The sequence below is a fragment of the Alosa pseudoharengus genome, unplaced genomic scaffold (genome assembly GCF_046254945.1).
Source record: "Alosa pseudoharengus isolate Yale_2024_CS ecotype anadromous, Long Island Sound unplaced genomic scaffold, YU_APseudo_1.1 YU_APseudo_1.1_scf_6, whole genome shotgun sequence".
Taxonomy (NCBI): domain Eukaryota; kingdom Metazoa; phylum Chordata; class Actinopteri; order Clupeiformes; family Clupeidae; genus Alosa; species Alosa pseudoharengus.
The window spans coordinates 37817876-38333385 of NW_027468848.1; the positions used below are offsets into that span (position 1 = coordinate 37817876).

The following is a 515510-nucleotide window of genomic DNA, read 5'->3' on the forward strand; positions in this document are numbered from 1 at the left end:
GTGTCAGTTATCAGTTACTGGGCCATTTTTGGGCCGGGGACCAAGCCAGAAGTGGGCCAACACTCACACTACCCTGAAGCAAGGTAGTGGGCCAGAGGTGGGCCGGCCAAATTTTGCTATGTGGGAGAGAGCAATACTTGTCATTAGTCTATTAGACTAGTCTACTAGCTTACTAGCTATCCTGATGTCCATGTTAACTGGTGATAGTCAACACAGCGAATGCATGCCTTAAATAATGCAGATTAATTTTGCCTCAGTAATTTTGCATCACAAACAGTAACAAATGACCCCATCAGACGTTGCTCGTTTTTTGTGCAGAAACACACATCGTGATTATAATGCGCAAAAATTATGAAGATCACTTGGGCCTCGAACTGCTCACTAAAATAGCAAGCTAGCAGTAATAGTCCACCCTGCTAACCAATTGCACCACCGGTTATTTTGTATCTATGCAATAGCATGGTGTTCCTATTAAATGAATGTAGGTCTATGTTGTCTTGTGACAGCTTATTTGTCAATCGATCAAGATATTCATTAAAGCAAACATCTAGGCTAAGTGAATGTTTTGCAACAGGCTGCTGAACGAGCAGCAAGTAGGCTAAACTATTTTCTAATTTAGGCTATGTGGGAATATGAAACAGCAACATCTGTCATCAAACTCTCTAGCTACATCAAAGTTTTGTAATATGCTACCATGGTAACCATTTTGTGTCGTCAAACTAAATAATATTTAACTCGGAGAAAATAAGTTTCATGTGTTCACTTCAAATCATTAGACAGCTCACTGCATAACTTCACCGAGACATGACACTAAGTTATGATAATTTTTGCACATGACTGACGTATTTCATATTATTAACCCCCAAAACGGAATAAAGTGTTAGTGGGACATGCCAGTTTGTTGTACATCAGTTAGGTTTTGGTATGTGAGGCAAAGATGAACCTATTTTGTTGTTTTGAGGCTTGCATATGCCCATGTTAAATTGTGATGGCACCAGTTAACATGGCCGTATATTTCTCACTTATGTTAACCTGTGTTAACTTTTACTAACAGTTCAATATATACATAGAAATCTGGCATTAATTTCAGCGGCTCGTAGGTGCAAATAATATGCTGATTCATGTTCCCTTGCATTTTGCAACTATGAGGTCCATGGTTAGTCTGGCTTTCGCCAGACCAAGCTCAATCTTTTGACGCAATCTTTTGATTTTCACCCAGCCTAGTCCATGCTAGGCGCCCGATAGAAATATTGTTTAATTTTGCGATTGAGATATCCACGCACTGGCACGATAGACGATGTAGAAGCTAATCCAATCAACTTTCTTGTCCATGCGTGGTTCGAATCCCAGCTAGATCGCTAGTTTTATTTTTTTCCATTCATTCAGTATGTGTCATATTTGTGGATAATGCTTAAACGGACATGTATTAGACATACACTGGTGATGTTTTCAGCGATATCCGTTATATTGTCTCACTTGCAAACACTTCGTGAAAATGTAGCCTAATATAAACCTGCACTATCGGAGGCAGAGCAGATTAAGAAGTAGGCAGGGTCTTGTTGAATATTCACAGATTGTATGCAAATATCACCAGTTAAACTGCTCACCATCTAAACTGGAACACCGGACTCAAAATACCGAACTCAAGTCTGAACTCAATTCTGTTCAATTCTATTCTGTTCTTGTATAACATTAAGTAAATCATATGGTTTTGTTTACTAGTCGTAAGAACAGATGAAAATGTGAGGGAGACAAAGGAAAAACAGCAATATTTAATCTATGTCCAGTATTTAATCCTCATTCCTCAAAATTATTTTTTGACATTGACATTTTTTTCAGTTTTCAAAGACTGATATAAAAAAGTACTACAATATCTATCATGAAAATGTGAAGGAGTCAGTACAACCGATAGGCCTGTGCCACCATCAACACTCAGCAATATTTCATCATTAAATCATTACCATCATTAAATTAACTCTATGCAGAATTAGACTACGAAAATGTGTTGCAGACAATAGTAGGCTGTCATTAGTTAATCAACATGCACAAAGAAAACAATTTTAAAGATGTAGGCTATGTTTTTGCTTTAACTTTATGCACATAACTGTGATTGGTGAACTCGCTCTGTGTGTTGAGCCGGCTGCTTCAAGCAACCTGTGGGTAGTAGCATCATACTAGTTCGCTAAGGGACTGTACGATATTTAGCGGGGGGGGGAGGGCCGGTCGCCAGACCATCGGGTAAAAAATGTTCTGCCTGGCCCTCCCCCCTGGTCAAATTTTTTTTCCAGGGGCCTCCCCCCGGCTCAAAAAAATTCTCCTAGGCCCTCCCCCCTACGTGAATCAAATAAAACTGGTCGAAAAATTACGTTTACAAGGTTAAAACGGCCAGAATAGGCTATGTCATAAGCACACATACACACACGGGGCTACAACCATGTTGCGCGGGTTTGGTCACAAGCGGCCCGCGGTCGCCCGATATTTTAATCAACCCGACCGCAACTCGGACCGCGAATATTAATTAGGACAAAATTATACCCGACCCGCGATCCGACCCGCTTATTTACAAAATGTGTGCTTTTGGTTATAGCCTGCATGCAGTAGTCCATTTCTGTAAAACAAACTAATTTATTTGCAAAACTTTATGCAGTAGAACTACACGCAGGCATGCAGGACATAATGTTTGCGCAGGAGAGAGAATGAGAATAAAAGCGCAAGCACGCACGCAACCACCAAGGATTAGAACACTAGGATAAGATTTGGCCATGGACATACTTCTTTCGAAAATAGAAATGGGGAGGCAAGGCAAGAGAGATACATTGCTGGTCAAAACGTTAGCGTAAGAACTGGTTTAAAATGCTGAATGAAGCACAAAGCTTTAGCCTACTAAAGCACATCCACTGTTTAAAGTCACAAACACAACGAACTAAGGTAACTTTTATGCATGCGCGAACCTATACATACGTAGCCTAGATCTGTGTAGTCTGTGCCATAAGATTTATTCCTGCAGGCTGCCCGTTTCGGCTGTCATACTTTTAAATGGCTTCGCAACGTAGGCCTACATAGACCATAACTTGTACTGTCATGTTCTTTAAGAACTTTTCCCAATATTTCCCATAGCCTATATCGCTTTTCCTGAAGGGGTGTCTTTATTATTTTAACTCGTTTAACGCGTATTCAGCTTCTTTACTGTTGACTTACTGTATTGATGCTTTACTGTATTGATGCTAGCCTTCTCGTGATATTTTAAGTAGGCCTATTTGTAGAAAATATATATTTAATTAATTTTAACTGACCCGCCCGCAAATGACCCGAATATCATTAAAATATTTGGTTTATAACTCATAACCGCAGGTGACCTGCAAGCTTACGAGGGGAGTTGTGGGAGATTCAGGTAGGGTTGCGACTTTTTGGACTCGCCCACTCTGTCAAAGAGACGTGAATCATGTTTTGCCCTACAAACCTTTTAAAATATCGAAAACGGATCATTGATCAGGGGGAAAAAATATCATGGATCAGGAAAAAATCATTTTCCTCGGCCCTCCCCCCAGGCCAAAACATTTCTCCTGGGCCTTCCCCTAAGGCTTAAAAAATTCTCTTAGGCCCTCCCCCCCCTGACGACCGGCCCTCCCCCCCTGTAAATATCGTACAGTCCCTAACATAAGCTTTGCAAATAAACGCAGACATATTTTGGTTACAATTACGGGGTTATCCGATTGTAAACTGTCTATCTGCCAGTAACGTTTTGAAATGAACACTTCATATCGCTAATGAGCAGCAGTAGGAGTTCGTTCTAACAACCTTTTCGGTGGTGAGCGACGCAGACATAAGAGACACAAAACTTTGAAAGGTTTACGCCGACGTAAAGGCAACTGCATTGTGTCGACGCAGAAGCATAAATTCTATTCACCAGCACATCAGTGAGGGTGTTTACGTCGTATGCATCCACGCACAAATGTATGGGCATACAAATAGCAGTCGCTTTCAAAATAAAAACAACGATATTGATTTGCATGCATTATCTCTATGCTAGGCTCTTGACTATTGTTCTTTCACGGACCTTACGCGGGCCGGCCAGGGAAAGCCCACGGGCCGTATGTGGCCCGCGGGCCGTATGTTGCCCATGTATGGTATAGAGGGATAATTAGGCTATTGATTAGCCTACTATTACTTTACTACTATTACTGTTATTATTATTATTATTATTATTATTATTATTATTATTCGGATGAGGGAAAGGAATGTAAATCTGAGTCTGAAATGTTGGCTACAAACATACTGCTGTAACTGCACTGCTGCTATATATTAATTGTTAAAGATGCGATTTGTAGGATTGTTAACGAATGTTCTGTAGGCCAAAATCAAAACACTGGTGAACGTTCTCAAGACTACCAGACGCGAGCCTCTTCTGGGTTGCCAGATGTAGCCTAATGAAGACTTAGCTAACGTTAGTTGGCTGCTTTAACGTTTCTCCAACCATGATCCAGCTACACATTACGGAAACAGTGAAAACAAAAAATACCTCTCTAACCAACGTAACATATTTAGCTGAAGTTAGCGATGCAGATGAAGTTTAGCATAGGCTACCTGTTGTGGAGAAATATGGCCAGCTCTGCGTCAGACTTGATATTCTTAGTTTGACGAAGACGTCACCATCTCAGGAAGCTCCTCCGATGTCCCCTTATTTTTTTTCTTGTTTTAATTTTGGAAATTTGCCTGCCTCTTGTAGGCGTTCATGACTACAACTGACAGCTGTTGACAGTTGGCCTTTGCTAATTTGGCAACCCAAATAGGAGGACGTGCTAGCCCATTATTAATACGCTATTATAGAATTAATCGTTCAAAACATAAACGAAAATTCCAAGAGATTCCGCCCCGTAACTGATTTTTTTTCATGGGTTTTACGGGGTTTCACGGGTTAGAGTAATGTTGTCAAATAAGCCATTACTTCAATTCATCGTGTTTCCTCACTCTCTGACAACATATGGTGATCATTTTTGGAATGGTTACAGTTTATTTTCCATTACATACTGGACCTTTAACTTCCGGGAACTATTTGAGGCTTCCATTAGCTGCCATTGTTGGAAAAAAATGGAACATTAGCGTCAATGGAGTTGTCACAACTCTACCTTTATATGGCTCTGGTTGCTACATTCTGCAGACTATTCTTGAGAACTGCTGAAAAAAAGATGAATCTACTTTCAAAAACAAGATAATTTATTGACAAATCAAATCACATAATCTATAAATTATCACCCAGTCCTATATATCATGCTCCAGTCTAACTGATCGCTACCCAGCAGCTTGACAGTAGGATACTATGGATATAATCCTTGTCAAGGCAGAATATTCTGTCTTTAGGCTCCTTAATGCTTTATTGTAGTGGAGAGAACTTCATTGGAATCATGATCCTGGACTCCATACTTCGGATCAAAGGCACTGTAAGACAGGCATAAAGTGTCACAGGAGTCAGTTTTACACACACATAAAATACCAAATACCCTCATTTTAAATATATCAAAATAAACTACAAAATACACTGTAGAAATTCCAGTTCAAAAGTTCTACCGAATACAGGAAAACAAATGAGAGTAGGACAGGTGAGAAAGTGACTGGGATTGAGAGTGTGGGGGTGTGAGAGGGTGAGTGTGTGTGTGTGTGTGTGTGTGTGTGTGTGTGTATGTGTGTGTGTGTGTGTCAAGGCCATGCTCATTATATACCTTGAGGGGGACATGTCCCCAATATTGAAAAAGTGTACAAAATAACCCCCAATATCAAGACAAGATAACTTGTTAGGGTACAGAGGCTACAGTAGTATCACTCACTGTTGTGCAAAATAATCACTGTTACAAACTGGAAAATGGTATGTGGTATTATGTGCTAAATGGTTAAACATCTGACAGAGAAACTGAGTGCAGAGGTAAGATGATCTCAGTTAAGAAATTTGATTACAGAGAATTGCCAGGAAAACACTAACTTGACTTGCACAATAATCCTCTCTTGCAACATTGCTTATTGTACAGTAGTTGTAGTTGTAGAATACCATGAAATTATAAAATATATTGGAAAAAGTGATGTACAGACTGGTCATTATTCCTGAGAAATTATGCACTGCATTCTCTCTCCCTCCTTCCTCTCCTGTACCATTTGATCAGTGCTCTTTTTAAGTTGAACTGGGGTAGTGTTACTACAAGCTACTTGCTACTACAAATTCCTAGTAACTAGAAAACATTTTATACAAGGTCATATCATTTTCTATGTTATGAGATCAAGTAAACAATATTCAAACCAAAACAATAGACTAAGTGATTTTTAACTAAGTCAGTGTTTGCTCCTTTACTCATCCCATGCCATCGTCTATACCTGCCCAGTTGGCATCATTATGCCCCCCTCTCTCTTTAGGCTACTCTGATAGATAGATAGCATTACATGAATATTTGCTACTATGACCACAATATCTGGACTTATTTTCTATACCAATGCACAGATTTATGTTCATATGATTATAATTGTGGTTGTAATTTGTTCAACCCTCAATGGTATGAGATATAATGGCACACGAGAATGAGAAAAACAGTATTATTAGACATTATTGTTTAAAAGAAAACATATAAACAAATCACCCCATGATTTTGTACCTACAGTGTATAATAGAATGGCAGGAACTGATTTCACCCGCTATGCACATTTGGGGCTCTATTGCACACCCGACACAAGGTGGCTCAAAGTGTGACGCAAAGCTTATTCTTATCTTACACCCAGGTGTATATTTAAATCGGCATGGCTGATTACACCTTACATCATGCAAACAACAGTGCGTGAATTGTCGTTCAATCGAAAACATGCTTTAGATGTTTGCATAAGTCAGGTGGCACATTACAGTACAGTCCTCAGAAAGTGGCAGCATTTTTTGTGGCATATTGCATGTTGCATACAGTAACATAGCCATGCGTCATAGATGTCTCGTAGACATAGATGAGAAAACATAACAGGATATTAGAAAAGGTGACGCTGAATTGCACTGTTGACAGAAGAGCTGACTGATCTATAGCCTGGTAAGCAACCTAATAGCTTCATTTATTTTTAATCCCGAACATTTCATTGATTATTAGGACACTTTAAGAAAAATAGTACCATGCATATATGATCCTGGAATCACAATATGATTGTTTAAAGAAATCATGGAGCTCAAAGTATTGGGTTGTTTTTTTTATTATATTAATTTGAAAATATAGTGCAACGACCATAGAAAAACTATGGCGGAAAAAAACAAATGAGTTCATGACCTCCCTCTTCGCCCTCTCCGGGCTTACAGGCGGGGAGCATTTCGTTGGAGCCGGGTACGGTAGGGTCCAGGAGGTGCAGAGAGCCACGTGCTCCTGTTGAATGGAGGAGATCGAGTGGAGGGAGAAGGAGGTGGTGTTGCAACAGGAGCAACGCGCTCAACTGCCTCCGCAAGCCTCCCCAGATTGTAGGCTATGCGCCCGAGAGGCCGCAGAAGAATCTCCATCCGGCTGAGGCAGGTGCTGAGGCGCCCGACCAGCTCCTTCCCTAGCATATTGAAGCCGGCCTGCTGGAGATCCAAAAAAGGGTGCTCCCCCTGGCTGATGCTGCCATGGCATGATCTGGGTCGGCGTGTCGCTCCCCTGGACCTCGATGTTGTTGGTTGCACTTCTCCCTCCACAACTGCACCCAGCTCCACTGGTTCCGGGCTGAGGAGGATCTTCAGCCAGCAGAGCTGCAGGACATTTTGGTTTATTTAAATATATGGCTTTTTTTCAGGCATTAATGTGAAGAGATACAATAAAATAATTAATTTTCACAAGATGTCTATGTATAGTAAGCCTGTGTGTATAGTAAGCATTGACTGACCTTGATGTTGGAGGCCGACTTCTAACCCTCCAAATCCCTCGATGCTTTTTGCACTGAGGGTGGAGGCAGCGAGGTCCTCCACTGGCATCAGATCCTTAGTATTGGCCAGTCCCCCTCCCGTCTCCAAAAGCTGTTTTCGGTTCACGGCGAGCTTTTACTTTCCCTGTCTCCTGACATCATTGTACTGTTTAAGGCATCTGTGTGCAGCTGTTCTGGTGATGCCAGAAGACCAGGACACACTCGCCGCAACCTCCTCCCACGCCTGCTTCACCTCAGGGAGTTTTGGTGGTGTTCTTGCGTCCCCGTAAATAGTGTGCTCGCGGGCCTTGGCCTCATGCACGAGCATGTCGGTGGGTGAACCATTCCTGTCGTTGAGGTAATTGCGCCGATATAATAGCAATTCGCCATTGTTCAAGCACACCTGGCTTTTAAAGGGAATGGGAGATGAGGGTCTGATTGGTTTATTGCATGTCACGTCCAAAACACACCTCTGGTTAATCAAGAGAATTAGTACAACCCCTTTTAACAACGTGCCCGACAAAATCAAGATGAATGTGGGCTGACCATGCCCAAAATCATCTTTAACCTTCGCGCCGGTGACCAAGCATTTATGATCGCCAAAATAGAGCCCTTGGGCCAATGTTGGCTACGGCATTGGTGTATTTGTGTGCGTGTGTGTGGGTGTGTGTGCCCTGTGACCTGCATAGGAGTACCTTTAGCTTAATGCCTTTAAGCACAACCAAACTTTTGAAAAGTCTGCCATTTAGACATTGTCGAGGAAACCTGTTCAATCAGGCAAAGGTGAGTAAATGCTCTACTGGAGCAGAGAATGGGAAGATTGTGTTAAATCTCTTAAAATGTGCTTGATTGAGGGATCCCCTTAGTCAGGAAGACACTGTGCATATTTTTCTGTCACATAAGACATGGTAACTCACACTACACGTTTCAATCAGATTGCGATGCTGGTGGGCTCACACAGTAGGCCTTTGTTCGCCTGCTCACATTGGAAGATCGCGGACAAAAAGTTCTGAAATACCATACATCCAATCAGATTGGACTGGATCGGATCTGAAACATTGATTTTTACGTGCGTAGTGAGCCTGCTCAAACAACAAGACAAATCAGACAGACCAGATTCAAAATGTTCTTGGATGTGTCTAATTCTGGGCTATAAAATCAGTTCAAAATCAATCAATCAGTCTCTGCTTGGCATACGTCATATGCATTTGGTATTAACCATATTTTAATTAATTTTGTCCAATATTTGAGATTTGAGGTTTTAGGGATGAAACAAGGGAAGGTTGCATATTTCAGTCATTTTCAAAAGAGTAACAGGGTCATTCTTTGAAGCAGGTGCCATTTTTGTCCACAATATTTGATGAGATGCATAAGGCACAAACTAAAGACAAAGTGTGTTTCTAAAGACTAAAGCTACTAAGTCAAGGGTTCTTGTTAACATGATGTAGGCTGCAAGAAAATACTATTCTTAAAGAGTATCACACTATTTTTAACCATTTTTTACAAATGCATGGCCATTTCCACATGTCTGGGTTGACCGACATGACATTTACATCTTAAATATCACCACGTAAATGTTATATTCTTATCAAACTTTTGCTATTTTCAGATTTTTTATTTTTTTTGCATCCCTTGGTTTGACGTACATGTCGTACTTGTTTTGTCTGTAAATAGCAGGCGTACTGTTACTTGAAATGAAATCACAAAGACATTTTTTTAATAATGTCTGTCTGTAGAGCACCCAAGAAACTAAGCAGAATGACATTCTTTTACATTGTTTATTTATTTATTTTTTTATTACTATGAGGGGGCCTGTCAAGCTTAATCCAACCTCCTCATCATGCAAATTAAACAGTTAACACTTTCATTGCTAAGCAAATTACATTTGCAATTGAAGGCATATCAATAATTTGACCAAGTGGATGAGAAGGGCCATTTTGTCATGAAATATACCACCCCATCACATTTATTATATTTTAATCCATTATATTTCAATGTGAAAAAATATGATTTTTTGGATGACTTTAATGCTATGGATAAATTGAAAAGAAGTTTACTTTTGATGAAAATTTTGAAAATGTGGAAAAGGCACCTGTTTCATAGAATGACCCAAAAGGGGTTTAGCTAGGGGCAGCCGTGGCCTACTGGCTAGCGCTTCAGACTTCCGGTTCGAACCCCGACCAGTAGGCACGGCTGAAGTGCCCTTGAGCAAGGCACCTAACCCCTCACTGCTCCCTGAGCGCCGCTGTTGATGCAGGCAGCTCACTGCGCCAGAATTAGTGTGTGTTCACTGTGTGCTGAGTGTGTTTCACTAACTCAGTCTACCCTACAAAGTATCATTGTTGTACCATAGATGATTTGATAAGAGTTCCTCAGGAACAAGACTGACAGAGTTCCTTTGGAGAATGAAGAAGCAGAGGTATATCAATGTAATTAATTAAGTATATTTATGTATGAAGGTAAAATGGCAAGGCATTGAAACTTTAAGGGCCCTATCATGACATTCTAAAGTGCATAGTCACTCGTCAAAAGTCTATTCAAATTTAGTAGGATGTCCAGTTCACATTGGGAGGGGTTTCGTTCTCAAAAGTGGAGCGCATGGCGTAACAAGGTCCTAGGTGTTCCTAGGTCTTTTAATGAGTCATATGGGTGTGTTTGGGGCGTAACATTATTTTAAACCAATGAGAATGACATCTGTCATTCCCTTTAACGGCGCAACGCGCGATATGTCAAATAAATGCATCGGTATTTTGGCATTCAACGGCGCATTTGAAGGAGGCTGCTTGCGAGACCGTATGCAGGGTTGGGTAGTAACGGATTACATGTAATCTGGATTACGTAATCAGATTACAAAAATCAAGTAACTATAATCAGCCCAGATTACAATAAAAAAATTGTGTAATCAGATTACAGTTACATTGTTGGGGATTACCTGATTACATTTTATCATGCAAGCAATGCAACTTTTTGATGATAGCCTAGTTATCTTTTAATTCGACAAGCTTCGGGCTTGCCGGTTCGATCCCCGACCAGTAGAAAAAATGTGGGCGGGGGAAGTGGTTGAGCACTGCTCTCCCATGCCCACATCCACGGCTGAAGTGCCCTTGAGTAAGGCACCTAACCCCTCATTGATCCCCGAGCGCCGTTGTAGCAGACAGCTCACTGCTCCGGGTTGGTGTGTGCTTCAACTCACTGTGTGCTCATTGTGTGCTTCACCTCACTGTGTGTTCACTGTGCTTCACTAATTCGCGGATTGGGAGACCAAATTTCCCTCACGTGATCAAAAGAGTATCTATACTTACTAACTTATTTACTATTGGGGCAGGTCTCTCGGCACACTGCCTGATCTTTTCCTCCTAATCTTAATGTAGCCTCTTGTTTTAGTGTTACCGTTTACTTTGAGAAAGTCACCAGGTCCCCCTGGTTGAAAAACATCCCAAAGAAATAATTTTCTCACCCCCACAATTGAAATGGACATGGTGGCATTCAATCTCAGGCCATGTCCTGGGTCAAAAAAATCCAGCGAAAGCTAAATTCATTGTCCAGGTGTGCCCTTATAAAGGTTAAGCTGAGTTGTGCATGTTTGGAGAATAGTGATCCATAATCACATCCATGATGACTAAGTGATCAATTTTGGGATGGGGAAAATTTCAACCACCAAAATACCACCCCCAAAGTGGAGAATAGCTATAGAAATGTATTAGTTTTGGGTGTTTTTCAGACAATGGGACCTGGTGACCTCAAAGTAAATGGTAACACTAAAACATTAAGATTTTTGGAAGAAAAGATCAGTTAATTCACACAGGAATGCTTTGCTCAGAGCAAGAGATTTCTTAGATGTAATGAAATAATAAACAGAAAAATAGAATGAGAATTCTTTCATCAATTCAGTGGTGGTGTCTTTTACTTAAGGGACATATTTATTGAAGTAATCTAAAAGTAATCCTTAAGTAATCAGATTACGTTACATGTTTTTTGTAATCCTGATTACGTTACTGATTACAAAAATTGCCATGTAATTTGTAGTCAGTAATGGATTACATTTCAAAGTAATCTGACCCAACCCTGACCGTATGGAATAGTCATTCTTAAACCATGCTTTACTAAAACCTAGCATAGCCTTCACGCATTTGCACTCGTCTATTATCTGAACTATTATTGGCAAAGTGAAACTAACTTCACCAAGGAGTCAGTCAACGACAAGACAGTTATATGCAGTTACTTTCACTATTGACTGACAATGGGTTACCATCGAAAACATAGGCTGGAAAAAGCAACACTTACCCTAATGTTTCTCAAATGACTGAATAAAACAAAATTTATCCTGCAGAGGAGTTGCTTATATCTCGTGACAGTGCGTCTTCAGCTGTGCTCCATACGTGTCTCCCCTAATCACTTTTAACCGTCATTACCAATTTGCAAATGATGGTGAATAACTACTCATCATGAGATGTACAGTATTTCGTAATATCTTTATTCTAATTATGTTTCCCATTGCAATTGTGCAATTTAATGCTTTGCATGGACGTGCGCTGGTGTGCGTTCATGAATGATAGAAGGATGGTGCGTGCACCTGCCAATATGACTGTTGACATGCGCTCTTAAAATAGCATATGAACAACTCGCCATTGACTTCTGACCAGGTTTAGGTGGTGTATGATAGCGATTTTTAGACAATGCGCGAGTCCCCTCCCTAGGTTGTTAATTGCCACACCCCTGGGCGCAATGCTTAAAAAATGTGCAAAATACCGAATTCAACTTTCCGCGGGTGAATAACGAGTATTACGCCATGCGCTGGTGACCCAAAATACAGCCCTAAATATTGAACTATTCCCATATAGCACGCAGTACAAACTTTCAATGCTCCAGCCATACTGAGGGCCAGATGTACTAACGCTTTTGCGCCCACTTCAGGCGTATTTGTTTCGCAATGTGCGTGTAAAATCATTGCGAGGTATGTACAAACAGGCCGCAATGATGTAAAAGCGCAAACTGCGGGAGCTGAACGTGGCAGATTGCGTTTGTCATGTCATGCATATGCATTCATGGGAGGATCCAGCGGACCGCGGTAGAACCGATGTGCAAAAACTCAGCGGTCCGCCGGCGACAGCGAAACCGGTGGGCCGCCGCCAGCCTCTTGCCATCTGGGTGGTTAACTTTGCCGCCAGCAATTTTAAACTGCGTGACGTAATACAAAAAAACATGGCTGACTTGGATGTGGGCTGGGCTTGATGTCAAGCCCCGCCTTCCCACAGGCTGCAGCGAGAGGCTCCTCCCTGAAAGTGCACGTCTATTCTGTGCCTAAATACTTCCGCCTTGTAAAAGCAGGTGTTAATCCAAATTGCAGTTCAATGCATCAATAAGAGAACCTTTCAAAGACAACAGAATCGCTATTTAGAGCACCAGTTATTGTGGTGAAAGTATTGACCAAAAGCAACCTTAACTTTCGTTGGCCTTTCGAATGTCTTACTTTCACTTTCACGTCATTCACTTAAACTTTCCTACTTGGTAGATTTGACCAATCTTCCATAGCCTATGTGCACAAAGTTTGAGTAGAACTACTGATCTTTATTATCTCCCTGCTTGTTTACATCTTATCATGTATGGTATTATTTCATGATCGCTAAACATTTGATTCTTTTATATGTTTCATCAGTTAACTTCATTCAACGGCGCTTGTATGTAGGCGCTGCCATTCAGTTGTGGACGTTCGTAAATTGCGTTTATGGGCGGAGAAAGGCAGAGAAAGGCGTAGTTTACACTAAGGATTGAACGATTAATATGACGGAAACTTGGGTCTGACAGCGTTCGCAATCTGCGGTGTGTCCATTACGCTGATAACGCTATGTTCGCAAATGTACGTACATCTGGCCCTGAGTACTTTTAAGGTATCAAGGTCCAAACATGGCCCCCAAGAAAGTACATTTTTAGATTGAGATTGAGATTAGAGCAAAGAAAAAATGAAAACATTGGAATGGATCTTGGAACAAAAATATTTTACAGGTCTTTGTTTTGGTTCACCAGAGGCTTTTATGAGACAAACAATTAGCTGAATTTTCAATCAAAAATTGTATTGGATAATAATCACAGACTATCTTTCAGGATAATTTTACTTCATGTTTCTTCATTGGAAGCCTTACGCACCCAATGCAGCGTAAAAAAAATAAAAGTTGACACTGATTAATTTAGGCCACTATGTAAAAGTTTTGTTCTAAACCTTGTGCACTGTACAGACACACTCACCTGTGTAATAAACTGTTGACTCCCAGCCCTCCTTGAGCCAGGCAGCATTCCTGGTTTCCTCTCTGGTCTGTAGGTCCTTATAAGCTGCAGGTAGAAAATAATTTCCCCCTCACAGATGGCTTGTACATCATGTCATTGGTGCTAAAGACATCGGATATTGTTGGCCGACAGAACAAATATTCTTCATACTTGTCACACATAGGAAATTGGAAAAATAGATAGTTGACGCCAACTAAGTCATGTACAATCTGATAATATCACTAGCAAATAACTCACCCCACAGATGATGGACCATGTACAAGTCTCCAATTTGAGTAAAGAAGCCACCAACAGCCTCATTGTTCTCCTGGCGACTCGTGATGGCCCGAGCCCTGTAATTTATCCAGAGTGTTAAGACCATCCCTGAGGCATTATGAGAATCACCTCAAATGACCAAAAGAGTTTGTCACGGTGGTCCATGATATGTTGCTGCACATATCACAGAAGCAGGCTAAATATTCAAGTATTTACCTGCTTTTCACAGTATGAAATATGACATATACCGGTACTTCCTACATTGTACCTAAACAAATTAACCTGACTTTGGAACCACTGTTTAAAGTTGTTTACATTTCTAAAGAAATCTCAAAGCATGTCAGATCCACGATAATGACTGAATCTAGTCCAACACCTCTGGGAGGTTAAGAACATGTAGAGTGAAGATCCCATCTGACTGGACCCAATTCCTCATCAGCACGGCGTTTGCCAAAAGCATCACTGATTCAATGGGGAGTGTTCCAAATGATAGTCTATGATTTAACTATGGTAGTTTCCCAGTGATGCATCATGGAAACACACTCTAGATCAGTGCCACAAAATGCTGTTACTAGGGATATTCTTGTCACATTTATAGCACTTAAAAAATAAATGATGATGGTGTGTCATAAGTGTATGAGCTTACCAGTGATTTCCCCACTCAATCATTGTGCCGGGCTGTTTGTTGGCAGAGAGAGGGTATTACATTGCAAACGTTATATTACTGCAGAGATGAATGCCAGTTACAAATTGAAGTATAGTAAAGCTTTCATTTACATTCTTCAAACATATTTAATACATTTGAACAAGAAGACACACAATTAATAATTATGAAACAACATTTATGCAGATATAAAAGCAAGCCGGAGCTAATTAATTACCTTGAGGTTATAGGAACGAAGTTCATATATGTTCGGACCAGTTCGGGGTGTCGGGTCGTTCCAAAAACTGAATTCCAGAAGGAGTTGGTTTTTACGTGAGACTAACATTTTGCTTCTCTCCTTACGAAACTCCAAATATTCCTATGCAAACACATGCAGAATGGGATGGAGGCAAATGCTTTTCACTCCATGTACACCTAATTATTATATACTGTATGTTGTAAAATATGACAAACTGGTGACACAATAGTTGAATGAATGCCCTAAGCAGAACCAGCATCCCCCCCCCAAAAAAATATATTTAAATGATAGCCTAAGAATAACAATAATTTTGTTTCCTGAATATTATTTCTTAAGAAACACTTATTATTTTATGCTGTTTAACTTATTTAAAAATGATTTAGTGTCACTTTAAAGGCATTGAGTATACATGGTTCACATAATGACCTTTTGCCAGCTCCATACAAATATAGCCTATGGCTAATCCACAAACTCTAGCATTTGTTTGTGCCAAATGTATAGCAATATTAAGTTGGTATAAACAGCCTTGGAAATGGAAGCATGTAATGACATGATGCTTCTAGCAGATTATTTTCCTTTTGCAATTAAAAATTAATTATGAGCCTGGTAGTCATCTAGTTATCTGAGTGGAATGTGTTTCAAGTAAATGCTTAGTTTAAGGGAAGACTTCAAGACTCACAAATTCCATTACACAAAGGCAAAGACAACTCTTTATATTCTTGTCCATTTTCCAAATCACAGTGAGTGCAGCCTATGTTAAAGCTACTCCTATTTATCGGCTAAATGTTGGTGCCCCCTCTGTCCCTTGATGCCCTATGCACAGTGTGTGAGGTGTGTGGTGGTAGCGTTGGCACTTATTATATAAAAATTGTGGTGGACAGTACTTGACTCTAACACCATATAAAAAATATGATCATTATCAGTATCTATCCTCTCCACGGAAGAATTCATTTACTGTCTACCTTATTGTGGTGCAACTTGTCCAAGCACTCAGTAAGAGCTGGGTACCCTCCTGAATATCTCCAAAGGTGCACTGCAAACAAACAGACAGCAGGTGGCAGCATTGTACCATCTTGTGTCCTGACTGTGACCCTACACATCACTGAACAAACTTGCTTTCAAAGCAGGAAATGTCTGCAGCAGCAGTAGCAGCAGCAGCAGCACACAGGCTGACCTGGCCGGTGTGTTATCGAATTGTTGTCATCTTATTTTTAAAAAAAGCGACATTTCATCTTACAATAAGATGCACTGACATGAACTATGTTAGTCTATTTTTTTAGTCTATTTTTTTTAGGGTGACACTTACCAGCCTGGTCTTGCTCGCCATACCAAGTGTTCCAGCTTCCAATCACCTCACAGGGGTAGCTCTCGTCATGATGGAGTTGGTTCTGAACCTCAGCCCTGCGTTCAAATGTCAAAGGTCACTGAATGTCTCAAGTCAGGGCATTTGATGCATGCCATTTGATAAGAGAGCTGACGACCAAAGGCAGTCAAGCACGTAACAACTCTGCTGCCAAATTGCATTAAACCACTGGTGGCATTAGGAAGAAAACATGTCTTTAAATGGGACTGTGTGATGTATGTGTGTGTTCCTATACAACTGCCCTAAGATCTAATGACAGATGTGGAAGGGGGACAAAAGATAAAGACTTACGATAGACTGTTGTAGGCATCTAGGCAATCTGGCTTTACGTTGTGAACTATAAGCAGAATAAAATGCTCTTTTAATCACATGCAGAACTGTGTATTCATTTGAATGAAAATATTTAGGGGCAGTAGTAGCCTACACATTGCACAATATGTCCTTTAATTTGAAAACGCACACACACACACACACACAAAGATTCTTACACTGAATTTTGTAGAGGCTGCTGGTCTCTTTCTTGGACAAGAGATTGGAGTGGGCATCTTTCCTGGAATCTACTTTGTGTACAAAAAATGACCGAAACCAGCCCACATCACTGCTCTCTGCATAACCTCTGAAGAGGAACATGAAGTCATGGTTAGTGCATGGTTAGGTCATGTTTAATAACAAATTCACTTACATAATACATAATTACATATAAATAAAAATTAATATGGAGAATGAAAGGTGGACAGAAAACATCTTTTATGGCGGAGGTGGACAGAAAATGGGTGAGCTGTCTCATGTTGAGGGCAGAGTTCGAAGGTCAAGCTCGAGGATTCTTAAACAGGAAGATCTGCACTTATTTAAATTCCACCGAACGTTATGCAACGATAACATGTTCAATAAAGAATAAATATCAGGTCCAACTGGGAATATTGGCATATAAAAAGAAACTAGAGCAAACAGCTGGACATAGGCTAATCTAAAACAGCAAGTGCTGCAACAGCGGATGTCTCCTTGCAAAGCGCCAAGGAGTGTTGACAATGACACTACGATTTATGTTAGAACAAGATATACCTTTGAAAGGCTCCCCAAAACAAACAACTTCTGTGCAATTGCCCTTGGAGGTGCAGGAAACACCGTGTCCTTGGCATCTTCCTCTCTCAAACTCGCGACGGATTTCCAGGCGAGGTGGTAGGTAAAACGTATGAATGTTTGTGTTGTTAATGTTTAGCCCATTTGTGTCTGTATCTCACGTGTGGTCGCGCGCAGGCCAGAGATGATCAAAGGTTGTCCGGGAGCGTGCCTGCGTTTGTGACGTGCGTGTTTTGCTTCGCCATTGAACAGCTTGGAGCAAGGAGATTGTATCAAGTACAATATCAAGTAAACACGCATCTGAACAAAGGCTTGATGATCAAACATCTGGCGTTTATCAACCTTTATTGTCAGGCAAAGAAGATGCAGTATCAGGCCACATTATGCATATTATTACAAAGGAAAGACAACTCTACTCAGACAAAGTTATAACCTCATTCATTAATCAGTAGCCTTCTTAGGCCTATTGGCTACTTTTGAGCATGTTAAAATCCATCATTACATTATGCTTATTACATTACATTAAGACTTAGCCTACATAATGACTTTTATCATTTAACAAAGTAAGCTGATGTAATACTCAGATGGAAGTCTTGTAAACATTCACTATGCCACCATGTTTGACCTGTAGACTGGGAAATGTTTCCTTTGTAGTACTGTACAATGCATCAAAATCTAGATTTACTGTGATGTCCTGTATAAAGACAAAGGGAAAAAAAAAAATGAGTTTTTTTCCCCTTTAGTCATTCAAACAACATGATGTATAACTGAGATTTTTTGTTGTTTTGTTTTTAAGCTTACACTAAAGTCCAAGTACTCCATTACTGAAGCTGGGTTAGATTGGATTGAGGTGAGAATTCCGAAGCACCCTGCAGACTGCATGGGATTCCTCGCCATCTTGAATCAGTCCAAGAACATAGCAGATACCACTTCAATCACAGAATAAATGAGAAAAACAAATGCAATACAGCTTCAATAACACCTCAACCAATCAGTTGTTTTTTTTTATTGTTTCTTTGTTTTGTTTTAAACTTTTCCATTATTCTGTAAGCATTAAGCTTGGTTACGGCAGGACTTATCCAAGTATTTGTTTTACCTTGAGAATTCTGATTGTCTTGTTTACTTTAAGGCCAATCGAAAATCGGATCGCACCCTCTGGGGGTATGCGGTTGTTACTGGAATTACAGAGAAGCAATAACAGTTGTGTTGTTGGTGCGAGACATGGAAAATAATATTCTTTTAAAAAGAAAAGGAGACCTGCCTCTCAAAGCACTAAAAGCACAATACATTATACACAACTGCATGGTATTTAGTGATCTCAAACCCACAACGAGACACAAACTATCATCATTGGTCACTCTGTAACTGGTTCTACAGCTAACAATGGTAGGCTACAGAAGGCAGGCAACATGCTCACCTCCATTGATGTAGATATCATCCATTTATGTATTCAGTGCCCCAAAACAAAACAAGAAAATAAGCAGTGTGTGCGTGCGTGCGTGCGTGTGTGTTTTCACATGGGTTATTTCCTTTCTAACATCCTAACGTGAAGCTGTGAAAATTCCTTCAGTCTCTCCTGCGGTCCTGTGGAGACTCCAGTGACTGTACCTGATGTCCAGCTCCTCCAGAGTGTTGTTCTCTCTCAGGGCCTCCCCGAGGGCTACAGCTCCGGCCTTCCCCAGGCCATTGTAGGACAGATCCAGCTTCCGCAGAAATATGTTTGCCTTGGGAATAGATGCAATACTGCACAATCAAGAAAATGGGTTGCAGAGCATCAACGGAAATGCACAGATCTTTGCCTGTGTTAATGCTATTACAGTATCTTCACTGGCTTCAGTTAAGTGAAGTGAGAGGATTTGGATGACCAATACATATTTCAAACACATTAACAGTGACTTAATCAGGTTTTATATGTAGGCTATAGACAGAAATGAGTTCATATTGCAATGCACAAATACTCAAAAGCAACAATGTCAGCCCATAGCATTGGGATTGATGCCTTTGATCCCCATTGGGGCGGTGTGGTCATTACCCCGAGACCTTTGGCTACAGCTATGGCTCCTCTCCCTCGGATGCAGTTCCAGGCCAGACTTAAGGACTTCATGCCGGTATTCTCAGCTATTGCGTGCCCCAGGGCCTCCCCTGTTGTGGAGAAACAACAAGCAGTAAAACCCGGCCTTGCCTTTTTATAAACACCAGTGATTTGCTAGCGCATTGACTGTCCTCAACTGTCCCTAAAATATATTCTATTTTATGCAATTTTGCAAGCATGGAAACTTACCAGCTATAATCTAAAAACACATTCCTCTATATTGAAGCTGTTCATCACAGAAAGATTGTTGCAAGTCACACAAATGAGTATCACATTGTGTGAACTGTGATTGAAAAAAAAAAGAAAAAAAAGGGCTCGAACGGCAGTGTGATTTGGAGGGAGATGGAAGGCGTATGTGGGATGGGCTGTGAACGCATGAATCACACTGCTTGCTGATTAGCACAATGGAGTCGCGTGGAGACAGACGAAGCAATCCACTCCTTTTCACTTTTAATTATCCACATCATCTGAGCATTGTTAAGATCTGTCATTTATCCGCTCCAGCCAGAGTGGCTTGTGTCAAAGCGCCGTTGCGCAATGTTATTGATGGAGATTATTACAGTGCAGGACTTCTCCTGGAACTTAATGTCTGCTCTGATGCCACTCACAAACGCCTGCTGCCTGTGGCATAGTCACAAGTCCGTTGTTTTCAATAATGTCAGTGGTGCTTTTTGAGAAACTTTCCAACACCCTGGTAAACAAGTTAATGAATACTGAGCATTTTTGAAGAGTGAATACTCTTTCATAAAAAAAAATCAATTTAGATTGTTGGTTTATTTACAAATGTGTCCAAAGAGAAAGACATATTGAGGGTAAAAATAATGACAACAAACCTTGTGCCATAGACCCCAACATAACTTGTTGAATACAGTGACAATGCTTAGGGTTGTTTGGGTTTTTCACCACATCTGTTCAATTCATGCCTTCTTATAAGACATCCATTCACTTAGTATTTAGTAGTAATACTATAAATAAAATATTTAGATTAGCCATTTTGAATGTCTGGCTGGTCACATAATTGATTACAAAACATGCCATTTAATTATGCACCTAGAAACTACAAATTAACATACACATTTAGTAATCCAAGTAATCAAACTCAAACTCAAATCTGTTTTGAAGCAAAATATCACATTCATGAATCACTGAACATTTCTGAGAAAAATTAGAAAACGTGTAATTGAGAATTGGGATGGAGTTTGACAGTTTGTCATGAGCTACTGGGTGTCACAAACAATAACATCAACCACAGGGAAGAAATGCACTGCGCTATCTGTTCATAGACCTTATTATACACTGTGTAAGCGTAGTCACTTCAGATAAAGGTGGCGGCTTAACAAGGAACTGTGTCAAAGTCGAGATATGGAATGATATGTTTTTGTATGAAAAAAGGCTAAACAAATTAGATACACATACTTTTTCTACATGCTCTGAACATAATCATCTGTATCAAATACAGATAATAATGCATGATCTTCACTATGACTGTTAACCAAAACAGCAGGAAGAACTGGGCCAGAACATTCTAGAGTCATTTGATTGATTATTGTTATTGTTGTTGTTGTTGTTATCCTACCTGCTGCATCTCCCAGTTTGTTGTGACTGAGGTCCATTCTCTCCAGTCTTTGATTGGTGGTAATCGCCAGTGACAGGTGATTGGCAGCTTTGTCATTGAGATCATTGGCTGAGAGGCTGAGTGACACTAAGGTGGTATTTTCCAAAAGCATACTGGATAGAGCTTCAGCTCCCTTCTCTCCCAGTCTGTTCTCTGATAGGTCGATTTCTGATAGGGGGGAGGGGTGTAGAGAGGAAGTTTTTAAAATTAGATTGTGAATAGCTTTACCGACATGACTGTAGTCATACAGTATTGCCTAAACCTCAGATCAGACTTCTTTAGAATCTGGTGTCAATTTCTTGCATTTTTTTACGGCAGGCCTAAAATGTGTGAGGTGTCATCAAGATATTAAAATCACTTTATCATTGTGCACCCTGGACATTTAATCAGCTTCATTAAGATGCACAGTCTAAATCAGCTCATTATGCAAAATCTAAACGAGTCATGTAGTTTTGTTCTTGTTGTTTCTGGAAAACAAACAAGCCTTCACCTAGGGAGACACTGAAATGTCAAAATAACTACAGCAAATTAGCAGGCAAAGAACACAGAGATGAGTGTTTTGTTTAGAGAGTGAGAGAGAGAGAGAGAGTGCAGAGATATGACACATCCTCTCTGGAGCTTCCCCGCCACCAGATCATCTCAGCATCTCTTGATGCGTACGACTACAAGCCATTTATTTTGTAGTTTTTTTTCCCCAAGCTTTTTTTTCCATGGAGATGAGGAGCGTGAGAGGTGGTGTCGGTCGGAGCAGGCGCAGTTGGCACCTCTGGGGCGGCATATGGGTGGGTGGCACAAGTGGCAGTGCAGCGCGGCGCAGGGAAGCACCTGTGATGTAACAGTTCTCCTTCAGCAGCTCAGCCATGGCAGACCCGCCCGTCGCCTCCATCCAATTATCCCGCAGGTTCAGCCTCATGATGCTGAGATTGGTTACCAAGGGAACTGCCAGAGCTTTGGTACCCTGTGGTTGAATCATGGTGGAATCAGGCATGCTTTTGCTTTCTTTTTTAGAAACACATTGATACATGAACTTGAGACGATGACATCCCTTGATTGGACCTGTTAAGCAAGGTGCATCATTTATTTGTTTCCTTAAATTGCCACCAAACACAAATTGTATATCACCATAGCAATCGCTCAGTAAGTTCACATAAAATGACAATACAGATCATTCTGGTTGTTCTATGTACATATCTAACCTTTAATATAGTGGTGTGATACAGTTTATGGCAAACACACCTGTGTTTGTGTAGGTGATGACAAGCAACTGCGTTCGCTTCTATCCTTACCTGGGGTCCGAGGCCATGGTGAGTCATGTTTAGCTCACTGTGGTGCATATTTCTGAGGAAGTAGGAGGCAGGGATGACCCCAAGTAATTCGCAGGCTTCCCTGTAGCGAGCCTCGCCAGTGGGGTCATATGGCTGCTCTGGCTCTGGAATGATACAAGCACAAGAGGATCTGAACTGAACTGAACTTAAGTATATAGTATAAGTATATATACTCTTTTGATCCCATGAGGGAAATTTGGTCTCTGCATTTATCCCAATCCGTGAAGTAGTGAACACACTCAGCACACAGTGAACACACAGTGAACACACAGTGAGGTGAAGCACACACTAATCCCAGCGCAGTGAGCTGCCTGCAACAGCGGTGCTCAGGGAGCAGTGAGGGGTTAGGTGCCTTGCTCAAGGGCACTTCAGCCGTGCCTATGGTCGGGGTTCGAACCAGCAACCCTCCGGTTACAGGTCCGAAGTGCTAACCAGTAGGCCACGGCTGCCCCCTACTTCAGCACTGAAATACATATTCTTAAGTCTCTCTCTCTCTCTCTCTCTCTCTCTCTCTCTCTCTCTCTCTATCTCTCTCTCTCTCTCTCTCTCTCTCTCTCTCTCTCTCTCTCTCTCTCTCTCTCTCTCTCACTCAATTCAATTTCAACAAGCTTCTCTCTCTCTCTCTCTCTGTCAGTGTGTGTGTCTGTGTTAGTGTGTGTGTGTGTGTGGATCTAACCCAGCAATTCATCAACTCATGCCAGGAAAGCACAAAAATCCACCAGATGGTCATTACAGACCGAGAGTTAGTTACTGGGAGACTGGGACAGAAAGGGAGGGAGTGATAAATGAGAGAGAGAGAGAGAGGGAGGGAAGGAATGAGAGACAGGCATTAAAATGCATGTCTGAGCTCAACAGGGATCTATGTAAATGTGAGCGCCTGTGTAGGTGTTTCTACATCTCTTAGAAGAATAAAAAAAACAGGTGAAAAAGGACCGAGCAGGAGAGAGACTGAGAGAAAGAGAGGAGTGTGTGTGTGTGTGCGCGTGCATGTGTGTGTGCATGTGTGTGTGCGGGGGGGTTGAATGATGACTCACTTCAGCAAGCCATTTTCTCTCCCTAGAGTAGCAACTACCACCCCCCCTTCACACACACACACACACAATCTCACACACTCACACTCTCGCACCCGTTATCACAATGTGATTCACCCACGTTCTGGTCTTTAAATTGGACACGCTAAGTAACCTTTCAGATCCAGGTCTGTGTCGTAGTCCTCGTCCACAGTGCCTGACGTGACGCCACTCGTCTGCCTGCCACTCAATGTGCTCCTCCTCCCTTCACCCATCACCTCCTCCTCCTCCTCCTCTTCGCCTCCCCCCAACTCCCCACCTGGCCGCCCCAGTGAGGAGCCATCGGACAGGGTTACAGTCTGGGGGAGAGGAAGAGGAAGAGGAAGATGAGACTCAGTCATTACTATAGCAAACGCCCCTCCGGCCCCTTCCGGCACCACACAGCCAGGTGAACAGTTACAGGTCCAGTCCCCAGATGAGAGAAACTCTTAAGAAAGTCCTATCACATATTTGCTCTAGCTGATCACCAGCCAAAGCTGATTCTAATTAGAAACTAACTAACTAACTAACTAACTATTCAGCCAGGTAGATCAGCTAATTATTGAAAATAATCATTGAAAATAACTGTGTGTGTGTGTCCATAACACTGATTGACTGTGAAATCAAGCTCCCCTGGGCTGGGGGAAGCTTCTGCTCCCCCTTCCTAACTCTAGCAACGGTCATAATTAAAGTTAAAACCAGGTAAAACTAATACTGTATAATGCTATACTGTATACTACATAACTAATAAAATGATAGGACTTTCTGAAGCTGTATTTTTCACCTCTGTCCGTGTCTAATCCCATACACTTTTGGACCAATTCAGAGATGAATTCAATCATTAATCAATTAATTTGCTACTAATGGTTTTCTAGCTGTTTGTTCAGATTTTGGGCTAAAAAAACGCCAGTGATTCTTTTAAAGGGACACAAGTGACTCCAACCCGGTATGCACTCCCAGCTAATCAACACAGTGTTTCAGGAGCATACGAGAGAGGGGTGTAATTGGATTGGCTGCTGAGCAAAACCTCATCAACCTTTTGAGAAGTGTGCACTGCACCTTTAAATCTCACCAGGCTCTACTCTGACACATATCCTGACCAGATTCAGCATGGATCCCATTTTTGAACTTTATTCAAGACCAGATTTCAGATAAACAAAGCTATTACTGTGTGAGAGAATGTGACTCTCAGTTGACGTCTAATTTTTATGGGAAATAGGGAAAAGATATATTTAATGAATGTAATTGAATCACAGCAAAAATGCAACATGCTAACCACAGGGCAAGATACAGTGGTATTCAGGGTTCACGGTGAAATAATTTTTTTAATGAAACCCATCATTTCAATCACAAAACTGTATACTACATGTTACCATTGGCAAGTATTGGTCTTAGACTAAAAACCAGTATCAGAACTGTTCTTTAAATGGCCAAGCATTATTCTGATTCTGATACTGTTTTTTTCTTTAGTCTAAGATAGAGATCTACAACAGGTGGGTCATCAGACTTAGTGCAAAGGGCCACCATCCAAAACTCTTATATGAAAGCCATAGCCACCTGTTTTGAGCTGGCACACACCTGGTTGTCGACACTCCCTCTGCTGTAGGCCTTGCTGGGTCTGCTCGGTGGCCGGCTCCCAATCCCGCCCAGTTCCACTCCCTCATGCTCCGTCTCTGGACCGTCGTCTTCCAGCACCGAGGGCAGCAGAGACTCTCTTGTTACTTTCTTTCCCATGACCACACCTGGGACCTGCCACTGTTTCAAAAGTCTGCCTAGACAAAATACCTGTTTTAATTGTAAGCGGATAGTCTCAAAAGCTTTCTTGAGATAACACTACATTTACTGTGTTGAAAGTCTTGTGTAAATGTTGTTGATCGTACCCCTGTAAAATAAATCAAGGCAACTGTGTCTTGAGAATGCTTTCCGTAACTCCAACCCAACTTGATGCAGAGGAGGAGCATGGCAGAACTGTTTGACTGACATGTAACTGACTAATTGCAAAGCAGTGGGTGTCGCCATGTAGCGTCTGTCCTCCAATCAATCCACAAGAATGCCAGAACAATAAGGATTGTAAGAATTTACTTTGTTGATGTGTTACCATGGTGCACTCAGGCTTCTCTCTGCAGTGTGTCTGCTTGAGTTATCAAGGAGGAGTTTAGATCTGCTTTTAGAGACGTATTATTATGTTCTTATGGTGCTAAATAATTAAAAAATAAAGCTGAATTTTATATGCACTGAACCATGGGACACAAACTGAATCTGATTAGGTTTGATATCTTCCACTTATATTGTTTCCAGTCATTACAGCAAGTCACAATCTGGGAAATCTCAGAAATGAGTCCCTACCATCTGGACAAAAACACAAACAAACAAACAAACAAACACAGAACACAAACAATATTTGACATATAAATATTCTTTTATTATAAGTAAATGCAAAGTTTCTGGCAGAATGCATCAAAATGGTAAATGTTCAAGGTTCATAGGTTCCACGATAAAAGGATCTCAGCAGACGCTGTTTGAATTCAATTATTAGCAGCAGCATAATACAAACACCAACTCCCTCAAGCATGGACCATCCAATTACGGAGGGTGCACGCAGTCACGAGAGCAATACGGACACAGTGCCGGTTAATAGACATAGCATTTTTCAGAGGACACAGACTAGATCATGCATTCAGATTAGTGCTGTTGAATTCTCATACGTTTGCAAGAAACTGAAAAACAGCATACACATATATTTAACAAGCAAAAAAGGCAATGAAAGGAAATTATGTCCTAAATAATAATAATACTACTAATAATAATGTTTAAAATACATTCTTATAAAATCTCATACAATTTGTTATCTTTTCATTTAATAGTTTTTGTATATTTCTTTTCTGTATGCTGCACATTGTACATCACAGAGTTTCCACGGTGTTAAATTCAATCCAGATAAACTAGCGTAAAAAAAATCAAATAAAAATACAAGAAGCAAACATTCAATCGTGACAACAACAAAATCTTTCACAAGCATGTCACTCTCTCACCAAAACAAGTAAACGAAAGTAAAGTAAATGAAATACAAAGTTCATCAAGAGTCATTTTAATACGCCACGAGCGGATAGACTCGACTCACATTTAAAATCTATTTAGTGCCATGCTGGAGGAGTTTATCTTATTCATATGTAAAACAAAGACAGAGTGAAAGAGATAAATGGATAGCAGGCAAAGGGTTGGAACAGCCTCCTAAAACTGGGTTCATCTTAGCAAGGGACTACATTATAATTGTGGAACTGACTTATCAAAGCCCTGCAAAGGCACTGCCTTCAAAAGATAGTCAGTGAAAAAGGTGGTTGCATTGCCTTTTGCCACTGATAAAAGTGAGAATGTGAAAAAAGACCATGAATATGTCTTCATGAGGTGCATATCAAATATACCACCTTTCTTTGAGATGAAAAAAGAGACAACCCATATTCAAATACACGCAGACACAGATGTACACACACACATTATTACCAAGTGGAACACTGTGTTTCAAATGTGACAATGATTTGGCCTTATTAAAGGGGGAATCTGACAGAATCTGACAGAGTGATGCAAAAACTGTGGGCCATAAACAAAGCAGTAATTAATGTTTTCTCTCTCCCTCACACACACACACACACACGCACACACAATGTGTACTGTATACCTAGGAATGATGCACAGACAGATGTTTCTGTGAATCCAATGAGCTTCCTTAGTTAATATCATATGAAAATCATAGAATTTTATCAGATTACAAAGGATCAAGCAGGAAATATCGCTATAGCTACCATAAGGCAAGAGTCCTCGATACATTCTGGACCGAACATCTGAGTGAGTTAGAGTCTGTCCATGCAGGGAGGGAGAGAGGGGGTATCTATTATTCAGGAGCTTTACATGGGCACAAAGCAACTTTACATGGTCAAGTCCACAACACCCTGGGAGCATAGGTGGGTAAACCTGGCTTCAGGAAGTAAAAGTCCTGCCACATATTTGTTCCAACCATTCATTAACCCAGCTGATTATAATTAGCAAGACTCTTCAAGCAGGTAGATCAACTAATTTGTGAAATCACCTCTGTTAAGTGCACAGAGATAAGTGTGTAGAACCAATACATGGCAATCTAGTGGTTGTGTTGCTGCCTACCAATTAGTTGGCCCACATTCGATTCCTGAATCCACTGTTGCAAGTATAGATAGATAGATAGATAGATACCAGTAGATAGATAGATACAGTAGATAGATACCGGTAGATAGACCAATGGACTTGATCCCTAAGGGGAAATTCAATTCAATTCAAATTCAAGTATGTCACTGTGGATAAAAGCATCAGCTAAATACCAGTCAGTTCACCTTTTTACTTTCTGAAACCTGCTTTGCTCACCTATGGCTGGGGTTTGGAAAAATATCCAATGCTTGTCTTTATCCTTTGGACTGTGGTAAGTACTCTAAAATGTGAGACTTGTCATGAGATAGGAACTGACTGGGAGCTGACAACTGTCATCTGGTAAATGTGATGTTGGCTTCTGCTTTTGAAGCATCTACTACTCCATGCAACATTTCAATCATCACATCAAGCATTCTTTTAGATTTGATGGTTTGTACTATTGTAATGGCATGAGGAGTCATTTTACTCTTTTAAAGTAATAGCTGAATTAGAGGTCAGAATGTTCTGAATAAACATTAAACGTGTTTTTATAAAAGGAAATCAAGTATGAGCAGGTATACCAAGGGTGCTCTCTTTCTTCATAAATGACTGCTCCTGTCACAGAGGAAACATTTGGGGAGATGTTAGGATTTTCAACTTTCAAGTCTTTGAAGCAATCTTTGTCTACAATGCTGCAACAAACACAATGGTGACCAGGCTCTGTTTGTCTCTCAGAGCTGCACAATAAAGGAGAGGACTACAGAGATGCTGAGCACATGTGCAAATGCTTATTGTTTCTCCTGTAAATCTTAGTGTCATGCTGAATGTTAGGTTTATTAAGCTAAGCTTGCCCAGAAGTGTGCTGTACAGACTTCAGTTGAAGTTCAGTTCTGATCTAGAAAAGCTCTGGAATGTCCCTTTTTTCTGAAAGGGCTTAGGCCAGTGTTATACTTTGTGCATTCACGAGTACACGGGGGTCCGCTCTGGTCTGAGTGACATAAATTACGTCATTCATTTTCGGTGACCATGTGAACTTCTCCATGCATCCACTATACCGGGCTACATTGGCACCAATTCCAAGCAGACAACAAAGACTATGTAATCAGAACTAATGTGCCCACTACTGTCTGTGTGCTTGACCGTAAGCAATATAATCAAGGCCTTTCTCTGACAAAACCCTACACAGCAGTGACATACACTTCCGGTCAAAAGTTTGGGGTCACTTCGAAATTTCCATTCCACTCCATTATAGACAGAATACCAGCTGAGATCAGTTGCATTGTTTTTTAATCAGGGCAGCCGTTTTCAGATTACATTATGTGCTTACATAATTGCAAAAGGGTTCTCGACAGTTGTAGAAAGAAATGGCTGATCTTTAATGCAATACCTATATTGCCCATTATCAGCAACAATTCATCCAATGTTCCAAAGGCACATTCTGTTTACTAATCTGATATCATTTTAAAAGGCTAACTGAGAAAACATTGGAGAAACCTTTTTTAATTACTGTATGTGAGCACATAATGAAATCTGAAAATGGCTGCCTGATCAAAAAAAACAATGCAACTGATCTCAACTGGTATTCTGTCTATAATGGAATGGAATGGAAATTTCTAAGTGACCCCAAACTTTTACCAGTAGTGTAGGTATAGGGTGGATTTGAAAACAAAGCACAGCTTATTCCAAGTGTTGCGTAAACTCCAGGCAGGTTAGAAGCATAGCTGATTTCTGTCAGAGCTTTTCTTGCCTGATCATGTGAGCGTTTTCCAGTGACCACCATAATAATCATTTTTAAATTATAATTCAGGTAAAAGGCAACTGTAAACAACAAAATATTGTGCAGTCTTAGCTAATCCTCATTTGGATTTGAGAGCTTTACAATTTTACAGTGAGAGAGCAAAACTTTTATCTCTTTTACAAAATAAACATTAAAGGAAGTTGCAGAGTGCTGAAATTCGGAGTTAGGCATAAGAAAGCATAATGTGATTTTTCTTTTTTTCTTTTTCTTTGAACAAAAAAAAAGACGAAAAATGAAAAAATGGACACAGTATTCTTGACAAGCCGTTTCACTCGGTGGTTGTGCACTTCTGACCAGTCTTTTCCACCCACTCCGTAAATGGCACCTTATGAACAGAAGACCCTAAGAAAACAGGGAAAGAAAGAAGGAAAGAAAGAAAGAAAAAAAGAATACTTAATTTTTTGCAATTCTTTGAGGTAATATCAGTAACACAATAGAAGGCATATGAGGCTCTCTCTCTGTGTCTCCTCTCTCTCTCTCTCATCGGAACTATGGCTGTGACCGCATCCTGTTTGCCACGCTGTGATAGCATATTATCAAACGGTGGTTTCACTTCATATTTTTTATGACAAGTGTGCATAAACAGGCTCTTATCTTGGATGGAACAAATGTGTGGGTGAAGAAGAAATGGGGAAAACACTCGCAGGGGCCACGCTGTAATCCTGTTAGTTTTTTTTTTTTTTTTTTTTAAGGGGGGGGGGGGGTTCCATGGTTTCTATTCTAGTTTTGACATGCCGGTCCGGGACTGTATCTCTGGTAATCTCTGAGGAACCTCATGCGCACGCCTGTGTGGCACGGAATGAGACTGGGGATGTCCCAGGGACATGGAAGTCCCCGTCCCAAGAGACGAGAGGAGACAGGGGAAAGAGGGGGGAGAAAAAGCATGGGAAGCAAAGGAGAGAAAAGAGAGAATAGAGAGGGAGAAAACAGCCCAAGAGGAAATGAAGAGAGAGATAGGTGGAGAGACGCTAATGAATCGATGGGGGCGACTTACTCATCTGTGTCCTTTTTGCTCTCCTCGATGTACGCAATGGATTCCGATCGCAGCCTGTTGGTGACCTCATACGTGCGCAGCGTAACGCCGAATATGTCCTCATGATAGCGGTTCTCATCCTGAAATCCAGCCGGGAAAAAACTCAACATGAGGTGGGAAGCAGCGGCTCAGGCATTTCAAAAGCTCTGATGGTTTCCACTGAATATATTTATCAGACTCTGCCCTAGGGCCACCATTATCTCACTGAAAGAATACATTTAGCCCAAATGACGCATCATCATGGACATCAGCAGCTGCAGATATGGGAATGAGAGCTGTTGGGCACCTACTGAGGGCTTGAATAAAAATACAAAAGGTGACTGAAACTGATATGATTGTAATCCGGCATATCAGCGGTGACTGCCGAGCAATTTCATCACAGTAAACACACCTCATGTGTGATGGTAAACCATAACAAATTGGTCTACCTTAGCTAGTAAGGGGCAGTAAGTCAGTTTATCATCAAAGGAGACACACGCAATTCCAGATTAAAACTGCTGTGTTTGTTTTTGCTATTATCAGTTTGTTTTAGCTGGTGTTCCCATTTCAGGTTAACATGAAATCTTAACATCTTAACAAGTATAGAGGCCAGTTTCACTTTATTTGAATGCCACCTTTAGTGGTGCGATGGCCCTAAATTAAATGGCAGGCATAGTGCAAAGTCTGTCAAAAAGTTTTCATGTTTTCAATTCAAATTAGGTCCTAATGATGTGAGTTAATAAGGGGTTTAATGTATTTTAGTGCATCTTAGCATGGATGACATGAACTGATGTAATAACCTGTTCTGATTAATGTAACATTACGTACACAGCAGTTAACTAAGTGTTCCTGTGGATGTGGAGGGGTTATGTATTGCTTATATGGTCTATGTGGTTATACTGAGACAAGTACATTGTCGTTCAAAAGTTTGGGGTCACTTAGACATGATTTCCATTCCACTCTATCATAGACAAAATACCAGCTGAGGTCAGTTGCATTGTTTTTTTAATCAGGGCAGCAGTTTTCAGATTACATTATGTGCTTATATAACTGCAAAAGGGTTCTCCAATATTTTCTCAGTTAGCCTTTTAAAATTATATCAGATTAGTAAACAGAATATTGCATTAAAGATCAGCCATTTATTTCTACAACAATCATTTACAACATTAATGATTAAAACAAGGACATTTCTAAGTGACTCCAAACTTTTGAACGGTAGTGTATATTGTCTACAAGATCTTACTCTGAGCTTGCTGATGTAAAATCCAGCATCCTCCAGTGTCATGTTCCCATGTTGTTTCATGATCTGCTGCACCGTCTTGAGGACGTCTCCAGCCATGCCCACATCCCCACACACATAGATGTGGCCACTCTCCTCTCTTAGGCACTTGTACACAGTCTCTGACAGCTGCTCACGAAGCACATCCTGGACATATTTCTGACAAACAGAGAGATACCGCATCAAGTGAGGAGAGAGAGAAAGAGAAAATTGTGGAATTGTGTTAACATTTCTGAAAAGATTTGGTAAAACTTTATTGTACAAATTTAGGTTTAATTGCACTGCTGGTTATGCCCATTGGAAATCAGAAGTGAACAAAGCATTCCCAGAACCAATTATCTTTTGAGAGTTGGCATGGTGATAGCCGGATTATATCCATTGATAGCAGAGTTAAATGTTTACCTTTGGTCTTCCTGGTTCTCTTGAGTACGCTGTGTAAAGTTCTTTAAACATGCCCTTGTTTTTTGCCTGGAGGGTCTCCTCCTTGTAGATGTGATCAATCTCTGACTGCCGACACCCAAACACCAGTAGCATGGGACAAGACTTGATCCCTGTGAGGGAGATCGAATGACAATGTGTTCCTCTAATGAGCAGCACATCAACATATACATATGTATACAATATATCCGTTTCTTAAGCAAGACGGGGGCTGGATGAAACGCACCCTTGTGCTCGAGATCAAACAGCCTCTGCTGCCAGAAGCTTCTGAAGGGGGCAATGCCAGTCCCTGGGCCGACCAGAATGCACGGAACCCTCACATCTTTGGGCATTCGGAATGAGGGAGCACTGAAATGAAACGCCCAAGTCGCTATTCAGATGAGTCTCTCACACACTTTCAAAACACAATGTTACCACAAAACTATTTCAACATGAAGTGATTTACTTATTATTCAGTGCCTAATGTGTATTGTTGCTAATTAACTGGCTGATTTCATCTGATTGTAATTAGACATATTAACTATACAAAGACTGCTTAATGATTATTTAATGGTTCTGATGAATGTAACCAGAATATGATGAACTGTAAAGCAAGAAATATAAATAAAATGTAAAACGAATAAAAATAAATCTGAAGATATGACCATTACCCTCGAACGAAGCAGGGGACCATTTCGTCCGTCTCAATGCTGTTGAGCCACGAGGAGCACACTCCATGATGGATCGGGCCGTCCCCATCTGTGGGTACCAATTATATACAATTACGCACCAACCCGTTAATACAAACCCACGGTACCTCACATGCTCACTATCTGAGGACATTTGGTAAACGGCAACAATTTAACAAGCAATTATGTGATTATGCACATCATTTCATGTTTATAATGCTTTACAGAGATCGAGAGAGAGAGAGAGAGAGAGAGAGAGAGAGGATCGGTGCAAAAGAGATGCTTGTTAGCTGTTTTTTTTCTCTTTGCGATGGTTAACTGTCAGATCGACGACCCTACTTAATTCCAGACTACAGTTGAAGAGAGAGGTATAGGTGCCTCAGTGGCAGGGGTACTTTTCATACATATGTGTGTGGTAATTACACACTCCCACACGGACCCACTCGTATTGAACCGTGGCGAGCTTGCCTCACAGGAGATCTCTAATCAAAACAACTCGGAGCAATCAAAGAGAGGAAAAAAGACAGGAAGGAGAAAGAAGAAAGACAGAGGGTGGAACTACTTTTAAAAACAGGGCTACACAAATAACAATTTAAGAGCAGATTGATTACTGGTCAAGAGATACAGTATGATTGACTTCATCTCTGTTTGAACAATTTTGTCCTCATTTATAGAATGTGAGAATCCTAATTTACTAAACACCACTTACTGCTTCAACCTATCCACAGCAATTTAGATAGCCTCTGCTGAGGAGCCTGATAACCTTTCTAACTTCCTCTAGCTATTAAAATACAGAGAAGAGTTGGGATTTGCTTTTTTGTGTGTAAACTGTGAAATATTTTACATACAGTACAGATCGACATACATGGAATCGAGCATTTTGTTTTGAAAACCAGTATTTTGTCTATAGTGTCTGTCCAAAGTCCATGCAGTGAAGTTCACTGCACTACATGAATTCAGACCAACAGCATGCTGAGGATTGCTTTATCTCTTTATGGCTTTATTACTGCTGCTTAACATAACAACACAAGGTGTTAAATCTTTGAATTTTTGAACCTTTCCTGCTAATTATCAAAGATTAGAAAGAAAAACATAACAAAATAAAACAGAAAACTAAACATTCCTGTGCGCCATCAGAACACAAAAGAGTTCTGTGTTCAACACATAGCCATGGGGACATCTGTGAGGCGATTTGTTGAGCATGTTCACTCAAGGCCGTAGTCATGATGTCAACATTGGGGGGGACCAAATCTGTGGTGGGGTCTGAGAGACCCCCAAACAGAATTTCAATACATTTCCTACCATGCAAAAATATTATTAAAAATCACAACAGTCAATTAGGGTATTCCAAACTTTTGACAGACATAGGCATGGCATGGATGGATGGATTATGAACCCCTGGGCACAGATGACCCCCCCCCCTCCTCCTCCAGATAGACGGGTCCTGAGGCATTCTCCCACGGAAGATTTTTTATTTTTTTTAAAAATGACCCTTTAAATGATGACTTCTGGTGAGTTTTGTGAAAAGAGAAGGGTGGAGAAGGCCCAGTAAGCCCATTCAGTAATCCATCCCTAGACCTGTATTATGACTCCATTTGTCTTCAAAATGTATACTTTAAAAGGAATTACAAACTAGAGTATCTTTGTTAAACTCTATATTACACAGAATGTGGTTCATTGACGTATTACTTAACTAAGGCTTAGACTCATAGGTTTGGACCTATAGCCTAATAAGATTTTGTCTTTTAATTTAGATTTTATTATGCTGGTGGCTAACACAATTTTAACGTAGTTTGAAAGGGACAGGATTCAGGAATGGGCTACTAAGACAGGCCCCTCTTCTGTCTGACTCCTCATGTTACCATCTGCATTATAGACTGGCTTCTGACAGAAATTATGTTTTGTGCCAACATGTAGAAACATTAGGCCTACTACAGCCTTTAATTGATTAATGGAGGTGCAAATTCCTTTCTTTGGCGATTCACATTAACTGTAGGCTATCACCGCCAGTGCATTGTAAAAGTTTTTTCCAACTTGTGTGCCGTCGCCACATTTAATTCCTACGTTTTGCCTGCATGGATGCGCGACTGAGTGCGCATCTAAATAATATGCAAGATGCAACAACCATTTCTAAGAGGCCTATAAACGGCAATTTCTGGCATTACTACTAGCATATGAATGCATTATTTATGTTGAAAGACGTGAAAGAAATGAATGACTCAGGCTTGCACAAATTCATCATTTAAAATAAAATGTTTCACTTTCGCTATCATTGCGAGAATAGGCTACAATATGGAAAATGTTTCAAAGTTCCCTTTGAGTCTGATCGGCCCCAAAAATGTATGGGATTTCCTTAGCCTGTGCTACACCTTTCCAACAAGTTTTGTGAAAATTGTACCGGTAGCTGCGATATTGTTGACAGCCCTACCTCACCGCAGTAGGGTGCAGTAAATGGTATAAATAGCTTTTGATAGCGCACGTCACTAACGAAAAACGGAAAACCACCAGGACAAACCACTCAGGGGTGTAGGCTACTCTGGAACCATCACTAGGTCACTAATTTTTGCATTATTTACGTTTGATTACATTTCAGATGGTGGTGCGTGTTGGTTTCCTGTAGGCCTAGTATAACGCTTTTTTCTGTCTTTATTTTTCTATGTCCGTATATTGGGGGGGACATTTTGGTCATATTTGAATATTGGGGGGGACACGTCCCCCTCAATGTCTATGGTGACTACGGCCCTGTGTTCAATCATTCTCTGATATTCCTGTAAATTACTGGCATAGAAACTGTTCACAGACTGGAATGGTATCCATAGCGATAAGCGTCTTAGGATGCCCTGGCAAAGCAGGGAGTTGTGCACACAGACATACTCTGCTTCATTGTCACTTTATTCTAGACTGTTCTACTGTTTCTTTTTCATTAATTTATATTATTTTTCGTTGCCTCACTATACTAGTCAGCTGTTTTCTACTCTATTCTATTCCAATTTTAGATGCAGTTCTATGCTTTTCTATACATTTTGCTTTTCTGTTTCAGTGTCATCCTATTCTATTCTATTCCATTCAATTCAATTCTATTGTATTCTCTATGTCAGTGTTATTGTATTCCGTCATACCGTATATCCATGCTTACCTCTTGTGAGGTAGGACACCACGGCCACGGTGAGGTGGATCTCCCCAGGGTAGAGGTCGGGGGAGGAGCTGATGGAGTAGTAGCGCGGCTGGAGGAGAGACAGCTGGGTGAGCAGGAGGGTGGAGGGGATCTGCAGCGAGGGGAACTCCTCTAGCACCTCCACCAGGGTGGGGTTGTTGTACCACTTCCACTCCTCGTACTCCTGTAGACCCTGAGCATACACACACACACAAAAACCCACACACCAGCAGCGAGAATTAAAAACTACAGTATTGCTCTAGCTAATATGATTATGTTTGTGGTTTTTAACAGACACTTTTGTACAAAGTCACTTACAATTACATCAATAAACATTACATTACCATTAAAATTAACATTTTGAAGTATAGTCATGTCGCCAAAATAAAGCAGTAGTAATAGACTATGTAACATATACCACAACTCTGTAAGAATGAATTAGTAAGATACAACGTAAGATGTGTCTATAGACGCTTTTTGAGGATACCAAAACTATCGCTAGCATGAAGAGCAGTGGGTAAATCATTCCACCAATGAGGAATCGCAAAAGAAAAGAGTCTTGAGTGTTGATGGAAAGCCAACATAGCAGACACTCCTCAGAGGACTGCAGTAGGCTGTATCATGGAATTGAGAAAGCAAAATGCAGATCCAGTAAGTATCCTATAGGCCCGAGTGAGGGATTTTAATTTAACTCTGGTTACTATAGGAAGGCAATTAAGAGTAACTAACAGAGGAGTTACGTGCGTCTTCTTTGGCTGATTAGACCAGATGCATTTTGAATAATCTGTAATGGTCTCAATACACAAGTTGGTAAGCCAGCTAACAAATGAATTGCAATAGTCCAGTTGGGAAAGATCCATGACCTGCACAAAAAGTTGTGTGCATATTGTGTTAGATAAGGTCTGATCTTATCCTTTGTATATGATAAACATACATGACTTTGTGATTGAGGCTACATACATGCTCAGAGAAAATCTGTCGGTCATCAATTGTGACACCCAAGTTATGTGCCGTTTTAACTAGGATCAGTGAAGATAAATCAAGCTGGATGCTGATCTGTTGAGGAACAGCTGTATTAGCTGGGAATACCAGAAGTTCAGTTTTGGAGAGATTGAGCTGAATCTGCCAATCTTTCACCTAGACAAAGGCATGCAAAAGTCTGACCTGAAATAGTAGAGTCATCAGGTGGGAAAGACAGGTAAAGTTAAGCATTATCCACATAACCGTGATAAGCAAATCTGTGGGAGTAACTAATTGCACCTTAGGAGTAAATGGAGAACAGAAAGGGCCCAAGAACTGATCCCTGAGGTACACCTGAGGTGAGGTTGTGAGACTTGTGATACCTGTCCTAACCAAGACTGAATGAACATCCTTTAAGGTGGGATGCAAACCAATTACGAGCTTTCCCAGGGATTTTCTGGGATGGGTGCAAAACACCTGCCCTGCTTCACCCAGGTACTGCACATTGGTGGTGATTGAGGATTGTAGATTGAGGATTTTTTCTAGCCTGGATGCCAGTAAACTTAGCACCGCCAACAACATTTGAGGTCGGGAAGTTCGGTCTGAACTTGTTTCGTTGTGGAGCAACTATGCCCGAACCAGAGTGGTTCGGACCAGAAGAACTCCTGAGTGGTTTTGTTCAGAGCTGAAAATGCAACTGTGTTTGACAGAGGACAGATGTAGGTTGCTAGTGACAAATTATTAGATTCCAGTATGGTACGATCTCTTTGTAAATTACGGGTATGGCCAATGGACTCCATAGTGCCCCCTTATTTCACTTAGTCTTGTGGTTGGCATATACTTTTAGCTACGCACACCAAATGTTGTAGGTGCGTGTAACTCCCCAAGACGAACAACTTTGTCAAATATGTACATTGCATTAGCCACACCCAACAGGAAGTGAGATATTTGGGATTTTGTGCGTTGTGACACATGGTTAATTTTGACGTAATTCTCCTAGACAATTCATCTGATTCATGTCAAATATGGTACACATCATGTCAAAATTTTGCTGATTCTAAATTGAATATCTTTTTTTTATTATGTTGTAATATGCAGAAATGGCGATATGATGAATTTGCATACCTCGCCACATAAACAGGAAATGTGTGATACATTTGCCATGCATTTTTTGACAAGGCTCAAACCTTACAGATTATGGTGATGATGATATTCACATGCCTACAGTGCATGTCATATTTTTTTCCCCTTCACTGTAAATCACTTTGGATAGTGATATAATTGCAATGTGCTAGTGTTTTTGGTGGTGCATTTGTTACACTGTTATTACATAGCACAGCATAACACACTGATTATGATGTAATACCACCTATTCCTGACCAAAGAGGACTTTTCAAGTCAATGAAGGATGTTTAACCACATAACTCTTGATTCATTGTAACTATCTATATGCATAGTCTAATATAATGAATAATAAAGAATCACAGCACATCAATACTTTCAGTTTGCATATAACAAAGGTTAGCATTAGTTCAGATGTTATGGTGAGGTTTGTAAGTACAGAGCATCAAAACACTGTAAAATTATTATTAGTGTACTTCTCTGTATTCAGTTGCACAGATTAGATTAGATTAGATTCAACTTTAGTTGTGCAGAGTACAAGTACAAAGACAACAAAATGCAATAACAGCATATCAAGAGAGATATAGTCCTAATACGATATTTTTAGTTATTTTTAGTTTTTCTTCAATGTGACCTAGAAGCTATGATAATGCTCAGATTTTGTTGCAGTCTGAAAGAGAAAAACTCTCTCTCTCTATCTCTCTCTCTCTCTCTCTCTCTCTCTCTGATGTTGCCCCTTCTGCTCAGAGCCTAGCCAAGTATAGAGGGCTTCCAAAGATGACTTTCCGCTACTCATGCGAGCACTGTACGTCTGAATCAGTCATTCATCAGAGACAGAGAGGGAGAGAGAGAGAGAGAGCTGTGACAACGGCAAAATCTTGCCCAGAACAGTAAACAAGTCGAGGGGGAAGGAACAAGGCTGTGTGTTTATTCGCTCCATTCCTCTTCCCTTGTTAAGAATGAGCTGAACCATGTATGCGCATGACTCACGCCCGGCCTACATTTGTTTTTAGAAACGTTGATGTCCACAGTGGGAAGCTGAGCAAGCGAAAGGAAATATGTCTGTGTGTTAAAGAACGCACATCTTGATTCTTGAGTGGCAAGCCGCGAGGTCCTGTAAGGCTTGCATGATGTTGAGTTTGTTTTCAAACTACCTGCTCATCACAAAGGACATATATTAGGAATTGTCCAGGTTTTGCTCAAAACTTTTTTACAGGCAGACCTTTGATTTGCAATTTTGTATATTTAAAATTTAGGCTGATATTGTTGTATGCCTAAGTCCGAGATGAGAAGCCGTATGCAGAATGTACCAACACAGTAGTTTAGAAAGGTCATTGCAAGTCCATGTCATCTAAGGGCCCATTCTGACTCACGTCTGGTTCAGCTACTATCTGTGCATCATATCCAGCCTGTGCTAACATGTACGTATGGAACTTTGTTCAGTTTGTTCACCTTGCAATGAATCGTGATATACTGGAGAAAGAACATGCTCTGCTGTAGTGCATAGGCCTACTGTTTATACACTAAAACTTGCGACACAATGGGGACTTTTTATGGTGTTCTATATAGTGAATTAAATGTACAGTTCATAATTTGAAGAGAATTACAAAATGGCTGACTCATTACATAGTTGACCACATGGCTTGGAGATCAGGCCTACCTTACTGAGAACCTCAAGCTTCTTCTTGTGTTTTTCGTTGGTGGTGAGAGAGGCAAACTGCTGCAGTAGCACAGGGGTCGGTGGGGTGGTGATGTCCAGGAAGTACTTAAAGGCCTGGTATATGGTGCAGGGGGGGATGCGGTTCTCATCTGTCCAGTTGCTGATCACCCCTTCAAAGGGGAAACAAGGGGAGATACAGACGTTATACTTGACCTTTAAAAACAAAATGGAGGCAAACTTACAGGCTAGCTAATAAAGCTAGCGTTGTTAGCCTGTAAGTAGCCCATTCTTATACACTATTAAGCCAGACCACACTATTTGATTTATGCTGCATAAGAAAACACAGATATGCTAATCTGCATGATCTAATCAGTTTCCAAACGTCAAGTCATGTTGTTGTTGTTGTTATTGTTGTTGCTATCAGTTACCTAAGGCTGTGTTTCTCTCTTCCAGAAACTCCACCCTGACTATTTGATTGACAGGCGGGGCGTCTTCCAGCTTCTCGATGAGAGCCATGACCAAGTCCTCCTGGTTGCCTGGGAAGACGCCCAGATGGTCCCCAGGCTGGTATCTCAGGCTGTCGTGGTTATTTGTGGCGAGCCGCACAACTATGGTGGAGCGCCTGAGAGCAACAGTCAGAATTGAGCAGTGATTAGTGGGCATCACAGTCACACGAGATTTAAGCAGTCTGCCCACACCATATGCTATAGAATTCATTGTTAACTTGTTTCTTTATTTATCCAGGTTGCATATCACATACATTCAAAGCAACACTATGTAGGTTTTTTTACCTTAAAAAATAATGGCTTCAAACTCTTTTTGTTAATACTCTGACTTTTGATAAAATTGAGAATCGAGGCTCTGATAATGCTGATGCACACCCGGAAGGCCTGTAATTGCACTATAACTATGTTGTACTGTGCAGGAAAATTTAAAATGGATTTTTTTTGTCAATTTCTGATGCACTGGGTACCATCCCAATACTAAATGGGTACCCATGATTGACAACAAAGAGTTTAAATACCATTTTTTACATTGTGTTGTTTTAAGTCTGTCTAGTGAGCACTGCATTGTATAAACAACTTACGTGGATTTCTCACTCTGTAGGTTCTCTCGGACTAACAGTGTGGCACCAGAAACTTTCTTCTTATGAACGGCGAAAAGTGCTACAAAAGAAAGGCATTTGTGAGGCAACTGTCAAACCTTTAAGCGCTGACAAATCCCATTGCTCATGAAGCTATAATTGGAGCCTTAAAATTGGTCACCTCCATAACATGGCCGTGCTGAGCTGCAGCCTACCTTGAGTGAGTGCGGGCGCCTCTGCTGTGTAAGTCAGACGGAACTTGCTCTTTTTCCAGCTCCGGTCATTACTGATGAGCGAGTCGTTTGCCTTCTCGATATTCACATCGTCTCCAACGCAAAAGACGTCACATGCAGCCTGTGTAACCACGCAAACCGTTTTTTTTTTTAATTCTGACATTCACTCCTGTAGAATTATCTATTGCCATTGACATTTTTCTTTTTGGAAAAATGTGGGTCTTATTTCGTAACCAAAACAAATTACCTTGAAAACCTTCTTGGCCCAGGTTCTGAAAGACTCCTCTTGGCCGCACAACTCGTCTCCCTCCCCCATGCGTAGGATGCGCTCACCCCCCAGCTCCTCGAACAGAGTGTCCACGGCGTGGGCAAAGGCGCAGAAGTGTGGGTAGGCCCTGGAGCCAAGGCCAAACACAGAAAACCTGACGGAGAGAGAGAGAGAAAGAGATAGAGATAGAGATAGAGAAAGAGAGAATGCGACATGGGGGCTGCAATTTATTCTGCCAGGAGATTCGATGTTTTCACACACATAGTACACCATGAATGCCTACAAAGCAACTGCCTTCAGCCCTCAGATCTGGCCCATATCTGTTTTAGAGTTGGCACAGATTTACTGAATCAGTTGTGAACTTAACAGGCTGCCCTTTCCCTCCACCAGCCCATCATTTTTTAATTACATTTTTCTCCTCTCTTTCATTTTCTCTATGAAGACATGGCTTACAAACGGCTGCAGAGAAAAAGGAAGTGTTTGGAAACCGAACCCCCCCCCTGTCACTGCGGATCAACGCAAGACAACTGACATGACCGGGGTTTCACATTCAGCTGGCCAGCAGACCTGATTTGACCACGTTGTCCAAAGCACTTGGCAGGCTGTCTGCCGTGATTTACCTGACGTTTGCCAGAGGCCCCGTGCTCTCAAAGTTGTCTTTGGGCTCCGGGTCGTCACTGGAGGATTTGCGTGTGTCCGAGTAGGAGGAGACACTATTGAACCGTACTTTGTAGCTCCTGGAAGAAGTTAAGGTACAGGTGAGGAGTGTATATGAGGATATATTTCTGTGTGTTCTATGTGTTTGTACGGGCAAATACATTGGAACATGTGCGTGCATGTTTGTGTGTGTTTTTGGGGATGTCATGGATGTGTGTGTGTGTGTGTGTGTGTGTGTGTGTGCACGCTCATGTGTGCGTGTGTGTGTGTGCGCGCGCTTTTGTGTGTGTGTGTGTGTGTGTGTGTGTGTGTGTGTGTGTGTGTGCATACATAAGTGTGTGAGTGAGTGCGTGCTTGTGTTTGTAATAGAGTTTGTTAACAATGCAACATAAGAAAGCACATACATCTGTTGCATATTTGATATGCAAATAACAAAGTACATCAAACTCACTTTCTGTCCTCTGTGTTGGAAGTGGGATGTCTCATTTCCATCAAAGCTGCACCAAACTTCTGCAAAGGGAGAGAGGAGGGGGGGGGGGTATCATACTATTGAACGAGCGTTCAATTAATGTGTAGGTGTGTTTGCAAAAGAAAAGTGTAGTGATGTCCTCAAACGGCATACATTTTACTTAGATATATTCATCTGTTTTCTCTTTTGAAACTAGGACATACAGAAAACTTTTCAGAGGGGCCTCACTGATTGGCTGGCCTGAAGTCAGATAGCAGCTGATTGGCTGGTCTGAAGCCATATAACAGATTCTGGCCTGGATCAGGCCCAGTTGTTGCCCAGATCTGGCTGATCAGAACCAGGAGGTGTGTTCAGATTCAGAGGCAAACGTTGAAGGCGAACACGTTTTCTTTGAGCTTTTCAATTTGAACATTCCAAATTGTTCATATTTAAATTGTAACCCCTAGTCCAGCTTCTGTTCTTGTAGAGAATAGCTTTTTCACACTGTTTATGTCCACTTTGCAAATGTTTTGCAGTGAATCCAAAAGAAACCTTCTTGGTATTCTAAACACACTTGTACTGTTTGAAAAGTGCCTGGTAAAGTATTCTCCCTAAATACTGCTTGAAGCTGGTTTATAAAAGACATGGAACATCCTGCGCACCCCTCTTCCCCATGGTTATAATATTCAGTGCATTTCACATTATGTAGATGCAAGGTGCCAATTTATCACACTCTCCCACACAACCAAATGCAGGTTTCACCATAATCTCTAAAAAAAGGGAAGAAAAATTCAGAGTTTAACAGAACATTCCGCAAACCATGTGGTTTAACGGGGGAGGACCACTTCAAGCCAATGCTATTGACATTAAGTTAAGTTTGGCCACTGCAACAGCATCGCAGTTTCCTTGTCAAGGATTGATGATATCTTACTCTGAAATGGCAAATTTGCTAAACTGTGACAAGCAAAATGAAGAGCAAACAGCAACTACAGTAAACTGAAGCGAGCATAGTTTTCAAAACACAAAAGCCTGATATCATATCCTTAATAGGGCTGTCAAACGAATAGAAAATCAATCAAATTATTTACACAATTTTACTGTGTTTAATTCTGATTAATACGACGGAGTATTAGGGCCACACATGAAGAAAAAAATATTTTTGCCATGACGAGATTAAACTCAACATTTTTGCCATGACGAGATTAAACTCGACATTAAAGGTGCCATGTGTAATGTCCACCAAAAAATCAATTCATACTCCACATTCCATAAAAGATGGGGGCAGTATACCTCCAGAAAGTGAGTTGGTGAGTAACAACCGAGAAACGTGTATTGCAGTTTGGCTGGCGGTTATGTTGCCCGCATACCGCCTCCCATGGCCGAAACTGGTATTATGACACCTGTCGGGCTGTGGCTAGTAATTTAGCATGCTAATTCAGGTTGATATCTCTGCAGCACTATACCTTGTCATTTTTGTAATGACATCATCACTCTTATTTCTTCTCATTCTTTTGATGTGTGTAGCTCATTTTTTGGATATTTTATCCATTTTCTTACACATGGCACCTTTAAACCCGACATAATAGAATAAAGTTAAAATGTCATCTCGACTGTAATCTCGACGTGTCGACTTTAAAGTCGCCATGTCGACATTAAACTCGACATTTCGAGAATAAAGTTGAAATATCATGTCGACTTTAATCTCGACGTGTCGACATTAAACTCAACATTTTGAGAATAGGCTAAGTTAGTTTAGAGAACGAATGCTCTAAAGTAGGGTACAACCGGGACGATTGAAAAGGAGGACATTCCAGTTTTCTTCAAGTGCAACAACGATAGACATACATCATGTGGACAAAACATAGAACATATTAACCTCCGTTGCTCAGCCAAATACTTTCCTGTTACGTCCTTGTTATCACGGAGTTACAGGCGATAAATGTGATGGTCAAAAGTAAACTTCATTAGCGGTTTATTTATTTATTGTAGGCCTAGGCCTATTATTAAAGAGTGTTTTTCATCTAAAAGTTCGACTTCATGCTTATGCACTAGACTAGGCCCAGACTTACACATTGCATGTTTATGTGTAATGCAAAACAGCCTAGGCTATGTCTATGGAGGGACGAATGAAGCTGTCCTCTCGACCAGACAACCCCATGTATTCTAAGTAAATTCACACATATCTGTGTTTATAGCCTACTATATTTTATTAGTCCGGTGGACAGCCCATAGAGCCCCATTGTGGACCCGGAAATGTTGAGTACACCAAAGTTTTATGATGGAAATATATAGTATGGGTTCCCAGCATGCAGAAACTGCCGGATGCTAATTTGCATATGTTGGGCAATTTGTGTAATTGAGCTAATTAGCATAAATTAGCATAATCACCTATATTGATCATATAATAAGAGCTGCTTGGCCAAAATGGTCAATGATAGTATGTTTTTAGGGGTTACTGGAGATGCTGAGTCCATATCTGACATTTTCAAGACTCAAAATCACTATTTAAACATGGTTTGGTCACGTTCTTACTCTAAATCGAAATTTGCTGTCTACATTATTGTCAGTGTTGGGTTAACGTAACTACGCAAATCAAAACAGTGGTGTGATAATTGAGCCAGTAGAGAAATAACTGTTCAGAATTAATCTGTAGCCTTGGGTAGGCTTCTGCAACGTTTTTAACAGGCTACGCTATAGAGGCTTAGACAACTATGACCCACGTTTTGGTTTCGTAAATTAATTTGCCCTACTTCTTGACTGCAATGTAGTCAATTGACTGCTTGACATGTCATTTTTATTTTTCTGTACAATAAACAAATACATCTGCTTTATGCCGCAGAATTACATTCATATTTGGAACTTACATAGTCCAATGCATCGTTACGTTAGTGTTTCCCAAAACCATAGTAGCAACGAACGTTTGCAACCACTATCGTAAAGTTGTGTAGTTACAACTACATCTCTCGACCTGTGGTAGAATGCTAGAAGCATAGTTCCAGGGATCTTCATGTCAAAGAAGTCACTGACGCCAGTTATTTGTTTGCAAATTAATAATTATAAATATATTTAGGTTTCGAATTGATATTTACACTTCTAACCACCATACATCCATATTTTAAAATGCCCAAGGCAGAAAATATATAAATTAAAAGTCAATTTGCAGCCATGTGCACGTAAGTAAAAGTCACACACCTGCAGATAATAATAAGGTGGTGCGCACTTTTTGACGAGTCAGCTGAGAATATGTAGCCTTTGATTTTCATGGAGGGGGGGGGGGGGGTCCTTGTTAGTTTACGCAAACCAAGCCAAAAAGGCTGATTCTGATTTTGATAATATGATCTGCACAAAAGATAAACTTAGGTAAACAACAATGTCAATATTGTGGTCAACGTCTTAACCCAGATTCGAACTCTTGGACAGGGGACTGGTAACTGCTGTGCAACGGCGGCTGTCATCTGCCGGCCTTAACGCAATGCGCCACAGAAGTATGTGCAGGTGCCCGTTCACATGCTACTAAACGTCATTAACCACCTTAGTCCAGACTAAGTTTGAATCTGAATCTGTAGGCTTTTTGTGGCTGGTTACCAGCAAACAATGTTTAATGCATTAACTCAAGACTTCAAACATTTTCTAAACAATACAAACAGAAAGGATGCAGCAGGCAGCAAATGTAGAAGAGTCATTTCCAGTGGAAGAACAAAATGCTGAATGAAGCCCAAAGATATGAAGGCATATCTGGCAAGTTGTTATTTTTTGAAGACGTAAATGGTTGGGCTATAGGCCTAGTTTGCAAGAAGGAGACATAAAGCGTGAGCATGCCACACTATCCACAGCTGTGGTGGGGGGGGGGGGGGGTAGGAGGATTACTGTTAGCGCAGGATTTATATAAAATTCTTCAACAGAAGGCCTGCCTCGAATGCAGGCTTGTGGTTTGCGCAGCCTACAGTAGGTCTAGTGAGTAAGGAGTCCTCTAGACTTCTTTTCAGCTGTCTCAGAGGTGGAAAGTTGCGTTCGTTGGGGGAAGGGCCGGGATTAACAATTCATAGACCATTGGGAACAAATGTCTGATATCCGCCCCCCCCCCCCCCCCCGCCGTGAATCGGGCGGTCAGTTAATAGGCCTATCGTGAAGATTTGTATTGCCATTTAAGGCACGAGTGCATCTGTGAGGCCAAGCCTCACCAAGTAGCCCGTTTGTTTACAACTAACATTACATTTAATTAAACTGCTTATAGGCTATGCCGAAATAGTTTCAACATTTTGAATATCAGTGTCAGGTGAATTAGGAAATGCCTTATGGCTGAAAGCTGCTTGGGATCCCCCCTGTCAAGCAATAACCATACAAAAAGTTAAAAACAGATGACATGATGCATCACTGACATAATGCGCAAATAATATAGCCTAGATATTCCAATATATTCGAATACATGTGTTTATTGTAGAGGGGATATTCGAACGTCATTTTTGAGCCATTTTGACAGCCCTAGTCTACTGTAGGCTACGCCAATCGTCTATTAACACCTTCCACCTAACCCCGGTGAGTGGGGGTCGCTATAATGCGTGTGAAATAGCACCATTGAGTAGCCTATGCGAAATAGCCGGTGTTGTGTGCCTTCTGGTTTCTCCACCTACTGGTTTCCTTGCATGCGTGCATGCGCTGCAGCAGTTGTCAGACATTCACAAACAAGTTGTTTTAGGCGGTTTGAAGTCGCTTTTCATACGCCATGAGCGCTCGGCTACATTACAGCCACTCGGACAAAAGACATGTAAAAAATATATTTTGAAAACTAGCATTAAACTGGATTCGATCCCGCAAAAGCAACACACGCGTGACTCTCTCCATCCTGATTCCCTACTCTTTGAGCCAACTAATATGTTACGAGAATCAATTAACTATTGTAGGCTACCATTAATTAATAACGTATGGCAACACCCAGGTAACATGTTGTCCAGGCTATCTGAAACAAGGGGTTGCCTCTCATCTACAACAACTGGTTACCTTGGGCTGCTACAGTCGTCAGTGCACTGTGCACAGTAGGCCTATGCTACTCTTTGTTGTTGATCAACTAAAAAGATGTATTTGGTGATGACGTTATTGTAGGCCTAGTAGACCTAAATTCTGAGAAATGAAATGGTACGAGAAACGATCTACATAGCGCACCATACCGCGATGTCTTCAAGGGTTGAATGAAGGGAGTTTGCAAAAATTGGTGTATTTTTCAATAAACATTCTTAATTTTCGAATGTCTTTGTCAGGGAACATCTGACTTTTAAAAACCATAGGCCTGGTAGTCGCTCAGACAAGGAGTTAGTCTATAAGATAAAGGCAATACCATTTGTGTCACCTAATGCAGTTCAGTGAATTAGCAAGATACCATCAGAAGGCAACAATCAGCGCTCTCTCCCCTGCGCATAAAGCTGTCTGCGTGTTGTAGGCTAGATTTGCGTGAGTTCTTTCTATCTGCTTTACTTTTGTGAGTTGCGACCACCTAGGCTATGTTATAGACGTTCTATGAGGTACCAGTGTTTAGCTGTGTCACAAAACAATAAGCTTTGTCAGACTACTTTTAAAATGATATTCAGGGCTATATACATTTTAAACATTCGGGGCTGAAGACCTGACAAAGCCTTGCGTTAATTATTCAGGTGGGAAGTGTCAGGAATTTTCATACGAGAGACGCTCTCATTGGTGGTTAGTGAAGTAGGGAATTGACAGCAACATATCCAATCACATTATGAGAGATTGGAAAATTTAGCCGGGACTGTAAGCTGGCACACGTGGGTGCTCGATGTTTTCAGTGGGTGCCCGAGAGACCGAGCACCCACGGTATCGGCGCCTATGACAAGCGTATCTCGCGGTTGCATCCATTACAAACAAACATGCAATGTGAACGTCTGGGATTGAGGAGAGCACTAAATGCTCTTCTGAAAAAGAATAATCAAAAAAATAAACAGCGGGGGGAAGTTAAAATACGTGAGAAACACAGAAAAAGTTGGCATGCATTGTTTCGGTCCCCGTGCACAGGGATTATTTGTCATATTATTAATCACATATGATTATTTGTGAAATTGTGCAAACAGGCGCAACACATTTGAAAAGGAAGGACTGGTAGCATGCAAGCTCATGGGAAAGATTGATTTAAGAACGTTATCACAGTGTGTGGCTGTGGCGCAAAGCAGCGCGGGCGGAGCGACAATTGGCAGGGGAGGGTCATGTCTTTTTTAACAATTCTGTCGGAGGGTCATTGAACAATTTCTAGCAGGCAAGGGAGGGTCATGCAACTTTTGACTGAAGCACTCAAAATTCCTCCGGTGGCCCCTTCAATAAATAACGAACAGTCCCTAGATTGCTGCTGGGCTATATGTCTTGGTTCATGTCTGTTAACAACTCATTGCCGTCAAACGCGTAGCCTATCTCAGCAAACAACAAACATGCAATGTGAACGTCTGGGATTGGGAAGAGCACTAAATGCTCTACTGAATAAGCACGAAGTCAAACCTTTAAATGAAAAACACTCTTTAATAATCAAAAAAATAAACCGCTAATGAAGTAAACTTGTGACCATCAAAAATCGTTTATCTCCTGTGACTCCGTGATAACAGGACGTAACAGGAAGGCATTTGGCTGAGCAACGGAGGTTAATATGCTCTATATTTTGTCCAAATGATGTCTGTCTATCATCGTTGCACTCGGAGAAAACCAGAATGTTTAATTTGTCCTCCGTTTCTTCTACGGCTGCAAACGGGATTCACTCGCAGTTAACCAAATATTTCTTTATTAGGGCAGGGCAGGCATATTTCTGGCTATTAAATTATTTCTAAACCAGTCTGCTAAAGTCTGTAGTGAAGTCTGTGTAGGGTTTTCCAGGCTCCATTTCTTTTTACGAGACACCCTGCTCACTTGAGCCATCTACCGGTTGTTTGGGTTGTTGCAGCGTCTCATTGGGAAAATACAAATTAAAGTCGCGTGATACCGCGTGATCCCACGCGCGGACCGCGAGTGAAGCTGGCCAAGTGAAGCACTGCCCACTGTAGTTGGCTAGCTTATCATAGTCTACTGATTGGACTGTTAAGTTTCCTCATGTGTGTTCAAGGTAATACTCTTCTCGTAGGGACAAGCCCTTTTGGGAAACATTGGTATTGAGATGATCACTCAACTTGAATGCAAGAGCTTTAACAAATATGTGCAGCATGCTAATGATGCTAAGCAGATTTAATAGTGTAATGATTGATGAGACAGCGTTGTCTAATCAAAAGCTTTATTAAAGGTCGGGAGCAGGGACATCGGCACAGAACATAGCACACGCCAGGGAAGTCAAGAACACTCGCACCTTACACACATAGGGTTGGACGCAGCCGCACCATACAGGCACAAGCACACATAATAACAACCCCAAAGTTCTCCCAGAATCCCCAGCGCGAAACATTGTTGGAATCTCAAGCACAGTCCAGCACGCTGACGTTACACAGCTCCCCCAACAAGCCATTGCCTTCCTCGGCACATTCAGTCCAGCAAAGTCTCTGGCACTGCCACACAGCAGGTGGGGTGCACACACCGCAAGAGCCCTACTCACCCAGGGGAACCACAACCACCAGTGGCCCAATGCGGGCATGCTGGCAGTCACCTGGCCTGTCTCCGCTCCAGCTCCCTTCAGAGAACGCCCTCAGGTCGCACTTTCACAGTGTGCACCACCACAACGTTCCTACAACACCTGGCGGGGCCTAGCCTCCACTGGCAGACTCCCAGTCGAGGCAGCAGACTCCAGGCCATCCTTAAAAATATTCTTGTTTGCAGTAACAGCCAAAAAAAAAAAAAAATGGGTCGGTAGGTAGGTCAATATTTTTTTTTTCCAAGATTCAAAGTAAAAAAAAGTACAATTTTGGTCATGGTGATTACGTAGGTATGAATTTACACAAATGTGCATATCGTGGTCATAGGGCTCATCTACATGTACCCAGAAAGAAGGCTACAATAGCTCTTGGCCACGTTATATTGAAATTTGACTATACAATACTCAATGCTATACAGTGTGTTATACAGTCTCTGCTCTGGAAGTTCCAAAAAACAACGTCGTTCTATTAAGTGTCGTTAAATAAATAAATAGCCTTCCAACAGGTTAAAGCGGAGCTTTGATACCAACGTTATCGATTAGGTTCAGTTTCTCTCGCGCAGACGCGCATTGTATGAATGCTAATACCACCACTTTATTATATGGCTCCATGTTTAATGACATCGATAGCAGAAACGTTTTGTTTTCTTTTTTCCGCGGTTTCTTGATCAACTGCGCAGAAAATTATCAGATGAAGCACCGGGCCTAATTTCACTCCACGACTCCGCGGACCAGCAGTCTCCACGTTGAGAAATGCTGAATAGATCACAACCAATTTCAATACTTCGACACGGTCACCGTTAGACTAGGGGGGAGAAGGGATGGGAAAAGATCTGGGCACAGTTCTTCCAGAACTTCGTGCCAAGTAAAAGCGTTTGTATGAATGTCAGTTTGTGTGAATGAAACAAAGCGTATAGGCCATAGTGTGATATGCGTAAAACCAATGGTGTAGAGATGACGCCACATGGTTTTATTTAAGTGAGCCTACGTTTGCATGTAGGCAATTTATATTCACAATACTTAGGCCTACTAAAATAAATATTATTTTATTGCATTTGTATTGGTTGTTTAGAGTAAAAAAACAATCGGTTGGTATTAACGCAAGTTTACAACTGGCAAGTCGGTCGGACTAAAAGGGGAAAAAAATAAATATTTGGGTCGGCTCTAAATTGACAGGGTCGGTCGGGTTACGGCAAATGAAAATATTTTTAAGGATGGCCCCAGCTCCATCGTTGCCGGGCCACGCTGCGCAATCGGGCTACAGCTACCGACGTTGGTGTCCCTCCTCTGCTGCCTCGTCGCATAGCGGTCCTCCGCTGCTCCCGGCCGCTCCACTCCGCCACGGTCGAGCCAAGACGTAGACCTTCTCTCTGGCTCGTGCCATCGGATTTCCCCTTATTTTTCTAAAGAGCGCCGGCAGACAGGCCAACAAGAACAGGCACCCGCACAGCATGGTGCCTCCCACAGGCTTAGAGTTCCGTTTTCAGAGGGCCCTTCCACCGGAGCTGCCCAACCGTCGTGCCTCAAACGGCTCCGCCAACCATCCATCCTCAAGGCACCACCTCCTTGCCGCTCCACCTCTGCTCTGCTCCGCAGATAGGGCCACCGCCAACTCCAACCTAAAGCTGCCTGGCGGGGCCAGGGGCTCAAGGTCTTCTCACGATGAAGCAGGTCGGCGTCACCACCTCATCTTCCAAGGTCGCGTGAAGCCCTTCTCCGCCGTGTCCACTGCATCGAGATCCTCTTCAGGCTAGCACTCCTCCCGTGGCCAGGCCCAGGCGACGGCTGGTCTCCTCCCGCGGCTTCTACTGAAGGCCTCTGTAAGCTTCTTAGTACCCCTTACAAGGGTTCTCTTCGGATCCTTTTGCTTGGGCCTCCACCTAGCGGTGAGCATGGACGGATTATGAACTTTCGGGCCCCTGGGCCCAGATGTATTAAGGGCCCCCCACTAATTGTCGCATGTGGAAGGGGGGTTTGGGGGTCCTTCCTCAGAAATGTTTTAATTTGTTTGATGTGATTTCCTGTATACTGGTGCATTTTGGGGATGGACTAAATTCAATCAGATTCATACACCATACTGTACATCCTGATGTGTTGATATTGAGGCAATGCAGTAATCCATCCCTGGCGGTGAGGCCTCCCATTCCCGGCTCCTCCAGCACTGAAGACACTGTCTCCTACAGAACGCAACTTACTCCTCCATGGAAAACGTGCCCATCTACAGGTGCTGCTTTGGAAAGCAGCAGACCGCCCTGATCCACCGGCTGTGGATATCACCGCGTTTGGATGGAGTAAGAAGACAGGTATGAAGAAAGGAGAGGAACTCGCCCACCCTCGATTCAAGTCCTGTTGCTCCTGCTGATTTGTTAGATGTTATCAGCAGTAACTGCAAAGCTGGGTTAAAACTGTGTATACATGTATCTGGAAAGTGCAGCTGTGCAGCTGCAGGCTTGGCCTGTACTAATTATTGTTTCTGCAAAGGCAGTGATGTTACATGTTGCAATATATATATATATATATATATATATATATACACAGCTAAAAGAGCAGAAGGACAGGGATGAAGAGTCTGGAGAAGATGGCGACAGGACAACGGATGAGGACAGGAGGAGTAGTAGAGGCTAGTTCTTCCCTTTGTTACTCAATTGTGGGTCACAGCAGAGGGCCAGTGAATAGCTATTTCCAAAATGATTGTGGAATTCAGAAATAACTTGAAATTATTCCTGAACACTGAACATTTTTATCCTCCAAAAATCCGTCTAAATCGCCCCCAAAAACTCAGCAAAATCAGCTTAATGAGAGTAAGAACGTGACCAAACCATGTTTAAATAGTGATTTTGAGTCTTGAAAATGTCAGATATGGACTCAGCATCTCCAGTAACCCCTAAAAACATACTAACATTGTCCATTTTGGCCAAGCAGCTCCTATAATATGATCAATATAGGCGATTATGCTAATTAATGCTAATTAGCTCAATTACACAAATTGCTCAACATATGCAAATTAGCATCCGGCAGTTTCTGCATGCTGGGGACCCATACTATACATTTCTATCATAAAACTTTGATGTACTCAACATTTCCGGGTTCACCTTTCTGTCAACTAGACTATATGCTGGTGAGACATGGAAAAGCAGTTTTAGAAAAATGAGTTTTGCCATGTTAACCTATGGAGAGTGACGGCCTGTGGGTCATGAAGGGCAGTTATTTGAAGTAACATATTGTACTATAGAAACATTATATCATTGGAAACATGTATTATTCTAGCTATCTAAATGGCATAGTGCATGGTATTTCCATAACCGCGAGATACGCGCTTCACAATGACGGCAATGAGTTGTTAACAGACAAGACGCAATCCGAGTTTAATGTCGACATGGCGACTTTAATCACGCCATGGCAAAAATATTTTAATACTCCGTCGTAGATTAATGAAGCCTAATGGATATTGAAATGCAATAATGAATTAATGTAAAATCACCTAGGAATTTATTGTTTAATTTGAATGACAGATTCTACACAAAGCAACATAACAGATTTCCAATAAAACCATTATGATCGTTGACCTTTCGCTTGAAAGGAATATTTCTTATGTACTATGACAAACCCCAGATAATAAGTGCCAGTTGAATGTCACTTAGTCCATGTAAATATGAAATGAAAACAAAGACAGAGGCAGAGAGAGAAACAAACAGCACTCACATGGAAGAGAGAAAGAGAGAAATTCAACGACCTTTTTTGAAAATGACCATGCTGGGGTTTTCCCTTGCCACGTTTGAAAGCACTAATCCTTATCATTATTGTTATCGAGACTGGATTGTTTAATAAAGATGTGGCTTGTTTTACACAACCCCTAGCAACATTGAAAAGCATAAATCTCCCTTGTTATTTCTGATGGTTTGATGGCCATGTTCATATAACACTGTTTCAAAAGTGTTCAATCAGCTTGCATAGGTCCTAATGAGTTTGCATAATAAGCAATGTGATTATTTGAAATGACAACATGGACGTGCTATTAAAACTCCTTCAGGGTTGTGCTGTACATTATTAGTGTTTTGTGTGTGCTGAGTAGACATACTCAAATACCTCTCCATTTTCAGGGGGGTCCCCATTGCCAAAGGTGCTGGTCACAGCCAGGACCAGTGTCTCATGTTCAAGGTCAACCATGTCATACTCCTCCATGGACATAACCTGGACAAAGCCAAAAACGACTTTACCTCAAAGACACTTTACAACAAAGACACTTTACCTTAAAGACCATAACCACAAAGAACACTTTTTTTAAGCAACCATTAACTTTCGAGCATTCTACCCAGTAGAGACTGAAAGAGTGGTGATGGGATGTGGGACTGGGAAATGACTGTAGGGTGAACTTCTACCCCACTGGACACCAACGTTGCCCCCTTCACCCTTCCCCAGCCCATCTATTCTGCATGCAGTGCAGTGAAGTGTTTAAACAGTCATATTACTGTATTTTACAACCTTAAACCCAATCTAACCATAATCCCAACTGTTAGAATATCTTAAAACCTGACCTCATTTCTTCACGCGTCAGATAACATTATTCGAAGGAGTATAATCACCCACAGTAGATAAAAGTGGCGTCTAACTCCAAGTGAATCCTCAGACAAGCTTGGCTCCATACCCATGTCAAATGATGTTGACACAATGCCAAAGGGGGGGCGGGGAGACAGTTAATGAACCCTGTGTTCCTGCTTTAACGAGGTGATAATATGTTGTGATACAATTAACATCCCAGCATCAGACTAAAGCACGCCACCCCCCAAGGGCACGGAGATGGGAAGAAAGAGAGAGGGAGAGAGAGAGTCTGAGTGTACTGCTGTGTGTGTTGTGTGACGAGGTGTGTGCCAGTCATCTGCATTTGTAATACTTAATGACTAGATGGCTCTTCTGTGATTGATTACATTACAAAAAAAAAATAAAACAGGAAATCTTGTCCTACAGGGAATCGCTTGATTAAATGCACCCATCTAAGGTCTTTTTTCCCCTCCCTCTTTCTCTCCGCCTCACACACACACACACACACAAACACATGCATAACCACACACACACACACACACATGTGCATGCACATACACACACACACACACACACACACACACACACACACACACACACACACACACACACACACACACACACACACGTTTCCACACAGCTAGGGGTGGTTTGTGATGTTATCATAAACTACAGTGCGTCGCTTGGTTGAGTAAATTCAGCACTTCCCTCCGGCCACTGCCTCACACAGGAGGAAAAGGATTGTGACAAAAGACACATTTATGCCATCCAAGAGCAACAGCTCCACTGGGTGTGAAAGGCGATGTTTTTCTTCAACATTACAATGTGCTTGTTCATCCTGATGCACAGCAGCGGCAGAAACAAAATCAGTCACACTCTATTTTTCAGTAGCCTTATGTATAGTGGGCTTGCACCAGAGGACCAGGGAATGGTTTTTAATACACTTTAGGCTTAGACTTCTTGTACGTAAGTAAAAGTACAGAGTGTTAAATGTTATTTCTACTGGAGGCACATAAATCCTGTAACAATAAGGTTAAAGGAAAGTTCCGTTTTTTAGCACTTTAAGGTTCTTTTCTGGTTTGTTTTGGATGAACTAGAGTGGTGGACACCGACATTTTGACAATTGGTCCTGTCTCGACTTTTCTGACTCGTTTTGAATTGCCTTTGACTGCTCAGGGTGGCTGCCAACAGGCATACTGTAGGCTACTCAAACATGTCCTAAAACAACCCTTAACGTTCCTTTTCAAAACTGTGCAACTCACCGAGTGGTTAGTGGAGTTCGTTGACTATTAAAAGCAAATTATATATCGGCGCAATGTATGATTTCCAGCCATCTTATTTGCTAGGCCTATTGTGGAACTATTTATTCAGACACCTCACAACCGTGTATAAACTTCTGCTCAATATTTGAACCTGAAGCATAGACGGTGGCGCAGTAATATCAACGTGCAATGAGTCTTCCAACAGAAATCAATGGGATTTTACAAAATGCCAAATAAAACACGACAGAAACTGTATTTCGCTACGCTACTTGTTTTGGAACATCAACGAACATCACTAACCACTCGGTGAGTTGCACAGTTTTGAACACGAATGTTAAGGATTGTTTTTGGACATGTTTGAGTAGCCTACTACAGTATGCCTGTTGGCAGCCACCCTGAGCAGTCAAAGGCAATTCAAAACGAGTCAGAAAAGTCAAGACAGGACCAATCGTCAAAAATTCGGTGTCCACCACTCTAGTTCATCCAAAACAAACCAGAAAAGGGCCTTAAAGTGCTAAAAACCGTAATTTTCCTTTAATGTCAGAGAAAATACATCACCTTAATAAGCATTGAGTGCTTTTTGGCTAAGGCAATTTTACGTGACATATAATCAAATAAATATGTCCTTGTGATAGATTTATAGGATGCTGAGGATTCTGACAATGTTGAAGAGATTTGGCTTCGAAAATGCAGTTTCAAGGAGAGAGAAAAGTCTTTGAAAAGGGAAAAAAGCCTTGATTGTTAAGTGTGTTACCTTCGCATCAAAAGCGTGTTTGAAGATTTCACAGAGCGTTTTGGCATAGTCCTGAGATTTGCCCGTCTCTGTGGCGAACAGAATGGTGGCCTTCACCCTTTTGGCCATGGCCGCACCCATGAGTTTTGCAGAGAACTTTACTGCCCTGCGAACACACACACATAAACACACACATACACACACACAAACACATACACACAAAAAAACCCCACAAGTTAACACACACACAAAGTCAAAAACAAACAAAAGAAACTCTGTCTCCACCTCTCTCTCTCCACCTCTCCCTCCATCTCTCTTTCTCTCTCTCCCCCCTTCTCTCTTCACTGAAACCACCGTCTCTCTCCTGCTGCTTCTTGCTGCCTGCATTTGCCTCGCACTAGAGCCGGCAGCACGTATCTTGTTTAACCGGCACCGGCAATCATGATTACCTAGCTTCTCTCATCCTCTGGGCAATTATACATTAATAGCCCAGAGGAAGAGGTGGAGGAGGAGGAGGGGTAACAACAGTGGATCCTGCTCTGATTACCCGCTCAGGGGTGTGATGGAGGGAAGTACAACATCGGCTTCATCATCCTCATATCCTCTTTATGTATCTTGTCTAATATCATCATGTCTGGATAAGGCAAGACTAATTGCTAAACAACTAAACAAAGATTAACATAAGGAGAGAGAGAGAGAGAGAGAGAGAGAGAGAGAGAGAGAGTGAAAGCTGCTATATTAATTTTACGGTGTATCTGCGGTTGCATCTGTGGTTTGTAATACACAAACACACTGTAATTCATAAAGGCAAAAAAAAAGAAACAAACTGTAATTGGCTGGTTGTAGTGTCTTTGAGTATTTAGAAAAGTGCTCTAGAAATTCAATGTATTATTGTTATTACTGTTCTTGTCTGCCACTCACTTGGCAAGCTTCTTGAATCCGATGGTTCTCTTCTTGGTGGGAGTCCCGTTCACCGCCTTCCACACATGATTGTTCCAGGGGTCGGCCTGCACGCACACACACAAAATGAAAAGAGAATAAAAGAGGGAAAAAGGCATCAAATCACAAATTGCATTTTTATCCTTCAACACGGCTTTCAACTTTCACACACACACACACACACACACACACGCACGCTAATGCTGCACAAATGCTCATACTCATACACATACATGTTCATACACATATAAAGAAAAATGCATGCACGCACGCCAAACGCACACACGCACACACACAGTACCCACTCTCTCCACGGTGCAGTACCTGGTACTCAAACGAGGGCGTGAGGCGATAATTGATCATCTCCTGGTGGAACACTGGCGTTATGCTGCCCGACATGGGCGGCACGATCCATACCCAGTCTCCTGGGCAACCCCCTCGCACGCGGTACTCGTTCTCCATGTGCTTGATGAAGGACTCTGTCGCTGAGTGGTGGTCCACTATGGTCACCTTAGATATCTGAAAGAGACGATTTCTTTCTTTTTTTTATTCCTTTGCAAGTTGTCAGTTCCTTTGATTTGTGATTATTGTAACGCCTCCAATTATCACCACTTTCGTTTGAAAATTCTAAAACAATGATGTTTTTCAATACTTCAAAATAACATTTGATAAATGAACCTTACATTTTTTAGAACATGAAAGGTCAAACCGAGAATTCTTGTCATGAAATTAAAATTCCACTGGAGCTCCAATCGGATGTGTACACGCAGCCTTACAACACTGTTTACAGCTCTTCGAGTCAGGGTAAAATGTCATTTTTGGTACATAGCTAATTTAGATATACCTATGGTGTGGGTGCTTGCGTTTCTTTAGGAATCCGCAGTCTTGGTGTGTATAGAAATGGATATTAAGTGACACATACACGCAAGACGGCGGAAATACGGGACCGACGGTAATAGGGGGAGTTCCGAAACATGTGCCATTAATGAGGCATGGTACACAATGTAACAACCCTTCCACACACATCACAAACTATTTCAGTCCGAATGTTGTAATGCATGTATGTACAGTATGACATGGAGTATTTCACAATGCTGTTTTTACATTCTTGTAGTGGTTCATGCTGCTGCTCTGTCGGCCAGGACAGTCCTAGTAAGACTTCCCACTCAGTGTGGACCTTTTACCTGGAAGCTGTAAAGGACAGCAATGTTAATCTCCACCAGCGCCTGGTCCTTCCACAGAGACGAGGTTTTCCTGGTGTCCAGTCCCATCATCTTGGCCACATCCTGTCAGTAACAGAAATGAGACACTGACAGATAGCACTGCTTGCAGATATATCAACATTCACCTACCCAAATTAATTTCACAATGCATAATTCAATGCTACTTGTCATCAAGAATATAAGACTGCCTTGAGGATTGCTGTGAAAGTAATTCAGTGCACTATTCCACAATGTGCATTTTGCTCTTCATGTGTGATGATAAAGCGCTTGGAAATAAGTCATTAAGAGTGCTCAGTACTCTTTAGTGAAATGCTTCACTCATTGTTTTGATATTGTGCTGGCGCGCGGAGCTCCAACGTGCTGAGATTCGGGAGTGTTTGAGTGTGAAGGTGTGTGAGAGAGAGGAGGAGGCTATAGCACTGAAGCTTTCTGCCTTGAATGCATCTCATCGCAGCAGAGAGGAGAGAAGAGGAGGAGAGCAGAGCAGAGCAGTGAACTCCCCCACATGATGGCTATGGTAATGAGCTCTCTAAACAAGAACAGCACGATGTGTCATCTCCATGGTTCTGCTTAGTAGTGAGAACATGCATGCACACACACACACACATTCTCTCCTTTTCTCTCTCTCTCTCTCTCTCTCTCTCTCTCTCTCTCTCTCTCTCTCTCTCTCACACACACACACACATACACATACACATGCACATACTTGCACACACACATATACTCACTTACACACACATACTCATTAACATGGAAACATACACAAACACACAAACACTTTCACACATACATGTACGCTCCTGTGTGCACGTGAACACACTGGAATTCACACACTAATACACATATGCTCAAACACACACGCACGCACACACACACACACACACATAGATAGATAGATAGATACTTTATTGATCCCCAGCGGAAATTCAAGAAATGGCATTTTGGCATTTACTGCAACTATTTTTTTTGCTGGCTCTTTCAAGGAAATCCCAAAAAAATCCAGTACATTATGTGTCAGCTCTACACCAGCAGAGGAGAGAAATGGCTTTTGTTAGCAGCTGTCTCTGGAATGGAGATTGCCCAGTTATGGCTCTGATCTGGCCCAGTTATGGCTCTGATCTGGCCTAGTCATGGCTCTAATCTGGCCCAGTTATGGCTCTGATCTGGCCTAGTCATGGCTCTAATCTGGCCTAGTTATGGCTCTGATCTGGCCTAGTCATGGCTCTGATCTGGCCCAGTTATGGCTCTGATCTGGCCCAGTCATGGCTCTGATCTGGCCCAGTCATGGCTCTGATCTGGCCCCAATCCACTACAAAGCCAGCTACTATCTGGAGCCAAGCTCCATGAGTGTGAGGTGAGGCTGTTTGTTTATCTGGTTGTCTGTTTGTTTGTTTTACGGCACCTCCAGGATGTTGTATCGTGAGCTGTCGCAGAAGTCCCTCACGCCGATCTCTGTGCCCATGTACCAGCCGCTGAAGGGGCAGCCAGTGAACTCCAGGCCGCCGATCTCCAGCAGCATGTTGGACACGGCCGGCAGCCCGTACCACTTCAGATCCAGCTCCTTGAACCACTCAAACCTGCCGCAAAAAACAGCAGAGCAGAGAGACAGCAGCCATTATGCAACAGAGTCGTGCACACAAGTTCTACACCACAACGCTCCGACTCACTTTTACACATCTGTTTGTTTTAGCAAATGTCTTGTTAATCAATATTATCAGAGGCGAAGTTAAAAACAATCTTGCATATTAAGGTGCAATAAATTGTCTGTCTTTATAAATCCATCAGTTCCTTTTTAGAAGTACACTTCCGGCAGGTGTTTAATGTGGTCCCTGTTTGCCTTATCGCCAGTTGAAGTGGGATGTTTGTGTACAGCAACTGAGGACATCCATCAGTGGATCTGCATGAAATCCCTGCAGTGAGTGCTGCTATAACTCTTTGTATCCCGGCCAAGTCTCAGCCCGAGCCTGAATTACCTTGCCACCCCTAATTTGCACTACATAAAGCAAACAGCAATGCACCCAGCCAAAACTATCATTATCACCAAAAGAACACCTGTGAGAGCAGCCCGGCCCCCTCTTCGTGTAATGCACGCTACCTGAGAGTGGTGAGGGGCCCAGGTGGGCTGATCGGTGGCAGCGGTAGTAGCACTAGCTCCCCGGAGGGCTTTTTGCAGCACTAAGACATCATTGGTACGAGCGAGCGGAGACTGCCAAGCTGGCAGCATCGCTCAAGCCAACTGATGTAGGATTGGAGGAGCCATCCAGGATTGGAGCTTGGCGGCAGTCCCTGCTCAGCACTCTGGAGGATTTCTCCCTTCTGAATGTGAGTCATATGAGTCTCTCTTTCCCTCTTTTTTCTCTTGCTCTCTGTTTTTCTCATCTCTCTCTCTCTCTATTTTTCTATCTCTCTGATTCTCTCCCTCTTTGCTCTCTCATTGATCCCCTCTCTTTCTTTTTGGCTTCTTTCTTACCACCTTCTCACCTCTTTATCTCCCTCTCTCCCTCCTTCCCTTTCACTGCTCTTCCATTCTCCCTTTCTCTTCATGTCTCTTTCCTTATCCATATCTATTTATCTGCCTTTCAACCTAACTTTCTATATACACCCTCCATTTATCTATCCATTTAACTATCCATCCATTCAGGCTTTACCTCTGCCTCACTTCTCAGAAAACACCCGAGCGCGTACTGTGTTTACCAGGACCATGGTGACACACACAGCATAACCAATCTCTATCGCAAGTACTTACAGTAGGGCCTGAAAATAGGCACATAAAAGCAACATGGAAATCACTGACTCCTGTGTGTGTGAGTGCATGTGTGTGTGTGTGTGAGTGTGTGTGTGTGTGTGTGTGTATGTGTGTGGGGGGGGTCTTGAGGAAAAATCTGTGAGCTGATGTGAGAGTGTGTCCTTGCAAGCCTGTGAGTCTTTATAGCCCTAGGTGTGTGAGTTTGCATGTGTGTGTGTGTGTGTGTGTGTGTGAACATCAGGGGTGTTTACTGCATTCCTGAATCACTCACTTTGGGTGGATGATGGGCACCTCCAGGATGAGGTCGTCAGGGAGCTCAAACAGCTCTGGGTCATTCCCGTTGGCCTGCAGCAGGAGGGGGAGGACATCGAAGCGACCACGTGGGGCTTTCCAGCCCTGCTGCATACAGATCTAGTCAGAGGAGAATAACAACACCAGGAGTCACTAGAGTCCCTGACAGGACAGCAGCTGATGACACAGCAGAGAGACGTTCAAAATAGCAACCGAAAGCAGGTGTTTTCAAACAATGTTTTCTTTGCTGTGTGAGTTCACTGTGAACACACACATGAATGGTCAGAGGATGTAGTTCTTGGCAAACAAACATGGATGCTGGACTACACATTACCATTAAAATAGAATAATCTGGATACACAAAAAATGTTATAAAGTTAAAAGTAGTTGCCGGAATATAGCATTTGAGTAATTAACAGTTTGATTAGGATGGACAGCACTTCCAGTTTAATAGCACTTTCCTGTTACCCTAAATCTAACCTTAACTGTGATGGAGACTAATCAAAATCTTATAGAAGATAGATGTGATTGGCAAATAGACACACACAACCCTCTCTGGGCAAAGGAGTAATACATAATGGACAAAATCAAGCATATCATATGTGGAATCATCTTGACCCAGTAGGGCTAAAAGTATCAAGTCCAAAAGTGTCCCTGTGCACAAGCCTTTAGTGATACAGGTGCAGTTGAGGCAGGTAATTATAATCCAAAAAATGAAAAATCAAAATCACCGCACACTGATGGGGCTCAAATAAAAATGACTTTAATAGTGATCAGTGTGCGGTGATTTAGATTTTTCATTTTTTAGGGCTAAAAGTGTGTTTAAGTATGCAGAGATGAGTGTGTCATTCCCCCCGTGGAGGCTAACCTCTGTGAGCTCCACAGAGGCTGGGTCTCCCAGCACAGAGCCGTCAGGCTGCTTGTAGCCAGCGTAGCGGATCAGCTGGCCGTTCCACACGCGGTAGTCGTGCTTCCCATCCGTCCTCTGGGGGAATATGGTGATGGCCGATCTGGGAAGGAGGAGAGGTCATGTCATGAGTTCATGAGACCTTTGGCTTTTTGTACTCATTCAGATACAATGACATTGACTTGGTACAGTCCTTGATTACAGCCCAATACACCTTTTGTGAAATTCAGAAAATCTTCTCAATTCAAGTGGAAGTAGCTCTACAACTAATCTCACTCAGATCAGTGCTCCCAATTGTTGTTGGTAAGCTTGAATAGTGCATGACTCTGTCTGAGTCCACCTCACTTGTTCCCATCGAGCCAGAACTGTCTACAAAGAACTGTGAAGACCTTTTTTTAAGAGCACACCAAATTTGACAAAAAAAGTGTATTGGATCATATTCAAGGACTGCACTTTAAAATTATACAGCTGAAAACACTAGACTAAATGAAACTAAATTAAAGTCAAAGTCAAGATGAAAGGGTCAAGCTAGTCTTCAGTATTCAATGTCTAGATGGTCATTTTCAGCAACTCAAGTATCCTATTCCATTTTATTCAATTTGAGGTAAAAAAGACAAAGAAACGACACTTCAACACACTGACTCCTCAACAACGATATCTCCCTATCCTCATTTCAGCAACAAGTTGGCCAACACCAACATCAGCAGGTGTCTCTCATCAGCTGCCTCACCAGTGAAAAACCTGCACTGCAATGATAAATGATGCGGCTTTCTTCTTTTTTTGTGAGTAAAACCAGAAGCTGCCAACAGCAAGCCTGTCGCTGGGCGCCGTTTCCTATTGCTAGCGGCACACAAGAGTTAGCGAGCAGAGCTTGTTTCTCGGCTCACTCTGCGCTGCATTCAGCTCTGTGAGGTGAAGCTGACAACGACAGAGGCCTCGCTATCTGACTCTCTCTCCCTGTGATCATAGAGCCTGTCGCAGCTAATTAAGCAGAACCTGGTGAATTAGTGTCACCTATGATTAGTGCGCTGAGAGAGCTGCGCTGCTGCGCTGCTGTGGTAAAGAGAAGAGAAGAGGGCAGCAAAGAGGAATGGGAAGAGGAGAGTAGGGGGTTGATGATGGTGGAGGGGGCTGAAGCAGAGGAGTGAGGGAAACAAAACCATGGAGCAGTGGGCCGTACTGGGGCCAGATCAGAGCCAGATCAGAACTGGGCCAGATCAGAACTGGATCAGAACCGAATTAAGGCTATATCAGAACTAGATCAGAGCCAGATTAAGGCTATATCAGAACTGGATCAGAACCGAATTAAGGCCATTGAGCAAACTTCAAGTGAGCAAACGTACTGTATGCAAACACCAATGTTTGCCTTGAGTCCCCAAAACATTTGCAGATTACGCAAATGCGTCTGAGGACTAAATTGGAATAAGGGTTAACATTAAAATCAAACAAACTGTTCTGAAACTCTACTCAAAATGTACAGGTTCACAGAAAATATGTTTGCCTTGAGCTTGTGTATCAGGGCTGACTCCAGCTACTATGTGGGAAGACACACCATGCAGTGAGGGAAAAAGACCAGAGAAGGAAAGCAAGGAATATGGAGAGAAATATATTTGGATATATAATTGTACTTTTTTGGCAGAAAAAAGGCATGCTCAGAGGAGGCAATGAACACTGTCAGCACGATGAACCTTGTGAAATGGCTTTAGACCTGAAATGATAAGCTGCAAGACATGATGATAACTTAATGAAAGAGGGGATAAGTGAATGGCCTGATAGCTTACCTGAGGTTGCCTTTGTTGGTGGCATATTTGATATGATTACAGATGTAATTAAACATCCCATGAGCTGTTGAACAGTCTCTGGCATCAAATACCTACAGTACATTAAAACAGCACAATTGGAAAATGAGACATTGGCAAAGGTTCAACTGAGCAATCTTCACATACAAGTGTCTAAACTAGAGAACACCAGCTAACAGTCATGTATACTGCTTGGGATTGTCGTTGTGATAATATGACAATTCCAATATTGCTCATGAAACTACGTTCTCTCTTATGCAGGCACAAGGTTACTGTAGAAATGGGATGATCCATTGAAGTATTACTTAGACCTTAGACTATATACATTCATTTCAATGACCAATGCTATGTCAACATTCATTATCTAAATTTATTTGGTTGACACTTTTATCCAAAGCAACTTACAGATGTCAAGTAATTGCAGGACTAATAATAATAATAATAATAATAATAATAATAATAATCATAATGATAATAATAATAATAATAATAATAATAATAATAATAATAATAATAAGGACTAGACTCCCTAGAGCAACTCAGAGTTAAACAAAGTAACCAAATGTGTATTTAGGCAATAAGCCCTGAGAGCCTGTAGGTTCCAGTAATTTAAAACAGCTAAGGGCCGTTGTTAGGCACGACACGCAGCGGCTTATTGCTTTTCTAAAATGGTTACTACATATATATGGCAAGATTTTACAAAATAAAGGCACAACAATGAGAAATTCAATGGTTTATTCATAGATTGTCATTCTTCCACCAAGAACTATATTAACTCTATCAGAATGGTTGCTAAGCAATGTCGAGACTCAGCAACTCTAACTTTTGTATCAATTTGTGGTGACAGTAATAAAGAACGAAATGCGGTCAAAGTATAGGGTTATGCTGGGTTTTACAAGGCCTATTTTCTAAAATGGATAGTTCCGATCCTTGACTATAATTGGCTGAATCACGTTCAATACCATGAACGCGATTCAGCCAATCATAGTCAAGGATCAGAACTATCTATTTTAGAAAATAGGCCGCACTCATGACTGCAACTGAACCTATGGGAAACAAACCTCTTGCCACTGAAATAACCAAAGCTGACCGACTGAAGCTTAGCCTTCTGACCTGCCTTATCCTGGCCCAGCCACCCACCCACCTGCAGCTTTGACCATTGGATCCTGCCCACGCATCGGGCAGCATTCCTCCAGGCGTGCTTGGCACCGTAGATGAGCTCCGTGTCCTTCAGCTGGTACGTCCCCGTTGTCTCAATCTCCTTCGTCACCTCCTCCAGCCTGTCGACGTGCGCCTTGGAGCCACATCTGCTCTGGCACATACGTCACACACACACACACACACACACACACACACACACACACACACACACACACACACAGAATATGCATACACATATACATTATACACAACTACATACGTCATATGCAAATGGACCCATACACATATATTCACACACACAGACAGGAAAAGCAGTATCCGTGTGTAAGATGTGTTAGAGAACGTGTGGAAGGACACGTCTACATTTCACATATTCCACCATTCACAAAAAAACGAATCTAGCATTAATTTGGCAGCACATGCACAGGCTACAAGAGCCACAGATAGATGGTGAGATGTTGAGATGGAGGCTGGCTTGCCTTTTTATGGAGCTGTAGTACTGATTGATGAAGTCGGTAGCCAGGGGAAGAAGCTGGTCTTTGGTTCGCACCTCATCTGGCTTGCGGCTTTGCTGGTTGGGCGTCATAATGGAACCGAGGCACACCTTCTCAGTGCAGATGGGTACCTGGGAGCCACACACACACACACACACACACACACATGCACACACACACAAACACACACACACGCACACACACACACATACGCATGCTCACACACACACACACACACACACACACAGTGATTGTCAAACAGTGTGTCCAGAGAGAAGCGTCAGTCCAATCCCTGCCTCTCTCTTCATCCCTCTATTTGTTTCTGCAGCTCTCTTTTCCTTCTGCTCTCTTTCTGCGTCTCTCTCCCTGGGCCAATTCATCTCTCACTTGTTTGCTCTCTCCCTCTCTTTCTGCATGTCTCCCTCTCTCTCTCTCTCTCTCTCTCTCTATCTATCTAATTATTTCTCCATCTTACTCTTTTCATCAAGTGCTGCTGAATGCCTTAGAATAAGCACATGACCTAAATGCACAGTGAGCCTTCTAATGTGTTTATTAGGCAGATCATGCCACACGGACACAGACGGAACGGAGAAACCATTTCCTCTGTCTACTGGAGATGTGGCAAGCCCACAAATGAGCTCGGATGAGCAGAGAGAAAAGTGGTGAGAGAGAGAGGAAAGAGAAATAGAGAGAGGCAGAAAGAGAGAGAGAGGGAGTGATAGCACGGACAGGAAAGAGGAAATCAGCCAGTGCCTAAGAACGAGTTCATATGGTCAGTGTAATAAGATTAGATTTGATGTGCACTGTCACTTTGGGTAGCTGCTAATGCGTTGAATACATTAGGGGGGAAACGGCAATGTGGAAGCGTGACACAAGTGCGAATTTAACGCTAAACTCAACGCTGCTAAAACGAGGTCCTCCCGTCACGCTAGAGCACCCACTCGGGCTGTTAAATTAATGTGTGGACCAATGAAATGCCCAAAAAGTGACCCAAAAACCCCACCCAGCCAGCTCCTACTCTTCTCTGGCCTGTAAACTCTGTGAAAAGAGGCTCAAAAAACCCCTCCATTATGTCACAAGGACACGTCTCGCCCAGACCTGGTCGGATTGACTAAATTAACTGTCGGACTAAATTACTGATTGATTTGCTGTCCCCACTGACCGTCTAAAGCACTGACAGACTGACAAGCTGATTGGACTGACTCACTCACAACAGTAAAAAGAAAAATGTGTTGGGAGAGAGAGGGGGAGAGAGAGAGGGAGGGAGGGAGGATGGTGGATAGTGTTAAAAATAAAACAAAGAAATCGTTTGCGCCTGAACGCTTCCGCCAGTCATGAAACACTAGAGGCTCGCGCCAAGCAGCTGCCTTTTTCTCTTCGTCATCAAGAGTGCCATTCGCTGAGGCTCAAACTCTGCAGCTCAGAAACTCCTGTGTCCTATGACGTTCTGCATAATAATAACAAGTCTGAGAAGTCATCATACTGCCAATTATGCCATCCGCACATGCCACTAGTAGGGGGCCCACGCAGAAGTCATGAAAGCGATTCAGTGGCACGAGCACAGCCGGGGGAGAGCGGGTAGCATCAGCTGTCCTGTGAGTGCAGATGGAATGGTGCCCGAGTGTGAGTCGGGAGCGGACTTGGGCCGGATCAGGCCCAGGTCCAGAGCAGAGCCATTCCAGTGGCGTCACATTGCTGTGTAGATTGACACTCTCTAAGAGTGTTCACCCACTGGGTCCATCTGAGCCCAGGAACTTGCTCATCGTCTTGCACACACTACTGTAATAATGATTATGTGCTGATAGACCTAAAACTCCATTAGTGGTATGTACTTTAGCTACAGCACATGGGTTTTTTTTTCTTTTGGTTGTTGTGCTGCTGCTTTTAAATGTATTTTGTGAGCATTTGTGAGAAACAATCTGAACTGAAACATGCCCTCAACCTACTTGTTCTGAGCATGTGGCATCAGGGGCGCCTGCAGGAATTAATGCAATATCCACATACAATAATACAACAACGTCTACTATGACCTATTAATTTGGACAACTTGATACAGCCCTATACAGGCTAAAGTTACCTTGTTTTGTTCTTGACGTCTGGCTTTAAACAGCTGTAATGCAGTCTAACGTTCTGACAAGGACACCAATTGCCTACCTTGTTCTTGCCCATCTGGAATAAATCCTCTAGCTTTGCTGCCTCCATACTTTCTGTTGTTTAAACTTGTGATCCATCATGAGTATTGAATTAGTGAATTAGCTCAACATTGTGTGCTGATAACCATATATAGATAGATAGCCGAGTAAAAGAAAACAAGTAGCCTACGTGCCTGCATGCGTATTGTGTCTCCTGCTCAAACAAAATGTGTGCGCGTTAATTTTGATAAGTGTTCACTAAGTTACATAATAGAAAATTGTAAATAGCCTGATGGCAGCTAATGGGATACTGTGCATAGTTTGAAAGGTATGGTGGGCCAATTTGGTGTGAATACACATTACACACACACAGGGAAATTTTCTCTCGTTGTTGAGCCTGATGGTACGCACAGTGCGTACGGACGTACACCTGCAGGCGCGCCTGTGTGGCATCTTGGATTAGCTTCTTTCATGAATAAAAAAGTTGCACCCAAGAAAGGCAACCAGGGGCCAGGAAATGGTTGGTAATTGGCTAAAATCCGGTTGTCCGGGGCGACCAGACAACCATTAAAGTAAATCCCTGTGAGAATGTATCTCAAGCATGTGATTTGTGTGTGTGTGTTGTTGGATGGGTGATTAAATGATTGATGTCACAATGGAGTACCTGGTTGCTGGCACCGAGGTGCAGTGTGTCACTGTAGACCGTGCCGCTCTCCCAGTTCTTGACCTTCATGAAGCGCGGGCATTTGGAGGGGCTGCCGTTCAGCAGGTTTCTGTTGGGCGATGTCCTCCCTTGGCTAAGAGGCTTAAAATAGGAAAAACATTTAAGAAACACGTCAATATCTCAAGCTCTTCCATTAGCACTTAACTGCTTGGCCTGTTTCACATTGCCTACATCTGTGTTGTGTTATGTCTGTGTTACCTGTTGATTTTCATTTCGGCGCCCATACTAAGAAGCATGACAAGCGACTCAGGCACAACTCAAGAAGCATGTCATCTAGACATTTTCCGCATCAAGTCTATTTTTCACGCCTTTTTTCCCTTACTGCTGAAAGATATAGCTCTGGCAGTAGCAGCGCCACAGCAGTCATGCTGGCAATCTGAAGACACGTACACAAACATGAGCCGCAGCTGTTAAGCACACAAATGCGAGTTGGCAATATGAAACAGACCTTAGAAAGTTGATGAGTCTCTTACTGATGAAAATGTCTAAATGTATTGAGCACCTGTTTAACAATGCAACAGATAAAATCCTGCAATTATCATAACAAACATACTCTATCTTTATGGTCAAAATACACTCAAAACATGAAAGAGGTAAACGAAAAGAATTGATGCCAGTGTCATTTCAGTTTCACATAATTGCACAGTGAATTCCAGTTGTCTGTGATAGGTCACAAAGAGTGTACAGCAGAACAAATGCAAAATGCTCAGCTTCATAACACATTGTCCTGAGGAAAGTTTCCATTGAAAAGCAAGCGTGTGATCCTGGACCTCATCGTCCCCGAGATCAAAAGAAAATCAATCTGCATCCTATTCAAACCCTACTGTCATCTCTGCAAAGGCCCACAATTTGTGACTACCAGGACAGGCACCTGAATGCCAACATAATTGTAGCATTTTTCCCTGCAAGAAGTGACTGTGTTGAATGTCAATCGGGGCTCATTGATGTGCAACTGTCCTACAAGGGAAAAACGAGAGGCGCTCCCTTTGAATCGATTTGATTCAGAACACAATAGTGGTTAAGCGTGCAACGCAGAGGGCTAACACCTCACCGTGAACCAGGCCATGTATATGATCATTATCTCACAGGCCGCACATTGTGCACACTGAATCGCCTATTGTACTCTAAGAACAAAGACACCTCATTAACTCCCATCAGATGAGTGTGTGGTGAACCAGATGTGGTGAATTAAGTTGTTTAAACTTAGCTGTTAAAACTGTGTGTGTGTGTGTGTGTGTGTGTGTGTCTGTTTCAAGAGACAGTCAAAGAGAAGACAAACTTCCGAGTTGAGGCCACAAAAGAAATTGAAAAACGGACTGTAATTTGACTTGTCTTGTTCATAGATTTATTAATTGATGTGCATTAAAGATCTGCAATGAAAGGAACTTTTCGCATAATTATGTTTCCAAAGGAGCTTAAAAGGCACAGGCATCAGAGAAAGAAGTGGGTACCCAGTGATAGGGTCCAACATCTCTCCCCTACTTATTAGACTTTCATTTATGCAACGCCCACACTCTCCGACTACAGTATTCTCAATAAAAAGGGACTTTAAAAAGCCAAAATTCACACAGTAAAGCAATTAACTGTCATCACTTTAAGGTGAATTCCTTCCCCTAACAACCATTTTCAAATGTAACATGTGCAGCGTTAAATCATTTCATATCATCTTCTTAATCTGCTCTGATAACTTTTAAATTTGCGGCTCCATAGATGCGTGCGAGTCAGACTGCAGCTGAAGCATCCCTCTTGTTTTGCACTGCAGATCTGCAGCAGAGCATGTTGTTACTTGCAATATGGTCTGCTGACAATCTTCACTGGCTTAAATCAGCAACCCACTGCACAGTGCCTTCAACCCCAGGCTCAAATATAGAAGTAAGTATGAGGCTCAAATAAATAAGTGATGTTGCTGACGACGACTGAACTGTTAATTTGTTGACAGAAATGCTTACGTTGTCCAGCCTGGCTTCAAGTGGTACGTAGAGGGCGATAGCTCAGGAGACGCATTACGCGAAAGCGGGACCTCTTCATGCATGAGTCAAATGGCAGTTGACTCACATTCACATGTGGACACACACATCACATCCAATAAAGTAAACTCGAGGAGAAATAAACCGCAACTTTCTTGCCCAGCGTGTGAGTCATAATCTGTCTTTTGAAGTGCGTGTCTGAGGGATACCTGGGGAGTGGCGGGTCTGATGTGAGCAGCAATCAAAGCTTGGTCTAGTTCGCGCTCTTCTATAGACGCTGCCAAAACACCAGAGTCTCCACACTGACTCTTGCAGCCTTCAGAGAGAAGTCCTCTGGCTAAGGCAGAAGAGTGCCCAGCGGCCAACAAACCACACAACCCCTCCAGCTACAGCAGGGGCACCCCAGAGACAGACTAGCTCTGAACTGGCAATGATTATACAGACCTGGACCAGATCTAGGCCAGGTTTGACCCATGGTCAAAAGCCCCTTCAATTCAATTCAATTCAATTCAATTCAATTCAATTCAATTCAATTCAATTCAATTCAATTCAATTCAGTTCAGTTCAGTTATACAGCAGCAGTGATACATGCAGCAATAACAATGGTCTCATGGTCTCAATGGTCTAAGACACTCCCCAGAGCCCACAACCTGAACACTTTTTTCTGGAATGGACAACATCTTTCTGGTTAAAAAGCCAGCCCCACACTATCGAAGGAACACAGCACACTCTTAAATTAATTTCTGTCCAGAAATGGCTCTCTGCAGTAAGCTTTCTCTCACTGCTGTGACCTGCCATAGATGCCTGTGTTGGGCAACGCAGGGTTGTCAAGCGGGCCTGTCATGATAAAGCACTTAAGCACACACAAAAAATGATTTATGCTTCATGTCCATTTCATTTTTTTTCCGGTTAACTTTGAGCAGCACACCAGTTTTCTCACTAAGAAATGCATAAATATGCTGCAGGAATACTCCTCTCGCCCTCCAGCTTAAAGTCAAGGTGAATGCAAAGCCACATCATGATTTCTATGGCCCCTGACTGACCACTGCCCTGCACTGCTTGTGTGGTCATGACACATGCTCTGTGGCCAGCCTCCACTGCTCTGAGAGGCACTTTATGGACCTCTGGGCAAGGCATCACTTCAGGCTGTTTGTGTACACACTCCAACACAACAAGCTCTCTGCTCCTCCATCATTCCTCTCACCCCCGCAACCTCTCGCCTGTCCAATTGTCTCCCACCACAACACACACACATGCACACACACACACGCACGCACACACACACATACACACACATGCACGCACACACACACATGCAGGCACGCACGCACGCACGCACACACACACACACATACGCATGCCCACACACACATACACGCACATGCACACACACAAACGCACACACACACACGTCATGCCCATGCACACACGCGCACGCATGCACACGCACGCGCAAACACATGCACACACACACACACACACACACACATACACGCACATGCACACACACACATGCACACACACACGCACACACACGCACACACACAAACGCACATACATGCACATGCACAAACACACTTCAACCTCTCTTCTTCTCTCTTCCCCTCCCAACCTCTCACCCCTGCAACCTCTCGTTTGTCCAATTGCGTCCCACCACCACACACACACATACACACACGCACACACACACACAAACACACACATACACACACGCACGCACATACACACACACACACACTTCAACCTCTCCTCTTTACTCTCTTCCCCTTCCAACCTCTCACCCCCGCAACACACACACACACACATACACACACACACACATACACACGCACGCACATGCACACACACACACTTAAACCTCTCTGCTTTACTCTCTTCCCCTTCCAACCTCTCACCCCCGCAACACACACACACACATACACACACACACACACATACACACGCACTCACATGCACACACACACACTTCAACCTCTCTGCTTTACTCTCTTCCCCTTCCAACCTCTCAGTCCTGCAAGATCCCATCCCTCCATCCCCAAAACCCACTCACTCACTCCAGCCTCTCTGGTCGACCCGCTCCCTTTCTCCCTCTCCACCTCCTCTTCAACCTTGCATACACAAACATACATATATGCATACACACACACACACACACTGGCTCTCAGAGAGGGTTAATTGCCTGGAGAGACTGCATCAAGCAGAAGGCAGAGGGATTGACTCTGTGTGTGTGTGTGTGTGTGTGTGTGTGTGTGTGTGTGTGTGTGTGTGTATGCTGGCTGCAGCTGCACGCATTCATTGCTCTCCATCCGGTTCTCTTTCAAGGAGCTTGCACGTCATAAGTGGGAGGATTTGACTGGCATGTGTGGATTAGGGCACAAGCAGCACGAGGACTCTGGTCCCGCCTCAGGCCTGGCACCTCTCTCTATCTCCCTCTCTCTCCCTCATTCTCTATATCTCTCACTCTTACTCTCAATCTCCTTCATCGTTTCTCTCTCTCTCTCTCTCTCTCTCTCTCTCTCTCTCTCTATCTATCTATCTATCTATCTATCTATCTATCTATTGATCTATTAATCAATCTATCTATCTATCTATCTATCTATCTATCTATCTTGGATGTGGGAACATTTATACTCCTGCTTCTACTAGCTTTGCTAACACCGATGCTGAGTCTCGTGCTTCGACATCTTCATGGCCCTCAGGCCGAGAGAGACTCAGGTGATAAGATCCCGAGAAAGAGCCAGGTCTAGCAGCACACGTCTATCACACACATGGGCACACACACTGATTGGCATGACACTGCCCCCCCTCTGGCCTCAAGGCAGATACACAGGGTAAAGGTGTTCACTGGAAGAAAAAGTTGCCAAATGCACACACACACACACACACACACACACACACACACACTAAACCACACACAACGCTGTGGCACAGAACATGCTGTCATGGTATGTTCTCATGCCTTCAATCTACCACCTTTGACATGCATAAACACATTTGATCGCACACGCAGGATTAAGACCAACTTGTTCAAAAGTATTTACTTACGCACACTGATGGCGGTGCTCCCTTATCGTCGGCGCTCTCCGAGTACGGGTTGTTGAGCACCGTGGGCATGTTGTCCTTCCTCCAGAGGTCATCAAACACTCTGTCATTATCGGATGCCAGCTGCGAGGTCATGCCATTTCCCAGGCACAGATCCCTGAAAGGCAGGCAGACAGGCAGACAGACAAACACAGACAGACAGACAGACAGACAGACAGGGCTTGCGTCAGGATACCCCACACCCAAACATCTGTTTTCTGAAGTCCATTAGTCAGGCACTTCTTCCTCCCATGCCTACAAAGTCACTGGCCCACCTTTCTGAAGGTCACATGCAAAACACTCAAGCATCTGCTGGCTTGTTTATTTCAGCCAGTGAGTGCAACATCACAAACTGTCGTCTAATAAATAATGGTCCAATAAAAGCCCTATTTACTAAACACGCTTGAGCATGTGTTTATCAAGGCAGAATTGCATCTTGAGAGTCATGGTCACATATTTACAAACTAAGTGAGATAAGAGGCACTGGGCAGGTACGCAGAGAGGCTAAAACTGCAGGGGGATTGGTGGGACGTGTGTGTGTGTGTGTGTGTGTGTGGGGGGGGTCATGGTGCAAACTGTGTGTGGGTGTTGGAGAGAGGGGTCCTTGTAGGTCAAACTGATAAACTAGCTTTGTCCAGCAGCATTCAGGTGACTCATATGGGCGGCTTCAGCACTTGTGAGAGACACACGCACACACACACACATCTCTCTTACTCTCTCATTACCATGTCTCTCCCTCTCTACTTTTCTCTGTTTCTCTCTCTCTCTTCCTCACTGCTGCCTTTGAGTTTCTTCAATCAAACACAAACAACTAACGTCACTCTTTTCTAGACTAGTCTGTCACATCAAACCCTCAACTGCCTCGGTCTACCTCAAATCTATAAACCATCGACTGCCTCGGTCAACCTCAAATCTATAAACCATCGACTGCCTCGGTCTACCTCAAATCTATAAACCATCGACTGCCTCGGTCTACCTCAAATCTATAAACCCAGTACAAGTTTGATTTTGTCAGACATTAATGTCTTTTTTATTTCCATGACTATCAGTTGCTTCAAAACCTTGATGTTTGATTAAGTGCAAGCCTGTTTCATTTCAAATGACAAAGTCTGAAAATGACAAAGGTCCCTGGAGAAGAGCCCTTGAATCAATAGTCCCCTTTCCTCATTCTCTTTTCAAGGCTCTCTCCAAAAATGGATCCAGCCTTTGATGCTTAATGAGGAACTTTTCCAAATGGATGACATTATCAATTTGGTCAGTGGACTCTTTTCTCTTTGCCTCTATAATGTTATGTTCCGTTTCATTCTGGCGGTCCAATAGAAAAAACTCAAGAGCACCAGCAGTTCACTTAATCCACTAATCAGTGGATCGTTTCAACGGCGAATGGACTCGCTAGGGACAGAGAGAGGGGGAGGGAGTTCGGTACAGGCACATTAGTGCTAATTCCCTGAGAAAAATGATTAACCTCGGAGGATGGAGCGAAGGAGGTGTGGACAACTTGTGAGTCCACATCATTTTGAGTTGAGTATGTCGCAAATTAGCGTTCAATCTGCCATGCTTTCAAATGCAGTAATTAAAAACACAAAAGCAAATGACTGGAAAGGAAAAAACACAAAACACAATGCAACTTCTCAATTTAATATACATATTTTTCTAATTAAGACCAACTGGTACATTTAAGAATATGAATCTGAAATCTCGATTGTTAATGAGACCTACATTTATCCATTACAGTAATTATCCTTCTCTTAAACTAATCTAAAATCTAATATCTTCCTCTCAGTCTAAAGTAGGTCTAATTACTGCTTACTGCCTGAATCGGTTCAAACAATGGCATATCCCATGGCTCTGCATATTTCCATATTTACGTTATTATTTGGTACACATTAAGGCTGTTGATTTGAGAATGATCAAAATATCTGTTTAATGCGTACAGTGACATCTCTCTTACTTTAATGACTTGTTAGTCTTTATCTATAATTAAAGTTAAGTAGTGTGCCTGAGGAACTTCTGGGCATCACCCTTTATATAAAGAGGCACTTAAAGTACTGCCCTAAAGTAATTTACTAAAAGGTTAATATAACCTACTTTTGCATGTCACTAACATTTGACTTGGAGAACTGTTATTCATAACACATTTGTGAAAGCAAAATACTGCATCCACCAGACCACTCAGTATAACATAATTGTTCATGTTGGTCTACAGTAAAAACTGGCTACAGTTATGTGGGTCCTTCAGGACGGTGTGTAATAGTTACCTCTCTACTTGGACCTCGGCGTCTTTTCGGTCCACTGTTCTCTGTCCCTCTCCGTTCAGCTCCCTCTTGCTGTTCTTGATGAGCTTGAGCACGGGCTCGATCTCTTTCAGTAGGTCGTTGTTCTCCTCCACGCCATTGAGCAGCAGAGGAGAGTTGATGCCATCGCCACCGCCGTCCCTCAGGAGGGGATCCTGCTCAATGAGGGGGATGAGTGAGCGTGGAGGCTCCTTGCGTTGGCCCATGGCTGACGCCACCGTGGTCATGGACAGGTTCTCGATGGCTCGCAGCTCCTTGCTGCTGGCGCTGACGGGCGGGACGGGGCAGCACAACGGGCCACGCTCGAAGGACTTGGAGGCGGGGAAGACGATAGGCCGGGTGATGCGGATGGTGCGCTGCCGCCCGTCGCCCGTCAGAGTGGTCTCCAGGTGCGTGGAGAAGCCCTCTGGCCCGCGCAGGATGAGCACGGCGTGGCTCTCGGGCGACACGTTCTTGAGCGTCTCCAGTGCCCGCTCGTAGCTCATGTCCACCAGCGGCTTGTTGTTGACGGCCAGCACGATGTCGCCCACCTGCACCAAGCCGCACTCCTCGGCGGCGCCGCCGCGGATCAGGTCCGATACGATGACGGGCGGCTTGCAGACACGCTGCTTGACCAGGAAGCCCAGGCCACCCACCTTGCGCTTGAAGAGGCGCACGGAGATGATGTTGGGCTGCAGCTGACGCACGCTGGGCTCCGACTCCTGCATGGCGGTGGTGGTGCCGCTCGGTCTGTCCGTCACTGCTGCTGCTGCGCTAGCACAGAGGAGGAGCGCAAGAGAGAGGACATCAGGGGAGAGGAAGAGGAGGAAGAAGTGGACAGCAGAGGAGGCAAACAGCAGAAAGAGAGGAGAGGAGATGAGAAAGATAAGAGATGGTGGCAGAGAGGGAGAGAAGAAGAGAGTAGAAAAGAGGAAAGGGGTAAGAGAGGAGAAGAGAAGAAGATAGAACAGTAGAGGAGGTGTGAAGAGGAAAATAACATGGGGGAGAGGAGAAAAAGAAAGGCAAAAGGGGAAAGAGAGGACATGGAGAGGAAAGGAAAGGAAGTGAAAGGAAAAGAAAGGAGAATCAAAGAGGAGAAGGGAAAGAGAGGAGAGTAAAAGGGGGGGGGGATTGGAGGAGTGTGAGATGACAGGAGAGGACTGAATCTATTGTAACATTCAAAGGCACATGGAGGCCTGACATCCACACCAGTGGTCAGAGCACAGAAGTGACAGCACGCAAAATAGACTCATTTACAGGATTTAAAAAATGAGGCAGTTCATACAGTGAGGAATGTTATTTCTCCAAATAGCTCTCCCGGAGATCAGAGACGTGTGCTGTTTCAGAGAAGAACGCACTGGATCTCATTGAGGGGGACGGGTAAAGCAGCGTGGGGGAGCTACAATAACCAAAAAGGCCACTTTTAGTTTTAACCAATATCAACCAAGTCAGAAAACAGTCTGAGAAAGCACTACTCTGGGAGTCCATGAGTGATCTACAATGGGCTCCAGGTAAATAAAACAAATTGGACAGTAGTGTCCTTCATAGCTTGATGTTCTTTTGACCCCGTGCGCCCTTCCGCCCATAACACTCTCCTAGCGCTTTCATGCCAGACATAGCATTCTCTGGAATAAGGAAACAATGGCTTAGTGGGTATTGGGAGCTGCCATTTAGAAACTAATCCTCAATGATTAACTGATGACAATTAATATGAGTCTTATCTGAGAAGAGCCTACAGTAAGTCTGTGTGTCAGATTTTAATGAGTTAGTCAGCCAAGGCGCAGTATACCAAGGAGAGCGACCTCACATTGAGACGTTCAGGGAATTGCGTAAAGTAATATTAATTAATGACACATGCTACATGTTTAGTTTTTGCAGACTGCTGGAAGGAGATGGCATGCTTAAATCCATCTCTGCGCTTACAATGTCTAAACTGCCATAATAAATACGGTTTCGGTGTCTGTTCGCCAACACTATGACTCATGTCTTTCCACCTTTAAACATTGTCACTGTGGGCTATATTGTCACAGTCATGTTCCATCGAATTCCAAACAAATCTTAAAGCCTATGTGCACAACTAAATTTTTCGTGGTTTCTGATAACCGCTTGAAGATAAATGAGTTTGATACCATTGATATTTACTCATTTATTTCTCTATTAACAATATTGTAATAACGGGTCACGTTGAATGTGGGCAAAATCAAGATCAGTTATAGAAATGCAAAATGCATCGCTGCAGCCATATGCATCGTTGATGACAAACAATATAATGGTGGCTTACTTCACATAATGTTTTACATTTTTGTACATATGGTCTACAAGTCCCCCTTTTGGCAAGAGTATAGCCTACTTATTGCACGTGGGGAAATGCGTTGTTGCCTCTGATAAATCGGGAACAGTGCTGCTTGTCAGATTTAACCAAAAAGTTTTACATAGTTCGAAAGTATGAAGACACCGTGTATCAGTTTATAATGATTTCAAAAAGCCCACAACAGAAGCAACAGAGCTCGTTGTTCATGAAGTCAACGCCGAGTAGTAAATGATATCATATGAACGCACACTAGTTGCTCTTAAGCGACGTGTCTCGGGGTAAAGCTTGCTGAAAATCTTTATTTGTGTACAGTTATTTTAGGTCAGAGCTTTCTTGATAAACGAGTATCAAACTTTCAAACCGCTTGTTTTGATTTAGTTTTAAGATAACCCATGAAATTGCAAGAGTAGTGCTCACCTTCACAAAAGAAATAACGGAGGATTTCAAAACGTCTGGTTACTCTCCTCTTTTTGAGATATCCTCTGTGCAAAGACTTCAAAACAGATATTTTCGTTCCTCAGATGTCTTTAGAATATTCGCCCGTCCAACTTGAAGCTGTCACATCAGAGAGGCGGCATGACTGAGATAGTCATAGCCGCTTGGCGCTGCATTAGAATATGGTAAGGGTGGAAAGCGGTTATGAGCTCGCAGCGGGTCGTGCGCGGGCATTTATTCTGTGGTTGTACTGCCTTCTCTTCTGTCATCAGAAGGACTGGTCCCTTCTGACGTACCAGTGCTTTAATGGCTCTGTTTACAACCTTATTGACTGCAGAAAAAATGCAGAATATCATTTCAACTGATGGCCAATTATTCACAATGTTTTTAATTAATAGGAGAGGTCGTGTAATGGACGCAATCCACGTTTGATTATTATACTGTCATTCCTTGTCATGTTTTCTTTTGGTTATTAATTTCCAGAATGCAAAATTATTTTTATTGTTTGAAATAGTGTTTGATATTTTAGATCCCCCTTCTCTGCCATTGCAACCAGGTGGACAAATATTTGTTTTTGTTCGCTTGTTTTTTGGTTCCCAAGCTTGCAGTTTTGGAATGACCCCCCCCCCCCCCCCCCCCCCCCCACACACACACACACACACCACCACCACCAGTTTTGGTATCTCAACAGCTTGGCTATAATCGTTTGAGTAGTGTAGATTGTTATGACACTCACTGAGCTTTTGATCTGTATCTTATCTCTGGTGTCATATCACATCATTAAAAGTGTAGGGCTGTATGCTATACCATAATGAGTCAACTGAAGCTTAGTTAGCTTGCACACGTAGGCCTAGTGTTTGTACTTTTGTGTTTGGATAAACAGGCCTTCATCTTGAACTGAAGAGTAACACTGAGTTTGTTGAATGTCACACCTTGTGAAATTATGTAGGATGGGTGTAATTATAATGATTTATTACCCCTGTCCTCAACCAGCAGCCAACCTTTGCACCTTGACTTCAAAGATGACCCTACTCCCCCACCCCACTGCTACAAAAGTTCTGCAGAAGTGGACAGTGACAGAGGCAGGGGACCGGGACACCGCACAGAGCACATTTAGTGCTCGTGCAGGAGGTGTTTCTTCCTGTGTGACGTAGGAAGACAGTACACACACACACACACACACACACACACACAACACGCACACACACACATACACAACACGCACACACACAGGGGCGGACCTGGACACTTTGAGGCCCAAGGCAAAAGATCCCGAGGCCCCTCCGAGCTTAACTAGCCATTTTCTGTTTATTTTTTCTCAATTTTTCATGGTCATGTAATAATGTTCAACCGTGAATCTTCTGGGTGGTTTATCTGCATTTTTGGGGAATTCAAAGTTCTTAATTTGCACAGGGCCTTTTTTTTTAACGATTTCAACTCGCTCTGCATTTCTTAGGCTACGGTGTCTGGCCATAACGCAGGGTCGTCACTGATAACTGTAGCCTAGTGCTAAGTATTGTGTTAGGGCTACTCACGTACTGGTTTCGTTTGCACCCAAAGCTTCTGCTACTGAAATGGTGTCCGTAGCAGCACCAACAGCACCATTGCGGACTTCGGCAGTGACAGTGATCCCTCACGACTGTTTCACTTAGATCAACATCATAATCATCATCATCATCAGTAGAAGAATATGTAGTAGGCTACAAGAGCTATCCAAAATAGCCTACTTTCTTCCGTGGAAGAATTCTTCGACTGGAAGAAGTTGGTTAATTTAGTCAATTTCTTTCTAAATTCTTCCTCCTCGCTTTTTCTTTTTCTTTAATCACTTCCACTCTGGAAACGTTTCATGGCTGGCTGTCAATCGCTCAACTCCACTCCTCACCAAGACCTCGTTCATAGCAAGTTGCTGCTATGGTGACAGAAAGCGGACCTGCAGTCATTTGATTTTATGATGAGTTTATGAGCAAAATATTTTTATTATGGATTAGAATATATTGTTTGGATGCGGTGATCATTTATTAAAAAAAAAAACGAAATAGGCTACGATACGGGGATGACGAGGCCCCCTGGTGGCCGAGGCCCCAGGCAATTGCCTGACCATGCCTAATGGCAGGTCCGCCCCTGCACACACACACACACACACACACGCGCGCATACACACACACACACACACGCGCGTGCATACACACACACATACACAACACGCACACACACACACACACAGACCCACACACACACACACGCACACACACACACACACACACACACAGCCTGCTGGCTTGGCCATGTCATTATGTCAATCACTTCCTGCTTGAGAGCTACCATCTGCCCTCTAATAAAGGCTAGCACTGGAGATGGATCACTGTACTGTGGATCTTCTAAGCCTCTGTGTGTGTGTGTGTGTGTGTGTGTGTGAATGGAAGGGGGAGGGAGCTTCTTCTAAAATTATGTCTCTTACGCTGTATGCCTCTGTCTGCTTTTTGGGCTCCCTGGAAGTGTGTGTGTGTGTGTGTGTGTGAGAGAGAGAGAGAGAGGGGGGTGGAGGGGTGGAGTGTGTGCGCTCGCACGCACGCCTGTGTCTATGTGTATAATTGAGAACTGAGGTCCACTCTGTGTCTCCTAATGCCTAATGCCTCTTAAAGTGTTGACATTGCCTCAGTCCTTGATGAATGTGCTGAAACAGTGTATGCGCATTCTGCTGGACCATATGGGGAAGTAGACGTCACATCTGCATCCTAAGGGATGCACACGTCATTAACATCTTAGCCACTTGGAAGAGGAGGGATGATATGGATGCTTAAGGCCAAACCATTTCATCATATGGAAGAGAAGATGCCTAAGGTGACTTACACACCTGAGTCTACTGTTTTTTTCTCTCTTTCTCTGTTTGTTCATTTTATCTTTCTTCTTCCTTGACTGAGAATGTGCTATTTATGTATTTCTTTTAATTGTTCCTTAGGCCTGATGTATGTGCCATCATTTGGGCTTGACTTGTGATTCAGGTTGCTATGGTAACTATCCTTTTTTATTGTGTTTAGTCACATAATCTTCCATTCTTATGATATCCAGTCTATTAGCTCAGTTATTTTACTCAGTCTGCACTTGTAAAAGCTCTGTTGCCAAATTACATAGCAATTTTAGTGGGTGATTCGCTGTAGACACACAAAAACTTCTACACAGATTTCAAAAAATGAATTAAATCTCTTCTTGTTGTGTATGTCCATTGGAAGCACATATTTTTTATCTAAGTCAGCCAGTCCCATTATTCTCTCCACACACACACAAACTCACACACACACACACACACACACACACACACATGCTTATTAGGTATTAACAGTGCACAAGCAGTTAACAATTCAATACTAACAGTTAGTTAACTGTTGTTATCCTCACACGGCTCTTCACAAGGCAAGTAGAATATGGAGCTAAATTTGTCTCAATAATATTTGTATGTGCAGAGGGGGATCCACAAAAATGTCTTGATTTGCATGTGTGTTTTGATATCTACAAATAAAAAAAATCATATTTGTAACTCGTATATTGATTTTCACAAATATAGATGTGCATTTGTAAATAAAATGCCATTTGTAAAACCGAAAATTTCATTTGTGAAATGTGATTCTGCATTTGTGGATCACCAGCACACACAGTTTTCGTTTTCACATTTGTGGATCACGTATTTTTGAGACAAACTTTGCGGCAGAGAGCAGCCACCCAGATCCACAAGTAGCCTGCTGACACTTTCTAATCCAGTAGATGGCAGTGTTGTTCTATGGGACTCATAACTCACAGAGCTTAGCGAAATTATTTCTTAAATCTAACAAGTTATGCCTTTTACAACAAACTTTTTGATGAAAAAGTGGTGTTTAATTTCCATAATCTTTGTTTAGTAAACGCATAAAACCGTCATATGGGTCCGCTTATTCTGTGTGGTACGGACCCGTTTATCAGATATCAACCGGCTTTATTTGACATGTGAAATGTTATTGGTAATTAATTATCCTGAAAAATCTGTTTGCTACACATTTGCTAACAGGTTTGTTATAGGTTCACCCAGGCTAAAGTTAGTAACGATTTCCCAACAGCTCAACTAATAAACATAAGCTAGGCTACAAACACAATAGGGGGGGAAAAAAACTTTACATATAAGTGTCTTATTATTTTTTATTCAACAACCTGGCTGTAGAAGTGCAATCCCAGACAAAGTCATGTTAATTCCACTGTTCCCATCGATATTCTTCAGTCATCTCCATGGTCAATCTGAAACAACACAAAATAAACATCAGCCATTTATTACTTTTTGAAAATAGGCTAAGTCACAATTACACTCGTTTTTTATCATCAGTCATCCTATTAGTGTTATCACTGTTTTTCCAAAATAGTTATTGTGATGGCTGTTTTGCTCAAGCTAAGCTAGTATATTGCTGGAAAATAATAGCATATAACCTTACAGTGAAGTTATCAATCGCTCGGCTGCTTGTTGTTGTTTCTGAATAAACCAACAGAGATAAAAAGCAGATAGCCTACATTGAAAAGTTGGGCTGTGTCCTAGTCCAACCGCAGGCTGGCAAATCATGTCAAAAGATTGATAGTGAGCAAACCAAAGATCCTTGATTAACGTTACTGCTTGGACTTCTTCATGTGTGGCAAGAATATGGGTTTGTCTGTTACTGCACTGTTAGATCTGACACAAACAATTGACTACTTTTACTATACTGCTAATAAAAATAATGAAACGAGCATATGATCAATATTGAGCCAACTATATCTGCTTTTCCAGCCTTACTGTAGAAATTAAGTGGACATGGGAACATAGTGCACCCCATGGTTTTTAAATTTGTGCGATTCCAAAATACCTTTTTTTTCTTTAGCAGCCAGTTGACAATGAAGTAGGGAAAGGACAGTCAATTTAGCAGAATCAGCACCTTAATTAATGTCATTACCACCTGAGTCTGCTGTGAAAAAATGGTCCTTCGGCTCATATCAAATCAGTGTTTTGTATTTTAAACGCATCTCCTGACTTCCAGTTGAGTTGCGGAAATCGGACCTGGGACAAATCTGTCAACCGGTAATAAAACAACATTGCTAGCAGAGCTGAAACCTCTATCAGGAGCAGATCTGGCCCACAGTCAGATACTTTATGTCCGCTACAGGCGGATCTAAAGGCTTTTATGCGGATCCGGCCCAAAGGAAATTACTATCTGGGTTGTTGATGATGCAGCGAAACATATCATTGGTGGAAACAGTGGCCATGTGTAATACCCCACCCCCTAGATATTTTCTGTCACGGCCTATGTCGACATTTTTCTAATCTAAACCGAGTGATTAATACAAGGATACAAGGAAGTTTATTGTCACATGCATATAATTACTCGATATAAGAAATGCAGTGAAATTATGTCTGGTGTCAGCCTATTTGTGCATTTATGGGGGGGTAAAAAGTGCAGTAGAAGAGGGGCTTAGTAGATTAGATGTCAAGGGCTGCATAAGAAAGGTGGGGGAGGGGGGCGGGCACCAACAAGGAGCACCCAAGAGCAACAGGGGCAAGGAAAAACTCCCTTACCAAGGAATAAACCTTGGGCAGATCCACGGCTCAAGGGGCTAACCCAACTGCCAGGGGTCTTGGTGTGTGTGTTGGGGGGATGACAAGGGAGATGGGATAGTGTGCTGTGTATTATGGGGAGAGGGCAGTGTGCAATATGTGTGTTGGAGAAGCTTCCTCATGAGACAATGTGCTGTGTATTAGGGGGGGGGGGCAGTGTGCTGCAAGTATGTTGGGGATGTGTGTTGGAGAAGCTTCCTGATGAAATAATGTGCTGTGTATGTACACTGTAAAAAATAATACTGTGGTTTTGTTGCTTTAACATAATTTGTTTAGTTAATATAACTAAACTCTGTGAAAATTGTCGAGTCAAAAAGAAATACTAAGTTTTCACTGATTCAACTTTGTTCTAAGTTCAATGAACAAGCACTTTGTTGTCTTCACTTAAATGAACAAGTAGCCCTAACAAAACACGACACATGCTCGTTACTGCCACCTCTGGCCAAACCTGTTTACATCACTTTGCCCTGTTGGAAGAAAAGCACATGGAGGAATCGTCTCAACTTTCATCCGACGTAATCCGTCAATATTCAGTGTTTTTGGTGAGTAAACTTTAGTACACAACCACTCAATGAATTGAATGAGTAGAACTATTTCCATATAATTGGATGAAACACTTCGTAGATATTTTCGCTTAACCACATATCTCGCTAGTACCAGTAAAAGCTAGCTATCATAATGCTGTAATGTACCAAGCCACTTGAAGAAAACAAGTCTTTTCTCTATTCCTTATGGTTATTTCCCCTTGTGTATTTAAAATAGCTAAGGAGATGTTTTTGTTTGTTTGTTTAAGGCAAGCCAAGTTGGTTGGTGGTTATCTATTTGCATACATTCACTTAGATGGGTACGAACTAGCCTGCTAACTAACGGAAGCTTCTCTTGTCCATCAGCATGTTCTCCCTTCACAAGGACTAATGACAATTTAACCTTAATTCAGATTAGTAAGGGTGATATGTTTGTTTTCACAGTTTGAGCCAAAAGTTTACTTTAAAAACAGCACTGAGAGTGTGTGGCAAGAAATGAGTCAATATCAAAGATCGATCCTTTAGTAGCCTACATCCTATATCAACCATCTCCGATGCTATTTAGCACAGTGGACATAAATGTAGAATATTATTAACCCATTAAGCATATCTTTATTAAGCATGACTTCATTCTCACTATGTTTAGTATAGGTGATAAAAGTTACCTAAGCATTTTTACAGTGTTCATAGAAAGTCCTCATTCAAATCTGAATAATATTGTGTATCATAATGTAGGCCATGTAGTATCAATGTTTAACAGATATCTCAATAGGCCTAATGCTTTTACAAACACATTTTTGTGCATTAAAATCTCAGATGCTTGTAATTTATCTCTGTTACAGAAGAGTGTTAATGAAGTGGACCTGTAAACTGAGCCCATTTTCAACACGGAATCAGAGGGTCATCAGAAGATATACTCTGAAGCACGGACAGCACAGCCACTTTTGCCCCTTGCTCTGCTTGTTTTATCACCTTCAGAAAGCAAGTTGACCTCAACGGACAGTTCTACACACAATTGACTTTTTTTTATTTTATAGTGTCACCAGGTATTAACAGAATTGCCTGTAGAATGAACACAAAAATATTGATTTAATGTCTTTTATCTTTTCTTTTTTGTTGTCATATTCTGCATTCACTGCATCCTCACGGAATTCAACTGTCTGATGTCTGCTGATCTCTTGAGAACCTTCCTCAGTGAACTTGATGAATATCTGCCCATGTTTCTTGTCCTTTTCAGAAAAAGGGACCCTGCCATCACAAGCTCCAAGACATTCTTAGATAGCTTGATGCTCATGTAAGTATTGAACATATGACTCCTGCATTCTATGATGTGAATATTAATGAGCTCAGAGTTTTTTCTATTTTGTTTTTGTTTAACATTGTGTTTGCATTTGTGTGTTTCCTTTTGCATTTCAGGATTCCAACCAGAATAAGCAAACAACCTGCTTGGCATGCCCCACTTTCTTCGTCAAGATACTTCCAGCATTCTAAAGACCTGTGAGGTAGGTTTAGCAAATGACTTTAAATGTGATTTGGAAGCACTGGTTGAAATACAAGGACATGCTCTACAGATGGAAACTCATCATTTTATAAAGCATGTAACATTGTATTTGAACTAAGCAGATTATTTTAACTGTTCTAAACTGTAATAGAATAAAAGCATGTCCCTGGTAATGAGTTAAATATTCACCTTTCTGGTGATTTGTTTTTCAGCCAACTGGTCCAGTTGAAGATGTCTTAAAAGAAACCAGTGTGGGGATCCTGATCGTGTATGAGGACTGCAGCAAATGCGTAGTTCTACAAAATCAATCACATATGTCTTGTTTTGGAGGAACAGTTTATCGTCATGGACATTTCCAATATTCCAAAGGCCTTTGAACTCTTTGGACTGATGGGTCTCAATATGGACTACCCGAAGCATCTAAAATTCACGTTTGAAGTACAAAAGCTATTCTTGAACATTGGAAGGAGCTCCTCTTCACATGAACATTGCAGCTGCTTTCTCCAAAACAGGCTGCTTGGTAAAGAGTAGTACAACAACCTTCCGTAGAACTTGGACTTGGTCCTCAGTTTTGATTTGTTTTTATGTGTGTTTTCAGATTATTTTTTCTAATGTAGCATAATGGGTTTCCCCCCCCCCCAAATTTGATGTGCTGTACATCCACCTGTGTATTTTTAGTTAGTTTTTGTTTTTTTCTTCGATATTATGATGTGCATCCTCTCTTTGAAAAAAATAAGTATAAAAGTTTTTAAAAGTTAATAAAACTAACAAGGAAAATACATGTCTGAACAAATTTATTTCAACTAATGATCCTATTTTGAAACAACATGTAAATTAATCAAGTTAACTTACATGGCTTTTTTGACACAACAAGAGTCTATGTAAAATTTTCAGTTGACTTAACTAAGAAAGATAAGTTAAATCAAATTTAATTTTATGTCAAGTTAACTCAAAAACGTTATGTCAAGTTAACTCAAAAACGTAAGGCAGCGGGGTAACAAACCTTTTTAAGTTAAAAGGGCATATTATTTTTTACAGTGTAGGGGGGGGGCAGTGTACTGCAAGTATGGTGAAGGGACTTACTATTGCAAGCAGAGTACTGTATGTATGATGTATGTGAGTGATGACAGTGAAGATGTGTGTGTGGGCGGGAGGGGAGTGGAGCAGTGACTGTGTGTGTGTGTGTAGTGTGTGTGTGGGTAGGTGGGGGCAGTGTGCTGTAAGTATGTAGAGGATGTGTGTTGAAGAAGATCCTGAAGACAATGTGCTGTGTATGTTGGGGGGGGGGGGGGCAGTGTGGGGCAGTGTGCAGCAAGTATGTAGAGGAGGCTTACTGTAGCAAGCAGTGTGCTGTATGTATGTGAAGTGATGACAGTGACGATGTAAGTGTGTGTGTTTTGTGTGTGTGTGTCGGGGATGGGGGTGGGGGGGCAGAAAGGCTAGGCAATCAAGGACAAAGGACAATGAAAAATAATAAATAAAAAGTTCTATGGAGATGTGCAAAAGTTGGAGAAAGTCAGATATGTGTGTGTGTGTGTGTGTTTTGACGTGTGATGAAATAAGAAAATAAAAAAAGGTCTGTAGTATAGGGAGAGGGATGTAAAAGTGCTAAAAGTCATATAGGTGTGGGGGGGGCGTGGTTCATGAGTGCTGAGGAGTGAATGAGTGCAAAGTCAGTATAGTGTGAGTTCAGAGTTGGGAAATATCTCCTGAGTCTCTCAGTTCTGGCTTTGTGACTACATAGGCGTCTTCTTGATTTCAGCGGTAGGAATAATCCATTGTTAGGATGAGAAGAGTCCTTCAGAATCTTTTGGGCTCTTAGGAGTACTCTTCTGGAATAGATATCTTGTAAAGCAGGGAGTTGCTAGCATTGTCATTGCCATCAGCCAAAACCTAAACCTATTGCAAGCATATTAAACAGTTAACTTAAGCCGACCAATATGAGTCATTATTTGTGTTAAATATCTATGTTGGATAAAATATATAGCCTGGACTAATTTCTGGGTATCGCACACTTTATCAACTGTCACGTGGCTTAACGGCACCGCGTAGGTGCACTGCGCGCTCGGCTGGAGTTCGCATCCTATCTCTTCTTTTCACCTCTGAGTAAGAGTAGGCCTACGAGACACAACAATAGGTTTTGACCATACATATTTAGTTACTCTACATCGAGAGACCAAGACATCAGTCAAAAACAACTGAATCTACGTGTCACACTAGTTCACCTGCAGGTAGCGAGAAGCTAGAGGACAATCTCACATCATTAGAAAATCAAACCTACAACGCTGGGATAACAAGTCACCTGCTTTAGCCACTACACCATTTATCACTGTGCTGATCTAAAGAGTCTGTGAAGATTATAATTACTAGCCTATCAAAAAGCAAGGCAATACTCGAATTAACATAAATAGCAAGAATGAGCCACGTAGGGGAGTCAGTCTCTTAATGAATTTGTATTCACACAGTAGTAAACTATATTGTGCTTCTTGTTCACTAAACGTGAAGTTATGTCTTGTAAACACCCCGCTGCTTCAAGCTTCGCTCGGTTGGCAGATCCTGTAACCTGCTCTAACTTATATTTAATAACGTTAACGTTACAGTTTATTCACTGTACTGAGTGTTCCTAAAGTACAGTAGTATTTTTCTGTCATACTTATGAGACTTGTATGTATGCGCTTGATATATTGGTGTATACTGATGTGTTCGCATTGTAAACTTGAGAAAGTCTAGCCTAGCACTACTTACCATTCACCTACTTACGTCAGGCTGAGAAAAAGTACTAGCTAGCTGGAGCACGCTCGTTCAAATGTAATCGTGGGTGCTATTATTGGGTAAAAAAATACCAGGTTTATTATTTCTTTAGCTTTATTCATGCATGACTCCTTTTGTATTTGTTTGTTTAGGTGCACATGTGGAAATTGTGCAACAATGCTGTCAGAGCCTGAGAATTTATGCTGCCAGGAGGTACCACAGGTAACATGATCTTTCCTATACTTATGTCAGCAATGTATGATTGCAGACAAGATGCCACTTTAGATACTTACCTTATGTTATGCATAATAGGTTACAAGACGGCTGCAGCAGCTGGATGAAAGTCCTCCATGTAGGATAGGCAAACAGGTTCTAAACCTGGACGGTCTAAATGTGTTCTCACTGCAGAATGCATGCAACATTTACAGGGCTGACTACGGTCCTTTACAGTTATGGGGAATAGAGCAGTGAGTTATCTGTAATAACCTACTTACATTCACTGTTCATACAACATAATAAAGCAAATATAGTCTGCCAAAGCCTCTTTCAGATTTTTTTCTTGAACTTATAGCCAAGTATTTCCTTAGCAAACTGTATATTACACAAATTCACATGAAGCATTTTACACATGCAATAAACATTTATTTACCACTGTCATTGTACATAAAAATACAGTATTGAATGATTCACTGATTCCAAATTAGACATACATTATAAAACCTTTTGACTAACAATGTTCATTTTTCTCAGTCGTTACAGGTATTAAGCCTACAGAAGTTTTGTGAGCTGGTGCTGGGGCTTCCTTGGTAGAAAGATACGGGTAGTGATCGCCTCATGTGTCGTGACGGGAGTTTCCTGACGCCCATGGAAGATATGTAGGCTTCAAACTCCCGCCCCTTGATTGAATCTTGAGACATAGCTGGCGATGACCTCCTCCTTGTCTGGATGCTCATATTGTGAAGACAGGTCCGGCGGGATGTTTATCTTCAGAATCTTGTCTCCATACGATGATGGGTCAACAAAGACTTTCTCCATGATCATGTCCATCAAATCATCAACATACCCTGTGCAATACACATACACACAAAAAAGTGAATCACTAGTATAATTTACTACATTATTCAACAACTGTTCATTTTGCACATGAAATTTTGTAGTTTCTCAGGTATTTAAATACGTTTGTTTGGTTTTATTTATTGTGTTGAAAGCACTGTTGCAGTACTTTGTCATGTACAATGTAAATGTTTGTTTTTGTGTAAAAAAAACAAAAACTTACGGAATGTAGCGTCTGTCTTCACTGGTCTGGCTCTGCACTCTCCCTTCCTGGATTTTGGAAAGCTCAGTTTGTAAAGAGGATCCCCTGAAGATGTGGTGGCTTGTCCTCGATTAGCATTCTCATTATAATGCAGTGCAGCCAGTCTTGGACAGTAAAAAGAAAATCAGACATGAAGACAATTTCAAGGAATGGGCAAATATTATCAAAGAATAAACAGTTTAATTTACCTGCACAGCATTCCCAGATATGGATAGACCACGTTTTGGGGTGCGAACCGCAGAATGACACTATGGAACGCCTCCAAAGAGGACGTCTGATAGTGGGGACTGAGTTTGGCAATATCCTTCAGGACAGTCTTCTTGGTCAGCTCCTTTTTCTAGATTGTAGAATGCAGGAGTTCCTGCAAGACAAAAAAATATATATATAGTACATATCATATTTTTGGTAATGACCAAGAAGACAGTTGTGTGCCAACACTCTTTCAGGGGGCTCAGTCTGGCAACCAATATATTTTGTAGCTGGTCTTTCCTCTGTATGTAATGTTTATGATGTACTGGCCTATACAAAAAGAGAAATTACATCAACTTCATCTTAACGTTACATGTATGCCAACAGCTACATTAAGTAAAAAAAGGATCACTAATAAATACTACACAAGAGAAGAAACTAATTACAAATAATGGTTGGCTTTGAGTGTAAATTGTCCAGTGATGTAGCAATTTCAACCATACACTCAACACTAACATATTCCAGTTCAAAAAACATTTCCAAACGCATTATTTTAGCAAATTCCCCGAAGCCGCCGAGGATGTGTACTGCATGACCGATTTTGTCACAGGGTTTGAATGTCGAGACAATGCTGATTGCTAAGCAAGCGGTTAGCGTTGCCTTGTACGGTGGCAAAACACTACCTACTTGGTTAGTTTAGCAAAACACTGCTTGGTTAGTTCATATAGAATTGCAAAATAAACACAGGTAAATACGTGCACAATTAGACATCTCCCTTATACATGAATTAGCTGCTAAAAAGATCAGAAACATATGTTTGGATTAGGGGCGAGCTAGGCCTAGCTACTGTATCTTCTGATGTGGTGGGCAAAAATCTACTGTAGCTTGACGACCAAACTTGTAATCTCGCCCACACACACACACACTTGTTTTAAACTGACTTTTTGTTGCGCAACCAATTACAGCATATACATCTTTTACAAATGCACAACTTTCGAAAGTTTCGCTGGACAATGGCTTTGCAGGAGAAACCAAGCAGACTTGTAAACTAATGTTAGAAGCTAGCGCTAGCGGTTAGCCGCCTCGGTGTCAATGGCAAAACACTGCTACAACACACACGAGTTTACCCTAATTTACAAATGAAATTGTATAGAACTACTTACATGTTCCTCATCTGCAGGTATTTCGCGCAAAGTTGGAACTGCGCCGTCGTTTAAGATGAGTTTCCAGGCTAATCCTGCCTTGTACTGACCGTAGTTTGAGAAACAGTCAGTCTCGAAATGATTGTTGCCAGTTTCTTGCCAACTGTAGCAGGGATATTGCCATCAAAAATTAACTCAATCCATGCCGCTCTTCTGTCCTCTTCGGCTGGGACACAATGTGGTGTTTTGTGCTCTTTTGTACAGCCAACAACAGAGCATTTCGCATGGGACTTCGACATGGTGTCTAATCTGAACCAGTGCTTCCAAATCGGTAACAAAATGGCTGCTATCCGAGAAGTTTACTGCTGAACCTGGTGGGTGGAGACACTGTACGTATGCTCTGAGGGGGTGGGAATATTCAAATATTTCGGCTTGTGACGTAAAAACCCGTGGCGATTTTGAACAGCTCACCCAGAGGCTGAAGGTGGGATCAATTCTGAAACCTGTATCTCACTCAAAACAGCATGGATGGTTTTTCTTACAAGTTTGTATGCATGTGGAAGCACCAGAGACACCCCAAATCCCAGAAAAAGTGATTTTTGCATAATATGGGCACTTTAAGTTTAATAAATAATGAATAATAATTCATAATACGTTAGCTATCGATAGCTAGACTAGCCTAACTTAGCTTTCACGGGCTAAACACTGACTATCTAAGTTTCAAAAAAATAGAAAGAGTCTAGGGTAGTGCAGGAGACTCCCCTCCTTCAGGATCAGATTCTGGTTCGAACATGTATGGTTGAACTACTGCCGCCATGTCCATGTGAAAGTCAGTGGGGCGTGGGCAAAGATTCTAGAAGCTTTGGGCGTGGCTAAATTAGCTGCAGATCATGAATATGTAATGAGCAGCAGAAAACAGCACACTCTGGAAGGGGCTGAAACAGAGGGTAATAGAGGTAGGTAACAATCGTTTCCTACATGCTATTTCCACCAAACAACTTCAGAAACATGTTTTATGGAACTCAAAGACCTATTTGAACTTGTTGAAAAATAGCCAAAATATGGGCACTTTAATAAAAATTTAGCTACAGGATAGATCAATCATTAAGTCACGAGATAAACATCCACTTCGTAATTTTTAGTTAGGCGGTTGTGATTTTTGGTTAGGCGCTCCGGACACCAACTGGAACTACCAAGGAACGACACAAGTGCGACTGCCCACGGACAGTAGTTCAAACGACCAAACTTTGTGTCCTTGTTTGCGATTGAGAGTTCGAACTTCCTTTTCTAGAAACACCAAATCCAAGAACGATGGAGAGAACTACCAAGGTTACGACGCAAGTTAGCAAACAACGCTTTCTAGAAACGAGCCCCAGGGCGGAACAAGACCCCTCCGCTGCGCGTCGGGGTCCGGTTCGCCCTGTCGGGACCTATTTTTCCCAATAATGGCCGGCGTACATTATCCCTTACATAACATTAACTAACTGTTAACATGCAGCTTGTAAGTGTTAATAAGCAGCCTTTTAAGTTACTTACAAGCACATTTGTTAACAGTTAACATGCAGCTTGTAAGTGTTAACAAGCAGCTTGTTAATGCTTGTTAATGGTGTATAAGACAAAGAGGTGGATAACTAAAACCGCTTATAAAACCTTTTATTACCTATTTGTAGTAAATTTTGCACCCCCCAAATCTAAAGTGAGGACCATGTAGCCTATATAGTTCCACAAGCCCAACCTTCTATCTCTATATATCTACTGTATCTATAATCTATCTAGCTCGTGAGAAATGCACCTTCAAAATTGCTGTAGCGAGCAGGAATTGAACCCAGGTCTCCTGCGTCATAGAGTGATCTGCTAGTAGTTCCTGTCTGTAGTATTGATGAAATTGTTCATGTTGATTCGATAATGTTCTTTATCATACCAGTTATGCTTTTTACAAATATGTTTCTGATAAAAGTGGTGTTTAATTTCCATAATCTTTGTCCAGTGAACGCATAAAACAGTCAATTTGTCAGCAGTCTAAAGATATTATGCCAGCTTTATATATAGTTTGGTTACCGGCTTAAAGACAAGTGGGTGCGTTCAAAGTCGCAAACATAGGCGAACGTTCACGATCGATTTTGTAGTAACCTGTTGGTAAGGCCAAGTCCACTAGGTGACACTATAGCTTGAATAGCACGGTATGTTACTGATGTGTTGTCGTTCAGAACCAGAAGATTACCCCAGGCTGTATACATGTAACGTGCTTATGAAGTTCGCTAATACAACTAAGATATCCACCATTGTGCGTGTCATTTTGTGTAGTCAAGATACTACAGATTGGCGACGAGGACTTAAAGAAGGCGAGTTCCAGAGGAAATATCACCGAGAGATAACCGACTTTGTTGCCCCAGGTACGAGGGAGGGAAACGGCTAAGCGGAGCAAACCTAGCAAGACAAGGAAATTAGATGGCAGCGACCATAGGGACACTGGTGGCATACGACCACAACACACAAAAATGGGAGGAATATGTGGAAATCCTACAGAATTTCTTTGCCGCGAACAGCATTGATGATCCAGTGAAACAGAAGTCTGTCCTCATTAGCGTGGTTGGCGCGCAAACCTAGAGTTTGATAAGAAATTTGGTGAGTCCTGACAAGCCAGGAGAACGATCTTTTGATGAACTGGTGACTTTGCTTAAAAAACATTTTAACCCACGGGCCAGCAAAATTCTGCAGCATTTTAAGTTTGACTCGCGTATGAGACAGCCAATTGAGTCTGTAGGTGATTTTGTTGCCCAACTTCGAAAGCTAGCACAGGATTGCAATTATGGCATGACATTATCAGAAATGCAGCGTGACCGACTAGTGTGTGGGATAAACGATGAGCCAATACAAAGAAGACTATTAGCGGAAACAAATCTTACGTTTGAAAAAGCACTGAATATTGCTTTAGTGATGGAGTCGGCATACAAAAATGCACAGGAAATGCAAGGAAAAGTATCGTGCAACAGCATACGAGAGACAGGGAAAATAGGAAGGCCATTCAAACGAACTGAAGATAAAACAGCAGAGGAAGGGAAATCCTGCTATAGATGTAATGGCGGACACGATCCTGCCGCATGCCGTTTCAAGCAAGAAAAATGCCATTCATGTGGGAAAATATGCCCATGAATGCCCATGAATGCCCATATTGGGCGCACTTGCAGGAATAGGAACAAGCAAAGTGAAAGTAAACAAAACAATAAAAAAGAGGTAGGAATTGGACTCAAAGCAGGGCTCCCAGCTACAACAGTCGTTCTCATCATGTGACCGCTGATATGGATGAATCAGATGAAAGTGAGGACATAGAACAGGCGTTTTCTATGTACAACATGCAGGATGCTCCTGCAAAAGTGAAACCGTTTACCTTACAGCTACAGGTTCATGGAGAAAATTCAACGTACAGTGGAGAAATGCAAAGAAGCCTGTAGTAGGGCCCACCAGTCTCAAATTAAAAACATATACAGGGGAAGCCATAAAGGTGCTCGGTGTAGCTGATGTGACTGTGAATTGTCAAAAACAACAAAAGACCTTGCCTCTGTACATAGTGAGCGGCACTGGACCCAGTTTGTTAGGCAGGAGCTGGCTAGAGCAACTAAAGCTGAATTGGACTGAAATCCATAATGTGAATGCATCAGGAGGTGGAAAGCTGATATTGGAGCAGGTGCTTGCGCGGCACGAAGATGTTTTCAAAGCCACCATCCACGTCACACCAGGGGCCACACCCAGGTATTTTCGCCCAAGACAAATTCCTTTCGCCATGCGTCCTAAAGTGGAGGCTGAGATAAACCGCCTAGTAAAGGATCTACTGCCCAGTGGTGCCTATATTGAAGCCTGATGGCTCAATTAGGCTGTGCGGTGATTACAAGCTTACTGTGAACCGTGTATCTTTGTTAGAGCAGTATCCAATCCCCAAAATTGAAGACCTTTTTGCCACATTATCTGGAGGGCAACAGTTTTCTAAATTAGACATAAGCCATGCATATGCCCAAATTCTTGTTGATGAGGACTCAAAGAAATACCTTACCGTGAACACGCACAAAGGTCTTTTCACTTACAACCGCCTACCTTACGGAGTTCCCTCAGAACCAGCCGTGTTCCAAAGGACAATGGAGAACCTGCTGCAGGGGATACCGATGGTTGCTGTGTACCTGGACGACATCTTGGTCACGGGCGTGAATGTCCAGGCACACCTGAAGAACTTGACTGAAGTGCTGAGTCGATTGGAGGGGGCCGGGTTACGGTCGAAACGGACCAAATGTGAGCTGTTGAAGGACGAAGTTGGCTACCTGGGCCACAAGGTAAATGCACAGGGTTTGTAACCTATGGAGTCAAAGGTCAAGCTCCATCCCCGTCAAACATTACAGAGCTAAAAGCTTACCTGGGGCTCCTGAACTATTACAACCGTTTCTTACCCAACCTATCCACCTTACTAGCGCCCATGCACCTGCTACTTAGGAAATATGAGAAATGGGTGTGGACAAACAAGCAGGAAGAGGTGTTTTGTAAGTCAAAGGAACTCCTCCAGTCAGCTAGTGTGTTAGTTCACTATTCAGCAGACAGGGAACTAATCTTAGCATGTGATGCATCTCCCTATGGGGTGGGTGCTGTGCTTTCGCACAAGATGCCTGATGGGACAGAGAAGCCGCTGGGGTTTATGTCACCAACTCTGACCTCAGCTGAAAAGAGATATTCACAGTTAGACAAGGAGGGCTTAGCTCAAGTACTTGTATGGGCGCAAGTTCTCAATTACGACTGACCATAAGCCTTTGATCACACTTTTCCATGAGATGAAACCAGTACCCAACATGGTCTCACCCAGAATCTAGAGATGGGCCGTTCTGCTCAGAGCGTATGAGTATCAGATAATCTACAAGCCTGGTAAGCTTCATGGTAACACGGATGCACTCAGCAGACTCCCGGTGCCAATGGTGCAACAATGGTTCCATGCTATCCTTGTGGGGCTACATGCCCACCAAGTTTCGTGCACCCCGGTGTCCCGGGAATCCTTGACGGAAAATTGGCCATCAGGGTTTCCCGCAGCACTTTGCAGTCAAGGCGGCCGCCTTAACTACGTTGTCAAAAAAAAAACAAAAAAAACGTGTTACTTTGTCCTGTTTTCTCCCTTTCATTCCAAACCGTGACCAACGCCAATCTCCCTTCTCCGCAGAACGCATTAAAAAATAAGAAGAAACGTGTCATGAATCGAAAAATAATCAGATTTTATAATCTTTATGTGATATACCTCTGAAATTTCAGAGCTAGTGAGCGGAGCTGAGCGGTGCAAATATCTCGCTCCTCGTTCTCAAGAATCAGTCAAATCGCGAACAGCCACAGCTCCGTTTAAAGGGACACCAGGCAAGCCTGATGCTTTTTCTCTACGAAACTCCCCCTCGCTCGGTCTGAAGCTCTTATCCTTTTCTTTGCGTCTTCCGTCAAGGGTTTTCGCTGCTTCTTCGCCGGCTCTGCCATTATACACACGTTTGCAACAATCTCTAGCGTTTTGTTAGCCTGCCTCTGTGCTGTAAACTGATCCTGCTTCGGTCGGCGGGTAGGATACACCGAACTTGCAAGTGGGATATTCTTCCTACAGGCAGTAGGGGCGGGCGAGAGAGCCTTCAGATAGATAGATACTGTAGATACTTTATTGATCCCCAAGGGAAATTCAAGGTCTCAGCAGCATACAGACAACACAAACACATTCTTTAACAGCAGAAAGAGTAATTAAAGTATATAATATAAAAACACAACTAAGCAATAAGGACAGTAGAAGATAAAGAATATGCTAAATATACTAAAATACAAATTATACTAACTAACACTTAAATACAATATATAAAAATATACTAAAATACAAATTACAAAAATACAAATTATACTAACTAACACTTAATCTAAATAAATTCTAAAAACAGTATCCACATAGTGGTGATTAATCAATCAGAGACGCTTGCAATGACTGAGGCAGGGACTGAGCCTGTGATTCTCTGTGCATAGTAAGGTATGGTAAGGTGCTCTGTGTGAATGAGTGTCATGGTGGTAGTGCAATGGTGATAGTGGTCATGGTGATAGTGCAAATGAGTAAGTCCAACAGTGCAACAATGCAGAAATAAAGTAAAGTAAAGTCTATATATCTATATATTTAACTATTTAAGAAAATGTATAAGTGTGGCCACAGTTCAGCCCTAGGGACAAATGACTTTCTCAGTCTGTCAGTTGTGCAAGGCAGTGAGCGAAGTCTCCAGCTGATCAGGCTCTTCTGCTTAACAATAGTGCTGTGGAGTGGGTGACACTCATTGTCCAAGATGTTGATCAGTTTGTTCAGGCTCCTTTTGTCAGATAGTGAAGTGATGCACTCCAGTTCAGCTCCCACTACAGAGCCAGCTTTCCTTACCAGCCTGTCAATTCGCCCCGCATCCTTCTTCCATGTGCTTCCTCCCCAACATACTACTGCATAGAAGAGGACGCTGGCAACAACAGACTGGTAGAACATCCTGAGGAGCTTACTGCACACATTGAAGGACCGCAGCCTCCTCAGGAAGTACAGCCTGCTCTGCCCTTTCTTGTAGAGTGCATCAGTGTTGGCTGACCAGTCCAGTTTATTGTCCAGGTGGAGACCCAGATACTTGTAGGTGCTAACCACCTCCACATTGACCCCATCAATGTGGACTGGTAGCAGAGTGGGCTTAGACCTGCGGAAATCCACCACCATCTCCTTGGTCTTTGAAGTGTTAAGTTAAAGATGATTGAGTTTGCACCATTGCACAAAGTCCTCCACCAGGCTCCTGTACTCCTCCTCCTGCCCGTTCCTGATACACCCCACAATTGCAGTATCATCAGAAAACATGTATGCATGTGGCATGACTCGGTGTTGTAGCAGAAGTCAGATGTGTACAGGGTGAACAGGTCTGGAGAGAGCACAGTTCCCTGTGGCGCTCCGGTGCTGCAGATCACAGTGTCAGAGAGACAGTTCTTCAGTCTGACGAACTGTGGTCGCTCGGTCAGGTAATCTGTAATCCAGGTTACCAGGTGAGCGTCCACACCCATCTGCAAGAGCTTGTCTCCCAATCTGAGGGGCTGGATGGTGTTAAAAGCACTTGAGAAATCAAAGAACATGATTCTCACAGCACTTTTCCCCTTGTCTAGGTGGGAATGTGTCCTGTGTAGAAGATAAGTGATGGCATCGTTCATTCATTCGCCCAGTAATGAGTCATTTAACCATATACCGACAGTTACAAATATGATTAATTAACACGAAAACGTTGCCTGGTGTCCCTTTAATTGTCAGGTGTGATGAAATGTGTTCATATTCCACTTTTTATGTCATAAACGTTGCAGTGTAGTGCTAAAATGATCAAGTTGTTGCTTCAATTTGTGTTTTAATTTATGCGACGCACCGATGCTGGGTTCATCCGTTTGGGGCAAGTTTAAAATATTTAGCCGACTGCGTGATTTGTCATTTTCGTTCTTTTGGCAATTAATCCCGACTGATCCCATTAGTTAACGTTGCCAAGCTTGTTTGTTGTTGCACTATCAGTGTTACAGTCTTTTAAAATAAATGTTCTGAGTGAAATATATTGCCGTTTTTTGGGACCGGGGAGCTAAATTGACCTGACGCGAATTTGACCGGAGAAGCGGCCGAGTAAACAGCCACCTGCTCTCAGCACAGTGTTGACTTGCGCGTCTAATCGGACACGCAAGACTGACAATAGACGGGCCTAGGCCCGTCCAGGCCCATCCGTGCCTACGCGTATGCTTTCTAAATTATTTAGCTAACTCCATCCCCATCACGTGTGAGCGGTATGTGAGCGGAACAGAGCGGCCACTCCGGCCTCTAAATTAAAAAGCGCTCCGCACTCAAATTCCATCCATATTACACAAAACTATAAAATGATCTAAACTTCATTCACTCTCGGTGTATAGATCAGGACAGACTTGCGGAACAGGCTGCAGGTCAACAGTCTGACAGCCTGCATGAAGATAAGCATTAATGGTCCAATAGTAAAACAGTGCAATTACCAAAGGGCCCTTGAAATGATATTTTTAAAGCCAAGGAGGATGGCTTGTAACAATGCTAGTTGTCAGCTCTGCCATAAGTAGTGACTGATCACATTTGCACATTTTGTTGTTTTGCACTTTCTTTTGCACTTGTTTTATAGTTTGTAATAGTCTTTGTTAAAATTGCACAAATTACACAAATATTTTGAAATATTTGTACTGTTGTATAGTTTGTTTGGTGTTGTTACTTTGTTCTTTGTTAACTGTTATTTTGAGAAGCTGGTTATTTATTTATAATGTAGTGTTTAATAAATAATTGTTAAATATACAGAGTCTGTAGAGTCTATAGTGTATCGCACAAACAAGACGCCAACACCCACACCCCCCCACCGACGGCAACCGATACAATACCCCCCCCCCCCCGCTCGGATAGCATCCGATACCAGACTATTTTACATATGTTACCTATGCATTAGATAGGTTTGCATATAGTTTTATGCATGATGAGAAGATGGTTTCCACCAATGTAAGCGACCCTGCTTGGTACTGATTGGTGAAGGGTGTTGATGGAGATGGCATGAGAGGGTGGCACTTCTCAAGGGCTGAGGAGTATAACATATAGTGTACAGTATAGCCATCCGTAGGGGAGATCTTGTCGGGGCCCCAGCTGATGACATCTCTTCCCTATTGCTTTGATGGTTGGTCTGGACTTTGGTTGGGCTGTACTATCATTGCAATACGGTGAATAAAGATCAATAGTCTTCGGAAAATCTTCTATCTACATTGTCTCCTTCGGACGCCTTGTTCCAGAGTGCTAAATTACTAAATAGTCAAGTGGTAATTGTTAATTGGACAATTGGATTTGGAAGTGGACATTTTCTAGCCTGGAAAATCCAGACCCTGGTAATCTAGAAAGATTAAGGGTCTGGCCACGAACAATGTAATGGCCCAACTCGAGGGGCGGCACCAAGCGGGCATTTGAAAATCTCACTGCACGCAATTGGATAACACTAGACCAATGTTTACTCCACTCACATCCATCTGGGATCGCTTCCGTTGAGAGTGATTTCGGCACCAGATTTTATGGTAGAAGCGACTGTGAGACTGTTCTCAGCGTCACGGGTTGGCTTCAATGTGAGTGGTTGAAATAGCATGTTAATAGAGGACGGACAAGTGGCTTATCCAATCATATGCAAGGATTTTTGGCCCAGCCTTCTGAAACACCACTCCAATAGATCGATCCCAGATGGATTAGTGGAGCTAGGGGGAACGAAATTCATCTGGCGAGAGTCAGGTTAGTCTCATCATCCATTGCAGTGAAATGGAAAATAATGAATCAAGACAGTACTGAGCACAACTAAATACTGATATTCATCCCAGGGGAAAATATTGCTTCTTACAACAGTCTCATCTTTCAGAAACAAAATTTAGAAAATGAACTGCTATCCTAATACTTTGTGTCCCTTAATGTGCTTTGTAAGAAATTATAAGGTGGCTTGTAACAAATTTGTATTTAATTATATTATTGATATCTACCGTCAAAATCTTCCAAATTATTAACTACTAACTTCAACTGAACAGATAACAACGGACATGCCACATTACTAACATCAAAACTGGAAGACAATGCTAGTCTTCAGGGTCACAGAAATTGCCAGGAGAAAGTGGACAACACCTTGTCCATGAAGGGAAAAATAGCAAGGGCCACAGTTAACAGTCATACTAACTTATGGAAAGTCACAACAGCAGAGAAAGCTATAATTTACAGCTGGAAGTAGCACTGCTTGTACTGTGGAAAGGACTGCATGGGCAATATTGAAAGAGATATTGGTCATGACTATGCTAGTGGAAGTATTTCACTGTTATGTAACTGCTAAGCACATTTGCATACAGTAATTGCAATCAGATTCTTGATTCTTATATACAAAGGAGGGGTATTAAACTCATTGTGCTGTAGATAGGGACTCCCATGTCAAAAACAATGTTGTGCAACATAAAAAAAGTTCACTATATTTACAGTAATTGAATTGAACATGGCATGTTGATTAGCATGTCTCCACCGTCTATAACCTTGTATGTCAGGGGATGAAACTGACCTTAACCTTTGACCCCATGGCCCTGAGTCCCTAAGTTCATCTAACTTGTATAGACAATAAATTTACTAGAGTTAATGAAGATCCATCAGTCTGCTTTGGAGATATGAACCATATACTGCATGTGAGTTATTTGTGTGACCCCTTGTAACCTTGACCTTTGACCTCAAGACCTAAATTGTCTTGCCAGCTCTTTGACAACTTGTAGTGGGTAAGTAGACCAAGTTTGATGAATATCTTTCAATTGGCTTAAGAGATATCAGCTAATATCAAGATGTACTAACATCCGTTTTTGGCCCAAAAATCATTGTGCCATGCTCCATTCAAAGCCCTATATATTTTTTTCGGTACAAATCTGCGCTGTAGGCACCACAAATTCTTAATCTACAGAAAATTACGATTCAAATGATACCAAATATGCTTTTGCTGTATTTACTTCCACCTTTGACCCTTTTCTAGGCTAATTCGCTCAGACTAGTGTCTCCACAACCGATGCAACACCAACAAAGTTCTTTACAACGGTTACATGCAGCTATTCCGACATGCCGCTACTTAGACATTGGCATCTAATTGTCGAAGTGGTGGCATTAACATTAATTTTCAAGCGTCCCACTACTGCGACAATTTTTTTTTCCATTGTCGGAGTAGCGACACTTGACCTTTTTTTTCAAACGTCCTGCCATTCCGACACGAGGTCATTAACAGGATTTTTTAACAGAGTGGACTTTTGCGAAGTAGGCCTAGGGTGGGCCTTTATTTTTTTATTAAGTATAGCCTAGGCCTACAGTAATCCCAACTTTAAACAACACACAATTTCATTACAGCTCAGATGATTCATGGCAAAAAACAATAAAAGGCTACATTGTTAAATAGCAGGGGCAACAGGATTGGATTCTATAATAGCCTACGCACAATAACTTCAACCGAAAGGTTAGTCGCGTCTCAAGGAGTCCAAGAGTATGCCTCACGTGCACCAGCTCCGTTGATCAGTGTATTTTTCGTGTTTAAGAGCTAAAAAAGTTGATTAGAGAGTCACATTTGAAATGTCGGGTAGCCTAAATTATAGCCTATAGCGCGTGCATCTCAGAGGAAGAGATTTTGGAGAGAGAGAGAGGATTTAACCTAGGTGATGATTATTTGTGTCTGGTGGTAGACTTGAGTATGGATACCTACGAATTGTTTTGAATAAAAAAAAGATAAGACAACAAATTAAATGTGACCCTGCAAGGCGAAACCAGTCGTTTTGGTAAAATTTACAAAATGAAGTTATTGTACTCACACGAACGGCCATAAACTAAGCTTTCCAACAATATGTATATTGAGGGTATTGCAAATAGTATTGGGTATTGGATAGTTGCCGACCCTCATTAGATGTGGATATAAGGATAGCCTTCAAGAAACAAGGTTATCACAGTTGCTGTGAGACATACGGCCCTTCTCCAGTCTCCAGTAGCTCTAGCTGCTGTCCCGAGAAATCCCCTCGACCAGACAGTTTAGTGCAGCACCGCCTCACAGATGGATGGGAAGGATGTCAGAGGCCCAGGGCAAAAGCTAGCCATAGCAAGCTCCCAATGAACAAACGTTAACGACATCAGCCGACTTGGAAGCAGTAAAAAGGACTAAGAGAATACCACGAAAACTATCAAAAACAACGTAAATAAAGAGAGAAAACATTTAACTAGACAAATCTATACAAAAAATAAACATGACATTACATAAAATTACGAACATTACATAAAAACAAACAAAAACATGATGCCAGACGGAGCGGCGTGTCTTGCCAGCGTCCCCGTAACCCGTCCCCTTACTAGGTGCGTTTACAGTAGCCTACTATTGACAAGTTAACAAGGTCGATGAGCTGTGATTGAAAATCGGGACTGGAGCTGTCCCTGACAGGACAAATCAAAATCACCCAAAATACGGGATGTCCCGCACAATTCGGGACGGTTGACAAACTTAGTATACAGTCCTTTTTAATAAACTATCTGTACATTTACGAAGTTGTCAATGCCTCATTTTATATGTTAGGACCCTCATTATACTACCAAAGAAGTGTCAGGCTACTTTAAACCTTGTAAATGGTTTAAAATTAGCGATTTCTTTTTACCATGCAAATGCCCTTAACACTACCACGGTAAGCATTTTGGAAGCATCGGCTAAAAACAAGCTAGTTTAGAATGCATTGGATTATGCGAAGCATATCCAAAAACCATTTTACACCGGATTTCCTCTTTAAAGGAACACGCCACCCAATGTCAGTAGTAATATATGTTCTTACCTTAACTTTCACGAGTTGAGTCATACCTCTTCCGTGTCGGTATGTGCACTCAAACGCTCCGGTGCGCGGCGCGAATGTTTTAGCATGTTGCTGTGCTAGCGGGCTCAGACGTAGCCATAGAGGGTGGGAGATAGCAGTAATCAAAAACATCCACGTTTTCCTTATTTAAATACAGTTGCACGAGTAGTTGATAAAAATGTGTAAGGTCACACAACATGAAACGTGGCGATTTTCCAAGCGAATAAACAGGAGAACTACAATGTGTGGCGCAATAGCACTAATATTATTAATATTATATAATAATATTAATTAACACCTAATTGGGTGGCGTGTTCCTTTAAGGTTAGGGTTAGGTGCCTTGAAGTCGAAGGTCGCAGCACTGCCTTGAACATTGGGGACGTAAAACACCATCGAGCCTGTTCTATCGAAATAAAGACAAAAAGATTCTGAGACAGTGCGCACCATTTCTGTCACTTGGTCTGACACGTTCCTGCAAGTAGATGAACAATGGGACTTGGGTTTGTTATCTAAAAATGGGACATTGGGTACAGACATGGACTGGTGTGATCAAATTACATGTTTCCAAAATAAATGTGGTGAAAATAGCAATGTATTGTGGCCTGTGGATTGTGGAATAACTTCCGAATGTTGGCCATGCCGTGCCGCGTTTAGGGGTATCGCTAAATGGCATTTACAAACGGAAGTTCGAGCATGACGGAATTTGCCACGCCTCCTTCAATCATACAGGTTATTTATTCGCAGTCTGCCTCTACCTGCCGAAGTTGCAGCATCGGCTTCACTCCGCTTACAAGGAGAGCTACTCCGCGGACCATATCTTTGATTAGAGCAGAGTTGGATGTAGGATCGATTGCCCTAATTTCGCAAGGAAAGCAGACCTACGTCGCCTTCTCCAACAATCAGTTGATCTTTCCTCTCCTACTATAGCCGATCAACCGAGCACCAGTGCCGCAGCGCGAGCTCCGTTCCTCCGGCGTCTCCCCCTCTGTTCATGCAACATGTTTTTCAACTCCGCAAGTTATGGCAGCCCGCGTGCAGCCCACTACCTTGCCTTCCGCAGCCCTGCTGTTGCTCTGTCGCTTATTGCCAAGAGGGCAAGGAAGGAATTTTTCTCCTTTAAATGTCTGGGAGTTTTTTTGCCTTCCTCTGTGTTCATTGAGTGTCAGCATATTATCCTGCACGATATCCTGCACGACTCCTGCCTGCGCAGTTGACTCCTGCACGATCCCACAAATCACTTCAGGACCCTGGCCAGAGACTTCGCCAACCATGCTTTTCTATTATGCTATTATATCTGTTTGCAAATTACGGAATGTGAACTAGTGAAATGGTCTTATGTGCAAAGCATAACGTTGTGGCAGGGATTTTTAGTGTGCACATGTAACATCTTAGTGGGATCTTTCCAACTGTACCTGTTTGTTGGACTTTGTAACGTCAATTAATGTTCATCTTGCCTGTTGTATGCCTGTCTTCCGAGGTACAGGGGTGCAAACAGGGGTGTAGGAGGCGGGAGGTCGGGCTGAGTCTCTCCATCCACTGGGACCCTCATACTAGTAAAGACCCCAAAAAAACATATTTAAAACAGTGTTTTTTTGTAAACATCTTAATATAAATTGTACTGCTGATTGTAGAATAATTGCCAAAACTTTACAATACCAAGGTAGAAAACTTGGGAGAAAACTTGACCATACTTTAAATCGTAAAAGTAAATCAGGTTTCTATATAATATGCAGTAAGTTCCTAAATTCATCCCACCTGTGCATTTTAGCAAGTCAGGCTCCTAGTTGACTGATGGCTGAGCAGCCTCATAGAAAGCATGTTTGAGTGGTTTGGCTGCTGTTACCTCACTGTTGTGAAATATTGTTAAATTAGAAGGGAGCTGTGGCTTACGCAATATTGTTTCAAGGTACTTTGGGGTCCCCTGGCAAAAGGGACCTGGAGGCAGGGATGGGCTAAATTTGAGTCACAAAAAAAGTCAAACCGAGCTTGTCAAGTGGTACAAACTAATCACCGAACCTATTGGGAGCCACATAATGGACGCTTAAAGCAACACAATGCAGTTCTATTACCTTAAAGTAACAACTTCAAACTCATGATACACTGACATATAATACGGAGAATTACATCTCTTTACATTGGCAATGTAATTGTAATGCAACTTATCTTATAAGTATATATACTCTTTTGATCCCGTAAGGGAAATTTGGTCTCTGCATTTATCCCAATCTGTGAATTAGTGAAACATACTCAGCACACAGTGAACACACAGTGAGGTGAAGCACACACTAATCCTGACGCAGTGAGCTGCCTGCTACAGCGTGCTCAGGGTGCCTTGCTCAAGGGCACTTTAACCGTTCACTACTGGCCGGGGTTCGAATCGGCAACCCTCCGGTTACAAGTCCGAAGCGCTAACCAGTAGGCCACGGCTGCCCCCTGAATCAGCTGCCTAAATCTCAATATTCTGACCACAACAAGTCTGGGCAAATTACTAATTTTTCAGACTAGTACATTCCTACAGAGGGGTTTCAGATGACACTGGGGTCAGAGTCAGAGGATGGAGATACCTTACATACAGTATTAGATTTCACTACATATATGTAACTAAACATTTTATTCAATGAGAAAAATATAAAAATTATCCCACAGACCATGTTGTTTAAAGTGTGTATGTCAAATCATACCGCTTCCACGAGTTCAGCTTTTCAGTCCTCTTTTATCCTTTTCCAGTGATGTCAGAGACGTGACTGTGCTTTGCTTCCATTAGTCCAATACTAATGTGTAGCTATTATTGTAGAGTGATGGTATTATTCTAGCGAATACACAGTACAGCTATGAGTATCTGTTTCAACATTTCTAATATTATTAAAAGTAAAATCACTGAAAAAAAATCACTGACTTTGTAAAATTTAATCTGGTGCCATTTTTAATATCTATTAAAATAAATAATATAAAGCGTAAATCAGGTGTGTAACTCCAGTGTTCTAGATTATCTCATGGATATTTCAGATTTTTTGGAAAATCCTGTGCTACAGTAACTGCTAAATTTCATTCTTCCCTTCCTTCAGGGTTGTAATGCACACTGGAGAAAAAGAATGGACGCGAATCACATCTGTGTGTGTGTGTGGGGGGGGGGGGGGGAGGACAGGCCCCCCAAGGCAAGAAGAGAGGCATTTGTTTGTAAATCACAAACTGAATGCAAATTTCCCGGAGAGGAAGAGAGATGGCACAGACATAAACAGCCCTAACTAAGCGAGAGTGCCTCAGTAATGCAGCAAAGTGGCTCCTGTGTTGATGGCATCGGGAACTCGTTCTGTGGCACTCAGCACATTCAATTTAACATTTTAAGAAGACCACATATGGACTGTCAACTGCAGTCCCTTCTCTGAAAGGAAGGCTGTTGTCATCTGACCCATAATAATACTTCTATAAAGCTGGGCAGACACTGTGTTATTTTCACGTACGACATGGCAACTCACACACTACACGTTGCAGTTAGTCATGATTGCTGGGCTCACCCCACATGCTCAAACTACTTATCACTGCAAGACAGGGTTCAACATTTTCTGACATGTCAGAAATCAAATCCAATCTGGAACGGGAATATTGATTCATTGTGTGCCTACCCTTACCAAAAAGAAGTCTATAGAAGTGTGCTGTTTGATGAATTGATGTATACTTGGCTTGTACTGAAAAGTCTATTAAAAGTATATTTACTTGTAGCCTACTTTTAGCCAGGGACTGATCTTTGAGAGGTTTCATGACAGATGTGCTCTTACCAAAACAAAAAACTAAACTAAATATTATTAAAGATAATATTAATTGTAAAATTTAAATTAAAGTGCAGTTGAAGTATCATTGAAGTATAATTCCCAAGTTTACTTTATGCAGTAAGTTTACTAGTATAAATGTACTTGTGGCATACTTGTAAATATATTATTTTAATACTTCTTCAGACTAAGTTGTCCCACTTTCAAGTGAATAATAGTAAACTTGTAAGTATACTTTATTTTGTAGCCTACTTCAACTGTACTGAGAACTATACTGTAAGAAAAATAGTGAGACACTTTTTAGTTAATAGTTAATAGTCTTTTTAAGGTGACTGTGTTTGGGTTAAAACTGGATTGGGTTGACTACAGTAAGTCTATGTTTTGGCATCCAATACAATATTTTGATTTATAAAGAAAAACATGTTATTTATTCAGATCATGTGTTGTGAATGTTATAGTAGTGAGCTTTAAGACTACTTAAAGGACAGTTTAAAATATGCTTCAAGTATAAAAAATATTACCTGAATGGAAACCTAGTAGTATACTTTATAAGTAGGATTTTAAGTATATGTAAAGAAAACTTACCAGTATACATGCAGTATAAAAAAACATTTTCATAGCTTACTGATGATATACTTTAAGTATACTATCATGAACATGATAAAATGGGTTAGAAGCATATATCGGCAGTAGACGGCAGTGGCTCAGGAGGTAAAGGAGTCATCCAGGAACCAGAAGGTGAGTTCAACTCCTCCTGACAAGACACTCAACCCCAAAAGTGCTCCTGATGTACATGTAGGTTGGTGCCTTGCACGGCAGCCTATGCCATGTGTGTTAGTGCGTGTGGTATTGGGTGAATCTGAGGTATGACATAACAGGACAAGGTCCACGCCCCTTGTCTAGCCCAGTAGTGCCATTGCAAGTGGCTCTTGGCATTCGGAGGCGAGCCAATCAGTGTAGAGAAGTGGCTATATAAATTTGTACTTTTAATTTGAAAGCCGACGTCATAGCTGCATACCGTTGTTCGTCCACCTGACTCCTGCCTTCACCGCGGGATCCCTTGTGCTGTTTTGGCCTCCTGCCCGCTGTGCACGGATCCAGTGACATTCCTGGACTGCTGTCGGCCGCAGAACATGGGCCTCATAACCGACCTCAGCTGATTGCAGAGCTTGCGGTAACACAAGGAGCAGCAACATCAAGGCTACCTTGGTTCAAGTTCCGAACGCTGCTGTTTTGTTTTCATCTAAGTTGTGATGGTCGATTTTACATGTTTTGTTTATTGTATGTTTGTATATCTTTTAACTTACACACGGGAGAAGAACTGTATACCGGACACTCTCGTCCAGTAGGCCTTAGCTACTAAACTACAATTCAAGATTCAATACTTTAATTGCCATACAACAGAAGTTGTTAGGAATTTGCTGCAGTGTGCTCTACAGTACAACAGACAAGACGACACCAAACAGAGATAAGAAGCCAAAGACATAGACATCAGACATAGTACATTCATCCATGGCTCGTCCCTACATAGGCAAGAGTCAAAAGTGGCAGTTTAGTGGCAGACATTTTAGTGGAAGTTTACCCAAAGTTCAGGATTTCAGTTCACTTCCAAAAGTGAAAATGTCACAGGGTGATGATGACAATAAATAAAATAAATATACTGTATAGTACTGTGGCATATAGCATGAATACAATTTAAAACATATTGCTAAAAAAAAGAGAAAAAACACACTATCCAAGACCTATGCTGGCTTGATCTGCTTCCATAAGGTATTGGTGCAAGGATGGAGAGTTATTTAAAAATCTGATTACACTACAATATGTGCTATTTAAAAAGTGGGAGGTCTTTGTGTTAATAGCCCTCAGCCTTCTACCTGATGGGAGGATCTTAAGGAGGTGTTTGGCAGGATGAGTTGCATCCAGCAGGATTTTTATGCCCTTGTGTTGCATGTGGGCCTTGTAAATTTCTGCTAAGGGGGTGAGTTTGCAACCTATGATCTTCTCGGCCGTGTGAACTATTCTGTCTAGCTGTAGCCTGTTTTGAACAGTGGCATTTCCATACCAGACAGTAATAGAGAAGGAGAGAATACTCTCAATAGTGGCGCGATAGAATTGCAGCATCCCCTTGCAGGCCACCCCAAATTTTCTCAGCTGCCGGAGAAAAAAGAGCCTCTGGTGGGCTTTGCTAATGATACAGCTCAGGTTGTCTCCCCATTTCATAGAGGATGAGACTATGGTCCCTAAGAACCTAAAGCTGCCCACCCGTTCCACCTCTACCCCATTGATGGTCAGGGGCTGGGACACTAGCCCCTTGCGGCGAAAATCCACTACCATTTCTTTGGTTTTTAAAACATTTAATTCTAAATTGTGGTGGGAGCACCATTCCACTAGTGTGAGGACCTCGTTCCTGTAAGCCACGTCATCGTCCTCAGAGATAAGCCCTACCAATGTTGGGTCATCAGCAAATGTATACATCTTGACAGAGTCTGTATGTGATACACAATCATTTGTGTACAGTGAGTACAGTAGGGGGGATAAGACACATCCCTGAGGGGCGCCAGTGCTGATGTATTTGACCCTGGAGGTTTTGCTGTTTACTCTAACCACTTGTTTCCTGTGCAGCAGAAAGTCCAGTATCCAATGACAGAGAGAGTCATGCACCCTCATCTGTTGAAGTTGTTTAAACAGTTTGGTGGGTAAAATTGTGTTAAAAGCAGAACTATAATCAATAAAAAGGATCTTGGCATAGTTACCTGGGGACTCTAGGTGCTGTAGAACAGAGTGGATACATAGGGACACAGCATCCTCAACGGACCTGTTTGCCCTGTATGCAAACTGGAAGGGATCTAGGTTCACTACCCTGGACAGGTAGGTGCATACAATGCGTTCAAATATTTTCATCACCACCGGAGTTAAGGCTACTGGTCGGTAGTCATTTAAGCAGCTAATTTTGGTCTTTTTGGGCACAGGTACTATGACAGCAGACTTATAAGTCAGGGACTCTACATTCTCTTAGTGACCAGTTAAAAATATGTGAGCACTGGAGCCAACTCAGCTGCGCAGTGCTTGATGGTGGCAGAGGATACCAGGTCAGGGCCTGCAGCTTTCCTGCAGTTTTGTTTCTTAAGTAGCAGTCTAACCTCGTACTCTTCGATGACAAAAGGGGGGCTGGGGGGGGTGGACCCCTCTGGGCTGTGTAAGGTGACTGTCATTACTTTTATCAAAACGACAGTAAAACTTGTTTAGGATGTCAGGTAGTTCAGGATTGTCATCACTGATCCCTGGTGATCCACTGAAGCCTTCCCAGACTCCTCTGCTGTCATTACTACTAAGTTTGTTCTCAAGCTTGCGCCTGTAGTCCGCCTTAGCCTTAGTGACAGCTTTCTCAAAAGATGTTCACCACACTATTTGTGAGTGCATATACTGTGCAATGTGTGTATTAGGAGTATTTGATTTTCCTCTCTTGCTGGACAGGAGCTGCAGGCCAACTGGGGTGGCGGGTTATCTCGAGGGGGTGGCGTCCCTTCACCTTTCTTGCTGTGGTGCATTTGAGAATTTTGCTATTGACATGTTCACGTGTGGTGTGTCTGTAGACCCTCCCTCTGATATACGCTCCAGCCCTGTTCCTGGCTCCTCCCATCCCTCCTCAGCCAGTACTCTAATGATCACATTCTGGTGTATGTGTGTGTGACTGTGTGTGTGTGTGTATACATGTGTGTCCAGGCCTTGTAGGCCACTTGTCTCAGTGCCTTAGTGGCAAAAAGTCTGTCTGTCTGGAGAGAACTCACTCCCTGTATGTTTTTGTTAATAAAAACAGAGTTTATTTTTGGAACCACGCCTCTGGTTTTCTGTGACCCCGAACCTGTGTTGCCTGGTTGGGCTTCATGTACCAAGTTATAGTCCAGTTGAGTGAAGATTCTGAGGGGCAGGGCCTCAGATGGCGTAGTCGACATTTCGTAATTGGAGAGCTAACCTACCACTTGCCACATTTGGCGTAGTCGACAGAAGATCACATAGCAAAGCAGAGACGTGTGTTCCAGTGTTTTTCTGTCTTTTGTATCTTGTGTCTGTGCTTTGTTTGATTGTTTTTTGTTCAAAACAGCAGCTGTTCGTTGGACCAATGAGGAGTCAGGCAAGCTTGGTTTGGCGCATGGCCAACAAAGGTTGTCACCCTCCCCCCCTTGTCTGCAGCATTGACTGCGGCTACTCATGTTGTGTTATGTGTTGTGTGCAGAACAACCAGGAGCGGTTCCTCCCTTTGGGGACCTTCGGGGCATGGGCTGTGGACCCATTAGCGGGGTCTGGGAAGATCCTCTCCTGGCCTCTGTGTGTCGTGGTGTTTTGGCCTACTGACCACCCGCGTGGTGTGTTATGTGTTTTGTGTACAGGTTGACCAGGAGTGGCCTCTCCCTAGGTGGACCTTCGGGGCATGGGCTGTGGACCCATTAGCGGGGTCTGGGAAGATCCTCTCCTGGCCTCTGTGTGTCGCGGTGTTTCGGCCTACTGACCACCCGCGTGTCATGGTATGTGTTTTGTGTACAGGTGATCAGGAGTGGCCTCTCCCTAGGTGGACTTTCGGGGCATGGGCTGTGGACCCATTAGCGGGGTCTGGGAGTATCCCCTCCTCATCTGCGTTGCGGTGTTTCGGCCTACTGACCACCCGTGTGTTATGTGTTTTTGTGCATTAAGGGTAGCCAGGGTGGCTCCTCCCTAGGAGGACCTTCGGGCCATGGGACCCCAGTGTGGTGAGTCCCATTAGCGGGGTCTGGGTGTAGAGCCCCCCCCTGGACCCTGTCAGTCACGGCATATCGGTCTGCAGACCAGCCGTAGAGTACGTTTTGGGTGAGTCTGGCAACCTGTAGTGCCTCCTCACCTGCCGACCTTTGGGTCATGGGCCACCGTAAAGGTGGGGCCCATTAGCGGGGTCTAGTGTGGAGGCCCTCATGGTTCCCTGTACCTAACCTTTGTGGAGGTTTGACCATCAATCAGGGGCGGAGCTACGTGGTGGCCAGGGGGGGGCACCGCCACCACTGGTCAAAGCTTGGCCACCCTGCTGGCCCCCCCAGCTCCGTTCAGTGAAAATTAAAAATTGCTGCCGTTTTCGACTGCACTTTGCCAACACTTTGCAAAGCAGGGACTGAACCAATTACTGCACTCTATCTACGACCATTGGCCCAGTCAGGAAGTGTAGCCTATGGTTCTGATCAAATCGTATGTAGGCCTATAGTGCAGCAGCAGCAGCGGGACAATTCGAGTCATCTGTTAAAAACACTTGACAGTAGCCTAGACTACTACTTAACCTCAGTAACAACAGGTGAGTTAATGATGAGTTGGAACATTAATGCTAATAAGATGTTAGAATGTGTCACGATTCATAGCCAAGTGAGCTGCGTTGGGCTGTCCTTGTTAGGTAGGCTCTGACATTGAAGTGTGGGGCTGATAAAAAATAATCGGATGCCCGCGGTGAACGCTGTTACAAAAATATTTCGATAAAATTCCAAGTACAAATTCGGGTGAAATGTAAGCATATTAGGCACATATCTCCGGATGGCTCCAATAAAAGTAGGCTAATAGGGCCTAGCCTAGGCTACTTTATAAAAACAGAATTTGCTGACTGATGGTGGTTCTTGCCATAACTGGTCAGGCAGAGGCAGGCTGCTTTGCCTGAATTCTTTGTTACATTGCTCCGGAACTGTTCATCGCAGCGAGATGAAACCTTAATTGCGTGACAGAGCAGAAGTGGGGCTTTCCAACGAGACTAAACAATTGTCTGTGTGATCAAGTATGAAAATAAAAAATAATCATGAAATTAAATCAAATTGATTCATATTTACAGTTCACCTGCGCACCCATTACTCTCGTTTGAATTACTCGCGAACCCGTGATCGCATAGATATGGCAAGCATATCAGAAGAAAGAGGAGACAGGGCTATCTATTGGTACCAAGTATATTGATGCTTCTGGGCTATAAAAACAGACAACGTGACTGCAAAATAACATCATGTACAAAAAACAATGCTGCACACCCATTACTCTCGTTTGAATTAGGCCCTACTCACGACCCCGTGATCGGATAGATATGCCACGCATGTCAGTTGAAAGAGGAGACACAGAGCTATCATTTGATACCAAGTACATCCTTCTGGGTTATAAAACAGACGAAATGACATCAAAGTAATAACTTCATATAGTTTGACTTACCCCACGTTTTTGTGTGTTGTGGTGGCAAAGCATGATCATAATCCAACGCCATCATGTGTTTCTCTATGGCAAAGCATGTTCATAAAACGGTTTTGAGATCCTAGCAAATTCCTGCATGGCATTCAATTTGAGACTCACATTGCATCCCAATTTCTTCGACAAAGAAACACCTTTTTGTCTTCACTTTGTTCATGACAATGTAGTAAAAAGTTGTTTCAGCGCAGAAAGGTTATTTTTCATTACTTAATACAAAAATGCCATTTATTTCTGTAAGGCTCACACCACATGTCTGTAAATTGCTCAGCCCCCAACCCCCCCTCCACCATGGTTCTTAAATTGCCAGATTCAGGACAGTCTGCCCTACACATAGATGAAAGTCATGTCCAGCTGACAGTGATAGGCTACATTTAAAAATAAGAATGGTATAATATGCTTTTTGTCTTTGTGTTATTTAAAAATCAAATCAAATTAAATCAATGCAAGTATTAATATGAATTGGTGACAGATCTGGGTAGCCTAGACTGGGTAGCCGACACTGTAATCTTCAAAACTTTTTGTGTAGTTTTCAAATAGTAGTTTTGATTCCCAAGTGCCACCCTAATAAAAAGTCTGTACCCAGCTGGCCCCCCCTATAAAATAATCCTGGCTACGCCCCTGCCATCAATCGTCGGGTCGGCTGGAAATCATACATTGCGCCGATATATTTTATTTTAATAATCAACGAACACCACTAACCACTCGGTGAGTTGCACAGTTTTGAAAACGAACGTTAAGGGTTGTTTTAGGACATGTTTGAGTAGCCTACGACAGTATGCCCATTGGCAGCCACCATGAACAGTCAAAGGCGATTCAAAACGAGTCAGAAAAGTCAAGACAGGACCAATCGTAAAAATGTAGTAGAGGTGTGGACTCAAGTCACATGACTTGGACTCAAGTCAGACTCGAGTCACGATATTCATGACTTCAGACTCGACTTGACAAAATTAGAAATTACTTGTAACTCGACTTGGACTTCCATGCTATTGACTCGAGACTCGACTCTGACTTTGCCCCTTTGACTTGTAATGACTTGACTTGCGGCATGGGTAAAATTATTTGTGCTTTATAAAAACAACTATTTTCTGCCTATACCAACTTCAGCAGCCTCAAGTTCATCGTTAACGTTACACCTGCAACGCAACGTTATTTTGCATGGAATGCAGATCTCTTATCTATTATGAGAAGGGATGAACATCACTGAACATGCTACCATTTGTCGTCTGACTTGGATCATGTGATATTGTGATGGATCCTCTGATCCCTTTGATGTGGTTCGATGGGTTCGAGCTAACCGAAACTATCAATCAATCATCATCAATGACTGATCGCATCCAAGCTTACACCCATATCCGCGTTGTGTTTTGCAACATAAATATCAAGAAATGTGAAGGTAAATAGTAGCCCACCAAGTATGTGGTATGAAATTGGCTTATTCCCTGTCTCCCCTAGAGTTAGATGAGCAAAAAAAATTTTGTCTCCTTACATGCATTGTCTTAGCTTAGCTTAGTGAATGGAATCTCTCCTCGCCGGATAGCATTGTTAGTAAAAGTGAGCCAATAAAAAAATCCATAATTACTTGTGGCCTGGTATTCACGAGTACAATGCAGGTTAAGACAAGGTGATTTAGGCAGATATATTGACTTGGGACTACAATATTTGGGGCAAAGCACTGTTACTTGGGTGCAGAGATATCACGCAACACATGAGTACGGTACCTTGTCTCACTCGCCACAACACAGACAATCTCTACTCTTTAAAAACAGCCCCTACAAGATGCTTGGCAATTCTGACAGTTTGACGATCGAAACTATCTCAGCAACAGAGACATGAAACTGTCCCAACTTGTCCCTGACAAGTCAAGAACTAGTCCTACAGTGCATTCTCCTCCAAGCACTTTGGGATGCCTGGAGCCTTGTGCTCAATGTCCCCAAACATGTTGTTGGCTGCACTGCATTCTAAGCCATTCTAAGCTGTTACACACCCCAAAGCTGTTTTGTCATTCAAAATGTTATGTAGGCTATGTTATGTAGGCTATTTACAAAATGGCCAGTCATTTCCCAGATAGCAAACATACACTGGGACGGAACTGGGCCACACCTACCACAACGTCCGGCACGGATCTGCATAATGGACCTGATCCGGCGTCCAAACGCACATCGGTCCAAAATTGGTCTGGATCCGTTTGACGGATCTGGTGCCAATAAGGGCTAAGACTGGCCCAGTTCTGTATGATAGTCTGTGTTACTGACGTGTTCCAGATCTGCTTATCATATGCAATACGGGTCCACTTATTGTGTGTGGTACGGAACCATTTATCAGATATCAGCCGGCTTTATTTTGACATGTGAAATGTGATTGGTAATTAATTATCCTGAAAAATCTGTTTGCTACACATTTGCTAACCGGTTCGGGGTCATCCCTATGTTCCCCGGGTCCTATGTTCCCTGCTGCTTCCAAGTAGACTGCAGCCGCACGGCAAGGCGCGGGTTGTTGTTGCTCCGTGCCCACACTTTGTTTGTGATGAGGGAAGGAGAGGGGGCGCCGCGAACTGAAGTTCTTTGCACAGAGGCGCAGTGCGGAGCCCAGTGTGATATAGTCACGTTTAATTGATTTAATTGTAACAGTAGCTGCTTGAAAAGACAGTGGCAATCAGCCTAATGACAATTGTATGTTTGCAGTCAACTTGACTGAAGAGTCAATAATAATAACAGGCTTAATAATAATAGGCCTACAGGCCTAATGACAAGCACCTACCTCACCTAGCAAATAAGATTCCTGCATTCACCAAAAAAACTTGAGTATGGGACAGGCGCCTCGATCGCTACAGTATTATGCCTTTGAGATTTCTGAGCGAAATCGCTGAAACGTCTGATTGGGAGGCACTCTTGTGATCCCATGTATTAAACAGTAGGCCTACATCACATCCCTGCAAAGTTTATTTCAAAAATATTTCCCAACCAGCAGTGCTCAGTATATGACTGGATTATGGATCCATTTAATGCAGCATGTTGGCATTTCATTGAATATATGTATTTATTACAGTGCATGAAAATGCACTGTACTGTTCTTCCTAGGCATTTTATTATTACAGTGCATGAAAATGCACTGTACTGTTCTTCCTAGGCTTCTTCTTATTACAGTGCATGAAAATGCACTGTACTGTTCTTCCAAGGCTTTTTACAGTGCATGAAAATGCACTGTACTGTTCTTCCTAGGCTTCTTATTACAGTGCATGAAAATGCACTGTACTGTTCTTCCTAGGCTTCTTATTCTTCTTCTTCTAACGCAATTAATGCAGCTTCAACCGCTTAACGTAGAAACTTCATTCAAACTATGTTACGTAGGTCTTACTTAGGACATGGGTGCTTTGTATTTTTCAGCTTTGTAACTTTTATACTTTTTAAACTATTAATTAAAAACTGTTCAAAATTTCCCCATAGACTTAACATGGGCTGATGACATCACAATAGAGCCGTTAAGCAATTAGAATCCTATGGCAGGTGTTCGGGCCAGCTGCATCAACTGCCAGTCTCAGGCTTTAAGCATACAAACTGGCCCTATTAAGACTACACATCCTGTTCAACTGCTTCCTCTGCCAAAAACTGTTTCAAAATAAAAGTCCTCACTACAATATTTCACTGTTAAACAATTTAACCCTTTAAACTACTGAACTTTTATCTGTTCAGCCATTGTAACTGTTACTTGTCATCAACTATGACTCCTACCCACTGTAGCTAGTTAGCTAAGATAGCTAAGTAACTTGGTTAGCATAGTTAGCATGTTAGCATGCTAGTTAGCATTTTTTGCAAAACTACTAAAAATGATTAGCTAAGTTAGCTAAGTCACATGGTTAACATAGTTAGCATGCTAGCATGTTAGCATGCTAGTTAGCATGCTAGTTAGCATTTTTAGCAAAACTGTTAAAAATGATTAGCTAAGTTAGCTAAGTCACATGGTTAGCATAGTTAGCATGCTAACATGTTAGCATGCTAGTTAGCATTTTTTACAAAACTGCTAAAAATGATTAGCTAAGTTAGCTAAGTCACATGGTTAGCATAGTTAGCATGCTAACACGTTAGCATGCTAGTTAGCATTTTTAGCAAAACTATTAAAAATGATTAGCTAAGTTAAGTAAGTTAAATAAGTTAAGTAAAAATGATTAGCTAAGTAACATGGTTAACATAGTTAGCATGTTAACATTGCTAACATGCTAGTTAGCATAACTACTAAAAATGAAAACATTAGCTAAGTTAACTAAGTTAAGTATTATCCACCTATTTAACTGTTCAGTCACTCCAACTATATTAAACCTCATCTACCTAGCAACCAATATAGTTTGTTTTTACTCTGTATGATATTTTACATCATATTTTTTGCATTTTCATGCACTGTATTTCCTTCAGGAAATGCTTTTCTAGTTCTTCTTATTCTTCTTCTTCTAACGCGTTTAATGCAGCTTCAACCGTTTAACGTAGAAACTTCATTCAAACTTTGTTACGTAGGTCTTACTTGGGATAAGAGTGCTATGTATTTTTCATCTTTGTAACTTTTATACTTTTTAAACTATTAATTAAAAACTATCAAAATTTCCCCATTGACTTAACATTGCCCTTTATGACATCACAGCAATTAGAATCCTATGGCAGGTGTTCGGGCCACCTGGACCAACTGCCATTCTCAGGCTTTAAGCATACAAACTGGCCCTATTAAGACTACACACCCTATTCAACTTCCTCTGCCAAAAACTGCTTCAAAATAAAAGTCCTCACTACAATATTTCACTGTTAAACAATTTAACCCTTTAAACTACTGAACTTTTTAACTGTTCAGCCATTGTATCTGTTACTTCTCATCAACTATGACTCCTACCCACTGTAGCTAGTTAGCATGGTTACCATAGTTAGCATGCTAGCATGTTAGCATGTTAGCATGCTAGTTAGCATTTTTAGCAAAACTGTTAAAAATGATTAGCTAAGTTAGCTAAGTAACATGGTTAACATAGTTAGCATGCTAGCATGTTAGCATGCTAGTTAGCATTTTTTATAAAACTGCTAAAAATGATTAGCTAAGTTAGCTAAGTCACATGGTTAGCATAGTTAGCATGCTAACATGTTAGCATGCTAGTTAGCATTTTTAGCAAAACTGTTAAAAATGATTAGCTAAGTTAGCTAAGTAAAATGGTTAGCATAGTTAGCATGCTAGCATGTTAACATGCTAGTTAGCATAGTTAGCAAAACTGCTAAAAATGATTAGCTAGATTAGCTAAGTCACATGGTTAACATAGTTAGCATGTTAGTATTGCTAACTACTAAAAATGCATTAGCTAAGTTAACTAAGTTAAGTATTATCCACCTATTTAACCGTTCAATCATTCCAACTATATTAAACCTTATCTACCAAGCAAATCATTTAACCATATAAACTATCCACCTATTTAACTGTTCAGTCACTCCAACTATATTAAACCTCATCTACCTAGCAACCAATATAGTTTGTTTTTACTCTGTATGATATTTTACATCATATTTTTTGCATTTTCATGCACTGTATTTCCTTCAGGAAATGCTTTTCTAGTTTAACCATATGAACTCATCATATTTTTGCATTTTCATGCACTGTATTTCCTTCAGGAAATGCTTTTCTAGTTCTTCTTCTTCTAACGCAATTAATGCAGCTTCAACCGCTTAACGTAGAAACTTCATTCAAACTATGTTACGTAGGTCTTACTTAGGACATGGGTGCTTTGTATTTTTCAGCTTTGTAACTTTTATACTTTTTAAACTATTAATTAAAAACTGTTCAAAATTTCCCCATAGACTTAACATGGGCTGATGACATCACAATAGAGCCGTTAAGCAATTAGAATCCTATGGCAGGTGTTCGGGCCAGCTGCATCAACTGCCAGTCTCAGGCTTTAAGCATACAAACTGGCCCTATTAAGACTACACATCCTGTTCAACTGCTTCCTCTGCCAAAAACTGTTTCAAAATAAAAGTCCTCACTACAATATTTCACTGTTAAACAATTTAACCCTTTAAACTACTGAACTTTTATCTGTTCAGCCATTGTAACTGTTACTTGTCATCAACTATCACTCCTACCCACTGTAGCTAGTTAGCTAAGATAGCTAAGTAACTTGGTTAGCATAGTTAGCATGTTAGCATGCTAGTTAGCATTTTTTGCAAAACTACTAAAAATGATTAGCTAAGTTAGCTAAGTCACATGGTTAGCATAGTTAGCATGCTAGCATGTTAGCATGCTAGTTAGCATGCTAGTTAGCATTTTTAGCAAAACTGTTAAAAATGATTAGCTAAGTTAGCTAAGTCACATGGTTAGCATAGTTAGCATGCTAACATGTTAGCATGCTAGTTAGCATTTTTTACAAAACTGCTAAAAATGATTAGCTAAGTTAGCTAAGTCACATGGTTAGCATAGTTAGCATGCTAACACGTTAGCATGCTAGTTAGCATTTTTAGCAAAACTATTAAAAATGATTAGCTAAGTTAAGTAAGTTAAATAAGTTAAGTAAAAATGATTAGCTAAGTAACATGGTTAACATAGTTAGCATGTTAACATTGCTAACATGCTAGTTAGCATAACTACTAAAAATGAAAACATTAGCTAAGTTAACTAAGTTAAGTATTATCCACCTATTTAACTGTTCAGTCACTCCAACTATATTAAACCTCATCTACCTAGCAACCAATATAGTTTGTTTTTACTCTGTATGATATTTTACATCATATTTTTTGCATTTTCATGCACTGTATTTCCTTCAGGAAATGCTTTTCTAGTTCTTCTTATTCTTCTTCTTCTAACGCGTTTAATGCAGCTTCAACCGTTTAACGTAGAAACTTCATTCAAACTTTGTTACGTAGGTCTTACTTGGGATAAGAGTGCTATGTATTTTTCATCTTTGTAACTTTTATACTTTTTAAACTATTAATTAAAAACTATCAAAATTTCCCCATTGACTTAACATTGCCCTTTATGACATCACAGCAATTAGAATCCTATGGCAGGTGTTCGGGCCACCTGGACCAACTGCCATTCTCAGGCTTTAAGCATACAAACTGGCCCTATTAAGACTACACACCCTATTCAACTTCCTCTGCCAAAAACTGCTTCAAAATAAAAGTCCTCACTACAATATTTCACTGTTAAACAATTTAACCCTTTAAACTACTGAACTTTTTAACTGTTCAGCCATTGTATCTGTTACTTCTCATCAACTATGACTCCTACCCACTGTAGCTAGTTAGCATGGTTACCATAGTTAGCATGCTAGCATGTTAGCATGTTAGCATGCTAGTTAGCATTTTTAGCAAAACTGTTAAAAATGATTAGCTAAGTTAGCTAAGTAACATGGTTAACATAGTTAGCATGCTAGCATGTTAGCATGCTAGTTAGCATTTTTTATAAAACTGCTAAAAATGATTAGCTAAGTTAGCTAAGTCACATGGTTAGCATAGTTAGCATGCTAACATGTTAGCATGCTAGTTAGCATTTTTAGCAAAACTGTTAAAAATGATTAGCTAAGTTAGCTAAGTAAAATGGTTAGCATAGTTAGCATGCTAGCATGTTAACATGCTAGTTAGCATAGTTAGCAAAACTGCTAAAAATGATTAGCTAGATTAGCTAAGTCACATGGTTAACATAGTTAGCATGTTAGTATTGCTAACTACTAAAAATGCATTAGCTAAGTTAACTAAGTTAAGTATTATCCACCTATTTAACCGTTCAATCATTCCAACTATATTAAACCTTATCTACCAAGCAAATCATTTAACCATATAAACTATCCACCTATTTAACTGTTCAGTCACTCCAACTATATTAAACCTCATCTACCTAGCAACCAATATAGTTTGTTTTTACTCTGTATGATATTTTACATCATATTTTTTGCATTTTCATGCACTGTATTTCCTTCAGGAAATGCTTTTCTAGTTTAACCATATGAACTCATCATATTTTTGCATTTTCATGCACTGTATTTCCTTCAGGAAATGCTTTTCTAGTTCTTCTTCTTCTAACGCAATTAATGCAGCTTCAACCGCTTAACGTAGAAACTTCATTCAAACTATGTTACGTAGGTCTTACTTAGGACATGGGTGCTTTGTATTTTTCAGCTTTGTAACTTTTATACTTTTTAAACTATTAATTAAAAACTGTTCAAAATTTCCCCATAGACTTAACATGGGCTGATGACATCACAATAGAGCCGTTAAGCAATTAGAATCCTATGGCAGGTGTTCGGGCCAGCTGCATCAACTGCCAGTCTCAGGCTTTAAGCATACAAACTGGCCCTATTAAGACTACACATCCTGTTCAACTGCTTCCTCTGCCAAAAACTGTTTCAAAATAAAAGTCCTCACTACAATATTTCACTGTTAAACAATTTAACCCTTTAAACTACTGAACTTTTATCTGTTCAGCCATTGTAACTGTTACTTGTCATCAACTATGACTCCTACCCACTGTAGCTAGTTAGCTAAGATAGCTAAGTAACTTGGTTAGCATAGTTAGCATGCTAGTTAGCATGCTAGTTAGCATTTTTAGCAAAACTGTTAAAAACGATTAGCTAAGTTAGCTAAGTCACATGGTTAGCATAGTTAGCATGCTAACATGTTAGCATGCTAGTTAGCATTTTTTGCAAAACTGCTAAAAATGATTAGCTAAGTTAGCTAAGTCACATGGTTAGCATAGTTAGCATGCTAACATGTTAGCATGCTAGTTAGCATTTTTTGCAAAACTGCTAAAAATGATTAGCTAAGTTAGCTAAGTCATATGGTTAGCATAGTTAGCATGCTAGCATGTTAGCATGCTAGTTAGCATTTTTTAGCAAAACTGCTAAAAATGATTAGCTAAGTTAGCTAAGTCACATGGTTAGCATGTTAGCATGCTAGCATGTTAGCATGCTAGTTAGCATTACTGTTAAAAATGATAAGCGAAGTTAGCTAAGTCACATGGTTAACATAATTAGCATGTTAGCATGTTAATTAGCATAGTTATCATAACTAATAAAAATTATTAGCTAGGTTAGCTAAGTCATATGGTTAGCATAGTTAAAATTTTAATATTGTTAGCATGCTAGTTAGCATAGTTACTTGGTTACCATTATTATCTTTAACATAGTTAGCATAACTACTAGCAAACATTGGAGCCATTCCAACTGTTAGTTATCGTCAACTATCTGCCTAAATAATTTAACCATTTCAATTATCAACCTATTTAACTGTTCAGTCATTCCAACTATAGTAAACCTTATCTACCAAGCAAATAATTTAACCATATGAACTCATCATATTTTTGCATTTTCATGCACTGTATTTCCTTCAGGAAATGCTTTTCTAGTTCTTCTTCTTCTGCTTCTTCTTCTTCTTCTTCTTCTAACGCATTTAATGCAGCTTCAACCGTTTAACGTAGAAACTTCATTCAAACTGCGTTGCGTAGGTCTTACTTAGGACATGGGTGCTTTGTATTTTTCATCTTTGTAACTTTTATACTTTTTAAACTATTAATTAAAAACTACTCAAAATTTCCCCATAGACTTAACATTATGATTATGACATCACATTACGGCCGTTAAGCAATTAGAATCCTGTGGCAGGTGTTCGGGCCACCTGCATCAACTGCCATTCTCAGGCTTTAAGTATACAAACTGGCCCTATTAAGACTACACATCCTGTTCAACTGCTTCCTCTGCCAAAAACTGTTTTAAAATAAAAGTCCTCACTACAATATTTCACTGTTAAACAATTTAACCCTTTAAACTACTGAACTTTTTAACTGTTCAGCCATTGTAACTGTTACTTGTCATCAACTATGACTCCTACCCACTGTAGCTAGTTAGCATGGTTAGCATAGTTAGCATGCTAACATGTTAACATACTAGTTAGCATTTTTAGCAAAACTGCTAAAAATGATTAGCTAAGTTAGCTAAGTAACGTGGTTAGCATAGTTATCATGGCATTTTTAGCAAAACTGCTAAAAATGATTAGCTAAGTAACATGGTTAACATAGTTAGCATGTTAGTTAGCATAATTAGCAAAACTGTTAAAAATGATTAGCTAAGTTAGCTAAGTAACATAGTTAACATGCTAACATAGTTAGCATGTTAGCATGCTAATTAGCATTTTTAGCAAAACTGCTAAAAATGATTAGCTAAGTTAGCTAAGTAACATGGTTAGCATAGTTAGCATGTTAGTTAGCATAACTACTAAATATGAAAACATTAGCTAAGTTAATTAAGTTAAGTAACTTGGTTAACATTATCTTTGATAACATAGTTAGCATAACTGCTAGCAAACATTAGAGCCATTCCAACTGTCAGTTATCGTCAATTATCTACCTAAATAATTTAACCATTTAAATTATGCATCTATTTAACTGTTCAGTCATTCCAACTATATTAAACCTCGTCTACCTAGCAACCAATATAGTTTGTTTTTACTCTGTATGATATTTTATATCATATTTTTTGCATTTTCATGCACTGTATTTCCTTCAGGAAATGCTTTTCTAGTTCTTCTTCTAACACACTTAATGCAGCTTCAACCGTTTAACGTAGAAACTTCATTCAAACTATGTTACGTAGGTCTTACTTAGGACATGGGTGCTATGTATTTTTCAGCTTTGTAACTTTTATACTTTTTAAACTATTAATTAAAAACTGTTCAAAATTTCCCCATAGACTTAACATGGGCTGATGACATCACAATAGAGCCATTAAGCAATTAGAATCCTATGGCAGGTGTTTGGGCCACCTGGATCAACTGCCAGTTTCAGGCTTTAAGCATACAAACTGGCCCTATTAAGACTACACATCCTGTTCAACTGCTTCCTCTGCCAAAAACTGTTTCAAAATAAAAGTTCTCACTACAATATTTCACTGTTAAACAATTTAACCCTTTAAACTACTGAACTTTTTAACTGTTCAGCCATTGTAACTGTTACTTGTCATCAACTATGACTCCTACCCACTGTAGCTAGTTAGCATGGTTAGCATAGTTAGCATTGCTAACATTGTTAACATTTTTAGCAGTACTGCTAAAAATGATTAGCTAAGTTAGCTAAGTAACATGGTTAGCATAGTTAGCATGTTAGTTAGCATTTTTAGCAAAACTGATAAAAATGATTAGCTAAGTTAGCTAAGTAACATGGTAAGCATAGTTAGCATGCTAGTTAAAATAGTTAGCATAACTGCTAAAAATGATTAGCGAAGTTAGCTAAGTCACATGGTGAGCATAGTTAGCATGCTAGCATGTTAGCGTGCTAGTTAGCATATCTGTTAAAAATGATTAGCGAAGTTAATTAAGTCACATGGTTAACATAATTAGCATGCTAGTTAGCATAACTAATAAAAATGATTAGCTAGGTTAGCTAAGTCATATGGTTAGTTAACATTTAAACATTGTTAGCATGCTAGTTAGCATAGTAACTTGGTTAGCATTGTTATCTTTGTTAACATAGTTAACATAACTGCTAGCAAACATTGGAGCCATTCCAACTGTTAGTTATCGACAACTATCTGCCTAAATTATTTAACCATTTCAATTATCAACCTATTTAACTGTTCAGTCATTCCAACTATATTAAACCTTATCTACCAAGCAAATAATTTAACCATATGAACTCATCATATTTTTGCATTTTCATGCACTGTATTTCCTTCAGGAAATGCTTTTCTAGTTTATTTATTATTATATCTGCAGCACCAGCTGATTTTAACTCTGTTGAAGAGGATATATTTAGAACTTGTCATTATTTCAATAAATTTGACAATTTTAAGCTTGACCTACCACTTTCTTAGAGCGATGAGGGACAGGTGGGGCTCGAGAATGCCCTCTCAAAGTGGGGAATGAAAGAAAAAGTTTGAGAACCACTGATCTAGTTTGTTAACTACCACAGTCACGAGTTGGGTCGCGATAGTCTGTCATTTTTAAAAAGTGGGTCCCCAGAAAAAAAGTTTGAGAAACACTGGTTTAAATCTAGCCGAGTCTGCATGGCTTCAGTCCCAAGCTTGTCATTGTCTTTGCACTTGGCATGTCATTGTTGATTCTTACTGTACAAGAGTTGAAGGAGGTGATCTAAAATAGCCTTTGGTTGATCTGTCAGAAGAATGGGATTAATTTTAATGGAACAAAGAGATATCAAACTATACTGGGCTGTAGACCCAAAGGGACATTTTTGGATTATTGACTAGTCAGACCAAAGGGGCTTCGGAGCAACGCGCAGTCCCCCCTGCAGCGTGCCAGCGAACGGAAAAATGAACAAAACAAACCAATTAAATATCAACTTAAAAAGGCATGTAGTTGTAGCGCGTTTCTTCTGTGAGAGGTGCAGCTTGTGTGTGTTGCTGTCCTCAATTTAGTGCTGAAGCGGACAATGCGAAGTTACCTAGAATGTTAACTTTGAACTCGTCATATTCAGTAAAGAAGCACTACACAAGTAAAACCATTGTAGGCCTATGCTATAAAAAATGTTCTTCATCTATTCTTTTACTCCGCTATACTCAACGTGGAAGTTAGGAAAATCGCCCTTCTGGCTTGTGTCAATATTGTACCGTGCGCGTATGTGTAGGTCTACCTGGTGTGCTACGGCAAGCAACGACAGAAAAATACACTTTTCTGCACGAAATGTGCACTCGCAAGCATATTCCATGCAATTTCCGTGGTCAGATAGGCTACAAGGCGGGGAACATAGGACACTTTTCTAGAAAAAGGGTCCTATGTTCCCGGTCCCATTCAAATAGCGGGGAACATAAGACCCAGGGAACATAGGTACGCTCCCACAGGTTCGTTATAGGTTCACCCAGGCTAAAGTTTGTAAGTAGACGAAGGTACGACATTTTTTTAAAGGGACACCAGGCAACGTTTTCGTGTTAATTACTCATCTTCGTAAGTGTATATGGTTAAATGACTTATTACAGGGCGAATGAAGACTCTCTCGCCCGCCCCTACTGCCTGTAGGAAGAATATCCCGCTTGCAAGTTCAGTGTATCGTACCCGACGACCGAAGCAGTTTCAGTTTCCATCCTGCATCCACAGCACAGAGGGAGGCTAACGAAACGCTAGCGGTTGTTGCAAACGTGTGTATAATGGCAGAGCCGGCGAAGAAGCAGCAAAAACCCTTGACAGAAGAGGCAAAGAAAAGGAAAAGAGCTTCAGACCGAGCGAGGGGGAGTTTCGTAGAGAAAAAGCATCAGGCTTGTCTGGTGTCCCTTTAATTGGCATATGCATTTCCTATACCAACTGCACTAGTAGATACTGGTATTGTTCTTTGAGGTTTATGTGCTGCTTGTTTATTTAATTTTATACCTTAAATGTTGACCGAAATTTCAAAGCTAAAAGTTAGCCTGCAAACCTTGATGTGGAGAGAGGCTAGCTTAAAGATAATGTTCCTATGTCAATAATGAATTTCAGACAAAACACATTTGGTTAGCCTATTGTAGTAGGGCAACTTTAGATGATAGGTTGGTTGTCAACAGATTTTTATAATGCTAGAACTATATATTTCAAACTTGATTGCGTTAGCTTACGTTAGCTAGTCAGCTCATTCACATACATAGTGTTAAAGGAACACGCCACCCAAAGTCAGTAATATATGTTTTTACCTTAACTTTCATGAGTTGACTCATACCTCTCCCGTGTGGGTACGTGCACTCAAACGCTCTGGCTCGCAGCGGGAATGTGTTAGCATGTTGCTATGCTAGCGGCCTCAGACGTAGCCATAGAGGGAGGAACATAGCAGTAATCAAACACATCCACGTTTTCCCTACTTAAAGGAACACGCCACCCAATGTCAGTAGTAATATATGTTCTTACCTTAACTTTCACGAGTTGAGTCATACCTCTCCCGTGTCCGTACGTGCACTCAAACGCTCTGGTGCGCGGCTGGACTGTGTTAGCATGTTGCTATGCTAGCGGGCTTTGACGGCAACTAAGCGTAGAAGTAATCAAAAACATCCACGTTTTACCGACTTAAATACAGTTGCACGAGTAGTTGATAGAAATGCTACGGCCACGCAACATGAAACGTGGCGATTTTCCAAGCGAATAAACCGGAGAACTACAATGTGTGGCGCAATAGCACTTGGGAGTACTTCGACCTAGCGTAGTAGTATTGTTAACACCTAATTGTAGATCCTATCCACCACAGAGTTTAGAATCCATGCTGGATCGACCCTCAGCCTCTCCCTCCCCTCTGAGCGAGAGAGGCACACACACTAGAGATGCGCTGATGGGCTATTATTTCAACCATAACTGCATAGCAAAACTTATCATCCATCAGCCATCCATCAACACCAAAGTTATTTGACCAATTTTCGAAACGGCACCCGCCCACCATCCGCTGGTTGTTTTAATGTAGGGGGTGATGCAGCGCTGCTGACGTGAGGCTAGAAAGCCCTTGCCTGTTCTAGGAAGACTGATCCAATGCAGCAAATATATTAAAAGGCTAAAGTCCTACATTGGCTATGTTGTAGCCTATCCCCAGAATAGGTAAGAACATATATTACTACTGACATTGGGTGGCGTGTTCCTTTAAATACAGTTGCACGAGTAGTTGATAAAAATGCGTAAGGTCACACAACATGAAACATTTCGATTTTCGAAAAGATTTTAATGTATATGGGTGATGCGGCGCTGCTGACGTGAGGCTAGAAAGCTCTTGCCTGTTCTAGAAAGATCCAATGCAACAAATATAAAAGGCTAAAGTCCTACATTGGCTATGTTGTAACAGCAAACTCAGTCTCTGTCTCGCAAAACAGTCTCCAAATAAAACGCACATCGGCCAGTAGCCTACAATTTTATCATTGTAATAAAAAACGCAATTTGGCATATAATTTCAACATGCTGCTATCTGGCCTACTAATTAATGCCTATTGTACTTAATTTTTTGCAAAAACAAAGAAATCCTTCATAAAATAACAAGTCATTCACATTATAGGCTACTTTACGCACTGTCATGTCAGGGTGACACTATATGACAAGCCTGTTCTGAAGACTCCCATTCATTTTGACTGCATGGGAAGAGAGCTCGTCTTTTTCAGACAGACAGCGCAATTAATTTTATACCAGCAGGCCGATCCGACAAACTATGGCGCCTCGATATTAAAGAAACGACTATTCATTCCGAAAGTCCACCGCACAACAGTGCAACGTGCATGTTCACATTTTTAGTAACACCGCCAAACTTGCTTGCTTGCCTTACACATCTAAGTTTTCCGACTTTTTTTCTTACCTTCTTTTTTCCGCTGTGGATGTTGAGCTTGTAGAAGTTTTAGCTCTTATGTTCTGAACATTTCCCACTGCCATTGCCCGACGTAATTTCTGAGTCATATCACTCCATAATCCAGTGGTTCTCAAACTTTTTCTTTCATTCCCCACTTTGATCAAGGGGGCATTTTCGAGCCCCACCTGTCCATCATCGCTGTAAGAAAGTGCATCAAGCTTAAAATCGTCAAATTTATTGAAATAACGACAAGTTCTAAATATGTCCTCTTCAGCAGAGTTAAAATCAGCTGGTGCTGCAGATATGATATAAATAAACATAATGTGCCACTGTAAATTAAACACACATATTTCTGTTTCCAGCAGCATATTAGCAAGCAGGCCAATATTTTACAGCATTGCAGGCTACAATATATTCAATGAAATAGCCTACCAACATGCTGTATTAAATGGATCCATAATCCAGTCATACTGAGCACTGCTGGTTGGGAAATATTTTTGAAATAAACTTTGCAGGGATGTGATGTAGACTTACTGTTTAATACACGGGATCACAAGAGTGGCTAACGAAACAGACGTTTCTGCGATTTCACTCAGATTCTCAAAGGCATTAATTAATACTGTTGCGATCGAGGCGCCTATAGCCTACCTCGAGTTTTTTGGTGAATGCAGTAATCTTATCTGAGGTAGGCGCTTGTCTTTGCCTTGTAACTGGGAGATTTAACTCATTGAGCTTTCCAAATATATCGCTAAGATAGGCCAGCTTCATCAAGAAATTGTCATTAGTGAACGTGCTTGCAGATTCGTATGCGCTCTTCCTCCAAGAAGAGGTGACACGGAGCTCAAACACGCGCACACTTTACCTCGGGAAAGCCACCTTGCCTCGCTGTGAAACGGTAGGCAACAGTTGTGTGGTCAGCTCCCATCTCCTCACTCTCACAACCTTGTTCAAAATCTCATTCAGGTCGGGACTAAGGCCCCGTTAACACGAAGGGAAGACGCAGATATTTCCCTGCGGTTTGGCCTCTCATTTACACGAAAACCCCGTTTTTATCACAGAAAACGATTATTTCTAAAAACTCCGGCCAAAGTGGAGATTTATGATAACGCCGGTTATGTGTTGTCGTGTCAACTGGGAGAAACGGGTTTTTAGGTTCTCAAACGTCACATTACGCGCCAGAAAATGCTTAACGTCATGTGAGTACCCTATGTTTACAGTTTGTTTGGCTACTGATTACGGATGCTATTAAGGTGGTACACATTTTTACGTTTGTGCAAACGCTTTAGGCCTGTTTGCATTGGCAAATATCATTCAAAAGAGAAATAGGAAGTGATTTGTTTCTGTTGTTGCTAATTTCGGGATTCTGATTGGCTAACGTGGCATTGAGCTTCTCCTTACACTGCCACCGACAGGTTTGGCATGCTGTTGACGGCATATATACACGGAGAAACTTCTCTGAAAACTTACAGGTGTGCATGATGTTATTTTTGAAAACGGATAGGGTGAAATGTCCGTTTATGAAAATAGCCGGCCATGTATAAATGTAGCCTAAGTTGCCTTGACACGCTTCCCTATGAATAACACAGTGCGTCCATTGCCTACCGGCAGGGTTGGGTCAGATTACTTTGAAATGTAATCCATTACTGACTACAAATTACATGGCAATTTTTGTAATCAGTAACATAATCAGGATTACAAAAAACATGTAACGTAATCTGATTACTTCAGGATTACTTTTAGATTACTTCAATAAATATGTCCCTTAAGTAAAAGACACCACCACTGAATTGATGAAAGAATTCTCATTCTATTTTTCTGTTTATTATTTCATTACATCTAAGAAATCTCTTTGCTCTAAGTAAAGCATTCCTGTGTGAATTAACTGTTCTTTCCTTCCAAAAATCTTAATGTAGCCCCTTGTTTTAGCGTTACCATTTACTTTGAGGTCACCAGGTCCCATTGTCTGAAAAACACCCAACTAATACATTTCTATAGCTATTCTCCACTTTGGGGGTGGTATTTTGGTGGTTGAAATTTTCCCCATCCCAAAATTGATCACTTAGTCATCATGGATGTGATCATGGATCACTATTCTCCAAACATGCACAACTCAGCTTAACCTTTATAAGGGCACACCTGGACAATGAATTTAGCTTTCGCTGGATTTTTTTTGACCCAGGACATGGCCTGAGATTGAATGCCACCATGTCCATTTCAATTGTGGGGGTGAGAAAATTATTCCTTTGGGATGTTTTTCAACCAGGGGGACCTGGTGACTTTCTCAAAGTAAACGGTAACACTAAAACAAGAGGCTACATTAAGATTAGGAGGAAAAGATCAGGCAGTGTGCCCAGAGACCTGCCCCAATAGTAAATAAGTTAGTAATACTCTTTTGATCCCGTGAGGGAAATTTGGTCTCCCAATCCGCGAATTAGTGAAGCACAGTGAACACACAGTGAGGTGAAGCACACAATGAGCACACAGTGAGGTGAAGCACACACCAACCCGGAGCAGTGAGCTGTCTGCTACAACGGCGCTCGGGGATCAATGAGGGGTTAGGTGCCTTACTCAAGGGCACTTCAGCCGTGGATGTGGGCATGGGAGAGCAGTGCTCAACCACTTCCCCCGCCCACATTTTTTCTACTGGTCGGGGATCGAACCGGCAAGCCCGAAGCTTGTCGAATTAAAAGATAACTAGGCTATCATCAAAAAGTTGCATTGCTTGCATGATAAAATGTAATCAGGTAATCCCCAACAATGTAACTGTAATCTGATTACACAATTTTTTTATTGTAATCTGGGCTGATTATAGTTACTTGATTTTTGTAATCTGATTACGTAATCCAGATTACATGTAATCCGTTACTACCCAACCCTGCCTACCGGGTGCTGCCTAGGCTACAGATAATTTTTTTTTTTAAAAACCTCCTGTTTTCACGTCAGTTCACCTGTCTCCGCGACCCAGTAGTGGGTTTGAAAAATGCTGCCATAATCTTTCTCTCTTTTAAATGCCTATTCCCTGAATGGTAGGCTACAATTACTATGTGTTTTATAATATCGAAACAAAATAACCCAGGCAGTCTCATGATGTTTACACACACACACACATTCACCTCTGTAAATAGAACCAATTTGACGTTAACCTGTGCTAGGAAGCGAAATTATTTGCAATGGCTGACTTAACCCTTAGAACCCGATTGACGCAAAGTGCGTCAAAAAACACACCCTTTCTTCTCTGTTACATTGCTCCGCGGCTGTTCATCGCAGCGAGGTGAAACCTTTATAGCATGACAGAGAAGAAGTGGGGCTTTCGAGACCACGCACTTGTCTGTACGATCAAGTATGAAAATAAAAAAAAAATCATGAAATTAAATCAAATAGCATCATATTTACAGTCTATACTTCTCTGCGTTCACCTGCGCACCAATTACTCTCGTTTGAATTACTTGCGAACCTGTGATCGCATAGATATGGCAAGCATATCAGATGAAAGAGGAGGCACAGGGCTATCCATTGGTACCATGTATATCGATCCTTCTGGCTTATAAAAAAAGACGAAGTGATTGCAAAATATTAACGTCATGTACACAAACCAACGCTGCACACCCATTACTCTCGTTAGAATTACTCGCGGACCCGTGATCGGATAGATGCCACGCATGTCAGATGAATGAGGAGACACAGAGCTATCATTTGATACCAAGTACATCCTTCTGGGTTATAAAACAGACGAAGTGACAGCAATCCCAATTTGTTGAACAAAGAAACACCTTTTTTGCCTTTACTTTGTTCATGGCAATGCAGTGAAAAGTTGAGAATCATTATGGCACACATGCTAACACGCAAACTTGGGTCAAGTCAGGTCAGATCAGTTCGTGTCATAGATATGGAGCGCAGAAAGGTCATTTTTCATCACTAAATAAAAAATGGCATTTATTTCCATAAATCACACACCACATATTTCTGTAAATTGCTCAGCCCCAGAGTATCCCTCCAACATGGCAATTATATTGCCCGATTCAGGACAGTCTGCCCTACACACACATGAAATGCATGTAGAGCTATGAGCTTGCTATGGTGAGATACAGGTCAAAATATAAGAATTGTTATAATACGCTTTTTATATTTTAATTCTTTAAAAATCTAAATAAAATCAATGCTATTACTAATACATGTCATGATGGCAGATCTGGATAGCCTAGACTCTGCTGAAACAATATATGATATGTTTGTGTGGCACTCACAATGACCAGAATAAATCCTTATGAATAAAGGTAGTGAAAATGCCCTAAAAACAGCTTAGGGTTCTAAGGGTTAATAGACGATGACGATAACAACTGGCTTGTAGCAGACCCAGAACCATATTTGTTTGAACCCGAATACACATACGAGGAACTAGCTTTTATGGATCGTGAAAGGCAGGAAAGATGAGTGAGACGGTGAGGGAACACGGGCGAACAGCAACTGGTGGAGAGCCTGTGCTGTCGAGAATAGTGTTGCCATCGGTAGCGGGGGTCATAGATCTAGAAGACCCTGGCTGTGCCACAGAAAGCATGCGTTTGCAGCAATGATGTGGTGTAATCCTCTGGTGAGAAATGCTGAGAGCAAACCCTTCACAATGCATGTTATAACCATGATTGTTCACAATCTGTTTTACCACTACCTGCTACTTTGCTAAGTCAGCTCAAACTAACGCCAGCAGGGCAGGTTGTTTCTTACGAAAATGCGTGTGTGCGATCAATCATGAATTCTGAACTCTGTGGTGGATAGGATCTACAATTAGGTGTTAATTAATATTACTATGCTAACGTTGAAGTACTCCCAAGTGCTATTGCGCCACACTTAGTTCTCCTGTTTATTCGCTTGGAAAATCGCCCTGTTTCATGTTGTGTGACCGTACACATTTTTATCAACTACTCGTGCAACTGTATTTAAGTAGGGAAAACGTGGATGTGTTTGATTACTGCTATGTTCCTCCCTCTATGGCTACGTCTGAGGCCGTTAGCATAGCAACATGCTAACACATTCACGCTGCAAGCCAGAGCGTTTGAGTGCACGTACCAACACGGGAGAGGTATGACTCAACTCGTGAAAGTTAAGGTAAGAACATATATTACTACTGACTTTGGGTGGCGTGTTCCTTTAACGATATATTCTATGAGGGGGAACACAAACTTTATCTTGATAAAATACATTTCATTCAGCATGGTAACTCATGGTATTCAGATGTGCTGGCTATCAATGGGTTTGTGATTAAGGCTTTTCAGGTGAAAAATGGAGCAAATGAATGTGATTATTGTCTTTAAAGGCCGTGTTGCAGGGTTCCACGGAACGGAATATAACGGAAACGGAATATAATATGAAAAAGCAGGTACTATTTCACAGCGGTTTGAAGTGATTCTCCTTTCCCCCATAATGCATTGCATTACGTCACCTTGGGGAGGCTACAGACCAAAGCCCACCTTGAGACCTGCTTGAGACCCTTGAGATTAACGAGAGAGGAGTAAAGAGAGATGAGCAAAGGGAGTGTTCAGCAGTAGATAGCGCAGATTATAGATAAATAGATAGGCTATAGATAGCCTAGATATGTATATAGACAGGTAGATAGCTAGCTAGATAGATCATGTCATCTGCTGGTCGCGGGGTGAGCTCGACCAGCGGCCAAAATGCACTCGCTTCCCTAGTTACAGCAGCTCTCCACCACAGTTTCCATCGGGACGGCACAGCCCACACAAGCACCTGCCAAACTGCGACTTGCCCTTATCTCCCTCTTTGGTAAGCCGTACCCTGACGATGTCAATGACAATCAATCACGAGGAGTAGTTATCGAAAATATTCATGCTGAAGACACGACCAGCCTAATCGGCGGCGGTTTGCAACAACAGGTGGGGCTCACAGGTGGGTGGGACTGGAAAGTTGGTTTCTAAATTTGTGCCATTCCAAAATACCTTTTTTTTTCTTTAGCAGCCAGTTGACAATGAAGTAGAGAAAGGACAGTCAATTTAGCAAACCAGCACTGCTGGTCTGCTGTGAAAAAATGGTCCTTCGGCTCATATCCGTAATCCAGGTTTGGGCCAAATCAGCGTTTTGTATTTTAAACGCATCTCCTGACTTCCAGTTGAGTTGCGGAAATCGGACCTGGGACAAATCTGTGAACCGGTGACAAAACAGCATTGCTAGCAGAGCTGAAACCTCTATCAGGAGCAGAGAGATGAGAAAGGTATATATTGACTTATCGAACTACGTGTTCCTTTAAAGTTGCTTCATTAGCATGACACCCTGGACATAGTATTACCAGTTAGTGAACTCATTACAATCAAAAACCCTGTATTCACTCTTACTTTTCCTCAGTAAGAGAACAAAGGATAGGCTAGTTTGTTTGTCTTTGGGCTTGTGATTATAAGTGTTTTAAAACACTTCAATATGTTAAGTATGATATGGTTTTACAAACGGAAGTTCGGGAGGAGCGTGACGGAATTTGCCACACCTCGTTCTTCAATCAGTCAGGTTATTTATTCGCAGTCTACCTGCCGAAGTTGCAGCATCGGTGTTACTCCGCTCGCAGGGACTACCGGTTTGCGCTTGTGTCAAGCAGAACTTGCTGCCCATTATCTGTTACAGACTTTCATGGTCTAGGTTGCATGGGAAACTACTGGAGGGAGGTAGTTCTTATCTTGTTGCTTTGTATTAGAGCTGTTTGTAAAGCCCACTCATTCCTGCTGAATGTTGAGATACATGTCACAAACATGTATAGCTTACTAGATGAAGGCACTTGTTTGCTATTTTCCTGTTTTTAGCTAACGACTTTTCGGTCGCATTGGCTGTGTTACAGGCTCACAGAGTAGCCACTAGCCTACTGCTTGTCTGGAGGCATAGGGTGAACTGAAGTCAGTGTAGGCTACCCAGACAGCAAAATATATTTGGGCCAGATTTGGTCCAGATCTTCATTAGCATTTGGCGCAGATCCTCTAAACGGACCTGCCCCGGGGTCATTTCTTCCAACGGGCCAATACCGGAACAGGTTGGAATTACGGATCAGAGACAGATCTGGGCCAGAACTGGCCCAGTACAGTTAATATTGCCATGGCATTTGGTGCGGATCTGGCCCAGACTCATATTCTATATCTGGGGCTCATCTGGCCCTGGTCTGTGATTCATATTTAAGCTATCAGACAATTAAGACCCACACAATTTGTAATTTTCAAAATAGTTTTTTATTTTAAAAAGGCAAAAGAGAACACTGTGTCCGCTAGCCTGAGCTTAGGCCTAGGCTTACCACATAACAGAAACCAATATGTAAAATATAAGGCTTAGGCTATGTTGATAAACAAACTCCGCTAAACGCACTGAAAGAAAATGTCATGTTAACATAGTCCGTTGCATCTAACCGGCTGATGTCCCGATGATGATGACGACGGCGCTCAGCTGTGTCGGAGGAAGATTACTGGCAGTCTGGGGAGCACTGAAAGCACAGAACAGTTGGACGATCCTGCAGATCAGCAGGTCGGTGGACTTTGACAGCGACAGTTTGTTGTTTCGTGAGAGTTGTTCGACGTTAGCTAGGCTACTCAATCCAGACTGCAGGGCAGGCTGCTATCATGGCAGCTCGCAGGTCAGCAGCAGTTCCTTGGTCGCGGCAGCGGCAGATCTCTCGCAGAGGCTAGTAGCTGTCCTGAGAAATATTTTCGAGCAGACGGTGAATAGCAGCGCCGTTCACGGATGGATGTCAGAGGACCAGGGCAAAAACTAGCCCAATGGACTAACGTTAAAGTTAGGCATCAACCTGCGATTCTTCCTCACTGCTCCTGTGAGACGTACAAAAAGCACACAAAGCAAAGAAACAAAGAGTAAATATTAGATTCAACATCCAAAGATTATTTATTTTATAACAGTAACGTTATAGTATGCCAACAACGCATTGCATCCCAAACCGGATAAACTGGAGGACAGCGACAATTCTTGTGGACCTTCGATAAAAGGCTTTACAGCCAAGTTTTTCCAATCTAAATCCATTTTAAACAGGCTTAAAAAACACTGGCCGTCTAAAGCTACCTGCAGTGCTACTAGCAGCAAGGCTAGCGACAGACAAATGGCTACGAATTTGTAGCTAACACACAATGGACACGATATTAAGCGATTTTGGTGAATAATAAGCAAAGCTCACCAATTTAGCCTTAAAGCTCATGTTCACATAGTTGTGGATGCATGTTTAAAAGAACCTAGACTACAAGCTAACCGTAGCTACTACCCAGCTTGTCTGGCACGTTTCAGGTTGTCAGAATTTCAGAGTAAACTAAGTTTGTAAACTTTCATGTTTAATACAGAACAGGCCTAAATATTTAGCAGACTAAAATGACATGAACACCAGTTTACATTTAAAATGATACTTGTATAATGTACTTACCAATAATCACAAAGACGGTGCAGCCTGTCTTCCACTCTGCATAATCACATAACGTAGTTGCAGTTGCAGGTTTATGTGGGGGAAAAGTGTTCCGTTAGTTGTGGCGCGTCAGGTCTGCGCAGCTCCTGAGGATCTGGCCCACACCCGCCGGGCGGACTCAATTCAGTTGTGGTGCGTCTGGTCTGCGAAGCTGCCCCGGATAGGCGCCGCACCCGCTGGATGGACTGTCACAGTCAGAAGCTACAGACAAGTCTGGCGCAAAGTTGGTGCAGATCTGCATAGTGAGTGCGACTGCTGCGCGAATCTGCCGATTCAAAAACGGATCTGGCACAGATGTAAATGCTGTCTGGGTAAATATCCCGTGAATCACACTTGAACATTGCAAGCGGCCATGTTATATAGACGTGACATTTCTGATAAATCAGGCTTCCAGTCCTTCGTGGTTCTTTGGTAAAGTTTGCTTGGAATTATGTTAACCAACGTGTTGTCTATCCTAAGTTATTTGTCATTCAAATTTGTTTCAGTAGCCAATGTGCCTGTATTCCGTGATTTGCGTGGGCCCCAGCTTGTAACTTCTAACACGTTACATCCCACTTTGTTTTAGCAAGCAACTTGCTTTCCCTCATTGCAGATGGCTAAAGGCTAGCCTACACATGAAGTTGGTACTAGGCTACAAACTGCTGCCGTTTGCCAAGGGTAATTATATAGCTAAAATTACCTAGCCTACTGTTTTGATTTTAGTAGGCTACTGACTAGCCTACTCCTCCTAGTCAGTGTGTGTGTCACCAGGGGCTATGCAGTGGGTTCTAGCTTAGCTTGTAGGCTATTTCCTGCTACATGATTTCAATAATAGCTTTAAAGTCTCAATTGCTGTGACGAGTTTCTAGCTCATTAAAGATAAGTAGTAGACCTACATAACAAACGGCTAACAACCCAGCTGCGTTCTACAGCTAAGGCAGCCACATTTTGCTGACTGCTACCACTTGCTGTTTAAAGAATCTTATCTCGGCGTTTGATTTGTGATAACAGTTTAATATGCATTAGTATTGAATGCATTGCGCTGCAGTGTTCATGATGCTAACCTTTAATGAACTGTCATTCGGCCAGATTCTGTGCTGCAACAATCTGGTATCATTCTGATCCAGACATGCGCAAATATGGAGTCCCAGTGTGTGTGAGATGCGGAGTTGAGGTCAGTTTTGGCTTTTACCCCCACCTCAACGCCGGCTTTGGCCATAAGGCAGCTGATACTCGAGAGCTGTTGCTCTGTCGCTCATTGCTAAGAGGGCAAGGAAGGAATTTTTCTCCTTAAAAGTGTTTGGGAGTTTTTTCACCTTCCTCTGTTGAGAGTGCCAGCATATTAAAGCCTTCCCTAGCTGACCATGGGAGCACAGGTACACCAGCGTGTAGCTTTGCTCTGTTACACTCCTAGCTGACCATGGAAGCACCTACACCAGCGTGTAGCTCTGCTCTTCCCTGAAATCCTTTCTAATAATGTGCTGCTCACCACTTCTCTTGCTGTTAGCTACAGTATTTTAATTACTTCCTGGTTTCCATAGCACCTCATATTGCTACATTGGCGCTATTGCTATCCCTGGATTACTCAAACTCAATTATCACAACTCTATGTAATTATATGCACTATCCTGGGGTGTTAGTCATCAAAGCATGTTGTAAGCAACAGCCTACAACTCCTAGACTACTATCGTCTCCATTGTGCTTTGTGGCTAAATGTAATTCGCTCATTTTGAATTGCTTGATAGGTGTTGGCTAAAATGAAACATACATTCTTAAACAATTTCAAATCAAGGCCAACACTTTCCTGATTTTCTCCTGAAACTTCTCCTCAGTCAGAGTGTTGAGCAGATACTCAATCCTTTTCTCTTTCCCTCCTGCTAGCCAATCAACCGAGCACCTGCGCCGCAGCGCGGAGCTCCGTTCCTCCGGCGTCTCTCCCTTTGTCCATGCAACATGCTTGTCAACCCAGCAAGTTATGGGTGCCCGCGTGCAGCCCTCTACCTTGCCTTCCACTACTGCGGTCTCTTTTCCTCTATTCCAGCTAATCAAGCCTCCCCTCTTCTCTCTTTGCAGACCCAGGGTGCTGTGCAACCTCATCCCCCTCCCCCTGTAGCGACCGCGTCGCTGCCCTTCCCCTTTCCCCATCCTCTCCCGCCGGCGCAAACTTCCCCAGCCAGGGACCGCGTCCCTGGTTTTCCCTCACCCCTCTTTCCCTGGATTGGTGCCACCACCCATGGGGTCACCCAGTGTTTCCCATACATTGACTTATTTGTAGCGGCCTACCACAATATCAACATTGACCACCACACAATGATTTTCCAGGTTGTACTAAATTGTGCTTAAATCTGGTTAGCATCACCACCACGCTGTGCTAATTTGTTAAACTGTTCCAGTCAAGTCAACCACCACAATTGGAATTTAATTCTGTGGGAAACACTGGTCACCGCATCCTTCTAACAATGTTTTCCAGATCACACCCAGGTCAATCTATGGACATTATTGAATCTAGTTTCCTATTCTGCTCTTCATGTTTTGCTCTTTACAAACCCTTTTGCTTCATTTTTAAGGTGCCTTAGTTGCCCTCATCTTTGGGCTGTATACACGGATCCTGCTGACTCATGCCTGCACAGTGACTCCTGCACGATCCCCCCAGAGCAATTTGGCCGAGCCATAGACTCTGCCAAGCATGGGTTTCTTAACATCCATTAATCAGTTTTAGCTTCAAGATGGCTCTTCAGGCTCTTCACTTGTACTAATCTTCATGTCAATGCCTAACCTACTCCAGCCTAGCCGCTTGCTCTCATTCTCTAAATTTCTTCTCATGCTCTTGAACGCAAACTGCCTCTATTAAAGTGTTTGCTACAGGTTCATATTTTTCTCTAGATCGGCTACCATAATGCTAAGTAGCTCAGTGTTCTCTACAAACTTAATACAGCAAAGTAGAAACCTGTAACACCCATTTATCACCTTTCAGTAACTATATTCAGACCATGTGTACATGCTACGCAAAGTCTAAGTTCCCCTTATAGCATATATTTGACATTTTTTGCACATGTAACCCTCATTGGTTTTAAGGGCAACTCAAATATCTACCAACGCATATTGGTATTGGCACAGACCGTTTTAGGTTTCATTCAGGCAAATAAGGGTCTACCCGAGCACTTGCTCAAATACTCCAGGGGCCTTAGATACCTTTCATGTCACATTATCTATAGCTTACATGGTCCTAGCCAGGGTCTTTTCAATTGGGTTGCATTTTTTGGGGTGATCACATGGATCCTGCTTGATTCCTGCCAGCGCAGTACACTCCTACAAGATCCCTGCAAAGCACTCCATGACCCTGGCTAGGGATCTTGCCAAACAGCAGAATTGTAGATCGTAATTTGGAATGTTAACCTTATGAATCACTCACAAATCTTCGAATCACATGCCATGAGCATCAGCAACTACATCAGTCCTCTATTCCCACTGTACTGATCCCGAGCTCTGCTACTGCAAGCTGTACTCCCCTGCACTGATCCCGAGCTCAGCAAGCTGTACTCCCCTACACTGACCCCGAACTCTGCAACTGCAAGCTGTACTCCCCTGCACTGACCCCGAGCTCTGCAACTGCAAGCTGTACTCCCCTGCACTGACCCCGAGCTCTGCAACTGCAAGCTCATTGCCCTGCATGTCATGTTAAGTGCATGTTATGTGTGCAAGTGCATGCATGTTAAGTTGGCTCTCAAGCTTCCCATTATTTCAGGATTGGTACAGCCACAACCGCGGCTGGTGGTCTGACCAATCAGCTAAGCACTTCTCCACCCTGGTTAGGGATCTTGCCAAACAAGTTTGCTGTTTTGAATGTCAACTCATAGATTGGCATTTGCATCATGATTAGATCTCCTTCTGCCATAGACGACAGGCGCCCCTGGCTGTCTTAATTCAAGTCGTTCCTCTATCGCATCCCCTTTAGATCCCCCCTTTGCTACAGACGACGGATGCTTAGTCACTTGCTTCTGGTTTCAAATGCAGCTCAAGCTGTTCTTACGCAAGTCGGAATCCCAGCAGACCGTTACTCAACTCATTCTTTTAGAATTGGTGCAGCCACCACTGCGGCAAATAACGGTCTGTCCGATCAAGCCCTCAAAACTCTCGGCCGGTGGTCCTCCGACGCCTATCACTCATATATCAGATCAAATCTCTGATCTGAGGAAAGCGCACCTCGCGCACTCCCATTGAATTTGCTCAGCGTGGTTCTTGCCATAGGGTCCTTCATCTTCAAATGCAATTTTTGGGGTGTATGGCGGAATCCTGCCCGACTCCTGCCTGCGCAGTCGACTCCGGCACGATTCCGCGAAACCCTTCAGGACCATGGCCAGAGACCTCGCCAAACATGCTTTTCTATTATGCTTTTATGTATTATGCTTTTATGTCTTTATGCAAATTCAGGAATGTGAACTAGTGAAATGGCGTTTTACAAACAGAAGTTCGGGAGGAGCGTGACGGAATTTGCCACGCCTCGTTCTTCAATCAGTCAGGTTATTTATTCGCAGTCAACCTGCCGAAGTTGCAGCATCGGTGTTACTCCGCTCGCAACCCACCACCTCCCCTTACGCCTCCCGTCTTCCATAGTTAAAGGATAAGGGGGTGTATGGCGGAATCCTGCCCGACTCCTGCCTGCGCAGTTGACTCCGGCACGATTCCGCGAAGCCCTTCAGGACCATGGCCAGAGACCTCGCCAAACATGCTGTTCTATTATGCGTTTATGTATTATGCTTTTATGTCTTTATGCAAATTCAGGAATGTGAACTAGTGAAATATTGATAATAATGATATATAGAAAGCATGATTGATGACATATGAATATGCGGTAATATGATAGTGACTTGTTTAGGACTCGAAAAAAATAAGGACTTGGCCTTGGTAATACTTGACTTGGACTTGCTTGGGACATCTCTGTCTTGATTTGGGACTTGACTTGGACTTCAGCGTTAAGACTTGAGACTTACTTGTGACTTGCCAAACAGTGACTTTGTCCCACCTCTGGAGTACAGTATATAACTAGTATTTTTAATGTTACTAGTTTACTCACAGTATAGTTCTCAGTACACTTGCAGTACAAAATAAAGTATACTTACTTTATAAGTTTGCTATTATAGTAATAAAAGTACTTCTACATTTATTTTGCGGAGAGAATGTACAGAACTGAGCGGTGGCCAAATATGCAGACAAATTACTCCGTTGTACATTTAATGACCACATGTGGTGACTTGTTATAACAGAGGTAAATATTGTAGCAAATTTCTCTCATGTCACCAGCCTTGAAGGAACTGTAGGGTGAGGTGAAATGGTTCGGGTGGAGTGAGATTTTGGTGAGTAAACAGAGTCTCGTTCAGAAGACGTCAAGTGATAAGGAGTGATGAGCAGGGAGAAGGCAGGGTTTGATGCACCAGTGGTATTTTATTTTCTTATTCTTCAAGGCGATTTTGATTCTCCACTTTGCATTCATTGCATTGTTTGTGTGCTGCATAAAGGGATAACAAAGAGATAACAATACAATTAGACAGTGGCCAATTAACACAACAAAAACTAGATGTACCGCAGAGCGGTACAAAATATGACCGCCGCCCAGTCCAGCACATTTTTTCCACAAAAATAAGTCACGCTTGTCAAATTGTGTTCATTTCCTACTTTGTTCCTTTTTTTTGTGTGTGTGTTTTTTATGTGTGTGTGCATGTGTGTGTGTCTTGACAACAACCATGGTGAGTCAGGACATCAATTTAACATTCATGCAAAGGAAAACATCTCCTGCAGTACAGTGCAGTGTCACTGCAATAGGACATTGGGATTGATATTAGTTTGGTGGCTTTTGGCCACAGGGAAGAGTCCCACCTACTGGCCAGCCACCAACACCACTTCCAGCAGGAACCTACTCTTCCAAGGAGGTTTCTTATTCAAGTACTAACTAAGCCCGCTTAGCTTCAGTAATTCAGCAGTCAGGGTATCTGCTAGTCTGGCTGCTGGCTAAAAACAAAAGGTGAAAGCATACCTGTCAACACTCCTGTTTTTCCCGGGTTTCTCCCGTATTTCAAGGTCATCTCCCAGCACCCTCCCGTTTTGTTATTTCTCCCGGAAAACTCCCGTAATTTGCATGGCCATCAAACTTCATTTTAAAATCATTGATGCATTCAGGTTGCCAGATTGTGCATGATACATAATACACCCTACACATACACAATCACTTAGTTTCAATTTCAACCGTTTTGTCATAGGTTAAAACCTGGCAACCCAAAACCCAAATAAGGAAGCGGGTGCCAACTGTTCAGCCTGAGTCTCGTGCACATCACATAAACTGTTATTGAGTGTTGTTGATACACTGAACTTGTTCCCTCGGAACCAAATCTGACAGCAAGCAGCTTTGGAGTTTTGAAAGTAGGCTGCAGGCAGGCAGCTGGTGGATACATAACTGGCATGCGTAAGGTAATGGTAGGGTATAAGCAACGACCGAAATGCAGTGTTGAAACACGTGTATGAAACGTATTAAATATGCAAACACAGATCCGGTAAACACTGACAGCCCCCCCGCCCCCCGAAAAAAAAACATCTCCCGTTTTTGGAAAGCTAAATGTTGACAGGTATGGGTGAAATGCATATATGATTCTAACTGTCTCACTGAATTGCATTATGCACACTCAATTCTCACTGGTATCTGCTAGACAAGTACCAAAACATGATTCGTTCATAGATTTCACATGTAAAATACATTTTATACAACCCCACCCCTCATAATTCTGAGAAATTCTTGAATTGTGTGCATGTGTGCGTCTACGTGTTTATGTGTGTGTGTGCGTGTGTGTGTTCATGTGCTTGTGGGTGTGCCTGTGTGTGTGCATGTGCATGCATGCGTACATATGTCTACTGTGTGTGTATGTGTCATACGTATGATTACTGTGAATATATGTGTGTGTGTGAATATCTGTTTATGCACATGTGTGCATATGGAATGGGTTAACATGACCCCTGGAGGCAAACATACGCAAAAAATTGGTCATCCTAGGCCCTACGGTTCTCAAGATATTCACAGAAAACTCTGTTGGTGTATGGTCACTAAATGTACACATAAATTAATTTATTGCATGGCCCCCCATGAACGAAAGTCCACGAAACTTGGCGTGCATTCAGAGGGTGTCATAATGATCCCACACTTTCAATTTCGTGCAGTTTTGACAATGTCAGCCAGAGATATTGTAATTACAACACCTCATTTTTTAACTAGGTGGCGCTATACATGAAATGAGTGGTTATGGAATGGGTTGCCATGGCCCATTAAGATCAACATACAAAAAAAAGGTGGTCCTCCTAAACCCTGCGGTTCTCGAGATATTTACAGAAAACTGTGTTCGCCCTACCCTTTCAGGGGGTCCAGTCCAGCGGGGGGGCTACAGATCAAAACGAAAAACAATGGTTCCATGCTATCCTTGTGGAGCTACATGCCCACCAAGTTTCGTGCACCCTGGTCTTTCAGTGTTCCGGGAATCCTTGACAGAAAATTGGCCATGCGAAAAAAATAAATCTTCGCTGCGCGGCGGTCATAATAATTTGTGCTTTTGAGCCACTGCTACAAGTTTCATGATCTCAGATCAGGGTCTGTGGTTTTCAGTCATATGCAGTTGCCAGCTGTGATTTAGGTGCTGTGGAGCATGCCTAGACAAGTGTGGGGAAATTTCCAGACTTCATTTTAGCTGTTTAATGACTACTCGGGTTGTTGTTGTCCAATTGGCTACACTTTAAAGAAATGTAGACATTACAAGGATGGTCTGAGTTATTTTGGGTTTCTCTTGTCTATGACCTCTGAGGTCAACTGCCTTTTACGGAGTCTGGAGTAATAACAGCTTTCCTTTCATCATGACAGCCATTTTACTTTTATTTTATGTAATCCATCAAGAGCACTCTGTTTTAGTCCTATAAATAATGGTAAGACTTTGTCTACGACAGACTTATTGCTCTCATGCTGGCCTAAGATGCTTGTGTGTTTGCAACCTGTCTCTGGTGTTGTGAATAAAGCTTTGTACTCTGCCGTACGATCGGCTTGCCTGTGCGTTACTTTTTGCCTCTTTGTGGATTAATACTTCTTTTCCACGACACAAGCACAGGTAGTGTAACCACATATTTTGCAGACAGAACCTCTACAACCATGGGACTTGACTTCCTTCACAGAAAAAAACTTACAAAAGAAGTATCTTCACAAAAGAACCTTTCAAACAAACTTTTCAAGCACAAAAAAAACATGCAAACCACACATTTCAGCTCTTTTTAAGCGATCCTCATAGAAGGGCATATCTATCTGAAAGTTAAACTAGGCCACACACAGTGATTGCAGTTTGTTGATTCCACCCCAGGCTGTCTTTACATGCCAACGGAAGCCAGCGTCAATCCTTTTCCCTCTCAGGGCAGAGTTCTCCTAATTTGATTGGCCTCAGAATGTCAGTCGTTCCATCCCTCTGCCTACTTCAGAATCGTATTGGCAAGGGAGTACTGATGATGGTTGGCATGGCAATTTGAGGGGATACCCTTCCACACCTACATTGGTTATAAATCCGCCCTCTATGTTCTCACCAGAAACTTGCTTTTGATACTGCAGCCAAATTGATTTTTGACACAATTTTCACTTTGCAATACCCATGAAGTCACAGCTTTTCCAAGACTGCTTTGTCCCTCTCTTACACTGCATTTTCATTTCTTCTCAGCTGCGGATGATTCCTTATTGAAGTGTTGAGGGGGAAAAAGAAGAGGGTGGATGTTGGCGCTCTCCCAAGCACTGAGGCCATCAACCCAGTCTCTGTGATACTGTATGAGTTGATAACATGGACAGTGAGTGTGTGTGTGTGTGTTTATGAGTGTGTGTGTCTATGGGGGGTGGGGACTTACTTTGAAATACAAGGCCAAGTACCCACGGCGACCCAGGTTTGATTCCGACCCCCCCATCTCTCGCTTTCCTCCATTTCTCAAAACTCTACACACAAAACCCACAATTGCTCACACAAAGTGCTCCAGCAAAATGATACACAACATTCATAATGTCATAAACACATCTCAAAAGCAAACACATCTGCAAACACTGGGATTGATATTTGATAATTGATTTTGTCATAGTATTACATTTTTAATACATCATACTGTATACACACTGCTGTTCAAAACCTAAAGCTCTTCTGTCTTTCATGGGATTCTATGTTTATTTCCAAACAAAAGTGCAGCGAGAAGGTGAAATATACTCACAACACACATAAGCAGTATTGAAACCAAAAATATTTTTTATTGTGTGTGTGTGTTGGTTGGGGGGAGGTTGGGGGTTTGGGTGTTTGTCTAGGCCTCATTTCTCCCCCAGGCTAGGTCTAGCCACAATACTTCGTCCACAACGCATGCTATGTCCTCTCTCGCTAAACACCGAGGAAAGAACCTTCTTGCGTGGCGCATCCATCCTTGAATAGAGGCAGCGTCAATGTTGCCACATGCTTCCTCCATTGCCTGGAGAAGTGGAATGCAGGCATAGGGACGACGATCATAAACTCGCCAAAGACATGTGGTGAAAAATTCCTCAATCGGATTGAGAAATGGTGAATATGGAGGCAGGTACATCAACAGAGAAATGAGGATGGGTGACAAACCAGTTCAGGACCAGATGGGCCCGATGAAAGCTGACATTTTCCCATATGACCACAAATCTATGCTGATCTGGATTCTGCTGACCTGGAACAAGTATACAATGAATTGTATCCAGAAAAATTATGATGTGAGCAGTGTTGTAGGAGCCAAGTGTTGCATGGTGATGCAGGACACCATTATTTGTAATGGCAGCACACGTTGTAATGTTTCCCCCACGTTGTCCAAGGACATAACCCATAACATTGCTTCCCCGTCTTCTGTTTTTCGTCAGATTGAAGCCCACCTCATCTATGTAAATGCATTCATGGAGGACATCTCCATCCTCATCCATCCATTCTCTGTAAGAGACAAAAGTATAGCTGTTGTATAATGTATAGCTGTTGGATATATGCTCTGAGTATGGGGTGGAGTTTGATATACAGTACAATGCAAAAAAGAGTGTTGTATTGCTATGTAGGACCAAAGAGGATCAGAAGCTGCACTTTCCAATGTTTTACCTGTCAGGGCAATCCCTCTGTGTATCTAACTGTACGAAAATATCTTGGGCACATCATCACTGACAAGATGGAAGATGATGCTGATATGTATAGGCATAGATGAATGTTGTATGTCCAAGCAAACATGTTAGTCCGGAAATTCCATCACTGTTCTGAGGATGTGAAAGTGAGCTTGTTCCATGCATACTGCACCTCTATGTACAGTATGCAGCCCCATTATGGGTCAGCTACAAAAAGGAGACCCTGCGCAAACTTCAGGTGGCATATAATGACTGCCTGAGGATACTGCTGAAAAAGCCCAGGAGTAGCAGTGCAAGTAAGCTCTTTTGTGACTCAGGGCTAAGCACTTTACAGGCTCTCTTGAGGAACCTAATGTTTAAGTTCATGTCCCGACTTGATGAGTCTCAAAACTGTATTATAATGATGCTCACAAGCCCTAGGTGCAGCTCGGTCAGATATCAATCATATTTATGGAAACATTGGTATGGGTGCCTGTTAAGACTCTCATGAATCAGAGTATGTTTGTATGTGTTTATGTATCTATTCCTTTTTTTGTTGTTGTTGTTGTTGTATGTCTTGCTGTTGGGCCTAGAGCAGGGGTCGGCAATTACGTTTGGACCCGGGCCAATTTTTTTTCAGACAATGGCATCGCGGGCCATAGCTTTTGTTTATATTATATTAAAATAAACATCATCTAACTTTTAAAATGCATTTAATTTAATTCCATTAAAAACGTTTATTTGCTTATGTGCGCTGTTTTTATGCCGCCTGCTGCATCTCCTGTCGTCTCTCATGAAACAGGCGACTTGCCTAGCAACTTGCCGTAACTAATGTGTACAAATATTATTCTTTTGGATGACGTGTAAATGATTAGCTGAACATTGCTATATGCTAGGTATCGATGCAAAATGTCGTTGTCAAAAGCCTTGAAAAGAAAAATTGATTCAGAATGCAGGACCTACAAAGAAGAATGGAAGCAGAGGTATGTGTTGAGCCTGCCTGCATTTATTAATGCCAAGCCTATTAATTTAACGAAACATAGGCTATTTTTGACCTTGCCCACTGGAAGAGGGAGACAGGACACTTTTGTTTTTTTTTTGCACAAGATTACGCGCACTCGCGTGCCAATACCGTTCCGACCTGTGCGTCATGGATAACTGCAAGGATGTTCCACCTGTTGTTTTGTCACTTTAGTAGGACTATCATCTATACCTCAATAAATGTTTTGAAATTGATGGGATTGCTGTAGGCCTTTTTTTCTTTTTAAAAACATGGGGTTAAAAAAAAATCATTTATTTTTTATTTAAACAGCAAATTAACGTCATCTCGCGGGCCAGATAGAATAGATGGCGGGCCAAAATTGGCCCGCGGGCCACTATTTGCCGACCCCTGGCCTAGAGCCTGTAATAAAGTTTATATAATATATATACTGTACACACATGTGCACAACCCAATAATCTGGCTTGGTAGGTACAGGTCAATGTATCAATGTTATTGAAAACAGCTGCATCATTTACAATATGGTGTTGGATCTCATGGATTCTAATTGCATTATTTGGCAAAACCATATTTATGATTGCTGTCTCTTGCTCTGAATTTGCGCTCTCGCCCTCCATGATTCCTTTGCCTTTCCACTCTGTAGAAGATTCAGAAACATAGTGAAGATCAAGGTCAAGGTAAACTTTATTATCCCACAGGGGGAATATTCATGTGGTCATTCATTGCGCCCTCGTCACAACATATTCTCTAAGACATATACACCATAGACAAACCAATAGACATGTATAAGGAAAAGAAAAAAAAACCAATCCTCAGAACAGTGACCGGGACAAAACAAAAATGACAATAGACTTACTGCAGAAATAACAATGACAATCCAACATCAGACAATGACACAACATGGAAAAGACTAATTTTGACTTCACTAGTTCGCCCGTCGGCATGATTGCTATACTGAGTGTATAAGCTAAGCGCGTGTTTGGCATGGAAGCTGGCCGTGGTCATGGAATGCCTGAAGCGGAGATCGCGATAGAGTGTAAGGAGGATGCGTAACTGGGCTATCAGTGAAATAGAGGAGTAAGGGGAGGAGGAGGGATAATTTTGCGAGCGCTGCGGCGTGTGACGTATGGATAAGGAGGCTGGCTTAAATACCCTGGCGGCGGAAGACAGGTGAGTTAATTGCTGTCAATCATCCCTAAGGGCTCCTCCCGAACTTTGTTTAGAAAACATCATTAATTTTGCAGCTAAAAAGAAAAAAACAATTTTGCAGACTAAAAAGACTAATTTTGCAGCTAAAAATGTAAAAGAGTCATAAAAAAAATAGCTAGGAAGCTAGCTAGGAATGGTTGTAAGGAAATTGAGATCTACCATCCAGTGAAAGTGCTGGAGTTGGATTTAAAGTACCAGTGTGGAATTAAAGTCCATGCGATGTGCTTGGTTATTGTACAGTCTGATCGCTGTGGGCACAAATTATGTATTGTACTTTGTTGAGGGTGAGTGGGGTCATTGAGGATTTGGTCAGTCTTTTTTAGGATAAGATCATTGTACAGCTGAGCTGCCGACACCTGGTCAAGTTTGATCATACGCTGCAGTCTCTTTTGGTTCTTAACATGCATGTTGCCAAACATACAGATAAGACCAAAGGACAGAACACTCTGAAGGAGACTGTTATAAAACATTACAAGAATGTGTCTGTCTAATCTAAAATTATTTAGTTTCCTAAGGAAGAACATTCTCTGGTGCATTTTCTTGGTTTTGTTCAGTTCACATTCATTAAAAGTTAATTTAGAGTCAACTTCAACTCCCAAGTATTTGTAGGTGGAGACCCTCTCTCTAATTCACCGTTGATCTTTGAAGGGGGAACCGTTATTCTATTTTTGCTAAAATCTATCACCATCTCTTTTGTTTTCTTCACATTGATTTCAAAAAAATCTCAGAACACCACTGAGTGAAACCCTGTAATTCCTTCTGAAATCCATTCACAGAAGAAATGTCGGACTTTAAAAAGCCAACCAGTGCTGTGTCGTCAGCGTATTTAAAATAAGTGTGGGCTGAAGAGGAAGCTTGACAGTTGTTGGTGTATAACGTGTATAGGATACCCTTGTGGTGCCCAGTGTTGATAGTTTTTGAGGAAGATATACACAAATTAAATCTAACTTGCTGACTGTGGTCCATCAAGAAGTCATAGATCTATAAAATCAATTGGGGATTTTCTCCCAAATGCACCAGTTTTCTCACCATCAGGTGGGGTTGGATTGTATTAAAAGTGCTGCTGAAGTCAATGAACACAATCTTGACCAGACTCTTGGCATGCTCAAGGTGCTCATAATCAGAGATAGCAGTGCATCCTCAACACCTCTTTCTGCATATAGGCAAATTGATTTGGGTCTAAAAGAGGTGAAACCTCATGGAAAAGTTGTTATAAAATATTTTTTTCAAAACATTTCATGAAGGGCAACAGGGCGCAGATCATTGAGCTCCTTAGGTCTGTTGTGATGATTATTTTAACTTTGCTCGGAGGCTTTGAAATCATTACATTATACAAACAAATGAGATAAATGTGTCTCTCTTGCCCATGTGGTTATGATTTGACATTAAAAATTCAAAGCAAAGGAGATGTTCTCTCGAGCCGTTCTTTAGAGGACAGCATGAGCAGGGGATTACACAGGCCGTTAGGACGCGGAGCCTGTCAGCTTAGGCATGGTCCTTGGCCTGTCGTGCCATCAGGCAAGCAGGGCAGGAGGCCGTCATTAGTGTGTTACTGGCTCTATCAAAGCTGGTGCTGGACGTTGCAGTGGGGCATGGTACCATAAATGAATGGGTTTTGTAAGCAGGTGCGCTATGAGTGAGGGGACATTAAGGGCGATCCAAATGACCCTGCACTGACAGGGGGCCCCCATTTCACTTCAAAAGAAACATTATTAGAGTGCTGCTCAGCATGATTGAACAGCACATCCTCTTCCACCGATGAGGTGCCCTTGAGCAAGGCACCTAACCCCCAACTGCTCCCCGGGCACCGGATCAAGGACTATCCTCTGCTCCGGGTGTGTATGTGTGCTCCTAGTGTGTGTATGCTCTTGGTGAGCTCACTGCTCCCAGTTTGTGTGTGTGTGTGTGTGTGTGTGTGTGTGTTTGTGTGTGTATAACTGTATGGCAAACTAAAATAAAAGAGTGTTTTTTGATTGGGGAACAGTGGATCCCTGGCTATCAGGGCTATTTATTATGGTAATGAATATGAAACATGATCAAATAAGGGTTCCCATTGTAGTTTGAAACCTTTGTAAGTTTAAAAAAGACATTAGAAAAAGACAGAAAAACATTGTTTACTAATAACAAACAGTATTATTAGACCAAATGGAATATAGCCATCTCGGATATGGTCATTACTATGCAATCCAGCCTTTTCTAACAAGGTAGAATACAAAAAGTGTGAAGTCAGCAACAGGCACATTATATCAGTTATTATATCCTGCTCATGTCCCTGGTCACAAGGTGACTACTTCAGCTCAGAGGTCAAGGCAAATTTATGAATTAATAGATTCAGAGTAATATTCCTCCCCGAGAAATGGCCTCTTCCCCACCGCAATGTGAAAGGTCACTTTTTAAAAATTGTTTACATTTATCTCACATGAGAAAAGTAATTGGCTTTACTTTCCTCTTTGTAACCTTGGGCAGTGGACTCCTCAGAGCCAATATTGATTCAGGGGAGGGTGGCCTAGATATCCACTATTGAGAATCTTGCTAACCACATCTGATGATAAAGGAAGAGTTATTAAAGTAAACACACGTTACACAATATCCTTGCTAATGCGCTAGCTGGCATTTATTTGAAATGTTATCAGCAAAGTTGTAAGATGAAAACTTTATTTCACGGTGTGTTCTAAACAACATAATGGAATGATATTAATCTTTCATATGCATGACGCTAGTGATGGGGACTAGACCGCCTATGCCGAGTCCGAGTCAAGACCGAGTCTTTGAAGGGTCGAGACCGAGTCTGTTGGTTTTCAAATACAGTCGAGTCTGAGTCAAGACCGAGTCTTTGAGGAAGCAAGTCCGAGTCGAGACCGAGTCCTTTAGGAGTCGAGACTGAGTCGAGACCAAGACCATAAAAAAATGTAAGTTTTCATATTCATAATTTAATATCACCCCAGTTAATAATCAACCATTAGGCCTACAGACTAAGCTAGATTGGGAATTGTTTAGAGGAGCAGTCTTAACGTCTTAATATGGACTATGCTGACCTACAGACACTCACCGGCAGCAGAGCCATAGAGATAAATAAACGGCTCTGATGGCAGTATCTTTGCATTGCACCATGGGATGTCATTTTCAAATAATGCCGGTCAACAATGCATTTTATTATTATTGTTGTTATGTGTTGTGTGTTTTTTTTATATGAACATAAAAAATGCGTTGGTCTCGAGGACTCGGTCTGAAATTACGAGTCCTTCTCCTCCCACTGTGGTCCGAGACCGAGTCAAGACCGAGTCTTTGAAGGAACGAGTCCGAGACGAGACCGAGAAAGCAGAAATTGGTCTCGAGACCGGTCTCGAGTCCGAGACCGGACTCGAGTACTACATCACTACATGACGCCAATATAGCATCACAATAAATATGAAGATCATGTTAAAAGTTAGCTGGCAAAAACATAAATATGTAGGTTACATACCTAATGTCACTGAGCTGTCAAAGAGGCTACGGAACCCTCTCCGTACCTTATCGCTAATTAAACTCAGCTGACTGGTATAGCGCATAGCCATAGTTGCTGTTAAAATGCCTAGCGCTGGGAATCTAAACATTTCAACACCGACATGTAGCCTAACATCTACAATCTACAATCCTCCGGGTTGGACACAGCTGTGCGCCTTCATCATTGCCCTTGGACTATTCAGCCGGGTGACGGGTACGCTGGCATTTTTGTTATTTGTTTGTTTGGGTCTTGTGTGTGAAGCACTTTTGTTGCACTTTGTGCATAGAAAAAAATGCTCTTCATGTTTGTCTGTAAGTACTTTGTGCTCAATGCTTGAAAAGTGCTATATAAATAAATATTATTATTATTATTATTATTATTATTATTATTATTATTATAACATGTTCAAAACTTTTGCGTGTTATGGGGGAAGACATGAAATTTCTTGAAGCATTTGGGAACACACTAAATTAATTGGAAAGTAATTCAGAAAGAGTCCCTGTTAGATTAGCTTGCTTGCAAATGCCGTTGTCCATGACCTGGCAGTTCTATATGACAAGCGGTTTTAACATACCTTATGGCAAACCGCCTACACTGGGTAAACTTGAAAGCAGAGCTTACCATTGTGTGGGCATCCATGGCAAGCTGTTTTAACCTTTAAATGTAGGCTATTATGCGTAGGAGCAATGAGATATTGATAGTAAATTGAATATAACAGTTTATAATCAACAATTTGTCTAATCAATAAAAAAAGCGATTCATGCTTTAGACCATTTTAATTTAAATACAAAGTACCGGTTCAGGCACCGTTACGGCACCGGCACCATTTTAAAAGTATCGATTTAGCACCGGTATCGGATAAAACCCAAACGATACCAACTTACGATGCTTTCGGGGAACTGGGCACAGGTCAGACTTCTTCAGAAGTAGTGTGAACATTCAAATCTTGCCCAGATCTGATTTTTTCCATATGTGGTCCTGAATCAGACCCAGATCTGATTTTTTCCATATGTGGTCCTGAATCAGACCCAGGTCTGATTTTTTTCAATGCGGCCGCAGTGTGAACAACGAAGGCGGATTTGATTCGACTTTTACGTTAATCTACATTGACATTTGTCACAATTATGCGCCGGCGGGAGTTAGCTGATGTCATTGTCATTATTGTTCTTTTGTGCATGTGTAATGGGTAGAGAAAATGGCCTCTTATATTAGTTTAATTAAACAGTTACCCCCTCCTATTTTTTTGTTTTATTACATTTAAGATAACATTCCCATGTATTTCACTTCATGCCAGTAGATGGCGATGTTACACTGCTTTACCGTAGTGGGTTGCCGTGGAGACGGTAGCTCGAGCACTCAGAAATAAACGTCCAGTGCTTGAGAAAGACATAATTTCTGTATCTCCACTTCTTTCCAACCCACAGGTATATTTTTAAACCTTTCCAATTTCTGTTAATATGTATCAAAAGAGTATTTCAACAGTACGTTTGTCTGTGTAGTGTAAAAAGTCATGTCATGTGTAGAAATGTGATTTAGAATGTTTAGAAGTATTTTCTGTATACTGTAGCTAGCGAGCTAGCAGAAGCTAGATTAAGTTAGCAAGCTACCGTCAGTTCAGCTTCCGTTCTCTCGTCTTTCTGTATGAACTATAAAACAGGTATAGCGTGTTTTATGTGTTTACTTTGAAGAATTAATTGATAACAAGATAGCCAAGTAGCCTGTGTATATGTAGCCTATACTGGAATGTATTAGGACATTGTATGGTTTACATACAATGTCATTCGATGTATAGTGTTATTTGTTGAAGCATATTAGATATATTATAAAGGTATACCACTGTCTATTTCATACTATCTAGGTAAAGTGTTTTGTATTGTATATTATATATGCCAATGCTTTCTATATTGGTCTATTGATTGCATTTATTATATTAGTAATGTTTGAAACTATGGTTTATAATATCAAGAGGTATTTCAATGTTTATATTATATTGATATATTATATTATTATAGTATATTTTATAATTGTATATTTTGGAATATGTCCAGTGCCATAGTGTGTGCTAGGACTATCTGTTATTGCTGTCTTGAATGATTTTTTACTCAGAAATAAACGTCCAGTGCTTGAGAAAGACATAATAATTCTGTATCTCCACTTCTTTCCAACCCACAGTGCTATCCAGCCTGTGGTCTTGTACCTGCCCAGATTCCCCTAGGTCTGAGGCCGGTAACACATGCGGGTCAGTTCGGAACCGCAAACAGTTTACACTGGAATCGGATATACTGTATCATCGTTGCACTCGGAGAAAACCAGAATGTTTAATTTGTCCTGCGTTTCTTGTACGGCTGCAAACGGGATTCACTCGCAGTTAACCAAATATTTCTTTATTAGGGCAGGGCAGGCATATTTCTGGCTATTAAATTATTTCTAAACCAGTCTGCTAAAGTCTGTAGTGAAGTCTGTGTAGGGTTTTCCAGGCTCCATTTCTTTTTACGAGACACCCTGCTCACTTGAGACATCTACCGGTTGTTTGGGTTGTTGCAGCATCACTGGAAAAATACAAATTAAAGTCGTGTGATACCGCGCAGGGACTGCGAGTGAAGCTGGCCAAGTCGAAGCACTGCCCACTGTAGGCCACATTTTAAAGGGACACCAGGCAACCATGATGCTTTTTCTCTACGAAGCTCCCCCTAGTGTCTGTACGTGTCGATACGTGCGCGAGCCATCGCTCGGTCTGAAGCTCTTTTCCTTTTCTTTGCATCTTCTGTCAAGGGTTTTCGCTGCTTCTTCACCGGCTCTGCCATTATACACAGGTTTGCAACAATCACTAGCGTTTCGTTAGCCTGCCTTTATGCTGGCGATGCAGGATGTAAACTGATCCTGCTTCTCGCGATGTCTGAGACTTTGTGAGACTGAAGGTCGGCGGGTAGGATACACCGAACTTGCAAGTGGGATATTCTTCCTACAGGCAGTAGGGGCGGGCGAGAGAGTCTTCATTCGCCCTGTAATGAGTCATTTAACTACTGTATATACCAACTTACAAAGATGATTAATTAACACGAAAACGTTGCTTGGTGTCCCTTTAAAACAGTGGTCCCCAAACGTTTTCTTCCGAGGGCCAGCTCACTATGCCTGAGAGAGGGCCAGAGACTCGGAGTATATTAGTAACCATAAATAGCTTAGTGCTGTGAACACTATCATCAGAAAAAACTGTAAAGTGAATGACGTGAAAGTAAGACATTTGAAAGGCCAACAAAAGTTAAGGTTGCTTTTGATAGTACAAAGGCTCTAAATAGCGATTCTGTTGTCTTTAAAAGGTTCTCTCATTGACGCATTGAACTGCAATTTGGATTAACACCTGCTTTTAGAAGGCGAAAGTATTCAGGCGCAGATAGACGTGTGCTTCCACGAGCAGTCTTTGTACTTTGTACCGCGGAATAGGCCTACATAATTAGGCGCTCTTTCTTCCCCTCCCATCTCTTTACGTTAAACTCCCACTTTTTTCCTGGATCCTCCCATGAATGCATGCATGACACGGAAAACGCAGTTTGCCATTTTCAGCTCCCGCGACAGGCAGTTTGCGCTTTTACATCATTGCGGCCTGATTGTACATATGCAATGATTTTACACGCACATGGCGAAACAAATACGCCTGAAGTGGGCGCAAAAGCGTTAGTACATCTGGCCCATTGTCTTTTTATAAGCAAAATAAATCAAACTCAGACTTAATACCAATGATTTTTCATTTGTAGACATGATTGCCATGGTATTTTTTGTAAATATCTTGATAGGATGATTCTGTCTTTGCTCAAAGCACCCTACACAAAATTCATACAAACATGTCAACAGCACAGCCACAGGGCACCATTAAGTTATTTATTAGTCTGGAATAAAAAATAACCTTATTAAATTATTCAATGTATTAGACTAATTTGGTTTTAGACATATCCAGAACTCAGGGACCATAGACTTTTTATAGCATAGCATAGAGCCATTTCTTCTAAGGCTCTGTACTGTTTATCCACATACTTTCTTTAACTGAATATAGTGCGGTCATTGTGCGGTCAATGCACAGTTACACCAAAATTATTATCAATTTGTTATTTACAATTTCTTAATTGTAATGTTCAAAGGACTTCATCTGAAGATCAATAGAATAGTATCAGGCCACATCTACCAGCTATTTGGCTTATCTATCTATCTTTTCCCTATGTTTTTCCAGCAGGTTTACAAATGAAACAAACTGTCGTATTAAAATAGCCTACATGGTAAAAATACTCCTTGAAGTCAAAACATGGTCTTATATTTAACTGACATTTTGTGTTATTCATGAACATATTGGAGATGATGAGGCATAGCTGAAATTTCTTCAATTAAAATAAATAAATAAATAAATCCAAATGTAATGCTAAATTACAGACTGTATACCATCTATCCTAGAGTTCAGAATTAGGAAAACTATACTGCTTTAAAGTAGTGTTTGCGAGACATGACTCATGCATTGCCTGAAGGTGCGATTAGCTATGCAAATCCCTTGCCTTCTTCAGATATTGAGATATCATTTCATAAATTAAAAATTAATTACAAATTAATTTATGATTCCTCAAGGTCATGTGTTTGTTGTTTTAAATTCACTTTACTTGCTTATTACTGCTGGTAGGCTTAGTAAGGGGGGGGGGGGGGCAGCCCAATGTGCAGATGCAGGCCAAGAGCACTGTGACTGTTAAGCTGATGATACATGGGAGAACTTTTGAGCAATGTTGCTGGGCGTTGTTTGTCATTGTTGTGGTTCTGGGGTGTTCCCATTGATATTGGGCAACAATTTCACAAGGCAAATCCTCATGAACAGTAAATTCCCATGTGTGTGCCATATTAATGGGAATGTGCCCAAACAACAATACTCAGGAACTTTGCTCAGTGATATTGCTCATAAAGTTGTCTTGTGTATCATCATCTTGTGATTTTTGTTACCCCAGAGCTAAGATGGCAGCTTTGGGTACTTTTTGTAGGCGTACTTCAGGGGTCTATGCTCAAAAGCATTCATTGTGTTGAGTTTAATTTTCACTTTGCAGTGTGGGTGCAACAGGTGAGTGTCACAGGGTGGCAATAGAATGTCAAATAAGTGGAAAACAAATCTGACTGATCTGGGGTGCATTTCCCAAACCCATAGTTGCTAACCTGTTAGCAACTTAGTTGGTTGCCAATGAGAAATGGTTTTGGGAAACGTGCCCCTAATAAATAAATAAATAAAACCCGTTGTTGTTTGTGAACTTAAATGGGAAACAAAGTGGATAAGACTGAACCATACTCTATCGAGCGTGCTTGCGTCAGGAACATGACCTGGGGGTGGGGTTGATGGGACTGTGTTACTGACTGTAGCGAAGGGAGAGACCAGTCACTCCACCCAGCCTTGAGCCTGGGTCTCCTTGACCGCAACGTCAAACAGCCAGGCTCGTTGGTATGGCAGAGCGCATTCTCAACCGTAGTGAAGGGACTCCGTCACACTGACCAAAAGCAACAGGTGGTAGTGATAGTGATGTTGTCTAGGATGTCATTTCTTATGATGTTGTAATATTTTATCAGATCATGACATTGATTGTCCTTGGACAAACTCTCCCTGTGAGCTAGCAAATAGTGGTGTGAACTATTAACTAAAATTTGGTTACTTCAAACTGCAAAAAGTCAAGTCATCAAGACAAAATATACTAGTACAATGTGTGAATTTAGCAGGGGCGCAGGAGGCACGGGGGACGTGGGGGATATGTCCCACGCAGTGCTGAAGAGACAGCCGTCGTCCCCCTCACTTTCGATAAGGAAAAAAAGCCTTATAGGTACGCTAAATAAATAATAACATATAGGATTTGCGTTAACTGTAAAACTCCCTATTAACAGCATCACATCACTAACCACAGCCATCTACAGTACTGTAAGACTGCACAATCTCATATTCACTCTGTTGGATATCTGAAGCCAGTTTGTCTACTAACAATCATAAAATAATCCAGGCTACTTGCTTAGCATAAATCATTTATCATCATCTTTATTTGAGGCAGGCTGGTATTCGAGGCAGGCTTTTTTAAATATGTCTAACCTGCATTTAGACATGCATTTCGTTTGGAGCGGCATGCATACCCGTAGGCTATCAAAAGCATTTTCGGTTTGGTTTGGGATTTCATTTACTTTTGGACTGTTTGATTATATTGCTAAATGTTGGGACTGATGGGTACGGAGCCCTAGAGGTGTCATCGCAAAATGTTTTGCATGTTGAGAGAATGTGCGCTCGTTTTACTACATTGTGCACTCGTTTTACTAAATTGTGCTCACGTTTAACTATATTGTGCACTCGTTTTACTAAATCGTACGCTCGTTTTACTAAATTGTGCGCTCGGTTTACTAAATCGTGTGCGCAATTTATTATATTGTGCTCTCGTTTTACTATAGTGTGCGCTCATTTTACTAAATTGAGCTCTCGTTTTAAGCATAGTAAAACGAGGGCACAATTTATTAAACGAGTGCACCATTTACTAAAACGAGGGCACGATTTATTAAAACGAGAGCACAATTTGTGAACATGGTTATAGAACATTGTGTGCACGATCTACTTAAACGTGGCCACAATTTGTAAAACGTGCACTCAATATTGTCTTGACACATGTAAACATGAGCACGTTATAGTAGCCTATATTTGAGATCTCGATCTAGTAAAACGCACCCACGAATAATTAAAACGTGGGCTCGAAGAAATTAAATTATGTGCACAAAAATGTAGTGTGGTGTCAAGGGGTATCTCGGGAATGACGTCGGGAGGTGTGTCGCTTGTAGTGACGTAGGGGGAATCTCATTGATTGCAGTGCACCTGGATTTATGGTGCATTCAGAGCACCTCGGAATGACAAGGACCGCCCCCATGGCTACTTTGTTTTTCCGACAGCAAGTGTTCATGTGCTTTGCCATCGGAATGTGTGACAAACACGGATGCCACAACAAAGGTTAAAACATACACTCACTAATCCTAAACAAACAACTATATTTGCTTAAAATATAGTGTAAGATGCTCGTGAAAGAAAGATATGCAGCTTTCAAGTGACAAAAACGGCAAATTCCCAAGTTCAGATTAAAACTGTTGGACATGAAAGGCCACATGGACTACAAACGAACTACAACGTGACGACAAAAGTGATGACGAGCCCCTAACTGGGCAACTCTGTTAGCAAAATCTAGCCCCAGTTTCCGACCTCTGACTCACACATTAAGTGACGTGAATGACGCGGAATGATGATGTTTTCACTCGGAGAAAGGTTTTTCCGAAACCCATGAACACTAGGATAGCCCTGTTAGGTAGGCTATAGGTGGGAGAGCAGATGATTGTGTGTGTTTGCACAAGCCCCTTACCATCTTCGTCCAGCTGAATGTTTGCCGAAGTTTTGAGTGTTTGTTGAGGTCCAAGTTTATGCAGAGCTGTGGTGTTTATCGCGAACGGAGCTGGGCTACATAGCCTGAGAAGCTGAGCATCGTGAACGCCACTGTTTATGTCTCCCGTTTCATAGTCCGTATCAAAGCTTACCTCGTTGTGTGCATCATATCGGTGTGCGGGTGAGTTATATGGTGAGGCCCATCGGGCGCTAGAGGGAACCTTATTGTATTGGGTGGGTATTAGCCCAGACAGCAAAATATATTTGGGCCAGATTTGGTCCAGATCGTCATTAGCATTTGGCGCAGATCCACTAAACGGACCTGCCCCGGGGTCATTTCTTCCAACGGGCCAATACCGGAACAGGTTGGAATTACGGATCAGAGACAGATCTGGGCCAGAACTGGCCCAGTACAGTTAATATTGCCATGGCATTTGGTGCGGATCTGGCCCAGACTCATATTCTACATCTGGGGCTCATCTGGCCCTGGTCTGTGATTCATATTTAAGCTATCAGAGAATTAAGACCCACACAATTTGTAATTTTCAAAATAGTTTTTTATTTTAAAAAGGCAAAAGAGAACACTGTGTCCGCTAGCCTAAGCTTAGGCCTACAACATAACACAAACCAATATGTGAAATATAAGGCTTATGTTGATAAACAAACTCCGCTAAACGCACTGAAAGAAAATGTCATGTTAACATAGTCCGTTGCATCTAACCGGCTGATGTCCCGATGATGATGACGGCGCTCAGCTGTGTCGGAGGAAGATTACTGGCAGTCTGGTGAGCACTGAAAGCACAGAACAGTTGGGCGATCCTGCAGATCAGCAGGTCGGTGGACTTTGACAGCGACAGTTTGTTGTTTCGTGAGAGTTCTTCGACGTTAGCTAGGCTACTCAATCCAGACTGCTGGGCAGGCTGCTATTATGGCAGCTCGCAGGTCAGCAGCAGTTCCTTGGCCGTGGCAGCGGCAGATCTCTCGCAGAGGCTAGTAGCTGTCCTGAGAAATATTTTCGAGCAGACGGTGAATAGCAGCGCCGTTCACGGATGGATGTCAGAGGACCAGGGCAAAAACTAGCCCAATGGACTAAGGTTAAAGTTAGGCATCAACCTGCGATTCTTCCTCACTGCTCCTGTGAGACGTACAAAAAGCACACAAAGCAAAGAAACAAAGAGTAAATATTAGATTCAACATCCAAAGATTATTTATTTTATAACAGTATAGTATGCCAACAACGCATTGCATCCCAAACCGGATAAACTGGAGGACAGCGACAATTCTTGTGGATCTTCGATAAAAAGCCTAGTGTTTACAGCCAAGTTTTTCCACTCTAAATCCATTTTAAAAAACGCTGGCCGTCTATGCAATACCTGCAGTGCTACTAGCAGCAAGGCTAGCTACAGACAAAGTGGGTAACGTTAGCGCTAATGGCTACGAATTTGCAGCTAACACACAATGGACACGATATTAAGCGATTTTGGTGAATAATAAGCAAAGCTCACCAATTTAGCCTTAAAGCTCATGTTCACATAGTTGTGGATGCATGTTTAAAAGAACCTAGACTACAAGCTAACCGTAGCTACTACCTAGCTTGTCTGGCACGTTTCAGTTTGTCAGAATTTCAGAGTAAACTAAGTTTGTAAACTTTCATGTTTAATACAGGCCTAAATATTTAGCAGACTAAAATGACATCAACACCAGTTTACATTTAAAATGATACTTGTATAATGTACTTACCAATAATCACAAAGACGGTGCAGCCTAGTCTTCCAGTCTGCATATTCACATAACGCAGAGTTGCAGGTTTATGTGGGGGGAAAGTGTTCCGTTAGTTGTGGCGCGTCAGGTCTGCACAGCTCCTGCGGATCTGGCCCACACCCGCCGGGCGGACTCAATTCAGTTGTGGCGCGTCTGGTCTGCGAAGCTGCCCCGGATAGGCGCCGCACCCGCTGGATGGACTGTCACAGTCAGAAGCTACAGACAAGTCTGGCGCAAAGTTGGTGCAGATCTGCATAGTGAGTGCGACTCCTGCGCGAATCTGCTGATTCAAAAACGGATCTGGCACAGATGTAAATGCTGTCTGGGAGGCTACTACTAAGCAGTAGCCTTTGTACCAACAGCAGTAGGCCTAGGTCGTGTTGTAATTGTTTGGGAGCTTGTCGCTGTGTGTGCTTCGATTGCCTTCTAGACCTCACAGTTAACGTAGGCTTTAGTCAACAATCCAAGAGGTAGTGGAAACCGGTCATTACAACAGAGCCCGAGTAGCCTATGTAGCCTAGTAGAATTTCCCCATTATGGGTCTCCGGTTGACACCACAGGTGCCCCTGCTACAAAGAGTAGAATTCCGCTATAAACCATCCTGACCACCTAAAGGCTTTAATTAGCTGCCTACGGTTATCACATTACCAATATGAACTGTCACAGACAGCTGTAGGCCTAGTCCATGCCAAGGTAACACGAAGTTGCCACCACAGCACAGCGAGCGGTGAGAAAATGTCGGGAATTACTAAATGTGAGCACGAAATACATATTTCGAGAGCTCAATTTAGGCCTACAACGGGGTCACGTTTTATTAATTCGAGGGCTCAATTAAAGGAAAACGTGCTCACAAATTATTACGACCAGAAAAAATATCACTTAAAAGTGAGCTCTCCCGGGCTCCGTAGATGGGCACTGAAATCTGGAAGATATTTGATGGTTCACTGTTAAGTTTCATGCAGTTGAAAAAGTGTCGGGATTTCCACTGCTGTTTATTGCGAGACAAGGCAGCCCTTCATTGGGGTTGTGCTGTAATGGAAACCTTTTTGCGTAGCCAAGTAGCCTAAATTGAGTTATTGTTTAATTATGCATGATTTTGTATTTTTTTTAAATAAAATTCGTAGGCTGGAATGCCTTGAGTCGCAACAATTGTGTTTAAATGTAGTAGCCTAGGCTTCAGCCTCTGGCAATTAGCTCGAAAGGGGCGGCAATGAGAATGAGCTTGAGAACGTGTGTTGGAGACCCATGGTCAAGGGCGCGGGAAGGGGGGTGCTGAGAGTGCTGCAGCACCCCCTGCTGGCAGGAAATAGATTTTTTAAAAATGATTAGGCATATATTTGTTTAAATAATTACTAATTCGCTGTCTGTTTATTCGCTGTTATTTATATTTTTGTATGTGAAATGATGAGTCAAATGGCAAAAAAGGGTTATGGATAGGTTTGAATATAGGCTACTAAAAATTAACAGTTATAGAGATCAACGTGAACGTGAGTCAGTTAGCCTACTGTAAGAACCGTAGCGTGGTTTCAGCTATGTGATAGCGATCAAGTGTGTAGGCCTACGGTTGATAGGCCTACATATTCTATGCGATTTACTCGTTCAAAAAAAGCATGGATAAGCTGAAAGAAACTAATAAATGTAGGCTATAGCTAGTGAAATCATTTCACTATCCTAGTCGCTTAGATAGCCTAGAAATTATTAGGACACATAGGCTACTTGCTGTAGAGACGACAGGCTATTCCGAAATTATTTGCGAGATCATTGCAGCCTGATTATTAGCCTATATTTAAAGCTTATACCATGGTCTAGGTTGAAAAGGGTGTCATTTAAAAAGTGATAGCCTATAAAAATTATTATGACGTTGCTTGACAACGCCTGAGTTAGTCCGCTCAGCTGTGACTTATCAACATTCCACAGCATTGCAAAAACAGCTGAAAAAACGAACGATTTTAACTCTAAAACTCATTTAGCCTAGTATTAATAATTGATTTCATATTTATTTATTTCGTAAGTGACCATGGTATAAACGGGATAATGCCCTTCGATGCGTCCATTATCAGAAATAAATGGACTTCGCAGAAGCAACCGTCCTCCGCTTCGCATCGGACAGTTCACGCCTCCGCGTCGTCCATTTATTTCTGATAATGGACACCTCGTCGGGCATTATCCCTTACCTAACATCTCTGGTGTGGTTTTGACGATCAGAAAAGTCTGAAATTTTCCTTAGCTATACTAAATGATGTCAAGTGCGATTCTGTGGGGTTAGGGTGGGCGCAGTGGACTCGGAGTGCTGTCGCGGAACATTGTAATTGTGGCTGCCCAGGACTTTTCTAAAACTTCTCGCTATCACCCGCACACCGCACTAAAATGACGTAGGCTATTTAGCAGTCAAAATCCGAAATATGTCCGGGGGGGGGGGATCGTCGGACATCCATTATTTTTGTTATTCAGCACCCCTGGTCAAAAATAGGTTCCCGCGCGCCTGCCCATGGTAGGAAAACGACTTTTCTTTGCCAACCGTAGGCTATCCAACCAACATAATACAATACAATACAACAATAAAATATTAAGAAGAGGTTATTTCATTGACTTAAATCGAACAATGTCTTCTAGTGGACTGATGGCAATTGTTGGTATGGTAGCCTAGGCAATTGTTACCCTGTCTTGTATGGGAACCTGCCTTTATTTGTCCTGCTATAAATAGAATCAATCCCAGGCATCATTTGAGGATTTATGGTAGCCTAGTGCTCAACTCCTGCTCAACATTCGACGTTAGCTGTTATGTTTATGATAACAAACTCAACTAGCCTACTATAAACTATAAAATACAAGTCTATCAACGTTTTTGTTCTAAGACATTTATTTCAAACATAATTTCAAGACACAAATTGGATACTTCAGTTACCTTGGTGCATAAATCCCAGAGAGTAGGCCACACCCCAGAGTGATGGGCCTAGCGTTCTTATGCGTTCAGTGTGGGGTATAAACAAGCTGAGAATTTAGCGGTGTCACGTCTGCCTGTCACAGACGTGGGGAGCTCTTTGAAGCTTGGGATAATGTGATAGTCACTAGTAACAGTATTTTATTTGACTTCTTATGTATTTTTTTTTTTTTTCAATTTTATAAATGCTTTGTTTAAATGCTGTTGGAACAAATAGTTGATTATAAAGGCAACTTTCTGTTGCAATTTTCTGTGTGTTCTGGACTGTTAACTTGTTAAGCCAACACTTGTTAAGTTCTAAGGTTGCATAAATATTAACTGCAAACACACAGTGGAGAGTTGATTTGGTTTATACCAGACAATTTAAGCAGGCCTAACTAGGCTATTTGATCATGTAGTCTATGTTTGGATCATAGGCATGATGATTCATTCATGGCTTCATAAAATATCAACATCCCATGTTGCTTTTTTCTACCATTGGCCCAAGTAGTGACCAGTATTCTACCATTGGCCCAAGTAGTGAAAACAATTGTTTGAAAACAATCAATGGTATTATCTTAATATTCTGGCAAGTTTAAAATATGATGGTCGAAAGTGGGCCAGAGGTGGCGATCCGATATCTGGAAATCTGATCTCACTATGGTTTGTGTTCACAATTTGGTCCCCCTCACTTTCAAAATATCTCCTGCGCCCCTGGAATTTAGAGCACTGAACAGAACATTAGAACATGAATCTTAACCAATAGGTCTTTATTTATTGTCTGTGGACAGTACAAGACCAAAAGCTTCACAACCGAAACACTTTAGAAAGACCTGCAGTGTTCAAGGGCTGACATTCAGTTGAACAGCTGAAAGCTGAAATTATAAACTGTAGAAAAACTTTATATAAATATTACTGTACAAATATACATGATTATTTTTACACAATTACTGTTTTGCTTGTCAAAATGCATACAGAGTTTATTTAATGATTTTGTGAATGCATTCATAAAAGGAAGCGTGGCTGTGATGATGGTGATGATAACGACCCCTGATAATGATGAAGCATGAGCTCTGTCTAATTACAAGTAAACATGTCTAACAACACCAATTATCTGTGAAAATGGGTGTAACTCAGTTTGCCCTGATTATTTCCTGACGATTTAAACTTTATATTAAATCATATCATTGTTTGTTTCTTTCCTTCACTGCCTGTCATAGTGAGAGGGGGCTACATACACTACCACACATACCCATAGTTGTATATTTATACAGTCTTCTAATGTAATACATAATAGGAAATGCATGTAAAGACAAAAGAAATCATGTCCTGGTCAGATTTTAGGGTCACAGAATAACCAACAAATTAGAGCCCAAACTCATTCAGTTGACGAAAAAGAATCCAACAAAACAATCCTGTAGACTCAGAGATTCATATGACTCAGTAAGCCAAGTGACAAAAAAAACATCTGAAATGTAAAACAGTAACCTTGAGATATCACACCTTATGTTGAATAACAAGACACCTGTTACTGCTTCCGAGGTGCCCATAGACAAAACAATCAAAGAGGCAATGTCACTTTCAGACATATGTTTACGTCCACTTTGGTTTAGGCAGGTTGGGTTTGACTGATGCAAGCATAGGACACAAGCATGAGAAATGTCCATAGAAAACACTTTATACAAAGATTCCCAAAATTAGCATTAGCAAAATACAGTAGATCTCAATAGAATATTACCTGCATCAATTAACACTAGTTGTTACTGCTGATGTTGCTGGCTAATCAAAATAATGAATAACATGAAAGTAGAGATCCTGAATAGTGCAATTCATTCAATTAAACAAAGCTGACATGTAAAGTCAACATTGCTAATTTGATGAGGGTAACTAAGAAATTAACAAAGGTTAATCAAATAGACGCCTAACGCATAAATATGACCAAAGCATCATATTCAGTTCTACCTCTAATTCTGTTGCTCATTTCACTACTAATCTCAATAACAGGGATAGTGATACTGTAGATGAGCTATGTACGTACAGGGGAAGAGTGCAGCGGTGTGAATCTTCCTCATCTCAACTTTTTTCCAATTGTCTCACAAGAAATAAACCAGCTCTTACTGAGATCTCACCTGTTTCTTTTAAACCCCTTAGGAGAAATAAAGAGCAATAAGGATAGATTAAGAAGAACAGAATTTTGAGAGACTAAGTTGAACTTAAATTAGACTTGGGCTAAGACAAGCGAAGAGCTATTTTTCATGAGTTTAAATTAAGAAATACAAGAGAATGGCGAAAATCTCATATTGATGTTAAACTGTTGTCCCTTATGTCTAAAAAAGTTCTAGAAATAGAATAGACAAATTTGAGCATTAAAGAATTAGCCTAACCCTCAGCCATCATGCACAGGACATGATGCCACTGAAATGTCAAAGGTCAAGTCTTTGACATTTCAAGTCAATTCGGCTATTAAGTCATGATGCAATAATGGGCTGATCATTTCCTGGTCCAACTGCTCTGAGAGCCACTCCTTTTTTTCCATAGACAGCAAAATAAAAAAAACAATGTTTGGCTATTCATAGTAGGTCTAGCCTTTAAGACAGTTGTCATCCTAGGCTACAACTCACTTGTTGCCAGCCTCAACCTAATAAAATCCTTTTTTTCGCGGAAGCCTTGACGTTACCCTTGATTATATCATCTGGCTGCACAGCTACAGTAATTAGTCTTTTAAAGTTAAGCAATTGTTTTACCCTCACTAAAACGGAGGTGATGGTGACAAGGTTTATAAGTTGCGAAAACCGGCTGGCTGTTGTGCCCGTGACGTCGGACTTAGCAATCGAATAGAATGGAATAGGTTTTCAATCAAGGGGTCAGGTTAAAAAGTTAGCTTTTAGTTTTCTACAGGACGTTTGTGTCCCATGGGCTCCCATACTGATGTGCCTGTCTGACCAATAAATGAAGGCTTTTGGTGACTGTGGTCAATGCTCATCTGAGTGTTTACAGCCAGCCAGTGCAAAAAATCTTCGGTAACTCTTCCTGGTCATTGAATGTGAGTGGATTGAAGATAGTATATTGTTAAACGAATGGAATTAGCAATCTGTTTCTCTCTCCCATACTGTATAATACATCAATGCTCTCAATTACAAAATATATAATATGTCCTCACTTTTTCAGCATGCCCAGTGCAAACAATGCCTTTGACAATGCCTGTATATAATCTAACAAAAAATCCTGGATGTTTTCTAAAAAAAAAAAGTCTCAACTCTGTTGAAACAGACAATGAGATGAATTAAATTAAATGAAATGAGACCTTCAGTCTCTTTAACTGGGTTATTCAGGCAAATCTACACTGATCATGTGAATTATTCAAACAGCACTAAATTGGTGAATCATCCCTCTGCCTGGAATTACAAACATTAGGCAAGCTTGAATGCTGAACTGGTGTCAAAATATTCTAATTAAATTCTCTGTGCAGTGTCTCCCGCCCATGTACTTATTTTAATAAAAGATTCTTGGCCAAGATCATGTACAGAAATAAAATAAGATGAGCTAGTGCCTCGCTTTGGACATTTTGATTACGTGTATGGAATGTGCAACCTCAACATCATCATCTTCTGTAGCCTAGTTGCGGTAATCAGGCATCAGGAACCCCAGTGCATGCTCATGCATTCACGCCCACCCACCCACACACACACACACACACACACATCTTTTCAAAGACAACAAAAACATAAACACCTACAATGACACAATTAACTGCTACCCCCCTGCCGAGGTCTTAGCATACAATGTATGACTAAGGCAAATCTCTATTATTTGTTTTCCGGGATTCAAACTGCAAACAGCTGAAAAACACCAATTATACAACCTGACACAAAATAACAAGCAATTATCTTACTGACGTGGGTATTGACTCCATTTGAATTAATATTCATTCACAGAATATCATACATTTTCATAGTAGGCTATACGAATTGCTGCCAACTGGAGTTTACCTACAAATATTTCTGAGTTGATCGATGCTTATTCTCCCTTAAGTTAGACAGCTATCTAGACTGTATAATCTGTGTGTGTGTGTGTGTATGTGTGTGTGTGTGGGGGGGGGGGTTGGGGTGTAAAAAATGGGGTGGCAGATAAAATGGGGTGGGAGTAGTTTGGTAGACGAAACTTTTAAGAACCATCCGCAACCAGTGATCAGATAGGCAGTAAAGGGTGGGGGGGGGGGGGGGCATTTGAGCATAACTGATATCATTCACTCTACCTCTTAAGATTGTCTTTGGTTTACAGGCATCCTATGAACTCCACATTATAGGATCATAAAAAGTATAGTTTGAGGATAAATGTACCCTACAGAACGTTTCAATCTCCTACATTTACCCTGGAGAACATTTCAATGGGAAACAATAAGTAAAGTAATTAAAATGGTATGAGAAGCGTGAATGATTTATAGCAGTGACACTGTTGGTGGTTTCCAGGAACATCTGAGGTGTGAATTCCATTTATAAATGACAGAATTGCTTTGAACACACCACTGATTTCACAGTATAGGTGTAATCATTTATAAAAACCAAAGATGTAGTAACAAGAAATCTGACTTTATCACTCCATGTCCCTAACCATTTTAAGTTATTTGTTATATTAGCCAGCCTTCATTCATTTTGGTTTCTGAATGTCAGTATGAGGGACTTAACCGATATTGTATCACTTTTCAGTCCTTTTGTTTCATTCATATTTGAAAAAACGCACAAATTATGTGTGTAAAGATAAATAAAACCGTCATCATCATCATCATCATCATCAACAACAGCAGCAGCAGCAGCAGAGGCCGCACATGGGAATAAACATGATGGATGTGAATGACATGGTGGGATCCAATCGCTCTGAAGGATGTCAGTTAATGGGACTGGGTGAGAAGGGATGCCCCCCCTCCCATCTTCCATTCCCCACCTTTCTTTTCACTTTCCTCATCTTCATCATCCTCCTCCTTCCTTCTGCTGCAATGTCCAGGCCTCAGGCATCATCTAAGCAGGGGCCACCACACTGGATGGTCATCTCACTTCTTGGTGCAAAGTGGGAGAAACTGGGGACAATCAGACTTTCGGGCGGACAGTGGGTGAATAGGTATGTGTGTGTGTGTGTGTATGTGTGTGTGAGAGAGAGTTGGGATGAGTGGAGGAGGGGATGCAGCTTGCAGGAAGTGCTGGTGGCGTACATGGTGTGTGTGTCTGGGCAGACGTGTGGAGGGAGATGGGGTAGGGGGTTGAGGGGGAAGGGGGAAGGGGGAGAGAGGCGTTTGGCATAGGGCTGGGTTTAGAGGCTCTAGAGACGAGAGACGAGCTTCAGAAAATAAGACACAGTCCAACGGCTGCCTCTGTCACAGCCTAGACAGGAGGAGGGGGAACACAAAGAGAGTGTTAAGTCAGTTCAGGGACAGCAGACAGACTGGAGAAACACAGAGAAGAGTCAGAGCAGCACACTATCAAACTTTGCTTCAGTGACAGCTCCATATTCCTCTTCCTGACTGGGGGTAAAAGCACTATCCTTTCATAAGACGAAGAAGATTATGCGATTTACGGTTTAAAGGTGCCATGTGTTAATGTCCGCCAAAAAATCAATTCATACTCCACATTCCATAAAATATGGGGGCAGTATACCTCCAGAAAGTGAGTTGGTCTACCCTAGAGTAACAACCGAGACACGTGTATTGCAGTTGGTGGTTATGTTGCCCGCATGACACCTGTCAGGCTGTGGCTAGTAATTTAGCATGCTAATTCAGGTTGATAGGTACACATGGCACCTTTAAAGTCCGCAGTGCGTTTTGCGAAAATCCAGTACGACCTGCTGTCGTCCCATAAACTCTGTTGTGGGTGCCTTTTGATTAGGCTATTTGTTTCCAGATATTTTGCTACTTTTTGAATAAGCTAGATGTCAAAATTATGTCACTCTCTGTAGATATACTGTACTTATAGCACTACGGAGTTTTTGACAACAAACGCTCTGTATTGCACCTCGTAAAAGACCGCTTTTCCCCCTGCAGAACTAACTGCTCCGTGTGATGCTAAAAACAGATGGAGTGGCTCGGGGGATGCTGCAGGCCAGAAGTGGACATATCCTCTGCCCCCTCCCCCCCCACACACACTTACATGTCCTTTTTGTGGTGAATTCTCACCAACAGATTGTTGCAGCCATGTGCTTGCACTTTACGTCATCAATTCTCCTCTCCTCTTCTCCCTGTACTTTTCTATGTTTGTGTAGCTGTAGCCTTTCCCATCATCGCTGGCTTATTATCATTTCAAGTTACTCAGTTAAGTGCACACAGCCTTGCCAGACTGAATTCAGATCAGAGAGAGAGAGAGAGAGAGGTTTCTTCCATGAGAGGTTGTTGCGCTTGCTCTGTAATGTTTTTAAGTATTAATAGCAGCGAGAGGCTGAGTCAGAGCTCATGATCGAGATCACCAATGAGCACTGATGGCCTCAGACAGCCTCCACTGACCCACTGTGGCAGCGGAGAGGAGACAGTGCAAAGTCCACTGAGTCTGGTGGGATATGCCTGGATGTGGCCATTTTATTTAGATTTCACTCTGTCTTTCTCTGTTTCGGTCTGTTACTTTCTCTCTCTTTCTTTTTTTATTGTCTGGCTCTTTCTTTTTTTATTGTCTGTCCTTTCCTCTCTTTCTTTATTTTTTCATTGTGTCTCGCCCATTTTCTCCACAGTATCTCTCTCGCTCTCTGTCTCCCTCTACCACTCTCTTTGCCATTCTTTCTTTTCGCTTGTCTTTCATCTTCTCCATTTCTCTTTGCTCTTTCTTTACATAATTTCATTTTTTCTCTTTCTGTCCCTTCCCCCCTTCTTCCCTTTCTCATGTTCTTTCACTCTCTTTCTGTCATTATATCCTCACGCCCCCCCTCTCTGTCCTGCTCTCTCCTTCGTGGGTCTAATGAGGTCTAAGTTGTGTGTTGGTGAAGTGTGTCGGTGTCGCCAGCTGAATGAAGAGTAGGACACACACACACACAGATCCCTCTCATCTTAATTTCAGATGGTTCATTTGTACAGACAAATTGGCACCTAAAAAAAACCTCCCACATACAATTTTCTCCTCACTTCCTCTCCACCTACCCCCAACTGTATTGGTATCAAAGAGTAAACAACTCACACCACCCTGTGGTAATTTATTCCACTTTTACAGAAGAGAGATGTTGCCAAGACTTGAGTGTATCTTGTTATGGCACCCCCTGATTTCTCCTGACAACCTACTGATACCAGCGGTATAACAAGGAGGACAAGACTGGGAAGTTTGTTTGTTGGTTTGTTTACCTGTGTGCTTCCACTGCCTGTTCTGTGCAATCAATATGGTAATTTCAGAATGGATGAGAGGAAATCATATGTGAGAGAGAAAGATGGAGAAAGATTGTTCATGACACGATCAAAAGACAGCAAAACGAAAAGACACGTAAAAAATAAAACATACAAACACAAACAAAAGACGCATGGTCTGTGATATCGTCAGATGCTTGAAGGATTGATTCCTCAAACATTCCCCACTCTAGTTTGACATTTTTATTTCACCAATGTTGATTTGTTTATTTGCAGCTGACATTGTGTTTTGTATGTATCCTATATTAAAGTTAGAGGTGACTGGTATTTAGCAGATACTTTTATCCAAAGCGGCAAGGCTGCGCGTAGGTGGTTTCGGGACTCGAACCCAGTTCGACCGATTGTCAGGCGTTAAACATATCAGCAGCTCCAAAATGAACGCATCGATAACTGTATGTGTTTGTTCAACATATGTATAGTGTGTGAAGAATCAGGATATAGAGTAAAACATAGATAATACAAACAATACAAATAAATAACACTCTTCTTCTTCACTTCTGGTTAGAATGCCAATTGTATTACCTTGGCTCAGTACCTCTACTCTGCACAATGACAACGTTTAATCTAATGGAATCAAATCTAATTCAATCTGAAGAGAACGGGACCAAATGCCAGTGTTAATTTCTACCACATATTCGGACTCCTCTTGTGGACATGCTACGCCGCGTTTCTCTCGAGCACCTGGCCTTGGCCTGACCACGTCTGTCTCTCCTGCACATAACTCCTGCCAGCAGGTCTCCCTCATTTGGTGGAGATTTGCCTGGAAATTACCAGCCTGTGTTCCGCAGACAAAAGAAATGTCAGCAGCTAATTGGGAGGTGATCCGATAGACCCGGAGAGACTGATGCCCAGATACTGGACACGATTCAATTAAAATTCCCTCATTGCCAGCCAATGGCTGCTGTTGAGATGAGAGGATTCCGCTGGTATTTGCTGGCCACTGTTTCAGGCCCGTCTTTAACTTAGAAGGGCTGCCTGTCTCAGCTAACATGCTGGACGGATTTGAAACAACCCATGATTGTGTAAAGAGAGACCAGCATGATTAGTTCAGTGTGAGGATCAAAAAATTGAGAGATCCTGAAAATTAAAGAGAAGTTTGATCTTTTTTATATAATGCATTTTATATAATGCAATGCTTTTTTATATAATGCACAGATATTTTTAGAAATAAGTAATGTAAATGAATATGTAATAACTTTTTGACATTGAGTTTTAACCCTGTTTATGTAGCTAGAGTCTACTTACAGAATATATGTATACATTAAGTGTGAAGAAATGTAAGGAAAACAGCAGTTTAGGGGGTCAAACATATGCATACAGTATATTACATACTGTAGAATTGAATGGTTAATTTAACCTTATTGACTCACTAGCCAATACATACAATGATGGCCAGTACTCTGTCTTATTCATCATTAACTTCCTTTTTTACACATACTCATTTTCTATTTTGACTCTCTCTCTCCCCCCTAAAAACAGAACGACTCATTAGTCTGCCAGGCATGTGTGTTACAAGAACCCTCTGACTGAACAAACAATAACAACATCGGCGGTGTCAGTATCAGCAACAGTAATAGCAATAGCATGTCACTCCAATCCACACCCTATTCCACTCAACGAGAGGAAAGCAAGCTCCCCAGGGGTGTGGTGGGGTCTTTGAAATGTGGAGACACATTGCCCTACACACTGGTCTCTGGCCAATTATTCACCCTAGGGAATGCAGCATAGTGAAGAAGCAGGAGCCAATTACTCAGAGCTGGTCTTTGCATTGAGGAAAGGGAAGAGGGGGGTAGTGGAGACCCTGTGGTCCGAATAGTGTGACCAACCACCAGGTGTTCTGGGACCTCCACCGATGAGAAATATTTATACTTAAATACCGCATGTGTAATTAAGCCTTAGGAATTCAAATTTATTTTCTAATCAGGATGGAATGTGTCTGGAAAATAGTATGCCATGGCAGAGTGTGGGAAGTGTGTTTAAATATTTAATTTACTTGGGCTTTTATATTGCTAATGATGGGTGCTGGTCCTCTCAAAGTTTATTTATTTATTTATATTAGCTATAGATATATTTCCCATTTAATGGTATAAACGTAAGTTAAAATATTGTGTGAATGTCAGTAAATGTCACGTAAGTAAAATTCCTTGAACATAAAATCATAAAATGTGACAAAAGAATAAAGGACTTTCAAAATAATGACAACTTAAACATGAAAAAATTCCAAAATGAAAACATTTTTATTGTCATACATTTTTTGAGAGAATGAGTGCAAAAAAGGAGCTTGTGATAACTCTACTAGTCACTAAGCCGTGGACTATAAGGCATCAGTAAATACAAGCGTGTTGACAACTACACTGTACAATACAAAGACTGATCCAGAAAGAAACACCAACGAATTAGAAAAACAAACAAAAAACAAACAGCAAAAAACATCACACAACAATATAGGAAAATGGTTCAAACCTTTAAAAAGAAGAAGAAAAAAAGGATGTCATAACCACAGCGCAACAATTCATACATTCATAAAAATGAAACAGATTTTTTTTGTACACCAGAACAGCATGAGGTCAATGGGTGATGAAGAACTGATATTCAGAATCTGCCCATTCTTCTAGGTCTTTAACATGTTGCCTCATCTTAGCACTATCATGACGATATTAACCATTCAAAGACCCTCAAGTCCATATTCAAATGATGTTTTTTTTCCCACAATAAAGTACAATGAATGTATAAATATAATTTTACAACCATTCTCTGAAACATAAACTATCTTTTTTTATTTTTACATGGCCTTCTGAGGGAGCAAAATTATATTGTTGTCTTTTTTTATGGCTCAGGTGTTGCAGAGTCTGTCACTGTGGCTGATCTTTTTCTACACTCCCAGAATCAGTGCAACGACATTGAATAAAAGAAAAAAATGTCATATATATATATATTTATATATAGATATAATTCGAAGGTTGTTTCTCAGCATATTCAACAGCAACTGCTGATTGGAACCTTCATAAAGCATGTCATGCATTCAGAAGTTAGTACTAAATTTTACAAATATAGATGATCGACGTACAATGCCTGATTTTCAGTGATCTCAAAATAGACTTGTGTACTCCAAAAAACAGCAGCAGAATATTTGTATGCATTTGTGACACTGTTAAGTACTATGTGTAGTCCCAGTCGTATCTTACATGAGCAGATTGTCTATAGTAGAGGACATCATTGTATTCCAAAGAAAGCTGTTTGCAGTACTTTCAAAGCCATTACTGCTTATAATGATATGGTTTTGTTTGTTAATTAAAGTTAAAATTCTGGCGAAATCTCATGAAAATACATATAAAATTGGCCTTGATACAATGATATGTACTGGATACTGTGACGCTTCAGGCATGCAACAGTCTTGGTTACTAGATGTATGGTTTTGCAATGTACAAATGAACTGATGATGAAAAGTGCTCCTCCACTGATTTACTTCACCAGATGCACACTGTACTTTGGAATGAATGGAATGAAATTATGTATCTTATATGTTTAACCAATCAGTCATGGAACAGTGTTTTGTGTGTATGTAAGCGTGTGTGTGTGTGTGTGTGTGTGTGTGTGTGTGTACATCAGCGGGATGTGTTATAAGTGTGTATTTTGTGTGTGTGAGTGTGTCTTTAGGCTCAGTAACAGCATCTCATTAAGCTGATTCAAAAGAAAGTCACAGTTATAATGTTACATTTCAAGTGTCATACTCACATTAGGAGCAAGGGGGGTTTAGCAGGACTCTGTGTTTTTTAATCACCTGAGGGTGCAGCTAACAGGACCGCAACTTCTCAAAACACTCTCACTGCCTTTCATGAAGACATGGAGACCTGAAGCGATGACTAGGTAACAATCACCTGTCTGATTATATTTCCCCCAAAAATAGGGAGGGAGTGTTTCTTTTTTAAAATTCACATTCAGCAGTAGATATGATACGCAGTATCGCCTATTTAAGAGTAAAGCTCACTGATTAAAATGCAGACATGGGCATCCACACAAAGAAGAATGTTGACAAGACAAATGGCAGAGACAGAGCTGGAAAATAAAGCACATTTCTTACAGGGGACACAATTTTCTTTACATTCAATCCCATGTTTTTGTCATGTCATGTCATGTACATGCACACAAACTTACACATACACACACGCAAACACACACGCACGCGCGCGCGCGCACACACACACACACACACACACACACACACACACACACACACAGAAGGAAAATGACTTGCATTTGTTCATATAAATGCACTGTAACTACAGAATGGCATGACTTATGGCACAAAAAAACCCATTTACATTTAGAAAATAAAACATAAAAAACATCCATTGTTAAAAAATAACAACTGAGTGAACGAAGAAAGGTTTCCCCTCACATGGTCAAACGTCAATAACAAACAAAAAAACATGAATCTCAAAAAAAAAAAAAAGAAGCAAAACTGTCTTCCTAATCATCGCTTTGGGGAGGGCTGGACACACTGAGTACCTAAACACCCAGACAGCAGCTGACTCTGCATGGGATCCAGTGCTGTGCCACGCCGAGCCGACCGGACCTGACTCAGACCCAGCAGCTGCGTGGTGCAGGTCCTAACACATGCAAAGGGGCCCCAACCCATAGGGGCCTCTCATTGGAAAAATAAGATTAGGCAGTGGCTGACTTCTGTCACTGAACAGACCTAGAGCAGGATTCACTGGATGATTGTTGGTTCCCTTTCTCTTTCACAACTCTCTCTATCTCTCTCTCTTTCTCTCTATCTGTCTCTCTCTACCGTGCTCTCTCTTTTATTTTGTTTGTTTGTTTTTAGTTTTGTTTAGCTTTGTTTCCGTGCCTGACTCATTTGACATACTCAGCTGATTTCCAGAAGTGGCCAGGGTGAGAGAGGCGGCGGTTGCGCTTGGGAAGCTTCTCCAGCAGTTCCACCAGTTTAGAGAAGCTGGGACGCTCCTCCTGCTCAAAGGCCCAGCAGAACATCTGAATGTCCTGCATGGAGGAACAAAACACACACACACACACACACACACACACACACACACACAGAGTCAGTACGTTTACATGCACAGTTTAGCCGAGCTACAGTTGTAGCATTGTAGTAGCATGTAGTAGTATGTAGCATTGTAGCATAGTAGCTTATGTAGTTAGCTGGCTAACCAAGCTAAAAGGGCTGAAGACTGAAGTGTCCAGAGGTATGCATGCATGATGCATACAGTTACATGTAAGAACACAATTATTCATACCCCTGGCAAATATTGACTTAATGTTGATTTTCTCTTGACCAATATGTTTGTTCTGACTGAAAATGACACTGCCACATGCCAATAGATTGTAAGACAATGTGGTAGAAACATGGAATCAAAATAATAAGCCTTTTTATCTTTTTTAACATACAGCTAAACAAGGCAAGAAATTGTTAGCCGAGAACAATACCAACATTTTAGAGTGGCCCTGCCATAGTCCATACCTCAATCCGTCAAAAAAGTGAGCACAAGGCCAGAGATTGCTGTTAAAAAGGTGCAGTCTAGAATCATTGTGAAGACATGGAGAGGCTTGGTAGGTATTATAAGAACCATTTCTTATAATGAGAGCTGTGAATGCAAATAAAGATGTTTCCATTGATTATTTAAAAAGGGTATGAATAATTTTGGACACGCCATTTTTCATAGAAATTTAACAAAAGATGAAAATGCTTCTTTTTTGATTCCATGTTTCTACCACATTGTCTTACAACCTTTTGACATGTGGCAGTGTAATTTTCAGTCAGAACAAACATTATCGATAAAGAGAAAATCAACATTGAATCAATATTTGCCAGGAGTATGAATCATTTTGTTCTTAACTGTACATGCATGCGTACCACAGTCCTATTTGAGTCTGATAGAGGGTATACATGCTTGAGTAACGCAAGCTATTTTCCACTTATCTACAATCTACATCACAAGTTTACACACCCATGCTAAAGTTGACTAAAAAGAGGAATAAAAAATCATCATTTGGAAATTGATCTTAATGCCTTAATTAAAAACATCCAACCTTTAAGGACACCAATTGTCTTTGTGAATGAATAATGTATCGTAAATAAATAAATGTTCTTCCTTAAAATAAAGGGGGCATAAGTATACACACCCCAATGTTAAATTCCAATAGAGGCAGGCAGATTTTTATTTTTAGAGGCCAGCTATTCCATGGATCCAGGATACTATGCATCCTGATAAAATTCCCTTGGCCTTTGGAATTAAAATAGCCCCAATTCATCAAATACCCTTTACCATACCTAGAGATCGGCATGGTTTTATTTCAGTTAGCCTAATAGCTGGTTTGATTTGCATTGAGTGATGATCTTATGAAAAGTACCTAATGCCAATCTCCTCTTTTTAGTCAACTTTAGCATGGGTGTGTAAACTATGTAACGTGACTGTAGGTGTGTTAGTGGGACTGAAAGAGCTTCGATTTTCTCCGATTTCAGCCGGACTAAAAACTTCGGTTTGGGTCAGACTTACAAAAAAATTTTCCCCGAGTGTCATGTAAACATACTGACTAGAGAGCCATATCCATCTGAAAGTGTAGTTCATTCTGTGCAGATACAGTGGTCACATGAGATTGCAATGTACACTGGCGTTCAAAGGTTTGGGGTCACTTAGAAATTTCCATTCCACTCTATTATAGACAGAATACCAGCTGAGATCAGTTGCATTGTTTTTTAGGGCAGCAGGTTTCAGATGTCATCATGTGCTTACATAATCAAAAGGGTTTTCCAATGTTTTCTCAGTTAGCCAAAAGAGGAGACCCAAGGTCTAACTAGAACCAAGGAGCAGGACTGGAGCACACACCGCTTTAAGTGATTTTTATTAGCCTAGTGCAAACGACTAACGTTTCGACGCCCATGCGTCTTCTTCAGAGTCAAAACTCCTTTGAAACTAAAAACTAGGCAGCATTAAAAAATGCACGTGTGAGCAGATACTATCCAGAAGCTACAAGTAACTGCAGGCTATCAGTCCAATCTTTTTTGTGTGCTGTTGGCATCTGTAAAATAAAAATAAAAAATGCTTTTAATTAGATTCTACACTTGCTAACCATGTGTTAAGGCAATTCAATACCCCATGCTTGACTAATCTCAGGCCATTAGGGAACCATTCGCAGGAAATGTGGCGAGCACAGAGCAGAGGCCTGCAGAGAACACTGAGTGGTCTCACGCTGTCTCGTTTAAGTCTTGCGTCGGATCTTACTCACCGATATCTCTTTGCCCATGCCAATCTGAGTGAGGTTTGGCTTCATGCCCGAGCCGACCTGCCATATGATAACTTCCGCTGGCTGGTTCTTGAAAGGCCACTCGCGTGCGTGTAGCTCGTACCATATTGTGCTGCGGGGAAGAACATGACTGATTACTAATTTATTTATTTATAACTCGATGAGAAAATAGACACTCATGATTTGATGCACAAATGCACAAAACACACACAGGCACACACACACACACACACACATATATATCTGTATATATATATATATATATATATATATATATATATATATATATATATACATATAGTACATACTAAGCTGCACATGCACTGTACATATACACACACTTTTGCACATCACTTGCACGCGCACACACACACACACACTCTCAATATGTCTTTATCTCTCACACACATACAAACACACACACACGCACATGCACATACACACACACACACACACACACACACGAAAACACACACACACAGACATATCGACACAAGCATAGACATACCCTAATATACTGTACACTCTCTCTTTCTCTCTCTCTCTCTCACACACACTTTTCATTTAAATCGCAAATTAGCCTGTCATTCAAACCCATAATGATAGAGCAGGGTGATAGAGCAGGCACATGGCAGCAGAGGATCCGTGAGTTCCAGAGGAAGAGTGTTAAGAGCACAGGAGCCAGCCAGTTGAAGAAGCACTTGTGTGTATGTGTGTGGTTTTTATTTCTATTTATTTTTCTCAAACGTCCATGCCAGTGCCTCTGGAGGATTAGCTCATGTTGAAGTTCACCCAATCAAACAAAGGGATTCAATTAAATCTAATGCCTGATCATAGAGTCAAGTGTTGCCATTGGAATAACAAAAATGTAATGCACTCTCCTCCACAGGTGCACAGGGTCTGCTGCTGCTATTGAGCAGCTCATTATGGGCAGGAAATTACTCTCTGATGAAAGCAGCTAAGGAGTGGGTCAAAGGGAAATTAAATGTATCCTTCTAACCGAATAACAGTGGTGAGGCCGGGCACGATAGACATACAGGCATACAGTAAAGTTAGTGCAAAACCACCGCAGATCAGCTAACAGCTCGCTAGGCTGCTCATGGTGCCTTAGCATCCCCACCATTACAGTGCCAGTTTGAACCTTTGACTGGGAAGAGAGGCGTAAAATAGTAAGGTGATGCTGTGAAAAAGGGACTAGGGGAAGTGCAGCGGGGAAGTAGAGAGAAGAGAGTGGCGCTCGCGGGTGACCCTCCAGGAGTGGCGGAGTCCAGCTGACCAGCTGGCTGGCTTACACGGGCCACACCGCACCGCACCGCGCCTCACCGCGCCACTACTCCCGGCTGACAGCATGACAGTGGCTCCATATGGGGGGACATCTGAGAATGCAATTGTGTTAGGAGTCACCAGAGCAGCATCCGCCCCCACACACACACACACACACACACACATTGTGACTGTCACACATTCCCTTTGCGAGTCCCCTTTTCCTTGCTTATACACAAATGTGCACAAACACACAAATACACACACACACTCCCTATGAGTTCTGCATATACACATGTGTGCGTGGGTATACAGACATAAAGACACACACACACACACACACACAAAGAGAGAACAGAGAGAACACTGAATAATCTGGTGCAATGGTACTGAATCCAGTGGCTATACCCACCCAAAAGCGAAGACGTCGGACTGCTTGGAGAAGGGGAGCTTGTCTTCCTCAGTGTCGGGGGAGAGCTGACGCACAATCTCAGGGGCCAGGTGACAGAGCCATCCACTGGGGATCCGCAGCTTGTCCTGTCTTCTACTGCAGAAGGGAGGGGGGAAGAAGGGAAGAAGGGAAGAGAGAGGAAAGAGAGAGAATGAGGAGAAGATGAGGAGAGAGGAAAAAAAGAGAGATGAATCAGCAGAGGAGTGCAAATAGAGAAAAAGAAAAGGAGTGATGACAGGAGGACAGATGAATAGAGGAGAGATGGAGAAGGCAAACAGAGAAGAGAGACATAGAAGGCTCATGATGAGCAGAACAGGTGAATATAAAGGGGAGAAGAGAGCAGGAAAGGAAAAAGGGAAAGGGATTAAAGGAGACAGAGAGAAAGAATAATAGCATGAGAGAGAAAAGATGAGGAAAGTGGAGAGAAGGGAAATAAATGAGACAGAGAAAGAGGGTAAGAAAGACCAGGAGATGGGAATGAGTAAGAGACAGAAGAGAGAGAGAGAGAGAGAGAGAGAGAGAGAGAATAGGAATTCAGTCTCTTCAAACTCTTTTATATGACATTCAGTCTTATAATAGACTTGAAGGCTTTCAAAGCTTTTCTGTGTCATAAGATAATGTATTAAAATGAAATGCCTTAAAATATCATGTCACACCATTCCTTCATAACGTCTCATTATTGTCCTAAGAAATATGGTCACAGAATTATGTAATATCTTAATTCCTCCTGAATACACATTGTTACTGAAAACATGTATTTGTGCAGCAAGCCGTTTATTGCCTCTTAACCATTGTTTCTATTTGGCTGACTCAGGATTGCTGATCAGTGACAGTTCATCCCCTCGTCAGAAGACCCTCTCAGACCCACGTGTTTGACCTGAAAGCAGCGCAAAGTTGGAGGCGACCCGCGGTGCAGGGAGTGTGAAATATTTTGTGATGTAATTCCAGAGGAAAAAGCCAAAGGCAAACGGTGACTCACTCCATTCTCTATAGAAAGCACTGACACCATATGGTCGGCTATGAGTCATCTGCATGTACTGTATTTGACCTTCATTTCCAAAACCAAACGAACAAAAAAAAGAAGAAGAAAAAAAAGATGTTGACAATTTTCAAATGCAGAAACGTGGTTGAAGTTTGATGCCGCTGTAAGGGCAATGTTTCGCGTTACTGTATGACTCACATCATTTCGGGGCTAATTTTGTGGGAGAGAGTGTTTGTCCGACTCATTAAACATTAACCACGTCTTTATCCTCACTCGATGATGATACTGCGGATCATTAAAAGTGTCTCTGACTTTGCAGGGTCTTTCCTCAACTGATGTACACTATGCAGAGCGGAGCATCCAGCCTGCAATTAAAACATCACAACTGGAGATTTGTGGCGACTTGAACCTTCAGTTGGGCTCAGAACCACACTCGAACCCAAGCCTTGGAGCACTCTGACATTTCCAGCTACTTCAGTATGCATCCAGAATGGTGCCAGATGCACACTGTGTTAAGAGGTATCGCTTGGTCTATAAACACCATTTAGGCACACACAGGCGCAGATCACATCACATACTCACAGATTAGAATTAGAGACTGATGAATAAAATGTACTATACACCATACTATGATTTTATGCAACACACAAACTGTCCTTTGAAATAGAAAGACCAAAATACTCTCAACAAATACCATATCAAAGTTAGATCTTAGAATGCAACATGCAAAAATGCACAACATCCTGCTATGGTTTTATGCAACAAACACAACTCTCCTTTGAAATAGCAAGGCCAAATATACTCTCAGACGACTTGCCATATCCAAGCCACACACTCAGAAGATAGCCTTTTAGGCTTCTGCTTTGCTATTAATTGCAATTGACACACGCTTCAAACTCAATCAGAAAATAAAGTTTCCATTTGGCTCAGTTCAGTGAGTGACACAGGGATCATTAAACGGGCTGATTTTATGTTTTGGCTGGTAATGGGAACATTTTCTTGAGGAGGTAAACTTAACTGAATTGATCTAATAAGCATCCTTCTCCTTAACAACTGTAGCTAGGCCTTTGGCATAAATGCTTGGAAATGAATTCGGAGTCTGACTTTCCATGGAAAAGGTGGCAGGAAAATGCCTCTAAAATAACACAGCTCAAACAACATTTCTATATTGGAAGTAGCCTGGAGAGGAAAAAGGATGTAAATATATAATTGGAGTGAAAATGGTACTGTATTTATGTATGTGCAAACAAGTAGCTATAATTGTGCAACCTACTGGGTTGTCTCCAGAAATCACATTTGTGGGGGAGCGGAAACTGCTGTAGAAAATTCCAGTACATCCATGCCTACACTTATTTACACATTCATTCTCTTTTGATCCCTAAATGAGTAATTATTTAGTCACACAGAACAAAGGCTTGCATTTTAAAAAGCCTTGGCTTTAAAAGAAGTAGCATCATCAAAAGGGTGACAGACCTACCACAAGTCAGCAATATTACTACAGCGTAAAATTGAAGTGAAACATGCTTCGCAAGTATCATTTTGTAACAATGAAACAGAGGTAAAAACACACTCTAGAGAATCAGCTTCCGTTCATCATCTGGCATCAAATGTTGCTAAGAGACGCACTCTCTCTCTATCTGTGGGCCTAGCTGTACAGCAGGGGAATGCAGAGCTGCATGTCCACACATCCAATGCCTCTACAATTAAACATTCTCAACATTTACAACAGTATGTGAGGGTCTTCCACCCCCCCCCCCTCAGTACAGGGTCTGTCTTTCTCCCTATTCAATATTGTTCTACAGTGTCTCAGTCACTCTTTCTCTCTTTCTTTTTTCTCTCTCTCTCATTCCCTGTCTTAAGAATCTCTTTCTCACTTTCTGTCTCCTTCCCTCTATGTTTCTCTCTCTCTCTCTCTCTCTCTCTCTCCTTCCATCTATTTCTCTCTCTATCCCTCTCTCTCATCCTCTCCACCCTCTCTCTCTTTCTCACTTTCTGTCTCCTTCCCTCTATGTTTTTTTCTCTCTCTCTCTCTCTCTCTCTCTCTCTCTCCATCTATTTCTCTCTCTATCCCTCTCTCTCCTCCTCTCCACCCTCTCTCTCTCTCTCTCTCTCTCTCTCTCTCTAATCCCACCACCCACTCACATCTCCTAAAGAGGCTGAGTGAGGCCGTGCGACTCTGCCCTGGCAATATGGACTCTCACATGCAGGATTTCATCTGACATTTTAATACAAATAGTGGGGGCAGAGCCAGGCGGGCAAGCAGGGAGGCGAATTAAACCATTCTGTCTTTTTCAGGAGCTGACGAGACTCACCCCCAGCCGCACCGCGTCACACCGTACAGTAGGGAAAGCAGTTTGACTTCACTCGGCGAAGTGGCGGTCTTCACCAAAATCAATTACCCTCCGTAAAATGCCACGGAGTCACAACATGACAACAGCCCTTGCGCACAAATACAAAGATTCGTGTGGAAGCGTTATTGACTTTATAGGATTTGTTTTATAAGATTTCCTTTTTATCACTGTTATAATGTATTTATATCCATTCTGTCCAAACTACTTCTATTGCATAATGTATTCTATTTGTAAAGAACTTATCATATTATGCCATTTTCCATAAATCTCTAAGATTAACCATGGCACGGTGAGCTTGCTCTCGTGGGTAACACTCTGTCGTGGAGAAGACTCTGCGAGATGGCATGTTTCTTAGTCACAAACCCAAACAGTCAGCCACGACTTCTCCAGTGATAAACGAACTGATGTGAACCATATGCCGTAAATGATTAGGCCCTCCACTTTTTGCGATACAGTGACCAGAATACATCTAGCTGCGGGAGAGGGGGGGAAAAGAAAACTGAATTGCTTACAGTGGTGGAACATATTAAATTAGACCAATTAAAAAAATCTGAATCGTGTGACGGACCAACTGCCCTCGTTATTCTCCTTAGAGACGTCAAGCAGGGGAAAAGTCACTGTTTCCTCTAACAGACTTGTTTATTCACTTCTTTTCTTCCAGGCCCAACCCAATCATCAAGCTGTGATGATGTTTCTGAACTTATCCGCAATTGATTGCTTCTTCACAAACTACAGATTAGCTTCTGAAAGAGTATTTTTCCGTGGGGAGAAAAATAGAGGCTCTAAGAGAAATAGGCCTATCAAGTGATTATGTTTGACCGAGGGAAGGGTGATATTAAACTGGAATTTCCACACAGACTTACCTTCCACCTTGCAGTACTCCAGATATTGTGAATAGGCCGAAGTCAGTGATAACCACTTTACCATTGTCGTAGAAGACATTCTTGGACTTCATGTCTTTATGGATGATGCCCTTTGCATGCAGATAGCCCATACCCTGAAAGAGAGAAAACAACACTATACTCAAAAGCTTTTTCTTAAAACAAGTGGGAAAACTTCCCATCCTAGCCTATGTTTCTCTCTTGCTCTCCAATCGCCCATCGCTTAAGTTTGTGCATTAGTATCCTGATTAGGGACCCTCCACTATTACATAAACATGAAGGAATCAAGCCTGAAGAGCTACCCTGATCACACTGTGATTGTTAGGTGGCATTTTATGATTACCCTCACTGCATGGTGTTAACTTTATGTACAGTTAATTTGCACAAATCATTTTGAATGTTTTATAACTGTGATGTTTTTTTTTTTGTTGACATGTTATGAAATGTAAATGACTACGGGAACAGTTCTATTTACCTTCACCATCTCCTGAGCAATCTGTCTGGTCTTGTTGACATCGAGGATGACTTTGGCATCCCTCACCACTGAGTAGAGGGTCCTCCCTTTGCACAGGCTGTAAACATGAGGACAAGCAAATGTCAGCTCAAGTTTCAACAGTAGTTTATGTGCCCCATATAGACCTGCTTAGGTGCAGTGTTTAATACAGTTTCTCACCTCCATTGGTTTGTGCTTAAAACAAAAATACATGTATGACACACAATAATGTTAAAACAAAGTTCAGGTTGGTTGGGATTTCAGAGCCACTATGTCATATCACTTAGATATTCAGTGTTCACCATTCTACAGCATTGCACCTGCTGGTGAGGTTTTAATGTGGACCTGTGGATCACTTGCTTGCTAACTGATGAGCCAGATGACAGCAGGGCTCTGGACTCAGCAGGGGTGGTAGTGTGATATGCACTACCCCCACCACAGCCATGGCCGCAACACCGACCCCCTGCGTGTGAGGCCCCGTCACAGGTGACGACATCTCACCTGAGGGCCGTCTCTTCCTCTGGAGCTCCGAATGCATATTCATGAGGGAAGCATATAACGAACCCCTTCTCCCCCAACCCAGATTTTAAGTCTCCTCTGGGGACTCTCATCAGTGTCTCTCTCTGTGTGTTTGTGTGTGTGTGTGTGTGTGTGTGTGTGTGTGTGTGTGTGTGTGTGTGTGTGTGTGTTTGTGCGTGTATGTTCCGTGGTGCCAGTGACATTCCGTTAAACATCCTGATGATGATGTCAGCGGACGCCCGCTGAGAGGGATCACCTGATGGCCGACAGGATCGTCGTGGTGACGCGACATGGTGCACAGACCCACTGCAGTCCCTTGCATCCTGTCGCCAGAGCCCATAATTAGATAGAGGACCACAGGAGCTCGGCCTCTCCTTTTGATGTTCAAGTAAACAACATTTACAAGACAGGAAATAGCAAACTAACCTCAAATGCTTCTGTCTCTCTCCTTTGTCCCTCTGACACTTTCATTTCTATTATCATTCTATCCCACCATTTCCTCTCTTCCTTTCTATAGAAATGGAAAATCCTGAAAACCCTGTTTTTCTCCCTTCTTATGTTGGCCTGAAGATTCCCACTCTAAGTGGAGCTCCTCATGACAAATGTAAACAATATTAAGTGTTTATGTTCCACAGACTCAAACATTGCATCTCAGGGCAGGATCCAATTTTTCTCAATTCAGCCTCAATCTTGCCTGTTTGTCCGGATGTTCTTCCAGGTAAACGCTCTATAATGAATGATTATGACTTTTTTTTTCCCCTCTTAGAGGCTTAATGAAATCCTGGTATCTCCTGAAATGCACATTTCAATTTGATATTCATCAGAATGCAAGCTGGCTTTTAGACAAAGAAAGAAAGAGAGAGAGAGAGAGAGAGAGAGAGAGAGTAAGAGAGAAAGATTAGACAGGGAGAGAGAGAGAGAGAGAGATGATTTCTATCAAAGCTTCCAAGAATCCTGAAATGTGTCATTTTTTGTGCCAAAGCAGAAATGACGGAAAAATGATTCAGCAATTTTGGGCAAATTCTGTATTTCTGGCAAGGCCACAGCCATAAAATAAGACAACCACAATGACGTGCCGTGTCATGTCCAGTCACCCCCTTTGTGTGTCTGTCTGTTCATGCCAAACAACGACAGCCCTGTCAAGACTTACAAAACATGCCATGGCACGTCTTGACTATGAGGCCAAAAGTACACATCCATAGGCAATGGGCTCCCAGTGTGGGTACAGTTCAAGTCATGCACAGGATAATGAAGCAGTGCTCCAAGGCACATTTTCTTTCCCTCTCTCCCCAGTGGCATTCTGATTTGCAAGGGAATGAACACAGAGTCCAAATTCCACAGCGAATGTGAAGGGGTGACAGTCTGGCCTCAAATAATACCATCTGCTGTGCGAGAGGCCAGGGAAAGAAGCGCTGGATTTTTCAGAGCAAGTTTACACATACAGAAAAAGTCTGACGGCTTTTTTTATTCGTTCTCTCTCTCTCTCTTTCTCTGACAGGCAAATAAGCAGCCATTGCAGAATTTTAATGAGGTAAATACAGAATTAATTCAGCCCAAATATGCATTTTCCTGTACAAAGTAGAGAGTTCTTTTTTTACTAGAATGCAGATAGTGCGATGAAACACTTTGTGTTTTGTCTTTAAAACAGAGCTTTTTGTTTTCCTCTGAAAGTGTAGTCCATCACTTATGTCTGTTGCTTTGCTATCAGCATGCACAGCGTACTGTTTGTAAACAAAAATGTCTTTTGAGTGTCCTGTATTGAAAAATTTCAAACAACGCATTTATTAAATCCATAATCCCAAAGTACAAGGATTTTTTTTACTTCTTCTGTAAACATTCATCCTTGAAGTGAACAGTTGTTTCTTATGGATAATTTAAGTCTACCAGTGATAGTATATGGCATCTGTGGGAGCATAACTGCAAAACCATTAATGAAAATACAAACAACCTTAAATATTTGCTGGAAGTGTAAAAACGATTCCTGTCACAGCAGTGCCGTACAATTCTGTCTCTAAGGGAAAGGAAGCTATGGTGCAGGATTCAAAAACAGAATCTGTTTTATCTGGCTTAGTATCTTGTCTGGCAACATTCAGTGCCATCCCGAGACTTTTGTGTTAAAGGCACACCATAGAACAGATTAAAATGTTGTCATCTTAATGATAGTGTTGCATGCCTGAAAATTAAGCTGGTTTATACAACTGGTTGGCTGGGGGCAGCCGTGGCCTGGCCTGACTAGCTGGTTGGGGGCAGCTGTGGCCTACTGGTTAGGGCTTTGGGCTTGTAACCGAAGGGTTGCCGGTTCGATCCCCGACCAGTAGGAAAACTGTGGGCGGGGGAAGTGGTTGAACACTGCTCTCCCATGCCCACATCCAAGGCTGAAGTGCCCTTGAGCAAGGCACCTAACCCCTCACTGCTCCCCGAGCGCCGCTGTAGCAGGCAGCTCACTGTGATGGGATTAGTGTGTGCTTCACCTCACTGTGTGTTCACTGTGTGCCCTCACAGGAGTATACATATACTTATACAACCCCAAATCAGAAAAAGTTGGGATGTTGTGTAAAATGTGAATAAAAACAGAATGTAATAATCTGCAAATCTTGTAAACTCATATTTAGCTGCAAAAAGGACACATCAAATCACATCACACATCACATTGATCATATCAAATTTTGAAAGTGACAAATTTGACTATTTCATGGAAAATATATGTTCATTTTGAATTTGCTACCAGCAACATGTTTGATTGGAAAGGAAGAATGTTTCACAACCAATTAGGGTAACTGGCAACATGATTGGATATGAAAAAATCTCTTAGAAGTAAAAACGTAGGGGTCACTCTGTGTAAACCTGTGTGGACAAATCATGAAACAATGTAATTGTAATGTGCTTGGGGAGTTCATCATCTACAGCAGTGTTTCCCAAACTTTTTTTCTGGGGACCCACTTTTTTAAAAATGACAGACCATCGCGACCCATTTCACTTCAGAGCAAACATGGAACCACCAATATTGTGTTAGGCCACAGGTTCTCAAACTTTTCGATGCCCCGTTAATGTTTGTGCAAAAAGGCTGATTCATGTCCCTTGAATTTTGCAACTGCGAGGTCCATGGCCGGCGCCCCACAGAAATGTTTCATTTTGCAAGTGAGATGTCCACGCTGTCCCCTCTGCGACGCGTCCCCCCCCCCCCCTTCAGAGCTATTCTAAATGCAAAATTGCACCGGGTTTTCTAAATGCAAAGTTATTTAGCTATTCTAAATGCAAAATTGCATTGGGCCGTGACTGTAGTTAACAAACTAGATCCTAATAGAAAACTGTTAGCTTTCCTGGTATAAGTTAGGCCCATTACACAACAAATGCGTGTGCTGGAGAGCCAAATAAAATCTTCTGCGACCCACCCTTTGGGAACCAATGATCTACAGTACATAATCATTAAAATATTCAGAGAATCCAGAGAAATCTTTGCAAACTAGGGATAGAACTGAAAAACCTCAGATGGCACTACATTAAAACCAGACCTATTTATGTGAAGAAAATAATTGTATGAGCTCAAGAATACCTCTGATAACCATTGTCTATAAGCACAGTTTGATACTCAATTCAGAAATGCTAGTGTAAACTTTACCATTCAACAGCCAAAATTGTATTTAGATATGTTACAGAGATATCTGGGCCTGAGCTTGTTTAAAATGAACTGAGGTAAGGGGGGAAAATGTCCTGTAATTAGACCAATCCAAATGTGCCATTATTTTTGGACTATTATTTCTGGGCTAAAGAGGAGAGGGCCTATCCAAGTATCCAACGTATCCAACTTGTTTTAGGACTCAGTCCAAAACCCAACATCTATATTTCTATCATCTATCATATATTCCATATTTAAACAGTATGGGAGTCCAGGTGCTAAAATGACCTGTCTGCAGTCCAGACCTGTCAAATTAGGTCCACCATGAAATGAAAAACATGATTAGGAATGCCTCCTACTGTCGAGCAACAGAAATCCTATGTTTGGCAGGACAACTCAAGCAACTGGTCTTCTCGGTTCCTAAACATCTACAGAATTTTGTTAAATGAAGAGATGAAGCAGCACAGTGGTAAACATTCCCTGTCCCAACTTTTTTTGAAAAATGTTACTGACATCAAATTCAAAATGAACATATATTTACCATGAAATAGTCAAAATCTTAATTTTCAACATTTGATATGTTATCTATGTCCTATGTCCTAAATATGAGTTTACAAGACTTGTATATTATCACATTCTGTTTTTATTTGCATTTTACACAACGTCCCAACTTTTTCTGATTTGGGGTTGTAGGTAAAAGTAATCCCCCTCAGCCGAAAGTCAAAAGGTCTTCAGCCAACTTGAAAATGTGATGCTTCACAAGCCTTGGGATTTTTTGTTGCATCTTACAAAGTTTTCTAGGATAGAGGCAGCGGCTCTCAGTTGTCTTGTCAACAGTAATGATGGAATGCAAAAGTAAAAAAAATGAACTTCGAAAACACTTTTTTAAGACCAACCAAAGAAACACACAACAAACATTTCATCACTACAAAATATATTTGCAATAACTTCATGACCTTTCTGACTACAAACGCTCAACTTTCAGAGATCATCACATGTTTGCTATCCTTGATTCTCTCGTACAGTACCTTTCACATCTGAAAATGTGTTTAAGTCCTTCCCTTCCCTTTAACAATCTTTCTTATTTGTGTTTTTAACATTTTTATTATTATTATTTTTTTATCATTAGTCATGTACCGGACAAGCTCATTGAGCCCTATTGTCTGAAAACTTCTCAAGGATGTCTTTGTTTTAGAGATGCAAAACTTCTGTTGCAGACGATGTGGAGAAAATCAATTTTTCTGTTATATTATAACTTAAAACTTAACAGCCTTCTTTTTTATTTATCCAGAGGGCAGGGCATTGAAAGACATCATCAAGTTACATAATGGTGTTGTTTTTACAGTGATAACTTAATACATATATTCAATACAAGAATAACACTTAAATGTCAAATAATATAATAATAATAATATAGTTGTGCTATACGTACAGTAGTCTTAATAAATACTCTTTATCATTGATGAAACCATCCCATTACTAATGTTCCTCTAGCCTTACGTAGCCATACTCAATTCTATTCAGAGTGTGAGTCTGATACTGCACCATTATGATATTATTATGGGGTGTGTTTCAACTGATACAGGGGAAAAATACAGGGGGCTCTGCACATTACTCGATAGATCTAACCAATCAGAGGCATGAAATAGCCAATGGCCGAACCAAATTTCCCGACCTCAAATTTTGTGGACAGAGTTAAATTCACCCAGACCTAAGTGTGGCACGGTGCTGCTGCTTGCACCACAGCTTCCCCTAGTTAATTTTTGTTTGTTGTCCACAGGGTTGGGTAGTAACGGATTACATGTAATCTGGATTACGTAATCAGATTACAAAAATCAAGTAACTATAATCAGCCCAGATTACAATAAAAAAATTGTGTAATCAGATTACAGTTACATTGTTGGGGATTACCTGATTACATTTTATCATGCAAGCAATGCAACTTTTTGATGATAGCCTAGTTATTTTTTAATTCGACAAGCTTCGGGCTTGCCGGTTCGATCCCCGACCAGTAGAAAAAATTTGGGCGGGGGAAGTGGTTGAGCACTGCTCTCCCATGCCCACATCGACGGCTGAAGTGCCCTTGAGTAAGGCACCTAACCCCTCATTGATCCCCGAGCGCCGTTGTAGCAGACAGCTCACTGCTCCGGGTTGGTGTGTGCTTCACCTCACTGTGTGCTCATTGTGTGCTTCACCTCACTGTGTGTTCACTGTGCTTCACTAATTCGCGGATTGGGAGACCAAATTTCCCTCACGGGATCAAAAGAGTATCTATACTTACTAACTTATTTACTATTGGGGCAGGTCTCTCGGCACACTGCCTGATCTTTTCCTCCTAATCTTAATGTAGCCTCTTGTTTTAGTGTTACCGTTTACTTTGAGAAAGTCACCAGGTCCCCCTGGTTGAAAAACATCCCAAAGGAATAATTTTCTCACCCCCACAATTGAAATGGACATGGTGGCATTCAATCTCAGGCCATGTCCTGGGTCAAAAAAATCCAGCGAAAGCTAAATTCATTGTCCAGGTGTGCCCTTATAAAGGTTAAGCTGAGTTGTGCATGTTTGGAGAATAGTGATCCATGATCACATCCATGATGACTAAGTGATCAATTTTGGGATGGGGAAAATTTCAACCACCAAAATACCACCCCCAAAGTGGAGAATAGCTATAGAAATGTATTAGTTTTGGGTGTTTTTCAGACAATGGGATCTGGTGACCTCAAAGTAAATGGTAACACTAAAACAAGGGGCTACATTAAGATTTTTGGAAGAAAAGATCAGTTAATTCACACAGGAATGCTTTGCTCAGAGCAAAGAGATTTCTTAGATGTAATGAAATAATAAACAGAAAAATAAAATGAGAATTCTTTCATCAATTCAGTGGTGGTGTCTTTTACTTAACGGACATATTTATTGAAGTAATCTAAAAGTAATCCTAAAGTAATCAGATTACGTTACATGTTTTTTTGTAATCCTGATTACGTTACTGATTACAAAAATTGCCATGTAATTTGTAGTCAGTAATGGATTACATTTCAAAGTAATCTGACCCAACCCTTGCACTTTACCCAGAATTTAAATTTGGTACTTTTGGTGGGATATTTAGTGCACAAGAAGTGTGTGAGCAAAACAAAAGACAAGACAACAAAGCCATATTTCAAAACAGAGGCAGTAGACTTCATCCTAGAGTAACTTTCTGAAAGAGATATTTTGAGTTTATCTGAAAGCACCCCAAAGTGAGCAGGCAGGCGGGCGGGCAGTCTAAAGGGGCTAATGTGGAGATAACGAGCTCGGCTAGGGCTCAGAGTAAAGGCCATGAGCCAGTTGGGCACACAGACGGGCAGGGAGCACGGAGAGGGCAGACACAGGAAATCAACACGACAGAACACGAAGCAACGCAAGGCCTTGCCACTGCTCTATCCTCCAGCACTGAAACGTTTGGCTGTTTGGCCGTTAACAGCCTCGTACACACCCTGGTTCAGGCACAAACTCTCTAAAAATAGTGTGTGTGCGTGCATATATGTTTGAGTGTGTGTGTGTGTGTGTGTGTGTGTGTGTGTGTGTGTGTGTGTGTGTGTGTGTGTGTGTGTGTGTGGGGGGGGTCATTCAGTAACCCACTGTCCTAAGAAGGGAAGGGGTAGTGGATGCAGTCAAGACAAAATCCGAAGGACAAGGGACCCTTTTTACTAGAGGAGAGGAGGTGAAGTGATATTAACCCACAATGTCACAAATTATATTTACATCTGCAAGTTTCCACACATCAAAACTTTAAATGCACAAGTGTAGGCACACAATTGTGTACATATAATGTGTCCCTAGTATAGATAGAAAGGGGTCTTTGGGGTAACCAATTGGTCCCCTTTCTCATCTACTACCATGGCAATCATTTGATCTCTCATTACTGTACACCTCAGCACACAGAAATACATCCTACTTCACACAGAGCATTGTTCAAATACATGACGAGCAAATAAATCAAGCCGTGGGGGGTCCCTGTTACGATGACGTGTGTTAGAGCAATGAGTGGGGTGTTCAATCATATTCATTGTAATATGTGACATCAGGTATGACAGTAAACTACAAACATGACAGTAAAGAGTGCAGAAATGCTACTTCCTGTGCATTCAGAGCTCTTTGAAGATAGTATCTTCAATGACATCATATAAAACCACTTTCTTTACTTCATTCAGTTGCCATGCCAAATTAATTATTAAAGCTTTAGCTTACATAAGATCTATCCTTAGCCATATACACCCTACTGTTTTGATTACCTGTCTTATGGCATAAATATACAAAACAGCATGGATATTTGGCATTTTAAATTGCTGTTGATCTCTCTCTGTCTCTCCCTTTCTGGCTATTCATGGCATCACAGCAAAACACTCCAATTAACACAGTGGTCATCAGGTTCCTCACAGGTAAAACAACCTGTGTATGTGACTGTCCTATCTGGTGTGTATGTCTGTGTGTGTGTGTGTGTGTGTGTGTGTGTGTGTGTATGGGTTTGTGTGTGTGTTTGTATGTGTGTGAGTGTGTGTGCATGTGCGTGCATGCTTGCGTGATTCACCTGGTGATGATGGCCAAGTGCGGTGGATTCATGCACGCGCCCATGAACAGCACCACGTTCTCATGGCGCGTGTTCCGGTACGCCATCACCTCGCGCTTGAAGGCCTTGAGCTGATCCTCATTGTCACGCTCGATGTCGATGAGACGGAGGGCCACCTCGCCGTGCCAGCGGCCGTGGTAGACCTGGCCAAAGCGGCCCTTGCCGATGAGCTCGCCGATCTCTAGCTGCTCGAAGGGGATGTCCCACTCCTGCAGGAAGATGCTCGTCTGGCTGGCCTTGCGCGGGAAGTTGCGGGCCGAGAGCAGCGACAGGTTCATCTCCTCGAACTCGTCCGCTGAGTCATCCGCCTCGTCGTTCCCTTCCTCGTTCTGAGGGGTGAAAACAGAAGGCCAGCAGAGACTGAACATACAAACAAAAGCTGAATCCAAAACAGATCTTCCCCCAAATAGGTTCAGGGAACATGGGTTTTCAGCAGGAATTAGAAACGGTACGAACGGTACGGTACGAAGTAACCGAAAACTGGTAACAAAAAAAATGTGTGGATGAACGTAACTGGAACAAAACCCATTTCACTTGTTTCGGAGTGAAAACGCTATTTCGGGCAGCCGTGGCCTACTGGTTAGCGCTTTGGACTTGGAACCGGAGGGTTGCCGGTTCGAACCCCGACCAGTAGGAAGCGGCTGAAGTGCCCTTGAGCAAGGCACCTAACCCCTCACTGCTCCCCGAGCGCCGCTGTGTTGTTGCAGGCAGCTCACTGCGCCGGGATTAGTGTGTGCTTCACCTCACTGTGTGTATACTGTGTGCTGAGTGTGTTTCACTAATTCACAGATTGGGATAAATGCAGAGACCAAATTTCCCTAACGAGATCAAAAGAGTATATATACTATATACTATACTATTTTACATTTTAGATAACCGGTTAATAATGTTGTTTATCATTCCACACCTGCAGTATCTTTGAATAATATTCAAAAGTCTGGTTTGGAAAGTCACCTGCACACATAGTGTTTCCCAGACCCTGTATAGGATGAGTTAAGTCAGAATTTATGAATCACTGAAGGCTACTGTATAATAGGGTAGGCCCACACCTGAATTCAGGCACGGTATTTTTAACAGTTGGCCTTGATATCTAATGTGCTTTGATTTAAGCTTTAAGGCTGTTGTGCAGAAAAAAAGCTTATGGTATTGTGTCACCTGCCATAAATCAATTTGTAAAGGCAATGCCATTTTTAAAGGAACTTTATTAACGGTTCTTTAATAACGCTCTGACCGGTTTCCATTTAGAGGTGATGCCTTGGAACACTGGAACGGGAACGAAAAAATTATGTTTTTGCTCAGAACGAACTGAAATTAAAATTATTCTGTTTTCAAAGGGAGAAACAATTGGTGCCCTGGTCCTAAAAAAAGCTTACATTTCATATAGTTTTACGTGGACTGGTACGAGTAATCAATCCAGACCTGATCCAAATCCATACCATTATCAGCTGGTATTAAAAAAGTTGGTATTTACAATGCTTACTGTCGGTTCAGCCTACATGCTCAGGGGTGTACAAGACACAAAAAGGAGGTTGGGGTGCTAGTCAGAGTTTTGAATTTGTGTTTGACAAGTCATTAACATAAAGTCAAAGTGGTTGTGTGCACATCCCACCGAAGTTCAGGCCAGGTGCAGTACAAAGTATACTAAAAGGTAAAAACAAAAGAGCCTGAAGAACACCCTGTTTGATTTTCTTTTAACTCTGGGAGCTGTTCTGGTGTGCGAACTTTGTCTTTTGTTTTTACCTTTAAGTCATTAACATAGCTATTCATAAGACATTGGATAATGACCGAAGCAGCACACTGTTTTACTGTATTGTGTATACCATTAATGACACTCATTATCAGGTACAGAGCACGGAGTTTGTGAAACTGAATTTTCAACAACAACAACAAACTAACTGTCTAATGTATGAGCATCTTCTCTACAAAATCAACGTAAACCACTCACATCTGATGTGGGCTCCACTTCGATTTGCAGGAGAGGGTTTCCGGTGTTACTGAGAGCAGGTCATTTGTAAGGTAAAATGGAAGGGTGGCAGGAAAAGAAGATTGACAGATGGTTAGCTCCAAATCGCTCGGCAACATGATTCATGGCATTTCACTCAGGCGTACTTCAATTCTGGGTCATTTGAGCTTAATTCCTTTGAGGTGGATAACATGTTTTATGCTTAACCTTAATACATATATGTTCACAGGAGTTAGCGTGAACAGCAATTCCACATATTTAGTGCACCAAACCCAAAAAAGTGATTTCTGTCACCTCAGATCATGTCTTCCTTATAGGATTTGCCCTATTAGACACCTAATCATAGCTAAATGTCAAAACTAACATCACTGATCAATTAAGAGGCAAACACGATCATAGAAATGATTGATTAAATAACAGTAGCAGTTGTAATGATAATAGTAGTAAGTAGTAGAAGTTGAAGTATGAAGTAGACATATCAGAGTTAGCAGACTATTTTAGATGTTTACAAATTACTTCAACATACTTATTTATGTTTACTTCAACATACTTATTTAAGCAATCTACTGGAGCAATCAATTCATTATCTTTGAAGTGCGTATTAAAAAGGGACACTAAGTATGAAATATGGGAAACAGTCATCTCAGTTTACAGTCATCTCTCTTCACCACCAGTCTTACAGTGCAAGCAGTTCTAAGTGACTAATTTCTCATTTGACCAAAAGGTGACTTTGATATGAACCTCCTCTTACTCCTATTTCTATGAATGGCAAACACTGCAATGGTACTTCAGAACACAGACTTTCTTATCTTTAGCATCACTGTCAGTGTGCTGTTTCTGAGACATTCTCTGTCTTTTTTTAGTCTCTGACAGGATTTTAAGAGACAAACAGGGATCTCGGCGTCAGTCCAACTGTAGCGTAAACTAAAGGCCATTCCAGCATTTGCCCAAAGTCTACATGTGCACATCACAATGTTTGCCACTCCAGTGTCTTGTGCTCCAGTAATTTCACTAATACGAAAATGATGTTTAATGTGAGTCGGTCAGCTCTGGTCCTGTATAGAAATGCTCTGACCTACAATAGTGACATATATTACCCATTAAAGCCAATGCCTTTGTATATGTATATGGTATGCAGTCACGCATACATAAATACACAATAGGTTTTTATTATTATTATTATTTCTTGTATTTGTTGACATAACCTAATACACAGTTGGAGAGACTACACGGGATACTTTTCTGAGGAGAAAAAACAAACGATGAAAAAAACAGCAATGCCTACATTTTATACAGCTTTACCTGGACATAAATCCCTGTTCAGCGAACTAGTCTGGTGAATCCTACAGCTAGAGAGTGTATCATGCTGAGATGTGCGATGAGTCTCTGTGTGTGGAGACCTTCGGTATTAGATGACTGTGAAAAACATAACTAGCACTCCACAGACTTGTGAAAAAAAAAAAACAAAGTGGTCTGGGGAGTGGGAAAAATGAATGATTTTTTTGTTGTTTTTGGGGTGTTGTTTTCAGAGAGAGGACAAAGCTACTAAGTGTTGGTGGTGACACTTTAGCTGCACTTCAAATAAACACCGCAAAATAAAGCCTATTCTTTTACAAAAACAACAATCCAGATGGGCTCTTTTAAAGAAATCTTTGTGAGAAAATAGCACGTAACTCACCAAATGGGACAGAAAAACAGCTATATAGATTAACAAAAAATGTTTTGGCTGATTTTAATTCATGACAGTTCTAATTAATTCATTATCAATATCAATTCAATATCTTTCTTTCAGCTGTTTTATGCTTTGTCACTATCTACAATCACATTACAAACACATCACAAAATCCCTCAGTGGGCTCTGTGTTTGTCTGAGACACATTAACGATAAGCTTAAACTAAAATCTCACAAAGGAAACAAACAAACAAACATCCAAAACAAACGATTAAAAGGGGATACTCACACAGGCTCAGATAGAACAGGGTGCAGAATGACCTGTGGTGCTCTGGTGGGAACTTCTGGGGCCACGTCTGTTAAATAAGTAAACAAACAAAATAAACAAACAAACAACAAATAAATAAAAACATTAAACCGGTCTCGGGGGAATAGGGATAGGGGTGTGTGTGTGTGAGGAGGTGGGGACACTCTCCCAGTTTCACCAGGACAACACTTAGGGTTTGATAACATGGGCATTAAGTGCCATGGCGCAATTCAGTGCATTTGATTAAAAAACCCTTGCTTTCATTTCAGCAAAAACACAAGGGTTGGCTTGATTTATCTGGGTAGAACTGCTCCTGAAAGGTCTTTTATTAAGGCCCCTAATGGAGGCTTCTAGCAGGTTGCTGCAGGCGTAAAATACTCCTTAAAAAAAGATGGGGGCTGAGGTGGGATGGGTGCTAAGGGTGTTGAGTGTGGAGGTGGTTGGGGTGTTGGGTTGTCACATCAAAAGAGTCCTCTGAGGTGTGCTGTAGTGCATTATGGGAAGAGGTAATGATCAATTATGACACACTTACCAGGAAAGATGAACTGCTGCTTGTATTTGAAGTAATGAGAAGCTGCAAGACACACGCACACACGCACACACACACACACACACACACACACACACACACACACAGACACACAAGAAAAGACAGTGGTGTGAAAAGCTAAGAAACTCAAGAGGAGCCTTCAAGTGTCACGGCAGTCAGATGTATTCCTACACTCACACACACACACAGACACACACACACACACACACACACACACACACAGATACAGACACAGATACAGACAGACAGACACACACACACACACACACACACACACACACACACACACACACACACACACACACACACACAGACACATATACAGACAGACAGACAGACAGACACACACACACACACACACACACAGACACATATACAGACAGACAGACAGACACACACACACACACACACACACACACACACACACACACACACACAGACACATATACAGACAGACAGACAGACACACACACACACACACACACACACACACACAGACACATATACAGACAGACAGACAGACACACACACACACACACACACACACACACACACACAGGCTCTGCCGTGACTGGGCTTCTTCATCTTAGCTGCATCAGAAATGAGCACCCCCCCCACACACCTATCTGAACCCACTACTACCAATGTGCACCTAGTTTTGAAGCTGAGTTTAAAAGGAGCCAGTCATGTTAGCAATGCAACAAGCCCACCAAGAGAGTCTGCCTACACGCTGCTGCTCAATGTGATACCAGTGTAAGTATTCACTCTTTTCAAAAGGCAGTGACTGAGGTGGAGGAAGAGGAATATGACATACTTGTTAGGCTTAAGGGTTTCTGTTGCCGTGCCGACTGAGGGGAGGGGTGTAGAGGTGATGGAGGCGTAGCACTGGGAGGAAGAGGAGGAGCTGGTGAGGAAGGAGTGGAGGATGTGGTGGAGGAAGGGTTACTGCTGGAATCTGGCTGGTACGGAACAGGGATGTGGTCCTATGAGAGACAGGAAAAGAAAGAGAGAGCAAAAGAGAGAGATTGAAAGAGAGAGAGAGAGAGAAGAAAAATAAGAGAGAGAGAAAGAGAGACACAGGAGAGAAATAGAGAGTACCTTTTCAGTCTTCCTTAATCCTCTATCAGATAATGATGGTAAACATTTGCACATATTTTGCTCTTTTTATTTCTCACCATCACAGTTTTATGTTTCATGCACACATTAGGTTAGGTAGGCATAAGGTATTAGATATACAATACAAGAGTAGATATAGAGTACAAGGAACACTGTACTATGACTGTAACTAATTAAAAATGTGCCATGTTGTAGAGCAGACTCTTAAAAGGACTCTTCTCTTGGACATATCTAGTAATAACCCCTTCTGAAGCTGTGGGTTCTATTGACTCAAGTAAATGAAAGACATTAATTATTATGTCTTCTCTGCCTCATCCCCCATATAATGGCCTTGCTGAGATATCATTGAGGTTGGCTTTACTCATTAGACGTCTCTCAGCAGCTTCCACTCCCACGACATACAAATGTGGAGAGCAGATGACGTGAGGATGAGGACACTAGTCACAAACCCTTCTAAAGAACATGGCAAATCAAAAGCTCTTATGCTTGCTTCTGGTGAGATATGCTTAGTTTAGTTTAAAAACTATCCAGCTAGAGTTTTTTTTCCATCAGAGGGACCTACCTTGTTGATTTTGTTGGTTTTTGGGAGCGTTTGGCTGATGTGCAGGTCTGTGTACCTAAGGGGGTTGTTGATGTCACAAGGTACAGACTCGGTCCTGACTAATCGAGCTGTGTGAAAACAAAAACACGGGCGCCCAGGCCCCAAACAAAACATTAGTCATCCCCATTTGTGAGGGGAAAACAGTGTACAAACATTGTGGGGGAAGATTGTCAATGTGAATCAATTAATGTCAAAGAGGTTTTTTTTTAATCTATTAAAAAAAGGTCTGACCAGATTGGAGTGACAAATGTAACAAATATTGTCCCTGCACACTCAGTAAAAGCATTTATAAATCGATCATATTACCTTGAGATGTTCCTTGATGGTCTTTAAAAGCAAAAAATTGAAGCAGGGAGGGTATGACGTGGGAGAGGTACAGGTGAAAAGGAAGAAGAAAAAATGAAAAAAATATCAAAAGTGAATTCAGCTCTACAGGAACTAGTATTAACGGAATGCCTTTTGCTCTGCATAAAGAGTAAGATAAGGGGCCAGTAATCACAGAAATTGTAAGGACTACTTTATTACTTTTGCTCCAACTACTAATGTAAGCTAATCTGGGCTAATCTATGTACAGTATATGTTCCGCTGCAGCTAATAATGCTACCGATTATAATATGGTCATATATTTATTGCTTATTAGCTGGTAGATTTGGCCCTAAAAAGAGTTCAGGTCAAAAGTTCAATCAATAATGTAAATCACTAATCTAGGTCATAATAACACAACAATGCAATACCACAGGAAATAATAATGTTGTCAAAATATGTAATTTCTTGTTGTGCACTGTTATCGCAACACAGAAAACAAGTGCACATCACTATCAAAACAATGTGATGTGTCTGTGTTCCCAAAACTAATCAACAAAGCATAAAGCAACCAATGATTAATCCTTTGTTAATTACTCCTCTGTAACTAGTACAACATTATTACACATATAACACTTACAATAACACATGCAATAAAACACATACAATATAATATATATAATATTTGTCATTGTAACTCTATTTTATTGAAGCCCATACAGGTAACATCAAACATTATAGTATAATTCAGTAACAGTCTATAGCATATTGATTGGTATTCTACATGATGGTCTGGATCCAAGAGAGTTTAAAGGTGCCTACCCAGCATTAGGAGAGAAACATCACTACCTGCCGGTGAAACCCTACCTCCGCGAGGCATGATCAGCAGGTGGCATGGGGAGGCCTCTTTGGTACATTTATTGTGGCACTTCAACCTAATTGCCAAAGTAGGTCAAAGTTAATGTATAAAACACACACAGCACATACATACTGTAGACAAACACATGGACGTGCAAACACACACACACACACACACACACACACACACACACACACACACACACAAACATACATGTACATACACACAAACATACACACCACACTTAAATACTCTCATACTTACACACATTACACACACACACAAATTTGACTATGAAAGTAAATACATTACGGAACATCAGCAGACCCCCCCCCCCCCACACACACACACACTCCTCCTGACATAACTACTTTTCATATCAACCATCACATTCAGCAGTGGTTAAAATTAATACACAGTTAATTTATTCATATAATCTGTTTTTGATGATAGTGGTAATTATACCTAATTTGCAACTTCAGGTGTAATTACTATGACAAATTTTCTAGTCAGAATGTTTAATAGCCTGCAATGAACAAAATAATGGCGCCCAAACAGACTTTTAAAGAAGATTTAAAATGCGGTTCTTTGTCAAAGTTCAAAAGCAACTCCTGGCAGACTACTTATCGAGGTCTGATGGATAATCCTTCAAGTTCTCTTTGAAGCTGTCAATAAGCAAAGGTTTTACTCAGACTTACTTGCAGTTTTTACATTTTAGTCCGAACAACATTCCTTTTCCGCAAACTGTACATGTCTGAGACATCCAATATTTGGTGGAAAATCTGTAGGCACACAAACCACATGAATGCTTAGAAACAGTGATAGACACACATTTCAATCTGTTTACGATAGCACCCACACCGCCCCGAAAGAAAACACACCTAGAGAGAAAGAGTGTGTTTGTGTGAAAGAGAGAGAGAGAGAGAGAAAGAGAGAGAGATAACATACAAGCATGCTCTGACCTTTTGACTGTTTCTGAGTCTGTCAGAGTGACAAGTAGCATCTGCTATAGCAAGCAGCACACTTCCGAAATAACCTTTTAATTCAAAGATCGATGCGTGTGGCCTCTTCTAAATGTAGTATTTTTCCTCTAATCTAAAAAAAAATGCCATAATTCAATTCTGCCTGAATGCCATTCAATTCAACGTGAAAGCTTCATTGTGGCCGAATGCCTATACGCATATTCCCTCATACAATAGCCATAGCGCTAACGCTAAGGCTAAACTCATTAGCTTCGGATGCCTCCCACGGGGCCTTCAGATTCTCACATTCACATACGCAAAACACATCTCACTATCTCTGCCATGGATTAGCAATTAGCATTAGCAAACCAACAGTGCGCCCAGCAATAACCATAATAATAATAATAAAAAAACCAACAATTGACTGCGAGGGTGGCGTAGTGGCAAGACAAAGTCTTTGGAGAGGGCTAGGGGTTGTCTTCGGTTTGCTGCCGCCGCCACCGTGATAAGAGACGATAAGAGGGCCACACTCGTGGGTAATGGAATATGACTAACGCGAGCTGACAGAATCAAAATATTTTCATTAGATCCTCTGAATCGACTAATCCAAATGAAAACACAATTTAATATCGACTTCACCCAGCGGAGGCCAAGTGGCGTGTCTGCGCTCCTCGGAGTTAAACACAGGTCTCGATTTCCATTTCTCTTCAATTTTTTTTCTACTTTCTACACCCCCCCCCCAGATCATAACCAGATATGAGTTTGCACAAAGCTATGACAGTGATAGAGTGCTAATATACAGTCAGAGTGATCATACCCTGTTCTTCAAACTCCTCCAGGTATGAGAAAGATACTCTTTTTTCCACATGAAGTTGCACCTGATGTAATTATACAGGAGACAACATTCCATTTGTATCGAACAAATGAACAACTTTCACAATGCTTACACCCACACATGTTGAACAGTCAGCGCAACAAAAGGTTGTTGCTTTTTGTCTTCAGAGATCAGTGGCACTTAGAATAACAAAGTGTCAAACTATGAACAGACATACAAAAACAGCTGTGTAAGTGCCACTTATTCGAGCTGACATTTTGACATGAGAGATAGCTGTGCTGAACCCACCCACCAACCCCTGTGGCCTGCTTACCTGTGTTTGATAGAGTTTCCGAGGTCTCGGCGAGGAATTTGTGGGGACCATCGAGGCACTAAGAGAGTGTCTGTTGCAAAGAGACAAACAAACAAACACACACACACACACACACACACACACACACACACACAGAGAGACACACACACACACACACACACACACACACACACACACACACACACACACACACACACACACACAGACACACACACCACACACACAAACAAACACAGAGTGACATGTTATTGAGTCTTTTAAAGGGTTTAAATCTGCATATGAGAGCTCTGGCCACAAATGCAGCAATTGGATTGGTCAATACCGTAATCACCAAAACCTAAGAGCCTAAGTATTTCTAAGAGAGAAATACTTTGTGCAATAAATGACATTTTAGAAAATGTATATGTTTTGAAGATGCTCAGTTCATTGCCAAAGCTGCACATGGCATTTCCCAATCAACTATAATTGGATTTCACATTCTACAGAATGCACATCTCCTGAAGGTTAAAGAAAACTTTTGACTTTTGACATTCGTGTAACATGAAATCTAACATTTGTTAAAAAAAAAGTTATGGTTTTAGTCGTCAACTAAGCTAAAATGAATCGCAGCCACATCATGATCCAACTCAAGTGATTTAGACAGTAGAAAAATACAAACGCAGGGAGGAATACAATAATCTGCAAAATGAAATGATCACATTCTTATACATTTATCAAAAATCCATCAATCTACTTTCACTATACTTACACAGACACTCAAACGTAAAAGGGACAATGTAGAATATTGCATTTTAAATTCCATGTAAGACACTAAAATGAAAGGCGAAAAGAAAGCCATTAGTATGTATTGTGTGCATCACACACACACACACACACACACACACACACACACACACACACACACACACACACAGACCACTCTCAACTGAAGCACCTATGAAGCACCAGTATTACATTTCTCAATCACACACAAACACATACACACACACACACACACACACACACACACACACACACACACACACACACACACACACACACACACACACACACACACACACACACACACACAAACTCAATCTCCCAGTGACCTTCATGTGGTCCCTTTAATGGAATGGTTCCACAACATACATTCATAGCATAGATAAACAGAATGAATATAGTGCCAAAAAAACATGGATAATGTACTGTAGATGTAGGACATTTGTAGCTCAGCCCCTCTCTCTCTCCCTCTTTCTCTCTCTCTTTACCTTTCCTCTCTCCCCCCACTATCTCTAATTTAGCCAAGTATTCATCCAACCCCCTATTTCAGTCAAGGGAGGAAGTGCTTCTTCTTGCAAATGGCCTCATTCTGCTCAATATGAGTGCAAGACCTCAGTCATGCAAGAGACGCAGCAGCAACATCACAAGCAAAATCCAGAAGAATAAGGTTTTTCACATATACACACACCAACAGATATACCTAGAAAGGGAGGTGTAGGCACTCAAAAGAATACATGGACAAAAAAGCATATTGCAGTAACATGTATACATACACAGAGAAGCAGTCAAGGTCAAGGTGAAACACAGAGGAACACAACACACTCATTGAAGTGAAGTGAAAGTGAAGTACATGTAAAGCATTCTCACAATGAAATATTATTCAATACTGTAAGGCCTAATTTCCAAATAATTTCCCCAAATCAATTTTGCTGAATTACTGTGCTGAAACACCATATTCTCTGAAATGTCGAGATTAAAGTTGACATGATATTTCAGCTTTATTCTCAAAATGTTGAGTTTAATGTCTACATGTCGACTTTAAAGTCAAGTTCTTCTTCATGTGTGGCCCTAATACTCCGTTGTACGCAGGGCCTCCTGATGGCAATAATCTAAATGTAGAAAGCATGTTATACTGTTTTCCCATACACCTGAATTCACAACGAACAGATGAAAGCCTACATACAAATGGTGTTTTTGCTTTATGTGTTTCAGATTAATTGTTTTGCTAACCTAATAGATGTGTATGTGTGTGTGTGTTGGGGGGGAGGGTTGTGTGTGCATGCATATGTGTGTGTATGTATGTGTGTGTTTGCTTGTTTTCCTTCTACCCATGAAAAACCTCATCAGTCAGTATAATCATTATCGATTAAGGGCCCGTTTGTGCAGAGGTCTGTCCAGCCATCCGTCCAACTAGCACGCAAGCCCACCACCATGCCCCTGTCTCCTCTCTTCTCTCCTGCTTTCCTCCCTCCCTCTCTCCTCTTCTCCTCTCTCTATCCTCCTATCCTCTCTTCTCTCCCTCCATCTCTCCCATCCCAGTCAGCCCTCTCTCCTCTCTTCCCATCTTCCTCCCGTTCTCCTTGTCTCATCACCCCCACTTTCCTTTCTAGTTATGCTTTTTTCTCTCCTCTCCTCTCTTCCTCCCTCCCTCCCTCACTCTATCCTCTTCCCTCTCTTTCTCTCCTCTCCCAGTCCCCCCTTTCTCCCCCAGTGGTCCCCACTCCTTGCCTCCCCACCCCAGGAGGCTCTGTAATGGATGGCTGATGGGAAGGCCTGCAGGATGAGAGGGCGCCAGACATTGGCAGCACCACCGGCAGCAGCAGCAGTAGCAGTACAATTCACTGATGGCCTCCTCTGTCTGCTCTGCTCCTTCCCCCCCCCCCCCACTTAATGAAGTCGCCATCAGAACCTCCTTCCCCTTCCTAATGACCCGCTTCCTTAATCAGACATTCTAACCGACCATTCCAGAAGGGCAGGCAGGACAGAAGGGGATGTGAAGGCAGGGTCACTGGTGTGTGTGTGTGTGTGTGTGTGTGTATGTATGTGTGTGTGAACGTTTGTGAGACTGTGAGAATAAGTGACAGAGATAGAGTTATTATGGGCCCTATTTTGGCGATCTAAAACTCAGTGCATAGCGTATTCTTATCACAACGCAAAGTTATTTATTACACGATGTACCTAGGGGTGTGGCAATTAACGACATAAGGTATGATGTGGCGCGTGATCTAAAAATCGTTATCTTACACCATCTAAAAAGCATTGACTCACAAAGAAAAACCTGGTCTACAGTGAAAGGCGCATATGAAGCACAGTTGAAGATGTAAGCAGCAAGTCCTCTGCAGGATAAATGTCCTTAGGTTTTTTATTCAGTCTTTCGAACATTATTGGGGTAAGTGTTGCTTTTTTCAGGCTATGTTTTTGATGGTAACCCATTGTCAGTCAATAGTGAAAGTAATAACTGTTTTGTCGTTGACTATGACACCTTGGTGAAGTTAGTTTCACTTTGCCTATGAGTTTAAATAATAGATGAGTGCAGATGCGTGTAGGCTCTGCTAGGTTTTAGTAAAGCATAGCTTAGTGGAATACCTGTTCCATACAGTCTCGCATGCAGGCTGATTCCTTCAAATGCGCCACTAACTATCAAAATACCAATGCACTGTTTAAAGTTGCGCTGCCTGCTGTTAAAGGGAATGAAAGATGTCATTTTTATTAGTTTAAAGGATGTTGATTCATGACGGATTAAGAAACATATGACAAACCTTTTTTGCACCAGGAGCCCGTTGATAACAAAACCACCCCAATGTGGACTGGACAAACGCCTACATTTATTTAAGCTATTCGCCAGGACCATGCGTTTTAGATCGGCAAGATAGGGCCCTATGTGTATGTGTGTGTATGTGTGCGTGTGTGTTGCATATGTGTATGTAGTTTTCCGTTGTGTAGTATGTAGTTTCCATATATAACTCTACCTCTATTGTCTATTTAGTGTTAAGTGTTAGTGGCTTTGTGTTAAAGATGGGTTAGCGATACTTGAAAAAGACTGTTGACAGACTGAAAGACTGTTGATCTGAACTCAACAGCCAAACGAATATTCTCCTCCATCCGGTGCTCCAAGGGTTTGTGGGTGCCAACACAAAAGCGTACGCGGACCGTGAAGAGATATTTGCCGAATATGATGAAAAATGCATTGGCTCACAAATGCTTACTATTCCTTTTTTATTTATAATAATATAGCTTCAGAAATAAATAGTAGCCTACTGTTTATCACTTCACTAACTACACACTGGCAGGAGCACCAAAATTCTAATAAAGCCTTTATTACAGTTTACACCAAAGTGTTTCCTTTTTGGTACAACTGTGTATGCGTCTTTCTACATACAGCATTCCAGTACCTATGCTACAAAAATAACTGGTCGCTATGTGACATTTCCATTTCACCTGGCTTAAGAGTGAATCAATATTAACAGCATGGTAATGTAAGTGAAAACAATGGTTTGAAAGGACAGGTTTATTTTAAACTACACTAAGCCTTGTTACTTGCTTGTTTCTATGCCAACCACTCACAGTTTTGAAGGAGCCAGTAGTTTTTTGTTCCTAGGTAGTATTATTCATGAAATCATAATATTATTTATATGGAATACTATTTTGTGTTAACAATATCACGAATGAAAACAATATTCATGAACTAGTCCATTCAAGTTCTATTTGACTTGTTTAGACCTATTGGCCCGATAGATTCCAATACTCTAATAAATGAGTCTTTGTACAACTTTGACATGATATTGAATATAAAATATTGGGTATGTCACTCTTATGTCAACACTGTCAAGTGTAACCAAATAGGTATTGTACCAAATGAAAGTCAATAAAATAAAAATAAAATGAAGTTCAAAGTCAAACACTAAACATAAGTCACCTCAACTCTCATTATTCTTTGTTTTTCCAATTATTTAATATCACGTATCAGAGAGCTGTGTAACACCTGGCTGTCTATCTCCTGAGGAGTTGTAATCGGCCCTTCTCGACTGCTTGGGGCAAATCTGATTCGATTTTCTTTATTTATTTCTATGCAGAGTTTGGAGTCTGCATGTTTTTGCTCAACACCAAAGCCCTGTTGCCATGACAACGTAGTCATCAACAGCAGGGTCAAAACATTTCAATTCACACCGGCACAGCATGAAAAAAAAAGTGTATGCAAACCCCCTCAACTCAACTCTTTTTCAAGTGCCGTTCTGCCTGTCCACTTTTGTCAGAAGGCTCTTATCATATTACAGTACACTATGTCAGCAGTGGACAAGAGAGGACTGATTTTCATGAAATAGGTGTCCTCTTTATGCAAATAAATAAATAACAGAATGAATGAAAACATATACATGCACACACACACACACACACGCACACACACACACACACACACACACACTAACTGATGGCATCAGGCCAGTAGTGGTGAAGCCCTGTGGTGAGGCCCCATGAGAGTCTCAATGTTCTACTGCCCTTCATTCTATTCTTACTGTTCTGTTTTTATTATTTTATTCTTTTTATGTTTTTTTTTTATTCTTATATGTTAAGCGAGTGTTGTACTTTGAGAGCAAAGATTAACTCAAAGTCAAATTCCTTGTTTGTTTATGCAAACCTGGCCAATAAGGCTCATTTTGATTCTGATGTTGCTTTAAGATACCTCACAGGGGAGCGAGGCATCGAGGCTTGTCCAAATAAAATATTTCTATGAAATGCTGCCATTTAAGATACCTTCGTTTTACCTAATTTTTAAGGCAGCGTAGATGTATCCTTCATGCTGCCTTCAATGTCCAAAATTCTATTTAATTGTGAACAGCTGTAGTCGAACATTATGTTAATCTGCTTTCTGGTATCCTGGCAAATGCGTTCTGTGTTGCTATCTTGCTAGGCTGTGCGAAACAAAGTTCATAGCTGGTACCTTAATGTCTGCTACGGCAAGTAATGACCTCCTTACACCAAAGAACTTTGATTTGGGATTTGGGAAAGATTCTTGAAAGATTAGAGTCTTTTACTAATGCCCCCTATTCAAGCTTTACTCAAAATACTACAATCTTTTAAGAATCTTTACCAAATTTTGTCAAAGTTGTTTGGTGTAAGGACGCCATAACTCGTTAGAGAGTTAAAGGCAACGATCTTATCTATCTATCTATCTATCTATCTATCTATCTATCTATCTACCTATCTATCATGCTTTCTCTTTCATTCCCTAACTCTCTCTCTCAGCGCCGCCCTGGTATCAGTGAGTCACCCTCCATGAGCCTCTGAATTAAAAAGCCGCTGACAGCCGACTCGGCCATTCACAGCATTGGCCAGCCGGCCCCTGTGCTCTGCTCCGTCCGCACAGACATGAGCAGCGGCACAGAGGGGGTAAGGGCTCTCTGCTAAGGGTGCCAAACGCAGTCCCCAGTGGAGCTCGGACGTGCAGGAGTGGATGCAGGCATCGCTTTCCATCACAGGAGGGGAGGCTTAGGACGACAAAAGAGTTTAAGCCGTTTCGTCTGGCAGCTGTGGTGCGTGTTTATGTATTTGTGTGTGTGTGTGTGTGTGTGTGTGTGTGTGTGTGTGTGTGCGTGTGTGTGTGTGTGTGTGTGTGTGTGTGTGGGTGTGTGTGTGTGTGTGTGTGTGTGTGTGTGTGGGTGGGTGGGTGCTTGTGTGTGCATGTGCAACAGGTGATCATTCACGTTCTGGATACAAGGCAGGCCTTGGAAAGCAGCCACAGAAATTGAGCAAAAACGTGAAGAAATGATTAGCTCTTATACTGTAAACCTCACCATGAGCCGAGCACAAAAATCTAATGTCCTCCACTCCGATGTCATTTTGGATCTTTATCAAAGTTTATAATGAAATCGGTCTGTGTGCGCAGCACTAGATCTCTTTGTTCCACCTGCAGTGTTTAAGCTCAACGTCAAAGCAAAGCACACACACTCTCACACAAAAACCAGCACCAATACACACATACACTCACTCTTTCTCTCTCTCTCTCTCTCTCTCTCCCACACACACACACACCCACCCACCCACACACACACACACAAGCTGTCTGTTTTATCACATACTTGACACTGACAAGCCAATTACAAAAGCCATAGGTCTAACTCATTTGACGTAAGCTGTTGATCAGAGCCAAAAGGACTTGATCTCCTGGATTCAGACATCAAAAGCACTTTGTTTATGCGTCATTCCCTTTTGTTGTCATTTTGTTTTTGTGTTGGGGTGGGGGGTCCTGTCAAAGCAGTTCTGAGAAAACGTCACCGCCGAGGTCATCAAACCACCCTCCGAACCAGCGGAGTGAGAGCAGACCAATTAACAGGGTCTTAATCTTTCTCTTGCATGCACTCTCTCTATTTCTCCATCTATATTATCTATCTATTGGCCAATTAATCAATTGATCAATTAAGTTATCAATTAATAAATCAACCAATCAAGTTACCTATCTATCTATCAATCTATCTATCTATCTATCTATCTATCTACCAACCTATCTTTTTTCTATCCATCCATCTATTCATCTATGTATCTATCACCCACCAACCCAGTGGAGTGGAGTGGGAGCAGACTGATTAGCATGGCTGACGACACAAATGGCCAGGTCTGCTTTATACCACCATGCCCTTCGACAGCGACCCGGGGGAGCAGGCCGGCAGTGGCCACTAATGCCATTACGGACCCTGCCACAATCCAATGAAAATGATTAGACCTGACCCTGAGCGGCTGCTTTGGCCCGGAAGGGAATGAATTCATCTAAATCACTGTCCTCATCGGGATGCAGAGACGGGCGAGGAGCAAGGAGCGCCGCGCGTGCAGCCGTGTGCGTGCAAAGGATCCGCCGCGTCTCTGCAGGCACTCTGTGATGCTGCTGTTGCTGATGCTCCGGTAATAGCTACGGTTAGCAATAAGCTAGTCTGAACTAGAACATGAAAACCTCTGGCACACACCTGTCCACAGTAAAACGACCTCACACAAAAGCATAGGCAAGAATCCTACACCACAAAACTCCAGGAGCAACTACACAATAAAGCCATAAGAAAAATACTGTATATGCAACACATAACAATAAACCCACTCCACAGAACACCCGAGACACTTAAACCACTGCAGCTGTCTAGTATTAAAAGAGCTGTTGTGAGTACAGTGGTCACTATGCCAACCGTATCTAACGAGAGCAGGTAACCGACACCATAAATCCATCTACAGCAACTCTTCACCAAGAAACCATCTGCAAAAAAAAAATATTCCAAAAAATGATCCCCTAGTGACGAGGCCATTGTGAAGTCATAGGGCAGATGCTACATCAAGACCCAGTAGAGCAAAACCTATTGAGTTGGAATTTCATTAAACATTTGATATGCACCATTTGCAAAACCTTTTAACACAAACAACATCTTGCACAGCTTGTTTGGTAATAATTATTTGATCTATTATCCCTAGTGTCAATGTGGTACTTGTTGCAGTGGTGCTCTTATAAGTAGGAAACATTTTTGAGACAAAAAATGAGAACTATGAGGGTCAATTACATTTCTCTTCACTGACACTTTCAGATGTGCACCCACAATAACACATTCACTTTGTTACCCCTGTTGTGGCACCACGAGAAATGATGATAGCTGCCTTGTGGTTGAGTGATTCTACTGCAATGAAAGAGCCCCTACCATGCATGCATGTGTGTGTGTGTGTGTGTGTGTGTGTGTGTGTGTATGTGTATGATTAAGAGAGCGAGAGAAGGGGGGGGGGGGGGGGGGTGATGGGGAGGCACCCATCTTTAGAAACGCACGCCATGAATTTTCACTGGCAGCAGCTACACAGTGAAGAGGATGAGGAGCTATTATTCAGAAGCCTGGAAGTCATTGGCATGCTTAGCCTCCTCACGCACACAGATGCCACTCAGCATGTAGACACACACCCACACACACACACACACATACACACACACACACACACACACACACACACACACATACACACACACACACACACACACACACACACACACACACACACACACAGACACACACACACACACACACACACATACTGACACACACACACACACACACACACACACACACACACACACAGACACACACACATACAGACACACCCAGAGACAAACACACACACACACACACACACACACACACACACACAAACACAGATGCCACTCATAGTGTCCAGCTTATAGCTCGTGATGACCTAATAATGTAATGCGCGTCCACACCTCCTCCTGCCGCCAGGGGAAATGTATATGCATGCACCAAGGCCCTCGCTCTTTCAGCAAACGCCTCACAGGAAGTAATAGCCAAAGGCAAATAGTGTCAGTGTAATTTAAGAAACAAAGAAGAAAAGAAATGGGCCCTGCTTTAAGCATTCTAATTAAGCTGTTAAGTGTTAATAACATGTAATAATAATGTATACCGGTAATAGATATATATACTGTATCATAGAGTTCTCAACGGGTCGGGTCGGCCCGACAAACCCGACAGGACCCGCAGGTTCGGGCCGGGTTCGGGTCGAAAATATAAGCAAATGACTCGGGTCGGGTCGGACCTCGGGCTTAACCTTTTCTGCTCAGTGAAAAAAAAAACATTTATTAATCATCGCAGCTGTTCACCGTAAAGAAAGTCTGCTGCTGCGTGCAACGTGCATCATGGAGAAGGGCAGGGGCAGACGCTGCGTGCACGCCTTTAGCCTGAAGAAGAAGATGGAGTTGGTGAAAAGTAGGCTAAACTTGCCGCAGGTGAATTCACCGTCGCTACTACAGGAGTGGGGAAATCAGAGGTCTGGAAAGTGTTTGGTGCTGGATTCTGATGAATTCTACAGGTTATTTGCAATGCTCAAAATGCAAGGTGCTGATGAAATATGTGACCCTGCAAGGCGAAACCAGTCGCTTTGGTAAAATGTACAAAATTAAGTTAGGTCAGGGTTTAACAGTCAAAACGTAGCCTATGTTTTACGTCGGGCCGCGGGCCGCGTTCGGGCAGATAATTCATGTTGATGTGTCGGGTTACATCGGGTCCGGGCTTTAAAAGCCACGGGCCGGGTCGGGTCGGGTTGTAATTTTCAGGCCCGTTGAGAACTCTACTGTATCAGAGCCCCTACCATGCATGCATGTGTGTGTGTGTGTGTGTGTGTGTGTGTGTGTGTGTGTATGTGATTAAGAGAGCTTTTTTTTTTATTTTTTTTTATTTTGCAGGCCTGTGGTATTACCAAATGCATTCATTACAAAACAATACGATGCACACCATTTGTCCCTGGAAAAAATCACACAAATACAGTATGTCCATGGAACACTGGAGATGGATGGATGAAAACAAAAGCATAGTTCATGACCTTACTGTTGTGCTTTTCAAAATAAACTTATTTTATTAACTAAAGTAATTCTGTTCATGTAATGGGTATCCTTTCATAATGTGTGTGACAAACATTATAATCAGTAGGCCTGACCATAAGTTGGTGTGCCTTGGTGTTTTGGTTTGATCTTTGTTAGCCCCAAAAAGTTTGAGAACCTCTGCAACAGACTATATTCCAGTAATATAACTCTCCAACTTTCCAGTCGTCCGCCAATTTATCATGCTGCACCGTAAGACCATGCCGGCTCAACAACTTGCACACCAGTTTAGACATGATGTGAGATTTGAGCATAGCCACCCACTTACATTCAGATTCATAGCAAGCTTTGCATGGGAATGACTGGTAAACGTGTCTAACGCCTGTTTTATGTCCGGTCGTTTCATAAATGAGGGCCATTTGGGTTATTGGGCACCTAAAGGTTACCCTTAATAGCCACAAGTCTGTAAACTTGTGTGTATATTATTAGGCCAAACATTCAAGGGTACAGTATGTCACCTTTTGATCAGGGCTATTTGAGTGATATCAGTTATCAATATTGTTTAAAGAGGGCAAACACAATTTTGTGATAATAAACGGCTTCACCTGACCACTATCCCTAAAGAAAAGAAACTTTTTCTGCATGATTAGTCATATTCTCCAAAACTGGCCAATATACTGCCAGGGAATGTAAACCTATGAGAACAACTGTACTTATATAAAATTTCCCTTGGGATGAATAAAGTATCTATCTACTGTATCTATATATCTATCTATCTATTTATCTATCTATTTATCTATCTACTGTATCTATCTTCTTGAATTTCCCCTGGGGATCAATAAAGTATCTATCTATCTATCTATGTGTGTGTGTGTGTGATGATGTGGCATTTGCCTCGGTGGTGCCTCGGACGGTCACTTACTGGCGGAGGGCGTGGAGGCGTCGGAGTGGACAGGTGGCGTGGAGGGCACATAGGATGGGAAGAAGAAGGAGCGCAGCGAGCGCTCGGTGTGGAGAGGCGAGCGCTGGGTGGTGGGCAGGTTCTCACAGCTGCCCACGCTGCTGTGGATCTTCAGGTTCAGCGGCTTGTTCTTCTTCCTCGCCCTGCGGAACAGAACCGGGCAGAGGACAGAGCAGGAAGACGCGTCAACAAGAGAAATGTCTACAAGGCAGATTGAGTTTGGAGGATCTAACTTGATGAGAAGTACCAAAATCTGGTACTAATAGTGTGTGTGTGTGTGTGTGTGTGTGTGTGTGTGTGTGTGTGTGTGTGTGTGTGTGTGTGTGTGTGAGTGTGAGAGAGAGAGAGAGAGAGAGAGAGAGAGAGAGAGATAGTGTGTATGTGTGTGTGTGTGCGAGGATGTGGATGTGTGTGTATGTCCAAACTAAAGTATTAGTATAAAGTGGAACTTGCAGCTACAGCATTAAGACAACAATCTGGTGAAACTAGGTTTACAAGAATCTCCATTAACTTAAATGGTTTATTTCACTCTATCTGCTCCTTTTACAGTTTTAATTTCCACAGTGCTGTTCTGAACTCACTTACTGGGAAGAACTTTTCCATCTGCAGGAATATACCCAATGGGCAAACTGCAGTCTGACTAGCAAGCTCTCCACAGGGACACCACACCAACCATCTCGCACCATGGAGAAATTGAAAGGCCCTTCTATTACAGGTGTGACTCCATCCAATCGACCACCCTGAGCGTGTTCCCTGTACTGAAATACCCTGAGACTGGCATGGGGGGTGGGCATGGGGGGTGGGCATGGGGGGTGGGGGGTCATCTGTGAAACAGCATTTTTGAAGCCCTTCACTTCATAATGGCCCATGCTTAGCACACCTCTCCAGTGGCCAGTTGTGGTCAGTGTAAGCATATGTCAAGAGCCACTAAGAGAGCAGCCACTGTGACCCTGTAAAGGTGACCCATATAACATGCTCAAACCCCCTGCTCTCTCTCTCTCTCTCTCTCTCTCTCCTCTGATTTCACCCTTATGTAGCTCACACTCTCTCTCTCTCTCTCTCTCCTCTGATTTCACTCTTATTTGGCTCACACACTCTCTCTCTCTCTCTCCTCTGATTTCACCCTTATGTAGCTCACACACTCTCTCCCCCTCGTTTATTCATTCTCTTTTCATCACTCTGTCTCCTTAACACCATTAATGAGCTTGTGCTCCTAGTGCAAGTGAGAAAGAAAGAAGGAAAGAGAGAAAGAGGAGAGGGAGAGAAAGAGAGACAGACTCCTCTGCGAGATAGTTCATTTAGATGCCAGTGAATTAGAGCCTTGAGGATGTTTCCTTCAACTGAGTCAGACAATTAGACTCTTAAACTCGCCAGCCACATCATTGCCGCCCAAACCCAAGCGCAATAAAGCCAATCCGGCTCCAGGTTATCAGTTCCTCTCTTTTATTCGGGCTAAAGCCTTTGTCAGCAATTTAGCTAAAACCACATTACGCCACTCTGATCTAATTAAGTTCATTCATCTTCCCGCGTGTGCCGCTGACAATGAGAGGGACCTCCGCAGCAGACGAGCTCGCCGGTATTACTTACTGCGGGAGGAAACAGGGGGGAGGATGATGCTGCAGCTATACTTGGCTACTCTATTAAATGTAATTCTAGAGTGTGTGAGTGATGATGGGCTAGCACTTTAGGAATATGGAGATAAAAAAGGAAACAAGTCTAAACAAACACAAACAAACTCGCTGCAAACTGCCAAACCTCAACCTGCCAAACAAGTGTTTTCAAAATAATCACAATATTCTGTGAAGAGACAAAACAGAACAGCTAGCAGCCCCTTGCAGTAGAGATCTCTAATGTAAAACTCCACCGCATCCAATTTTGCATTACTACGTTTCTATGAATTTTATATTCTCTTACCATTACCATAATCGCATAAACTTCACAACTTGGAAGCTTTCTTGTTATTAATGAGAAATGTCACCAAAGTATAAAAAATACGCCATAAAAAATACGCCATGAGAGACCCTGAAAAGCCTGGTTTTAGTTGGGCCTGCGATGTTGATGGACTAGCAGCAGCCTCAGGCTAGCTACCAGTCGTGATGATCATTGGAATGATCCTCATGGAATGATCTCTGGCCCTGAATCTAAAAAAAAATAAAGAACTGTGTTTGTGTGTGTGTGTGTGTGTCTGCGTGCGTGCGTGTGTGTGTGTGTGTGTGTGTGTGTGTGTGTGTGTGTGTGTGTGTGTGTGTGTGAGTGTGTGTGTGTGAGTGTGTGTGTGTGTGTGTGTGTGTGTGTGTGTGTGTGTGTGTGTGTGTGTGTGTGTGAGTGTGTGTGTGTGTGTGTGTGTGTGTGTGTGTCTGAGAGAGAGAGAGAGAGAGAGATAGTGGTTGTGGTTGTGAGAGTCAAAGAGACCAAAAGAGAAAGAGAGAGAGAGAGAGAAGGACAAGCAGAAATACAGCAGGAGTAAGAAAGAATGACAGACAGAGATAGAGAGATAGAAAAAAGAAAGAAAGAAAGCTACATAGAAGGGGAGAGAAAGGAGGGGGGGAGAGAGAGAGAAAGCATCTTTGGGAAGCTTAGAATAACAACTTGTCAAGGCATCCCCATATCACCATGCACCCCCCTGCTGCCAGTGTCTGGAGCCCCAGCGTCCTCCCTCTGCTCTTGGGCTTGCTAGTGCTGCCTCCCCCCTCCCCCGTGCCAGCATGGAGGCTGCTGTCAGTCTCGTCTGATGTTAAGATTTTAATGCATTCCTCATCCGTGCTGAGAGCTCTGTGTGTGTGTGTGTGTGTATGGCCCGGCCCTTGACAGCGCTGAGACACACACACACACACACACACACACACACACACACACACACACACACACACACACACACATGAACAGACACACAAACACACACACACACACACAGACACACACACACACAAACAGACACACAAACGCACACACAGACCCACACACACAAACACACACACACACACAACCACCCACTAAACCCACACACACACACATGCCCCAGGGGATGAAGGGAACTAGCAAGGGGAGCGGGCAGTAGAACAAGTGAATATGAAATGGAGGGGCAGAGGAAAAGAAACGGATGTTTTAATTCTTCGTTCACAATCGTTCTTTCTACTTCTACTTACCAACAGGTCGCACAATGCTGAGGTCTGCTAGTGGAGTGGGGTGTAGGGGAGAAAACTGAATGAAGATGTGGAGACAGTGTATCTCTTGATTACAGTAACTAAATCAGTATACTGGCAGGCACATGCAGTGAGAACTATGCTACAGTATTTTACCAGCGCTCTGGTACTCTGTCCGTGGCATTGCTAAATATGGCCTGTTTCACTAATGATTGTAGAATGATTTTTATTTCTTTATCTATATAAAAATAGTGTTGTTGTTAATGTAAAAAGATCTACATTACATACTGAAGTAGTTGGACAGGTGTCTCTCTCGGATTTGATACTGTACACTACATCTCACCAGATGATGACTACTACCTTGACCTTACTCCTAACTTTAATATTATGGTACATACAGGCAGCTCTCAAGAGTCCTAAGGCACTGAATCAATTAATTCACATGCTTTGCTTTGGGGATACTTGGTAAATATAACCAATGTCTTCAGTTGTCTTGAAGTGTCATCTTGACGTTTCATTATGATTAATTGTATGTTCATAGAAACCTTGAAAAGAAATAAAGTTTATAAGTCTGGAACTACACTCTCCATCTTAATTAAAACACCCATCTTTTTTTCAGAACTAAGAGAATCTCAACAACCCTGAACCTGATCAATGTTTTGTCCCGAGGAGGATGCCAGGCTGTCTCCTGCTGACTAAAATTACCCAAAAATACCGCTAATAAGTTTTCATACATTCCAAATCAAAAAGAATTTTTAAGTGTTCAGTCTGACAGCAGTTTTTTTTTTTTGCTTTGCTTTTTTCTCTCCTTAAACTCATCACACAGAAGTTAACATTTATTTTTGGCGATGAACCTGGCATCAAAGCCAGACATCTTGCGAGAAGCATGCGGGAGCCAAAACCAATTACAGCACAGGCCTGACTGCAGCCCCACTCCGCTCACGCAGGTGCAGTGATGACGTCGGCCGCTCCGACCAATGGCAGCGTCCCATCATCCTCCAGTGAGAACACAGAGGACACTACAGCCCTGCAGGTGCTCAGGCTCCTATAAAAAGCCAGTCGGCACAGGCCTCGTTACCTAACAAAGAAAAACAGGCTACAGCACTCCATAAAGAAATGACTCCATAAATAGGAGTATGCGGGGTGGTGGGAGCCATTTTTGTTAGGAGATTCACTGGTCAAAAAAGGGGTCAGCCTGATAATGTTTGATGAGGAACAATGTGTGCGGTGCTGCTGTTACAGGCAGACCAGACAAGTCCATAGAGTTCACTTTGACCTTCGGACTTCAACTTAAAGCATACATTTTTCAAATGACCAATGAATTACATCTATATTTATTTTAGATATGTATTGCACAACTATATAAGTTGGCAGCTAGCAAATATCTGATGTGAAACAGCATGTGTGGTGTCCAGATGATTGTGTCCACTGTGACTTTCAATCTTCTGAGTACCTATCTTGTCTATTCACCTTGTTCTTCAATGTAACTTAACTGTGTAATTCTGTGACCATTAGTCTAGGTACAATTTGTTTGTATTTAATGGGCATATATTTAACTCCCTGTTGAGTTCAAATATCAACAATATTTCACCAGGATCAAGGAGACTTCTTTCTCTTGTTTAGGTGATCTAAAAATAGCAGTAAAGGTAGCAAAACAACATTTACCGGATTCAATAATTCAATTTGTTAGTTGACATATCCCGGTAATTTATTAGTGAACGTAAATAAATCTTCAGCACTTAGCATTATATACTAATAATGAACTAACGGGTATGGTGCCTTCATATTAATCCACACATTAGCCAATGCTACTTCATAACTCTAAATTATAACACTGCGGATGGTAGACTATGAGATGAAGAAGCACACACATCTTGACCTGTTGAACACTGTAATCTTCCTAAATTCATCAAAGAGCAGCTGTGATGCTGAGTACGAAGCCCCCTGGGTTTCTGAATACTCTGAGGCACAACAAGCCAGTCGGAATCAAGCGGCTCCTAATTTCAATTACTTTGATTCTACAAGCATCTACTCAAGCATTTTATCTTTTTTTTTTTTTTTTAAACAATTTCCAGCAACGGAAGCACTACTAAAAAAACCTTGTTAGCTCTCCTGAGTGAGTTCTCTCTCTCAGACACACACACACACCACACGCACACGCACACACACATGCACACTTGCACACACACACACACACACACACACGCACACGCACACACACACACACCAATCATTATACCTCTAGCACTGTTCTACGCAAGCAGGAGCAGGAGGTGGCTGGCACCTATTGTGTTGTCTTACCCTGTAGTACAGTATGATGGAAAGATTTAACCTCCTCAGGGTCCCACCCCTGGTGTTGGCGGCTGAGTTCTCTAGCCACACTACTAAACAGCATACGACCACCTCAAAAGCTTTGGAAAGGTCTAGAAGTGAAGTCTTCATGCCGAACTGGTCTAAGTGCCTGGCTTCCTTACCTACTCACAACAGATGCAGGAGACTAGCTGCTTGCTAACTATGCTAGCCTCATTACCTAACAAAGAAAAACAGGCTGTTTCCAATCACAGACCTGTTCATGCTGCCATGAATCAAGAATTTACTATGAAGAAGTATTTTAAATTCCTCAGAATGTGGTTACGTTCATGTCAATTCAATTGCATGGAACACAAAGACTTTACAAAAAAGAACAGAATGCTCCTTAATCTACTTACATACAATAGCTATCCTTTTTATCATTCTGAAATCAATCTTTTCGTGCATTAATGTGTGTTAAATATTCCATAATATTCCCTGATAAATGCATAAGTAAATGCCTAAATAAATAATATTTATTTACAGTAAATGCCCAAAATCTGAAATAATTCTTCTGTGTGATGTAATGGCTGATGTAGTCATTACTTATATTAGGCAGTTATCCTCTACTGTTACAGCTGCCGTTTGTGAAGTCCTTGTGTCACAACTTGCACCCTGTGAAGGGACTCAATCTTTTTCTTCAGCTTAAATCACATGACTCGGTGGAATAGCCTTTATGGGCAATTCCCTCTGATGGCTTCAGGTCCACCTACAGAGAGATCCAGAGCGTACAACACCACTCATTCACAGATGCAGAGGCTTCTAGAGAGTCAAGCATCAAGCGAGTGCGGTGGCCTCTTCAACGCACTCAAACAAGGATTTATTTTTTTCTCGATCAGATATGACACCAACCAACCACCAATCTGATTGTTAAGATCAAGATGTGAGGACAGGCACAAGAGAAGAGGGGTCACACCTTTGAATCATGACTTCAAATGAGCCTCTTAAGTGTGCCAGTATTGACAGTGATTGGCCACAGCTGAAAAAACTGAATTGAGTCACAGCAATACGTTCAAGCTGCTTGGGGTTAACTCGATAAGGCACCTTTATAAGGCAGGATTTATACTCAAATAACAACATTGATATTGGTAACACTGATAATAACTATTCCTCTATCTGACGGATTGTGGAATGAGCTTTCGTGTATATTGCAGGTTGTATTTCACGGGCATGAAATAAACAAACGGGTGTCAGCACATCAGCATAAATCTCCGACTCGAAGGCCCTTTGCACCCAAACACTGAGAGCCACCCTAACCACACCCGTGGCCCCGCACACAAACTCCTATCATCACCCACACTCGTGGGTATCATAAATCAATTATGCACAGGCGGGCCGTGCGGTGGCCTGGACATCAAGATGACGTGTCTTTAACTACTCATATAAATTCATAAGCATGCCTCCCCATCCTGCCGGCCCTTTAAAAGGATGACGGCCCCTGAGCGCTGGGCTAGAAGGAGCACGAGAGACGTGCTGGAGTTTTTCTCGTTTTTTTCCCTGATGCCTTCTGACATCCCTTTAATCTGACTGGCCATTAACGGCCCGATGCCAAAGCCCTGATAAACATGGATGAGCTTCCTCAACAGCTCAGCTGTTCAGGCACATACATACATACGCTCACACACATTCTCTCGTCGCTCTCACTCTCTCAAAATACATGCACACACACACACACAACAAACTTACAAACATATGCTCATACAAATTCTCTCTCTCTCCCTCTGTCTCTCCCTATCACTCTAACTCTCTCTAACACACACACACACACACACACACACACACACACACACGCACACGCACGCACGCACGCACGCACGCACGCACGCACGCACACACACACCTACACACACACACACACACACACACACACACTTAGTCAATCACAAACACATGCCTATAAAAGGCACATCCACAGTGAATACCTAGAAACCATCAAAGATCATCATCACACTTATTAGAGTCATCTTTATAAGTCAGATAAACCCTCACAGGGTCAACCGTGTATTGTTAGAAATTATATCCTGTGAAGAGTTTGAAGTATGCAAATATCTTTCTTTGAGCTGGGTTATTTCCCAGATTCAGATATATGATGACAATTTAAACCGGACGCGTTATTGAGAAATAATGAGAGTGAGACAGTGAGGAATGGAAAGAATGCCAACCAGAGAGATGGAGGAGACATTTTTTAATCAAACCCAAACATTGAGCCAGATAACCCACAATACACACAAATGTCTCCCTTCAGGTGAGCTAAATCAAGCAAGAAAAAACCCTGGAAGGGGAGAAGAAGATGAAAGAAGAAGAAAAAGAAGAAGAAAAAGAAAAAGAAGAAGAAAAAAAAGAAGCGAAAAAAAGAAGAGCCTTGTAAATAACAGCCCTCCTCCCCCTCCTGCCTCCATAGCACAGCCTTGTGATTTATCAGCAAACATGAGATTCGGTGAGAGAGAAGTTCTCTCAAACGCTCACCTGCAGCACCGGCTATGTGTTGATTTTGTGTTTGTAGCAGAGTTGCATTATGATAACAAAGGAGCCGTCATATGAAGGATGGGCAGCGTTCAGAATCAGGCAAAAAGCAGAGTGTGTTGTGCATGAGTTAAAGCCATTGTGGTGTGTGGGAGCATTGAGATGACCCACACCTGTTTGCGCTTAGGATACTGGTCATGGTATTTAGTTAGCAAATATATTTTGGCAAGTTGTTAAATTAGTTTCAGTTCTAGACTTTGCATTTTGCCATTTATTGAAATCAGGCCCCTTTGTATCGTATACAGTTTCTAAAAGTTTAAAATGGTAGTCATGATGGGTGCTGGCAGTCACAGACGCAGACACAAGAACATAAATTTTATATCACTTCCCCTCTCTTCCATCCACCCCCACCCCCACCCCCCGACACACACACACCCCACCCCCTCCACTCCCCTCCGCCCAGCACTCCAAGACCCTCGGTCGCACGTAGACGCTGACGAGGCTATGAACGACGGTGGCCTTTCCACACACACATGTTGATCCGTATTAACATACCAAATGAGCTCTGTTAATTATCACTCGAGCCAGGAGAGGTACTCGCTTTGAAAAGGGCACGAGGCGGCAGCGAGAGAGAATGAGAGAGAGGGCGATGAGAGGAGACGAGGCAACATAAGCAAAATTAATGGCCGCGCGCCGCGCCGTGCATCCACTCCAACTGACGGATGGAAAAGTTTAAGAGGCAGTAAGAGTGCAGTACCTCGAGCACTTTTTTTGGGTGTCTTTGAAAATGCATTTACTGGCACTCGTAGCCATGGCGAACTCGTCCCCGGGCCCAGGGGCACATGAAGAACTAGTTCGGTAATTTGGGTGGCAGACGAGTGTGAAACTATACAGCTCCAGGGGATTATTCCTTAGTCATATTTTTTTGGGTGTCAGGTGGCAGAAAACTCTTCAGAATTCAGGTGGTAGAAAACTCTTCAGGATTAATGCCATAAATTGGACACCATTTCAGGATATTGCGATGACCGTGACAAGGTTATGCCCCAGCTCGACATCGGTTGCAGAAAAGAGGATACATAAAACTACACTGCTGACACACACTACTTAAATTACAAGATCTATCAGGTTAGAAACTATTATACTGTAAAAGTGAAATTAAATATAGACCTATAAATCGCAACAATCTCCTGACATTCATTCACTTCAGACCATTTCTCCTTGTTGTCTCCCTTCTCTTTCAAGAAAACTCTTTCAGTCATGATCAACTGTGCTGCTGGTGCTAGTTACTGTTGTTTTTAATGTGGAATTTGAAATATACTGAATGAGGTCTGGCTATCATTAAATATGCTTAACCAACAATCCACACACATCCTGAATGCTCAAATGTGGAGCAAATTCACTACGTCAGAATTTCTATACAAATACCCCTGTCCAACATGTTCCATCTACGTGATGACGACAATTTTATACACATGAACGCAGATAATAATCTTAATAATATTCCATTTTAGCCCCTATAAAAAGATCCATCATCACACATCCTCTGATGTGACTGACTCAAAAAAGACCTTCCACTCAGCACCAAGGCCTATGAATAGCATCTGCTGAAACATAAAGATCCTTATGTTGCCCATTGACAAACTGTTGTGAATGGATGGAGCAATTCATTAAGTAGGGAAGCAGATGCTAATTGCAGGCTGGCTGTCAAGCAGCTCTGTCGACAGCAAGAAACACCGGAGACATACACCAGCACCATCTGTCTAACTGTCACCGAGTCCACCGCCATCTCTCTCCAGATTCACAGAGTTTCCAAACCCCTTAGCTACTGGTTCCAGCAGCCACTGCAGCAGTCTGTCAGATATGTGTCCACACACAGGCATAAACTGCATTCACACACACTGCAAAAGCACAGCCACAGACAGACAGACAGACAGACAGACAGACAGACAGACAGACAGACAGACAGACACACACACACACACACACACACACACACACACACACACACACACACACACACACAAAAACATACATATACACATGCTCACATGTCCCCTCACTAACACATAGGTGCAGTTGTTGATTGTGCAAATTACAGAGAATGGAAATTTGTATATCCTCACATGCTGTTCCCTTCTTTGGCAAATCCCCTATGCTGAACCAAAAAAGAAAGAATCCCATCAAGAACAACAACACAGTTGTCAAGCAACCCTCACTCCAAATTTCCCCTTCCCTTGGCAAAGCTCCTTCCACTATAGTGCACCTCAACAATGCCACAGACACACACACAAACACGCACACAAACACACACGCACATGCACACACACACACACATACATGAAAGGCAGCTGGAGAAATCCTTGAGAGAGTAACCAGATTTCTGAGGTTCATTTAAAAACATCTAAAAATGACAGTCATACCTAACCTAACCCAGCACCACACAGACAAAGGAGAGGGGGTGCCTGGGCTTGGTGTGCCGCGGTGAGCTCTGGGCTGAGAGACACTGAAGTCAATCCGTCAGCATGCACATCCTCATCAGGCATGTAGTGAAGTAGGCATGCAAACACAAGAGGCTCACGGAATCTGCAGTCTGAAGAGGCGAGAAAACGTCGGGTCCTTCTCACTCCAGCGAGGGTTTCTCATTAGCGGGGAATGTGTGCAGGGGGTCAAAGGTTAATCCCTGATCAATGTATGCAGTGGGATAATTAGGCGAGGAATGGGTAGACTACTGATGACTCATTCGTTCATTCGTGTGGCTAGGGGAGACTCATAAAGACTCTAAGGGAAAGGAGGGAAGGGTGAGTTCAAGCAAGTCCACACAGTATCATAAGGCAAATTACTAAGGGTTTGTTTTCAGATTTGGTAATGTAATGAAAATATCTTTTTCTTTCTCCTTCGTAATGTAAATGTTACCATTTCAAATTCACATTCATCCGTTGTGAATAAATGTAGTGTGTGTGTGTGTGTGTGTGTGTGTGTTTGGTTGTCAATAGAAAGTTATGCCAAATAAATGTCAATAGGAGTGTTTTGGTCCAAAAAGAAGTCCAAAGAGAGACTGTATAAATAAGCACCTCAGAGCACGATGATGGCAACAGTTTGCATCTTCAGATAACAAGGATAGCTTCTTCACTGATCTGACTATGCAACAATTTACCTAACATTAACCACTTCCAACATGCTCCTCCACAATTCAAACATAAACAACAACAAAAACACAAACAGCAAACACTCTCTCAGCAGTAATGCTATACATTCTTTCTTTTAGAAGTTAACAGCAAAACAGAATCCCAAAACTATTAGAGAGAAGCAGGGAGAGAAAACAAGCTTCGAGAGTCTTTCATGTCCTCCAAACCAAAACGACCGGCACACAATAGAAGGGGAGAATGAGTCCACATGCGTCAAAGAGTGGGGCGGGGGTGGACCAGTGCTCTGCTGATTCAACCATGATGAGTTCCAACATTTCCAGGCATCTTGTCATTGATTAGAAGCTGAAGTCCTGTGTCTGTGGTCTATCAGGACTCTGGGACCGGTAATCAATTCTCTAATGCTGTTTGATCCCATTCTGAGCAGTGCTTATCCACTCCGCAATAGCACACACACACACACACACACACACACTCACTAACACACACAAAACACACACAAATACACACTCAAGCACACACACACACAAACACATGTACGCAAACACAAACACACACACCTACATAAACACACACACACCCACACACACACTCACTCATGCGAATGCATATACACAGCAGCACACATGGCCCTGTTCCCCTCCTCAAACATTCCCCTCCTCCTCAGCCCACCCCTGGCAGAATAATAAAAGTCATTTATCTAATGCCATTAGATGATACTGGCCCATAATTACCAATGCGATAAGTGAATCTGCATCTGTGTGTGTGTATGCGTGTGCGTGTGTGTGTGTGTTTGTGCATGTGTGTATAGAGGCAAATGTCAACAAGGTCACACACTCTCACACATGCAGGTGTGTTTGTAAGTATGAAATCTCATTACAGTAACAGGTGCACACAGTTAACAGGTGCTATTAGAGAGAGTGTGTGTTTGTGTCTGTGTGTATGCGTGCTTGCGATTCTGTGTTTATATATGTGTGTGTGTCTGTGTGTGTGTGTGTGTGTGTGTGTGTTTGTGTGCCTTTCCTGACTATCTTCCAACTGCGGACCTCTAACTCTGTCCACTGTAACTGGAGACTAATCAGATGAACACTGTGCCAAATGCACAGCTCTGGCTGAGTCCTGCTTATCTCTACGGATGGACGCTTCTTCTCAAACGTGGTGATGCATTCTGAAATCAGGTTAGACTATCAGAGCACTGCACTGCAACGCGGAATTAGCTTCCTGAGGAGTGTACGCCTATGAGATACTTATGAAAGTAACAAAATATCATATTAAGTTCTTTTTTCAAGCCATGCTCTGATTACTTTGATTATCAGTATTCAAAGTTACCAATGGCTGTTTTTATTACCAGACCAATGAAGTTCTATGTTTAAGGCCTCTAAGTGCAAAGATCAGTGTCATTTAGGAATCTAAGAAGAATAGGGACAAAATATTGGGTGTAACCTCATGCAGTATGTAAGCAATACTCAGGGAAAGTGCTCGAACGTGCTATAATACAACACAGTGTTTCCTATACATTGACTTATTTGTGACATTGACCACCACACAATGATTTTCCAGGTTGTACTAAATTGTGCTTAAAACTGGTTAGCATCATAACCACACTGTGCTAATTGTTAAAAACTGTTGTATTCAAGTTAATTCTGCAAACCAACCACCACAAATGGAATTAAATTCTGTGGGAAACACTGCAACACTTACTTGCATAGTGTTATCAACAGTGTTATTTATGTCATTGCCGATCCCCCTACAGCAGGAGACCTTGTGCATATCACAGGGTTTACTGCAAGCCATGCATCACCTTGGCAGCCAAGTAAAATGTTTTCGAAATGATGATGATCTCCTCTCTATTATTGAATCAAGGTAGTTTGTTAGTTTGAGGAGGTTTGGCTTTAGCTGGCATATAATGTCTGGATTACTGTTCTGGAACTTCTCTCTCTCTCTCTGTGTGTGTGTGTGTGTATGTGTGTGTGTGTGTGTGTGTGTGTGTGTGTGTGTGTGCGTGTGTTTGTGTTTACGTTTGTGCTTTGTGTGTGTGTGTGTGTGTGTGTGCTTGTGTGTTAGTGTCGGTTTGTCTGTTTATATGTGTGTGAGAGTGTGTGTGTGGCTGACTCACTTTGGCGTCTGCATATCATCAATGCGGTTGCCCAGTTGGAACTCGTGCGACTTGCTGCGGTGGAGTGTGCTGAAGCCGGGCAACAGGTGAATGAGCTTGCGTCCGGACGGCGGTGGCGTCACCGGCGCCTTCATCACCTTGTTCCGCCGGCGCATGGGCGGTGTGCCGGGCGGCGTCATGCTGGCGTTGACCACTAGCGGCGTCCGCGGCGGCGTGTGGGCAAAGTGCCGCTGGCGCGGCGATGGCGGCAGCGAGCGGTAGCCCGAGTCCAGCGAGGGAAAGAGGCCTGCGTGGGCGTCCACCGTCAGCCGGTCAGCCTGGGAGGAGGACGAGGGCGTCAGGGCCGGTGCCAAGCCCTGGGGGCTGTGGCACAGGTGCTGCTGGTGGTGCTGGTTGTATTTGGACTGGACCTTGGGGCTCTGGGAGAGCTGAAGCCTGATCCACTGGCTGGGCTCCGGCTGGCACGCCGGGTTGTTCTCCTTCCCAGATTCGCTTGTCGGCCACTGAATGGACCAGTCCTGCTTGACCTGTGTGCTTCCTGTGACATGGAGTGAGGGATCGTAGGAGAGGACAGGGGGAGAGGAGAGGAGAGGAAGAGGTGGGAGAAAGAGAAGAGGAAAGGGGATGAGAGAAGGGGAGATGAGTGGAGAGGGGAAGGAGAAAGAGAGGAGAGGAGATGATGGGGAAGAGAGGAAGAGAAAGCAGATGATAGGAGAATAGAGGTGAGGACAATATATGATGGGAGAAAAGGGGGAGAGAGGAGAGGTGAAGAAAAGAGAGCAGGGGGAGGAGCACAGGAGAGCATAGGAGAGGAGAGGAACAGACAGGAGGAGAAAAGAGTCAAGGACAACAGATGAGATGAGAGGAGAAGGGAGAGGAGGAGTGAAGGCAGGAGGACATGAAAGGCAAATAAGAAGAGAGGAGAGGAAAGACAAGGGGCAGAATACCAGGAACACAGTAAGTGAAAATGGACTGAGCACTGTATCAACACTGATCATATCAGTCACAGTAGAGCAGGGAAAGGTGAGGAGGAGAGCAAGTCAGGAACAGCAATGTTAGCCCATGCACTGCATTACATGAACACTGTACACAGTACACACAGTACACAGTACATACATCTCTGGACTTTACAATAAGTGTCCTTAGAGTAGCCTACTAAATACTAAGTCCAATAGCCTAATAAATTGAAAGTATATTTACTTCATTGGAAGTATAGTGTATTTGTACACTATGGCTAGTGTACTATGGCTACCGGCTAGTGTATAATTAATGAAGTTCTTTTAAAATTAATTGTATGCACATCCCACCTCACTGAGGCCAGGTGCAGGACAAAAAGGCTTATCAAGGAAAGAAAAGTAGTTGTCCGCACACTGCAATCTCCCAGAAGAACTAAATTTATTGAATTAAAAATATAACGCAATGTTTCGACCCACCAGGGTCTTCATCAGGCATGAGTACATTATGTTTTTAACTCAATAAATTTAGTTCTTCTGGGAGATTGCAGTGTGCGGACAACTACTCTTCTTTCCTAGTGTAGAATTAATGTTATATACATGCACCAACTAAAAATGCAACGGGAGTTAATATGCTAAGAAGTACTTGTGGATAAACTTTACTTGCAGAAGTTTTTCCTCGTAAGGGCACTTAGTACAAAGCAGGATCAAGCTTTGCTCAGTGACATGTCCAGTTCTCTTGGTGCTCTAGGGCAAATGCATATAGAGCAGCACCCTTCACTTAAAATGACCATCCAGGGGGTGGGTGAAACCCTGACTAGACTTTGCCACCAAAAGGCGATTTCTGATGACCCCCCCTAGAGCAAGAACTGCCACTGGCTTCACTGAACAAAGACATCACGACAGCAAACCATCCAACTGGACATGAGAGGAATTGAAAGAAAGCTGAAGTGAAATAGACTGAGAGCGATGGTCGTGGTTGCCAGGCTATGACACATGCATTACACTAACTAAAATATGCATACATCAAAGAACATTCTAGACAGAGTAGAAGTACTTCACCTCCATTAGCGTGAAATTTGTCATCCTCAAGTTGTTCTTTGAGAGAGAAATAAAGCAAGTTTACATCTCTTGTCACCATGAATTAAAAACAACAGGCAAAAGTAGGCACTTTTCCTATGTCAAAAATGCTTCCATTTCAAAATAAAGTTTTCAAGACACCCCTTTCACTCTAAGCATAAGGGTTAATCAGCATCTCACATATGGACACCATTAATTACGAGGATAATGATGTTCAACTCAAATACGAGAGTTTGTTACGGACTCACTAATAGTGGTTCTTTGAGCCTCTTTTTTTAATACATCACTCTCACGCTCACAAAAGCATCATCTTTCATGCAGTTCCCTACACACTCTAATGCTTAAGCGTGTCCCTGGACCACTCTTATCTTATACAAACAGCCGGGTCTTTGTGAACTCCCTTTCAATTAGTGTGTCACCCTTTGACCATTTCAAAAGGCACTGTGCCCTGCTTGCTTTTAGCACTAACAGAGCATTCACATGAATTTTGAAAAACGTTGAAGTAAAATGTAAAAACAAAGCAAGCATTGGTAGGTGTGATGATCTTCTTTTTTTCTGACGTTCTAGCGATCTGACGATCTGGGATGCATTAAGCAGAACATTTGTAAAGATATATCTCTGAGGATGAGACTTTGATAGAACAATCTAGAAACCCCAAGTTGTTTTTCTAATGAACATGTCAGGGAGGACGCCTCAGATTTGTCTGGATTTGTACCACACGTCTTGTGATCATTGACATAACTAGACCTCAACTACAACAGACAGTTCCTCAATGTGTGTACGTACATGTAACAGGGGTTGGGGAGCAGCGGTCCTGCAGTACTGTGTGGTGTTGAGTTGTATACATGCATCCATGTGTGTGGATGGGCATCAAGAGCTCTCTAGCACCCGAGAACGACACACTACAAGTTCCACCATACAATATGCTGACAAGCTTTAGGGGAGAGTCTTTCGAAGATAAGTACCCTTACCACACACCACACAAACCACACCACAGCAAGCCTCTGTCCTCCTAACCCTTGACCAAAACCTGGGGGCAGAGTGAGGAGTCTTGGAGTACTCTTCTCAGATGGTGACGCCCACAGGTTGATGATGCACAGAGAGGCATTTTTAATTAGCCTGAGTGGATGACAAACAAGCCACTCCACATTCAAAGTTCCGCACATACCCACTCGCCTGACACATTAGAGGAAAGTTCCACAGCGACTCAGACACGTTGCCTATTCATTAGGTAGTCGTTACCCTGTGGAGCCGAGTGACTCGAATGTTTGAGGGGGAAGAAGACTTCAGTTGAAACGCCATTACCGCCAGACAATCCTGGGCAGCATTCTTCTTTGAAAAAGAGAGTGAGCCACAGAGAATTCAAAGCAATAATGAAGAAAGGGGAGGAAGCCCAGTCTGACATTTGAACGGCACCTGAGTAAACCAATATTACTCTTTTATTAGCGCCTTCTCTAACTTGATGTATTTGGTTAGTTATGTAATAGTGCAAAGAATATATATATTATTTATTATATATATGTAATAATAACTCATACTCATCACAGTATATTGACGTTACTATTAGTTTATGCTCAATGATCTGCAGCTGACTCTGTCTCATATAAAGAAGGCTATTACAGAGTATAAAGAGTAAATGTTTGTGCAGTCACTCAAAATAAAGAGCATTATGTTAAAATCACAACACGTGGTGTCCCTTACTTGACCGAGAACAGATCTGATAGCTAAAAACACAGTGTTGGGGTGTGATGTAGAGTAACCAATATATTCACTTGGCTGCACTGATTGGCATGTTTGTGTGGAGAAATTCTACTCTTCTACAAAATGTCCTGCTAGCTCCTGCTTTTTAAATGAACTCAAGTGTAAGTAATGAAACAAAAGGAGCTATATTTAGTGCAACTTCAAGAGTGCACCAATTAATACCCTGCAATCGACACAAAGGAACATGACCAGGTGGGTGTTTGCATTGTTTGTGAATCTCTTTAGTCCCTGAAGCAGACCGCAGCAGCACTTGGCCGAGTTCCAGCCCAGAGAACTCTAGAGCGTTGTGAAAGGACCTGTCCACGGCGTTCCGCCATTGTTCTCTCCGTTCTGCCAGTAATGGCCTGTTTGTGGCAGCTTTTGTTGCAATAGCTAATGTTCGGCAGTCAAAAGGCAGTTATTTATAGTGTACTTTAGTTATTCATTGCTGAGCCATATGTTTCGAGGGCAGTGTGATAATGATAATGACATTATTAATTAACTAACTAATATTGTGTAGGCAAAGCCTTTTATTTACTGATTACCACACATTAAAGACGCCTTAGGGCTCATCCTACTATCTGCCTCGTTGAATAACCCACTGTGAACTGATGCTGTATATGTTCCCCTGCTTTACCATACCATGACACTGACTGCAGGGGTCAACCATATAAAGAGCATTTCTGCATTAGAGCAGCTGTTTATCTTTCTGCACTTTCAGTTATGAGCGGCAGTGAACGAGTATGATAACAAACCCAATAAGATGCCACCCAAATAAACAAATCAAACTTAATGTTTGCCTTAGCGTTTTTGTTTTTGTTTTTGTTTTTTTTTCTTTTTTAGCCCTCAGTACATTTGAACGAATATCAGCAAAACACTCTAGTCGGGAATGGTCCAGACATTTTGAGGCCAAAAATGAAATGACTGACGTGGATTTAATAGAACAAGGTGTGTAAATGTACAAGAGGATTCTATTGCTGACCCTTTCTGCCCTCTAATTCCATCATTGACATTCAACTCCAGTTACAAAATTCAGCAGCTCGAGGACGATGAAAGAAGGTCTTGCCTGCTATTTTAATGACTAGCCATTCTCGCGCACATACATCCAGAAGCATAAGGGAGTGTGTGTGTGTGTGTGTGTGGGGGGGCTCTACTACTCATTATGCCCAAGATCCCGGCATCATTAGCGGTGTCAGTGCAGGGTGACTGGTGGCACGGGTGGCAAGTCCCTGCCCCGTGGAAGGTGAACTGGACACCGAGAGGTTGTTAGCGAGCTCAGAGACTCATCTCTGACTCATCAGCTCACTGCACTAGGGCTTGCTACCCGTCCACTGGGTAAGGCTGATAATTGCCCCATTTGTCTATATGAGGCGTCACAGTTACACCACACGACGTGTCTAGGATGTTTAAAATGCATTTGTAAGCTTAGTATTTGTAAGCTTAGTAGTGTCATAGTATGATCGCATCAAAATAGTAGTGCCCCTAGCACTCCCATTCAAAATGTAATTTGACCAGAAAACGACAATGTGGTCATGGTCTTAAAAGTGGCGCTTCTGTCCTAATTATGCTTTTAAATGAAAGTTTGATTCAGGTACATTCACAAAAAGACCCTTAGTTGCATTTTGGCAAGAGTTACACTTTATGCTTCTATGTAATTATCCATCAGTTTAAATAAGCTCACAAATGTCTTTTATAGCTTACTTTAGCAAAAATTAACAATTAGGCTAACAACCTCAATCTCAGGTTTTAAGCTGAAAAACAATAGTCTTCCTGTCAAATTTGTATTTTTTAATCATCACAAATGATTTGAAAAGAGCTGCAGAGAACAAGAGAATATGATTTTGTATTTATGTGTATTTTGTTCTAGCTATCTGTTTCACTGAGTCGTAATTTGTGCCTATAGAGTCAAATGGCACCAAAACTTCTAAGAATATTTACAATCATTAAACAATAATTGGGGATTTATAATACAACTCAATTTGCCTGTTACGGCACTGAAAAACTTTATGGGAATCACACAAGGTTCATTAAAAATGGCAAATTTCCCAAAAGACCATTTTCCCTTGCAGCACAAATACATTTTGAGATCTAAAGGCCTAAAAACAGTGAGGAAGGTGTTTGTGTGTCTGAGAAAAGGAGAGGTTTAATTAGGAGACTGTTTTCTTCATGTTTAGCTGGAGCACATAGGGTGTTATTTCTACTGTTATGTTCACACCTCCCTCAGGCCATGTGCAATTATCCCATTTGGAAGCCCTTGTACACTGTCCGCCTGTCCGTGAAAGTTATCCCAGCGAGGCGGGAAGTGTGTGTGTGTGTGTGTGTGTGTGTGTGTGTGTGTGTGTGTGTGTGTGTGTGTGGGGGCGGGGGGGTTGGTGGATGGGTAGGGATTGAAGAGTGGTGGGGGTGGTGGGGGTGGGGAGAGAAGAGTGAGAGGTACAGAAAGAAAGAAGGAAGAAATGGCAGAGGGCTAATTTGCAGGCCAATGTCCACTGTTTGTCTGTCAGTGAGAGCAATCTCAAAGAGTCACGCAGGACAACAACAGGAGGGGTTGGGTCAAAAAGACAGAGACATGTGAGTGAGTGAGTGTGTGTGTGTGTGTGTGTGTGTGTGTGTGTGTGTGTGTGTGTGTGTGTGTGTGTGTGTGTGTGTGTGTGTGTGTGTTTGTGTGTTTGTGTCTGTCTGTCTGTGTGTGGGAGAAAAGACAAGGAAAATGCAAGTAAATGAAGGGGAAGAACAGACAGAGAGAGCAAGAGAGAGAGAGAGAGAGAGAGAGAGAGAGAGAGAGAGAGAAAGGTAGAAGAGCACCGAGCAGAACGATGAAGTGTGTGCTACTAGAAGCACTCCGGTGTATCCCACACACACACACAGAGCTGTAACAATGCAGTCCACAGGTCAGCCTTACACTATTCTCATGTATGGAGGGCATGCCTGACCACCATCAACCTCCCTACCCTTCTTTCTTCCATTTCTCTCTCTCTCTCTCTTTCTTTCTTTCTGTTTGTCTTTTTTCTTCCACCTCATCCGTACAGGGCTTACCCAACCATCATCAGCTGGCCTAACCTTCTCTCTCTTGTTCATTCTCTCTCTTTCTTTCTTTCTTTCTTTCTTTCTTTCTTCCAATCTTCTCATCTGGAGGCCATGCATCACAATCATCACCTAGTCAAACTTTCTTTCTCACTCTCTTGCTCTCTGTCTGTTCTTTTGCTTTCTCTCTCCCACTCTTTCTCTGTCTTTTTTTGGCCTGATCACCACTAGCCTAACTGTCTAACTATGTTTAACTATTTCTTAATTAATTTCTACTATCACCATTTTTTTTCATTCATTCTTTCTTTTACCTTGTTCACTCCTTCTTTCTATCTTACTTTCTTTTTTCCACCCTTTGCTGCCTGTGCAGTCTTTCATTCTTTCTTTCTTTGTTACTTTGTTTCTTTGTTTCTTTCGTTCTTTTTTCACTTTCATTCAGTCTTTCATTCATCCTCTGGCAATCTCTTAGGGCCATCTACAGCCAGCCTGTAACAAAATCAACAGCCACACTACCGCTGCTCCTGCTACTACTGCTACGATTGCTGCTGTGGTTTCTGCTGCTGTGCTGGAGCCGTCACGCCGACCTCGACTCGAACGCCAGGAGGAGGCTCATCCATGGCTCCAGGCTTAATAAATCACTTTAGAGTCGGAGGCTGATAACACAGAGCCGAACTCCAGCGGAGACGCGGAGGAGGAAGAGGAGGTTGGAGGAAGTGGGGGGAGGCCAGGGAAGAGGCTCAGTAAGAACATGCTGGAGGGGTGGAAGGGGAGCGACAGATATGTGTAAAGAATACTGACAGTACAAATGGGTTTGGACTACTCCAGCTGAGGAATTTATTCCCTTAATATAGTACAAGTCTAGCTTTCCCCTTATCACTAGCCTATATGATATTGGCTGTGTTCCAATTCACATACTTCTGTACTTACAATACCTAATATGAGTGCACAAGTACCTTCGAACTAGAACACCAGTAATGGTATGTTTAAATGTTACGATAGTCATTTCTGTTAAGTGTCCGGAGTTGGTGTTTGATTTGAGACGACCCTACCCTATTGAAATTCACACACTATGCGAGTAAGAACACGCACATAGCGCACTTCATTAAAGTGTACTGACGGAAGTACACGGATTGGAACAGAGTCATTGTCTCTGCATTGTAAGTTTGAATCAATTCAGCCGTCAAAAGTGCACTTGGAACTGAATAATTATCCGTTGAAGATTTAGACTGTAAAGAAGTCTTGCGATATAAATGAATTTGGATGACTAAATAACTCAAGTCATAATTCCGACAATACAGTAAATCCAGTGGTAAGGTTAAATTAGAAATAGTTTTGAGGATATACATTCCTCTGGTATTTTCAAAGAAAATAATCTTTTCAGTGCAGATGCCACCCAAATAAGCAAATGTAAACAGACTGATTGATATGACAGGACAATAATAAACTGAGCACATTAAAAACTCAGTGTTTGACTGTTGAAATGCCCCCTGGTAACTAAGATGTAGTTTAGAGATTTAGGATTTCTAAGATGTAGGATTTCTGTGGTTTGTACACAACTTGATATACTGTCAGGCATTTTCATAAACAATTATTCAATGGCCTGACAGTAAAATATATTCCCTGAAATCCTCATAGAGCAGAGCAAGTGCCTTGTAAGCGAACAGGAACACATCCAAGATTTTATTCACCCACCGAATATCGAACTTTTAAGTTATTAAAAATAGGAAGTTAGCTAGTTTAATGACTGTGAAGCTGTTCATGACGTTGTCCTCTAAAGATTAATTTCATTCCAGGAAAGAAATGGGTAAAAAAAAATCATTATCAAACATGGTTACCAAACTACCTCTTGTGCAAATAGCATGGTACTAGACTGCCACCCCCAGGTGATTAAAGGTACTGACTGAGCAAAATCACAGAGAGCAGTGATACATACAGTACACCTGTCACAAGAGGCAGTGCTTGTTCCATTTTCACTCTTCCGGGTTAACCAATTAAATGGTGACTTGACAGACATATGCAATAACAACTGTGTACCATGAAACTGAGTTCGGGCATCTCAAAAGCTTTTCTAGTTCTAAACGTTGAAATGTCAACCTACTGTATGTTGGCCACCACATCTCAGACATGTGAGGCTGTGATAAAGATGATCAGGAAAGATATGTGGGCCAATTATATTGTTCCAGTCCGCAGTCTTGTCAACTATTATAGGGTACAACTACACCACTGTTACCTGTAGACCTGTGTGAGAACAGCAAGTGTCCTAACAGACTAGCTCCTCTATCCATGCTAAACTTCCAGCAGCTTTTGATGTGCTGTCAGAAACTACAGCGGCACACACAGCACCAGTCTGAAGACAGAGCCATAGTATGACAATTGCCAATTTACTTATGAGAAGTCATGCACAGGTGCTATAAGCTAACTTTTAGCACTATGATCACAGTAAATACAAATATGGGGAGTATTTGGGTAAAGTACAACACAGACACTTGTAGCAATTTGAGTGATTATTAAATGAGGATTACTCAGGAAACTCCGAGCAGGTTCTTGTTCTGGTTCTGGTCTTATGTGATGACTGCTCCACACAGGCAATACCAGTGTTAGAGTGGTTACAATCTCATTTTTATTTGATCATCCAATGCCTACTGGTTAGGGAATAAGACTTGTTGGCCTGTTCAATCCCTGAAAGATGCGGGTCTATCAAGGGCTGCCCATTGCTTTAGGTGTGTGTTTGTGTGTGTGTGTGTGTGTGTGTGTGTGTGTGTGTGTGTGTGTGTGTGTGTGAGAGAGTGCTCCTGGTGAGCTGACTGCTCATAGTGTAGGTGTGTACACTACCCCCAGATGGTTTACATGCCTATTTTCCTTCAGAGAAAACTAAATTAACCTATCTTCCATTAGTGATGCTGCTTTTTTATTCGAGTATAAGGGAGAGTTGGTTAAAATATGGCCTGTTGATTATTAGACCAAGATGGTGGTGTAAGCACATAGAGACCCTATGTCGTTCTGTATTTCATTCTTTTATACCTGAATACTGCACAGTAACAACTCACATCTACGCATCGAAACTGGGGAGGAGAAGAGGATAAAACAAAAGTTACCAGCCCTGTAGGCTACAGCTATATCTCTCTCAGAGGCGTATAGAGAGAGAGTTTGGCCAACTCTGCCATGTTAGATACCTACTGTACGTCAGATGACTCTACAGCGTAACCCTATGGGGCAAATATGCTATGTTGAAATAAATCGTTTATTTTCACCATTATAAAAGGCATATAAATGTTATCGTCAACGTTTGTCAATATGTGCAACTGTTTATATTCTATAATGGCTTGTTATGAAACCATTTAATTGTTTATTATTTCATTCATTATTTCTGTGAACTCAGTTATGTGACCCATTGTTTTGAATGATTGATTACTATGTTTTTTTCTGTTGTTACCTTGAAGCTATTTTTTCACGTAATGTGAGAAAGCCATAACAACAACTGTAATGTAAATACTGAGCAGATTTGTAGCATTTCTACTTTATGCCACTGGGGGGCAGAATTTTCCATATAAGCACCAAGTTCCCTGCCACATTCACACATCATTGGCGTTTTCTACTTTAGCCCTTCACACACTATCCTTTACAGAGACAAGTGGGGTTAAAAACTGACAAAATATTCCATTCTGGGACTATTGTGGGTCATTAAGTGACTATATGTTTGTTCTAAGTCTATTCGCTTGCCAGGGAATACACAAATACACAACCTGCCATACACACAACCCTTCAACACCATACTATTTAAAAGACAAGCCAAAATGAGTTGGGAAAAGTCAGCTTATGACTAATTAGATGCTATGTAGTTTCCAGGGCTTAAAGCAATAACAATGTCTGTGCCTTAAGTCATTAGACATTTATGAGGACGTCATATACTGTAGTCTCATTGCCTATTTTCACATCGTAAGCATACCAGCTCACGTCTGAACACTTTAAGCCCTGAGTTTTTTTTATCAACATCTAGTTAACTGAAAGCAAAATGTGCCATGTAAACATCAACAACAGCAATGTTGGCACTGATAAATGACAAAATATTTTTAAAAAACTTAATAGAAATAGAAACTAACTACCTATATTGCCATATTTTCTTCAAATCCTGCATAATGTTGCTTTAATGGATGGATCCCTGAACTGGCAAAAGTCTGGCACCAGCTGTCAAGCCATGCTAAAAAGTAAGCTACAGCATCTTTAAGGAAGATCTTACGGCACACTGGGTTGGCTTGTGAGGCGTCTCACCTGACTTGTGGGCACTGCGGAGGCAGGAGAGTGAGGCGTTGAGGCGGGCACACTCCTCCACGTTGGCACCAAACTTCTGCAGGGTCTCGCACACCTGCTCGTCGCTCATGTCCAACAGCGCCTCCAGGGTTAACTGGCCCAGGTTGATCTCCTGCCGAAACAGTCCTTTATTTACAAACAACACACTTATAGAGTAACTACAGTATGTACACTCAGTCCTCACTCACATACTTTCACATTTCAACTCCTCTCCTGACACCTTCTAACAAATCTCGCATTCTGCAATCACACAACCACACCGTGCACTCATGTTGACTCAGTCAGCAATTACGCAGGAAGTTGCAACTGTTTATATTTAGGGCCCGAGCACCCGAAGGGCGGAAGGCCCTATTGTTTTTGTAAGGATTATTATTAGGGCCCGAGCACCGAAGGGCGCACGGCCCTATTGTTTTTGTAAGGATTATTAATATTATTGGGGGCCAAGCAGCGAAGCTTCATCCGATTTTCATGGAACTTGGCGGAGATGATCTTCTTCCCGAGCCGCACAAAAGATACTTGTCAGATTTTTTAATTTCATTTTTGTTTCCCCGTGACAGCCAATCAAATATGGCGATGAAGCCGCCAAACAGGAAGTGGACTAACATCTCTGTGGCATTTTGAGCTAACATAACAAAACTCGATACCATTAGTCAGGACACTGTCCCAATCACTCACAGCAATTTTTATGCATATACATTGAACACTCTAGCGCCACCACCAGTTCAATGCTGGACATGCGTTTATGCGCGTGATCCTTGACTCTTTTGTCTGATTTTCACAATTGAGATAGCGTCCGAATCCTTAGACAATCCCGAGTTCATCGACTCCTATCCCATCACTTTCCGCAATATTGGACCTCTGCCATATTGGATTTAGTCCAAACTCTACGAAAAGTTTCAGCGCTTACAAATTTCATCCGATTTTCATGGAACTTGGCGGAGATGATCTTCTGCCCGAGCCGCACAAACAATACTTGCCAGATTTTTCAATTTCATTTTTGTTTGCCTGTAACAGCCAATCAAATACGGCGACGAAGCCGCCAAACAGGAAGTGGACTAACATCTTCGTGACGCTTTGAGTAAACATAACAAAACTCGATAACATTAGTCAGGACACTGTCCCAATCACTCACAGCAATTTTCATGCATATACATTGAACGCTCTAGCGCCACCACCAGTTCAATGCTGGACATGCGTTCATGCGCCTGATCTTTGACTCTTTTGTCTGATTTTCACATTTCAGGTAGCGTCTGAATCCTTGGACCATCCCAAGTTCATCGACCCCTATCCCGTCACTTTCTGCCATATTGGATCTCTGCCATATTGGATTTAATACAAACTCTATGAAAAGTTTCAGCGGTTACAAATTTCATTTGATTTTCAAGGAACTTGGCGGAGATGATCTTCTGACCGAGCAAAACAAACGATACTTGTCAATTTTTTTCATTTCAAGTTTATTTGCCCGTGACAGCCAATCACACATGGCTATGATGCCGCCTAACAGGAAGTAGGCTAACATCTCGGCTACGCTTTAATGTATGAAGTCCAAACTTGGTACAGGGACTTGGTATCTGATTGTGAGGACGCACTAGGAAATTGGCATCATTTGGCCTCTATAGGGGGCACTGCAATACAGGAAGTGAGCTTGTATTTCAGCAACGCTTTGATGTACAAAGTCCAAACTTGGTATAAGGACCTGTTACCATATTGTGATGACGCACTAGGAAACTGGCATCATTTGGCCTCTATAGGGGGCGCTGCAATACAGAAAGTGAACTCGTATCTCAGCAATGCTTTGATGTATGAAGTCCAAACTTGGTATAGAGACTTGGTACCTGATTGTGGGGACGCACTAGGAAATTGGTATTATTTGGCCTCTATAGGGGGCGCTGCAATACAGGAAGTGAGCTTGTATCTCAGCAACGCTTGGATGTATGAAGTCCAAACTTGATACAGGGACATAGTAGCTGATTGTGAGGACATGCAAGGAAAGTGGTCTCATTTTGCCTCTAGGGGTGCTGTAATAGACAAATTCAGCTCACATCTCAGCAACTCTTTGGTGTATGAAGTCCAGGGACATGGTAGCTGATTGTGAGAATGCATTTCGGAAACTGTACCTCAACACCAACGTCCTTGACCTGTGGTGTTCCCCAGGGGTCGATCTTGGGGCCACTATTATTCAACCTCTATATGCTCCCACTTGGACAAATCATTCAAAATAATTTGATTTCATATCAAAGCTATGCAGATGACACACAAATTTACTTAGCTCTATCACCAAACGACTATGGTCCTCTTGAATCTATGTGTCAGTGTATAGAACAAATCAACACCTGGATGTCTCTTCATGGATTTTCTTCAGCTGAACAAAGAAAAAACTGAAGTAATTATATTTGGTAAAAATGAGGAAAGACTTAGGGTTGCCACTCTCCTTGACACAAAAGGGTTGAAGGCAAAGGATACTGTTAAAAATCTTGGTGTATTAATTGACAGTGATCTAAATTTCAACAGCCACATGAAAGCGATAACTAAATCAGCTTTTTACCACCTCCAAAATATTGCCAAACTCAGAGGGCTGATGTCAAAACATGACTTAGAAAAACTCATTCATGCATTTATCTCCAGCAGGGTTGATTACTGCAATGGACTGTTCACAGGCCTTCCTAAAAAGACTATTAAACAGCTTCAGGTGATACAAAATGCAGCAGCTAGGACTCTAACAAAAACTAAAAGAACTGACCACATTACTCCAATTCTTAAGTCCTTGCACTGGCTTCCAGTAAGTCACAGAATTGACTTTAAAGCACTATTGCTTGTTTATAAATCAGTAAATGGCGCAGGACCTAAATACTTGTCAGACATGCTTCAGCAGTACACACCTTCTCGTCCTCTCAGGTCCCAGGTGAAAAACCTGCTAGTAAAACCTACCGTTAGAACTAAACATGGTGAAGCAGCTTTTAGCTGCTATGCGGCTCAGGTGTGGAACCAACTTTCGGATGACATTAAAAAGGCCCCAACTGTAGCCAGTTTTAAATCTAGACTTAAGACCAAACTGTTCTCAGATGCTTTCTGCTAACTGTGCCGAGTTACAAATTCTGAATCTGCCTTGATAATTATTCTACTTTGTCTTTTATTACTTTTTTTTACTACTTTTGCCTTTGTTTTTGCTTACTAATTATTCTTTATTTTTAAATGATTTTACCTTGTGTTTTATGTTTTCTTTATATTATGATCTTTACCTTTTAACTATTCTTTGACTATATTGCCCTTCTATGCTTTTATTTGTTATTATTGTTTGGTTTTGTTTATGTAAAGCACATTGAATGACCTCTGTGTATGAAATGTGCTATATAAATAAACTTGACTTGACTTGACTTGACAAGGACATTGGTGTAATTTTCGCCTCTATGGGCAGTATAACAAAGTAAATGAGCTTATTTCTCAGCCATTCTTTATCCAATTGTAATCAAACTTGCTGTGAGTGCTTGCTCATGCCATTGCAACGCCATTCCTGCTATAGCGCACTGCTTGGCCCCCACATTGCTGCTTGCAGCTATATTTTTATTATTATTATTATTATTAGGGCCCGAGCACCGAAGGGCGCAAGGCCCTATTGTTTTTGTAAGGATTATTATTATTATTATTATTATTATTATTATTATTGTTATTCCACTTTTTTGCTTTCCTGTTTTTGAGGTGGTTAACATGGTTGAAAACTCTTGAAATTTGGCACACACGTCAGGTGTCACGCAACGCAGTTAGGTACAAGAGCTTGACCCCGGGCGTGGCCCAGGGACTCGCTAGCGCCCCCTTAGGTGACTGATCCCGTGGTTGACATATATTTTGAGGTGGTTAACATGGTTGAAAAGTCTTGAAATTTGACACACACATCAAGTGTCACACAAAGCAGCTAGGTACAAAAGCTTGGCCCCGGGACTCGCTAGCGCCCCCTTACGCCCCCTTAAGTGACTGATCCCGTGGTGGGCATATACTTTCAGCTACACACACCAAATTTGGTAGGTGTCTGTATATCCCCGAGATGAACAACTTTCGTATGTACAATGCATTAGCCACGCCCAACGGGAAGTGAGGTATTTGGGATTTTGTGCAGACTAATATGTGATGAAATATGTGATGAATTGTGATCCCAAAAAAGGTGCTTCCCATGGGTGAAAACGCATTAAATTTGGCACACACAGTGAATAGACAGGGATAAAAACCATAGCGCCCCCTTATGTCACTGTGACTTGTGGTTGGCATATAGTTTTAGATGCACACACCAAATTTGGTGGGTGTGTGTAACTCCCAAAAACAAACAACTTTTGTATTAACAAGCCATTAGCCACGCCCACAGGAAGTGAGGTAATTGAGATTTTGTGCATTGTGGACATGATCGATTTTAACGTACTCCTCCTAGACGGTTGCTCCGATTCATGTCAAAGTTGGTAGACATGACGCTGAGATGTTCCTGATTATAAATTGTGAAGCTTTTTTTTGATATGTTGTAATTTGACGAAATGGCGAAATTATTCATTTTAATACCCTTCCACAAAAACAATACATGTGTCATAATTCACCATACATGGCTTGAAATGTTTTAAATTTTACAGGTCATTGAAGACCATGTTAATGATAATATTCACATGCCCATAATGCATGTTGGGCATAGCGCCACCAACTGGCAACAGAAAGAATGACAATTATACTGATGTCACATGATCAATTTGAACATACTCCTCCTAGACAGTTTGTCAGATTCATTTGACATTTGGAAAACATTATGCCAAGATGTCGCTGATGTTAAATTGTGAATGGATTTTTGAATGTTGTAATATATTTGATATGATTTTAATATCTCACCACATAAACAGGAAATGTGTCATAAATCACAGTGCATTGAATGAATGGTCTGAAACTTCTCAGGTTAATAGATATCATGATTATGATGATATCCAGACACCCAATGGGCCTGCCTGGCATAGCGCCATCACCTGGCCAAGCAGGAAATGTGCCAGAAATGGACAATGCCTTAAGTGATTGATCTGAAACTTTATAAAATATTGGATATCATTATTGTGATGATATTCACATGCGTAATTCACAGGCCTAGCATAGCGCCACCTTCTGGCCAAGCAGGAAATGTGCCAGAAATGCTCTATGCTTTGAATAAATGGTCTGAAATTTCTCAGGTTAATATATATTATGATTATGATTACACCTAATGGGCCTGCCTTGCATTGCGCCCCCACCTGGCCAAGCAAGTACATGTGGCAGAAAATAAAATACAAAAACAAATAGCACACGCATCAAATATGTACATTTCACAAACACACCATGTCTGTGCTTTGTTGGATTCCGAAATGTCACGGGTTGCGGCCCGCAGGTGCTCGGGCCCGCCATTGCCGCTTGCGGCTATATTTATGTTTATATTTAAATGTATTAGCAGAGTTTTTTTTCCCAAAACGATGTACATTATATTTTAACCAAAGACCAAACGAAACAAACCAGGGAGGTAGCTCAACATTCCCTTCAGTATTCTGAGAGAAACTCCACACAGGGTTTCGCTTTGTTTGTTTTCAGAGACCGGATTTTTTTTAAAGACTACAGTACTCCCGGAATGGGCAGTTAGCTTGTTGTGAGGAGATGATTGCTGAAGGTTTGAATGGGCTTAAAATCACCGTAAGACCATCCTCTGGCTTTCTTGCATTTGTATGTAAAGGTAGTATAAATTGTTATTGAATTGCATTGAATGGCATGAATGGCATTCCTCATTTGTAAATTGATTTGAATAAAAGCGTCAGCTAAATAAATACCGGTAAATATAAACATAACTTGGCTACTTAACATGTACTACAGACGTAAAAATGAACATTATAGAGATCTCTCCCTTTGACACAAGCAAACACCCACCCCTGAGCACAAAAGTATATTGTGTTGTTGCTCTTGTGTGCCTTATTGTGCAACAGTGGAAACTCATGTTGGTTGTTCATTCATGGCCATTCATGTTCATGGCTGGGTGCATTCTAGAGTTTCTGAGATCTAGTTTCTGTTCCATAGCTGTGCTTTGTTAAGTTGCATTACTTTTTGTTTTTTTGTCTTCTCCTCAGCAGGTCATGAAATGGGGTATCTGTGTCTCAGCCTCGACCCCTTTAAATAATACTCATAGTTCAATTTACTAATAAATATGACTGAATTTAAATAAAACTTGAGGTCATAAGTACAAGTATATAAGTATATATACTCTTTTGATCCCGTGAGGGAAATTTGGTCTCTGCATTTATCCCAATCCGTGAATTAGTGAAACACACACAGCACACAGTGTACACACAGTGAGGTGAAGCACACACTAATCCCGGCGCAGTGAGCTGCCTGCATCAACAGCGGCGCTCAGGGAGCAGTGAGGGGTTAGGTGCCTTGCTCAAGGGCAATTCAGCCATGCCTACTGGTCGGGGTTCGAGCCGGCAACCCTCCGGTTACACGTCCGAAGTGCTAACCAGTAGGCCACGGCTGCCCCGAAATCAGTCAGTAGTCAGTCAGTACAAGTTAACACCAATTTAAAATGTTCTCTGGCACTGCTGATGAGCTTTCCAATAAGAACAGATAAAAGCATGCAACATTACAACAGCTAAATGCAGAATTGTTGAAACAACATTCAACAATTGAATGTAGCACATCAAACAGTAACTGGGCAATTCCATGGAAAATTATGTTTTTTGTAACATCCATAACGCCAATAAAATGTGATGGTATGGTATAATGTGAATGATTACATGAAATTTGAGCATTTGCGATTTTTGGCTGAATAATATACAGTACATGAGAAAAAATGCACAAACAATGAATGTTATCATTCACTTCATACAAATGCCAAGGCATTTCACTGGCGTTATGGATGTGACAAAAAGTAAATTTTCCATGGAATTGCCCTTGTGTGTCTTATTATTAAAGGTATCTAAGTGCAATGCAACAGGTAAACAAGTCACCGCAAAACCCAAATATCCTCTCAGTTCACAGCAAGTTGTCTGAGATCATTCTTTCGGTGCCATGACATTACTTTATGATTTGTTAATTACTTAAACTAATAACATCACATCAATAAAATACTGTACCAAATATTGCACTCTTTCCAATTAAAACAAACATAGTCTTAAATTTGTAAGCTTCTTTTTTATTTCAACTATAAGGTTGTGTTCAAGAAGGGCTCTGTAAAGCAACATAATTTCATTATAAATAAATTTTACTTGCATTGAATTACATGAAATTACATAGAAATCACACTATAACTTGATTGTTATAAACAACAATGTTCAAATGGTTTTCAAAAAGTTCAAATTGTGCAAATGTTATGCTAATGATGTTTTATGTATTATTTGAACATCTTCATATCCTCTCACATTTTAGCAGTTTCTTTACACCCCTCCAAAGTAAAGAGTTATAAGTGTTGGCCTAAGAAAATTCACAATGAACACCAAACAAAACCGATGGAGCACCATGGATAAAGAACTAAGGGTACAAATTCAGCAAACCACCAGGTATTCGGTTATTAAGTGATGATGCAATAGTGGGATAATAAATCTCTTTCTGGGTCCAAGAGGTTTCAGAGTCGCTCACTTTTCTCCATAGACAGTGAAAATAAACTATTTTTTTCCGCTATTCTGAGTAGCATTCCTTTCACCTGGACGTTACCCTTGATTGTATCATCTGGCTGCACTATAGTAATTACTCTGTTAGAGTTAAGCAATTTTGTTTTACTCTCACTGAAATGGAGGTGATGGTGACAAGGTTCAGAAGTAGCGAAAACTGGCTGGATGCTCTGGTAAATGTTTTTTTGATGAAAAAGCTGTTGGACCCGTGACGTCGGACTTAACAACCAAGCCAAGCTAAGCCAACCATTACCCAGCCCATGGGCTCTTCCCATAACACAATCTTTGTACTACTTGGAGCTGAAGTTAATGAGAGATTGTTTTACCACTTAAATGAAATTACTCCAGGTCACTAATTGTTCCTGCTAAGTAAGTATCCTTTATTCTTCGAAAAATCTATACATGTGGGAATCAACCAACCAATTCCTTAAATGCCTGATAGCTTAGGTTACATCAAACGCCTATACATGCAGAAGTATAGGCACCCTCAGGCAAAAGACATAGGTATTTTAGGTAAGTACAGCAAAAATATGTTAATATTTTTAATGGTATGCCCATTTGGATTTGAAATAATATGACATTTCAATAGTAACACAAATATTATCTTGTGATAAGGAGTGCCCACATTTTATGCTCTCTAAGAACTATAACTTAGATAATGGTCTATTGTAACTGATATTAAACAACACATCATGCCAAGTTCCAGTCACCAACCACAGTGTTTGCCACCCCTTTTTTTTCAAGAACCCAATTTTTGTTTGTTTGTATGTTGTCTACTTATACTAGTAGTACTATATTTATGTTTTGATGTATGCTTTCATCAGGCAACTATTGTTGGTATCATTTTCAGGTTTAATTGTATATGGTCAAGTGAAGGACTCAAGTGTCTGTGTCGGACCCACCGGCCATCCAGGATACATCCACATAATTCTGTGTTCTCGGCATGGAACACATCAGAAAAAAGAAAGAGAACCTTTCACAGTATGACAACGCTGACTCTGTCACCAAAACACATGATTTAACGTGTTAGCAAGCTTCTAACAGTGCCAACAAGAATTGAGGTGGTGTTGTCAAGATTTTGCATGCCTGCTACGGGCAGGCTACACCAGGCACATAACTGAAGCATTCCGTTCAATGCTGGAACAATTAATTTCCACTATAGTCAATGGAACTGGCTACACTAAAAGTAGGAGCGCTGTGCACATTTTAAAAAATATGACAAGTCCTCTAACTTCCTTGCTACACAACTGTTTACACAACTGGTTCTCTGTAGACAGGTAGGGCAGAAGGCATGCCATTGTGCCTTTTACAACTTAGAAGCTATTATGTCAAGGTAAAAGCATTAACTTTAACACTCTGGTAAACTGTTGCATAGTGTTGCTTTAAAGAGACTGTACCAACACTTCCGCAAGGAAAGACAGATCAAGGCATACCTCAGTGACCTCCTTCCTCATGTTGACGATGCGGAACCAGTGACCAAGCTGAGGGAAGCCTTCCAGTTCCACGTTCCGCTCCTGTAAGGGCACTTTGCGCTTGCAAGACAGTTGGCGACTGAAATACTTCACCAGCTTGCCCTGAGGAAGCACAAAACAAAAATCAAAGCCATCACATTATAACTGAACTGAAGTGAACTGAAGACAGTGATCACAGAGGAGCAAAAACAATCTTCCAGATTCATTCAGGGGGGGAAAACAACAACACAGTGATGCCCTCTCTATTTTACATACTATTTTACATGCCCACCGTTCCTTAGTTAAATCTTAAAAGATAAAAGATCAACTCTGTTCTGTATTTCCGTTGATGTATGTCCTAGTTCATGTCTCACATTACAAAAGTTTTACACTGTCTTCATTTCAGAGGAACATTAATCTTAATGCAGTTATATATCATATAAAGGAATAAAATCCTTCATGTGGTTGTGCTGTTTCATAGTGGTATAGTTTCAATTTACAGTTTGTCCACCATGATCAAGTTTGCATATTGATGACATACACACTTTTTAAGATGACTCAAATTGGATACATTCCTAGGTATGGTAAGAATGTTGTACAAGTCACCTTTCCTGAGTGAAGGTTCGTCCCTATTTATTTGATAGGAAGGATCATATCAGAGATAAACGTGGATCACACTAAGGGTCATATTCATGCCAGATAAGGTCAAGATCTGTTTTGAAGTCAGCTGGGATTTGTGGCAAAGAACAGGAATCCATGATTTGACATTAACGCTGGCCATACAGATGCTTAAATGCTGCTCAAAAGGCAGCATTTAAAATATAGAGGACAAGACACATTTATGCTTTATGCATGTGTGCAGGGTATGTTTATGAAAGGTTAATGAATCAGCTGCCATGGTTTAACTCTGAGAAAGAGGATAGAATCGAGCCCACCAAATAACATCTGACAAACTCACTGCGGGATCTTGCTAATAATGACTATATACCTCTACCCACAATGCAGCTACAGGTCTGAGGTGACAACAGATATCAACTATTTAAATGTGAATTGATTCAGCTAAAGGTCTCCAACCTTTCCTGATTAACAGGCTTCCTCAATTCTAGGAACAATCTATACGTTTGTCAATCCGCAAAACAAACCAATTACTTCAGTGCTTGATAGTCTGCATCAAAAACATGAATGCTTAAATGCTTAATGATAACTGTAACTTAGGTTCCTCACACTGGTGATATATAACTTATATTATAGGTAGGGCTTAAATGGTGCACAAAATCCTCTCATTAATCAATTGTTCATGGAATTCACAATCGCCCGACTCCTTCCTGGGAACCTGCACACGTTTCCTGCTTCAGGGATTCCCAGAAAGGCCAGAGTAAACAGTTCGGAAACAGGTCAGCTCGAAACAATCTGCCCCGGCTGCATTAAACCCTCTTTATACTCGAAAATTCACTTCAAAAAATGTTCACAGGTGATTGAACAACAACCAGATTTGTAAATATGTGTTTATACCTCACAATCTACACTATGATTGGATGAGATAGGTCAGTTTAAAAACTATTTTAAAAAGTGAAGCAGTGCATCATCTTCACCAAAATACAAAAACAACTTAGCAGAGAGAGAGAGAGAGAAAGAGAGAGAGATTATAGATTATTACTCATTTATAATGGTATCTTATACCAACTTCATGGCAACAACCTACTGAAACAGACAAGCATATCCGGGATCCATATCTTTAAGCATATCTGGGATTCCCAGTCTAAACATTAAAATTGTTCCTTGCACTGTAAAGTTGGAAAAAAGACACCAACTGACAATGACTTGAGTGCCTTATGAATCCATCATTACGTCTTCATGTGGTTGTCATGTCAGCTTACAAATGACTTATGTCCATTTTCTAAATGCTTGTAGAAAAAGAAAAAATGTAAAAACCACAGATACTGCATAATGTGGAAGGTGTGAATGTCTCTAGTTTAGTCTGTGCTGGAATAAAATAAAATAATGTCCTCATATACAAATGTGTCCAAAATAATAGTTATAAACGGCATTAAGAGTTAGAAACCGAATTAGTGCTAGAAAACTCAATGATGCAGTACTTACCATATACCTCATGTCCCTTTAGCGCAATCCTTTTCAGTATCAGTGTTTTAAAATGGGGGACTTATGTGATTAAATTGTTTGGGACCATCTAAAGAACAGGGATTAAACATGAATAACATTTAGCTATTTTCTTATCTATGTTTAACTGTTGGAAATGTTAAAGATATTCCTATACTGATGTCATGTACATGAACACCAACAGCTCTAAAACAACTATACTGCCCTGACAATTCTCCCCACAGTTTGTGCAACTAGTCGATTTCATAATAATAACAATGATATCAGCAGCATCAACAGCAAGTCATAAAACATTCTGTTGACAGATGGAATAGAGAGGTATCTGGTGCACATCTCAATTCCTTTGTAGGCCTACTATTCAATCTTTAATGACATCTGTGCTTCTGAACCAAACTTTACCTTAAAATAACAAGCACATTCTGAACTAAAGCTTCCCCAAGACACTTTCGACAAGCAAATGACGCATACAAAACAAGATGAGAATATAGCGAGCCACTACAACATTTTTCCATCCTGTTGTTACTCATGAACGACAAAACAACATCAAGGGGTACTTCAAATACTCCACAAAGCTTACAATGCTGGCTATGCCTGTGTAAAATGGCATTTGAAAGACATAATAGCCATGCATTCATTCATCTGAATGATGGTTCTGGGCCTATGATTTCTCTCACACACATACCCTCCCTGTCATATGAGTTCAGTGACATCACAGTGACCTAATTTCACTGTAGTTACTTATGTAAATGAAATGCAACAATTAGTTCAATCAAGGCTTGCTGATGTAAAGGTCAGCCAAAATCCTCATCAACATTCTAATATCACACACACACACACACACACACACACACACACACACACACACACACATCCTACTCCGGTTTACAGTTTGTGATAACCATCATCTATTACAATGCCTTAACTCGGACAGCTTGTTAGACACTCTCTCACCAAGAAGCGTTTTTGTGCAGCAGATATCACTGGACACATTTGCCCAAGAATGCTTGGCAGTGGCACAAATGTTTGTTCCAGCCTTTGCATTTTCACACAAAGTCTTCTTTGCAAAAGCAAATGATAGCCAAGCAAACTCTGGCAGATCCTCTGGCATTAGAGAAAACTCCACCTACGATGTGGTGATACAGTTGGATCATCAGAAAAACATTTTCTTTTTACTTTTACCCCCTAAGAACTTCACAATATATTTGTTACATGAGTATTCATCATCCAGTCATGTTACCAGTAAGAAATTATGCTAGTCATATCAATATTGTCATGCACCTAGCAGAGAACCTACAAATCCTACAGAGAAATGCACTACATTACTGGTGAACATAACACTCATCAACAGTTTTATATAGTCAAAGGAATCACATTACTTTTTACAACATTCAGTTAAACTGTTATGTTACTTTCATTAAGGGTCCAAAATGGTTCAGTTTATACAAAAGTTCAGCTCTGCAATATTAACTATTCTTTCCGCATTAAATATTAACATAAATGTAAACATGTTGTTGTTTTTTGTTGTTTTATTTTGACTCAGACCCCCACAGTTGTGTAAACATGTTATAATCCCTTGTCTCCTGACCTCATCTCTGACAAGCTGGCAACCCAAAACATAATTTTAATAAATTATGAGGCTGAGGCTCTAAAGACCTCAGGATACACTTTTGCTTTTCCAACAAAGTCCTCGATATGCCAGAAACATAGCACAAGACTCAGTTCCCACATCTGACAAGACTGTATATTACACAACCCTTGTTATATTGATTGCTTTTACATGCACTTCATAGGCTTATCCCAATATTGATGATTCAGGATTAAGGGTGTCACGATTTCGATTTTATATCTCAATCTCGAACTTCAAATTTAAAAGTAGAATCGACGATGCAGCCACACCCCCAATGTCACAGCATGTATGCCAAGACGCACAAACGCACGTGCTGAACTGCAGCATCAACACTCCTCTAATTTTAGGCTGCAGCCAGTTAAAATATACACATCAACCTACCGAAATCAAAGCCCCTCTTGCTACTTTGAAATCACCGGTGTGGAAGTACTCGTTCATTCACGTCAATTAAAACTAACTTACCCTACTCAACTTAGCAAGTGAAAAGATGATCTAGTTACAGTCCAAAGTTACTTTAAGGCTTAAAATGCACATTGATAAGTATCCATGAACACTAACCTTGGGTCTCTTCGAAGTGTGCTGAAACGATCAAATTATAATTCTGTGTTGTTTCATTTCACTATGTTCACGTCTCTGTTTTAGCCTAATGTTGGTTCTGTTTACATTACAACCTCGCGGTTGGAACGGTTTCAAAATAAAAAGCGGTTTCAAAATAAAAGCCCCCCCCCCCCCCCCCAAACAGAAAAGGAAAAGGCCAAAAAGAGTAAATAACATATAAGTAATGCATTAATAGTAATGTTGAAATAAAAGATCGAAAATCGAATCGAATCGTGACTTTAAAATCGAAAATTGCATCGAATCGAGGATTTGGAGAATCGTGACACCCCTATTCAGGATATGGTGTTTACCTGGTTACCAATATCCTCGATGAATACTAGTATCCCGTTTACCAACAAAACAGAGACCGGGATAAGGTGTAATCATGGAATAGTAAACCGGGACACTTCAAAATCCCAATCATAACCAGGATACTGAAGTGTAGTCATTGTATAGCAGTGCTATGGTACACCATCAAGTACAGTATAGAACACTAAGAATCAATGTATGACAGCAATTTGTTAGGCTACTCCACACTTGCATAATCCTAAAATCAAGTCCTAGTATTAAGGAATTAGCCTACATAGCATCAATCAATCAATCAATATTCTTTACATAGCACATCGATCTGCCAATGTGCTTCAATACATGGCTGTGAAGTACACTGCGTCCCTGTATCTTTAAATAATCTATCTCTGTGATTAATTAGTTTTGTCAAGTTGCTAAGCATCTTAGAATTATGAATATATTATGTATAAAATTGAAACGTTTACTATTAGCTGCAAGAAAGTTATTTGAAAGATATTAGCTGGAACCCAAGCAATTTCATCTGGTCAGAGAAGAGAAGGAAACTGAAAAGGGAAGAGAGGGGAAACTGAGAAGCGAAAAGAAGGGGAAACTGAGAAGCGAAGGGAAGGGGAAACTGTGTTGGGAGTACTTGGGCAAGCAATAGAGTGACAGCAAATGCTTCACTAGTCATTGGTTCAACTAATCCTGGGTACAGGTATACTGTAGATTTACTAAATATACCAACAGCCTTTTCACTAACAATGCTGGCTGTGATACACTGAGAAAATGGGACCCTGCCATTTGGCGTCTTCTGTCATAAACCATTTTTGTTTTTCATCAGCACATTGTTGAGCTGAACAACTTTAGTCATGACAAAGGTTTTTACTCTATTTTTATATTATTCATCTGAGGCAACAGCAACCAAATCTTAGGTTTCAAACAGATATTGCCAATACTATACTTCATAATGTTTGTATGTAATCATACCTATTATGCCTTTCCTACATGATACATGGATTAGTTTCAGGCTGAAAGAGGGGGACAAAAGTAGACTATGGCTAGGTGTGATACCGCAATATAATAAGCCTACAGAAACTGGCTCATAATATTTGGTCTCATTTTAGATATTGAAAGTTCACTATTTGCAGACAAAAAACTTAAACTGTCTGATTGTAGATCTGCCAATGTGGAAACACAACACCTTTTACAAGTGATGAGACTTGCTGTAAGTTATCACTTTAACATAACTTAAGAATGGATAGAAAGGAATATACACTCAGGTCATCACAGTCACACCATACCTAAGAATGTATCCCATTTGAGTCATCTTCAAAAGTGTGAATCAAGATGCAAACTTGATCACGGTGACCATGACAAAATACACACATCTATCCAGTGAGAAAAGTCCTTTTGGACTACGATATGAGGCAGCATATTCATAAAGGCCTTTATTCCATTATATGGCTTAAAAATACATTAACATGAATGTTCCTCTAATGAAGGCAGTGTAAAACGCCTGTGATGCATGAACCAACATATATAAACAACATGAACCAACATATAAAAATTGTTACCTGTACTGGTCAAAAACTTCATCATAACCTTCCCTGCGAGAACTACAAATCCCTTTTTAATAGTTCGAAATTCCCCGCCAACCCAGAAAACCCTCTGGTGATCGCTCGTAAATCTCAGAGGGATTCACAATCCTAAGAGCCTAACTTAGCATTAACTTCAAGCAAATACTCTACGTCAACAAAACACAGGTGTAGTACACAATTCTTATATAACATAATTTAATATCTTCTACAATATTTTCCTGATAGCCGAAGTGTTCTACAAACGATATTCTTTCCTATAACAAAGCTATTATTTCACAAGGCATCACGCATCTCCACAGAACAATAATTTTGCCTACACAGAAACATACATTCACAGTGAGAATGTAAGTCTACATTTACCGGCGAAAAACGGAAGCCTCTTAATGTTAACATGTTGCCGATGAAAATCTGATGGAAATTGAGCTTGCCACCTTATTTCCACCACCTGCAGAATGCGCAGGCTCACACCAGCTCACTGCAGCTAGCCTCTTAATTTATTACACCGCACGCAAAGATAGATATGGCTATATCATTGTTTATGGTCAAATCTTCAAGATGGTCAAACAAAGTATCAACACATAATCATTAAAAATATTCTAGGCGTCATCCTGTTATTTGCATAAAATTGTCATAAGCAACATATTTCCCGATCAATTTCAATTGCAAATGTTTTTCACCACTAACGAGGACGGCTTGTCCGTTGTGGTAAAAGAGATGCTTACCTCCAGCGTACGTATCTCTTTCTGTGTCAAGTCGTTGGATGTGGCACATTTGGTCCTTAAACCCTCTAAACTGGAAATGCTTATGTCTATCATATTTTGCACCAGCTCGCACTGCTGCAAGGCTTTTTGCAAACTCAGATGCTGCTCTTCGCTTTTTGTCATATTATCTTCGTCCATAATTTGCAAGCAGTGGTCGATTAAATTTGTACTTTTAAAAATGCTGTTGAAGATTACCTTGGTCAACCGAAAAGAAAACCAAACGCGTAAAAGTAAATAAGACGCGTAAAGCCGAAACAATTTAGTCTATGTAAATTGAAAAAGCGAGAATCTACGTGAAAGGCGACTCCATTGTTGTCGTTTTAGTATATCCTGGCGGTGTGTTTTCATCTGGGTAGTGCAGTTTGTGGTTTTGATGGGGGCTGATTCAAGCACTATAATACTGCTAACGAAGAGGAATAAATTTACAGCAACACCATGGCTCCAGTGGAAACCAATAAAAGCTCTTGCTATTTTACATAAACCTAAACCTTCAAGATGCCGCGTGCTAAGAGAACGGCTAATGATACAGTGCCGCAAAAGCAGTTCTAAAGGTGATATCTAAACTGGGCGCAGGTACTCCCCGTCTCCTCTTCCATCAGCTGCATCCCGGCGCTCTCCCACCATACCGACATGTTTCCTGTCAATCAAATACAAGCATTAGCAACAGCATCGCATCGGCGACAGAAGAGCAGCCTCCTTCGAATGAGGAGGATGGAGTTCTCGCGAGACATGCATCAATGCAACGAGCTCACGGTTTGAACCCAAACAACCTTTCTCATCGATCAATTTGACATAAACGACATATCCTAACATAGAACAGTCCCACTAACTAAGCTACTAATAAACTATAATGGATGAGAAATTGTCTTAATTAGATGTAGGCATATCACTGTGTGTGCGCGTGCGTGTGCGTGTGCGTGTGTGTGTGTGTGTGTGTGTGTGTGTGTGTGTGCGCGCGCGTGCGTGTGTTTGAGATTTGTTGGTGGTGTGGGGGGTATCTGTGCCCTATTATCCTTGAAAATGTAACTGACTAAATAATAAAAAAAATCCCATTCCAGACTGAAGCATAATTGGGGATGGGCAGTATTTCTGATGTGTATTTAAAATACAAATACAAAATATGTTAACATTTAACATAACATATTGCAACCTTTAACATTGAGGTTGCAATACTAATCTGAATGCCTACTCTCAGTACATGCCACCTGTATAACACAATGATGTTGAAATTACATGAATATTTAATGTAAACTTAATTTAAACAATTTTACTGGAATTACTTGATCAAATTGGGTGATCACAGCATTAATCAATGTTGTAAACTGAAAAGAGAAATGCTGCAATAATTTTAGACATTGTATTAATGTGCAACAGATGTACACGATAAAATAGTAAATCCAGCGATTTATTTTATTTATTTATTTTTCAGTGTATGGTCCCTTAATCCTCTGAATTGGTTTAGAGCAGTGTTTCTCAAACTTTTTCAGACAAAGGACCACTTAACCAATAAAAAAGAAATGTACGGACCACCTAGCTAAAAAATATTAGACCTACTTCAACAGTATATTACACAATAGGCCTACTCACTGAAACACCTTGCTTATTGTCTTTGCAGTTTGCTTATTGTGTCAGAGGATTCATATGATTTAAACTGGCATATCTTACATAGGCAGTGTTGCAGAACTGTTTGAATTTACAAACAAGTTGGTTCAATATTTCAATTAAGCTAGAGCCGGACTGCCCTATACGCACACTATGCACATTGTGTAGGGCCCTGGAAAGTAACCAAGGCCCCTCGCCTCCCTCTTGCATGAAGTTAGTGAGAGTTATATTTTGTTGATGAGAAAATGGAGCAGAACTATCAGGGCATGAGAAGACAAAAAACAACATGTGAGTGAACTACCAGAACAGCAGTTGGATAAACTTGATATATTCCTCTTCAGATTTGATGTCAACAAAAAATAATAGCTGATCTGCTGACTTGCATCTCTCAAGTCTGTGTCTGTAACCCAGGCAATGAAATTAAGTTAAATCAGTTAAATCAGCTAAGTCAGTGGTTTTTAATGGCATTGCATAACACTCCTCTGCGATCCAAGACAGATTCTCTTCGAGTTGTTTGGTTTTTTAATATTTCAAATCGCAAACATCCTGACTTACATCCTCATACCCTTATGCATGTCTCATTTCCAAATAATAGCCTACGGACATGGACACAAGTTAGGCTACTCTCCTTCTTTAAGGGAAAGGCACCTAATTGCACTTACACCAGCAATACAATGTAATCATGAAATTAAAGGTAGGTGTTAAAAAAGTAAAACAATACTTCAATAATATTCTATTATACTTCAATTATATTATATATAATTGCCAGTGATGTGAATGATAAGCATTGACAATATTCAATATTACTGGTGATGATAAGGTAGCCTGGGTTTTCCCATGCTGCCTTACGCGCGCGATTTTATTCATGCTGCTAGGCAGCCTGGAGTGCGTTTCCCAAAAGCATCGTTGCTAACTACGGTAGCAACTAACATGGTTGCAACCATAGACATAATATACATAGACGCCGCATTGGCTGCTGGAAACAAGAAATGCGGCCGCCATCTTGGACCTGTCATACTCCTCATTGCGTTGCAGCAGAAAACACAAGATGACAGCACTGTGCAGCATGTTCCTGCTCAAATCGGCGGACCATTCTCGGGGGATTTACTTTTCACAAGTAAGATTTAACATTACCGTACTATTGTTTTTTTTTGTATTTTCGAACAATGTGGCCAGTATCATAGCTACATGTATGACCTTTGCAGCAAAAAAAACCCCGTGAAAATCTGTTCGGTATTCAGTGAGATATGATTAATTAAGTGCGCTGACAGCTCATTGCACTGGCCAAACAGATTACACTAAGTGGAGTGGATGACCGGTCCAAGATGGCGGCTCCAAATCTCGTCAGCGCTAGTAGGGGGTAGCGGTCGATGCGGCGTCTATAGTATATTATGTCTATGGTTGCAACTATGTAAGTACGACACAACTGTTCCCCAAAACGATAGTGTGAACTATAGTGGTGGAACTTACATAGTACGATGCATCGTGACACTGCGTCAGTGTTTCCCAAAACCATAGTAGCAACTAACGTTCGCAACCACTATCGTAAAGTTGTGTAGTTACAGCTACACCTCTCGACCTGTAGTAAGTAGTAAGAACCATAGTAGAGAACGTAACCCTGATGACGGAACACGCAGAGGACAGATGGGATGAGTAGCCATTAAACGATCCCATAACATTGCTGTGGGATACCATACCATAGCATACCATAGCATTGCTGGAAGCTACAATTGCACATTACTGGACAACGTTATGTGGTACAGTGGAAAGTGAAGTGTTGTGGAGTTAGTCTACAACAGAGCGGCCTGTGGTGAAGTGCTATGGTGACCGCAATCATCTGTGTTGTTATTATTCGTGAATTTACATGTAGCCTAATGCTAATGTGTCAGCACAGATTCTTTCGAACACCCGTTAAGTTATCTGGTGATAAAGCTTTTGAATGCCAACGGTATTGTTATGTGAGGCTAGCATTGTAATTGTTATAAAAGGATAACGTTACATTGTAGTCGTATGTTAAGTGTGTTTGGATGAAGCATCTGCTAATCATATACATAGCTAACGGTATATGGACTCTACAGCCCATTATGATGTGGTGAAGTGACTGTGCTGTGGCAGAGACTGTAGCGTGTGTGCTTTACATGAGAGAGGTCAGGGGTTCAAGACTGAGTCGATGGGTGTGAGGTGAGTAGCCTATGCCTGTGGAGTGGGGTTTGTGTTGTATCTTGTCTGATCACAAGCTATGTTTAGCGGGTGTATAAGTTACACTACTCTCAGTTATTATATGATCTTGATATTTGAACACATAGCTGAATTAGGTTGGTACAATGACATTGGAGAATGTGTGCTTCAATGCTGTGAAGTTGAGTCAGTGTCAAAATGTGACATGATTTTCACTGATTTAACTTGTCCCTCATGGCCCAGGTATGGGTAGGCCTGTCATGGGAGGCGGAAAAATGGTAAGTTGCCTTTGCTTTGTGACCTTTCAATCTGTGTATGTATTGTGATGTCATGGCTCATAGGGAATGTGTGTGTGTGTGTGTGTGTGTGAGGGATCATGGGGAGAAAGTGATGGTGGGAAAGTTAAGTACATTTACCCCCTCACCCCCACCAAACTAAAAGAAATGTAAAAAACATAAACAAAAGGGGAAAAAACAGGTAATGTGGCAGGGAATTGTGGGGTTTGGGTGTTTAGGGGCCAAACATATGTGCAACTAATTCCCAGTGTGCTTCCAGGCCAACAGGAAGGTGTGCAGCAGCCACTGGAATGACCTCTTCCACCTCCTCCACTAACAGCTCCTCATCAGCCGGCAGTGGGATGTGATCCTGAAGGGCCATGTTGCAGAAGCACCGCCACCAAAACTACACTGCACGCCTTTGCAGGATGGAGCTTCAGGCCACCAGCGGATTTGCTCACACACCTTTCCACATGCCCAGGGCCTTCTCCACAACAACGTGGGTCCGGCTATGGGCGTTGTTGTACCGTGCCTCTGCCTCGCTGTTGGGCTCCTAGATGGAGCAGTTGACATGCTTGTATTATCATAGGGGGTTGATGGAATAAAGTAGGTCTTGAAATGTCAGTGCACTCAGGGAATATAGACATGCATTTGAACAGTATAGACTTTGCTACTATCTCAGCAGCAGAAGGCAACAACATGAGCAGCACCTACAGTAACTGTGTGTGTGTGTGTGTGTGTGTGTGTGTGTGTGTGTGTGTTGGTACAGCTGGCGCAGATTCTTCAACCATTTGAGCATAGAAACATTTGTGCTATGTGAACTGTCATTTTGTGGTTGTGATTCAATGCACGACTTCATAACTACAATGGATGAAAAGTAATGGTAAAAAAACTGTATCTGTGCATTTAAAATATCATGAAATACTTGTGTGTGGTAACAGTATTCAATTTTCAGTGTCACAGTGAAAACACATAACAAGGGCAACATTGGAAAAATGCTGCATAAAGGCATGAAAAACTTCCAGTGAAATGAAGGGCAATCATAAAGTAAAGTATTCATTTATATAGCGCTTTTAGAACAGAGTGAAACCCAAAGCACTTACATAACATGTTCAACATTGTTCATACTACATATCCATATTTATTCTGCTCTTACTGTAAGGTAACTGCTAAGATACTGCACATATTTCATTTATATTACTCTAAACCACCTTCTGCAAACCAACTGTATACTGTCTACACTGCACTATATTTATTGTCCTGTCTATGCACCACCTGTCTATACTTTATATATCATTGCCCTTTTCTGCCTTTTTGGCACTTCTGGTTAGATGCAAACTGTATTTGGTTGTATTTGTACTTGTGCTCTGCACAATGACAATAAAGTTGAATCTAATCTAACCATGACAATTTTCATAGAACATAATATACATTTATCCTAAGCCTAGGCTAGTAAGCATGGTCTCCAATCAGTAGTTAAAACTATGACTACAGGTTCTAAACAATCATAGGAATATTTAGTGACTGAGCCTATCCAAGATTCCAGCACCATTGTTAATTGATCATTATGTAGGCTCGAACCTACGACTACAAGATCCGAAATGTAGAGGTCTATCCTTTCACGCCACCTTGTCACGCTACAACAAATGAAAATATTGGCCAGTATTTAGCCTATAGGCTATTCGGTGTATTTCATTAAATGTGTAACTTATTTGTTCACATTTGCTCGGTTGGCGATTTATGCTTCACTGATTAGGCTAATTAGTAGGCTACGTTCAATAGACTGTGACGTTATTATTAAAATTATCATTATTATGCCTATTATTATTAATAGCCTAATATATATATATATATATAATTTTTTTTTAAAGGCATACATAGCCTAGGGCCTATTGAAACTAGATGTACCGCAGAGCGGTACAAAATATGACCGCCGCCCAGTCCAGCACATTTTTTCCACCAAAATAAATCACGCTGAAAGGCCTATATGATTCTAACTGTCTCACTAAATTGCATTATCCACACTCAATTCTCACTGATATCTGCTAGACAACAAGTACCAAAAAATGATTAGTTCATAGATTTCACATGTAAAATTCATTTTATACAACCCCACCTCCATCTATCCTGTTCATAATTCTGAGAAATTCTTGAATTGTGTGCATGTGTGCATGTACATGTTTATGTTATGTGTGTGTGTGTGTGTGTGTGCGTGCTTGTGTGTGTGCCTGCGTATGTGCCTGTGCATGCAAGCGTACATATGTCTACTGTGTGAGTATGTGTCATACGCAGTGTTGGGAGGGTTACTTTCAAAACGTATTCCGTTACAGAATACAGAATACATGCCCAAAAATGAAATCTGTAACATATTCCGTTACGTTACACAATCTGAGTAACGTATTCTGAATACTTAGATTACTTCCGCATTGAATTGCATTTTATAAGTGTAGGAATGCAGCCATCAAATCATGCTTAGGCCTACTACTAAACAGGCCTATTCTGGTGTGTTCTTCTGTTCCAAATGGCTGAAGTGTTAGGCCCACATAGGAGAATGTAAAGTCAACTAACTACCTGAGTAAACTAAGCTACCTGATACAACTTTAAAATAGCAAAGTGACCATTAAAACTACAGCAGGCGACTAGGCTAATTAAAATAAACAAATAAATAAGCTACTTTAAGGGCGTAGCCAGAAATTATCGATCCAATGTGTGTCTCAATTGTCCCCCCGCTGACCACCTCACACATTTCTCTAGATTTTGCAACGACCTTACATGACACAATGCAATAAAATATGCCAAAATATACACAGAATAATGTTTGTAATGATACCAGTTACGTTTAACAGCAACATACGTGTAATGAGCTATTCATTGTCGAAGGTGCATGGTGAAGTGAAATTCTTACTTTGGAAAAAAAAAATTGCCGATATCCTTGGATGGGAGATCCTTGTGTCGTTCAAATTTTCCATGATCAAAGAGGGCACTAATACGCATGTGCATAGCAAAAATCACAACTTGGGCTTGCTGTGCAAGCAAGATATTTAAGGTGTCTCAACTGTACGTATGTCTCAACTGTACTCAGTCTACCCTAATTAAGGTGTGCCTGTGAGATTTTTTGGTGGCATCAACCCTAGGCTACATGTGAGGGGCGCATATGACAGGTGGAACGCAAATGACCTGTAAATGTAAACACTATGGGCTAGGCTACTGTATATCAGTGCTCTCAAAATGAACGTGATCGCGTAATGACAATCAAAAACCGCGCGTTAAAATATGCTAGGCCTACTCGCAAGAATAATTCTTCAGAGGCTGCACCATATAATTCATTTTAAAACGTAAATGTAGATCTAGAAAAAATAAAAATCTATAAAGCTATTTTAAGTTAGAATAAAAAACTTAGAATGCAGTGCCTATTTTAGAGATTGGTTTGATTGTAGCCTAGGTCTAAATCAATACGTGAACTAGGCTTTGCTTATTGCTTAGCAAACGTGTAACCGATTGGCTGAAGTAGCCTGAGCTATTAATACTTGGGAAAATATCCTTTGAGGAATAGGAGTTACCTCCACTTACTTTACTCAATTTGCTGTGCAAACAGTCATTTCAGGGTCTCCGATGACACTTCCATAATGCGCGCTGGCTGCGTTTTGAGGCTAGTGCAAGACGGCAGCTTGGATTTAAACATGTAAACAATTTCATCATAGCTTTCAGGAGCTTCTGGGAAATGGAGTTGCCTTAATTTATTTAGAGAGTGAACAAACGTATGAAACAGATAAGTATCGTCATGTAATCCATTGATTTCAACAATGTAACTGTATTCTAAATACCAACTATTTAACTTGTAACTGTATCGGAATACAGTTACTCATAATTTGTATTTTGAATACGTAACGCCGGTACATGTATTCCGTTACTCCCCAACACTGGTCATACGTATGATTACTATGAATGTATGTGTGTGTGTGTGTATCTGTTTGTGCACATGTGTGCACATGAAATGGGTTAACATGACCCCTGGAGGCAAACATACGGAAAAAAATGGTCATCCTAGTCCCTACAGTTCTCAAGATATTCACAGAGAACTGTGTCTGCCCTACCCTCCTTTCGGGGGGTCCAGTCCAGCGGGGGGGCTACAGATCAAAACGAAAAACGACGGTTCCATGCTATCCATGTGGGGTTACATGCCCACCAAGTTTTGTGTACCCCGGTCTTTCAGTGTCCCGGGAATCCTTGTTGATGTACGTCACTAAATGTACACATACATTATTTTATTGTAAGGCCCCCCATGAACGAAAGTACACAAAACTTGTCATGCATTCGGAGGGTGTAATAATGATCCTACACTTTTAATTTAGTGCAGTTTTGACCTTGTCAGCCAGAGATATTTTTTGCTTTTTAATTTTTAAGTAGGTGGCGCTATACATGAAATAAGTGGTAATGGGATGGGTTGGCATGCCCCCTTAAGACCAACATACATAAAAAAGGTGGACCTCCTAGGCCCTACGGTTCTCGAGATATTCACAGAAAACTGTCTCTGGCCACCTACAGGCCAGTTGTTGTATAGTAACATAAATTCATTTATTGTGTGGCCCCCCATGAACGGAATTCCACGAAACTTGCCGTGCATACAGAGGGTGTCATAATGATCCTACACTTTCAATTTCGTGCAGTTTTGACTATGTTAGGTCACAGATACCTGCGATTACAACACCTCATTTTTACTTTTTTGTGGTTAACTAGGTGGCGCTATACATGAAATGAGTGGTTATGGAATGGGTTGACATGGCCTCTTGAGATCAACATACAAAAAAAAAATGGTCCTCCTAAACCCTACGGTTCTCGAGATATTCACAGAAAACTGTGTCTGCCCTACCCTCCTTTCGGGGGGTCCAGTCCAGCGGGGGGGCTACAGATCAAAACGAAAAACGACGGTTCCATGCTATCCATGTGGGGTTACATGCCCACCAAGTTTTGTGTACCCCGGTCTTTCAGTGTCCCGGGAATCCTTGTTGATGTACGTCACTAAATGTACACATACATTATTTTATTGTAAGGCCCCCCATGAACGAAAGTACACAAAACTTGTCATGCATTCGGAGGGTGTAATAATGATCCTACACTTTTAATTTAGTGCAGTTTTGACCTTGTCAGCCAGAGATATTTTTTGCTTTTTAATTTTTAAGTAGGTGGCGCTATACATGAAATAAGTGGTAATGGGATGGGTTGACATGCCCCCTTAAGACCAACATACATAAAAAAGGTGGACCTCCTAGGCCCTACGGTTCTCGAGATATTCACAGAAAACTGTCTCTGGCCACCTACAGGCCAGTTGTTGTATAGTAACATAAATTCATTTATTGTGTGGCCCCCCATGAACGGAATTCCACGAAACTTGCCGTGCATACAGAGGGTGTCATAATGATCCTACACTTTCAATTTCGTGCAGTTTTGACTATGTTAGGTCACAGATACCTGCGATTACAACACCTCATTTTTACTTTTTTGTGGTTAACTAGGTGGCGCTATACATGAAATGAGTGGTTATGGAATGGGTTGACATGGCCTCTTGAGATCAACATACAAAAAAAAAATGGTCCTCCTAAACCCTACGGTTCTCGAGATATTCACAGAAAACTGTGTCTGCCCTACCCTCCTTTCGGGGGGTCCAGTCCAGCGGGGGGGCTACAGATCAAAACGAAAAACGATGGTTCCATGCTATCCATGTGGGGTTACATGCCCACCAAGTTTCGTGTACCCCGGTCTTTCAGTGTCCCGGGAATCATTGACGGAAATTTGGGCATGCGAAAAAAAAAAAAAAAAAAAAAAAAATCTGACTAAACCTATGACCGCCGCTTCGCTGCGCGGCGGTCATAATTACTGCCTATTGTTGTAATAAGTATTATCATTATTATTATTATTATTGATATTATAACTGCTGGGCCCAGGAAACGTCATGCAATGTCAAATTTCATTACTTTTACGTGACTTCATGCGTTCGGCTCTAACCGACAGAGCCCGACATTCTCCGAACACATCTGCAACCATTGTAGTCTGAACTATGTTGGTTGAAACATCGTACCACGTTAGTAGAAAGCTAACCTCCGTAGTTGTACGGGAAACGCACCCCTGGATTCCATGGACCTCGTTTTCACCTCAACGAAGGAACCAATCACAGAATGGAGGGGGGACAGCAAGACGATGACGACACACCGAAGCGGTTATGAGCTACGTACAGACGCATTTGATAGACATTCGTAGCGCCCAAAAAACGGCTCTGGGCATTCGTAAACCACGTTTTAAATACGAGGGTACAGCATACAGTACCCTCCAGAATTATTGGCACCTCTGCTAAAGTTGACTAAAAACCGGTATAAAAAATCATCTGTTGGTGATTTATTTTAATCTCACAATAAAAAAAATAGGAAAAATCCAACCTTAAAGGGAAGCAAGGAAAATCTCATAAAGAAATAAATATTTTTGATAAAAACACGTCGCTCACAAGCTTTGAATTTGGTATGGCACTGCTGATTATGGCTATGTTAAAATTAAAATGTCATATTCCAAGCAGGCTTTGAGCATGTCTGTTCTGCAATCAGAATATGCATCTTGTATTCCCTGAAAACATAGATAGATAGATAGATAGATAGATAGATAGATACTTTATTGATCCCCAAGGGGAAATCCAAGTTTATAAAAAACAAGCAAAATGTTAGCAAGAAATATAAATTGTCAATATATGGTTATTGTTCTTGGAGTACAAGTATAGTTGCCATATTTGGTCAAAACTCAGTGAAGGACTGAAAACTGTACAAAAGTTATAACATACAGACATAATCTGTGACCTGTTGCCAAAGAATGCGATGCAGACATTTCACAGCGCCTCGCAGACATCGGCACAGGATGTGGACGCTCTGTGATGAGTGTAGATTTTGCCAACTCAAGCGAGGAGTAGGCCATAGGCTGTCGTATGATGCACAGTTGGAACTTGATGTTTTGTCACCAAACAGATGTAGGCTTGGCTATTAGCCTAAAGCCAACCCCAAGCTTATCGGTGTTTTCTGTAGAGACTGGTCCAACCTGGTGAAAATTTATGACTGCGACCAAAGGAACCGTTGTTGCAGAAAATCTAGTTCAGATCTTTTAGGTAGCCTACTGTCCAAATAACACTGTTAGAATGGCATTTTTTTTATAGTGCATGAAAATGCACTGTTCTGTTATCCGAAGTCTTCTTCTTCTTCTTTTTACAGTGCATGAAAATGCACTGTACTGTTCTTCCTAGGCAACAACTTATTTTTACAGTGCATGAAAATGCACTGTACTGTTCTTCCTAGGCAACAACAACAACTTCTTCTTGAAACAGTGAATGAAAATGCACTGTACTGTTCTTCCAAGGCAACATCAACAACTTATTATTATTCCGCTTACCACTTTTTCCGTACGCAATTTCTCTTGAACAGTTTAACTTAGAAACTTCGTTCAAACTTTGTAACGTAGGTCTTCAAACGGACCAAGCTGCTATGTCTTTTCAACTTTGAAACTTTTATACTTTTTAAACTATTAAAGAAAAACTTTTTAAAAATCCCCATAGACTTAACATTGACGATTATGACATCATAATACGGCCATTAAGCAATTAGAATCCTATGGCAGCTATGGAATCCTATATGCAGCCTCAGGCTTTAAGCATACAATCTGGGTCAATTGACCGATCCCAAGCCCCTCCTCCCATTGTCAGTCCCATAGTTACTGTTGCTAAGTCGGACAAGGTTGCAGGAAAGTGTGCGAGAACGCGTGTTCAACATGGGGACGCCGCACCCCTTTTAGCCGAGTGCAACAGTGTATGCTGGATTTCTGGGCGTCAAGTAATATTGATATATTCAAAAAACAGAGGCCAGAAAGGCCTTCAGTATGCGGAAGGACACATTCACAATGTCCACTGTTATCAACGAGGTGGAACACCACAAATTGAAACGGATCTTAATGGGATGCATGGGGGATAAGCACGTTATCACGAGCAGGTAGTTTACCTTATTTGCTACAGATGTGACTCTAATTCAATAAACAGGTCTGTGCAAACATATGGTGTTAACGTGTCCATAATATAACAAAATCTAACCATATTTCGAGGATTAATTGAAGACGGGACCAAGTGCTGCAGATCCAAAGTTCCCACGCAACTTGGGAGAGTGGCTAGCCTATAAGCAGCTCATGTTGGGGAGGTGGATATAGCTTCGCTTCGGTAGGCCGATAGCCTACTTATTACTTTGAATGGCTGCTTTAGAAGGAAGAGTTCAAATAAACATGATACAAGTGTATTGAAAAGAAACCACTAGATCTATCCGAGTTTAAACCCCACATATCTGCATGGCAGGCAGACGCTATCAAGAGCAATTGCAGACGTGATTTGTGTTGCACTAGACTTCATCAGTGCCCGCTTAGGCTGTACTTAATTTAAATGTGGGCAATGTAGTAGGCCTAATATTGGCGATTTCGAGACTGCATAGCCTATACAGCAAGGCATAGTTTTGAATCGGCCCATGATTTGATCTTTAGAAGACATTGGCTATCTCGTTCAGCCATCAAATGCATCGCAGTAGGCTATTAGCCTATTGCGTTTGTTGAAAAAATAATCGTTAGCTTATTTCTGTGAACAGTCTTCCATCCCAAGTTAAACATGGCAAGCCTGTGCCTAAAAGCTGAAAGTAGCCTATTCTTGTGTGTAAGGCGATACGTGATTGAAGGTGTAGCCTATTTGCGCGTCTTCCAATCATATGAGTGTGCGAGTTCAGTTCCTGCAAGGTAGGTAGGCTATACTTTTTTGCGTAGGCTTATGTTGCCGTTTCAACAGTGGAAACCATGAGGTTTAGTTATGTTTTTGTGTGAAGTTATGAACACAAATAAAGGGAATATTTTCGTACACACGTAGCAGCCTATCCAAAGTTGTGCAAAGTTAGGCCTATGTGTGTTAACGTTTCACACGGTCAGGATATCGGATGTCACTTCTAGTACCCCAGGCATATATTTGAACCTTTTTGAGCTCTTTAGTTATTTAGTTACTTAGGCTACTCGCAAAATAAGCATTATAGCATTCGCATAACCGGCGTATTGTCATACAGAATGGACACTAGAAAATTCAAAATTGACCGAGGTTGACCGAGGTCCTCCGAAGTCCTCATTGTGACATAGTAAAAGGGGGAGGGGCTTGGGATCGGTCAATTAAGACTACACATCCTATTCAACTGTTTCCTCTGCCCAAAACTGTTTCAAAATAAAAGTCCTCACTACAATAATCCACTGTTAAACAATGTAACCCATTAAACTACTGAACTTTCTACATTCAACTTTTAAACGGTCTACTTTTAAACTATCATTAAACTATCTATCTATTAAACTAGCTGTCTATCAACAACTTTTAAACTATCTACATTGCGTAACAGTTTTACAGCAAAGGTGAAATGAGCAACTTTGCCTGGATAGTCTACCGTTGACCACCTTCACCTTCTGACAAAAATCCTGGTTACTTCAAGTGTACCAGTGGTGTGTCTTGAGTCAACCTGCCTTCAGCAAATGTGAAATCTCTGCTTTTGTTAAAGTGACTTGCACCTTAGCTAGAAAGTCAAAGCAAATTTAGGAAGAAAAATACATGGATTGTTGATGGCGCTTTGGTGCGTGTGGACAGCTCCTAGGAATTTATTTTCCCCATCAGTTTGTCTTTGTATCATGAAATAGGGACAGGATTATCGTACAGGAAACATTTGAGGAGCAAACGCTGAATACTTTTGCGTGCACGAGGGCTCCATAGCTCAGTGGCAAGAGCACTGGTCTCGTAAACCAGGGGTCCCGAGTTCAATCCTCGCGCTGGAGCCTTTCTGCTGGTCCGTGGCACAGAAACTGCCATACCATTATTTGTTTTCCTTTGGCTGTGACGTAAAACTTCTGTGTTAAGGTCGGCAAAACACGCATCTGAAAATCTTCTTCCATTTACTGCTCTCACCGATCTGTCCTGCTTTTCGATGCGGCGGCCATATCGAGTAGCCACATGAAATGTGGCACACTAGATTTCTTGACCCTAAATCTTCAGTTTCATTGCTTTATAGCTCAGTGGTTAGAGCACTGGTCTTGTAAACCAGGGGATGTGAGTTCAATCCTCACTGGAGCCTGAGCTCTGCCGACCGTTTTTACAGCAAAGGTAACCACTTTTCCTGGGTCGTCTGCTGTTGACTGCCTTCTTTTGACAAAAGTCATTACTTCAAGGGTTGCCATAAAGTGTGCGTTCGTTAAAGTGACCTGCACATTAGCGAGAAAGTCACAGCAAATTCAGCACAAAAAATACATGGTTTGTTGATGGAGCTTTGGTGCGTGGACAGCTGCTAGGATTTTATTTTTCCCGTCAGTTTCTCTTTGTATCATGAAATAGGGACAGAATTATCATACAGGCAACATTTGAGGAGCAAACGCTGACTACTATTTAATGCACAAGGGCTCTATAGCTCAGTGGTAAGAGCACTGGTCTCGTAAACCAGGGGTCGCGAGTTCAATTCTCGCTGGAGCCTGTTTCACGACCGTGGCACAGAGACTGACCTACCTTTATTTTTTCTCCTTTGTCTGTGACGTAAAGGTGCTGTTGTAAAGGTCGACAAAAACCTGAATCTTCAGTTTCGTGGCTTCATAGCTCAGTGGTTAGAGCACTGGTCTTGTAAACCAGCGGTCGTGAATTCAACCCTCACTGGAGCCTGAGCTCTGTGGAAATTTTTTACAGCAATGGTAACCACTTTTCCTGGGTCGTCTGCTGTTGACAGCCTTCTTTTGACAAGAGTGGTTACTTCAAGGGTTGCCATAAAGTGTGCGTTCGTTAAAGTGACCTGCACATTAGCGAGAAAGTCACAGCAAATTCAGCACAAAAAATACATGGTTGTTGATGGAGCTTTGGTGCGTGGACAGCTGCTAGTATTTTATTTTTCCCGTCAGTTTCTCTTTGTATTGTGGTGGAAAAACTATCCACTTTCCCGAACCTCCAATCCAACTAGCACTTTGAAGTCAAAGACCCGAAGGAGAACACCAAGACGAGAAATGCTGAAGACTGTTGATCCTTTATTCACCGTATTGCAGTGAAAATACAATCCAAACAGCGTCAGGACTGGACCGTCAGGCAATAGAGTGATGAGTGGCAGCTGCTACCCCGATGAGATCTGATCTGAATGTGTCTGAGCTCTCTCTTTTATGCTCCAAGGGGCCCGAGGGGCGTCCCATTACCAGGGGCGTCACCAGGCCCCTTTTAGCCAATCAGAACGTTTTGGAACCTAAGATATTGGTGGAAAACCTTTCCCATTTAAACATTAAAAAATATGTGTTGCTGGGCAGAATACATGTGACCAGGTTCTATGTGTAATCTGTTGCCAGGCAGAGTATGCTTTTGTTTCAGTTCTATGTGTACTTTCACTTTTGGTTCTGCCTCCTTTTCTTGTAAATCCCTCCACTTCTCCTAAGCCTTGTTTGCTTCTACTTTCACTGCCAGTTTCACTCTTAGTCTCCTTCAGTCCAGTCTCATGACTTCCAGTAAATGTTGCATAACAGCATGCGCACATATGTTTCTAATAAACCAGCATGCACACGCACACACACACACGAGCATTATATCCAGATAAAATCACCACATATTCCCCCCTTTGAGGCTAAACTAGCCTCACTATGCAGCATAAGCAATATTTAAACACACGAGTGTGTCACAACACCGTATATTTGTCATGACACCTCAGACTATAGGCACATGAGCAAGTGACAGGGGGAACGGGATTCATTACCACTACAAATTATTAAAAACCTTATGCCAGCACTAATAAGAATATATATTTCGGCGTTATGTGAGTAAATAACAACAACATCAGTAAGCAAACCCTGGACGCCCAGATCAAGTGACAGACAGACCAATTACTCGTTAAGAGCGAGTTGTGAAATATCCCCATTTATTGACTAAAACAAATGGCTGGGACCCGAAACGGACACGTCCCCAAAGTGGCCTGAAACCTCAAATATTTCAACCAGTCACCTTTTGCTCACGAGGTTATATAAAACCCCATGCTTCATGGCACTCAATGCGTTAGGAGTAGTATTAGCCATACCCCACTTGGGCGCACGGTTCTTCCGCAAACTTGACATATAAGAGTAAATGATAAGTCAGGAGCCCTGGACACCCAGGCCACGTGACAGAAAGATCAATTCCTTGCTATGAACATATGGCTAGGACCCGAGACGGATTTGTCCCCAAAGCGGCTAATGTGCTAGTCACTTTGAGCATAAAAGAAATTTTCATGCAACGGCCATCGGTGCCAAATCAGAATTACATAACAACTTCATGATCTTTGCACGTACCCAACCTTCTTCCAGATATATAGCTCCTTAAGTAACTGATATAGAGTATATAAATGTATATATGGCCCCATTCAGGCCTTCATGCACCACCCCCCTCTGTTACTCGTAACGTCATCCCCTTTGAGTCCGGAGTCCTCCGGGCATTCACACTAGCGTGAGAACGGGTGAGCGTACTGGCCGCAGGTGCGCTCCACCGAGGGGACGGGCCGCCATGCTCTGCCTTAGGTTGCCCCTGCTGGCCTATGGGGTCGTACCCGTCCTTGAGCACTGACCGCGCCACACACCTGCCACACCACTAGGTGGGCCAGGCCCAACGTACGGCAAGTTGGGGCGAGGTGGGCATTACTAGTAGCAAGCTTACATCTATCCAATTTGTTGGATGGCCTTGCAGTTGAGGGCTAATCCTCTATAATCCTAAAGTTACCGTCTACATATAGCGAAAAAATTAAACAAGATTACTCAAGGCGACTTGTTCGCGTCAGGTCACAGCCCGTGATTCCACTCCTTTTACTCTGTCACCTGGGCGTGCAGGCATGTGTCGTGTGAGTTACTCATCAGTATCGTGTATATGTAAGTGTAAGTCAGCACATGCGTAGAGATGGGCGACTCGCAGGACCCCATCCCTACTCGCAAATGAACAGAGGAGGAGGTTCCTCCTCCTCCAGTGATCGTTTCTCGAACTCTTTTTCCATTATACTATCCACATTGGTCTGCATCAAGGGGATACTTTCGCTCTCGTCCTCCCCCTCCCATGGCATCATCACATTGTGGACCACTAACTGTCGTGCTACTACCCTAGAGCAAACCTTCCCACAACATTGAGTAGCACAGCAAAACATTCCCACAACCAGAACTGCTCCCAGCAGTATTTTCCCAAGAAATGCCACAATTTTACCCCCCCATGACCCAAAAGTGTCCGACAGCCATTGGGTGATAGGGGTGAAGATTCCTGAAACGTCTGGAACTCCATCAAATGACGGTCCTTTTCCAGAGTTCTCATGGGCTTCCATATTTACAGCTCTGAGTCGGTTCATTGCTTGTGTGAAATCGTTCATGTTCTCGCCCTCACCTGGGATGTACGTACAGCACGAGTCCGTTCCGACAATCGCACACACTCCACCTTCCTTTGCCAGTATCCAGTCCACTGCAATCCTGGTTTCCATCGCCATCTTTGTGGTTGCATTCAGCCTCCTGTCCAGTGCACTGAATGCTGCTATGGTGGCGTTCATAAATCGCAGGGCGTTATAGTGGATGTAGTTAATCCATTGCACATTCTTTGCGATTCCTTGAAAGGAAGGGCAGCTTCAAATCCGGCGAGTATCTCGTCTCGTGCCTTGAACTGTTTTGGAACGCCGTGGGGCTGTCCGAACATGTCCATGTTTATCCCGTCGTCAGCGTCTCTCCGTCGTCTCTTCAAATTCTTGTCATCCTCCTTGCTGGTCGAGTTGTGTTCCGACGTTGCATTACGTTCCAACCAGGGAACTATGTGGGTCTGTTGGGCCAGGATCACCCTGGCACATGTCCCTCTCCAACCCTTTGGAAGGGTGTTTCGTAGTCCCCATCTTCTTCCACATGCCCACCATACATCCGCCAGGGGAACATTCTGCTCGGCTGGGAGAATCATTACCGTTTTGTTCACTGGGATTCCTAATTCCTCTCCCTTCTCACTTCTCGCTGCCAGATAGAAAAAGGAGTGGCCAAGACTGATCCACTTTGCTGCACAATGTCCTTCAAATGTTCCTACTTCTTCCGACTCTCGGGTCCCTTCATCAAGGTCAGTTGGGGGCGTTTCAAAGCACTCGAACCCCATTTCCTCCGGTATCTCATAAATCTTGATAGTCTTCTTCGTCACCCTAGTTCCCAGGCCGGGGTAATCCTTATTGCACCTTGCCTCGTTCTCCTGGGAGTCACGTCTTTCTTCCCCTTGTCCTGCCTGTGATAGGATGAAACTAGTCCAAACAGTCCTTGCATGTTCGTTTCCCATCCGCATAAGGCATCCGAATGGGGAAAACATGTCCTTCTTGTGCTGTTCTCCTGACTCCCGAAATGCAGCATCTTCTTCTCCGGTTCCCGGTGCCGGCAGTATTGTTAGTTTGGGTCTTACTGCCGAACATACATAGCAACCCCCTCCTGGGTGTATTGTTTTTGCCGTGTATTTAGCCCATTGCATCCATGAATTATCTTCCCAGGCACTTAGCATGCCAGTTGATTTTTTTTTCTTTCCCTGGCCTGAGCTCCGTCGGATAAGTCCTCCGTCACGACTCTGGAAGGCATGATTGTGCTTTTCATATTCTCACTCGCATTATCGTCCCGAGTCATTGCACTGCTCGATGCCGGGGCGTCCTCTGTACTTCCTGATGCCTCTAACTCTAATATGTACATGTAATTTCCTGGTTCTTCTATATACAAAACATTGTTCGTGTCCAGGGCACTGTCGTCGAGCAACTCCTCTCCGTCCCCTCACAGAGCGTCATTGGGGGTGGCAGTCTGTACCCCCTCCGTCGCTTTCGTCGTCCTCTGGGAAGCCCTGGAGACGCCAGTCAAGGGCCTCTTCGAAGCCTCCAATCCAGTGGGCACCGGGGGAATCGTCCCAGTTGGTTCCTTGGAGTATCCGTCTTGTCTCCTGGCTTGTCCCTGGGCGGTCATCCCCGGAGTGGGGGCCGCCCGTGGTGTGTCCTGAATCCGTTGGCCTCTCCACAGGCTCCGCAGAAAGCCGCGAGCCTTGTTGAGGAGGCGTCTGGGGGGGAGGCGCAAGAAGACTCGGAATCCGGTGAAGCCTGAGGGAGTCGACGAAGTCCTGGGCCTCGGCAAACTCGTCCTCGGTAGACGGTCTTGGGTCGTTGGCGATGGTGTCGGTTGGATAGGGGTAGTCCCAGCCGCCGAGGAAGTCCCCAACGCTGATGGTGTCGTACCCTTGCAGATGTGGTGGCGGCGGCGGTGGCGGTGCTTCTACTTCCGGCCTCGGTGCTTCTTCGGATTCACTTCCTGTAGGGTCGGGTGCGGCCGTGGCGTGAGAGTCGGTTGTAGGGCTGGCTGGCGAGTCACCGCTGGCTGGGGCTGTGGCTGGGGCAGGTCCGGGTACCTGGGATTCGGGAGTGGTCTCAACCTCGGGTGGATGCCGCCTTCCTCTCCCCGGGCTTGGCTCGGTCCCAGCATCACCAGCACCTGTAGGCACAGATAGGGGAGGGAGAACAGCAGGCAACCCAGGTACATTGCGCCCAGGGCCATCAGCAGGAGCTGGCAGTATCCTCCGCCTCGTACTCCTACGCGTACTCGGCCCTCCCCGGGGTTCCCCACCACCATCATCCTCCCTGGGGGAGTCTGGTGGGGGTCCTGGCGGGCCCTGGCCCCCGTCATCGTCCTCTGACTCCTCCGGCCCTCTCGCTCCTTCTGGTGGCACCGCCCTGTAACAGGTGATACCACAAATCTGATCCTTGCACTCTTACCGCCCGGGGGGTAGCCTGGGTCACTCTGTAGGGCCCCTCTGCCCTGGGGTCGAGGCACGACCTTTTAAACACCCTCAGGTACACCCAGTCTCCCACTTGGATCGGTCCCGGCTCGGTCCTCCGCTCCCGCTCTCTCTCTCTTCTCTTCTGCTCGTTGAAAACTGCCCTGTGAACTTGAGAAAGCTGTTTAATATAACTGCTCACTTCCTGTTCTAGAATTTCCAGCGGGGGCCTCTGATCCCCTCTGAACCGTGGTGTGGGCATTGCCCGCCCCGTCACCATTTCGTGCGGAGTCAGATGCGTGGTTCGATTTTTTTCACAACGCATTTTCATCAGCGCGATTGGTAATGCGTCAACCCAATTTAGGTTTGGTAGATTTGGATCATCGTCCGTGCTTTGGACGATCTTCGCAATCTTATTCTTCAGCGTTCCGTTCGCTCTTTCGACCATCCGCTGAGACTGCGGGTGGTAAACACAACCGAACCGAGTCTTGATGCACAGCGCTTGTGCAATCTTTTTCCACGTGTTGGCCGTAAACGCTCGGCCATTGTCGCTACTGATTATTTCTGGGATCCCAAACCTGGGTATCACCTCTCTCGCCAGGAATCGAATCACCGTTTTTTCGTCCTGCCCTCGGCTTGGACAGGCTTCTACCCATCGTGAGTAGCGACATATTATCACCAGTACGTGTTTGTACGTGTTCACCGTTCGACCCATGTCGATGTAGTCCATTACCAGGTGTTTGAACGGTCCCTCTGGGAGTGGCACGTGTCCCAGGGGCCGTGGTCCTATGCCTATTGTTATGTTGTTTCTGTAATTATGTGTGGCACAGGTGTGGCAATTTCTTAGCACGTAATTGATGCGATCTTGAAGGTATGGTGCCCAGAACCCTTTGTCAAGTATCTGCCGCTTGACCTCCCCCCTTGCGCAATGATCCACATCATGCGCATCATGGATGAGGAGATCAAGGAGCCGACTTGGGGCCACTACTCTGCCATCATGGCTTCTCCACACCCCATTCCTGCCTTTTGACGCGCCCCTCTCTTCCCATAACAATTTTTCGGCAGTAGGTGCCGTGGTTTGGGCGTCTTTGATGGCGCTGAGCTGGAGGTGAGGATCTATGATTTGAACTGTTCTCCCATCGACTGGGGGTCGGACGGGGTCCAGGATTCTAAGTGTTCGTCCGTTAGGCAAGGTTCGGACCACTGGGGCTTGTATTGCTATATTGGTTTCCGTGAAATAGCGGTCAATTACATTAGGCGAGTACCTAGCCTCGCAGGGCTTATCCCCGCACTCGGGACAACTGGCCCTCTGACACAGCTCGCAACACATGGGATCTATTTGGTGCTCATGGTTGTCATCACACCACTGAGAGCACCACAAGCATGCATTGTAGGGGTAGGGGCATCTGGTAGGGCAAGGCATACTATGCACTGCCCTGTTGAGCAGTATTTTGTGTGGCTCGTTGTCTTGCGGAGAGCGTAGGGCTTTGTTCAACTTCCTAGCTTCCAGTGCTGCTTCCTTTGCTGCCTCATCTGCCCTTGCGTTACCTAGGGTGATATAGTCTTGTCCCTTACAGTGTGCTTTGCACTTGCATATCGCCAGTGTTTTTGGACGCATCATAGCCGCAAGCAACAACTGAATCTGCTCTAGGTGTTGGATGGGGCTCCCATCCGATTTCTTGAAACCCCTTTGCTTCCATTGGGCCCCATGCACGTGGCAGACGTTGTGGGCATAGGCGCTGTCTGTGTGTACTGTCACATCCTGTCCTTCCGCCAAAGAGCATGCCGCTGTCAGCGCCTTTAGCTCAGCCAATTGCGCTGAACATGGTTGAGTGCATGGCTCACTCATAACTGTCGCAAACGTTTCTGGACCTGTCATCTGTACTACGCTAAAGCCTGCATGTGTTTTGTTATCGTAATTGTGGCTGGAGCCATCCACAAAGTAGGTGATTCCTTGTCCTAGTGGCTCACTCTGTAGGTCTTCCCTCAGTTTGGAGAAAGCGACTGAGTCAGCCACACAGTCATGCGGCTCGCCCTCGTAATCAAGGGGGATGAGATCCGCCGGGTTTCCTGCTGTGTCACATGCCTTTATAGTGACATCTGGGCAGAGTGACAAATTGTAGTATCTCAACTGCCTTTGAGGCGTCACGCAGAATTTCCCTTGCTCCACCAACTGCGCTATTGCGTGACTGGTGTGTATTATCACTGGCCATCCCATGGTGATGTTGGAGGCTTTGACGTATGCCGAATATACCGCTTCAAGACCTTGGAAGCATGGTGGGTATCCCTGGGCCACCGCGTCCAGCTTCGAGCTGTAGTACGCAATTGCCTGTTTGCCGCGTCCATGGCACTGTGTCTGTGCCACGATTGCGGTCATGTACGCGTCTTTTCCTACTTCCTTCCTGACCGACACGTACAGATAGAAGGGTCTTCCGTAATCCGGCAGTGCAAGTGCAGGTGCTCGCTGTAATTCTCCTTTGATGCGTTCAAACGCCTCGTTTCCATCCACTGTCCATGTGAGACGGTTCCTTAGGTGGCTGGTTCCAGCTTGCACGATCATGGCTCGTAGTGGAGCTATCTTTTGTTCATAGCATTCCACCCAGTCACTACTGAAACCTATGAGTCCAATGAATGACATCATTTGCTTCACTGTGTTTGGCTTCGGTGCCTTGGTGATCGCCTCAATGTGTTCCGGGGCGATGCCCTTGTGCCCATGTGAAATTTGGCGACCTAAGTAGATCACCTGGGGCTGTGCAAATTGTAGCTTCTTCCTTGATGCTTTGTACCCCCCTTCGGCCAGAACGGTCAGCACATGGACTGTGTCTCTCTCGCACGTTTCCTGGTCTGGTGAGCATATCAAGACATCGTCAACATACTGCAGAATCGTGCTCCGGCACACGATGTGCTTTAAGTCCTCCTTGAGCGCCTGGTTGAAAATGTGCGGCGAGTGCTTGAACCCTTGTGGGAGCCTTGTGTACTGGAACGTCTTGCCCTGATACTTGAATGCAAAAAACTCCCTACTTGCGGGGGCCACCCGTATGGTAAAAAATGCTTGAACCAGATCAATGGCGGAGAACGTGGTTGCGCTCACCGGGATGTTAGTCATCAGTACGTTAGCATGTGGGACGTCCGCTGGATAGTCCTCAATGCGCTCATTGACGGGTCTGAGGTCCTGGACCATTCTCCATCGTACTCCGTCCGCCTTCAGCACAGGGAATATGGGTGTGTTGCACCTTGCACTTGGGACCTCTTCCAGGACACCTGCTCCCAGGAGTTCTTCAATTGACCGATCCCAAGCCCCTCCTCCCATTGTCAGTCCCATAGTTACTGTTGCTAAGTCGGACAAGTTTGCAGGAAAGTGTGCGAGAACGCGTGTTCAACATGGGGACGCAGCACCCCCATTTAGCCGAGTGCAACAGTATGCTGGATTTCTGGGCGTCAAATAATATTGATATATTCAAAAAACAGAGGTCAGAAAAGCCTTCAGTATGCAGATGGACACATTCACTATGTCCGCTGTTATCAACGAGGTGGAACACCACAAATTGAGGACAAACCAATCCGGTGTCGTGGATCTTATGGGATGCATGTTAACTGGGGATAAACAATTAGCACGTTATCACGAGCAGGTAGTTTACCGTATTTGCTGCAGATGTGACTCTGATTCAATAAACAGGTCTGTGCAAAAATATGGTGTCGACGTGTCCATAAGAAAATCTAACCATATTTCGAGGATTAATAAGACGGGACCAAGTGCTGCAGATCCAAGTTCCCACGCAACTTAGGAGAGTGACTAGCCTGTTAAGCAGCTCATGTTGGGGTGGAGAGATAGCTTCTCTTCGGTAGGCCGATAGCCTACTTATTATTTTGAATGGCTGCTTTAGAAGGAAGAGTTCAAATAAACATGATACAAGTGTATTGAAAAGAAACCACTCCGAGTTCAAACCCATATCACGCATGACATATGTTTGCAGACGTGATTTGTCTTGCACTAGACTTCATCAGTGCCCGCTTATGCTATAATTAATTTAAACATAGGCAATGTAGTAGCCTAGGTCTAATATTGGCGATTTCGAGACTGCATAGCCTATATAGCAAGGCATAGTTTTGAATTTGCACGATTCGATCTTTAGAAGACATTGCTCTCGTTCAGCCATGCAGTAGGCTATTATTGCGTTCATGTGAAAAAATGATCGTTAGCTTATTTCTGTGAACAGTCTTCTATCCCAAGTTAAACATGGCAAGGTAGCAAAGCTGAAAGTAGGCTTATTCTTGTTGTGTGTAAGGCGATACGTGATTGAAGGTGTAGCCTTTTCGTATGAATGTGCGAGTTCAGTTCCTGCAAGGTAGGTATAATTTTTTGCGTAGGCTTATGTTGTCGTTTCATCAGTGGAAACCAGATTTAGTTATGTTTTTGTGTGTAGTTATGAACACAAATAAAGGCAACATTTTCGTACACACTCAGATTTCTTTACTGAAAAGTAGCTATCCAAAGTTATGCAAAGTTAGGCCTATGTGTGTTAACGTTTCACACGGTCAGGATATCGGATGTCACTTCTACAAGTATCCCAGGCTTATCTTTGAACCTTTTTGAGCTCTTTAGTTATTTAGTTACTTAGGCTACTCGCAAAAGAAGCATTATAGCATTCGCATAACCGGCGTATTGTCATACAGAATGGACACTAGAAAATTCAAAATTGACCGAGGTTGACCGAGGTCCTCCGAAGTCCTCATTGTGACATAGTAAAAGGGGGCGGGGCTTGGGATCGGTCAATTGTCCCTCTTATCCCTTCAGCTGCTTCTGCTGAAATGGGGTATTGTGGCTGGAAAGGCAGTGTTGCACCTGGTTTCAATCTGAACTCCACAGGGCTTGCCAATCTTACCAATCCTATGTCACCATCTCCTTGTGACCATACCACAGGCGGCACTTTTCTCAATATTCTCTCTGTTCGTTCGGCGCCTGTCTCTGTCGCCTCTTGTAACATCATCATTCTCCAGGGGGTCGGTCCCGGCCCCCTTGTTTTCTTATCCGTCTCCTTGTCTATGTAGTACTTCTTGTATTCTTCCCATTCTGGGTCAGATTTGTTGATGGGCACATGGTTCTCCTTATCCCAGCATCGATATCCTGCTCCTCCCAGCAGGCCATACATGCAGTATGGGTTGCCATAGGGGCATCCTTTAACGTAGGGTATGTCATGAACCTCCTCCGAGGCCATTTGTCTGCCCTGATGGCCTTCCGGGGAATGCATTGCTGGTTGTGCTGCCCTCTTCTTGGGGCACCATGACAGATGTCGCATGTATGTGCTCCATTCCGCGTCGTCTTTGCTGAATGGTACATGTCTCGTTTTGTCCCAGCAGCGGCGCCCCGCTCCTGGGAATAGGCGGTAAAGACAGAATTGATTCCCATATGGACACCCTTTAGCATAGGGTATCTCCTCTTTCTCCTGTGGTTCGGTGTCCATGATCTCGATCACTTGTGGGACTCCCCACACGGTGACTGGTCTGTCCATCTTTATCCTGAACATTGGTTCTCCTTCACAGCTTATGGCCGTTTGCAGTCGGTCATTCCCTGTATCTTTCCATTTGATGCACTTGGCCTCGAGCATCACTAGGCCCATTTCTCTTGCCCTGTGACCTCTGGCCACTCTTAGGGTGATGTGTGGCATTGTTCCGGGCATGTCGAAGATTAGACCTAGATCCCATCCTTCCACAAATTTCACCTCAGCGGCCACTCCTTCCTTGGCCACCACCAGTGCGCGTATGTCAAGTGGGATGCGTCCCCACTTACTCATTTCCTTATTCCATTTATCTTCTCTTTCTTTGCTTGGTGTTTGGTCGAATTTTATTGTACAGTGAAAAAGGCATCTTGGCGCTCTCAGCCGAGCATGCAGGTTGCTTATTTGAAAAGCATGCTCGTTGTAGACCATTCGCTCTACATCAGGTTCTATTTGTCCAATCCAGTAGACCTGGTGAGTTTCAGTTTGGGATGGGGCACTTATTCTTAGGGCCATTTGGGTTGCCAGTCCTGTTATCTGTACTCCTGTCGGGGAACATTCAATTTGGAGTCTTAGGTTGCATAGCGCATCCCGTCCCAATAAGTTGACGGGCGTGTGTTCTGCTATTAAGACTGGTATCCAGATTTCCTTGTCTTCTATTTGGATTGATACTGGGGCTGTCATTGGAATTAGCTGCGTTTTTCCCGAAAAACCCACTGTCTTCATGAACTTTCCTGAAGACCTGGGGAGGTGTTGGGCATCTTTTGGGTGAAGACAAGTATACGTTGCCCCTGTGTCCACTAAACATTTGACTTCCATGCCCTCGATTAGAACCTGCAGCATCGGTTCTGCGTCAGCTCCCCTTGTCAGGGCGGGGAACTGACCCTCCCCTGGGTTTTCCGGGCCTCGTCAATGCCAGTTTCCCCCGTAAGGGGAAACTGGGCCAGAGGGTGCCTGCATTTGCTGGGGAGCTCCCCCTTGCATTTGTCCTTGATTTGCCTGTCCTCCTTGGTTGTTCTGGCCTCTGGCTTTTGTTGAGCAATTCCTGGAGATGTGCCCTATTCCTCCACATATCCAACATTCAATGTTGTTTCCCTGGTTTTGCTGGTTTTGGTATTGTCCTCTTCCCTGGCCTCCTCTGCCTTGTCCTCCTCTTCCCTGGCGGAATCCTCCTCTGCCTCTTGGCTGGTACCATTGCTGTCCCTGTTGTTGTTGTGGGGGTCCATATGGCGCTTGCTGCCATGTCTGCATCATGGGCTGCACAGGCTGTGGTTGCACCATTACTGGTTGTTGCACCATAGGTTGTTGTATCACTGGTTGCTGCGGTTGCGGGACAGGGGCCGTAGTGGGCATCACTGGAGCTTGGGTGGCTGCCTTCTTTGCCCCCTTTGCTTCCTGGAGTTGCACATGAGTTAGCTTTCTTGTGGCCTCCCTTTCCTGTTGCTCTTCTCAATCCTTTCCTTGTCTGTACAGAGTTACCTGGTGCACTACTGCCATCCTGAATTCCTCTTTGGGCATGATCGCCAGGCGCCAGTCGTTTTCCAACTGCGTTCTTTTGGCAATGCGTCCATGACTGCTCTCCTGAATTGCATGGTGGCTGGACCTGAGTCTTCCGGCCTTTGTTCCATCCTTATTGTCCATTCCTGTGCTGCCTTTTCCACGAAGGCTGCAGGATTATCACTACCCTTGAGTTCTTCTATCCAAACGGCCGAAGGGCTATACTGGTTAGGGTATACTGCCCGTAAGGCCTTCCACACACGAGGTCGGATCTGGTCAAAACACCAGGCGTCTCGTTTGGCGTCCGTCATCAGGTACCCTAGGCCTTCTTTGTCCAGCACGGCCTCCGTGTCTGCCTTTCCTAATATCAGACTGAGCAAACACTTCATGTCTCCCACTGCCAAGTCTCGGCCTTGGGTTTCCGATTCCAGCTTGTTTATCCATCGACCCGCGCCTTCGTGCAGGACAGGGAGTCGTGCGATGAGACCGCTCACATCTGAGTGAGCCCACGGCTGATAGTGGGCCCCTCCACCTTTAGTTATCAGTGGCGCCATCACAGCCATCTCCTCCGTATCCGACTCTTCCGAGATGGCCCCCTTTCTTGCCTTCTCCTTTTGTACTCTTTCCCTTTCTTTTCTCCCCTCCTTTTCTAACTTCTCCAATTCCTTCTTATTCTCCTTCAGGCCTCTCTTGAACTCTCCTTCGATTTCGTTGAGTCCCTTTCGTACTCCTTTTCTGATTTCATCCAGGCCTTTCTCAACGCCTTTCTTCATTCTACTGATTCCAAACAGTCCTGTGGCGAGCACACTGGGTGGGATCATTATTGGGCATATCTTTGCTCGTTCTCCACACTCCCGGTTCTTCTGCAGGTGAGTGGTCACACCCCTTTTCCCATTGTATGTCTTCTTGCAGTGGGGGCATACCGAAGGGTCCATATCCCCTGTGGCTTGCTGCTCCCTCTGGAGCTCGTCCTCAAGGCTCAGGAGCACCTCCTGCAGCAGCTGTTCTGTTTCCGGCCGCCCAGTGCCCATATTTGTGAGGTCATCTAGCTGATCCTCCTCTTCTCCTGAGTCGTTCTGACTGCTTTCATCATCCGTAATTACCACCCCTTCTTGTGCCATCCCTGCGCTGGGGCTCACCTTGAGAGACAGCAGGCATGACCTCTCTTTTTTGCTCCTTTGGTTCATTGTGCTGAAGGTTTCTTTTAGGAGCTTTCTATACTCTTCTTCCAACATGTCCTTTGCTTTGGAGCAGGGGCTCATCTTTCCTACTTCTTGTTCTTGTTTTTTTTGTGAAAGATTTTTCGCTGGCCTCTTCCTTTTCCCTCATTTCCTGTTGTTTTTTCAATCTCTCTTTTCTTCTGGAGTTTTCCTCGAATTGTTTTTTCAGCCCTTCCTGGGCCATTCTCATCTCACTTTGTATCAGGATCTCCCTTATTTCGTCCTGCATTTCCCTGATGAATTTCCTGCACTCTTCCCTGTATACAGTGTGCTCAGGGGTGCTGTTCTTGCCTCCTTCCCCGCTTATCCACAATCCCATTTCTTCTAGTCCCTTGAGTGTTTCTTCCATCAGGGTCCTCTGCTCTGGCTCAGGTTCTTTGGCAGCTCTTAGCTTCTGTACGGTCCACTCTATCTTAGCCTTCTTCTCATCATTCCATTTCTCAACCTTTCGTTCGGCTCCCCGCTTCTTTTGGTGCATTTCTTTGACCTGCCTGGTTGCATCTTCTATCTCCCCCTCGCAGGTCTGGATATATTTCATGAGTCTTTGCCACAAGTCTTTGCATTTCTCTGTCACCGGTTCCTCGCCTGCCTGTGATCTTGCTTCTGCCAACTCTTCCAGAGCCACTCTTCTTATTTTCTCTTTCTCTTTTTCTTCCATTGTTTCCTCCCACTCTTCCATGATTGTTTTCAAGCAGTACCACAGATCTATGCATCTCTGCCTCTGCACCTCTTCCTCTTCTTTTTCCAGGGCCTGCTCCGTTCCTTGGTTCTTCTCCTCTAGTTTTCCTGAAGTGCTTGTGAGGAGTTCGTCGTCTTTCCAGTGCTCACTTCTGGCCATCTTGTATTCTTCTGTCACCCGTTCCTCCGTGCTTTCTACGGTCCAACCTCCCTTTCTGTTCTGTCCTGCGCCCTCCAGAGGGTGTTCGGGGAATGCTGGTTTGACGGGGGATGTTGATGTTAGATCGATGAGGGACGATGTCGATCGTATCGATGCCGGTCGGGGTGGTGGCGGTTCCGGCTGAGGGTTGGCCTGTTCCTTTCTGATTCTTTTCACCTCCTTCAATACTTCTGCGCAGGTCCATTCTAGCGTGATCCCCTTCACCACCAGTGGGGCCTGTACTGCCAGGTGTACCGCCGGGGCTGGTGATCCATACAATGGTGCTTGTATTGCCAGGGCCCGTGGGACCCTTTCTTCCAAACGTCGGATTATGTCTCGCACATTGTCTTCCTCTCGTGGCATCTCTGGGTATAGCTTGTTCTTTTCCGCATATGGAGGTGGACGCGGCTCTTCCATGGGTGGAGCCCCTGGTTCTGGTGCTTGGGTCAAGGTATCCATTTCTCTTCCTGCAGGCTGCAGCTGGGGGCATTTCTCCATAATGGGTGTCGAGGGTGGCGTCTCACCCTGATCAACCCTCTGCTTCCTCTTTCTCTCAGCTATCTTGGCGAAGGCTTGCAGGGTGTTCAGTTCCCGTGTCCTCTTCTCCTGTCTCCGTGTGCTCCTGTCATATCCCTTGTAATTCATGATTTTCTCCTTCATCTGGGCGAGTATTGTTGAACTGAAAGACCCCTCCTTTGGCCATGCCGTATGCTCTCCCTTGTATCTCAAGAACCATTTATGATTGATGCTCTTTACGTCTTTCTCAGCGATGGCATTCTCCTTTACTACTTCCTCCAGGGGTGTCATTACTCTGGTCGCCATTCTTCTTAGAGGTCCAAACCGTAGTCCCTCCTTTCCTGTTCTGCTATGTCCTCCCGGTCAGTGCAGAACATAAGATAGTCCTGCTTGTATTGCCTTTCCCTCTCCCTCTTGCACCTGTTCTGGTCTCTTTCTTCCCAGTCCAGCCGTAGGTCGCTTACTAAGTATAGTATAGAATTCTGCACGTCGTTCCACTCTTTGAAGACAGTATTTAGTTTGCCCCTTCTTTCTTCAAACGCCCTTCCTTTATCGTTCACTGCGCTCATGCTCCACCCGTTACTCCCGTGCTCGGAGATCCTTATTGTCCACTTCTCTTTTATTTTCAGGTCACCCGATGTAGCTCCTCCTTCACTTCCGGCTGCTTGGGGCTGTGGTTCCTCCTGCTCTCTCACTGGCAGGCTATTAGGGGTCAGTTCTCCCAACAAAGAAAGCGTTGCTTTTAGGTCCTATGTCGCCTCGATGCTTGCACCTATAAGGGAATTTGCACTCAAAGGGGACCTCACCCACGTATCCTACGTATTCTTGGTCTTTTCCGTCTCTGACGCTTATCTCGTACGTATTCATTATCTTGAATACGTCGTGTTCGTCGTATTCAACGATATCTATGGCCCAGAGCACGTTCTGCTGTCCCTGTTCCATATACCTCTTGGAATCCTTCCTGTCTTTATCTAAGGGGCTCTTGAGTCTCTGCTAGTCTGATGTGTCACTATCGTCACTCCTTATGTCCATGGGCATCCCTAACTCTAACGGGTAAGCTTTCCCTATCAGATGTTCTACTTTCTCTAGTAGCTCTGTATAATTATGGCACCGATATGCTCCGCTCACAAGGCCCTCTCGATTTCGTGTAAATATGCACCACTTATTATCCTGCTGTCGAATGAAAGTGATATGCCACTTACTTTCTAAGTTCATTCGCTATTTTTGTGGGTGTCACTCTATTTATTCTCTCTGTGGATTCTTACTTTTATTTTATTATTACAACTGTCCTCCTTATCTTACCAATGTTATTTTATCAGTGGGGACTCTTGAGTCCTTACCTTTCTTTTCAATAATATCTCTTCACTCAAAATTACCTTTTAACCTTTTATTTTGTTTTTTTCACAAAGTACATTTATTGGCTTTATTTCTCTTTTATTTTATTGAAGCAAATACAAAACTTTCATTTTAAGCAAGGTTAGCAGATTACAAGTTTTTAGCTAAACAGTTATCGTGGCCTTTATTCAGCTAAGCAGTTGCTATAGAGATTATCTAATTAGGCAGTTGTTATTGAGGCCTTGCAGCAGTACCTCCCCCTTTTATCCTTCCTGGCCTTCTTATCTATAATCCCTATCTGTCCTTCTCCTTCTTGCAGCTGGGGAATCCCTCCTAAACTTGCGCTTTCTGCCCTCAGGCGGGGCAAAGAGCTGGTCAACCACCGGCCTTGTGTTCACTCCTTCAAATTTTCCTACCTGTTCTATCACTGTCTGCAGGGCCAATGGCGCTATGCGGGTGCCTAGCCTCGAATGGGTTCCTCCGTACCTGTCAAATTGGTCAATATGAACTGAATATTTATCCCTATTGTTCCCTTCCTTGTTCCAGAAAACTGATATTGCCAAAGACTCTCTCATAAAACTGGCCAGCCTACTTCTATCTTGACCAACTATTTCTCTTATCTCCCGTCCTACGCCCTGTACTGGCTGGGGCTCAACCGGGCTGTAAACCTCCTCCTGTTGAGGCACAGTTGGACTGTAGCTTGTAGGGGGCGGTGGGCTATATCTGGGGGTGGTTGGACTGTCAACTATACGGAATGGATTAGGGATCAGCTGGTGGGATACGGTGTTACCTGGATAGGGAGTTGGAGCTCTCACTAGTCCCGACTGACCTGACTCCTGGCGCTCCTCCTCTTCGGACCCTAGGCTACTGTAGTTTGCTTCTGGTGGGGCACTGGCTTCCCCCTGTCCAATGTCTGACTCTACCTCTCCCACGCTACTGCTCGGAGTGAACTCTCCTGGGGAGTCTGTGTCGGGCTCTCCCTCACCTGAATCGTCAGAAACTTCAAGGCGGTAGAGGACTTCTCCTAGGGTCTCTGGCCTATGGTCTCTCACAATCCTAAGCTTGGGCACCGCTGCTTCAACAGGGGGCTCGGGGGGGGTTTCTGCATAAACCTCCAACAACTGCAACAACCTTCTTATGTTCAGGCTATGCAGGTTTCTTATGACTATCGCAGCTGCGGCTTCTACAACATCAGTTTGACGTCCGTCTGTCAGTGTGATGATCCTCCTTCCCTCGCCGAGTTCCTCTACCTCAAATGTGTGTGTGTACTTGTCTCGCATCTATTGTGGGCCCATGCCCAGGCAACAAAACAAAACACAACAGCGCACACTCAGCTTTTACAGAAACAACAGATTATGATAAAATATATTTTGTTCATCACCCTTTGTTCAGGACAGTTTTACACATTTAACTTACAGCTGATATTGTAGTTTACCTATTAGCCCGTTCTTTTCTTCTGAAACACACATATATTTTTCAGGGCAGCCCGAGCTCCCTTTACACAAAATACTATTTTTTAGCTTTCTCCTTGAAAACTAGATTTCCTCCTTGGAAATTGAAACACTATTTTTAGTTTTCTCCTTGAAAACTAGATTTCCTCCTTGGAAATTATTACATGGCCATTTAACTTAGTTTTCTCCTTGAAAACTACTTTTAACCGGTTTTCACAATTACAAAACGCTTTTAAGATCAACAGTACAACCCAATCTCTGTCTTGTGTCTCCGCTATTCTTTTGAGGACTCAGGTTAGCACCCCTTCCCGGCCTACCCACTGACTCCCACAGTACAGCTCTCCTAATAATAAGCAAAACGCTTACCTTGTTTTGGGACCCTGAGAGCTGCACTGGAGAAGTCTGCTTCACCCGGGACGGAACTGCTTCCCCTGTTGAATCCTTTCAAATCTCGGTAGGAACCTCCAGATCTGTCGTGGAAAAACTATCCACTTTCCCGAACCTCCAATCCAACTAGCACTTTGAAGTCAAAGACCCGAAGGAGAACACCAAGACGAGAAATGCTGAAGACTGTTGATCCTTTATTCACCGTATTGCAGTGAAAATACAATCCAAACAGCGTCAGGACTGGACCGTCAGGCAATAGAGTGATGAGTGGCAGCTGTTACCCCGATGAGATCTGATCTGAATGTGTCTGAGCTCTCTCTTTTATGCTCCAAGGGGCCCGAGGGGCGTCCCATTACCAGGGGCGTCACCAGGCCCCTTTTAGCCAATCAGAACGTTTTGGAACCTAAGATATTGGTGGAAAACCTTTCCCATTTAAACATTAAAAAATATGTGTTGCTGGGCAGAATACATGTGACCAGGTTCTATGTGTAATCTGTTGCCAGGCAGAGTATGCTTTTGTTTCAGTTCCTTGTGTACTTTCACTTTTGGTTCTGCCTCCTTTTCTTGTAAATCCCTCCACTTCTCCTAAGCCTTGTTTGCTTCTACTTTCACTGCCAGTTTCACTCTTAGTCTCCTTCAGTCCAGTCTCATGACTTCCAGTAAATGTTGCATAACAGCATGCGCACATATGTTTCTAATAAACCAGCATGCACACGCACACACACACACGAGCATTATATCCAGATAAAATCACCACAGTATCATGAAATAGGGACAGAATGATCATACAGGCAACATTTGAGGAGCAAACGCTGACTACTCTTTCATGCACAAGGGCTCTATAGCTCAGTGGTAAGAGCACTGGTCGCGTAAACCAGGGGTCGCGAGTTCAATCCTCGCTGGAGCCTGTTTCACGACCGTGGCACAGAGACTGACCTACCTATATTTTTTCTCCTTTGTCTGTGACGTAAAGGTTCTGTGGTAAAGGTCGACAAAACCCTAAATCTTCAGTGTCGTGGCTTCATAGCTCAGTAGTTAGAGCACTGGTCTTATAAACCAGGGGTCGTGAATTCAATCCTCACTGGAGCCTGAGCTCTGCGGAATGTTTTTACAGCAAAGGTAACCACTTTTCCTGGGTCGTCTGCTGTTGACTGCCTTCTTTTGACAAGAGTGGTTACTTCAAGGGTTGCCATAAAGTGTGCGTTCGTTAAAGTGACCTGCACATTAGCGAGAAAGTCACAGCAAATTCAGCACAAAAAATACATGGTTTGTTGATGGAGCTTTGGTGCGTGGACAGCTGCTAGGATTTTATTTTTCCCGTCAGTTTCTCTTTGTATCATGAAATAGGGACAGAATTATCATACAGGCAACATTTGAGGAGCAAACGCTGACTACTCTTTCAAGCACAAGGGCTCTATAGCTCAGTGGTAAGAGCACTGGTCTCGTAAACCAGGGGTCGCGAGTTCAAACCTCGCTGGAGCCTGTTTCACGACCGTGGCACAGAGACAGACCTACCTATATTTTTTCTCCTTTGTCTGTGACGTAAAGGTTCTGTGGTAAAGGTCGACAAAACCCTAAATCTTCAGTGTTGTGGCTTCATAGCTCAGTGGTTAGAGCACTGGTCTTATAAACCAGGGGTCGTGAATTCAACCCTCACTGGAGCCTGAGCTCTGCGGAAATTTTTTACAGCAATGGTAACCACTTTTCCTGGGTCGTCTGCTGTTGACTGCCTTCTTTTGACAAGAGTGGTTACTTCAAGGGTTGCCATAAAGTGTGCGTTCGTTAAAGTGACCTGCACATTAGCGAGAAAGTCACAGAAAATTCAGCACAACAAATACATGGTTTGTTGATGGAGCATTGGTGCGTGGACAGCTCCTAGGATTTAATTTTTCCCATCAGTTTCTCTTTGTATCATGAAATAGGGACAGAATTATCATACAGGCAACATTTGAGGAGCAAACGTTGACTACTCTTTCATGCACAAGGGCTCTATAGCTCAGTGGTAAGAGCACTGTTCTCGTAAACCAGGGGTCGCGAGTTCAACCCTCACTGGAGCCTGAGCTCTGCGGAATGTTTTTACAGCAAAGGTAACCACTTTTCCTGGGTCGTCTGCTGTTGACTGCCTTCTTTTGACAAGAGTGGTTACTTCAAGGGTTGCCATAAAGTGTGCGTTCGTTAAAGTGACCTGCACATTAGCGAGAAAGTCACAGCAAATTCAGCACAAAAAATACATGGTTGTTGATGGAGCTTTGGTGCGTGGACAGCTGCTAGTATTTTATTTTTCCCGTCAGTTTCTCTTTGTATCATGAAATAGGGACAGAATGATCATACAGGCAAGATTTGAGGAGCAAACGCTGACTACTCTTTCATGCACAAGGGCTCTATAGCTCAGTGGTAAGAGCACTGGTCTCGTAAACCAGGGGTCGCGAGTTCAATCCTCGCTGGAGCCTGTTTCACGACCGTGGCACAGAGACTGACCTACCTTTATTTTTTCTCCTTTGTCTGTGACGTAAAGGTTCTGTGGGAAAGGTCGACAAAACCCTAAATCTTCAGTTTTGTGGCTTCATAGCTCAGTGGTTAGAGCACTGGTCTTGTAAACCAGGGGTCGTGAGTTCAATCCTCACTGGAGCCTGAGCTCTGCGGAATGTTTTTACAGCAAAGGTAACCACTTTTCCTGGGTCGTCTGCTGTTGACTGCCTTCTTTTGACAAGAGTGGTTACTTCAAGGGTTGCCATAAAGTGTGCGTTCGTTAAAGTGACCTGCACATTAGCGAGAAAGTCACAGCAAATTCAGCACAAAAAATACATGGTTGTTGATGGAGCTTTGGTGCGTGGACAGCTGCTAGTATTTTATTTTTCCCGTCAGTTTCTCTTTGTATCATGAAATAGGGACAGAATGATCATACAGGCAAGATTTGAGGAGCAAACGCTGACTACTCTTTCATGCACAAGGGCTCTATAGCTCAGTGGTAAGAGCACTGGTCTCGTAAACCAGGGGTCGCGAGTTCAATCCTCGCTGGAGCCTGTTTCACGACCGTGGCACAGAGACTGACCTACCTTTATTTTTTCTCCTTTGTCTGTGACGTAAAGGTTCTGTGGGAAAGGTCGACAAAACCCTAAATCTTCAGTTTTGTGGCTTCATAGCTCAGTGGTTAGAGCACTGGTCTTGTAAACCAGGGGTCGTGAGTTCAATCCTCACTGGAGCCTGAGCTCTGCGGAATGTTTTTACAGCAAAGGTAACCACTTTTCCTGGGTCGTCTGCTGTTGACTGCCTTCTTTTGACAAGAGTGGTTACTTCAAGGGTTGCCATAAAGTGTGCGTTCGTTAAAGTGACCTGCACATTAGCGAGAAAGTCACAGCAAATTCAGCACAAAAAATACATGGTTTGTTGATGGAGCTTTGGTGCGTGGACAGCTGCTAGGATTTTATTTTTCCCGTCAGTTTCTCTTTGTATCATGAAATAGGGACAGAATTATCATACAGGCAACATTTGAGGAGCAAACGCTGACTACTCTTTCATGCACAAGGGCTCTATAGCTCAGTGGTAAGAGCACTGGTCTCGTAAACAAGGGGTCGCGAGTTCAAACCTCGCTGGAGCCTGTTTCACGACCGTGGCACAGAGACAGACCTACCTATATTTTTTCTCCTTTGTCTGTGACGTAAAGGTTCTGTGGTAAAGGTCGACAAAACCCTAAATCTTCAGTGTCGTGGCTTCATAGCTCAGTGGTTAGAGCACTGGTCTTATAAACCACGGGTCGTGAATTCAACCCTCACTGGAGCCTGAGCTCTGCGGAAATTTTTTACAGCAATGGTAACCACTTTTCCTGGGTCGTCTGCTGTTGACAGCCTTCTTTTGACAAGAGTGGTTACTTCAAGGGTTGCCATAAAGTGTGCGTTCGTTAAAGTGACCTGCACATTAGCGAGAAAGTCACAGCAAATTCAGCACAAAAAATACATGGTTGTTGATGGAGCTTTGGTGCGTGGACAGCTGCTAGGATTTTATTTTTCCCGTCAGTTTCTCTTTGTATCATGAAATAGGGACAGAATTATCATACAGGCAACATTTGAGGAGCAAACGCTGACTACTCTTTCATGCACAAGGGCTCTATAGCTCAGTGGTAAGAGCACTGGTCTCGTAAACCAGGGGTCGCGAGTTCAAACCTCGCTGGAGCCTGTTTCACGACCGTGGCACAGAGACAGACCTACCTATATTTTTTCTCCTTTGTCTGTGACGTAAAGGTTCTGTGGTAAAGGTCGACAAAACCCTAAATCTTCAGTGTTGTGGCTTCATAGCTCAGTGGTTAGAGCACTGGTCTTATAAACCAGGGGTCGTGAATTCAACCCTCACTGGAGCCTGAGCTCTGCGGAAATTTTTTACAGCAATGGTAACCACTTTTCCTGGGTCGTCTGCTGTTGACTGCCTTCTTTTGACAAGAGTGGTTACTTCAAGGGTTGCCATAAAGTGTGCGTTCGTTAAAGTGACCTGCACATTAGCGAGAAAGTCACAGAAAATTCAGCACAACAAATACATGGTTTGTTGATGGAGCATTGGTGCGTGGACAGCTCCTAGGATTTAATTTTTCCCATCAGTTTCTCTTTGTATCATGAAATAGGGACAGAATTATCATACAGGCAACATTTGAGGAGCAAACGTTGACTACTCTTTCATGCACAAGGGCTCTATAGCTCAGTGGTAAGAGCACTGTTCTCGTAAACCAGGGGTCGCGAGTTCAACCCTCACTGGAGCCTGAGCTCTGCGGAATGTTTTTACAGCAAAGGTAACCACTTTTCCTGGGTCGTCTGCTGTTGACTGCCTTCTTTTGACAAGAGTGGTTACTTCAAGGGTTGCCATAAAGTGTGCGTTCGTTAAAGTGACCTGCACATTAGCGAGAAAGTCACAGCAAATTCAGCACAAAAAATACATGGTTGTTGATGGAGCTTTGGTGCGTGGACAGCTGCTAGTATTTTATTTTTCCCGTCAGTTTCTCTTTGTATCATGAAATAGGGACAGAATGATCATACAGGCAAGATTTGAGGAGCAAACGCTGACTACTCTTTCATGCACAAGGGCTCTATAGCTCAGTGGTAAGAGCACTGGTCTCGTAAACCAGGGGTCGCGAGTTCAATCCTCGCTGGAGCCTGTTTCACGACCGTGGCACAGAGACTGACCTACCTTTATTTTTTCTCCTTTGTCTGTGACGTAAAGGTTCTGTGGGAAAGGTCGACAAAACCCTAAATCTTCAGTTTTGTGGCTTCATAGCTCAGTGGTTAGAGCACTGGTCTTGTAAACCAGGGGTCGTGAGTTCAATCCTCACTGGAGCCTGAGCTCTGCGGAATGTTTTTACAGCAAAGGTAACCACTTTTCCTGGGTCGTCTGCTGTTGACTGCCTTCTTTTGACAAGAGTGGTTACTTCAAGGGTTGCCATAAAGTGTGCGTTCGTTAAAGTGACCTGCACATTAGCGAGAAAGTCACAGCAAATTCAGCACAAAAAATACATGGTTGTTGATGGAGCTTTGGTGCGTGGACAGCTGCTAGTATTTTATTTTTCCCGTCAGTTTCTCTTTGTATCATGAAATAGGGACAGAATGATCATACAGGCAAGATTTGAGGAGCAAACGCTGACTACTCTTTCATGCACAAGGGCTCTATAGCTCAGTGGTAAGAGCACTGGTCTCGTAAACCAGGGGTCGCGAGTTCAATCCTCGCTGGAGCCTGTTTCACGACCGTGGCACAGAGACTGACCTACCTTTATTTTTTCTCCTTTGTCTGTGACGTAAAGGTTCTGTGGGAAAGGTCGACAAAACCCTAAATCTTCAGTTTTGTGGCTTCATAGCTCAGTGGTTAGAGCACTGGTCTTGTAAACCAGGGGTCGTGAGTTCAATCCTCACTGGAGCCTGAGCTCTGCGGAATGTTTTTACAGCAAAGGTAACCACTTTTCCTGGGTCGTCTGCTGTTGACTGCCTTCTTTTGACAAGAGTGGTTACTTCAAGGGTTGCCATAAAGTGTGCGTTCGTTAAAGTGACCTGCACATTAGCGAGAAAGTCACAGCAAATTCAGCACAAAAAATACATGGTTTGTTGATGGAGCTTTGGTGCGTGGACAGCTGCTAGGATTTTATTTTTCCCGTCAGTTTCTCTTTGTATCATGAAATAGGGACAGAATTATCATACAGGCAACATTTGAGGAGCAAACGCTGACTACTCTTTCATGCACAAGGGCTCTATAGCTCAGTGGTAAGAGCACTGGTCTCGTAAACAAGGGGTCGCGAGTTCAAACCTCGCTGGAGCCTGTTTCACGACCGTGGCACAGAGACAGACCTACCTATATTTTTTCTCCTTTGTCTGTGACGTAAAGGTTCTGTGGTAAAGGTCGACAAAACCCTAAATCTTCAGTGTCGTGGCTTCATAGCTCAGTGGTTAGAGCACTGGTCTTATAAACCACGGGTCGTGAATTCAACCCTCACTGGAGCCTGAGCTCTGCGGAAATTTTTTACAGCAATGGTAACCACTTTTCCTGGGTCGTCTGCTGTTGACAGCCTTCTTTTGACAAGAGTGGTTACTTCAAGGGTTGCCATAAAGTGTGCGTTCGTTAAAGTGACCTGCACATTAGCGAGAAAGTCACAGCAAATTCAGCACAAAAAATACATGGTTGTTGATGGAGCTTTGGTGCGTGGACAGCTGCTAGGATTTTATTTTTCCCGTCAGTTTCTCTTTGTATCATGAAATAGGGACAGAATTATCATACAGGCAACATTTGAGGAGCAAACGCTGACTACTCTTTCATGCACAAGGGCTCTATAGCTCAGTGGTAAGAGCACTGGTCTCGTAAACCAGGGGTCGCGAGTTCAAACCTCGCTGGAGCCTGTTTCACGACCGTGGCACAGAGACTGACCTACCTTTATTTTTTCTCCTTTGTCTGTGACGTAAAGGTTCTGTGGGAAAGGTCGACAAAACCCTAAATCTTCAGTGTCGTGGCTTCATAGCTCAGTGGTTAGAGCACTGGTCTTGTAAACCAGGGGTCGTGAGTTCAATCCTCACTGGAGCCTGAGCTCTGCGGAATGTTTTTACAGCAAAGGTAACCACTTTTCCTGGGTCGTCTGCTGTTGACTGCCTTCTTTTGACAAGAGTGGTTACTTCAAGGGTTGCCATAAAGTGTGCGTTCGTTAAAGTGACCTGCACATTAGCGAGAAAGTCACAGCAAATTCAGCACAAAAAATACATGGTTTGTTGATGGAGCTTTGGTGCGTGGACAGCTGCTAGGATTTTATTTTTCCCGTCAGTTTCTCTTTGTATCATGAAATAGGGACAGAATTATCATACAGGCAACATTTGAGGAGCAAACGCTGACTACTCTTTCATGCACAAGGGCTCTATAGCTCAGTGGTAAGAGCACTGGTCTCGTAAACCAGGGGTCGCGAGTTCAAACCTTGCTGGAGCCTGTTTCACGACCGTGGCACAGAGACTGACCTACCTTTATTTTTTCTCCTTTGTCTGTGACGTAAAGGTTCTGTGGGAAAGGTCGACAAAACCCTAAATCTTCAGTTTTGTGGCTTCATAGCTCAGTGGTTAGAGCACTGGTCTTGTAAACCAGGGGTCGTGAGTTCAATCCTCACTGGAGCCTGAGCTCTGCGGAATGTTTTTACAGCAAAGGTAACCACTTTTCCTGGGTCGTCTGCTGTTGACTGCCTTCTTTTGACAAGAGTGGTTACTTCAAGGGTTGCCATAAAGTGTGCGTTCGTTAAAGTGACCTGCACATTAGCGAGAAAGTCACAGCAAATTCAGCACAAAAAATACATGGTTTGTTGATGGAGCTTTGGTGCGTGGACAGCTGCTAGGATTTTATTTTTCCCGTCAGTTTCTCTTTGTATCATGAAATAGGGACAGAATTATCATACAGGCAACATTTGAGGAGCAAACGCTGACTACTCTTTCATGCACAAGGGCTCTATAGCTCAGTGGTAAGAGCACTGGTCTCGTAAACCAGGGGTCGCGAGTTCAAACCTCGCTGGAGCCTGTTTCACGACCGTGGCACAGAGACAGACCTACCTATATTTTTTCTCCTTTGTCTGTGACGTAAAGGTTCTGTGGTAAAGGTCGACAAAACCCTAAATCTTCAGTGTCGTGGCTTCATAGCTCAGTGGTTAGAGCACTGGTCTTATAAACCAGGGGTTGTGAATAAACCCTCACTGGAGCCTGAGCTCTGTGGAAATTTTTTACAGCAATGGTAACCACTTTTCCTGGGTCGTCTGCTGTTGACTGCCTTCTTTTGACAAGAGTGGTTACTTCAAGGGTTGCCATAAAGTGTGCGTTCGTTAAAGTGACCTGCACATTAGCGAGAAAGTCACAGAAAATTCAGCACAACAAATACATGGTTTGTTGATGGAGCATTGGTGCGTGGACAGCTCCTAGGATTTAATTTTTCCCATCAGTTTCTCTTTGTATCATGAAATAGGGACAGAATTATCATACAGGCAACATTTGAGGAGCAAACGTTGACTACTCTTTCATGCACAAGGGCTCTATAGCTCAGTGGTAAGAGCACTGTTCTCGTAAACCAGGGGTCGCGAGTTCAACCCTCACTGGAGCCTGAGCTCTGCGGAATGTTTTTACAGCAAAGGTAACCACTTTTCCTGGGTCGTCTGCTGTTGACTGCCTTCTTTTGACAAGAGTGGTTACTTCAAGGGTTGCCATAAAGTGTGCGTTCGTTAAAGTGACCTGCACATTAGCGAGAAAGTCACAGCAAATTCAGCACAAAAAATACATGGTTGTTGATGGAGCTTTGGTGCGTGGACAGCTGCTAGTATTTTATTTTTCCCGTCAGTTTCTCTTTGTATCATGAAATAGGGACAGAATGATCATACAGGCAAGATTTGAGGAGCAAACGCTGACTACTCTTTCATGCACAAGGGCTCTATAGCTCAGTGGTAAGAGCACTGGTCTCGTAAACCAGGGGTCGCGAGTTCAATCCTCGCTGGAGCCTGTTTCACGACCGTGGCACAGAGACTGACCTACCTTTATTTTTTCTCCTTTGTCTGTGACGTAAAGGTTCTGTGGGAAAGGTCGACAAAACCCTAAATCTTCAGTTTTGTGGCTTCATAGCTCAGTGGTTAGAGCACTGGTCTTGTAAACCAGGGGTCGTGAGTTCAATCCTCACTGGAGCCTGAGCTCTGCGGAATGTTTTTACAGCAAAGGTAACCACTTTTCCTGGGTCGTCTGCTGTTGACTGCCTTCTTTTGACAAGAGTGGTTACTTCAAGGGTTGCCATAAAGTGTGCGTTCGTTAAAGTGACCTGCACATTAGCGAGAAAGTCACAGCAAATTCAGCACAAAAAATACATGGTTTGTTGATGGAGCTTTGGTGCGTGGACAGCTGCTAGGATTTTATTTTTCCCGTCAGTTTCTCTTTGTATCATGAAATAGGGACAGAATTATCATACAGGCAACATTTGAGGAGCAAACGCTGACTACTCTTTCATGCACAAGGGCTCTATAGCTCAGTGGTAAGAGCACTGGTCTCGTAAACAAGGGGTCGCGAGTTCAAACCTCGCTGGAGCCTGTTTCACGACCGTGGCACAGAGACAGACCTACCTATATTTTTTCTCCTTTGTCTGTGACGTAAAGGTTCTGTGGTAAAGGTCGACAAAACCCTAAATCTTCAGTGTCGTGGCTTCATAGCTCAGTGGTTAGAGCACTGGTCTTATAAACCACGGGTCGTGAATTCAACCCTCACTGGAGCCTGAGCTCTGCGGAAATTTTTTACAGCAATGGTAACCACTTTTCCTGGGTCGTCTGCTGTTGACAGCCTTCTTTTGACAAGAGTGGTTACTTCAAGGGTTGCCATAAAGTGTGCGTTCGTTAAAGTGACCTGCACATTAGCGAGAAAGTCACAGCAAATTCAGCACAAAAAATACATGGTTGTTGATGGAGCTTTGGTGCGTGGACAGCTGCTAGGATTTTATTTTTCCCGTCAGTTTCTCTTTGTATCATGAAATAGGGACAGAATTATCATACAGGCAACATTTGAGGAGCAAACGCTGACTACTCTTTCATGCACAAGGGCTCTATAGCTCAGTGGTAAGAGCACTGGTCTCGTAAACCAGGGGTCGCGAGTTCAAACCTCGCTGGAGCCTGTTTCACGACCGTGGCACAGAGACTGACCTACCTTTATTTTTTCTCCTTTGTCTGTGACGTAAAGGTTCTGTGGGAAAGGTCGACAAAACCCTAAATCTTCAGTGTCGTGGCTTCATAGCTCAGTGGTTAGAGCACTGGTCTTGTAAACCAGGGGTCGTGAGTTCAATCCTCACTGGAGCCTGAGCTCTGCGGAATGTTTTTACAGCAAAGGTAACCACTTTTCCTGGGTCGTCTGCTGTTGACTGCCTTCTTTTGACAAGAGTGGTTACTTCAAGGGTTGCCATAAAGTGTGCGTTCGTTAAAGTGACCTGCACATTAGCGAGAAAGTCACAGCAAATTCAGCACAAAAAATACATGGTTTGTTGATGGAGCTTTGGTGCGTGGACAGCTGCTAGGATTTTATTTTTCCCGTCAGTTTCTCTTTGTATCATGAAATAGGGACAGAATTATCATACAGGCAACATTTGAGGAGCAAACGCTGACTACTCTTTCATGCACAAGGGCTCTATAGCTCAGTGGTAAGAGCACTGGTCTCGTAAACCAGGGGTCGCGAGTTCAAACCTTGCTGGAGCCTGTTTCACGACCGTGGCACAGAGACTGACCTACCTTTATTTTTTCTCCTTTGTCTGTGACGTAAAGGTTCTGTGGGAAAGGTCGACAAAACCCTAAATCTTCAGTTTTGTGGCTTCATAGCTCAGTGGTTAGAGCACTGGTCTTGTAAACCAGGGGTCGTGAGTTCAATCCTCACTGGAGCCTGAGCTCTGCGGAATGTTTTTACAGCAAAGGTAACCACTTTTCCTGGGTCGTCTGCTGTTGACTGCCTTCTTTTGACAAGAGTGGTTACTTCAAGGGTTGCCATAAAGTGTGCGTTCGTTAAAGTGACCTGCACATTAGCGAGAAAGTCACAGCAAATTCAGCACAAAAAATACATGGTTTGTTGATGGAGCTTTGGTGCGTGGACAGCTGCTAGGATTTTATTTTTCCCGTCAGTTTCTCTTTGTATCATGAAATAGGGACAGAATTATCATACAGGCAACATTTGAGGAGCAAACGCTGACTACTCTTTCATGCACAAGGGCTCTATAGCTCAGTGGTAAGAGCACTGGTCTCGTAAACCAGGGGTCGCGAGTTCAAACCTCGCTGGAGCCTGTTTCACGACCGTGGCACAGAGACAGACCTACCTATATTTTTTCTCCTTTGTCTGTGACGTAAAGGTTCTGTGGTAAAGGTCGACAAAACCCTAAATCTTCAGTGTCGTGGCTTCATAGCTCAGTGGTTAGAGCACTGGTCTTATAAACCAGGGGTTGTGAATAAACCCTCACTGGAGCCTGAGCTCTGTGGAAATTTTTTACAGCAATGGTAACCACTTTTCCTGGGTCGTCTGCTGTTGACTGCCTTCTTTTGACAAGAGTGGTTACTTCAAGGGTTGCCATAAAGTGTGCGTTCGTTAAAGTGACCTGCACATTAGCGAGAAAGTCACAGAAAATTCAGCACAACAAATACATGGTTTGTTGATGGAGCATTGGTGCGTGGACAGCTCCTAGGATTTAATTTTTCCCATCAGTTTCTCTTTGTATCATGAAATAGGGACAGAATTATCATACAGGCAACATTTGAGGAGCAAACGTTGACTACTCTTTCATGCACAAGGGCTCTATAGCTCAGTGGTAAGAGCACTGTTCTCGTAAACCAGGGGTCGCGAGTTCAACCCTCACTGGAGCCTGAGCTCTGCGGAATGTTTTTACAGCAAAGGTAACCACTTTTCCTGGGTCGTCTGCTGTTGACTGCCTTCTTTTGACAAGAGTGGTTACTTCAAGGGTTGCCATAAAGTGTGCGTTCGTTAAAGTGACCTGCACATTAGCGAGAAAGTCACAGCAAATTCAGCACAAAAAATACATGGTTTGTTGATGGAGCTTTGGTGCGTGGACAGCTGCTAGGATTTTATTTTTCCCGTCAGTTTCTCTTTGTATCATGAAATAGGGACAGAATTATCATACAGGCAACATTTGAGGAGCAAACGCTGACTACTCTTTCATGCACAAGGGCTCTATAGCTCAGTGGTAAGAGCACTGGTCTCGTAAACCAGGGGTCGCGAGTTCAAACCTCGCTGGAGCCTGTTTCACGACCGTGGCACAGAGACAGACCTACCTATATTTTTTCTCCTTTGTCTGTGACGTAAAGGTTCTGTGGTAAAGGTCGACAAAACCCTAAATCTTCAGTGTCGTGGCTTCATAGCTCAGTGGTTAGAGCACTGGTCTTATAAACCACGGGTCGTGAATTCAACCCTCACTGGAGCCTGAGCTCTGCGGAAACTTTTTACAGCAATGGTAACCACTTTTCCTGGGTCGTCTGCTGTTGACAGCCTTCTTTTGACAAGAGTGGTTACTTCAAGGGTTGCCATAAAGTGTGCGTTCGTTAAAGTGACCTGCACATTAGCGAGAAAGTCACAGCAAATTCAGCACAAAAAATACATGGTTGTTGATGGAGCTTTGGTGCGTGGACAGCTGCTAGGATTTTATTTTTCCCGTCAGTTTCTCTTTGTATCATGAAATAGGGACAGAATTATCATACAGGCAACATTTGAGGAGCAAACGCTGACTACTCTTTCATGCACAAGGGCTCTATAGCTCAGTGGTAAGAGCACTGGTCTCGTAAACCAGGGGTCGCGAGTTCAAACCTCGCTGGAGCCTGTTTCACGACCGTGGCACAGAGACTGACCTACCTTTATTTTTTCTCCTTTGTCTGTGACGTAAAGGTTCTGTGGGAAAGGTCGACAAAACCCTAAATCTTCAGTGTCGTGGCTTCATAGCTCAGTGGTTAGAGCACTGGTCTTGTAAACCAGGGGTCGTGAGTTCAATCCTCACTGGAGCCTGAGCTCTGCGGAATGTTTTTACAGCAAAGGTAACCACTTTTCCTGGGTCGTCTGCTGTTGACTGCCTTCTTTTGACAAGAGTGGTTACTTCAAGGGTTGCCATAAAGTGTGCGTTCGTTAAAGTGACCTGCACATTAGCGAGAAAGTCACAGCAAATTCAGCACAAAAAATACATGGTTGTTGATGGAGCTTTGGTGCGTGGACAGCTGCTAGTATTTTATTTTTCCCGTCAGTTTCTCTTTGTATCATGAAATAGGGACAGAATGATCATACAGGCAAGATTTGAGGAGCAAACGCTGACTACTCTTTCATGCACAAGGGCTCTATAGCTCAGTGGTAAGAGCACTGGTCTCGTAAACCAGGGGTCGCGAGTTCAATCCTCGCTGGAGCCTGTTTCACGACCGTGGCACAGAGACTGACCTACCTTTATTTTTTCTCCTTTGTCTGTGACGTAAAGGTTCTGTGGGAAAGGTCGACAAAACCCTAAATCTTCAGTTTTGTGGCTTCATAGCTCAGTGGTTAGAGCACTGGTCTTGTAAACCAGGGGTCGTGAGTTCAATCCTCACTGGAGCCTGAGCTCTGCGGAATGTTTTTACAGCAAAGGTAACCACTTTTCCTGGGTCGTCTGCTGTTGACTGCCTTCTTTTGACAAGAGTGGTTACTTCAAGGGTTGCCATAAAGTGTGCGTTCGTTAAAGTGACCTGCACATTAGCGAGAAAGTCACAGCAAATTCAGCACAAAAAATACATGGTTTGTTGATGGAGCTTTGGTGCGTGGACAGCTGCTAGTATTTTATTTTTCCCGTCAGTTTCTCTTTGTATCATGAAATAGGGACAGAATTATCATACAGGCAACATTTGAGGAGCAAACGCTGACTACTCTTTCATGCACAAGGGCTCTATAGCTCAGTGGTAAGAGCACTGTTCTCGTAAACCAGGGGTCGCGAGTTCAACCCTCACTGGAGCCTGAGCTCTGCGGAATGTTTTTACAGCAAAGGTAACCACTTTTCCTGGGTCGTCTGCTGTTGACTGCCTTCTTTTGACAAGAGTGGTTACTTCAAGGGTTGCCATAAAGTGTGCGTTCGTTAAAGTGACCTGCACATTAGCGAGAAAGTCACAGCAAATTCAGCACAAAAAATACATGGTTTGTTGATGGAGCTTTGGTGCGTGGACAGCTGCTAGTATTTTATTTTTCCCGTCAGTTTCTCTTTGTATCATGAAATAGGGACAGAATTATCATACAGGCAACATTTGAGGAGCAAACGCTGACTACTCTTTCATGCACAAGGGCTCTATAGCTCAGTGGTAAGAGCACTGTTCTCGTAAACCAGGGGTCGCGAGTTCAACCCTCACTGGAGCCTGAGCTCTGCGGAATGTTTTTACAGCAAAGGTAACCACTTTTCCTGGGTCGTCTGCTGTTGACTGCCTTCTTTTGACAAGAGTGGTTACTTCAAGGGTTGCCATAAAGTGTGCGTTCGTTAAAGTGACCTGCACATTAGCGAGAAAGTCACAGCAAATTCAGCACAAAAAATACATGGTTTGTTGATGGAGCTTTGGTGCGTGGACAGCTGCTAGGATTTTATTTTTCCCGTCAGTTTCTCTTTGTATCATGAAATAGGGACAGAATTATCATACAGGCAACATTTGAGGAGCAAACGCTGACTACTCTTTCATGCACAAGGGCTCTATATCTCAGTGGTAAGAGCACTGGTCTCGTAAACCAGGGGTCGCGAGTTCAAACCTCGCTGGAGCCTGTTTCACGACCGTGGCACAGAGACTGACCTACCTTTATTTTTTCTCCTTTGTCTGTGACGTAAAGGTTCTGTGGGAAAGGTCGACAAAACCCTAAATCTTCAGTTTTGTGGCTTCATAGCTCAGTGGTTAGAGCACTGGTCTTGTAAACCAGGGGTCGTGAGTTCAATCCTCACTGGAGCCTGAGCTCTGCGGAATGTTTTTACAGCAAAGGTAACCACTTTTCCTGGGTCGTCTGCTGTTGACTGCCTTCTTTTGACAAGAGTGGTTACTTCAAGGGTTGCCATAAAGTGTGCGTTCGTTAAAGTGACCTGCACATTAGCGAGAAAGTCACAGCAAATTCAGCACAAAAAATACATGGTTTGTTGATGGAGCTTTGGTGCGTGGACAGCTGCTAGTATTTTATTTTTCCCGTCAGTTTCTCTTTGTATCATGAAATAGGGACAGAATTATCATACAGGCAACATTTGAGGAGCAAACGCTGACTACTCTTTCATGCACAAGGGCTCTATAGCTCAGTGGTAAGAGCACTGTTCTCGTAAACCAGGGGTCGCGAGTTCAACCCTCACTGGAGCCTGAGCTCTGCGGAATGTTTTTACAGCAAAGGTAACCACTTTTCCTGGGTCGTCTGCTGTTGACTGCCTTCTTTTGACAAGAGTGGTTACTTCAAGGGTTGCCATAAAGTGTGCGTTCGTTAAAGTGACCTGCACATTAGCGAGAAAGTCACAGCAAATTCCGCACAAAAAATACATGGTTTGTTGATGGAGCTTTGGTGCGTGGACAGCTGCTAGTATTTTATTTTTCCCGTCAGTTTCTCTTTGTATCATGAAATAGGGACAGAATTATCATACAGGCAACATTTGAGGAGCAAACGCTGACTACTCTTTCATGCACAAGGGCTCTATAGCTCAGTGGTAAGAGCACTGTTCTCGTAAACCAGGGGTCGCGAGTTCAACCCTCACTGGAGCCTGAGCTCTGCGGAATGTTTTTACAGCAAAGGTAACCACTTTTCCTGGGTCGTCTGCTGTTGACTGCCTTCTTTTGACAAGAGTGGTTACTTCAAGGGTTGCCATAAAGTGTGCGTTCGTTAAAGTGACCTGCACATTAGCGAGAAAGTCACAGCAAATTCCGCACAAAAAATACATGGTTTGTTGATGGAGCTTTGGTGCGTGGACAGCTGCTAGTATTTTATTTTTCCCGTCAGTTTCTCTTTGTATCATGAAATAGGGACAGAATTATCATACAGGCAACATTTGAGGAGCAAACGCTGACTACTCTTTCATGCACAAGGGCTCTATAGCTCAGTGGTAAGAGCACTGTTCTCGTAAACCAGGGGTCGCGAGTTCAACCCTCACTGGAGCCTGAGCTCTGCGGAATGTTTTTACAGCAAAGGTAACCACTTTTCCTGGGTCGTCTGCTGTTGACTGCCTTCTTTTGACAAGAGTGGTTACTTCAAGGGTTGCCATAAAGTGTGCGTTCGTTAAAGTGACCTGCACATTAGCGAGAAAGTCACAGCAAATTCAGCACAAAAAATACATGGTTTGTTGATGGAGCTTTGGTGCGTGGACAGCTGCTAGGATTTTATTTTTCCCGTCAGTTTCTCTTTGTATCATGAAATAGGGACAGAATTATCATACAGGCAACATTTGAGGAGCAAACGCTGACTACTCTTTCATGCACAAGGGCTCTATAGCTCAGTGGTAAGAGCACTGGTCTCGTAAACCAGGGGTCGCGAGTTCAATCCTCGCTGGAGCCTGTTTCACGACCGTGGCACAGAGACTGACCTACCTTTATTTTTTCTCCTTTGTCTGTGACGTAAAGGTTCTGTGGGAAAGGTCGACAAAACCCTAAATCTTCAGTTTTGTGGCTTCATAGCTCAGTGGTTAGAGCACTGGTCTTGTAAACCAGGGGTCGTGAGTTCAATCCTCACTGGAGCCTGAGCTCTGCGGAATGTTTTTACAGCAAAGGTAACCACTTTTCCTGGGTCGTCTGCTGTTGACTGCCTTCTTTTGACAAGAGTGGTTACTTCAAGGGTTGCCATAAAGTGTGCGTTCGTTAAAGTGACCTGCACATTAGCGAGAAAGTCACAGCAAATTCAGCACAAAAAATACATGGTTTGTTGATGGAGCTTTGGTGCGTGGACAGCTGCTAGTATTTTATTTTTCCCGTCAGTTTCTCTTTGTATCATGAAATAGGGACAGAATTATCATACAGGCAACATTTGAGGAGCAAACGCTGACTACTCTTTCATGCACAAGGGCTCTATAGCTCAGTGGTAAGAGCACTGTTCTCGTAAACCAGGGGTCGCGAGTTCAACCCTCACTGGAGCCTGAGCTCTGCGGAATGTTTTTACAGCAAAGGTAACCACTTTTCCTGGGTCGTCTGCTGTTGACTGCCTTCTTTTGACAAGAGTGGTTACTTCAAGGGTTGCCATAAAGTGTGCGTTCGTTAAAGTGACCTGCACATTAGCGAGAAAGTCACAGCAAATTCAGCACAAAAAATACATGGTTTGTTGATGGAGCTTTGGTGCGTGGACAGCTGCTAGTATTTTATTTTTCCCGTCAGTTTCTCTTTGTATCATGAAATAGGGACAGAATTATCATACAGGCAACATTTGAGGAGCAAACGCTGACTACTCTTTCATGCACAAGGGCTCTATAGCTCAGTGGTAAGAGCACTGTTCTCGTAAACCAGGGGTCGCGAGTTCAACCCTCACTGGAGCCTGAGCTCTGCGGAATGTTTTTACAGCAAAGGTAACCACTTTTCCTGGGTCGTCTGCTGTTGACTGCCTTCTTTTGACAAGAGTGGTTACTTCAAGGGTTGCCATAAAGTGTGCGTTCGTTAAAGTGACCTGCACATTAGCGAGAAAGTCACAGCAAATTCAGCACAAAAAATACATGGTTTGTTGATGGAGCTTTGGTGCGTGGACAGCTGCTAGGATTTTATTTTTCCCGTCAGTTTCTCTTTGTATCATGAAATAGGGACAGAATTATCATACAGGCAACATTTGAGGAGCAAACGCTGACTACTCTTTCATGCACAAGGGCTCTATAGCTCAGTGGTAAGAGCACTGGTCTCGTAAACCAGGGGTCGCGAGTTCAATCCTCGCTGGAGCCTGTTTCACGACCGTGGCACAGAGACTGACCTACCTTTATTTTTTCTCCTTTGTCTGTGACGTAAAGGTTCTGTGGGAAAGGTCGACAAAACCCTAAATCTTCAGTTTTGTGGCTTCATAGCTCAGTGGTTAGAGCACTGGTCTTGTAAACCAGGGGTCGTGAGTTCAATCCTCACTGGAGCCTGAGCTCTGCGGAATGTTTTTACAGCAAAGGTAACCACTTTTCCTGGGTCGTCTGCTGTTGACTGCCTTCTTTTGACAAGAGTGGTTACTTCAAGGGTTGCCATAAAGTGTGCGTTCGTTAAAGTGACCTGCACATTAGCGAGAAAGTCACAGCAAATTCAGCACAAAAAATACATGGTTTGTTGATGGAGCTTTGGTGCGTGGACAGCTGCTAGTATTTTATTTTTCCCGTCAGTTTCTCTTTGTATCATGAAATAGGGACAGAATTATCATACAGGCAACATTTGAGGAGCAAACGCTGACTACTCTTTCATGCACAAGGGCTCTATAGCTCAGTGGTAAGAGCACTGTTCTCGTAAACCAGGGGTCGCGAGTTCAACCCTCACTGGAGCCTGAGCTCTGCGGAATGTTTTTACAGCAAAGGTAACCACTTTTCCTGGGTCGTCTGCTGTTGACTGCCTTCTTTTGACAAGAGTGGTTACTTCAAGGGTTGCCATAAAGTGTGCGTTCGTTAAAGTGACCTGCACATTAGCGAGAAAGTCACAGCAAATTCAGCACAAAAAATACATGGTTTGTTGATGGAGCTTTGGTGCGTGGACAGCTGCTAGTATTTTATTTTTCCCGTCAGTTTCTCTTTGTATCATGAAATAGGGACAGAATTATCATACAGGCAACATTTGAGGAGCAAACGCTGACTACTCTTTCATGCACAAGGGCTCTATAGCTCAGTGGTAAGAGCACTGTTCTCGTAAACCAGGGGTCGCGAGTTCAACCCTCACTGGAGCCTGAGCTCTGCGGAATGTTTTTACAGCAAAGGTAACCACTTTTCCTGGGTCGTCTGCTGTTGACTGCCTTCTTTTGACAAGAGTGGTTACTTCAAGGGTTGCCATAAAGTGTGCGTTCGTTAAAGTGACCTGCACATTAGCGAGAAAGTCACAGCAAATTCAGCACAAAAAATACATGGTTTGTTGATGGAGCTTTGGTGCGTGGACAGCTGCTAGGATTTTATTTTTCCCGTCAGTTTCTCTTTGTATCATGAAATAGGGACAGAATTATCATACAGGCAACATTTGAGGAGCAAACGCTGACTACTCTTTCATGCACAAGGGCTCTATAGCTCAGTGGTAAGAGCACTGGTCTCGTAAACCAGGGGTCGCGAGTTCAAACCTCGCTGGAGCCTGTTTCACGACCGTGGCACAGAGACAGACCTACCTATATTTTTTCTCCTTTGTCTGTGACGTAAAGGTTCTGTGGTAAAGGTCGACAAAACCCTAAATCTTCAGTGTTGTGGCTTCATAGCTCAGTGGTTAGAGCACTGGTCTTATAAACCAGGGGTCGTGAATTCAACCCTCACTGGAGCCTGAGCTCTGCGGAAATTTTTTACAGCAATGGTAACCACTTTTCCTGGGTCGTCTGCTGTTGACAGCCTTCTTTTGACAAGAGTGGTTACTTCAAGGGTTGCCATAAAGTGTGCGTTCGTTAAAGTGACCTGCACATTAGCGAGAAAGTCACAGCAAATTCAGCACAAAAAATACATGGTTGTTGATGGAGCTTTGGTGCGTGGACAGCTGCTAGTATTTTATTTTTCCCGTCAGTTTCTCTTTGTATCATGAAATAGGGACAGAATTATCATACAGGCAACATTTGAGGAGCAAACGCTGACTACTCTTTCATGCACAAGGGCTCTATAGCTCAGTGGTAAGAGCACTGGTCTCGTAAACCAGGGGTCGCGAGTTCAAACCTCGCTGGAGCCTGTTTCACGACCGTGGCACAGAGACAGACCTACCTATATTTTTTCTCCTTTGTCTGTGACGTAAAGGTTCTGTGGTAAAGGTCGACAAAACCCTAAATCTTCAGTGTCGTGGCTTCATAGCTCAGTGGTTAGAGCACTGGTCTTATAAACCAGGGGTCGTGAATTCAACCCTCACTGGAGCCTGAGCTCTGCGGAATGTTTTTACAGCAATGGTAACCACTTTTCCTGGGTCGTCTGCTGTTGACAGCCTTCTTTTGACAAGAGTGGTTACTTCAAGGGTTGCCATAAAGTGTGCGTTCGTTAAAGTGACCTGCACATTAGCGAGAAAGTCACAGCAAATTCAGCACAAAAAATACATGGTTGTTGATGGAGCTTTGGTGCGTGGACAGCTGCTAGGATTTTATTTTTTCCCTTCAGTTTCTCTTTGTATCATGAAATTGGGACAGAATTATCATACAGGCAACATTTGAGGAGCAAACGCTGACTACTCTTTCATGCACAAGGGCTCTATAGCTCAGTGGTAAGAGCACTGGTCTCGTAAACAAGGGGTCGCGAGTTCAAACCTCGCTGGAGCCTGTTTCACGACCGTGGCACAGAGACAGACCTACCTATATTTTTTCTCCTTTGTCTGTGACGTAAAGGTTCTGTGGTAAAGGTCGACAAAACCCTAAATCTTCAGTGTCGTGGCTTCATAGCTCAGTGGTTAGAGCACTGCTCTTATAAACCACGGGTCGTGAATTCAACCCTCACTGGAGCCTGAGCTCTGCGGAAATTTTTTACAGCAATGGTAACCACTTTTCCTGGGTCGTCTGCTGTTGACAGCCTTCTTTTGACAAGAGTGGTTACTTCAAGGGTTGCCATAAAGTGTGCGTTCGTTAAAGTGACCTGCACATTAGCGAGAAAGTCACAGCAAATTCAGCACAAAAAATACATGGTTGTTGATGGAGCTTTGGTGCGTGGACAGCTGCTAGTATTTTATTTTTCCCGTCAGTTTCTCTTTGTATCATGAAATAGGGACAGAATGATCATACAGGCAAGATTTGAGGAGCAAACGCTGACTACTCTTTCATGCACAAGGGCTCTATAGCTCAGTGGTAAGAGCACTGGTCTCGTAAACCAGGGGTCGCGAGTTCAATCCTCGCTGGAGCCTGTTTCACGACCGTGGCACAGAGACTGACCTACCTTTATTTTTTCTCCTTTGTCTGTGACGTAAAGGTTCTGTGGGAAAGGTCGACAAAACCCTAAATCTTCAGTTTTGTGGCTTCATAGCTCAGTGGTTAGAGCACTGGTCTTGTAAACCAGGGGTCGTGAGTTCAATCCTCACTGGAGCCTGAGCTCTGCGGAATGTTTTTACAGCAAAGGTAACCACTTTTCCTGGGTCGTCTGCTGTTGACTGCCTTCTTTTGACAAGAGTGGTTACTTCAAGGGTTGCCATAAAGTGTGCGTTCGTTAAAGTGACCTGCACATTAGCGAGAAAGTCACAGCAAATTCAGCACAAAAAATACATGGTTTGTTGATGGAGCTTTGGTGCGTGGACAGCTGCTAGGATTTTATTTTTCCCGTCAGTTTCTCTTTGTATCATGAAATAGGGACAGAATTATCATACAGGCAACATTTGAGGAGCAAACGCTGACTACTCTTTCATGCACAAGGGCTCTATAGCTCAGTGGTAAGAGCACTGGTCTCGTAAACCAGGGGTCGCGAGTTCAAACCTCGCTGGAGCCTGTTTCACGACCGTGGCACAGAGACTGACCTACCTTTATTTTTTCTCCTTTGTCTGTGACGTAAAGGTTCTGTGGGAAAGGTCGACAAAACCCTAAATCTTCAGTTTTGTGGCTTCATAGCTCAGTGGTTAGAGCACTGGTCTTGTAAACCAGGGGTCGTGAGTTCAATCCTCACTGGAGCCTGAGCTCTGCGGAATGTTTTTACAGCAAAGGTAACCACTTTTCCTGGGTCGTCTGCTGTTGACTGCCTTCTTTTGACAAGAGTGGTTACTTCAAGGGTTGCCATAAAGTGTGCGTTCGTTAAAGTGACCTGCACATTAGCGAGAAAGTCACAGCAAATTCAGCACAAAAAATACATGGTTTGTTGATGGAGCTTTGGTGCGTGGACAGCTGCTAGGATTTTATTTTTCCCGTCAGTTTCTCTTTGTATCATGAAATAGGGACAGAATTATCATACAGGCAACATTTGAGGAGCAAACGCTGACTACTCTTTCATGCACAAGGGCTCTATAGCTCAGTGGTAAGAGCACTGGTCTCGTAAACCAGGGGTCGCGAGTTCAAACCTCGCTGGAGCCTGTTTCACGACCGTGGCACAGAGACAGACCTACCTATATTTTTTCTCCTTTGTCTGTGACGTAAAGGTTCTGTGGTAAAGGTCGACAAAACCCTAAATCTTCAGTGTCGTGGCTTCATAGCTCAGTGGTTAGAGCACTGGTCTTATAAACCAGGGGTTGTGAATAAACCCTCACTGGAGCCTGAGCTCTGTGGAAATTTTTTACAGCAATGGTAACCACTTTTCCTGGGTCGTCTGCTGTTGACTGCCTTCTTTTGACAAGAGTGGTTACTTCAAGGGTTGCCATAAAGTGTGCGTTCGTTAAAGTGACCTGCACATTAGTGAGAAAGTCACAGAAAATTCAGCACAACAAATACATGGTTTGTTGATGGAGCATTGGTGCGTGGACAGCTCCTAGGATTTAATTTTTCCCATCAGTTTCTCTTTGTATCATGAAATAGGGACAGAATTATCATACAGGCAACATTTGAGGAGCAAACGTTGACTACTCTTTCATGCACAAGGGCTCTATAGCTCAGTGGTAAGAGCACTGTTCTCGTAAACCAGGGGTCGCGAGTTCAACCCTCACTGGAGCCTGAGCTCTGCGGAATGTTTTTACAGCAAAGGTAACCACTTTTCCTGGGTCGTCTGCTGTTGACTGCCTTCTTTTGACAAGAGTGGTTACTTCAAGGGTTGCCATAAAGTGTGCGTTCGTTAAAGTGACCTGCACATTAGCGAGAAAGTCACAGCAAATTCAGCACAAAAAATACATGGTTTGTTGATGGAGCTTTGGTGCGTGGACAGCTGCTAGGATTTTATTTTTCCCGTCAGTTTCTCTTTGTATCATGAAATAGGGACAGAATTATCATACAGGCAACATTTGAGGAGCAAACGCTGACTACTCTTTCATGCACAAGGGCTCTATAGCTCAGTGGTAAGAGCACTGGTCTCGTAAACCAGGGGTCGCGAGTTCAAACCTCGCTGGAGCCTGTTTCACGACCGTGGCACAGAGACAGACCTACCTATATTTTTTCTCCTTTGTCTGTGACGTAAAGGTTCTGTGGTAAAGGTCGACAAAACCCTAAATCTTCAGTGTCGTGGCTTCATAGCTCAGTGGTTAGAGCACTGGTCTTATAAACCAGGGGTTGTGAATAAACCCTCACTGGAGCCTGAGCTCTGTGGAAATTTTTTACAGCAATGGTAACCACTTTTCCTGGGTCGTCTGCTGTTGACTGCCTTCTTTTGACAAGAGTGGTTACTTCAAGGGTTGCCATAAAGTGTGCGTTCGTTAAAGTGACCTGCACATTAGTGAGAAAGTCACAGAAAATTCAGCACAACAAATACATGGTTTGTTGATGGAGCATTGGTGCGTGGACAGCTCCTAGGATTTAATTTTTCCCATCAGTTTCTCTTTGTATCATGAAATAGGGACAGAATTATCATACAGGCAACATTTGAGGAGCAAACGTTGACTACTCTTTCATGCACAAGGGCTCTATAGCTCAGTGGTAAGAGCACTGTTCTCGTAAACCAGGGGTCGCGAGTTCAACCCTCACTGGAGCCTGAGCTCTGCGGAATGTTTTTACAGCAAAGGTAACCACTTTTCCTGGGTCGTCTGCTGTTGACTGCCTTCTTTTGACAAGAGTGGTTACTTCAAGGGTTGCCATAAAGTGTGCGTTCGTTAAAGTGACCTGCACATTAGCGAGAAAGTCACAGCAAATTCAGCACAAAAAATACATGGTTTGTTGATGGAGCTTTGGTGCGTGGACAGCTGCTAGGATTTTATTTTTCCCGTCAGTTTCTCTTTGTATCATGAAATAGGGACAGAATTATCATACAGGCAACATTTGAGGAGCAAACGCTGACTACTCTTTCATGCACAAGGGCTCTATAGCTCAGTGGTAAGAGCACTGGTCTCGTAAACCAGGGGTCGCGAGTTCAAACCTCGCTGGAGCCTGTTTCACGACCGTGGCACAGAGACAGACCTACCTATATTTTTTCTCCTTTGTCTGTGACGTAAAGGTTCTGTGGTAAAGGTCGACAAAACCCTAAATCTTCAGTGTCGTGGCTTCATAGCTCAGTGGTTAGAGCACTGGTCTTATAAACCACGGGTCGTGAATTCAACCCTCACTGGAGCCTGAGCTCTGCGGAAATTTTTTACAGCAATGGTAACCACTTTTCCTGGGTCGTCTGCTGTTGACAGCCTTCTTTTGACAAGAGTGGTTACTTCAAGGGTTGCCATAAAGTGTGCGTTCGTTAAAGTGACCTGCACATTAGCGAGAAAGTCACAGCAAATTCAGCACAAAAAATACATGGTTGTTGATGGAGCTTTGGTGCGTGGACAGCTGCTAGGATTTTATTTTTCCCGTCAGTTTCTCTTTGTATCATGAAATAGGGACAGAATTATCATACAGGCAACATTTGAGGAGCAAACGCTGACTACTCTTTCATGCACAAGGGCTCTATAGCTCAGTGGTAAGAGCACTGGTCTCGTAAACCAGGGGTCGCGAGTTCAAACCTCGCTGGAGCCTGTTTCACGACCGTGGCACAGAGACTGACCTACCTTTATTTTTTCTCCTTTGTCTGTGACGTAAAGGTTCTGTGGGAAAGGTCGACAAAACCCTAAATCTTCAGTGTCGTGGCTTCATAGCTCAGTGGTTAGAGCACTGGTCTTGTAAACCAGGGGTCGTGAGTTCAATCCTCACTGGAGCCTGAGCTCTGCGGAATGTTTTTACAGCAAAGGTAACCACTTTTCCTGGGTCGTCTGCTGTTGACTGCCTTCTTTTGACAAGAGTGGTTACTTCAAGGGTTGCCATAAAGTGTGCGTTCGTTAAAGTGACCTGCACATTAGCGAGAAAGTCACAGCAAATTCAGCACAAAAAATACATGGTTGTTGATGGAGCTTTGGTGCGTGGACAGCTGCTAGTATTTTATTTTTCCCGTCAGTTTCTCTTTGTATCATGAAATAGGGACAGAATGATCATACAGGCAAGATTTGAGGAGCAAACGCTGACTACTCTTTCATGCACAAGGGCTCTATAGCTCAGTGGTAAGAGCACTGGTCTCGTAAACCAGGGGTCGCGAGTTCAATCCTCGCTGGAGCCTGTTTCACGACCGTGGCACAGAGACTGACCTACCTTTATTTTTTCTCCTTTGTCTGTGACGTAAAGGTTCTGTGGGAAAGGTCGACAAAACCCTAAATCTTCAGTTTTGTGGCTTCATAGCTCAGTGGTTAGAGCACTGGTCTTGTAAACCAGGGGTCGTGAGTTCAATCCTCACTGGAGCCTGAGCTCTGCGGAATGTTTTTACAGCAAAGGTAACCACTTTTCCTGGGTCGTCTGCTGTTGACTGCCTTCTTTTGACAAGAGTGGTTACTTCAAGGGTTGCCATAAAGTGTGCGTTCGTTAAAGTGACCTGCACATTAGCGAGAAAGTCACAGCAAATTCAGCACAAAAAATACATGGTTTGTTGATGGAGCTTTGGTGCGTGGACAGCTGCTAGTATTTTATTTTTCCCGTCAGTTTCTCTTTGTATCATGAAATAGGGACAGAATTATCATACAGGCAACATTTGAGGAGCAAACGCTGACTACTCTTTCATGCACAAGGGCTCTATAGCTCAGTGGTAAGAGCACTGTTCTCGTAAACCAGGGGTCGCGAGTTCAACCCTCACTGGAGCCTGAGCTCTGCGGAATGTTTTTACAGCAAAGGTAACCACTTTTCCTGGGTCGTCTGCTGTTGACTGCCTTCTTTTGACAAGAGTGGTTACTTCAAGGGTTGCCATAAAGTGTGCGTTCGTTAAAGTGACCTGCACATTAGCGAGAAAGTCACAGCAAATTCAGCACAAAAAATACATGGTTTGTTGATGGAGCTTTGGTGCGTGGACAGCTGCTAGTATTTTATTTTTCCCGTCAGTTTCTCTTTGTATCATGAAATAGGGACAGAATTATCATACAGGCAACATTTGAGGAGCAAACGCTGACTACTCTTTCATGCACAAGGGCTCTATAGCTCAGTGGTAAGAGCACTGTTCTCGTAAACCAGGGGTCGCGAGTTCAACCCTCACTGGAGCCTGAGCTCTGCGGAATGTTTTTACAGCAAAGGTAACCACTTTTCCTGGGTCGTCTGCTGTTGACTGCCTTCTTTTGACAAGAGTGGTTACTTCAAGGGTTGCCATAAAGTGTGCGTTCGTTAAAGTGACCTGCACATTAGCGAGAAAGTCACAGCAAATTCAGCACAAAAAATACATGGTTTGTTGATGGAGCTTTGGTGCGTGGACAGCTGCTAGGATTTTATTTTTCCCGTCAGTTTCTCTTTGTATCATGAAATAGGGACAGAATTATCATACAGGCAACATTTGAGGAGCAAACGCTGACTACTCTTTCATGCACAAGGGCTCTATAGCTCAGTGGTAAGAGCACTGGTCTCGTAAACCAGGGGTCGCGAGTTCAAACCTCGCTGGAGCCTGTTTCACGACCGTGGCACAGAGACAGACCTACCTATATTTTTTCTCCTTTGTCTGTGACGTAAAGGTTCTGTGGTAAAGGTCGACAAAACCCTAAATCTTCAGTGTTGTGGCTTCATAGCTCAGTGGTTAGAGCACTGGTCTTATAAACCAGGGGTCGTGAATTCAACCCTCACTGGAGCCTGAGCTCTGCGGAAATTTTTTACAGCAATGGTAACCACTTTTCCTGGGTCGTCTGCTGTTGACAGCCTTCTTTTGACAAGAGTGGTTACTTCAAGGGTTGCCATAAAGTGTGCGTTCGTTAAAGTGACCTGCACATTAGCGAGAAAGTCACAGCAAATTCAGCACAAAAAATACATGGTTGTTGATGGAGCTTTGGTGCGTGGACAGCTGCTAGTATTTTATTTTTCCCGTCAGTTTCTCTTTGTATCATGAAATAGGGACAGAATTATCATACAGGCAACATTTGAGGAGCAAACGCTGACTACTCTTTCATGCACAAGGGCTCTATAGCTCAGTGGTAAGAGCACTGGTCTCGTAAACCAGGGGTCGCGAGTTCAAACCTCGCTGGAGCCTGTTTCACGACCGTGGCACAGAGACAGACCTACCTATATTTTTTCTCCTTTGTCTGTGACGTAAAGGTTCTGTGGTAAAGGTCGACAAAACCCTAAATCTTCAGTGTCGTGGCTTCATAGCTCAGTGGTTAGAGCACTGGTCTTATAAACCAGGGGTCGTGAATTCAACCCTCACTGGAGCCTGAGCTCTGCGGAAATTTTTTACAGCAATGGTAACCACTTTTCCTGGGTCGTCTGCTGTTGACAGCCTTCTTTTGACAAGAGTGGTTACTTCAAGGGTTGCCATAAAGTGTGCGTTCGTTAAAGTGACCTGCACATTAGCGAGAAAGTCACAGCAAATTCAGCACAAAAAATACATGGTTGTTGATGGAGCTTTGGTGCGTGGACAGCTGCTAGTATTTTATTTTTCCCGTCAGTTTCTCTTTGTATCATGAAATAGGGACAGAATTATCATACAGGCAACATTTGAGGAGCAAACGCTGACTACTCTTTCATGCACAAGGGCTCTATAGCTCAGTGGTAAGAGCACTGGTCTCGTAAACCAGGGGTCGCGAGTTCAAACCTCGCTGGAGCCTGTTTCACGACCGTGGCACAGAGACAGACCTACCTATATTTTTTCTCCTTTGTCTGTGACGTAAAGGTTCTGTGGTAAAGGTCGACAAAACCCTAAATCTTCAGTGTCGTGGCTTCATAGCTCAGTGGTTAGAGCACTGGTCTTATAAACCACGGGTCGTGAATTCAACCCTCACTGGAGCCTGAGCTCTGCGGAAATTTTTTACAGCAATGGTAACCACTTTTCCTGGGTCGTCTGCTGTTGACAGCCTTCTTTTGACAAGAGTGGTTACTTCAAGGGTTGCCATAAAGTGTGCGTTCGTTAAAGTGACCTGCACATTAGCGAGAAAGTCACAGCAAATTCAGCACAAAAAATACATGGTTGTTGATGGAGCTTTGGTGCGTGGACAGCTGCTAGGATTTTATTTTTCCCGTCAGTTTCTCTTTGTATCATGAAATAGGGACAGAATTATCATACAGGCAACATTTGAGGAGCAAACGCTGACTACTCTTTCATGCACAAGGGCTCTATAGCTCAGTGGTAAGAGCACTGGTCTCGTAAACCAGGGGTCGCGAGTTCAAACCTCGCTGGAGCCTGTTTCACGACCGTGGCACAGAGACAGACCTACCTATATTTTTTCTCCTTTGTCTGTGACGTAAAGGTTCTGTGGTAAAGGTCGACAAAACCCTAAATCTTCAGTGTCGTGGCTTCATAGCTCAGTGGTTAGAGCACTGGTCTTATAAACCACGGGTCGTGAATTCAACCCTCACTGGAGCCTGAGCTCTGCGGAAATTTTTTACAGCAATGGTAACCACTTTTCCTGGGTCGTCTGCTGTTGACAGCCTTCTTTTGACAAGAGTGGTTACTTCAAGGGTTGCCATAAAGTGTGCGTTCGTTAAAGTGACCTGCACATTAGCGAGAAAGTCACAGCAAATTCAGCACAAAAAATACATGGTTGTTGATGGAGCTTTGGTGCGTGGACAGCTGCTAGTATTTTATTTTTCCCGTCAGTTTCTCTTTGTATCATGAAATAGGGACAGAATGATCATACAGGCAAGATTTGAGGAGCAAACGCTGACTACTCTTTCATGCACAAGGGCTCTATAGCTCAGTGGTAAGAGCACTGGTCTCGTAAACCAGGGGTCGCGAGTTCAATCCTCGCTGGAGCCTGTTTCACGACCGTGGCACAGAGACTGACCTACCTTTATTTTTTCTCCTTTGTCTGTGACGTAAAGGTTCTGTGGGAAAGGTCGACAAAACCCTAAATCTTCAGTTTTGTGGCTTCATAGCTCAGTGGTTAGAGCACTGGTCTTGTAAACCAGGGGTCGTGAGTTCAATCCTCACTGGAGCCTGAGCTCTGCGGAATGTTTTTACAGCAAAGGTAACCACTTTTCCTGGGTCGTCTGCTGTTGACTGCCTTCTTTTGACAAGAGTGGTTACTTCAAGGGTTGCCATAAAGTGTGCGTTCGTTAAAGTGACCTGCACATTAGCGAGAAAGTCACAGAAAATTCAGCACAACAAATACATGGTTTGTTGATGGAGCATTGGTGCGTGGACAGCTCCTAGGATTTAATTTTTCCCATCAGTTTCTCTTTGTATCATGAAATAGGGACAGAATTATCATACAGGCAACATTTGAGGAGCAAACGTTGACTACTCTTTCATGCACAAGGGCTCTATAGCTCAGTGGTAAGAGCACTGTTCTCGTAAACCAGGGGTCGCGAGTTCAATCCTCGCTGGAGCCTGTTTCACGACCGTGGCACAGAGACTGACCTACCTTTATTTTTTCTCCTTTGTCTGTGACGTAAAGGTTCTGTGGGAAAGGTCGACAAAACCCTAAATCTTCAGTTTTGTGGCTTCATAGCTCAGTGGTTAGAGCACTGGTCTTGTAAACCAGGGGTCGTGAGTTCAATCCTCACTGGAGCCTGAGCTCTGCGGAATGTTTTTACAGCAAAGGTAACCACTTTTCCTGGGTCGTCTGCTGTTGACTGCCTTCTTTTGACAAGAGTGGTTACTTCAAGGGTTGCCATAAAGTGTGCGTTCGTTAAAGTGACCTGCACATTAGCGAGAAAGTCACAGAAAATTCAGCACAACAAATACATGGTTTGTTGATGGAGCATTGGTGCGTGGACAGCTCCTAGGATTTAATTTTTCCCATCAGTTTCTCTTTGTATCATGAAATAGGGACAGAATTATCATACAGGCAACATTTGAGGAGCAAACGTTGACTACTCTTTCATGCACAAGGGCTCTATAGCTCAGTGGTAAGAGCACTGTTCTCGTAAACCAGGGGTCGCGAGTTCAAACCTTGCTGGAGCCAGTTTCACGACCGTGGCACAGAGACTGACCTACCTTTATTTTTCTCCTTTGTCTGTGACGTAAAGGTTCTGTGGTAAAGGTCGACAAAACCCTAAAACCTCAGGTTCTTGGCTTCATAGCTCAGTGGTTAGAGCACTGGTCTTGTAAACCAGGGGTCGTGAGTTCAATCCTCACTGGAGCCTGAGCTCTGCCGAACGCTTTTACAGCAAAGGTAACCACTTTTCCTGGGTCGTCTGCTGTTGACTGCCTTCTTTTGACAAAAGTGGTTACTTCAAGGGTTGCCATAAAGTGTGCGTTCGTTAAAGTGACCTGCACATTAGCGAGAAAGTCACAGCAAATTCAGCACAAAAAATACATGGTTTGTTGATGGAGCATTGGTGCGTGGACAGCTGCTAGGATTTTATTTTTCCCGTCAGTTTCTCTTTGTATCATGAAATAGGGACAGAATTATCATACAGGCAACATTTGAGGAGCAAACGCTGACTACTCTTTCATGCACCAGGGCTCTATAGCTCAGTGGTAAGAGCACTGGTCTCGTAAACCAGGGGTCGCGAGTTCAATCCTCGCTGGAGCCTGTTTCAGCACTGTGGCACACAGATTGACTTACCTTTATTTTTTCTTCTTTGTCTGTGACGTAAAGGTTCTGTGGTAAAGGTCGACAAAACACACATCTCAAAATGTACCCGCGTTCACTGGGCTCACCGATCAGACCTGCTTTTGTACACAGCGGCCATACCATGGAGCGACATGAAATGTGGCACACCAGATTTTCTGACCCAAAATCTGCAACAGTGTGGCTTCATAGCTCAGTGGTCAGAGCACTGGTCTTGTAAACCAGGGGTCGTGAGTTCAATCCTCACTGGAGCCTAGACCTGACGTAACAGTTTTACAGCAAAGGTGAAATGAGCAACTTTGCCTGGATAGTCTACCATTAACCACCTTCTATAGACAAAAATACTGGTTACTTCAAGTGTACCAGTGGTGTGTCTTGAGTCAATCAGCCTTCAGCAAATGTGAAATCTCTGCTTTTGTTCAAGTGAATTGCACCTTAGCTAGAAAGTCAAAGCAAATTTAGGAAGAAAAATACATGGATTGTTGATGGCGCTTTGGTGCGTGTGGACAGCTCCTAGGAATTTAATTTCCCCATCAGTTTGTTTTTTTTATCATGAAATAGGGACAGGATTATCGTACAGGAAACATTTGAGGAGCAAACGCTGAATACTTTTGCGTGCACGAGGGCTCCATAGCTCAGTGGCAAGAGCACTGGTCTCGTAAACCAGGGGTCGCGAGTTCAAGCCTCGCGCAGGAGCCTTTCTGCAGGTCCGTGGCACAGTCACTGCCATAGCATTATTTGTTCTCCTTTGGCTGTGACGTAAAACTTCTGTGTAAAGGTCGGCAAAACACGCATCTGAAAATCTTCTTCCGTTTACTCCTCTAATCGATCTGTCCTGCTTTTCGATGCAGCCGCCATATCGAGTAGCCACATGAAACGTGGTACACCAGATTTCTTGACCCTAATTCTTTAGTTTTGTGGCTTCATAGCTCAGTGGATAGAGCACTGGTCTTGTAAACCAGGGATAGTGAGTTCAAACCTCACTGGAGTCTGATTTCTGCGGAACATTTTTACAGCTAAGGTAACCACTTTTCCTGGGTCGTCTGCTGTTGACAGCCTTCTTTTGACAAGAGTGGTTACTTCAAGGGTTGCCATAAAGTGTGCGTTCGTTAAAGTGACCTGCACATTAGCGAGAAAGTCACAGCAAATTCAGCACAAAAAATACATGGTTGTTGATGGAGCTTTGGTACGTGGACAGCTGCTAGTATTTTATTTTTCCCGTCAGTTTCTCTTTGTATCATGAAATAGGGACAGAATTATCATACAGGCAACATTTGAGGAGCAAACGCTGACTACTCTTTCATGCACAAGGGCTCTATAGCTCAGTGGTAAGAGCACTGGTCTCGTAAACCAGGGGTCGCGAGTTCAAACCTCGCTGGAGCCTGTTTCACGACCGTGGCACAGAGACAGACCTACCTATATTTTTTCTCCTTTGTCTGTGACGTAAAGGTTCTGTGGTAAAGGTCGACAAAACCCTAAATCTTCAGTGTCGTGGCTTCATAGCTCAGTGGTTAGAGCACTGGTCTTATAAACCAGGGGTCGTGAATTCAACCCTCACTGGAGCCTGAGCTCTGCGGAAATTTTTTACAGCAATGGTAACCACTTTTCCTGGGTCGTCTGCTGTTGACAGCCTTCTTTTGACAAGAGTGGTTACTTCAAGGGTTGCCATAAAGTGTGCGTTCGTTAAAGTGACCTGCACATTAGCGAGAAAGTCACAGCAAATTCAGCACAAAAAATACATGGTTGTTGATGGAGCTTTGGTGCGTGGACAGCTGCTAGTATTTTATTTTTCCCGTCAGTTTCTCTTTGTATCATGAAATAGGGACAGAATGATCATACAGGCAAGATTTGAGGAGCAAACGCTGACTACTCTTTCATGCACAAGGGCTCTATAGCTCAGTGGTAAGAGCACTGGTCTCGTAAACCAGGGGTCGCGAGTTCAATCCTCGCTGGAGCCTGTTTCACGACCGTGGCACAGAGACTGACCTACCTTTATTTTTTCTCCTTTGTCTGTGACGTAAAGGTTCTGTGGGAAAGGTCGACAAAACCCTAAATCTTCAGTTTTGTGGCTTCATAGCTCAGTGGTTAGAGCACTGGTCTTGTAAACCAGGGGTCGTGAGTTCAATCCTCACTGGAGCCTGAGCTCTGCGGAATGTTTTTACAGCAAAGGTAACCACTTTTCCTGGGTCGTCTGCTGTTGACTGCCTTCTTTTGACAAGAGTGGTTACTTCAAGGGTTGCCATAAAGTGTGCGTTCGTTAAAGTGACCTGCACATTAGCGAGAAAGTCACAGAAAATTCAGCACAACAAATACATGGTTTGTTGATGGAGCATTGGTGCGTGGACAGCTCCTAGGATTTAATTTTTCCCATCAGTTTCTCTTTGTATCATGAAATAGGGACAGAATTATCATACAGGCAACATTTGAGGAGCAAACGTTGACTACTCTTTCATGCACAAGGGCTCTATAGCTCAGTGGTAAGAGCACTGTTCTCGTAAACCAGGGGTCGCGAGTTCAATCCTCGCTGGAGCCTGTTTCACGACCGTGGCACAGAGACTGACCTACCTTTATTTTTTCTCCTTTGTCTGTGACGTAAAGGTTCTGTGGGAAAGGTCGACAAAACCCTAAATCTTCAGTTTTGTGGCTTCATAGCTCAGTGGTTAGAGCACTGGTCTTGTAAACCAGGGGTCGTGAGTTCAATCCTCACTGGAGCCTGAGCTCTGCGGAATGTTTTTACAGCAAAGGTAACCACTTTTCCTGGGTCGTCTGCTGTTGACTGCCTTCTTTTGACAAGAGTGGTTACTTCAAGGGTTGCCATAAAGTGTGCGTTCGTTAAAGTGACCTGCACATTAGCGAGAAAGTCACAGAAAATTCAGCACAACAAATACATGGTTTGTTGATGGAGCATTGGTGCGTGGACAGCTCCTAGGATTTAATTTTTCCCATCAGTTTCTCTTTGTATCATGAAATAGGGACAGAATTATCATACAGGCAACATTTGAGGAGCAAACGTTGACTACTCTTTCATGCACAAGGGCTCTATAGCTCAGTGGTAAGAGCACTGTTCTCGTAAACCAGGGGTCGCGAGTTCAAACCTTGCTGGAGCCAGTTTCACGACCGTGGCACAGAGACTGACCTACCTTTATTTTTCTCCTTTGTCTGTGACGTAAAGGTTCTGTGGTAAAGGTCGACAAAACCCTAAAACCTCAGGTTCTTGGCTTCATAGCTCAGTGGTTAGAGCACTGGTCTTGTAAACCAGGGGTCGCGAGTTCAATCCTCGCTGGAGCCTGTTTCAGCACTGTGGCACACAGATTGACTTACCTTTATTTTTTCTTCTTTGTCTGTGACGTAAAGGTTCTGTGGTAAAGGTCGACAAAACACACATCTCAAAATGTACCCGCGTTCACTGGGCTCACCGATCAGACCTGCTTTTGTACACAGCGGCCATACCATGGAGCGACATGAAATGTGGCACACCAGATTTTCTGACCCAAAATCTGCAACAGTGTGGCTTCATAGCTCAGTGGTCAGAGCACTGGTCTTGTAAACCAGGGGTCGTGAGTTCAATCCTCACTGGAGCCTAGACCTGACGTAACAGTTTTACAGCAAAGGTGAAATGAGCAACTTTGCCTGGATAGTCTACCATTAACCACCTTCTATAGACAAAAATACTGGTTACTTCAAGTGTACCAGTGGTGTGTCTTGAGTCAATCAGCCTTCAGCAAATGTGAAATCTCTGCTTTTGTTCAAGTGAATTGCACCTTAGCTAGAAAGTCAAAGCAAATTTAGGAAGAAAAATACATGGATTGTTGATGGCGCTTTGGTGCGTGTGGACAGCTCCTAGGAATTTAATTTCCCCATCAGTTTGTTTTTTTTATCATGAAATAGGGACAGGATTATCGTACAGGAAACATTTGAGGAGCAAACGCTGAATACTTTTGCGTGCACGAGGGCTCCATAGCTCAGTGGCAAGAGCACTGGTCTCGTAAACCAGGGGTCGCGAGTTCAAGCCTCGCGCAGGAGCCTTTCTGCAGGTCCGTGGCACAGTCACTGCCATAGCATTATTTGTTCTCCTTTGGCTGTGACGTAAAACTTCTGTGTAAAGGTCGGCAAAACACGCATCTGAAAATCTTCTTCCGTTTACTCCTCTAATCGATCTGTCCTGCTTTTCGATGCAGCCGCCATATCGAGTAGCCACATGAAACGTGGTACACCAGATTTCTTGACCCTAATTCTTTAGTTTTGTGGCTTCATAGCTCAGTGGATAGAGCACTGGTCTTGTAAACCAGGGATAGTGAGTTCAAACCTCACTGGAGTCTGATTTCTGCGGAACATTTTTACAGCTAAGGTAACCACTTTTCCTGGGTCATCTGCTGTTGACAGCCTTCTTTTGACAAGAGTGGTTACTTCAAGGGTTGCCATAAAGTGTGCGTTCGTTAAAGTGACCTGCACATTAGCGAGAAAGTCACAGCAAATTCAGCACAAAAAATACATGGTTGTTGATGGAGCTTTGGTGCGTGGACAGCTGCTAGTATTTTATTTTTCCCGTCAGTTTCTCTTTGTATCATGAAATAGGGACAGAATTATCATACAGGCAACATTTGAGGAGCAAACGCTGACTACTCTTTCATGCACAAGGGCTCTATAGCTCAGTGGTAAGAGCACTGGTCTCGTAAACCAGGGGTCGCGAGTTCAAACCTCGCTGGAGCCTGTTTCACGACCGTGGCACAGAGACAGACCTACCTATATTTTTTCTCCTTTGTCTGTGACGTAAAGGTTCTGTGGTAAAGGTCGACAAAACCCTAAATCTTCAGTGTCGTGGCTTCATAGCTCAGTGGTTAGAGCACTGGTCTTATAAACCAGGGGTCGTGAATTCAACCCTCACTGGAGCCTGAGCTCTGCGGAAATTTTTTACAGCAATGGTAACCACTTTTCCTGGGTCGTCTGCTGTTGACAGCCTTCTTTTGACAAGAGTGGTTACTTCAAGGGTTGCCATAAAGTGTGCGTTCGTTAAAGTGACCTGCACATTAGCGAGAAAGTCACAGCAAATTCAGCACAAAAAATACATGGTTGTTGATGGAGCTTTGGTGCGTGGACAGCTGCTAGTATTTTATTTTTCCCGTCAGTTTCTCTTTGTATCATGAAATAGGGACAGAATGATCATACAGGCAAGATTTGAGGAGCAAACGCTGACTACTCTTTCATGCACAAGGGCTCTATAGCTCAGTGGTAAGAGCACTGGTCTCGTAAACCAGGGGTCGCGAGTTCAATCCTCGCTGGAGCCTGTTTCACGACCGTGGCACAGAGACTGACCTACCTTTATTTTTTCTCCTTTGTCTGTGACGTAAAGGTTCTGTGGGAAAGGTCGACAAAACCCTAAATCTTCAGTTTTGTGGCTTCATAGCTCAGTGGTTAGAGCACTGGTCTTGTAAACCAGGGGTCGTGAGTTCAATCCTCACTGGAGCCTGAGCTCTGCGGAATGTTTTTACAGCAAAGGTAACCACTTTTCCTGGGTCGTCTGCTGTTGACTGCCTTCTTTTGACAAGAGTGGTTACTTCAAGGGTTGCCATAAAGTGTGCGTTCGTTAAAGTGACCTGCACATTAGCGAGAAAGTCACAGCAAATTCAGCACAAAAAATACATGGTTTGTTGATGGAGCTTTGGTGCGTGGACAGCTGCTAGTATTTTATTTTTCCCGTCAGTTTCTCTTTGTATCATGAAATAGGGACAGAATTATCATACAGGCAACATTTGAGGAGCAAACGCTGACTACTCTTTCATGCACAAGGGCTCTATAGCTCAGTGGTAAGAGCACTGGTCTCGTAAACCAGGGGTCGCGAGTTCAAACCTCGCTGGAGCCTGTTTCACGACCGTGGCACAGAGACAGACCTACCTATATTTTTTCTCCTTTGTCTGTGACGTAAAGGTTCTGTGGTAAAGGTCGACAAAACCCTAAATCTTCAGTGTCGTGGCTTCATAGCTCAGTGGTTAGAGCACTGGTCTTATAAACCAGGGGTCGTGAATTCAACCCTCACTGGAGCCTGAGCTCTGCGGAAATTTTTTACAGCAATGGTAACCACTTTTCCTGGGTCGTCTGCTGTTGACAGCCTTCTTTTGACAAGAGTGGTTACTTCAAGGGTTGCCATAAAGTGTGCGTTCGTTAAAGTGACCTGCACATTAGCGAGAAAGTCACAGCAAATTCAGCACAAAAAATACATGGTTGTTGATGGAGCTTTGGTGCGTGGACAGCTGCTAGGATTTTATTTTTCCCGTCAGTTTCTCTTTGTATCATGAAATAGGGACAGAATGATCATACAGGCAAGATTTGAGGAGCAAACGCTGACTACTCTTTCATGCACAAGGGCTCTATAGCTCAGTGGTAAGAGCACTGGTCCCGTAAACCAGGGGTCGCGAGTTCAATCCTCGCTGGAGCCTGTTTCACGACCGTGGCACAGAGACTGACCTACCTTTATTTTTTCTCCTTTGTCTGTGACGTAAAGGTTCTGTGGGAAAGGTCGACAAAACCCTAAATCTTCAGTTTTGTGGCTTCATAGCTCAGTGGTTAGAGCACTGGTCTTGTAAACCAGGGGTCGTGAGTTCAATCCTCACTGGAGCCTGAGCTCTGCGGAATGTTTTTACAGCAAAGGTAACCACTTTTCCTGGGTCGTCTGCTGTTGACTGCCTTCTTTTGACAAGAGTGGTTACTTCAAGGGTTGCCATAAAGTGTGCGTTCGTTAAAGTGACCTGCACATTAGCGAGAAAGTCACAGCAAATTCAGCACAAAAAATACATGGTTTGTTGATGGAGCTTTGGTGCGTGGACAGCTGCTAGGATTTTATTTTTCCCGTCAGTTTCTCTTTGTATCATGAAATAGGGACAGAATTATCATACAGGCAACATTTGAGGAGCAAACGCTGACTACTCTTTCATGCACAAGGGCTCTATAGCTCAGTGGTAAGAGCACTGGTCTCGTAAACCAGGGGTCGCGAGTTCAAACCTCGCTGGAGCCTGTTTCACGACCGTGGCACAGAGACAGACCTACCTATATTTTTTCTCCTTTGTCTGTGACGTAAAGGTTCTGTGGTAAAGGTCGACAAAACCCTAAATCTTCAGTGTCGTGGCTTCATAGCTCAGTGGTTAGAGCACTGGTCTTATAAACCACGGGTCGTGAATTCAACCCTCACTGGAGCCTGAGCTCTGCGGAAATTTTTTACAGCAATGGTAACCACTTTTCCTGGGTCGTCTGCTGTTGACAGCCTTCTTTTGACAAGAGTGGTTACTTCAAGGGTTGCCATAAAGTGTGCGTTCGTTAAAGTGACCTGCACATTAGCGAGAAAGTCACAGCAAATTCAGCACAAAAAATACATGGTTGTTGATGGAGCTTTGGTGCGTGGACAGCTGCTAGTATTTTATTTTTCCCGTCAGTTTCTCTTTGTATCATGAAATAGGGACAGAATGATCATACAGGCAAGATTTGAGGAGCAAACGCTGACTACTCTTTCATGCACAAGGGCTCTATAGCTCAGTGGTAAGAGCACTGGTCTCGTAAACCAGGGGTCGCGAGTTCAATCCTCGCTGGAGCCTGTTTCACGACCGTGGCACAGAGACTGACCTACCTTTATTTTTTCTCCTTTGTCTGTGACGTAAAGGTTCTGTGGGAAAGGTCGACAAAACCCTAAATCTTCAGTTTTGTGGCTTCATAGCTCAGTGGTTAGAGCACTGGTCTTGTAAACCAGGGGTCGTGAGTTCAATCCTCACTGGAGCCTGAGCTCTGCGGAATGTTTTTACAGCAAAGGTAACCACTTTTCCTGGGTCGTCTGCTGTTGACTGCCTTCTTTTGACAAGAGTGGTTACTTCAAGGGTTGCCATAAAGTGTGCGTTCGTTAAAGTGACCTGCACATTAGCGAGAAAGTCACAGAAAATTCAGCACAACAAATACATGGTTTGTTGATGGAGCATTGGTGCGTGGACAGCTCCTAGGATTTAATTTTTCCCATCAGTTTCTCTTTGTATCATGAAATAGGGACAGAATTATCATACAGGCAACATTTGAGGAGCAAACGTTGACTACTCTTTCATGCACAAGGGCTCTATAGCTCAGTGGTAAGAGCACTGTTCTCGTAAACCAGGGGTCGCGAGTTCAAACCTCGCTGGAGCCTGTTTCACGACCGTGGCACAGAGACTGACCTACCTTTATTTTTTCTCCTTTGTCTGTGACGTAAAGGTTCTGTGGGAAAGGTCGACAAAACCCTAAATCTTCAGTTTTGTGGCTTCATAGCTCAGTGGTTAGAGCACTGATCTTGTAAACCAGGGGTCGTGAGTTCAATCCTCACTGGAGCCTGAGCTCTGCGGAATGTTTTTACAGCAAAGGTAACCACTTTTCCTGGGTCGTCTGCTGTTGACTGCCTTCTTTTGACAAGAGTGGTTACTTCAAGGGTTGCCATAAAGTGTGCGTTCGTTAAAGTGACCTGCACATTAGCGAGAAAGTCACAGAAAATTCAGCACAACAAATACATGGTTTGTTGATGGAGCATTGGTGCCTGGACAGCTCCTAGGATTTAATTTTTCCCATCAGTTTCTCTTTGTATCATGAAATAGGGACAGAATTATCATACAGGCAACATTTGAGGAGCAAACGTTGACTACTCTTTCATGCACAAGGGCTCTATAACTCAGTGGTAAGAGCACTGTTCTCGTAAACCAGGGGTCGCGAGTTCAAACCTTGCTGGAGCCAGTTTCACGACCGTGGCACAGAGACTGACCTACCTTTATTTTTCTCCTTTGTCTGTGACGTAAAGGTTCTGTGGTAAAGGTCGACAAAACCCTAAAACCTCAGGTTCTTGGCTTCATAGCTCAGTGGTTAGAGCACTGGTCTTGTAAACCAGGGGTCGTGAGTTCAATCCTCACTGGAGCCTGAGCTCTGCCGAACGCTTTTACAGCAAAGGTAACCACTTTTCCTGGGTCGTCTGCTGTTGACTGCCTTCTTTTGACAAAAGTGGTTACTTCAAGGGTTGCCATAAAGTGTGCGTTCGTTAAAGTGACCTGCACATTAGCGAGAAAGTCACAGCAAATTCAGCACAAAAAATACATGGTTTGTTGATGGAGCATTGGTGCGTGGACAGCTGCTAGGATTTTATTTTTCCCGTCAGTTTCTCTTTGTATCATGAAATAGGGACAGAATTATCATACAGGCAACATTTGAGGAGCAAACGCTGACTACTCTTTCATGCACCAGGGCTCTATAGCTCAGTGGTAAGAGCACTGGTCTCGTAAACCAGGGGTCGCGAGTTCAATCCTCGCTGGAGCCTGTTTCAGGACCGTGGCACAGAGATTGACTTACCTTTATTTTTTCTTCTTTGTCTGTGACGTAAAGGTTCTGTGGTAAAGGTCGACAAAACACACATCTCAAAATGTACCCGCGTTCACTGGGCTCACCGATCAGACCTGCTTTTGTACACAGCGGCCATACCATGGAGCGACATGAAATGTGGCACACCAGATTTCCTGACCCAAAATCTGCAACAGTGTGGCTTCATAGCTCAGTGGTCAGAGCACTGGTCTTGGAAACCAGGGGTCGTGAGTTCAATCCTCACTGGAGCCTAGACCTGACGTAACAGTTTTACAGCAAAGGTGAAATGAGCAACTTTGCCTGGATAGTCTACCGTTAACCACCTTCTATAGACAAAAATACTGGTTACTTCAAGTGTACCAGTGGTGTGTCTTGAGTCAACCAGCCTTCAGCAAATGTGAAATCTCTGCTTTTGTTCAAGTGAATTGCACCTTAGCTAGAAAGTCAAAGCAAATTTAGGAAGAAAAATACATGGATTGTTGATGGCGCTTTGGTGCGTGTGGACAGCTCCTAGGAATTTATTTTCCCCATCAGTTTGTCTTTGTATCATGAAATAGGGACAGGATTATCGTACAGGAAACATTTGAGGAGCAAACGCTGAATACTTTTGCGTGCACGAGGGCTCCATAGCTCAGTGGCAAGAGCACTGGTCTCGTAAACCAGGGGTCGCGAGTTCAAGCCTCGCGCAGGAGCCTTTCTGCAGGTCCGTGGTGCCATAGCATTATTTGTTCTCCTTTGGCTGTGACGTAAAACTTCTGTGTAAAGGTCGGCAAAACACGCATCTGAAAATCTTCTTCCGTTTACTGCTCTAATCGATCTGTCCTGCTTTTCGATGCAGCCGCCATATCCAGTAGCCACATGAAACGTGGTACACCAGATTTCTTGACCCTAATTCTTTAGTTTTGTGGCTTCATAGCTCAGTGGATAGAACACTGGTCTTGTAAACCAGGGATAGTGAGTTCAATCCTCACTGGAGTCTGATTTCTGCGGAACATTTTTACAGCTAAGGTAACCACTTTTCCTGGGTCGTCTGCTGTTGACAGCCTTCTTTTGACAAGAGTGGTTACTTCAAGGGTTGCCATAAAGTGTGCGTTCGTTAAAGTGACCTGCACATTAGCGAGAAAGTCACAGCAAATTCAGCACAAAAAATACATGGTTTGTTGATGGAGCATTGGTGCGTGGACAGCTGCTAGGATTTTATTTTTCCCGTCAGTTTCTCTTTGTATCATGAAATAGGGACAGAATTATCATACAGGCAACATTTGAGGAGCAAACGCTGACTACTCTTTCATGCACCAGGGCTCTATAGCTCAGTGGTAAGAGCACTGGTCTCGAAAACCAGGGGTCGCGAGTTCAATCCTCGCTGGAGCCTGTTTCAGGACCGTGGCACAGAGATTGACTTACCTTTATTTTTTCTTCTTTGTCTGTGACGTAAAGGTTCTGTGGTAAAGGTCGACAAAACACACATCTCAAAATGTACCCGCGTTCACTGGGCTCACCGATCAGACCTGCTTTTGTACACAGCGGCCATACCATGGAGCGACATGAAATGTGGCACACCAGATTTCCTGACCCAAAATCTGCAACAGTGTGGCTTCATAGCTCAGTGGTCAGAGCACTGGTCTTGGAAACCAGGGGTCGTGAGTTCAATCCTCACTGGAGCCTAGACCTGACGTAACAGTTTTACAGCAAAGGTGAAATGAGCAACTTTGCCTGGATAGTCTACCGTTAACCACCTTCTATAGACAAAAATACTGGTTACTTCAAGTGTACCAGTGGTGTGTCTTGAGTCAACCAGCCTTCAGCAAATGTGAAATCTCTGCTTTTGTTCAAGTGAATTGCACCTTAGCTAGAAAGTCAAAGCAAATTTAGGAAGAAAAATACATGGATTGTTGATGGCGCTTTGGTGCGTGTGGACAGCTCCTAGGAATTTATTTTCCCCATCAGTTTGTCTTTGTATCATGAAATAGGGACAGGATTATCGTACAGGAAACATTTGAGGAGCAAACGCTGAATACTTTTGCGTGCACGAGGGCTCCATAGCTCAGTGGCAAGAGCACTGGTCTCGTAAACCAGGGGTCGCGAGTTCAAGCCTCGCGCAGGAGCCTTTCTGCAGGTCCGTGGTGCCATAGCATTATTTGTTCTCCTTTGGCTGTGACGTAAAACTTCTGTGTAAAGGTCGGCAAAACACGCATCTGAAAATCTTCTTCCGTTTACTGCTCTAATCGATCTGTCCTGCTTTTCGATGCAGCCGCCATATCCAGTAGCCACATGAAACGTGGTACACCAGATTTCTTGACCCTAATTCTTTAGTTTTGTGGCTTCATAGCTCAGTGGATAGAACACTGGTCTTGTAAACCAGGGATAGTGAGTTCAATCCTCACTGGAGTCTGATTTCTGCGGAACATTTTTACAGCTAAGGTAACCACTTTTCCTGGGTCGTCTGCTGTTGACAGCCTTCTTTTGACAAGAGTGGTTACTTCAAGGGTTGCCATAAAGTGTGCGTTCGTTAAAGTGACCTGCACATTAGCGAGAAAGTCACAGCAAATTCAGCACAAAAAATACATGGTTTGTTGATGGAGCATTGGTGCGTGGACAGCTGCTAGGATTTTATTTTTCCCGTCAGTTTCTCTTTGTATCATGAAATAGGGACAGAATTATCATACAGGCAACATTTGAGGAGCAAACGCTGACTACTCTTTCATGCACCAGGGCTCTATAGCTCAGTGGTAAGAGCACTGGTCTCGTAAACCAGGGGTCGCGAGTTCAATCCTCGCTGGAGCCTGTTTCAGGACCGTGGCACAGAGAATGACTTACCTTTATTTTTTCTTCTTTGTCTGTGACGTAAAGGTTCTGTGGTAAAGGTCGACAAAACACACATCTCAAAATGTACCCGCGTTCACTGGGCTCACCGATCAGACCTGCTTTTGTACACAGCGGCCATACCATGGAGCGACATGAAATGTGGCACACCAGATTTTCTGACCCAAAATCTGCAACAGTGTGGCTTCATAGCTCAGTGGTCAGAGCACTGGTCTTGTAAACCAGGGGTCGTGAGTTCAATCCTCACTGGAGCCTAGACCTGACGTAACAGTTTTACAGCAAAGGTGAAATGAGCAACTTTGCCTGGATAGTCTACCGTTAACCACCTTCTATAGACAAAAATACTGGTTACTTCAAGTGTACCAGTGGTGTGTCTTGAGTCAACCAGCCTTCAGCAAATGTGAAATCTCTGCTTTTGTTCAAGTGAATTGCACCTTAGCTAGAAAGTCAAAGCAAATTTAGGAAGAAAAATACATGGATTGTTGATGGCGCTTTGGTGCGTGTGGACAGCTCCTAGGAATTTATTTTCCCCATCAGTTTGTCTTTGTATCATGAAATAGGGACAGGATTATCGTACAGGAAACATTTGAGGAGCAAACGATGAATACTTTTGCGTGCACGAGGGCTCCATAGCTCAGTGGCAAGAGCACTGGTCTCGTATACCAGGGGTCGCGAGTTCAAGCCTCGCGCAGGAGCCTTTCTGCAGGTCCGTGGTGCCATAGCATTATTTGTTCTCCTTTGGCTGTGACGTAAAACTTCTGTGTAAAGGTCGGCAAAACACGCATCTGAAAATCTTCTTCCGTTTACTGCTCTAATCGATCTGTCCTGCTTTTCGATGCAGCCGCCATATCGAGTAGCCACATGAAACGTAGTACACCAGATTTCTTGACCCTAATTCTTTAGTTTTGTGGCTTCATAGCTCAGTGGATAGAGCACTGGTCTTGTAAACCAGGGATAGTGAGTTCAATCCTCACTGGAGTCTGATTTCTGCGGAACATTTTTACAGCTAAGGTAACCACTTTTCCTGGGTCGTCTGCTGTTGACAGCCTTCTTTTGACAAGAGTGGTTACTTCAAGGGTTGCCATAAAGTGTGCGTTCATTAAAGTGACCTAGACATTAGCGAGAAAGTCACAGCAAATTCAGCACAAAAAATACATGGTTTGTTGATGGAGCATTGGTGCGTGGACAGCTGCTAGGATTTTATTTTTCCTTTCAGTTTCTCTTTGTATCATGAAATAGGGACAGAATTATCATACAGGCAACATTTGAGGAGCAAACGCTGACTACTCTTTCATGCACCAGGGCTCTATAGCTCAGTGGTAAGAGCACTGGTCTCGTAAACCAGGGGTCGCGAGTTCAATCCTCGCTGGAACCTGTTTCAGGACCGTGGCACAGAGATTGACTTACCTTTTTTTTTTCTTCTTTGTCTGTGACGTAAAGGTTCTGTGGTAAAGGTCGACAAAACACACATCTCAAAATGTACCCGCGTTCACTGGGCTCACCGATCAGACCTGCTTTTGTACACAGCGGCCATACCATGGAGCGACATGAAATGTGGCACACCAGATTTTCTGACCCAAAATCTGCAACAGTGTGGCTTCATAGCTCAGTGGTCAGAGCACTGGTCTTGTAAACCAGGGGTCGTGAGTTCAATCCTCACTGGAGCCTAGACCTGACGTAACAGTTTTACAGCAAAGGTGAAATGAGCAACTTTGCCTGGATAGTCTACCGTTAACCACCTTCTATAGACAAAAATACTGGTTACTTCAAGTGTACCAGTGGTGTGTCTTGAGTCAACCAGCCTTCAGCAAATGTGAAATCTCTGCTTTTGTTCAAGTGAATTGCACCTTAGCTAGAAAGTCAAAGCAAATTTAGGAAGAAAAATACATGGATTGTTGATGGCGCTTTGGTGCGTGTGGACAGCTCCTAGGAATTTATTTTCCCCATCAGTTTGTCTTTGTATCATGAAATAGGGACAGGATTATCGTACAGGAAACATTTGAGGAGCAAACGCTGAATACTTTTGCGTGCACGAGGGCTCCATAGCTCAGTGGCAAGAGCACTGGTCTCGTAAACCAGGGGTCGCGAGTTCAAGCCTCGCGCAGGAGCCTTTCTGCAGGTCCGTGGTGCCATAGCATTATTTGTTCTCCTTTGGCTGTGACGTAAAACTTCTGTGTAAAGGTCGGCAAAACACGCATCTGAAAATCTTCTTCCGTTTACTGCTCTAATCGATCTGTCCTGCTTTTCGATGCAGCCGCCATATCCAGTAGCCACATGAAACGTGGTACACCAGATTTCTTGACCCTAATTCTTTAGTTTTGTGGCTTCATAGCTCAGTGGATAGAACACTGGTCTTGTAAACCAGGGATAGTGAGTTCAATCCTCACTGGAGTCTGATTTCTGCGGAACATTTTTACAGCTAAGGTAACCACTTTTCCTGGGTCGTCTGCTGTTGACAGCCTTCTTTTGACAAGAGTGGTTACTTCAAGGGTTGCCATAAAGTGTGCGTTCGTTAAAGTGACCTGCACATTAGCGAGAAAGTCACAGCAAATTCAGCACAAAAAATACATGGTTTGTTGATGGAGCATTGGTGCGTGGACAGCTGCTAGGATTTTATTTTTCCCGTCAGTTTCTCTTTGTATCATGAAATAGGGACAGAATTATCATACAGGCAACATTTGAGGAGCAAACGCTGACTACTCTTTCATGCACCAGGGCTCTATAGCTCAGTGGTAAGAGCACTGGTCTCGTAAACCAGGGGTCGCGAGTTCAATCCTCGCTGGAGCCTGTTTCAGGACCGTGGCACAGAGATTGACTTACCTTTATTTTTTCTTCTTTGTCTGTGACGTAAAGGTTCTGTGGTAAAGGTCGACAAAACACACATCTCAAAATGTACCCGCGTTCACTGGGCTCACCGATCAGACCTGCTTTTGTACACAGCGGCCATACCATGGAGCGACATGAAATGTGGCACACCAGATTTCCTGACCCAAAATCTGCAACAGTGTGGCTTCATAGCTCAGTGGTCAGAGCACTGGTCTTGGAAACCAGGGGTCGTGAGTTCAATCCTCACTGGAGCCTAGACCTGACGTAACAGTTTTACAGCAAAGGTGAAATGAGCAACTTTGCCTGGATAGTCTACCGTTAACCACCTTCTATAGACAAAAATACTGGTTACTTCAAGTGTACCAGTGGTGTGTCTTGAGTCAACCAGCCTTCAGCAAATGTGAAATCTCTGCTTTTGTTCAAGTGAATTGCACCTTAGCTAGAAAGTCAAAGCAAATTTAGGAAGAAAAATACATGGATTGTTGATGGCGCTTTGGTGCGTGTGGACAGCTCCTAGGAATTTATTTTCCCCATCAGTTTGTCTTTGTATCATGAAATAGGGACAGGATTATCGTACAGGAAACATTTGAGGAGCAAACGCTGAATACTTTTGCGTGCACGAGGGCTCCATAGCTCAGTGGCAAGAGCACTGGTCTCGTAAACCAGGGGTCGCGAGTTCAAGCCTCGCGCAGGAGCCTTTCTGCAGGTCCTTGGTGCCATAGCATTATTTGTTCTCCTTTGGCTGTGACGTAAAACTTCTGTGTAAAGGTCGGCAAAACACGCATCTGAAAATCTTCTTCCGTTTACTGCTCTAATCGATCTGTCCTGCTTTTCGATGCAGCCGCCATATCCAGTAGCCACATGAAACGTGGTACACCAGATTTCTTGACCCTAATTCTTTAGTTTTGTGGCTTCATAGCTCAGTGGATAGAGCACTGGTCTTGTAAACCAGGGATAGTGAGTTCAATCCTCACTGGAGTCTGATTTCTGCGGAACATTTTTACAGCTAAGGTAACCACTTTTCCTGGGTCGTCTGCTGTTGACAGCCTTCTTTTGACAAGAGTGGTTACTTCAAGGGTTGCCATAAAGTGTGCGTTCGTTAAAGTGACCTGCACATTAGCGAGAAAGTCACAGCAAATTCAGCACAAAAAATACATGGTTTGTTGATGGAGCATTGGTGCGTGGACAGCTGCTAGGATTTTATTTTTCCCGTCAGTTTCTCTTTGTATCATGAAATAGGGACAGAATTATCATACAGGCAACATTTGAGGAGCAAACGCTGACTACTCTTTCATGCACCAGGGCTCTATAGCTCAGTGGTAAGAGCACTGGTCTCGTAAACCAGGGGTCGTGAGTTCAATCCTCGCTGGAGCCTGTTTCAGGACCGTGGCACAGAGATTGACTTACCTTTATTTTTTCTTCTTTGTCTGTGACGTAAAGGTTCTGTGGTAAAGGTCGACAAAACACACATCTCAAAATGTACCCGCGTTCACTGGGCTCACCGATCAGACCTGCTTTTGTACACAGCGGCCATACCATGGAGCGACATGAAATGTGGCACACCAGATTTCCTGACCCAAAATCTGCAACAGTGTGGCTTCATAGCTCAGTGGTCAGAGCACTGGTCTTGGAAACCAGGGGTCGTGAGTTCAATCCTCACTGGAGCCTAGACCTGACGTAACAGTTTTACAGCAAAGGTGAAATGAGCAACTTTGCCTGGATAGTCTACCGTTAACCACCTTCTATAGACAAAAATACTGGTTACTTCAAGTGTACCAGTGGTGTGTCTTGAGTCAACCAGCCTTCAGCAAATGTGAAATCTCTGCTTTTGTTCAAGTGAATTGCACCTTAGCTAGAAAGTCAAAGCAAATTTAGGAAGAAAAATACATGGATTGTTGATGGCGCTTTGGTGCGTGTGGACAGCTCCTAGGAATTTATTTTCCCCATCAGTTTGTCTTTGTATCATGAAATAGGGACAGGATTATCGTACAGGAAACATTTGAGGAGCAAACGCTGAATACTTTTGCGTGCACGAGGGCTCCATAGCTCAGTGGCAAGAGCACTGGTCTCGTAAACCAGGGGTCGCGAGTTCAAGCCTCGCGCAGGAGCCTTTCTGCAGGTCCGTGGTGCCATAGCATTATTTGTTCTCCTTTGGCTGTGACGTAAAACTTCTGTGTAAAGGTCGGCAAAACACGCATCTGAAAATCTTCTTCCGTTTACTGCTCTAATCGATCTGTCCTGCTTTTCGATGCAGCCGCCATATCCAGTAGCCACATGAAACGTGGTACACCAGATTTCTTGACCCTAATTCTTTAGTTTTGTGGCTTCATAGCTCAGTGGATAGAACACTGGTCTTGTAAACCAGGGATAGTGAGTTCAATCCTCACTGGAGTCTGATTTCTGCGGAACATTTTTACAGCTAAGGTAACCACTTTTCCTGGGTCGTCTGCTGTTGACAGCCTTCTTTTGACAAGAGTGGTTACTTCAAGGGTTGCCATAAAGTGTGCGTTCGTTAAAGTGACCTGCACATTAGCGAGAAAGTCACAGCAAATTCAGCACAAAAAATACATGGTTTGTTGATGGAGCATTGGTGCGTGGACAGCTGCTAGGATTTTATTTTTCCCGTCAGTTTCTCTTTGTATCATGAAATAGGGACAGAATTATCATACAGGCAACATTTGAGGAGCAAACGCTGACTACTCTTTCATGCACCAGGGCTCTATAGCTCAGTGGTAAGAGCACTGGTCTCGTAAACCAGGGGTCGCGAGTTCAATCCTCGCTGGAGCCTGTTTCAGGACCGTGGCACAGAGATTGACTTACCTTTATTTTTTCTTCTTTGTCTGTGACGTAAAGGTTCTGTGGTAAAGGTCGACAAAACACACATCTCAAAATGTACCCGCGTTCACTGGGCTCACCGATCAGACCTGCTTTTGTACACAGCGGCCATACCATGGAGCGACATGAAATGTGGCACACCAGATTTCCTGACCCAAAATCTGCAACAGTGTGGCTTCATAGCTCAGTGGTCAGAGCACTGGTCTTGGAAACCAGGGGTCGTGAGTTCAATCCTCACTGGAGCCTAGACCTGACGTAACAGTTTTACAGCAAAGGTGAAATGAGCAACTTTGCCTGGATAGTCTACCGTTAACCACCTTCTATAGACAAAAATACTGGTTACTTCAAGTGTACCAGTGGTGTGTCTTGAGTCAACCAGCCTTCAGCAAATGTGAAATCTCTGCTTTTGTTCAAGTGAATTGCACCTTAGCTAGAAAGTCAAAGCAAATTTAGGAAGAAAAATACATGGATTGTTGATGGCGCTTTGGTGCGTGTGGACAGCTCCTAGGAATTTATTTTCCCCATCAGTTTGTCTTTGTATCATGAAATAGGGACAGGATTATCGTACAGGAAACATTTGAGGAGCAAACGCTGAATACTTTTGCGTGCACGAGGGCTCCATAGCTCAGTGGCAAGAGCACTGGTCTCGTAAACCAGGGGTCGCGAGTTCAAGCCTCGCGCAGGAGCCTTTCTGCAGGTCCGTGGTGCCATAGCATTATTTGTTCTCCTTTGGCTGTGACGTAAAACTTCTGTGTAAAGGTCGGCAAAACACGCATCTGAAAATCTTCTTCCGTTTACTGCTCTAATCGATCTGTCCTGCTTTTCGATGCAGCCGCCATATCCAGTAGCCACATGAAACGTGGTACACCAGATTTCTTGACCCTAATTCTTTAGTTTTGTGGCTTCATAGCTCAGTGGATAGAGCACTGGTCTTGTAAACCAGGGATAGTGAGTTCAATCCTCACTGGAGTCTGATTTCTGCGGAACATTTTTACAGCTAAGGTAACCACTTTTCCTGGGTCGTCTGCTGTTGACAGCCTTCTTTTGACAAGAGTGGTTACTTCAAGGGTTGCCATAAAGTGTGCGTTCGTTAAAGTGACCTGCACATTAGCGAGAAAGTCACAGCAAATTCAGCACAAAAAATACATGGTTTGTTGATGGAGCATTGGTGCGTGGACAGCTGCTAGGATTTTATTTTTCCCGTCAGTTTCTCTTTGTATCATGAAATAGGGACAGAATTATCATACAGGCAACATTTGAGGAGCAAACGCTGACTACTCTTTCATGCACCAGGGCTCTATAGCTCAGTGGTAAGAGCACTGGTCTCGAAAACCAGGGGTCGCGAGTTCAATCCTCGCTGGAGCCTGTTTCAGGACCGTGGCACAGAGATTGACTTACCTTTATTTTTTCTTCTTTGTCTGTGACGTAAAGGTTCTGTGGTAAAGGTCGACAAAACACACATCTCAAAATGTACCCGCGTTCACTGGGCTCACCGATCAGACCTGCTTTTGTACACAGCGGCCATACCATGGAGCGACATGAAATGTGGCACACCAGATTTCCTGACCCAAAATCTGCAACAGTGTGGCTTCATAGCTCAGTGGTCAGAGCACTGGTCTTGGAAACCAGGGGTCGTGAGTTCAATCCTCACTGGAGCCTAGACCTGACGTAACAGTTTTACAGCAAAGGTGAAATGAGCAACTTTGCCTGGATAGTCTACCGTTAACCACCTTCTATAGACAAAAATACTGGTTACTTCAAGTGTACCAGTGGTGTGTCTTGAGTCAACCAGCCTTCAGCAAATGTGAAATCTCTGCTTTTGTTCAAGTGAATTGCACCTTAGCTAGAAAGTCAAAGCAAATTTAGGAAGAAAAATACATGGATTGTTGATGGCGCTTTGGTGCGTGTGGACAGCTCCTAGGAATTTATTTTCCCCATCAGTTTGTCTTTGTATCATGAAATAGGGACAGGATTATCGTACAGGAAACATTTGAGGAGCAAACGCTGAATACTTTTGCGTGCACGAGGGCTCCATAGCTCAGTGGCAAGAGCACTGGTCTCGTAAACCAGGGGTCGCGAGTTCAAGCCTCGCGCAGGAGCCTTTCTGCAGGTCCGTGGTGCCATAGCATTATTTGTTCTCCTTTGGCTGTGACGTAAAACTTCTGTGTAAAGGTCGGCAAAACACGCATCTGAAAATCTTCTTCCGTTTACTGCTCTAATCGATCTGTCCTGCTTTTCGATGCAGCCGCCATATCCAGTAGCCACATGAAACGTGGTACACCAGATTTCTTGACCCTAATTCTTTAGTTTTGTGGCTTCATAGCTCAGTGGATAGAACACTGGTCTTGTAAACCAGGGATAGTGAGTTCAATCCTCACTGGAGTCTGATTTCTGCGGAACATTTTTACAGCTAAGGTAACCACTTTTCCTGGGTCGTCTGCTGTTGACAGCCTTCTTTTGACAAGAGTGGTTACTTCAAGGGTTGCCATAAAGTGTGCGTTCGTTAAAGTGACCTGCACATTAGCGAGAAAGTCACAGCAAATTCAGCACAAAAAATACATGGTTTGTTGATGGAGCATTGGTGCGTGGACAGCTGCTAGGATTTTATTTTTCCCGTCAGTTTCTCTTTGTATCATGAAATAGGGACAGAATTATCATACAGGCAACATTTGAGGAGCAAACGCTGACTACTCTTTCATGCACCAGGGCTCTATAGCTCAGTGGTAAGAGCACTGGTCTCGTAAACCAGGGGTCGCGAGTTCAATCCTCGCTGGAGCCTGTTTCAGGACCGTGGCACAGAGATTGACTTACCTTTATTTTTTCTTCTTTGTCTGTGACGTAAAGGTTCTGTGGTAAAGGTCGACAAAACACACATCTCAAAATGTACCCGCGTTCACTGGGCTCACCGATCAGACCTGCTTTTGTACACAGCGGCCATACCATGGAGCGACATGAAATGTGGCACACCAGATTTCCTGACCCAAAATCTGCAACAGTGTGGCTTCATAGCTCAGTGGTCAGAGCACTGGTCTTGGAAACCAGGGGTCGTGAGTTCAATCCTCACTGGAGCCTAGACCTGACGTAACAGTTTTACAGCAAAGGTGAAATGAGCAACTTTGCCTGGATAGTCTACCGTTAACCACCTTCTATAGACAAAAATACTGGTTACTTCAAGTGTACCAGTGGTGTGTCTTGAGTCAACCAGCCTTCAGCAAATGTGAAATCTCTGCTTTTGTTCAAGTGAATTGCACCTTAGCTAGAAAGTCAAAGCAAATTTAGGAAGAAAAATACATGGATTGTTGATGGCGCTTTGGTGCGTGTGGACAGCTCCTAGGAATTTATTTTCCCCATCAGTTTGTCTTTGTATCATGAAATAGGGACAGGATTATCGTACAGGAAACATTTGAGGAGCAAACGCTGAATACTTTTGCGTGCACGAGGGCTCCATAGCTCAGTGGCAAGAGCACTGGTCTCGTAAACCAGGGGTCGCGAGTTCAAGCCTCGCGCAGGAGCCTTTCTGCAGGTCCGTGGTGCCATAGCATTATTTGTTCTCCTTTGGCTGTGACGTAAAACTTCTGTGTAAAGGTCGGCAAAACACGCATCTGAAAATCTTCTTCCGTTTACTGCTCTAATCGATCTGTCCTGCTTTTCGATGCAGCCGCCATATCCAGTAGCCACATGAAACGTGGTACACCAGATTTCTTGACCCTAATTCTTTAGTTTTGTGGCTTCATAGCTCAGTGGATAGAGCACTGGTCTTGTAAACCAGGGATAGTGAGTTCAATCCTCACTGGAGTCTGATTTCTGCGGAACATTTTTACAGCTAAGGTAACCACTTTTCCTGGGTCGTCTGCTGTTGACAGCCTTCTTTTGACAAGAGTGGTTACTTCAAGGGTTGCCATAAAGTGTGCGTTCGTTAAAGTGACCTGCACATTAGCGAGAAAGTCACAGCAAATTCAGCACAAAAAATACATGGTTTGTTGATGGAGCATTGGTGCGTGGACAGCTGCTAGGATTTTATTTTTCCCGTCAGTTTCTCTTTGTATCATGAAATAGGGACAGAATTATCATACAGGCAACATTTGAGGAGCAAACGCTGACTACTCTTTCATGCACCAGGGCTCTATAGCTCAGTGGTAAGAGCACTGGTCTCGAAAACCAGGGGTCGCGAGTTCAATCCTCGCTGGAGCCTGTTTCAGGACCGTGGCACAGAGATTGACTTACCTTTATTTTTTCTTCTTTGTCTGTGACGTAAAGGTTCTGTGGTAAAGGTCGACAAAACACACATCTCAAAATGTACCCGCGTTCACTGGGCTCACCGATCAGACCTGCTTTTGTACACAGCGGCCATACCATGGAGCGACATGAAATGTGGCACACCAGATTTCCTGACCCAAAATCTGCAACAGTGTGGCTTCATAGCTCAGTGGTCAGAGCACTGGTCTTGGAAACCAGGGGTCGTGAGTTCAATCCTCACTGGAGCCTAGACCTGACGTAACAGTTTTACAGCAAAGGTGAAATGAGCAACTTTGCCTGGATAGTCTACCGTTAACCACCTTCTATAGACAAAAATACTGGTTACTTCAAGTGTACCAGTGGTGTGTCTTGAGTCAACCAGCCTTCAGCAAATGTGAAATCTCTGCTTTTGTTCAAGTGAATTGCACCTTAGCTAGAAAGTCAAAGCAAATTTAGGAAGAAAAATACATGGATTGTTGATGGCGCTTTGGTGCGTGTGGACAGCTCCTAGGAATTTATTTTCCCCATCAGTTTGTCTTTGTATCATGAAATAGGGACAGGATTATCGTACAGGAAACATTTGAGGAGCAAACGCTGAATACTTTTGCGTGCACGAGGGCTCCATAGCTCAGTGGCAAGAGCACTGGTCTCGTAAACCAGGGGTCGCGAGTTCAAGCCTCGCGCAGGAGCCTTTCTGCAGGTCCGTGGTGCCATAGCATTATTTGTTCTCCTTTGGCTGTGACGTAAAACTTCTGTGTAAAGGTCGGCAAAACACGCATCTGAAAATCTTCTTCCGTTTACTGCTCTAATCGATCTGTCCTGCTTTTCGATGCAGCCGCCATATCCAGTAGCCACATGAAACGTGGTACACCAGATTTCTTGACCCTAATTCTTTAGTTTTGTGGCTTCATAGCTCAGTGGATAGAACACTGGTCTTGTAAACCAGGGATAGTGAGTTCAATCCTCACTGGAGTCTGATTTCTGCGGAACATTTTTACAGCTAAGGTAACCACTTTTCCTGGGTCGTCTGCTGTTGACAGCCTTCTTTTGACAAGAGTGGTTACTTCAAGGGTTGCCATAAAGTGTGCGTTCGTTAAAGTGACCTGCACATTAGCGAGAAAGTCACAGCAAATTCAGCACAAAAAATACATGGTTTGTTGATGGAGCATTGGTGCGTGGACAGCTGCTAGGATTTTATTTTTCCCGTCAGTTTCTCTTTGTATCATGAAATAGGGACAGAATTATCATACAGGCAACATTTGAGGAGCAAACGCTGACTACTCTTTCATGCACCAGGGCTCTATAGCTCAGTGGTAAGAGCACTGGTCTCGTAAACCAGGGGTCGCGAGTTCAATCCTCGCTGGAGCCTGTTTCAGGACCGTGGCACAGAGAATGACTTACCTTTATTTTTTCTTCTTTGTCTGTGACGTAAAGGTTCTGTGGTAAAGGTCGACAAAACACACATCTCAAAATGTACCCGCGTTCACTGGGCTCACCGATCAGACCTGCTTTTGTACACAGCGGCCATACCATGGAGCGACATGAAATGTGGCACACCAGATTTTCTGACCCAAAATCTGCAACAGTGTGGTTTCATAGCTCAGTGGTCAGAGCACTGGTCTTGTAAACCAGGGGTCGTGAGTTCAATCCTCACTGGAGCCTAGACCTGACGTTACAGTTTTACAGCAAAGGTGAAATGAGCAACTTTGCCTGGATAGTCTACCGTTAACCACCTTCTATAGACAAAAATACTGGTTACTTCAAGTGTACCAGTGGTGTGTCTTGAGTCAACCAGCCTTCAGCAAATGTGAAATCTCTGCTTTTGTTCAAGTGAATTGCACCTTAGCTAGAAAGTCAAAGCAAATTTAGGAAGAAAAATACATGGATTGTTGAAGGCGCTTTGGTGCGTGTGGACAGCTCCTAGGAATTTATTTTCCCCATCAGTTTGTCTTTGTATCATGAAATAGGGACAGGATTATCGTACAGGAAACATTTGAGGAGCAAACGATGAATACTTTTGCGTGCACGAGGGCTCCATAGCTCAGTGGCAAGAGCACTGGTCTCGTAAACCAGGGGTCGCGAGTTCAAGCCTCGCGCAGGAGCCTTTCTGCAGGTCCGTGGTGCCATAGCATTATTTGTTCTCCTTTGGCTGTGACGTAAAACTTCTGTGTAAAGGTCGGCAAAACACGCATCTGAAAATCTTCTTCCGTTTACTGCTCTAATCGATCTGTCCTGCTTTTCGATGCAGCCGCCATATCGATTAGCCACATGAAACGTAGTACACCAGATTTCTTGACCCTAATTCTTTAGTTTTGTGGCTTCATAGCTCAGTGGATAGAGCACTGGTCTTGTAAACCAGGGATAGTGAGTTCAATCCTCACTGGAGTCTGATTTCTGCGGAACATTTTTACAGCTAAGGTAACCACTTTTCCTGGGTCGTCTGCTGTTGACAGCCTTCTTTTGACAAGAGTGGTTACTTCAAGGGTTGCCATAAAGTGTGCGTTCGTTAAAGTGACCTGCACATTAGCGAGAAAGTCACAGCAAATTCAGCACAAAAAATACATGGTTTGTTGATGGAGCATTGGTGCGTGGACAGCTGCTAGGATTTTATTTTTCCCGTCAGTTTCTCTTTGTATCATGAAATAGGGACAGAATTATCATACAGGCAACATTTGAGGAGCAAACGCTGACTACTCTTTCATGCACCAGGGCTCTATAGCTCAGTGGTAAGAGCACTGGTCTCGTAAACCAGGGGTCGCGAGTTCAATCCTCGCTGGAGCCTGTTTCAGGACCGTGGCACAGAGAATGACTTACCTTTATTTTTTCTTCTTTGTCTGTGACGTAAAGGTTCTGTGGTAAAGGTCGACAAAACACACATCTCAAAATGTACCCGCGTTCACTGGGCTCACCGATCAGACCTGCTTTTGTACACAGCGGCCATACCATGGAGCGACATGAAATGTGGCACACCAGATTTTCTGACCCAAAATCTGCAACAGTGTGGTTTCATAGCTCAGTGGTCAGAGCACTGGTCTTGTAAACCAGGGGTCGTGAGTTCAATCCTCACTGGAGCCTAGACCTGACGTAACAGTTTTACAGCAAAGGTGAAATGAGCAACTTTGCCTGGATAGTCTACCGTTAACCACCTTCTATAGACAAAAATACTGGTTACTTCAAGTGTACCAGTGGTGTGTCTTGAGTCAACCAGCCTTCAGCAAATGTGAAATCTCTGCTTTTGTTCAAGTGAATTGCACCTTAGCTAGAAAGTCAAAGCAAATTTAGGAAGAAAAATACATGGATTGTTGATGGCGCTTTGGTGCGTGTGGACAGCTCCTAGGAATTTATTTTCCCCATCAGTTTGTCTTTGTATCATGAAATAGGGACAGGATTATCGTACAGGAAACATTTGAGGAGCAAACGATGAATACTTTTGCGTGCACGAGGGCTCCATAGCTCAGTGGCAAGAGCACTGGTCTCGTAAACCAGGGGTCGCGAGTTCAAGCCTCGCGCAGGAGCCTTTCTGCAGGTCCGTGGTGCCATAGCATTATTTGTTCTCCTTTGGCTGTGACGTAAAACTTCTGTGTAAAGGTCGGCAAAACACGCATCTGAAAATCTTCTTCCGTTTACTGCTCTAATCGATCTGTCCTGCTTTTCGATGCAGCCGCCATATCGATTAGCCACATGAAACGTAGTACACCAGATTTCTTGACCCTAATTCTTTAGTTTTGTGGCTTCATAGCTCAGTGGATAGAGCACTGGTCTTGTAAACCAGGGATAGTGAGTTCAATCCTCACTGGAGTCTGATTTCTGCGGAACATTTTTACAGCTAAGGTAACCACTTTTCCTGGGTCGTCTGCTGTTGACAGCCTTCTTTTGACAAGAGTGGTTACTTCAAGGGTTGCCATAAAGTGTGCGTTCGTTAAAGTGACCTGCACATTAGCGAGAAAGTCACAGCAAATTCAGCACAAAAAATACATGGTTTGTTGATGGAGCATTGGTGCGTGGACAGCTGCTAGGATTTTATTTTTCCCGTCAGTTTCTCTTTGTATCATGAAATAGGGACAGAATTATCATACAGGCAACATTTGAGGAGCAAACGCTGACTACTCTTTCATGCACCAGGGCTCTATAGCTCAGTGGTAAGAGCACTGGTCTCGTAAACCAGGGGTCGCGAGTTCAATCCTCGCTGGAGCCTGTTTCAGGACCGTGGCACAGAGAATGACTTACCTTTATTTTTTCTTCTTTGTCTGTGACGTAAAGGTTCTGTGGTAAAGGTCGACAAAACACACATCTCAAAATGTACCCGCGTTCACTGGGCTCACCGATCAGACCTGCTTTTGTACACAGCGGCCATACCATGGAGCGACATGAAATGTGGCACACCAGATTTTCTGACCCAAAATCTGCAACAGTGTGGTTTCATAGCTCAGTGGTCAGAGCACTGGTCTTGTAAACCAGGGGTCGTGAGTTCAATCCTCACTGGAGCCTAGACCTGACGTAACAGTTTTACAGCAAAGGTGAAATGAGCAACTTTGCCTGGATAGTCTACCGTTAACCACCTTCTATAGACAAAAATACTGGTTACTTCAAGTGTACCAGTGGTGTGTCTTGAGTCAACCAGCCTTCAGCAAATGTGAAATCTCTGCTTTTGTTCAAGTGAATTGCACCTTAGCTAGAAAGTCAAAGCAAATTTAGGAAGAAAAATACATGGATTGTTGAAGGCGCTTTGGTGCGTGTGGACAGCTCCTAGGAATTTATTTTCCCCATCAGTTTGTCTTTGTATCATGAAATAGGGACAGGATTATCGTACAGGAAACATTTGAGGAGCAAACGATGAATACTTTTGCGTGCACGAGGGCTCCATAGCTCAGTGGCAAGAGCACTGGTCTCGTAAACCAGGGGTCGCGAGTTCAAGCCTCGCGCAGGAGCCTTTCTGCAGGTCCGTGGTGCCATAGCATTATTTGTTCTCCTTTGGCTGTGACGTAAAACTTCTGTGTAAAGGTCGGCAAAACACGCATCTGAAAATCTTCTTCCGTTTACTGCTCTAATCGATCTGTCCTGCTTTTCGATGCAGCCGCCATATCGATTAGCCACATGAAACGTAGTACACCAGATTTCTTGACCCTAATTCTTTAGTTTTGTGGCTTCATAGCTCAGTGGATAGAGCACTGGTCTTGTAAACCAGGGATAGTGAGTTCAATCCTCACTGGAGTCTGATTTCTGCGGAACATTTTTACAGCTAAGGTAACCACTTTTCCTGGGTCGTCTGCTGTTGACAGCCTTCTTTTGACAAGAGTGGTTACTTCAAGGGTTGCCATAAAGTGTGCGTTCGTTAAAGTGACCTGCACATTAGCGAGAAAGTCACAGCAAATTCAGCACAAAAAATACATGGTTTGTTGATGGAGCATTGGTGCGTGGACAGCTGCTAGGATTTTATTTTTCCCGTCAGTTTCTCTTTGTATCATGAAATAGGGACAGAATTATCATACAGGCAACATTTGAGGAGCAAACGCTGACTACTCTTTCATGCACCAGGGCTCTATAGCTCAGTGGTAAGAGCACTGGTCTCGTAAACCAGGGGTCGCGAGTTCAATCCTCGCTGGAGCCTGTTTCAGGACCGTGGCACAGAGAATGACTTACCTTTATTTTTTCTTCTTTGTCTGTGACGTAAAGGTTCTGTGGTAAAGGTCGACAAAACACACATCTCAAAATGTACCCGCGTTCACTGGGCTCACCGATCAGACCTGCTTTTGTACACAGCGGCCATACCATGGAGCGACATGAAATGTGGCACACCAGATTTTCTGACCCAAAATCTGCAACAGTGTGGTTTCATAGCTCAGTGGTCAGAGCACTGGTCTTGTAAACCAGGGGTCGTGAGTTCAATCCTCACTGGAGCCTAGACCTGACGTAACAGTTTTACAGCAAAGGTGAAATGAGCAACTTTGCCTGGATAGTCTACCGTTAACCACCTTCTATAGACAAAAATACTGGTTACTTCAAGTGTACCAGTGGTGTGTCTTGAGTCAACCAGCCTTCAGCAAATGTGAAATCTCTGCTTTTGTTCAAGTGAATTGCACCTTAGCTAGAAAGTCAAAGCAAATTTAGGAAGAAAAATACATGGATTGTTGATGGCGCTTTGGTGCGTGTGGACAGCTCCTAGGAATTTATTTTCCCCATCAGTTTGTCTTTGTATCATGAAATAGGGACAGGATTATCGTACAGGAAACATTTGAGGAGCAAACGATGAATACTTTTGCGTGCACGAGGGCTCCATAGCTCAGTGGCAAGAGCACTGGTCTCGTAAACCAGGGGTCGCGAGTTCAAGCCTCGCGCAGGAGCCTTTCTGCAGGTCCGTGGTGCCATAGCATTATTTGTTCTCCTTTGGCTGTGACGTAAAACTTCTGTGTAAAGGTCGGCAAAACACGCATCTGAAAATCTTCTTCCGTTTACTGCTCTAATCGATCTGTCCTGCTTTTCGATGCAGCCGCCATATCGATTAGCCACATGAAACGTAGTACACCAGATTTCTTGACCCTAATTCTTTAGTTTTGTGGCTTCATAGCTCAGTGGATAGAGCACTGGTCTTGTAAACCAGGGATAGTGAGTTCAATCCTCACTGGAGTCTGATTTCTGCGGAACATTTTTACAGCTAAGGTAACCACTTTTCCTGGGTCGTCTGCTGTTGACAGCCTTCTTTTGACAAGAGTGGTTACTTCAAGGGTTGCCATAAAGTGTGCGTTCGTTAAAGTGACCTGCACATTAGCGAGAAAGTCACAGCAAATTCAGCACAAAAAATACATGGTTTGTTGATGGAGCATTGGTGCGTGGACAGCTGCTAGGATTTTATTTTTCCCGTCAGTTTCTCTTTGTATCATGAAATAGGGACAGAATTATCATACAGGCAACATTTGAGGAGCAAACGCTGACTACTCTTTCATGCACCAGGGCTCTATAGCTCAGTGGTAAGAGCACTGGTCTCGTAAACCAGGGGTCGCGAGTTCAATCCTCGCTGGAGCCTGTTTCAGGACCGTGGCACAGAGAATGACTTACCTTTATTTTTTCTTCTTTGTCTGTGACGTAAAGGTTCTGTGGTAAAGGTCGACAAAACACACATCTCAAAATGTACCCGCGTTCACTGGGCTCACCGATCAGACCTGCTTTTGTACACAGCGGCCATACCATGGAGCGACATGAAATGTGGCACACCAGATTTTCTGACCCAAAATCTGCAACAGTGTGGTTTCATAGCTCAGTGGTCAGAGCACTGGTCTTGTAAACCAGGGGTCGTGAGTTCAATCCTCACTGGAGCCTAGACCTGACGTTACAGTTTTACAGCAAAGGTGAAATGAGCAACTTTGCCTGGATAGTCTACCGTTAACCACCTTCTATAGACAAAAATACTGGTTACTTCAAGTGTACCAGTGGTGTGTCTTGAGTCAACCAGCCTTCAGCAAATGTGAAATCTCTGCTTTTGTTCAAGTGAATTGCACCTTAGCTAGAAAGTCAAAGCAAATTTAGGAAGAAAAATACATGGATTGTTGAAGGCGCTTTGGTGCGTGTGGACAGCTCCTAGGAATTTATTTTCCCCATCAGTTTGTCTTTGTATCATGAAATAGGGACAGGATTATCGTACAGGAAACATTTGAGGAGCAAACGATGAATACTTTTGCGTGCACGAGGGCTCCATAGCTCAGTGGCAAGAGCACTGGTCTCGTAAACCAGGGGTCGCGAGTTCAAGCCTCGCGCAGGAGCCTTTCTGCAGGTCCGTGGTGCCATAGCATTATTTGTTCTCCTTTGGCTGTGACGTAAAACTTCTGTGTAAAGGTCGGCAAAACACGCATCTGAAAATCTTCTTCCGTTTACTGCTCTAATCGATCTGTCCTGCTTTTCGATGCAGCCGCCATATCGATTAGCCACATGAAACGTAGTACACCAGATTTCTTGACCCTAATTCTTTAGTTTTGTGGCTTCATAGCTCAGTGGATAGAGCACTGGTCTTGTAAACCAGGGATAGTGAGTTCAATCCTCACTGGAGTCTGATTTCTGCGGAACATTTTTACAGCTAAGGTAACCACTTTTCCTGGGTCGTCTGCTGTTGACAGCCTTCTTTTGACAAGAGTGGTTACTTCAAGGGTTGCCATAAAGTGTGCGTTCGTTAAAGTGACCTGCACATTAGCGAGAAAGTCACAGCAAATTCAGCACAAAAAATACATGGTTTGTTGATGGAGCATTGGTGCGTGGACAGCTGCTAGGATTTTATTTTTCCCGTCAGTTTCTCTTTGTATCATGAAATAGGGACAGAATTATCATACAGGCAACATTTGAGGAGCAAACGCTGACTACTCTTTCATGCACCAGGGCTCTATAGCTCAGTGGTAAGAGCACTGGTCTCGTAAACCAGGGGTCGCGAGTTCAATCCTCGCTGGAGCCTGTTTCAGGACCGTGGCACAGAGAATGACTTACCTTTATTTTTTCTTCTTTGTCTGTGACGTAAAGGTTCTGTGGTAAAGGTCGACAAAACACACATCTCAAAATGTACCCGCGTTCACTGGGCTCACCGATCAGACCTGCTTTTGTACACAGCGGCCATACCATGGAGCGACATGAAATGTGGCACACCAGATTTTCTGACCCAAAATCTGCAACAGTGTGGTTTCATAGCTCAGTGGTCAGAGCACTGGTCTTGTAAACCAGGGGTCGTGAGTTCAATCCTCACTGGAGCCTAGACCTGACGTAACAGTTTTACAGCAAAGGTGAAATGAGCAACTTTGCCTGGATAGTCTACCGTTAACCACCTTCTATAGACAAAAATACTGGTTACTTCAAGTGTACCAGTGGTGTGTCTTGAGTCAACCAGCCTTCAGCAAATGTGAAATCTCTGCTTTTGTTCAAGTGAATTGCACCTTAGCTAGAAAGTCAAAGCAAATTTAGGAAGAAAAATACATGGATTGTTGAAGGCGCTTTGGTGCGTGTGGACAGCTCCTAGGAATTTATTTTCCCCATCAGTTTGTCTTTGTATCATGAAATAGGGACAGGATTATCGTACAGGAAACATTTGAGGAGCAAACGATGAATACTTTTGCGTGCACGAGGGCTCCATAGCTCAGTGGCAAGAGCACTGGTCTCGTAAACCAGGGGTCGCGAGTTCAAGCCTCGCGCAGGAGCCTTTCTGCAGGTCCGTGGTGCCATAGCATTATTTGTTCTCCTTTGGCTGTGACGTAAAACTTCTGTGTAAAGGTCGGCAAAACACGCATCTGAAAATCTTCTTCCGTTTACTGCTCTAATCGATCTGTCCTGCTTTTCGATGCAGCCGCCATATCGATTAGCCACATGAAACGTAGTACACCAGATTTCTTGACCCTAATTCTTTAGTTTTGTGGCTTCATAGCTCAGTGGATAGAGCACTGGTCTTGTAAACCAGGGATAGTGAGTTCAATCCTCACTGGAGTCTGATTTCTGCGGAACATTTTTACAGCTAAGGTAACCACTTTTCCTGGGTCGTCTGCTGTTGACAGCCTTCTTTTGACAAGAGTGGTTACTTCAAGGGTTGCCATAAAGTGTGCGTTCGTTAAAGTGACCTGCACATTAGCGAGAAAGTCACAGCAAATTCAGCACAAAAAATACATGGTTTGTTGATGGAGCATTGGTGCGTGGACAGCTGCTAGGATTTTATTTTTCCCGTCAGTTTCTCTTTGTATCATGAAATAGGGACAGAATTATCATACAGGCAACATTTGAGGAGCAAACGCTGACTACTCTTTCATGCACCAGGGCTCTATAGCTCAGTGGTAAGAGCACTGGTCTCGTAAACCAGGGGTCGCGAGTTCAATCCTCGCTGGAGCCTGTTTCAGGACCGTGGCACAGAGAATGACTTACCTTTATTTTTTCTTCTTTGTCTGTGACGTAAAGGTTCTGTGGTAAAGGTCGACAAAACACACATCTCAAAATGTACCCGCGTTCACTGGGCTCACCGATCAGACCTGCTTTTGTACACAGCGGCCATACCATGGAGCGACATGAAATGTGGCACACCAGATTTTCTGACCCAAAATCTGCAACAGTGTGGTTTCATAGCTCAGTGGTCAGAGCACTGGTCTTGTAAACCAGGGGTCGTGAGTTCAATCCTCACTGGAGCCTAGACCTGACGTAACAGTTTTACAGCAAAGGTGAAATGAGCAACTTTGCCTGGATAGTCTACCGTTAACCACCTTCTATAGACAAAAATACTGGTTACTTCAAGTGTACCAGTGGTGTGTCTTGAGTCAACCAGCCTTCAGCAAATGTGAAATCTCTGCTTTTGTTCAAGTGAATTGCACCTTAGCTAGAAAGTCAAAGCAAATTTAGGAAGAAAAATACATGGATTGTTGATGGCGCTTTGGTGCGTGTGGACAGCTCCTAGGAATTTATTTTCCCCATCAGTTTGTCTTTGTATCATGAAATAGGGACAGGATTATCGTACAGGAAACATTTGAGGAGCAAACGATGAATACTTTTGCGTGCACGAGGGCTCCATAGCTCAGTGGCAAGAGCACTGGTCTCGTAAACCAGGGGTCGCGAGTTCAAGCCTCGCGCAGGAGCCTTTCTGCAGGTCCGTGGTGCCATAGCATTATTTGTTCTCCTTTGGCTGTGACGTAAAACTTCTGTGTAAAGGTCGGCAAAACACGCATCTGAAAATCTTCTTCCGTTTACTGCTCTAATCGATCTGTCCTGCTTTTCGAAGCAGCCGCCATATCGATTAGCCACATGAAACGTAGTACACCAGATTTCTTGACCCTAATTCTTTAGTTTTGTGGCTTCATAGCTCAGTGGATAGAGCACTGGTCTTGTAAACCAGGGATAGTGAGTTCAATCCTCACTGGAGTCTGATTTCTGCGGAACATTTTTACAGCTAAGGTAACCACTTTTCCTGGGTCGTCTGCTGTTGACAGCCTTCTTTTGACAAGAGTGGTTACTTCAAGGGTTGCCATAAAGTGTGCGTTCGTTAAAGTGACCTGCACATTAGCGAGAAAGTCACAGCAAATTCAGCACAAAAAATACATGGTTTGTTGATGGAGCATTGGTGCGTGGACAGCTGCTAGGATTTTATTTTTCCCGTCAGTTTCTCTTTGTATCATGAAATAGGGACAGAATTATCATACAGGCAACATTTGAGGAGCAAACGCTGACTACTCTTTCATGCACCAGGGCTCTATAGCTCAGTGGTAAGAGCACTGGTCTCGTAAACCAGGGGTCGCGAGTTCAATCCTCGCTGGAGCCTGTTTCAGGACCGTGGCACAGAGAATGACTTACCTTTATTTTTTCTTCTTTGTCTGTGACGTAAAGGTTCTGTGGTAAAGGTCGACAAAACACACATCTCAAAATGTACCCGCGTTCACTGGGCTCACCGATCAGACCTGCTTTTGTACACAGCGGCCATACCATGGAGCGACATGAAATGTGGCACACCAGATTTTCTGACCCAAAATCTGCAACAGTGTGGTTTCATAGCTCAGTGGTCAGAGCACTGGTCTTGTAAACCAGGGGTCGTGAGTTCAATCCTCACTGGAGCCTAGACCTGACGTTACAGTTTTACAGCAAAGGTGAAATGAGCAACTTTGCCTGGATAGTCTACCGTTAACCACCTTCTATAGACAAAAATACTGGTTACTTCAAGTGTACCAGTGGTGTGTCTTGAGTCAACCAGCCTTCAGCAAATGTGAAATCTCTGCTTTTGTTCAAGTGAATTGCACCTTAGCTAGAAAGTCAAAGCAAATTTAGGAAGAAAAATACATGGATTGTTGAAGGCGCTTTGGTGCGTGTGGACAGCTCCTAGGAATTTATTTTCCCCATCAGTTTGTCTTTGTATCATGAAATAGGGACAGGATTATCGTACAGGAAACATTTGAGGAGCAAACGATGAATACTTTTGCGTGCACGAGGGCTCCATAGCTCAGTGGCAAGAGCACTGGTCTCGTAAACCAGGGGTCGCGAGTTCAAGCCTCGCGCAGGAGCCTTTCTGCAGGTCCGTGGTGCCATAGCATTATTTGTTCTCCTTTGGCTGTGACGTAAAACTTCTGTGTAAAGGTCGGCAAAACACGCATCTGAAAATCTTCTTCCGTTTACTGCTCTAATCGATCTGTCCTGCTTTTCGATGCAGCCGCCATATCGATTAGCCACATGAAACGTAGTACACCAGATTTCTTGACCCTAATTCTTTAGTTTTGTGGCTTCATAGCTCAGTGGATAGAGCACTGGTCTTGTAAACCAGGGATAGTGAGTTCAATCCTCACTGGAGTCTGATTTCTGCGGAACATTTTTACAGCTAAGGTAACCACTTTTCCTGGGTCGTCTGCTGTTGACAGCCTTCTTTTGACAAGAGTGGTTACTTCAAGGGTTGCCATAAAGTGTGCGTTCGTTAAAGTGACCTGCACATTAGCGAGAAAGTCACAGCAAATTCAGCACAAAAAATACATGGTTTGTTGATGGAGCATTGGTGCGTGGACAGCTGCTAGGATTTTATTTTTCCCGTCAGTTTCTCTTTGTATCATGAAATAGGGACAGAATTATCATACAGGCAACATTTGAGGAGCAAACGCTGACTACTCTTTCATGCACCAGGGCTCTATAGCTCAGTGGTAAGAGCACTGGTCTCGTAAACCAGGGGTCGCGAGTTCAATCCTCGCTGGAGCCTGTTTCAGGACCGTGGCACAGAGAATGACTTACCTTTATTTTTTCTTCTTTGTCTGTGACGTAAAGGTTCTGTGGTAAAGGTCGACAAAACACACATCTCAAAATGTACCCGCGTTCACTGGGCTCACCGATCAGACCTGCTTTTGTACACAGCGGCCATACCATGGAGCGACATGAAATGTGGCACACCAGATTTTCTGACCCAAAATCTGCAACAGTGTGGTTTCATAGCTCAGTGGTCAGAGCACTGGTCTTGTAAACCAGGGGTCGTGAGTTCAATCCTCACTGGAGCCTAGACCTGACGTTACAGTTTTACAGCAAAGGTGAAATGAGCAACTTTGCCTGGATAGTCTACCGTTAACCACCTTCTATAGACAAAAATACTGGTTACTTCAAGTGTACCAGTGGTGTGTCTTGAGTCAACCAGCCTTCAGCAAATGTGAAATCTCTGCTTTTGTTCAAGTGAATTGCACCTTAGCTAGAAAGTCAAAGCAAATTTAGGAAGAAAAATACATGGATTGTTGAAGGCGCTTTGGTGCGTGTGGACAGCTCCTAGGAATTTATTTTCCCCATCAGTTTGTCTTTGTATCATGAAATAGGGACAGGATTATCGTACAGGAAACATTTGAGGAGCAAACGATGAATACTTTTGCGTGCACGAGGGCTCCATAGCTCAGTGGCAAGAGCACTGGTCTCGTAAACCAGGGGTCGCGAGTTCAAGCCTCGCGCAGGAGCCTTTCTGCAGGTCCGTGGTGCCATAGCATTATTTGTTCTCCTTTGGCTGTGACGTAAAACTTCTGTGTAAAGGTCGGCAAAACACGCATCTGAAAATCTTCTTCCGTTTACTGCTCTAATCGATCTGTCCTGCTTTTCGATGCAGCCGCCATATCGATTAGCCACATGAAACGTAGTACACCAGATTTCTTGACCCTAATTCTTTAGTTTTGTGGCTTCATAGCTCAGTGGATAGAGCACTGGTCTTGTAAACCAGGGATAGTGAGTTCAATCCTCACTGGAGTCTGATTTCTGCGGAACATTTTTACAGCTAAGGTAACCACTTTTCCTGGGTCGTCTGCTGTTGACAGCCTTCTTTTGACAAGAGTGGTTACTTCAAGGGTTGCCATAAAGTGTGCGTTCGTTAAAGTGACCTGCACATTAGCGAGAAAGTCACAGCAAATTCAGCACAAAAAATACATGGTTTGTTGATGGAGCATTGGTGCGTGGACAGCTGCTAGGATTTTATTTTTCCCGTCAGTTTCTCTTTGTATCATGAAATAGGGACAGAATTATCATACAGGCAACATTTGAGGAGCAAACGCTGACTACTCTTTCATGCACCAGGGCTCTATAGCTCAGTGGTAAGAGCACTGGTCTCGTAAACCAGGGGTCGCGAGTTCAATCCTCGCTGGAGCCTGTTTCAGGACCGTGGCACAGAGAATGACTTACCTTTATTTTTTCTTCTTTGTCTGTGACGTAAAGGTTCTGTGGTAAAGGTCGACAAAACACACATCTCAAAATGTACCCGCGTTCACTGGGCTCACCGATCAGACCTGCTTTTGTACACAGCGGCCATACCATGGAGCGACATGAAATGTGGCACACCAGATTTTCTGACCCAAAATCTGCAACAGTGTGGTTTCATAGCTCAGTGGTCAGAGCACTGGTCTTGTAAACCAGGGGTCGTGAGTTCAATCCTCACTGGAGCCTAGACCTGACGTAACAGTTTTACAGCAAAGGTGAAATGAGCAACTTTGCCTGGATAGTCTACCGTTAACCACCTTCTATAGACAAAAATACTGGTTACTTCAAGTGTACCAGTGGTGTGTCTTGAGTCAACCAGCCTTCAGCAAATGTGAAATCTCTGCTTTTGTTCAAGTGAATTGCACCTTAGCTAGAAAGTCAAAGCAAATTTAGGAAGAAAAATACATGGATTGTTGATGGCGCTTTGGTGCGTGTGGACAGCTCCTAGGAATTTATTTTCCCCATCAGTTTGTCTTTGTATCATGAAATAGGGACAGGATTATCGTACAGGAAACATTTGAGGAGCAAACGATGAATACTTTTGCGTGCACGAGGGCTCCATAGCTCAGTGGCAAGAGCACTGGTCTCGTAAACCAGGGGTCGCGAGTTCAAGCCTCGCGCAGGAGCCTTTCTGCAGGTCCGTGGTGCCATAGCATTATTTGTTCTCCTTTGGCTGTGACGTAAAACTTCTGTGTAAAGGTCGGCAAAACACGCATCTGAAAATCTTCTTCCGTTTACTGCTCTAATCGATCTGTCCTGCTTTTCGATGCAGCCGCCATATCGATTAGCCACATGAAACGTAGTACACCAGATTTCTTGACCCTAATTCTTTAGTTTTGTGGCTTCATAGCTCAGTGGATAGAGCACTGGTCTTGTAAACCAGGGATAGTGAGTTCAATCCTCACTGGAGTCTGATTTCTGCGGAACATTTTTACAGCTAAGGTAACCACTTTTCCTGGGTCGTCTGCTGTTGACAGCCTTCTTTTGACAAGAGTGGTTACTTCAAGGGTTGCCATAAAGTGTGCGTTCGTTAAAGTGACCTGCACATTAGCGAGAAAGTCACAGCAAATTCAGCACAAAAAATACATGGTTTGTTGATGGAGCATTGGTGCGTGGACAGCTGCTAGGATTTTATTTTTCCCGTCAGTTTCTCTTTGTATCATGAAATAGGGACAGAATTATCATACAGGCAACATTTGAGGAGCAAACGCTGACTACTCTTTCATGCACCAGTGCTCTATAGCTCAGTGGTAAGAGCACTGGTCTCGCAAACCAGGGGTCGCGAGTTCAATCCTCGCTGGAGCCTGTTTCAGGACCCTGGCACAGAGAATGACTTACCTTTATTTTTTCTTCTTTGTCTGTGACGTAAAGGTTCTGTGGTAAAGGTCGACAAAACACACATCTCAAAATGTACCCGCGTTCACTGGGCTCACCGATCAGACCTGCTTTTGTACACAGCGGCCATACCATGGAGCGACATGAAATGTGGCACACCAGATTTTCTGACCCAAAATCTGCAACAGTGTGGCTTCATAGCTCAGTGGTCAGAGCACTGGTCTTGTAAACCAGGGGTCGTGAGTTCAATCCTCACTGGAGCCTAGACCTGACGTAACAGTTTTACAGCAAAGGTGAAATGAGCAACTTTGCCTGGATAGTCTACCGTTAACCACCTTCTATAGACAAAAATACTGGTTACTTCAAGTGTACCAGTGGTGTGTCTTGAGTCAACCAGCCTTCAGCAAATGTGAAATCTCTGCTTTTGTTCAAGTGAATTGCACCTTAGCTAGAAAGTCAAAGCAAATTTAGGAAGAAAAATACATGGATTGTTGATGGCGCTTTGGTGCGTGTGGACAGCTCCTAGGAATTTATTTTCCCCATCAGTTTGTCTTTGTATCATGAAATAGGGACAGGATTATCGTACAGGAAACATTTGAGGAGCAAACGCTGAATACTTTTGCGTGCACGAGGGCTCCATAGCTCAGTGGCAAGAGCACTGGTCTCGTAAACCAGGGGTCGCGAGTTCAAGCCTCGCGCAGGAGCCTTTCTGCAGGTCCGTGGTGCCATAGCATTATTTGTTCTCCTTTGGCTGTGACGTAAAACTTCTGTGTAAAGGTCGGCAAAACACGCATGTGAAAATCTTCTTCCGTTTACTGCTCTAATCGATCTGTCCTGCTTTTCGATGCAGCCGCCATATCGAGTAGCCACATGAAATGTGGTACACCAGATTTCTTGACCCTAATTCTTTAGTTTTGTGGCTTCATAGCTCAGTGGATAGAGCACTGGTCTTGTAAACCAGGGATAGTGAGTTCAATCCTCACTGGAGTCTGATTTCTGCGGAACATTTTTACAGCTAAGATAACCACTTTTCCTGGGTCGTCTGCTGTTGACAGCCTTCTTTTGACAAGAGTGGTTACTTCAAGGGTTGCCATAAAGTGTGCGTTCGTTAAAGTGACCTGCACATTAGCGAGAAAGTCACAGCAAATTCAGCACAAAAAATACATGGTTTGTTGATGGAGCATTGGTGCGTGGACAGCTGCTAGGATTTTATTTTTCCCGTCAGTTTCTCTTTGTATCATGAAATAGGGACAGAATTATCATACAGGCAACATTTGAGGAGCAAACGCTGACTACTCTTTCATGCACCAGTGCTCTATAGCTCAGTGGTAAGAGCACTGGTCTCGTAAACCAGGGGTCGCGAGTTCAATCCTCGCTCGAGCCTGTTTCAGGACCCTGGCACAGAGAATGACTTACCTTTATTTTTTCTTCTTTGTCTGTGACGTAAAGGTTCTGTGGTAAAGGTCGACAAAACACACATCTCAAAATGTACCCGCTTTCACTGGGCTCACCGATCAGACCTGCTTTTGTACACAGCGGCCATACCATGGAGCGACATGAAATGTGGCACACCAGATTTTCTGACCCAAAATCTGCAACAGTGTGGCTTCATAGCTCAGTGGTCAGAGCACTGGTCTTGTAAACCAGGGGTCGTGAGTTCAATCCTCACTGGAGCCTAGACCTGACGTAACAGTTTTACAGCAAAGGTGAAATGAGCAACTTTGCCTGGATAGTCTACCGTTAACCACCTTCTATAGACAAAAATACTGGTTACTTCAAGTGTACCAGTGGTGTGTCTTGAGTCAACCAGCCTTCAGCAAATGTGAAATCTCTGCTTTTGTTCAAGTGAATTGCACCTTAGCTAGAAAGTCAAAGCAAATTTAGGAAGAAAAATACATGGATTGTTGATGGCGCTTTGGTGCGTGTGGACAGCTCCTAGGAATTTATTTTCCCCATCAGTTTGTCTTTGTATCATGAAATAGGGACAGGATTATCGTACAGGAAACATTTGAGGAGCAAACGCTGAATACTTTTGCGTGCACGAGGGCTCCATATCTCAGTGGCAAGAGCACTGGTCTCGTAAACCAGGGGTCGCGAGTTCAAGCCTCGCGCAGGAGCCTTTCTGCAGGTCCGTGGTGCCATAGCATTATTTGTTCTCCTTTGGCTGTGACGTAAAACTTCTGTGTAAAGGTCGGCAAAACACGCATCTGAAAATCTTCTTCCGTTTACTGCTCTAATCGATCTGTCCTGCTTTTCGATGCAGCCGCCATATCCAGTAGCCACATGAAACGTGGTACACCAGATTTCTTGACCCTAATTCTTTAGTTTTGTGGCTTCATAGCTCAGTGGATAGAGCACTGGTCTTGTAAACCAGGGATAGTGAGTTCAATCCTCACTGGAGTCTGATTTCTGCGGAACATTTTTACAGCTAAGGTAACCACTTTTCCTGGGTCGTCTGCTGTTGACAGCCTTCTTTTGACAAGAGTGGTTACTTCAAGGGTTGCCATAAAGTGTGCGTTCGTTAAAGTGACCTGCACATTAGCGAGAAAGTCACAGCAAATTCAGCACAAAAAATACATGGTTTGTTGATGGAGCATTGGTGCGTGGACAGCTGCTAGGATTTTATTTTTCCCGTCAGTTTCTCTTTGTATCATGAAATAGGGACAGAATTATCATACAGGCAACATTTGAGGAGCAAACGCTGACTACTCTTTCATGCACCAGGGCTCTATAGCTCAGTGGTAAGAGCACTGGTCTCGTAAACCAGGGGTCGCGAGTTCAATCCTCGCTGGAGCCTGTTTCAGGACCGTGGCACAGAGAATGACTTACCTTTATTTTTTCTTCTTTGTCTGTGACGTAAAGGTTCTGTGGTAAAGGTCGACAAAACACACATCTCAAAATGTACCCGCGTTCACTGGGCTCACCGATCAGACCTGCTTTTGTACACAGCGGCCATACCATGGAGCGACATGAAATGTGGCACACCAGATTTTCTGACCCAAAATCTGCAACAGTGTGGTTTCATAGCTCAGTGGTCAGAGCACTGGTCTTGTAAACCAGGGGTCGTGAGTTCAATCCTCACTGGAGCCTAGACCTGACGTAACAGTTTTACAGCAAAGGTGAAATGAGCAACTTTGCCTGGATAGTCTACCGTTAACCACCTTCTATAGACAAAAATACTGGTTACTTCAAGTGTACCAGTGGTGTGTCTTGAGTCAACCAGCCTTCAGCAAATGTGAAATCTCTGCTTTTGTTCAAGTGAATTGCACCTTAGCTAGAAAGTCAAAGCAAATTTAGGAAGAAAAATACATGGATTGTTGATGGCGCTTTGGTGCTTGTGGACAGCTCCTAGGAATTTATTTTCCCCATCAGTTTGTCTTTGTATCATGAAATAGGGACAGGATTATCGTACAGGAAACATTTGAGGAGCAAACGCTGAATACTTTTGCGTGCACGAGGGCTCCATAGCTCAGTGGCAAGAGCACTGGTCTCGTAAACCAGGGGTCGCGAGTTCAAGCCTCGCGCAGGAGCCTTTCTGCAGGTCCGTGGTGCCATAGCATTATTTGTTCTCCTTTGGCTGTGACGTAAAACTTCTGTGTAAAGGTCGGCAAAACACGCATGTGAAAATCTTCTTCCGTTTACTGCTCTAATCGATCTGTCCTGCTTTTCGATGCAGCCGCCATATCGAGTAGCCACATGAAACGTGGTACACCAGATTTCTTGACCCTAATTCTTTAGTTTTGTGGCTTCATAGCTCAGTGGATAGAGCACTGGTCTTGTAAACCAGGGATAGTGAGTTCAATCCTCACTGGAGTCTGATTTCTGCGGAACATTTTTACAGCTAAGATAACCACTTTTCCTGGGTCGTCTGCTGTTGACAGCCTTCTTTTGACAAGAGTGGTTACTTCAAGGGTTGCCATAAAGTGTGCGTTCGTTAAAGTGACCTGCACATTAGCGAGAAAGTCACAGCAAATTCAGCACAAAAAATACATGGTTTGTTGATGGAGCATTGGTGCGTGGACAGCTGCTAGGATTTTATTTTTCCCGTCAGTTTCTCTTTGTATCATGAAATAGGGACAGAATTATCATACAGGCAACATTTGAGGAGCAAACGCTGACTACTCTTTCATGCACCAGTGCTCTATAGCTCAGTGGTAAGAGCACTGGTCTCGTAAACCAGGGGTCGCGAGTTCAATCCTCGCTCGAGCCTGTTTCAGGACCCTGGCACAGAGAATGACTTACCTTTATTTTTTCTTCTTTGTCTGTGACGTAAAGGTTCTGTGGTAAAGGTCGACAAAACACACATCTCAAAATGTACCCGCTTTCACTGGGCTCACCGATCAGACCTGCTTTTGTACACAGCGGCCATACCATGGAGCGACATGAAATGTGGCACACCAGATTTTCTGACCCAAAATCTGCAACAGTGTGGCTTCATAGCTCAGTGGTCAGAGCACTGGTCTTGTAAACCAGGGGTCGTGAGTTCAATCCTCACTGGAGCCTAGACCTGACGTAACAGTTTTACAGCAAAGGTGAAATGAGCAACTTTGCCTGGATAGTCTACCGTTAACCACCTTCTATAGACAAAAATACTGGTTACTTCAAGTGTACCAGTGGTGTGTCTTGAGTCAACCAGCCTTCAGCAAATGTGAAATCTCTGCTTTTGTTCAAGTGAATTGCACCTTAGCTAGAAAGTCAAAGCAAATTTAGGAAGAAAAATACATGGATTGTTGATGGCGCTTTGGTGCGTGTGGACAGCTCCTAGGAATTTATTTTCCCCATCAGTTTGTCTTTGTATCATGAAATAGGGACAGGATTATCGTACAGGAAACATTTGAGGAGCAAACGATGAATACTTTTGCGTGCACGAGGGCTCCATAGCTCAGTGGCAAGAGCACTGGTCTCGTAAACCAGGGGTCGCGAGTTCAAGCCTCGCGCAGGAGCCTTTCTGCAGGTCCGTGGTGCCATAGCATTATTTGTTCTCCTTTGGCTGTGACGTAAAACTTCTGTGTAAAGGTCGGCAAAACACGCATCTGAAAATCTTCTTCCGTTTACTGCTCTAATCGATCTGTCCTGCTTTTCGATGCAGCCGCCATATCGATTAGCCACATGAAACGTAGTACACCAGATTTCTTGACCCTAATTCTTTAGTTTTGTGGCTTCATAGCTCAGTGGATAGAGCACTGGTCTTGTAAACCAGGGATAGTGAGTTTAATCCTCACTGGAGTCTGATTTCTGCGGAACATTTTTACAGCTAAGGTAACCACTTTTCCTGGGTCGTCTGCTGTTGACAGCCTTCTTTTGACAAGAGTGGTTACTTCAAGGGTTGCCATAAAGTGTGCGTTCGTTAAAGTGACCTGCACATTAGCGAGAAAGTCACAGCAAATTCAGCACAAAAAATACATGGTTTGTTGATGGAGCATTGGTGCGTGGACAGCTGCTAGGATTTTATTTTTCCCGTCAGTTTCTCTTTGTATCATGAAATAGGGACAGAATTATCATACAGGCAACATTTGAGGAGCAAACGCTGACTACTCTTTCATGCACCAGGGCTCTATAGCTCAGTGGTAAGAGCACTGGTCTCGTAAACCAGGGGTCGCGAGTTCAATCCTCGCTGGAGCCTGTTTCAGGACCGTGGCACAGAGAATGACTTACCTTTATTTTTTCTTCTTTGTCTGTGACGTAAAGGTTCTGTGGTAAAGGTCGACAAAACACACATCTCAAAATGTACCCGCGTTCACTGGGCTCACCGATCAGACCTGCTTTTGTACACAGCGGCCATACCATGGAGCGACATGAAATGTGGCACACCAGATTTTCTGACCCAAAATCTGCAACAGTGTGGTTTCATAGCTCAGTGGTCAGAGCACTGGTCTTGTAAACCAGGGGTCGTGAGTTCAATCCTCACTGGAGCCTAGACCTGACGTAACAGTTTTACAGCAAAGGTGAAATGAGCAACTTTGCCTGGATAGTCTACCGTTAACCACCTTCTATAGACAAAAATACTGGTTACTTCAAGTGTACCAGTGGTGTGTCTTGAGTCAACCAGCCTTCAGCAAATGTGAAATCTCTGCTTTTGTTCAAGTGAATTGCACCTTAGCTAGAAAGTCAAAGCAAATTTAGGAAGAAAAATACATGGATTGTTGATGGCGCTTTGGTGCGTGTGGACAGCTCCTAGGAATTTATTTTCCCCATCAGTTTGTCTTTGTATCATGAAATAGGGACAGGATTATCGTACAGGAAACATTTGAGGAGCAAACGATGAATACTTTTGCGTGCACGAGGGCTTCATAGCTCAGTGGCAAGAGCACTGGTCTCGTAAACCAGGGGTCGCGAGTTCAAGCCTCGCGCAGGAGCCTTTCTGCAGGTCCGTGGTGCCATAGCATTATTTGTTCTCCTTTGGCTGTGACGTAAAACTTCTGTGTAAAGGTCGGCAAAACACGCATCTGAAAATCTTCTTCCGTTTACTGCTCTAATCGATCTGTCCTGCTTTTCGATGCAGCCGCCATATCGATTAGCCACATGAAACGTAGTACACCAGATTTCTTGACCCTAATTCTTTAGTTTTGTGGCTTCATAGCTCAGTGGATAGAGCACTGGTCTTGTAAACCAGGGATAGTGAGTTCAATCCTCACTGGAGTCTGATTTCTGCGGAACATTTTTACAGCTAAGGTAACCACTTTTCCTGGGTCGTCTGCTGTTGACAGCCTTCTTTTGACAAGAGTGGTTACTTCAAGGGTTGCCATAAAGTGTGCGTTCGTTAAAGTGACCTGCACATTAGCGAGAAAGTCACAGCAAATTCAGCACAAAAAATACATGGTTTGTTGATGGAGCATTGGTGCGTGGACAGCTGCTAGGATTTTATTTTTCCCGTCAGTTTCTCTTTGTATCATGAAATAGGGACAGAATTATCATACAGGCAACATTTGAGGAGCAAACGCTGACTACTCTTTCATGCACCAGGGCTCTATAGCTCAGTGGTAAGAGCACTGGTCTCGTAAACCAGGGGTCGCGAGTTCAATCCTCGCTGGAGCCTGTTTCAGGACCGTGGCACAGAGAATGACTTACCTTTATTTTTTCTTCTTTGTCTGTGACGTAAAGGTTCTGTGGTAAAGGTCGACAAAACACACATCTCAAAATGTACCCGCGTTCACTGGGCTCACCGATCAGACCTGCTTTTGTACACAGCGGCCATACCATGGAGCGACATGAAATGTGGCACACCAGATTTTCTGACCCAAAATCTGCAACAGTGTGGTTTCATAGCTCAGTGGTCAGAGCACTGGTCTTGTAAACCAGGGGTCGTGAGTTCAATCCTCACTGGAGCCTAGACCTGACGTAACAGTTTTACAGCAAAGGTGAAATGAGCAACTTTGCCTGGATAGTCTACCGTTAACCACCTTCTATAGACAAAAATACTGGTTACTTCAAGTGTACCAGTGGTGTGTCTTGAGTCAACCAGCCTTCAGCAAATGTGAAATCTCTGCTTTTGTTCAAGTGAATTGCACCTTAGCTAGAAAGTCAAAGCAAATTTAGGAAGAAAAATACATGGATTGTTGATGGCGCTTTGGTGCTTGTGGACAGCTCCTAGGAATTTATTTTCCCCATCAGTTTGTCTTTGTATCATGAAATAGGGACAGGATTATCGTACAGGAAACATTTGAGGAGCAAACGCTGAATACTTTTGCGTGCACGAGGGCTCCATAGCTCAGTGGCAAGAGCACTGGTCTCGTAAACCAGGGGTCGCGAGTTCAAGCCTCGCGCAGGAGCCTTTCTGCAGGTCCGTGGTGCCATAGCATTATTTGTTCTCCTTTGGCTGTGACGTAAAACTTCTGTGTAAAGGTCGGCAAAACACGCATGTGAAAATCTTCTTCCGTTTACTGCTCTAATCGATCTGTCCTGCTTTTCGATGCAGCCGCCATATCGAGTAGCCACATGAAACGTGGTACACCAGATTTCTTGACCCTAATTCTTTAGTTTTGTGGCTTCATAGCTCAGTGGATAGAGCACTGGTCTTGTAAACCAGGGATAGTGAGTTCAATCCTCACTGGAGTCTGATTTCTGCGGAACATTTTTACAGCTAAGATAACCACTTTTCCTGGGTCGTCTGCTGTTGACAGCCTTCTTTTGACAAGAGTGGTTACTTCAAGGGTTGCCATAAAGTGTGCGTTCGTTAAAGTGACCTGCACATTAGCGAGAAAGTCACAGCAAATTCAGCACAAAAAATACATGGTTTGTTGATGGAGCATTGGTGCGTGGACAGCTGCTAGGATTTTATTTTTCCCGTCAGTTTCTCTTTGTATCATGAAATAGGGACAGAATTATCATACAGGCAACATTTGAGGAGCAAACGCTGACTACTCTTTCATGCACCAGTGCTCTATAGCTCAGTGGTAAGAGCACTGGTCTCGTAAACCAGGGGTCGCGAGTTCAATCCTCGCTCGAGCCTGTTTCAGGACCCTGGCACAGAGAATGACTTACCTTTATTTTTTCTTCTTTGTCTGTGACGTAAAGGTTCTGTGGTAAAGGTCGACAAAACACACATCTCAAAATGTACCCGCTTTCACTGGGCTCACCGATCAGACCTGCTTTTGTACACAGCGGCCATACCATGGAGCGACATGAAATGTGGCACACCAGATTTTCTGACCCAAAATCTGCAACAGTGTGGCTTCATAGCTCAGTGGTCAGAGCACTGGTCTTGTAAACCAGGGGTCGTGAGTTCAATCCTCACTGGAGCCTAGACCTGACGTAACAGTTTTACAGCAAAGGTGAAATGAGCAACTTTGCCTGGATAGTCTACCGTTAACCACCTTCTATAGACAAAAATACTGGTTACTTCAAGTGTACCAGTGGTGTGTCTTGAGTCAACCAGCCTTCAGCAAATGTGAAATCTCTGCTTTTGTTCAAGTGAATTGCACCTTAGCTAGAAAGTCAAAGCAAATTTAGGAAGAAAAATACATGGATTGTTGATGGCGCTTTGGTGCGTGTGGACAGCTCCTAGGAATTTATTTTCCCCATCAGTTTGTCTTTGTATCATGAAATAGGGACAGGATTATCGTACAGGAAACATTTGAGGAGCAAACGCTGAATACTTTTGCGTGCACGAGGGCTCCATAGCTCAGTGGCAAGAGCACTGGTCTCGTAAACCAGGGGTCGCGAGTTCAAGCCTCGCGCAGGAGCCTTTCTGCAGGTCCGTGGTGCCATAGCATTATTTGTTCTCCTTTGGCTGTGACGTAAAACTTCTGTGTAAAGGTCGGCAAAACACGCATGTGAAAATCTTCTTCCGTTTACTGCTCTAATCGATCTGTCCTGCTTTTCGATGCAGCCGCCATATCGATTAGCCACATGAAACGTAGTACACCAGATTTCTTGACCCTAATTCTTTAGTTTTGTGGCTTCATAGCTCAGTGGATAGAGCACTGGTCTTGTAAACCAGGGATAGTGAGTTCAATCCTCACTGGAGTCTGATTTCTGCGGAACATTTTTACAGCTAAGGTAACCACTTTTCCTGGGTCGTCTGCTGTTGACAGCCTTCTTTTGACAAGAGTGGTTACTTCAAGGGTTGCCATAAAGTGTGCGTTCGTTAAAGTGACCTGCACATTAGCGAGAAAGTCACAGCAAATTCAGCACAAAAAATACATGGTTTGTTGATGGAGCATTGGTGCGTGGACAGCTGCTAGGATTTTATTTTTCCCGTCAGTTTCTCTTTGTATCATGAAATAGGGACAGAATTATCATACAGGCAACATTTGAGGAGCAAACGCTGACTACTCTTTCATGCACCAGGGCTCTATAGCTCAGTGGTAAGAGCACTGGTCTCGTAAACCAGGGGTCGCGAGTTCAATCCTCGCTGGAGCCTGTTTCAGGACCGTGGCACAGAGAATGACTTACCTTTATTTTTTCTTCTTTGTCTGTGACGTAAAGGTTCTGTGGTAAAGGTCGACAAAACACACATCTCAAAATGTACCCGCGTTCACTGGGCTCACCGATCAGACCTGCTTTTGTACACAGCGGCCATACCATGGAGCGACATGAAATGTGGCACACCAGATTTTCTGACCCAAAATCTGCAACAGTGTGGCTTCATAGCTCAGTGGTCAGAGCACTGGTCTTGTAAACCAGGGGTCGTGAGTTCAATCCTCACTGGAGCCTAGACCTGACGTAACAGTTTTACAGCAAAGGTGAAATGAGCAACTTTGCCTGGATAGTCTACCGTTAACCACCTTCTATAGACAAAAATACTGGTTACTTCAAGTGTACCAGTGGTGTGTCTTGAGTCAACCAGCCTTCAGCAAATGTGAAATCTCTGCTTTTGTTCAAGTGAATTGCACCTTAGCTAGAAAGTCAAAGCAAATTTAGGAAGAAAAATACATGGATTGTTGATGGCGCTTTGGTGCGTGTGGACAGCTCCTAGGAATTTATTTTCCCCATCAGTTTGTCTTTGTATCATGAAATAGGGACAGGATTATCGTACAGGAAACATTTGAGGAGCAAACGATGAATACTTTTGCGTGCACGAGGGCTTCATAGCTCAGTGGCAAGAGCACTGGTCTCGTAAACCAGGGGTCGCGAGTTCAAGCCTCGCGCAGGAGCCTTTCTGCAGGTCCGTGGTGCCATAGCATTATTTGTTCTCCTTTGGCTGTGACGTAAAACTTCTGTGTAAAGGTCGGCAAAACACGCATCTGAAAATCTTCTTCCGTTTACTGCTCTAATCGATCTGTCCTGCTTTTCGATGCAGCCGCCATATCGATTAGCCACATGAAACGTAGTACACCAGATTTCTTGACCCTAATTCTTTAGTTTTGTGGCTTCATAGCTCAGTGGATAGAGCACTGGTCTTGTAAACCAGGGATAGTGAGTTCAATCCTCACTGGAGTCTGATTTCTGCGGAACATTTTTACAGCTAAGGTAACCACTTTTCCTGGGTCGTCTGCTGTTGACAGCCTTCTTTTGACAAGAGTGGTTACTTCAAGGGTTGCCATAAAGTGTGCGTTCATTAAAGTGACCTGCACATTAGCGAGAAAGTCACAGCAAATTCAGCACAAAAAATACATGGTTTGTTGATGGAGCATTGGTGCGTGGACAGCTGCTAGGATTTTATTTTTCCCGTCAGTTTCTCTTTGTATCATGAAATAGGGACAGAATTATCATACAGGCAACATTTGAGGAGCAAACGCTGACTACTCTTTCATGCACCAGTGCTCTATAGCTCAGTGGTAAGAGCACTGGTCTCGCAAACCAGGGGTCGCGAGTTCAATCCTCGCTGGAGCCTGTTTCAGGACCCTGGCACAGAGAATGACTTACCTTTATTTTTTCTTCTTTGTCTGTGACGTAAAGGTTCTGTGGTAAAGGTCGACAAAACACACATCTCAAAATGTACCCGCGTTCACTGGGCTCACCGATCAGACCTGCTTTTGTACACAGCGGCCATACCATGGAGCGACATGAAATGTGGCACACCAGATTTTCTGACCCAAAATCTGCAACAGTGTGGCTTCATAGCTCAGTGGTCAGAGCACTGGTCTTGTAAACCAGGGGTCGTGAGTTCAATCCTCACTGGAGCCTAGACCTGACGTAACAGTTTTACAGCAAAGGTGAAATGAGCAACTTTGCCTGGATAGTCTACCGTTAACCACCTTCTATAGACAAAAATACTGGTTACTTCAAGTGTACCAGTGGTGTGTCTTGAGTCAACCAGCCTTCAGCAAATGTGAAATCTCTGCTTTTGTTCAAGTGAATTGCACCTTAGCTAGAAAGTCAAAGCAAATTTAGGAAGAAAAATACATGGATTGTTGATGGCGCTTTGGTGCGTGTGGACAGCTCCTAGGAATTTATTTTCCCCATCAGTTTGTCTTTGTATCATGAAATAGGGACAGGATTATCGTACAGGAAACATTTGAGGAGCAAACGCTGAATACTTTTGCGTGCACGAGGGCTCCATAGCTCAGTGGCAAGAGCACTGGTCTCGTAAACCAGGGGTCGCGAGTTCAAGCCTCGCGCAGGAGCCTTTCTGCAGGTCCGTGGTGCCATAGCATTATTTGTTCTCCTTTGGCTGTGACGTAAAACTTCTGTGTAAAGGTCGGCAAAACACGCATGTGAAAATCTTCTTCCGTTTACTGCTCTAATCGATCTGTCCTGCTTTTCGATGCAGCCGCCATATCGAGTAGCCACATGAAACGTGGTACACCAGATTTCTTGACCCTAATTCTTTAGTTTTGTGGCTTCATAGCTCAGTGGATAGAGCACTGGTCTTGTAAACCAGGGATAGTGAGTTCAATCCTCACTGGAGTCTGATTTCTGCGGAACATTTTTACAGCTAAGATAACCACTTTTCCTGGGTCGTCTGCTGTTGACAGCCTTCTTTTGACAAGAGTGGTTACTTCAAGGGTTGCCATAAAGTGTGCGTTCGTTAAAGTGACCTGCACATTAGCGAGAAAGTCACAGCAAATTCAGCACAAAAAATACATGGTTTGTTGATGGAGCATTGGTGCGTGGACAGCTGCTAGGATTTTATTTTTCCCGTCAGTTTCTCTTTGTATCATGAAATAGGGACAGAATTATCATACAGGCAACATTTGAGGAGCAAACGCTGACTACTCTTTCATGCACCAGTGCTCTATAGCTCAGTGGTAAGAGCACTGGTCTCGTAAACCAGGGGTCGCGAGTTCAATCCTCGCTCGAGCCTGTTTCAGGACCCTGGCACAGAGAATGACTTACCTTTATTTTTTCTTCTTTGTCTGTGACGTAAAGGTTCTGTGGTAAAGGTCGACAAAACACACATCTCAAAATGTACCCGCTTTCACTGGGCTCACCGATCAGACCTGCTTTTGTACACAGCGGCCATACCATGGAGCGACATGAAATGTGGCACACCAGATTTTCTGACCCAAAATCTGCAACAGTGTGGCTTCATAGCTCAGTGGTCAGAGCACTGGTCTTGTAAACCAGGGGTCGTGAGTTCAATCCTCACTGGAGCCTAGACCTGACGTAACAGTTTTACAGCAAAGGTGAAATGAGCAACTTTGCCTGGATAGTCTACCGTTAACCACCTTCTATAGACAAAAATACTGGTTACTTCAAGTGTACCAGTGGTGTGTCTTGAGTCAACCAGCCTTCAGCAAATGTGAAATCTCTGCTTTTGTTCAAGTGAATTGCACCTTAGCTAGAAAGTCAAAGCAAATTTAGGAAGAAAAATACATGGATTGTTGATGGCGCTTTGGTGCGTGTGGACAGCTCCTAGGAATTTATTTTCCCCATCAGTTTGTCTTTGTATCATGAAATAGGGACAGGATTATCGTACAGGAAACATTTGAGGAGCAAACGCTGAATACTTTTGCGTGCACGAGGGCTCCATATCTCAGTGGCAAGAGCACTGGTCTCGTAAACCAGGGGTCGCGAGTTCAAGCCTCGCGCAGGAGCCTTTCTGCAGGTCCGTGGTGCCATAGCATTATTTGTTCTCCTTTGGCTGTGACGTAAAACTTCTGTGTAAAGGTCGGCAAAACACGCATCTGAAAATCTTCTTCCGTTTACTGCTCTAATCGATCTGTCCTGCTTTTCGATGCAGCCGCCATATCCAGTAGCCACATGAAACGTGGTACACCAGATTTCTTGACCCTAATTCTTTAGTTTTGTGGCTTCATAGCTCAGTGGATAGAGCACTGGTCTTGTAAACCAGGGATAGTGAGTTCAATCCTCACTGGACTCTGATTTCTGCGGAACATTTTTACAGCTAAGGTAACCACTTTTCCTGGGTCGTCTGCTGTTGACAGCCTTCTTTTGACAAGAGTGGTTACTTCAAGGGTTGCCATAAAGTGTGCGTTCGTTAAAGTGACCTGCACATTAGCGAGAAAGTCACAGCAAATTCAGCACAAAAAATACATGGTTTGTTGATGGAGCATTGGTGCGTGGACAGCTGCTAGGATTTTATTTTTCCCGTCAGTTTCTCTTTGTATCATGAAATAGGGACAGAATTATCATACAGGCAACATTTGAGGAGCAAACGCTGACTACTCTTTCATGCACCAGTGCTCTATAGCTCAGTGGTAAGAGCACTGGTCTCGCAAACCAGGGGTCGCGAGTTCAATCCTCGCTGGAGCCTGTTTCAGGACCCTGGCACAGAGAATGACTTACCTTTATTTTTTCTTCTTTGTCTGTGACGTAAAGGTTCTGTGGTAAAGGTCGACAAAACACACATCTCAAAATGTACCCGCGTTCACTGGGCTCACCGATCAGACCTGCTTTTGTACACAGCGGCCATACCATGGAGCGACATGAAATGTGGCACACCAGATTTCCTGACCCAAAATCTGCAACAGTGTGGCTTCATAGCTCAGTGGTCAGAGCACTGGTCTTGTAAACCAGGGGTCGTGAGTTCAATCCTCACTGGAGCCTAGACCTGACGTAACAGTTTTACAGCAAAGGTGAAATGAGCAACTTTGCCTGGATAGTCTACCGTTAACCACCTTCTATAGACAAAAATACTGGTTACTTCAAGTGTACCAGTGGTGTGTCTTGAGTCAACCAGCCTTCAGCAAATGTGAAATCTCTGCTTTTGTTCAAGTGAATTGCACCTTAGCTAGAAAGTCAAAGCAAATTTAGGAAGAAAAATACATGGATTGTTGATGGCGCTTTGGTGCGTGTGGACAGCTCCTAGGAATTTATTTTCCCCATCAGTTTGTCTTTGTATCATGAAATAGGGACAGGATTATCGTACAGGAAACATTTGAGGAGCAAACGCTGAATACTTTTGCGTGCACGAGGGCTCCATAGCTCAGTGGCAAGAGCACTGGTCTCGTAAACCAGGGGTCGCGAGTTCAAGCCTCGCGCAGGAGCCTTTCTGCAGGTCCGTGGCACAGTCACTGCCATAGCATTATTTGTTCTCCTTTGGCTGTGACGTAAAACTTCTGTGTAAAGCTCGGCAAATACGCATCTGAAAATCTTCTTCCGTTTACTGCCTTAATCGATCTGTCCTGCTTTTCGATGCAGCCGCCATATCCAGTAGCCACATGAAACGTGGTACACCAGATTTCTTGACCCTCATTCTTTAGTTTTGTGGCTTCATAGCTCAGTGGATAGAGCACTGGTCTTGTAAACCAGGGATAGTGAGTTCAATCCTCACTGGAGTCTGATTTCTGCGGAACATTTTTACAGCTAAGGTAACCACTTTTCCTGGGTCGTCTGCTGTTGACAGCCTTCTTTTGACAAGAGTGGTTACTTCAAGGGTTGCCATAAAGTGTGCGTTCGTTAAAGTGACCTGCACATTAGCGAGAAAGTCACAGCAAATTCAGCACAAAAAATACATGGTTTGTTGATGGAGCATTGGTGCGTGGACAGCTGCTAGGATTTTATTTTTCCCGTCAGTTTCTCTTTGTATCATGAAATAGGGACAGAATTATCATACAGGCAACATTTGAGGAGCAAACGCTGACTACTCTTTCATGCACCAGGGCTCTATAGCTCAGTGGTAAGAGCACTGGTCTCGTAAACCAGGGGTCGCGAGTTCAATCCTCGCTGGAGCCTGTTTCAGGACCGTGGCACAGAGATTGACTTACCTTTTTTTTTTCTTCTTTGTCTGTGACGTAAAGGTTCTGTGGTAAAGGTCGACAAAACACACATCTCAAAATGTACCCGCGTTCACTGGGCTCACCGATCAGACCTGCTTTTGTACACAGCGGCCATACCATGGAGCGACATGAAATGTGGCACACCAGATTTTCTGACCCAAAATCTGCAACAGTGTGGCTTCATAGCTCAGTGGTCAGAGCACTGGTCTTGTAAACCAGGGGTCGTGAGTTCAATCCTCACTGGAGCCTAGACCTGACGTAACAGTTTTACAGCAAAGGTGAAATGAGCAACTTTGCCTGGATAGTCTACCGTTAACCACCTTCTATAGACAAAAATACTGGTTACTTCAAGTGTACCAGTGGTGTGTCTTGAGTCAACCAGCCTTCAGCAAATGTGAAATCTCTGCTTTTGTTCAAGTGAATTGCACCTTAGCTAGAAAGTCAAAGCAAATTTAGGAAGAAAAATACATGGATTGTTGATGGCGCTTTGGTGCGTGTGGACAGCTCCTAGGAATTTATTTTCCCCATCAGTTTGTCTTTGTATCATGAAATAGGGACAGGATTATCGTACAGGAAACATTTGAGGAGCAAACGCTGAATACTTTTGCGTGCACGAGGGCTCCATATCTCAGTGGCAAGAGCACTGGTCTCGTAAACCAGGGGTCGCGAGTTCAAGCCTCGCGCAGGAGCCTTTCTGCAGGTCCGTGGTGCCATAGCATTATTTGTTCTCCTTTGGCTGTGACGTAAAACTTCTGTGTAAAGGTCGGCAAAACACGCATGTGAAAATCTTCTTCCGTTTACTGCTCTAATCGATCTGTCCTGCTTTTCGATGCAGCCGCCATATCGAGTAGCCACATGAAACGTGGTACACCAGATTTCTTGACCCTAATTCTTTAGTTTTGTGGCTTCATAGCTCAGTGGATAGAGCACTGGTCTTGTAAACCAGGGATAGTGAGTTCAATCCTCACTGGAGTCTGATTTCTGCGGAACATTTTTACAGCTAAGGTAACCACTTTTCCTGGGTCGTCTGCTGTTGACAGCCTTCTTTTGACAAGAGTGGTTACTTCAAGGGTTGCCATAAAGTGTGCGTTCGTTAAAGTGACCTGCACATTAGCGAGAAAGTCACAGCAAATTCAGCACAAAAAATACATGGTTTGTTGATGGAGCATTGGTGCGTGGACAGCTGCTAGGATTTTATTTTTCCCGTCAGTTTCTATTTGTATCATGAAATAGGGACAGAATTATCATACAGGCAACATTTGAGGAGCAGACGCTGACTACTCTTTCATGCAGCAGTGCTCTATAGCTCAGTGGTAAGAGCACCGGTCTCGTAAAAACAGGGGTCGCGAGTTCAATCCTCGCTCGAGCCTGTTTCAGGACCGTGGCACAGAGAATGACTTACCTTTATTTTTTCTTCTTTGTCTGTGACGTAAAGGTTCTGTGGTAAAGGTCGACAAAACACACATCTCAAAATGTACCCGCTTTCACTGGGCTCACCGATCAGACCTGCTTTTGTACACAGCGGCCATACCATGGAGCGACATGAAATGTGGCACACCAGATTTTCTGACCCAAAATCTGCAACAGTGTGGCTTCATAGCTCAGTGGTCAGAGCACTGGTTTTGTAAACCAGGGGTCGTGAGTTCAATCCTCACTGGAGCCTAGACCTGACGTAACAGTTTTACAGCAAAGGTGAAATGAGCAACTTTGCCTGGATAGTCTACCGTTAACCACCTTCTATAGACAAAAATACTGGTTACTTCAAGTGTACCAGTGGTGTGTCTTGAGTCAACCAGCCTTCAGCAAATGTGAAATCTCTGCTTTTGTTCAAGTGAATTGCACCTTAGCTAGAAAGTCAAAGCAAATTTAGGAAGAAAAAAACATGGATTGTTGATGGCGCTTTGGTGCGTGTGGACAGCTCCTAGGAATTTATTTTCCCCATCAGTTTGTCTTTGTATCATGAAATAGGGACAGGATTATCATACAGGCAACATTTGAGGAGCAAACGCTGACTATTCTTTCATGCACCAGGGCTCTATAGCTCAGTGGTAAGAGCACTGGTCTCGTAAACCAGGGGTCGCGAGTTCAATCCTCGCTGGAGCCTGTTTCAGGACCGTGGCACAGAGATTGACTTACCTTTATTTTTTCTTCTTTGTCTGTGACGTAAAGGTTCTGTGGTAAAGGTCGACAAAACACACATCTCAAAATGTACCCGCGTTCACTGGGCTCACCGATCAGACCTGCTTTTGTACACAGCGGCCATACCATGGAGCGACATGAAATGTGGCACACCAGATTTCCTGACCCAAAATCTGCAACAGTGTGGCTTCACAGCTCAGTGGTCAGAGCACTGGTCTTGTAAACCAGGGGTCGTGAGTTCAATCCTCACTGGAGCCTAGACCTGACGTAACAGTTTTACAGCAAAGGTGAAATGAGCAACTTTGCCTGGATAGTCTACCGTTAACCACCTTCTATAGACAAAAATACTGGTTACTTCAAGTGTACCAGTGGTGTGTCTTGAGTCAACCAGCCTTCAGCAAATGTGAAATCTCTGCTTTTGTTCAAGTGAATTGCACCTTAGCTAGAAAGTCAAAGCAAATTTAGGAAGAAAAATACATGGATTGTTGATGGCGCTTTGGTGCGTGTGGACAGCTCCTAGGAATTTATTTTCCCCATCAGTTTGTCTTTGTATCATGAAATAGGGACAGGATTATCGTACAGGAAACATTTGAGGAGCAAACGCTGAATACTTTTGCGTGCACGAGGGCTCCATAGCTCAGTGGCAAGAGCACTGGTCTCGTAAACCAGGGGTCGCGAGTTCAAGCCTCGCGCAGGAGCCTTTCTGCAGGTCCGTGGTGCCATAGCATTATTTGTTCTCCTTTGGCTGTGACGTAAAACTTCTGTGTAAAGGTCGGCAAAACACGCATGTGAAAATCTTCTTCCGTTTACTGCTCTAATCGATCTGTCCTGCTTTTCGATGCAGCCGCCATATCGAGTAGCCACATGAAACGTGGTACACCAGATTTCTTGACCCTAATTCTTTAGTTTTGTGGCTTCATAGCTCAGTGGATAGAGCACTGGTCTTGTAAACCAGGGATAGTGAGTTCAATCCTCACTGGAGTCTGATTTCTGCGGAACATTTTTACAGCTAAGGTAACCACTTTTCCTGGGTCGTCTGCTGTTGACAGCCTTCTTTTGACAAGAGTGGTTACTTCAAGGGTTGCCATAAAGTGTGCGTTCGTTAAAGTGACCTGCACATTAGCGAGAAAGTCACAGCAAATTCAGCACAAAAATACATGGTTTGTTGATGGAGCATTGGTGCGTGGACAGCTGCTAGGATTTTATTTTTCCCGTCAGTTTCTCTTTGTATCATGAAATAGGGACAGAATTATCATACAGGCAACATTTGAGGAGCAAACGCTGACTACTCTTTCATGCACCAGGGCTCTATAGCTCAGTGGTAAGAGCACTGGTCTCGTAAACCAGGGGTCGCGAGTTCAATCCTCGCTGGAGCCTGTTTCAGGACCGTGGCACAGAGATTGACTTACCTTTATTTTTTCTTCTTTGTCTGTGACGTAAAGGTTCTGTGGTAAAGGTCGACAAAACACACATCTCAAAATGTACCCGCGTTCACTGGGCTCACCGATCAGACCTGCTTTTGTACACAGCGGCCATACCATGGAGCGACATGAAATGTGGCACACCAGATTTCCTGACCCAAAATCTGCAACAGTGTGGCTTCACAGCTCAGTGGTCAGAGCACTGGTCTTGTAAACCAGGGGTCGTGAGTTCAATCCTCACTGGAGCCTAGACCTGACGTAACAGTTTTACAGCAAAGGTGAAATGAGCAACTTTGCCTGGATAGTCTACCGTTAACCACCTTCTATAGACAAAAATACTGGTTACTTCAAGTGTACCAGTGGTGTGTCTTGAGTCAACCAGCCTTCAGCAAATGTGAAATCTCTGCTTTTGTTCAAGTGAATTGCACCTTAGCTAGAAAGTCAAAGCAAATTTAGGAAGAAAAATACATGGATTGTTGATGGCGCTTTGGTGCGTGTGGACAGCTCCTAGGAATTTATTTTCCCCATCAGTTTGTCTTTGTATCATGAAATAGGGACAGGATTATCGTACAGGAAACATTTGAGGAGCAGACGCTGAATACTTTTGCGTGCACGAGGGCTCCATAGCTCAGTGGCAAGAGCACTGGTCTCGTAAACCAGGGGTCGCGAGTTCAAGCCTCGCGCAGGAGCCTTTCTGCAGGTCCGTGGTGCCATAGCATTATTTGTTCTCCTTTGGCTGTGACGTAAAACTTCTGTGTAAAGGTCGGCAAAACACGCATCTGAAAATCTTCTTCCGTTTACTGCTCTAATCGATCTGTCCTGCTTTTCGATGCAGCCGCCATATCCAGTAGCCACATGAAACGTGGTACACCAGATTTCTTGACCCTAATTCTTTAGTTTTGTGGCTTCATAGCTCAGTGGATAGAGCACTGGTCTTGTAAACCAGGGATAGTGAGTTCAATCCTCACTGGAGTCTGATTTCTGCGGAACATTTTTACAGCTAAGGTTACCACTTTTCCTGGGTCGTCTGCTGTTGACAGCCTTCTTTTGACAAGAGTGGTTACTTCAAGGGTTGCCATAAAGTGTGCGTTCGTTAAAGTGACCTGCACATTAGCGAGAAAGTCACAGCAAATTCAGCACAAAAAATACATGGTTTGTTGATGGAGCATTGGTGCGTGGACAGCTGCTAGGATTTTATTTTTCCCGTCAGTTTCTCTTTGTATCATGAAATAGGGACAGAATTATCATACAGGCAACATTTGAGGAGCAAACGCTGACTACTCTTTCATGCACCAGTGCTCTATAGCTCAGTGGTAAGAGCACTGGTCTCGCAAACCAGGGGTCGCGAGTTCAATCCTCGCTGGAGCCTGTTTCAGGACCCTGGCACAGAGAATGACTTACCTTTATTTTTTCTTCTTTGTCTGTGACGTAAAGGTTCTGTGGTAAAGGTCGACAAAACACACATCTCAAAATGTACCCGCGTTCACTGGGCTCACCGATCAGACCTGCTTTTGTACACAGCGGCCATACCATGGAGCGACATGAAATGTGGCACACCAGATTTTCTGACCCAAAATCTGCAACAGTGTGGCTTCATAGCTCAGTGGTCAGAGCACTGGTCTTGTAAACCAGGGGTCGTGAGTTCAATCCTCACTGGAGCCTAGACCTGACGTAACAGTTTTACAGCAAAGGTGAAATGAGCAACTTTGCCTGGATAGTCGACCGTTAACCACCTTCTATAGACAAAAATACTGGTTACTTCAAGTGTACCAGTGGTGTGTCTTGAGTCAACCAGCCTTCAGCAAATGTGAAATCACTGCTTTTGTTCAAGTGAATTGCACCTTAGCTAGAAAGTCAAAGCAAATTTAGGAAGAAAAATACATGGATTGTTGATGGCGCTTTGGTGCGTGTGGACAGCTCCTAGGAATTTATTTTCCCCATCAGTTTGTCTTTGTATCATGAAATAGGGACAGGATTATCGTACAGGAAACATTTGAGGAGCAAACGCTGAATACTTTTGCGTGCACGAGGGCTCCATATCTCAGTGGCAAGAGCACTGGTCTCGTAAACCAGGGGTCGCGAGTTCAAGCCTCGCACAGGAGCCTTTCTGCAGGTCCGTGGTGCCATAGCATTATTTGTTCTCCTTTGGCTGTGACGTAAAACTTCTGTGTAAAGGTCGGCAAAACACGCATCTGAAAATCTTCTTCCGTTTACTGCTCTAATCGATCTGTCCTGCTTTTCGATGCAGCCGCCATATCCAGTAGCCACATGAAACGTGGTACACCAGATTTCTTGACCCTAATTCTTTAGTTTTGTGGCTTCATAGCTCAGTGGATAGAGCACTGGTCTTGTAAACCAGGGATAGTGAGTTCAATCCTCACTGGACTCTGATTTCTGCGGAACATTTTTACAGCTAAGGTAACCACTTTTCCTGGGTCGTCTGCTGTTGACAGCCTTCTTTTGACAAGAGTGGTTACTTCAAGGGTTGCCATAAAGTGTGCGTTCGTTAAAGTGACCTGCACATTAGCGAGAAAGTCACAGCAAATTCAGCACAAAAAATACATGGTTTGTTGATGGAGCATTGGTGCGTGGACAGCTGCTAGGATTTTATTTTTCCCGTCAGTTTCTCTTTGTATCATGAAATAGGGACAGAATTATCATACAGGCAACATTTGAGGAGCAAACGCTGACTACTCTTTCATGCACCAGTGCTCTATAGCTCAGTGGTAAGAGCACTGGTCTCGCAAACCAGGGGTCGCGAGTTCAATCCTCGCTGGAGCCTGTTTCAGGACCCTGGCACAGAGAATGACTTACCTTTATTTTTTCTTCTTTGTCTGTGACGTAAAGGTTCTGTGGTAAAGGTCGACAAAACACACATCTCAAAATGTACCCGCGTTCACTGGGCTCACCGATCAGACCTGCTTTTGTACACAGCGGCCATACCATGGAGCGACATGAAATGTGGCACACCAGATTTTCTGACCCAAAATCTGCAACAGTGTGGCTTCATAGCTCAGTGGTCAGAGCACTGGTCTTGTAAACCAGGGGTCGTGAGTTCAATCCTCACTGGAGCCTAGACCTGACGTAACAGTTTTACAGCAAAGGTGAAATGAGCAACTTTGCCTGGATAGTCGACCGTTAACCACCTTCTATAGACAAAAATACTGGTTACTTCAAGTGTACCAGTGGTGTGTCTTGAGTCAACCAGCCTTCAGCAAATGTGAAATCACTGCTTTTGTTCAAGTGAATTGCACCTTAGCTAGAAAGTCAAAGCAAATTTAGGAAGAAAAATACATGGATTGTTGATGGCGCTTTGGTGCGTGTGGACAGCTCCTAGGAATTTATTTTCCCCATCAGTTTGTCTTTGTATCATGAAATAGGGACAGGATTATCGTACAGGAAACATTTGAGGAGCAAACGCTGAATACTTTTGCGTGCACGAGGGCTCCATAGCTCAGTGGCAAGAGCACTGGTCTCGTAAACCAGGGGTCGCGAGTTCAAGCCTCGCGCAGGAGCCTTTCTGCAGGTCCGTGGCACAGTCACTGCCATAGCATTATTTGTTCTCCTTTGGCTGTGACGTAAAACTTCTGTGTAAAGGTCGGCAAAACACGCATCTGAAAATCTTCTTCCGTTTACTGCTCTAATCGATCTGTCCTGCTTTTCGATGCAGCCGCCATATCGAGTAGCCACATGAAACGTAGTACACCAGATTTCTTGACCCTAATTCTTTAGTTTTGTGGCTTCATAGCTCAGTGGATAGAGCACTGGTCTTGTAAACCAGGGATAGTGAGTTCAATCCTCACTGGAGTCTGATTTCTGCGGAACATTTTTACAGCTAAGGTAACCACTTTTCCTGGGTCGTCTGCTGTTGACAGCCTTCTTTTGACAAGAGTGGTTACTTCAAGGGTTGCCATAAAGTGTGCGTTCGTTAAAGTGACCTGCACATTAGCGAGAAAGTCACAGCAAATTCAGCACAAAAAATACATGGTTTGTTGATGGAGCATTGGTGCGTGGACAGCTGCTAGGATTTTATTTTTCCCGTCAGTTTCTCTTTGTATCATGAAATAGGGACAGAATTATCATACAGGCAACATTTGAGGAGCAAACGCTGACTACTCTTTCATGCACCAGGGCTCTATAGCTCAGTGGTAAGAGCACTGGTCTCGTAAACCAGGGGTCGCGAGTTCAATCCTCGCTGGAGCCTGTTTCAGGACCGTGGCACAGAGATTGACTTACCTTTTTTTTTTCTTCTTTGTCTGTGACGTAAAGGTTCTGTGGTAAAGGTCGACAAAACACACATCTCAAAATGTACCCGCGTTCACTGGGCTCACCGATCAGACCTGCTTTTGTACACAGCGGCCATACCATGGAGCGACATGAAATGTGGCACACCAGATTTTCTGACCCAAAATCTGCAACAGTGTGGCTTCATAGCTCAGTGGTCAGAGCACTGGTCTTGTAAACCAGGGGTCGTGAGTTCAATCCTCACTGGAGCCTAGACCTGACGTAACAGTTTTACAGCAAAGGTGAAATGAGCAACTTTGCCTGGATAGTCTACCGTTAACCACCTTCTATAGACAAAAATACTGGTTACTTCAAGTGTACCAGTGGTGTGTCTTGAGTCAACCAGCCTTCAGCAAATGTGAAATCTCTGCTTTTGTTCAAGTGAATTGCACCTTAGCTAGAAAGTCAAAGCAAATTTAGGAAGAAAAATACATGGATTGTTGATGGCGCTTTGGTGCGTGTGGACAGCTCCTAGGAATTTATTTTCCCCATCAGTTTGTCTTTGTATCATGAAATAGGGACAGGATTATCGTACAGGAAACATTTGAGGAGCAAACGCTGAATACTTTTGCGTGCACGAGGGCTCCATATCTCAGTGGCAAGAGCACTGGTCTCGTAAACCAGGGGTCGCGAGTTCAAGCCTCGCGCAGGAGCCTTTCTGCAGGTCCGTGGTGCCATAGCATTATTTGTTCTCCTTTGGCTGTGACGTAAAACTTCTGTGTAAAGGTCGGCAAAACACGCATCTGAAAATCTTCTTCCGTTTACTGCTCTAATCGATCTGTCCTGCTTTTCGATGCAGCCGCCATATCCAGTAGCCACATGAAACGTGGTACACCAGATTTCTTGACCCTAATTCTTTAGTTTTGTGGCTTCATAGCTCAGTGGATAGAGCACTGGTCTTGTAAACCAGGCATAGTGAGTTCAATCCTCACTGGAGTCTGATTTCTGCGGAACATTTTTACAGCTAAGGTAACCACTTTTCCTGGGTCGTCTGCTGTTGACAGCCTTCTTTTGACAAGAGTGGTTACTTCAAGGGTTGCCATAAAGTGTGCGTTCGTTAAAGTGACCTGCACATTAGCGAGAAAGTCACAGCAAATTCAGCACAAAAAATACATGGTTTGTTGATGGAGCATTGGTGCGTGGACAGCTGCTAGGATTTTATTTTTCCCGTCAGTTTCTCTTTGTATCATGAAATAGGGACAGAATTATCATACAGGCAACATTTGAGGAGCAAACGCTGACTACTCTTTCATGCACCAGTGCTCTATAGCTCAGTGGTAAGAGCACTGGTCTCGCAAACCAGGGGTCGCGAGTTCAATCCTCGCTGGAGCCTGTTTCAGGACCCTGGCACAGAGAATGACTTACCTTTATTTTTTCTTCTTTGTCTGTGACGTAAAGGTTCTGTGGTAAAGGTCGACAAAACACACATCTCAAAATGTACCCGCGTTCACTGGGCTCACCGATCAGACCTGCTTTTGTACACAGCGGCCATACCATGGAGCGACATGAAATGTGGCACACCAGATTTTCTGACCCAAAATCTGCAACAGTGTGGCTTCATAGCTCAGTGGTCAGAGCACTGGTCTTGTAAACCAGGGGTCGTGAGTTCAATCCTCACTGGAGCCTAGACCTGACGTAACAGTTTTACAGCAAAGGTGAAATGAGCAACTTTGCCTGGATAGTCTACCGTTAACCACCTTCTATAGACAAAAATACTGGTTACTTCAAGTGTACCAGTGGTGTGTCTTGAGTCAACCAGCCTTCAGCAAATGTGAAATCTCTGCTTTTGTTCAAGTGAATTGCACCTTAGCTAGAAAGTCAAAGCAAATTTAGGAAGAAAAATACATGGATTGTTGATGGCGCTTTGGTGCTTGTGGACAGCTCCTAGGAATTTATTTTCCCCATCAGTTTGTCTTTGTATCATGAAATAGGGACAGGATTATCGTACAGGAAACATTTGAGGAGCAAACGCTGAATACTTTTGCGTGCACGAGGGCTCCATAGCTCAGTGGCAAGAGCACTGGTCTCGTAAACCAGGGGTCGCGAGTTCAAGCCTCGCGCAGGAGCCTTTCTGCATGTCCGTGGCACAGTCACTGCCATAGCATTATTTGTTCTCCTTTGGCTGTGACGTAAAACTTCTGTGTAAAGGTCGGCAAAACACGCATCTGAAAATCTTCTTCCGTTTACTGCCTTAATCGATCTGTCCTGCTTTTCGATGCAGCCACCATATCCAGTAGCCACATGAAACGTGGTACACCAGATTTCTTGACCCTCATTCTTTAGTTTTGTGGCTTCATAGCTCAGTGGATAGAGCACTGGTCTTGTAAACCAGGGATAGTGAGTTCAATCCTCACTGGAGTCTGATTTCTGCGGAACATTTTTACAGCTAAGGTAACCACTTTTCCTGGGTCGTCTGCTGTTGACAGCCTTCTTTTGACAAGAGTGGTTACTTCAAGGGTTGCCATAAAGTGTGCGTTCGTTAAAGTGACCTGCACATTAGCGAGAAAGTCACAGCAAATTCAGCACAAAAAATACATGGTTTGTTGATAGAGCATTGGTGCGTGGACAGCTGCTAGGATTTTATTTTTCCCGTCAGTTTCTCTTTGTATCATGAAATAGGGACAGAATTATCATACAGGCAACATTTGAGGAGCAAACGCTGACTACTCTTTCATGCACCAGGGCTCTATAGCTCAGTGGTAAGAGCACTGGTCTCGTAAACCAGGGGTCGCCAGTTCAATCCTCGCTGGAGCCTGTTTCAGGACCGTGGCACAGAGATTGACTTACCTTTTTTTTTTCTTCTTTGTCTGTGACGTAAAGGTTCTGTGGTAAAGGTCGACAAAACACACATCTCAAAATGTACCCGCGTTCACTGGGCTCACCGATCAGACCTGCTTTTGTACACAGCGGCCATACCATGGAGCGACATGAAATGTGGCACACCAGATTTTCTGACCCAAAATCTGCAACAGTGTGGCTTCACAGCTCAGTGGTCAGAGCACTGGTCTTGTAAACCAGGGGTCGTGAGTTCAATCCTCACTGGAGCCTAGACCTGACGTAACAGTTTTACAGCAAAGGTGAAATGAGCAACTTTGCCTGGATAGTCTACCGTTAACCACCTTCTATAGACAAAAATACTGGTTACTTCAAGTGTACCAGTGGTGTGTCTTGAGTCAACCAGCCTTCAGCAAATGTGAAATCTCTGCTTTTGTTCAAGTGAATTGCACCTTAGCTAGAAAGTCAAAGCAAATTTAGGAAGAAAAATACATGGATTGTTGATGGCGCTTTGGTGCGTGTGGACAGCTCCTAGGAATTTATTTTCCCCATCAGTTTGTCTTTGTATCATGAAATAGGGACAGGATTATCGTACAGGAAACATTTGAGGAGCAAACGCTGAATACTTTTGCGTGCACGAGGGCTCCATAGCTCAGTGGCAAGAGCACTGGTCTCGTAAACCAGGGGTCGCGAGTTCAAGCCTCGCGCAGGAGCCTTTCTGCAGGTCCGTGGTGCCATAGCATTATTTGTTCTCCTTTGGCTGTGACGTAAAACTTCTGTGTAAAGGTCGGCAAAACACGCATCTGAAAATCTTCTTCCGTTTACTGCTCTAATCGATCTGTCCTGCTTTTCGATGCAGCCGCCATATCGAGTAGCCACATGAAACGTGGTACACCAGATTTCTTGACCCTCATTCTTTAGTTTTGTGGCTTCATAGCTCAGTGGATAGAGCACTGGTCTTGTAAACCAAGGATAGTGAGTTCAATCCTCACTGGAGTCTGATTTCTGCGGAACATTTTTACAGCTAAGGTAACCACTTTTCCTGGGTCGTCTGCTGTTGACAGCCTTCTTTTGACAAGAGTGGTCACTTCAAGGGTTGCCATAAAGTGTGCGTTCGTTAAAGTGACCTGCACATTAGCGAGAAAGTCACAGAAAATTCAGCACAAAAAATACATGGTTTGTTGATGGAGCATTGGTGCGTGGACAGCTGCTAGGATTTTATTTTTCCCGTCAGTTTCTCTTTGTATCATGAAATAGGGACAGAATTATCATACAGGCAACATTTGAGGAGCAAACGCTGACTACTCTTTCATGCACCAGGGCTCTATAGCTCAGTGGTAAGAGCACTGGTCTCGTAAACCAGGGGTCGCGAGTTCAATCCTCGCTGGAGCCTGTTTCAGGACCGTGGCACAGAGATTGACTTACCTTTATTTTTTCTTCTTTGTCTGTGACGTAAAGGTTCTGTGGTAAAGGTCGACAAAACACCCATCTCAAAATGTACCCGCGTTCACTGGGCTCACCGATCGATCAGACCTGCTTTTGTACACAGCGGCCATACCATGGAGCGACATGAAATGTGGCACACCAGATTTTCTGACCCAAAATCTGCAACAGTGTGGCTTCATAGCTCAGTGGTCAGAGCACTGGTCTTGTAAACCAGGGGTCGTGAGTTCAATCCTCACTGGAGCCTAGACCTGACGTAACAGTTTTACAGCAAAGGTGAAATGAGCAACTTTGCCTGGATAGTCTACCGTTAACCACCTTCTATAGACAAAAATACTGGTTACTTCAAGTGTACCAGTGGTGTGTCTTGAGTCAACCAGCCTTCAGCAAATGTGAAATCTCTGCTTTTGTTCAAGTGAATTGCACCTTAGCTAGAAAGTCAAAGCAAATTTAGGAAGAAAAATACATGGATTGTTGATGGCGCTTTGGTGCGTGTGGACAGCTCCTAGGAATTTATTTTCCCCATCAGTTTGTCTTTGTATCATGAAATAGGGACAGGATTATCGTACAGGAAACATTTGAGGAGCAAACGCTGAATACTTTTGCGTGCACGAGGGCTCCATAGCTCAGTGGCAAGAGCACTGGTCTCGTAAACCAGGGGTCGCGAGTTCAAGCCTCGCGCAGGAGCCTTTCTGCAGGTCCGTGGTGCCATAGCATTATTTGTTCTCCTTTGGCTGTGACGTAAAACTTCTGTGTAAAGGTCGGCAAAACACGCATCTGAAAATCTTCTTCCGTTTACTGCTCTAATCGATCTGTCCTGCTTTTCGATGCAGCCGCCATATCCAGTAGCCACATGAAACGTGGTACACCAGATTTCTTGACCCTAATTCTTTAGTTTTGTGGCTTCATAGCTCAGTGGATAGAACACTGGTCTTGTAAACCAGGGATAGTGAGTTCAATCCTAACTGGAGTCTGATTTCTGCGGAACATTTTTACAGCTAAGGTAACCACTTTTCCTGGGTCGTCTGCTGTTGACAGCCTTCTTTTGACAAGAGTGGTTACTTCAAGGGTTGCCATAAAGTGTGCGTTCGTTAAAGTGACCTGCACATTAGCGAGAAAGTCACAGCAAATTCAGCACAAAAAATACATGGTTTGTTGATGGAGCATTGGTGCGTGGACAGCTGCTAGGATTTTATTTTTCCCGTCAGTTTCTCTTTGTATCATGAAATAGGGACAGAATTATCATACAGGCAACATTTGAGGAGCAAACGCTGACTACTCTTTCATGCACCAGGGCTCTATAGCTCAGTGGTAAGAGCACTGGTCTCGTAAACCAGGGGTCGCGAGTTCAATCCTCGCTGGAGCCTGTTTCAGGACCGTGGCACAGAGATTGACTTACCTTTATTTTTTCTTCTTTGTCTGTGACGTAAAGGTTCTGTGGTAAAGGTCGACAAAACACACATCTCAAAATGTACCCGCGTTCACTGGGCTCACCGATCAGACCTGCTTTTGTACACAGCGGCCATACCATGGAGCGACATGAAATGTGGCACACCAGATTTCCTGACCCAAAATCTGCAACAGTGTGGCTTCACAGCTCAGTGGTCAGAGCACTGGTCTTGTAAACCAGGGGTCGTGAGTTCAATCCTCACTGGAGCCTAGACCTGACGTAACAGTTTTACAGCAAAGGTGAAATGAGCAACTTTGCCTGGATAGTCTACCGTTAACCACCTTCTATAGACAAAAATACTGGTTACTTCAAGTGTACCAGTGGTGTGTCTTGAGTCAACCAGCCTTCAGCAAATGTGAAATCTCTGCTTTTGTTCAAGTGAATTGCACCTTAGCTAGAAAGTCAAAGCAAATTTAGGAAGAAAAATACATGAATTGTTGATGGCGCTTTGGTGCTTGTGGACAGCTCCTAGGAATTTATTTTCCCCATCAGTTTGTCTTTGTATCATGAAATAGGGACAGGATTATCGTACAGGAAACATTTGAGGAGCAAACGCTGAATACTTTTGCGTGCACGAGGGCTCCATAGCTCAGTGGCAAGAGCACTGGTCTCGTAAACCAGGGGTCGCGAGTTCAAGCCTCGCGCAGGAGCCTTTCTGCATGTCCGTGGCACAGTCACTGCCATAGCATTATTTGTTCTCCTTTGGCTGTGACGTAAAACTTCTGTGTAAAGGTCGGCAAAACACGCATCTGAAAATCTTCTTCCGTTTACTGCCTTAATCGATCTGTCCTGCTTTTCGATGCAGCCACCATATCCAGTAGCCACATGAAACGTGGTACACCAGATTTCTTGACCCTCATTCTTTAGTTTTGTGGCTTCATAGCTCAGTGGATAGAGCACTGGTCTTGTAAACCAGGGATAGTGAGTTCAATCCTCACTGGAGTCTGATTTCTGCGGAACATTTTTACAGCTAAGGTAACCACTTTTCCTGGGTCGTCTGCTGTTGACAGCCTTCTTTTGACAAGAGTGGTTACTTCAAGGGTTGCCATAAAGTGTGCGTTCGTTAAAGTGACCTGCACATTAGCGAGAAAGTCACAGCAAATTCAGCACAAAAAATACATGGTTTGTTGATGGAGCATTGGTGCGTGGACAGCTGCTAGGATTTTATTTTTCCCGTCAGTTTCTCTTTGTATCATGAAATAGGGACAGAATTATCATACAGGCAACATTTGAGGAGCAAACGCTGACTACTCTTTCATGCACCAGGGCTCTATAGCTCAGTGGTAAGAGCACTGGTCTCGTAAACCAGGGGTCGCGAGTTCAATCCTTGCTGGAGCCTGTTTCAGGACCGTGGCACAGAGATTGACTTACCTTTACTTTTTCTTCTTTGTCTGTGACGTAAAGGTTCTGTGGTAAAGGTCGACAAAACACACATCTCAAAATGTACCCGCGTTCACTGGGCTCACCGATCAGACCTGCTTTTGTACACAGCGGCCATACCATGGAGCGACATGAAATGTGGCACACCAGATTTCCTGACCCAAAATCTGCAACAGTGTGGCTTCACAGCTCAGTGGTCAGAGCACTGGTCTTGTAAACCAGGGGTCGTGAGTTCAATCCTCACTGGAGCCTAGACCTGACGTAACAGTTTTACAGCAAAGGTGAAATGAGCAACTTTGCCTGGATAGTCTACCGTTAACCACCTTCTATAGACAAAAATACTGGTTACTTCAAGTGTACCAGTGGTGTGTCTTGAGTCAACCAGCCTTCAGCAAATGTGAAATCTCTGCTTTTGTTCAAGTGAATTGCACCTTAGCTAGAAAGGCAGAGCAAATTTAGGAAGAAAAATACATGGATTGTTGATGGCGCTTTGGTGCGTGTGGACAGCTCCTAGGAATTTATTTTCCCCATCAGTTTGTCTTTGTATCATGAAATAGGGACAGGATTATCGTACAGGAAACATTTGAGGAGCAAACGATGAATACTTTTGCGTGCACGAGGGCTCCATAGCTCAGTGGCAAGAGCACTGGTCTCGTAAACCAGGGGTCGCGAGTTCAAGCCTCGCGCAGGAGCCTTTCTGCAGGTCCGTGGCACAGTCACTGCCATAGCATTATTTGTTCTCCTTTGGCTGTGACGTAAAACTTCTGTGTAAAGCTCGGCAAAACACGCATCTGAAAATCTTCTTCCGTTTACTGCCTTAATCGATCTGTCCTGCTTTTCGATGCAGCCGCCATATCCAGTAGCCACATGAAACGTGGTACACCAGATTTCTTGACCCTCATTCTTTAGTTTTGTGGCTTCATAGCTCAGTGGATAGAGCACTGGTCTTGTAAACCAGGGATAGTGAGTTCAATCCTCACTGGAGTCTGATTTCTGCGGAACATTTTTACAGCTAAGGTAACCACTTTTCCTGGGTCGTCTGCTGTTGACAGCCTTCTTTTGACAAGAGTGGTTACTTCAAGGGTTGCCATAAAGTGTGCGTTCGTTAAAGTGACCTGCACATTAGCGAGAAAGTCACAGCAAATTCAGCACAAAAAATACATGGTTTGTTGATGGAGCATTGGTGCGTGGACAGCTGCTAGGATTTTATTTTTCCCGTCAGTTTCTCTTTGTATCATGAAATAGGGACAGAATTATCATACAGGCAACATTTGAGGAGCAAACGCTGACTACTCTTTCATGCACCAGGGCTCTATAGCTCAGTGGTAAGAGCACTGGTCTCGTAAACCAGGGGTCGCGAGTTCAATCCTCGCTGGAACCTGTTTCAGGACCGTGGCACAGAGATTGACTTACCTTTTTTTTTCCTTCTTTGTCTGTGACGTAAAGGTTCTGTGGTAAAGGTCGACAAAACACACATCTCAAAATGTACCCGCGTTCACTGGGCTCACCGATCAGACCTGCTTTTGTACACAGCGGCCATACCATGGAGCGACATGAAATGTGGCACACCAGATTTTCTGACCCAAAATCTGCAACAGTGTGGCTTCATAGCTCAGTGGTCAGAGCACTGGTCTTGTAAACCAGGGGTCGTGAGTTCAATCCTCACTGGAGCCTAGACCTGACGTAACAGTTTTACAGCAAAGGTGAAATGAGCAACTTTGCCTGGATAGTCTACCGTTAACCACCTTCTATAGACAAAAATACTGGTTACTTCAAGTGTACCAGTGGTGTGTCTTGAGTCAACCAGCCTTCAGCAAATGTGAAATCTCTGCTTTTGTTCAAGTGAATTGCACCTTAGCTAGAAAGTCAAAGCAAATTTAGGAAGAAAAATACATGGATTGTTGATGGCGCTTTGGTGCGTGTGGACAGCTCCTAGGAATTTATTTTCCCCATCAGTTTGTCTTTGTATCATGAAATAGGGACAGGATTATCGTACAGGAAACATTTGAGGAGCAAACGCTGAATACTTTTGCGTGCACGAGGGCTCCATAGCTCAGTGGCAAGAGCACTGGTCTCGTAAACCAGGGGTCGCGAGTTCAAGCCTCGCGCAGGAGCCTTTCTGCAGGTCCGTGGTGCCATAGCATTATTTGTTCTCCTTTGGCTGTGACGTAAAACTTCTGTGTAAAGGTCGGCAAAACACGCATCTGAAAATCTTCTTCCGTTTACTGCTCTAATCGATCTGTCCTGCTTTTCGATGCAGCCGCCATATCCAGTAGCCACATGAAACGTGGTACACCAGATTTCTTGACCCTAATTCTTTAGTTTTGTGGCTTCATAGCTCAGTGGATAGAACACTGGTCTTGTAAACCAGGGATAGTGAGTTCAATCCTAACTGGAGTCTGATTTCTGCGGAACATTTTTACAGCTAAGGTAACCACTTTTCCTGGGTCGTCTGCTGTTGACAGCCTTCTTTTGACAAGAGTGGTTACTTCAAGGGTTGCCATAAAGTGTGCGTTCGTTAAAGTGACCTGCACATTAGCGAGAAAGTCACAGCAAATTCAGCACAAAAAATACATGGTTTGTTGATGGAGCATTGGTGCGTGGACAGCTGCTAGGATTTTATTTTTCCCGTCAGTTTCTCTTTGTATCATGAAATAGGGACAGAATTATCATACAGGCAACATTTGAGGAGCAAACGCTGACTACTCTTTCATGCACCAGGGCTCTATAGCTCAGTGGTAAGAGCACTGGTCTCGTAAACCAGGGGTCGCGAGTTCAATCCTCGCTGGAGCCTGTTTCAGGACCGTGGCACAGAGATTGACTTACCTTTATTTTTTCTTCTTTGTCTGTGACGTAAAGGTTCTGTGGTAAAGGTCGACAAAACACACATCTCAAAATGTACCCGCGTTCACTGGGCTCACCGATCAGACCTGCTTTTGTACACAGCGGCCATACCATGGAGCGACATGAAATGTGGCACACCAGATTTCCTGACCCAAAATCTGCAACAGTGTGGCTTCACAGCTCAGTGGTCAGAGCACTGGTCTTGTAAACCAGGGGTCGTGAGTTCAATCCTCACTGGAGCCTAGACCTGACGTAACAGTTTTACAGCAAAGGTGAAATGAGCAACTTTGCCTGGATAGTCTACCGTTAACCACCTTCTATAGACAAAAATACTGGTTACTTCAAGTGTACCAGTGGTGTGTCTTGAGTCAACCAGCCTTCAGCAAATGTGAAATCTCTGCTTTTGTTCAAGTGAATTGCACCTTAGCTAGAAAGTCAAAGCAAATTTAGGAAGAAAAATACATGAATTGTTGATGGCGCTTTGGTGCTTGTGGACAGCTCCTAGGAATTTATTTTCCCCATCAGTTTGTCTTTGTATCATGAAATAGGGACAGGATTATCGTACAGGAAACATTTGAGGAGCAAACGCTGAATACTTTTGCGTGCACGAGGGCTCCATAGCTCAGTGGCAAGAGCACTGGTCTCGTAAACCAGGGGTCGCGAGTTCAAGCCTCGCGCAGGAGCCTTTCTGCATGTCCGTGGCACAGTCACTGCCATAGCATTATTTGTTCTCCTTTGGCTGTGACGTAAAACTTCTGTGTAAAGGTCGGCAAAACACGCATCTGAAAATCTTCTTCCGTTTACTGCCTTAATCGATCTGTCCTGCTTTTCGATGCAGCCACCATATCCAGTAGCCACATGAAACGTGGTACACCAGATTTCTTGACCCTCATTCTTTAGTTTTGTGGCTTCATAGCTCAGTGGATAGAGCACTGGTCTTGTAAACCAGGGATAGTGAGTTCAATCCTCACTGGAGTCTGATTTCTGCGGAACATTTTTACAGCTAAGGTAACCACTTTTCCTGGGTCGTCTGCTGTTGACAGCCTTCTTTTGACAAGAGTGGTTACTTCAAGGGTTGCCATAAAGTGTGCGTTCGTTAAAGTGACCTGCACATTAGCGAGAAAGTCACAGCAAATTCAGCACAAAAAATACATGGTTTGTTGATGGAGCATTGGTGCGTGGACAGCTGCTAGGATTTTATTTTTCCCGTCAGTTTCTCTTTGTATCATGAAATAGGGACAGAATTATCATACAGGCAACATTTGAGGAGCAAACGCTGACTACTCTTTCATGCACCAGGGCTCTATAGCTCAGTGGTAAGAGCACTGGTCTCGTAAACCAGGGGTCGCCAGTTCAATCCTCGCTGGAGCCTGTTTCAGGACCGTGGCACAGAGATTGACTTACCTTTTTTTTTTCTTCTTTGTCTGTGACGTAAAGGTTCTGTGGTAAAGGTCGACAAAACACACATCTCAAAATGTACCCGCTTTCACTGGGCTCACCGATCAGACCTGCTTTTGTACACAGCGGCCATACCATGGAGCGACATGAAATGTGGCACACCAGATTTTCTGACCCAAAATCTGCAACAGTGTGGCTTCATAGCTCAGTGGTCAGAGCACTGGTCTTGTAAACCAGGGGTCGTGAGTTCAATCCTCACTGGAGCCTAGACCTGACGTAACAGTTTTACAGCAAAGGTGAAATGAGCAACTTTGCCTGGATAGTCTACCGTTAACCACCTTCTATAGACAAAAATACTGGTTACTTCAAGTGTACCAGTGGTGTGTCTTGAGTCAACCAGCCTTCAGCAAATGTGAAATCTCTGCTTTTGTTCAAGTGAATTGCACCTTAGCTAGAAAGTCAAAGCAAATTTAGGAAGAAAAATACATGGATTGTTGATGGCGCTTTGGTGCGTGTGGACAGCTCCTAGGAATTTATTTTCCCCATCAGTTTGTCTTTGTATCATGAAATAGGGACAGGATTATCGTACAGGAAACATTTGAGGAGCAAACGCTGAATACTTTTGCGTGCACGAGGGCTCCATAGCTCAGTGGCAAGAGCACTGGTTTCGTAAACCAGGGGTCGCGAGTTCAAGCCTCGCGCAGGAGCCTTTCTGCAGGTCCGTGGTGCCATAGCATTATTTGTTCTCCTTTGGCTGTGACGTAAAACTTCTGTGTAAAGGTCGGCAAAACACGCATCTGAAAATCTTCTTCCGTTTACTGCTCTAATCGATCTGTCCTGCTTTTCGATGCAGCCGCCATATCCAGTAGCCACATGAAACGTGGTACACCAGATTTCTTGACCCTAATTCTTTAGTTTTGTGGCTTCATAGCTCAGTGGATAGAGCACTGGTCTTGTAAACCAGGGATAGTGAGTTCAATCCTCACTGGACTCTGATTTCTGCGGAACATTTTTACAGCTAAGGTAACCACTTTTCCTGGGTCGTCTGCTGTTGACAGCCTTCTTTTGACAAGAGTGGTTACTTCAAGGGTTGCCATAAAGTGTGCGTTCGTTAAAGTGACCTGCACATTAGCGAGAAAGTCACAGCAAATTCAGCACAAAAAATACATGGTTTGTTGATGGAGCATTGGTGCGTGGACAGCTGCTAGGATTTTATTTTTCCCGTCAGTTTCTCTTTGTATCATGAAATAGGGACAGAATTATCATACAGGCAACATTTGAGGAGCAAACGCTGACTACTCTTTCATGCACCAGGGCTCTATAGCTCAGTGGTAAGAGCACTGGTCTCGTAAACCAGGGGTCGCGAGTTCAATCCTCGCTGGAGCCTGTTTCAGGACCGTGGCACAGAGATTGACTTACCTTTATTTTTTCTTCTTTGTCTGTGACGTAAAGGTTCTGTGGTAAAGGTCGACAAAACACACATCTCAAAATGTACCCGCGTTCACTGGGCTCACCGATCAGACCTGCTTTTGTACACAGCGGCCATACCATGGAGCGACATGAAATGTGGCACACCAGATTTCCTGACCCAAAATCTGCAACAGTGTGGCTTCACAGCTCAGTGGTCAGAGCACTGGTCTTGTAAACCAGGGGTCGTGAGTTCAATCCTCACTGGAGCCTAGACCTGACGTAACAGTTTTACAGCAAAGGTGAAATGAGCAACTTTGCCTGGATAGTCTACCGTTAACCACCTTCTATAGACAAAAATACTGGTTACTTCAAGTGTACCAGTGGTGTGTCTTGAGTCAACCAGCCTTCAGCAAATGTGAAATCTCTGCTTTTGTTCAAGTGAATTGCACCTTAGCTAGAAAGTCAAAGCAAATTTAGGAAGAAAAATACATGAATTGTTGATGGCGCTTTGGTGCTTGTGGACAGCTCCTAGGAATTTATTTTCCCCATCAGTTTGTCTTTGTATCATGAAATAGGGACAGGATTATCGTACAGGAAACATTTGAGGAGCAAACGCTGAATACTTTTGCGTGCACGAGGGCTCCATAGCTCAGTGGCAAGAGCACTGGTCTCGTAAACCAGGGGTCGCGAGTTCAAGCCTCGCGCAGGAGCCTTTCTGCATGTCCGTGGCACAGTCACTGCCATAGCATTATTTGTTCTCCTTTGGCTGTGACGTAAAACTTCTGTGTAAAGGTCGGCAAAACACGCATCTGAAAATCTTCTTCCGTTTACTGCCTTAATCGATCTGTCCTGCTTTTCGATGCAGCCACCATATCCAGTAGCCACATGAAACGTGGTACACCAGATTTCTTGACCCTCATTCTTTAGTTTTGTGGCTTCATAGCTCAGTGGATAGAGCACTGGTCTTGTAAACCAGGGATAGTGAGTTCAATCCTCACTGGAGTCTGATTTCTGCGGAACATTTTTACAGCTAAGGTAACCACTTTTCCTGGGTCGTCTGCTGTTGACAGCCTTCTTTTGACAAGAGTGGTTACTTCAAGGGTTGCCATAAAGTGTGCGTTCGTTAAAGTGACCTGCACATTAGCGAGAAAGTCACAGCAAATTCAGCACAAAAAATACATGGTTTGTTGATGGAGCATTGGTGCGTGGACAGCTGCTAGGATTTTATTTTTCCCGTCAGTTTCTCTTTGTATCATGAAATAGGGACAGAATTATCATACAGGCAACATTTGAGGAGCAAACGCTGACTACTCTTTCATGCACCAGGGCTCTATAGCTCAGTGGTAAGAGCACTGGTCTCGTAAACCAGGGGTCGCCAGTTCAATCCTCGCTGGAGCCTGTTTCAGGACCGTGGCACAGAGATTGACTTACCTTTTTTTTTTCTTCTTTGTCTGTGACGTAAAGGTTCTGTGGTAAAGGTCGACAAAACACACATCTCAAAATGTACCCGCTTTCACTGGGCTCACCGATCAGACCTGCTTTTGTACACAGCGGCCATACCATGGAGCGACATGAAATGTGGCACACCAGATTTTCTGACCCAAAATCTGCAACAGTGTGGCTTCATAGCTCAGTGGTCAGAGCACTGGTCTTGTAAACCAGGGGTCGTGAGTTCAATCCTCACTGGAGCCTAGACCTGACGTAACAGTTTTACAGCAAAGGTGAAATGAGCAACTTTGCCTGGATAGTCTACCGTTAACCACCTTCTATAGACAAAAATACTGGTTACTTCAAGTGTACCAGTGGTGTGTCTTGAGTCAACCAGCCTTCAGCAAATGTGAAATCTCTGCTTTTGTTCAAGTGAATTGCACCTTAGCTAGAAAGTCAAAGCAAATTTAGGAAGAAAAATACATGGATTGTTGATGGCGCTTTGGTGCGTGTGGACAGCTCCTAGGAATTTATTTTCCCCATCAGTTTGTCTTTGTATCATGAAATAGGGACAGGATTATCGTACAGGAAACATTTGAGGAGCAAACGCTGAATACTTTTGCGTGCACGAGGGCTCCATAGCTCAGTGGCAAGAGCACTGGTTTCGTAAACCAGGGGTCGCGAGTTCAAGCCTCGCGCAGGAGCCTTTCTGCAGGTCCGTGGTGCCATAGCATTATTTGTTCTCCTTTGGCTGTGACGTAAAACTTCTGTGTAAAGGTCGGCAAAACACGCATCTGAAAATCTTCTTCCGTTTACTGCTCTAATCGATCTGTCCTGCTTTTCGATGCAGCCGCCATATCCAGTAGCCACATGAAACGTGGTACACCAGATTTCTTGACCCTAATTCTTTAGTTTTGTGGCTTCATAGCTCAGTGGATAGAGCACTGGTCTTGTAAACCAGGGATAGTGAGTTCAATCCTCACTGGACTCTGATTTCTGCGGAACATTTTTACAGCTAAGGTAACCACTTTTCCTGGGTCGTCTGCTGTTGACAGCCTTCTTTTGACAAGAGTGGTTACTTCAAGGGTTGCCATAAAGTGTGCGTTCGTTAAAGTGACCTGCACATTAGCGAGAAAGTCACAGCAAATTCAGCACAAAAAATACATGGTTTGTTGATGGAGCATTGGTGCGTGGACAGCTGCTAGGATTTTATTTTTCCCGTCAGTTTCTCTTTGTATCATGAAATAGGGACAGAATTATCATACAGGCAACATTTGAGGAGCAAACGCTGACTACTCTTTCATGCACCAGTGCTCTATAGCTCAGTGGTAAGAGCACTGGTCTCGCAAACCAGGGGTCGCGAGTTCAATCCTCGCTGGAGCCTGTTTCAGGACCCTGGCACAGAGAATGACTTACCTTTATTTTTTCTTCTTTGTCTGTGACGTAAAGGTCGACAAAACACACATCTCAAAATGTACCCGCGTTCACTGGGCTCACCGATCAGACCTGCTTTTGTACACAGCGGCCATACCATGGAGCGACATGAAATGTGGCACACCAGATTTTCTGACCCAAAATCTGCAACAGTGTGGCTTCATAGCTCAGTGGTCAGAGCACTGGTCTTGTAAACCAGGGGTCGTGAGTTCAATCCTCACTGGAGCCTAGACCTGACGTAACAGTTTTACAGCAAAGGTGAAATGAGCAACTTTGCCTGGATAGTCTACCGTTAACCACCTTCTATAGACAAAAATACTGGTTACTTCAAGTGTACCAGTGGTGTGTCTTGAGTCAACCAGCCTTCAGCAAATGTGAAATCTCTGCTTTTGTTCAAGTGAATTGCACCTTAGCTAGAAAGTCAAAGCAAATTTAGGAAGAAAAATACATGGATTGTTGATGGCGCTTTGGTGCGTGTGGACAGCTCCTAGGAATTTATTTTCCCCATCAGTTTGTCTTTGTATCATGAAATAGGGACAGGATTATCGTACAGGAAACATTTGAGGAGCAAACGCTGAATACTTTTGCGTGCACGAGGGCTCCATAGCTCAGTGGCAAGAGCACTGGTTTCGTAAATCAGGGGTCGCGAGTTCAAGCCTCGCGCAGGAGCCTTTCTGCAGGTCCGTGGTGCCATAGCATTATTTGTTCTCCTTTGGCTGTGACGTAAAACTTCTGTGTAAAGGTCGGCAAAACACGCATCTGAAAATCTTCTTCCGTTTACTGCTCTAATCGATCTGTCCTGCTTTTCGATGCAGCCGCCATATCCAGTAGCCACATGAAACGTGGTACACCAGATTTCTTGACCCTAATTCTTTAGTTTTGTGGCTTCATAGCTCAGTGGATAGAGCACTGGTCTTGTAAACCAGGGATAGTGAGTTCAATCCTCACTGGACTCTGATTTCTGCGGAACATTTTTACAGCTAAGGTAACCACTTTTCCTGGGTCGTCTGCTGTTGACAGCCTTCTTTTGACAAGAGTGGTTACTTCAAGGGTTGCCATAAAGTGTGCGTTCGTTAAAGTGACCTGCACATTAGCGAGAAAGTCACAGCAAATTCAGCACAAAAAATACATGGTTTGTTGATGGAGCATTGGTGCGTGGACAGCTGCTAGGATTTTATTTTTCCCGTCAGTTTCTCTTTGTATCATGAAATAGGGACAGAATTATCATACAGGCAACATTTGAGGAGCAAACGCTGACTACTCTTTCATGCACCAGTGCTCTATAGCTCAGTGGTAAGAGCACTGGTCTCGCAAACCAGGGGTCGCGAGTTCAATCCTCGCTCGAGCCTGTTTCAGGACCCTGGCACAGAGAATGACTTACCTTTATTTTTTCTTCTTTGTCTGTGACGTAAAGGTTCTGTGGTAAAGGTCGACAAAACACACATCTCAAAATGTACCCGCGTTCACTGGGCTCACCGATCAGACCTGCTTTTGTACACAGCGGCCATACCATGGAGCGACATGAAATGTGGCACACCAGATTTTCTGACCCAAAATCTGCAACAGTGTGGCTTCATAGCTCAGTGGTCAGAGCACTGGTCTTGTAAACCAGGGGTCGTGAGTTCAATCCTCACTGGAGCCTAGACCTGACGTAACAGTTTTACAGCAAAGGTGAAATGAGCAACTTTGCCTGGATAGTCTACCGTTAACCACCTTCTATAGACAAAAATACTGGTTACTTCAAGTGTACCAGTGGTGTGTCTTGAGTCAACCAGCCTTCAGCAAATGTGAAATCTCTGCTTTTGTTCAAGTGAATTGCACCTTAGCTAGAAAGTCAAAGCAAATTTAGGAAGAAAAATACATGGATTGTTGATGGCGCTTTGGTGCGTGTGGACAGCTCCTAGGAATTTATTTTCCCCATCAGTTTGTCTTTGTATCATGAAATAGGGACAGGATTATCGTACAGGAAACATTTGAGGAGCAAACGCTGAATACTTTTGCGTGCACGAGGGCTCCATAGCTCAGTGGCAAGAGCACTGGTCTCGTAAACCAGGGGTCGCGAGTTCAAGCCTCGCGCAGGAGCCTTTCTGCAGGTCCGTGGCACAGTCACTGCCATAGCATTATTTGTTCTCCTTTGGCTGTGACGTAAAACTTCTGTGTAAAGCTCGGCAAAACACGCATCTGAAAATCTTCTTCCGTTTACTGCCTTAATCGATCTGTCCTGCTTTTCGATGCAGCCGCCATATCCAGTAGCCACATGAAACGTGGTACACCAGATTTCTTGACCCTAATTCTTTAGTTTTGTGGCTTCATAGCTCAGTGGATAGAGCACTGGTCTTGTAAACCAGGGATAGTGAGTTCAATCCTCACTGGACTCTGATTTCTGCGGAACATTTTTACAGCTAAGGTAACCACTTTTCCTGGGTCGTCTGCTGTTGACAGCCTTCTTTTGACAAGAGTGGTTACTTCAAGGGTTGCCATAAAGTGTGCGTTCGTTAAAGTGACCTGCACATTAGCGAGAAAGTCACAGCAAATTCAGCACAAAAAATACATGGTTTGTTGATGGAGCATTGGTGCGTGGACAGCTGCTAGGATTTTATTTTTCCCGTCAGTTTCTCTTTGTATCATGAAATAGGGACAGAATTATCATACAGGCAACATTTGAGGAGCAAACGCTGACTACTCTTTCATGCACCAGTGCTCTATAGCTCAGTGGTAAGAGCACTGGTCTCGCAAACCAGGGGTCGCGAGTTCAATCCTCGCTGGAGCCTGTTTCAGGACCCTGGCACAGAGAATGACTTACCTTTATTTTTTCTTCTTTGTCTGTGACGTAAAGGTTCTGTGGTAAAGGTCGACAAAACACACATCTCAAAATGTACCCGCGTTCACTGGGCTCACCGATCAGACCTGCTTTTGTACACAGCGGCCATACCATGGAGCGACATGAAATGTGGCACACCAGATTTTCTGACCCAAAATCTGCAACAGTGTGGCTTCACAGCTCAGTGGTCAGAGCACTGGTCTTGTAAACCAGGGGTCGTGAGTTCAATCCTCACTGGAGCCTAGACCTGACGTAACAGTTTTACAGCAAAGGTGAAATGAGCAACTTTGCCTGGATAGTCTACCGTTAACCACCTTCTATAGACAAAAATACTGGTTACTTCAAGTGTACCAGTGGTGTGTCTTGAGTCAACCAGCCTTCAGCAAATGTGAAATCTCTGCTTTTGTTCAAGTGAATTGCACCTTAGCTAGAAAGTCAAAGCAAATTTAGGAAGAAAAATACATGGATTGTTGATGGCGCTTTGGTGCGTGTGGACAGCTCCTAGGAATTTATTTTCCCCATCAGTTTGTCTTTGTATCATGAAATAGGGACAGGATTATCGTACAGGAAACATTTGAGGAGCAAACGCTGAATACTTTTGCGTGCACGAGGGCTCCATAGCTCAGTGGCAAGAGCACTGGTCTCGTAAACCAGGGGTCGCGAGTTCAAGCCTCGCGCAGGAGCCTTTCTGCAGGTCCGTGGTGCCATAGCATTATTTGTTCTCCTTTGGCTGTGACGTAAAACTTCTGTGTAAAGGTCGGCAAAACACGCATCTGAAAATCTTCTTCCGTTTACTGCTCTAATCGATCTGTCCTGCTTTTCGATGCAGCCGCCATATCCAGTAGCCACATGAAACGTGGTACACCAGATTTCTTGACCCTAATTCTTTAGTTTTGTGGCTTCATAGCTCAGTGGATAGAGCACTGGTCTTGTAAACCAGGGATAGTGAGTTCAATCCTCACTGGACTCTGATTTCTGCGGAACATTTTTACAGCTAAGGTAACCACTTTTCCTGGGTCGTCTGCTGTTGACAGCCTTCTTTTGACAAGAGTGGTTACTTCAAGGGTTGCCATAAAGTGTGCGTTCGTTAAAGTGACCTGCACATTAGCGAGAAAGTCACAGCAAATTCAGCACAAAAAATACATGGTTTGTTGATGGAGCATTGGTGCGTGGACAGCTGCTAGGATTTTATTTTTCCCGTCAGTTTCTCTTTGTATCATGAAATAGGGACAGAATTATCATACAGGCAACATTTGAGGAGCAAACGCTGACTACTCTTTCATGCACCAGTGCTCTATAGCTCAGTGGTAAGAGCACTGGTCTCGTAAACCAGGGGTCGCGAGTTCAATCCTCGCTGGAGCCTGTTTCAGGACCGTGGCACAGAGAATGACTTACCTTTATTTTTTCTTCTTTGTCTGTGACGTAAAGGTTCTGTGGTAAAGGTCGACAAAACACACATCTCAAAATGTACCCGCGTTCACTGGGCTCACCGATCAGACCTGCTTTTGTACACAGCGGCCATACCATGGAGCGACATGAAATGTGGCACACCAGATTTTCTGACCCAAAATCTGCAACAGTGTGGCTTCATAGCTCAGTGGTCAGAGCACTGGTCTTGTAAACCAGGGGTCGTGAGTTCAATCCTCACTGGAGCCTAGACCTGACGTAACAGTTTTACAGCAAAGGTGAAATGAGCAACTTTGCCTGGATAGTCTACCGTTAACCACCTTCTATAGACAAAAATACTGGTTACTTCAAGTGTACCAGTGGTGTGTCTTGAGTCAACCAGCCTTCAGCAAATGTGAAATCTCTGCTTTTGTTCAAGTGAATTGCACCTTAGCTAGAAAGTCAAAGCAAATTTAGGAAGAAAAATACATGGATTGTTGATGGCGCTTTGGTGCGTGTGGACAGCTCCTAGGAATTTATTTTCCCCATCAGTTTGTCTTTGTATCATGAAATAGGGACAGGATTATCGTACAGGAAACATTTGAGGAGCAAACGCTGAATACTTTTGCGTGCACGAGGGCTCCATAGCTCAGTGGCAAGAGCACTGGTCTCGTAAACCAGGGGTCGCGAGTTCAAGCCTCGCGCAGGAGCCTTTCTGCAGGTCCGTGGCACAGTCACTGCCATAGCATTATTTGTTCTCCTTTGGCTGTGACGTAAAACTTCTGTGTAAAGCTCGGCAAAACACGCATCTGAAAATCTTCTTCCGTTTACTGCCTTAATCGATCTGTCCTGCTTTTCGATGCAGCCGCCATATCCAGTAGCCACATGAAACGTGGTACACCAGATTTCTTGACCCTAATTCTTTAGTTTTGTGGCTTCATAGCTCAGTGGATAGAGCACTGGTCTTGTAAACCAGGGATAGTGAGTTCAATCCTCACTGGAGTCTGATTTCTGCGGAACATTTTTACAGCTAAGGTAACCACTTTTCCTGGGTCGTCTGCTGTTGACAGCCTTCTTTTGACAAGAGTGGTTACTTCAAGGGTTGCCATAAAGTGTGCGTTCGTTAAAGTGACCTGCACATTAGCGAGAAAGTCACAGCAAATTCAGCACAAAAAATACATGGTTTGTTGATGGAGCATTGGTGCGTGGACAGCTGCTAGGATTTTATTTTTCCCGTCAGTTTCTCTTTGTATCATGAAATAGGGACAGAATTATCATACAGGCAACATTTGAGGAGCAAACGCTGACTACTCTTTCATGCACCAGTGCTCTATAGCTCAGTGGTAAGAGCACTGGTCTCGTAAACCAGGGGTCGCGAGTTCAATCCTCGCTGGAGCCTGTTTCAGGACCGTGGCACAGAGAATGACTTACCTTTATTTTTTCTTCTTTGTCTGTGACGTAAAGGTTCTGTGGTAAAGGTCGACAAAACACACATCTCAAAATGTACCCGCGTTCACTGGGCTCACCGATCAGACCTGCTTTTGTACACAGCGGCCATACCATGGAGCGACATGAAATGTGGCACACCAGATTTTCTGACCCAAAATCTGCAACAGTGTGGCTTCATAGCTCAGTGGTCAGAGCACTGGTCTTGTAAACCAGGGGTCGTGAGTTCAATCCTCACTGGAGCCTAGACCTGACGTAACAGTTTTACAGCAAAGGTGAAATGAGCAACTTTGCCTGGATAGTCTACCGTTAACCACCTTCTATAGACAAAAATACTGGTTACTTCAAGTGTACCAGTGGTGTGTCTTGAGTCAACCAGCCTTCAGCAAATGTGAAATCTCTGCTTTTGTTCAAGTGAATTGCACCTTAGCTAGAAAGTCAAAGCAAATTTAGGAAGAAAAATACATGGATTGTTGATGGCGCTTTGGTGCGTGTGGACAGCTCCTAGGAATTTATTTTCCCCATCAGTTTGTCTTTGTATCATGAAATAGGGACAGGATTATCGTACAGGAAACATTTGAGGAGCAAACGCTGAATACTTTTGCGTGCACGAGGGCTCCATAGCTCAGTGGCAAGAGCACTGGTCTCGTAAACCAGGGGTCGCGAGTTCAAGCCTCGCGCAGGAGCCTTTCTGCAGGTCCGTGGCACAGTCACTGCCATAGCATTATTTGTTCTCCTTTGGCTGTGACGTAAAACTTCTGTGTAAAGCTCGGCAAAACACGCATCTGAAAATCTTCTTCCGTTTACTGCCTTAATCGATCTGTCCTGCTTTTCGATGCAGCCGCCATATCCAGTAGCCACATGAAACGTGGTACACCAGATTTCTTGACCCTAATTCTTTAGTTTTGTGGCTTCATAGCTCAGTGGATAGAGCACTGGTCTTGTAAACCAGGGATAGTGAGTTCAATCCTCACTGGAGTCTGATTTCTGCGGAACATTTTTACAGCTAAGGTAACCACTTTTCCTGGGTCGTCTGCTGTTGACAGCCTTCTTTTGACAAGAGTGGTTACTTCAAGGGTTGCCATAAAGTGTGCGTTCGTTAAAGTGACCTGCACATTAGCGAGAAAGTCACAGCAAATTCAGCACAAAAAATACATGGTTTGTTGATGGAGCATTGGTGCGTGGACAGCTGCTAGGATTTTATTTTTCCCGTCAGTTTCTCTTTGTATCATGAAATAGGGACAGAATTATCATACAGGCAACATTTGAGGAGCAAACGCTGACTACTCTTTCATGCACCAGTGCTCTATAGCTCAGTGGTAAGAGCACTGGTCTCGTAAACCAGGGGTCGCGAGTTCAATCCTCGCTGGAGCCTGTTTCAGGACCGTGGCACAGAGAATGACTTACCTTTATTTTTTCTTCTTTGTCTGTGACGTAAAGGTTCTGTGGTAAAGGTCGACAAAACACACATCTCAAAATGTACCCGCGTTCACTGGGCTCACCGATCAGACCTGCTTTTGTACACAGCGGCCATACCATGGAGCGACATGAAATGTGGCACACCAGATTTTCTGACCCAAAATCTGCAACAGTGTGGCTTCATAGCTCAGTGGTCAGAGCACTGGTCTTGTAAACCAGGGGTCGTGAGTTCAATCCTCACTGGAGCCTAGACCTGACGTAACAGTTTTACAGCAAAGGTGAAATGAGCAACTTTGCCTGGATAGTCTACCGTTAACCACCTTCTATAGACAAAAATACTGGTTACTTCAAGTGTACCAGTGGTGTGTCTTGAGTCAACCAGCCTTCAGCAAATGTGAAATCTCTGCTTTTGTTCAAGTGAATTGCACCTTAGCTAGAAAGTCAAAGCAAATTTAGGAAGAAAAATACATGGATTGTTGATGGCGCTTTGGTGCGTGTGGACAGCTCCTAGGAATTTATTTTCCCCATCAGTTTGTCTTTGTATCATGAAATAGGGACAGGATTATCGTACAGGAAACATTTGAGGAGCAAACGCTGAATACTTTTGCGTGCACGAGGGCTCCATAGCTCAGTGGCAAGAGCACTGGTCTCGTAAACCAGGGGTCGCGAGTTCAAGCCTCGCGCAGGAGCCTTTCTGCAGGTCCGTGGCACAGTCACTGCCATAGCATTATTTGTTCTCCTTTGGCTGTGACGTAAAACTTCTGTGTAAAGCTCGGCAAAACACGCATCTGAAAATCTTCTTCCGTTTACTGCCTTAATCGATCTGTCCTGCTTTTCGATGCAGCCGCCATATCCAGTAGCCACATGAAACGTGGTACACCAGATTTCTTGACCCTAATTCTTTAGTTTTGTGGCTTCATAGCTCAGTGGATAGAGCACTGGTCTTGTAAACCAGGGATAGTGAGTTCAATCCTCACTGGAGTCTGATTTCTGCGGAACATTTTTACAGCTAAGGTAACCACTTTTCCTGGGTCGTCTGCTGTTGACAGCCTTCTTTTGACAAGAGTGGTTACTTCAAGGGTTGCCATAAAGTGTGCGTTCGTTAAAGTGACCTGCACATTAGCGAGAAAGTCACAGCAAATTCAGCACAAAAAATACATGGTTTGTTGATGGAGCATTGGTGCGTGGACAGCTGCTAGGATTTTATTTTTCCCGTCAGTTTCTCTTTGTATCATGAAATAGGGACAGAATTATCATACAGGCAACATTTGAGGAGCAAACGCTGACTACTCTTTCATGCACCAGTGCTCTATAGCTCAGTGGTAAGAGCACTGGTCTCGTAAACCAGGGGTCGCGAGTTCAATCCTCGCTGGAGCCTGTTTCAGGACCGTGGCACAGAGAATGACTTACCTTTATTTTTTCTTCTTTGTCTGTGACGTAAAGGTTCTGTGGTAAAGGTCGACAAAACACACATCTCAAAATGTACCCGCGTTCACTGGGCTCACCGATCAGACCTGCTTTTGTACACAGCGGCCATACCATGGAGCGACATGAAATGTGGCACACCAGATTTTCTGACCCAAAATCTGCAACAGTGTGGCTTCATAGCTCAGTGGTCAGAGCACTGGTCTTGTAAACCAGGGGTCGTGAGTTCAATCCTCACTGGAGCCTAGACCTGACGTAACAGTTTTACAGCAAAGGTGAAATGAGCAACTTTGCCTGGATAGTCTACCGTTAACCACCTTCTATAGACAAAAATACTGGTTACTTCAAGTGTACCAGTGGTGTGTCTTGAGTCAACCAGCCTTCAGCAAATGTGAAATCTCTGCTTTTGTTCAAGTGAATTGCACCTTAGCTAGAAAGTCAAAGCAAATTTAGGAAGAAAAATACATGGATTGTTGATGGCGCTTTGGTGCGTGTGGACAGCTCCTAGGAATTTATTTTCCCCATCAGTTTGTCTTTGTATCATGAAATAGGGACAGGATTATCGTACAGGAAACATTTGAGGAGCAAACGCTGAATACTTTTGCGTGCACGAGGGCTCCATAGCTCAGTGGCAAGAGCACTGGTCTCGTAAACCAGGGGTCGCGAGTTCAAGCCTCGCGCAGGAGCCTTTCTGCAGGTCCGTGGCACAGTCACTGCCATAGCATTATTTGTTCTCCTTTGGCTGTGACGTAAAACTTCTGTGTAAAGCTCGGCAAAACACGCATCTGAAAATCTTCTTCCGTTTACTGCCTTAATCGATCTGTCCTGCTTTTCGATGCAGCCGCCATATCCAGTAGCCACATGAAACGTGGTACACCAGATTTCTTGACCCTAATTCTTTAGTTTTGTGGCTTCATAGCTCAGTGGATAGAGCACTGGTCTTGTAAACCAGGGATAGTGAGTTCAATCCTCACTGGAGTCTGATTTCTGCGGAACATTTTTACAGCTAAGGTAACCACTTTTCCTGGGTCGTCTGCTGTTGACAGCCTTCTTTTGACAAGAGTGGTTACTTCAAGGGTTGCCATAAAGTGTGCGTTCGTTAAAGTGACCTGCACATTAGCGAGAAAGTCACAGCAAATTCAGCACAAAAAATACATGGTTTGTTGATGGAGCATTGGTGCGTGGACAGCTGCTAGGATTTTATTTTTCCCGTCAGTTTCTCTTTGTATCATGAAATAGGGACAGAATTATCATACAGGCAACATTTGAGGAGCAAACGCTGACTACTCTTTCATGCACCAGTGCTCTATAGCTCAGTGGTAAGAGCACTGGTCTCGTAAACCAGGGGTCGCGAGTTCAATCCTCGCTGGAGCCTGTTTCAGGACCGTGGCACAGAGAATGACTTACCTTTATTTTTTCTTCTTTGTCTGTGACGTAAAGGTTCTGTGGTAAAGGTCGACAAAACACACATCTCAAAATGTACCCGCGTTCACTGGGCTCACCGATCAGACCTGCTTTTGTACACAGCGGCCATACCATGGAGCGACATGAAATGTGGCACACCAGATTTTCTGACCCAAAATCTGCAACAGTGTGGCTTCATAGCTCAGTGGTCAGAGCACTGGTCTTGTAAACCAGGGGTCGTGAGTTCAATCCTCACTGGAGCCTAGACCTGACGTAACAGTTTTACAGCAAAGGTGAAATGAGCAACTTTGCCTGGATAGTCTACCGTTAACCACCTTCTATAGACAAAAATACTGGTTACTTCAAGTGTACCAGTGGTGTGTCTTGAGTCAACCAGCCTTCAGCAAATGTGAAATCTCTGCTTTTGTTCAAGTGAATTGCACCTTAGCTAGAAAGTCAAAGCAAATTTAGGAAGAAAAATACATGGATTGTTGATGGCGCTTTGGTGCGTGTGGACAGCTCCTAGGAATTTATTTTCCCCATCAGTTTGTCTTTGTATCATGAAATAGGGACAGGATTATCGTACAGGAAACATTTGAGGAGCAAACGCTGAATACTTTTGCGTGCACGAGGGCTCCATAGCTCAGTGGCAAGAGCACTGGTCTCGTAAACCAGGGGTCGCGAGTTCAAGCCTCGCGCAGGAGCCTTTCTGCAGGTCCGTGGCACAGTCACTGCCATAGCATTATTTGTTCTCCTTTGGCTGTGACGTAAAACTTCTGTGTAAAGCTCGGCAAAACACGCATCTGAAAATCTTCTTCCGTTTACTGCCTTAATCGATCTGTCCTGCTTTTCGATGCAGCCGCCATATCCAGTAGCCACATGAAACGTGGTACACCAGATTTCTTGACCCTAATTCTTTAGTTTTGTGGCTTCATAGCTCAGTGGATAGAGCACTGGTCTTGTAAACCAGGGATAGTGAGTTCAATCCTCACTGGAGTCTGATTTCTGCGGAACATTTTTACAGCTAAGGTAACCACTTTTCCTGGGTCGTCTGCTGTTGACAGCCTTCTTTTGACAAGAGTGGTTACTTCAAGGGTTGCCATAAAGTGTGCGTTCGTTAAAGTGACCTGCACATTAGCGAGAAAGTCACAGCAAATTCAGCACAAAAAATACATGGTTTGTTGATGGAGCATTGGTGCGTGGACAGCTGCTAGGATTTTATTTTTCCCGTCAGTTTCTCTTTGTATCATGAAATAGGGACAGAATTATCATACAGGCAACATTTGAGGAGCAAACGCTGACTACTCTTTCATGCACCAGTGCTCTATAGCTCAGTGGTAAGAGCACTGGTCTCGTAAACCAGGGGTCGCGAGTTCAATCCTCGCTGGAGCCTGTTTCAGGACCGTGGCACAGAGAATGACTTACCTTTATTTTTTCTTCTTTGTCTGTGACGTAAAGGTTCTGTGGTAAAGGTCGACAAAACACACATCTCAAAATGTACCCGCGTTCACTGGGCTCACCGATCAGACCTGCTTTTGTACACAGCGGCCATACCATGGAGCGACATGAAATGTGGCACACCAGATTTTCTGACCCAAAATCTGCAACAGTGTGGCTTCATAGCTCAGTGGTCAGAGCACTGGTCTTGTAAACCAGGGGTCGTGAGTTCAATCCTCACTGGAGCCTAGACCTGACGTAACAGTTTTACAGCAAAGGTGAAATGAGCAACTTTGCCTGGATAGTCTACCGTTAACCACCTTCTATAGACAAAAATACTGGTTACTTCAAGTGTACCAGTGGTGTGTCTTGAGTCAACCAGCCTTCAGCAAATGTGAAATCTCTGCTTTTGTTCAAGTGAATTGCACCTTAGCTAGAAAGTCAAAGCAAATTTAGGAAGAAAAATACATGGATTGTTGATGGCGCTTTGGTGCGTGTGGACAGCTCCTAGGAATTTATTTTCCCCATCAGTTTGTCTTTGTATCATGAAATAGGGACAGGATTATCGTACAGGAAACATTTGAGGAGCAAACGCTGAATACTTTTGCGTGCACGAGGGCTCCATAGCTCAGTGGCAAGAGCACTGGTCTCGTAAACCAGGGGTCGCGAGTTCAAGCCTCGCGCAGGAGCCTTTCTGCAGGTCCGTGGCACAGTCACTGCCATAGCATTATTTGTTCTCCTTTGGCTGTGACGTAAAACTTCTGTGTAAAGCTCGGCAAAACACGCATCTGAAAATCTTCTTCCGTTTACTGCCTTAATCGATCTGTCCTGCTTTTCGATGCAGCCGCCATATCCAGTAGCCACATGAAACGTGGTACACCAGATTTCTTGACCCTAATTCTTTAGTTTTGTGGCTTCATAGCTCAGTGGATAGAGCACTGGTCTTGTAAACCAGGGATAGTGAGTTCAATCCTCACTGGAGTCTGATTTCTGCGGAACATTTTTACAGCTAAGGTAACCACTTTTCCTGGGTCGTCTGCTGTTGACAGCCTTCTTTTGACAAGAGTGGTTACTTCAAGGGTTGCCATAAAGTGTGCGTTCGTTAAAGTGACCTGCACATTAGCGAGAAAGTCACAGCAAATTCAGCACAAAAAATACATGGTTTGTTGATGGAGCATTGGTGCGTGGACAGCTGCTAGGATTTTATTTTTCCCGTCAGTTTCTCTTTGTATCATGAAATAGGGACAGAATTATCATACAGGCAACATTTGAGGAGCAAACGCTGACTACTCTTTCATGCACCAGGGCTCTATAGCTCAGTGGTAAGAGCACTGGTCTCGTAAACCAGGGGTCGCGAGTTCAATCCTCGCTGGAGCCTGTTTCAGGACCGTGGCACAGAGATTGACTTACCTTTATTTTTTCTTCTTTGTCTGTGACGTAAAGGTTCTGTGGTAAAGGTCGACAAAACACCCATCTCAAAATGTACCCGCGTTCACTGGGCTCACCGATCAGACCTGCTTTTGTACACAGCGGCCATACCATGGAGCGACATGAAATGTGGCACACCAGATTTCCTGACCCAAAATCTGCAACAGTGTGGCTTCATAGCTCAGTGGTCAGAGCACTGGTCTTGTAAACCAGGGGTCGTGAGTTCAATCCTCACTGGAGCCTAGACCTGACGTAACAGTTTTACAGCAAAGGTGAAATGAGCAACTTTGCCTGGATAGTCTACCGTTAACCACCTTCTATAGACAAAAATACTGGTTACTTCAAGTGTACCAGTGGTGTGTCTTGAGTCAACCAGCCTTCAGCAAATGTGAAATCTCTGCTTTTGTTCAAGTGAATTGCACCTTAGCTAGAAAGTCAAAGCAAATTTAGGAAGAAAAATACATGGATTGTTGATGGCGCTTTGGTGCGTGTGGACAGCTCCTAGGAATTTATTTTCCCCATCAGTTTGTCTTTGTATCATGAAATAGGGACAGGATTATCGTACAGGAAACATTTGAGGAGCAAACGCTGAATACTTTTGCGTGCACGAGGGCTCCATAGCTCAGTGGCAAGAGCACTGGTCTCGTAAACCAGGGGTCGCGAGTTCAAGCCTCGCGCAGGAGCCTTTCTGCAGGTCCGTGGTGCCATAGCATTATTTGTTCTCCTTTGGCTGTGACGTAAAACTTCTGTGTAAAGGTCGGCAAAACACGCATCTGAAAATCTTCTTCCGTTTACTGCTCTAATCGATCTGTCCTGCTTTTCGATGCAGCCGCCATATCCAGTAGCCACATGAAACGTGGTACACCAGATTTCTTGACCCTAATTCTTTAGTTTTGTGGCTTCATAGCTCAGTGGATAGAGCACTGGTCTTGTAAACCAGGGATAGTGAGTTCAATCCTCACTGGACTCTGATTTCTGCGGAACATTTTTACAGCTAAGGTAACCACTTTTCCTGGGTCGTCTGCTGTTGACAGCCTTCTTTTGACAAGAGTGGTTACTTCAAGGGTTGCCATAAAGTGTGCGTTCGTTAAAGTGACCTGCACATTAGCGAGAAAGTCACAGCAAATTCAGCACAAAAAATACATGGTTTGTTGATGGAGCATTGGTGCGTGGACAGCTGCTAGGATTTTATTTTTCCCGTCAGTTTCTCTTTGTATCATGAAATAGGGACAGAATTATCATACAGGCAACATTTGAGGAGCAAACGCTGACTACTCTTTCATGCACCAGTGCTCTATAGCTCAGTGGTAAGAGCACTGGTCTCGTAAACCAGGGGTCGCGAGTTCAATCCTCGCTGGAGCCTGTTTCAGGACCGTGGCACAGAGAATGACTTACCTTTATTTTTTCTTCTTTGTCTGTGACGTAAAGGTTCTGTGGTAAAGGTCGACAAAACACACATCTCAAAATGTACCCGCGTTCACTGGGCTCACCGATCAGACCTGCTTTTGTACACAGCGGCCATACCATGGAGCGACATGAAATGTGGCACACCAGATTTTCTGACCCAAAATCTGCAACAGTGTGGCTTCATAGCTCAGTGGTCAGAGCACTGGTCTTGTAAACCAGGGGTCGTGAGTTCAATCCTCACTGGAGCCTAGACCTGACGTAACAGTTTTACAGCAAAGGTGAAATGAGCAACTTTGCCTGGATAGTCTACCGTTAACCACCTTCTATAGACAAAAATACTGGTTACTTCAAGTGTACCAGTGGTGTGTCTTGAGTCAACCAGCCTTCAGCAAATGTGAAATCTCTGCTTTTGTTCAAGTGAATTGCACCTTAGCTAGAAAGTCAAAGCAAATTTAGGAAGAAAAATACATGGATTGTTGATGGCGCTTTGGTGCGTGTGGACAGCTCCTAGGAATTTATTTTCCCCATCAGTTTGTCTTTGTATCATGAAATAGGGACAGGATTATCGTACAGGAAACATTTGAGGAGCAAACGCTGAATACTTTTGCGTGCACGAGGGCTCCATAGCTCAGTGGCAAGAGCACTGGTCTCGTAAACCAGGGGTCGCGAGTTCAAGCCTCGCGCAGGAGCCTTTCTGCAGGTCCGTGGCACAGTCACTGCCATAGCATTATTTGTTCTCCTTTGGCTGTGACGTAAAACTTCTGTGTAAAGCTCGGCAAAACACGCATCTGAAAATCTTCTTCCGTTTACTGCCTTAATCGATCTGTCCTGCTTTTCGATGCAGCCGCCATATCCAGTAGCCACATGAAACGTGGTACACCAGATTTCTTGACCCTAATTCTTTAGTTTTGTGGCTTCATAGCTCAGTGGATAGAGCACTGGTCTTGTAAACCAGGGATAGTGAGTTCAATCCTCACTGGAGTCTGATTTCTGCGGAACATTTTTACAGCTAAGGTAACCACTTTTCCTGGGTCGTCTGCTGTTGACAGCCTTCTTTTGACAAGAGTGGTTACTTCAAGGGTTGCCATAAAGTGTGCGTTCGTTAAAGTGACCTGCACATTAGCGAGAAAGTCACAGCAAATTCAGCACAAAAAATACATGGTTTGTTGATGGAGCATTGGTGCGTGGACAGCTGCTAGGATTTTATTTTTCCCGTCAGTTTCTCTTTGTATCATGAAATAGGGACAGAATTATCATACAGGCAACATTTGAGGAGCAAACGCTGACTACTCTTTCATGCACCAGTGCTCTATAGCTCAGTGGTAAGAGCACTGGTCTCGTAAACCAGGGGTCGCGAGTTCAATCCTCGCTGGAGCCTGTTTCAGGACCGTGGCACAGAGAATGACTTACCTTTATTTTTTCTTCTTTGTCTGTGACGTAAAGGTTCTGTGGTAAAGGTCGACAAAACACACATCTCAAAATGTACCCGCGTTCACTGGGCTCACCGATCAGACCTGCTTTTGTACACAGCGGCCATACCATGGAGCGACATGAAATGTGGCACACCAGATTTTCTGACCCAAAATCTGCAACAGTGTGGCTTCATAGCTCAGTGGTCAGAGCACTGGTCTTGTAAACCAGGGGTCGTGAGTTCAATCCTCACTGGAGCCTAGACCTGACGTAACAGTTTTACAGCAAAGGTGAAATGAGCAACTTTGCCTGGATAGTCTACCGTTAACCACCTTCTATAGACAAAAATACTGGTTACTTCAAGTGTACCAGTGGTGTGTCTTGAGTCAACCAGCCTTCAGCAAATGTGAAATCTCTGCTTTTGTTCAAGTGAATTGCACCTTAGCTAGAAAGTCAAAGCAAATTTAGGAAGAAAAATACATGGATTGTTGATGGCGCTTTGGTGCGTGTGGACAGCTCCTAGGAATTTATTTTCCCCATCAGTTTGTCTTTGTATCATGAAATAGGGACAGGATTATCGTACAGGAAACATTTGAGGAGCAAACGCTGAATACTTTTGCGTGCACGAGGGCTCCATAGCTCAGTGGCAAGAGCACTGGTCTCGTAAACCAGGGGTCGCGAGTTCAAGCCTCGCGCAGGAGCCTTTCTGCAGGTCCGTGGTGCCATAGCATTATTTGTTCTCCTTTGGCTGTGACGTAAAACTTCTGTGTAAAGGTCGGCAAAACACGCATCTGAAAATCTTCTTCCGTTTACTGCTCTAATCGATCTGTCCTGCTTTTCGATGCAGCCGCCATATCCAGTAGCCACATGAAACGTGGTACACCAGATTTCTTGACCCTAATTCTTTAGTTTTGTGGCTTCATAGCTCAGTGGATAGAGCACTGGTCTTGTAAACCAGGGATAGTGAGTTCAATCCTCACTGGACTCTGATTTCTGCGGAACATTTTTACAGCTAAGGTAACCACTTTTCCTGGGTCGTCTGCTGTTGACAGCCTTCTTTTGACAAGAGTGGTTACTTCAAGGGTTGCCATAAAGTGTGCGTTCGTTAAAGTGACCTGCACATTAGCGAGAAAGTCACAGCAAATTCAGCACAAAAAATACATGGTTTGTTGATGGAGCATTGGTGCGTGGACAGCTGCTAGGATTTTATTTTTCCCGTCAGTTTCTCTTTGTATCATGAAATAGGGACAGAATTATCATACAGGCAACATTTGAGGAGCAAACGCTGACTACTCTTTCATGCACCAGTGCTCTATAGCTCAGTGGTAAGAGCACTGGTCTCGTAAACCAGGGGTCGCGAGTTCAATCCTCGCTGGAGCCTGTTTCAGGACCGTGGCACAGAGAATGACTTACCTTTATTTTTTCTTCTTTGTCTGTGACGTAAAGGTTCTGTGGTAAAGGTCGACAAAACACACATCTCAAAATGTACCCGCGTTCACTGGGCTCACCGATCAGACCTGCTTTTGTACACAGCGGCCATACCATGGAGCGACATGAAATGTGGCACACCAGATTTTCTGACCCAAAATCTGCAACAGTGTGGCTTCATAGCTCAGTGGTCAGAGCACTGGTCTTGTAAACCAGGGGTCGTGAGTTCAATCCTCACTGGAGCCTAGACCTGACGTAACAGTTTTACAGCAAAGGTGAAATGAGCAACTTTGCCTGGATAGTCTACCGTTAACCACCTTCTATAGACAAAAATACTGGTTACTTCAAGTGTACCAGTGGTGTGTCTTGAGTCAACCAGCCTTCAGCAAATGTGAAATCTCTGCTTTTGTTCAAGTGAATTGCACCTTAGCTAGAAAGTCAAAGCAAATTTAGGAAGAAAAATACATGGATTGTTGATGGCGCTTTGGTGCGTGTGGACAGCTCCTAGGAATTTATTTTCCCCATCAGTTTGTCTTTGTATCATGAAATAGGGACAGGATTATCGTACAGGAAACATTTGAGGAGCAAACGCTGAATACTTTTGCGTGCACGAGGGCTCCATAGCTCAGTGGCAAGAGCACTGGTCTCGTAAACCAGGGGTCGCGAGTTCAAGCCTCGCGCAGGAGCCTTTCTGCAGGTCCGTGGCACAGTCACTGCCATAGCATTATTTGTTCTCCTTTGGCTGTGACGTAAAACTTCTGTGTAAAGCTCGGCAAAACACGCATCTGAAAATCTTCTTCCGTTTACTGCCTTAATCGATCTGTCCTGCTTTTCGATGCAGCCGCCATATCCAGTAGCCACATGAAACGTGGTACACCAGATTTCTTGACCCTAATTCTTTAGTTTTGTGGCTTCATAGCTCAGTGGATAGAGCACTGGTCTTGTAAACCAGGGATAGTGAGTTCAATCCTCACTGGAGTCTGATTTCTGCGGAACATTTTTACAGCTAAGGTAACCACTTTTCCTGGGTCGTCTGCTGTTGACAGCCTTCTTTTGACAAGAGTGGTTACTTCAAGGGTTGCCATAAAGTGTGCGTTCGTTAAAGTGACCTGCACATTAGCGAGAAAGTCACAGCAAATTCAGCACAAAAAATACATGGTTTGTTGATGGAGCATTGGTGCGTGGACAGCTGCTAGGATTTTATTTTTCCCGTCAGTTTCTCTTTGTATCATGAAATAGGGACAGAATTATCATACAGGCAACATTTGAGGAGCAAACGCTGACTACTCTTTCATGCACCAGTGCTCTATAGCTCAGTGGTAAGAGCACTGGTCTCGTAAACCAGGGGTCGCGAGTTCAATCCTCGCTGGAGCCTGTTTCAGGACCGTGGCACAGAGAATGACTTACCTTTATTTTTTCTTCTTTGTCTGTGACGTAAAGGTTCTGTGGTAAAGGTCGACAAAACACACATCTCAAAATGTACCCGCGTTCACTGGGCTCACCGATCAGACCTGCTTTTGTACACAGCGGCCATACCATGGAGCGACATGAAATGTGGCACACCAGATTTTCTGACCCAAAATCTGCAACAGTGTGGCTTCATAGCTCAGTGGTCAGAGCACTGGTCTTGTAAACCAGGGGTCGTGAGTTCAATCCTCACTGGAGCCTAGACCTGACGTAACAGTTTTACAGCAAAGGTGAAATGAGCAACTTTGCCTGGATAGTCTACCGTTAACCACCTTCTATAGACAAAAATACTGGTTACTTCAAGTGTACCAGTGGTGTGTCTTGAGTCAACCAGCCTTCAGCAAATGTGAAATCTCTGCTTTTGTTCAAGTGAATTGCACCTTAGCTAGAAAGTCAAAGCAAATTTAGGAAGAAAAATACATGGATTGTTGATGGCGCTTTGGTGCGTGTGGACAGCTCCTAGGAATTTATTTTCCCCATCAGTTTGTCTTTGTATCATGAAATAGGGACAGGATTATCGTACAGGAAACATTTGAGGAGCAAACGCTGAATACTTTTGCGTGCACGAGGGCTCCATAGCTCAGTGGCAAGAGCACTGGTCTCGTAAACCAGGGGTCGCGAGTTCAAGCCTCGCGCAGGAGCCTTTCTGCAGGTCCGTGGCACAGTCACTGCCATAGCATTATTTGTTCTCCTTTGGCTGTGACGTAAAACTTCTGTGTAAAGCTCGGCAAAACACGCATCTGAAAATCTTCTTCCGTTTACTGCCTTAATCGATCTGTCCTGCTTTTCGATGCAGCCGCCATATCCAGTAGCCACATGAAACGTGGTACACCAGATTTCTTGACCCTAATTCTTTAGTTTTGTGGCTTCATAGCTCAGTGGATAGAGCACTGGTCTTGTAAACCAGGGATAGTGAGTTCAATCCTCACTGGACTCTGATTTCTGCGGAACATTTTTACAGCTAAGGTAACCACTTTTCCTGGGTCGTCTGCTGTTGACAGCCTTCTTTTGACAAGAGTGGTTACTTCAAGGGTTGCCATAAAGTGTGCGTTCGTTAAAGTGACCTGCACATTAGCGAGAAAGTCACAGCAAATTCAGCACAAAAAATACATGGTTTGTTGATGGAGCATTGGTGCGTGGACAGCTGCTAGGATTTTATTTTTCCCGTCAGTTTCTCTTTGTATCATGAAATAGGGACAGAATTATCATACAGGCAACATTTGAGGAGCAAACGCTGACTACTCTTTCATGCACCAGGGCTCTATAGCTCAGTGGTAAGAGCACTGGTCTCGTAAACCAGGGGTCGCGAGTTCAATCCTCGCTGGAGCCTGTTTCAGGACCGTGGCACAGAGATTGACTTACCTTTATTTTTTCTTCTTTGTCTGTGACGTAAAGGTTCTGTGGTAAAGGTCGACAAAACACCCATCTCAAAATGTACCCGCGTTCACTGGGCTCACCGATCAGACCTGCTTTTGTACACAGCGGCCATACCATGGAGCGACATGAAATGTGGCACACCAGATTTCCTGACCCAAAATCTGCAACAGTGTGGCTTCATAGCTCAGTGGTCAGAGCACTGGTCTTGTAAACCAGGGGTCGTGAGTTCAATCCTCACTGGAGCCTAGACCTGACGTAACAGTTTTACAGCAAAGGTGAAATGAGCAACTTTGCCTGGATAGTCTACCGTTAACCACCTTCTATAGACAAAAATACTGGTTACTTCAAGTGTACCAGTGGTGTGTCTTGAGTCAACCAGCCTTCAGCAAATGTGAAATCTCTGCTTTTGTTCAAGTGAATTGCACCTTAGCTAGAAAGTCAAAGCAAATTTAGGAAGAAAAATACATGGATTGTTGATGGCGCTTTGGTGCGTGTGGACAGCTCCTAGGAATTTATTTTCCCCATCAGTTTGTCTTTGTATCATGAAATAGGGACAGGATTATCGTACAGGAAACATTTGAGGAGCAAACGCTGAATACTTTTGCGTGCACGAGGGCTCCATAGCTCAGTGGCAAGAGCACTGGTCTCGTAAACCAGGGGTCGCGAGTTCAAGCCTCGCGCAGGAGCCTTTCTGCAGGTCCGTGGTGCCATAGCATTATTTGTTCTCCTTTGGCTGTGACGTAAAACTTCTGTGTAAAGGTCGGCAAAACACGCATCTGAAAATCTTCTTCCGTTTACTGCTCTAATCGATCTGTCCTGCTTTTCGATGCAGCCGCCATATCCAGTAGCCACATGAAACGTGGTACACCAGATTTCTTGACCCTAATTCTTTAGTTTTGTGGCTTCATAGCTCAGTGGATAGAGCACTGGTCTTGTAAACCAGGGATAGTGAGTTCAATCCTCACTGGACTCTGATTTCTGCGGAACATTTTTACAGCTAAGGTAACCACTTTTCCTGGGTCGTCTGCTGTTGACAGCCTTCTTTTGACAAGAGTGGTTACTTCAAGGGTTGCCATAAAGTGTGCGTTCGTTAAAGTGACCTGCACATTAGCGAGAAAGTCACAGCAAATTCAGCACAAAAAATACATGGTTTGTTGATGGAGCATTGGTGCGTGGACAGCTGCTAGGATTTTATTTTTCCCGTCAGTTTCTCTTTGTATCATGAAATAGGGACAGAATTATCATACAGGCAACATTTGAGGAGCAAACGCTGACTACTCTTTCATGCACCAGTGCTCTATAGCTCAGTGGTAAGAGCACTGGTCTCGTAAACCAGGGGTCGCGAGTTCAATCCTCGCTGGAGCCTGTTTCAGGACCGTGGCACAGAGAATGACTTACCTTTATTTTTTCTTCTTTGTCTGTGACGTAAAGGTTCTGTGGTAAAGGTCGACAAAACACACATCTCAAAATGTACCCGCGTTCACTGGGCTCACCGATCAGACCTGCTTTTGTACACAGCGGCCATACCATGGAGCGACATGAAATGTGGCACACCAGATTTTCTGACCCAAAATCTGCAACAGTGTGGCTTCATAGCTCAGTGGTCAGAGCACTGGTCTTGTAAACCAGGGGTCGTGAGTTCAATCCTCACTGGAGCCTAGACCTGACGTAACAGTTTTACAGCAAAGGTGAAATGAGCAACTTTGCCTGGATAGTCTACCGTTAACCACCTTCTATAGACAAAAATACTGGTTACTTCAAGTGTACCAGTGGTGTGTCTTGAGTCAACCAGCCTTCAGCAAATGTGAAATCTCTGCTTTTGTTCAAGTGAATTGCACCTTAGCTAGAAAGTCAAAGCAAATTTAGGAAGAAAAATACATGGATTGTTGATGGCGCTTTGGTGCGTGTGGACAGCTCCTAGGAATTTATTTTCCCCATCAGTTTGTCTTTGTATCATGAAATAGGGACAGGATTATCGTACAGGAAACATTTGAGGAGCAAACGCTGAATACTTTTGCGTGCACGAGGGCTCCATAGCTCAGTGGCAAGAGCACTGGTCTCGTAAACCAGGGGTCGCGAGTTCAAGCCTCGCGCAGGAGCCTTTCTGCAGGTCCGTGGCACAGTCACTGCCATAGCATTATTTGTTCTCCTTTGGCTGTGACGTAAAACTTCTGTGTAAAGCTCGGCAAAACACGCATCTGAAAATCTTCTTCCGTTTACTGCCTTAATCGATCTGTCCTGCTTTTCGATGCAGCCGCCATATCCAGTAGCCACATGAAACGTGGTACACCAGATTTCTTGACCCTAATTCTTTAGTTTTGTGGCTTCATAGCTCAGTGGATAGAGCACTGGTCTTGTAAACCAGGGATAGTGAGTTCAATCCTCACTGGAGTCTGATTTCTGCGGAACATTTTTACAGCTAAGGTAACCACTTTTCCTGGGTCGTCTGCTGTTGACAGCCTTCTTTTGACAAGAGTGGTTACTTCAAGGGTTGCCATAAAGTGTGCGTTCGTTAAAGTGACCTGCACATTAGCGAGAAAGTCACAGCAAATTCAGCACAAAAAATACATGGTTTGTTGATGGAGCATTGGTGCGTGGACAGCTGCTAGGATTTTATTTTTCCCGTCAGTTTCTCTTTGTATCATGAAATAGGGACAGAATTATCATACAGGCAACATTTGAGGAGCAAACGCTGACTACTCTTTCATGCACCAGTGCTCTATAGCTCAGTGGTAAGAGCACTGGTCTCGTAAACCAGGGGTCGCGAGTTCAATCCTCGCTGGAGCCTGTTTCAGGACCGTGGCACAGAGAATGACTTACCTTTATTTTTTCTTCTTTGTCTGTGACGTAAAGGTTCTGTGGTAAAGGTCGACAAAACACACATCTCAAAATGTACCCGCGTTCACTGGGCTCACCGATCAGACCTGCTTTTGTACACAGCGGCCATACCATGGAGCGACATGAAATGTGGCACACCAGATTTTCTGACCCAAAATCTGCAACAGTGTGGCTTCATAGCTCAGTGGTCAGAGCACTGGTCTTGTAAACCAGGGGTCGTGAGTTCAATCCTCACTGGAGCCTAGACCTGACGTAACAGTTTTACAGCAAAGGTGAAATGAGCAACTTTGCCTGGATAGTCTACCGTTAACCACCTTCTATAGACAAAAATACTGGTTACTTCAAGTGTACCAGTGGTGTGTCTTGAGTCAACCAGCCTTCAGCAAATGTGAAATCTCTGCTTTTGTTCAAGTGAATTGCACCTTAGCTAGAAAGTCAAAGCAAATTTAGGAAGAAAAATACATGGATTGTTGATGGCGCTTTGGTGCGTGTGGACAGCTCCTAGGAATTTATTTTCCCCATCAGTTTGTCTTTGTATCATGAAATAGGGACAGGATTATCGTACAGGAAACATTTGAGGAGCAAACGCTGAATACTTTTGCGTGCACGAGGGCTCCATAGCTCAGTGGCAAGAGCACTGGTCTCGTAAACCAGGGGTCGCGAGTTCAAGCCTCGCGCAGGAGCCTTTCTGCAGGTCCGTGGCACAGTCACTGCCATAGCATTATTTGTTCTCCTTTGGCTGTGACGTAAAACTTCTGTGTAAAGCTCGGCAAAACACGCATCTGAAAATCTTCTTCCGTTTACTGCCTTAATCGATCTGTCCTGCTTTTCGATGCAGCCGCCATATCCAGTAGCCACATGAAACGTGGTACACCAGATTTCTTGACCCTAATTCTTTAGTTTTGTGGCTTCATAGCTCAGTGGATAGAGCACTGGTCTTGTAAACCAGGGATAGTGAGTTCAATCCTCACTGGAGTCTGATTTCTGCGGAACATTTTTACAGCTAAGGTAACCACTTTTCCTGGGTCGTCTGCTGTTGACAGCCTTCTTTTGACAAGAGTGGTTACTTCAAGGGTTGCCATAAAGTGTGCGTTCGTTAAAGTGACCTGCACATTAGCGAGAAAGTCACAGCAAATTCAGCACAAAAAATACATGGTTTGTTGATGGAGCATTGGTGCGTGGACAGCTGCTAGGATTTTATTTTTCCCGTCAGTTTCTCTTTGTATCATGAAATAGGGACAGAATTATCATACAGGCAACATTTGAGGAGCAAACGCTGACTACTCTTTCATGCACCAGGGCTCTATAGCTCAGTGGTAAGAGCACTGGTCTCGTAAACCAGGGGTCGCGAGTTCAATCCTCGCTGGAGCCTGTTTCAGGACCGTGGCACAGAGATTGACTTACCTTTATTTTTTCTTCTTTGTCTGTGACGTAAAGGTTCTGTGGTAAAGGTCGACAAAACACCCATCTCAAAATGTACCCGCGTTCACTGGGCTCACCGATCAGACCTGCTTTTGTACACAGCGGCCATACCATGGAGCGACATGAAATGTGGCACACCAGATTTCCTGACCCAAAATCTGCAACAGTGTGGCTTCATAGCTCAGTGGTCAGAGCACTGGTCTTGTAAACCAGGGGTCGTGAGTTCAATCCTCACTGGAGCCTAGACCTGACGTAACAGTTTTACAGCAAAGGTGAAATGAGCAACTTTGCCTGGATAGTCTACCGTTAACCACCTTCTATAGACAAAAATACTGGTTACTTCAAGTGTACCAGTGGTGTGTCTTGAGTCAACCAGCCTTCAGCAAATGTGAAATCTCTGCTTTTGTTCAAGTGAATTGCACCTTAGCTAGAAAGTCAAAGCAAATTTAGGAAGAAAAATACATGGATTGTTGATGGCGCTTTGGTGCGTGTGGACAGCTCCTAGGAATTTATTTTCCCCATCAGTTTGTCTTTGTATCATGAAATAGGGACAGGATTATCGTACAGGAAACATTTGAGGAGCAAACGCTGAATACTTTTGCGTGCACGAGGGCTCCATAGCTCAGTGGCAAGAGCACTGGTCTCGTAAACCAGGGGTCGCGAGTTCAAGCCTCGCGCAGGAGCCTTTCTGCAGGTCCGTGGCACAGTCACTGCCATAGCATTATTTGTTCTCCTTTGGCTGTGACGTAAAACTTCTGTGTAAAGCTCGGCAAAACACGCATCTGAAAATCTTCTTCCGTTTACTGCCTTAATCGATCTGTCCTGCTTTTCGATGCAGCCGCCATATCCAGTAGCCACATGAAACGTGGTACACCAGATTTCTTGACCCTAATTCTTTAGTTTTGTGGCTTCATAGCTCAGTGGATAGAGCACTGGTCTTGTAAACCAGGGATAGTGAGTTCAATCCTCACTGGAGTCTGATTTCTGCGGAACATTTTTACAGCTAAGGTAACCACTTTTCCTGGGTCGTCTGCTGTTGACAGCCTTCTTTTGACAAGAGTGGTTACTTCAAGGGTTGCCATAAAGTGTGCGTTCGTTAAAGTGACCTGCACATTAGCGAGAAAGTCACAGCAAATTCAGCACAAAAAATACATGGTTTGTTGATGGAGCATTGGTGCGTGGACAGCTGCTAGGATTTTATTTTTCCCGTCAGTTTCTCTTTGTATCATGAAATAGGGACAGAATTATCATACAGGCAACATTTGAGGAGCAAACGCTGACTACTCTTTCATGCACCAGTGCTCTATAGCTCAGTGGTAAGAGCACTGGTCTCGTAAACCAGGGGTCGCGAGTTCAATCCTCGCTGGAGCCTGTTTCAGGACCGTGGCACAGAGAATGACTTAGCTTTATTTTTTCTTCTTTGTCTGTGACGTAAAGGTTCTGTGGTAAAGGTCGACAAAACACACATCTCAAAATGTACCCGCGTTCACTGGGCTCACCGATCAGACCTGCTTTTGTACACAGCGGCCATACCATGGAGCGACATGAAATGTGGCACACCAGATTTTCTGACCCAAAATCTGCAACAGTGTGGCTTCATAGCTCAGTGGTCAGAGCACTGGTCTTGTAAACCAGGGGTCGTGAGTTCAATCCTCACTGGAGCCTAGACCTGACGTAACAGTTTTACAGCAAAGGTGAAATGAGCAACTTTGCCTGGATAGTCTACCGTTAACCACCTTCTATAGACAAAAATACTGGTTACTTCAAGTGTACCAGTGGTGTGTCTTGAGTCAACCAGCCTTCAGCAAATGTGAAATCTCTGCTTTTGTTCAAGTGAATTGCACCTTAGCTAGAAAGTCAAAGCAAATTTAGGAAGAAAAATACATGGATTGTTGATGGCGCTTTGGTGCGTGTGGACAGCTCCTAGGAATTTATTTTCCCCATCAGTTTGTCTTTGTATCATGAAATAGGGACAGGATTATCGTACAGGAAACATTTGAGGAGCAAACGCTGAATACTTTTGCGTGCACGAGGGCTCCATAGCTCAGTGGCAAGAGCACTGGTCTCGTAAACCAGGGGTCGCGAGTTCAAGCCTCGCGCAGGAGCCTTTCTGCAGGTCCGTGGCACAGTCACTGCCATAGCATTATTTGTTCTCCTTTGGCTGTGACGTAAAACTTCTGTGTAAAGCTCGGCAAAACACGCATCTGAAAATCTTCTTCCGTTTACTGCCTTAATCGATCTGTCCTGCTTTTCGATGCAGCCGCCATATCCAGTAGCCACATGAAACGTGGTACACCAGATTTCTTGACCCTAATTCTTTAGTTTTGTGGCTTCATAGCTCAGTGGATAGAGCACTGGTCTTGTAAACCAGGGATAGTGAGTTCAATCCTCACTGGAGTCTGATTTCTGCGGAACATTTTTACAGCTAAGGTAACCACTTTTCCTGGGTCGTCTGCTGTTGACAGCCTTCTTTTGACAAGAGTGGTTACTTCAAGGGTTGCCATAAAGTGTGCGTTCGTTAAAGTGACCTGCACATTAGCGAGAAAGTCACAGCAAATTCAGCACAAAAAATACATGGTTTGTTGATGGAGCATTGGTGCGTGGACAGCTGCTAGGATTTTATTTTTCCCGTCAGTTTCTCTTTGTATCATGAAATAGGGACAGAATTATCATACAGGCAACATTTGAGGAGCAAACGCTGACTACTCTTTCATGCACCAGGGCTCTATAGCTCAGTGGTAAGAGCACTGGTCTCGTAAACCAGGGGTCGCGAGTTCAATCCTCGCTGGAGCCTGTTTCAGGACCGTGGCACAGAGATTGACTTACCTTTATTTTTTCTTCTTTGTCTGTGACGTAAAGGTTCTGTGGTAAAGGTCGACAAAACACCCATCTCAAAATGTACCCGCGTTCACTGGGCTCACCGATCAGACCTGCTTTTGTACACAGCGGCCATACCATGGAGCGACATGAAATGTGGCACACCAGATTTCCTGACCCAAAATCTGCAACAGTGTGGCTTCATAGCTCAGTGGTCAGAGCACTGGTCTTGTAAACCAGGGGTCGTGAGTTCAATCCTCACTGGAGCCTAGACCTGACGTAACAGTTTTACAGCAAAGGTGAAATGAGCAACTTTGCCTGGATAGTCTACCGTTAACCACCTTCTATAGACAAAAATACTGGTTACTTCAAGTGTACCAGTGGTGTGTCTTGAGTCAACCAGCCTTCAGCAAATGTGAAATCTCTGCTTTTGTTCAAGTGAATTGCACCTTAGCTAGAAAGTCAAAGCAAATTTAGGAAGAAAAATACATGGATTGTTGATGGCGCTTTGGTGCGTGTGGACAGCTCCTAGGAATTTATTTTCCCCATCAGTTTGTCTTTGTATCATGAAATAGGGACAGGATTATCGTACAGGAAACATTTGAGGAGCAAACGCTGAATACTTTTGCGTGCACGAGGGCTCCATAGCTCAGTGGCAAGAGCACTGGTCTCGTAAACCAGGGGTCGCGAGTTCAAGCCTCGCGCAGGAGCCTTTCTGCAGGTCCGTGGTGCCATAGCATTATTTGTTCTCCTTTGGCTGTGACGTAAAACTTCTGTGTAAAGGTCGGCAAAACACGCATCTGAAAATCTTCTTCCGTTTACTGCTCTAATCGATCTGTCCTGCTTTTCGATGCAGCCGCCATATCCAGTAGCCACATGAAACGTGGTACACCAGATTTCTTGACCCTAATTCTTTAGTTTTGTGGCTTCATAGCTCAGTGGATAGAGCACTGGTCTTGTAAACCAGGGATAGTGAGTTCAATCCTCACTGGACTCTGATTTCTGCGGAACATTTTTACAGCTAAGGTAACCACTTTTCCTGGGTCGTCTGCTGTTGACAGCCTTCTTTTGACAAGAGTGGTTACTTCAAGGGTTGCCATAAAGTGTGCGTTCGTTAAAGTGACCTGCACATTAGCGAGAAAGTCACAGCAAATTCAGCACAAAAAATACATGGTTTGTTGATGGAGCATTGGTGCGTGGACAGCTGCTAGGATTTTATTTTTCCCGTCAGTTTCTCTTTGTATCATGAAATAGGGACAGAATTATCATACAGGCAACATTTGAGGAGCAAACGCTGACTACTCTTTCATGCACCAGTGCTCTATAGCTCAGTGGTAAGAGCACTGGTCTCGTAAACCAGGGGTCGCGAGTTCAATCCTCGCTGGAGCCTGTTTCAGGACCGTGGCACAGAGAATGACTTACCTTTATTTTTTCTTCTTTGTCTGTGACGTAAAGGTTCTGTGGTAAAGGTCGACAAAACACACATCTCAAAATGTACCCGCGTTCACTGGGCTCACCGATCAGACCTGCTTTTGTACACAGCGGCCATACCATGGAGCGACATGAAATGTGGCACACCAGATTTTCTGACCCAAAATCTGCAACAGTGTGGCTTCATAGCTCAGTGGTCAGAGCACTGGTCTTGTAAACCAGGGGTCGTGAGTTCAATCCTCACTGGAGCCTAGACCTGACGTAACAGTTTTACAGCAAAGGTGAAATGAGCAACTTTGCCTGGATAGTCTACCGTTAACCACCTTCTATAGACAAAAATACTGGTTACTTCAAGTGTACCAGTGGTGTGTCTTGAGTCAACCAGCCTTCAGCAAATGTGAAATCTCTGCTTTTGTTCAAGTGAATTGCACCTTAGCTAGAAAGTCAAAGCAAATTTAGGAAGAAAAATACATGGATTGTTGATGGCGCTTTGGTGCGTGTGGACAGCTCCTAGGAATTTATTTTCCCCATCAGTTTGTCTTTGTATCATGAAATAGGGACAGGATTATCGTACAGGAAACATTTGAGGAGCAAACGCTGAATACTTTTGCGTGCACGAGGGCTCCATAGCTCAGTGGCAAGAGCACTGGTCTCGTAAACCAGGGGTCGCGAGTTCAAGCCTCGCGCAGGAGCCTTTCTGCAGGTCCGTGGCACAGTCACTGCCATAGCATTATTTGTTCTCCTTTGGCTGTGACGTAAAACTTCTGTGTAAAGCTCGGCAAAACACGCATCTGAAAATCTTCTTCCGTTTACTGCCTTAATCGATCTGTCCTGCTTTTCGATGCAGCCGCCATATCCAGTAGCCACATGAAACGTGGTACACCAGATTTCTTGACCCTAATTCTTTAGTTTTGTGGCTTCATAGCTCAGTGGATAGAGCACTGGTCTTGTAAACCAGGGATAGTGAGTTCAATCCTCACTGGAGTCTGATTTCTGCGGAACATTTTTACAGCTAAGGTAACCACTTTTCCTGGGTCGTCTGCTGTTGACAGCCTTCTTTTGACAAGAGTGGTTACTTCAAGGGTTGCCATAAAGTGTGCGTTCGTTAAAGTGACCTGCACATTAGCGAGAAAGTCACAGCAAATTCAGCACAAAAAATACATGGTTTGTTGATGGAGCATTGGTGCGTGGACAGCTGCTAGGATTTTATTTTTCCCGTCAGTTTCTCTTTGTATCATGAAATAGGGACAGAATTATCATACAGGCAACATTTGAGGAGCAAACGCTGACTACTCTTTCATGCACCAGTGCTCTATAGCTCAGTGGTAAGAGCACTGGTCTCGTAAACCAGGGGTCGCGAGTTCAATCCTCGCTGGAGCCTGTTTCAGGACCGTGGCACAGAGAATGACTTACCTTTATTTTTTCTTCTTTGTCTGTGACGTAAAGGTTCTGTGGTAAAGGTCGACAAAACACACATCTCAAAATGTACCCGCGTTCACTGGGCTCACCGATCAGACCTGCTTTTGTACACAGCGGCCATACCATGGAGCGACATGAAATGTGGCACACCAGATTTTCTGACCCAAAATCTGCAACAGTGTGGCTTCATAGCTCAGTGGTCAGAGCACTGGTCTTGTAAACCAGGGGTCGTGAGTTCAATCCTCACTGGAGCCTAGACCTGACGTAACAGTTTTACAGCAAAGGTGAAATGAGCAACTTTGCCTGGATAGTCTACCGTTAACCACCTTCTATAGACAAAAATACTGGTTACTTCAAGTGTACCAGTGGTGTGTCTTGAGTCAACCAGCCTTCAGCAAATGTGAAATCTCTGCTTTTGTTCAAGTGAATTGCACCTTAGCTAGAAAGTCAAAGCAAATTTAGGAAGAAAAATACATGGATTGTTGATGGCGCTTTGGTGCGTGTGGACAGCTCCTAGGAATTTATTTTCCCCATCAGTTTGTCTTTGTATCATGAAATAGGGACAGGATTATCGTACAGGAAACATTTGAGGAGCAAACGCTGAATACTTTTGCGTGCACGAGGGCTCCATAGCTCAGTGGCAAGAGCACTGGTCTCGTAAACCAGGGGTCGCGAGTTCAAGCCTCGCGCAGGAGCCTTTCTGCAGGTCCGTGGCACAGTCACTGCCATAGCATTATTTGTTCTCCTTTGGCTGTGACGTAAAACTTCTGTGTAAAGCTCGGCAAAACACGCATCTGAAAATCTTCTTCCGTTTACTGCCTTAATCGATCTGTCCTGCTTTTCGATGCAGCCGCCATATCCAGTAGCCACATGAAACGTGGTACACCAGATTTCTTGACCCTAATTCTTTAGTTTTGTGGCTTCATAGCTCAGTGGATAGAGCACTGGTCTTGTAAACCAGGGATAGTGAGTTCAATCCTCACTGGAGTCTGATTTCTGCGGAACATTTTTACAGCTAAGGTAACCACTTTTCCTGGGTCGTCTGCTGTTGACAGCCTTCTTTTGACAAGAGTGGTTACTTCAAGGGTTGCCATAAAGTGTGCGTTCGTTAAAGTGACCTGCACATTAGCGAGAAAGTCACAGCAAATTCAGCACAAAAAATACATGGTTTGTTGATGGAGCATTGGTGCGTGGACAGCTGCTAGGATTTTATTTTTCCCGTCAGTTTCTCTTTGTATCATGAAATAGGGACAGAATTATCATACAGGCAACATTTGAGGAGCAAACGCTGACTACTCTTTCATGCACCAGGGCTCTATAGCTCAGTGGTAAGAGCACTGGTCTCGTAAACCAGGGGTCGCGAGTTCAATCCTCGCTGGAGCCTGTTTCAGGACCGTGGCACAGAGATTGACTTACCTTTATTTTTTCTTCTTTGTCTGTGACGTAAAGGTTCTGTGGTAAAGGTCGACAAAACACCCATCTCAAAATGTACCCGCGTTCACTGGGCTCACCGATCAGACCTGCTTTTGTACACAGCGGCCATACCATGGAGCGACATGAAATGTGGCACACCAGATTTCCTGACCCAAAATCTGCAACAGTGTGGCTTCATAGCTCAGTGGTCAGAGCACTGGTCTTGTAAACCAGGGGTCGTGAGTTCAATCCTCACTGGAGCCTAGACCTGACGTAACAGTTTTACAGCAAAGGTGAAATGAGCAACTTTGCCTGGATAGTCTACCGTTAACCACCTTCTATAGACAAAAATACTGGTTACTTCAAGTGTACCAGTGGTGTGTCTTGAGTCAACCAGCCTTCAGCAAATGTGAAATCTCTGCTTTTGTTCAAGTGAATTGCACCTTAGCTAGAAAGGCAGAGCAAATTTAGGAAGAAAAATACATGGATTGTTGATGGCGCTTTGGTGCGTGTGGACAGCTCCTAGGATTTTATTTTTCCCGTCAGTTTCTCTTTGTATCATGAAATAGGGACAGAATTATCATACAGGCAACATTTGAGGAGCAAACGTTGACCACTCTTTCATGCACCAGGGCTCTATAGCTCAGTGGTAAGAGCACTGGTCTCGTAAACCACGGGTCGCGAGTTCAAACCTCGCTGGAGCCTGTTTCAGGACCGTGGCACAGAGATTGACTTACCTTTTTTTTTTCTTCTTTGTCTGTGACGTAAAGGTTCTGTGGTAAAGGTCGACAAAACACACATCTCAAAATGTACCCGCGTTCACTGGGCTCACCGATCAGACCTGCTTTTGTACACAGCGGCCATACCATGGAGCGACATGAAATGTGGCACACCAGATTTTCTGACCCAAAATCTGCAACAGTGTGGCTTCACAGCTCAGTGGTCAGAGCACTGGTCTTGTAAACCAGGGGTCGTGAGTTCAATCCTCACTGGAGCCTAGACCTGACGTAACAGTTTTACAGCAAAGGTGAAATGAGCAACTTTGCCTGGATAGTCTACCGTTAACCACCTTCTATAGACAAAAATACTGGTTACTTCAAGTGTACCAGTGGTGTGTCTTGAGTCAACCAGCCTTCAGCAAATGTGAAATCTCTGCTTTTGTTCAAGTGAATTGCACCTTAGCTAGAAAGTCAAAGCAAATTTAGGAAGAAAAATACATGGATTATTGATGGCGCTTTGGTGCGTGTGGACAGCTCCTAGGAATTTATTTTCCCCATCAGTTTGTCTTTGTATCATGAAATAGGGACAGGATTATCGTACAGGAAACATTTGAGGAGCAAACGCTGAATACTTTTGCGTGCACGAGGGCTCCATAGCTCAGTGGCAAGAGCACTGGTCTCGTAAACCAGGGGTCGTGAGTTCAAGCCTCGCGCAGGAGCCTTTCTGCAGGTCCGTGGTGCCATAGCATTATTTGTTCTCCTTTGGCTGTGACGTAAAACTTCTGTGTAAAGGTCGGCAAAACACGCATCTGAAAATCTTCTTCCGTTTACTGCTCTAATCGATCTGTCCTGCTTTTCGATGCAGCCGCCATATCCAGTAGCCACATGAAACGTGGTACACCAGATTTCTTGACCCTAATTCTTTAGTTTTGTGGCTTCATAGCTCAGTGGATAGAGCACTGGTCTTGTAAACCAGGGATAGTGAGTTCAATCCTCACTGGAGTCTGATTTCTGCGGAACATTTTTACAGCTAAGGTAACCACTTTTCCTGGGTCGTCTGCTGTTGACAGCCTTCTTTTGACAAGAGTGGTTACTTCAAGGGTTGCCATAAAGTGTGCGTTCGTTAAAGTGACCTGCACATTAGCGAGAAAGTCACAGCAAATTCAGCACAAAAAATACATGGTTTGTTGATGGAGCATTGGTGCGTGGACAGCTGCTAGGATTTTATTTTTCCCGTCAGTTTCTCTTTGTATCATGAAATAGGGACAGAATTATCATACAGGCAACATTTGAGGAGCAAACGCTGACTACTCTTTCATGCACCAGGGCTCTATAGCTCAGTGGTAAGAGCACTGGTCTCGTAAACCAGGGGTCGCGAGTTCAATCCTCGCTGGAGCCTGTTTCAGGACCGTGGCACAGAGATTGACTTACCTTTATTTTGTCTTCTTTGTCTGTGACGTAAAGGTTCTGTGGTAAAGGTCGACAAAACACCCATCTCAAAATGTACCCGCGTTCACTGGGCTCACCGATCAGACCTGCTTTTGTACACAGCGGCCATACCATGGAGCGACATGAAATGTGGCACACCAGATTTCCTGACCCAAAATCTGCAACAGTGTGGCTTCATAGCTCAGTGGTCAGAGCACTGGTCTTGTAAACCAGGGGTCGTGAGTTCAATCCTCACTGGAGCCTAGACCTGACGTAACAGTTTTACAGCAAAGGTGAAATGAGCAACTTTGCCTGGATAGTCTACCGTTAACCACCTTCTATAGACAAAAATACTGGTTACTTCAAGTGTTCCAGTGGTGTGTCTTGAGTCAACCAGCCTTCAGCAAATGTGAAATCTCTGCTTTTGTTCAAGTGAATTGCACCTTAGCTAGAAAGTCAAAGCAAATTTAGGAAGAAAAATACATGGATTGTTGATGGCGCTTTGGTGCGTGTGGACAGCTCCTAGGAATTTATTTTCCCCATCAGTTTGTCTTTGTATCATGAAATAGGGACAGGATTATCGTACAGGAAACATTTGAGGAGCAAACGATGAATACTTTTGCATGCACGAGGGCTCCATACCTCAGTGGCAAGAGCACTGGTCTCGTAAACCAGGGGTCGCGAGTTCAAGCCTCGCGCAGGAGCCTTTCTGCAGGTCCGTGGCACAGTCACTGCCATAGCATTATTTGTTCTCCTTTGGCTGTGACGTAAAACTTCTGTGTAAAGCTCGGCAAAACACGCATCTGAAAATCTTCTTCCGTTTACTGCCTTAATCGATCTGTCCTGCTTTTCGATGCAGCCGCCATATCCAGTAGCCACATGAAACGTGGTACACCAGATTTCTTGACCCTCATTCTTTAGTTTTGTGGCTTCATAGCTCAGTGGATAGAGCACTGGTCTTGTAAACCAGGGATAGTGAGTTCAATCCTCACTGGAGTCTGATTTCTGCGGAACATTTTTACAGCTAAGGTAACCACTTTTCCTGGGTCGTCTGCTGTTGACAGCCTTCTTTTGACAAGAGTGGTTACTTCAAGGGTTGCCATAAAGTGTGCGTTCGTTAAAGTGACCTGCACATTAGCGAGAAAGTCACAGCAAATTCAGCACAAAAAATACATGGTTTGTTGATGGAGCATTGGTGCGTGGACAGCTGCTAGGATTTTATTTTTCCCGTCAGTTTCTCTTTGTATCATGAAATAGGGACAGAATTATCATACAGGCAACATTTGAGGAGCAAACGCTGACTACTCTTTCATGCACCAGGGCTCTATAGCTCAGTGGTAAGAGCACTGGTCTCGTAAACCAGGGGTCGCGAGTTCATTCCTCGCTGGAGCCTGTTTCAGGACCGTGGCACAGAGATTGACTTACCTTTTTTTTTTCTTCTTTGTCTGTGACGTAAAGGTTCTGTGGTAAAGGTCGACAAAACACACATCTCAAAATGTACCCGCGTTCACTGGGCTCACCGATCAGACCTGCTTTTGTACACAGCGGCCATACCATGGAGCGACATGAAATGTGGCACACCAGATTTTCTGACCCAAAATCTGCAACAGTGTGGCTTCATAGCTCAGTGGTCAGAGCACTGGTCTTGTAAACCAGGGGTCGTGAGTTCAATCCTCACTGGAGCCTAGACCTGACTTAACAGTTTTACAGCAAAGGTGAAATGAGCAACTTTGCCTGGATAGTCTACCGTTAACCACCTTCTATAGACAAAAATACTGGTTACTTCAAGTGTTCCAGTGGTGTGTCTTGAGTCAACCAGCCTTCAGCAAATGTGAAATCTCTGCTTTTGTTCAAGTGAATTGCACCTTAGCTAGAAAGTCAAAGCAAATTTAGGAAGAAAAATACATGGATTGTTGATGGCGCTTTGGTGCGTGTGGACAGCTCCTAGGAATTTATTTTCCCCATCAGTTTGTCTTTGTATCATGAAATAGGGACAGGATTATCGTACAGGAAACATTTGAGGAGCAAACGCTGAATACTTTTGCGTGCACGAGGGCTCCATAGCTCAGTGGCAAGAGCACTGGTTTCGTAAATCAGGGGTCGCGAGTTCAAGCCTCGCGCAGGAGCCTTTCTGCAGGTCCGTGGTGCCATAGCATTATTTGTTCTCCTTTGGCTGTGACGTAAAACTTCTGTGTAAAGGTCGGCAAAACACGCATCTGAAAATCTTCTTCCGTTTACTGCTCTAATCGATCTGTCCTGCTTTTCGATGCAGCCGCCATATCCAGTAGCCACATGAAACGTGGTACACCAGATTTCTTGACCCTAATTCTTTAGTTTTGTGGCTTCATAGCTCAGTGGATAGAGCACTGGTCTTGTAAACCAGGGATAGTGAGTTCAATCCTCACTGGACTCTGATTTCTGCGGAACATTTTTACAGCTAAGGTAACCACTTTTCCTGGGTCGTCTGCTGTTGACAGCCTTCTTTTGACAAGAGTGGTTACTTCAAGGGTTGCCATAAAGTGTGCGTTCGTTAAAGTGACCTGCACATTAGCGAGAAAGTCACAGCAAATTCAGCACAAAAAATACATGGTTTGTTGATGGAGCATTGGTGCGTGGACAGCTGCTAGGATTTTATTTTTCCCGTCAGTTTCTCTTTGTATCATGAAATAGGGACAGAATTATCATACAGGCAACATTTGAGGAGCAAACGCTGACTACTCTTTCATGCACCAGTGCTCTATAGCTCAGTGGTAAGAGCACTGGTCTCGCCAACCAGGGGTCGCGAGTTCAATCCTCGCTGGAGCCTGTTTCAGGACCCTGGCACAGAGAATGACTTACCTTTATTTTTTCTTCTTTGTCTGTGACGTAAAGGTTCTGTGGTAAAGGTCGACAAAACACACATCTCAAAATGTACCCGCGTTCACTGGGCTCACCGATCAGACCTGCTTTTGTACACAGCGGCCATACCATGGAGCGACATGAAATGTGGCACACCAGATTTTCTGACCCAAAATCTGCAACAGTGTGGCTTCATAGCTCAGTGGTCAGAGCACTGGTCTTGTAAACCAGGGGTCGTGAGTTCAATCCTCACTGGAGCCTAGACCTGACGTAACAGTTTTACAGCAAAGGTGAAATGAGCAACTTTGCCTGGATAGTCTACCGTTAACCACCTTCTATAGACAAAAATACTGGTTACTTCAAGTGTACCAGTGGTGTGTCTTGAGTCAACCAGCCTTCAGCAAATGTGAAATCTCTGCTTTTGTTCAAGTGAATTGCACCTTAGCTAGAAAGTCAAAGCAAATTTAGGAAGAAAAATACATGGATTGTTGATGGCGCTTTGGTGCGTGTGGACAGCTCCTAGGAATTTATTTTCCCCATCAGTTTGTCTTTGTATCATGAAATAGGGACAGGATTATCGTACAGGAAACATTTGAGGAGCAAACGCTGAATACTTTTGCGTGCACGAGGGCTCCATAGCTCAGTGGCAAGAGCACTGGTTTCGTAAATCAGGGGTCGCGAGTTCAAGCCTCGCGCAGGAGCCTTTCTGCAGGTCCGTGGTGCCATAGCATTATTTGTTCTCCTTTGGCTGTGACGTAAAACTTCTGTGTAAAGGTCGGCAAAACACGCATCTGAAAATCTTCTTCCGTTTACTGCTCTAATCGATCTGTCCTGCTTTTCGATGCAGCCGCCATATCCAGTAGCCACATGAAACGTGGTACACCAGATTTCTTGACCCTAATTCTTTAGTTTTGTGGCTTCATAGCTCAGTGGATAGAGCACTGGTCTTGTAAACCAGGGATAGTGAGTTCAATCCTCACTGGACTCTGATTTCTGCGGAACATTTTTACAGCTAAGGTAACCACTTTTCCTGGGTCGTCTGCTGTTGACAGCCTTCTTTTGACAAGAGTGGTTACTTCAAGGGTTGCCATAAAGTGTGCGTTCGTTAAAGTGACCTGCACATTAGCGAGAAAGTCACAGCAAATTCAGCACAAAAAATACATGGTTTGTTGATGGAGCATTGGTGCGTGGACAGCTGCTAGGATTTTATTTTTCCCGTCAGTTTCTCTTTGTATCATGAAATAGGGACAGAATTATCATACAGGCAACATTTGAGGAGCAAACGCTGACTACTCTTTCATGCACCAGTGCTCTATAGCTCAGTGGTAAGAGCACTGGTCTCGCAAACCAGGGGTCGCGAGTTCAATCCTCGCTCGAGCCTGTTTCAGGACCCTGGCACAGAGAATGACTTACCTTTATTTTTTCTTCTTTGTCTGTGACGTAAAGGTTCTGTGGTAAAGGTCGACAAAACACACATCTCAAAATGTACCCGCGTTCACTGGGCTCACCGATCAGACCTGCTTTTGTACACAGCGGCCATACCATGGAGCGACATGAAATGTGGCACACCAGATTTTCTGACCCAAAATCTGCAACAGTGTGGCTTCATAGCTCAGTGGTCAGAGCACTGGTCTTGTAAACCAGGGGTCGTGAGTTCAATCCTCACTGGAGCCTAGACCTGACGTAACAGTTTTACAGCAAAGGTGAAATGAGCAACTTTGCCTGGATAGTCTACCGTTAACCACCTTCTATAGACAAAAATACTGGTTACTTCAAGTGTACCAGTGGTGTGTCTTGAGTCAACCAGCCTTCAGCAAATGTGAAATCTCTGCTTTTGTTCAAGTGAATTGCACCTTAGCTAGAAAGTCAAAGCAAATTTAGGAAGAAAAATACATGGATTGTTGATGGCGCTTTGGTGCGTGTGGACAGCTCCTAGGAATTTATTTTCCCCATCAGTTTGTCTTTGTATCATGAAATAGGGACAGGATTATCGTACAGGAAACATTTGAGGAGCAAACGCTGAATACTTTTGCGTGCACGAGGGCTCCATAGCTCAGTGGCAAGAGCACTGGTCTCGTAAACCAGGGGTCGCGAGTTCAAGCCTCGCGCAGGAGCCTTTCTGCAGGTCCGTGGTGCCATAGCATTATTTGTTCTCCTTTGGCTGTGACGTAAAACTTCTGTGTAAAGGTCGGCAAAACACGCATCTGAAAATCTTCTTCCGTTTACTGCTCTAATCGATCTGTCCTGCTTTTCGATGCAGCCGCCATATCCACTAGCCACATGAAACGTGGTACACCAGATTTCTTGACCCTAATTCTTTAGTTTTGTGGCTTCATAGCTCAGTGGATAGAGCACTGGTCTTGTAAACCAGGGATAGTGAGTTCAATCCTCACTGGACTCTGATTTCTGCGGAACATTTTTACAGCTAAGGTAACCACTTTTCCTGGGTCGTCTGCTGTTGACAGCCTTCTTTTGACAAGAGTGGTTACTTCAAGGGTTGCCATAAAGTGTGCGTTCGTTAAAGTGACCTGCACATTAGCGAGAAAGTCACAGCAAATTCAGCACAAAAAATACATGGTTTGTTGATGGAGCATTGGTGCGTGGACAGCTGCTAGGATTTTATTTTTCCCGTCAGTTTCTCTTTGTATCATGAAATAGGGACAGAATTATCATACAGGCAACATTTGAGGAGCAAACGCTGACTACTCTTTCATGCACCAGTGCTCTATAGCTCAGTGGTAAGAGCACTGGTCTCGCAAACCAGGGGTCGCGAGTTCAATCCTCGCTCGAGCCTGTTTCAGGACCCTGGCACAGAGAATGACTTACCTTTATTTTTTCTTCTTTGTCTGTGACGTAAAGGTTCTGTGGTAAAGGTCGACAAAACACACATCTCAAAATGTACCCGCGTTCACTGGGCTCACCGATCAGACCTGCTTTTGTACACAGCGGCCATACCATGGAGCGACATGAAATGTGGCACACCAGATTTTCTGACCCAAAATCTGCAACAGTGTGGCTTCATAGCTCAGTGGTCAGAGCACTGGTCTTGTAAACCAGGGGTCGTGAGTTCAATCCTCACTGGAGCCTAGACCTGACGTAACAGTTTTACAGCAAAGGTGAAATGAGCAACTTTGCCTGGATAGTCTACCGTTAACCACCTTCTATAGACAAAAATACTGGTTACTTCAAGTGTACCAGTGGTGTGTCTTGAGTCAACCAGCCTTCAGCAAATGTGAAATCTCTGCTTTTGTTCAAGTGAATTGCACCTTAGCTAGAAAGTCAAAGCAAATTTAGGAAGAAAAATACATGGATTGTTGATGGCGCTTTGGTGCGTGTGGACAGCTCCTAGGAATTTATTTTCCCCATCAGTTTGTCTTTGTATCATGAAATAGGGACAGGATTATCGTACAGGAAACATTTGAGGAGCAAACGCTGAATACTTTTGCGTGCACGAGGGCTCCATAGCTCAGTGGCAAGAGCACTGGTCTCGTAAACCAGGGGTCGCGAGTTCAAGCCTCGCGCAGGAGCCTTTCTGCAGGTCCGTGGTGCCATAGCATTATTTGTTCTCCTTTGGCTGTGACGTAAAACTTCTGTGTAAAGGTCGGCAAAACACGCATCTGAAAATCTTCTTCCGTTTACTGCTCTAATCGATCTGTCCTGCTTTTCGATGCAGCCGCCATATCCAGTAGCCACATGAAACGTGGTACACCAGATTTCTTGACCCTAATTCTTTAGTTTTGTGGCTTCATAGCTCAGTGGATAGAGCACTGGTCTTGTAAACCAGGGATAGTGAGTTCAATCCTCACTGGACTCTGATTTCTGCGGAACATTTTTACAGCTAAGGTAACCACTTTTCCTGGGTCGTCTGCTGTTGACAGCCTTCTTTTGACAAGAGTGGTTACTTCAAGGGTTGCCATAAAGTGTGCGTTCGTTAAAGTGACCTGCACATTAGCGAGAAAGTCACAGCAAATTCAGCACAAAAAATACATGGTTTGTTGATGGAGCATTGGTGCGTGGACAGCTGCTAGGATTTTATTTTTCCCGTCAGTTTCTCTTTGTATCATGAAATAGGGACAGAATTATCATACAGGCAACATTTGAGGAGCAAACGCTGACTACTCTTTCATGCACCAGTGCTCTATAGCTCAGTGGTAAGAGCACTGGTCTCGCCAACCAGGGGTCGCGAGTTCAATCCTCGCTGGAGCCTGTTTCAGGACCCTGGCACAGAGAATGACTTACCTTTATTTTTTCTTCTTTGTCTGTGACGTAAAGGTTCTGTGGTAAAGGTCGACAAAACACACATCTCAAAATGTACCCGCGTTCACTGGGCTCACCGATCAGACCTGCTTTTGTACACAGCGGCCATACCATGGAGCGACATGAAATGTGGCACACCAGATTTTCTGACCCAAAATCTGCAACAGTGTGGCTTCATAGCTCAGTGGTCAGAGCACTGGTCTTGTAAACCAGGGGTCGTGAGTTCAATCCTCACTGGAGCCTAGACCTGACGTAACAGTTTTACAGCAAAGGTGAAATGAGCAACTTTGCCTGGATAGTCTACCGTTAACCACCTTCTATAGACAAAAATACTGGTTACTTCAAGTGTACCAGTGGTGTGTCTTGAGTCAACCAGCCTTCAGCAAATGTGAAATCTCTGCTTTTGTTCAAGTGAATTGCACCTTAGCTAGAAAGTCAAAGCAAATTTAGGAAGAAAAATACATGGATTGTTGATGGCGCTTTGGTGCGTGTGGACAGCTCCTAGGAATTTATTTTCCCCATCAGTTTGTCTTTGTATCATGAAATAGGGACAGGATTATCGTACAGGAAACATTTGAGGAGCAAACGCTGAATACTTTTGCGTGCACGAGGGCTCCATAGCTCAGTGGCAAGAGCACTGGTTTCGTAAATCAGGGGTCGCGAGTTCAAGCCTCGCGCAGGAGCCTTTCTGCAGGTCCGTGGTGCCATAGCATTATTTGTTCTCCTTTGGCTGTGACGTAAAACTTCTGTGTAAAGGTCGGCAAAACACGCATCTGAAAATCTTCTTCCGTTTACTGCTCTAATCGATCTGTCCTGCTTTTCGATGCAGCCGCCATATCCAGTAGCCACATGAAACGTGGTACACCAGATTTCTTGACCCTAATTCTTTAGTTTTGTGGCTTCATAGCTCAGTGGATAGAGCACTGGTCTTGTAAACCAGGGATAGTGAGTTCAATCCTCACTGGACTCTGATTTCTGCGGAACATTTTTACAGCTAAGGTAACCACTTTTCCTGGGTCGTCTGCTGTTGACAGCCTTCTTTTGACAAGAGTGGTTACTTCAAGGGTTGCCATAAAGTGTGCGTTCGTTAAAGTGACCTGCACATTAGCGAGAAAGTCACAGCAAATTCAGCACAAAAAATACATGGTTTGTTGATGGAGCATTGGTGCGTGGACAGCTGCTAGGATTTTATTTTTCCCGTCAGTTTCTCTTTGTATCATGAAATAGGGACAGAATTATCATACAGGCAACATTTGAGGAGCAAACGCTGACTACTCTTTCATGCACCAGTGCTCTATAGCTCAGTGGTAAGAGCACTGGTCTCGCAAACCAGGGGTCGCGAGTTCAATCCTCGCTCGAGCCTTTTTCAGGACCCTGGCACAGAGAATGACTTACCTTTATTTTTTCTTCTTTGTCTGTGACGTAAAGGTTCTGTGGTAAAGGTCGACAAAACACACATCTCAAAATGTACCCGCGTTCACTGGGCTCACCGATCAGACCTGCTTTTGTACACAGCGGCCATACCATGGAGCGACATGAAATGTGGCACACCAGATTTTCTGACCCAAAATCTGCAACAGTGTGGCTTCATAGCTCAGTGGTCAGAGCACTGGTCTTGTAAACCAGGGGTCGTGAGTTCAATCCTCACTGGAGCCTAGACCTGACGTAACAGTTTTACAGCAAAGGTGAAATGAGCAACTTTGCCTGGATAGTCTACCGTTAACCACCTTCTATAGACAAAAATACTGGTTACTTCAAGTGTACCAGTGGTGTGTCTTGAGTCAACCAGCCTTCAGCAAATGTGAAATCTCTGCTTTTGTTCAAGTGAATTGCACCTTAGCTAGAAAGTCAAAGCAAATTTAGGAAGAAAAATACATGGATTGTTGATGGCGCTTTGGTGCGTGTGGACAGCTCCTAGGAATTTATTTTCCCCATCAGTTTGTCTTTGTATCATGAAATAGGGACAGGATTATCGTACAGGAAACATTTGAGGAGCAAACGCTGAATACTTTTGCGTGCACGAGGGCTCCATAGCTCAGTGGCAAGAGCACTGGTTTCGTAAATCAGGGGTCGCGAGTTCAAGCCTCGCGCAGGAGCCTTTCTGCAGGTCCGTGGTGCCATAGCATTATTTGTTCTCCTTTGGCTGTGACGTAAAACTTCTGTGTAAAGGTCGGCAAAACACGCATCTGAAAATCTTCTTCCGTTTACTGCTCTAATCGATCTGTCCTGCTTTTCGATGCAGCCGCCATATCCAGTAGCCACATGAAACGTGGTACACCAGATTTCTTGACCCTAATTCTTTAGTTTTGTGGCTTCATAGCTCAGTGGATAGAGCACTGGTCTTGTAAACCAGGGATAGTGAGTTCAATCCTCACTGGACTCTGATTTCTGCGGAACATTTTTACAGCTAAGGTAACCACTTTTCCTGGGTCGTCTGCTGTTGACAGCCTTCTTTTGACAAGAGTGGTTACTTCAAGGGTTGCCATAAAGTGTGCGTTCGTTAAAGTGACCTGCACATTAGCGAGAAAGTCACAGCAAATTCAGCACAAAAAATACATGGTTTGTTGATGGAGCATTGGTGCGTGGACAGCTGCTAGGATTTTATTTTTCCCGTCAGTTTCTCTTTGTATCATGAAATAGGGACAGAATTATCATACAGGCAACATTTGAGGAGCAAACGCTGACTACTCTTTCATGCACCAGTGCTCTATAGCTCAGTGGTAAGAGCACTGGTCTCGCAAACCAGGGGTCGCGAGTTCAATCCTCGCTCGAGCCTTTTTCAGGACCCTGGCACAGAGAATGACTTACCTTTATTTTTTCTTCTTTGTCTGTGACGTAAAGGTTCTGTGGTAAAGGTCGACAAAACACACATCTCAAAATGTACCCGCGTTCACTGGGCTCACCGATCAGACCTGCTTTTGTACACAGCGGCCATACCATGGAGCGACATGAAATGTGGCACACCAGATTTTCTGACCCAAAATCTGCAACAGTGTGGCTTCATAGCTCAGTGGTCAGAGCACTGGTCTTGTAAACCAGGGGTCGTGAGTTCAATCCTCACTGGAGCCTAGACCTGACGTAACAGTTTTACAGCAAAGGTGAAATGAGCAACTTTGCCTGGATAGTCTACCGTTAACCACCTTCTATAGACAAAAATACTGGTTACTTCAAGTGTACCAGTGGTGTGTCTTGAGTCAACCAGCCTTCAGCAAATGTGAAATCTCTGCTTTTGTTCAAGTGAATTGCACCTTAGCTAGAAAGTCAAAGCAAATTTAGGAAGAAAAATACATGGATTGTTGATGGCGCTTTGGTGCGTGTGGACAGCTCCTAGGAATTTATTTTCCCCATCAGTTTGTCTTTGTATCATGAAATAGGGACAGGATTATCGTACAGGAAACATTTGAGGAGCAAACGCTGAATACTTTTGCGTGCACGAGGGCTCCATAGCTCAGTGGCAAGAGCACTGGTCTCGTAAACCAGGGGTCGCGAGTTCAAGCCTCGCGCAGGAGCCTTTCTGCAGGTCCGTGGTGCCATAGCATTATTTGTTCTCCTTTGGCTGTGACGTAAAACTTCTGTGTAAAGGTCGGCAAAACACGCATCTGAAAATCTTCTTCCGTTTACTGCTCTAATCGATCTGTCCTGCTTTTCGATGCAGCCGCCATATCCAGTAGCCACATGAAACGTGGTACACCAGATTTCTTGACCCTAATTCTTTAGTTTTGTGGCTTCATAGCTCAGTGGATAGAGCACTGGTCTTGTAAACCAGGGATAGTGAGTTCAATCCTCACTGGACTCTGATTTCTGCGGAACATTTTTACAGCTAAGGTAACCACTTTTCCTGGGTCGTCTGCTGTTGACAGCCTTCTTTTGACAAGAGTGGTTACTTCAAGGGTTGCCATAAAGTGTGCGTTCGTTAAAGTGACCTGCACATTAGCGAGAAAGTCACAGCAAATTCAGCACAAAAAATACATGGTTTGTTGATGGAGCATTGGTGCGTGGACAGCTGCTAGGATTTTATTTTTCCCGTCAGTTTCTCTTTGTATCATGAAATAGGGACAGAATTATCATACAGGCAACATTTGAGGAGCAAACGCTGACTACTCTTTCATGCACCAGTGCTCTATAGCTCAGTGGTAAGAGCACTGGTCTCGCAAACCAGGGGTCGCGAGTTCAATCCTCGCTCGAGCCTGTTTCAGGACCCTGGCACAGAGAATGACTTACCTTTATTTTTTCTTCTTTGTCTGTGACGTAAAGGTTCTGTGGTAAAGGTCGACAAAACACACATCTCAAAATGTACCCGCGTTCACTGGGCTCACCGATCAGACCTGCTTTTGTACACAGCGGCCATACCATGGAGCGACATGAAATGTGGCACACCAGATTTTCTGACCCAAAATCTGCAACAGTGTGGCTTCATAGCTCAGTGGTCAGAGCACTGGTCTTGTAAACCAGGGGTCGTGAGTTCAATCCTCACTGGAGCCTAGACCTGACGTAACAGTTTTACAGCAAAGGTGAAATGAGCAACTTTGCCTGGATAGTCTACCGTTAACCACCTTCTATAGACAAAAATACTGGTTACTTCAAGTGTACCAGTGGTGTGTCTTGAGTCAACCAGCCTTCAGCAAATGTGAAATCTCTGCTTTTGTTCAAGTGAATTGCACCTTAGCTAGAAAGTCAAAGCAAATTTAGGAAGAAAAATACATGGATTGTTGATGGCGCTTTGGTGCGTGTGGACAGCTCCTAGGAATTTATTTTCCCCATCAGTTTGTCTTTGTATCATGAAATAGGGACAGGATTATCGTACAGGAAACATTTGAGGAGCAAACGCTGAATACTTTTGCGTGCACGAGGGCTCCATAGCTCAGTGGCAAGAGCACTGGTCTCGTAAACCAGGGGTCGCGAGTTCAAGCCTCGCGCAGGAGCCTTTCTGCAGGTCCGTGGTGCCATAGCATTATTTGTTCTCCTTTGGCTGTGACGTAAAACTTCTGTGTAAAGGTCGGCAAAACACGCATCTGAAAATCTTCTTCCGTTTACTGCTCTAATCGATCTGTCCTGCTTTTCGATGCAGCCGCCATATCCAGTAGCCACATGAAACGTGGTACACCAGATTTCTTGACCCTAATTCTTTAGTTTTGTGGCTTCATAGCTCAGTGGATAGAGCACTGGTCTTGTAAACCAGGGATAGTGAGTTCAATCCTCACTGGACTCTGATTTCTGCGGAACATTTTTACAGCTAAGGTAACCACTTTTCCTGGGTCGTCTGCTGTTGACAGCCTTCTTTTGACAAGAGTGGTTACTTCAAGGGTTGCCATAAAGTGTGCGTTCGTTAAAGTGACCTGCACATTAGCGAGAAAGTCACAGCAAATTCAGCACAAAAAATACATGGTTTGTTGATGGAGCATTGGTGCGTGGACAGCTGCTAGGATTTTATTTTTCCCGTCAGTTTCTCTTTGTATCATGAAATAGGGACAGAATTATCATACAGGCAACATTTGAGGAGCAAACGCTGACTACTCTTTCATGCACCAGTGCTCTATAGCTCAGTGGTAAGAGCACTGGTCTCGTAAACCAGGGGTCGCGAGTTCAATCCTCGCTGGAGCCTGTTTCAGGACCGTGGCACAGAGAATGACTTACCTTTATTTTTTCTTCTTTGTCTGTGACGTAAAGGTTCTGTGGTAAAGGTCGACAAAACACACATCTCAAAATGTACCCGCGTTCACTGGGCTCACCGATCAGACCTGCTTTTGTACACAGCGGCCATACCATGGAGCGACATGAAATGTGGCACACCAGATTTTCTGACCCAAAATCTGCAACAGTGTGGCTTCATAGCTCAGTGGTCAGAGCACTGGTCTTGTAAACCAGGGGTCGTGAGTTCAATCCTCACTGGAGCCTAGACCTGACGTAACAGTTTTACAGCAAAGGTGAAATGAGCAACTTTGCCTGGATAGTCTACCGTTAACCACCTTCTATAGACAAAAATACTGGTTACTTCAAGTGTACCAGTGGTGTGTCTTGAGTCAACCAGCCTTCAGCAAATGTGAAATCTCTGCTTTTGTTCAAGTGAATTGCACCTTAGCTAGAAAGTCAAAGCAAATTTAGGAAGAAAAATACATGGATTGTTGATGGCGCTTTGGTGCGTGTGGACAGCTCCTAGGAATTTATTTTCCCCATCAGTTTGTCTTTGTATCATGAAATAGGGACAGGATTATCGTACAGGAAACATTTGAGGAGCAAACGCTGAATACTTCTGCGTGCACGAGGGCTCCATAGCTCAGTGGCAAGAGCACTGGTCTCGTAAACCAGGGGTCGCGAGTTCAAGCCTCGCGCAGGAGCCTTTCTGCAGGTCCGTGGTGCCATAGCATTATTTGTTCTCCTTTGGCTGTGACGTAAAACTTCTGTGTAAAGGTCGGCAAAACACGCATCTGAAAATCTTCTTCCGTTTACTGCTCTAATCGATCTGTCCTGCTTTTCGATGCAGCCGCCATATCCAGTAGCCACATGAAACGTGGTACACCAGATTTCTTGACCCTAATTCTTTAGTTTTGTGGCTTCATAGCTCAGTGGATAGAGCACTGGTCTTGTAAACCAGGGATAGTGAGTTCAATCCTCACTGGAGTCTGATTTCTGCGGAACATTTTTACAGCTAAGGTAACCACTTTTCCTGGGTCGTCTGCTGTTGACAGCCTTCTTTTGACAAGAGTGGTTACTTCAAGGGTTGCCATAAAGTGTGCGTTCGTTAAAGTGACCTGCACATTAGCGAGAAAGTCACAGCAAATTCAGCACAAAAAATACATGGTTTGTTGATGGAGCATTGGTGCGTGGACAGCTGCTAGGATTTTATTTTTCCCGTCAGTTTCTCTTTGTATCATGAAATAGGGACAGAATTATCATACAGGCAACATTTGAGGAGCAAACGCTGACTACTCTTTCATGCACCAGGGCTCTATAGCTCAGTGGTAAGAGCACTGGTCTCGTAAACCAGGGGTCGCGAGTTCAATCCTCGCTGGAGCCTGTTTCAGGACCGTGGCACAGAGATTGACTTACCTTTTTTTTTTCTTCTTTGTCTGTGACGTAAAGGTTCTGTGGTAAAGGTCGACAAAACACACATCTCAAAATGTACCCGCGTTCACTGGGCTCACCGATCAGACCTGCTTTTGTACACAGCGGCCATACCATGGAGCGACATGAAATGTGGCACACCAGATTTTCTGACCCAAAATCTGCAACAGTGTGGCTTCATAGCTCAGTGGTCAGAGCACTCGCTAATGTGCAGGTCACTTTAACGAACGCACACTTGTAAACCAGGGGTCGTGAGTTCAATCCTCACTGGAGCCTAGACCTGACGTAACAGTTTTACAGCAAAGGTGAAATGAGCAACTTTGCCTGGATAGTCTACCGTTAACCACCTTCTATAGACAAAAATACTGGTTACTTCAAGTGTACCAGTGGTGTGTCTTGAGTCAACCAGCCTTCAGCAAATGTGAAATCTCTGCTTTTGTTCAAGTGAATTGCACCTTAGCTAGAAAGTCAAAGCAAATTTAGGAAGAAAAATACATGGATTGTTGATGGCGCTTTGGTGCTTGTGGACAGCTCCTAGGAATTTATTTTCCCCATCAGTTTGTCTTTGTATCATGAAATAGGGACAGGATTATCGTACAGGAAACATTTGAGGAGCAAACGCTGAATACTTTTGCGTGCACGAGGGCTCCATAGCTCAGTGGCAAGAGCACTGGTCTCGTAAACCAGGGGTCGCGAGTTCAAGCCTCGCGCAGGAGCCTTTCTGCAGGTCCGTGGTGCCATAGCATTATTTGTTCTCCTTTGGCTGTGACGTAAAACTTCTGTGTAAAGGTCGGCAAAACACGCATCTGAAAATCTTCTTCCGTTTACTGCTCTAATCGATCTGTCCTGCTTTTCGATGCAGCCGCCATATCCAGTAGCCACATGAAACGTGGTACACCAGATTTCTTGACCCTAATTCTTTAGTTTTGTGGCTTCATAGCTCAGTGGATAGAGCACTGGTCTTGTAAACCAGGGATAGTGAGTTCAATCCTCACTGGAGTCTGATTTCTGCGGAACATTTTTACAGCTAAGGTAACCACTTTTCCTGGGTCGTCTGCTGTTGACAGCCTTCTTTTGACAAGAGTGGTTACTTCAAGGGTTGCCATAAAGTGTGCGTTCGTTAAAGTGACCTGCACATTAGCGAGAAAGTCACAGCAAATTCAGCACAAAAAATACATGGTTTGTTGATGGAGCATTGGTGCGTGGACAGCTGCTAGGATTTTATTTTTCCCGTCAGTTTCTCTTTGTATCATGAAATAGGGACAGAATTATCATACAGGCAACATTTGAGGAGCAAACGCTGACTACTCTTTCATGCACCAGGGCTCTATAGCTCAGTGGTAAGAGCACTGGTCTCGTAAACCAGGGGTAGCGAGTTCAATCCTCGCTGGAGCCTGTTTCAGGACCGTGGCACAGAGATTGACTTACCTTTATTTTTTCTTCTTTGTCTGTGACGTAAAGGTTCTGTGGTAAAGGTCGACAAAACACATCTCAAAATGTACCCGCGTTCACTGGGCTCACCGATCAGACCTGCTTTTGTACAAAGCGGCCATACCATGGAGCGACATGAAATGTGGCACACCAGATTTCCTGACCCAAAATCTGCAACAGTGTGGCTTCATAGCTCAGTGGTCAGAGCACTGGTCTTGTAAACCAGGGGTCGTGAGTTCAATCCTCACTGGAGCCTAGACCTGACGTAACAGTTTTACAGCAAAGGTGAAATGAGCAACTTTGCCTGGATAGTCTACCGTTAACCACCTTCTATAGACAAAAATACTGGTTACTTCAAGTGTACCAGTGGTGTGTCTTGAGTCAACCAGCCTTCAGCAAATGTGAAATCTCTGCTTTTGTTCAAGTGAATTGCACCTTAGCTAGAAAGTCAAAGCAAATTTAGGAAGAAAAATACATGGATTGTTGATGGCGCTTTGGTGCGTGTGGACAGCTCCTAGGAATTTATTTTCCCCATCAGTTTGTCTTTGTATCATGAAATAGGGACAGGATTATCGTACAGGAAACATTTGAGGAGCAAACGCTGAATACTTTTGCGTGCACGAGGGCTCCATAGCTCAGTGGCAAGAGCACTGGTCTCGTAAACCAGGGGTCGCGAGTTCAAGCCTCGCGCAGGAGCCTTTCTGCAGGTCCGTGGCACAGTCACTGCCATAGCATTATTTGTTCTCCTTTGGCTGTGACGTAAAACTTCTGTGTAAAGGTCGGCAAAACACGCATCTGAAAATCTTCTTCCGTTTACTGCTCTAATCGATCTGTCCTGCTTTTCGATGCAGCCGCCATATCCAGTAGCCACATGAAACGTGGTACACCAGATTTCTTGACCCTAATTCTTTAGTTTTGTGGCTTCATAGCTCAGTGGATAGAGCACTGGTCTTGTAAACCAGGGATAGTGAGTTCAATCCTCACTGGAGTCTGATTTCTGCGGAACATTTTTACAGCTAAGGTAACCACTTTTCCTGGGTCGTCTGCTGTTGACAGCCTTCTTTTGACAAGAGTGGTTACTTCAAGGGTTGCCATAAAGTGTGCGTTCGTTAAAGTGACCTGCACATTAGCGAGAAAGTCACAGCAAATTCAGCACAAAAAATACATGGTTTGTTGATGGAGCATTGGTGCGTGGACAGCTGCTAGGATTTTATTTTTCCCGTCAGTTTCTCTTTGTATCATGAAATAGGGACAGAATTATCATACAGGCAACATTTGAGGAGCAAACGCTGACTACTCTTTCATGCACCAGGGCTCTATAGCTCAGTGGTAAGAGCACTGGTCTCGTAAACCAGGGGTTGCGAGTTCAATCCTCGCTGGAGCCTGTTTCAGGACCGTGGCACAGAGATTGACTTACCTTTATTTTTTCTTCTTTGTCTGTGACGTAAAGGTTCTGTGGTAAAGGTCAACAAAACACACATCTCAAAATGTACCCGCGTTCACTGGGCTCACCGATCAGACCTGCTTTTGTACAAAGCGGCCATAACATGGAGCGACATGAAATGTGGCACACCAGATTTCCTGACTCAAAATCTGCAACAGTGTGGCTTCATAGCTCAGTGGTCAGAGCACTGGTCTTGTAAACCAGGGGTCGTGAGTTCAATCCTCACTGGAGCCTAGACCTGACGTAACAGTTTTACAGCAAAGGTGAAATGAGCAACTTTGCCTGGATAGTCTACCGTTAACCACCTTCTATAGACAAAAATACTGGTTACTTCAAGTGTACCAGTGGTGTGTCTTGAGTCAACCAGCCTTCAGCAAATGTGAAATCTCTGCTTTTGTTCAAGTGAATTGCACCTTAGCTAGAAAGTCAAAGCAAATTTAGGAAGAAAAATACATGGATTGTTGATGGCGCTTTGGTGCGTGTGGACAGCTCCTAGGAATTTATTTTCCCCATCAGTTTGTCTTTGTATCATGAAATAGGGACAGGATTATCGTACAGGAAACATTTGAGGAGCAAACGCTGAATACTTTTGCGTGCACGAGGGCTCCATAGCTCAGTGGCAAGAGCACTGGTCTCGTAAACCAGGGGTCGCGACTTCAAGCCTCGCGCAGGAGCCTTTCTGCAGGTCCGTGGTGCCATAGCATTATTTGTTCTCCTTTGGCTGTGACGTAAAACTTCTGTGTAAAGCTCGGCAAAACACGCATCTGAAAATCTTCTTCCGTTTACTGCCTTAATCGATCTGTCCTGCTTTTCGATGCAGCCGCCATATCCAGTAGCCACATGAAACGTGGTACACCAGATTTCTTGACCCTCATTCTTTAGTTTTGTGGCTTCATAGCTCAGTGGATAGAGCACTGGTCTTGTAAACCAGGGATAGTGAGTTCAATCCTCACTGGAGTCTGATTTCTGCGGAACATTTTTACAGCTAAGGTAACCACTTTTCCTGGGTCGTCTGCTGTTGACAGCCTTCTTTTGACAAGAGTGGTTACTTCAAGGGTTGCCATAAAGTGTGCGTTCGTTAAAGTGACCTGCACATTAGCGAGAAAGTCACAGCAAATTCAGCACAAAAAATACATGGTTTGTTGATGGAGCATTGGTGCGTGGACAGCTGCTAGGATTTTATTTTTCCCGTCAGTTTCTCTTTGTATCATGAAATAGGGACAGAATTATCATACAGGCAACATTTGAGGAGCAAACGCTGACTACTCTTTCATGCACCAGGGCTCTATAGCTCAGTGGTAAGAGCACTGGTCTCGTAAACCAGGGGTCGCGAGTTCAATCCTCGCTGGAGCCTGTTTCAGGACCGTGGCACAGAGATTGACTTACCTTTTTTTTTTCTTCTTTGTCTGTGACGTAAAGGTTCTGTGGTAAAGGTCGACAAAACACACATCTCAAAATGTACCCGCGTTCACTGGGCTCACCGATCAGACCTGCTTTTGTACACAGCGGCCATACCATGGAGCGACATGAAATGTGGCACACCAGATTTTCTGACCCAAAATCTGCAACAGTGTGGCTTCATAGCTCAGTGGTCAGAGCACTGGTCTTGTAAACCAGGGGTCGTGAGTTCAATCCTCACTGGAGCCTAGACCTGACGTAACAGTTTTACAGCAAAGGTGAAATGAGCAACTTTGCCTGGATAGTCTACCGTTAACCACCTTCTATAGACAAAAATACTGGTTACTTCAAGTGTTCCAGTGGTGTGTCTTGAGTCAACCAGCCTTCAGCAAATGTGAAATCTCTGCTTTTGTTCAAGTGAATTGCACCTTAGCTAGAAAGTCAAAGCAAATTTAGGAAGAAAAATACATGGATTGTTGATGGCGCTTTGGTGCGTGTGGACAGCTCCTAGGAATTTATTTTCCCCATCAGTTTGTCTTTGTATCATGAAATAGGGACAGGATTATCGTACAGGAAACATTTGAGGAGCAAACGCTGAATACTTTTGCGTGCACGAGGGCTCCATAGCTCAGTGGCAAGAGCACTGGTCTCGTAAACCAGGGGTCGCGAGTTCAAGCCTCGCGCAGGAGCCTTTCTGCAGGTCCGTGGTGCCATAGCATTATTTGTTCTCCTTTGGCTGTGACGTAAAACTTCTGTGTAAAGGTCGGCAAAACACGCATCTGAAAATCTTCTTCCGTTTACTGCTCTAATCGATCTGTCCTGCTTTTCGATGCAGCCGCCATATCCAGTAGCCACATGAAACGTGGTACACCAGATTTCTTGACCCTAATTCTTTAGTTTTGTGGCTTCATAGCTCAGTGGATAGAGCACTGGTCTTGTAAACCAGGGATAGTGAGTTCAATCCTCACTGGACTCTGATTTCTGCGGAACATTTTTACAGCTAAGGTAACCACTTTTCCTGGGTCGTCTGCTGTTGACAGCCTTCTTTTGACAAGAGTGGTTACTTCAAGGGTTGCCATAAAGTGTGCGTTCGTTAAAGTGACCTGCACATTAGCGAGAAAGTCACAGCAAATTCAGCACAAAAAATACATGGTTTGTTGATGGAGCATTGGTGCGTGGACAGCTGCTAGGATTTTATTTTTCCCGTCAGTTTCTCTTTGTATCATGAAATAGGGACAGAATTATCATACAGGCAACATTTGAGGAGCAAACGCTGACTACTCTTTCATGCACCAGTGCTCTATAGCTCAGTGGTAAGAGCACTGGTCTCGCAAACCAGGGGTCGCGAGTTCAATCCTCGCTGGAGCCTGTTTCAGGACCCTGGCACAGAGAATGACTTACCTTTATTTTTTCTTCTTTGTCTGTGACGTAAAGGTTCTGTGGTAAAGGTCGACAAAACACACATCTCAAAATGTACCCGCGTTCACTGGGCTCACCGATCAGACCTGCTTTTGTACACAGCGGCCATACCATGGAGCGACATGAAATGTGGCACACCAGATTTTCTGACCCAAAATCTGCAACAGTGTGGCTTCATAGCTCAGTGGTCAGAGCACTGGTCTTGTAAACCAGGGGTCGTGAGTTCAATCCTCACTGGAGCCTAGACCTGACGTAACAGTTTTACAGCAAAGGTGAAATGAGCAACTTTGCCTGGATAGTCTACCGTTAACCGCCTTCTATAGACAAAAATACTGGTTACTTCAAGTGTACCAGTGGTGTGTCTTGAGTCAACCAGCCTTCAGCAAATGTGAAATCTCTGCTTTTGTTCAAGTGAATTGCACCTTAGCTAGAAAGTCAAAGCAAATTTAGGAAGAAAAATACATGGATTGTTGATGGCGCTTTGGTGCGTGTGGACAGCTCCTAGGAATTTATTTTCCCCATCAGTTTGTCTTTGTATCATGAAATAGGGACAGGATTATCGTACAGGAAACATTTGAGGAGCAAACGCTGAATACTTTTGCGTGCACGAGGGCTCCATAGCTCAGTGGCAAGAGCACTGGTTTCGTAAATCAGGGGTCGCGAGTTCAAGCCTCGCGCAGGAGCCTTTCTGCAGGTCCGTGGTGCCATAGCATTATTTGTTCTCCTTTGGCTGTGACGTAAAACTTCTGTGTAAAGGTCGGCAAAACACGCATCTGAAAATCTTCTTCCGTTTACTGCTCTAATCGATCTGTCCTGCTTTTCGATGCAGCCGCCATATCCAGTAGCCACATGAAACGTGGTACACCAGATTTCTTGACCCTAATTCTTTAGTTTTGTGGCTTCATAGCTCAGTGGATAGAGCACTGGTCTTGTAAACCAGGGATAGTGAGTTCAATCCTCACTGGACTCTGATTTCTGCGGAACATTTTTACAGCTAAGGTAACCACTTTTCCTGGGTCGTCTGCTGTTGACAGCCTTCTTTTGACAAGAGTGGTTACTTCAAGGGTTGCCATAAAGTGTGCGTTCGTTAAAGTGACCTGCACATTAGCGAGAAAGTTACAGCAAATTCAGCACAAAAAATACATGGTTTGTTGATGGAGCATTGGTGCGTGGACAGCTGCTAGGATTTTATTTTTCCCGTCAGTTTCTCTTTGTATCATGAAATAGGGACAGAATTATCATACAGGCAACATTTGAGGAGCAAACGCTGACTACTCTTTCATGCACCAGTGCTCTATAGCTCAGTGGTAAGAGCACTGGTCTCGCCAACCAGGGGTCGCGAGTTCAATCCTCGCTGGAGCCTGTTTCAGGACCCTGGCACAGAGAATGACTTACCTTTATTTTTTCTTCTTTGTCTGTGACGTAAAGGTTCTGTGGTAAAGGTCGACAAAACACACATCTCAAAATGTACCCGCGTTCACTGGGCTCACCGATCAGACCTGCTTTTGTACACAGCGGCCATACCATGGAGCGACATGAAATGTGGCACACCAGATTTTCTGACCCAAAATCTGCAACAGTGTGGCTTCATAGCTCAGTGGTCAGAGCACTGGTCTTGTAAACCAGGGGTCGTGAGTTCAATCCTCACTGGAGCCTAGACCTGACGTAACAGTTTTACAGCAAAGGTGAAATGAGCAACTTTGCCTGGATAGTCTACCGTTAACCGCCTTCTATAGACAAAAATACTGGTTACTTCAAGTGTACCAGTGGTGTGTCTTGAGTCAACCAGCCTTCAGCAAATGTGAAATCTCTGCTTTTGTTCAAGTGAATTGCACCTTAGCTAGAAAGTCAAAGCAAATTTAGGAAGAAAAATACATGGATTGTTGATGGCGCTTTGGTGCGTGTGGACAGCTCCTAGGAATTTATTTTCCCCATCAGTTTGTCTTTGTATCATGAAATAGGGACAGGATTATCGTACAGGAAACATTTGAGGAGCAAACGCTGAATACTTTTGCGTGCACGAGGGCTCCATAGCTCAGTGGCAAGAGCACTGGTTTCGTAAATCAGGGGTCGCGAGTTCAAGCCTCGCGCAGGAGCCTTTCTGCAGGTCCGTGGTGCCATAGCATTATTTGTTCTCCTTTGGCTGTGACGTAAAACTTCTGTGTAAAGGTCGGCAAAACACGCATCTGAAAATCTTCTTCCGTTTACTGCTCTAATCGATCTGTCCTGCTTTTCGATGCAGCCGCCATATCCAGTAGCCACATGAAACGTGGTACACCAGATTTCTTGACCCTAATTCTTTAGTTTTGTGGCTTCATAGCTCAGTGGATAGAGCACTGGTCTTGTAAACCAGGGATAGTGAGTTCAATCCTCACTGGACTCTGATTTCTGCGGAACATTTTTACAGCTAAGGTAACCACTTTTCCTGGGTCGTCTGCTGTTGACAGCCTTCTTTTGACAAGAGTGGTTACTTCAAGGGTTGCCATAAAGTGTGCGTTCGTTAAAGTGACCTGCACATTAGCGAGAAAGTCACAGCAAATTCAGCACAAAAAATACATGGTTTGTTGATGGAGCATTGGTGCGTGGACAGCTGCTAGGATTTTATTTTTCCCGTCAGTTTCTCTTTGTATCATGAAATAGGGACAGAATTATCATACAGGCAACATTTGAGGAGCAAACGCTGACTACTCTTTCATGCACCAGTGCTCTATAGCTCAGTGGTAAGAGCACTGGTCTCGCCAACCAGGGGTCGCGAGTTCAATCCTCGCTGGAGCCTGTTTCAGGACCCTGGCACAGAGAATGACTTACCTTTATTTTTTCTTCTTTGTCTGTGACGTAAAGGTTCTGTGGTAAAGGTCGACAAAACACACATCTCAAAATGTACCCGCGTTCACTGGGCTCACCGATCAGACCTGCTTTTGTACACAGCGGCCATACCATGGAGCGACATGAAATGTGGCACACCAGATTTTCTGACCCAAAATCTGCAACAGTGTGGCTTCATAGCTCAGTGGTCAGAGCACTGGTCTTGTAAACCAGGGGTCGTGAGTTCAATCCTCACTGGAGCCTAGACCTGACGTAACAGTTTTACAGCAAAGGTGAAATGAGCAACTTTGCCTGGATAGTCTACCGTTAACCACCTTCTATAGACAAAAATACTGGTTACTTCAAGTGTACCAGTGGTGTGTCTTGAGTCAACCAGCCTTCAGCAAATGTGAAATCTCTGCTTTTGTTCAAGTGAATTGCACCTTAGCTAGAAAGTCAAAGCAAATTTAGGAAGAAAAATACATGGATTGTTGATGGCGCTTTGGTGCGTGTGGACAGCTCCTAGGAATTTATTTTCCCCATCAGTTTGTCTTTGTATCATGAAATAGGGACAGGATTATCGTACAGGAAACATTTGAGGAGCAAACGCTGAATACTTTTGCGTGCACGAGGGCTCCATAGCTCAGTGGCAAGAGCACTGGTTTCGTAAATCAGGGGTCGCGAGTTCAAGCCTCGCGCAGGAGCCTTTCTGCAGGTCCGTGGTGCCATAGCATTATTTGTTCTCCTTTGGCTGTGACGTAAAACTTCTGTGTAAAGGTCGGCAAAACACGCATCTGAAAATCTTCTTCCGTTTACTGCTCTAATCGATCTGTCCTGCTTTTCGATGCAGCCGCCATATCCAGTAGCCACATGAAACGTGGTACACCAGATTTCTTGACCCTAATTCTTTAGTTTTGTGGCTTCATAGCTCAGTGGATAGAGCACTGGTCTTGTAAACCAGGGATAGTGAGTTCAATCCTCACTGGACTCTGATTTCTGCGGAACATTTTTACAGCTAAGGTAACCACTTTTCCTGGGTCGTCTGCTGTTGACAGCCTTCTTTTGACAAGAGTGGTTACTTCAAGGGTTGCCATAAAGTGTGCGTTCGTTAAAGTGACCTGCACATTAGCGAGAAAGTCACAGCAAATTCAGCACAAAAAATACATGGTTTGTTGATGGAGCATTGGTGCGTGGACAGCTGCTAGGATTTTATTTTTCCCGTCAGTTTCTCTTTGTATCATGAAATAGGGACAGAATTATCATACAGGCAACATTTGAGGAGCAAACGCTGACTACTCTTTCATGCACCAGTGCTCTATAGCTCAGTGGTAAGAGCACTGGTCTCGCAAACCAGGGGTCGCGAGTTCAATCCTCGCTCGAGCCTGTTTCAGGACCCTGGCACAGAGAATGACTTACCTTTATTTTTTCTTCTTTGTCTGTGACGTAAAGGTTCTGTGGTAAAGGTCGACAAAACACACATCTCAAAATGTACCCGCGTTCACTGGGCTCACCGATCAGACCTGCTTTTGTACACAGCGGCCATACCATGGAGCGACATGAAATGTGGCACACCAGATTTTCTGACCCAAAATCTGCAACAGTGTGGCTTCATAGCTCAGTGGTCAGAGCACTGGTCTTGTAAACCAGGGGTCGTGAGTTCAATCCTCACTGGAGCCTAGACCTGACGTAACAGTTTTACAGCAAAGGTGAAATGAGCAACTTTGCCTGGATAGTCTACCGTTAACCACCTTCTATAGACAAAAATACTGGTTACTTCAAGTGTACCAGTGGTGTGTCTTGAGTCAACCAGCCTTCAGCAAATGTGAAATCTCTGCTTTTGTTCAAGTGAATTGCACCTTAGCTAGAAAGTCAAAGCAAATTTAGGAAGAAAAATACATGGATTGTTGATGGCGCTTTGGTGCGTGTGGACAGCTCCTAGGAATTTATTTTCCCCATCAGTTTGTCTTTGTATCATGAAATAGGGACAGGATTATCGTACAGGAAACATTTGAGGAGCAAACGCTGAATACTTTTGCGTGCACGAGGGCTCCATAGCTCAGTGGCAAGAGCACTGGTCTCGTAAACCAGGGGTCGCGAGTTCAAGCCTCGCGCAGGAGCCTTTCTGCAGGTCCGTGGTGCCATAGCATTATTTGTTCTCCTTTGGCTGTGACGTAAAACTTCTGTGTAAAGGTCGGCAAAACACGCATCTGAAAATCTTCTTCCGTTTACTGCTCTAATCGATCTGTCCTGCTTTTCGATGCAGCCGCCATATCCAGTAGCCACATGAAACGTGGTACACCAGATTTCTTGACCCTAATTCTTTAGTTTTGTGGCTTCATAGCTCAGTGGATAGAGCACTGGTCTTGTAAACCAGGGATAGTGAGTTCAATCCTCACTGGACTCTGATTTCTGCGGAACATTTTTACAGCTAAGGTAACCACTTTTCCTGGGTCGTCTGCTGTTGACAGCCTTCTTTTGACAAGAGTGGTTACTTCAAGGGTTGCCATAAAGTGTGCGTTCGTTAAAGTGACCTGCACATTAGCGAGAAAGTCACAGCAAATTCAGCACAAAAAATACATGGTTTGTTGATGGAGCATTGGTGCGTGGACAGCTGCTAGGATTTTATTTTTCCCGTCAGTTTCTCTTTGTATCATGAAATAGGGACAGAATTATCATACAGGCAACATTTGAGGAGCAAACGCTGACTACTCTTTCATGCACCAGTGCTCTATAGCTCAGTGGTAAGAGCACTGGTCTCGTAAACCAGGGGTCGCGAGTTCAATCCTCGCTGGAGCCTGTTTCAGGACCGTGGCACAGAGAATGACTTACCTTTATTTTTTCTTCTTTGTCTGTGACGTAAAGGTTCTGTGGTAAAGGTCGACAAAACACACATCTCAAAATGTACCCGCGTTCACTGGGCTCACCGATCAGACCTGCTTTTGTACACAGCGGCCATACCATGGAGCGACATGAAATGTGGCACACCAGATTTTCTGACCCAAAATCTGCAACAGTGTGGCTTCATAGCTCAGTGGTCAGAGCACTGGTCTTGTAAACCAGGGGTCGTGAGTTCAATCCTCACTGGAGCCTAGACCTGACGTAACAGTTTTACAGCAAAGGTGAAATGAGCAACTTTGCCTGGATAGTCTACCGTTAACCACCTTCTATAGACAAAAATACTGGTTACTTCAAGTGTACCAGTGGTGTGTCTTGAGTCAACCAGCCTTCAGCAAATGTGAAATCTCTGCTTTTGTTCAAGTGAATTGCACCTTAGCTAGAAAGTCAAAGCAAATTTAGGAAGAAAAATACATGGATTGTTGATGGCGCTTTGGTGCGTGTGGACAGCTCCTAGGAATTTATTTTCCCCATCAGTTTGTCTTTGTATCATGAAATAGGGACAGGATTATCGTACAGGAAACATTTGAGGAGCAAACGCTGAATACTTTTGCGTGCACGAGGGCTCCATAGCTCAGTGGCAAGAGCACTGGTCTCGTAAACCAGGGGTCGCGAGTTCAAGCCTCGCGCAGGAGCCTTTCTGCAGGTCCGTGGTGCCATAGCATTATTTGTTCTCCTTTGGCTGTGACGTAAAACTTCTGTGTAAAGGTCGGCAAAACACGCATCTGAAAATCTTCTTCCGTTTACTGCTCTAATCGATCTGTCCTGCTTTTCGATGCAGCCGCCATATCCAGTAGCCACATGAAACGTGGTACACCAGATTTCTTGACCCTAATTCTTTAGTTTTGTGGCTTCATAGCTCAGTGGATAGAGCACTGGTCTTGTAAACCAGGGATAGTGAGTTCAATCCTCACTGGAGTCTGATTTCTGCGGAACATTTTTACAGCTAAGGTAACCACTTTTCCTGGGTCGTCTGCTGTTGACAGCCTTCTTTTGACAAGAGTGGTTACTTCAAGGGTTGCCATAAAGTGTGCGTTCGTTAAAGTGACCTGCACATTAGCGAGAAAGTCACAGCAAATTCAGCACAAAAAATACATGGTTTGTTGATGGAGCATTGGTGCGTGGACAGCTGCTAGGATTTTATTTTTCCCGTCAGTTTCTCTTTGTATCATGAAATAGGGACAGAATTATCATACAGGCAACATTTGAGGAGCAAACGCTGACTACTCTTTCATGCACCAGGGCTCTATAGCTCAGTGGTAAGAGCACTGGTCTCGTAAACCAGGGGTCGCGAGTTCAATCCTCGCTGGAGCCTGTTTCAGGACCGTGGCACAGAGATTGACTTACCTTTTTTTTTTCTTCTTTGTCTGTGACGTAAAGGTTCTGTGGTAAAGGTCGACAAAACACACATCTCAAAATGTACCCGCGTTCACTGGGCTCACCGATCAGACCTGCTTTTGTACACAGCGGCCATACCATGGAGCGACATGAAATGTGGCACACCAGATTTTCTGACCCAAAATCTGCAACAGTGTGGCTTCATAGCTCAGTGGTCAGAGCACTGGTCTTGTAAACCAGGGGTCGTGAGTTCAATCCTCACTGGAGCCTAGACCTGACGTAACAGTTTTACAGCAAAGGTGAAATGAGCAACTTTGCCTGGATAGTCTACCGTTAACCACCTTCTATAGACAAAAATACTGGTTACTTCAAGTGTACCAGTGGTGTGTCTTGAGTCAACCAGCCTTCAGCAAATGTGAAATCTCTGCTTTTGTTCAAGTGAATTGCACCTTAGCTAGAAAGTCAAAGCAAATTTAGGAAGAAAAATACATGGATTGTTGATGGCGCTTTGGTGCGTGTGGACAGCTCCTAGGAATTTATTTTCCCCATCAGTTTGTCTTTGTATCATGAAATAGGGACAGGATTATCGTACAGGAAACATTTGAGGAGCAAACGCTGAATACTTTTGCGTGCACGAGGGCTCCATAGCTCAGTGGCAAGAGCACTGGTTTCGTAAATCAGGGGTCGCGAGTTCAAGCCTCGCGCAGGAGCCTTTCTGCAGGTCCGTGGTGCCATAGCATTATTTGTTCTCCTTTGGCTGTGACGTAAAACTTCTGTGTAAAGGTCGGCAAAACACGCATCTGAAAATCTTCTTCCGTTTACTGCTCTAATCGATCTGTCCTGCTTTTCGATGCAGCCGCCATATCCAGTAGCCACATGAAACGTGGTACACCAGATTTCTTGACCCTAATTCTTTAGTTTTGTGGCTTCATAGCTCAGTGGATAGAGCACTGGTCTTGTAAACCAGGGATAGTGAGTTCAATCCTCACTGGACTCTGATTTCTGCGGAACATTTTTACAGCTAAGGTAACCACTTTTCCTGGGTCGTCTGCTGTTGACAGCCTTCTTTTGACAAGAGTGGTTACTTCAAGGGTTGCCATAAAGTGTGCGTTCGTTAAAGTGACCTGCACATTAGCGAGAAAGTCACAGCAAATTCAGCACAAAAAATACATGGTTTGTTGATGGAGCATTGGTGCGTGGACAGCTGCTAGGATTTTATTTTTCCCGTCAGTTTCTCTTTGTATCATGAAATAGGGACAGAATTATCATACAGGCAACATTTGAGGAGCAAACGCTGACTACTCTTTCATGCACCAGTGCTCTATAGCTCAGTGGTAAGAGCACTGGTCTCGCAAACCAGGGGTCGCGAGTTCAATCCTCGCTCGAGCCTGTTTCAGGACCCTGGCACAGAGAATGACTTACCTTTATTTTTTCTTCTTTGTCTGTGACGTAAAGGTTCTGTGGTAAAGGTCGACAAAACACACATCTCAAAATGTACCCGCGTTCACTGGGCTCACCGATCAGACCTGCTTTTGTACACAGCGGCCATACCATGGAGCGACATGAAATGTGGCACACCAGATTTTCTGACCCAAAATCTGCAACAGTGTGGCTTCATAGCTCAGTGGTCAGAGCACTGGTCTTGTAAACCAGGGGTCGTGAGTTCAATCCTCACTGGAGCCTAGACCTGACGTAACAGTTTTACAGCAAAGGTGAAATGAGCAACTTTGCCTGGATAGTCTACCGTTAACCACCTTCTATAGACAAAAATACTGGTTACTTCAAGTGTACCAGTGGTGTGTCTTGAGTCAACCAGCCTTCAGCAAATGTGAAATCTCTGCTTTTGTTCAAGTGAATTGCACCTTAGCTAGAAAGTCAAAGCAAATTTAGGAAGAAAAATACATGGATTGTTGATGGCGCTTTGGTGCGTGTGGACAGCTCCTAGGAATTTATTTTCCCCATCAGTTTGTCTTTGTATCATGAAATAGGGACAGGATTATCGTACAGGAAACATTTGAGGAGCAAACGCTGAATACTTTTGCGTGCACGAGGGCTCCATAGCTCAGTGGCAAGAGCACTGGTCTCGTAAACCAGGGGTCGCGAGTTCAAGCCTCGCGCAGGAGCCTTTCTGCAGGTCCGTGGTGCCATAGCATTATTTGTTCTCCTTTGGCTGTGACGTAAAACTTCTGTGTAAAGGTCGGCAAAACACGCATCTGAAAATCTTCTTCCGTTTACTGCTCTAATCGATCTGTCCTGCTTTTCGATGCAGCCGCCATATCCAGTAGCCACATGAAACGTGGTACACCAGATTTCTTGACCCTAATTCTTTAGTTTTGTGGCTTCATAGCTCAGTGGATAGAGCACTGGTCTTGTAAACCAGGGATAGTGAGTTCAATCCTCACTGGACTCTGATTTCTGCGGAACATTTTTACAGCTAAGGTAACCACTTTTCCTGGGTCGTCTGCTGTTGACAGCCTTCTTTTGACAAGAGTGGTTACTTCAAGGGTTGCCATAAAGTGTGCGTTCGTTAAAGTGACCTGCACATTAGCGAGAAAGTCACAGCAAATTCAGCACAAAAAATACATGGTTTGTTGATGGAGCATTGGTGCGTGGACAGCTGCTAGGATTTTATTTTTCCCGTCAGTTTCTCTTTGTATCATGAAATAGGGACAGAATTATCATACAGGCAACATTTGAGGAGCAAACGCTGACTACTCTTTCATGCACCAGTGCTCTATAGCTCAGTGGTAAGAGCACTGGTCTCGTAAACCAGGGGTCGCGAGTTCAATCCTCGCTGGAGCCTGTTTCAGGACCGTGGCACAGAGAATGACTTACCTTTATTTTTTCTTCTTTGTCTGTGACGTAAAGGTTCTGTGGTAAAGGTCGACAAAACACACATCTCAAAATGTACCCGCGTTCACTGGGCTCACCGATCAGACCTGCTTTTGTACACAGCGGCCATACCATGGAGCGACATGAAATGTGGCACACCAGATTTTCTGACCCAAAATCTGCAACAGTGTGGCTTCATAGCTCAGTGGTCAGAGCACTGGTCTTGTAAACCAGGGGTCGTGAGTTCAATCCTCACTGGAGCCTAGACCTGACGTAACAGTTTTACAGCAAAGGTGAAATGAGCAACTTTGCCTGGATAGTCTACCGTTAACCACCTTCTATAGACAAAAATACTGGTTACTTCAAGTGTACCAGTGGTGTGTCTTGAGTCAACCAGCCTTCAGCAAATGTGAAATCTCTGCTTTTGTTCAAGTGAATTGCACCTTAGCTAGAAAGTCAAAGCAAATTTAGGAAGAAAAATACATGGATTGTTGATGGCGCTTTGGTGCGTGTGGACAGCTCCTAGGAATTTATTTTCCCCATCAGTTTGTCTTTGTATCATGAAATAGGGACAGGATTATCGTACAGGAAACATTTGAGGAGCAAACGCTGAATACTTTTGCGTGCACGAGGGCTCCATAGCTCAGTGGCAAGAGCACTGGTCTCGTAAACCAGGGGTCGCGAGTTCAAGCCTCGCGCAGGAGCCTTTCTGCAGGTCCGTGGTGCCATAGCATTATTTGTTCTCCTTTGGCTGTGACGTAAAACTTCTGTGTAAAGGTCGGCAAAACACGCATCTGAAAATCTTCTTCCGTTTACTGCTCTAATCGATCTGTCCTGCTTTTCGATGCAGCCGCCATATCCAGTAGCCACATGAAACGTGGTACACCAGATTTCTTGACCCTAATTCTTTAGTTTTGTGGCTTCATAGCTCAGTGGATAGAGCACTGGTCTTGTAAACCAGGGATAGTGAGTTCAATCCTCACTGGAGTCTGATTTCTGCGGAACATTTTTACAGCTAAGGTAACCACTTTTCCTGGGTCGTCTGCTGTTGACAGCCTTCTTTTGACAAGAGTGGTTACTTCAAGGGTTGCCATAAAGTGTGCGTTCGTTAAAGTGACCTGCACATTAGCGAGAAAGTCACAGCAAATTCAGCACAAAAAATACATGGTTTGTTGATGGAGCATTGGTGCGTGGACAGCTGCTAGGATTTTATTTTTCCCGTCAGTTTCTCTTTGTATCATGAAATAGGGACAGAATTATCATACAGGCAACATTTGAGGAGCAAACGCTGACTACTCTTTCATGCACCAGGGCTCTATAGCTCAGTGGTAAGAGCACTGGTCTCGTAAACCAGGGGTCGCGAGTTCAATCCTCGCTGGAGCCTGTTTCAGGACCGTGGCACAGAGATTGACTTACCTTTTTTTTTTCTTCTTTGTCTGTGACGTAAAGGTTCTGTGGTAAAGGTCGACAAAACACACATCTCAAAATGTACCCGCGTTCACTGGGCTCACCGATCAGACCTGCTTTTGTACACAGCGGCCATACCATGGAGCGACATGAAATGTGGCACACCAGATTTTCTGACCCAAAATCTGCAACAGTGTGGCTTCATAGCTCAGTGGTCAGAGCACTCGCTAATGTGCAGGTCACTTTAACGAACGCACACTTGTAAACCAGGGGTCGTGAGTTCAATCCTCACTGGAGCCTAGACCTGACGTAACAGTTTTACAGCAAAGGTGAAATGAGCAACTTTGCCTGGATAGTCTACCGTTAACCACCTTCTATAGACAAAAATACTGGTTACTTCAAGTGTACCAGTGGTGTGTCTTGAGTCAACCAGCCTTCAGCAAATGTGAAATCTCTGCTTTTGTTCAAGTGAATTGCACCTTAGCTAGAAAGTCAAAGCAAATTTAGGAAGAAAAATACATGGATTGTTGATGGCGCTTTGGTGCTTGTGGACAGCTCCTAGGAATTTATTTTCCCCATCAGTTTGTCTTTGTATCATGAAATAGGGACAGGATTATCGTACAGGAAACATTTGAGGAGCAAACGCTGAATACTTTTGCGTGCACGAGGGCTCCATAGCTCAGTGGCAAGAGCACTGGTCTCGTAAACCAGGGGTCGCGAGTTCAAGCCTCGCGCAGGAGCCTTTCTGCAGGTCCGTGGTGCCATAGCATTATTTGTTCTCCTTTGGCTGTGACGTAAAACTTCTGTGTAAAGGTCGGCAAAACACGCATCTGAAAATCTTCTTCCGTTTACTGCTCTAATCGATCTGTCCTGCTTTTCGATGCAGCCGCCATATCCAGTAGCCACATGAAACGTGGTACACCAGATTTCTTGACCCTAATTCTTTAGTTTTGTGGCTTCATAGCTCAGTGGATAGAGCACTGGTCTTGTAAACCAGGGATAGTGAGTTCAATCCTCACTGGAGTCTGATTTCTGCGGAACATTTTTACAGCTAAGGTAACCACTTTTCCTGGGTCGTCTGCTGTTGACAGCCTTCTTTTGACAAGAGTGGTTACTTCAAGGGTTGCCATAAAGTGTGCGTTCGTTAAAGTGACCTGCACATTAGCGAGAAAGTCACAGCAAATTCAGCACAAAAAATACATGGTTTGTTGATGGAGCATTGGTGCGTGGACAGCTGCTAGGATTTTATTTTTCCCGTCAGTTTCTCTTTGTATCATGAAATAGGGACAGAATTATCATACAGGCAACATTTGAGGAGCAAACGCTGACTACTCTTTCATGCACCAGGGCTCTATAGCTCAGTGGTAAGAGCACTGGTCTCGTAAACCAGGGGTCGCGAGTTCAATCCTCGCTGGAGCCTGTTTCAGGACCGTGGCACAGAGATTGACTTACCTTTTTTTTTTCTTCTTTGTCTGTGACGTAAAGGTTCTGTGGTAAAGGTCGACAAAACACACATCTCAAAATGTACCCGCGTTCACTGGGCTCACCGATCAGACCTGCTTTTGTACACAGCGGCCATACCATGGAGCGACATGAAATGTGGCACACCAGATTTTCTGACCCAAAATCTGCAACAGTGTGGCTTCATAGCTCAGTGGTCAGAGCACTCGCTAATGTGCAGGTCACTTTAACGAACGCACACTTGTAAACCAGGGGTCGTGAGTTCAATCCTCACTGGAGCCTAGACCTGACGTAACAGTTTTACAGCAAAGGTGAAATGAGCAACTTTGCCTGGATAGTCTACCGTTAACCACCTTCTATAGACAAAAATACTGGTTACTTCAAGTGTACCAGTGGTGTGTCTTGAGTCAACCAGCCTTCAGCAAATGTGAAATCTCTGCTTTTGTTCAAGTGAATTGCACCTTAGCTAGAAAGTCAAAGCAAATTTAGGAAGAAAAATACATGGATTGTTGATGGCGCTTTGGTGCTTGTGGACAGCTCCTAGGAATTTATTTTCCCCATCAGTTTGTCTTTGTATCATGAAATAGGGACAGGATTATCGTACAGGAAACATTTGAGGAGCAAACGCTGAATACTTTTGCGTGCACGAGGGCTCCATAGCTCAGTGGCAAGAGCACTGGTCTCGTAAACCAGGGGTCGCGAGTTCAAGCCTCGCGCAGGAGCCTTTCTGCAGGTCCGTGGTGCCATAGCATTATTTGTTCTCCTTTGGCTGTGACGTAAAACTTCTGTGTAAAGGTCGGCAAAACACGCATCTGAAAATCTTCTTCCGTTTACTGCTCTAATCGATCTGTCCTGCTTTTCGATGCAGCCGCCATATCCAGTAGCCACATGAAACGTGGTACACCAGATTTCTTGACCCTAATTCTTTAGTTTTGTGGCTTCATAGCTCAGTGGATAGAGCACTGGTCTTGTAAACCAGGGATAGTGAGTTCAATCCTCACTGGAGTCTGATTTCTGCGGAACATTTTTACAGCTAAGGTAACCACTTTTCCTGGGTCGTCTGCTGTTGACAGCCTTCTTTTGACAAGAGTGGTTACTTCAAGGGTTGCCATAAAGTGTGCGTTCGTTAAAGTGACCTGCACATTAGCGAGAAAGTCACAGCAAATTCAGCACAAAAAATACATGGTTTGTTGATGGAGCATTGGTGCGTGGACAGCTGCTAGGATTTTATTTTTCCCGTCAGTTTCTCTTTGTATCATGAAATAGGGACAGAATTATCATACAGGCAACATTTGAGGAGCAAACGCTGACTACTCTTTCATGCACCAGGGCTCTATAGCTCAGTGGTAAGAGCACTGGTCTCGTAAACCAGGGGTAGCGAGTTCAATCCTCGCTGGAGCCTGTTTCAGGACCGTGGCACAGAGATTGACTTACCTTTATTTTTTCTTCTTTGTCTGTGACGTAAAGGTTCTGTGGTAAAGGTCGACAAAACACATCTCAAAATGTACCCGCGTTCACTGGGCTCACCGATCAGACCTGCTTTTGTACAAAGCGGCCATACCATGGAGCGACATGAAATGTGGCACACCAGATTTCCTGACCCAAAATCTGCAACAGTGTGGCTTCATAGCTCAGTGGTCAGAGCACTGGTCTTGTAAACCAGGGGTCGTGAGTTCAATCCTCACTGGAGCCTAGACCTGACGTAACAGTTTTACAGCAAAGGTGAAATGAGCAACTTTGCCTGGATAGTCTACCGTTAACCACCTTCTATAGACAAAAATACTGGTTACTTCAAGTGTACCAGTGGTGTGTCTTGAGTCAACCAGCCTTCAGCAAATGTGAAATCTCTGCTTTTGTTCAAGTGAATTGCACCTTAGCTAGAAAGTCAAAGCAAATTTAGGAAGAAAAATACATGGATTGTTGATGGCGCTTTGGTGCGTGTGGACAGCTCCTAGGAATTTATTTTCCCCATCAGTTTGTCTTTGTATCATGAAATAGGGACAGGATTATCGTACAGGAAACATTTGAGGAGCAAACGCTGAATACTTTTGCGTGCACGAGGGCTCCATAGCTCAGTGGCAAGAGCACTGGTCTCGTAAACCAGGGGTCGCGAGTTCAAGCCTCGCGCAGGAGCCTTGCTGCAGGTCCGTGGTGCCATAGCATTATTTGTTCTCCTTTGGCTGTGACGTAAAACTTCTGTGTAAAGGTCGGCAAAACACGCATCTGAAAATCTTCTTCCGTTTACTGCTCTAATCGATCTGTCCTGCTTTTCGATGCAGCCGCCATATCGAGTAGCCACATGAAACGTGGTACACCAGATTTCTTGACCCTCATTCTTTAGTTTTGTGGCTTCATAGCTCAGTGGATAGAGCACTGGTCTTGTAAACCAAGGATAGTGAGTTCAATCCTCACTGGAGTCTGATTTCTGCGGAACATTTTTACAGCTAAGGTAACCACTTTTCCTGGGTCGTCTGCTGTTGACAGCCTTCTTTTGACAAGAGTGGTTACTTCAAGGGTTGCCATAAAGTGTGCGTTCGTTAAAGTGACCTGCACATTAGCGAGAAAGTCACAGCAAATTCAGCACAAAAAAGACATGGTTTGTTGATGGAGCATTGGTGCGTGGACAGCTGCTAGGATTTTATTTTTCCCGTCAGTTTCTCTTTGTATCATGAAATAGGGACAGAATTATCATACAGGCAACATTTGAGGAGCAAACGCTGACTACTCTTTCATGCACCAGTGCTCTATAGCTCAGTGGTAAGAGCACTGGTCTCGTAAACCAGGGGTCGCGAGTTCAATCCTCGCTCGAGCCTGTTTCAGGACCGTGGCACAGAGAATGACTTACCTTTATTTTTTCTTCTTTGTCTGTGACGTAAAGGTTCTGTGGTAAAGGTCGACAAAACACACATCTCAAAATGTACCCGCTTTCACTGGGCTCACCGATCAGACCTGCTTTTGTACACAGCGGCCATACCATGGAGCGACATGAAATGTGGCACACCAGATTTTCTGACCCAAAATCTGCAACAGTGTGGCTTCATAGCTCAGTGGTCAGAGCACTGGTCTTGTAAACCAGGGGTCGTGAGTTCAATCCTCACTGGAGCCTAGACCTGACGTAACAGTTTTACAGCAAAGGTGAAATGAGCAACTTTGCCTGGATAGTCTACCGTTAACCACCTTCTATAGACAAAAATACTGGTTACTTCAAGTGTACCAGTGGTGTGTCTTGAGTCAACCAGCCTTCAGCAAATGTGAAATCTCTGCTTTTGTTCAAGTGAATTGCACCTTAGCTAGAAAGTCAAAGCAAATTTAGGAAGAAAAATACATGGATTGTTGATGGCGCTTTGGTGCGTGTGGACAGCTCCTAGGAATTTATTTTCCCCATCAGTTTGTCTTTGTATCATGAAATAGGGACAGGATTATCGTACAGGAAACATTTGAGGAGCAAACGCTGAATACTTTTGCGTGCACGAGGGCTCCATAGCTCAGTGGCAAGAGCACTGGTCTCGTAAACCAGGGGTCGCGAGTTCAAGCCTCGCGCAGGAGCCTTTCTGCAGGTCCGTGGTGCCATAGCATTATTTGTTCTCCTTTGGCTGTGACGTAAAACTTCTGTGTAAAGGTCGGCAAAACACGCATCTGAAAATCTTCTTCCGTTTACTGCTCTAATCGATCTGTCCTGCTTTTCGATGCAGCCGCCATATCGAGTAGCCACATGAAACGTGGTACACCAGATTTCTTGACCCTCATTCTTTAGTTTTGTGGCTTCATAGCTCAGTGGATAGAGCACTGGTCTTGTAAACCAAGGATAGTGAGTTCAATCCTCACTGGAGTCTGATTTCTGCGGAACATTTTTACAGCTAAGGTAACCACTTTTCCTGGGTCGTCTGCTGTTGACAGCCTTCTTTTGACAAGAGTGGTTACTTCAAGGGTTGCCATAAAGTGTGCGTTCGTTAAAGTGACCTGCACATTAGCGAGAAAGTCACAGCAAATTCAGCACAAAAAAGACATGGTTTGTTGATGGAGCATTGGTGCGTGGACAGCTGCTAGGATTTTATTTTTCCCGTCAGTTTCTCTTTGTATCATGAAATAGGGACAGAATTATCATACAGGCAACATTTGAGGAGCAAACGCTGACTACTCTTTCATGCACCAGTGCTCTATAGCTCAGTGGTAAGAGCACTGGTCTCGTAAACCAGGGGTCGCGAGTTCAATCCTCGCTCGAGCCTGTTTCAGGACCGTGGCACAGAGAATGACTTACCTTTATTTTTTCTTCTTTGTCTGTGACGTAAAGGTTCTGTGGTAAAGGTCGACAAAACACACATCTCAAAATGTACCCGCTTTCACTGGGCTCACCGATCAGACCTGCTTTTGTACACAGCGGCCATACCATGGAGCGACATGAAATGTGGCACACCAGATTTTCTGACCCAAAATCTGCAACAGTGTGGCTTCATAGCTCAGTGGTCAGAGCACTGGTCTTGTAAACCAGGGGTCGTGAGTTCAATCCTCACTGGAGCCTAGACCTGACGTAACAGTTTTACAGCAAAGGTGAAATGAGCAACTTTGCCTGGATAGTCTACCGTTAACCACCTTCTATAGACAAAAATACTGGTTACTTCAAGTGTACCAGTGGTGTGTCTTGAGTCAACCAGCCTTCAGCAAATGTGAAATCTCTGCTTTTGTTCAAGTGAATTGCACCTTAGCTAGAAAGGCAGAGCAAATTTAGGAAGAAAAATACATGGATTGTTGATGGCGCTTTGGTGCGTGTGGACAGCTCCTAGGAATTTATTTTCCCCATCAGTTTGTCTTTGTATCATGAAATAGGGACAGGATTATCGTACAGGAAACATTTGAGGAGCAAACGCTGAATACTTTTGCGTGCACGAGGGCTCCATAGCTCAGTGGCAAGAGCACTGGTCTCGTAAACCAGGGGTCGCAAGTTCAAGCCTCGCGCAGGAGCCTTTCTGCAGGTCCGTGGTGCCATAGCATTATTTGTTCTCCTTTGGCTGTGACGTAAAACTTCTGTGTAAAGGTCGGCAAAACACGCATCTGAAAATCTTCTTCCGTTTACTGCTCTAATCGATCTGTCCTGCTTTTCGATGCAGCCGCCATATCCAGTAGCCACATGAAACGTGGTACACCAGATTTCTTGACCCTAAATCTTCAGTTTCGTGGCTTCATAGCTCAGTGGCAAGAGCACTGGTCTCGTAAACCAGGGGTCGTGAATTCAATCCTCACTGGAGCCCGTTTCGCACACTGCAACGAGTTAACTCTGTTCGGTTCCACTTGCATGTGAGAAATCTTTCTCACATTTGAAAAATATAAGGACAAACCTGTGCTCACGTTTAAGGGCAATTCCGCGCAAAACTGTCACATCCATAACACCAACACAATGCCATTTAGTTGGCGTTATGGATATATGACAGTTTTGCCTGGAGTTGCCCTTAACTGATGACAGCCTCAATTCTTTCATGAAACTTCACCTCACTGAATATAAGCCAGCCAGACTCCAAGGCCATCCCCAAATCTAATCTCTGGTAGGCCTCAAATGTTCAATTTCGCCAATGACATGTCAACCAAAATTGAGTGTTGTGTTGTTAATTATGATGTTATGCTGCTTTCGAGATGTCTCGTAAATGTCTCGTAAATCGCCACCCGAGTTGGAAAGTGTAAATTACCCAGCTTTCTTGCGGCATTTTGGGCAGGCACGCCCACTTTACCTCGGAGTACTTGAGGGTACCCCGAGGTGGACGTACGACCTTACAACAAACATGGCTGCGCCCATAGTTGAGATGAGATGACATGTATTTTTTTGCATATGTACTGTGTCGGTCATGTTAAAGTTGATGTAATGCTCTTTTACACACTAGATTACATTGCTGCTTCAATCCGGTCACCAATTCATGCATTGCACGGTCTTGCTGTGCCTGCAATACAATGTAACAATTTGTTTTCCAGCCGTTTAGCTAGAGGCTACATGTAGCACAAAACAATAACAATGACTAGCCTCCTGCTAATGCCCCTTGTGACTCGAGAGAAAGGCGTTCCTAAAGCCACTCATTGGTACATGTTGTACGGGTGAGTGTACGATGATTTACGAGACATCTCGATAGCAGCATTACTTTGCATACCAAAGGGCACTGGGAAAATAGGGGGTGGTGTTTAGCCTACCTGGGAAGCCTAGCCTATACTTCTGTCATTCCACTTCACAATTTAAGTTACTTGCACATTACTTTTAAAACTAGTAGAACATTTATTAAAAAATCCTCTGTTGAATGAAAGTAACTGTATGTTAAATATCCAAACTTTTTCTTGTAACCGTCTTTATGTGGCTCTTCTGAGATAAAAAAAAAATAAATTTGGTAAAAGTGGCTCTCCAGGCAAAAAAGGTTCCCAACCCCTGGCTTAGTGGTTGGAGTACTGGTCTTATAAACCAGGGGTAGTGAGTTCAATCCTCACTGGAATCCTCACACAGAAATTCCTGTAGGACCTTGGCCGTGGCTGGTCCCAGGACCTGGCAAATGGCCTCCACCTTAGCAACTAGCGGAGCCGCTCCCTTGCTTGTGACATGATGGCCAAGGAAATCAATGGCAGACAAACCGAAATGGCACATCGCTGTGTTGATGATCAGTCTGTGATCGTCAAGACGTTGAAACAGAACCCTGAGGTGCGCCAGGTGTTCAGCCTTGGAAGTACTAACCACAAGGATGTCATCCAAGTACACAAAAACAAATGTCAAGTCACGCAATACACTGTCCATGAGTCGCTGGAAAGTCTGGGTGGTGGTTTTTAACCCAAATGGCATGGGGAGGAACTCAAACAAACCAAAAGGAGTGATGACAGCAGTCTTGGGAACGTCTTGTGGATGCAGCGGCACCTGGTGATAACCACAGGCGGATGAGGTCCACCTTTGAAAAAATTACCTTACCTTACCTTACGATGGCTTTGCGTCACCTAATCGTTCAGTTTGTAAGTCCCCAGCAAAAGCGCTTTAAGGCGGTCATATTTATACCCTCATCCAGAGAATATTGCAGCATACCCAGGGCCGTGACCAAATAATAATATTTTGTTGCATCGTCTGTTCGTCTGTGCATCATCTCTGGTAGTTTAAGTGGAATGGCGCTTATTAAAAACTCTCAGGATTACCGTCCAAGGAGTTGTCGGGGTCGCCGATGTAAAGGAGTCAACACTATGGGGAGACACGGACACAGCGGATATTTAAAAGGCCGAACTGCAACAATACCATCCAAGTGAACACGTAATGGCTGGTTGTGAATTATGTAGCCTACAATGCAGTGCCCACAATGCACCTTTTGTTTGAACCTCTAACAGCATGGCATACCTGTTGCCGCCTATAAATGCATGTGTGTTTGTTACAAAGAATACACTTTTCCACCTATCAATTCAACTTTTGTGCAAAATCTATATAGGAACGTCACCTATTACCAACCGTCTCATATTTCCGACCTCTTACGTTTATGTGTCAAATATTAATTTCTATACAAACCAAGACGGCAGATTCCTAAAGAAGCGCAAGCACCCACACCATAAGTGTATCTAAATTAGCTATGACCCAAAAATTACATTTTACTGTGACTCGAAGAGCTGTAAACAGTGCTGATCTGCTTGGAGCTCCAGTGGAGTTTTGATTTGCGACGAGAATTCTCGGTCTAACCGTTGATGCGCCGTGAGAAAGGTTGGAAATAGGCACCCCAGCCCAGCACTAAACTCTGAGTGTGGTAAACAAAATCGGATCAGGCAGTAAAAGCCCTGGTAAGAACCAAACTAGATTTTGTTTAAATCTACACACCTATGGCTACTGAAAAATGTAAGGTTAATTTATCAAATGTTATTTTAAAGTAGGCCTATTTAAAAAACATTGTTGTTTTATCTTGTTTTACCAACAATTGGTGGTTTTACGATACATGAGGGTCTCGCGGATTTTTGGCTTAGGCTTCATGTTGGCAATGGCATACTTTTAATAACCATCATAATTATGATTTAATTTTAATAATAGTAATAAAGTGAGCTTGTGTTGATTCTTTTGGTAGCCAACTAAGTGGAACTGGTTGAGATAGTATTTTTGCGGGGCTTTCAGTTCAGCACGAACATGCCCAATTCCAGAGCGGTAGAGAACACTTGCGTCGTTTCCGCTTTAAAGGCCGCCCGCAATACATTCTATGTATTTGATTGGATGAAAGCCTGTTGTGGACTAAGATCTCGTTGTAGAGAAACCAAACCCAGCGCGCCAATATTGTGTTTTAAGAAGTTGTGTTGCCTTTGCATTTTCAAGAACGTATACTCCATTGAAATGTCTTCAACCAACAAAGTACCATTAGAAGCAAGGAATCTACCCTGGTATGTCAGCATACACCATAGCATTCAGCGTATAACTAATTAGAACACATAGGATAGGAGGATATATACATTTTCACTTAGCATGTGTAGCTTTAGCTATACCTAAGTTAGCTTCAGAGATTTGCTTCGACTGCATGCTTTTGCTGAGCATTATATGTTATGTCTTGCGATGCTTCAGCTGACTTATTCGCCATTTTTTTGTGCTGTAATTTACTGTGTAACGGTAACGTTAACCCCGAGCTGTTGCAGTTAACTAACGTTACCAATATCTGCTGCCTGAAAGGAATCAAACTCACGAACGTATCCTGATGAGACGTCTCATAACTGTTATACAGTGTGTTCCTTTAAACGAGCCATATCTAACGTTACACAAAATTCTATTTTTGGTCGATTGTTTTGACCAAAATACTTAACGTTCAGGGGTTGCCAGTGCCACATACGAAATAACTCCCTGTTATCTGGAGCCCAAAAGATAAACGCGATATTTTCTGTCACAGGGTGGAGAAATACAGACCTCAGAAACTAGATGACCTGATCTCCCACAAAGATATTCTAACTACAAGTAAGTGTCCCATGTTGTTCGCGCTGGTGCTAATTCACAGTTCACCTAAGTGATGTGATGAGTGTTAAAACGTTTCTGCCAAATGTTTTTTTTTTTTCAGTCCAGAAGTTTATAAGTGAGGACAAGCTTCCTCACTTGCTCTTCTATGGGCCTCCTGGGACAGGGAAAACATCGACCATTCTGGCCTGTGCTAAACAACTTTATAAAGAAAAAGAATTCAATTCCATGGTTCTTGAGGTATATGAAATCAATATACTATGGAGGATTACAGAATTAAAGATGCACATAAATATTTGAACTGTAGGAATTTTGTGATTTTGAAAAATGGAAATATGGGATTAAATATTTAGCTTTGGAATTGGACTAGGAAAATATATCTGTAAAACGGGATGTAACTGTAACTGTCATACTTTAAATTCTGGATAAATGGCATTTTAAACTTGGTACAACAAAATTAATAGCATTAATTATAATTCCATTATTTTGAAGCTGTATTTAAAACTTTGACATTCCAAATAGATCTAAAACTATCATCTGAAGGTAGGCACACAGTCAACAGTAAATGAAGTGGTCTGTGACGGCTTTTTCTTTTTAATGGTAGCTTAACGCATCAGATGACAGAGGTATTGATGTTGTGCGGGGGCCAATCCTGAGTTTCGCCAGCACGAGAACCATTTTCAAGTGAGAAAAGTCGTGTGCCCTTTTATTAATATTATTTATTTGTTTTATTATTATTATTAGTAGTAGTAGTAGTAGGTGTAGTAGTGTTATTGTTTTTATCTTTTCCTATTTTATAGGAAGGGCTTCAAATTGGTTATATTGGATGAAGCTGATGCTATGACTCAGGATGCCCAGAATGCTTTGAGGAGAGGTAACCATCTGCTACGCCCTGCCTACCTGCTGTGCACCAAATGGCTTCAATATGAACCACTACTATTGGTCATTCTTAACAACAAAGGCCTCTTTCCTAGCTCTTTTGGGAATTTCTATTCTTGAAAAAAAGGAATCACTGTAAAAAAGGAATAAAGCGCGCACATCCAAAGTATTAAGTTGGGTGCTGGACAAAAAGGTCAAAAATGGGAAGAATAAAAAAAAATGCTGCTACACCAGCTCCCAATGAATGCAAAATGTATTAATAATTAATAAATAAATGTAGCATTCATTGGGAGCTGGTGTAGCAGACTTTTTTTCATTCTTCGGTTTTTATTCTTGAATCATATACAAGAAACGATAGCATGATTACAATTATTTATGATGTTTGTATACAAGACACAAATAGTGAATAGTGACAGTGAAATGTATGGTGTTTGTTCTGTTTATTAGTTTTTTTAACTTGCATAGTATTAGGTCCTACATAATCACTAAAAGCACACTATACTTTCCCTCCTCCTCCTCCTTGCATTTAGTCATAGAGAAGTTCACAGAAAATACCAGGTTCTGCATGATCTGTAACTACCTGTCGAAGATAATCCCTGCGCTGCAGTCCCGTTGCACCCGGTTCCGCTTCGGGCCATTGTCCCAGGACCAGATGATCCCTCGGCTGGAGCACGTCATCCGACAAGAGAAGTGGGTGTCGAGAGGCAGTCCTAAAGGCTGTATTATGAATTAATCACTAAATCACTAATCAATAAAGCTTGGTAATCACTGGTCACTAAAACTACACTGGATCCAGTCTCAAGCGGGGTTCACATTACACGCGCAAACGGCAGCACTGCGCTATGAAACCCATTATTTTCAACGGCTTGCTCGTGCAAGAACTGGTCTGCAGTCAGCATTTTGCAGCTCTGCCGCTCTTGCGTGTGCTGTAAATCATAGGTATTTTGGGCTGAGCCCGGCGGCAAACACAACAAAAATCTTTGGGACATTACCTCAACCAAGAGCAACCTAGTGGCGAGCGCAACGCATGCTGCGTGCAATGTGAAGCCCCCTTCTGAGGTTTCAAGAGTGATGATTTTTGAGATCAGTGGTTACTCCTGAAGTTACCTGTATAAGTGAGTAACCTCCCTTCATAGTAGACCCCTCTGATTACACTACTGTAGACTTAAAAAACTGAAAACATAAAAATGTCAAAATGAGAAAGTAACCAACAATTTAGATATCAGACACGATGACAGATGATGGACACATTTAATAATTTGCCAATTTGACTAGATTTCACTTTTCATAAATATTTAAACAATTGCTTTGTTGTTAGGTAGTACAGTGATACTGGTTTGAGTATGTAATATGAGCATGTCACATTTTAATTAAACAGCCTTGTGACTGATACCTCCATGTTATACAAACTGCAAGTGAAAATATATGGGGAGAAAAGACGGTCAGTTTATTTAGTTCAGTTTTATGTATTAATATAGTGCCATTAACAATGTAGGTGCTTTACAGAACCAAAAGCCTGAATGAATGAAGAGGCTACCCCCCCCCCCCCCCCCCCGCCCTCTCTCTCTGAGTCATTGAGTACTCTCTGCTTTTCCTGTCCCACAGTGTGGACATAACACCAGATGGCATGAAGGCTGTTGTGACTCTGTCGGGAGGAGACATGAGACGATCCTTGAACATTTTACAGGTGCAGAAACACACACACACGGACACGCACGTATCCAGTACATGTTTAGATGTTTAGAATCTCGCTCTTTGTGGATGAAGCTGACAAGTGGCTTGTTTTGTGGTTGGTTCAACAGAGTACCAGCATGGCCTTTGGTAAGGTGACGGAAGACTCTGTGTACACCTGCACGGGACACCCACTCAGATCGGACATTGCCAACATTCTGGATTGGGCACTGAACAAGGACTTCACCACAGCGTTCAACTGTATCCTCCTCCAAACTCCACTGAATGGTAGCCAGTAGCCTGTGGCTGCGCCACATTAGGCCCAAGTCCCAGTTAGACCCTAGTCAGGGTTCCCTGTCATTGTGAAATCCTAGCTGTTCATCAGGTGTAAAGATGTTAAAGGATTACTGATGTTAAGCCAAAAACTTTCTTGTTGTTTGGTGGGAGGAACCTTATATTTCAGATTAGGGATGGCCCGATACGATACTGGCATCAGGGATCGGGCCGATACTGGGCCCATATACTCGTTCTCGTAAAAATTAACCGATACCACCCACCAATACCACTTAATTACACAGTTTCCCCTAAATCATAGACCTCTGAAGCTGCCATCTTTGCCCATATAAGGAGATCCGGGTGTTAATTGAAGCAAGTTGCATTGCAAGGTAGCTCTGAGGTAGCAAAAATCTAAGTTTGCCGTCTTAACATACCGTAGATCACATACAAAGGCAGAAGACAAAAGTGTGTTCAGGAAAATATCTGCATTTCAGACCCATAGGAAAAATTGGAAGATACCGGATCTCAAAGATGGCAGCTTTTTTGTAGGCGAACTTCAGAGGTCTATATAGTAGCTTAGCTGCTGCTTTTAAGAACATGCCGCTTTGCTATCATGTAGCCTACTCGCGACACTTATTTCAGTCTTGCTTCAAAAACATACAACTAACTAGATTCATGTATTTGCGTTGAATCTACGCAGCTAATACCCTGGCATAAATGGTTCTCCGTTTAAACTATAGCTCACCTAAACTATGCATGTGGCATACACTCAGTTGAGTGTAGTTGTGCGTGGCTGGCGTGTTGGTGTATCTCTGCATTCACGCTAGTTGGGGATAAGTAGCCTACAAAACAAACTTTGCATAGTGTTTTGCAAAAATTTGCATAGTGTTTTGTTAGCTCACATTTTGTCATTTTTACTGAGAAATGTTAACCTTCCTGCCTCTGCTTCAGATCATAATGTTAGTTGGGTCATTATATGCTCCAAGACCGAAGTCAGCACCCAATTTACTTCAACTGTAGCTCATGAGTAACTCAATGGCCAACAGATTAAACAGTGGAAGCCTACTTCATTAACGGCTCCCACACACAGCTGCGTGCAAATAGCCTGTTGGTTTGAAATAGCCTGCTAGTACACAAATGTAAATACTTGTACTCGGTTTTAAAAATAATGGTATCGGGACATCCCTATTTCAGATCCTTAGAGGTTTGATGTTAATACTAAATGACAGTAACAAGATGTGAAATACATTACATTGGTGGTAGAGATGCACAATATGAATGGGGTGACATCAGTATCGGCAGATAACAGTTTATTGTATTATTGGCATCTTCAGATATTAAGATATCTGCCCATATTCGTGGCATATCAATTGGCAAGACTATAATCAGCACAATTTATTAGGGTTTCAGAGGAAGCATCATATGAGTGAGTGAATGTTTACATTTCTTAAAGCATTAATTCAGGGTAGAATGAAAGGAGATGTTTTATGTCTGTATCTGCAACAACTAGGTCATAACAACAAGATTAATGCATTAATTCTATTACCGTATTTTCTGGACTATAAGTCGCACTTTTTTTCATAGTTTGGCTGGTCCTGCGACTTAGTCAGGTGCGACTTATATATGAAAAAAATTATATAATTGAACATGTTTTTAAATGTTAATTTATATTAACTGACATGAACCCTACATGAAACATTATCGTCTACAGCCTTGAGAGAGCGCTCTCAAATGCACAAGTCGTGAAACACACGTGCATACTTAAATCCTCAAATTACTGCCGATTCTATTTATAGCTGGGCCTCAGATTTGGACAAATAAAAGCCAGTATAATTTTGTTTCAATTTAACTCATAAAATAGCTCTTAATAATTTATATTGTTGGTTGTTTTAATATTGTTGCCAACGAAGTCATTGTCCTACACCATGAGTCTCCAACACATTGCTCTCAAGCTACCAGTAGCACGCAGCCCCAGGTTAACCTACATTTAAACACAATAGTTGCTGCCAGGCATCAGCCTACAAATTTTATAAAAAAGTAAATCATGCATAATTTAAAAAATAACTAATCTTAGACCTCTTTGGCTATACGGAATAAGGTTTCCCTTGCAGCACAGCACACGTTCCATGAATGAATGAATGAATGAAAGCGGATGCCTTATCTCGCAATAAGCGGATGGACATCCCGACACTCTTTCATACATGAAACTTAATAGTGACCCAATGCCATTGATAGCCTACCGGTATGCTGCTCCAAACGAAAAGTATAGGCCTATGTCTCACAGTAAAATGCAAGAAATGAAGGCCTATAGCCGACTCGAATAGGCTACAAGCCATGGTCCAAATAAAGGTGCTGTGCTTTGCCCAGCCATAAATGCAGGATTCATGATAGTCTGTCCCCTAAACATTCCGTTATCTGGACATGCATGAAAACATTTGAAAACAAAACTCACTGCCATGTAATATTTGATCGCTGTTTTGCTACTAATTATCTTTCACGTGAATACGCACAGAAAGTGAAAGTAGGCCTATACTATGCGCTCCGTGTCTGTAGCTGTCTGTTCACGTCCGCAATCGATTATAACGTTCCTGGAGAACACATCCATGTCCTCTCGCGTTATATTATAGGCTGTCATGCTTCTGTGTTTGCGGTTCCTGATCGCTAAACGTTTGTTTTCCTTTCCTGTCGATAGCGGTTGATGTATAAGCACGTAATAGGCTATAATAATTTGACTTTAGCGGTGACAAATCCTGCTGAGAGAGAGAGAGAGCAAAGAGAGAGAGGCACCCTTAAAGTGGTCCTGCACGAGCGTGTGTGTGTCTCTGCATGGGGTTCAATTGAAGTCAGAGTTGGTCCGCTTTCAGGCCGCTCCATTATTAGACTAACGTCAGACAGCGCTGTAAAATGTGTGGGAATTTCTCGCATTATGATTGCTAGCGTTGCGGGACTTTTATTAGTATGCTCAATACTTAGTAATAATTTATGCACAATCCTGCGCTGAAATTTAGGCCCTGGTTTTAAATGCGCATCTTTTTTTCTCTCGCTCTCTCGGCGAGCATTTGTTCTGCTTCCAGCTTGTGCCAATACGCTATATCGTCCAAAATGCTTGATTGCATTGCATTCTCCACATTTTTAGCTAAAATTTCATGTACCACATCAGCATTTTTGTTCAGTGAATCTTTTGTAAATTGCTTTACAATAGCGTCGGGCACTTGTCAGCAGCCTTCGGCTTGCCTCTTGCCACTATTCACTCCTTCATCTTCAAGATTCCCTGTAGAATTCTCAATATTTTTGGCCTCAATGTGTTCAGTTACATATTCTGTCTGTTCTTAGTCTTGGATTTTGTGAAATAAATTTCTAAATATCACCTGCTTGCTGCAGCTTCGGTCTGCACGTCCTTTTAAAACCGCATATTTTTCTCTCTCGAGCATTTAATCTGCTGCCGGCTTGTCTCTCCACATCGTCCAAAATGCTTGATTGCATTGCATTCTCCACATTTTTAGCTAAATTTTCATGTACCATATAAGCATTTTTGTTCAGTGAATCTTTTGTAAATTGCTTTACAATTACCGTCGGGCCTATATGCCTATTGCCTATGGCTTGCCTCAGCTTCGGTCACGTCCTTTTAAAACCGTCTTTTTCTCTATCGTGAGCATTTAATCTGCTGCCAGCTTGTGACTCCACATCGCCCAAAATGCTTGATTGCATTGCATTCTCCACATTTTTAGCAAAATTTTCATGCATCATATCAGCATTTTTGTTCAGTGAATCTTTTGTAAATTGCTTTACAATTACCGTCGGGCCTATAGGCCTATCGCCTGGCTTGCTTCAGTCACGTCTAAAACTGCATCTTTTTCTCTCTTGTGAGCATTTAATCTGCTGCCAGCCTGTGACTCCACATCGCCCAAAATGCTTGATTGCATTGTATTCTCCACATTTTAGATAGCCTACATTTTGGTGTACCACATGGTATTTTCTTTCAGTGAATCTTTTGCTTTGCAATGACCTTCCTGCCCTCCTCTTGGCTGCCTTCACTCCTTCGTCTTCATTAACATTAATCTTTTTGGCCTCAATAATCCAGTTACATAGTCTCTGTTTTTGGTTTTGGATTTTGTGAAATACATTTCTAAATAAATGCGACTTATAGTCCGGTGCGACTTATATATGTTTTTTTCCTGTTCATGACGCATTTTTTGACTAATGCGACTTATACTCAGGAGCGACTTATAGTCCGGAAAATACGGTACATGAAAGAGCCTTAAAAGGACATTAAAATGATGTGTATTGGTATCAGGATTCGCAATTGCCCAAAATGAGCTTTAGCATATTGGATTTTGACCAATATGGCATCCCTAATTGGTGGTGATACTATTCAGAAACCTAGGTTTCTTCATAATTGCATTTTGTGGACAAATGATAAACTGTAAGTTGACTTCCTTGATGGTGGCATCAGTAATTTTGCAGCTGAAAACACTGAAAGGCCTGGCATTGCACGACATCTTGACTGAAGTCCACCTTCTTGTACACAGAGGTAAGACCTTACACAATCACTCTCTGCTTAAAGTTTTGAAGAGGCAGCTATCAGATTGCCTTTTGAGGTTCTAAATAAATGTAACCAGAACAGAGATTCTGACATACTTAGTTACATTAATGAAATGTACTGGTATTTACATTTTCATGGGAAAAAATCCACTTTTAAGAAAGGAATGCAAAAAAGATTCAAATGTATCATAGCCAGGCCTGTTTACTTTAATTTCCTTTCCAATATCATTGGTATCAGTTGTATATTGTTATTTATACCATGGTCTAGGTTGAAAAAGGTGTCGTTTAAAAAGTGATATAGGCTACTACACCTATGAAGTAGATCTGGTAAAAAAAAGTTTAATCGCCGTTCCATATCAATGCTTATGAATGGTAACTATAACAACGATAGTAGGACGACGGTTGAGCCTGGAGGCAGGCTTCGCAACAATGGAATCAACTGTAAACAGCTGAAAAAACTAAACGATTAGCTCTAAAACTCATTTAGTATTAATAATTGATTTCATATTTATTTATTTCGTAAGTGACCATGGTATAAACGGGATAATGCCCTTCGATGCGTCCATTATCAGAAATAAATGGACTTCGCGGAAGCAACCGTCCGACGCAAACGCCTCCGCGTCGTCCATTTATTTCTGATAATGGACATCTCGTCGGGCATTATCCCTTACTTATCACCCGGAGAGAAGAAATACTCTTTTCTGATTGGCTGGCGGGTGGCCTTTAATTCTGAATAACAGGACACCGTTCCATATCAATGCTTATGAATGGTAACTATAACAACCATAGTAGGACGACGGTTGCAGCGCTCTAGAATCTTTTGGTTGCAGGCTTCCCAACAATGGAATCAACTGTAAACAAGCTAACTGTCCATGCTAAAGTTGTACAACAAGCTGAACTAGTGAGCTTCTTTTTAAACAGAACCGCGTGTTTACAGTGTTTACAGTGGCAACCGGGTGATAAGCGGGATAACGGCCTTCGAGGTGTGTCCAGTTATACGGAATTAATGGACTTGGGCGGAGGCAACTCCCCTCCGCTGCGCGTCGGGGAGTTTTTGCCCCTCGCCCTCGTCCATTAATTCCGTATAACAGGACACCTCGGCGGCCGTTATCCCTTACTTATTACTGCCACAATAACGCTAATATTGAGGTTAACTCGGTTGGAGAAAGGCATAAGCCTGCTACATCTACTGGCTATTTCTATTACCTCTCGACTAACAACTTTTTGATTATTGTATTAACTAACAACCCTGATGATTATTATATTTTTATGTATAGTGGTAATGCAGAAGATTCCCTAGGACTGAATTATGTATGTATGTGTTTGGGACTGCTGTAGGGGGAAAATGATCACAAGTGCTTGTGTTGTGTACATATTATGAACTGTTTCTTTGCAGTTGACTTCCCACCTACTATTCGAATGGGCTTGCTCATCAAGTTGGCAGACATTGAGTGAGTAGTATAAATATTAATAACATAACAAATAAATTATTTCTTTATTCTATTTTATATGTTTTCTTTACTTAAATAACCATACAGTGACTCGGTTTGTCAAATATCAAACTTTTAATGTGATTTTCTTTTAAAGGTATCGGCTGGCTTCTGGAACTAGCGAGAAGATTCAGCTGAGCTCAATGGTTGGCGCTTTTCAAGCAGTGAGAGACATGGTAGTCAGTGGGGCCTCATAAACTGACTCAACTGATCAACTGATACTGCTGTCCATAGTAGGGTTATTGGCTGTAAACTTAAGAACTCTGTTTTTGTTTTTAAAACATCACTCTTCCATACATGCACTAAAACACACAAAGCAGAACTTCTAAAAACAATTACACCATAAGCCAAATATGAACAGAATTAAACACATGTAAAGAATAAATATATCTACAATTTGGAAATAAATAGAGACTTTTGTAATTCAGGAGTGTAGCTGTTGTCAATATAATCAGTGGCATCGACGTCATCTACAGTGGGCCCTGCAGTAGGTTTCCTGGGTCTTGGGAAGGTCTCTGTAGGTGAGAAACTCCAGAAGCTTGTGGGGAATTGGAAGGGCATTAATCTGATGGGTTGACACAGAGAAACGTAGGGCAGCTCGGCACAAGTGGGTAAGGCTGGGGACGATTGGCCTTGCCTTCCAGAATTTGGCATGCCCATCTCTTGTTCTGCAATGAAAAGCCATACTAAATTACTACCATTTAAAATGCATATATTTTTTATATGAAGATAATTGATTTGGAAGAAGCACTGTGCGTATGCAGTTCTTCAGGCTCAATGGAAATGATTGCATTCTGTGTTTGTAAATATCCCAATTGTCAGGTGCAAGTGAAAGAAAACTCCAAACAGGCTTAACAGCAAATCCTTGCCTTGCTAACATCAATATAATTTTGATATGAACACCTTAAAACATGTTTTTTATTGAGTTGCAATTTCTGTAAATGCTAAAAGTTACCCTGTGGCAATGATGCCCCCTTGTGGATGAAAAGTGCAACACAGTTCATTGTGGAATGTGGTCAAGTCAGTCTCCATCACAAAAGTCTTCTGACCCAGTTCCCAGAGTCTTAAAGCCCTGCTTGCAGGATTATTCAAATCATAGGAACAGCATTAGTCCAAACGGAATGCCACCCTCCAGCTATCAAATGTTTTTTAATTTAAAAAAAAATAATAATAATATTACAAATATAAGCTTAAGGTGCTTGGATTACACAAACTGCTCACCTGTGGTCTACAACCAGAGCTAAGTAAAGGCCGTCAGGGGAAAAGCACAGTGTCTTGATTGTTTTGGAATTTATAAAGGGTTCACAGCTGCAACAGTCCCTAAAACACAAACACAGCAGCTTGTTATGAAATGAGTTGTACCAGAATTGGATCATTGTTGCTGACACCTTTTACTCTTTGAGTTTTAAAGATGAGTCTTTGGCAGTCAGTAATAGGATTCCTTACTCAAGCATCACCAGAAGCTCGGCAGTGTAGGGGTCCCAGAGATCCACCCTCCAGCCAGCAGAGTTGTGAGAGCTGTATGAGCCGACGGCTAGCACAGCTCCGTCTGGGGAGAAGTCGCAGGACGATATGGCGCTCCGTTTGTTGAAAGCCAAGTGCTTCATGAAAGTATAGGAGCGAAGACTCCATAAACTCACTCTCTGTTATAGAGACAGGATAGATTGTGTGTGTATGTAGTGCAGAGGGAGAGAGAGGTTGGGGGTTATGTCAGTTTCTCATATCTTTGTTCATTTTCTCACTCAAAAAAACAAAGTAGCATTTACAGGTTATGACAGTTCCAGTAGAGTGTGTGTCTTTGCTGAGATCTGTCTGCATGGTTAGCATGTGTAGTCACCTAAGGGATGGGTAGATAACTCACTCACATTGTCTGAGCTGCAGACTGACGCAATCATGCTACTGTCAGGAGACACTCTGCAACAAAGCACCCATCCTCTGTGGCCTGACAACACATGGCAAGTTCTTCCTGAAAAGAGACTAACATTTTAGACACCTAATTTGATCCATCCATAAGCTATTACTTTTGCTTATTTCAAAAGCAAATTATGGCAAAGGTTGTCTTGAAATGTACCATTATGAAAAGGTATGATTATTTTATGCATAGGGAAATTCTTTCCGTGGGGATATGGGTTTAGGCTGATTTTTAAAAACAGACTGACTCATGCATGCTCACCTGTGCTAGTTAAATCCCATATTCTCAGTGTTTTGTCACGAGAGCCAGACACAAGAGTTAATGTTCCATTGGGAGGGAAGACCAATTCCCTAACAACAGACTGGTGTCCTTTCAGATCATAAAGAGCCTCACCTGTGTATTAATCATAAAACAAATCATGTGTTCCAAAAGAGTACTGCAAATGCATTAAAATACTGTGATCAAGTAACTGGAAAAAAAGTTTTTGCCATAATAAATTAAAATGATCCTTCCATAATTGAGTTGCCATTTGCTGCCGTGTTTCAGCCACTAACATTGTAGCCTGTTAGAATAGTGACAAAGTGATGTTTTTTCTTAAATTTGTCTCACCAGTTGATATGCGCCAGATCTTGATAATTCCGTTATTAAGACCAGTGGCAAGAATCAACATTTTGACATCCTCAGTAAGAGGGCTTCCATCAGTGATGTGGCTGATCGCTCCAGGTCGCTTTCTTGGACGTGGTCCAAAGGCTAAACCCCACACAGTCTGACCACAATTCAAAGTCCTCTCTGAGGCTTTCTTGGTTAGCTGAGCATCCAGATCATCGTCTCTTCCTTCTCTGCAATAGACATATATTTAACACTGAGAATGCATTGCCCACACCTTTTGCAAAACATGTAAAGTGTAAACACTGAATATTATTCTAATTTCTTGATAACATACTCGTTTGGCAGAGGCCATGCAAGAACCTTTACGACCCCGTAGCCCATAGACCAAGCGAAAAGGGATCCTCCGGGTGAAAAATCCACGGTCCATGTCTCACAGCCAGCTGTGCCTCTCACAGTCTGAGGATGTATGGGTCTAAGCTGCTCAACCAACCCATCCGAGATTCCTGGTAGCCACATAATTAAAACAATTCATGTCATATTGCGAGTTGAAGGACTCATCATGATTAATATTCGGGTAGACGTTAGAGAAAAAAAACTGCTAACTGTTAACCAAAACATGCTAATTTTACAATCTTAACACTGAGCAGCGGCGCCCTAGAATCTCACGACGTTTACCTCAAGTTACCTTTTGTGTTGTTGTCGATCGGGCAATCAGGAACAAACAAGTCACACATGACGTCGTCTTGTTGGTCTCACTGGCAAAGGAACAGTACCCAGACACACCATAAACCTTCTGACCGAGTAGGCTAATGAATGTAAAATGTTACACCCATGAACACCCTCACCTATTTGGAATGTTGTCATTATCAACCCATCATATTAGGTTAGGCTACGTTAGATTACTCACTCTGTTATTTCCCGTCAGCTGCATGGCTTCTCCTTCATGAAACACACCGAAATGTCTTCATCAGGCAACAATAACATTTCACATCCTAAATATCTCGCAAATGGCAAAGTATTAACGAGTCATTTACGCTGGCGTAATAATTGCTAGTATTTTCGCAAGAGCGAATGTTTATTCCAGTTCATCAACAACATGCCCGCCCATGTGAAATACCGGAAATAGTTATGTCATAAGTGGGTGGAGTCTGTAGGTACATTTGTTTGTCTTCCACAGAAAGTCAATTATTCTATACTGGCCCCAGTGTGCAATACATGAGGCTGGTGGTATTATCTGATGAGCAGAGGCGGGCTGTCCTAGAGGAGCGCCACAACAACCCTGGCACAGGGAACCACGGGGGCGTGAGGGCTACCAGGGACAGGGTTGTTGCAGGCTATTACTGGGGCAGCATAAAGGCATTTGTGGCAGATTGGGTATTTTTTTTTTACTCTCATGTAATGAAACAATGGATCTCATGCAATAAATTGCATTAGTGGCTGTGTTTGACTTCAGTTTTATTATCTGGTCTAAATAATAAATGTATCCATCAGGTCAAAAGCTGTCACAGATGTCAGAAGAATGACCCCATAAAAACTCCTGTCCTTCACCCTATTACGGTAGGGCTTACCTTAGTGTACCATTTTAAGCAAAAACAAATATACGGTGATATGGTTTACAATATTCCACTGAAAAAAACTTCAAAAGGCCACCAGTACGTCCTCACGGTGACAGACCTGTTCACCAAGTGGGCTGAGCCTTTGCAGTTTGGTCCAGCACTGAGGTGGCAGAGGCACTTGTGCCAAAGCTGTACGAGTTTGGCATGGTCCGAAAAATCATCACGGACAAGGGCCGTGCATTTGTTAACGAGGTATGTGTCCTTATTACCCTCTCCCTTCACACAGGTCATATGACATCACAACTCACACTGTTTTAAGCGGCCATTGGTCATTTCTGAGACAGCTTAATGCACTCATATTCGCGGCACTGACAATTAAAGCCGTTACAAGCGCATACCACCCCCAGTCTAATGGCCAAGTAAGTATGCTATCATGACAACCCTCAAAACAGTGAAGTCAATTTTAGCCAATGTATACTTTAAGTGCATGTAGTAATTCCATTGTTATGTTGAAGGATGAGAGAACTAATCAAAATGTAAAGAGTACTCTTAGAAAAGATGTAAATCAGCACCAGGATGACTGGTGCACCTGAAGGCCATAGTTTATGGAATAAACACTGCAACACAGGTTATTATTCAGAATGACAAGATAACATAACATAACTCAACAAACATTTGTTTTAAGAGTTTTATTTTGTGGTTCAATGCAATCTAACATAACCTTTTGTTTCAAATTAGAGATCCACCAAGTACAGCCCGTACTTTTTAATGTACAACCGGCACCCCCGTCTACCACAGGCATTATATGTGTGTGAGACAGACGCCGGTGCTTTTGAATTGGGGGACCCAGAGGAGAAGCTAAAGCTAAAACTCTCTGAAGTCAAGGCCCTCAATGAAAAGGTGTGGCCATGTCAGGGAAAATTAAAAAACTTAATGTTTCACGGCTTAGGCCCTAAAATATTGTAATAGTTCTTCTTGGTGCCATAGCAATTGAAATATAAACACGACACTTGACAATGACAATTAGTATTTACTTTCCTGTTGTCTAGACCAATCCTGTGACCCAGAGGGCAGCCAAGAAGATGCAGAGGACATTAGACTGGTGGACCACCAGTATGCCGATAAAGGTCCACTGTGGTCCAAGAGGTTGGGTCCTCAGCAAAAACAACTGGTGAGTGCCAAACTAAACTGGATAGTTGACATGCACAGCTTGTTGATAAGTAAGGGATAACGGCTGCCGAGGTAGCGAGAGGGCGTCCGCCCAAGTCCTTTAATTCCGTATAAAAGGACACCTTGGTGGCCGTTATCCCGCTTATCACCCGGTTGCCACTGTAGGCAATAGTCATGCCTTTATAACACGCAAAGGAAACACGCGGTGCCGTTTAAAAAGAAGCCGACTTGTTCAGTTTATTGTACAACTTTCTTTGGCCCTATAACAGCAATAGCATGGACAGTTAGCTTGTTTACAGTTGATTCCATTGTTGTGAAGCCAGGCTCAACCGTCGTCCTACTATGGGTTTTATAGTAACCATTCATAAGCATTGGAACGGTGATTCAACTTTTTTTTACCAGATCTACTTCATAGGTGTCTCGTTATTCAGAATTAATAGCCACCTCACCAGCCAAACAGAAAAGAGTATTTCTTCTCGCCGGGTGGTAATAAATAAAAAATGCATGATTGCTCATTCATAACAGAGAAAATATATATTTTGTATTATTTCTAGCTGACCTATGTGCTGGACAGAGCACGTCAGCAAATGAAATTGTTGTTCTGGGTGGCCCAATGTGCCTTAGAAGGGAGGACTTTTGGAGCTTGGGGCTGGATGAGGAGGTGGAAAGCAATGTAAGTGGATATTGCCATGAAGAGTTTGGATGGTTCTAATGCCTTCATTGCATTTATGCAAAACATTCTGTGCTTTCAGATTGGGAATGCTTGCTTCAGGCTGGTAGAGGAGGCAGCCAGGAGACATGTATGTATTTGTATTTTCTTTGATGACGTACACTTATAAATTAGCATTGAATGAAATACGGATATACAATATTATTCAGGGAGTGGATGTCCACATTGCTGACCTACAGTATAGTCCCTACATGGAAGCGTAGTGAAGCCAGTTTGCCAGTAAGTTGCATAAAGTGTTGACAAGTCCAGGAGATACACCTCTCTTTAAGTAAGGGATAATGTATAGAACGCCGGTCATTATTGGGAAAATAAGTCCCGACAAGGCGAACCGGTCTGTTCCATCCTGAAGGGACTTATTTTCCCAATAATGACCGGCGTTCTATACATGATCCCGCTTATTACTAGCCTGGCTAACGTTAGACTTCATCTCATTGAGATGGGGTCTGGGAACGAGACATTAATTTTCTCGTATTTGAAACGTGGTTTACGAATGCCCAGAGCCGTTTATTGGGCGCTACGAATGTCTATCAAATGTGTCTATACGTAGCTCATAGCGGCTTCGGTGTGTCGTCATTGTCTTGCTGCCCTCCCTCCGTTCTGTGATTGGTCCCCTAACTGAGGCGAAAATTTGCTCCATGGAATCCAGGCTGCCTAGCAGCGTGAATAAAATCGTGAGCATAAGGCAGCATGGTAAAACCCAGGCTAGCTTATTACACAGCTACTTGCCAAAATGAAACAATAAACTGCCCATGATATGACTATTTAGCCTACATAGCCTATAGCCTATTTGTTACCGTTCATCGTGGCTTTTGCTGAGAAACAAATAGTTCGCAACAACACGCTGAACTTGAACCGTCACTTGCATTGTGAAGAGCCATGTAATAAATTAAGATATGTCCATGGAGATCTGAACATTGTTTTCTTTTTTCATAGGAGAACATGGAATCAAATGACATGATAATTTTGCCAGCATGGAGTAGGGGGCCAAAAACAGCAAGTCACTACATGCTTTGTGTACAGTTACTTTTTTTTAAGTGTTTCCTCTCTTATTTAAACCAGTGGGTGCCCCTATAGCTGGCATTTATGGCATATATGTTTCACAGGTGTTACTTGTTGCAAAGAAGGAGGCTATTTTTCTGGACTCATTGCGTCCAAATGGGTTTGGAGATGAGGAGTACCGGACCATATTTAGGGTTTAAATGCAAAAGCAGCGAATATTGGCAAGATTTGACCTGTGATTGTCTAAGGCTTTCACAGAGAACAGACAGTGCATGTAGTTGTTAAATGGACTGATATCATCAGTTTATGGACTGATATCCTGTTTAACAAAAGCCTTGTTCTATGGCTTCAGGTTTAAGCAAAAGCCTTGTTCTATGGCTTCAGGTTTAATCAAGAGCCTTGTTCTATGGCTTCAGGTTTGAGTAATGACCTTGTTCTATGGATTAAATTTTTATGTTTAGCAGCTTGCATTTTTTTCAGACAACTTGCAGGAACAGTGGCTACTGGACCATGGGTAGAAAAGACTGGCAAAGACTTTGATGTAACTTAACTTACTATGTAATATTTTGGCATTTAATTATGCACAACGGACACAATACACTGCAATGGTCAACACCATATTTGAGTAACTGTGAATGGCTTTCCAGCTATTTCCAGTTCAATCAGATGGACAGAGGTGCGGGATCTACATGCTCATGGTAAACTTGTACAATTTCCAGTTTGTCCTACATCTCTGTAATCATTATCTTTCTCTCTTTTTAACAGTACGCCCTCTGCATCTGCACTGGTGCCAAGTTTGACTTTTTAGATGTAAGTTGTAATTCATAGATGTATGTAAGCAAGAAGGTTAAAAAAAAAAACAGCACAAGTTTCCAATATTATATGTGTATTACAGACAGACATTCCATCCATTCGCAAGTGGTGGTGTCTCCAGATTTTGGAGAAATTCTCTATCACAAGGTAGGACACATTTCAAGCAGTAAAACATTGGTCTGCTTTATGCTATATTAAGTACCGTATTTAGTACCGTATTCTGACTTTTGAAAAGGCATGGGCAGCACTTTGGACAGCGCTTTGACTTTTGGACAGAGGAGGCCACACAGCTGATGGCAGGCACCCTACCACCTATACACAAATCCGGCGAAACATGAAAGTAAAGCAGCGCCGCCATTACTGCGTTGCCTTGCTGCTAAGGAAGTAGCGAAGTAACATGTTGGTCCCGTAGGCGGCTGTAGCAGACGTTAGCTGTAGATGCGAAATCATCTTCTTTTTCTTAATTTTTATTTAGTACGTATGCTGTTCAGTGATGCCGGGACAAGCGTGTTGTGTGGTCGGCTGTTTTAACAACAGTAGGAATATACAGACTTAGAATTAAACCGTTTGTGAAATTCACAAACCTTTGTTGCACATTGATTGAGTGTGTTTACAGGCTTAGAGATTACACAGAGTTCTTTGTCGAGTGGAGGACCAAGATGTGCGTTAAAAGTGGATGAAATACTGTACATACGATTAATAAAATAATCCTGTAAGAACATGTATTTTACTGCTACAAGTGGTCGTGGCTAATAGTTATTTGCAACTTCTGAAGCTTGTGAACATATTAGCAACACAGTTACTAATGACAGCGTTCGGTTTATTGTTGTCATTAATTAATACACGTCTTAATACATTATGTTGTCAATAAATTACCTTCATCGGTAAGTTTTGGCCACTGCCTGACATCATCTACCCAATGTTCCCTTTCACCTGACATTTTTTCATGAGCAGGATCTCCTATTTGATATTCTCTGACAGGATGCTTTCATTGAAAAGCCATTAGAAGGCTCCGGCAAGTGTCACACCATCACACTCCACAGGCACGCAGTTATGGCGGCAGGCAACATGGCGGCGCCCATAAAGTTTGCGGCGGATTGGTGTATAGGATTCCCGACCCCAAAAAGTGGCCAAACGAACCAGACAACCATTTTTTTTATATTTATGACCCTGCAAGGCAACCCAGTCGTTTTGGTCAAATTTACAAAATTATGTTAATGTGCTCACATGAACTGCCATTGACTAAGCTTTCCAACGATATGTATTTCGAGGGTATTGCAAAAAGCATCGCTAAGATAACCGCATCCAAAGTTGGCATGGTTCTCCTGTCACGATACGCCAGAAGAGGAGAAAACCACCTTTTTAAAGGAATACGCCACCCCTAGGTGAAATTGGGTCACTCCCCGCAGTCCCTAGAGTTGGATGAGTGAGCCAAAGCGTTTTATAGCCGACCCAGCCATTGTCCTAATCTAGAAATGGCCCGGTTAGCTTTAGCTTAGCGTAGTCGCTGTAATCCGCCGATTCCAGCTAGCATGTCGTTGCAAAAGTGAATCAAATAACTTAAGATTTTTTTATAATTATTTCTCGTAACCTGTACATTTACATCGAGTACAAATATCAATGCAAATTAACATGAAGGGATTTACTAGACCAATTTAGATTTGGAACTATTTTCGGGCATAGCACCGGCAAAGCACCGCTGCCAGGCGCAAAGACATCATTATATATGTTATATATATATATATATATATGTGTGTGTGTGTGTGTGTACCATGTATTACCTCAATAGAACAACAAAGACTAACAGGAAATGTGTGGGAAAGAGACAGGGCCCCAGTAACATCTAGTGACACCTCTGCTCTGTAGCTAGCCATATTAGAATGTCTGCATTACAAATGAATGTAATCAGTGCATTTGCAGGCACACAAAGGAGCACACTCAAGACCGAAGTTGCTGTAGCATTTACATCTTCCCAGACATTCAGTCTTGACACATTTAGTCAATTGTTGACAGCTCTCAGCAATTGGTGGGAGTGTCATCCACACTACTTGCCAAATGTCACCTTCTTTCCTCCAACCCAGGACATATTCATTTGATATATACTTGCCTGGCCCCAGATACAGACAGCTTGATAGGTTGCACACTTCACATGCTTAGCGAGAGATGCCCTTGTTGGTGGAATGGCATCATAGGACCTCTACTTCCGTGCAAACAGGTCAAGTCTTGTTTCATCAACTCCATCAGCAGTGCTGTTCTTGTTGTACATTGCTATGACAAACTTCAAGTGTGCTAAGATCCACATCATCCATTACTGGTGGGTATTGACTGAGCTTCTCAAAGACATTAGACACTTCAGGGCACACTTCTCAGGATTGCCAGGCAGTCCACTTCCCTCTACCACGAAAGGCTAACACATCACAACCAGTGAGGGCATGGACAAAAAGCATGCCATCTGACAGACTTACCATGACCAAATTCAATCCACAGCTCCTCTAAGCCTGCATCCCACACAGTCCCAAAAACACTGAGTGCAATAGCAAGAATATCCGTGTCACAGGCCTTAATCAACACAGATTTCTTCTGTTGCGCATGTAGCTTAGCTGTGTGTGTGGAACGTTGGTAAACCTCACTCCCCGACGCCTCAAGAGTGCTGCTGGCATGCAAGCTAGTAGCCTGGGCTTTTAGCTCGATTGTCAGCATGCTCGACTCCCAATCCAAGGTGCTGCTGTTCGCGGGTTCGAGTCCGGGCGTGTGCAGGGCTGAATCACACAGGTTCAACACAATGCAGATTACACGCAACTGCATGAAGGGCATGCAGAAAGATTCTAGTGTCAGCCTCTTCATGGTTGCAAGGACTTAGGCCTTCCAGGCTGTCAGGTTTATGCAAAGAACATTTTCTTCTTTGGTCACAATCACCACATTGTCTGGACCATAGACTGTATATATAGAACAGTCTATGGTCTGGACACCAAGTCACAATTAGGTAAGCTAGAAACCCAAAACGTTCAGTCTTGTGGTCATTGTCTCGCAGGAAGCTTTTCCAGTTAGGTGGTACTTTGGTTTTGTCAGACACACATTAGGGCTGATGGGTTCTCAGTTATTCCAATGGCACCACCATCACCTTTGACAATTGCATTGGCCTGTTTATGGGCTTGATCAAAAGCCAATCCGGAAAGCTCTGTGGGTCTTGTGGACCACAAAGTTCCCTTGCTGAAATTCATTGACCAACTGAGGAAGAAGTATGGCCTTGATCGATATTCGAGAGAGAGAATAAATGATATTCGAGTGAGAAAGAGGATCAACGATATTCGAGAGTGAGCTTCGATAAACGATTTTCGAGTGCAGTCCAACTATTTCTGGCCGCCATCTTGGAAACTAGCCTTGAAATAGATTTCTTTCTTTGCACCATTTATTTTGCCATGTTAAAAAACATACAAATTGATGCCTAGATCATGTAAATACGCCCAGCCATTAAAGTTCTACAGCAGAAAACGTTTTTCTTACATTTGATGTGGCGGCCATCTTGAAAAATGGCCACCATGTTGGATTTTCAGGTGGCTAATGTGCTTTCCTCAAAAAGTAGGTTCTAGTGATTATTCATGCCAATTTTGGTGCTTGTATCACAAAGTGAACGATTGTCCTGGAATATGGACTTAACCTGCCGCACTAACAGTGAGAACAGTCCTGGGCTGATCACTGGACAGGTGCAGGAACCGTCATGTCAATGGATCACGACGATCAACTGAATGCATGGAGGGTGTTGGAGGAGGCGACTGAGTGGGATTACAAGGAGCCATTTACGTTCCTTTTTGAAAATATGCAGGACATGGAAAAGTTCTTTGTTGTTTGTAGAGACACCCTCCAACTAAGAGTAAATGGTGGGTGGGGTGCACAGTCCCCCAGATAACAGGTTTGTGTAAGTGAGTGACCATGTTTGTGTGTTTATGACATTACCACTGATGGCAAACAAAGACTGCACATTCAACTGCAACTGTTAAATTAAATTTGAAGTTCACTATTAGCAGAAGGTTTTGAACAAAACGACACAAAAATTAGAACCCACGTCGTTCGACTCGCAGACTTTGACAATACAGCTGATTGAAACACGGTAAGTTAAATAGCCTAGCCTTAATTTAGTAGTTAAATATCCTCTATAGTAATAAATCGCAAAGTAGGATTGTAGAGAAAACAAGGTTTGCAGTGGCAAAAATAACCATTCCATTAAATTCCTGGCATCATAATTGTATGGGAAAATGTGTTAATTTGTCTCTGTATGTTGTTTACTTCTGCCACTTTCTATATCGTTTTTTGATTTTTCGGGTTACGGTCAGGTGCAGCAAAGGGTTAAAAATGAAGCCTTTGGGACATTATTTCAGCTTGGTATCTGGCCTTTCATATTCTGAAAATAGACATTTAAAAAAAATCAGGTGGCATAAAAAAAGCCGGGGGGTGCGCCTGGAGCCCTATTTCCATCTAGACTACCAAGAATGTAACAATTGTAACAATCTTACTCATAGTAGTGTTCTATGAATTAAAGGCATATGTATATACATTAATGATAAGTTGAACTATACTGGAAATGCTGTTGCTATAAGCAAAAATGCTAGCTAGTTTATAATTAGGAAATTGAAGGGATTTGGAGTCAGCTGTAATATTCTTGAGAGGATATATGTCAGTTTAGTGGAGAGCATACCTATAACATTTCTGTCTGGTATGGTCACTTGACTTTACACAAAAAGAACAAGCTGTCCAGAATTGTTGAAATGGCAGGGAAAATCATAGGGCGACCTCAAAAAACACCAGATAATCTATACAGCACTGCAGTGCACAGAAAAACCATGAACATACTAGATGATGACACACACCCCCTCCATTCTGAATTTGAGCTGCTCCCCATATAGGGCGACGCTACAGAGTACACATGGCAAGGACAAATATATATACAAATACTGTATACTTTTTGCCTTGTGTCTGATGTGTATGCATGTGTGTGTGGGCTAGAGGGAGGGGATACATGTGATGTGTTGTGCTCATCCTGTGGATTTATATATATATAAGAGTTCACAGAAAATAAGAGGACAAGGTTTAACTTTTCTTGCATTTTACCAGGAGTAGTATCAAAAGATTTACAAGGTTCCTAAAGTTTTCATCTCACTATTGGGCATTGCACCAATTGATCAACAGTGCATTACTTGAATTTGGTTGCTTCAATGGCAAGTCAGGACAATCTTAATCAAATGTTATGCATCATCTGTCAAGAAGATAATAAATTGCCTGTAACAAGTGAAAAGACAGGATGTGAGAGAATCAAACAAGCTGTTAAAATCTGTGATGATGTGATTACAAATCGTATCAAAACTCTGATGGGGGATGATGTGGATAATGATAGCATGTTTGTTTACCATAATACCAACAAATGCTACAAGTCATACACCTATTCTCGTAAACTGACATCTATTGAGCAGACAAAATTGAAGAATCTAAGGTGTGTGACAGAAGATGAGGCTTCTACAAGTGTTAAATTCACAACAACCTTACGAAGAAGTGTTACACCTTGTGCACCTCCAAGTTCTGACAAGGATGCAAGAACACTGTGGATATGGAACACAAAAAATGTTGTGACAAGTACAGAATTTGTGAGTATGATAGTGCGAAGAAACTCATTGCTGCAGCAAAGCATAACCAAGATGTAGTTTTCACACGAATTGCAGATCGACTGAGGGACGATGAAGATAGCTTTATTAAATCAGTCATATCAGCAGATTTATTTTGCCACAATCTCTGTCGCCAGAACTACATGCAAAATATGAACGTGGCATCAAAGCCAAAGTACTAAAGAAACTAGCCATTACCAACATTAAGCAAGTGCTGTTTGCTTGTGCACTTTTTATATATTAACAAGCTTTTGGCGAAGGGAGAGTTTTGCACTTGTGATATGTGGAGTTTGCGTTGAGCCTGTTGGAAGAAGGCGAGGTGCTTACAAGTACCTTCCAGACCCGTGATATGAAAAAGCTGATCCTTGATCACTATAGAGAATTGGTCACAATCGCTCCCAACAGTAGGATGAGTGAATCTGACATTTTTTTCTCATCTGATATTAACGCTACTGACTTGGCCATCAAGCTGAAGAATCAGGACATAATGAGAGAGGCATGCAGGCACCAAGTTGAGAGAAGTGCTCCTGGACGTTGATTTTGGTCTGCAAGACAGCTTGTGTGACAGTACTGACTTAAAAGCATCAATGATACCAGCACCTCTTCTTACGTAGCAGCTCTGTTCAAGGTCCCCAAGCACAAGCTCTTTAGAAGCAGTGCTAGAGACCTAGAGGAGCTTCTCCAGCCTCTACAGGATGAGGACAATCAGCCAGCAGCAGAGGAACTGCTATCACAGCAGCAATATTCCACAGAGGGAGAGGATAAGGACAGCCAGCTAGCAGAGGAACAGCCACAGCAGCAACATCCCACACATGGAGAAGAGCCTCTACTGAGAGAACAGTCTCTACTAGAAAAGGAGGGGAAATGGGTGAGAGATCACAAGAGTACACAACTACACTGTCTCTTCCAAATACTTGTGTATAGCATTCACAGTGGAGCAAAGCCAACACCATTGCATATTATGCTTGGTCATGCCATTTATGCAAGAGATCACAGCAAGAGCCTTCTTACAACTTTCAACAGGATTGGTTCATGTTCGAGCTACCAGACAATCAGATCTGCCCATAGTCTTCTTGCTAGTTATGCTGTGAAATGCTCAGAAGATGAGGAGACACCCATACCAAGTAGTTTTACAAGGGAGGGTTATACTATGGCAGGCATGGACAACTCCGATTTTGCTGATACATCATCACTGTCTGGTACTAATGGTTCACACTATGCAGCATTACTGTTCCAAGACGCCACAGTGAACAGACCCCTCCATAACACATGGACAGGATTAAGCCATGCTGATGCAATCCTGCAGACAAAGTTGCCATGCCAAGAGGTACCTCACCATGCCAAGCCAGTGGTTCGACCTGCCCTGCCACCAGCATGCTGCTGCATCCTGAAAACAAGCAAGCAACATTACTTGATGTTCATACCCTGGCTTTGAGCGCAACATACCTTGCTAACCCACTAATCGAGATTCATATAGTATACCCCACTGCATTGTTGCCATTTTTAAATTTGTTTGAAATAGACTTGATTTCATAGGCTACCCCGTCATCGTAAGTTAAGGTTAATTGCCTCAAGTACTGGCAAGTCAAGTCAAGGCCTACTGGCATTTGGATGGAATACACCTCAATTTAGAAGTAAGCCTTTGTTTCGTTTCTCCTCCATGGTGCTTTTCTCTTTTGAAATTTAGCCTACTGATAGGCTACATCAAAGAATAACATTCCATAGCCTACATTAAAGAAACACTTAGAATTTAAATATTATTTTCTTCATTTTTTCTAATGAACAAAATAATGAACACAAGCACCAAACTGCGTGTGATTGTCAGACTATGAAGGTGTCTGATGCAGGTGTTTTGTGTTTGTATGTGAGAAGCCTGTCACATGTTTCTGGTGTCTCTATTAAAGGAACCATATGTAAGATTGTGGCCAAAACTGGTACTGCAATCACTTTCAAATTACTGTAGAGCGGTGTATCCCCTCCCCCTCCCCCCTGACTCGAAGTTGCCAACCCGGATGCCGAAACACTACTGACTTTGTGATTAGTAGATAGGTAGAGGGTGGCGCATCAGGCCAAAACACAACATGACATTACAAAACACAACATCAACATCAGTTGAGGGCTGCAACTTCACTTTTGAAATAACAATATCCTGGCCGGACTACTGTTGTCAATGATATAAGTATTTGAAATGAACATGATTTCTTAATGTCTAGTGACATATCAGGGCCATTTTATGATTAATTGAAATACATTTCTTACATACGGTTCCTTTAAGTGTCATTATACATTTATTAGGTTTTAGGTTTAAGTACATTTATTTATTTATTCATTCAACAATATGTTATTCTTACTGAATAGGTTATTTATTCTTGGTAAATCCTTAAGAAGCAACTCATTTGTCTTGATATAAGTAGGGGCCCATAGACTATTAACATAGTCCTTTTAGGCAAGTCCCTCCACTCGGCGGCCATATTGTCACGCTTTTTGGGCACTTATCGGGCATCTATTTCAGGCAGAACTGCGTGTGCGCTTCATGAATCACGACACATCAACCTCACTCCAGCTGCGAGATTCCAATACATGATTGGCACGATGTATTCACATGTCAAGTTTTGGCGGCGGAAGGGGCAGAAGTGTACACGACTGCCTTGTTTGCATTACGAACTAACCCCATACATTTCTACGGGAGATCTTTTGAGTGCTGTATCTCCTCATTAGAAAGTCTCTGCTGTTAATAGCCTACAACTTTAATTACCATGCCACAAACTACTGCAATCCTAATAGTAACACTGACTACAAAACAAAATATATATATATCATTATATACATGCATTCAAACATATCAAACATTCAATACTACGTAACACCCATACACACTATTAAAACCACCTGTGGTGCCAAATTATAATAGTTTCTCTTCATCTTAGACAAGTCTAATTCGTAGGCCATATTTTGATATCAGATAGGCAACAGGATACTCAATGCTAGACTATTTTTTCATCATAATACATGTTTTTTTTAGGGTTTTTTTTTACAAAAACATTTCTTCCTGAGATTCCACCCTACACTCATATCACCCATCTATATGCTACTGCTGTTCAAATAATTAAAACGTAGGTCTACATAAAAGAAAAGTTTATGTAAAAAGTAGGCCTACATTAAGGTTAAAGTTCCATAGCAATCAATTCACAAACTCCTCAGATTGGATTAATGTCCATGGAAATATTTACAATATGTATAATGTAACTCTTCAATCTTCTATTCTGCCACAATAATAGCATCTCGGTTTTCTTGAGATCCTTGTGTGTTTTCTTGGTCTTCATGATCACCTGTAAGTTAAAAACAAGTCAGTGTTGTAAGGATCCTAATTCCCAGGCTGATGATAATCCTTTCAATCATATGGACTTTTGATCAGCTACTAAGTGTGGACCTATTGTGGGCCTACTGTCATATGCTTGTCACATGTCCACAGGAGAAGTTATAGGAACAGGAAATCTAATCAAATGTATACATTGTCATGTGTTGATTGATTCACTCTAATGGTCTCACTACAACAATGGTATCAGTCTCATCAGCAACTTACCATGTGATCCCTATCAACGTAACCAATCACAAACTGGGTAGCCTATTTAAGGGAAGTTGGCACAATGTTCGAGGAGTTACTCTGTAGCCAGATCCTCCCACACTACTTTGGTGTGTAGTCCTCTTCTGAGCCGGGTATATTCATTCTGATTAAGTATTCCTTTAGCCTGTTTTGTAAACTTCACAGTATTCATCTTATATGGACTTCTATGTGTTGTTATGAGTAAGTTGGACCTGACAAATAAATTGTTACGCTCTGATCCGCATAACCTTTCTATGTACTTATTGACCAGAGTAGTCTTAGGTAAGGGTGGTGCCACAATGAATGCCTAGGATTAGTGATCGCCACCATAGAAGCTGATCAACTCAAGTGGTAAGCTACAGCAGAACTGACTACTTTAGGCTGTTGGGCGATATAACAATGGACAGTTTGTCAACGATGGTCTGGACAAGAAGGTCCTTAGCTCAGCCTGAACCCTCTGTAGCACAGGGTTTGATAGACTGTTTAGCATGCTGATGAGTATAGCAGTCCGAGACAGCACTGTAGCCTCTGACTATCTTTCAGCACTAGTACTACTAATTGTGTTTTTCCGATTTCCTTCGACCACAGTTCCCTCATTGGTTCTGAAATGTGACGTCTACATTACAATGTATGAATCAACTGACAGACACTGTCCATTGTTTTTGCCCTGAGATGGGCAGTTCAGAATACATGATATAGCCTACTAAATGATGATTTCATTATGGTGGGATACCAGCTGGACTTAAGTGGTCAGGACTTACTGGATGGGATCCGATGAATCTCCACTAGTGTTGTGGAGTGTCCATTTGACAAGACTGGCAACTGAGGCACTGCATCCTGAAATATCTCTTCATCATCTGAATCCACCAGATTCAGTACATCATTCCTCTCCTCTGTCATAAAACTTACACAGAACATTTGAGTTATTATTAATGTACATTCTGGACCATGCACTGATAAAGTAGAACTGCAGCTATTTGGACAATGGTCAGCAAGGGGTGCCAGTAGAATAAACCCTGTTATTGGACAAACTTCAGATGTTTAACCACTATTAATGTCCTTATACAACCTTACATTAGAAATTGGAATGGACAATCAGAACAGCTAGGCTACTTGAAAAGTCCATAGACTGCATTAAATCCGACTATGATTCTGTACGTCCTTCCGTCTGTAGACAATTGCTTGGCCAGTGTGGATGTAATAATTTCTGCACCTGGATATTTCATAGCTTGTCTTAATCTTTATGTTATTCATCGGACACCCTTTTCAACAAAAACTAAACAGTTACATTTTTCACTGGATAGATATGTTCAGGGGCGCAGGAGGCATGGGGGACGTGGGGGATATGTCCCACGCAGTGCTGAAGAGACAGCCGTCGTCCCCCTCACTTTTGATAAGGAAAAAAAAGCCTTATAGGTACGCTAAATAAATAATAACATATAGGATTTGCGCTAACTGTAAAACTCCCCATTAACAGCATCACATCACTAACCACAGCCATCTACCTACTGTAAGACTGCACAATCTCATATTCACTCTGTTGGATATCTGAAGCCAGTTTGTCTACTAACAATCATAAAATAATCCAGGCTACTTGCTTAGCATAAATCATTTATCATCATCTTTATTTGAGGCAGGCTGGTATTCGAGGCAGGCTTTTTAAAATATGTCTAACCTGCATTTAGACATGCATTTCGTTTGGAGCGGCATGCATACCGGTAGGCTATCAAAAGCATTTTCGGTTTGGTTTGGGATTTAATTTACTTTTGGACTGTTTGATTATATTGCTAAATGTTGGGACTGATGGGCACTGAAATTTGGGAGATATTTGATGGTTCACTGTTAAGTTTCATGCAGTTGAAAAAGTGTCGGGATTTCCACTGCTGTTTATTGCGAGACAGCCCTTCATTGAATAGGGGTTGTGCTGTAATGGAAACCTTTTTGCGTAGACAAGTATAGCCTAAATTGAGTTATTGTTTAATTATGCATGATTTAGTAATTTCTTTAAAATAAAATTCGTAGGCTGGAATGCCTTGAGTCGCAACAATTGTGTTTAATAGGCTTCAGCCTCTGGCAAGCTCGAAAGGGGCGGCAAGAGAATGAGCTTGAGAACGTGTGTTGGAGACCCATGGTAGGAAAACGACTTTTCTTTGCCAACCATAGGCTATTAATCCAACCAACATAATAGCCTACAATACAATACAACATATAATAAAATATTAAGAAGAGGTTATTTCATTGACTTAAATCGAACAATGTCTTCTACTGGACTGATGGCAATTGTTGGTATGGTAGCCTAGGCAATTGTTACCCCGTCTTGTATGGGAACCTGCCTTTATTTGCCCTGCTATAAATAGAATCAATCAATTTGAGGATTTATGGTAGCCTAGTGCTCATCTTCTCCTGCTCAACATGACGTTAGCTGTTATGTTTATGATAACAAACTCAACTAGCCTATACTTATCAACTCGTTTTCACTAGCCTATCAAGTCTATCAACGTTTTTGTTCTAAGACATTTATTTCAAACATAATTTCAAGACACAAATTGGATACTTCAGTTACCTTGGTGCATAAATCCCAGAGAGTAGGCTACCACACCCCAGAGTGATAGGCCTAGCGTTCAGTGTGGGGTATAAACAAGCTGAGAATTTAGCGGTGTCACATCTGCCTGTCACAGACGTGGGGAGCTCTTTGAAGCTTGGGATAATGTGATACAGTCACTACAGTAACAGTATTTTATTTTACTTCTTATGTAATTTTTTTTTCTTCAATTTTATAAATGCTTTGTTTAAATGCTGTTGGAACAAATAGTTGATTATAAAGGCAACTTTCTGTTGCAATTTTCTGTGTGTTCTGGACTGGTAACTTGTTAAACCAACACTTGTTAAGTTCTAACAATGCATAAATATTAACTGCAAACACACAGTGGAGAGTTGATTTGGTTTATACCAGACAATTTAAGTAGGCCTAACTAGGCTATTTGATCATGTAGTCTATGTTTGGATCACAGGCATGATGATTCATTCATGGCTTCATAAAATATCAACATCCCATGTTGCTTTTTTCTACCATTGGCCCAAGTAGTGACCAGTATTCTACCATTGGCCCAAGTAGTGAAAACAATTGTTTGAAAACAATCAATGGTATTATCTTAATATTCTGGCAAGTTTAAAATATGATGGTCGAAAGTGGGCCAGAGGTGGCGATCCGATTATATCTGGAAATCTGATCTCACTATGGGTTTGTGTTCACAATTTGGTCCCCCTCACTTTCAAAATATCTTCTGCGCCCCTGGATATGTTGTTATGTTATGCCTCCCATGACAACAAATAAATATGTGGTATGTTAAGTACTCACCCAAACCGGTAGCCTAGAATTGAGAGAATAAAATAAATGTTAAATATAAACACAAAACATTGTAAGTGTTACAGTGTTAGAATGTGTCAGCTCAATAAAGTTTAGGTATTTACCAAACTACCTCAATGTATGGTATTTACATTACATACATATGTATTAATATTTTTCAGACTCGTTTACTGTTATATCTCATTACAACTGTATAAGAGTAAAAATCTTGGATTATTTGAGGCAGACGAGCATTAGACATTGGCAGAAGCAACAGCAACATTTAAGTTTCCTACCCAAGCAAATTCTGTGGCGGTTTGAGTATGCAGCCATTCCGATGCAAATCCCAACTCCGAGAATCAGAATAGATAAGAACATGCCAACAATCCCACCCGTGTAGGAGACTGATGCTGTTTTAGAAACAGAGATAAAAACAAAAGATCACTTCTGTGGTCATGGTGAAGTTTACATCAGACACTTCAGATACTCGGCACACTAAAAGTGCATAACAATATTCTTTCTGGGGCGATAATTATGTTTCCTACAACACTATTGTTTCAAAAACAGTATTTAACAGTTTTTTTCTCCATATGCAAGATGGAACACTTCTTTAAAAAACACATAGGTGACCATCATAGTCATATTGGTTGTTTCTAAATAATATCATGGGACTCCCTTTACATCTGCAGCTCAAATGTAGATTTAGCCCCACCGAGTATACTCACACTTGACTGTAAGGTAGATCTCTAACTCGCGGGCAGCCACTGGATTCTCACTCCTGCAGAAGTAAGTGCCCTCGTCCTCTTTAGTGATGTTCACTATGGTTAGACTAAACGTGGGCCCCAGGTCAGAAATAACATACTTGGCGCTGGGCTTAACATCCAGGTGTGCAACAGTTCTCTGCCATATGGTTTTGGCAGGAGGGACAGACTGCTTCTCGGTGCAGGTCAGTGTCACATTGCTTCCTTCCACTACCGTTACCAGTGGTTCGCCCTCAGGGTACGGAGTCTCTGGGAAATCATATAATTATGTGTAAGAGTTTAAAACTACATTAAAACTTAGCAGTGCATGTAAAACAAATCCTAAAGCAAATGAGAGCAAATCTGGTTAATTTCATGTGGATCAATGCAACAACATATTCAATGACTTTCAGCCACTGCATATTCATTATTAACGTATGATTTTAAGGGAGAGAATTTGGTGTTAATGTTACTTGTCTGTTATAAAACAGAGCCTTAAGTCATCAGAAATGTCCAAAGCTGTTATATATAGTGATCTATTTTCAACGGCCGACCGGCACATGCATTCAGGCACAGTGCTGAAACTTTAAGCCCTGCTATTTCATACAGGTAACAAAAGCCCATGTACAAACAGTACAGTGAAAGTGAAACATTAGATGTTATGTCTCTCATAACATGATGGAAAACAAGATGAAACCTTGACATCCTTTTGACTTACTCAGGGTTAAGTGGCAGAACTTTTCTTCACCATCACTCATGACAACGTGCTTCCCTTGGCACTTAAGTTCCTGACAATCACTCAGTAGACTCCTGTTCAGTGTCACCTCCACCGTGTCATCTGCAGAGTTGAACACTGCCCCCCCACCTGAGGCCAAGTCTTCCCACTGTAAGGTGGGCGCAGGGTAACCACCCGGCCAGCTGCAGATAAAAGCAATGATGGAGGAGTCATTCTGTTCTCTCCAACTGCATTGTGGGTTACGTTCAGGTGGATCTATGCAGGGAGAAAAAAAGATAGATTTAAACAGAGATGGGGAAAACACACACACACACACACTGATAAACTTTCCAAACTTGTTACACAAAGAACACTGGATGGGTCATTTGCCATGTAGTTTACAGTGAATGTGATCTAAATATATAAAACTTAAACTTTTATAAAAGATTATAAAATCAGACATGTAAGGAAGAGTGAAAACACAAAGATGAACACCTACAATACACCAACAGCTGTAGAGTCTTGCCCATTTTCTTCTTAGATAACGTATTCTCTACTAAACACATGTGTTCTCCCTGATATGTTGGCGAAATGTTCAGGTCCTCAAACTGTACCAGAGTCCCATTGCCAGAAACTAAAGTGCTCCTGCTTGAGTTGGCCCATTCCAATATCCAAGATAACGTCTGTGATGGGTAGGACACGGAGGGTGTTGTGCACTTGAAATGAACAGTGGTGCCGTTTGGGACATACAGGGTTCCATTTGGGAGTTTTTGTGCAGGTGAGATATCCAGGGTCACATCATCTGGACTGCCTGAATTGACAACAATGCACAACAGTTAAACTGTGAAATGTATTGACCATATGAACAATGCACTAGTTAAATATGTACCACAACCCTTGCATACCTACTGCATAGATAGATTACAACCTGTACAGTTCCTTAGAATAAATTATTCATACAACATTTTGGTATTCATTTTATATACTTGGTCAAAAGTTTGTTGAATGTTCTTCTGGTAAATAAATTTGTATTTGTCAATTCATTTTCACATCAAATTAAATGCAGCAAACAAATACAAACGTATCACAGATTAAAGAGGAAGCAATTTTGACACAATGTGGTTACAGTTTAAACTGTTAACCCAAAGTCATCAGCAGTTTTCTCCCATCCCAATCTCAGTTAGTTTCACACGCGCTCTTGGAATGAGAACAATCAACACTGCCAGGGGTTAAAACTACAAACAATCCAGAAGAACCAGTTTCAGATTGGATTACAGGTGTGACATGTCAAATATGTTTACTGTTAGAGTTTCTGCTCTTTCAGCAATACATTTTTGTAAAGCAACACTCCTAATATGAATTATACAATTCTATATTATCAGAGGGAATGTATATGAAACTTACTGACAATCTGCAGAATCACCCCTGTATGATTGTGAAACTTGCTTATGTCCTTTGACGAGCATTGACACTCATATAATCCGTCATCAATAGTCATTAACCCAACGATAACCAGGCTCCCATTGTCCAATATGGTTAAGTGGCCTGGTACAGGTTTAAGTTCTGAAGAGTGGTTACGTTTTATCAAATTGGTAGCATCTTTAAACCACTGTGTCAGCGCTGGAGTAACGTTGGCAGCCAGGTCATGGCAAGGAAGTGTAACATTCTGACCCAGTTCTCCAAAAACACTTGCAGGTGCTCGCCCAACACCTGCACCACCTTTGACAAATAAAACTTTCGGGAGGAGAGAGAGAGAGAAAGTCAGAAACGAAAGACAGAAATGGAGTATGGTGAAGGCTAAACGTCAGCAATCAAGGTCATGACTAAGTTAAATGTGATCTAATAGGCCTAATGAATGATAAAGCGAAAGATAATTTCAAGGTTTGACCAGTTGAATTCAAAACGTGCTTAAAAAGCGTAAAGTGTAACATCTCGGCCTACCTGTTTGACACGAAGATGCAAAATATAAAAATATAACAGCTAATATCATTGTTGGATTCGTAGGCTATCTTGGTTTGGTCCTCTTTAGAAACAGAACAAAAGCTCCCACGGCGATCATTAGAGAATCTCTACACGTAGACTTCACCACTGGATGATCTAGGTAAAATGTTAAATTCCGAATGAACAAACGTCAGGGAGTGATAAACTCATGTCAATAGTTTGACTTCGATCTGTTTTGGTAGTTACTGTGCTTTAGCGATGCTTGGTTTCAACAAAACCAGCCGAATAAGATTTTTCTCCCATACCTGTTTACTCTCGCACGCGCTCCCGGAAACATAGGTGTACCTACCGGGCCACGCCTCACCTTCTTAAAGTTACAGGCCTATAGGAAATAAAACCAGTATGCAGAGGTCTCAAACACCCAATTCCGGCCCGCGACGTAAGTCAAAATAATAATGTAATCCGGCCCTTGAGACTTTTTAATTGCGGCAAACAACGATACTGATTAAAATAGACGATAGTTCCAAGTACAGTGACAAATCTCATTAGTACTCTGCTCCACAATGTGCTAGACATCCAGAGCTTCATTCAAACCCAAAATCGCTGCGCAAAGTTTTCAGGAAATACTTGTATTACACGCGAGAAACACAAAGACGTGCATTTGTAATGACGCGGAAGCGATGCAGGCCATAGTGTTGCATAAATTGAAGCAGAAATTAAGCAGAAATAGGCCTACACCAAATGTTGAAAAACGTTTACGTGTGATGAAGTCTTATTCACCTATTCTAAATCTGAAGGAGAATATCCTTTTGGAGATTATGATCGATCATCTATTGAATGGAGGTGCGTCTGCGTGTGTACGACGGTGTCCACTAAGCATACCATGCTTATTTCGACCCTCTGCCCAACATAGCTTGGAGGTTGCAGTGGTAATCGTGATGATGGTGTCCGTAATGGACGTGGTACAGACAGCAGGGTTAGTAGAAATGGGGCTCTAAACTACAAAGTCACCCGCAATATGATGCGAACTTCTGGGTATCAGATTACCCGCGATAGGAAGATTTAACCAGAATACTTTATTGTAGGCCTTGTGGTTTAGAAACCATATACATCTTAGGTGTTGGTATACATCTTAGGTGTTTTCCTGTTAATTTGTTATGTGGGTAATATGAAAAAAGTAAAGTAAACCTGCTCAAATATGTTCATCCAGTATTTATTGAAAAGGTGCATAATTTGAGGTGCTTGCCATCCAGTGGCAGATTAGATGGGTAAATTTACCCCCTTCATAAACTTTTGTTTTACTCAAAGATTTTTACATTTACAGTAGGATTTTATCTCTGACCACTTTCAAGCCATGGCCTTTTGAAATTTTGATATAAAAATCCAATGGTGTTGCTTTCTTAACCCTGACGCCTATAGTTTGCCATGTTTAAAAAAGTTATGAGAGGAAAATATTTTTATTTGGTGTGAAACACACATATACCTGTTTTTATGCTTTTCATTTAATTTAATAATTTGTATTAATATTTATTTTATCATTAATTTATTTATAAGCTAAGGTTGCTAGCACAGGTGTCTAAAACTAGATAAAAACACACTTTCTGTTTGCAGTTTTGTGTGGTATTTGAAAAAAAGAACATTGCATTTTCAGAAATAGCCGGCCCTCCAATCAGATGACGTTGACAGAATTGGCCCCCCCAGCTCATTTGAGTTTGAGACCCCTGCAGTATAGTGATGGGAATTTCGGCTGTTTTTAGTGAGATAGAATTTTTGGTGTTCTTGTAAAGTTAAAGTTCTGAATGACTGTTTTAAGCCGTTTAAGTTGTTAGTAAGGATTTATTGAACGGACTTCTTGCTTTGATTTCACACAAACATACGGGTATTTGTGGGAGTTTGAGGGCGTGTTTGGGAGGTAACCAGGTACGCCATGCTGTTGTAGGTGCAAACGCTGCATCGCCATTGAGATCACATAGTAAGGAGCTGGCTATAAATGTATTTTGTCGTGTTTAGTTGTATAATGAAAGTACAGATTTTATAGCCATCCATGCACTTCTGGCTCCTTGGCTATGAATTTGGTAACTATAGCGGACTTTTTGACATCTTTAGAACACTGAACATATCGGAGGTGTCAATTGTTGAGTTACTCCAGTCTAGATTTTTTTGACGTTAATCACTCCTATGATGTATTGCTATTTACTATCCAAAGCAAAATGCCTGTTTCAAAGTTAACTGATGGTCAAATCAACCAAAACTCTGATTGTTTGCACTGTTGCGTTTTGTGACCACTCTGGTGTCTACGGGGCTCCCGTAACACAGTAGAGATCGCTACTCCTGTAGGTGTGGGTGCGCTCGTCTTCGGACTGTGAGGATTTCACAGGGTAAAAGAGGAGGTATGCGTTTTGTGACTACTCTGGTGTCTAAAGGGATTTCCTTTAACACAGTTGAGATCGCTACTCCTGTTTGTGTTCGTATTTGGAATAATATCACAGGGTAAAAGAGGAAGTATCTTTCAGTGTATGTGTCTCATGCGAGGGCCCCTTTTCAACGGGTTTAGGATGTACGATAGTGTTGACTTGGTTGAGAGGTTTTCTCTATCTGAATCAAATTCCCTAATTTGGGGTTTAGGGGCTAAGGAAGGTGGACTACTTTCTGTCTCTTAGTCGTTATACATTTGCTAACAAAGCCTATTCGGTTTTTTGTCTGCCCCGGAGCATAGGACTTTCCTTCCTAAATGCCTGGCTGAGTTCACTACTCCTGTGTATGTCAGTGCGTGCGCAGTATATTTTTTGCCCATATACAGTGTCTTAGAAAGTAGCCCTCATACGGACGCCTACTTACCCGGAGCGAAGTAAGTCTTTAGGGCGTGGCCCCTGTTGCAAGACGTCCGGAGTTCTCAGCAACACAGGAGAGGCAGAAAAATACGAGAAAACGCTAGACGGTCTTTTTACAAAACTCTAACCAAAGGTTAGTCAAGTTAAGTCAAGTCAAGTCAAGTTTATTTATATAGCGCATTTCATACACAGAGGTCATTCAATGTGCTTTACATAAACAAAACCAAACAATAATAACAAATAAAAGCATAGAAGGGCAATATAGTCAAAGATAGTTAAAAGGTAAAGATCATAATAAAAAGAAAACATAAAACACAAGGTAAAATCATTTAAAAATAAAGAATAATTAATAAGCAAAAACAAAGGCAAAAGTAGTAAAAAAGTAATAAAAGACAAGGTAGAATAATTATCAAGGCAGATTCAGAATTTGTAACTCGGCGCAGTTAGCAGAAAGCTTTGGTCTTAAGTCTAGATTTAAAACTGGCTACAGTTGGGGCCTTTTTGATGTCATCCGAAAGTTGGTTCAAGAGCTGAGCCGCATAGCAGCTAAAAGCTGCTTCACCATGTTTAGTTCTAACAGTAGGTTTTACTAACAGGTTTTTCACCTGGGACCTGAGAGGACGAGAAGGTGTGTACTGCTGAAGCATGTCTGACAGGTATTTAGATCCTGCTCCATTTACTGATTTATAAACAAGCAATAGTGCTTTAAAGTCGATTCTGTGACTTACTGGAAGCCAGTGCAAGGATTTAAGAATTGGAGTAATGTGGTCAGTTCTTTTAGTTTTTGTTAGAATCCTAGCTGCTGCATTTTGTATCACCTGAAGCTGTTTAATAGTCTTTTTTAGAAGGCCTGTGAACAGTCCATAGCAGTAATCAACCCTGCTGGAGATAAATGCATGAATGAGTCATGTTTTGACATCAGCCCTCTGAGTTTGGCAATATTTTTGAGGTGGTAAAAAGCTGATTTAGTTATCGCTTTCATGTGGCTGTTGAAATTTAGATCACTGTCAATTAACACACCAAGATTTTTAACAGTATCCTTTGCCTTCAACCCTTTTGTGTCAAGGAGAGTGGCAACCCTAAGTCTTTCCTCCTTTTTACCAAATATAATTACTTCAGTTTTTTCTTTGTTCAGCTGAAGAAAATTTTGAGACATCCAGGTGTTGATTTGTTCTATACAATGACACATAGATTCAAGAGGACCATAGTCGTTTGGTGACAGAGCTAAGTAAATTTATTGTGTCATCTGCATAGCTATGATATGAAATCAAATTATTTTGGATGCTTTGTCCAAGTGGGAGCATATAGAGGTTGAATAATAGTGGCCCCAAGATCGACCCCTGGGGAACACCACAGGTCAAGGACGTTAGTGTTGAGGTAGAGTTTCCGATGGCAACAAAGAAGCTCCTTTCTTGTAGATATGATTTTAGCCAGCTAATAACTATGCCTGTAAATCCAACCTAGTGTTCTAGTCTGTATAGTAAAATATTGTGATAAACAGTGTCAAATGCTGCACTAAGGTCCAGTAGCACTAGGACTAATGTTTTACCTTATCTGTGTTGAGGCTTATGTCATTGGAAACTTTAATGAGAGCTGTTTCAGTGCTGTGATTTGCCCGGAAACCAGACTGAAAGTAATCAAAATACCCATTTGATGTTAGGAAGGTGGTTAATTGATTAAAGACTACTTTTTCAATAATTTTGCCAATAAAAGGTAGATTGGATATGGGCCTGTAATTGTTTAGCATGGAGGCATCCAGGTTATTCTTCTTGAGAAGTGGCTTTACAACACCTGTTTTCAGTGACTTAGGAAAAGTGCCAGACAGCAGTGATACATTTACAATTTGAAGGACATCTGCCGCTATAAGGTGAAAAACAGTTTTGAAGAAATTGGTAGGCAGAGTGTCTAAGACACATGTGGAAGAGCTGAGATTCTTTAACGTTTTTTTCAAGTGTTTCGTAGTCTATCAAGCTGAACTCTGACATCAAGTTAAGTTTCCCTCTGTTTGTTGCTGGAAGTTGAGGTTGTTGAATTAGTAATTGAGCAGATATGTTGAGTCTGATTTTCTCAATTTTACCTTTTAAAAAAGATGAAAACTCATTGCATTTATTAGTTGAGAGAAGTTCAGGCGTTAATTGTGAGGGGGGATTTGTTAGAGTTAGATGAACAGTTGAAAATAGAATACGAGTGTTATTTGAACTTCTATTGATAATGTTAGAAAAGAAAGACTGTCTTGCTTTGCATATTTCAGAGTTATATGTGCGGAGCATCTCTTTATGGATTTCATAATGGATCTGAAGTTTGTATTCATGCCATTTTCTTTCAGTCTTCCTACACTCTCTTTTTAGAAGTTCAACTGCTGGATTTTGCCTCCATGGTGCTTTCTGTCTGTCCTTAACTTTCTTGAATTGTAATGGAGCAATGTCATCCATAATGTTTGCCATTTTTGCATTAAATTGATCAAATAAGTCTTCTACAGAGTCTGACAGTTGACTTTACTTTAGTGAAAGTGCTTGCTCAAAGAGAGCACTTGTCTGATCATTTATGATTCTCCTTTTTACCATCATAGCTGTGTTTTGAGTGTGTGGGGACATAGACACATCAAAGAACACGCAGAAATGATTAGATAAGGCCAGGTCTTTAACAGCTGTAGAGAAATCGAGACCCTTTGTGATAACAAGGTCGAGGCCGAGAGAGTGTGTTGGCCCTTGTTATATGCTGTGTTAGGGAGAAAGTATCGATTAGTGCAATGAATTCCTTGGCATAATTGTTTTCAGGATTATCCACATGCAAGTTTAGATCGGTTAGGATTTTAACTTTTATTAAATACAAATAAAAAAATACAAAGAAAGACTGTGTCTAAGTCTCTGCAGCTCGACCTGACGAAAAATGAAAAAGAACAAAGAACCCTGAACAAGGGGCCGTTCTCTTTTTATACCCCTCTCGGTCAGGCCGAACATGTCCAAGTTTGGTATTATGTCTTGCCATGAAATATTGGTTCTGCTTTTTTTTTTTTTTTTTTTTTGTTTAGTTGCCAGTCAGCTTTTTGTTTTGCTGACAAACAGTTTCTTACAGCTGGTACATTATGTTATTATATTCTGTCTTTACATTTTGTTCAAAGCACACCTCATTTAGCATAACACACTTTAATTCTAACACAACCTTTTTATATCTAAGCAAACACATTTTATGTTTCAAGTAAATATTCCTTAAGTCTGAGCAAAACACTAAGTTTTATAAGCAAACTTTCTTTTATGTTTAAGAAAAACACTCTCTAAATTTAAGCAAAATCATAACAGGTTATTCTAGCAAAAACAATGTATGCTTTTAAAGGGACACCAGGCAATGTTTTCGTGTTAATTAATCATCTTCGTAAGTCGGTATATGGTTAAATGACTCATTACGGGGCGAATGAAGGCTCTCTCGCCCGCCCCTACTGCCTGTAGGAAGAATATCCCACTTGCAAGTTTGGTGTATCCTACCCGCCGACCGAAGCAGGATCAGTTTACAGCACAGAGGCAGGCTAACGAAACGCTAGAGATTGTTGCAAACGTGTGTATAATGGCAGAGCCAGTGAAGAAGCAGCGAAAATCCTTGACGGAAGACGCAAAGAAAAGGAAAAGATCTTCAGACCGAGCGAGGGGGAGTTTCGTAGAGAAAAAGCATCAGGCTTGCCTGGTGTCCCTTTAATTAAGAAAAAACACTTCAATTCTAAGCTTCTAAGTTTTTAAACATTATAAGTCTAACTTGGTTCACACTGGTTGTCTATCATTATCTTGCAGCATTTGCACATTTTTATTTGTTTTAGAGCAAGCTGGATTTAAGCAGTTATATGACTAAAAATCTTTTAATAGTAAATCATGAGTCTGATTATTAATTATCACATCTTCACATTGTAAAGCACCTCCAAGTGGTCTAGTCTGTGACTCGAGTTTGTGTGAAAAAATAATAGAAAGACATTTTTTGCAGGCTATTGCCAGTGCTTTCAGATCAAACCTGACCAATACTCTTTGCATTCTGTGTGGACCCCCCAATGTCTGGCTTTTCTTGTTTGACAAGCTCCTCAGAGGCCCAATTGATGAATTGCTTTTGTTTAGCCTGTGATGTTTCAGAGGAGCAACCCATTTAATGACTTTGTCATGTGTTCCACTAGCTAAGGCACACATAAGGCAGTGATTTTATTTCATGTAGGAAAAAAAATAATGTGTGAACCAATTTTGGCAAGGCTACATTAAAGGCACACTATGCAGGTTTTTTAGCTTAAATTACCTTCATTTAACAGCTTCAGAGTCATTGGAATGGTTATATGACTTTTTCAGGGTTGAATGGTGGCCGTCTCGCTTCCCCCTAGCGCCTGTGAGCGGAAAAACCACCCTTGCAACTGTGGGCCGGCGGGCCGGCGGCCTCAGTGTCAGGAAGTATAATGTGTGACGAATTGCTTTACATTCAAATACACATACACGCCAGGCACCGGCTAGAAAAATGTAGCGATGGAGTTTCTCAGACATTCTTCATGACAGAGCCAGCGAAAAAAAAAGCAAAAACCGAGAAAACAGTAAGGAAATTGCCAATACTGCATAGTTTACCTTTAAAGGAACCGTATGTAAGAAATGCATTTCAATTCATCATAAAATGGCCCTGATATGTCAGTAGACATTAAGAAATAATGTTCATTTCAAATACTTATATCACTGACAACAGTCTGGCCAGGATATTGTCATTTAAAAAGTGAAGTTGCAGCCCCTCAACTGATGTTGATGTTTTGTTTTGGCCTGATGCGCCACCCTCCACCTATCTACTAATCACGAAGTCAGTAGTAGGCCTATTTCAGCATCCGGGTTGCCAGCTCTGCCAGTCAGGGGGGAGGGGGAGGGGATACACCGCTCTACAGTGATTTGAAAGTGATTGCAGTACCAGTTTTGGCCACAATCTTACATACGGTTCATTTAAAGGTGCAGTCAGCGATTGTGATGTTGCATTTGGGTCATTCCATGTCAGTTCAACCAGGGCCCACGCACTTAGGTCTCAAAAAATTCTGAAAAAATTACCAGGTGTACCTATGTTACCCAGGAGACACACTGTAAAATTACTCTTATGTAAGATCAATACTTTCCAAGATACAGCCAGTTTCACAGGGGGAGGGGGGTGTCGATTTTGTTCGGCCTCTTTTTTTTGTCAAAGTTCACAAGCCCACAGCGCAAGAACTAAACCATGTAGAAGGCTCAAATTTTGCATGCTGGTACATAAATAGGAATAGTATGTAACAAAATCAAAAATTTGGTCTGGATAATCCTGCATGGTCATAGCTGTCCCTCAAAGTTGATACAAATTTTATTAGAGTTTTTGGCTGGGCTCTGTTTAAGCCTTCAGAAGACATATATAGGCTTGTCTTTGCCTTGTAACTGGAGATTTAACGCATTGAGCTTTCCAAATATATCGCTAAGATAAGCCAGCTTCGTCAAGAAATGTTCATTAGTGAACGTGCTTGCAGATTCAAACATGCACTCTTCCTCCAAGGCGAGTGGGAGCTCAAACACGCGCGACAGCACTTTACCTTGGGAAAGCCACCTTGCCTCGCTGTGAAACAGTACAGCCTTTTGGTCAGCTCCCATCTCCTCACAAAGTGCGGAGAATAGACACGCTTTTAAGGGCCGGGTCTTGATGAAATTCACCACTCTCACAACCTCGTTCAAAATCTCATTCAGGTCGGGATTAACCAAGCTTCCTTGACACGAGCGCTTCCCTATGAATAACACTGTGCGTCCATTGCGCATCGGGTGCTACCTGGGGCTACAGATAAAAAATAAAAAATAAAAAAAAACTCCTGTTTTTCACGTCAGTTCGCGCCCCACCTGGCATGTCTCCCCACAGTTTGAGAAACGCTGCTTTAATGCAACAGCTCTGCCTCTGCTCCTCTGCATTTGGCCTAAATGTAGCACGTTGTTAAAACAGACAAAATTGTCCTATTGTCTAACAGGCCTAGGCCTAAAAGACAGAAAGCACACCAAAATCACAGCTTAAAAAGTATGATAGTAGATTGATACAACCACATTTTATGTGCTTTACACAGATCCCGTATTCTTGCAAAACTGAGCAATTCCACAATTAAGCATTACAGTTGAACTCGTCGGCCTGAACCATAGATATATAGGCTACACTAGATGTCGCCTTCTGCTTCCCAGCATGCGTCAACACCGCCGCCATCTTGGTACAGGGATCTGAAGCGCTAAACTAGTTCTCCTGTATTGTCAGCGTTACCTATTTAGCGACGTTTGGCCATCCCCAGCGATAGAAAACCTTTTTAGCGATTAGCGACAAATTTGGGAACTTCTCACAATGATGGCAGATCGGCTTCTTTGTTGTTGAAACGTAAGAAAACCACCTTTCTCATGGCTTTGTCATTTATGAATTCAGCTACATCTCGTTTGCCCATGGCACTGACCCATGATTATAAAAGTAACGACTGGCGTAGCCTATGTAGTAGCAGAGGTAAATGTTCTACAGATCTACAGCAACTTCTGGTGAGATTACAACTTATATGAGTAAACGAGACGAGGGGTATGTGGCCTCAACCAGACCCTGTCTACGAAGAGCCTGTTTACTTTCATTGTATCGAACCTGGTTGCAGTTTACTCATTGTTCCTATAGGGGCCGCCGCTAGCTAGTGCAGAATGAATGGGAGTCTATGGGGCTAGACGGGTAAAATGTATCTTTATTATCGTCTTAAGCTTAGTTTTCTCTAGACTCAACCATAAATACATGCCTGTCAGTTGGAACAACCCAAAAAACTAGATAATTGCTTGAGATTTTGACGATTTATGGTGATTTTATTTTCGCTAGATCTTTGCCCAGATTGACGCTAATGCATTATAGAGGAGTGGATCACTGAAGCAAGATGGCGTCTCGATTGATGCATTCGTTCCAACAGAGAATGTCTAATAAGGGGAGAACCTTCACTCTCGGAACGCTTCCGGTGTGGTACTGCATCTAGGGGCGCTCGCGGGCGAGTCCAGAATGAATGGAGGTCTATGGAGCTGTACCCCTCAAAATCCACTTTTCTCAGGATATAATTTGAATATTGTATTCGAAAGGGGAGGCAAAGACAATACACTTGGTTGAGTATTATATTTTTTCTTAATTGAAAAAGTCACTTAATTGTTTTAAAAAGCCTTTCAAACGTGTCAATGACGTCATTCATTAGCATGATCATAGCATAGCATAGCATCAATGCTAGCGTGTTATGGGCAACAACGACCCAACCTGTAAGAAAACGAAAGGACATGACTCCCAGATTATTTCACTTTTGATTGATAATCCATATCCATTTTGCAAAAAATAAAATAAAATCTGAGGGTTTCAGTTGTTAAATAGGTGAAAACAATAAATGTAGCCATGTAGCTCCATAGGACCCCATGTATTTTGGACTCGCCCGTGATCGCCATCTAGGTGAACTCTGGTGAACTGCAGCCAAATTCGGTTTGTATGGGATTAATAGAGAGTGGGGAGGCTCTCCATAGACGGGCTCTGGTTCCAATGAACAGCAGTAGTCAAGGCGACATCTAGTGCAGGGGTTCCCAAACTTTTCAACCCGCGACCCCCAAAATAACCGTGCCAGAGACTGGCGACCCCCACTATCCCTGGATGTGACTCAAAAAATAAAATAAAATGTGCGCACTGGCCGTACGCACTAGGCTTATCCAAACACGGGCTTAACGACAACACAAAAGAACAGAGCAGCCAGTTATGATTTTACATATAGAACTTTACTATATGATAAAAGCAGAATACATTAGTCAAAAAATAATATCCATGAGTGCACATTATTGCTGTCATGTGCAAACTTAACTTTGAAACATTACTTTAATTTCCATTTTAAAGCAACACCAAAGCAAGAGTACGTTGCATGATTTTATGAAAGTATAATGTATTGCGACATCAGAAGCAAGTCAAATTTGTAGTTTCTTATGTCTCATTCCATCGAACTACAGATCCGCTACCCGATCTGGCAAACTTGCATAGAGTGGTTATAGCCGATAGAGGGTCGCGAAGAGAATGCAGAAGTGCCGTTCACCCTGTTACGACTTGATGATTTTGGAAACAATATTTTAATGTACAAAAAATTATTTGGTGTTGCTTTAACAGAAGAATATCTCAGTCAGGGTAATATCCACAAACT

At 43.1% G+C, this 515510-nt stretch overlaps 7 protein-coding genes, 2 long non-coding RNA genes and 513 other non-coding genes across 531 annotated transcripts; 516 read left to right on the forward strand and 6 right to left on the reverse strand.

Moving 5' to 3' along the window:
* Positions 1-5371: 5371 nt before the first annotated feature.
* nipsnap1 (nipsnap homolog 1 (C. elegans)) lies at positions 5372-17319 on the reverse strand. Its single transcript, XM_076271382.1, has 9 exons — positions 17178-17319; positions 16981-17026; positions 16633-16727; positions 16289-16359; positions 15306-15446; positions 15071-15102; positions 14407-14501; positions 14131-14214; positions 5372-5436 (listed from the first exon to the last, which is right to left on the reverse strand). Exons 1-9 carry the CDS (start codon positions 17317-17319, stop codon positions 5372-5374), a joined length of 771 nt encoding a protein of 256 aa, XP_076127497.1.
* A 1030-nt stretch (positions 17320-18349) lies between these two features.
* On the reverse strand, positions 18350-25584 carry lrrc74b (leucine rich repeat containing 74B). The gene is made up of 10 exons (XM_076271383.1): positions 25429-25584; positions 23987-24170; positions 22763-22905; positions 22302-22434; positions 21438-21644; positions 19802-19911; positions 19378-19493; positions 18866-18944; positions 18571-18666; positions 18350-18463 (listed from the first exon to the last, which is right to left on the reverse strand). The coding sequence occupies exons 1-10, from the start codon at positions 25582-25584 to the stop codon at positions 18350-18352; spliced, it is 1338 nt and encodes a 445-aa protein (XP_076127498.1).
* A 5209-nt stretch (positions 25585-30793) lies between these two features.
* On the reverse strand, positions 30794-77394 carry nos1 (nitric oxide synthase 1 (neuronal)). Of its 3 annotated transcripts, XM_076269487.1 has the most exons (28): positions 76652-77394; positions 74393-74511; positions 70452-70459; positions 69286-69426; positions 66475-66620; positions 65979-66141; positions 64817-64908; positions 62997-63138; positions 62109-62248; positions 60494-60668; positions 59053-59154; positions 58193-58387; positions 57851-57936; positions 56951-57095; positions 54482-54586; positions 42790-42848; positions 42302-42418; positions 41661-41835; positions 41396-41534; positions 41184-41262; positions 40525-40718; positions 40097-40266; positions 36337-36547; positions 33183-33270; positions 32759-32880; positions 32497-32645; positions 32059-32253; positions 30794-30916 (listed from the first exon to the last, which is right to left on the reverse strand). In XM_076269487.1, exons 1-28 carry the CDS (start codon positions 77392-77394, stop codon positions 30794-30796), a joined length of 4323 nt encoding a protein of 1440 aa, XP_076125602.1. The 3 variants fall into 3 exon arrangements, with proteins under 3 accessions (XP_076125602.1, XP_076125603.1, XP_076125601.1); XM_076269488.1 differs by lacking the exon at positions 70452-70459 and having other exon boundaries at positions 74391-74511; XM_076269486.1 differs by lacking the exon at positions 70452-70459 and having other exon boundaries at positions 74364-74511.
* Positions 77395-86744: 9350 nt separating this feature from the next.
* On the forward strand, positions 86745-87674 carry LOC143106026 (uncharacterized). Its single transcript, XR_012983608.1, has 3 exons — positions 86745-86835; positions 86958-87043; positions 87255-87674. It is a non-coding gene; the product is annotated as an uncharacterized LOC143106026 (long non-coding RNA).
* Positions 87675-178668: 90994 nt separating this feature from the next.
* Positions 178669-257329, reverse strand: ksr2 (kinase suppressor of ras 2). Its single transcript, XM_076269948.1, has 21 exons — positions 257153-257329; positions 250185-250325; positions 241070-241220; positions 232019-232054; positions 230004-230541; positions 216751-216932; positions 205721-205790; positions 204309-204392; positions 203601-203686; positions 202755-202775; positions 202410-202516; positions 201546-201714; positions 200714-200755; positions 200164-200230; positions 198185-198233; positions 196201-196568; positions 187481-187577; positions 186988-187121; positions 182753-182887; positions 181060-181189; positions 178669-178815 (listed from the first exon to the last, which is right to left on the reverse strand). Exons 1-21 carry the CDS (start codon positions 257327-257329, stop codon positions 178669-178671), a joined length of 2931 nt encoding a protein of 976 aa, XP_076126063.1.
* Positions 257330-271035: 13706 nt separating this feature from the next.
* On the forward strand, positions 271036-271110 carry trnat-cgu (transfer RNA threonine (anticodon CGU)). Its single transcript has one exon. It is a non-coding gene; the product is annotated as a tRNA-Thr (tRNA).
* A 220-nt stretch (positions 271111-271330) lies between these two features.
* trnat-ugu (transfer RNA threonine (anticodon UGU)) lies at positions 271331-271403 on the forward strand. The gene has a single exon. It is a non-coding gene; the product is annotated as a tRNA-Thr (tRNA).
* Positions 271404-271723: 320 nt separating this feature from the next.
* trnat-cgu (transfer RNA threonine (anticodon CGU)) lies at positions 271724-271796 on the forward strand. The gene has a single exon. It is a non-coding gene; the product is annotated as a tRNA-Thr (tRNA).
* Positions 271797-271905: 109 nt separating this feature from the next.
* trnat-ugu (transfer RNA threonine (anticodon UGU)) lies at positions 271906-271978 on the forward strand. Its single transcript has one exon. It is a non-coding gene; the product is annotated as a tRNA-Thr (tRNA).
* Positions 271979-290673: 18695 nt separating this feature from the next.
* Positions 290674-290746, forward strand: trnat-cgu (transfer RNA threonine (anticodon CGU)). The gene has a single exon. It is a non-coding gene; the product is annotated as a tRNA-Thr (tRNA).
* A 109-nt stretch (positions 290747-290855) lies between these two features.
* Positions 290856-290928, forward strand: trnai-uau (transfer RNA isoleucine (anticodon UAU)). Its single transcript has one exon. It is a non-coding gene; the product is annotated as a tRNA-Ile (tRNA).
* Positions 290929-291248: 320 nt separating this feature from the next.
* On the forward strand, positions 291249-291321 carry trnat-cgu (transfer RNA threonine (anticodon CGU)). Its single transcript has one exon. It is a non-coding gene; the product is annotated as a tRNA-Thr (tRNA).
* A 109-nt stretch (positions 291322-291430) lies between these two features.
* On the forward strand, positions 291431-291503 carry trnai-uau (transfer RNA isoleucine (anticodon UAU)). The gene has a single exon. It is a non-coding gene; the product is annotated as a tRNA-Ile (tRNA).
* Positions 291504-291823: 320 nt separating this feature from the next.
* trnat-cgu (transfer RNA threonine (anticodon CGU)) lies at positions 291824-291896 on the forward strand. The gene has a single exon. It is a non-coding gene; the product is annotated as a tRNA-Thr (tRNA).
* A 319-nt stretch (positions 291897-292215) lies between these two features.
* On the forward strand, positions 292216-292288 carry trnat-cgu (transfer RNA threonine (anticodon CGU)). Its single transcript has one exon. It is a non-coding gene; the product is annotated as a tRNA-Thr (tRNA).
* Positions 292289-292397: 109 nt separating this feature from the next.
* trnat-ugu (transfer RNA threonine (anticodon UGU)) lies at positions 292398-292470 on the forward strand. The gene has a single exon. It is a non-coding gene; the product is annotated as a tRNA-Thr (tRNA).
* Positions 292471-292789: 319 nt separating this feature from the next.
* Positions 292790-292862, forward strand: trnat-cgu (transfer RNA threonine (anticodon CGU)). The gene has a single exon. It is a non-coding gene; the product is annotated as a tRNA-Thr (tRNA).
* A 109-nt stretch (positions 292863-292971) lies between these two features.
* trnat-ugu (transfer RNA threonine (anticodon UGU)) lies at positions 292972-293044 on the forward strand. Its single transcript has one exon. It is a non-coding gene; the product is annotated as a tRNA-Thr (tRNA).
* A 320-nt stretch (positions 293045-293364) lies between these two features.
* On the forward strand, positions 293365-293437 carry trnat-cgu (transfer RNA threonine (anticodon CGU)). The gene has a single exon. It is a non-coding gene; the product is annotated as a tRNA-Thr (tRNA).
* A 109-nt stretch (positions 293438-293546) lies between these two features.
* trnai-uau (transfer RNA isoleucine (anticodon UAU)) lies at positions 293547-293619 on the forward strand. Its single transcript has one exon. It is a non-coding gene; the product is annotated as a tRNA-Ile (tRNA).
* Positions 293620-293938: 319 nt separating this feature from the next.
* On the forward strand, positions 293939-294011 carry trnat-cgu (transfer RNA threonine (anticodon CGU)). Its single transcript has one exon. It is a non-coding gene; the product is annotated as a tRNA-Thr (tRNA).
* Positions 294012-294120: 109 nt separating this feature from the next.
* Positions 294121-294193, forward strand: trnai-uau (transfer RNA isoleucine (anticodon UAU)). Its single transcript has one exon. It is a non-coding gene; the product is annotated as a tRNA-Ile (tRNA).
* A 320-nt stretch (positions 294194-294513) lies between these two features.
* Positions 294514-294586, forward strand: trnat-cgu (transfer RNA threonine (anticodon CGU)). The gene has a single exon. It is a non-coding gene; the product is annotated as a tRNA-Thr (tRNA).
* Positions 294587-294905: 319 nt separating this feature from the next.
* trnat-cgu (transfer RNA threonine (anticodon CGU)) lies at positions 294906-294978 on the forward strand. Its single transcript has one exon. It is a non-coding gene; the product is annotated as a tRNA-Thr (tRNA).
* Positions 294979-295087: 109 nt separating this feature from the next.
* On the forward strand, positions 295088-295160 carry trnat-ugu (transfer RNA threonine (anticodon UGU)). Its single transcript has one exon. It is a non-coding gene; the product is annotated as a tRNA-Thr (tRNA).
* A 319-nt stretch (positions 295161-295479) lies between these two features.
* trnat-cgu (transfer RNA threonine (anticodon CGU)) lies at positions 295480-295552 on the forward strand. The gene has a single exon. It is a non-coding gene; the product is annotated as a tRNA-Thr (tRNA).
* Positions 295553-295661: 109 nt separating this feature from the next.
* trnat-ugu (transfer RNA threonine (anticodon UGU)) lies at positions 295662-295734 on the forward strand. Its single transcript has one exon. It is a non-coding gene; the product is annotated as a tRNA-Thr (tRNA).
* Positions 295735-296054: 320 nt separating this feature from the next.
* Positions 296055-296127, forward strand: trnat-cgu (transfer RNA threonine (anticodon CGU)). Its single transcript has one exon. It is a non-coding gene; the product is annotated as a tRNA-Thr (tRNA).
* Positions 296128-296236: 109 nt separating this feature from the next.
* Positions 296237-296309, forward strand: trnai-uau (transfer RNA isoleucine (anticodon UAU)). Its single transcript has one exon. It is a non-coding gene; the product is annotated as a tRNA-Ile (tRNA).
* Positions 296310-296628: 319 nt separating this feature from the next.
* On the forward strand, positions 296629-296701 carry trnat-cgu (transfer RNA threonine (anticodon CGU)). The gene has a single exon. It is a non-coding gene; the product is annotated as a tRNA-Thr (tRNA).
* Positions 296702-296810: 109 nt separating this feature from the next.
* trnat-ugu (transfer RNA threonine (anticodon UGU)) lies at positions 296811-296883 on the forward strand. Its single transcript has one exon. It is a non-coding gene; the product is annotated as a tRNA-Thr (tRNA).
* Positions 296884-297203: 320 nt separating this feature from the next.
* Positions 297204-297276, forward strand: trnat-cgu (transfer RNA threonine (anticodon CGU)). Its single transcript has one exon. It is a non-coding gene; the product is annotated as a tRNA-Thr (tRNA).
* Positions 297277-297385: 109 nt separating this feature from the next.
* Positions 297386-297458, forward strand: trnat-ugu (transfer RNA threonine (anticodon UGU)). Its single transcript has one exon. It is a non-coding gene; the product is annotated as a tRNA-Thr (tRNA).
* A 320-nt stretch (positions 297459-297778) lies between these two features.
* trnat-cgu (transfer RNA threonine (anticodon CGU)) lies at positions 297779-297851 on the forward strand. The gene has a single exon. It is a non-coding gene; the product is annotated as a tRNA-Thr (tRNA).
* A 501-nt stretch (positions 297852-298352) lies between these two features.
* On the forward strand, positions 298353-298425 carry trnat-cgu (transfer RNA threonine (anticodon CGU)). The gene has a single exon. It is a non-coding gene; the product is annotated as a tRNA-Thr (tRNA).
* Positions 298426-298744: 319 nt separating this feature from the next.
* trnat-cgu (transfer RNA threonine (anticodon CGU)) lies at positions 298745-298817 on the forward strand. The gene has a single exon. It is a non-coding gene; the product is annotated as a tRNA-Thr (tRNA).
* Positions 298818-298926: 109 nt separating this feature from the next.
* Positions 298927-298999, forward strand: trnat-ugu (transfer RNA threonine (anticodon UGU)). The gene has a single exon. It is a non-coding gene; the product is annotated as a tRNA-Thr (tRNA).
* A 320-nt stretch (positions 299000-299319) lies between these two features.
* trnat-cgu (transfer RNA threonine (anticodon CGU)) lies at positions 299320-299392 on the forward strand. Its single transcript has one exon. It is a non-coding gene; the product is annotated as a tRNA-Thr (tRNA).
* A 109-nt stretch (positions 299393-299501) lies between these two features.
* Positions 299502-299574, forward strand: trnai-uau (transfer RNA isoleucine (anticodon UAU)). Its single transcript has one exon. It is a non-coding gene; the product is annotated as a tRNA-Ile (tRNA).
* Positions 299575-299893: 319 nt separating this feature from the next.
* trnat-cgu (transfer RNA threonine (anticodon CGU)) lies at positions 299894-299966 on the forward strand. The gene has a single exon. It is a non-coding gene; the product is annotated as a tRNA-Thr (tRNA).
* A 109-nt stretch (positions 299967-300075) lies between these two features.
* trnat-ugu (transfer RNA threonine (anticodon UGU)) lies at positions 300076-300148 on the forward strand. Its single transcript has one exon. It is a non-coding gene; the product is annotated as a tRNA-Thr (tRNA).
* A 320-nt stretch (positions 300149-300468) lies between these two features.
* Positions 300469-300541, forward strand: trnat-cgu (transfer RNA threonine (anticodon CGU)). The gene has a single exon. It is a non-coding gene; the product is annotated as a tRNA-Thr (tRNA).
* A 109-nt stretch (positions 300542-300650) lies between these two features.
* Positions 300651-300723, forward strand: trnat-ugu (transfer RNA threonine (anticodon UGU)). Its single transcript has one exon. It is a non-coding gene; the product is annotated as a tRNA-Thr (tRNA).
* Positions 300724-301043: 320 nt separating this feature from the next.
* On the forward strand, positions 301044-301116 carry trnat-cgu (transfer RNA threonine (anticodon CGU)). Its single transcript has one exon. It is a non-coding gene; the product is annotated as a tRNA-Thr (tRNA).
* Positions 301117-301617: 501 nt separating this feature from the next.
* trnat-cgu (transfer RNA threonine (anticodon CGU)) lies at positions 301618-301690 on the forward strand. Its single transcript has one exon. It is a non-coding gene; the product is annotated as a tRNA-Thr (tRNA).
* Positions 301691-302010: 320 nt separating this feature from the next.
* Positions 302011-302083, forward strand: trnat-cgu (transfer RNA threonine (anticodon CGU)). The gene has a single exon. It is a non-coding gene; the product is annotated as a tRNA-Thr (tRNA).
* Positions 302084-302192: 109 nt separating this feature from the next.
* trnai-uau (transfer RNA isoleucine (anticodon UAU)) lies at positions 302193-302265 on the forward strand. Its single transcript has one exon. It is a non-coding gene; the product is annotated as a tRNA-Ile (tRNA).
* A 319-nt stretch (positions 302266-302584) lies between these two features.
* trnat-cgu (transfer RNA threonine (anticodon CGU)) lies at positions 302585-302657 on the forward strand. Its single transcript has one exon. It is a non-coding gene; the product is annotated as a tRNA-Thr (tRNA).
* Positions 302658-302766: 109 nt separating this feature from the next.
* Positions 302767-302839, forward strand: trnat-ugu (transfer RNA threonine (anticodon UGU)). The gene has a single exon. It is a non-coding gene; the product is annotated as a tRNA-Thr (tRNA).
* Positions 302840-303158: 319 nt separating this feature from the next.
* Positions 303159-303231, forward strand: trnat-cgu (transfer RNA threonine (anticodon CGU)). The gene has a single exon. It is a non-coding gene; the product is annotated as a tRNA-Thr (tRNA).
* A 109-nt stretch (positions 303232-303340) lies between these two features.
* trnat-ugu (transfer RNA threonine (anticodon UGU)) lies at positions 303341-303413 on the forward strand. The gene has a single exon. It is a non-coding gene; the product is annotated as a tRNA-Thr (tRNA).
* Positions 303414-303733: 320 nt separating this feature from the next.
* trnat-cgu (transfer RNA threonine (anticodon CGU)) lies at positions 303734-303806 on the forward strand. The gene has a single exon. It is a non-coding gene; the product is annotated as a tRNA-Thr (tRNA).
* A 320-nt stretch (positions 303807-304126) lies between these two features.
* trnat-cgu (transfer RNA threonine (anticodon CGU)) lies at positions 304127-304199 on the forward strand. The gene has a single exon. It is a non-coding gene; the product is annotated as a tRNA-Thr (tRNA).
* Positions 304200-304519: 320 nt separating this feature from the next.
* On the forward strand, positions 304520-304592 carry trnat-cgu (transfer RNA threonine (anticodon CGU)). The gene has a single exon. It is a non-coding gene; the product is annotated as a tRNA-Thr (tRNA).
* Positions 304593-304701: 109 nt separating this feature from the next.
* Positions 304702-304774, forward strand: trnat-ugu (transfer RNA threonine (anticodon UGU)). Its single transcript has one exon. It is a non-coding gene; the product is annotated as a tRNA-Thr (tRNA).
* A 320-nt stretch (positions 304775-305094) lies between these two features.
* On the forward strand, positions 305095-305167 carry trnat-cgu (transfer RNA threonine (anticodon CGU)). The gene has a single exon. It is a non-coding gene; the product is annotated as a tRNA-Thr (tRNA).
* Positions 305168-305487: 320 nt separating this feature from the next.
* Positions 305488-305560, forward strand: trnat-cgu (transfer RNA threonine (anticodon CGU)). The gene has a single exon. It is a non-coding gene; the product is annotated as a tRNA-Thr (tRNA).
* Positions 305561-305880: 320 nt separating this feature from the next.
* trnat-cgu (transfer RNA threonine (anticodon CGU)) lies at positions 305881-305953 on the forward strand. The gene has a single exon. It is a non-coding gene; the product is annotated as a tRNA-Thr (tRNA).
* Positions 305954-306273: 320 nt separating this feature from the next.
* On the forward strand, positions 306274-306346 carry trnat-cgu (transfer RNA threonine (anticodon CGU)). The gene has a single exon. It is a non-coding gene; the product is annotated as a tRNA-Thr (tRNA).
* Positions 306347-306455: 109 nt separating this feature from the next.
* Positions 306456-306528, forward strand: trnat-ugu (transfer RNA threonine (anticodon UGU)). The gene has a single exon. It is a non-coding gene; the product is annotated as a tRNA-Thr (tRNA).
* Positions 306529-306848: 320 nt separating this feature from the next.
* Positions 306849-306921, forward strand: trnat-cgu (transfer RNA threonine (anticodon CGU)). Its single transcript has one exon. It is a non-coding gene; the product is annotated as a tRNA-Thr (tRNA).
* A 320-nt stretch (positions 306922-307241) lies between these two features.
* Positions 307242-307314, forward strand: trnat-cgu (transfer RNA threonine (anticodon CGU)). The gene has a single exon. It is a non-coding gene; the product is annotated as a tRNA-Thr (tRNA).
* Positions 307315-307634: 320 nt separating this feature from the next.
* On the forward strand, positions 307635-307707 carry trnat-cgu (transfer RNA threonine (anticodon CGU)). Its single transcript has one exon. It is a non-coding gene; the product is annotated as a tRNA-Thr (tRNA).
* Positions 307708-307816: 109 nt separating this feature from the next.
* On the forward strand, positions 307817-307889 carry trnat-ugu (transfer RNA threonine (anticodon UGU)). The gene has a single exon. It is a non-coding gene; the product is annotated as a tRNA-Thr (tRNA).
* Positions 307890-308209: 320 nt separating this feature from the next.
* On the forward strand, positions 308210-308282 carry trnat-cgu (transfer RNA threonine (anticodon CGU)). The gene has a single exon. It is a non-coding gene; the product is annotated as a tRNA-Thr (tRNA).
* Positions 308283-308602: 320 nt separating this feature from the next.
* trnat-cgu (transfer RNA threonine (anticodon CGU)) lies at positions 308603-308675 on the forward strand. The gene has a single exon. It is a non-coding gene; the product is annotated as a tRNA-Thr (tRNA).
* A 320-nt stretch (positions 308676-308995) lies between these two features.
* Positions 308996-309068, forward strand: trnat-cgu (transfer RNA threonine (anticodon CGU)). The gene has a single exon. It is a non-coding gene; the product is annotated as a tRNA-Thr (tRNA).
* Positions 309069-309177: 109 nt separating this feature from the next.
* trnai-uau (transfer RNA isoleucine (anticodon UAU)) lies at positions 309178-309250 on the forward strand. The gene has a single exon. It is a non-coding gene; the product is annotated as a tRNA-Ile (tRNA).
* A 319-nt stretch (positions 309251-309569) lies between these two features.
* trnat-cgu (transfer RNA threonine (anticodon CGU)) lies at positions 309570-309642 on the forward strand. The gene has a single exon. It is a non-coding gene; the product is annotated as a tRNA-Thr (tRNA).
* Positions 309643-309751: 109 nt separating this feature from the next.
* trnai-uau (transfer RNA isoleucine (anticodon UAU)) lies at positions 309752-309824 on the forward strand. Its single transcript has one exon. It is a non-coding gene; the product is annotated as a tRNA-Ile (tRNA).
* Positions 309825-310144: 320 nt separating this feature from the next.
* On the forward strand, positions 310145-310217 carry trnat-cgu (transfer RNA threonine (anticodon CGU)). The gene has a single exon. It is a non-coding gene; the product is annotated as a tRNA-Thr (tRNA).
* A 501-nt stretch (positions 310218-310718) lies between these two features.
* Positions 310719-310791, forward strand: trnat-cgu (transfer RNA threonine (anticodon CGU)). Its single transcript has one exon. It is a non-coding gene; the product is annotated as a tRNA-Thr (tRNA).
* A 109-nt stretch (positions 310792-310900) lies between these two features.
* trnat-ugu (transfer RNA threonine (anticodon UGU)) lies at positions 310901-310973 on the forward strand. The gene has a single exon. It is a non-coding gene; the product is annotated as a tRNA-Thr (tRNA).
* Positions 310974-311293: 320 nt separating this feature from the next.
* trnat-cgu (transfer RNA threonine (anticodon CGU)) lies at positions 311294-311366 on the forward strand. The gene has a single exon. It is a non-coding gene; the product is annotated as a tRNA-Thr (tRNA).
* Positions 311367-311475: 109 nt separating this feature from the next.
* trnat-ugu (transfer RNA threonine (anticodon UGU)) lies at positions 311476-311548 on the forward strand. Its single transcript has one exon. It is a non-coding gene; the product is annotated as a tRNA-Thr (tRNA).
* Positions 311549-311868: 320 nt separating this feature from the next.
* Positions 311869-311941, forward strand: trnat-cgu (transfer RNA threonine (anticodon CGU)). The gene has a single exon. It is a non-coding gene; the product is annotated as a tRNA-Thr (tRNA).
* Positions 311942-312442: 501 nt separating this feature from the next.
* Positions 312443-312515, forward strand: trnat-cgu (transfer RNA threonine (anticodon CGU)). The gene has a single exon. It is a non-coding gene; the product is annotated as a tRNA-Thr (tRNA).
* Positions 312516-312835: 320 nt separating this feature from the next.
* On the forward strand, positions 312836-312908 carry trnat-cgu (transfer RNA threonine (anticodon CGU)). Its single transcript has one exon. It is a non-coding gene; the product is annotated as a tRNA-Thr (tRNA).
* Positions 312909-313409: 501 nt separating this feature from the next.
* On the forward strand, positions 313410-313482 carry trnat-cgu (transfer RNA threonine (anticodon CGU)). Its single transcript has one exon. It is a non-coding gene; the product is annotated as a tRNA-Thr (tRNA).
* Positions 313483-313802: 320 nt separating this feature from the next.
* On the forward strand, positions 313803-313875 carry trnat-cgu (transfer RNA threonine (anticodon CGU)). The gene has a single exon. It is a non-coding gene; the product is annotated as a tRNA-Thr (tRNA).
* A 109-nt stretch (positions 313876-313984) lies between these two features.
* Positions 313985-314057, forward strand: trnai-uau (transfer RNA isoleucine (anticodon UAU)). Its single transcript has one exon. It is a non-coding gene; the product is annotated as a tRNA-Ile (tRNA).
* A 319-nt stretch (positions 314058-314376) lies between these two features.
* trnat-cgu (transfer RNA threonine (anticodon CGU)) lies at positions 314377-314449 on the forward strand. Its single transcript has one exon. It is a non-coding gene; the product is annotated as a tRNA-Thr (tRNA).
* Positions 314450-314558: 109 nt separating this feature from the next.
* Positions 314559-314631, forward strand: trnat-ugu (transfer RNA threonine (anticodon UGU)). The gene has a single exon. It is a non-coding gene; the product is annotated as a tRNA-Thr (tRNA).
* Positions 314632-314950: 319 nt separating this feature from the next.
* On the forward strand, positions 314951-315023 carry trnat-cgu (transfer RNA threonine (anticodon CGU)). Its single transcript has one exon. It is a non-coding gene; the product is annotated as a tRNA-Thr (tRNA).
* Positions 315024-315132: 109 nt separating this feature from the next.
* Positions 315133-315205, forward strand: trnat-ugu (transfer RNA threonine (anticodon UGU)). The gene has a single exon. It is a non-coding gene; the product is annotated as a tRNA-Thr (tRNA).
* Positions 315206-315525: 320 nt separating this feature from the next.
* trnat-cgu (transfer RNA threonine (anticodon CGU)) lies at positions 315526-315598 on the forward strand. The gene has a single exon. It is a non-coding gene; the product is annotated as a tRNA-Thr (tRNA).
* A 320-nt stretch (positions 315599-315918) lies between these two features.
* trnat-cgu (transfer RNA threonine (anticodon CGU)) lies at positions 315919-315991 on the forward strand. The gene has a single exon. It is a non-coding gene; the product is annotated as a tRNA-Thr (tRNA).
* Positions 315992-316311: 320 nt separating this feature from the next.
* On the forward strand, positions 316312-316384 carry trnat-cgu (transfer RNA threonine (anticodon CGU)). The gene has a single exon. It is a non-coding gene; the product is annotated as a tRNA-Thr (tRNA).
* Positions 316385-316493: 109 nt separating this feature from the next.
* Positions 316494-316566, forward strand: trnai-uau (transfer RNA isoleucine (anticodon UAU)). The gene has a single exon. It is a non-coding gene; the product is annotated as a tRNA-Ile (tRNA).
* A 319-nt stretch (positions 316567-316885) lies between these two features.
* Positions 316886-316958, forward strand: trnat-cgu (transfer RNA threonine (anticodon CGU)). The gene has a single exon. It is a non-coding gene; the product is annotated as a tRNA-Thr (tRNA).
* Positions 316959-317067: 109 nt separating this feature from the next.
* On the forward strand, positions 317068-317140 carry trnai-uau (transfer RNA isoleucine (anticodon UAU)). The gene has a single exon. It is a non-coding gene; the product is annotated as a tRNA-Ile (tRNA).
* A 319-nt stretch (positions 317141-317459) lies between these two features.
* On the forward strand, positions 317460-317532 carry trnat-cgu (transfer RNA threonine (anticodon CGU)). The gene has a single exon. It is a non-coding gene; the product is annotated as a tRNA-Thr (tRNA).
* A 109-nt stretch (positions 317533-317641) lies between these two features.
* Positions 317642-317714, forward strand: trnai-uau (transfer RNA isoleucine (anticodon UAU)). Its single transcript has one exon. It is a non-coding gene; the product is annotated as a tRNA-Ile (tRNA).
* Positions 317715-318033: 319 nt separating this feature from the next.
* Positions 318034-318106, forward strand: trnat-cgu (transfer RNA threonine (anticodon CGU)). The gene has a single exon. It is a non-coding gene; the product is annotated as a tRNA-Thr (tRNA).
* A 109-nt stretch (positions 318107-318215) lies between these two features.
* trnai-uau (transfer RNA isoleucine (anticodon UAU)) lies at positions 318216-318288 on the forward strand. The gene has a single exon. It is a non-coding gene; the product is annotated as a tRNA-Ile (tRNA).
* A 319-nt stretch (positions 318289-318607) lies between these two features.
* Positions 318608-318680, forward strand: trnat-cgu (transfer RNA threonine (anticodon CGU)). Its single transcript has one exon. It is a non-coding gene; the product is annotated as a tRNA-Thr (tRNA).
* A 109-nt stretch (positions 318681-318789) lies between these two features.
* Positions 318790-318862, forward strand: trnat-ugu (transfer RNA threonine (anticodon UGU)). Its single transcript has one exon. It is a non-coding gene; the product is annotated as a tRNA-Thr (tRNA).
* Positions 318863-319182: 320 nt separating this feature from the next.
* On the forward strand, positions 319183-319255 carry trnat-cgu (transfer RNA threonine (anticodon CGU)). Its single transcript has one exon. It is a non-coding gene; the product is annotated as a tRNA-Thr (tRNA).
* Positions 319256-319364: 109 nt separating this feature from the next.
* Positions 319365-319437, forward strand: trnat-ugu (transfer RNA threonine (anticodon UGU)). Its single transcript has one exon. It is a non-coding gene; the product is annotated as a tRNA-Thr (tRNA).
* Positions 319438-319757: 320 nt separating this feature from the next.
* On the forward strand, positions 319758-319830 carry trnat-cgu (transfer RNA threonine (anticodon CGU)). The gene has a single exon. It is a non-coding gene; the product is annotated as a tRNA-Thr (tRNA).
* Positions 319831-319938: 108 nt separating this feature from the next.
* Positions 319939-320011, forward strand: trnat-ugu (transfer RNA threonine (anticodon UGU)). Its single transcript has one exon. It is a non-coding gene; the product is annotated as a tRNA-Thr (tRNA).
* A 320-nt stretch (positions 320012-320331) lies between these two features.
* Positions 320332-320404, forward strand: trnat-cgu (transfer RNA threonine (anticodon CGU)). Its single transcript has one exon. It is a non-coding gene; the product is annotated as a tRNA-Thr (tRNA).
* Positions 320405-320624: 220 nt separating this feature from the next.
* Positions 320625-320697, forward strand: trnat-ugu (transfer RNA threonine (anticodon UGU)). The gene has a single exon. It is a non-coding gene; the product is annotated as a tRNA-Thr (tRNA).
* A 369-nt stretch (positions 320698-321066) lies between these two features.
* Positions 321067-321141, forward strand: trnat-cgu (transfer RNA threonine (anticodon CGU)). The gene has a single exon. It is a non-coding gene; the product is annotated as a tRNA-Thr (tRNA).
* A 220-nt stretch (positions 321142-321361) lies between these two features.
* Positions 321362-321434, forward strand: trnat-ugu (transfer RNA threonine (anticodon UGU)). The gene has a single exon. It is a non-coding gene; the product is annotated as a tRNA-Thr (tRNA).
* A 319-nt stretch (positions 321435-321753) lies between these two features.
* trnat-cgu (transfer RNA threonine (anticodon CGU)) lies at positions 321754-321826 on the forward strand. Its single transcript has one exon. It is a non-coding gene; the product is annotated as a tRNA-Thr (tRNA).
* Positions 321827-321935: 109 nt separating this feature from the next.
* Positions 321936-322008, forward strand: trnai-uau (transfer RNA isoleucine (anticodon UAU)). Its single transcript has one exon. It is a non-coding gene; the product is annotated as a tRNA-Ile (tRNA).
* A 319-nt stretch (positions 322009-322327) lies between these two features.
* trnat-cgu (transfer RNA threonine (anticodon CGU)) lies at positions 322328-322400 on the forward strand. Its single transcript has one exon. It is a non-coding gene; the product is annotated as a tRNA-Thr (tRNA).
* A 109-nt stretch (positions 322401-322509) lies between these two features.
* Positions 322510-322582, forward strand: trnat-ugu (transfer RNA threonine (anticodon UGU)). The gene has a single exon. It is a non-coding gene; the product is annotated as a tRNA-Thr (tRNA).
* Positions 322583-322902: 320 nt separating this feature from the next.
* trnat-cgu (transfer RNA threonine (anticodon CGU)) lies at positions 322903-322975 on the forward strand. The gene has a single exon. It is a non-coding gene; the product is annotated as a tRNA-Thr (tRNA).
* A 109-nt stretch (positions 322976-323084) lies between these two features.
* trnat-ugu (transfer RNA threonine (anticodon UGU)) lies at positions 323085-323157 on the forward strand. The gene has a single exon. It is a non-coding gene; the product is annotated as a tRNA-Thr (tRNA).
* Positions 323158-323477: 320 nt separating this feature from the next.
* trnat-cgu (transfer RNA threonine (anticodon CGU)) lies at positions 323478-323550 on the forward strand. The gene has a single exon. It is a non-coding gene; the product is annotated as a tRNA-Thr (tRNA).
* A 108-nt stretch (positions 323551-323658) lies between these two features.
* Positions 323659-323731, forward strand: trnat-ugu (transfer RNA threonine (anticodon UGU)). The gene has a single exon. It is a non-coding gene; the product is annotated as a tRNA-Thr (tRNA).
* Positions 323732-323951: 220 nt separating this feature from the next.
* On the forward strand, positions 323952-324024 carry trnat-ugu (transfer RNA threonine (anticodon UGU)). The gene has a single exon. It is a non-coding gene; the product is annotated as a tRNA-Thr (tRNA).
* A 369-nt stretch (positions 324025-324393) lies between these two features.
* On the forward strand, positions 324394-324468 carry trnat-cgu (transfer RNA threonine (anticodon CGU)). The gene has a single exon. It is a non-coding gene; the product is annotated as a tRNA-Thr (tRNA).
* Positions 324469-324688: 220 nt separating this feature from the next.
* Positions 324689-324761, forward strand: trnat-ugu (transfer RNA threonine (anticodon UGU)). The gene has a single exon. It is a non-coding gene; the product is annotated as a tRNA-Thr (tRNA).
* A 319-nt stretch (positions 324762-325080) lies between these two features.
* On the forward strand, positions 325081-325153 carry trnat-cgu (transfer RNA threonine (anticodon CGU)). The gene has a single exon. It is a non-coding gene; the product is annotated as a tRNA-Thr (tRNA).
* A 109-nt stretch (positions 325154-325262) lies between these two features.
* trnai-uau (transfer RNA isoleucine (anticodon UAU)) lies at positions 325263-325335 on the forward strand. Its single transcript has one exon. It is a non-coding gene; the product is annotated as a tRNA-Ile (tRNA).
* Positions 325336-325654: 319 nt separating this feature from the next.
* trnat-cgu (transfer RNA threonine (anticodon CGU)) lies at positions 325655-325727 on the forward strand. The gene has a single exon. It is a non-coding gene; the product is annotated as a tRNA-Thr (tRNA).
* Positions 325728-325836: 109 nt separating this feature from the next.
* Positions 325837-325909, forward strand: trnat-ugu (transfer RNA threonine (anticodon UGU)). Its single transcript has one exon. It is a non-coding gene; the product is annotated as a tRNA-Thr (tRNA).
* Positions 325910-326229: 320 nt separating this feature from the next.
* Positions 326230-326302, forward strand: trnat-cgu (transfer RNA threonine (anticodon CGU)). The gene has a single exon. It is a non-coding gene; the product is annotated as a tRNA-Thr (tRNA).
* Positions 326303-326411: 109 nt separating this feature from the next.
* Positions 326412-326484, forward strand: trnai-uau (transfer RNA isoleucine (anticodon UAU)). Its single transcript has one exon. It is a non-coding gene; the product is annotated as a tRNA-Ile (tRNA).
* A 319-nt stretch (positions 326485-326803) lies between these two features.
* Positions 326804-326876, forward strand: trnat-cgu (transfer RNA threonine (anticodon CGU)). The gene has a single exon. It is a non-coding gene; the product is annotated as a tRNA-Thr (tRNA).
* A 109-nt stretch (positions 326877-326985) lies between these two features.
* Positions 326986-327058, forward strand: trnat-ugu (transfer RNA threonine (anticodon UGU)). Its single transcript has one exon. It is a non-coding gene; the product is annotated as a tRNA-Thr (tRNA).
* Positions 327059-327378: 320 nt separating this feature from the next.
* On the forward strand, positions 327379-327451 carry trnat-cgu (transfer RNA threonine (anticodon CGU)). The gene has a single exon. It is a non-coding gene; the product is annotated as a tRNA-Thr (tRNA).
* Positions 327452-327560: 109 nt separating this feature from the next.
* Positions 327561-327633, forward strand: trnai-uau (transfer RNA isoleucine (anticodon UAU)). Its single transcript has one exon. It is a non-coding gene; the product is annotated as a tRNA-Ile (tRNA).
* A 319-nt stretch (positions 327634-327952) lies between these two features.
* Positions 327953-328025, forward strand: trnat-cgu (transfer RNA threonine (anticodon CGU)). Its single transcript has one exon. It is a non-coding gene; the product is annotated as a tRNA-Thr (tRNA).
* A 109-nt stretch (positions 328026-328134) lies between these two features.
* trnat-ugu (transfer RNA threonine (anticodon UGU)) lies at positions 328135-328207 on the forward strand. The gene has a single exon. It is a non-coding gene; the product is annotated as a tRNA-Thr (tRNA).
* Positions 328208-328527: 320 nt separating this feature from the next.
* trnat-cgu (transfer RNA threonine (anticodon CGU)) lies at positions 328528-328600 on the forward strand. Its single transcript has one exon. It is a non-coding gene; the product is annotated as a tRNA-Thr (tRNA).
* A 109-nt stretch (positions 328601-328709) lies between these two features.
* trnat-ugu (transfer RNA threonine (anticodon UGU)) lies at positions 328710-328782 on the forward strand. Its single transcript has one exon. It is a non-coding gene; the product is annotated as a tRNA-Thr (tRNA).
* A 320-nt stretch (positions 328783-329102) lies between these two features.
* On the forward strand, positions 329103-329175 carry trnat-cgu (transfer RNA threonine (anticodon CGU)). The gene has a single exon. It is a non-coding gene; the product is annotated as a tRNA-Thr (tRNA).
* Positions 329176-329283: 108 nt separating this feature from the next.
* Positions 329284-329356, forward strand: trnat-ugu (transfer RNA threonine (anticodon UGU)). The gene has a single exon. It is a non-coding gene; the product is annotated as a tRNA-Thr (tRNA).
* Positions 329357-329676: 320 nt separating this feature from the next.
* trnat-cgu (transfer RNA threonine (anticodon CGU)) lies at positions 329677-329749 on the forward strand. The gene has a single exon. It is a non-coding gene; the product is annotated as a tRNA-Thr (tRNA).
* Positions 329750-329969: 220 nt separating this feature from the next.
* On the forward strand, positions 329970-330042 carry trnap-ugg (transfer RNA proline (anticodon UGG)). Its single transcript has one exon. It is a non-coding gene; the product is annotated as a tRNA-Pro (tRNA).
* A 368-nt stretch (positions 330043-330410) lies between these two features.
* On the forward strand, positions 330411-330485 carry trnat-cgu (transfer RNA threonine (anticodon CGU)). Its single transcript has one exon. It is a non-coding gene; the product is annotated as a tRNA-Thr (tRNA).
* Positions 330486-330696: 211 nt separating this feature from the next.
* On the forward strand, positions 330697-330769 carry trnat-ugu (transfer RNA threonine (anticodon UGU)). Its single transcript has one exon. It is a non-coding gene; the product is annotated as a tRNA-Thr (tRNA).
* Positions 330770-331089: 320 nt separating this feature from the next.
* Positions 331090-331162, forward strand: trnas-cga (transfer RNA serine (anticodon CGA)). The gene has a single exon. It is a non-coding gene; the product is annotated as a tRNA-Ser (tRNA).
* Positions 331163-331382: 220 nt separating this feature from the next.
* On the forward strand, positions 331383-331455 carry trnap-ugg (transfer RNA proline (anticodon UGG)). The gene has a single exon. It is a non-coding gene; the product is annotated as a tRNA-Pro (tRNA).
* A 368-nt stretch (positions 331456-331823) lies between these two features.
* On the forward strand, positions 331824-331898 carry trnat-cgu (transfer RNA threonine (anticodon CGU)). The gene has a single exon. It is a non-coding gene; the product is annotated as a tRNA-Thr (tRNA).
* A 211-nt stretch (positions 331899-332109) lies between these two features.
* Positions 332110-332182, forward strand: trnat-ugu (transfer RNA threonine (anticodon UGU)). Its single transcript has one exon. It is a non-coding gene; the product is annotated as a tRNA-Thr (tRNA).
* Positions 332183-332502: 320 nt separating this feature from the next.
* Positions 332503-332575, forward strand: trnat-cgu (transfer RNA threonine (anticodon CGU)). The gene has a single exon. It is a non-coding gene; the product is annotated as a tRNA-Thr (tRNA).
* A 220-nt stretch (positions 332576-332795) lies between these two features.
* On the forward strand, positions 332796-332868 carry trnat-ugu (transfer RNA threonine (anticodon UGU)). Its single transcript has one exon. It is a non-coding gene; the product is annotated as a tRNA-Thr (tRNA).
* A 368-nt stretch (positions 332869-333236) lies between these two features.
* On the forward strand, positions 333237-333311 carry trnat-cgu (transfer RNA threonine (anticodon CGU)). The gene has a single exon. It is a non-coding gene; the product is annotated as a tRNA-Thr (tRNA).
* A 211-nt stretch (positions 333312-333522) lies between these two features.
* Positions 333523-333595, forward strand: trnat-ugu (transfer RNA threonine (anticodon UGU)). The gene has a single exon. It is a non-coding gene; the product is annotated as a tRNA-Thr (tRNA).
* Positions 333596-333915: 320 nt separating this feature from the next.
* trnat-cgu (transfer RNA threonine (anticodon CGU)) lies at positions 333916-333988 on the forward strand. Its single transcript has one exon. It is a non-coding gene; the product is annotated as a tRNA-Thr (tRNA).
* A 220-nt stretch (positions 333989-334208) lies between these two features.
* Positions 334209-334281, forward strand: trnat-ugu (transfer RNA threonine (anticodon UGU)). Its single transcript has one exon. It is a non-coding gene; the product is annotated as a tRNA-Thr (tRNA).
* A 368-nt stretch (positions 334282-334649) lies between these two features.
* On the forward strand, positions 334650-334724 carry trnat-cgu (transfer RNA threonine (anticodon CGU)). The gene has a single exon. It is a non-coding gene; the product is annotated as a tRNA-Thr (tRNA).
* A 211-nt stretch (positions 334725-334935) lies between these two features.
* On the forward strand, positions 334936-335008 carry trnat-ugu (transfer RNA threonine (anticodon UGU)). Its single transcript has one exon. It is a non-coding gene; the product is annotated as a tRNA-Thr (tRNA).
* A 320-nt stretch (positions 335009-335328) lies between these two features.
* Positions 335329-335401, forward strand: trnat-cgu (transfer RNA threonine (anticodon CGU)). The gene has a single exon. It is a non-coding gene; the product is annotated as a tRNA-Thr (tRNA).
* A 220-nt stretch (positions 335402-335621) lies between these two features.
* Positions 335622-335694, forward strand: trnap-ugg (transfer RNA proline (anticodon UGG)). The gene has a single exon. It is a non-coding gene; the product is annotated as a tRNA-Pro (tRNA).
* Positions 335695-336062: 368 nt separating this feature from the next.
* trnat-cgu (transfer RNA threonine (anticodon CGU)) lies at positions 336063-336137 on the forward strand. The gene has a single exon. It is a non-coding gene; the product is annotated as a tRNA-Thr (tRNA).
* Positions 336138-336348: 211 nt separating this feature from the next.
* On the forward strand, positions 336349-336421 carry trnat-ugu (transfer RNA threonine (anticodon UGU)). Its single transcript has one exon. It is a non-coding gene; the product is annotated as a tRNA-Thr (tRNA).
* Positions 336422-336741: 320 nt separating this feature from the next.
* Positions 336742-336814, forward strand: trnat-cgu (transfer RNA threonine (anticodon CGU)). The gene has a single exon. It is a non-coding gene; the product is annotated as a tRNA-Thr (tRNA).
* A 220-nt stretch (positions 336815-337034) lies between these two features.
* Positions 337035-337107, forward strand: trnap-ugg (transfer RNA proline (anticodon UGG)). The gene has a single exon. It is a non-coding gene; the product is annotated as a tRNA-Pro (tRNA).
* Positions 337108-337475: 368 nt separating this feature from the next.
* On the forward strand, positions 337476-337550 carry trnat-cgu (transfer RNA threonine (anticodon CGU)). Its single transcript has one exon. It is a non-coding gene; the product is annotated as a tRNA-Thr (tRNA).
* Positions 337551-337761: 211 nt separating this feature from the next.
* On the forward strand, positions 337762-337834 carry trnat-ugu (transfer RNA threonine (anticodon UGU)). Its single transcript has one exon. It is a non-coding gene; the product is annotated as a tRNA-Thr (tRNA).
* A 320-nt stretch (positions 337835-338154) lies between these two features.
* On the forward strand, positions 338155-338227 carry trnat-cgu (transfer RNA threonine (anticodon CGU)). The gene has a single exon. It is a non-coding gene; the product is annotated as a tRNA-Thr (tRNA).
* Positions 338228-338447: 220 nt separating this feature from the next.
* trnap-ugg (transfer RNA proline (anticodon UGG)) lies at positions 338448-338520 on the forward strand. Its single transcript has one exon. It is a non-coding gene; the product is annotated as a tRNA-Pro (tRNA).
* Positions 338521-338888: 368 nt separating this feature from the next.
* On the forward strand, positions 338889-338963 carry trnat-cgu (transfer RNA threonine (anticodon CGU)). Its single transcript has one exon. It is a non-coding gene; the product is annotated as a tRNA-Thr (tRNA).
* A 211-nt stretch (positions 338964-339174) lies between these two features.
* On the forward strand, positions 339175-339247 carry trnat-ugu (transfer RNA threonine (anticodon UGU)). The gene has a single exon. It is a non-coding gene; the product is annotated as a tRNA-Thr (tRNA).
* Positions 339248-339567: 320 nt separating this feature from the next.
* trnas-cga (transfer RNA serine (anticodon CGA)) lies at positions 339568-339640 on the forward strand. The gene has a single exon. It is a non-coding gene; the product is annotated as a tRNA-Ser (tRNA).
* A 220-nt stretch (positions 339641-339860) lies between these two features.
* Positions 339861-339933, forward strand: trnap-ugg (transfer RNA proline (anticodon UGG)). The gene has a single exon. It is a non-coding gene; the product is annotated as a tRNA-Pro (tRNA).
* A 368-nt stretch (positions 339934-340301) lies between these two features.
* trnat-cgu (transfer RNA threonine (anticodon CGU)) lies at positions 340302-340376 on the forward strand. Its single transcript has one exon. It is a non-coding gene; the product is annotated as a tRNA-Thr (tRNA).
* Positions 340377-340587: 211 nt separating this feature from the next.
* Positions 340588-340660, forward strand: trnat-ugu (transfer RNA threonine (anticodon UGU)). Its single transcript has one exon. It is a non-coding gene; the product is annotated as a tRNA-Thr (tRNA).
* Positions 340661-340980: 320 nt separating this feature from the next.
* trnat-cgu (transfer RNA threonine (anticodon CGU)) lies at positions 340981-341053 on the forward strand. The gene has a single exon. It is a non-coding gene; the product is annotated as a tRNA-Thr (tRNA).
* A 220-nt stretch (positions 341054-341273) lies between these two features.
* trnap-ugg (transfer RNA proline (anticodon UGG)) lies at positions 341274-341346 on the forward strand. Its single transcript has one exon. It is a non-coding gene; the product is annotated as a tRNA-Pro (tRNA).
* Positions 341347-341714: 368 nt separating this feature from the next.
* trnat-cgu (transfer RNA threonine (anticodon CGU)) lies at positions 341715-341789 on the forward strand. The gene has a single exon. It is a non-coding gene; the product is annotated as a tRNA-Thr (tRNA).
* A 211-nt stretch (positions 341790-342000) lies between these two features.
* trnat-ugu (transfer RNA threonine (anticodon UGU)) lies at positions 342001-342073 on the forward strand. Its single transcript has one exon. It is a non-coding gene; the product is annotated as a tRNA-Thr (tRNA).
* A 320-nt stretch (positions 342074-342393) lies between these two features.
* Positions 342394-342466, forward strand: trnas-cga (transfer RNA serine (anticodon CGA)). Its single transcript has one exon. It is a non-coding gene; the product is annotated as a tRNA-Ser (tRNA).
* A 220-nt stretch (positions 342467-342686) lies between these two features.
* trnap-ugg (transfer RNA proline (anticodon UGG)) lies at positions 342687-342759 on the forward strand. The gene has a single exon. It is a non-coding gene; the product is annotated as a tRNA-Pro (tRNA).
* A 368-nt stretch (positions 342760-343127) lies between these two features.
* Positions 343128-343202, forward strand: trnat-cgu (transfer RNA threonine (anticodon CGU)). Its single transcript has one exon. It is a non-coding gene; the product is annotated as a tRNA-Thr (tRNA).
* Positions 343203-343413: 211 nt separating this feature from the next.
* trnat-ugu (transfer RNA threonine (anticodon UGU)) lies at positions 343414-343486 on the forward strand. Its single transcript has one exon. It is a non-coding gene; the product is annotated as a tRNA-Thr (tRNA).
* A 320-nt stretch (positions 343487-343806) lies between these two features.
* trnat-cgu (transfer RNA threonine (anticodon CGU)) lies at positions 343807-343879 on the forward strand. The gene has a single exon. It is a non-coding gene; the product is annotated as a tRNA-Thr (tRNA).
* Positions 343880-344099: 220 nt separating this feature from the next.
* Positions 344100-344172, forward strand: trnat-ugu (transfer RNA threonine (anticodon UGU)). Its single transcript has one exon. It is a non-coding gene; the product is annotated as a tRNA-Thr (tRNA).
* Positions 344173-344540: 368 nt separating this feature from the next.
* On the forward strand, positions 344541-344615 carry trnat-cgu (transfer RNA threonine (anticodon CGU)). The gene has a single exon. It is a non-coding gene; the product is annotated as a tRNA-Thr (tRNA).
* Positions 344616-344826: 211 nt separating this feature from the next.
* On the forward strand, positions 344827-344899 carry trnat-ugu (transfer RNA threonine (anticodon UGU)). Its single transcript has one exon. It is a non-coding gene; the product is annotated as a tRNA-Thr (tRNA).
* A 320-nt stretch (positions 344900-345219) lies between these two features.
* trnat-cgu (transfer RNA threonine (anticodon CGU)) lies at positions 345220-345292 on the forward strand. The gene has a single exon. It is a non-coding gene; the product is annotated as a tRNA-Thr (tRNA).
* A 220-nt stretch (positions 345293-345512) lies between these two features.
* Positions 345513-345585, forward strand: trnat-ugu (transfer RNA threonine (anticodon UGU)). The gene has a single exon. It is a non-coding gene; the product is annotated as a tRNA-Thr (tRNA).
* Positions 345586-345953: 368 nt separating this feature from the next.
* trnat-cgu (transfer RNA threonine (anticodon CGU)) lies at positions 345954-346028 on the forward strand. The gene has a single exon. It is a non-coding gene; the product is annotated as a tRNA-Thr (tRNA).
* A 211-nt stretch (positions 346029-346239) lies between these two features.
* On the forward strand, positions 346240-346312 carry trnat-ugu (transfer RNA threonine (anticodon UGU)). The gene has a single exon. It is a non-coding gene; the product is annotated as a tRNA-Thr (tRNA).
* A 320-nt stretch (positions 346313-346632) lies between these two features.
* trnat-cgu (transfer RNA threonine (anticodon CGU)) lies at positions 346633-346705 on the forward strand. The gene has a single exon. It is a non-coding gene; the product is annotated as a tRNA-Thr (tRNA).
* A 220-nt stretch (positions 346706-346925) lies between these two features.
* Positions 346926-346998, forward strand: trnat-ugu (transfer RNA threonine (anticodon UGU)). The gene has a single exon. It is a non-coding gene; the product is annotated as a tRNA-Thr (tRNA).
* A 368-nt stretch (positions 346999-347366) lies between these two features.
* On the forward strand, positions 347367-347441 carry trnat-cgu (transfer RNA threonine (anticodon CGU)). The gene has a single exon. It is a non-coding gene; the product is annotated as a tRNA-Thr (tRNA).
* A 211-nt stretch (positions 347442-347652) lies between these two features.
* trnat-ugu (transfer RNA threonine (anticodon UGU)) lies at positions 347653-347725 on the forward strand. The gene has a single exon. It is a non-coding gene; the product is annotated as a tRNA-Thr (tRNA).
* A 320-nt stretch (positions 347726-348045) lies between these two features.
* On the forward strand, positions 348046-348118 carry trnat-cgu (transfer RNA threonine (anticodon CGU)). Its single transcript has one exon. It is a non-coding gene; the product is annotated as a tRNA-Thr (tRNA).
* A 220-nt stretch (positions 348119-348338) lies between these two features.
* Positions 348339-348411, forward strand: trnat-ugu (transfer RNA threonine (anticodon UGU)). Its single transcript has one exon. It is a non-coding gene; the product is annotated as a tRNA-Thr (tRNA).
* A 368-nt stretch (positions 348412-348779) lies between these two features.
* On the forward strand, positions 348780-348854 carry trnat-cgu (transfer RNA threonine (anticodon CGU)). Its single transcript has one exon. It is a non-coding gene; the product is annotated as a tRNA-Thr (tRNA).
* A 211-nt stretch (positions 348855-349065) lies between these two features.
* Positions 349066-349138, forward strand: trnat-ugu (transfer RNA threonine (anticodon UGU)). Its single transcript has one exon. It is a non-coding gene; the product is annotated as a tRNA-Thr (tRNA).
* A 320-nt stretch (positions 349139-349458) lies between these two features.
* trnat-cgu (transfer RNA threonine (anticodon CGU)) lies at positions 349459-349531 on the forward strand. The gene has a single exon. It is a non-coding gene; the product is annotated as a tRNA-Thr (tRNA).
* A 220-nt stretch (positions 349532-349751) lies between these two features.
* Positions 349752-349824, forward strand: trnat-ugu (transfer RNA threonine (anticodon UGU)). Its single transcript has one exon. It is a non-coding gene; the product is annotated as a tRNA-Thr (tRNA).
* A 368-nt stretch (positions 349825-350192) lies between these two features.
* On the forward strand, positions 350193-350267 carry trnat-cgu (transfer RNA threonine (anticodon CGU)). Its single transcript has one exon. It is a non-coding gene; the product is annotated as a tRNA-Thr (tRNA).
* A 211-nt stretch (positions 350268-350478) lies between these two features.
* trnat-ugu (transfer RNA threonine (anticodon UGU)) lies at positions 350479-350551 on the forward strand. Its single transcript has one exon. It is a non-coding gene; the product is annotated as a tRNA-Thr (tRNA).
* A 320-nt stretch (positions 350552-350871) lies between these two features.
* On the forward strand, positions 350872-350944 carry trnat-cgu (transfer RNA threonine (anticodon CGU)). Its single transcript has one exon. It is a non-coding gene; the product is annotated as a tRNA-Thr (tRNA).
* Positions 350945-351164: 220 nt separating this feature from the next.
* On the forward strand, positions 351165-351237 carry trnat-ugu (transfer RNA threonine (anticodon UGU)). Its single transcript has one exon. It is a non-coding gene; the product is annotated as a tRNA-Thr (tRNA).
* A 368-nt stretch (positions 351238-351605) lies between these two features.
* On the forward strand, positions 351606-351680 carry trnat-cgu (transfer RNA threonine (anticodon CGU)). Its single transcript has one exon. It is a non-coding gene; the product is annotated as a tRNA-Thr (tRNA).
* A 211-nt stretch (positions 351681-351891) lies between these two features.
* Positions 351892-351964, forward strand: trnat-ugu (transfer RNA threonine (anticodon UGU)). Its single transcript has one exon. It is a non-coding gene; the product is annotated as a tRNA-Thr (tRNA).
* A 320-nt stretch (positions 351965-352284) lies between these two features.
* Positions 352285-352357, forward strand: trnat-cgu (transfer RNA threonine (anticodon CGU)). Its single transcript has one exon. It is a non-coding gene; the product is annotated as a tRNA-Thr (tRNA).
* Positions 352358-352577: 220 nt separating this feature from the next.
* On the forward strand, positions 352578-352650 carry trnat-ugu (transfer RNA threonine (anticodon UGU)). The gene has a single exon. It is a non-coding gene; the product is annotated as a tRNA-Thr (tRNA).
* Positions 352651-353018: 368 nt separating this feature from the next.
* trnat-cgu (transfer RNA threonine (anticodon CGU)) lies at positions 353019-353093 on the forward strand. Its single transcript has one exon. It is a non-coding gene; the product is annotated as a tRNA-Thr (tRNA).
* Positions 353094-353304: 211 nt separating this feature from the next.
* On the forward strand, positions 353305-353377 carry trnat-ugu (transfer RNA threonine (anticodon UGU)). The gene has a single exon. It is a non-coding gene; the product is annotated as a tRNA-Thr (tRNA).
* Positions 353378-353697: 320 nt separating this feature from the next.
* trnat-cgu (transfer RNA threonine (anticodon CGU)) lies at positions 353698-353770 on the forward strand. Its single transcript has one exon. It is a non-coding gene; the product is annotated as a tRNA-Thr (tRNA).
* A 220-nt stretch (positions 353771-353990) lies between these two features.
* trnat-ugu (transfer RNA threonine (anticodon UGU)) lies at positions 353991-354063 on the forward strand. Its single transcript has one exon. It is a non-coding gene; the product is annotated as a tRNA-Thr (tRNA).
* A 368-nt stretch (positions 354064-354431) lies between these two features.
* trnat-cgu (transfer RNA threonine (anticodon CGU)) lies at positions 354432-354506 on the forward strand. The gene has a single exon. It is a non-coding gene; the product is annotated as a tRNA-Thr (tRNA).
* A 211-nt stretch (positions 354507-354717) lies between these two features.
* On the forward strand, positions 354718-354790 carry trnat-ugu (transfer RNA threonine (anticodon UGU)). The gene has a single exon. It is a non-coding gene; the product is annotated as a tRNA-Thr (tRNA).
* Positions 354791-355110: 320 nt separating this feature from the next.
* trnat-cgu (transfer RNA threonine (anticodon CGU)) lies at positions 355111-355183 on the forward strand. The gene has a single exon. It is a non-coding gene; the product is annotated as a tRNA-Thr (tRNA).
* A 220-nt stretch (positions 355184-355403) lies between these two features.
* Positions 355404-355476, forward strand: trnat-ugu (transfer RNA threonine (anticodon UGU)). The gene has a single exon. It is a non-coding gene; the product is annotated as a tRNA-Thr (tRNA).
* Positions 355477-355844: 368 nt separating this feature from the next.
* trnat-cgu (transfer RNA threonine (anticodon CGU)) lies at positions 355845-355919 on the forward strand. Its single transcript has one exon. It is a non-coding gene; the product is annotated as a tRNA-Thr (tRNA).
* A 211-nt stretch (positions 355920-356130) lies between these two features.
* Positions 356131-356203, forward strand: trnat-ugu (transfer RNA threonine (anticodon UGU)). Its single transcript has one exon. It is a non-coding gene; the product is annotated as a tRNA-Thr (tRNA).
* Positions 356204-356523: 320 nt separating this feature from the next.
* trnat-cgu (transfer RNA threonine (anticodon CGU)) lies at positions 356524-356596 on the forward strand. Its single transcript has one exon. It is a non-coding gene; the product is annotated as a tRNA-Thr (tRNA).
* Positions 356597-356816: 220 nt separating this feature from the next.
* trnat-ugu (transfer RNA threonine (anticodon UGU)) lies at positions 356817-356889 on the forward strand. Its single transcript has one exon. It is a non-coding gene; the product is annotated as a tRNA-Thr (tRNA).
* A 368-nt stretch (positions 356890-357257) lies between these two features.
* Positions 357258-357332, forward strand: trnat-cgu (transfer RNA threonine (anticodon CGU)). The gene has a single exon. It is a non-coding gene; the product is annotated as a tRNA-Thr (tRNA).
* A 211-nt stretch (positions 357333-357543) lies between these two features.
* On the forward strand, positions 357544-357616 carry trnat-ugu (transfer RNA threonine (anticodon UGU)). The gene has a single exon. It is a non-coding gene; the product is annotated as a tRNA-Thr (tRNA).
* A 320-nt stretch (positions 357617-357936) lies between these two features.
* Positions 357937-358009, forward strand: trnaa-cgc (transfer RNA alanine (anticodon CGC)). The gene has a single exon. It is a non-coding gene; the product is annotated as a tRNA-Ala (tRNA).
* A 220-nt stretch (positions 358010-358229) lies between these two features.
* Positions 358230-358302, forward strand: trnat-ugu (transfer RNA threonine (anticodon UGU)). The gene has a single exon. It is a non-coding gene; the product is annotated as a tRNA-Thr (tRNA).
* Positions 358303-358670: 368 nt separating this feature from the next.
* trnat-cgu (transfer RNA threonine (anticodon CGU)) lies at positions 358671-358745 on the forward strand. Its single transcript has one exon. It is a non-coding gene; the product is annotated as a tRNA-Thr (tRNA).
* A 211-nt stretch (positions 358746-358956) lies between these two features.
* On the forward strand, positions 358957-359029 carry trnat-ugu (transfer RNA threonine (anticodon UGU)). Its single transcript has one exon. It is a non-coding gene; the product is annotated as a tRNA-Thr (tRNA).
* Positions 359030-359349: 320 nt separating this feature from the next.
* On the forward strand, positions 359350-359422 carry trnat-cgu (transfer RNA threonine (anticodon CGU)). The gene has a single exon. It is a non-coding gene; the product is annotated as a tRNA-Thr (tRNA).
* A 220-nt stretch (positions 359423-359642) lies between these two features.
* Positions 359643-359715, forward strand: trnat-ugu (transfer RNA threonine (anticodon UGU)). Its single transcript has one exon. It is a non-coding gene; the product is annotated as a tRNA-Thr (tRNA).
* A 368-nt stretch (positions 359716-360083) lies between these two features.
* trnat-cgu (transfer RNA threonine (anticodon CGU)) lies at positions 360084-360158 on the forward strand. Its single transcript has one exon. It is a non-coding gene; the product is annotated as a tRNA-Thr (tRNA).
* Positions 360159-360369: 211 nt separating this feature from the next.
* On the forward strand, positions 360370-360442 carry trnat-ugu (transfer RNA threonine (anticodon UGU)). Its single transcript has one exon. It is a non-coding gene; the product is annotated as a tRNA-Thr (tRNA).
* Positions 360443-360762: 320 nt separating this feature from the next.
* Positions 360763-360835, forward strand: trnat-cgu (transfer RNA threonine (anticodon CGU)). The gene has a single exon. It is a non-coding gene; the product is annotated as a tRNA-Thr (tRNA).
* A 220-nt stretch (positions 360836-361055) lies between these two features.
* trnat-ugu (transfer RNA threonine (anticodon UGU)) lies at positions 361056-361128 on the forward strand. Its single transcript has one exon. It is a non-coding gene; the product is annotated as a tRNA-Thr (tRNA).
* Positions 361129-361496: 368 nt separating this feature from the next.
* Positions 361497-361571, forward strand: trnat-cgu (transfer RNA threonine (anticodon CGU)). The gene has a single exon. It is a non-coding gene; the product is annotated as a tRNA-Thr (tRNA).
* Positions 361572-361782: 211 nt separating this feature from the next.
* trnat-ugu (transfer RNA threonine (anticodon UGU)) lies at positions 361783-361855 on the forward strand. Its single transcript has one exon. It is a non-coding gene; the product is annotated as a tRNA-Thr (tRNA).
* A 320-nt stretch (positions 361856-362175) lies between these two features.
* Positions 362176-362248, forward strand: trnat-cgu (transfer RNA threonine (anticodon CGU)). Its single transcript has one exon. It is a non-coding gene; the product is annotated as a tRNA-Thr (tRNA).
* A 220-nt stretch (positions 362249-362468) lies between these two features.
* Positions 362469-362541, forward strand: trnat-ugu (transfer RNA threonine (anticodon UGU)). The gene has a single exon. It is a non-coding gene; the product is annotated as a tRNA-Thr (tRNA).
* Positions 362542-362909: 368 nt separating this feature from the next.
* Positions 362910-362984, forward strand: trnat-cgu (transfer RNA threonine (anticodon CGU)). Its single transcript has one exon. It is a non-coding gene; the product is annotated as a tRNA-Thr (tRNA).
* Positions 362985-363195: 211 nt separating this feature from the next.
* Positions 363196-363268, forward strand: trnat-ugu (transfer RNA threonine (anticodon UGU)). Its single transcript has one exon. It is a non-coding gene; the product is annotated as a tRNA-Thr (tRNA).
* Positions 363269-363588: 320 nt separating this feature from the next.
* trnat-cgu (transfer RNA threonine (anticodon CGU)) lies at positions 363589-363661 on the forward strand. The gene has a single exon. It is a non-coding gene; the product is annotated as a tRNA-Thr (tRNA).
* Positions 363662-363881: 220 nt separating this feature from the next.
* Positions 363882-363954, forward strand: trnat-ugu (transfer RNA threonine (anticodon UGU)). Its single transcript has one exon. It is a non-coding gene; the product is annotated as a tRNA-Thr (tRNA).
* A 368-nt stretch (positions 363955-364322) lies between these two features.
* Positions 364323-364397, forward strand: trnat-cgu (transfer RNA threonine (anticodon CGU)). Its single transcript has one exon. It is a non-coding gene; the product is annotated as a tRNA-Thr (tRNA).
* A 211-nt stretch (positions 364398-364608) lies between these two features.
* trnat-ugu (transfer RNA threonine (anticodon UGU)) lies at positions 364609-364681 on the forward strand. The gene has a single exon. It is a non-coding gene; the product is annotated as a tRNA-Thr (tRNA).
* A 320-nt stretch (positions 364682-365001) lies between these two features.
* On the forward strand, positions 365002-365074 carry trnat-cgu (transfer RNA threonine (anticodon CGU)). Its single transcript has one exon. It is a non-coding gene; the product is annotated as a tRNA-Thr (tRNA).
* Positions 365075-365294: 220 nt separating this feature from the next.
* Positions 365295-365367, forward strand: trnat-ugu (transfer RNA threonine (anticodon UGU)). The gene has a single exon. It is a non-coding gene; the product is annotated as a tRNA-Thr (tRNA).
* A 368-nt stretch (positions 365368-365735) lies between these two features.
* trnat-cgu (transfer RNA threonine (anticodon CGU)) lies at positions 365736-365810 on the forward strand. The gene has a single exon. It is a non-coding gene; the product is annotated as a tRNA-Thr (tRNA).
* Positions 365811-366021: 211 nt separating this feature from the next.
* trnat-ugu (transfer RNA threonine (anticodon UGU)) lies at positions 366022-366094 on the forward strand. Its single transcript has one exon. It is a non-coding gene; the product is annotated as a tRNA-Thr (tRNA).
* A 320-nt stretch (positions 366095-366414) lies between these two features.
* trnat-cgu (transfer RNA threonine (anticodon CGU)) lies at positions 366415-366487 on the forward strand. The gene has a single exon. It is a non-coding gene; the product is annotated as a tRNA-Thr (tRNA).
* Positions 366488-366707: 220 nt separating this feature from the next.
* On the forward strand, positions 366708-366780 carry trnat-ugu (transfer RNA threonine (anticodon UGU)). Its single transcript has one exon. It is a non-coding gene; the product is annotated as a tRNA-Thr (tRNA).
* Positions 366781-367148: 368 nt separating this feature from the next.
* Positions 367149-367223, forward strand: trnat-cgu (transfer RNA threonine (anticodon CGU)). Its single transcript has one exon. It is a non-coding gene; the product is annotated as a tRNA-Thr (tRNA).
* Positions 367224-367434: 211 nt separating this feature from the next.
* trnat-ugu (transfer RNA threonine (anticodon UGU)) lies at positions 367435-367507 on the forward strand. The gene has a single exon. It is a non-coding gene; the product is annotated as a tRNA-Thr (tRNA).
* A 320-nt stretch (positions 367508-367827) lies between these two features.
* On the forward strand, positions 367828-367900 carry trnat-cgu (transfer RNA threonine (anticodon CGU)). Its single transcript has one exon. It is a non-coding gene; the product is annotated as a tRNA-Thr (tRNA).
* A 220-nt stretch (positions 367901-368120) lies between these two features.
* Positions 368121-368193, forward strand: trnat-ugu (transfer RNA threonine (anticodon UGU)). The gene has a single exon. It is a non-coding gene; the product is annotated as a tRNA-Thr (tRNA).
* Positions 368194-368561: 368 nt separating this feature from the next.
* trnat-cgu (transfer RNA threonine (anticodon CGU)) lies at positions 368562-368636 on the forward strand. The gene has a single exon. It is a non-coding gene; the product is annotated as a tRNA-Thr (tRNA).
* A 211-nt stretch (positions 368637-368847) lies between these two features.
* Positions 368848-368920, forward strand: trnat-ugu (transfer RNA threonine (anticodon UGU)). The gene has a single exon. It is a non-coding gene; the product is annotated as a tRNA-Thr (tRNA).
* A 320-nt stretch (positions 368921-369240) lies between these two features.
* On the forward strand, positions 369241-369313 carry trnaa-cgc (transfer RNA alanine (anticodon CGC)). The gene has a single exon. It is a non-coding gene; the product is annotated as a tRNA-Ala (tRNA).
* Positions 369314-369533: 220 nt separating this feature from the next.
* Positions 369534-369606, forward strand: trnat-ugu (transfer RNA threonine (anticodon UGU)). The gene has a single exon. It is a non-coding gene; the product is annotated as a tRNA-Thr (tRNA).
* Positions 369607-369974: 368 nt separating this feature from the next.
* On the forward strand, positions 369975-370049 carry trnat-cgu (transfer RNA threonine (anticodon CGU)). Its single transcript has one exon. It is a non-coding gene; the product is annotated as a tRNA-Thr (tRNA).
* Positions 370050-370260: 211 nt separating this feature from the next.
* trnat-ugu (transfer RNA threonine (anticodon UGU)) lies at positions 370261-370333 on the forward strand. The gene has a single exon. It is a non-coding gene; the product is annotated as a tRNA-Thr (tRNA).
* Positions 370334-370653: 320 nt separating this feature from the next.
* trnat-cgu (transfer RNA threonine (anticodon CGU)) lies at positions 370654-370726 on the forward strand. The gene has a single exon. It is a non-coding gene; the product is annotated as a tRNA-Thr (tRNA).
* Positions 370727-370946: 220 nt separating this feature from the next.
* Positions 370947-371019, forward strand: trnat-ugu (transfer RNA threonine (anticodon UGU)). Its single transcript has one exon. It is a non-coding gene; the product is annotated as a tRNA-Thr (tRNA).
* Positions 371020-371387: 368 nt separating this feature from the next.
* trnat-cgu (transfer RNA threonine (anticodon CGU)) lies at positions 371388-371462 on the forward strand. The gene has a single exon. It is a non-coding gene; the product is annotated as a tRNA-Thr (tRNA).
* Positions 371463-371673: 211 nt separating this feature from the next.
* trnat-ugu (transfer RNA threonine (anticodon UGU)) lies at positions 371674-371746 on the forward strand. Its single transcript has one exon. It is a non-coding gene; the product is annotated as a tRNA-Thr (tRNA).
* A 320-nt stretch (positions 371747-372066) lies between these two features.
* On the forward strand, positions 372067-372139 carry trnaa-cgc (transfer RNA alanine (anticodon CGC)). Its single transcript has one exon. It is a non-coding gene; the product is annotated as a tRNA-Ala (tRNA).
* A 220-nt stretch (positions 372140-372359) lies between these two features.
* trnat-ugu (transfer RNA threonine (anticodon UGU)) lies at positions 372360-372432 on the forward strand. The gene has a single exon. It is a non-coding gene; the product is annotated as a tRNA-Thr (tRNA).
* A 368-nt stretch (positions 372433-372800) lies between these two features.
* Positions 372801-372875, forward strand: trnat-cgu (transfer RNA threonine (anticodon CGU)). Its single transcript has one exon. It is a non-coding gene; the product is annotated as a tRNA-Thr (tRNA).
* Positions 372876-373094: 219 nt separating this feature from the next.
* Positions 373095-373167, forward strand: trnat-ugu (transfer RNA threonine (anticodon UGU)). Its single transcript has one exon. It is a non-coding gene; the product is annotated as a tRNA-Thr (tRNA).
* A 320-nt stretch (positions 373168-373487) lies between these two features.
* trnat-cgu (transfer RNA threonine (anticodon CGU)) lies at positions 373488-373560 on the forward strand. Its single transcript has one exon. It is a non-coding gene; the product is annotated as a tRNA-Thr (tRNA).
* A 220-nt stretch (positions 373561-373780) lies between these two features.
* On the forward strand, positions 373781-373853 carry trnat-ugu (transfer RNA threonine (anticodon UGU)). Its single transcript has one exon. It is a non-coding gene; the product is annotated as a tRNA-Thr (tRNA).
* Positions 373854-374221: 368 nt separating this feature from the next.
* trnat-cgu (transfer RNA threonine (anticodon CGU)) lies at positions 374222-374296 on the forward strand. Its single transcript has one exon. It is a non-coding gene; the product is annotated as a tRNA-Thr (tRNA).
* A 211-nt stretch (positions 374297-374507) lies between these two features.
* On the forward strand, positions 374508-374580 carry trnat-ugu (transfer RNA threonine (anticodon UGU)). The gene has a single exon. It is a non-coding gene; the product is annotated as a tRNA-Thr (tRNA).
* Positions 374581-375194: 614 nt separating this feature from the next.
* Positions 375195-375267, forward strand: trnat-ugu (transfer RNA threonine (anticodon UGU)). The gene has a single exon. It is a non-coding gene; the product is annotated as a tRNA-Thr (tRNA).
* Positions 375268-375635: 368 nt separating this feature from the next.
* On the forward strand, positions 375636-375708 carry trnat-cgu (transfer RNA threonine (anticodon CGU)). Its single transcript has one exon. It is a non-coding gene; the product is annotated as a tRNA-Thr (tRNA).
* Positions 375709-375928: 220 nt separating this feature from the next.
* On the forward strand, positions 375929-376001 carry trnat-ugu (transfer RNA threonine (anticodon UGU)). The gene has a single exon. It is a non-coding gene; the product is annotated as a tRNA-Thr (tRNA).
* A 368-nt stretch (positions 376002-376369) lies between these two features.
* trnat-cgu (transfer RNA threonine (anticodon CGU)) lies at positions 376370-376444 on the forward strand. The gene has a single exon. It is a non-coding gene; the product is annotated as a tRNA-Thr (tRNA).
* Positions 376445-376655: 211 nt separating this feature from the next.
* trnat-ugu (transfer RNA threonine (anticodon UGU)) lies at positions 376656-376728 on the forward strand. Its single transcript has one exon. It is a non-coding gene; the product is annotated as a tRNA-Thr (tRNA).
* A 319-nt stretch (positions 376729-377047) lies between these two features.
* Positions 377048-377120, forward strand: trnat-cgu (transfer RNA threonine (anticodon CGU)). Its single transcript has one exon. It is a non-coding gene; the product is annotated as a tRNA-Thr (tRNA).
* Positions 377121-377340: 220 nt separating this feature from the next.
* Positions 377341-377413, forward strand: trnat-ugu (transfer RNA threonine (anticodon UGU)). The gene has a single exon. It is a non-coding gene; the product is annotated as a tRNA-Thr (tRNA).
* A 368-nt stretch (positions 377414-377781) lies between these two features.
* trnat-cgu (transfer RNA threonine (anticodon CGU)) lies at positions 377782-377856 on the forward strand. The gene has a single exon. It is a non-coding gene; the product is annotated as a tRNA-Thr (tRNA).
* Positions 377857-378067: 211 nt separating this feature from the next.
* trnat-ugu (transfer RNA threonine (anticodon UGU)) lies at positions 378068-378140 on the forward strand. The gene has a single exon. It is a non-coding gene; the product is annotated as a tRNA-Thr (tRNA).
* Positions 378141-378460: 320 nt separating this feature from the next.
* trnaa-cgc (transfer RNA alanine (anticodon CGC)) lies at positions 378461-378533 on the forward strand. The gene has a single exon. It is a non-coding gene; the product is annotated as a tRNA-Ala (tRNA).
* Positions 378534-378753: 220 nt separating this feature from the next.
* On the forward strand, positions 378754-378826 carry trnat-ugu (transfer RNA threonine (anticodon UGU)). The gene has a single exon. It is a non-coding gene; the product is annotated as a tRNA-Thr (tRNA).
* Positions 378827-379194: 368 nt separating this feature from the next.
* trnat-cgu (transfer RNA threonine (anticodon CGU)) lies at positions 379195-379269 on the forward strand. Its single transcript has one exon. It is a non-coding gene; the product is annotated as a tRNA-Thr (tRNA).
* Positions 379270-379480: 211 nt separating this feature from the next.
* trnat-ugu (transfer RNA threonine (anticodon UGU)) lies at positions 379481-379553 on the forward strand. The gene has a single exon. It is a non-coding gene; the product is annotated as a tRNA-Thr (tRNA).
* A 320-nt stretch (positions 379554-379873) lies between these two features.
* Positions 379874-379946, forward strand: trnaa-cgc (transfer RNA alanine (anticodon CGC)). Its single transcript has one exon. It is a non-coding gene; the product is annotated as a tRNA-Ala (tRNA).
* Positions 379947-380166: 220 nt separating this feature from the next.
* trnat-ugu (transfer RNA threonine (anticodon UGU)) lies at positions 380167-380239 on the forward strand. The gene has a single exon. It is a non-coding gene; the product is annotated as a tRNA-Thr (tRNA).
* A 368-nt stretch (positions 380240-380607) lies between these two features.
* On the forward strand, positions 380608-380682 carry trnat-cgu (transfer RNA threonine (anticodon CGU)). The gene has a single exon. It is a non-coding gene; the product is annotated as a tRNA-Thr (tRNA).
* A 220-nt stretch (positions 380683-380902) lies between these two features.
* On the forward strand, positions 380903-380975 carry trnat-ugu (transfer RNA threonine (anticodon UGU)). Its single transcript has one exon. It is a non-coding gene; the product is annotated as a tRNA-Thr (tRNA).
* A 320-nt stretch (positions 380976-381295) lies between these two features.
* On the forward strand, positions 381296-381368 carry trnat-cgu (transfer RNA threonine (anticodon CGU)). Its single transcript has one exon. It is a non-coding gene; the product is annotated as a tRNA-Thr (tRNA).
* A 220-nt stretch (positions 381369-381588) lies between these two features.
* On the forward strand, positions 381589-381661 carry trnat-ugu (transfer RNA threonine (anticodon UGU)). The gene has a single exon. It is a non-coding gene; the product is annotated as a tRNA-Thr (tRNA).
* A 368-nt stretch (positions 381662-382029) lies between these two features.
* trnat-cgu (transfer RNA threonine (anticodon CGU)) lies at positions 382030-382104 on the forward strand. Its single transcript has one exon. It is a non-coding gene; the product is annotated as a tRNA-Thr (tRNA).
* A 211-nt stretch (positions 382105-382315) lies between these two features.
* Positions 382316-382388, forward strand: trnat-ugu (transfer RNA threonine (anticodon UGU)). The gene has a single exon. It is a non-coding gene; the product is annotated as a tRNA-Thr (tRNA).
* Positions 382389-382708: 320 nt separating this feature from the next.
* On the forward strand, positions 382709-382781 carry trnaa-cgc (transfer RNA alanine (anticodon CGC)). The gene has a single exon. It is a non-coding gene; the product is annotated as a tRNA-Ala (tRNA).
* A 220-nt stretch (positions 382782-383001) lies between these two features.
* On the forward strand, positions 383002-383074 carry trnat-ugu (transfer RNA threonine (anticodon UGU)). The gene has a single exon. It is a non-coding gene; the product is annotated as a tRNA-Thr (tRNA).
* A 368-nt stretch (positions 383075-383442) lies between these two features.
* trnat-cgu (transfer RNA threonine (anticodon CGU)) lies at positions 383443-383517 on the forward strand. The gene has a single exon. It is a non-coding gene; the product is annotated as a tRNA-Thr (tRNA).
* A 220-nt stretch (positions 383518-383737) lies between these two features.
* On the forward strand, positions 383738-383810 carry trnat-ugu (transfer RNA threonine (anticodon UGU)). Its single transcript has one exon. It is a non-coding gene; the product is annotated as a tRNA-Thr (tRNA).
* A 320-nt stretch (positions 383811-384130) lies between these two features.
* On the forward strand, positions 384131-384203 carry trnat-cgu (transfer RNA threonine (anticodon CGU)). Its single transcript has one exon. It is a non-coding gene; the product is annotated as a tRNA-Thr (tRNA).
* A 220-nt stretch (positions 384204-384423) lies between these two features.
* trnat-ugu (transfer RNA threonine (anticodon UGU)) lies at positions 384424-384496 on the forward strand. The gene has a single exon. It is a non-coding gene; the product is annotated as a tRNA-Thr (tRNA).
* Positions 384497-384864: 368 nt separating this feature from the next.
* On the forward strand, positions 384865-384939 carry trnat-cgu (transfer RNA threonine (anticodon CGU)). The gene has a single exon. It is a non-coding gene; the product is annotated as a tRNA-Thr (tRNA).
* A 211-nt stretch (positions 384940-385150) lies between these two features.
* trnat-ugu (transfer RNA threonine (anticodon UGU)) lies at positions 385151-385223 on the forward strand. Its single transcript has one exon. It is a non-coding gene; the product is annotated as a tRNA-Thr (tRNA).
* Positions 385224-385543: 320 nt separating this feature from the next.
* On the forward strand, positions 385544-385616 carry trnat-cgu (transfer RNA threonine (anticodon CGU)). Its single transcript has one exon. It is a non-coding gene; the product is annotated as a tRNA-Thr (tRNA).
* Positions 385617-385840: 224 nt separating this feature from the next.
* trnat-ugu (transfer RNA threonine (anticodon UGU)) lies at positions 385841-385913 on the forward strand. Its single transcript has one exon. It is a non-coding gene; the product is annotated as a tRNA-Thr (tRNA).
* Positions 385914-386281: 368 nt separating this feature from the next.
* trnat-cgu (transfer RNA threonine (anticodon CGU)) lies at positions 386282-386356 on the forward strand. Its single transcript has one exon. It is a non-coding gene; the product is annotated as a tRNA-Thr (tRNA).
* Positions 386357-386960: 604 nt separating this feature from the next.
* Positions 386961-387033, forward strand: trnat-cgu (transfer RNA threonine (anticodon CGU)). The gene has a single exon. It is a non-coding gene; the product is annotated as a tRNA-Thr (tRNA).
* A 220-nt stretch (positions 387034-387253) lies between these two features.
* trnat-ugu (transfer RNA threonine (anticodon UGU)) lies at positions 387254-387326 on the forward strand. The gene has a single exon. It is a non-coding gene; the product is annotated as a tRNA-Thr (tRNA).
* Positions 387327-387694: 368 nt separating this feature from the next.
* Positions 387695-387769, forward strand: trnat-cgu (transfer RNA threonine (anticodon CGU)). Its single transcript has one exon. It is a non-coding gene; the product is annotated as a tRNA-Thr (tRNA).
* A 220-nt stretch (positions 387770-387989) lies between these two features.
* trnat-ugu (transfer RNA threonine (anticodon UGU)) lies at positions 387990-388062 on the forward strand. Its single transcript has one exon. It is a non-coding gene; the product is annotated as a tRNA-Thr (tRNA).
* A 320-nt stretch (positions 388063-388382) lies between these two features.
* trnat-cgu (transfer RNA threonine (anticodon CGU)) lies at positions 388383-388455 on the forward strand. Its single transcript has one exon. It is a non-coding gene; the product is annotated as a tRNA-Thr (tRNA).
* A 220-nt stretch (positions 388456-388675) lies between these two features.
* Positions 388676-388748, forward strand: trnat-ugu (transfer RNA threonine (anticodon UGU)). Its single transcript has one exon. It is a non-coding gene; the product is annotated as a tRNA-Thr (tRNA).
* A 368-nt stretch (positions 388749-389116) lies between these two features.
* trnat-cgu (transfer RNA threonine (anticodon CGU)) lies at positions 389117-389191 on the forward strand. The gene has a single exon. It is a non-coding gene; the product is annotated as a tRNA-Thr (tRNA).
* A 220-nt stretch (positions 389192-389411) lies between these two features.
* Positions 389412-389484, forward strand: trnat-ugu (transfer RNA threonine (anticodon UGU)). The gene has a single exon. It is a non-coding gene; the product is annotated as a tRNA-Thr (tRNA).
* Positions 389485-389804: 320 nt separating this feature from the next.
* On the forward strand, positions 389805-389877 carry trnat-cgu (transfer RNA threonine (anticodon CGU)). Its single transcript has one exon. It is a non-coding gene; the product is annotated as a tRNA-Thr (tRNA).
* Positions 389878-390097: 220 nt separating this feature from the next.
* trnat-ugu (transfer RNA threonine (anticodon UGU)) lies at positions 390098-390170 on the forward strand. Its single transcript has one exon. It is a non-coding gene; the product is annotated as a tRNA-Thr (tRNA).
* A 368-nt stretch (positions 390171-390538) lies between these two features.
* On the forward strand, positions 390539-390613 carry trnat-cgu (transfer RNA threonine (anticodon CGU)). The gene has a single exon. It is a non-coding gene; the product is annotated as a tRNA-Thr (tRNA).
* A 604-nt stretch (positions 390614-391217) lies between these two features.
* trnat-cgu (transfer RNA threonine (anticodon CGU)) lies at positions 391218-391290 on the forward strand. The gene has a single exon. It is a non-coding gene; the product is annotated as a tRNA-Thr (tRNA).
* Positions 391291-391510: 220 nt separating this feature from the next.
* On the forward strand, positions 391511-391583 carry trnat-ugu (transfer RNA threonine (anticodon UGU)). The gene has a single exon. It is a non-coding gene; the product is annotated as a tRNA-Thr (tRNA).
* A 368-nt stretch (positions 391584-391951) lies between these two features.
* trnat-cgu (transfer RNA threonine (anticodon CGU)) lies at positions 391952-392026 on the forward strand. Its single transcript has one exon. It is a non-coding gene; the product is annotated as a tRNA-Thr (tRNA).
* Positions 392027-392246: 220 nt separating this feature from the next.
* trnat-ugu (transfer RNA threonine (anticodon UGU)) lies at positions 392247-392319 on the forward strand. Its single transcript has one exon. It is a non-coding gene; the product is annotated as a tRNA-Thr (tRNA).
* A 320-nt stretch (positions 392320-392639) lies between these two features.
* trnat-cgu (transfer RNA threonine (anticodon CGU)) lies at positions 392640-392712 on the forward strand. Its single transcript has one exon. It is a non-coding gene; the product is annotated as a tRNA-Thr (tRNA).
* Positions 392713-392932: 220 nt separating this feature from the next.
* trnat-ugu (transfer RNA threonine (anticodon UGU)) lies at positions 392933-393005 on the forward strand. Its single transcript has one exon. It is a non-coding gene; the product is annotated as a tRNA-Thr (tRNA).
* A 368-nt stretch (positions 393006-393373) lies between these two features.
* trnat-cgu (transfer RNA threonine (anticodon CGU)) lies at positions 393374-393448 on the forward strand. The gene has a single exon. It is a non-coding gene; the product is annotated as a tRNA-Thr (tRNA).
* Positions 393449-393659: 211 nt separating this feature from the next.
* trnat-ugu (transfer RNA threonine (anticodon UGU)) lies at positions 393660-393732 on the forward strand. The gene has a single exon. It is a non-coding gene; the product is annotated as a tRNA-Thr (tRNA).
* A 320-nt stretch (positions 393733-394052) lies between these two features.
* Positions 394053-394125, forward strand: trnat-cgu (transfer RNA threonine (anticodon CGU)). The gene has a single exon. It is a non-coding gene; the product is annotated as a tRNA-Thr (tRNA).
* Positions 394126-394345: 220 nt separating this feature from the next.
* On the forward strand, positions 394346-394418 carry trnat-ugu (transfer RNA threonine (anticodon UGU)). Its single transcript has one exon. It is a non-coding gene; the product is annotated as a tRNA-Thr (tRNA).
* Positions 394419-394786: 368 nt separating this feature from the next.
* trnat-cgu (transfer RNA threonine (anticodon CGU)) lies at positions 394787-394861 on the forward strand. The gene has a single exon. It is a non-coding gene; the product is annotated as a tRNA-Thr (tRNA).
* A 220-nt stretch (positions 394862-395081) lies between these two features.
* trnat-ugu (transfer RNA threonine (anticodon UGU)) lies at positions 395082-395154 on the forward strand. The gene has a single exon. It is a non-coding gene; the product is annotated as a tRNA-Thr (tRNA).
* Positions 395155-395474: 320 nt separating this feature from the next.
* Positions 395475-395547, forward strand: trnat-cgu (transfer RNA threonine (anticodon CGU)). Its single transcript has one exon. It is a non-coding gene; the product is annotated as a tRNA-Thr (tRNA).
* A 220-nt stretch (positions 395548-395767) lies between these two features.
* Positions 395768-395840, forward strand: trnat-ugu (transfer RNA threonine (anticodon UGU)). The gene has a single exon. It is a non-coding gene; the product is annotated as a tRNA-Thr (tRNA).
* Positions 395841-396208: 368 nt separating this feature from the next.
* Positions 396209-396283, forward strand: trnat-cgu (transfer RNA threonine (anticodon CGU)). Its single transcript has one exon. It is a non-coding gene; the product is annotated as a tRNA-Thr (tRNA).
* A 211-nt stretch (positions 396284-396494) lies between these two features.
* On the forward strand, positions 396495-396567 carry trnat-ugu (transfer RNA threonine (anticodon UGU)). The gene has a single exon. It is a non-coding gene; the product is annotated as a tRNA-Thr (tRNA).
* A 320-nt stretch (positions 396568-396887) lies between these two features.
* trnaa-cgc (transfer RNA alanine (anticodon CGC)) lies at positions 396888-396960 on the forward strand. Its single transcript has one exon. It is a non-coding gene; the product is annotated as a tRNA-Ala (tRNA).
* Positions 396961-397166: 206 nt separating this feature from the next.
* On the forward strand, positions 397167-397239 carry trnat-ugu (transfer RNA threonine (anticodon UGU)). Its single transcript has one exon. It is a non-coding gene; the product is annotated as a tRNA-Thr (tRNA).
* Positions 397240-397607: 368 nt separating this feature from the next.
* On the forward strand, positions 397608-397682 carry trnat-cgu (transfer RNA threonine (anticodon CGU)). Its single transcript has one exon. It is a non-coding gene; the product is annotated as a tRNA-Thr (tRNA).
* Positions 397683-397893: 211 nt separating this feature from the next.
* On the forward strand, positions 397894-397966 carry trnat-ugu (transfer RNA threonine (anticodon UGU)). Its single transcript has one exon. It is a non-coding gene; the product is annotated as a tRNA-Thr (tRNA).
* Positions 397967-398286: 320 nt separating this feature from the next.
* trnaa-cgc (transfer RNA alanine (anticodon CGC)) lies at positions 398287-398359 on the forward strand. The gene has a single exon. It is a non-coding gene; the product is annotated as a tRNA-Ala (tRNA).
* A 220-nt stretch (positions 398360-398579) lies between these two features.
* trnat-ugu (transfer RNA threonine (anticodon UGU)) lies at positions 398580-398652 on the forward strand. Its single transcript has one exon. It is a non-coding gene; the product is annotated as a tRNA-Thr (tRNA).
* Positions 398653-399020: 368 nt separating this feature from the next.
* trnat-cgu (transfer RNA threonine (anticodon CGU)) lies at positions 399021-399095 on the forward strand. Its single transcript has one exon. It is a non-coding gene; the product is annotated as a tRNA-Thr (tRNA).
* Positions 399096-399315: 220 nt separating this feature from the next.
* On the forward strand, positions 399316-399388 carry trnat-ugu (transfer RNA threonine (anticodon UGU)). The gene has a single exon. It is a non-coding gene; the product is annotated as a tRNA-Thr (tRNA).
* A 320-nt stretch (positions 399389-399708) lies between these two features.
* Positions 399709-399781, forward strand: trnaa-cgc (transfer RNA alanine (anticodon CGC)). The gene has a single exon. It is a non-coding gene; the product is annotated as a tRNA-Ala (tRNA).
* Positions 399782-400001: 220 nt separating this feature from the next.
* trnat-ugu (transfer RNA threonine (anticodon UGU)) lies at positions 400002-400074 on the forward strand. Its single transcript has one exon. It is a non-coding gene; the product is annotated as a tRNA-Thr (tRNA).
* Positions 400075-400442: 368 nt separating this feature from the next.
* trnat-cgu (transfer RNA threonine (anticodon CGU)) lies at positions 400443-400517 on the forward strand. The gene has a single exon. It is a non-coding gene; the product is annotated as a tRNA-Thr (tRNA).
* Positions 400518-400728: 211 nt separating this feature from the next.
* On the forward strand, positions 400729-400801 carry trnat-ugu (transfer RNA threonine (anticodon UGU)). Its single transcript has one exon. It is a non-coding gene; the product is annotated as a tRNA-Thr (tRNA).
* Positions 400802-401121: 320 nt separating this feature from the next.
* trnat-cgu (transfer RNA threonine (anticodon CGU)) lies at positions 401122-401194 on the forward strand. Its single transcript has one exon. It is a non-coding gene; the product is annotated as a tRNA-Thr (tRNA).
* Positions 401195-401414: 220 nt separating this feature from the next.
* On the forward strand, positions 401415-401487 carry trnat-ugu (transfer RNA threonine (anticodon UGU)). The gene has a single exon. It is a non-coding gene; the product is annotated as a tRNA-Thr (tRNA).
* Positions 401488-401855: 368 nt separating this feature from the next.
* trnat-cgu (transfer RNA threonine (anticodon CGU)) lies at positions 401856-401930 on the forward strand. The gene has a single exon. It is a non-coding gene; the product is annotated as a tRNA-Thr (tRNA).
* A 220-nt stretch (positions 401931-402150) lies between these two features.
* On the forward strand, positions 402151-402223 carry trnat-ugu (transfer RNA threonine (anticodon UGU)). Its single transcript has one exon. It is a non-coding gene; the product is annotated as a tRNA-Thr (tRNA).
* A 320-nt stretch (positions 402224-402543) lies between these two features.
* On the forward strand, positions 402544-402616 carry trnat-cgu (transfer RNA threonine (anticodon CGU)). The gene has a single exon. It is a non-coding gene; the product is annotated as a tRNA-Thr (tRNA).
* Positions 402617-402836: 220 nt separating this feature from the next.
* trnat-ugu (transfer RNA threonine (anticodon UGU)) lies at positions 402837-402909 on the forward strand. Its single transcript has one exon. It is a non-coding gene; the product is annotated as a tRNA-Thr (tRNA).
* Positions 402910-403277: 368 nt separating this feature from the next.
* Positions 403278-403352, forward strand: trnat-cgu (transfer RNA threonine (anticodon CGU)). Its single transcript has one exon. It is a non-coding gene; the product is annotated as a tRNA-Thr (tRNA).
* Positions 403353-403572: 220 nt separating this feature from the next.
* On the forward strand, positions 403573-403645 carry trnat-ugu (transfer RNA threonine (anticodon UGU)). Its single transcript has one exon. It is a non-coding gene; the product is annotated as a tRNA-Thr (tRNA).
* Positions 403646-403965: 320 nt separating this feature from the next.
* On the forward strand, positions 403966-404038 carry trnat-cgu (transfer RNA threonine (anticodon CGU)). The gene has a single exon. It is a non-coding gene; the product is annotated as a tRNA-Thr (tRNA).
* Positions 404039-404258: 220 nt separating this feature from the next.
* On the forward strand, positions 404259-404331 carry trnat-ugu (transfer RNA threonine (anticodon UGU)). Its single transcript has one exon. It is a non-coding gene; the product is annotated as a tRNA-Thr (tRNA).
* Positions 404332-404699: 368 nt separating this feature from the next.
* trnat-cgu (transfer RNA threonine (anticodon CGU)) lies at positions 404700-404774 on the forward strand. The gene has a single exon. It is a non-coding gene; the product is annotated as a tRNA-Thr (tRNA).
* A 220-nt stretch (positions 404775-404994) lies between these two features.
* On the forward strand, positions 404995-405067 carry trnat-ugu (transfer RNA threonine (anticodon UGU)). The gene has a single exon. It is a non-coding gene; the product is annotated as a tRNA-Thr (tRNA).
* Positions 405068-405387: 320 nt separating this feature from the next.
* Positions 405388-405460, forward strand: trnat-cgu (transfer RNA threonine (anticodon CGU)). Its single transcript has one exon. It is a non-coding gene; the product is annotated as a tRNA-Thr (tRNA).
* Positions 405461-405680: 220 nt separating this feature from the next.
* trnat-ugu (transfer RNA threonine (anticodon UGU)) lies at positions 405681-405753 on the forward strand. The gene has a single exon. It is a non-coding gene; the product is annotated as a tRNA-Thr (tRNA).
* A 368-nt stretch (positions 405754-406121) lies between these two features.
* On the forward strand, positions 406122-406196 carry trnat-cgu (transfer RNA threonine (anticodon CGU)). Its single transcript has one exon. It is a non-coding gene; the product is annotated as a tRNA-Thr (tRNA).
* A 220-nt stretch (positions 406197-406416) lies between these two features.
* Positions 406417-406489, forward strand: trnat-ugu (transfer RNA threonine (anticodon UGU)). The gene has a single exon. It is a non-coding gene; the product is annotated as a tRNA-Thr (tRNA).
* A 320-nt stretch (positions 406490-406809) lies between these two features.
* On the forward strand, positions 406810-406882 carry trnat-cgu (transfer RNA threonine (anticodon CGU)). Its single transcript has one exon. It is a non-coding gene; the product is annotated as a tRNA-Thr (tRNA).
* A 220-nt stretch (positions 406883-407102) lies between these two features.
* Positions 407103-407175, forward strand: trnat-ugu (transfer RNA threonine (anticodon UGU)). Its single transcript has one exon. It is a non-coding gene; the product is annotated as a tRNA-Thr (tRNA).
* Positions 407176-407543: 368 nt separating this feature from the next.
* trnat-cgu (transfer RNA threonine (anticodon CGU)) lies at positions 407544-407618 on the forward strand. Its single transcript has one exon. It is a non-coding gene; the product is annotated as a tRNA-Thr (tRNA).
* Positions 407619-407838: 220 nt separating this feature from the next.
* Positions 407839-407911, forward strand: trnat-ugu (transfer RNA threonine (anticodon UGU)). The gene has a single exon. It is a non-coding gene; the product is annotated as a tRNA-Thr (tRNA).
* A 320-nt stretch (positions 407912-408231) lies between these two features.
* trnat-cgu (transfer RNA threonine (anticodon CGU)) lies at positions 408232-408304 on the forward strand. The gene has a single exon. It is a non-coding gene; the product is annotated as a tRNA-Thr (tRNA).
* A 220-nt stretch (positions 408305-408524) lies between these two features.
* Positions 408525-408597, forward strand: trnat-ugu (transfer RNA threonine (anticodon UGU)). The gene has a single exon. It is a non-coding gene; the product is annotated as a tRNA-Thr (tRNA).
* Positions 408598-408965: 368 nt separating this feature from the next.
* trnat-cgu (transfer RNA threonine (anticodon CGU)) lies at positions 408966-409040 on the forward strand. Its single transcript has one exon. It is a non-coding gene; the product is annotated as a tRNA-Thr (tRNA).
* A 220-nt stretch (positions 409041-409260) lies between these two features.
* trnat-ugu (transfer RNA threonine (anticodon UGU)) lies at positions 409261-409333 on the forward strand. Its single transcript has one exon. It is a non-coding gene; the product is annotated as a tRNA-Thr (tRNA).
* Positions 409334-409653: 320 nt separating this feature from the next.
* trnat-cgu (transfer RNA threonine (anticodon CGU)) lies at positions 409654-409726 on the forward strand. The gene has a single exon. It is a non-coding gene; the product is annotated as a tRNA-Thr (tRNA).
* Positions 409727-409946: 220 nt separating this feature from the next.
* On the forward strand, positions 409947-410019 carry trnat-ugu (transfer RNA threonine (anticodon UGU)). Its single transcript has one exon. It is a non-coding gene; the product is annotated as a tRNA-Thr (tRNA).
* Positions 410020-410387: 368 nt separating this feature from the next.
* trnat-cgu (transfer RNA threonine (anticodon CGU)) lies at positions 410388-410462 on the forward strand. Its single transcript has one exon. It is a non-coding gene; the product is annotated as a tRNA-Thr (tRNA).
* Positions 410463-410673: 211 nt separating this feature from the next.
* On the forward strand, positions 410674-410746 carry trnat-ugu (transfer RNA threonine (anticodon UGU)). Its single transcript has one exon. It is a non-coding gene; the product is annotated as a tRNA-Thr (tRNA).
* A 320-nt stretch (positions 410747-411066) lies between these two features.
* On the forward strand, positions 411067-411139 carry trnat-cgu (transfer RNA threonine (anticodon CGU)). Its single transcript has one exon. It is a non-coding gene; the product is annotated as a tRNA-Thr (tRNA).
* A 220-nt stretch (positions 411140-411359) lies between these two features.
* trnat-ugu (transfer RNA threonine (anticodon UGU)) lies at positions 411360-411432 on the forward strand. The gene has a single exon. It is a non-coding gene; the product is annotated as a tRNA-Thr (tRNA).
* Positions 411433-411800: 368 nt separating this feature from the next.
* trnat-cgu (transfer RNA threonine (anticodon CGU)) lies at positions 411801-411875 on the forward strand. The gene has a single exon. It is a non-coding gene; the product is annotated as a tRNA-Thr (tRNA).
* A 220-nt stretch (positions 411876-412095) lies between these two features.
* trnat-ugu (transfer RNA threonine (anticodon UGU)) lies at positions 412096-412168 on the forward strand. The gene has a single exon. It is a non-coding gene; the product is annotated as a tRNA-Thr (tRNA).
* Positions 412169-412488: 320 nt separating this feature from the next.
* Positions 412489-412561, forward strand: trnat-cgu (transfer RNA threonine (anticodon CGU)). Its single transcript has one exon. It is a non-coding gene; the product is annotated as a tRNA-Thr (tRNA).
* Positions 412562-412781: 220 nt separating this feature from the next.
* Positions 412782-412854, forward strand: trnat-ugu (transfer RNA threonine (anticodon UGU)). Its single transcript has one exon. It is a non-coding gene; the product is annotated as a tRNA-Thr (tRNA).
* A 368-nt stretch (positions 412855-413222) lies between these two features.
* Positions 413223-413297, forward strand: trnat-cgu (transfer RNA threonine (anticodon CGU)). The gene has a single exon. It is a non-coding gene; the product is annotated as a tRNA-Thr (tRNA).
* A 211-nt stretch (positions 413298-413508) lies between these two features.
* On the forward strand, positions 413509-413581 carry trnat-ugu (transfer RNA threonine (anticodon UGU)). The gene has a single exon. It is a non-coding gene; the product is annotated as a tRNA-Thr (tRNA).
* Positions 413582-413901: 320 nt separating this feature from the next.
* Positions 413902-413974, forward strand: trnat-cgu (transfer RNA threonine (anticodon CGU)). Its single transcript has one exon. It is a non-coding gene; the product is annotated as a tRNA-Thr (tRNA).
* A 220-nt stretch (positions 413975-414194) lies between these two features.
* On the forward strand, positions 414195-414267 carry trnat-ugu (transfer RNA threonine (anticodon UGU)). Its single transcript has one exon. It is a non-coding gene; the product is annotated as a tRNA-Thr (tRNA).
* Positions 414268-414635: 368 nt separating this feature from the next.
* On the forward strand, positions 414636-414710 carry trnat-cgu (transfer RNA threonine (anticodon CGU)). The gene has a single exon. It is a non-coding gene; the product is annotated as a tRNA-Thr (tRNA).
* A 220-nt stretch (positions 414711-414930) lies between these two features.
* Positions 414931-415003, forward strand: trnat-ugu (transfer RNA threonine (anticodon UGU)). Its single transcript has one exon. It is a non-coding gene; the product is annotated as a tRNA-Thr (tRNA).
* Positions 415004-415323: 320 nt separating this feature from the next.
* trnat-cgu (transfer RNA threonine (anticodon CGU)) lies at positions 415324-415396 on the forward strand. The gene has a single exon. It is a non-coding gene; the product is annotated as a tRNA-Thr (tRNA).
* A 220-nt stretch (positions 415397-415616) lies between these two features.
* On the forward strand, positions 415617-415689 carry trnat-ugu (transfer RNA threonine (anticodon UGU)). The gene has a single exon. It is a non-coding gene; the product is annotated as a tRNA-Thr (tRNA).
* Positions 415690-416057: 368 nt separating this feature from the next.
* Positions 416058-416132, forward strand: trnat-cgu (transfer RNA threonine (anticodon CGU)). The gene has a single exon. It is a non-coding gene; the product is annotated as a tRNA-Thr (tRNA).
* Positions 416133-416352: 220 nt separating this feature from the next.
* Positions 416353-416425, forward strand: trnat-ugu (transfer RNA threonine (anticodon UGU)). The gene has a single exon. It is a non-coding gene; the product is annotated as a tRNA-Thr (tRNA).
* Positions 416426-416745: 320 nt separating this feature from the next.
* trnat-cgu (transfer RNA threonine (anticodon CGU)) lies at positions 416746-416818 on the forward strand. Its single transcript has one exon. It is a non-coding gene; the product is annotated as a tRNA-Thr (tRNA).
* A 220-nt stretch (positions 416819-417038) lies between these two features.
* Positions 417039-417111, forward strand: trnat-ugu (transfer RNA threonine (anticodon UGU)). The gene has a single exon. It is a non-coding gene; the product is annotated as a tRNA-Thr (tRNA).
* A 368-nt stretch (positions 417112-417479) lies between these two features.
* On the forward strand, positions 417480-417554 carry trnat-cgu (transfer RNA threonine (anticodon CGU)). Its single transcript has one exon. It is a non-coding gene; the product is annotated as a tRNA-Thr (tRNA).
* A 211-nt stretch (positions 417555-417765) lies between these two features.
* On the forward strand, positions 417766-417838 carry trnat-ugu (transfer RNA threonine (anticodon UGU)). The gene has a single exon. It is a non-coding gene; the product is annotated as a tRNA-Thr (tRNA).
* Positions 417839-418158: 320 nt separating this feature from the next.
* On the forward strand, positions 418159-418231 carry trnat-cgu (transfer RNA threonine (anticodon CGU)). The gene has a single exon. It is a non-coding gene; the product is annotated as a tRNA-Thr (tRNA).
* Positions 418232-418451: 220 nt separating this feature from the next.
* Positions 418452-418524, forward strand: trnat-ugu (transfer RNA threonine (anticodon UGU)). Its single transcript has one exon. It is a non-coding gene; the product is annotated as a tRNA-Thr (tRNA).
* A 368-nt stretch (positions 418525-418892) lies between these two features.
* Positions 418893-418967, forward strand: trnat-cgu (transfer RNA threonine (anticodon CGU)). Its single transcript has one exon. It is a non-coding gene; the product is annotated as a tRNA-Thr (tRNA).
* Positions 418968-419187: 220 nt separating this feature from the next.
* Positions 419188-419260, forward strand: trnat-ugu (transfer RNA threonine (anticodon UGU)). The gene has a single exon. It is a non-coding gene; the product is annotated as a tRNA-Thr (tRNA).
* Positions 419261-419580: 320 nt separating this feature from the next.
* On the forward strand, positions 419581-419653 carry trnat-cgu (transfer RNA threonine (anticodon CGU)). The gene has a single exon. It is a non-coding gene; the product is annotated as a tRNA-Thr (tRNA).
* Positions 419654-419873: 220 nt separating this feature from the next.
* Positions 419874-419946, forward strand: trnat-ugu (transfer RNA threonine (anticodon UGU)). Its single transcript has one exon. It is a non-coding gene; the product is annotated as a tRNA-Thr (tRNA).
* Positions 419947-420314: 368 nt separating this feature from the next.
* trnat-cgu (transfer RNA threonine (anticodon CGU)) lies at positions 420315-420389 on the forward strand. Its single transcript has one exon. It is a non-coding gene; the product is annotated as a tRNA-Thr (tRNA).
* A 220-nt stretch (positions 420390-420609) lies between these two features.
* trnat-ugu (transfer RNA threonine (anticodon UGU)) lies at positions 420610-420682 on the forward strand. Its single transcript has one exon. It is a non-coding gene; the product is annotated as a tRNA-Thr (tRNA).
* A 320-nt stretch (positions 420683-421002) lies between these two features.
* trnat-cgu (transfer RNA threonine (anticodon CGU)) lies at positions 421003-421075 on the forward strand. The gene has a single exon. It is a non-coding gene; the product is annotated as a tRNA-Thr (tRNA).
* A 220-nt stretch (positions 421076-421295) lies between these two features.
* Positions 421296-421368, forward strand: trnat-ugu (transfer RNA threonine (anticodon UGU)). Its single transcript has one exon. It is a non-coding gene; the product is annotated as a tRNA-Thr (tRNA).
* A 368-nt stretch (positions 421369-421736) lies between these two features.
* Positions 421737-421811, forward strand: trnat-cgu (transfer RNA threonine (anticodon CGU)). The gene has a single exon. It is a non-coding gene; the product is annotated as a tRNA-Thr (tRNA).
* A 220-nt stretch (positions 421812-422031) lies between these two features.
* On the forward strand, positions 422032-422104 carry trnat-ugu (transfer RNA threonine (anticodon UGU)). The gene has a single exon. It is a non-coding gene; the product is annotated as a tRNA-Thr (tRNA).
* Positions 422105-422424: 320 nt separating this feature from the next.
* Positions 422425-422497, forward strand: trnat-cgu (transfer RNA threonine (anticodon CGU)). Its single transcript has one exon. It is a non-coding gene; the product is annotated as a tRNA-Thr (tRNA).
* A 220-nt stretch (positions 422498-422717) lies between these two features.
* Positions 422718-422790, forward strand: trnat-ugu (transfer RNA threonine (anticodon UGU)). Its single transcript has one exon. It is a non-coding gene; the product is annotated as a tRNA-Thr (tRNA).
* A 368-nt stretch (positions 422791-423158) lies between these two features.
* Positions 423159-423233, forward strand: trnat-cgu (transfer RNA threonine (anticodon CGU)). Its single transcript has one exon. It is a non-coding gene; the product is annotated as a tRNA-Thr (tRNA).
* A 220-nt stretch (positions 423234-423453) lies between these two features.
* On the forward strand, positions 423454-423526 carry trnat-ugu (transfer RNA threonine (anticodon UGU)). Its single transcript has one exon. It is a non-coding gene; the product is annotated as a tRNA-Thr (tRNA).
* A 320-nt stretch (positions 423527-423846) lies between these two features.
* trnat-cgu (transfer RNA threonine (anticodon CGU)) lies at positions 423847-423919 on the forward strand. The gene has a single exon. It is a non-coding gene; the product is annotated as a tRNA-Thr (tRNA).
* Positions 423920-424139: 220 nt separating this feature from the next.
* On the forward strand, positions 424140-424212 carry trnat-ugu (transfer RNA threonine (anticodon UGU)). The gene has a single exon. It is a non-coding gene; the product is annotated as a tRNA-Thr (tRNA).
* A 368-nt stretch (positions 424213-424580) lies between these two features.
* Positions 424581-424655, forward strand: trnat-cgu (transfer RNA threonine (anticodon CGU)). The gene has a single exon. It is a non-coding gene; the product is annotated as a tRNA-Thr (tRNA).
* Positions 424656-424866: 211 nt separating this feature from the next.
* Positions 424867-424939, forward strand: trnat-ugu (transfer RNA threonine (anticodon UGU)). Its single transcript has one exon. It is a non-coding gene; the product is annotated as a tRNA-Thr (tRNA).
* A 320-nt stretch (positions 424940-425259) lies between these two features.
* On the forward strand, positions 425260-425332 carry trnat-cgu (transfer RNA threonine (anticodon CGU)). The gene has a single exon. It is a non-coding gene; the product is annotated as a tRNA-Thr (tRNA).
* Positions 425333-425552: 220 nt separating this feature from the next.
* Positions 425553-425625, forward strand: trnat-ugu (transfer RNA threonine (anticodon UGU)). The gene has a single exon. It is a non-coding gene; the product is annotated as a tRNA-Thr (tRNA).
* Positions 425626-425993: 368 nt separating this feature from the next.
* Positions 425994-426068, forward strand: trnat-cgu (transfer RNA threonine (anticodon CGU)). The gene has a single exon. It is a non-coding gene; the product is annotated as a tRNA-Thr (tRNA).
* A 220-nt stretch (positions 426069-426288) lies between these two features.
* On the forward strand, positions 426289-426361 carry trnat-ugu (transfer RNA threonine (anticodon UGU)). The gene has a single exon. It is a non-coding gene; the product is annotated as a tRNA-Thr (tRNA).
* Positions 426362-426681: 320 nt separating this feature from the next.
* On the forward strand, positions 426682-426754 carry trnat-cgu (transfer RNA threonine (anticodon CGU)). Its single transcript has one exon. It is a non-coding gene; the product is annotated as a tRNA-Thr (tRNA).
* A 220-nt stretch (positions 426755-426974) lies between these two features.
* Positions 426975-427047, forward strand: trnat-ugu (transfer RNA threonine (anticodon UGU)). Its single transcript has one exon. It is a non-coding gene; the product is annotated as a tRNA-Thr (tRNA).
* Positions 427048-427415: 368 nt separating this feature from the next.
* On the forward strand, positions 427416-427490 carry trnat-cgu (transfer RNA threonine (anticodon CGU)). The gene has a single exon. It is a non-coding gene; the product is annotated as a tRNA-Thr (tRNA).
* A 220-nt stretch (positions 427491-427710) lies between these two features.
* trnat-ugu (transfer RNA threonine (anticodon UGU)) lies at positions 427711-427783 on the forward strand. Its single transcript has one exon. It is a non-coding gene; the product is annotated as a tRNA-Thr (tRNA).
* A 320-nt stretch (positions 427784-428103) lies between these two features.
* trnat-cgu (transfer RNA threonine (anticodon CGU)) lies at positions 428104-428176 on the forward strand. The gene has a single exon. It is a non-coding gene; the product is annotated as a tRNA-Thr (tRNA).
* Positions 428177-428396: 220 nt separating this feature from the next.
* Positions 428397-428469, forward strand: trnat-ugu (transfer RNA threonine (anticodon UGU)). Its single transcript has one exon. It is a non-coding gene; the product is annotated as a tRNA-Thr (tRNA).
* Positions 428470-428837: 368 nt separating this feature from the next.
* Positions 428838-428910, forward strand: trnat-cgu (transfer RNA threonine (anticodon CGU)). Its single transcript has one exon. It is a non-coding gene; the product is annotated as a tRNA-Thr (tRNA).
* Positions 428911-429130: 220 nt separating this feature from the next.
* On the forward strand, positions 429131-429203 carry trnat-ugu (transfer RNA threonine (anticodon UGU)). Its single transcript has one exon. It is a non-coding gene; the product is annotated as a tRNA-Thr (tRNA).
* Positions 429204-429571: 368 nt separating this feature from the next.
* trnat-cgu (transfer RNA threonine (anticodon CGU)) lies at positions 429572-429646 on the forward strand. The gene has a single exon. It is a non-coding gene; the product is annotated as a tRNA-Thr (tRNA).
* A 211-nt stretch (positions 429647-429857) lies between these two features.
* On the forward strand, positions 429858-429930 carry trnat-ugu (transfer RNA threonine (anticodon UGU)). Its single transcript has one exon. It is a non-coding gene; the product is annotated as a tRNA-Thr (tRNA).
* Positions 429931-430250: 320 nt separating this feature from the next.
* On the forward strand, positions 430251-430323 carry trnat-cgu (transfer RNA threonine (anticodon CGU)). The gene has a single exon. It is a non-coding gene; the product is annotated as a tRNA-Thr (tRNA).
* A 220-nt stretch (positions 430324-430543) lies between these two features.
* Positions 430544-430616, forward strand: trnat-ugu (transfer RNA threonine (anticodon UGU)). The gene has a single exon. It is a non-coding gene; the product is annotated as a tRNA-Thr (tRNA).
* Positions 430617-430984: 368 nt separating this feature from the next.
* Positions 430985-431059, forward strand: trnat-cgu (transfer RNA threonine (anticodon CGU)). Its single transcript has one exon. It is a non-coding gene; the product is annotated as a tRNA-Thr (tRNA).
* A 220-nt stretch (positions 431060-431279) lies between these two features.
* trnat-ugu (transfer RNA threonine (anticodon UGU)) lies at positions 431280-431352 on the forward strand. Its single transcript has one exon. It is a non-coding gene; the product is annotated as a tRNA-Thr (tRNA).
* Positions 431353-431672: 320 nt separating this feature from the next.
* Positions 431673-431745, forward strand: trnat-cgu (transfer RNA threonine (anticodon CGU)). The gene has a single exon. It is a non-coding gene; the product is annotated as a tRNA-Thr (tRNA).
* Positions 431746-431965: 220 nt separating this feature from the next.
* On the forward strand, positions 431966-432038 carry trnat-ugu (transfer RNA threonine (anticodon UGU)). Its single transcript has one exon. It is a non-coding gene; the product is annotated as a tRNA-Thr (tRNA).
* Positions 432039-432406: 368 nt separating this feature from the next.
* Positions 432407-432481, forward strand: trnat-cgu (transfer RNA threonine (anticodon CGU)). Its single transcript has one exon. It is a non-coding gene; the product is annotated as a tRNA-Thr (tRNA).
* Positions 432482-432692: 211 nt separating this feature from the next.
* On the forward strand, positions 432693-432765 carry trnat-ugu (transfer RNA threonine (anticodon UGU)). Its single transcript has one exon. It is a non-coding gene; the product is annotated as a tRNA-Thr (tRNA).
* Positions 432766-433085: 320 nt separating this feature from the next.
* On the forward strand, positions 433086-433158 carry trnaa-cgc (transfer RNA alanine (anticodon CGC)). The gene has a single exon. It is a non-coding gene; the product is annotated as a tRNA-Ala (tRNA).
* Positions 433159-433378: 220 nt separating this feature from the next.
* On the forward strand, positions 433379-433451 carry trnat-ugu (transfer RNA threonine (anticodon UGU)). The gene has a single exon. It is a non-coding gene; the product is annotated as a tRNA-Thr (tRNA).
* Positions 433452-433819: 368 nt separating this feature from the next.
* Positions 433820-433894, forward strand: trnat-cgu (transfer RNA threonine (anticodon CGU)). The gene has a single exon. It is a non-coding gene; the product is annotated as a tRNA-Thr (tRNA).
* Positions 433895-434105: 211 nt separating this feature from the next.
* On the forward strand, positions 434106-434178 carry trnat-ugu (transfer RNA threonine (anticodon UGU)). The gene has a single exon. It is a non-coding gene; the product is annotated as a tRNA-Thr (tRNA).
* A 320-nt stretch (positions 434179-434498) lies between these two features.
* Positions 434499-434571, forward strand: trnaa-cgc (transfer RNA alanine (anticodon CGC)). The gene has a single exon. It is a non-coding gene; the product is annotated as a tRNA-Ala (tRNA).
* A 220-nt stretch (positions 434572-434791) lies between these two features.
* Positions 434792-434864, forward strand: trnat-ugu (transfer RNA threonine (anticodon UGU)). Its single transcript has one exon. It is a non-coding gene; the product is annotated as a tRNA-Thr (tRNA).
* A 368-nt stretch (positions 434865-435232) lies between these two features.
* trnat-cgu (transfer RNA threonine (anticodon CGU)) lies at positions 435233-435307 on the forward strand. Its single transcript has one exon. It is a non-coding gene; the product is annotated as a tRNA-Thr (tRNA).
* A 211-nt stretch (positions 435308-435518) lies between these two features.
* Positions 435519-435591, forward strand: trnat-ugu (transfer RNA threonine (anticodon UGU)). Its single transcript has one exon. It is a non-coding gene; the product is annotated as a tRNA-Thr (tRNA).
* Positions 435592-435911: 320 nt separating this feature from the next.
* trnaa-cgc (transfer RNA alanine (anticodon CGC)) lies at positions 435912-435984 on the forward strand. Its single transcript has one exon. It is a non-coding gene; the product is annotated as a tRNA-Ala (tRNA).
* A 220-nt stretch (positions 435985-436204) lies between these two features.
* trnat-ugu (transfer RNA threonine (anticodon UGU)) lies at positions 436205-436277 on the forward strand. Its single transcript has one exon. It is a non-coding gene; the product is annotated as a tRNA-Thr (tRNA).
* Positions 436278-436645: 368 nt separating this feature from the next.
* Positions 436646-436720, forward strand: trnat-cgu (transfer RNA threonine (anticodon CGU)). The gene has a single exon. It is a non-coding gene; the product is annotated as a tRNA-Thr (tRNA).
* A 211-nt stretch (positions 436721-436931) lies between these two features.
* On the forward strand, positions 436932-437004 carry trnat-ugu (transfer RNA threonine (anticodon UGU)). The gene has a single exon. It is a non-coding gene; the product is annotated as a tRNA-Thr (tRNA).
* A 320-nt stretch (positions 437005-437324) lies between these two features.
* Positions 437325-437397, forward strand: trnaa-cgc (transfer RNA alanine (anticodon CGC)). The gene has a single exon. It is a non-coding gene; the product is annotated as a tRNA-Ala (tRNA).
* Positions 437398-437617: 220 nt separating this feature from the next.
* trnat-ugu (transfer RNA threonine (anticodon UGU)) lies at positions 437618-437690 on the forward strand. Its single transcript has one exon. It is a non-coding gene; the product is annotated as a tRNA-Thr (tRNA).
* A 368-nt stretch (positions 437691-438058) lies between these two features.
* Positions 438059-438133, forward strand: trnat-cgu (transfer RNA threonine (anticodon CGU)). The gene has a single exon. It is a non-coding gene; the product is annotated as a tRNA-Thr (tRNA).
* Positions 438134-438344: 211 nt separating this feature from the next.
* On the forward strand, positions 438345-438417 carry trnat-ugu (transfer RNA threonine (anticodon UGU)). Its single transcript has one exon. It is a non-coding gene; the product is annotated as a tRNA-Thr (tRNA).
* A 320-nt stretch (positions 438418-438737) lies between these two features.
* Positions 438738-438810, forward strand: trnaa-cgc (transfer RNA alanine (anticodon CGC)). Its single transcript has one exon. It is a non-coding gene; the product is annotated as a tRNA-Ala (tRNA).
* A 220-nt stretch (positions 438811-439030) lies between these two features.
* Positions 439031-439103, forward strand: trnat-ugu (transfer RNA threonine (anticodon UGU)). Its single transcript has one exon. It is a non-coding gene; the product is annotated as a tRNA-Thr (tRNA).
* A 368-nt stretch (positions 439104-439471) lies between these two features.
* trnat-cgu (transfer RNA threonine (anticodon CGU)) lies at positions 439472-439546 on the forward strand. Its single transcript has one exon. It is a non-coding gene; the product is annotated as a tRNA-Thr (tRNA).
* A 211-nt stretch (positions 439547-439757) lies between these two features.
* Positions 439758-439830, forward strand: trnat-ugu (transfer RNA threonine (anticodon UGU)). Its single transcript has one exon. It is a non-coding gene; the product is annotated as a tRNA-Thr (tRNA).
* Positions 439831-440150: 320 nt separating this feature from the next.
* trnaa-cgc (transfer RNA alanine (anticodon CGC)) lies at positions 440151-440223 on the forward strand. The gene has a single exon. It is a non-coding gene; the product is annotated as a tRNA-Ala (tRNA).
* Positions 440224-440443: 220 nt separating this feature from the next.
* Positions 440444-440516, forward strand: trnat-ugu (transfer RNA threonine (anticodon UGU)). Its single transcript has one exon. It is a non-coding gene; the product is annotated as a tRNA-Thr (tRNA).
* A 368-nt stretch (positions 440517-440884) lies between these two features.
* On the forward strand, positions 440885-440959 carry trnat-cgu (transfer RNA threonine (anticodon CGU)). The gene has a single exon. It is a non-coding gene; the product is annotated as a tRNA-Thr (tRNA).
* A 211-nt stretch (positions 440960-441170) lies between these two features.
* Positions 441171-441243, forward strand: trnat-ugu (transfer RNA threonine (anticodon UGU)). The gene has a single exon. It is a non-coding gene; the product is annotated as a tRNA-Thr (tRNA).
* A 320-nt stretch (positions 441244-441563) lies between these two features.
* trnaa-cgc (transfer RNA alanine (anticodon CGC)) lies at positions 441564-441636 on the forward strand. The gene has a single exon. It is a non-coding gene; the product is annotated as a tRNA-Ala (tRNA).
* A 220-nt stretch (positions 441637-441856) lies between these two features.
* On the forward strand, positions 441857-441929 carry trnat-ugu (transfer RNA threonine (anticodon UGU)). The gene has a single exon. It is a non-coding gene; the product is annotated as a tRNA-Thr (tRNA).
* A 368-nt stretch (positions 441930-442297) lies between these two features.
* On the forward strand, positions 442298-442372 carry trnat-cgu (transfer RNA threonine (anticodon CGU)). The gene has a single exon. It is a non-coding gene; the product is annotated as a tRNA-Thr (tRNA).
* A 211-nt stretch (positions 442373-442583) lies between these two features.
* On the forward strand, positions 442584-442656 carry trnat-ugu (transfer RNA threonine (anticodon UGU)). Its single transcript has one exon. It is a non-coding gene; the product is annotated as a tRNA-Thr (tRNA).
* A 320-nt stretch (positions 442657-442976) lies between these two features.
* Positions 442977-443049, forward strand: trnat-cgu (transfer RNA threonine (anticodon CGU)). Its single transcript has one exon. It is a non-coding gene; the product is annotated as a tRNA-Thr (tRNA).
* Positions 443050-443269: 220 nt separating this feature from the next.
* Positions 443270-443342, forward strand: trnat-ugu (transfer RNA threonine (anticodon UGU)). The gene has a single exon. It is a non-coding gene; the product is annotated as a tRNA-Thr (tRNA).
* A 368-nt stretch (positions 443343-443710) lies between these two features.
* Positions 443711-443785, forward strand: trnat-cgu (transfer RNA threonine (anticodon CGU)). Its single transcript has one exon. It is a non-coding gene; the product is annotated as a tRNA-Thr (tRNA).
* A 211-nt stretch (positions 443786-443996) lies between these two features.
* On the forward strand, positions 443997-444069 carry trnat-ugu (transfer RNA threonine (anticodon UGU)). The gene has a single exon. It is a non-coding gene; the product is annotated as a tRNA-Thr (tRNA).
* Positions 444070-444389: 320 nt separating this feature from the next.
* trnat-cgu (transfer RNA threonine (anticodon CGU)) lies at positions 444390-444462 on the forward strand. The gene has a single exon. It is a non-coding gene; the product is annotated as a tRNA-Thr (tRNA).
* A 691-nt stretch (positions 444463-445153) lies between these two features.
* trnat-cgu (transfer RNA threonine (anticodon CGU)) lies at positions 445154-445228 on the forward strand. The gene has a single exon. It is a non-coding gene; the product is annotated as a tRNA-Thr (tRNA).
* Positions 445229-445439: 211 nt separating this feature from the next.
* Positions 445440-445512, forward strand: trnat-ugu (transfer RNA threonine (anticodon UGU)). The gene has a single exon. It is a non-coding gene; the product is annotated as a tRNA-Thr (tRNA).
* Positions 445513-445832: 320 nt separating this feature from the next.
* Positions 445833-445905, forward strand: trnat-cgu (transfer RNA threonine (anticodon CGU)). The gene has a single exon. It is a non-coding gene; the product is annotated as a tRNA-Thr (tRNA).
* Positions 445906-446123: 218 nt separating this feature from the next.
* trnat-ugu (transfer RNA threonine (anticodon UGU)) lies at positions 446124-446196 on the forward strand. The gene has a single exon. It is a non-coding gene; the product is annotated as a tRNA-Thr (tRNA).
* A 368-nt stretch (positions 446197-446564) lies between these two features.
* On the forward strand, positions 446565-446639 carry trnat-cgu (transfer RNA threonine (anticodon CGU)). The gene has a single exon. It is a non-coding gene; the product is annotated as a tRNA-Thr (tRNA).
* Positions 446640-446859: 220 nt separating this feature from the next.
* trnat-ugu (transfer RNA threonine (anticodon UGU)) lies at positions 446860-446932 on the forward strand. Its single transcript has one exon. It is a non-coding gene; the product is annotated as a tRNA-Thr (tRNA).
* A 320-nt stretch (positions 446933-447252) lies between these two features.
* On the forward strand, positions 447253-447325 carry trnat-cgu (transfer RNA threonine (anticodon CGU)). Its single transcript has one exon. It is a non-coding gene; the product is annotated as a tRNA-Thr (tRNA).
* Positions 447326-447545: 220 nt separating this feature from the next.
* trnat-ugu (transfer RNA threonine (anticodon UGU)) lies at positions 447546-447618 on the forward strand. The gene has a single exon. It is a non-coding gene; the product is annotated as a tRNA-Thr (tRNA).
* A 368-nt stretch (positions 447619-447986) lies between these two features.
* trnat-cgu (transfer RNA threonine (anticodon CGU)) lies at positions 447987-448061 on the forward strand. The gene has a single exon. It is a non-coding gene; the product is annotated as a tRNA-Thr (tRNA).
* A 211-nt stretch (positions 448062-448272) lies between these two features.
* trnat-ugu (transfer RNA threonine (anticodon UGU)) lies at positions 448273-448345 on the forward strand. Its single transcript has one exon. It is a non-coding gene; the product is annotated as a tRNA-Thr (tRNA).
* Positions 448346-448665: 320 nt separating this feature from the next.
* trnat-cgu (transfer RNA threonine (anticodon CGU)) lies at positions 448666-448738 on the forward strand. Its single transcript has one exon. It is a non-coding gene; the product is annotated as a tRNA-Thr (tRNA).
* Positions 448739-448958: 220 nt separating this feature from the next.
* trnat-ugu (transfer RNA threonine (anticodon UGU)) lies at positions 448959-449031 on the forward strand. Its single transcript has one exon. It is a non-coding gene; the product is annotated as a tRNA-Thr (tRNA).
* A 368-nt stretch (positions 449032-449399) lies between these two features.
* trnat-cgu (transfer RNA threonine (anticodon CGU)) lies at positions 449400-449474 on the forward strand. The gene has a single exon. It is a non-coding gene; the product is annotated as a tRNA-Thr (tRNA).
* A 211-nt stretch (positions 449475-449685) lies between these two features.
* Positions 449686-449758, forward strand: trnat-ugu (transfer RNA threonine (anticodon UGU)). Its single transcript has one exon. It is a non-coding gene; the product is annotated as a tRNA-Thr (tRNA).
* A 320-nt stretch (positions 449759-450078) lies between these two features.
* trnaa-cgc (transfer RNA alanine (anticodon CGC)) lies at positions 450079-450151 on the forward strand. Its single transcript has one exon. It is a non-coding gene; the product is annotated as a tRNA-Ala (tRNA).
* A 220-nt stretch (positions 450152-450371) lies between these two features.
* On the forward strand, positions 450372-450444 carry trnat-ugu (transfer RNA threonine (anticodon UGU)). Its single transcript has one exon. It is a non-coding gene; the product is annotated as a tRNA-Thr (tRNA).
* A 368-nt stretch (positions 450445-450812) lies between these two features.
* Positions 450813-450887, forward strand: trnat-cgu (transfer RNA threonine (anticodon CGU)). The gene has a single exon. It is a non-coding gene; the product is annotated as a tRNA-Thr (tRNA).
* Positions 450888-451098: 211 nt separating this feature from the next.
* Positions 451099-451171, forward strand: trnat-ugu (transfer RNA threonine (anticodon UGU)). The gene has a single exon. It is a non-coding gene; the product is annotated as a tRNA-Thr (tRNA).
* Positions 451172-451491: 320 nt separating this feature from the next.
* Positions 451492-451564, forward strand: trnaa-cgc (transfer RNA alanine (anticodon CGC)). Its single transcript has one exon. It is a non-coding gene; the product is annotated as a tRNA-Ala (tRNA).
* Positions 451565-451784: 220 nt separating this feature from the next.
* trnat-ugu (transfer RNA threonine (anticodon UGU)) lies at positions 451785-451857 on the forward strand. Its single transcript has one exon. It is a non-coding gene; the product is annotated as a tRNA-Thr (tRNA).
* A 368-nt stretch (positions 451858-452225) lies between these two features.
* On the forward strand, positions 452226-452300 carry trnat-cgu (transfer RNA threonine (anticodon CGU)). The gene has a single exon. It is a non-coding gene; the product is annotated as a tRNA-Thr (tRNA).
* A 211-nt stretch (positions 452301-452511) lies between these two features.
* trnat-ugu (transfer RNA threonine (anticodon UGU)) lies at positions 452512-452584 on the forward strand. The gene has a single exon. It is a non-coding gene; the product is annotated as a tRNA-Thr (tRNA).
* A 320-nt stretch (positions 452585-452904) lies between these two features.
* Positions 452905-452977, forward strand: trnaa-cgc (transfer RNA alanine (anticodon CGC)). The gene has a single exon. It is a non-coding gene; the product is annotated as a tRNA-Ala (tRNA).
* Positions 452978-453197: 220 nt separating this feature from the next.
* Positions 453198-453270, forward strand: trnat-ugu (transfer RNA threonine (anticodon UGU)). The gene has a single exon. It is a non-coding gene; the product is annotated as a tRNA-Thr (tRNA).
* A 368-nt stretch (positions 453271-453638) lies between these two features.
* trnat-cgu (transfer RNA threonine (anticodon CGU)) lies at positions 453639-453713 on the forward strand. The gene has a single exon. It is a non-coding gene; the product is annotated as a tRNA-Thr (tRNA).
* A 211-nt stretch (positions 453714-453924) lies between these two features.
* Positions 453925-453997, forward strand: trnat-ugu (transfer RNA threonine (anticodon UGU)). Its single transcript has one exon. It is a non-coding gene; the product is annotated as a tRNA-Thr (tRNA).
* Positions 453998-454317: 320 nt separating this feature from the next.
* Positions 454318-454390, forward strand: trnaa-cgc (transfer RNA alanine (anticodon CGC)). Its single transcript has one exon. It is a non-coding gene; the product is annotated as a tRNA-Ala (tRNA).
* Positions 454391-454610: 220 nt separating this feature from the next.
* Positions 454611-454683, forward strand: trnat-ugu (transfer RNA threonine (anticodon UGU)). Its single transcript has one exon. It is a non-coding gene; the product is annotated as a tRNA-Thr (tRNA).
* Positions 454684-455051: 368 nt separating this feature from the next.
* On the forward strand, positions 455052-455126 carry trnat-cgu (transfer RNA threonine (anticodon CGU)). The gene has a single exon. It is a non-coding gene; the product is annotated as a tRNA-Thr (tRNA).
* Positions 455127-455337: 211 nt separating this feature from the next.
* trnat-ugu (transfer RNA threonine (anticodon UGU)) lies at positions 455338-455410 on the forward strand. Its single transcript has one exon. It is a non-coding gene; the product is annotated as a tRNA-Thr (tRNA).
* Positions 455411-455730: 320 nt separating this feature from the next.
* On the forward strand, positions 455731-455803 carry trnat-cgu (transfer RNA threonine (anticodon CGU)). The gene has a single exon. It is a non-coding gene; the product is annotated as a tRNA-Thr (tRNA).
* A 220-nt stretch (positions 455804-456023) lies between these two features.
* On the forward strand, positions 456024-456096 carry trnat-ugu (transfer RNA threonine (anticodon UGU)). Its single transcript has one exon. It is a non-coding gene; the product is annotated as a tRNA-Thr (tRNA).
* A 368-nt stretch (positions 456097-456464) lies between these two features.
* Positions 456465-456539, forward strand: trnat-cgu (transfer RNA threonine (anticodon CGU)). The gene has a single exon. It is a non-coding gene; the product is annotated as a tRNA-Thr (tRNA).
* Positions 456540-456750: 211 nt separating this feature from the next.
* On the forward strand, positions 456751-456823 carry trnat-ugu (transfer RNA threonine (anticodon UGU)). Its single transcript has one exon. It is a non-coding gene; the product is annotated as a tRNA-Thr (tRNA).
* Positions 456824-457143: 320 nt separating this feature from the next.
* On the forward strand, positions 457144-457216 carry trnat-cgu (transfer RNA threonine (anticodon CGU)). Its single transcript has one exon. It is a non-coding gene; the product is annotated as a tRNA-Thr (tRNA).
* Positions 457217-457436: 220 nt separating this feature from the next.
* On the forward strand, positions 457437-457509 carry trnat-ugu (transfer RNA threonine (anticodon UGU)). Its single transcript has one exon. It is a non-coding gene; the product is annotated as a tRNA-Thr (tRNA).
* Positions 457510-457877: 368 nt separating this feature from the next.
* trnat-cgu (transfer RNA threonine (anticodon CGU)) lies at positions 457878-457952 on the forward strand. The gene has a single exon. It is a non-coding gene; the product is annotated as a tRNA-Thr (tRNA).
* Positions 457953-458163: 211 nt separating this feature from the next.
* trnat-ugu (transfer RNA threonine (anticodon UGU)) lies at positions 458164-458236 on the forward strand. The gene has a single exon. It is a non-coding gene; the product is annotated as a tRNA-Thr (tRNA).
* A 320-nt stretch (positions 458237-458556) lies between these two features.
* Positions 458557-458629, forward strand: trnaa-cgc (transfer RNA alanine (anticodon CGC)). The gene has a single exon. It is a non-coding gene; the product is annotated as a tRNA-Ala (tRNA).
* Positions 458630-458849: 220 nt separating this feature from the next.
* On the forward strand, positions 458850-458922 carry trnat-ugu (transfer RNA threonine (anticodon UGU)). Its single transcript has one exon. It is a non-coding gene; the product is annotated as a tRNA-Thr (tRNA).
* A 368-nt stretch (positions 458923-459290) lies between these two features.
* On the forward strand, positions 459291-459365 carry trnat-cgu (transfer RNA threonine (anticodon CGU)). Its single transcript has one exon. It is a non-coding gene; the product is annotated as a tRNA-Thr (tRNA).
* A 211-nt stretch (positions 459366-459576) lies between these two features.
* On the forward strand, positions 459577-459649 carry trnat-ugu (transfer RNA threonine (anticodon UGU)). Its single transcript has one exon. It is a non-coding gene; the product is annotated as a tRNA-Thr (tRNA).
* Positions 459650-459969: 320 nt separating this feature from the next.
* On the forward strand, positions 459970-460042 carry trnat-cgu (transfer RNA threonine (anticodon CGU)). Its single transcript has one exon. It is a non-coding gene; the product is annotated as a tRNA-Thr (tRNA).
* Positions 460043-460262: 220 nt separating this feature from the next.
* Positions 460263-460335, forward strand: trnat-ugu (transfer RNA threonine (anticodon UGU)). The gene has a single exon. It is a non-coding gene; the product is annotated as a tRNA-Thr (tRNA).
* Positions 460336-460703: 368 nt separating this feature from the next.
* On the forward strand, positions 460704-460778 carry trnat-cgu (transfer RNA threonine (anticodon CGU)). Its single transcript has one exon. It is a non-coding gene; the product is annotated as a tRNA-Thr (tRNA).
* Positions 460779-460989: 211 nt separating this feature from the next.
* On the forward strand, positions 460990-461062 carry trnat-ugu (transfer RNA threonine (anticodon UGU)). The gene has a single exon. It is a non-coding gene; the product is annotated as a tRNA-Thr (tRNA).
* Positions 461063-461382: 320 nt separating this feature from the next.
* trnat-cgu (transfer RNA threonine (anticodon CGU)) lies at positions 461383-461455 on the forward strand. The gene has a single exon. It is a non-coding gene; the product is annotated as a tRNA-Thr (tRNA).
* A 691-nt stretch (positions 461456-462146) lies between these two features.
* trnat-cgu (transfer RNA threonine (anticodon CGU)) lies at positions 462147-462221 on the forward strand. The gene has a single exon. It is a non-coding gene; the product is annotated as a tRNA-Thr (tRNA).
* Positions 462222-462432: 211 nt separating this feature from the next.
* trnat-ugu (transfer RNA threonine (anticodon UGU)) lies at positions 462433-462505 on the forward strand. Its single transcript has one exon. It is a non-coding gene; the product is annotated as a tRNA-Thr (tRNA).
* A 320-nt stretch (positions 462506-462825) lies between these two features.
* trnat-cgu (transfer RNA threonine (anticodon CGU)) lies at positions 462826-462898 on the forward strand. Its single transcript has one exon. It is a non-coding gene; the product is annotated as a tRNA-Thr (tRNA).
* Positions 462899-463589: 691 nt separating this feature from the next.
* trnat-cgu (transfer RNA threonine (anticodon CGU)) lies at positions 463590-463664 on the forward strand. The gene has a single exon. It is a non-coding gene; the product is annotated as a tRNA-Thr (tRNA).
* Positions 463665-463875: 211 nt separating this feature from the next.
* On the forward strand, positions 463876-463948 carry trnat-ugu (transfer RNA threonine (anticodon UGU)). The gene has a single exon. It is a non-coding gene; the product is annotated as a tRNA-Thr (tRNA).
* A 320-nt stretch (positions 463949-464268) lies between these two features.
* On the forward strand, positions 464269-464341 carry trnat-cgu (transfer RNA threonine (anticodon CGU)). The gene has a single exon. It is a non-coding gene; the product is annotated as a tRNA-Thr (tRNA).
* A 218-nt stretch (positions 464342-464559) lies between these two features.
* trnat-ugu (transfer RNA threonine (anticodon UGU)) lies at positions 464560-464632 on the forward strand. Its single transcript has one exon. It is a non-coding gene; the product is annotated as a tRNA-Thr (tRNA).
* Positions 464633-465000: 368 nt separating this feature from the next.
* Positions 465001-465075, forward strand: trnat-cgu (transfer RNA threonine (anticodon CGU)). Its single transcript has one exon. It is a non-coding gene; the product is annotated as a tRNA-Thr (tRNA).
* Positions 465076-465286: 211 nt separating this feature from the next.
* trnat-ugu (transfer RNA threonine (anticodon UGU)) lies at positions 465287-465359 on the forward strand. Its single transcript has one exon. It is a non-coding gene; the product is annotated as a tRNA-Thr (tRNA).
* A 320-nt stretch (positions 465360-465679) lies between these two features.
* On the forward strand, positions 465680-465752 carry trnat-cgu (transfer RNA threonine (anticodon CGU)). The gene has a single exon. It is a non-coding gene; the product is annotated as a tRNA-Thr (tRNA).
* A 220-nt stretch (positions 465753-465972) lies between these two features.
* On the forward strand, positions 465973-466045 carry trnat-ugu (transfer RNA threonine (anticodon UGU)). Its single transcript has one exon. It is a non-coding gene; the product is annotated as a tRNA-Thr (tRNA).
* Positions 466046-466413: 368 nt separating this feature from the next.
* trnat-cgu (transfer RNA threonine (anticodon CGU)) lies at positions 466414-466488 on the forward strand. Its single transcript has one exon. It is a non-coding gene; the product is annotated as a tRNA-Thr (tRNA).
* Positions 466489-466699: 211 nt separating this feature from the next.
* Positions 466700-466772, forward strand: trnat-ugu (transfer RNA threonine (anticodon UGU)). The gene has a single exon. It is a non-coding gene; the product is annotated as a tRNA-Thr (tRNA).
* A 320-nt stretch (positions 466773-467092) lies between these two features.
* On the forward strand, positions 467093-467165 carry trnat-cgu (transfer RNA threonine (anticodon CGU)). The gene has a single exon. It is a non-coding gene; the product is annotated as a tRNA-Thr (tRNA).
* Positions 467166-467385: 220 nt separating this feature from the next.
* On the forward strand, positions 467386-467458 carry trnat-ugu (transfer RNA threonine (anticodon UGU)). Its single transcript has one exon. It is a non-coding gene; the product is annotated as a tRNA-Thr (tRNA).
* Positions 467459-467826: 368 nt separating this feature from the next.
* trnat-cgu (transfer RNA threonine (anticodon CGU)) lies at positions 467827-467901 on the forward strand. The gene has a single exon. It is a non-coding gene; the product is annotated as a tRNA-Thr (tRNA).
* A 211-nt stretch (positions 467902-468112) lies between these two features.
* On the forward strand, positions 468113-468185 carry trnat-cgu (transfer RNA threonine (anticodon CGU)). Its single transcript has one exon. It is a non-coding gene; the product is annotated as a tRNA-Thr (tRNA).
* Positions 468186-471132: 2947 nt separating this feature from the next.
* On the forward strand, positions 471133-481141 carry rfc5 (replication factor C (activator 1) 5). Its single transcript, XM_076269889.1, has 11 exons — positions 471133-471297; positions 471795-471859; positions 471960-472096; positions 472461-472540; positions 472657-472730; positions 473266-473425; positions 474341-474422; positions 474538-474667; positions 479136-479213; positions 480621-480675; positions 480812-481141. Exons 1-11 carry the CDS (start codon positions 471134-471136, stop codon positions 480909-480911), a joined length of 1125 nt encoding a protein of 374 aa, XP_076126004.1. The 5' UTR covers position 471133; the 3' UTR covers positions 480912-481141.
* On the reverse strand, positions 480771-484310 carry wsb2 (WD repeat and SOCS box containing 2). 3 transcript variants are annotated; one of them, XM_076269887.1, is made up of 10 exons: positions 484143-484310; positions 483921-483990; positions 483570-483738; positions 483236-483465; positions 482888-483019; positions 482580-482680; positions 482161-482357; positions 481936-482034; positions 481670-481786; positions 480771-481382 (listed from the first exon to the last, which is right to left on the reverse strand). In XM_076269887.1, the coding sequence occupies exons 2-10, from the start codon at positions 483967-483969 to the stop codon at positions 481181-481183; spliced, it is 1296 nt and encodes a 431-aa protein (XP_076126002.1). In that variant the 5' UTR covers positions 483970-483990; positions 484143-484310; the 3' UTR covers positions 480771-481180. The 3 variants fall into 3 exon arrangements, with proteins under 3 accessions (XP_076126002.1, XP_076126000.1, XP_076126001.1); XM_076269885.1 differs by having other exon boundaries at positions 481670-481789; XM_076269886.1 differs by having other exon boundaries at positions 481670-481789; positions 483921-484041.
* Positions 484311-484870: 560 nt separating this feature from the next.
* Positions 484871-485375, forward strand: LOC143105910 (uncharacterized). The gene is made up of 3 exons (XR_012983570.1): positions 484871-485043; positions 485136-485210; positions 485307-485375. It is a non-coding gene; the product is annotated as an uncharacterized LOC143105910 (long non-coding RNA).
* Positions 485376-494224: 8849 nt separating this feature from the next.
* On the reverse strand, positions 494225-504852 carry vsig10 (V-set and immunoglobulin domain containing 10). Of its 6 annotated transcripts, XR_012983731.1 has the most exons (11): positions 504504-504852; positions 503967-504296; positions 503062-503373; positions 502566-502838; positions 501833-502117; positions 501404-501517; positions 501120-501132; positions 498523-498665; positions 497388-497486; positions 495494-495544; positions 494225-495004 (listed from the first exon to the last, which is right to left on the reverse strand). XR_012983731.1 is itself a non-coding variant. In XM_076271217.1 (10 exons), the coding sequence occupies exons 1-9, from the start codon at positions 504550-504552 to the stop codon at positions 497416-497418; spliced, it is 1590 nt and encodes a 529-aa protein (XP_076127332.1). In that variant the 5' UTR covers positions 504553-504852; the 3' UTR covers positions 494225-495004; positions 497388-497415. The 6 variants fall into 6 exon arrangements, 4 of the variants coding, with proteins under 4 accessions (XP_076127332.1, XP_076127331.1, XP_076127330.1 ...); XR_012983730.1 differs by having other exon boundaries at positions 495494-497486; XM_076271217.1 differs by lacking the exon at positions 495494-495544.
* Between the last annotated feature and the right edge of the window lie 10658 nt (positions 504853-515510).

Excerpts from the sequence above, each read along its gene's own strand:
- nipsnap1 (XM_076271382.1), bottom strand. The coding sequence starts at position 17,319 with ATGTTCCTCTTCAGAGGTTATGCAGAGAGCAGTGATGTGGGCTGGTTT. Across the intron at positions 17,027-17,177 it reads CAGCCTCTACAAAATTCAGT|TTCACAACGTAAAGCCAGAT; the intron begins GTAAGAATCTTT and ends TTCTGCTTATAG. Across the intron at positions 15,447-16,288 it reads ACAAGTTGCACCACAATAAG|GAATATTTGGAGTTTCGTAA; the intron begins GTAGACAGTAAA and ends GTGTTTGCATAG.
- lrrc74b (XM_076271383.1), bottom strand. The coding sequence starts at position 25,584 with ATGGGAAAGAAAGTAACAAGAGAGTCTCTGCTGCCCTCGGTGCTGGAA. Across the intron at positions 21,645-22,301 it reads GGAGAACTGTTACATCACAG|AAATCGACCTATCAGAGAAC; the intron begins GTGCTTCCCTGC and ends CCCCCCTATCAG. Across the intron at positions 18,464-18,570 it reads TGGAGTACTTGGACTTTAGT|GACATCACAGTAAATCTAGA; the intron begins GTAAGCTTAAAA and ends GTCTTTATACAG.
- nos1 (XM_076269486.1), bottom strand. The coding sequence starts at position 77,394 with ATGCAGGAGTCGGAGCCCAGCGTGCGTCAGCTGCAGCCCAACATCATC. Across the intron at positions 57,937-58,192 it reads CGCCCTCGTTTGAGTACCAG|GCCGACCCCTGGAACAATCA; the intron begins GTACTGCACCGT and ends GTGTGCGTGCAG. Across the intron at positions 54,587-56,950 it reads AACACGCTTTTGATGCGAAG|GTTATGTCCATGGAGGAGTA; the intron begins GTAACACACTTA and ends GGCTTTGTCCAG.
- ksr2 (XM_076269948.1), bottom strand. The coding sequence starts at position 257,329 with ATGGACGAAGATAATATGACAAAAAGCGAAGAGCAGCATCTGAGTTTG. Across the intron at positions 201,715-202,409 it reads AAACCAACAAAATCAACAAG|GACCACATCCCTGTTCCGTA; the intron begins GTAGGTCCCTCT and ends TGTCTCTCATAG. Across the intron at positions 200,756-201,545 it reads GAAACCCTTAAGCCTAACAA|CTTCTCATTACTTCAAATAC; the intron begins GTATGTCATATT and ends TGTGTCTTGCAG.
- rfc5 (XM_076269889.1), top strand. The coding sequence starts at position 471,134 with ATGAAAGCCTGTTGTGGACTAAGATCTCGTTGTAGAGAAACCAAACCC. Across the intron at positions 471,860-471,959 it reads CAAAGATATTCTAACTACAA|TCCAGAAGTTTATAAGTGAG; the intron begins GTAAGTGTCCCA and ends TTTTTTTTTCAG. Across the intron at positions 474,423-474,537 it reads GATCCTTGAACATTTTACAG|AGTACCAGCATGGCCTTTGG; the intron begins GTGCAGAAACAC and ends TTGGTTCAACAG.
- wsb2 (XM_076269885.1), bottom strand. The coding sequence starts at position 483,969 with ATGTGTGACTTGTTTGTTCCTGATTGCCCGATCGACAACAACACAAAA. Across the intron at positions 483,020-483,235 it reads GATCTGGCGCATATCAACTG|GTGAGGCTCTTTATGATCTG; the intron begins GTGAGACAAATT and ends ATTAATACACAG. Across the intron at positions 482,035-482,160 it reads GAGCTTCTGGTGATGCTTGA|GGACTGTTGCAGCTGTGAAC; the intron begins GTAAGGAATCCT and ends TTTGTGTTTTAG.
- vsig10 (XM_076271217.1), bottom strand. The coding sequence starts at position 504,552 with ATGATATTAGCTGTTATATTTTTATATTTTGCATCTTCGTGTCAAACA. Across the intron at positions 503,374-503,966 it reads GGTGATTCTGCAGATTGTCA|GCAGTCCAGATGATGTGACC; the intron begins GTAAGTTTCATA and ends TTGTCAATTCAG. Across the intron at positions 501,518-501,832 it reads GATCTACCTTACAGTCAAGT|CATCAGTCTCCTACACGGGT; the intron begins GTGAGTATACTC and ends TTTCTAAAACAG.